Source organism: Balaenoptera acutorostrata, chromosome 1 (assembly GCF_949987535.1).
Source record: "Balaenoptera acutorostrata chromosome 1, mBalAcu1.1, whole genome shotgun sequence".
Lineage (NCBI taxonomy): Eukaryota > Metazoa > Chordata > Mammalia > Artiodactyla > Balaenopteridae > Balaenoptera > Balaenoptera acutorostrata.
Genome location: NC_080064.1, coordinates 48,591,652 through 49,168,367, shown reverse-complemented (window position 1 = coordinate 49,168,367; position 576,716 = coordinate 48,591,652). Strand labels below are relative to the sequence as shown.

Sequence of the window (576,716 nt, the reverse complement as noted above, 5' to 3'; positions counted from 1 at the left end):
GATGAAATAACTTATTAGTCCTCCTCCTTCCCAAGGTTCTCTGAAGAATGAAAAACTCCACTGTACCTACTCATCAGAGCTTTTGCTCTAGACGGTTTCCCCAGGGCCTCTGACACTGTCAACGTGAACACATCTGTCTGAGGCAGATATGCACTGTCAATGGCAAAAAATGACTTCACTTACTGAGCATGTACCATGTGCCAGACATGGTGCAAAGTGTTGTACTTGGGTTATTTCATTTATGCCTATTTACAGGAACATTGTGAAGTGAACTTATCAACCTTGTTTTACAGATGAAGAAACAGAGGCGCATAAAGTACAAGCAACTCACTTGGATTTATTTACCTTGTCAGTTGGCAGAGTCAGTGTTATGGAACTCAGGTCCAGCTGCTCGCCATTCAAAACTCAATACCTGAGAGAGAGGCAAATGCTGGTAGAAAGGAAAGTTGCTTTTAATTAGAATGCCGGCAATCGGAGGAGATGTTGGACTCAGTGTCCCCCAAAAACCATCTCCGAAGATTCTGCTCTGCCATGAAAGTTTTTAAAGGGAAAAAGGGAAGTAATCTCAGTGAATCATTGAGATATGCGGTCGGAGTCATCACCATTCCCCAGACTTCTTCTAATCTGTCTTTAGATGCTATCTTCTTCACATAGTTTGTTCGCAAGGTTACTGAAGGGAAAGCTAGGGAAGAGACCTGGTCATCTGTTAATTACTTATTCTTCATTTCTACTTCTTTTGATCTATGGAAAGAACCAACAGGTTAGGCAAGGTATCATGTGATCAAAAGATTTGAAAGGTGTGCTAGGGCCAGAGATGAGTAGAACTTGGGGGCGGCTGATTTAAAAGTTAGTCACAATGTAGTTTTGCTTAAATTGGCAAGTAAAAAGGGTTTCCTGCTGAGAGTGGGTTCCTGCAAAGAGCTACCTACAAATCCCACCCCCCCGTCAGATATCATTCCATTTCTATGGGATTAGGGATGAAGGTCCGTGTTCTGTGACTTCTTCATGCTGAGAAAGGACATCGAGGTCTTAGGGTGAAGGGTATTGACATGGGTTTGAGGCATCTCTTTTCTGACAGTTTTAGTTGCCTGCTTACATATATGGGCAAAATGAGCTACAATTATTTTGATGCCCACAAAGATAAAGATTATTATGAGCAGTAGCGTTAATCCCATTCTGTTAAGGCCACTTCTTTGAATAGTGCTGGCCATAAACACAGTATTGCTCAAGATGGAGCACCTTATGTCATGACTGCAGTCTTGGTCATCATACAGTTAGCTTTTTCCCTCTGGTGGCAGTTATAGTATCTGTAAAACAAGTCAGGGATGTGCATCAGAAACTGAGTCTATGACTCTATTGTCTTCATCCTTAACTGCTTGAACCTGCTCTTTTGTGACCCAGGGAAGCCTGAGAGATTTCAGCTTTTCTACAAACAAGAGGCAGGGGACACGGAGGGGCCTTTGTACTAGGGTGGGTGGGGCACAGGGTTCTGCTCCTTTCCATCAGGATTTGAACCCAGATCTATCTGCCTCCAAAACATAGACCATCTCCTCCAGGACATACTGTCTCAATTCAGAATTTCAACTTTTATAAGATATCTTTGATGATCTGGATATTCCTACACTTTGGTATTGCCATCATGACTTTGGTTGTTTCATTCATTCCTGAAGTGGCTGTGGTGATGATCATGATAGTATATCATCCATTTCCTGAACACCTAACATGGACCAGCCACCAGACGCTTTTCCTAAATGATCTCTGATCCTTATACCACTCTGCAAGTAGGTGTTATTTTTCTTGTTATACAGATAATGGAGACTGAAGCTCAGAAAAGGTAAAGGATTTGCCCAAGGTCACACGGTCTCTAAGAACAGAGTAAATCTCAGCCAGGTCTGCCAGATTCCACAGCAGAGGTGCTCTGCACCCAGCTATGCTGCCCTTTACCAAGAATACCCTCCATTCAAGGGGCAGTGCAGCTTTCCCCAGGGTGGCGATGGATGGTGGTGGAGGGGAGAGGGAGGGTTTACAGGCAATAACATCTCACCTTCTCACATTCTTCATAGTCATTTACAAATCACCTGGCTGCATATCAGGAGCACTTCAGAATATAATTTTAAAAAATAAATCAGGGGTTACAATGGGAGAGAGGGATGAATAGGTAGAGCACAGAGCATTTTTAGGGCAGTGGCACTACTCTGTATGATACTAAACTGATGGATACATGTCATTATACATTTGTCCAAACCCTTAGATTGTATAACATGAGAGCGAACCCTAGTGTAAACTATGGACTTTGGGTGATTATGATGTGTCAATGTAGGTTCTTCAGTTATAAAAGATGTAGCACTCTGATGCGGGGTGTTGATAATGGGGGGCTGTTCATGTTAGGGGACAAGGGTGTATATGGGAAACCTTTGTACCTTCTTCTCAATTGTGCTATGAACTTAAAACTCTTTTAAAAAAGTCATAACAGTGAATGAATGGACCCCATGTCAAAAGAATCTGATTCAGTAGTCTATCACCAATTTTACTGAAGTGGAAAGTAAGATTAGGAAATAGGATATAGGATGAGAGGTACATCTACTTAAGAACGAGGAGGAGTTTTGTCTCTTTGCTTTGTATGCTTTTTAGGGTAATATCTTAGATCTAGAATTACTGGGCCAAAGGGTAAGAATGTTTTTATGGTCTGTACATGTGTGTGTATATGTACTCATAATACACTTTCCATGCGTGTTACGGACTGAACTGTGTTCCCCCCACACACCCCAAATTCATATATTGAAGTTCTAACCCCCAATGTGACTGTATTTGGAGATAGGGTCTTTAAAGAAGTAATTAAGGTTAAATGAGGTCATGAGCGTGGGGCCCTAATCCAACAACACTAGTGTCCTTTTACAAAGAGAAGGAGACATCAAAGATGTGTGTGCACAGAGGAAGGATGGTGTTACGAGACGGCAAGACAGCAGTCATCCACCAGCCGAGGAAAGAGACCTCGGGAGAAACCAACCCTACTGGCACCTTGATCTTGGACTTCCAGCCTCCTGAACTGTGAGAAAATGACGTTTTGGTGTTTAACCACCCTGTTTGTGGTACTTTGTTATTGTTACTGAACTTGGGTCCACTTGCCAACCACACAGCAAAGCCAATTGACTGACACCAGGTTGGGGTGAAGGAAAGTATGGTGTTTATCGCAGGTGCCGAGCAAGGAGAATGGGCAGCTCATGCTCAAACTCTCTGATGGCTTTCAGGGAAGAGTTTTTAAAGGCAACATTTGGGGTGAGGGTTGCAGGGGGCACAATCAGCTTGTGGACTTTCTTCTGATTGGTTGATGGTGAGGTAACAGTGTGGTGTCTCGGGAATCTTAATCATCAACCTTCTGGTTCCAACCAGCCTGAGGTTTCCATGCTTGTGGTCAGCATGTACTCACCGTCCCCTACCTGGGTGGGGGTCTTAGTTTCTACAGAACAACTAAAAGATATGTGTCAGATTGTTATCTATATCCCTTGAGGAGAAACTAGGACTCTGTTTCATGGCTGAACTATTATTTAAGCTATCATTACTTTTCTTCCTTAACAGCTTTTCCTTTGTTTCTGCATTCCCTCACCTTTCCTAATTAGTAACTGTTTCAGTCTACTCTTTGGAACTCAGGGAAGGCCAGGAGACTAAAGCCTTTTTCTACAAACAAGAAATGGAGGACAAGGAGGGGCTTTTGTACCAGGGAAGACCCCACAGGGGCCTGCTCAGTTTCAATCCCCCCTTTTCTTTGGTACTCTTCAATCCTGAGGGGAACAGGGTGGGACTAAGAAGGAAATCAAGTTTTGGATAAAGAGATTAATCATAAATTCAGAAGGGGAGCTCAGTTTTAGGGACACTTGGTTTCATTATGACAGTCCTAGCAAACTAATACAGTATACAAGTTTTTTTGTTGTTGTTTGTTTGTTTGTCTGTTTTCTCCAAATTGCTTTCCATAAATTTTGGGCCCATTCATACTCTTGCAGCAAAATCTAAGCAGTTCCGTCTATCGCTCTGTAAACTCACAACTTGCTTATTATAAGGCTTTTTAAATCATTATTTTATTTTATTTTGCATTATTTACCTCCTACTGAGGGGGAAATGTTTTCATAGTTGTAGTTGTATTGGCTGCTTTTATTTCTTCTTTCAAGTCTTTTGCTCATTTTTATATCAGAAACTCGGCTTTTTCTTATTTATTTGTAGAAGATCTTTATATATCAAAGACAGTCTTTATATCTGAAAAAAATAATATCAAAGATATTATCCTTTTAGCTTTCAAATATATTGTAGATATTTTCTCCATGTTATTATTTACTTTTCGATTTAGTTTAAATTATATCTTATCAAATCTACTAATGTCATCTTTTCCGGTTTCTCTTTTTGGAATGGTGCTTCTACTGTCCTGCCTGCCTCAACACAATAGATACAGAGAAGTATTCACACGTATTTTTATCTAGCTATTTTGTTCTGGAATCTAATTAGGGGTAACATATAAGGTAATTATCTCCCCTCAGTCAGTGATGAACCAGTTGCCCCACACCTTTATTTAATAATCCAGCCTTTTCCCCAGTTTTAAAATGCCCTCTTGAATATATGCTGAAATCTTATAATATGCTTGGGTCTATTTTTAGCCTTTCAATTCTGTTCCATTGGTCTGTCTATTTTGTTTAAATTACAAGTGAGCTATTGTTTCTCTTCCTGTACAAGACATGCTGGTTCCAAATGCTACATAAATAAGAAAATGAGCCCCTAGATTTTCGTTTTTGTGAAGATTCAAATGATTTTCTTTATTTGCTCTGTGTCTCTTTTGCTAATGTAAACAGATAAGGAGGACACTCAACGGTTTTCCTTGATGTACTCTAATGATGATAAGACTTTAACCTTCTTTGTATTCAGGATTTTAATTCTCTGGTTTTTACTGGAATGTCATTAATCATTTTAATCACAATAAACTCATTTGATAGTAATGTGAATGTCCCAAGAATTTAGAAAGCACTTCCATTTTAATTTGCCAGTAATTAACTTTACCATTATTTTATAGTGTTATCAGTTCTAGGAATAGAACCTTGCAGATGAACTTTAAGAAAACACCATTCCTTTGGGGGAGGCAGAGTAACAGAATACAGATGTTTCTTATTGGTCTTAGTGCAGCTGTGGGAAACACTTTCCATGTTAAGTTGATGCTGCCCACAGATGGAGAAATAAAAATGACCCGAATGCTTCCCATGTGTGTAGCCAATCTCCCCTCTTCCCCCTAAATCATTCTGCAGTGAAAGCTCCTGATAGGACTTTGTAAACCATTTAATGCAGATAGGTGTGTGGGGGGGGGCAGGAGATGGAGGAAGACTTTAGAAAATGGAAGAGGAGAGTAACAAAGTGGCCCCAGAAGCCACAGGGATAGTGACTAAGGGAATGGCTGTTGACCTTGTTGACACCTTGATCCCTAGTCAGGGAATTGAACAGTACTCAGTGGACTTTTGGGGCACAGGCCACGTGCTCACACAAGCATGATCCAACTCCCTGTATGTCTGATGTGTGAATTCAAGGTTCAAATATCAGCTTTAATATATATTACCTAGTGATCTTGGGCAAGTCTCTTGTCTGCACTGAACCTCAGTTTCCTCAACCATGATACAGAAATAATCATACACTCTTGGATGATGGAAGAATTAGAGAATATATTTAAAACTGACCAGCAGGGTAGCTGAAACAGAGCACCTCCTTTAAAACCATATCTTCATCACTGAGATGATTGTTATAATCTTGTGGTGGGAGACTCAGGGTAAAACGGAAAAGGTGGGAGAATTAAGCCATAACAATTAGGCATTGAGTCTCAACTCTGCCCTTTATTATCTGTGTGACCTGGAAAAAAGAATTAGATGATCTTTCTGGGATAGAGCCTCCTGACATGTGAAATGGAGAACTTGTAATCCCATGGCAATCTGTGTCTCAGAGTTTTTGTAAGAATAAATTACCTAGTGGTTGGTAAAGAGCTTTGAAAACCCTCTAAGTATTATTTGCCTTTCAAATGTGAGATATTATTATCCCTTAGAGAACTCTTAACAAACCCTGAAGCCCTGTAGATGTGGCTAGCCCTGACTTTGAAATTATCTGATGGAAGAATTCTCATGGTCCCAGCAAAGAACAAGGAATAGCTGGGGGAAGGCAATGAGAGTAAGATTTGAACTCATTTGGGAAGAACTTTCTAACAATTTGGGATGTGTGATAGAATTCATTTGGGAAAAATTTCCAAATAGCCTCAGCGGCCTATTGAGAGACTGAGCTTTCCCTCGTTGGCCATGGTCTAATAGATAAATGAAAGATGGCCATCTGTCAGGGATGCCATAGAGTGGATGGTGGCATTGGTAGAGAATTTATTCACTTAACAAACATTTAATATTTTGTCTCCAGATCTCACCATATGCCAGACTCTGTGTTAGGTGCCAACGTTGAACGAGATTTGATCCCAGAATGAGTTAGGATCCTCAGTTGTAAGCAACAGAGAGCAATGGCTTTGTCTAACTTAAAATAAAGAAGGCAGAGGAGGGGCGAGTATCATGAAGACTGCAGAGTTAAGGAAGGACTGAACATCCAAGGGAGGAGTGAGGGAACAAGGACAGGCCAGTGGATAACAGAAGCAGGAACAAATGGACTCTGTGGAAAGAATGATTTGTTTCAAATTCTTTCAATATTCTGTCACAGCATGTCACTTCCCTTAAGACTCAGATTCCCTGGTGAAAGAATCTGACCTAATTTTATTTGCCCACCAGAGGGAGGACGTGTGTGTGTGTGTGTGTGTGTGTGTGTGTGTGTGTGTGTGTGTGTGTGAGTGTGATGGAAATCTTTACCAGACATTTCATCAGGACTACGTGGAATGAGGTGCTGGCATAGTTTATTCAAGGAGAAGGGAGTGTTGTTACCAAAATAATGGGTAGGGAATTCTGGGAAATAAGACAGATATCGATTACATTCCTAGCTCTCAAGAGTCACAGCACAGTGGGGGACAGACAAACAGCAACTGTGCAGAGCTGCAGGACCACTGTGGAGGGTACTAACTCCCCCAGACTTGGGGGCTTCAGGAGGAGCAGGGGTGATGCTGAATTGTATTTTTAGAGAAGAAGAGGAGGTGAGTGAAGATGTTGGTGGGAAAGGAAGAGGTTCTACAGATCCTTCTGATTCTAAGATCATGTGGTTCTGAGCACTGAGCCCCTGGAACTCAATGATCCCTCTGTGCTTTGTGATGCTTTCCCTGTCGTGTGCTTTTGCTTTATTTTCCCAACTGGACCATAAACCCCTTAAAGGTGAGGGTCTATCTTACACTCCTTGGGTCTCCTAATCCTAGCATGTATGCTTCTTGGGCTGAACTCATGTAATCTCAGAGCCCTGGAATTAGTCCTGCCCCTCCTCATTCCATGGTTGAGGAAATAGGAGTCCAGTTGGCCCTGGTAACCTGCACACAGTCCCACAGCTGGTTCAAAGAACAGAAGCGAAGTGACATGTTCAAACGCTCTTAGAGGGTTTTATGAACCCTTTCTTGTTATTTTTAAATAAGTGTTAGTTGTACATACTTAACTAGGTTATGTAATTACATATAATAGATTATATATTCATGTGATAATCATACATTTAATCAGGCTGTAATATGTTATATTCCCTGGCTGCGCTTAGCAGGGTGCTGGGCATGGGGTGGAGCAGGGAGAGGTGTTGACCATAGAGTCCCAACTGTGTAAGTGGAGTGGATCTTAGAAAACTAAATGCCAAGAAGGGGAAGATAGATGGATGAATTGCATTCAAGGTCCAAGACAACGGGGAGTGTCCAGACTGTGAAGAGCCAGATGGTACACATACTCTTTTTTTTTTTTTGGTTGTTGTAATAATATTTATTATGGTAGTAATTACACGGTGCGGGGTGCCCAGGGAGGCTGTCATACCACGCTATGGTGTTTATCTTCGTGAGATGGGGTGACCTCTTTTCTTCCTGAGTGGTGGTGCATGGAGCTCCTGTTATCATGTGGAGATAAATCCGAGCCCCACAGAAAGGGGAGGGTGGCATGAGGAATTTATGTGACCCTGACTCCCACGGTCCACTCCGGCAGGTGGAACAAAGCTGGTGGAGCTGCTGCCACCACCTGACTGTCTGTCTGCCCCAGGTCAAGTCTTGGTGTGGTCCAAGCTGGTTCTCCCAGGGAAGAGGGGTCCTTGAGTTCGCTGCACCACTTCTACACTCTCAGACACAGAAGAGGGTGAGACACTGTCCCTGTCCTCAGCGAGCTCCTAGTCTGATGGCAGAAACAGCCCTGCCCTCTGATAGAAAGATGGTGGTCCATTGCTTTTGATTCTTCTCTAGTTACTTTGTATCAAAAAGTGATGACTTGGGTGACACAAGATAGGCACTTCTGAGCCAAGGGAACTGTCCAGAGCTGGGTTCAGATGTCAGGGGTGTGATGGGACAAATTTATCCATCCAGCCTCAGGTCTCTCACAGTCCCAGAAAGGGTCTCAGACACACCTCCCTGGCCTTCCTGGGATCCTCTGCTGGCTTTGAACTTGAAAATGACCCCAACCACAGTCATCCTGCTGCTCCCTTGTGGAAGTGCTGTGTCTAACCTGGTGTGTGATCCTACTACACCCCAAGCAAGAACTGAATCACTTTGCTGTACAGCAGAAATTAACATAACATTGTAAATCAACTATACTTCAAAAAAAAAAAAAAAAAAAAGAATCAAAGGACTTGCTTGCCAAGCCTGGTTCTGTGTGATCACGAGGAAGTCATTCTGTATCTCTGAGCCCCAGCCCCAGTCTCCTCACCTCTAAAATGGGGACACTATTCCCCAGGGTTGCAATGATGATCAATGAGGTAATAATTATAGATAGTCTTTGAAAGTTGCCAAACACTGACCACATGATCATTTGCTCATTTTTTTCATTCGTTTAATACATATTTATTTTTTTAATAGTTATTTATTTATTTATTTATTTATTTATTGGCTGCATTGGGTCTTAGTTGTGGTGCGCAGGCTCTGTAGTTGTGGCGTGCAGGCTCCAGAGCACACGGGCTCAGTAGTTGCAGCATGCGGGCCTAGTTGCCCTGCAGCATGTGGGAATCTTAGTTCCCTGACCAGGGGTTGAACCAGTGTCCCCTGCATTGCAAGATGGATTCTTAACCACTGGATCACCAGGGAAGTCCCTAATACATATATATATATATGTTTTATTTTAACATCTTTATTGGAGTATTATTGCTTTACAATGGTGTGTTTGTTTCTGCTTTATAACAAAGTGAATCAGCTATACGTATACATATATCCCCATATCCCCTCTCTCTTGCGTCTCCCTCCCTCCCACCCTCCCTGTCCCACCCCTCTCGGTGGTCACAAAGCACAGAGCTGATCTCCCTGTGCTATGCGGCTGCTTCCCACTAGCTATCTATTTTACATTTGGTAGTGTATATATGTCCATGCCACTCTCTCACTTCATCCCAGCTTACCCTTCCCCCTCCCCGTGTCCTCAAGTCCATTTTCTAGTAGGTCTGCGTCTTTATTCCTGTCTTGCCCCTAGGTTCTTCATGACCATTTTTTTTTTTTAGATTCCGTATATATGTGTTAGCATACGGTATTTGTTTTTCTCTTTCTGACTTACTTCACTCTGTAGGACAGACTCTAGGTCCATCCACTTCACTACAAATAACTCAATTTCATTTCTTTTTATGGCTGAGTAATATTCCATTGTATATATGTGCCACATCTTCTTCATCCATTCATCTGTTGACAGACACTTAGGTTGCTTCCATGTCCTGGCTATTGTAAATAGAGCTGCAGTGAACATTGTGGTACATGACTCTTTTTGAATTATGGTTTTCTCAGGGTATATGCCCAGTAGTGGGATTGCTGGGTCGTATGGTAGTTCTATTTTTAGTTTTTTAAGGAACCTCCATACTGTTCTCCATAGTGGCTGTATCAATTTACATTCCCACCAACAGTGCAAGAGGGTTCCCTTTTCTCCACACCCTCTCCAGCATTTACCGTTTGTAGATTTTTTGATGATGGCCATTCTGACTGGTGTGAGATGATGTCTCACTGTAGTTTTGATTTGCATTTCTCTAGTGATTAATGATGTTGAGCATTCTTTCATGTGTTTGTTGGTGATCTGTACATCTTCTTTGGAGAAATGTCTGTTTAGGTCTTCTGCCCATTTTTGGATTGGGTTGTTTGTTTTTTTGATATTGAGCTGCATGAGCTGCTTGTAAATCTTGGAGATTGCTTCATTTGCAAATATTTTCTCCCATTCTGAGGGTTGTCTTTTCATCTTGTTTATGGTTTCCTTTGCTGTGCAAAAGATTTTAAGTTTCATTAGGTCCCATCTGTTTATTTTTGTTTTTATTTCCATTTCTCTAGGAGGTGGGTCAAAAAGGATCTTGCTGTGATTTATGTCATAGAGTGTTCTGCCTATGTTTTCCTCTAAGAGTTTTATAGTGTCTGGCCTTACATTTAGGTCTTTAATCCATTTTGAGTTTATTTTTATTTTTATTTTTTTTTAATTATTGCAAAGACACTGCTTTTTTTTTTTTTTTTTTTTTTTTTTTTTGTAATTTTATTTATTTATGGCTGTGTTGGGTCTTCGTTTCTGTGCGAGGGCTTTCCCCAGTTGCGGCAAGCGGGGGCCACTCCTCATCGCGGTGCGCGGGCCTCTCACCATCGCGGCCGCTCCCGTTGCGGAGCACAGGCTCCAGACGCGCAGGCTCAGCAGTTGTGGCTCACGGGCCCAGTCGCTCCGCGGCATGTGGGATCCTCCCAGACCAGGGCTGGAACCCGTGTCCCCTGCATTGGCAGGCAGATTCTCAACCACTGTGCCACCAGGGAAGCCCTTGAGTTTATTTTTGTGTACGGTGTTAGGGAGTTTTCTAATTTCATTCTTTTACATGTAGCTGTCCAGTTTTCCCAGCACCACTTATTGAAGAGGCTGTCTTTTCTCCACTGTATATTCTTGCCTCCTTTATCACAGATAAGGTGACCATATGGGTACACATACTCTTCAAGGGAAGAAAACACTACTCAGCTCAAGCCAATTGTTGTGCTGCAAGAGTGTGAGTTCCATGTTGCCAGAGCTTCTAAGTTTTAAAGAGAAGATAAAAAAATCTAGGTTTATATCTAGAATCTTATAATTTTAAAAAATATTGCGACAAATGAAAAATGATCTTAAATATAGTACAATGATATAATTTTAAAAATTCTCTTGATTTCTGTTGTCTCTGGTTTAGAGGTTTCTCCTACCTGTCTGCCATGAAATCGTGAGTTCTAATACAGGAGGATTTGTCCCTTCCAGTCAGGATAAAGAAAAGAAAAACTTGGGTCATTTGTCCTGGGGGTATGTGAAAAGGAGGAAATTGATGAGGAAACCAGATAGCAGGATTCTTATTCACCTCTCACCTCTACCTCCTCTGTGTAGCCTCATCTTGACAAGGGGTGCGGGGACTAGTCATGGAGATATCCACACAGGGATGAGGGGACTCAAGAACATAGGAAGCCAGAGCCCACTCCTCTGGACATTGTTTGGGAGAGACAGCAAGAACTCTCAGCCTTTGGTTTGGTACCACATCCCATAGGAGAGCATAGTAACACACGTGTGTACAGAGATGTCGCCAATAATAGTTCTAAGTACTATTCCTGCTTCCCAAGCACCTGTCCACACCCTGGACATCCCAGGGAGGGAATGTGGAGGAGTCCAGCACAGGCAGCTGGAAGAGACCTGTCATCCGAGGTTACAAAATACAGGGACTCTGTCTAGGATCCAAGATTTCAGCTGTAGAGGCAACACAATATTCCAAAGAACCATAAAGACCTGCTACATCTGAGCAGACTCTGTACAGGGTCTAGGGCCACAACCTGCCCTACGGTCCTACAGCAGATCTAGAGAAAACCACATAGTTCTAAAGCCACAAGAGCATGTAAGCCCTTCTCTTTCACCCTTGGCCATGAGCATTTACAGAGAAGAGCCAAGGTGTCCAAAAAGACTCTTTGTTCCAGAAGAGAGGGAGGTAGGATTAACAGACAAGATTCCATTTTTTCACCACTATCCCATGAAGGTAGCGGCTCATAAGGGCAGTTAGAAGAGTTTTAGGAAGTACAGGAGTCACGTTTTCTTAGTATGTTTCGTTTGTATGATGCACAGGGAAACCCAAACACAACTGCCAGGCTGAATCTGGCCCATGGGCTACCTACTCATTTGCCAACATGAATCTAATCCAACCCCACATTTAATACAAGAAGAAACTGAGGTGCAGAAAGGGCAGGTATCTAGGATCACAGGATGAGTTAGCGTTTGTATCCTTTAGGATGCTTTTGGTAACGGGTGACCTGGATAAAAGTAGCTGAAAACACTGGGGTTTACTACATCACATAACTAGAATTACAGGGCAGGCAGTTCCAAGGTTTGTTAACTCAGCAGTTTAATAATTGCAGCTCTCTGAGTTCACTTTTCCGGACCTCTTGGTTTTCTCCCTCATGGTCACAGGAAGGCTGCCCTGCTTCAGGCATCACATCCTCACATGCCAGAATGCAGAGGCAGGGAGGAAAAGGATTTCATCAGAATGGAAAATCTTTTCTTGAAGCGCCCTCCCGCCTTTTGTCTCAATGGCCAGAATTCGGTCATGGCCCCATTGCTAAAAGTCACCTGCAAAAAGGAATGAGACTCCCATGGTAAGCTTTGATCAATCATGATTCACCCTCTGGGACTGGGCCCACCCTCCCTGAGCAAATTGCTGCTTTGTTATCTAAACAAAGCCAGAATCCTGTTAGTAAGGATTAGCATCGCTATTGGGGTGGCACCTGCCCCTGTAATGAAGCTGGAAGCAGGGTCCACACCTCCTGACACCCCTGATGCCCCAGCCAGACTCCCATACTCAGCACCCACAAGAGGGGGTAGGCTCCTATCAACTTACAACATTCACATTTGATTGCAGAATTCATATTTGCTAGGTTCTCAGGAACATAGCGAAAATAGAAGATGTCTTAATAGTCTTCTTAAATGAGCTGTTTGTCCAATTTTCAACTAAGAGCCCTGCCACTAAATTAAAGGAAAACACTTCCGTTTTCCCTTGGAACATGCCTATCATGTACCGTGCTTTCCACTCATTTAATCAAATATAACTGATTTAATATAAATATTAAATATAATATAGTCATTATACTATATGTTATATAGATATGTTACATTAAATATAATAAATATTTAGTACAATTTTAATATGCATCGGTTTCATATAAATCTCACCACAGTTCTGTGAGGTTAGTACCACCGTCCTTACTTTACAGACGCTGACACTGAAAAGGTTCAGTAATTCCCCCGTAGTCAGTCAGCCCAAAGGAGTTAACCCGGCATTCAGGCTGGTGCAGTTTACAGACTAAAGCAGGGACTTTGTCCAAGAGGGTTCCCATTGTTTTCAAATCCTTTACAGATTTGGGGCACTCAGATATCCAGCACAACCCACTCCTTTGAAGCTCCCAGTGTAAAAAAAAAAACCATATTTAGGTCGTTCATTTTATTTTTTGTTCCCCCAGAGTTTTCTCTGAAGTGTTACACTAAAAATATGTCATTCTATTAATGTCTTTTTTATTCCCTTTCCCAATCCTCCAAAGCTTTAAAAGATTTTACCTTTGTCAAGTGCAGAAATTGCCTTGATTTCTTAAAGTGACAAAAATATGCTTGGGTGTTTGACAAGGCATTCCACCAGCCTCACAGATAAAACCAGCAGTCACTTGAGTCCCTGAAACATCCCTGCAGAGGAGGCCCAGAGAGGGATCTATAGCCTGGTAGACATCTCTCCTGCTTTGGCTCAGAATTTAATTTTCTTAGTCATGGCCCAGTGTGGCTGGGTCAGGAAATGAAAGTACCCTGATCTGAACAATGTCAGGCAGCCCTGCGTTCTAGTGCAAGCTCCTGGGGTACTGGCTGTGTGACCCCAGGCAAGTATCTTCACTTCTCTGAGCTTCAACCCATTTGTAAACCGGGCACGATAATACCCACATCATAGGATTGTGAGGCGGATGCCATGTGTTGGCTATAAAGCACCAGTGTGATGCTTGGCATGTAACTGATGCTTAGAGACTAGGAGCTGCGGTTATTATCATTGGTCCAGGTTTCACAGCTGACTCCCTGTGCAGTCTGAGCATCTTCTCCTGCAACTACCCTTTCCTGCTCAGACAAGGCGAATCAGACAGAAGTGAAAGGAGGAGAGGGGATTTGAACCCCTGTCAAGTACACACCTGTTGGAAAACCCAAAAAGAGAAAGGATCCTGGCATCAAATGTTGCAACAGTTGGCATCATGTGAAAGAAGAGGAAGGCTTAGTTTATGTGGCCCCAAAGGAAAACTCTGACCAAAGGATAGAAGGTACAGGAAAACAGGTATTGGGCGAGTATCAGGGAAGAAGGTTCTCACAGTCAGAAGGCTGGAGTTCAGTGGGGCTGCCTGATGAGGCAATGAGCTCTGCCTCTTTGGAGATATACAAGCAGAGATAGGTGACCACTTGTAATGTAGTTGTGTGTGTGTGTACTGTCTTGACCCAGATTTTCAAAATTGTGGCAAAATACACATAACATTTACCATCTTAGCCATACGTTGTTGTGTAACCAATCTCCAGAACGTTTTTCTTCTTGCAAAACTAAAGCTCTATACCCATTAAACACCAACTCCCATTCCCCCCTCCCCCTAGCCCCTGGCAACCACCATTCTGCTTTCTGTATCTATGGATTTGACTACTTTAGGGTTTCATATAAGTGGAATTAATCATACAGTATTTGTCTTTTAGTGACTGGCTCATTTCACCGAGCATAACGTCCTCAAGGTTCATCCATGTTGTAGCATGTACCAGAGTTTTCTTCCTGTTTAAGGCTGAATAATATTCCATTGTATACATAGACCACATTTTGCTTATCCATTCATCGGTCAGTGGATACTTGTATTGCTTCCACCTTTTGACTGTTGATGAATAATGCTGCTCTCAACGTGGGTGTGCCAATATCCTTTCAAGACTCTGCTTTTAATTCTTCTGGGTATATATCCAGAAGTGGAATTGCTGGATCATATGGTAGTTCTATTTTTAATTTTTTGAGGAACCACCATACTGTTTTCCATATTGGCTGTACCATTTTTTGTTTCTATTAACAGTGCACAAGCATTCTAATTTCTCCACATCCTTGGCAATACTTGTTATTTTCTGGTTTTGGGGGTTTATTTGTTTTGTTTTACTTCTTGATAGCAGCCATCCTAAAGGGTGTAAAGTGGTCATGTTGACCTAGTTTTGAGGGTCTGGTTGAGGTCAGCCAGTTCTTTGTCTTCAACAGCCAACAAAGTCCACAACCTCAACCACTTATCCTATTGGGCTCTCACACTCCAGGCTGCCATCCACCCGTCTTAGTCATCCCAGGGCCAGATATCAACTAGGGACAGTCCTGACGTCACAGTGCCTGTTGAAATTATTCACTCTAGCCAATCCTAAGCCTGCTTGCCCTGCCTTACCCTTTTGTTCTGGCAGAAACCACAGTAAAAGCCCTTCCCACATCCCCCATCTCTCTCTGACTGACGACCGACGCTGGTGCTTCCCTGAGTGGCCCTGTGTGGTGTGCTGTGTTCTCCCCAGACCACTGTGAGTATAACAAAACCTTGAAATTGTCCAGATCTCTCTCTCTTGGTCTGCATTGGTAATATAATGAAAACACCTCTTCATGGGGAGGTTGCAGAGGCTGCAGGTGTTAAGGGACTAGATCAGTGTTTCTCAAACCTGGCTGCTCTCTAGACCACAGGGTCCCTCTCCCCCCACCACCAGGACTGATTCAACGGCCCAGAGAGAGTCTGTACTTGAACCAGCTCTCCAGTTGGTTCTAACAAGGAGGACCGTGGATCTGCTCTCCTCCAAACCCAAGATTCTGTAATTATTAAGAGAAGAAAATAGAACTAAAAGAACAAAAATAGTCATGTTAATTAGATCTATATAGAGCTCTGGTTTACAAAGCACTTTCATTATCTCCCCCTCAGCTAAGCCTCCCAGCAGCCTTGTGGAGTGGATAGTGTCCTGTCACCTCATTTGCAGGGGAATATGAGCGGGCCCCCCAGGGCCAGAAGGCCAGGCAGTGAAAGGGTAAGGATCTGAGCTCCACTGAATCTGTTTTCAAAGCCCAATATCTTTCTACCACGGAATAAGGAAACCAGCATCTAAGGGGCTGCCAACACTACAAATAAGGAAAAGAGAACAGACCTACTAAAAATAAAACAAATATTCTGAATTTCAGCTCCCCCTTAGTCACTGGCTTTCTTGGATTTCTTAAACACCCAGCTCTTCCTTACTGACATGGGGAAGTGCAGCCGCATGGCTCAGATTTCAGGGGGGGTCATTTCTAAAACAATGTGAGGTCTTTGAAAATGATGGTCATCGTCTCTATCCCCCTGGCCCTTGGGAGTGCTGAACTTTTCTGTATTCTGGCAAATCCAACCCATCAAAGGAAGCTGGAGCTTTGAATAAAGACCAACTCCTTCCATAGCGAATTATTCATTTATTCGGGCAGCGGTTCAGCAGCAGGTAGCAAATCCTGACTGGGTGCAAAGAGCTTGACTGTCTCGCCTCAGAGAATTAGGAATGGAGTCAGAAATGTAGTCCCAGGCTCAAGGGAAAGGACAGATGCAAATCCATACAAACCCTCCTACCAGAAGCAAGTACCTGTATGGTGAATGAATGTGTAACTAAATTAACAAGGGGAGCATTAAAAGTCGACCTTTGACTATACATGTATATCCCTAATGCATCACCCACTGGCAGACATGAGGAGTTGACTTATTCAAGCGTATGCAGTATACACTGAGCACACCTGCATAGTGTCAGGCACAGCGAGATGGGCTCAGATGGCCAAGGGACTTGCCCCATGTCCCCTAGTTCATAAATGGCAGAGCCCAGGTGTGAGCCTTCTGGAAGATCAGTTCTGTGAAGATAAGCATCCAGGCTGGGGCAGTGCCCTGACAGCATCAGTTAGATCTAATCCAGGCAGGCCTCTAACTCCAAGGCCATGCAGCTTTTTTTTCCATTGAACTCATAGTGCGAGCACTTAATGGTCCCTTGTCTGGATTCAGCAGAGCCGGAAGCTGAGGCCTGGCTGAGAATCATTGCTGCAAATCCAAAGACCCAGGCCGTGGACCTCCCTCATGCCGAGGAAACCTGGCACCAGGAGCTCCTTGATTATATGGGAAATTCCAAAATAGAAGCATCTGAAGAACGCTGGGCTAAGGGAAGGGCCCTCTGGCACAATTTTGATTTGCAAGTCCCTGACATGACCTAATTTTATTCCGCTCATTTGCATGATAAATGAAAATACTGGAATGGAGGCCCACAGGGCTCTCTCCCCTCCCTGGCAGGCACCTCCGTCGTGGAGGTGACATCTCTAGCTAGCTGGTAACTATTTCCTCTGCCATTTGGGGGACATTTGCCCAAGGACCCTAAGGAAGGGGACATTAAGGAGCCCTTATCCAAACTAAACAAGAGGCGAAACGGCATTCCCCGAGAACGGTAACATCAGAGTCATCGGAAAGTTTACGTCGTCCAGAGTCTGCCTTCACAAATTACGATCCAGCAGGTCTTGGTAGGGCCCAGGGTTCTGGGTTTTTTACAGCCACTCCTACCCCCAGAGCAAATTAAGATAAGGGTGGATGAGAGCTGGGCTTTGGGTTCAGCCAGACCCGATTTGAATGTAGGTCCAACCACTTGCCACGTGGTCTTAGAAAAGTCACATAACTTCTGTGAGCCTCCGATTCGTTATGGGAATAACAATACCAGCTTCATAGATTATGTGAGAACTAAATGATCTAATGCTTCCTTAGCATTCAGTAATCAATTAAAGGTCAGGTGTTATTGAAAGGCTTATAAACAACTAAATTTTAGAAAGACAATTTGTTTTGTTTTTTAGCCACACACTAAATCTGGAGGCAGATACTCTGGGTTCGAGGTCCCATGCTGCTGTCCTCTGGGGCTATGACTAGTTTCCCAACCTCTGAAAGCATCAGTTTCCTCATCAATTAAATGGGAACCTTCCTAACATGCACCATCCTGGTTGTTGTGAGGAGGAAATGGAAAGCCTAGTATGAAACACGCAGCCTAAGGTATACAGCACTTTGTATTGCAGATTTGCTATAATTCATGTAATAGCAAGAAGGATGCGAGAGATACCAAAGTATCCCCCGTCAGGGGCCCTGATGGCCTGCTTTCCCGAGCATTACAGGTTCATTTTCAACTGCAGCATTCATTTGTATGCAAACAGTTATTGTGCAATAGGCCTTCCCTGCGTGGAAGGTGCTAGCTGCAATCTCGTTTACATTATTAATTTGCTTAGTAAACCCTTTCGAGTCAAGTTCGTGTAGAGGTGAGCTGGGAAGCAACCACAGGAGCTGGGCCTGCCTTGGGAGGAAGAAGCCCTGCAGGGCAGCGTGTGACAGGCGGGTCCAGCACCCACACTGCTCACATGGAGATGGACAGTCATGAGGTCTGTGTCTTTGGCAGTCTTTACTCATCTCCAGAAACATCCTTGGTGTTTTGAATTTTTAAATGTTTATTGTTGTTAGTTTCATTGTTCTAGATAACTTACGTCTCCATCTGTAGTTTCCTAGGGCTCACATAACAGTGTATCACAAACTGAGTGGCATAAAACAACAGAAATGTATTGTCTCACAGTTCTGGAGGCCGGAAATCAAGGTGTGCACAGGGCTCTGCTCTCTCTGAAACCTGAAGGGGAGAAGCCTTCCTGGCCTTTTCCTAGCTCCTGGTGTTGGCCAGCAAGCCTTCATGTTCCTTAGCTTGTACACACATCTCTTCAGTCTCGGCCTCTGCTTCAGATGGTCCTCGTCCCCCTGGGTGTCTCTGCCCTCTTCTTGTAAGGACGGAAGTCACATTGGAATAAAGGCCCACCCCACTCCAGTATGACCTCAGCTGAACTTAATTACATCTGCAATGACCCTATGTCCAAATAAGGTCACATTCTGAGGTACCAGGGGTTAAGACTTCAACTTATCTTTTGGAGGAGGACACAATCCAACACATGATCCAACCTAACATACAGTTTTACTTCTTTGTTTATGTCAGAATATAAGCTTCATGAGAGCAAGGATTCTGTCCTTTGTTTCCCCAATGTCTAGATTGATCAGAGTTTGGCCCATAAAAGAACTCAATAATGACTTGTTAGATTAAAGAATGACTCACAGTCTGCAGCCTGGGGCAGGAGTATAAACATAAGGCTTCGGGGGGTTGGACAGTCTTGGATTCATAGCTCAGCCACAGTGCTCTATCCTTGTGCTAGTTTCTTAGCCTTTGCAGCTTTGCGTCTTCATTTCTATGACAGACATAGCAACACATCACAGCATTATCATTTTAATCGAACCATTCTTAGGCTATAGCTGTATCTGGCTCCGTATGCATTATCTACATCGTGTGACACCATTTCCCAACATCCAGTTTCACCTCTTTTCAACTTGTTGACCTTGAACACAACGTATCCTCTCTGAGTCTCAATTTTCCAGGCTGTAGAATGGGGTTGAATAGCACCACTCAACCTAATCATAGCCGGGGCAATGTATGTGAAAGTATTTTGGAAACTACCTAGATGTAGGAATCTTACTTTCAATTTCAAGGTGCTATTAATACAGTTCAGCATTTATGTTGTCTCTTCATCAGGTTCAAATAACTTCATTTTCATCATTTATGTCAGTGATTCCTTTTTACAGGTGTTTGACTGAAGCCCAGAGAGGTTAAGAAATTTGCATAAAATCACAGAGCCACTTGCAAGGCTCCTTGTGCCCCCTTCACCCTGCCCCCTGTTCTCTTCCAGCCTTGTGATCGTATGGGGGAGACCCAGTAATGAGGCCAGCAGCTTCCTTCATTTGTGTAAATATAGGAAGGGGATGTCTGACAGCCTTTCATTAGTCTGTTTACCTCTTCCTCCTCCTCCTTCTTCCCTGTAAGGTATCTTTTTATGGGTGAGGAGGTAGAGAATGAACCAAAAGCAGCCAGAAAACAAGAATGGCAGGCCCTGCCTAGCAGTCCTCAGTCTAGGGCTGCACGATTAGGTTTCCAGGTGCTGTACGTTCGTCCCTAATCCCTGTCACCTGTGAGTTTATCCGAGCCCGGTCCCTGAGCCAGGCCGACCCAGGGCACAGGACCCAATAGGAAGACCCCACCAGCAGCTGGGATCTAGCATCTGTTTTGTTACCCTGAGCCTGGGGCTCTAGTCTAGATATCTGCCTGGACTATCTACCCCTGCCTATGTTGATTACCCAGGACACAAGCCTGGAGAGGAACAAAGGATCCTGAAAAATCTCATGGCCTTTGAAATCAAATGAACCTGCGTTTGAATCTTCATCAGTTTGAAGCTGTGTCATTCAAGAATGATGCTTAACCTCTCTGAAGTTATTTTCCTCATTTATAACATGGAGATTCAACGAGTATAAGGATTAAATGAGATAATGTATGAATAGCACTTAGTGTGTGGCACCAAATAGGAATTCACCGAATGCCTGCCGCCTAGCTTTCCGGCCTCCACCTGAAGCAGGGCCTGCCCTAAATCACATCCCCTGGAGCAGCCCTGACAGGTGTCCAGTCACGATCCCCTCCTCGGTGCCTCCTGCAAATCCTCCAACCACGCCCTCTCCATCCCCTGCCCCAGGCACTGGCTGCGGTCCTGGGGAAAGGAAAGGGCTGTTCCTGCCTGATTGCAAGCATGGCTCTTTCCCTGGGGACCTCTGCTTCTGGGTCCACCTCACCCTGCGTATCAGAATCCACCAGAGTCAGACCCAAGTTTGGAAAAATCCTTAAGACATTGCAATAGGGACTTCTGACATCTCCAGCCCCTGTCTTTCCAGAATCGCTCCTCTCTTTCTTTCTGGCCGTCATTGAACACCCGGGATGTCTCACATCCCAGCCAAGGATTGTGAGATCTCCTCCTCCCCATCCGAATAGTCAGGGAGATCTATTCATCCTCATTCAGTCATTCCACTAAGGCTTCCTCATTTATTCAACAAACCTTTGTAGAGCAAACTGTGCCAGGATCTGTGCTAGGTGCTGGGGAGGCCAAATGACTTGAGGCCATGGCTGAGCTCCCTGTGGGAGGAGAGGAGTGATTGTGAGTGGCCAGGCGGGTGCGGGGTGGTGGGTGGAGGTGGAAGGATGCGCTGAGCCCGTCCAGGTGAGGCCCTGGCTCCTTCCTGCACCATCCCGCCCTCGCCCCCTCACCTTGGCTGCTCTGACACAGGGAAACTCGGCAGCCCAAGGAATTGTTGTTGGGCTCCTTCATCGTGACAAGGGTTTAAACCACAATGAATATTTATAGGACATGGTTAAGAGATTATCCTAATGTGTGTTTCAAGTCCATTGATGTCCCAACTCAGAGACAGATTCTGTTTGTTTAGGAGCAATTATATGCCCTCGGAGTATTAGAGAGCAAACTGTGGGCCCTGGTGGTGGGGCGGGGGGAGGGTGCGGGCCATTTTAGGTTTTATTCAGGTCTGAAAATATTTGAGGATTCAAATATATATTCACTCAAATGCTCGGTGTGCATTCACTAATAAAAATTAATTATAATAAAGCTGATTATGTACAAGCTCCCATTTATTGAGGGATTCCTGTATGCCAGGCACAAAGCATTTACACAGACTGACTCCTTTGGTCCTCACAGTAATCTTATCAGGGAGGTGACACTCTTACCCCTGGTATAGGTGGGGAAAATGAGGCCAGAGAACCTCAGAGGGTATGGCTAGGTAAGTAGCAGAGCGAGCATTTGAACCCAGGCCTTCTGGCTCTGGAGCCCACACTCTCAAACTGAGTACATGGTTGCACTGGGCACCTCACAAAGGTTGATTTATTCAATCCTCAGTGCAACTGTATGAGGGAAGTATGATTGTTCCCATTTTGCAGATGAAAAGACAAAGGCCTAGTGGTTAATGACTCACTGAAGACCCCAAAGCAAGTAAGTGATGGGGAGTTGGTGTGGGGATTTAAATGCAGGAGGCCTTTCTAGAGTCACGTGCTTGGTTGCCATGTGATAGAGCTTCACTGATGTGGCTTTGGCCCCAACCTCACCCATAGCTGAAGCCTTTTGATTTCCACCTTGGTTTTCTACAGGCAATTCCAGGGCCTCACAGGACCTCTGAGTCCTAAAAATAAGTCAGTTTATTTCCTCACTTCTGACTGCTAATGTCACCCCCAGCTGGCACTCTTCTCACCTCTAGGATTTCCCATGGGCTTTAAGAACATTCCTTTAGCACTTAAAACTATGTTTTCCAAAGCACTTTCCATTTGATAATTCACTTGATTCTCCAAATGATCCTATGAGGATACAAAGCGCAGCGATTGGCGGCTCTTTGAAGAGGAAGCCGAGAGTTTGAGGGGTGAGGTTCTTCCCCAAGGTCACATCGCTCACTAAGCAGAGCTGGGGCTAGAACCCAAGTCACTGATTTCCTTTAGCCACGGTGAGTTTCCTGTTTGCTTCCCCTTTGTATGTTGGAAAAATGATCTAACCTCAGTTTTGTCCTCCAATTTTGTTTAGTACTTAGAATCAGAATATTTCCCATCTCTTAATGCCTCTATCACCTTGAAAATTAGGAACAGACATTTGTTTGTCATCTACTAGCCCAAACATACTTTTCCAGCTGGAAGGAGGACCGTAAACTCAACTGCTGTAATTTCTTGGAAAGACTTTAATGTACCTGCCTCAAATTCCCAGCATAAACACAGTTAAGACAACTGGTCTATGCCATTTCTGTGTATTCTTAACTCGTTTCTCAAATGATGGGCTGCAAGGCTGTGCTGTGTGCAACTTAGGTACAATGAGTAGAAGAATGTGTACACAGACCTCGGTTTTGCCATCTGTAAAATGGTTGGTGATCATGACACCAAAGGCAGAGCTAGCAATCAGGGTCTGGATTACGTCATTAAGATACTTCTCCTCCTGCTGTTCAGTTACTGTAAAACATCATGCTTCTTACTTAGAGCATGTCTTGTTCTACACATCATCCCTTCTCAATTTGTACTGGACTCCTCACCCCCACCCCCCAGTAAAAGTGTAGGACCTGTAACCAGGATGTCATAGGTCAAAATACATGGTTAAGTAGCCAGTAGACAAACCCAATGGCTTAACTGGGAGTGGAAATGAGGACAAGGCTCATTTCTAAGTAGAATATAAAAGAATGAAAGAGCATATTCTTAGCTGAGAGAATGGATTTCATACTCTGCTTGCCAACATTTGTAAATCCCTTTGAAAAGACCTTGTTTCTCATAAAGAATCAGCACGGGCGTACAGGAAACGGCACTGCATTTGGACCCAGAAACCCTACATTCAAGTTGCAAGTACCACCTTTACTATAGCACTGTGACCCTGGAAAAACCATGCCCTAGATCCCAATGCTCTTGTCAGTGAGGATCTCTTAAGAGAAAGAAACATGTCTCTTCCTGTCTCTGAGCCTGGAGTGCACACAGCACCTGACCCCGCGTCAGAGAGAAATGCCCATTGCTGACCAGTGATCAGCAACTTACAAAACAAATGACCTCTGTCAATTCCAAAGACTTATTCAGAGGTGATTACTGACCTGTTTATTGTTTAATTTCCATAAGCACAGTGCTGTATTTGCTCTGAAAGAAAAGAAAGAAAGAAAGAAAGGAAGGAAGGAAGGAAGGAAGGAAGGAAGGAAAGAAAGAAAGAAAGAAAGAAAGAAAGGGAGAAAGAAAAAGAGAGGAAGGAAAGGAGGAGGGAGGGAGGGAGGGAGGAGATAGAGAGAAAGAAGCAAAAGGAAAAAGCAAAAAGATGCCCAAGATTGAAGGCTCCAACTGGAGCGTGTTATGTAAATGTAATCTAGATCTAGCCCAACCCACCCATAACGTTGTGACTCCATTAAATGAGGTGAAACCAGCCCCGCAAAACGCTCCGCTCTGATGAATAACCTCATCGGTGAGTTTCCACATTCTAATATGTTCCATTTTGAAAAACCTTTCTAGAAGCTTTTCAGAATCAGTTTTAAAATAAGTGCAAGAGGAACACTGTCAAAATTCTTGTAAGGTAGTGTTTCATTAAAAAAACCTAAACTTTTAAGACTGAAAGAGCTAGAAAGTCTACAGAAAAAAAAAAATGACAAGGAAATACCTCAGGACTATTTTATATATATTTTAATGTATAATAAGTATATGTAGATTATATGTATGTAATAATGTATATCACATAACGTATAATACATGAATATCATATATGCCTATGTATTAACATATATAATATTTTACATGTCAGATTATATAAATATATATTATATAATATATTCTATAGGATACAGTCCTTATTTAATAAAACAATTTTGTTCCAAAAGAGTTTAAGAAAGTTCTTTGGATTTCAAAACATTTTTATGTTAGCAAATGCAATGATGGTTAGGTGTGCTGTTAGGAAACCACAAAAGCATATTACATCCATAATCGAGCTGTATAATGATAAAATCAATGATAAAAACAATACCAACACGTCAATTTATTGAGTACTTACTATGCTCCAGGACTGTGCTAAATGCTTTCCATACCTGATCTGATGCACTGATAACCTGCCAGGGAGGTACCATTAGCCTAGTCACAGGTAAGGAAAACAAAGCTGGGGAAGTTGTAACTTTCCTAGCTCACAAGCCTACTAAGTGACTGAGTGAGGAGGGGGCATGTTTGTCTGACATATGTTTTAAACACTTCTCTGAGATTATTGGATTCTGCAGGATTCTCCCCTCCTTTCCTCCAGCTCAGAAGAAGAGGTATTTTCCCGGTTGGGGGCCTTCCTTCCCCTGACTCTCAATCCTGTCTCCTCTCGCCTCCTTAGGAGTTCACTCCATCGAATATCTCCTCTCTCAGTTTTTCTTTAACTCTTTCCTTCTCTACTTGCTACTTCTTCTCAGCCTATAAATCTGCTTAGGTCTCTTTCATCCTAAACAAACAGCAAATGAAACTTCCCTTGGGACATTTGCCTCTGTTAGTGGCTGCTCTCTCTCTTTCCTGCCCTTCTCAGCCAAGATTCTTTTTTTTTTTTTTAATTTTTACTTATTTATTTATTTATTTAATTTTGGCTGTGTTGGGTCTTCGTTTCTGTGCGAGGGCTTTCTCTAGCTGCGGCAATCGGGGGCTGCCCTTTGTTGTGGTGCGCAAGATTCTCATTGCAGTGGCTTCTCTTGTTGCAGAGCACGGGCTCTAGGTGCGCAGGCTTCAGTAGTTGTGGCACATGGGCTCAGTAGTTGTGGCTCGCGGGCTCTAGAGTGCAGGCTCAGTAGTTGTGACGCACGGGCTTAGCTGCTCCGCGGCACGTGGGATCTTCCCAGACCAGGGCTCGAACCCATGTCCCCTGCATTGGCAGGCAGATTCTCAACCACTGCGCCACCAGGGAAGCCCTCAGCCAAGCTTCTTGACACCACCCCTCCTAGGACCCTCCCATCAGCGCCTCCCACCCTTGTCATCCTCCTTCCATTGTGTGGATCCCCTAGCTGGCTCTGGTCCCTAATGACAGCGCTGCTGCCAGCCCCAGTGTGCACACCCCAGTCCTCACCTTGCCCCTGCTGCATTTGACCCCAAGTCCTCCCTACTTCTCGAAGCCCCTCACCCCATAGCTTCTGTGGACAGCACTGGCCTGTCAGTGGGCTTCCTAGCGGTCCTACTTCTTTGTGGCTGCCTCTTCCTTTATTTTTACTGAATGGGCTCCTGCTCCGACTGCTCTTATCACTGTTTGCATTCCCTCAGATTAACCTCATTCACACATTCTTTCAGCTCCCTTTCTTTTTTTCCCCCCCCCGCTAAAAACTCCGAAGTCTGTGTTCCTAGTCCTAACACTCTGCTGGACAGCTCCAGATTAATGACGTACAGAGGTTTCAGAGAAGCAGACCTCAGCTCCTTACTCCCCACCCTCATGACTGTCCTGTGTCCTCCCCAGCCCTTCCCCCTTCATCTCTGTTTCAATGGACACCAGCATCAGCCACCTACGTATCCAAGCTGGAATCAGAAACCATCCCAGACTCCTCCCCCTCCCTTTCCCTACTGGCCTCATACAGTCAGCCCCACTAATCTATCCTGAATTTGTCACCTTCTCTCCATCTCTAATGTAACGACTTCATCCTCTGTTTCCTAGAGTATCGTCACAGAGCAATCTTTCTACCTCCTTTTCACCAGGTCCAATTCTTCCTCTAAGAATGAAACATAAATCTGAATGCTTAACTTCCCTATGTAAAATCATTTAAAGCTCTAGATTGCCCGCTCCGTAGCCAAGAAAGACCACCTGTGACTTGTCACCTCTCTAAGTCTGCAGTCTCATCAGTCCTGACCATGATCCTTCAGAGTGACTGTCTCATAACATTGACCTGATGGAAATGTTCTGCACCCCAAACTCTGGTTCCCAAGGCCATGCCTTTGCTCACAGTTTCCTCTATCTGGAATGTTATCCCCTCCCATCTGAAACTCACTCATTCTCCAGTACATTTCTCAGCAAGCTTATCTTCCAGGAACTATAACCAAACTTCCCCCAAAGGGGGCTAGAAGCCCCTCCTTCATACTCTATAGCATCAGCATTCCCACTACCACCACACCCAGTGCGCTGTTTTGTCATTATTTCTCTTCCTGCCTGTCCTCCTGGACAGCGAGTTCACTGAAAGCAGCAACCCCACCTTGTTCATTTCTGTGTCTCCAGTGCTGAGCAAGGAGCATACCACTGAGTGCATTTTTGTTGACCTCAATTGGATTTGTTAAGTTAACCCTAAACTGGGGTCTTTAGAATGAACACTGATCCATGGCAGGTACTTCAGTAGGGTCAGAAGAAGCTAAGCTAATTTGGAGATATCCCAGTGGTGAGAAAGACCTCTCCTGACCCCACTGGCTATGGCAGTGTCCGCTGTGAAGCCAGAATACAGCAGCACTGCCTTGGTGACTCAGATGCACAGGGGGGGAGGTGGGAGGGGAGTGCCCAGGAGAAGCTTTCCTCATTGGAGAGGGAAGTGAGTCTTCTCAACTGCTCTGTGTCTCTCCTGTGTACTCTTTGTTTGAAGGTGTTAGCATACTTTCTCTGTTAGAGGAAGTCATTCATTGCTAGTCCAAACTCTGCCTTGGAACATGACCTCAGCATTTGGCCCCCTGGTTAATAATCAGAAGTGCCTGTTTCAAATCTTGGGGAAAGAAGTTCCTGCAATCACTTCTCTGCCACTTTTTGCCTATAAATTAATCCATCAAGAAGATGGTGTTTCCTCCCGGCTCTTAGGGGATTCACACCACTTATGCAAACTCCTGGCGGCTTGAGTCTGAGTTTGGATGCCCTAATGAGTTCAGGAGCAGAGCTCTTTAAATGGCAGGCTCGTATTTGCATATAGAATGATGGTGCAGACAGCAGTGGGATCTTAGGTCTGCCTTTCCCTCAAGTGGCCCCCGTGTCCTCACACTAAGGGAGGGAAGCTCAAGTGGTCTGTCAAGTTGCCTGAACTCTGTTTGCTAATTCTCCATTTTCATTTCTTAGAAGACTCCAGTGAATCTGAGTACGTTAGACCCCATTCAGCCTCCTTGTAATGCATTTAATTATTCATTCATTTATTCATCCATCGTCATTACCATCATGCACCTGCTCTGTGCCACAGAACCAGCAGTCACAGAAGGGCAGGACTGCCAAGGGAGGGGCTGGCATTCTGGCTGTGCTTCTTTCCAGGCTATGCTTATGGACACCTTCATGAGGTGAGGATGAGATGGTCGGGAAAGCAATTCGTATCTACTGAGCGGTGGAGATCAGGGATGGCAAATGGACGGCACACCTTCTGGACTCATGCCCACAGTGCTCAGGGAAAGTAATGAATGTCAGTGGCATGCAAGTTAAGACACATTTGCTATTCCTAGTGCAGATGGAAGGAGTGTGATTTGGTGGAAATGCTTGGTCTTAGGGTAATCACATTTAACCCTACCACTGTATGTGACTTTGGAAAAGACATTTAGACCCTCTGAGCTTCAGATTCCTCAACTGTAAAGTGAGAATAATGGAATATTTCAGGGTTGTTCCCAATGATTCTGTGAACTAATGTATGTAAAGAACCTTGTACATTGCTTGGTACCAAGTAGGTGCTTTATAAATGTTACTCACTTTCTCCTCTACACCACAATTTTAACCCCTTTGAGGCATACAAAGATGACTAAGACAAGATACTAAGTTTTGTGCTTTCAAACAGATTACTACGTACTTAACTTAAAAATAAAGGACAGGGGCTTCCCTGGTGGCACAGTGGTTGAGAATCTGCCTGCCAATGCAGGGGACACGGGTTCGAGCCCTGGTCTGGGAAGATCCCACATGCCGCGGAGCAACTAGGCCTGTGAGCCACAACTACTGAGCCTGCGCGTCTGGAGCCTGTGCTCCGCGACAAGAGAGGCCGCGATAGTGAGAGGCCTACGCACCGCAACGAAGAGTGGCCCCCACTCGCCCCAACTAGAGAAAGCCCTCGCACAGAAACGAAGACCCAACACAGCCAAAAATAAACTAATTAATTTTAAAAAAATAATGAAAATAAAAATAAAGGACAGTCTATGTTAAACACCAAGAAAGTAGTGCCCTCAGGGAGTTCAGAAGGCTAGATGTGAGCAGGAGAAGTAAATATAAAGCTAGGGAGAGGACCTAGAATAAATAAAAGATAGATGAGATAGATGGATGGACTGATGGATGGATGGATGGATGGTTGGACAGACAGATAAATTGATAGATGATAGATTGATGTAGGCAGGTAGACAGATGGACAGACGTGTTAGAAGGACTCCTGTTATTATTAGGTAGATGAGAGGGATGGGTAGTTAAATGGTTTGTCAAAAGGCCTAAAGGCACGGATACTTAATGGAGAGTAGTAAGTCTGTATAGAAGGTTTACAGATATGGTAAGAGAGATATAGTTAGAATAGTAATTTAGCAGCGAATGGTATAGAATCAAAGCATCCTGTGCCTGAGCTATCAAATAACCAAATTCCTGGTCCATGTACGAGTCCTGTTAACAGTGTCCCAGCGTGAGTGGTCTGGCCTCTGTGAGAGCTAGGAGTTTACCACTTCCTATCCACCACTCTGTGGATGGCCTGCAATACCATTTATTGACAATCTGCTCAGTACCATGCTTTTTCTGTACATTAACTCAAATCCTCTCAAGTGCCCTTGAGGAAGATATTATTATCCTCATTTTATAGAGGAACAAACTGAGGTGCATAAATCTTGCAGCTAATTGAAGAACCCAGAATCTGCACCAGGTCTTTAGGGCTCCAAACCCTGCTGAATCTGCCTAGCATCTAGCATATATACCTGTTCATAGAGGGGACAGCTCCTTAGGTGTCAGTCTTGGTCAGCTTAAGAATCCTCCCCTCCAAAGCCTTTCCTGGTGAGAAAGAACGGTCCTGCCCCCTTCCTAATGCCTGCAGAACTCACATTACTTTTTTTTTTTTTTTTTTTTTTTGGTGTCTGGTACTTAGAACTACCCACTGTAAATCTCATTTCTGTTTAAATTCTGTTTCATAAATTCTTTCTTTGTTCTGTCTTTAAATTAGGAAGAATTATCAAAAGTTAATAGAAATTTTAAAGCCTTGCTCTTGCTCTCATTCATGCTGACCTGAAAAAAGGTCTATTATCTGTTTCATTGCACAATCCGATGTCTCCCCTCTAAAAGATGTATTAGTGTCTTTAGCTATTCAAGGGATTCAACTGACTGAGCATGGTTGACTCATTATAACTTGATTTATCAGACTCTTAAAGATTGTCCTTGATGGACTCAGGGCCTGCCTGGAGATCAGCTAGGGAACCTCTCCAGGCGTCATGCCATCTAACCTTCAGCACTGGGAAGGCAGTAGATGATGTCATCCCATTTGCCAAGCAAAGCCCCAGAGAGCAAAATACCTTTGACTTAGAGAGATTCGAGAATAGGACACATTCTTTATAACTTCCTTTGCAGACCTCTGTGCTCAAGCCCTTAGTTAGCCAACAAATCCAGCAAATTTTTATTGCAAACCTACTACATCTCGGACATTATGGAAGATGCAAAGCTAAGACCCATTTCTTGCGCTGAAGAAATTCACAGTTGCAGCAAAAAAAACTTGTCAGGCTGTTTAACAGCTATATCTTATAGGTGGTGACCACTGCTATTGTAATGATCTGAACAAAGTGATGTAGGAACACAGCCAATGCAGGGATATTCTCTACAATATCCACAATATTAAGAATTTTTTAAAAATTTATTTATTTTTATTTATTTATGGCTGTGTTGGGTCTTCGTTTCTGTGCGAGGGCTTTCTCTAGTTGTGGCGAGCGGGGGCCACTCTTCATCACGGTGTGCGGGCCTCTCACTATCGCGGCCTCTCTTGTTGCGGAGCACAGGCTCCAGACGCGCAGGCTCAGTAGTTGTGGCTCACGGGCCTAGTTGCTCCGCGGCATGTGGGATCTTCCCAGACCAGGGCTCGAACCCATGTCCCCTGCATTGGCAGGCAGATCCTCAACCACTGCGCCACCAGGGAAGCCCAAGAATTTTAACCTCTATTTAAATACCTTCAGTCACAGGGTTCTCAGTACTTCACAAAAGAGTCTATGTCTTTGAATGTGAATATAAGATACTGGTTAAGGATGTAGGCTCTGGGGCCGCATCCCTTGGGCATGTTATTTAAGCTCTTTGTGTCTCAGTTTCCTCACTAGTAAGATGGGAAAGTAATAGTACCTATCTCATTGGGCCATTATGAGGATAAATAAATTAATGCCCATAAGGTACTTAAGATAGAGGCTAGCACATAGTAAATATGCATGTTAATATTAGCTACTATTGCTGAGAAGATGAAATGCTAGAAAACCTTCATATATTAAGTCTAAAGCTGCCTCGGTCTAATATCCATCCAATAGACCCAGTGACATACGCCCTTGGGCAAAGCCTGAACCAGGCTCAAGCACTGCATGGAAACATTCCAAGCTGGTTGGCTAAGTTGCAAAGGAAGGAAAGTTCTTTACTAGTCTTTTGGTAAGAAAATTCTACTGAGTCCTCATCACATAATGTAGTGATCTGTGTGGACTGTCCTCGTGAAAGACTAGAAAACCCAAAGATGGGGTTTGCTTATAACTTTACTTGGATGGTGTTAGATTTCACAGCTGAAAAACCAGGTCTTTGTTGCACAAATTCCATATGTAAAAAGCTCTGCTCTTGGTACAAAAGAAGTTGGAAAGATCAGTAAAAAAACGGTTCCTTAGTGCGCGGTTTAGAACTTGAACTCTGCTATGTGATTTAAATTTAAATCTCAGCTCTGCCACCTTCTAGTTGTATGACCTTGAGAAAATAACTTCAATTCACTGAGCTTAAAATTTCTCATCTATAAAATGAGATGATAATAATAATACCTGTCACAGAGTGTGGTTATGGGAAATAAGTGAGATGATATTTTTTAAGTTATTTGCCACAGAACCTAGAATATAATAAATACCAAGCTAACATTGAGTACTTATTAATATCCTATAACCTTACAGTCTGATGGGGGAAGAGGGAGAGAGACAGATGGATGTGTAAGTAACAATGATTATAACTATGTTGTACACATATAGTGTACAACAGATAAACTCAGATAGAAGACAGTGGGAGAAGAAAAACACAGAAGGAAATTATGCTTGAGGAGATAACGTTGCATTACACGGTTGCAGACAGATGGACCAAAAGTTTTTTCTATCATTTATTTATTCATTCATTTAACAGAGTTTTTTGTGTGCTGGCCACTATATTAAAGGATTGGGATTGATCTGCTTACTGGGGAGATGGAATTCCCAAAGAGACAAAAGCAAAGATGCAAGGGTGTAAACAAAATGTCCAAAACGGGTAAGATCTCTATCATGGGAGGGAAGTAAGGTGAATGGAGAAAGCGGAAGACTGGAATAGCAGGAAGTCTTGGAATGCCAGACTAAGGGATTAGACCTCATTCTCTAGGCCAGTGGTTCTCAGCCAGGGTGACTTTGCTCCGACAAGGGGACATATGGTAGTGTCTCAAGACTTTTTTGGAGGCTACTGGCATCACGTGGGCAGAGGCCAGGGATACTGCTAAACATCCTGCCATGCACGGGGTGGCCCCCACAGCAAAGAATGACCTGATCCAAAATTTTAATCGTGCCAAGTTTGAGAAACCCTGCTCTGTGCATCGGGGAGATGAAGCAGGTTGTAGAGCTGGGAGTGAGAAGATCAGCTGTGAATGTGATTCCTCTGGAGGATGTATGGCTGTGGGAGATGGCTAGAGTCAGGGAGACCAGATGAGAGGGATTTGCCATGGTTTGGGAAGAGGTACTGATGAGGCATTAGAGGAGACGGCCGATGTGAGAGACATTGCGGGGAATAGCTACCAGACAGCGTCACAGGATCAGCTGGAACAATGTGAGGAAACACTGAGCACGTGATAGGAACTCAACCATTATTACTACACTTAGTGATTAGGCACTTCCAGATGTGTCTAAAGAACCTTTCAATTTTAGATAATTTCAGATTTACAGAAGTGTAAAGATAGTACAGAGAATTCCCATATACCCTTCACCAGGTTCCGCCTGATGTTAACATCTTACACAACCGTGTACATTTGTTCAAAACTCAACTGTAGACTTTATTTTAGATTTCACCGTTTTTCCACTCATGTCCTTTTTCTGTTCTAGCATCCATTCCAGGACACCACCTCGCATTTGGCTTCCATATATTTTTGTGTGCATGTTTGTTCGTTGAAAAACAAATGCATTCCCGGTGATGAAAGTCACCTCCTCTCCAGAGTTCTTCTGAGCAGACCCAGGTGAAGTGAGACCGTTGTGCTTTGGTAACATCAGCTGTGGGCTTTACTCAGAGTTCTCGGGAGCTACTGTCTTGGCAGGAAATCAACTCTGCAACTGACACTTTATTCTGTAAATGGAATTACTGCATTAAGCCACACTCTTTCTTTAAGAGGTTTTCTTTTAGAAGAATTAAGTATCTCAATTTAGTAAGTATGAGATTCAAATTAAAAGAAGCTTCAAATTTCGGGTGCTCTTTTAAAAAAATTAATTCATTAAAAATTAACCCAGATAATAAAAACAGATTGTTGAGCCAGTCCAAACAATCCTCAGTACCCAATATATGTGCCTAATACTTCTGAGATGATGCAGCAGTTCGACAACTTTTGCCTATTCTGTCCTTGCCTTTGTGGTCTGCCCTCCCAGAGTAAGCTCAGAGAAGCCAGGTGTGGGTAACTGGTCACCTCCAGTCTTGACCTTGACTGCTTTCCCTCCCCCTTGCCTTCTCGTGTCCTTTATCTCTTTTTTTTTTTTTTTTTTTTTGTCCTTTATCTCTTGGTGTCTGTTCTGGTTCCTCAGTTTCCTGACTTCGTACTCCAAATCCTGATACCCACCTCAGTTCATTTTACTTGTTCTGTTTATTCTCATTTTTATACAAAACTATACTATTAATTTACATTTATTAGAGAAAATTAGAACCTACAGATAAGCATAAAGGAAAAAATTGAAATTAGCCATAATCCTATCAATACTGATATCCTTATATTCTTTTTTCTAAAGTACACATATTATTCTCTCTAAATAGGCTCCTATAGTGATAACAACATAGCAATATGTAGCATCTGTGCCCCTATCAAGCCAGTTAATCCTCAAAGTGTCCCATGAAGGGATACTATTATTTTTTTAAATTAATTAATTAACTAATTTTTTGGGCTGCGTTGGATCTTTGTTGCTGCGCGTAGGCTTTCTCTAGTTGCTGCGAGCGGGGTCTACTCTTTGTTGTGGTGCATGGGCTTCTCATTGCGGTGGCTTCTCTTGTTGTGGAGCACAGGCTCTAGGGTGCACGGGCTTCAGTAGTTGTGGCATGCGGGCTCTAGAGCGCAGGCTCAGTAGTTGTGGTGCACGGGTTTAGTTGCTCCACGGCTTGCGGGATCTTCCTGGACCAGGGCTTGAACCCGTGTCCCCTGCATTGGCAGGCAGATTCTTAACCACTGCGCCACCAGGGGAGTCCCAGGGATACAGTTATTATCTGCATTTTACAGATGATGAACCAAAGGCTCAGAGAGTAAGTACCTTGCCTAAGATCACAGGGCTGGGACGTGGAGGAGCTGGGATTGGAATAGCCAGATTCCAGAGCTGTGATGCTATCCACGGTGATAGATACCACACCACATATCATTTTATTGCCTAAAATACATAATGCATATCTTTGCATGTCAACACATATATTATCCTCTTAGATATTTTTCATGTGTCCAGTCTTACATACAAACGCTTCAGTAAACATCCTTAACCATAGTCATAGGACCCATCTGAAATTGTTTACTCCATCTTTCCTTGTTTCCATGACTCCTTTGGTCATCTTTGCTCTGCTTCTGCTCCTCAGTCTTGTCATCTTCTTCCCCCTCCCCATATCTGCCACCTACTTCTCCAAATGCACACAACGCAGGCACACACACAGACGTGCGCGCGCGCGCGCACACACACACACACACACACACTCCCCTCCACTCAGCTCCCAGCCTGGTCCATTCCCTTGCTGCGGAAGCATCCCTTGCTGTGCTCTGAGCTGCACATCTCCTCTGATGGTTCCATTCATGGAGAATGATGACTTTGACATGGAAGCTTCGCTGTGGAGTCTTCATCTAGGTTTATACAAATATTCATTTTGACAAATATTTCTTGGACATACACTGTTTACACAGTATTCTAGGGACACAAAAGTATAGCTCCTCTCCCCCAGAAGTGTACAGTCCTAGTAAATGCCTGAGAGGCAAGTAGAACCAACTAGAATGTAAACTATGAGTAAAATGAAGGTATTTATAACATGAGGTGGGAATCAAGAGGAGGCAGCTGTGGGTTTTGATTGGAAGGCTTGAAGAAGTTTCCAAAGGAGGAGACCAAATGACTAATTAGTATGTACTTATTCTGTCTTTGGCAGGTACCATAGATGATGGTCAGAGAGGCTGGATCACCCAGAGCTTTTTTTTTTTTTTTTTTTGGCTGCATGTGTCATTGCTGCTGCGTGTGGGCTTTCTCTAGTTGCGGCGAGCAGGGGCTAATCTTCACTGCAGTGCGTGGGCTTCGTATTGCCGTGGCTTCTCTTGTTGCGGAGCACGGGCTCTAGGTGTGCATGCTTCAGTAGTTGCGGCACGCAGGCTCAGTAGTTGTGGTGCACGGGCTCAGTAGTTGTGGTGCACGGGCTTAGTTGCTTTGCAGCATGTGGGATCCTCCTGGACCAGGGCTCGAACCCGTGTCCCCTGCATTGGCAGGCGGATTCTTAGCCACTGCGCCACCAGGGAAGCCCTCACTCAGGGCTTTGAGCCCAACAGTTGAAGGGGAACATCGGTAGAGTGACTAACCATTCTGGTTTGCCCAGGACTGAAGGGAGTTCTCAGGACGTGAGACTTTCAGTGCTAAAACCAGCAAAGCCCCAGGAAAACTGGGACAAGTCAGTCACCCTCAGTAGCCGTGAACAATACAGATAAAACTTATTGCCCTTAGGGAGCTCACATCCTAGTGAAGAGAGACAGATTGTAAACTAGTAAAGGAATAAAAGGATGCGATGTCAGGTGGATATGTGCAGTGGAGAAAATAAGGCAGAGTAAGAGGATAGAAGGGGCTGGAGGGCTAAGGCTTGGGGAGTGGTCTACGTTAGATTGAGTCACTGGGGAAAGCCAGTCAGAGACAGGAACGTAAGGAGAGAGTCAACTGTGCAGAAACATTCCAGGCAAATGCAGCTCAAGCATAATGTGTGAGGGGGGCAAAGAGCCAGGGGTGGGATCAGAGAGTGGCCAGGAGCCAGATCCCCCAGGGCCAAGTCCCCTGGATGTCATTCCAAGAGAGACAGAATGTTGGAAGGTTTGAGGAGAGAAGTGGCATCACTGGGTATATATTTTACAAGGACCACTGTGGCTGCTGTGTGGGAAGAGAGTGGAGGGAGGGATGGGTGGAAGCAGGAAGGCTAATAGGGAGGCTCTTGCAATAATCTGAGAAAAGGACAAAATATGAGTCAGAAAGTACAGGAGCCTCTGACAAACCTGGGCTTAACATCCACCCGTCATCACTAGTGCAAATTACTTAACTTCATTAGCCTTTAATCGTCTTATCTGAGGAGTGGGGATTAACAAATTATGCAAGTTAAATGAAATGATGTGTAGGAAAATGATGAGCAAAGTGCCCACTGCTCTACTGTGAAAATGCTAGAATGCCATAGGCATTAAAATGTTAAATTGCTAATCTGATTCTTTTTTTAATTTAATTTTTAAATTTTATATTGGAGTATAGTTGATTTACAATGTTGTATTAGTTTCAGGGGTCCAGCAAAGTAATTCAGTTATACATATACATATATCCATTCTTTTTCAGATTCTTTTCCCATATAGGTTATTACAGAGTATTGAGTAGAGTTCCCTGTGCTACACAGTAGGTCCTTGTTCATTATCCATTTTATATACAGTAGTGTGTATATGTTAATCCCAGTCTCCTAATTTATCACTTCCCCCCACGTTTCCCCTTTGGTACCGTAAGTTTGTTTTCGAAGTCTGTGAGTCTGTTTCTGTTTTGTAAATAAGTTCACTTGTATCATTTTCTTTTTTAGATTCCACATATAAGTGATATCATATGATATTTGTCTTTCTCTGTCTGACTTTCTTCACTCAGTATGATAATCTCTAGGTCCATCCATGTTGCTGCAGATGGCTGATTCTTAAAGCCAATGACTAGCCATACAAAAATCTGAGTGATTAGTCACACAGAAATGCATGTCCCCTTGCATTGGTTGTATTCTTCTACTTTTATCAGTGTAGGTTTAGGCTCTTTTGATTGTAGTCGGAAGTGTTAACTATTTCCAAAATATACTTAGTGGTTTTGCACTCCTACATCTTCCCTCCTGTGGTTCCCTCTACTTAGGGATGCCATTCCTTCCACCCCGATCCTGTTCCACTTGGCCCAGATACAAAGTCGTCTTCTCCGGGGAACCTTCTCTACATCTTTTACCCCAAATGAGTCAGTTGCTGCTTTCTCATGACTGCAATACAATTTTGTGTTTCGTTCTATTATACATGACAGTCTTTTATCATAGTTTCTTTTTTTTGGAGGGGGGGGTCTTAATTTATTTATTTATTTATTTATTTTTGGCTGTGTTGGGTCTTCGTTTCTGTGCGAGGGCTTTCTCTAGTTGCGGCAAGCGGGGGCCACTCTTCATCGCGGTGCACAGGCCTTTCACTGTCGTGGCCTCTCTTGTTGCGGGGCACAGGCTCCAGACGCGCAGGCTCAGTAGTTGTGGCTCACGGGCTTAGTTGCTCTGTGGCATGTGGGATCTTCCCAGACCAGGGCACGAACCCGTGTCCCCTGCATTGGCAGGCAGATTCTCAACCATTGCGCCACCAGGGAAACCCCTATCATAGTTTCTTATAAGAGAAATAGAGGGCAGGGGCAGGGGCAGGGTTTAATTCATCTTGGACCTTACAAGGATGTGCTGTCCACTGTACAGCTCAGTCCCTGGCACATAGAAGGAGCTTGAGAAATTCTTTACTACTAAACCATAAAAAAGAATGAAATAATGCCATTTGCAGCAACATGGATGGACCTAGAGATTATCACACTAAGTGAAGTAAGTCAGAAAGAGAAAGACAAATACCATATGACATCACTTGTAGTGTGGAATCTAAAATACGACACAAATAGCTTATCTACAAAACAGAAACAGACTCACAGACTTGTGGTTGCCAAGGAAGGGGGGTGATGAGGGAGGGATGGATTGGGAGTTTGGGATTAACAAATGCAAACTCTCACTGAATCACTTTGCTGTACACCAGAAACTAACACAACGTTGCAAATCAACTATATTTCAAGATAATAAATTTTAAAAGAAAGAAATTCCTAATGAAGTGGGATTGAAATAATTGTTTAGAACTTGATCCTGATATACCACTAAGGAAAACAGAAATAGCATGCTGTAGCAGAAAGAGTGGATTTGAAGTCAGACACCTGAGAACGGCACTTACTAAGCTGTGTGGTGTTGCCTACATCAGTTCATCGGTCTGAATCTGTTTCCTCGTCTTTAAGGAGTGGATCCGTTATCTGTTGCTGCATAGCAAATTACCCTGCAACTTAGCATTCAACAACAGTTATGTATTGTTTCACACAGTTCCTGAGAGTCAGGAATCCGGGAACAGCTTAGCTGGATGATTCTGATTTCAGGTCTCTCTGGTTGCAGGAAAGGTGTCAGCCGGGCCCATCTTCACTTGAAAACTTGGTAGGCTGGGAGATCTGCCTCCAAGCTCATGCCCAGGGTTGTTGACAGGAGGTTTTAGTTCCTCTCCATGTGGGGTCTCCATAGGGCTGCTCTGGACGTGGTAGGTGGCTTCCTTCAAAGCAAGTGATCTGAGAGACAGAGGCATAGACAGAAGCTGTAGGGTTTATTATAACCTAATCTCAAAGTGACATACCATCCCTTATGCCATACCCTATTGTCACACAGGCCAACCCTGATAGCTGTGGGAGAGGATTACACGGGGGTGTGACTACTAAGAGGCAGACATCACTGGGACTGGGGACCATCTTGGAGGCTGGCTACCACAAACAGGGATAAAATTCACCCCATGACTGTTCAGATTGAAAATCTAGGTGTTCTTAGCTTGTGCTGCTTAAGGGACTCTGATGGTTTCAGGTCAACCCTAGATAGACCCAGGGTCTCTGCAGGGGACACAGAGCTCTCCAGACCTGCCTCCTGTCTACTGTCCCAGACACATCCTTCTCCCTTCTTAGTACTTTAAGCTCCAACTCTGTTGAACTCTTTGGTCTCCTGGCTTTTGTCCGTGCTGTTCCCCCTGCTTGGAAAGCCCTTATTTTCACCGTATGGCCTGCCTAGTAAGCTGTTCATGCTTCCAACCATCCTTACATCTTTTCTCCTGCTGAGGGTTTCTTTCCAAATCTTCAGGTAGTAGCCAGGGGGCATGTCCTCTGCACACAGACTCAGAATACACCACCCCCTTCCACACCATGAGGCACAAGAAGGATTTCCTTTGGGGTCTGACTTGGATTTAAGACCTGGCTCCGGTCTGTACTGAGTGACTTCAAGAGAAAGGAAAAGGACTAACATTTATTAAACTCCCAGAGAGCCAGCTGCTGCCTCAGGCACTTTCTCAGACATTGTCCTGTGTCGTCAGGTACATTTTTCCATTTGGGCAACTGATTGGGCCTCCTTGGATCTTACTTAACTCATTAGTAATATGAGACTATTTTCCAAATATGCCCTGGACACTTCCACTCATCTGTGCCCTGCACACAACCTCTCCTGCCCTGGGATGCTCTTTGCTCCATCTCCATGTGTTTATTCTTACACAGCCCCTTGGGTTCTAATCCCAGCTTTACTCCTTCAGAGCTGGGCAACCTTAGGAAAGTTACTTAAGTTCTCTAAGGCCAGAAAATAGCAGTATCTAACAACCACTGCTGGTGCTGTGGAAATACTTAGTGAGATGGTGGTTGTCAGGGGTCCCTGGAATAATGTCTGACGTCCGTAGGGCTCCTAAATGGCGATTCCCTTTCTTTCCTTCTATCAGGCTCAAAGCAAACGTCGGCCCATAAACCACCCCCCCACCTCCATCCAGAACCCATTCTAGTATATCTTCCTTTCCCGCGTCAAGGTGCCCATTTTCAAAAATGTAACCACATGTCTCAGAAATGAAAGTATTGCTGAGGGGAAGAAGGTGTGCATCAGGCCCTCCAAACCTGGAGGCGGGTCTCAGGAAAGTCACCCTTGTGACAATGGCGCTACGAAGATGGGCTTGTCCAAATGTCTCCAAGCCTCGGTTTCTCTATCCACAAAATGGGAAAAAGCAAGTCAGCCTGACAGGATTAGATGATAATACCAGGATTTAAAAAAACAGTCCCTGGGCCAGGACTTGGCATACAGTAGATGTTCAACGTATGTTTTAAGCCCTTTATAGGACACACATGTTGCACTTGTATTTGTCAATAGTTCGGGCCTCCCAGTTTTGTGCGGCCACACCGTGACCACCTAAACGTGTCACCTGCTTATTAGGGTACAGCCTCACTAATTAGGCTCCACGCTGGAAAACTCATTAGGCCTGGGTCTCATCTGTATGAATTTATGTCACCTGCCCCTGGAAGCGCCTGGCTTCCCCATCAATGTGCCCAAGTTCACAGTGAAGAGACTCTTCTCATGACTCACCTCCCGTAGCTTCATTATTTATGTGCAAGTCGGAGATGATCTTTGGCCTTTTTAAATTATTTATTTTTATTGTCTTCTGTAATCCTATCATATTTTCAATTACCCACTCATTCATCTGGAAGCAGATTTCCCCCCTTTGGCAGAAAAAAACAAGTAATTTTACAAAGTAGCTCAAAGGTTTCTGTTCCAATCAGAATCATTTGGTTCAGCGTCAGTCCTCTGGTTTCTCAGAGAATTTAGAGAAGAAAGGTAATTTCTTAGTTAACAAAAGATACCCACTTTCCCCCCTTCTTTGTCAGTTACATACACAGTGACTCAAAATAATTTGAAACCATATATTATTATTTTTGCCACAGCTTTGAATAGTAGCAGGAAATAGTCTTTATAACATAAGTGCTTGAATCAGCTACTTTATTCTTTCAGGATTACAATTAAATCCCCTACTTCAAATCTAGAAAACCAGCCCCCTCCTCTTTTAGAATCTGTTATTTTAAAGCTTTTCAGTGATTTTTATTCATTTGTTTGTTTTTCCAATTCATCTACTCATCCAAGGCAACAATGGGGTGGTGAAATGTTCATTCTAAAATATTTTTCGAAGAGAATCAGCATTCTGGTCATTAATTAGACAGTCTCTATAAGCTGAGCTGGTGTTGAGTTTCCAGTGAATGCTTCCCAAGAAAGCAGATACAGTCCTTGAATGTTTGAGAACAGCTTGGCTGAGGTCTGAGAAACCAACATGGGAGGAGGGAGGTTTGGGAAGTTCTCAAAGAAAGGAAGGTATCACTATTGAAATGCTAAGGCTACAGTTTTGAAACAAGACCTGAGCAAAAGGCATTTCCCCCTTGTTCTCTTCTATATCCTGAGCTTGTTGCCTGAGCATGATAGATGCTTCTTGGGTTTTTGTTCAAGATGGAGGGTTGGAGGGACAGTGATTCCAAACGAATCCCATTGCCATAGTGAACACAGAACTTTCCTTTGCCGATCTGCCGTACTCAATTATAGATGGATAATATAGGACAAAGAGGGGATGCTACACTCCCAAGGCAGTCAGTGGCAGCGCTAGGCCTAACACACAGGTCTTCTGCCCATGGATCAGTGCTCTGGGTGCCGGACAGGCTGCTGTCTGTCCTAGGGTGCTGAGTCATGGGACTTGGGCTCAAGTCAGAGGAGATGACTGAAGATAACATCTTCCTCCGCTCTTTCCTTTTCTTCCACCTTTAGAATAAAAGGGGGTGGTGAGGATAGCGGAGTCATGGGGGAACAGAGTCAGCGAGGCCCACTTCTCACCGCTGAACAAACCTGCAGGGAGGCAGGAAGCTGGGGATGCCGGCTGCTCAGAAAAGGGACCTGGGGCCAAAGAATAAGCAGCATCAAAGCCAGAAGTAGAAACCGGAGCAGCGAGGACAGAAAAGCCACCCCCAAAGTGTCAAATCATAAAGGATTCATTCAGCCACTCCCGAGGCCTCTACTATAGGCAAAAGAGATATGGTGACAAAGAAGGTGCCTTCGGGGAGCTCACAGTCTACTGAAGGAATCAGAGAAGTGCATGGAAAACTACAGTGTATGTAGTAAGTGCTGGGGTAGAGCTGTGGTTTCCATCCTTGGCTACACTTGAGAATCACCTGAGAGCTTTTTTTAAAAAACAAAATACCTGGGTTCTACCCAGGCCAGTTGAACCTAAATCTTCATGATGGGGAGTTAACTTTTTATTTTTCAAATCTACCTGTGTGATTCTGATACGTATTGAGGGTTGACCATCTTTGCAATAGAGGGAAGCCCAGGGTAATATGGGGACCATTGTCTCAAACTGGGATGATCATAGCCATTGAATAACCTGGAGAGCATCATGAAAATAGATTTTAGGACCCGCTAAAGACCTACTAAATCAGGATTGCCAGAGACTGGAGACCTGGAATCTCTCTTTTGGAAAAGCTTCTAAGATGGTTCAGATGACCAGGTAGGTCTAGGAATCACTGTTAAATTAGCTCCATCCAATAGAAATAGAATGTGAGCCATATGTGTAATTCTACATTCTCTAGTAGCCACATTAAAAAAGGTAAAAAGAAGTAAGTAAAATCGATTTTAATATTTTATTTAACACAGTGTATTCAAAATGTTATTATTTCATCGTGTGTATGGTCAGGCCACCCAAGGTGGCTGTTCTCTTGCTCTCTGTACATCCCCTGCTTGACCAGTTCCTGCCTCGCCTACACCCTACTCCCATGACTGACCTTCCCTCTTCATCATAGAGCCTAATCAGTAAATGCCTACACACTTGCCCCTGGCCCCAGCTAGTGATTGTTCTGATCTTTAGATCAGAACATCTCCACTATGATGGCTTATCAAAGGGATGATGAGGGGTTTCCCTGGTAACCGACAAGCCAACATGATGTCAGTTCCCCTATAACTGGTAATCTCCCTCAGTAGCAAAGACTGCTGCCACATCCTGCCTGCCATCTGCCATCCACAGTGGCGTGTCGCTCCAGGACCCTTTTGCTTCAGATGTGTAAGATCCCCTTTCTATTAAATCGTTGATGTTTCTGTCACTGACTCTGGGCTCTTTCCTAGGTCTTGAGGCTGGGCAATTAATTACAGGGTTTGCAGGCCTCGGGGTGCAGCCCAACACCATGGGGTTAAGAAAAAAAAGAAAAAGAAAAAAATTGCTTATTCCTTTACCTTCTTTTTTTTCGTACTCGGTTTTTGAAGTCTGGTGTGTTTTTGACACTTAGAGCTCCAGATTACACTGCCCACTTGCCAAAGGCAGGACTGTGTGTGGTTTATCTCTGCATCTCTAATACCTAGTGCCAGGCCTGATCTGGCAGAGGCATTGCTTTGGGACCTGGTCCGGGGTCTCTGAATTCCAAACAACGGAACCTATGTGAACAGAGGCGTAGAGGCATAGAACAATATGATGGGGGGCAGGGGGGAGATGGTGTAGAAAAGGAGAAGCAAGTTGCACAGGAAATGAGGCTGGGGAGGGAGGCAGGGCCCAGCCCCAGAAGGGGAAGGCCTTGCAGGACATCTTAAGGAACTTTGGGTCTCCTCAGCTGTGGCCTATGCCTCTTCTCTTGCCCTGGGTAGTTTTTCTGTCTCATGAGCCTACCACCAGGCTTTTTTTGTTTTTTCCAATATCATTACAATTTATTATTTTTAAAGTGATGAGATAGTCAATGGACTTTTCAAAATGATAAATGCAAACTTCCAGTCTTTGGGGTTATTTTGAAATTTTAGGTCTTGATACATTGTCAATTCAAAACCATGGTTTGAATAAAAAAACAGATGACTAGACAAAGCTTATTTTCTCCGATGTTGTTCATTCAGTTGATCAATGTGTGCAAACCTACACTCCTCCGTTTCCTTAAAGGTGTCTGTGTCCTAATCCCCAGGATCTGTGAACATGTTACGTGACGTGGCAAAGGGGAAATAAGGTTGCAGATGGAATTAAGGTTGCTAGTGAGCTGACTCTGAGATGGGGAGATTATCCTGGATTAGCAGGTGGGCCTAATATAATCACAAGGGTCCTCAAAAGTTTAAGAGGGTGGCAGAAGAGGGAGAACAAGAAAGATGACAGCATGCATAGGACTTGGCCTGTTATAGCTGGCTGCAAAATGGGCCACCAGGCTTTAAAAGTAAATGTAAAGGACTTCCAATTCACTCAATTATCTTTTTTTTTCCTGGGAGATCAGAGCTCAGGGCCTCCAGGACATAGTATGGGGTTTACTGGTTTATTGAGACATGCCTCTGGGCAGGGTGACTAAGTAGGCTTCTTTTTGTTTGGAACCAGAGCAGTAATTAGGGGAGACTTTGCTGACTCTGAGAATCTGGTGAGCATATGCTTTTGCAGTTTAATTTCAACTTCAGATTTTGTCAGGGTCCTTACAAGCCTCACTGTGGGCGCATTAGATACATTTTAAGACAGTAATAAAACTGATTTGAATTATCCCATCTGTTAGACTCCTTTTACAGAAATCTGTCCTGCTTTCTTGGCACTAGCAGACTGATCAAGTTTGTTACGGGATTTGTCACTGGCTCCCATCAAGTTCCGAGACCAACTGTTCACATCCAGGGTCTTGGTGATGTATTTTGTGGTGTAGTGGCACGCCGAACAATTAATTGCAGGGCTGAAGCACAGTAGGAGAGACTGATGTAAAAATCACAGTCTAGAGTGGTACTGATACTTGGTGATCAAAGGTGGATTGGCCCAGCCATTTGCCAAGGGAAGTCCGGTCTAGAAGGCAAGGCACAGGGCTGATGAAGCAACTACTGAACTGCAGGTTGCCAAGCCATGCTGCAAAGGACCCCAGATTTTTCAGTAGTATCTGAGGGGAGTCAGGGGAAGCTTGAGTCTTCTCACTCCTAAGTCAAGTGGAGCAGACGCATTTTTATCAGTTTTATCTTTTAGATTTCATCACAAGATTGCATTTAAAATTAATAAAAGGGCTCCACTACATCCCCAAAGAGCTTAAAAATACACTATGTAGACAACAGATAGCATGATGGCTAAGCGTTTTCATCAAGAATATCCAACGATGTATAATAGTAGAATCCCCTTAAGACAATAGATTGTGCAATGGTAACTTCAGGCAACTAAGTAGGTGGCACCAGGGATCTAGAACATTCATTAGCTCATGATTCATTCATTCATCCATTCATTCCACAAATACTTATTTTTCACCCCTTACGACCTAGATACAATGCGAGGCACTGGGAGTACAGCTGTGAATAAAGTAGTTGTGTTCCCTGCCCTTGTGTTATTTATATTATTGCAGGCGACACAGACAATAAACATGAAGACAAAGAAACACAATTACTATGGCTTGAGGTTGGAAAATTAATGTGGTGACAGAAATAATGAGGGAGGAATGCTACTTTAGAAAGAACTGTTGGGAAGTCTTCACTTAGGAAGTGCCCTTCAGCCGAACCCTAAAGGATGTAAGAAGCCAGCTCTGCCGAGAGCCTGGGGAACAGCATTCCAGGCAGGGAGCGCCATGGGTGCGAGCACCTGTTGGAGAAATGGAGAGGACCGGGTAAGGTCTGAAGAGGCTATTTGTATAAGATGAGATGGAGCACAGAGAGGACCCAGGTCATACAAGGCGTCACTGGCCAAGGCTTTCTATAAACACAATGAGAAGCCGTTGAGAAGTTTGGAGAAGGGAGCTGTGTTATCTCATTTACATTTTTTAAAAGCTGTTTCCTTCAGCCCATGGCATTGAGGCTTTTCCTAGAGACTAGTGTAGGCAGGTTACCAAGCCAGAGACTCTGGAAATGAGGAACACAACAGGATTCCCATTCTAAGAACCAGGACCCCAGGCGAAGCACAAGGAAAAGTCTGCACTAGGGTGAGCTCTCCATCACAAGGCAGAGGGGCTTGATGCCTAGGGTCAGATATGGCTGAACTCCCATCAGGCCCCTACCTCAGGGCAGAATTGCTCCCATAGCCTGGAGCAGGGTTGAGCTGAGGTCAACTTGTTTGAAGCCCTGAGGTCAACTTGTTTGAAGCCCTGCAGAGCGAGCTTGAGGGCCAGCCCAGCATTTGGAGCCAAGTGATGCAACATGCTTTAATCCACCTGGAGAGTGACTCCATGCTAGCAGCCAACAGACTCACGCCAAATCCACTTTCCCCAGAAATTGCATCCACATTTTTGCAATTTGCTGTGTATTGATTTTCTCTGAGGGTCCTCTTGTTGAGTTATTTAACTGCCACCATTGCAAAGGGCAGCAAGTAATTTTCAGAGCAGACCCATTTCTTCTGAGAAACTCCAAACCAGGCCAGTCCTATAATTTCATTTCAGAGCACTCCTGGGTGATTATATTATCCAAATCTGCAGAATGAATGGTTCAACCATGAGGACAGAGAGAAGATTCCATCGTCTTCTCCATCTCAAAATAATATATCGAGTGGGAGTAAAGTAACAATGGAGAGGTCCCCAGGAGAAAAGGAAATAAAGACTGAGACATTCTTTATGTTTCCACTTTGAGGCAAAGATGGGCTGGCTGGTCTCCTCAGTATTTACAATAGAGTTGGCTCCTCTGATTTTATGTTGGAATTCCTCAAATCCCTTGACATTGCTCAAAGGGGTCATGTGAAGCCTTAGAATCATTTCTTGAAGCTGCATTTGATCTGGTGCTCTTTTGAAGAAAATGACCACTTCTTAACTCCTTGTTTCATACCATATATAAAATCCCACCCACCAGAGGATCTACTGAAATTCCTATTCTCTCCCCTTTTAAACTGGTAAGGAGTTTTTGTTGTTGTTGCTGTTATTGTACATGCATTCTTTTTCACTTTGGCTGCCAGGAAGCTGAAAGATAGATAGATAGATAGATAGATAGATAGATAGATAGATAGATAGATTGATAGATGATAGATATTATTTGAAGCTCAGTCATAACAATCATATGACCCTCATGGTTTGTGTATATATAAGTATATATAATTTTAAAATATATTCTGAATATTCTATTTCTGTTTTCTCTTTATACTCACATATTCTTGGCCCCAATTATTTACCCTCATTCTGTTTAATTTATTTTACTGTAAATGTTTTAAGTCATCCAAAAAAATTTTTTTTTGGAAAGCAACAGGATGTAAAAAGTAATTAAACCTTCCTGCCTTCATTTAGAAAATATTATGCCAGGTGTCATAGGGGCATACATTCTATATAAGAAGCTACAGATCCTGAATGAGAAGCATAATGAATGCTGAGTTTCAACACAAGGAGGGAAATCTGACTTCTGAAATATGATTTAGAGACTAGGACTATAATGTAGATTGGGCAGAGAATGGGAGTACCACGTTGACAAGATATAAACATGTTAGGAGGGAGAGAGAGTGTGGTGATATGTGTCATTATATTCTACACCTTTGGAAATTTCACTAAGCTCTGGGGCAAAAGCGTTTTGATATCATGAAAGAGATCTCTGGAGCCAGGCGGCCTGGGTTAGAACGTCGACTTCCTCCCTTGTAAACCGTGTATAACTTTTTGGCAAGTTATTGGACATCTTAGGGTCTCAGTTTCCTTATCTGTCAAATGGGGATAATGGTAGATATTGCCCAGTGCTGTTATTATGAGGATGAAATGAGTTAATACACATAAAGTGATAATGACAATGGGTGGTACCTAGTAAACACTCAGTAAATGTTTACTGCTCTTACTGTTGCTATTATTCTCTTGATTGGCAGTATACACGTTGTCTTATTTTTCCCCCCCGCAACTATATGAAGAGGACATTTTTATTCCCCCATTAAAAATGAGGCTCAGAGAAGTTAAGCAAGTTGCCCAAATGCCAGAGTCAGGTCCTTGGAGTCCAGCACTGGGCTGTTTGACTCGAAAGGCCATACTGCTCCCCCTCTGATATACCTAACAAAATCCAATAAGATGGAGTCAACGGAAAACCTCTTACGGAGGTAGGTTGAAAACTGGATAGAAGCAAGTTACAGTAGTGATTCTTTCATTCAAAAATTACCTATGAGTACTTTACTTTGGACCAGTTATACTGCAAACAAAGATAAGGCTCCTTGTAGGCTCTGCCCTCAGGTGACTTCTAGACTAACAGAAAAGAAGAATAAACCAAAATAGAGTACAATATGGAAAATGCCAGATCAAGGTACATACAATGACATCATAGAGAAGAAAGTGATGGGGCATGTAATCCAACCTACTGGGGTCGGAATCTGGAAGGATGACTGTTAGTCCAGAATACTTTCCACTACCCTACCCTACCAGCCCTTCTTTCTTTCTTTATTTTTTAAATTTTATTTATTTTATTTATTTATTTTTGGCTGCACTGGGTCCTTGTTGCTATGCGTGGGCTTTCTCTAGTTGCGGTGAGCGGGGGCTACTCTTCGTTGCGGTGCGCAAGCTTCTCATTGTGGTGACTTCTCTTGTTGCAGAGCACGGGCTCTAGGAGCACGGGCTTCAGTAGTTGTGGTACGTGGGTTCAGTAGTTGTGGCTTGCGGGCTCTAGAGCGCAGGCTCAGTAGTTGTGGTGCACGGTCTTAGTTGCTCTGCGGCATGTGGGATCTTCCCGGACCAGGGCTTGAACCCTTGTCCCCTGTGTTGGCAGGCGGATTCTTAACCAGTGTGCCACCAGGAAAGCCCCCCAGCCCTTCTTCAGAGAAGCTGTGTTTTGCAAAAAGACCACAGAACAATAATTCTGCCCTAAGAATCTCCACCCCCAACCCACTAGCCCTCCTCCCCGCACTACCCCATCCATAGCCCAGAGAAGCAAACCTGCCTGCTGAAGGGGAATGTTACCTGGACCCCCACTGATATTCAGGTTAAACCTAGACGTCTCAACACGTAAATTACTAGGAATTTGCAAGCCTGTTGTTAAACAGCCATTATTAAAAACTAAATTAGATGAAACTACACTTAAATAAATTATATTGAAAACAAAGGTAATTAATACTCAAAACACTTCACTTCTTTGTTATTTTACTACATTTTATGACTATCTATGCCCTTGAGGTTATTTACGTCAATTGTATGCATCTGGTGGGAAAGTCGTAACATGGGAGCTACTGCAGACCCCTTCCCAACTCCACATTTAGTGACATCATGTTGGTAGCATGGAACCAGCCATGGTGGGATTATGTGCACCGCAGGAATAAGCAAATGCTATAGATCAGGGCTTCATTTTTCCACCTAGAGCTGGTTAAGCATTTACCCCTGCCTCACTGGCCGTCAGCCCACCTTTTCCTCCCTACCCGCCACTTCCTTTAACAGCTACTTCATTTCTTTCCCCTTTAATTTGTTCACTCCAGCTCCCTGTTTGATCTATACTTCCATATTTCAACCTTCTTGTTTCCCTGATCACATCGCTCCTCCTTCCCTCCTTCCTCACATAGAACTTCTTTTGGCCTAGAACATTTTCTGCCTTGTCCTGGAAGTTGATTTGCCAATGTATGAACTTCCTTTGATGTAAGGGAGTCTCCCATCACCTAGCTTACTAGGTTTGGAGGGATTGCTTGGCAGTATTGCTGACTGCTGTCATGGTGTGGGCATCTAGTGATAGAGGTCAATGAAAGATCCCCTGGTCATCAAGAAACAGTGGGAGCCTAGGCTTGAGCCTGGACCCCAGGTCCCTGCCTTTGCTGTTTCCTGTTACCAAGACACTTTCTATGGCACTCTTTAGTGCTTTTTAATGCCTTCCTTGAATTATTTAATTGGATTGCAGCACACTAAACATTTGAAAAGAATTCAAGCACAAGCTGCCAGGCTCTCTCTTAATGAACATTCTGTATGTCATTGTTTGCCAAGAAAGTCATTCAATGGATAGAAATCAGGAGGTTGAATGAAGAAATCAGGATACCTATTTTTCTCATGCTCTTCACAATACAACTGCTTTTTTCCACAAGTAATATTTCTGTCTCTCTCCATCAAGTCATGGTGGACTCTTTTCCCAAGCATAGAAGAAGTTAGCTGAATGGCTCTCCACGTATCCTATATTTAATTTCTTGCCATTGCATTCTATGTATTAAAGAGTGCAAGATCCCACTGAGTTCCATTATAAGCTAAATTCCCACAAATCCTTTCCCCTAAATGTGCTGATGGCATATGTTCTGTCCATAAAATCCATGTTGGTTCATGTGCCCAACGTGACGATAGGCAGCATGGATCCTGGAGGGAACTGGTCCCCTATATGTCACAATTTACATATGGCAACATAGAGAGGGTAGAAAAAATAGGAACACAGACCCCAAATCTCTTCCTTTAGCACAAAAGAAAGCTGAGACCCAGAGAGGCTGATATAGCAAATGTTGCACAGTGAGTTTTTTTGAAAGTAAATTTTAATAGTCATACCTTTAGCCTTGTAGCATTCAATATTGTGTTGCTTTCCTAGCAATCTGTGCCAAAATATTTGTACATATCCCACTATTATATACATCTCAGGGTATAGTATCATAAATTTATTCTAGATTTTCTACCAGTATATGAATGCTTTAATGATATGAGGGGCTGTGTTAATTACTCATTGCTTCCCTAGCAACTGACAAAGTTCATGGCATAAAATAGATGCTCTATATACTCATATGTCTAATAAGCACTTAATAAGTGTGTATTGAATGAGTAGATAGTTGTGTATCTGTTTCCCAGAAAAAGACATGGGAAATGGAACTAGAGGTGCCCAAACATTGATCTACAGAAATGTTTTTATCTCTCTGTGAATGAACAACAAGGAAGAGTGAGAGTACAATCAGAAATGCAGCTTATAATTCTTTATTTGGTGGTTGGATTTTACAGGGGAGTAGGATAAACTCCAGAGTCAGTCTGTCTGGGTTTGCTATTAAGCACATGCATTTTTAAGATTGTTTTATCTTTCTGATAAATTGAACTTTTCAATTATTTTTATGAGATGCCTCTCTGTCTCTGGTAATATTGTTTGTCTTGAAGTCTACTGTATCAGATGTTAGTATAGTCACACCAAGTTCCTTATGCATTGTATATCTTTTTTCCATTCTTCCACTTTCCACTTGTCTGAGTCATTCTACGTAAAGCGCATTTTTTTTTTTAGTGACAAATAGTTAGGTCTTGCCTCATTATCTAGTCAGACAATCTTTGTTTTTTACATGGTATTTAATCTAGCTGTATTTAATGTAAATAAGGTAGAGTTGGATTTAAATTTATCATCTTGGTATTTGTTCTCTATTGTTCTATTCTTTGTTCTGTTTCTCCTAGGCTGACTTCCTTTTGATTAACCAAGCACTCTTTTAATATTTCGTTTTATCTCTTCTGTTAACTTTGTCTGTACTTTTTTGTGTTAATTTTTAGATCTTGCTGTAGAAATGACCTATGCACCTTGACTTATCTCATGCTACTTTCAAATATTATACTAATTATATGATACTGTTTTGTCAATAACGTAACAACTTACAACTGAATAATTCTATTCACCTACTTTGTCCTTTGTGCTCTTCATCATATATTTTACTTCTGCATATGTTATAGAACCTACAATATGCTCTCATTATTTTTCATTTATGACGTCAGTAGTTCTTTCTTTAAAGAAGTATATGTGTGTATATTTTTAATATGTCACCTATCTAACCTGCAGAACTTTCTTTAGCACTACTTGTAGTGTGATTCTACTGACTACAAGTTGTCTCTGTTTATATTTATCTTAAAATGTATTTATTTTGATTCAATTTTGAAAAATATTTTTACTGGATATAGAATTTTAGGTTGACAGTATTTTTTTGTCTTTAAGCACTTTAAAGTTTTCTATTGCCTTCTGGTCTCTCCTGGTTCCCTTGTGAGGTCTGCTGTTAATCTTATTATGCTTCACTTGCATATAATGTGGTGTTTTGTTTTAGTTCCCACCTGTTGCTTTTAAGATTTTTCTCTTTATCTGGTTTTCAAGACCAGAAAGACTTGAAGTCTTTTTAGAAAAAAGACTACACCTAAGACTGACTAGGTGTAGTTTTCTTTGTATTTATTTTACTTGGGATTCACCGAGCTTCTTGGACCAATGGTTTCTCTTTTTAAAAAATCAAATTTAGAAAATGTTTCAGCTAATAATTCTTCATTTTTTTTCCTGTCTCATTCTCTCCCACAGAAATTATAAATTGAGCTTTGTGAGGCAGGAACTTTTTCTTATTTACCACCGTTTCTACAATAGTAGATGGTTAGCAAATATTTTCTGATTAGTCAACAAATCCACTTGAGTTATAGAGTTCCGGCCCATTTCATTTTCCCTCAGAGTTAAGATGCTTTAGAAGTTTTCCCAGGTTCTCCTGGTACAAGCTTGATGATTAATTTGGCACAAAAGTTAAATAAAAATAAATTTGAAGAACCATAGACTTTATTGGATAAATTCTGAAGAGCTCAAAACCTAATTTTCTGCTAGAAAGTCCAATCTGACAGCATCCTTTAGTGCAGCCCTCTCAAATACTCCAGCCTTTGATTTTGTACATTTTCCAAAATCTTACAAAATAAACATATTTCCTAGGGGGCCTTTCCAAGATTTTTAGATATAGATAGTCCCTAACACACTAGGTAAGATCAAAGTGATTGTTTTTCTCTTTCTAAAAATGTTATTGGACACATTTTAATCAGTATATTTCCATGTTTATGGTTTAAAACAATTAGCTGTATGAAATAGCTTTCTATGAAATACAGTAGTCCCTTCTCCCATCTGCCCCCCATCCCCAGGTTTTACTCCTCCAATGCAACAAATTACTTTTATTTTTTTCTAGTATATATTTTCATGTGCCTTAGTATTACGCTCATACTATTTATTTTTGGTTGGACATTTTTTTAATTGTCTATTTACATTTGTTTTTGTTGTTGAAGATTTAGTTTTCGTCCATCACCATTTCCACTCCATCTCTTCTATCCTCTCAATAAATGCATTTCACGATTTTGAGTTATACCAATAGTTAGCTTTACATTATTATAACTTTGTTGCAACTATCATCTACCTCAGAGCCGATTTGTGTATCATGACTGTATTCCCTTTCTCTTACAAATTCTTCTTTATTCTACAGTTAATATTTGCCTCCTTTTTCCATTTGTTTACCTTTCTGTGTCTATCTCTTTTTTTTTTCAAATATTTCAACATATCTCTCAAGTACTTAATAATTTTTCCAAATAATTGCATGCAGTTCCAAATTATCCTTCAGCTCTTCTGATCTCCTGTTGACCTCACTCCTGCAGCCCTCCATTCTCCTGCTCCAGTATGGACCAGTTGATTACTAGTCGGTGCATGGCTATTGTTCTGGAATTTCCCATTACCACTCTTCTCTGCAGAATTTTCTGTTTCCTTGATTCTATATATTCCTGTTTCTTGGTATACTGCTCTCATTTGGCAGATGCACATATTTCTGTATCTTTTTAGGTTCGTGTGCACAGCAAGTAAAGTTTTTGAGTCCTTGGATGTTTGGACATTTCTTTATTTAAAAAAAATTTTTTTTGGCTGCGTTGGGTCTTTGTTGCTGCGTGTGGGCTTTCTCTGGTTGGGGCGAGCAGGGGCTACTCTTTGTTGAGGTGCGCGGGCTTCTCCTTGCGGTGACTTCTCTTGTTGCAGAGCATGGGCTGTAGGTGCGCAGGCTCAGTAGTTGTGGCTCATGGGCTCTAGAGTGCAGGCTCCGTAGTTGTGGTGCACGGGCTTAGTTGCTCTGTGGCATGTGGGATCTTCCCAGACCAGGGATCGAACCCATGTCCCCTGCATTGGCAGGTGAATTCTCAACCACTGCACCACCAGGGAAGTATTTAGACATTTCTTTATTCTACCTTTATTGATGATTTGGCTGGTTATAGACTTTGGGTTGAAAATCATTTTCTCTAAGTATTGCTTCATTGACTCCTAGCATTTAGTGTTGCTTTCCACGTCCAAGGCCATTTTCATTCCATCTGCTTTATAGTGAGCAACTTTTTTTTTTTTTTTAATTTTATAGCTACTTTATTTATTTATTTATTTATTTTTGGCTGTGTTGGGTCTTCGGTTCGTGCGAGGGCTTTCTCTGGTTACGGCAAGTGGGGGCCACTCTTCATCGCGGTGCGGGGACCGCTGTTCATCGCGGTGCGCGGGCCTTTCACTATCGCGGCCCCTCCCGTTGCGGGGCACAGGCTCCAGACGCGCAGGCTCAGTAGCTGTGGCTCACGGGCCCAGCTGCTCCGTGGCATGTGGGATCTTCCCAGACCAGGGCTCGAACCCGTGTCCCCTGCATTAGCAGGCAGATTCTCAACCACTGCGCCACCAGGGAAGCCCCTATAGTGAGCAACTTTTATCTGATTAGTTGGTTAGTTTTTGTTTGTTTTGTTTTGTTGTTTATCTCTGAAAAGTTTTTAAGTTCTACTCCTTATTACTATTATTCTGAAATTTAACAGTAATATGCTTTGGTATAAGTCTTTTTTTTCCCCTCAAGTCATTGTATTGGATACTCACTGGGTACTTTTAATTTAGAAACTCATGTCTTTAATTGTGGGAAATTACCTACATAATTGTGTGGATTACTCTCCCTCTATGTTTTCTCTCTCTCCTCTCATGTCCCCCCACCAAGAAGTCCTTTTAGTCAGATCTTTTTTTACCTCCTGCATTTGTCATCTGATTTTTCATCTTCTCTCTCCTATTGCCATTCCTTTCCTCTTTGGTTTTTCTTCCTGTGATGGTTCCTAAACTTCATCTTTAAACTTTTTTAGTGATACTTTTTTAAATTTCAGAGATCATACTTTTTCATGTCATTCCTGTTCTATAGTTCTGCCTTTTCTATAGATGTTGTATCTTCTCATCCAAGTGTATAATGAGTCCTTTTAAAATTACTCTTATGTTCCCTGCAATATCTTTGCTTTTTATGAGTGTATTTTCTGTTTATAGTGAACTCAGAATTTCCCATTGGAGGTGTTCTTCAATGTCTGGTACTCATTGGATGTTTGTTCATATACAATTGCTAGGCAATAAAAAGCTGATTGGAAGCCATGTGAGTTGGGTTGGGATGGGAGAGAAAAGAAGCTTGTCAAATAGACTTTACTCTCTCAAGCCAGCTTTTTCACTGGAAGTTATACACTTCTCTCTGTCTTCCCAAGTATTGATATCTATTGGTATTTTCTCTGGAACCGATCTGTTTTTCCCTAGAAAATTCTCGAATCTCTTGCCTGAGAAGAGCCAGGGGTCCAGTTAGTGGTATTCTCAAAACAGGCAGGGAATGGGAGTTAAGGGTGGAGTCTAGCACTTTAGGACCCAAATTTTACTTAGTCCCCTGTTTCCAGTAGGGCTTCTCCCTCTACTTTTCACTATTCCTGCATCCCTGAGTTTAGAGCTCCTAGGGTGCAACTGCTTTGCCAGACAGACCTTTAAGTCCTACAAGGGTGAGAGCGTAATAGTCACCTGACTATACAGGGCAGGGAAGGAGCTCTGGTTGTCTAGCTGTTCTGTATACAGTCTTAGCCAGACCCCTTTTCAGCATGGAGCTTCATTCTTGCCTCTCTCAGGACCCAGGGCCTCCAAATCCCAGCCCTTTCTAGGATGCTCTGGGGTTAATGGGCCATCTTCACTTTGATATCCCTTCTGTACGCTCTCAGGATTCAGCTTCTGTCCTGTTAGCTCATTTCTAATCCATCTTCCAAAAATATGATGATATTCCCTGTACCTGCTATTTCCTCCTCTGCCTTTCTCTTTCTCTGCATGTGTTTGTTTCTCTATGTACACTACGGTGGTCATTTTGGGCTAGTGTTTTGGGAGGGAATGGAGATAAATGCACCCATATTTGGTCCATTAGGTTTACCTGAAAACCTCTACCAGAGTACTTTTCTAAAATGAAGGTTTGACTCTCGTGTCATTCATGTGCTCCAAATCCTTCAGAGCCTGCTCATGAAGTTCAGTATGAGATGAACATGGTTTAGCCTACCAGACAAAAAACTTCATGATAAGATGCCTTGCCTGCCTCTCAAGATTTATCACCAATTGCCTTCATAGATGAGGCCAGTGGGGAGTATCTGTCTGCCGCCTTCTTTTGTGAATTTGCTCTTCTGTGCAGTACTCCCGTCAGCATGGTTGCAAGCAGGTCTGTATTTTTCCTAAAATTGACCTTGTTCATCTCTTCACTGCTGACTGACACAAGCTGGGCCGGTTAATCCATTCCCTGTACATTTTGAAAACATGCAAAACTCAGGGACCATTGTAGCTATACTATATATTTTCTGGGTCTGTGAAGCAGAGAAAGCTTGTCTGGAGAGACAGAGGGAAAGACGTTCCCAATGAGAGTCTTGATTCTCTGGTCTAGTTCACTTCTGCATCTTATCTCTGCTTCTGCCCTTAGGTTCTTGGGTCTCTGACTGTCCCTGTAGTAAACTCCATGAGAATGGGGAGCCCATAGTTAGAATTCAATATATATTAGCTGCTATTATTCATTCTAGCCTCACTGAATGATTGTGATTTCTTCCAATTTCTGGAAAACAGCAATACATTTCATTCCCATATGTACTCCCAATGTCTTTTCTGCCTGGATGGCCCGCTCCCCTTTTTTTTCCACTAGATGATTCTTATGCATATGTCAAAACTCAGCTCAAGGGCCTATTCTAGAAAGCTCCCCTTGAATTTCCAGCCTGCTTAGACATTTTTTTCTGAGTATCTTTCTATCGTAACATTCGTTACCAAAATTTGCCAAAATTATTAATTTACTCTTCTCTCTTGATTGGGAGCTCCTTAATAAGAGGAGCTACAGTTACTTTGACCTTGTTTCCTCGGTATATGCAGAAAGAGAAAAACTAAATTCATCCAGGGAACCTCCTGCCTGCTTTTAATTGATAGCAGCATAACAATGTCTAATACTCTTGGCAAATAATATCCTTATTCTGATTATTCTTTCCCATGTGAGAGTTAACTCTAAAACCTGAATCTGGTGTAATTTTCACTTACTTTTCCAAATATTGTAATAAAACTTAAGAATAATAGATTTTAAAAAACACCCTCAGATCTTTCTAGAATAAAGTACTGTTATGAACTTATAGAAGGAGCATCTTAACTCTCAGGTCAAGGAAATTTATTCTCTACCAGTTCAGGAACCACCTCAGAATAGAAGCTGGTTGATTAGTGGTGAACATGTATAGAAGAAGAAAGAGGAAGTAGCCATTGTCTTTACTCTTTTAAAAAAAAGTGTGGGACTCAGAGTTAGGAAGGAAGGAAATAAAAAATAAAATAAACCCTTATTGGGACCCTACTATGCTCTAGTCAGCATGCTAAGTGTTTCCATATATAGTTGTTTTTGAACTCACAAATCATCTTAACAGGTGGTTTAATTTAGGTGTTTCCTGCAAAGAAACTGAGACTCAAGATATAAAATAACTTCTTAAAATCACACAGGTAGTTAGAAGCAACATCAGAATTTGACATGAAGTCATGGCACACTTTTAAGAATTTATCTTTCCAAGCGTTGCATCTTTCAAAAAAACCCTCCTCTCTAATAGTTACAACCGGATGATAAGAATATGAGTTATTTAAAGTCTTCTCATAGTTTTCTACAGTGAACATATACAGCTTTTACAATAAAAAATTACATATTTAAAAAAAAAATGCAATTCTCTTAGATCAATAGAAGTGCCAGGGGATTATATTCCTTTGAACAGCTAAGTGTTAATTAGAAGAATCTTTATTTTTGATTAATGTGCAGTAGCATATAGAACTCAGGCAATTTCCCCAAATCTTTACTATTAGTTATCAAACAAGCCTCCTATATAACCTGTTTCTCAGCACAGATGTCTGTTCTCTTGTGCTTCTAATTTCACGCCCTCAAAGCCCTCTGCGGGCTTTGATGTGGGGTGGCAGTGTGATCTGCAACCAACCTGCCATGTCTAGGGGAGTCTTCCGACCCTCTGAGCCACAGTTTCCTCATCTGCAAATGGAGATTAGGATACTCACCTTGAAGCCTGTGGGAGAATTGGAGGAGATGATTATGGGTCCAGCACATGATAGAGGAGCTATAGCAGAGCAGCAGTGGCAGCAGTGGGAGATGGTCCAGCAAGATGCTTGGGAGAATGTCTGTGGCCCTATCATCTGCATGATAATTCCAGCTCTGCTACTCATCATGTGACCTTGAGCAAATTACTTAACTTCCCTGTACCTCAGCTTCCTCACCTCTAAAATGGAGATAAATATTTATAGAGTTGATATAAGGAATAAAGGAAGTAATTCACATAAAGCACTAAGAACGGTGTCTGGCACCTAGTGTGCTAGTAGTAACTAGTAGAAGTAAGAGTATAGGAGCCATTATTTGGGACAGTTATAATGAAAACTAGTGTAAGAACTTCAGAATCATTTGTTCTGCAATTTATGGGTCGCCTACCAGGGGATATATGATTTGATTATATCACGAGTGCACCACACCTACCATCTCGTTGTGGTTTCTTCTTTGTCTTTGGATGTAGGATATCTTTTTTGGTAGGTTCAAGTCTTTTGTATCGTTGGTTGTTCAGAAGTTAGTTGTGATTTTTGTGTTCTCGTAAGAGGAGGTGAGCTCAAGGTCCTTCTACTCTGCCATCATGTCCTGTGGTCAAGAAATAATTTTCTAATAATCACATCTTTTAAATTTTCCACTCAGTCTGGGATGAACTGGAGTTGCTCTGGAGAGATGTCTCCAGAATCATTTCTTCATTCATTTTGTATTTACTGAGCCTTGACTTCAGGCAGGCATCTCTCTGTGCCCCACAGAGATGGTAGAAAATCAGAGCTTCCATTTCAGTGAGAGAGAAAGAGGGAATGAGATATGAACAAATCAATAAACAAACGTTGTAGCCCCTCTTCGGAAACAGAATGGATTCCCACCCACAAGTTGGTTCCGATGTTGAAACTGATGATACCACACATACACCAACAAGGTATGAAATGATTTATTAATATTATTCATGTAATAAGGCTCTCTGGGGAGATTAGGGCAGGCTTCCCAAGCTGGTCTGAAATGGTTTGAGAAAGTCAGGAAATGAGATTGGTTTGGAGTTTTCACAGTGGGTAGGGAGTAGGCGTGGGGTGAGGGTCTCTGCACACAGGTAGAGGTTTTTATGGTTTGAACCTCTCACCAACGCCAAAGGAGGGCATACCCAGGCTTTCTCGTCAGCTTGCCTAGAAGTGGGGCAGAAGCAGGAGGAATGAGGCTTAAAAGTTGTCAGCCAACATGAAAAAATGGAGTCAGACTCTTTATTACACCAGACAATTTCAGAGAGTTGTGAGGTCTAGTTTTAAAATATAGGTTAACGCAGTGAAAATGGCCGGGACTATGTAGGGAAAGGCGACATGAGGATAGGTCAGTTTCAGCTAGGAAGGTCAGACACAGCTTCTCTGAAGAGGGGACATTTGAGTTGAGTCCTGAGTGATAAGATCAAAAGCTAGTCATTCAGAAGGGAGTGGCATGCAAAAGTCACAGAGGGAGACATGGGCTTACCAGAGTGAAGTGAAGAGAGATGAAGATGTAAGAGAATGGAGTGCGATAGTTGAGACTCAGTATGGGTGATGATGATGGTGATGGTCAGGATGACTACCATTATGTTTATGGTATATCTGATTGCTATGTTCAAATGTCTGAAGCGCTGTTTTATGGAAGAGAGGAATCTGTATGGCCCTGGCAGGAATGACGCTACAAAGACGTGAATTTCTTGTGTTCAATATAAGAACGTCTTTGTGGACTGTGAGAGCACATTTTTAAGAGGTAACGAGGGCTTCCCTGGTGGCGCAGTGGTTGAGAATCTGCCTGCCAATGCAGGGGACACGGGTTCGAGCCCTGGTCTGGGAAGATCCCACATGCCACGGAACAACTAGGCCCGTGAGCCACAACTGCTGAGCCTGCGCGTCTGGAGCCTGTGCTCTACAACAAGAGAGGCCGCGATAGTGAGAGGCCCGCGCACCGCGATGAAGAGTGGCCCCCGCTTGCCTCAACAAGAGGAAGCCCTGGCACAGAAACAAAGACCCAACACAGCCAAAAATAAATAATAAATAAATTAAAAAAAAAAAAAAAAGAGGTAACGAGCTCCCTGTTGCTGGTGGTGCGTCAAGAGAGCCTGGATGCCACTGGCAGAGAAGATGCTATCTGAGGGCTGGGAGAGCTGGACCAAGTGGCCTGAAAGGCCATTACATTGGTATCAGCTCTCGGAGTCTGATCTTCAGGGAAGGAGGCTCTGGAAGAGGTAGATAGGACACTTCAGAGAAGAATGTGGAGAAAGTGTGCCTTTCTATCATTGTTACCAACGCTGGCTAATGCTGGTTTCTTTCTAAGCACAGATTTCTCAATAGCTATGGGGATTTCTGTTTAAACACTGCTGATTGAAGCCCTGCTCTAGTTAGTGGCTTATTTGCATGTCAAATTAGGGTTCAAAGAAATGCAAATATGAAAGCTTATTTGCTCAGATAAATTTGCTTTGGTAACCTGGAGGAAATCATAGGGTTTAAAATACTCAAACTGAAATTAATGGATGACTTTGGCCTCTCAGCTCTCCTTTACCTCAACTTTGGGCTTTTCTTTCCCTGTTTCAATTCACTTATATTCCACAAACATTTAGGATACCTTTTGTGTGGAAGGCATGGTGAGCAGAAGTATCCAGAAGCAGTTAAGTCAAGACCTTTGCCCTCTGCTAGAGGAACCGGGCACAAAGAAAAGAGTGGTGTAATCATAGAGATACAAATAAACAACGAATAATTAAGCAAACAAGCAAATAAGTAAATAAGTAAATGTTAAGTGTGATAATAGAGATACAAATGTACAACAAAATAAGCAAACAAGCAAATAAGTAAACATAAAAAGTAAACAAGCAAATAAGTAAATGACACTTACTGTATGTCTGCTCCTTGTGCCAGGGACTTTGGAAGCAAAGAAGCTTTATTTTGACGACCTGGAGAAATCAGAGAAATAATTAATCAAACTTGTATTTGCTTCCTCCCCTCCTCCACCTTTGACTAAGGCTGCAAACTCGTTGAGCAAGAAATCATTTCTCATTCATCTTGCTATTACCAAGGACTGACACTTAGTAGGGTTCTCAATAAATAATTCTCGAATAGATGGATGAATACATAAGTTAGTAGCATTTGAGATGGACTCCAACTCTGGGTAGCATTTCCATAGGGCGAGGTGTTGGGAAAAGCGTTCTGATAAAAACTACTCGTTAAGCAAAGGATTAGATGTGTGGAAATAGAAGTTGATGTTTACAGCAGTCCAAACGGTCCAACGTGGTGCTTTATTAGCTGCATGAAAGGAGCAGTGAGAGAAAGAGCAGAAAGAAAGCTGGAGCCTTCTTGAGGGACTTGGAGAATTATGGCGAAGAGTTTGAACTCCATTCTGTAGGAGATTGGCAGCCATTAGAAGTTTCTGAGCAATCAGATGACAAGATCAGAGGAGTATGGCTTTTTTCTTCTCTACTTGTCATTGTAGAAGCCGTAGCTGTCATTAGTGATTAAAGGACCATCTAGTGAGAGATCAAGTTTTAGAGAAAGTTGAAACAGCAGTTACCTTGCGGGGGTGTGAATACGCCTTTATGTATTTATGAATTAGCAGGTTCAAGAAAGTCTTATGTCTCATGAATATCGCTGATATGACCTCTTTTTCTCTCCCTTCCTGACTGTCATGCCCTATGTAGTTTTTCTTTAGACTCTTTGGTATTAACGTGTACATCTTAAATTGTCGTCTGGAGGAAGTCTAACCTCACACCATGTCTGATGAGAAGTCTTCCTCATTGGTCCCAATATCTAGTCTCCAGTGTTTGCCTGAAGCCCCCCTTTCCTGCATCGGGCACAGTAGCCCATAGGCTGGACACTTCCCAGGAGCAATCTAGTTAATTATCCAGCTCTCCCTGCCTTCAAGAAGGAGAGAACTATTGACCTTCAGGATCCAGCTGGTACCAGTACTTTGCTTCATATATTATACGTTGCTTTGAGCTTTGAACACCAGCCATGTCCTTGGTTCTGAGGAAATGAAGGGGATAGTCACGATGGTCATAAGCTAACAAAGCTCACTCTCTCCCTAAATAAGTCAAATTACTCCAGTATCATTGCCTTGTAATTTCTTACCCTTTTACTATTGCAGAGAAAGTCTAAGTTACCTCTTGAAATCAATGCCTAAGTGTCCGAACATACTGCTTGCTACAGGGCTTGATTTTTAACCGAGGACTGATAGGAAATCGAGTTTTTGGTTGTTTTCTGCATTATTTTGTTTTGTGTTTTTCTTTTCCTTCTCACAATAATCTAAGCATGGTTGGGTGATTTTCTTGGTACCTGAAGAGAGATGAACCTAGGTTTACATCCTTTCATCAGAAAATTTTACAGCATGATGGTTCAAAGGAACTGAAAGTTAAATAGATAATGATAATAAAAGCAAGTTACAATGTGCCAGGCGCTATCTTAGATACCTTATACATAATAACTCGATCTTTTTTTTTTTTAACGTCTTTATCGGAGTATAATTGCTCTACAATGGTGTGTTAATTTCTGCTTCATAACAAAGTGAATCAGCCATACATACACATATATCCCCATATCCCCTTCCTCCGTGTCTACCTCCCACCCTCCCTATCCCACCCCTCTAGGTGGTCACAAAACACTGAGCTGATCTCCCTGTGCAATGTGGCTGCTTCCCACTAGCTATTGATTTTTTTTTTAATTAATTTATTTAATTTAATTAATTTATTTATTTATGGCTGTATTGGGTCTTCGTTTCTGTGCGAGGGCTTTCTCTAATTGCGGGAAATGGGGGCCACTCTTCATCACGGTGTGCGGGCCTCTCACCATCGCGGCCTCTCTTGTTGCGGAGCACAGGCTCCAGACGCGCAGGCTCAGTAATTGTGGCTCACGGGCCCAGTTGCTCCGTGGCATGTGGGATCTTCCCAGACCAGGGCTCGAACCCGTGTCCCCTGCATTGGCAGGCAGACTCTCAACCACTGCGCCACCAGGGAAGCCCCTAGCTATTGATTTTATATTTGGTAGTGTATATATGTCCATGCCACTCTCTCACTTCGTCCCAGCTTACCCTTCCCCCTCCCCATGTCCTCAAGTCCACACACTACGCCTGAATCTTTATTCCTGTCCTGCCCCTAGGTTCTTCAGACCATTTTTTTTTTTTAGATTCCATATATATGTGTTAGCATATGGTATTTATTTTTCTCTTTCTGACTTACTTCACTCTGTATGACAGACTCTAGGTCCATCCACCTCACTACAAATAACTCAATTTTGTTTCTTTTTATGGCTGAGTAATATTCCATTGTATATACATGCCACATCTTCTTTATCCATTCATCTGTCGATGGACACTTAGGTTGCTTCCATGTCCTGGCTATTGTAAATAGAGCTGCAATGAACATTGTGGTACATGACTCTTTTTGAATTATGGTTTTCTCAGGGTAAGTGCCCAGTAGTGGGATCTCTGGGTCGTATGGTAGTTCTATTTTTAGTTTTTTAAGGAAACTCCATACTGTTCTCCATAGTGGCTGTTATCAATTTACATTCCCATCAACAGTGCAAGAGGGTTCCCTTTTCTCCACACCCTCTCCAGCATTTATTGTTTGTAGATTTTTTGATGATGGCCATTCTGACTGATGTGAGGTGATACCTCATTGTAGTTTTGATTTGCATTTCTCTAATGAATAGTGATGTTGAGCATCCTTTCATGTGTTTGTTGACAATCTGTATATTTTCTTCGGAGAAATATCTATTTAGGTCTTCTGTCCATTTTTGGATTGGGTTGTTTGTTTTTTGGATACTGAACTGCATGAGCTGCTTGTAAATCTTGGAGATTAATCCTTTGTTAGTTGCTTCATTTGCAAATATTTTCTCCCATTCTGAGGGCTGTCTTTTTGCCTTGTTTATGGTTTCCTTTGCTGTGCAAAAGCTTTTAAGTTTCATTAGGTGCCATTTGTTTATTTTTGTTTTTATTTCCATTTCTCTAGGAGGTGGGTCAAAAAGGATCTTGCTGTGATTTATGTCATAAGAGTGTTCTGCCTGTGTTTTCCTCTAAGAGTTTTATAGTGTCTGGCCTTACATTTAGGTCTTTAATCCATTTTGAGTTTATTTTTGTGTATGGTGTTAGGGAGTGTTCTAATTTCATTCTTTTACATGTAGCTGTCCAGTATTCCCAGCACCACTTATTGAAGAGGCTGCCTTTTCTCCACTGTATGTTCTTGCCTCTTTTATCAAAAATAAGCTGCCCATATGTGTGTGGGTTTACCTCTGGGCTTTCTATCCTGTTCCATTGATCTATATTTCTGTTTTTGTGCCAGTACCATATTGTCTTGATTACTGTAGCTTTGCAGTATAGTCTGAAGTCAGGGAGTCTGATTCCTCCCCCTCTGTTTTTTTCCCTCAAGACTGCTTTGGCTATTTGGGGTCTTTTGTGTTTCCATACAAATTGTGAAATTTTTTGTTCTAGTTCTGTGAAAAATGCCATTGGTAGTTTGATAGGGATTGCATTGAATCTGTAGATTGCTTTGGGTAGTATAATCATTTTCCCAATGTTGATTCTTCCAATCCAAGAACATGGTATATCTCTCCATCTGTTTGTATCATCTTTAATTTCTTTCACCAGTGTCTTATAGTTTTCTGCATATAGGTCTTTTGTCTCCTAAGGTAGGTTTATTCCTAGGTATTTTTTTCTTTTTGTTGCAATGGTATATGGGAGTGTTTCCTTAATTTCTCTTTCAGATTTTTCATCATTAGTGTATAGGAATGCAAGAGATTTCTGTGCATTAATTTTGTATTCTGCTACTTTACCAAATTCATTGATTAGCTCTAGTAGTTTTCTGGTAGCATCTTTAGGATTCTCTATGTATAGTATCATGTCATCTGCAAACAGTGACAGCTTTACTTCTTCTTTTCTGATATGGATTCCTTTTATTTCTGTTTCTTCTCTGATTGCTCTGGCTAAAACTTCCAAAGCTAAGTTGAATAATAGCATGAAAGTGGGCCACCTTGTCTTGTTCCTGATCTTAGAGGAAATGTCTTCAGTTTTTCACCATTGAGAATGACGTTGGCTGTGGGTTTGTCATATGTAGCCTTTATTATGTTGAGGTAAGTTCCCTCTATGCCTACTTTCTGGAGGGTTTTTATCATAAATGGGTGTGGAATTTTGTTGAAAGCTTTTTCTGCATCTATTGAGATGATCATATGGTTTTTCTCCTTCAATTTGTTAATATGGTGTATCACATTGATTGATTTGTATGTATTGAAGAATCCTTGCATTCCTGGGATAAACCCCACTTGATCATGGTGTATGATCCTTTAATGTGCTGTTGGATTCTGTTTGCTAGTATTTTGTTGAGGATTTTTACATCTATGTTCATCAGTGATATTGGCCTATAGTTTTCTTTCTTTGTGACATCTTTGTCTGGTTTTGGTATCAGACTGATGGTGGCCTTGTATAATGAGTTTTGGAATGTTCCTCCCTCTGCTATATTTTGGAAGAGTTTGAGAAGGATAGGTGTTAGCTCTTCTCTAAATGTTTGATAGAATTCTCCTGTGAATCCATCTGATCCTGGGCTTTTGTTTGTTGGAAGATTTTTAATCACAGTTTCAATTTCAGTGCTTGTGATTGGTCTGTTGATATTTTCTATTTCTTCCTGGTTCAGTCTCAGAAAGTTGTGCTTTTCTAAGAATTTGTCCATTTCTTCCAGGTTGTCCATTTTATTGGCATATCGTTGCTTGTAGTAATCTCTCATGATCCTTTGTATTTCTGCAGTGTCAGTTGTTTCTTCTCCTGTTTCACTTCTAATTCTATAGATTTGAGTCTTCTCCCTTTTTTTCTTGATGTGTCTGGCTAATGGTTTATCAATTTTGTTTATCTTCTCGAAGAACCAGCTTTTAGTCTTATTCATCTTTGCTCTCGTTTCCTTCATTTCTTTTTCATTTATTTCTGATCTGATCTTTATGATTTCTTTCCTTCTGCTAATTTTGGGGTTTTTTGGTTCTTCTTTCTCTAATTGCTTTAGGTGTAAGGTTAGGTTGTTTATTTGAGATGTTTCCTGTTTCTTGAGGTGGATTGTATTTCTATATACCTCCCTCTTAGAACTTCTTTAGCTGCATCCCATAGGTTTTGGATCGTCGTGTTTTCATTGTCATTTGTTTCTAGGTATTTTTTGATTTCCTCTTTGATTTCTTTAGTGATCTCTTGGTTATTAAGTAGTGTACTGTTTAGCCTCCATGTGTTTGTATTTTTTACAGATTTTTTCCTGTAATTGATATCTAGTCTCATAGTGTTGTGGTTGGAAAAGGTACTTGATCGATTTCAGTTTTCTTAAATTTACCAAGGCTTGATTTGTGACCCAAGATATGATCTGTCCTGGAGAATGTTCCCTGAGCACTTGAGAAGAAAGTGTATTCTGCTGTTTTTGGATGGAATGTCCTATAAATATCAATTAAGTCCATCTTGTTTAATGTATCATTTAAAGCTTGTGTTTCCTTATTTATTTTCATTTTGGGTGATCTGTCCATTGCTGAAAGTGGGGTGTTAAAGTCTCCTACTAGTATTGTGTTACTGTTGATTTCCCCTTTTATGGCTGTTAGAATTTGCCTTATGTATTGAGGTGCTCCTATGTTGGGTGCATAAATATTTACAATTGTTATATCTTCTTCTTGGATTGATTCCTTGATCATTATGTAGTGTCCTTCTTTGTCTCTTGTAATAGTCTTTATTTTAAAGTCTATTTTGTCTGATATGAGAATTGCTACTCCAGCTTTCTTTTGATTTCCATTTGCATGTAATATCTTTTTCCATCCCTTCTCTTTCAGTCTGTATGTGTCCCTAGGTCTGAAGTGCATCTCTTGTAGACAGCATATATATGGGTTTTGTTTTTGTATCCATTCAGCCAATCTATGTCTTTTGGTTGGAGCATTTATTCCATTTACATTTAAGGTAGTTATCAATATATACGTTCCTATTACCATTTTCTTAATTGTTTTGGGTTTGTTATTGTAGGTGTTTTCCTTCTCTTGTGTTTCTTGCCTAGAGAAGTTCCTTTAGCATTTGTTGTAGAGCTGGTTTGGTGGTGTTGAATTCTCTTAGCTTTTGCTTGTCTGTAAAGGTTTAAATTTCCCCGTCAAATCTGAATGAGATCCTTGCTGGGAAGAGTAATCTTGGTTGTAGGTTTTTCCCTTTCATCACTTTAAATATGCCCTTCCACTCCCTTCTGGCTTGCAGAGTTTCTGCTGAAAGATCAGCTGTTAACCTTATGGGGAATCCCTTGTATGTTATTTGTTGTTTTTCTCTTGCTGCTTTTAACATTTTTTCTTTGTGTTTAATTTTTGATAGTTTGATTAATATGTGTCTTGGCATGTTTCTCCTTGGATTTATCCTGTATGGGACTCTCTGCGCTAACTAGACTTGATTGACTATTTTCTTTCCCATATTAGTGAAGTTTTCAACTATAATCTCTTCAAATATTTTCTCAGTCCCTTTCTTTATCTCTTCTTCTTCTGGGACCCCTATAATTTGAATGTTGGTGCGTTTAATGTTGTCCCAGTGGTCTCTGAGACTGTCCTCAATTCTTTTCATTCTTTTTTCTTTATTCTGCTCTGCAGTAGTTATTTCCACTATTGTATCTTCAGGTCACTTATCTGTTCTTCGGCCTCAGTTATTCTGCTATTGATTCCTTCTAAAGAATTTTTCATTTATTGTGTTGTTCATCATTGTTTGTTTGCTCTTCAGTTATTCTAGGTCCTTGTTAAACATTTCTTGTATTTTCTCCATTCTATTTCCAAGATTTTGGATCATCTTCACTGTCATTACTCTGAATTCTTTTTCAGGTAGACAGCCTATTTCCTCTTCATTTGTTTGGTCTGGTGGGTTTTTGCCTTGCTCCTTCATCTGCTGTGTGTTTCTCTGTGTTCTCATTTTGCTTAACTTACTGTGTTTGGGGTCTCCTTTTCCCAGCCTGCAGGTTTGTAGTTCCCATTGATTTTGGTGTCTGCCCCCAGTGGCTAAGGTTGGTTCAGTGGGTTGTGTAGGCTTCCTGGTGGAGGGGACTGGTGCCTGTGTTCTGGTGGATGAGGCTGGATCTTGTCTTTCTGGTGGGCAGGACTGTGTCCAGTGGTGTGTTTTGGGGTGTCTGTGACCTTATTATGATTTTAGGCAGTCTTTCTGCTAATGAGTGGGGTTATGTTCCTGTCTTGCTAGTTGTTTGGCATGGGGCGTCCACCACTGTAGCTTGCTGGTTGTCGAGTGGAGCTGGGTCTTAGCGTTGAGATGGAGATCTCTGGGAGAGCTTTGGCCGTTTGATATTACGTGGAGCTGGGAGGTCTCTGGTGGACCAATGTCCTGAACTCGGCTCTCCCACCTCAGAGGCACAGGCCTGACACCCAGCCGGAGCACCAAGACCCTGTCAGCCACACAGCTCAGAAGAAAAGGGAGAAAGAAAGAAAGAAAGAGAGAGAGAGGGAGGGAGGGAGAGAGAGAGAGATAGAGAGAAAGGAAGGAAGGAAGGAAGAAGAAATAAAATAAAATAAAAAAAATAAATTTATTTAAATAAAAAATTATTAAAAATTAAAAAGTAATAAAAAAGAAAGAAAGAAAGAAGAGAGCAACCAAACCAAAAAACAAATCCACCAATGATAACAAGTGCTAAAAACTATACTAAAAAAACAAACAAACAAACAAAAAACGGACAGACAGAACCCTAGGACAAATGGTAAAAGCAAAGCTATACAAACAAAATCACGCAAAGAAGCATACACATAAACACTCACAGAAAGAGAAAGAGGAAAAATATACATATCTATATATTTAAAAAAAAGGAAGAGAGCAACCAAATCAATAAATCTACCAATGATAATAAAGTCTAAATACTGAACTAAGATAAACATAAAGCCAGAGACAAACTAGATGCAGAAAGCAAACCCCAAGTCTACAGTTGCTCCCCACGTCCACTGCCTCAATTTTGGGATGATTCTTTGTCTATTCAGGTATTCCACAGATTCAGGTACATCGAGTTGATTGTGGAGATTTAATCCGCTGCCTGTGAGGCTGCTGGGAGACATTTCCCTTTCTCTTCTTTGTTCGCACAGCTCCTGGGGTTCAGCTTTGGATTTGGACCTGCCTCTGCGTGTAGGTCGCCTGAGGGTGTCTGTTCTTCGTTCATACAGGACGGGGTTAAAGGAACAGCTGATTCGGGGGCTCTGGCTCACTCGGGCGGGGGGAAGGGAAGCATTCGGATGCGGGGCGAGCCTGCGGCGGCAGAGGCCGGCGTGACATTGCAGCAGCCTGAGGCGCGCCGTGCGTTTTCCCGGGGAAGTTGTCCCTGGATCACGGGACCCTGGCCATGGCGGGCTGCACAGGCTCCTGGGAGAGGCGGTGTGGAGAGTGACCTGTGCTCGCACACAGGCTTCTTGGTGGCGGCAGCAGCAGCCTTAGTGTCTCATGCCCGCCTCTGGGGTCCGCGCTGATAGCCGCGGCTCACGCCCATCTCTGGAGCTCGTTTAGGCGGCACTCTGAATCCCCTCTCCTTGCGCACCGCGAAACAAAGAGGCAAGAAAAAGTCTCTTGCCTCTTCGGCAGCTGCAGACTTTTTCCCGGACTCCCTCCCGGCTCGCCTTGGCGCGCTAGCCCCTCAGGCTGTGTTCACGCTGCCAACCCCAGTCCTCTCCCTGCGATCCGGCCGAAGCCCAAGCCTCAGCTCCCAGCCCCCGCCCGCCCCGGCGGGTGAGCAGACAAGCCTCTTGGGCTGGTGAGTGCTGGTCGGCACCGATCCTCTGTGCGGGAGTCTCTCCGCTTTGCCCTCCGCACCTCTGTGGCTGCGCTCTCCTCCATGGTTCCGAAGCTTCCCCACTCCGCCACCCGCAGTCTCCGGCCGCAAAGGGGCTTCCTAGCGTGTGGAAACCTTTCCTCCTTCACAGCTCCCTCCCACTGGTGCAGGTCCCGTCCCTATTCTTTTGTCTCTGTTTTTTCTTTTTTCTTTTGCCCTACCCAGGTACCTGGGGAGTTTCTTGCCTTTTGGTAGGTCTGAGGTCTTCTGCCAGCGTTCAGTAGGTGTTCTGTAGGAGTTGGTCCACGTGTAGATGTATTTCTGATGTACTTGTGGGGAGGAAGGTGGTCTCTGCATCTTACTCCTCCACCATCTTGAAGGTCTCCTAGCTCCATCTGTAAAACTGCCCTATGTAAGAAATACTTTTATCATACATAGTTTACAAATGAGGAAACTGAGGCACAGAGAGGTCTGATTCCTCATCCAAGATGACAAATTAATAGGAATGGGGCTAGCATTCAAGCCCAGACAATCTGGATATAGCATACCATTCTCTGTACTATTCAGTATTTCCAGCTCTTTGATCCGACTTTTATTGTCTCAGTAACTTCCCCCCAGAAGCATTAACTTCATACTGATGTACTTGGTCTGCTGGTGTCCAAATTGTTTGGAAGTTCAAATTATTCTTTTAGTCAGTGCACATTTATTGAACACCAGCTAGGTGCCAGACACTATTTTAGGCTCTAGATATACATCAGTTTTACTGATTCCATGGAGCTTACATTCTAGTTTTGGGGAAATGACAGTAAGAAAAAACAACAAGGAAAATAAATGTAGATCTTTATTAGGTCAGATGGTAATACGTTTGATGGAGAAAAGCTAAGAAAGGAAGAAGATAGGGAGTGACAGTCGTGGCTGTCCTTTCCTTGGGAAAGGCCTCACTGAGAGAGTGACGTTGTATTAGGACTTGAAGGTAGGAATGGAGTGGGACGTGCATAATCTGAGAGGGGAGACGGTCAGGCATAAATAGGAACAAGTATGAAAGTTCCAGGGCAGGACTGTGGGAGAGTTGAGGAACAGCAAGTATGCCAGTATGGCAGGAGTGAAGTGAGAGCTTCACTGGTAACAAGATGGAAAAATAAGCATAGAGTTTATAGTCAGACAAACCAGTGCTTACACCTGAGCTCAGCCACTGGTTGTGTCATCTTTGCAAGTCGTGAATGCTTTGAGCTTTAGTTTTCTCATCTGCAAAATGGGAATACCATGTTGCTGTCAGGAACAAATGAGAAAGTATAGCAAGCCTGGCACAGAAATGGGAGATGCAGCCCTGTTCTGTCCTGTCTTTGTGGGTGTTCCCACAGACAGCCCCCGTTTTGCCATCTACAAAGATGGGTCGCACCCCAGGAGGCAGGAGCCCACAGGCTCCACTGTCTCATGACGCCATCCAATCACCATGCCCCAGGCACACACCGGGCATCTCATTTACCTCCTCGTTTCCTTCCGACAGTCCACAGCGAAAGCTGGGGTCCAGGCGGTGCTTGCAGCAAGATTGTGCCACTGGCTGCCAAGCAAAGAACGCCTTGAGCTGTTACAAACAAACAAAGAAAAGCAGTTTCCAAGATGTAGGCCTTTTGTTTGTGTGAACAGGGACATGAGCAAACACCGGCATGTTTCAGTTTGAAATAGCTTCTGGGGTAATTGCTGGCAGTGTGTTCCCTAATTATATAATGTCTGTCTTCTTTGGCAGTGACCTTGGTATTGTCTTTGGTGTGAAAAGCATCTAGTCTGGGACTCCACACACTTAGCCCGCTTAGCTATTTTGTGTACCTCCTTCTTGGAGCCATCCAAATGGATTTCTTTCTTTTGCTCTTTTCCTTCCTGGCTGTTAATATGTATTATTAGGTTCAGAAAGTGTTCGATAAACTTGTGGATGACAAATTTATTTGTTCCACAAATATTTCTTAAACACCAGTTCTGTTCCTAGCGGGGTTCTAGATCCTGCGGATGTTCAGAGCTGCTCTCAGAAAGGTTGGGAGAGACAGCTATGTAAGAAATTACAATGCAAGAAGGTATAAGCTGTAGCTCAGTGCTGAAGAATATGACCTTTGGAATTAGACAGACTTGGGTTTGAATCTCTGGTTCTGCCTTAGTTTGTGACCTTGGACAAGTTGCTTAAATTCTCTGGGACTCAGTTTTATCATCTGTATAATGGAGGGCATATTTCCTATCTCCTAGTGAGGTTGTATATTTTGAGTTAGACAATATTTTTAAAACACTTGGCACTGCATGTGGAGTGATGCTCGATAAACAGGAGTGAGTGTTATTATTACTAGTGCTGTGATAGAGGTGGGGACAAAAAGCATGAAGGCACAGAAGGAGGAGTGACCACCTCCCAGAGGAATATAAACACAGAGGAGGTGCTTTCTAGGATGAATCTGGACGACAAAAGTAGCTTTGCCAAGCAGACAAAGAAAGGAGAGGTATCCCAAATGGCTGGGTGGAGGTCTGGAGATGAGAACGTGTCATCAGTTCATTTAACAAATATTTATTGAGCTGCTACCATGTGCTAGGCATTGGACTAAGTGTTAGGACTCTACAAAGATTATGGCAAAGTCTTGCCCTCATGGAACTTACATTTGTCAATGGAAGACAGGCCATAAACTAGAAAAAAAAATGAGGTAATTAATAAACAGTGAATAACTTGTGATAATGTCTATGAAGGAAATAAACGGAGGAATATCAAATAGAGCACTTGCACATTATGGTATTATTTTAGCGAAGGTGGTCATGGGAGGGGTCTCTGAAAAAGGGACAGTTAAGCTGAGCCCTAAAGGATAGAATGAGGCAGCCATGGAAAGAGTTGATGAAGGGCATTTCAGGCAGAGGAAACAGCAAATACAAAGACCCAGAGGTAGGAGGGGGCTTGCTGGGTTTAATCAACAGCAAGAAGATCCTTGTGGATGAAACATCATGGGCTGGAAGAATGGCATTTGTTGGGGCCTGGGAGGTAGGCAGAAGCTTGTTTTTATTTTGTTTTTGTTTTTACCAGTGGTAAGCAATGGTAAGGGTTTCCAGCATGGAAGGGACACAATCAGATTTATATTTATTTGGTGGACTTCCTGGCTGCCATGTGGAACATAGGTTTTGGGGGAGTAGAGTTATGTAGAAAACCAGTCAGGGAGTATTGCAGTCATCCATGGTTTTTGTTCTGCTTTTAAGAGGGGAGACAGGAGAGCCTGTTTTCTAGGCAATGGTGATGAACTAGTAGAATGGGAGGTTAATGATGCCAGAGGAAAAGTTTAGGTCTGAAGGTTGTTGCAAACAGTCGAACTAGGTTGGCTAGTGGAATTGAAGTGGAGATAGATTTGGGAAGTTCAACCAATAGAGTTTGATTAGATTGGGGCAGAGAGAGTGTGAAAAGAGGGAGAAATCAAGCATGACTCCAAGGGGTTTTGCTTAAGCAAAAAGGTACCATTTACTGAGATGAGGAAGACTGGAGAAGAACTGGCTTGGGTGGCTATGAGGAGCTTCACTGAAGACATATTATATTTGAGACATCTAGTAGAAAACTCAATGATATCTAGAGCTCAGGATATTATTTTGTGCTGGAAATAGAAACTTAGGGATCACTAGCATTTAGATGGTACTTACAGCCATGGTGAGCTCACTCAGGGAGAATGTGTGGATAGAGAAGATGCAAGAGCCCCAGGATTCGGGAGAGGAAGAGGAGGAACCAGCCAAGGAGATGAAGAAGGAGAGGCTGGTGAAGTTAGAGGGAAACCAGGGGTGCTGAAACTGTGTAAGCCAAGAGAGGAGAGCAATTCAAGGAGGCAGTGGTCAGGTCTAGAATCCCACCCACAGGTAAAATGAGTATAGAGAGGTGTCCATTGGATTTGGCAACATGGAGGGTACTGGTGGCCTTGGGAGTGGTGAAGATGGAAGCCAACTTGGAATGGGCTAGAAATATGAATGGGAAAGGGAACTTCACTTGCATCTTTAGGGCTTTTGTTGTTTTTGCTTTTAAATGGGAGATATGAGAGCATGTTTGGTGGATGACTAATGATGCAAAGGAGAGAGATTATGTGTAAAAGACAAAAGTCCTTGGCAAGGGAGAAGGGAGGGGCTTCAGAGGTGGGTGGTGGGGTCTGGCTCTGATAGGTGTAGGGACACTGCACCCATGGGAGCAGGAGGAAAGGCACAGAGCACAGGTGCAGAGAGTTGAGGGGGGTTTTGTAACACTGAGGTGGGAATGTGACAGAATGCTATGGCAGCATCTATTTGCAGTGAAGTATGAGGTGAGGTCATCAGCTAAGAGGGTGAGGGTGTGAGCAGGGACTCTGGGAGGCGTGAGGAGAATGAAAAGGTATGGAATGGCTGTCTCCAAGAATGGGAAAGTCAATGTGCTGGGGAAGGAGTGAGTAGAGTTGGGACTAGGTCACACATCTCTGACTCCTGATCTAGAATGGGTGCTACTCTCCCAGCACTCTTCTCGTTCACCTCAGAATTTCACTGAGTTCCACGTGTGGTCCTTTGACATTGTAGGCCCACAATAAATGTTTGCTGAGTGTTCTGTACAGGGGATGGCAGTGCTGTTTTAAGGAAAAAGAGGAAGGAGACTAAGACTCATTGAGCATATGTTATAGGTTAAGCACTATGTCAGGCACTTCATCTCTAGTATCCTAGAATGAGGTCTTAGCGATGAGAAAACTGAGGATCAAAGAAGTTAAATAATACATTCACAAGCACTCGATATGTGTGTGTGTGTTTTGTATGTGTATCTACATATATAAATGTATATAGATGTATGTGAACATACATGCACACAGACACACATGCACAATGCACATGTACACACACACACACTTATTCTTATTTCCTAATAAGATTCTATCTCTGCCTCAAGGAATTTATAATCTAGGAATCTAATCAAAGAGAGAAATTTTATACATAAATTAATAGAGCAGGGGTCAGCAAAGTACAGTCTATGGGTCAAATCCAGCCCACCATCTGCCTGGTTTTTATAAATAAAGTTTTATTGCAACACAACCATGATCATTTGTTTCCATATTGTTTTTGGCTGCTTCTGCACTATACCTGCAGAACCAAATGGTTTCAACAGTGTCTGTATGTCCCACAAAGCCTAAAATGTTTATCTGGCCCCTTATAGAAAAGAGTTTGCCAACCCATAAGATCAAGTACAAGGGAAAAGGTGCTAAGATTGAGAACATGCAACCACTTCTTTTGGAAGTGATCGAGAACTGCTTCAAGGAAGCAATGGCACTTGATTTCCCTCTTCACAGATTCGTTCCTCCCTTCCACAAAGATTTTTTAGCATCTCCTATGTGCCAGGCACTATTCTAGGTGCTGAGGATACAACACTGAACAACATGGATTAACGTCCCTGCCCTCATGAGCCATGCATTCCTGTGGGTGGGTAGGATTTTGAGAGATGGGGTTAGAAGGAAAGTCACTGCTGTTGAAGCAGAACTGGAGCAAAGGGCACAGTGGTTGGAACGTTCAGAGAAATTTTCAGAAATAGAAAGTGGTCCAGATTGAAAGTGTCAGTGGGCAGGAATGAAGGGCCAGAATGTAAAACAGTGATTTTCAAAGTGTGGTTCTCAGACCATCAGTAGAATCAGCCAGGGAGCTTGTTAAAAATACATGTTCTTGTGTCACAGTCCAGACCTACTGAACCCTAATATCTAGGGGTAGGACACAGGGATCTACATATTTAACAAGTTCTTCAGAGGATTCTTAGGTTCACTATATTTTTGAATCATTGTTGTAGAAGTTCATTGAAATCAGACTCAGGAGTGTGCGTGTGTGTGTGTGTGTTTGTGTGTGTGTGTGTGTGTGTGTGTTGGAGTGGGTTATCAACAGAGGGAAGGAGGTAGGAAAGGGATGAAGGCCCCTCCCATTTCAGACAACTTAGAATCTTCCACTGGAATTCAGATATCTCTGAGCACATCTTGGAAACCAATGGATAAGGTCACTTGTAGATGCGGAAGCCCGTTACAAAAGAGACCATGAATCTTGCTGGAGGAGAGCTGAACCTCAAGGACAGAAGGAAAGAGAAGGACTTAGTTGCTGCAGACCCCCACTTGCCAGAGGGAAAGAACGATGCTGAGTACGTTGTAAGGACAGCTGCCAGATTTATCTCGTAACTCAGGCCCTCATGCCTTTCTTTTCAAGACAAGGCTGATAGAGAGCCAGCTCACTGAATGTGTCCACCCCATCAGCCATTACTGTCCTTGAGAGGTTCATAGTTGAGGTGGAAACATAGAACATGCACTAAAATGGTAACCATAAAAGGCAAAATTAACAGGACAGGTAATTAGGTGGGGCTGGGTGGCCAGAAGTAACCTTGTGGGTTAGATGGGCTTACCTTTAACGGCAAACAGAGAGGAATGAATAAGCCTATCCAAAAAGCAAAATTCACTTGAGCAGAGAGGCTCATAATCAGAGACAGCACAGGCATGCAGTAATAAGTGGATCAATTTGGCTGGAATAGAAAATTCATGTAGGGCAGTAACAGGAGATAAGTCTGGAAAGGTTGTTTAGGGCCAGATGGGGAAGGGCCTTGAATGCCAAGATAAGGATTTTGGCATTTATCCTGGAGGCAGTGGGGAGCCATTTAACTGTTTTAGCAATGGGGATACAGGCTTAGAGCTGTGCTTTAGGGAAATTAAACCAGTGGGAGGATGGAAGATAGGTTTTGGACGGGAAGTCCTGGAGGTGAGGAGACTAATTAGGAGATCATTGAAAAGATCCAGGTGAGAAATAATGAGGACCTTGGATTAACTAGAGAGGAGGGGAAGGAGGAGTTTGCGATTGAACAGAGAAAGGGAGTGTGCCTAGGGGAAGAGTCCAAGGCCCCTCTAAACTTCCCACCTGGATAACGGTGGTGACATGGGTACGATTTATAGAAACTGGGAGAACAGGGATAGACAAGTGGGAAAATTGTGGAGCCTGTAGGTTTGAAATGCAAGAGGGCCAGCAGAGCAGGTAGTTAAAAAGGTAGGAATTCCAGGGGGAGGCCAATGGGGGTGGGATGGGCATGGGCGGGAGTTCCCTGCCCTAGTGGTTGAATATAAGACCATTGATTGGACTCAACGTGGTAAATCAATTGGATGTTGTTATTCTTTCTCTCCACACACACACACAGGGAGAGAAAGAGTCATACACTGACTCAATAAATATATACTGGGAAGAAAATCTTCGGTTGCATGTATGTATAGAGACTAGTTTTGTTTGCTTCATTCCATGAGGTAAAACTCATGCCAGAAGCCCAGAAAACATAAAAGGGGGGAAAAAACACTGATGATAAAACTGTGAGTCCACCAAGGAAGAATAATCAAAACTTATTAGAAACTAATTTCTTTTTCCAAGTTACATTTTTAAAGACTTAAAAGAGACTGATCAATGCTCCAATAGAAAGAGTATAAATGAAGTTGGATATTGATGCAAAATTTTCCCACTTTCTTGCATTTTTTTTTCTTATTGTATTTCTTAACAATGCAATGCAAAGTCAAACAATTTCAGCAGCCCTGCTGTGCTCGGGAGGATTCTGGCACGTCAAGAAAGGCTTCCCCTAAGCCAAAGTTACCAAGCCAAAAATGCAGTGAAAGTCTTCTCTAAGGAAAAGTAGAGTGGAAAATGAAATGTTCCAAAACTTATTTCTTAGAGTGGATAAGGAAGTTGTTTAAGAAATTAAGTAGTCATTCCTAAAGTAAAAGTATCGAAATAAGAATATTAGTTAGTCAAGAAACCTAGATGTGCAAGAATTATGGAAGGAAATCAAAAGTATTGAACATCTATGCTATGCTAATCACTAACACTCCCATCCTCGTCTTGCATGACACCCACTGCCTTCTCTGGCCACTTGCGCTCCTCAGGAAGAATCCTTCTTGTCCTAGAGTCTCCATAATATGTCATCAAATGATCATGAAGTTTGGAGGCAGATACTCCCAGGCTTGAATCCTCGTTCTGAGATTTATTAGCTGTGTGACCTTAGGCAAATCTCTTAGTTTCTCTGAGACTCAATATTCTCATCTGTTGCTGTAAGAATTAAATTAGCTAATGAGTGAAATATATCTTGCAGAGTGTCTGGCATGTAATAGACACTTTTCAAAAATAAAATTATTTTAGGATAGTTTTATATTTATAGAAAGATTGTACAGAGAGTTCCCATATAACCCACACCCAGTTTGTTCTACCATTATCATCTTATAGTAGTATGGTATATTTGTCACAATCAATGAACCAATTAATACATTATCATTAACAAAGTCCATACTTTACTCAGATATCCCTAGTTTTTACCTCATGTCCTTTTTCTGTTCCAGAATCCTATCCAGGATACTATGTAACATTTAGTCCTCAGATCTCCTTAGGATCTTCTTGGCTGTGACAGTTTCCTCAGACTTTCCATGGTTTTGATGACTTTAGCAGTTTTGAGGAATACTCGTCAGGTATTTTGTAGAATGTTTCTCAGTCCCTCAACTAGGTTTTGTCTGATGTTTTTCTCACGGTTAGACTCAAGTTATAGGTTTTGGGGGGGAACCCCACAAAGATGACGTACCATTTTCACAACATCCCATCAAAGGTACGTATTATCGAGACTTATCCAGATTGATGTCGGCCATGATCACCTGGCCGAGATGGTGTTTGCCTGGCTTCTCCACTTTGAAGTCATTCCTGTTTGCTCCTTTTCCGTACTGTAGTCTATGGAAGGAAATCACCAGGCCCCGCCCAGACTCAAGGAGTATGGAGTTTTGCTCCACCTCTTTGAGGGCGAAGTATTTACAGAAATAATTTGAAATTCTTCTGCACAAGAGATTTCTCTGTTCTCTCTCATTTATTTATATATTGTCACATTTGTATCAGTATGGACTCATGGATATTTATTTTATATTTTGTGTTAAAAATCTAACTCTTTTATTTATTTTGTTGCTCAGATTTTTTTTTTTTTTTTGACCAGTAGAAGCTCTTTCAGTTGGCTTTCATGTCCTTTCGATACCCCATCATTGCATGTGTTTTGCTTTGTTTTGTTTTGGCACTTCCTTACGTTCTGGTGCTATAAGGTGCTTTGGGCTCATCTTGTATATTGCTTGCCCCAGACCAAAATCAGCTATTCCTCCAAGGAATCCTGGTTCCTTGTGTTGAAATGGATAATTTTTAAATTGTTTTCTTATTTTAAGGACACGTAGTGGAGACGCTAAGAATTCATTATGAAATTGTGAAACAACATTGACAGTATAGACAATTTGGTGCCTTAAAATCAGCAAATATTTACTTTAGTGCCTCCTATGTGCCAGATGTGGTACAGGTTTCTGAAAATATTAAGATGATACCAAACACTTATTGAGTGCTCCCCATGAGTACTGCTGTTGTATACACTATTCTAAGCACTTTACATGTGCTAAGTCGTTTAACCCTTATAATAATCCTACAAAGTGTAGGTCCCAATATCATTCTCACTTCATGGACAGCAATGACAGGATTCCTTTGCTATCCCGGGGCTCACCTTTCGGTAGATGAAATAGATAAGCAGAGGGTATTAAGAGCAGGAAAGAGGGGTACCCAATTCAGCTGTGGGATTGGGGAGAACCTCCTGGATGAGGTGACACCTGAGCTGAGTCCTGGTGGCTGGAAGGGAATTATGAGTAGAATTTGTGGTAACCCTGAGTAAACACACCAGGAAGAGAAATAGGCCCATGTGAGAGGGATGGTAAGCAGTCAGCCAGACATTGCCAGGCAGGGAAAGAGTAGTGTGGGACTAACAACCAAGACAAAGGACTCAGTCTTGGAGTGTCGTGTATATTCTGCTAGTTGGACTTCCTTGTAAATGATAGGAAAGAGGGAGTGACATGGTAAGGTCAGAGTTACAGATGGGTCATTTTGACATAGTGCAGACGACAGGTGGAAGGGGCGAGACAAGAAGCAAAATGACTCATTAGGAGGGAACAGCAAAGGTCCAAGGGAGAGATTTTAGGGGCCACAACCAGGACAGTGTCAGTTCAGATAAGAGAAATGAGTACATGTTAAATTGGCAGGACCTGAAGATTGAGAAACAATATGGCTCTTGCATTTCTTTTCTTTCTAGAATGTACAGTCTGAATCCCAGGGCAATAAAAGAGAAGGGATCCAAGGAGAGTGCCCTAAGGAGAAGTTCAGGAATTTGACTAGAGCATCCTATGTTGTCAATCTCGAGAATCTGAGTTTGTCAGAAAAGGAGCAAAGAGAGAAGAATCTTAACATTCTTGTATCACGGTAGTAACATTTATCTGCAAGAGTTATCAAATGCAATTATTATTATATTGAATGAGTATGTGATTTGGAGCCAACCAAGAAACTCTACCAAGGTTGCATTCTACCTCTTCTTCCTAGCTGGTCTGTCTTGCCTAAGTCTCTATAAGGCTTAGTTTCCTCATCTGTAAAGTGGGAAACATAATAATACCTACATCCTATAGCAACAAGGACAAGAGTTAATGCATGTAATGCTCTTGACACATAGACAAGTGCCACCTATTATTACTAGTTTAAAATTGTCCAGGATTTACTGTTTACTTTCTCATAAATTTCACTTAATCTTTCATCTACCTTTTGAGGGTAAATTTTTGCATTCCCTCTTCTAAATTCCTTCATAGCAAGGAATTTAGACACAAAGAAGTGAGAGGATTTGTCCAAAATTAAAGAACTTCCAGAGTAGGTTTTCAGACTCTAAGACCAGGATTTTCTCCACTACGTTTTCATCTGACAGAGACTTGCTGAATACGAAACCAGTTTTTGGTCTATTACATTGTTTATTCATTCAATGAATATTTATATAAAGTGCTATTCTATGGCTAACATTGTTCTATGATCAGGATATAGCAGGAACCAGATAGATAAAATCCCAGACTTAACATGCTAGATGGAAGGATGTACAAATAGACAGACAGATAGAAAACCTGACATCAAAGAAAGACTAAGTGCTATGAAAGAAACCAAACTAGAATATGCGTCCTAACCTGAAACATATTCTTTATTGATCCCTCTTTAACTATTTTGGCCAGATTAAATTTTCCACAAGTGACTGTCCTACCCTAGCGGGCTTCTTTCATTCCCATGTTTCCCACTGACACTGCAAAGAGAGAAGGGCTGTGAGAGAAGGAGTTTCGGTAGGACAGTATAAATATTGTCAACGACCTTTCCTAAAAACACTAGCAAAGGTTCTGCCTCAATTTTAGACCCACTGTTTTAACAAGCATTTATGATTGTTGGCTTGAATAAAGGGAGGAAGCCGAAATACAACTAAAAAGAACAGACTAGGAGAAAACACAAGTTAAAAGATATCACTGATTTAATCATTAGTAGCCCTTGAAATGTTTGGTATCTTTTCTCCAGCCGTTTTCTCTGTTACTTAACGAGAGCCCATGATATATAAAATTTTTCATACTGCTTTTTACTAAACATTGTAACACAAGCACATTCCCAGACCACCAAAAACTCTCTGCCAACATAACTTGTAATATCTGCATGACATTCCATCATGTGAGTATAGCATAATTTATTTAACCATTCCACTATTGTTTATTTCCATTTTCTTGGCGTATCAAGTATGCCTCACTTTGAGTGTCTCATCCTAAAACCTTAAATGCCCTAAAACAACATTTCTTTATTATTTCTCATGTTTCTGTTGGGTGGCTGGGTGGATTCTACTGCTTTGCCTTGGACTCACTCAAACAGTTGCTATCAGCTAGAGGGTCAGCTGAGTTTGAAGGTCCAAGATGACCGTATTCCTATGCCTGGCAGTTGATGCTGGCTGAGCACTGGGGTGCCTCTCTTCTCCTCAATGCCTTTTATCCTCTTGTAAGCTAGACTGGCTTCCCTATGTGGAGATGTCAGGGTGGCATGACAAGAGGGGCCAACGAAACTCCAAGACCTCTTGAGGTCTAAAAACCAGTGAAACTCTACTTGCATCACATTCTTTTGGTCAAGACAAGTCAAAAAACCAGTCCAAAATCAAGAGATAGAAAAATATATTCTACCTCTGGATAGCAGGAGTGTTGAAGTCACCTTGTGAGGGAACACGTATGCCAGGATGTAAGGGATTTATGGCTGTTAGTCTTACAGGAGATCACTACACAACAAGCGGCAGTGAACAATTATATATGTTAAGCTTTATGTTTTAGAGTCTAAAATATTATTTCCTTTGACTTAACCCCTAGATTTTGATTTATTAGGAGAAAAGATAAGATGAATTTTTAAGGCTCTTCATACAAAGGCTATACTGCTTTCCAGAATGTACTTAGACAACCCTTCACCATCTCTACTTTCTAAGAGAGAAGAAATCCAATTGGTCAAACCCCCCCCAAAAAATGTTAATTATAATGTTCCATCAGAATTAAAAGCAGGATTCTTTTCTAAAGGAGTAAAGCATCTCAGTGGCAACGAGTTAGATTTTTCTGTGTTTGATTACGGATAACATTCTCCTTGGCAGAAATGAAATCTTGGGTGAGGAGCTAGAGGCAGACCAGATCTCCGATCCATCTACCAAACAAATCCCTTATGATCTGAATGTATGAATTTGTTGAGATTTCCTGATGGCTAACAATATGCCTTCACGTTAGCAATGACAAAAAACTAATAGCTGGGCACGGTTATTAAAAAAAAAGGCCTCTTTTTCATGTAATTGAATTCTTCAATCTTGCACTGCATTCATGGAGAAGAACTCTTGGGATGAATTCCTTTGAAATCTCTGCCACTGATTTTATTTTCTGATATGTTGACCTTCTTCATCACGAGACATGTTGCAAGATTGGCAGGCTTCGTCTTCCGCGCATCAGATACAGTGAGAGCTGTATTAAGGCTGCTGCCATTGAAATGTATTCATTGTGGATGCTCGTGAAGAATTTTAAAGTGATCTAGTCTGGTTGGTTCCCCTTTTTCTCCTTTCTCTGGAAGGAGGAGCAGTAACATCTCCTTAGCGAAGAGAACTGAAAAAATAATGACCACATGTCTCCTTCAGGACTTAGTCTGGTTTTCAGCTCACTCTGTGTGTTTTATTTTGAGAAGCAAACCATAAATCTGTATCAAGAATAGTGGTGATTATTATTTTTATTATTAAAGAATGGATAAATGTCTTATTGGTAATTGCCCTGCCTAAATGTTCTCCACATGCATCAGTTTATACAATGTACTTAGTTATCATTTATCAGGCATCCGAAATATGAAAAATACCTAGCCAGCCATTGACAATGCAGATATGAATTAGTTACGGCCCCTTCCTTCAAAGCAGTTCACAGTCAAGTATAAAGGGTGGACGTGTACCAAATTGACCCAGGTAAGGCTAAAACCTCACCTAAAAAAAGTGCTCAAAATAAGAATGCATGAAAGAGAAAATGTCTTCCGTCCAACCAGGAAACAAAATGATAAGTGTGTTCTTTATTCAACATAATGTCTGTAACACGTTTGTCACGATCTTTAACTTCCTTGCCTCTCTGGTTTTGTTGTTGTTGTTGTTTTAACTTTTATTGGAGCACAGTTGACTTACAATGTTGTGTTAGCTTCAGGTGTACAGCAAAGTGAATCAGTTATACATATACATATATCCACTCTTTTAGATTCTTCTCCCATATAGGCCATTACAGAGTATTGAGTAGAGTTCCCTGTGCTATACAGTAGATTCTTATTAGTTATCTATTTTATATATAGTAGTGTGTATATGTCAATCCCAATCTCCCAGTTTATCCCTCCCCCACCATAAACCTTGGTAACCATAAGCTTGTTTTCTACATCTGTGACTCTACTTCTGTTTTGTAAATAAGTTCATTTGTACCTTTTTTTTTTTAGATTCCACATATAAGCGATATCGTATGATATTTGTCTTTCTTTGACTTACTTCACTCAGTGTCTCTCTGGTTTTTTATCACCTACATCTAGAACAACCCCAGTCTAGAATAAGCTGAATCAGTCTTTACTTGGCGTTCATGGCTGCCCAGGTGACTGGAGGGTCACTTCAATGGGCAGACTGGCATGACCACCAACTTCAAAAGGATTGCCTCTCTGTTCAACTTATTTTCTCACTCTCTACAATAAATATTTCCTTCCTGCCCTTTTGCCCTCCTAATTACAACAGAGGAGAGTGGTCTTAATTCCCTTGCCAAGGCCAGCTCATTTACATAGGCTTTGAAACATGTCCTTTGAGATGATGTTCCTTCCCATCATCATTTAAACATGCTCGAGTCTTCAGTTTTGAATCAATAGATAAATAACCTACCAGGGATCCCACCCATTCCCCCACCAACTATAACCTTTTCTCTTTCTCTGTCTTAACTTCACACCTATTCTTCTTAAAAGTTCTGTCTTTTATTGCCATCTCCATTACAGATCTTGTTACCCTCCCTTTGGCCTCTTCTAATCTGGTTTCTTTTTGCACTGTTCCACTTGAATGGCCCTCACTAGTCCACAAATGGCCTCGATGTCATCAACTGCAAAGGCCCACCGCAGCACCCTTTCCTCCACCTCCCTGCCATGTGTGCCGTTGCTGATCATGCCTTTCTCCACGGATACCTTCCACCCTCAGCCTCAGTGGGACACATTTCTCCTGGTTTCTTGTTCATTTCTGGCCACTTCTCTGTGCCCTTTCATATCCATCTTTTTCCACCTGGCCATTAAATGATGGTGTTTCATAAAGCACCACTGTAGGCCTCTTCTCAGACTGTCCTCTACACTTTATACACCTATAGCCTTGAGGGCCAGATGTATCTCCATTGCAGAGATATATCTTTCCTGGGCCCCAGACCTATGTTCCTTGCTATTTCATATCTGCATTTAGATGTCTTGAAAGCATCTCAAATTCGGCACATCCAAAATAGCATTTATGAACTTGTTCTCTTCCAAGATTCTCCATCTCTCCATCACTACCTTTCATCCAATTTCACAAATAAAAAAAAAAATCTGAGAGTTATCCTTGACACACCTTCTTCCTCAATCTTGGTCCTTGACCAAATCCCATTAAGTGTAACTCTAAGATCTTGGTCCATCCATTTCTTTCCACTTTCACAGTCTCCACCCTAGTATGAGCCACTGTCACTTCCCCTCTGGATCTATTGCAGTGACCTCTAACTAGTCATTCTGATTCCTCCCTTACCCTCTTGCCCATCATTCTTCAAACAATCACCAAATGGATCATTGAAAAACGCAGAACTGAACTTATCACCTCTGTGATTAAAATCCTCCAATGGCTTTTCATGGCCCACAGGATAAAGGCTAAAATCTTTAACATGTCCTGAGGAGTCTCCCACAGTCTGATTTCTACCCACTTCCCCATCCTTCTGATACCTGCTCTCCATCATTACCCCTTCTTGCCAATAGAATGTATTATTAGTGTTTTCTCTGTTGGAACACTGGTCTTCCACTCTCTTCACCTAGTTTACACCCATTTATCCATCAGATGTGTATGCAGAAATTTACCTCCTTGGGGAAATAATCCCAGAATCTCAAGACTAGTCTGCTTCTCCTGATTACACACTCTTACCATATACTTCTGTAATTATCTAATCAATGTATGTGTCCCTTACTAGACTAGAAACTGCATGAAGGCAGAGGGAATATCTTTTTGACTCACAATTTCCCCCCCACCCCAGGGCCTATCTCAGTGCTTGGAACATAGACAATCAATGAATATTTTCATGGAGCATATACTGTGTGCCGGACATAGTTTTGGTGGTGACACAATGATGAACAAAACAAACTCAGTGACTGCCCTCATGAACCCTACATCATAGTGAAAGAGACGTAACCTTAAATAAGCAAATAAATACATAACATTAGGAAATAATAAGTGCTATAAAGAAAATAGCAGAGCAAGTGCATTGAGAATGTTAGGTGGTAGTGGATTGGGGCTCTTTTATTTAGGGTCTACAGGCTAATTGGCTAATTGCCACCTCTATGAAGAGGTGGCATTTGAGCAGAGACTTGAATTAAGTGATAAAGCAGACATGGAAAGGAGCAGGAGAAGAGCTTTCTGGACAGAAAGCAAGTACGTAGAGGAATGAGTATGTTTGAGGGATAACTAAAAAGTCAGTGTGGAAGGAGAGAGGAGAGTCATGTCAGTAGAAAATGAGGTGGGAGAGGGGGACAGGGGTAGACCAGAGCACCAGAAAGTGTTCCCACTGGAGGATGCAATCCTAAGAGTTGTACACCATCTTGGGTAAAAAATACTGAAATAAGCATTTTTTTCAGAGTCCAGATCTGTGAGCTCCAATCCCAGTTCTTCCACCAGCAGGTGAGTGGTGCTGAAAGCAAATCATGGTCTCTCTCTGCTCCTCGTTCCCTTATGTGATAAATGAGAGTTTGGGACTCGATCATCTCCAGTGTTCTCTCTAGACTGAAAATCCTTTTTTTTTAAAAAAATGAACATCATTTGATAAGAACTGGGTTAGATAAGAATCTGCCACTATGATTTTTTTCTGAGTCTTAATTTTACTGTTTGAAACATAAAAATAGAAGAGCTTCCTCTCAGGATTGGCATGCCAACCAGAAGATATGGTAAGAGCAAAAGCTCTTTGTAAATTATGACATGCTTTTTAAACCCGTAGCTAAAACTTCCTGAGAATTTATGGTATAGTAGGCACTGTCGTAGGTGCTGTCCATGTGGCATTTCATCCTCATGGCAATCTCGGGGGCAGGTCTCTTTAACTGAGACCAAGTGAGAGTGAAAACCTCAAGTTCCCTCAAGCAGTTAAGTGGCAGAGTGAGTTTTGCACCCAGAGCTGGTTGGCATCGTCTTGAGGGCTCCTCATGAGAACACAGGGTCTACACACGTGAGTGCAGAGGTGAGGTAGGGAGGTGAGAGGCTGTTTGAAATTCAGACCCAGGGGCACTGTTGATGTAAAAGAAATTTCATTAACAATGACACCACATTTGTATTCCAATAACTAAAACTGCTTGAGCATCATTTCATCACAATAATGTTTTCCAAATTCTTACAAGAGAAATCTATTGTGTGACCCAGAGTTCATCACGGAACAATAGTCATTCCTTCTTTTATTTGTTCTTTTATCTCTTGAGCACCTACTATGTGTTATATCACACCCTAATTGCTAATGGGACAGAAGTAAAGAAGGCTCCCTTGACCCTCCTAGAGTTTCTAAAGGACCATACAGTTTCTAAAGTGAACATGAGAATAAAAATGACATCACACTGCGGCAGCTGGTGTAAGCAGAGCCCTGTGCAATGTTGAGTGAGAGCTGAGGGGAAGCCATACGGAAATCAGGGAGAGCCTCGTACAGAAAATGTTGCTCAGAGCTCAGGTTCTTCCCTAAGATACAGACCTCACCAGCATTAAGGACAGCAGGGTTATCATGTCTCTTGCTTTAGACCCTATCCCATACTGCATAAACCCTAACGTACATATTTGTTCCACATTTTAATATCTGGGAAATGAGGCCGCATCCTCGAATCCCTGACATCTTGTCATCACTGCCGGCCAGCAGGAAGTCATCGCTACCTCTGCTCAGGCACTTGGTCAGAGCTCATCCCGCCATCCCTTCCGCTGAGTTATGCACATTGCTGTTACTACATGTGCTGAGTTGCATGGACAGTTGAAGGATATTCAGAAAGGTTACACTATGATTCAGCTTTGAAATGAAACGTTATTTCTACTCCGGAAAGCACTGAAACAGAGCTGCATGATAGAGGATACACTTGCGTCCAAGAGATTTCTCACTCAGTATAAAATTCAAATTCTAAATGACATGAAAGTATCATCATAACTTTTAATTGGCAGCATCATTTTTTCCTAGTGGTACATAAAATAATAGTACCCCTTATCACCGATACCTCTTAGACTCGGCGAGATGTTGAATTTCAGTTAAGGCAGGCATATCTTGGTTTTGTCTTGTTTTGTTTTGTTTTGTTTTTTGGCCACATGGATGTGGGATCTTAATTCCCAGACCAAGGATCGAACCCACACCCAGTGGAAGAGTGGAGTCTTAACCACTGGACCACCAGGGAAGTCCCCATATCTTGTATTTTTAAAAGCCATACTGATTCACATTGAACTTGGGGCCCACTTTGTATAATCCAGTCTCTTTTGGGAACTCCTGCCATCCTATCCCTGTGCAGTTAATCCTTTGAACCCACATTCAGGACTTTACATTTTTTCCCTAGTGTGATAGCACTGTGTTAACATCAGCTTGGTGTTCCAGGCTGTTGGGAAGGCCTCTGATTGTGATTCAGCTATCCCGTATATTAGCCACAGCCTGTGACATCCTTGTTGACGGTTCCTGGTCACCCAAGGATGATCTTATTATCTAAGCACGTTATGTATAAGGAATTTCACAGCTGAGGCGAGGTACAGAATGACCTACTCTAAAACAAGAGCGATTAACAAGTTTGGAACAGAGCCAAACGTGAGAACAAGGTTGTTATTGGCATGGTTTTAATCATGATAGACAATTAGCCAAGTTTAATTATATTGAGATGGAAAACCAGAATGAGTGGCAGTAATGAATTTCTCTGGGAACTCTCCTGTGTCTCCAACTCAAACTGGCTGACCTATAAAGGGTGGAAAATGATAAAAGATGTTTGCCCACATGTACAAGCTGTGTTTACCTCGGGGAGCTGCCTGTGTGGGAAAGAGGTCTGGAGGATCCCCCTTTCTGCGGGGGACTCAACACAGGACACAAATGGAATTCTCGAGTTCCACTGGCATTTTGGCTTCAGGAAGGAGATGCAGAAGAGAGGAAACATATTTTAGCTCAACTTGGGCACATTAAATGTTAATGTGATTATGTAGCTGGGGATTCTTTAAATGTCGCCCGTGGCTGGAGTATTACTGTAGTTGTGTGTTAGCACTTTTTGGTGTTATAAAAGCTTAATATCTTCACTGACTGTGTCAAGCCCAAATAGAACACTCGAAACTTCGAGTCAGAAAGTGATTAGAATGTAAAAATTTTTTTAACAATTTGACACGCCTCGCCTCTATGCTTAGAAATGGAATTTAAAATGAAACTCTCCCTAAGTCTCCAGTCTCTTTTTCCATTATGGATTTTAATTGACTTCTTATAATTAAAGCACAGAAGAAGAAAAGTTGTGGAGAAGAATTGAAATCTCTATAGTTCATATAGTTCTTTAGAGTTCACAGTGTATACTGATATTTCATCCTCGCACCAAACACACACACATGCACAGATCTGGGAAGATGAGCTTGTGTCATTGCAAAGATGAAGAAGCTGAGCTTCAGGGGTTGTGACTTATCTCAGTCAAATGGCAGAAATATACAGAAGCCTTCCGATTCTGACACCAAGTTTTAAAAAATAATAAAGAAGGAAAAGAAAGGAGGAAAAGGAAAGAAAAAGAAAGAGAAGGGAAGGGAAGGGAAAGGAAAGGAAGGAAGGAAGGGAGGAAGGGAGGAAAGAAGGAAGGAAAGAAGGAAGAGAAAGAAAAAGAAAGAGAAGGAACACCTTTCAGGCGGAGTTTGAGATGGGCTTTTCCAGTGTGATGGACATTCTCAATGCGAAAGCCAAGTCAATCCATGTGTAGGTCTGAGCTGTGAATAAATCAGCCTGCCTCTTTCCCTCCTTCTACTTTCCTTTCTTTCATCTTTCCCTTTCTTACTTCCTTGTACTCAGTACTTTTACTGGATATCTCCTGTATTTCCAGGAATAGTACTTGGCACAGAAATTCTATTTGCATCCTGTGATGAATAAAACATCTTTTATCATTTTATACCCTTTGTAGGTCAGCCGGTTTGAGTTGGAGACACAGAAAAATATGATACAAAATTTGATCTCATACACCTATGTTCATAGCTGCATTATTCACAATCATAATTTCACCAAAAGGTGGAAGCAACCCAAGTGTCCATTAACGGATGAATGTAGAAACAATATGTGGTAGATACATACAATGGACTATCATCCAGCCTTAAAAAGGAAGGAAATTCTGACATGTGCTACAACATGGATGAACCTTTAGGACATTATGCTAGGTGAGGTGGGGTAGTCCCAAAGGGACAAATACTATATGTTTCTGCATATATGAAGTACCTAGAATAGTCAAATCCATAGAGACAGAAAGTGAAATGGTGGTTGTCAGGGGCTGGAGGCAGTAGGGAATAGGGAGTCATTGTTTAATGGGTACAGAGTTTGAGTTTGGGGAAGATGAAAAAGTTGTGGCGATGGATGGTGGTGATAGTTGTAGATAATGTGAATGTACTTAATGCCACTGACTGAACTGGATACTTAAAAACAGTTAAAATAGCAAATTTTATGCTTTGTATAGTTTGCCATAAAAAACATTTGATCCCTAACATTCAGTGGGACCCACTCTGTACTAACAGCCTCTGGGGGGAGACAGGCTGCAGTGTGACACGTGACGTGTGCTGTGGTAGTGGGACTCACAGGGCAGCCTGAGGACATAACCCAGCCTAAGAATCTACACAGAGGCTGGGAACCACTCTGTGAATGATGTGTGGCAGATGCCTGGATTAAGTCTGAAAGAAACTCTAATTTCTCCAAGCAAAGTCAAGGGACCAAGGTGGATGGTCATTCCATGCAGACAGAGCTACACAGAGGCTCACAAGAGCCTGGTGTGGTGTAGAAGATGCAAGAAGTCCTTGGTGGCTAGAGCCCAGAGTTCAATGACATCTAGCTACTTTGACAATATATCTGCTCCTCTTCCTCCTGGAGAGTTAAAGTGACTGCCCTATTGAGTCACACTAGCCACGTTTCAAGGCCATTCTTTCTTCTCCTTCGATGTGGCATTGCCCATATAGGACCTCACGTAGACCACATTCCTCATCTTGATGAACCGTTGGTGCAAGTATGGACCCTTCTTGGTAGTTGTTCTCAACTCTGCTGTCATTACTTTTTATTATCCATTATCAATTTATCCATGATTTTTGTGACTCTGGCTCCACCTGCTATGTGCCAGCCATTGTACTGAGCACAGTCACATTTTTTCTGTGTTGTCTTCCAACAACCCTATGAGGAATGTATCATTATCCCTATTTTACCCAAGAGGTAATTGAGACTCAGTGAGGACAGATGAGTTTCTAATTCACAAAGATGTGAAGTGACAGGGTCAGAATTTGAACCTGGCTCCAAAGCCTATGCTTTCTTCTTTGTTGTAGGACAAGCCTTCCCTGCATTTGTTTAGACACTTCCAGTTATTACAGTGAGTATGTAGAAGTTGTGTCCTTCTCAGCTTTGAAAAACTCCTACCTGTAAATTATATTCAGCACACACCAAAAAAGAATCTGTTACAGTTGTTACTCCAAAACTCTGCAAGTTCCTATTATATCAACTTTCCACCTTGGACATGGCATCAGATATCAGACATTATGGGGGGCAGGAGGAACATACAATTCACAGCCCTTGCTTTGGTTTGAAGAAACTCCGTAACATTGTTTAGACACCATCCAAATAGCAGTGGCTATGGATTTTGACTTTTTGTTAAATGAATTACATTTTCTATCAGAAACATGGTAGCTTCTCCAGACATTAATGGATTCTCTAGTTTGTAGGTCTAAACCAAAACAAATGTTCTGCTATATAACATGATGGTTTAAGAGAAAACAATCACAAGGGAAATTTATGGGTTATGATTTTTTTTCATAAAAATCCCAGAGAACTAAACTTTCAAGAAACTCAATGATGTGTGTATATTGAAAATATCATGGAAAGCTATGGTACATGGAATTATAGTCACTAAATTGCTGATTATTGCTGCAATGTGGCAAACAAAGTGAGCAGTAAATCAGGAATCAGAAAGCCCAAGTCATGGTCTCAGCTCTTCTACCAGCTAACTGTGCACCCTTGAAATTGTCACTTAACTTGGACCTTTTCTAGAAGTTTCCTCTTCTAGAACACAGTAACCTTAGTTGAATGAATGAGTAAATTAATAAATGAAGGTATTGGGAGAGATACTCTCTAAAATTTCTCCCACATTAATGGTTTATGAGTCATACTTTCAATTTAGCTACATTTCCAAAAGATGTATTCTGAATATCTTCAATTATAGTATTTAATCAGTGTAACTATATAAGGAAAATAATTGCACAGTTTCATTCCACTCAGCGATAGTTTCTTGGTCCTCTTTCAGGCCAAAGAAGGGCCCTGGGCCAGACATTTCGGGACAACAACAGTCAGTTAAATGTAAGGGCTGATTGTTGAGTTTAGACACACATGTAATTAGACTACAGAACAGACTGAGGGGTCATGGTCAATGGAGGCTTTGGGAGCTTGGTGGGGACAGATGGATCCTGCCTGAAGGACTGAGGAATTGTGACTGGCTTTTTCAAAAAGTACCTTAGAGACCAGCCTATTTCCTAATTCCAAGTCTCCCCAGAGATGGTTTAATGCCCCTCTTTGTAAAGAAAGTTTGATAACCTAGTAGATATGGGTACCACAGCTTTGATCTGCCAACAGCTCAGGTCAGAGAGAAGAATATGCTTTCTTTAGGGGCCTATTGTGTTTCTCCACCATGTATTTAAGGCACAGGCCTGGAATGTTTGTTTGTTTTATTTTATAATCTTGCCTCTGTCTCAGTGCAAATAATCTGTGTAGATCTAAAAGACTGATAGCTTCTTCCTAGTAATTCCCTGGAAATAAAATAACCAATTACAGAAGTCATGGAACTACAGAAGAACCTAGAGGCAGCTTATTCTGACCCCCACTTTCAATAATTGTGGATTTGAAGGCCCTGAAGATTCAAACGATTTGCCCAGGCTGACACCAAGTAATGGGAGAGCTAGGGTTAGCATGAGTCTTCCAGCCATATGCCTTTGGTTTTGCTTTTCTGCTAATGGTAAATTTAGGATTTGCCTTTTAGTAGCAAGCAAAATAATAAAAGAGTTGAATTTATTAAGTGCCTAGATTGTCCCAGGTGGCATATATTTATTACCTTTATGCTTCAAAAAATGTATTATTTCCATTTTGTAGATGAGGAAATTGAAGTTCAGAAATCTGAATAATTTGTCCCAAATCAACAACTAGTGAGTGGAAAGGGAGTCTAGCTATGAATTATACTCTTATAATATCTGGCAGTGCAGCACCTATAAAATTTTATTTACTTATTTATTTAAATTTTTACTGGAGTAGAGTTGCTTTACAATATTGTGTTAGTTTCTACTGTACAGTAAAGTGAATCAGCAATACGTATACATATATCCCCTCTTTTTTTGGATTTCCTTCCCATTTAGGTCACCACAGAGCACTGAGTAGAGTTCCCTGGGCTATACAGTAGGTTCTCATTAGTTGTCTATTTTATATACAGTATCAGTAGTGTATATATGTCAATCCCAATCTCCCAATTCATCCCACCCCCCTTTTCCCCCTTGGTATCCATATGTTTGTTCTCTACGTCTGTGTCTCTATTTCTGCTTTGTAAATAAGATCGTCTGTACCAATTTTTTCAGATTCCATATACATGCGTTAATATACAATATTTGTTTTTCTCTTTCTGACTTACTTCACTCTGTATGACACCTATAAAATTTTAAATGTGCATACCAGCTGAGCCACGATTCATTCTAAGTCAGCCTAATTATACCCATGCACCTATGGACCCATTGGAATAATGAGATATCTTCAATAGAAATAAAAGTTGTAGCTTGTGAGTGCAACTGTATAAGGATGCTTCTTATAGTATTATTTATAATGGTAAAAGAAAGGACATAACCTCAATGTTCTTCAGTATAGTAATGGTTAAATACATTGTGACAAAGAATATACAAATCAATTTTCACTGCAAAGTAAAGGAGCTGTTACAGTGGAGGATTACTGGACTGAATGTCAATATTATGACATAGTATGAGTGTGTTTCATGTTTGGTAATTGCAATCATTGTTGCTTTTGTTGTGGTCATCCATGTACAATGCTTGGTGTCAGTCTATTTATCTCTTGTAAAAATAAAATACAGTGTGTGTGTGTGTGTGTGTGAAAAAAAAATACATTGTGACAGTTTATATTACGGAATATTATTCAGCTGTTAAAAAGATGTGTTGATTATATATATATATATATATATATATATATATATATATATATATAGATCTAAAGAAATGTTCAGATGGAGGGCGTAAGGGGGAGTGATTTTTAGTATTATAATAAAGGTATAAGGAGCTAAAGGTCAATGACCAGACTATTCGTGATGCCACCTTGGTTTCAGCCAGTTCCAGCCTATTTTTATCTCATCCTAACAGCTGCGCCCCTTCTTCACTTTTCTAGCAGTTGTGTCCTGCCCCTTTCCCTCCTGTCTCAGAAGGAGGCTGTTAATAGCAGACTGTTACCATTGTTTACACTGGGTGGATGGGAGAGAATGTGACCAAGCCTGCATCCTTGACTGGATAACCAGGGGTTAAGAGCCAGAGACACCAAATACAAAAGCCAGGTACCAGAACTACAGCAGATCTTTATCCTGAGACAGGAGCACAGTCTGGAGCGAGGTGGGGGTCTGTGCAGAGCAAAGGCAAGACAGGAAGCAGCGGGAAGTTCTGGAACGGTTGCCATGGCCCTGATGGCAGTCCACAGATGAAGCTGGAGACTGGTAATGAGCGTTCACCTTGAGCCTCCAGTGGGTACCCGCCCAGGCCAGAGAGGAGTAGGATCTGTACTCTACCCCATGTCTTTCTGTCTGGGTCCCTCCCATCATCCCTAAAAGCTGAGTGTCCAGGCTTGAGCCCATCAGGATGCTGGGCCGTCATCCAACTTGCACTTCTGTGCCGCTTCTGAGGAAATCTGTGATTTCTTGGAGGCTTCTGGCTGTTCAGGCCTTTGCACCCTTCCTTGGGGCCCTGTCCATGTCAGTTACGGAGCCCCAGAGTACCGAGCGCCCTGTCTTCTCCTTTTTCCTTCCTTCCCGTAAGTGGCTGGGACACAGCCTGTTTTATATTCGTCTTCAATTCTATCACATGGAGAAGTATCATCTCAGTCCCCTGTCTCTTCCTCTCCCAGCCCTGCTGAGGTCCAGGCCATCCCCTCTGCTTCCCCTTCATTGGCGTAACTGAAGCAAGCCCGCTGGCTCATGCCTTTGAAGGATTTTACCATAATTGATCAGGAGAGTAACAAAGGAACAAATTAAGAAAAAACAATTCTAAAACTATTGTCTTGGTCTTTAGTTTTACAATCCCTTGCTTCTATGAGTGATATTCCCCTCAGGCCCCCTCTTTTGGTCTGCAATTTGCTGCCGGTCCAGGAAGTCCACACTTTCCATAGCAGAGAGGCAATTAAGACAGTACAATAGGTATGAACTACTTTGCTTGTCAAAAATCAGCTTGGCAGTCTACCTGCCTCTGAGTCCCACCTATGACACCCCTTTGGGGTAGTTCCTCCCTGAAAGTAATAAAAATTAAAGTCAGGGTCCCCTTCATTTGGGAGTTTAATATTAAATCCTGGAAGAGGCAAAGCCAACTCTGAAGACTAGCAAAGCAACATTTAACATACGTGCACTAAGTAACCCAAACTAAATCTGGACCTCAATTTGGGCAGTAGTGACGTCCCAGAGCCCCTGAGTGTTAATCAAATGTTTGTAAATTGCATGTGGTTGAACTGTGCTTTGGGAGTGCATGATTTAAAACAATCCTGAGGAATCCTCTAGTGCTATAACTAATTAACCCTAATTCATCAGTTTTGTAAATCTGAATTACTTCCAAGGATAGAGTGTTTGGAGAATAAAAGACTAGACAAAGTACAATTAATTAGGGAAGGCTTCCTGGAGGGGGTGAGCCAGGGCCATATCTTAGAGGAGTCAGTGATCGCAGATCCCTGTAAAAGACAGAAAGGAGAAATGCAGCCTTTCAGTGAAGGGCAGCCTTATAGCTGGCAGCAATGGACCTTCCTGTGAATAACAATTAAAACATCTCTTGCATGTGTATGATCGTTTACAGTTTACAAGGGCTTTCTTACACATCACAGAGATAATGACAACAATGAGGATACCAGTGCTAAGGACTTAATCACGTTTTCACAGTTATCCTACCAACAGCCCATTGGGCTTGGTGTTACTCTCCCCTCTTTCCAGAAGAGGAAACTAAGGCTCAGGGTGCTAAAAGTCACACGTGTGGTGTCGAAGTCAGCTGGTAAACAGAAGAGCATAGATCTAAATTCAGATCTACCTGACCCTGTGGTTTTAATCATATTATCCTCTGGGGCTCACAGCAGGATGGAGAAGGGCAGATAGTGGATCACAGAGGTGTGGCAACACAAATACAGCCATACCTTAGAGATATTGCAGGTTCAGTTCCAGACCACCGTGATAAAGTGAATATTACAGTAAAATGAGTTGCGCAAATATTTTCGTTTCCCAGTGCATATAAAAATTATGTTGGGACTTCCCTGGTGGCGCAGTGGTTGAGAATCCGCCTGCCAGTGCAGGGGACATGGGTTCGAGCCCTGGTCCGGGAAGATCCCACATGCCGTGGAGCAACTAAGCCGCCCGTGCGCCACAACTACTGAAACCTGTGCGCCTAGAGCCCGTGCCCTGCAACAAGAGAAGCCGCCGCAATGAGAAGCCCGCGCACCACAACAAAGAGTAGCCCATGCTTGCGGCAACTAGAGAAAGCCCACGCACAGCAGCTAAGACCCAACGCAGCCAATAAATAAATAAATTTATAAAAAAAAATTATGTTTACACTATACCATAGTCTATTAAGTATGTGATAGGATTATGTCTAGACAAGCAAAAGCACATACCTTAATTTTAACCATTTAACCATAATGTTAACCATTATCTGCGTCTTCAGTGAGTCGTAACCTTTTTGCTGGGAGAGGATCTTGCCTTGATGTCTGTAGCAGCTGACTGGTCAGGGTGGTGGTTGCTGAAGGTTGGGATAGTTGTGGCAATTTCTTAAAATAAGACAACAATGAAGTTCGTCACATCAATTGACCCTTCCTTTCATGAACAATTTCTCTGTAGCAAGCAATGCTGTTTGATAGCATTTTACCCACAGTAGAAATTCTTTCAAAATTGGAGTCAACCCTCTCAAACCCTGCCACTGCTTCATCTACTAAGTTTATGTAATATTTTAAATCCTATGTTGTCATTTCAGCAATCTTCACAGCATCTTCACCAGGAGTAGAATTCATCTCAAGAAACCACTTTTAGGGTAATTAACTGGCCTGATTTCAATACTGTTGTGTTTCCAGAAATAGAGAGGCCTAAGGAGAGGGAGAAAGATGGGGAGATGGCCAGTTGGTGGAGCAGTCAGAATGCACACAACATTTATCAGTTAAGTTTGCTGTCTTATATGGTCACAGTTTGTGATGCCCCAAATCAATTACAATAATAACATCAAAGATCACTGACCACAGCTCACCATAACAAGTATAATAATAATGAAAAAGCTTGAAATATTGTAAGAATTAGCAAAATGTGACACAGAGACACAAAGTGAACAAATGCTCTTGGAAAAATGGTGCTGATAGACTTGCTCGATGCAGGGTGGCCACAAACCTTCAATTTGTAAAAAGAAAATAAATGCAATATCTGTGAAGTGCGACAAAGCAAAGTGCAATAAAACGAGGTGTGTACTTGTGCTAATAATGTATTCCCTCCTAGCCAATGCCAAGCACTTTACATACATTATCTCCTTCTGACGTGGGTGTCAATTCCCATTTTACCATCAGGAAGTTGAGGAGCAGAGAGGGTAAGTGAAGCGTCCAGTGTTACGCTGCCAGTAAAGATGGTAGACATTTCATCCAGAGAGCCAGATCCTCCTCTATTCCATGCACCAGGCCTCGTTTGGGAGCCAGCATATATAAAATGGTGTCATTGCCCTGGGGGAGCTCACTGCCTGGAAGCTGGAGTCAGATCTGGAAGCAGCACGTTTCAGTCCAACGCACTGTTGGGGGAAGAGTCGCAGGAGGAGGGTAGCACAGAGGAGGGTGCTCTGCTAAGCCTGTAGGGTTTTTTTTTAATAAATTTATTTTATTTTATTTATTTTTGCTGCATTGGGTCTTTGTTGCTGTGCACGGGCTTTCTCTAGTTGCGGCGAGCGGGGGCTACTCTTCGTTGCGGTGCGTGGGCTTCTTGCTGCGGTGGCTTCTCTCGTTGGCGGAGCACAGGCTCTAGGCCCTCAGACTTCAATAGTTGTGGCACGCAGACTCAGTAGTTGTGGCTCTCGGGCTCTAGAGCACAGGCTCAGTAGTTGTGGTGCACGGACTTAGTTGCTCCGCGGCACGTGGGATCTTCCCGGACCAGGGCTTGAACCCATGTCCCCTGCATTGGCAGCTGGATTCTTAACCACTCCGCCACGAGGGAAGTCCCGCCTGTAGGTTTTGCAGTTGGCTTCTGTCATCCTGGTTTTCCAGAAGAGATGGCCAAGCTGCCTACAGTTTTGATGTGTTCAAGTTGAGCGAAATGCTAAGAGGCAGTGTCAGGACTTTATTTCAAGTTCCAACTCTCTGCCTCAGAGGTCAGTACCCCTTTCTTACCCTCTTCTTGTGATTTTCCAGGAAATGTTAAAACATTTTTGAGATAATTTATTTACCAGCAGCATGGAGGCATTTTGTGCATATAACACCAACCCCAAGAACCCATTCTTTCTCTTTCTTTCTCTCTTATTCCCCGAGAAAACTGAAACTCCCAGTTTTCTTCCACCTTCTATCTCATGGCTGTTCATTTGCAGTCTTCCCTCTTGGCTGCTGGCTCCTCCTCTTCCAGACCTTTAAATGCTGGAGGACTCCCAGGCTCTGTTCTGAGCTCTATTCTCCGACTGCTCTCTCCCTGGGGGAGCTTAGCTAGCCACATGGCTTTAAACGCCATTCATATACCCATGACTCCCAAATATATGTCTGCAGCCCTGACCACTACCCTAAGCTCCAGACTGCCTACACCGTGTCCCCACTGGGAAATCTAGGGTGTCCTAAACAGAACTTTTCAGTGTTCTCCCAAACCTGCTCCTTCCCTGGGCTTCCCTACCTAGTAAATGGAAGCATCATTTGAACTCAGACCAAAAAAAAAAACAAAACACTTGAGTCAAATTATTTCTCACCACCTCTAGTCCTACTTCACTAATAACCATCATCTTTTCTTACTTGGACTAGACAGTTTGAACAATTCTTACTCTCTGGTCTCCTTCATTTGCCTCCTCCTTACAAGCTCTTTTCTACGTGCAACCAGACAGGTATTTGCAACATGTAAATCAGATCATTCGTGATTCCCCTACCCCAAACACATGCAATAGTACCCCCTTATCCACAGGTTTCACTTTCTGCGGTTTTAGTTACCCATGGTCGACCATGGTCCAAAAATATTAAATGGAAAATTCCACAAGTAAACAATTCGTAAGTTTTAAATTGCACGCATGATGAAATATGGCGTCACCCCAGTTCATCCTGAGCAGGACCTGAATCATCCCTTTGTCCATTAGTCACTTAGTAGCCATCCTGGTTATCAGGTCGACTGTCCTGCTATCTCAGTACTTATGTTCAAGTAACCCTCGCTTTACTTAATAGGGGTCCCAAAGCACAAGAGTAGTGATGCTGGCAATTCAGATATGCCAAAGAGAAACTGTAAGATGCTTCCTTTAATTGAAAAGGTGAAAGTTCTCAACACAGAAAGAAAGAAAAAAATTGTATGCCGAGGTCGCTAAGATCAAATCTTCTATTCATGAAATTGTGAAGGAGGAAGAAGAAATTCATGCTAGTTACACCTCAAGCTGCAAAAGTTACAGCCACAGTGCATGGTAAGTGCTTATTAGTTAAGATGGAAAAGGCCTTAAATATGTACAATATTTTGAGAGAAAGACCACATTCATGTAACTTTTATTACAGTATATTGTTATAATTGTTCTATTTTATTATTAGTTCTTGTTGTTGATCTCTTACTGTGCCTGATGTATAAATTAAACTTTATCATAGGTATATATGTATAGGAAATAACATAGTATATATAGGGTTTTGTACTACACCTGCGCTTTCAAGCATCCATCGGGGTCTTCAAACGTATCCCCTCCGGGTAAGGGAGGACTCTTGTATTCAAGAAACTCCGAAGTTACTCATCACATTTAAATAAAGTCCGGACAACTTCCATGGCTCCCAAGGCCCAACATGATCTGGCCCCTGACTACCTATTTCCTCTGCCCCCTCATCTCTGGCTCTGCTTGGTGACACTGACCTGTAGGCTGTTCTTCCACCACTTGAATCTCATTCCTACCTCAGGCTTTTATTCTCGATGTTTCCTGCCCTGACATGCTTCTTTCTGAGACCTTGTATAGTATGTTCTTTAACATCCTTCAGGTTTATGTTCAATTTTGCCCATCTTGCCCCACCTCCTGTCTTGCACATTTGTTGTTATCTTATTCGTACAGTCACTGTAGCACTATCACCATAGGAAATATTTTTGATTGATGGGTGGACTGATTTTCCTCTTTATTGTTCATTTCACCTCCAGCACGTATGCTGCATAAGGGCAGGGATTGTGTCTGTCTTCTCCGCTGCCAAGTTCCAGTGTCTAGAGCAATGCCTGGTATATACTCCATAGACAAGTTGAATTAATAAATTATTCTTTTCAATGGTCAACATAATACATGTTTATGACAGAAAATTTAGAAATGATGGTAATCAAAATTGAACCTTTTGGTATATTTTCTTCCCGTCTTTTTCCTCTGCATATTTTCAAGTTGAGATTATTAGGTACATCCAATTTATAGCCTACTTGTTATATTTAACACACCAGAAGCAATTCTCCACATTGTGTCCAATAATTCACATCATAAGTGCTCCATAGACATTATATTTCCTTCTTCCTATCTTGATTTCCTTCCTGAAAAACACTTGTACAGGTACCCACGCTGTGCTGCGGTCTCTGTTTAGCTGAGACAGAGCAGTACATTTGAAAGACTTTGAAAGATGGAAGCAAGTTATTAACCTCTCCAGACCTCAATGTCTTTATCTGCAAAATGGGAACAATAGAATCTGCCTTGCCTAATTTATAGCATTGTGCAAGGACCTAATAAGATATTGGAGCAAACATCTCATTAGATATTGGAGAGACTTTTTTTTAAGTCATAGCACTGTACAAGGGGAATAAAATTTACAGGAGAAAAGATCACATCAAGTCATTTGTAAAGCAATTTGAAACTCGTGAATAAAAAGCTATTGGCAATGGTTCTGTACTGAGCCAGACATGTCCTAATGTTTGTATTTAATATGCCAAACAGTTGCCAATGCCTAATTCTAGGTTCGTACCCTGCAATAGCTTTTTTGTTTTTTTGTTTTTTTTTTTTACAACTTTCAGCTGTAAAACTGGGGTCAATTATTTTTAGCCATTTCTTCAGCCTATCTCATTAGCAAAGTACTTTGAGGTAATGACTTGGGCATATCTGATGATTGTTCGGTTTGAAAGATGTCATTTTCAGACTTTTCTGGAAGTTTCAAATCTGCCTGTGGGAGATCTGTTTTATGCCATAATGTCATTTCAGATTCAAGCCTACATACTGCCTTACACTTGGCCCTTATAAATGTTTCACAGCGCCTGCATTTTTTATCATGACCCTTGCATGTGAACTTGGATCTCTTGTGCCTCACCTCCACTCTCTGTCTGAAGGGGAGAAAGTAATATTTTTAAATGGCCTTTCCCCCCCTTGTCAGAGGAGATAAAATTCCCAAATTATTTACCCTTGTGTATAGATATTCATATTAAAATTTTAAGGAATGGATTCTTTATAGTGTTATTCATGAACCCGTGTGTTAAATTAAAACAAATGTGTCCTAAAATGAATATTTTAATCTGTGTTGAATACCTGAAACCAGATTCATGTTGACTTAATTTCTTCAGTCATAAAATAAATTTATGAAATGAATCAATTTTTTTCATCCATTCAACAAATATTTTAAGGAGCTTATTGAATATGTCCTACATTATCTCTTTTAATCCTCATAATAACATGGCAATGTAGGTATTATTATTATCATCATCATTTCCCTATAATATGTATGAGAAAACCAAGCCGCAGAACAGTAAAGACACTGGTTAGCTAGCTCTCTGCTATAGTTAAGGGTCTGAAGTTTGGGCAGAAGATACTACCTGAGTAAAATCCCTGGGGTAAGCAGTTTGGGGGAGAAGTAGAGATACCAAGTACAATAGCAAAAATGAGAGAGAAAGAGACAGTGACAGAGACAGGGATAGAGAGGCAAGACTTCCTAGAAACTTGAAATGAAGAGGCATTAGATTGGGGAGAACCTAGGTCATAGCTCCCTAACTTTGCTTCACTTCGGGATCATCCGGGAATCTTTAAATATGACTGATGTCTGGCTTCTACCCCCAGATGTTGTGATTTAATTGGTATAGGATGCAACCTGGGGATCAGAATTTTTTTTTAAGTTTTCCCAGATGATTCTAATGTATAGCAAAGATTTGGAGACACTTATATAGGGGATCAGAATTTTTTTTTTAGTTTTCCCAGATGATTCTAATGTATAGCAAAGATTTGGAGACACATATAGGTGGTGTATGATATGCAGTGGACCTGAAATCATCCAAACTCCATTCTGTCCATCACAGTTTCTTGATGTCCCAATGGGTTGTGCTGGTTTATAGGTCTTGGGATGGTCATAATGCTTACATATACAGCACAAGCCTCAAATCCTATCAGAAGAAGAAAGGCAGCAGGTTTTAATGGGAAGAAGGCAAGCTTTAGTCACTCTGCTTCTCTGAGCCTCAGTTTCCAGGTTTGCAGCATGGTGATTATGGTACCCATCTAGGAGGTCTGCTGTAAGAATTAAATTAATTCCAATGAAATTCCTTTATCTAATGATATCAGGATCTTTAGCCAGTGATTTGAAAAGAATAATAAGTTAAAGCAGGTGTAGCAAATAGTATTTTCCAAAGGTGGCCAAACTGTCTCTCATCCCATGTGGTCTTCTTGTTATGTAACACTGACACTCCTCCATCTGAGGCAGGGTCCATGCTGCTTCCTCTTGAACCTGGGTGCATGTTTGTAAATGCCCGGATGGGTAAGCTTACAGTGGAAAGGACACTTACAAGGTTAGATCATAAAAGGCAATATAGCTTTCACCTGGCTTACTTTTTTTTGTGCTCTGTGCTTTGGGAGCCCAGAACTGACTTGTAAGAACTCTGGCTCCCCTGAAGCCATCGTGCTGGAGAGCCCATGTGGAGAAGCCACACAGACAGAGAAGAAGATGCCCGAGGAGCCCCTGTTGTGCCAGCCCAAGGCTGTTAGAGCCTTCCCAGCATCACTTGCCAGATGTGAACGCACTATCCTGCACATGACCCCAGCCCCCGACCCTCCAGCTGCCCCAATACAGCAGAGGCGAGCTGTCCCACCCAGCACCGCCCAAAATGCAGATTCATTAACAAAATGACTATTAGTGTTACTTCAGGCCACTAACTTTTGTATGTTTCACTATGCTGCATTAGGTAATCAGAATATCAGTGAGTAATAAAAACTAAAACTTATAGACATTAAATAGCTTATTTCAAGATAAATATAAAAATTCTTTTATTTAGCAATCTTCTCATCTAAAGCCAAGGGCTTTTCTTGGAGAATACAGCCCACTGACCAGACCCTTGGCATGAACCACATGTATAAAGCATTTTTAAATGATTTCCAGTGTCAGTTTTTTTAAAATAGGATGAGTGCTTAACAACACTTAAAAATTTTACCACTCCCCTTTATCCTTTATAGTTGTGCTATTCCAACTTAATTCAACATTTTATTAGGCAGTTCATTTATTTTATCAAGTCTTTCCAAAGCATTCAAGATTTCATGAAATGAAATATTTCTTTTTGTGAATATATTGCATCAATGTGCATGTTACTTGGTAGATTACAGGATAAAAATAACAAGTATAATTTGAATAAACAAATATATGGTGAGCATATAGTTCATCTGATGTGAATGGAAGTACACAGGTATTCTAAAGAAAAATCTACAAGCCACTCATGTTCTTTAAAGTTATAATAGATACTAGTTAATAGATTTATCAAAAGAATGGGAACCCTGTTAATCTAGCAGTTTGTTTAAGTGAAGGGTGTTTACGAGAACCTCTACCATAATATGTATAAAAGCACTTGCATTCAGTAGGCACTCATTAAATGCTAGTTTCTCTAACCATTAAATCCTAATTTGCCAAAAACTTTGCTTGCAAATAGTCTCCGACATCAAATACCAGCAGGTAATTTTAACAAAGTAGCCTTTGATAACCACCTAAATTTCATAGTTTCAGAAAGTGCATTACATTTCTATTTATGAAAAATCATTTCCCATGGGTTAGAGTTCAGATCAGGTGCATAGTATTTTCAAATCACTTGCTAAAAATAAAATTCATCATGACAAGCCTCTCTAATACTTTAACTACCAAATGCTCTTACCCTTGGAAAGCAGATCTACTCATGCAGCCCTGAGGCCCTGGGCTTTCTCCAGCCCCAGCCAAATCTTTGTACAAGCATAAATAGGATAGAAGGTTCAACGTCCTGGGAAAGGCACTGAATTTTAGGAGGAGGTGTGTAATTTACTTCCAAGTTTATCATAATAGAATCTAGCAGTCATTCAGAGCTTTCATCAAAGCATAACTCCATGACATGCCTCTAATCCAGGCCCCTGCTGAGCCATCCTGCAGACCACTGCCAGAGTGATCACCCAGACCCTTAAAACCGATCGTGTCAGAACTCCACAGTGGTTCCTCAGCACCTGCACGTCAAGCACCTGGGTAACCTGGTAAATTATACATACACACACACATATATATATAGTCTTTATCATATTCCTTTCCATTGTGGTTTATCACAGGGTACTGAATATATCAGTAGTTCCCTGTGCTAGACAGTAGGACCTTGTTATTTATCCATCACGTATATGATAGTTTGCGTATGCTAATCCTGAACTCCCAATTCTTCCCTCCTCCATCGCTCTGACCCCCTTGGCAAGCACAAGTCTGTTCTCTATGTCTGTGAGTCTCTTTCTGTTTTGTAGATAGGTTCATTTGTGTCGTATTTTAGATTCCACATGTAAGTGATATCATATGGTATTTGTCTTTCTCTTTCTGACTTCGCTTAGTATGATAATCTCTAGGTCCATCCATGTTGCTGCAAATGGCATTATTTCATTCTTTTTTATGGCTGAGTAATATTCCATTGTGTGTGTGTGTGTGTGTGTGTGTGTGTGTGTGTGTATTCACATCTTCTTCATCCATTCATCTGTCAATGGACATCTAGGTTGTTTCCATGTCTTGGCTATTGTAAATAGTGCTGCTATGAACATAGGGGTGCATGTATCTTTTTAAATTATAGTTTTGTCTGGGTATATACCCAGGAGTGGGATTGCTGGATCATATGGCAACTATACTTTTAGTTTTTTGAGGGAGCTCCATACTGTTTTCCATGTGGCTGCACCAATTTACATTCCCACCAGCAGTGTAGGAGGGCTCCCTTCTCTATGCGGGTCTTTAAGATAAGGACCCTGACTTTCTTTTCCACTTCATCTCTAATCACTCTTATTCATATCAGGGCCTAGGACCAGGAACAATGTGTAGCATAATCAGGTTTTGTTCCTTTTATTCCCAACACTTCAGCTATGGAAAACTACAGCATTTACTGTGTTCTAAAATAAGTGTTTTCCAAACTGTAGGTCCTGACCCACTAAGAGGTCACAAAATTAACTCAATGAACATTAACATTTAAAAAGATTTAGAATAGAATGGAATGGAATGGAATAAATCAGAGTATGTTACACACAGTGAGAGTAAGTATTGTTTTACTAAACTATGGTTTTAGTTATGTGTGTGTACCAAACTGTGATGTCAAGTGTATTTTTTACTGTGGGTTTTAAAATTGATGGACTGAAAACCTCACACCTCGCAACCATCTTGCATTCTGTTTGTTCCACCTAGAAGGCCTTCTCCATGTAATACCTTTGTTTTCTCCAACAAATTCCAACTCACTGTTCAAGACACAGCTTCTTCTGTGAAGCCTCTGTCAGACTTTTACTATGTGTCAGGCACGGAGCTAAATTTTTGACGTTATATACCATTTTCATCTTCAGAACAGACATCTGAGGTTGGAGCTAATATTATTCCCATTTTGCAGACAAGGAAATGGGACGTGACCGCTGCATTGAGTAAATTGCCTGAGGTCACACAAGTGCTAAGTGGTCAGGCTGGGATTCGAATCCAGAGCCCGAGCTCTTAGCCATTACATTGAAGAGATTCTCCCTAAAACCCCAGGGCTGAGCCCAGCAGTTTTCTTCTGGGCCCCCCTGGCACGTAGTCTTCAACATGGCACTTTCTACACTATGTTGTAATTATCTGTTTCCATGTCTGTCTCCAACACTAAGTTATAAAATCCGTGAGAACATGAACTGTGTCCTACCCCTCTCTTTTGCTTTAGGACCATGCACATATATGCACGCCACCCGGAAATCACTCAGTACATATTAAATGAGCAGGTGCCAATGGGAGGAAGAATCACCATTTCATAGATGAAGAAACTGATATTTATCCAAGAGGAAGCCTGGCCCATTGTTCTCTTTGGCCTCTTTCTGTTGTAATAAATGTATTAACAAAGTTTAGTAGGAGTGATCGCTTTGGATGAAGGTCAGGGAGATCCTCACAAAGGAATGAGAAATTTTATAGGTAGATAAAGGCACCGTGGGAAATGTCACACATAATATAAAATGTGCATTTTTTAAATTTTCCATTCATGATCACACTGTGTATAGGCATGCCTGAGAACCAAGTTTATCCTAGGTACCACTTAAGTCCATTCACTCATTCATTCATTCAACAAATATTTTTGAGCCAAGCCCTGTGGCTTGTCCTGGGAGTATAGGGATAACAAGACACAGTTCCTCCCCTCAAGGACCTCACAGTCTATAATGGAGCTGAGTGAATAGATAGGTGATTATAATATGATATTGGCCAGTATTACCTAGCAGTTAAGGGCCAGAACTTAGCAGGCAGTCATGGCTCTGTAGGAAAGTGTTTAGCCAGAAAGAAATATCCTATTTATAAGAGAGAAAGGTGTTTGTGTTCATGAAGAAATTCAACAGTTGGGCAAACGTCCTGGGCTCATAGCTGGGCTCCACCACTGGGGACTGGTTGGTAGCATCTTGAGTACTTCAGTTAGCTTCTCGGAGCCTCAATTTTCTCATCTCATACGGCTGCTGTCAGATCATGTGCATAAAGCACATGGCACTCTGTACATAGAAATTTCAGTTTGAGGGCCAAAAATAACGTTTTTTAATATGTGTGACCTCCAGCAAGTTATTTGACATTCCTCTCTCTGCCATGATTTCCTTAGCCAAAGATTAAGCCTATGAATCTGAGTGCTAATTACTATTCATTGGCCATTCTCCATGGAAAAAGAGGTAGGTTGTACTTTCTTGTGATGCCAGTTTGCTTCCTAGGTTGGGGGCCCAGGCCAATGTACTCCTTACTTATCTCTCATTTCCCTACTGAGTACAGACCACACAACCTCTGCTCTCCTAGACCCAATACCTCCCCTCTTAGTACCCCAACATTTACAGGTTTCAGGCATCTAGCGTCATTATAATACATATTTAAGGATATTTTCATGTCCTGACATTCTCAAATATACCCTAGAGTCTCTGTGTTTTTATCTACCTCAGACACTAGAGTTTCTGAAGGAGAATTATTTTGTTGGAATGTGCCCCTGTTTTGATGAAGAGCGCCCTTTTTTTGCCCAACTGTTGAATTTCATCTTTCTGGCTAAATGCTTTCCTACAGAGCCATGAAGCCAAACCTCTTCTCCCTAACACTTCTGACCTGCGCTTATAATGCTCTCTGGAACAATGGGAAATGTAAGTTCATACTTCCTAATGCAAGCAAAAAAGTGAACCCATATTCATAAAACTTGTTCATTGTGTTTTGTCTCTTTTTAGATTAAATAAGGTTTGGTCTGTTTAGCAGACATAGATGGGGGGGCAATTGAATGAGGGGAGATGGACTTGTTTTCATGGCTGTGAAAATGGAAGCAACCCAGAAGCACCACTAATTTTCGTAGCAAAAGTATCCCATGAGTCATGACATCTGAATCATCAAGTGTCAGAATCTTGTTTAATTTTATTACGTATTTACAATAGCCTGCTATCTGCTTCACTGGGCAATTATAAATTTTAAAAATACAAATTCAGCTATTTGAATTCCTCAGATCGTACACTCAGTATTATCATTACTCCAGCATTTTAAAGAGGAGAAAAAGCAAGTAAGTACTTTAAATAGATCAATATCCCATTAATGTGGTTACTTATAAAACTATAATGGTTTAATGGTTTATCCCTAAATACTTCCTGAAATCTAATGATATGCATTGTTCTTTTATTTTATGTTGATAGTAAATCTGAGAACACATTTATACTTCTTAAGAATAGAAACTGTATTTTTTCTCTCTCCACGATAAGCATCTTGTCTTTAGGAAAACAATAGATTTTTTTGGCTGTTGTGGTTAAAGGAAAATATATAGAAATGGATAGAGGTGGAAGTGTTACTTGGAGATGATAGAGATACCTGCATGGATATTCAATGTACTCAGATTGGATGCATAGATGGCAAGACGTGATTTCACATAGCTTCACTTTGTACAATTTATTGAGCACCTCAAAGTGCCAGGAATTGTGTTAAAGGTTCCAGATATGTGGCTAATAATATGATAATAGCTACTATTTGGGAATACTTTACCCATGCTGGGCAATGTGCAAAATGATTTATCATTTAAACTTCACAACTCTGTCTTCTTTAGTTGATTCCCTAGAATCAGAAGCTTAAGAAGAGGATTCTTATGCAAATGATCGATTCAGGATGTGCCCAGCCAACATTCAGGGCAGCTGGGGGATGGTGCCCAGCTCAGGCACCAAGAGAATCTATCACACACTCTTTGGGGGTGGCTATTGCCCCATTGTTTTAAATGAGGAAACTATGGCACAAAGAGTTTAACTTGTCCAGTCACTTTTAGTAAATTGGGATTTGATCCCAGATCTGTCTGAACGCAAGTTCTTGACCACTTTGCCTCCACTATAAGTGCAATCTGGGTGGTAACTTCTAACCTAGGTCCTGTACAGAGTCCAGAAATAGCACAGAGGAGAGCATGATGAACTTCCCAGAGAGGTCAAGGACTTCAGTGCTACATAGAGAAATAAAGCAAACCCTCCCTGCTCTGTGCATTAGATAGAAGACTGTGTTCTTAAACCCAAAGTCATAAGGGAAAGGAAGAAGGATCTTCCTGTATTTTTTGCTACAGAATCCAGTTCTTTTGTGCACCATAAATATAAGGGTAGGAACATGCTAAGCAAAATGTTAAGAGGAGATTATTGTTTCTAAGTAAAAATACGTCCCTCATTAAATCAAGCTGGTAACAGTTTTACCTCTCTTCCGCAGAATGACCCTCCATGGGTCTTAAAAGTTAAGAGGCAAATACCGTTTTCCTTATAGCTGAATTGTCCTAAAGCTACATGGGCCAGAACCTGGCTGGGGGCCAACAAAATGTGCAGGGAAGAGAACCAGCCTAGGAGTCCATTTTTAGTTGTCATCCTGGCTCTGCTACTTACCAGGGGACTTTGATGGCATGCCTCTCTCGGCTTCACTGTCTTACTTGTAGAAAGGAAACAGTATGTGCCCTAATCTCCTGCTTCCTCTGGTTTTAACTGCTAGCATCCTTTCTTTCTCTCGGCAATTCCAGATTTTTTCTTTTGCATAACTCTATTTCCCCAGCCTACACTCTAGGCCCTTTCCAGCCATAGTTACACTTCGCATACATCAACCTTGACAAACATCTACATTTACATGGAGCCCATCTCAAATGGCTTTTAGCTCTGTCCCAGGTGGTGTATAATACAGATATGTGACGATTTGAGAGACGACCAGATATGTGCGTCACAATTCTAATTCTAAACATTAGTCAATAATTATGAAGTGCATTCGACATTTTGATTTGTGCATTAAGGAAATTTTAACTTCATCTTTGGAGAGAACACTTTTATTTTTTAACTACACAGAAAATAGTCATTTCACAGAGTGCCTTCCTCTCCTTGTCCCCATTTGGAAAGGATGGCTTTGCTTTACACGTAATTTTAGCCATCACCGTCTCAGGTAGCTTTGAAGTTGGGTGATGGATCATATCACCTGTTAATATGAGACTATCTTGCTGACCTTTCTTTGGAATTTGATGCATCACCTTCTCCTCAAATATCTAGGGGGCGGGGAAAGAAAAGTAAAAGTATGAGAAAGTCGGAAACTCTCTGCTCCTTTGGTTCAGCTCTAGTATGGTGATTAGATGAGTGTTTGCCTTGTCTCAGATCAATTATTTTGAGGACTCAGAATGTCTTGCTGTGTCTTGAATTCTGCTGATGGGTTTTAAGTAGGCCATAAAAATTCCTGTGAATGATTTGTTTAATTATTCTCTTGCTCCTCATTTACATTTTTATCTAAAACTCTGAGAACTGAAATCTGTATTCCATTCCATTTCCTGTGAGCTACAATTTGCCTTGTGGAGAGAAATATCTGGACTGTGCTTTATGGATGGAATAATATCAGCCAAGCAGAGTGAAATGTCTGTGGGGTTGCTCTGGTGGCTGTAGACAGAGCTCTTTCTTGCTGGTTTTTCTAGGGTTTAAGACGCTATTTGATGCCTTGACTCTTGTGCATCACTAGGGTCTCATCAAGAGTTTAAATGTGTTCAGGCTTTGCTTTTCTGGATTAGACCTTCTGAGAATGACCCACTACATTACAAGACTCTTTGGGGGGCTCTCCCCTCCATGATACATAGATAACTAAATGAAAAGTAGCACATTTAGCTTATCATAAGACCTTAGGTCTGGAGATAGCTTCAGTACCATCACCTTACTACTGCAGAAATTGTAGTGTGCTAGAGTGGAAAGAAGATTAAAAATGGTGGAATGCTGCTTTATAAACATTTCTGTGTAGTTCGATACAAGTGCGTTTGAAATTATGGAGTCTTGACTGATAGGAAAACTGTGAAGAAGTAAAACTCTGGGGGTGAAAAGCTGCAGTTGCAAAAGAAACAAAGCAAAACATGCCTGAGATACATCTACCCCAACTGCCAAGATTGCTCATGTTGATGAAAATATTGAGTGTGCATTGGAGTCAGATTTGTAGGAGGGAAAAAACAGATCATTTCTCCAGCCTCTCTATGGAAACTGAGTTCCGGTAGGGTGAGATGTCTGCCCAAGGTCTTCCATGAGTTAGTTGCAGATTCAGGACAAGAAGTAGCAAATCTTGATTCCAAATGCAATGTTCTTTTGCCCTCAAACCGCTATAAATGTGACAAATTATCTTATTAGTTTAGCCTGGTTCAGCATTTCCTCAAGTGTGGGATGTTAATAGGTGTTACATGAAATAATAGTTTCATGGTCAAATGAGTATAGAAAAACAAAATTAAACACATTTCTTCATTTCAGACTTCTCTGAACCTTTAATATGTTAATATATATTGTGACTCTCAAAGAGGGAGATCAAATATACAGCATTTCCCAAACTTATTTGACCATAGAAACCTCTTTTCCTCAGAATAACTCATGGAAGACACTTGGAGGAGTTGTGGCCTTACTGGTAAAATGTAATATCCTTGTACCAGTCAAGATACAGATAGGAATTATAATTCGACCTAGATGGTTCAAATAATGAGACCAACAAAGGGACTTACAGAGGTATGAACAGTGTTAAAGAAGCCAGTAATGGATGGTGACACACCCACGCAGGGGTAAGCAATGCAGGAAGCGTTACCACTGCTTTGAAGGAGCAAGGAGAGGAGCCTAGTGCAAGCTCCAGAGTAGAGTTGGGGCTGTTGGTGGGACCTAGCATCTCAGAGGGATGTGTCTTCTGCCAGGGGCACAGGGATGAAGGAGGAGGGAGTAGGAAAGAAATGGGGAAAACATACCCAACTTCGTTCTCCTTTTCCCCTCTGATTCTGTTGGTGCCCCCCTGGCTAAATGTGACTCGAAGCCAGACAGTAGTGTAGCCTGGATTCGCAGTTTCTAGGTTCAGCCTCTCAATTTGCCACGCACCCAGAAATGTGCCATGCACTTACCTAGGCACTTCACATATGTTGATCATTTCCTTAAATTTCCCAACAATCCTATAATGTAGGAATCATGCCCATTTACAAATGAAGAAACCGACATAAACTCAGGTAACTAGTAAGAGATGGATTCAGCGCCAGGTTTATCTATCTGCCTTCCACTTAACCACAATTGCTGAGCCAGAAAATATCAGACTTTGAATGAAAGCTTAAAGAACTTGCAGAAGGAGTTTTTCATCTTCAATTGCTTTTGAGCAATTTCATCTTATCGCTAATGTGATTAATCCTCTAACAGAGTGAATAGCTTTAATTTGGAGGGTTTTTTATTTTATTCATCTCTGTAATCCCGGACCTTAGCACAGTGCCCAGCACTGAGTTAATATTTGTTGAATGAATGCAAGAATGAATACATGAGTGAGTGAACTGTATATCAGCATTCCAAGGATGTTTTCTCAGAGCTGTGTTGGGACAGAGTTGGCCTATCAGTCTATTTTTACATGTTCTGGCTTGTTTGAAATGGGAATGTTTCCATATTGAGCATCTGCTCATGCTTTTTTGCTTGGATGGCTATGATACCTCTCTCCTTACAACCCCCAAATACACACATTAAACACACACATGTATGTGCACACACCTGTACGTTGCCTTTCTGCCTCCATCTCTGCCATATTAATCTTTTTTATTTAGGACCACTTGATCAATGCAATGCCAAACCATATGCCAACCTCCTTAGTTTCCCCCAAGGTCCTATAGTAGCTCCCTGTTGTTCATCAGCTTAACACATATCTGTTGAATTTAATTGGAAAGTACAGTTTTCATCCTAAAATTCCAATTTTTCTATACTCTAGCTCCAATGAACCTTACTCCATCAACTGTTCCAGGATGAACTCTCATATCAGATCAGGTTGGAATTCTCTCTGGAAGATGCTGTGGTCATTCTTCCCTCCACACCTTTATCCATGCATGTTCCCCGCAGAAATGCCCTTTCTCTTTCTTGTCGTCATTCATCTATTCATTCATTCACTCACTCCTTGAGCTCTTACCATATGTCAAGCACTGTTGTGCTGAAACAGATACCAAGAAAAATGTAGCTTGGTCTCTGTTAAGTGCAGGATCTTTCGCAGGAACCTGACATACTCAACAAGGACATACAGTGCAATGTGCTGAATGATACAATAAATGCATGAGACCAAAATATAGAACCAGGGAGCCTCTGGAGTTCAGGAACAGTGTCAATTCCGAGTGTCCAGTACCTTGTGGGAGCTCAACAAATACTTGTTGAATGAATGAATGAATGAATGAATGATGAAGTAACATTTGAACTAGTTTTTAAAGAATGTCTACCTCTATCCTTCAAGAACCAGCTCAAGGTCTTCTCCCTGTCTACTCTGAAATAAAATGCTCTTACAGTTCTTGAAACGTTCTATCAAACTTGCTGCCTCAAATTGTTCTGTATTTTATGCATCTAATAACAGTGTGAGCATTAGTAAACCATGATTATAACTTACAATTCTTTTTTTTTTTTTCATATACCATCTATCATTGTGCTGGGTATACAATAAAATGTGGGAAAATGGTCTGGGATTCAGCTGAATTGATTCTAATAGAATTGAAATATTTGTATATACACATCCACTTGGAAATAAGCAGTAAGTTCAAATAGCATTTTAAGGTTTATAATATGAGTCCGTTTTAGGAGAGCTTCCTAAGGCAGTGTTACAAATGACCTGGAGATCTTTTTACAATACAGATTCTGAGTCTATGAGGTGATACCTGTGCTTCTTTATTTCTAAGATGCTTCTAAGTGATGATGATACTGGCCCATGGACCACACTTTTAGTAGCAAGATAGTAGAGGTAAGAGGAACAGAAAATAACACGTGTTCAGTTCATGTTATATTGCAGGCACTGTACAAGGCTCTTTGAATACATTAACTTAATGGTTTTCACATGACATTCATAGACTGGTTATGTTCAGATTATATGAAGAAAGTTTTAAATATACAAATTCCCAGGACCCACTTTTAGACATTCTGCCTGAGAGGGCCTATGGTAGAGAAAAATCAGTATTTTTTTTAAAAAGCTCCAAGGTGATTCTGATACACTGTGGTAGTCAGAATTCTAAGAATGGATTTCAGTGGCCTTGCCGTTGTGTAATTTCCTCCTTTTTGAGTGTGGTTGGAACTTGTGAATACTATGATATGTAATTCTCATGATTATATGGCAAAACGGAGATTACCTAGTGAGTCTAATCTAATCACACATGCTCTTTAAAAGCAGCATTTTCTCTGGTTTGTGGCAAAAGAAGAAGTTGGAGAGGTTTCAAAAATCAGAAGTCAATGCACCACATTGCTGACTAGAAGGCGGAGAGGGTTGTGTGAGAAGGAACACAGGAAGCCTTAGGGGCTGAGAGCAGTGCCCACCAACAGCCAACAGGAGACAGGGACCTCAGTCCTACAACCACAGGGAACTGAAGTCTGCCAACAACCTGAATGGGCCTGGAAGCTGATTCCTCCCCAGAGCCTCCAGATAAGAGCCCAGTCTAGCCAACACCCTGGCTTTGGCCTTGTGAGACCCTAAGCAGAGAACTCAGCCAAACCTGCCCAGACTTCTCACCTACAGAACTCTGAGAGAATAAATAAATGGGTGTTGTTTTAAGCTGGTAAATGTGCGGTAATTTGTTATGCAGAAATTGAAAACTAATGCATCAACATTCAGGCTCAGCAGTGACTACATTATGTAATATGATCCTCCCTGGAGCTCTGATACCTAAGTATTATTATCCCCATGTTATGGATGACCGGGTAGACTCAGAGGGCTTATCTTTTTTTCCCACAGTCTCACGCCTAATGGCAGAACCATAATTTGAATGTGTGTGTGTGTGTATATATATATATATGTATATATATATATATATATTTCTTTTTTTTCTCTCTCTCCAAAATTCCCTAACTCTCACAAAAAAGGGGGCAGGGAATCAAGCATATAGGAAATTGGGAGACTGGAAGAAGCTGAAGAAGAAAGACCCCAGTCAGTAGACATGGAAAAAATGAATCCTATTTCTTTGATGTACCCACAGAAATTGCAAACTCCATTCTGCTCTCTCTGTAAGATAGTTGAATGGTTTGAACAGGTAAGGGAGGGTTGGGATATCCTTTCAGGCTTGATGTAGCCACAATTCATGGATTGGAGGTGACTGGACCATCAGATTCTCCTGACTCTTGCTCTGAAGGTTGGGAATGCAATCAGTGTGTCAGGGGGCCAGGAACAAATGGCTGGGCTTGGTCCTTGACCAGGGTCTTACATCCTCTTGGCTCACTAGAGATAAAGAGAACATTTAGGTAAGGCCTTGACAGTGTTTCTTCCAAGAACAGAACTTAGAGTGTGGTGATGACAGCTGGGATATAAAACATTGAGACTCAGCGAAGCTCTGTCCTCTGGCAATCTAATCAGGAGAAGACACTTCTGCCAAAGGTATGATGTGTGCTGCGTGCTTGCTTCAACCTGGTCTTTTCATTCAGTTTTTTCTCTGCTCTCTCAGACACTGACTAAGGGAAGCCAAGACAACAGGAAGATCCATCCATTCACTCATTCATCTGTCCTGCCTACACACGTATTAGGCTCCTGCTGGTGTGTCCAGTGGGATGCAGAGGCAACTGGACTTCATCAGGCCACAGTTTAAGCCCAAAATGAAAAGCGTCTTCTCTTCAGAAAGAATGAAAAGAAAAATCTATCCCCAGTTTTGATCCTATCTTTTGAAAAGAGTTTTTAGCTCTATTAATCTGTTTGCATAGGCAAATTCCAAAAGTACTTAATAGAAATTCTACAGAAATCCATCCAAGAATGAATTATGTAGCTCTTCCAAGTAGGGGCTGCACTGGCTTCACTCACTGAATGTTCATTCATGTCATTCATTCATTTGCTCAGAGAATATACACCAGGGGCCTTCAGTGTGCTACCCAGGTAGGCAAAGGCACAAAGGTAAAAGAAACAAAGTTTTGCCCTCAAAATCTAGCACAGGTGACCAAAAAATATTAATAATAATAATAACAGGTTCAATGTGCAAAATACTCTAATAGAGGGAAACGTATGTCCCTAGCCATGAACTCTTGTTTGTGAAAATATAACTTGAAAACCAGAGGACTGTGCAAGGAGATTTTTCTGCTGGACTGAGTTTTTTTCTTATTTAATCTGCTGTAAAACCCTCACTTTCCATTTCTACAGCCACTCCATCAGGAATTTTGATGAACTAGGGGACAGAAAGCCTATCTGTATGTATAAAAGCTGAGGTATTACAGAGTGCCTTTTGGATTTTTCCTCTGACAAGTGGATGGCATCTGCTAACAACACTCCTTTTCTTGAGCTTTGTAACGTTGCCAGACTGAGAACTGAGCTCTGAAAAAGGAGAAGGAGCTGTTAACAAATGCCTTTGTTATCTCTGGAATTGATTATTGTACAGTGGTTCACAGGGAAAAAAAACTTGATGTGTATCTTGTCTCAATATTTACCTGCTCCTCCCAGGAAATATTGTGCTAAGAGAAATTCCCTGCAGTACAACAAATGTCAACTTACCTAAGATAACTGGTGCAATTCACCAATCTACTGTCCTTTTGCCATCTGTGGAAACAGTATGATAAGACCCCAGGAAGAATTTCTTATAAAGTACTTGGAGATCTTTTGAATTTGATGGCTACTTGAAATGTTTCGAATACCTTTTCCCCCCTTCTTTCATTTGAGAAATATTTTTTGAAACCTTCTGTGTGCCAAGCCCTTTGCTGGACTCTTGGAAAATACTAATGAAAGAAACAAACTCAAGGCAGAATGACCTTCATGGAGATCATGTCTGGTGGAGGAGAGGAAGATTCTACAAGCAATTCTGGTACATGATGGTAAGCCAAGATTGCAGAGTACATGTGCTGTGAGAAATAGTGGTGTAAGAGATCAAAGACAGCTATTTTGAGAAAGTGATATTCAAAGCAAAATTGAAAGCATAGGTGGGAGTTAGGAGTTATCTAGCCTTTTGGGGGGTGTGAGTGAGGGGGGACCAGTGAAAAAAAGGGAGATGGCATTTTCCAAACAGAGGGTACAGCACATAAAAAAGGGTTCATAGGTGAAAGAGAACATGGCAAGTTGCTTAACTTCTCTAAGCCTCAGTTTCCTCATCTTTAAAATGGGGATAATGATAAAACCCATATTTATAGTGTTGTAAGGGTTCATTGGATAGTCCATTAAAATATTTAGTTTAGTGTTTATTAGTAAGTACTCATGAAATGTTAGCTAGTATTTATTCACTTATTGAGGAACCAAGAAAAATTCAAGATCTGGATAACTGGGCTTCTTGGGTTTTCTTTCAAACCTGTATACCAGGCTTTCTTTACAGCTAGCATGTAGCCTGTGTTCTACATAAGGAGCTCTCCAATGTAGAGACCTAGCAAATATTTGTTGTTTATATGTCTGTATCTGACTGAAAATTATCGGTTCTTTGCAGACAAGTGCTATGTCTTATTTATGTTGTATCAACACACCTAATAGAGTGCCTGGCACAAAATAGTTTCTCAATAGATGTTTCATGAATGAATGAATAAATAGAAGAGATTAGAAACAATAGAATAGAATAGAATCCAACAGAATCCAATAAAATCCCACTGAATCTTGGTGCTGAGCTAAGTGTTGTGGGAAATTCAAAGAAGGGTAGCTCTTTGTCACTGAGGTATTTACTTTGCAATGGCTGTTAGAAAACTCTGCTACTCCAGGCCACCAAAAGTTTGGAACAGCAGGAAAGTAAAAAGGACACTCATCCTAGAGATCTTCCCTCTTGCCTCTTAGAATAAATTTGGAGCATTATATTTCTTTTCTATACCTCCCTTGAGGCAAAAATGTGCACCTAGAATGTATTACATGATAATAAAAATCTAAGACCTCCAAAATAGAAATCCGTATTATATTGCTATTTCAAGAATTATATGTACACAATTTTTATAATAAGGGTATTGAAAATAGTTAAAATATGCCCAAGCATAGTAATAACCTTGGTGCCTTTGCATTTTATTATAAACTACACATCCTGTCACATACAATCCACTGTCATTAACCCTGTTCTAAAGATGGGAAGACTGAGGTGCCTCATAGCCAAGGGACCTGTCCAGGGTAGCGCAGTTGGTAAGTGGTACAGCTGGTACTCGGACCCTGACTAGGGCCTGCATATGCAGTGACAAGAGGGAATGGATGCCTTTTAAAGATAAACTATGAAGCCCTTGCTACCTTTGGGTTTGGTAAACATATTTGTTTTAAATTTTATATTAGATTATATTCCCTTTCTCCTAGATCTAATGTTTCTCCTGCATTTGTCCACTTATCTGGATCCTGCTCTCGTTTGGGGGTTCTGCAAAGTTTTACCACCACCAAGCGCCCTTGTTGAATATGCCAAGCCAGACTGATTACTGCCTTCTCTGGACTCTGCCGTTCAGCCATCAGGTTTGCATTGCTGGCTAGTGCTCTGCAAGTACTACATTATGTACATAGGTATATTTTTTATCTATATCCTCAGCTCAATATTAAAACCACCAAGTATTAGTCCTAAAAGGCCCCTTACTCTGAGTTCAGATCTTAGCTCCATCACTGTTGAGCTGTGTGTCCATTTGCATTTTATTTGACTTCTCTGTGCTTCAGTTCCTCATTTAAAAAACGGGAACAGTATTTCCCTCTTATAGGGTTATTGTAAGGAGGAAATGAGTTAGTGTATGTCAAGCATTTGAGAGTTTTTGGTAGTTGTTAACTGCTTTCTCAGGCCAACAGTTAAAGAGCTCATTCTTCAAATTAAGCTGAATCTGAGGAAAGAAAATACTAGAGTTTCATCTGTTTTACCCACCTGCTTTGTGGGCAACCGTCACCCCACCAGAATCCCTTGAGCTCCAGAGATCACCCAACATTCTTTATGGAATAAAACCCAAAAGCCTAGAGAGGTGAACTGACTTGTCTAAGCTCACACAGCCAGTGATAGGCAGGGAGGTCTGGCCTCGGGCCAGTGTTCTCACCTACACCACTCAGTTCCATGTCTCACCATCTTTATGTATTTCTTTCTCCTCTACCTTCATCTCCCCCCAGCAAAAAGCTGTTCATGGTTTTATTCATCCAGTGAGGATGTACATATAGTAAGAGCAACCCCTACATTTCTGGAGCTCACACTCCTGGGGGAGGGGAGAGGGGGAGATAGAAACATAACAGGTAGTTACAATAGGAGAGAATTGATGTAATGATAGAGGTGTGCGCAGGGAGCACAGATGAGGGATAATTAATCCAGCCTTGAGCAAAATGTGAAGGATGAGTAAGAGGTAACAAGGCACACTGAGCAGTGGGGGGCATTTGTGGCAGAGGACACAGCTTGGGCAAACACACAGGGGCAGGGAACAGTGTGACATCTGCGAGGAACTGCCAACAGTTTCCTTTTCCTACTAGAGCATGAAGCACGCGACGCGAAGTGGGGAGAGACAGGGCGGGAGAGGAAGTCAGGGGTCACATACTGGGTGGGGGAGGATGGGGGAGGGGCATGATATACACCATGTTGAAACATCGGTAGATTGATTTTGGTTTCCAGAATCTACATGTTTTCGTTTGAAGTTGAGTGGGTTATGTTTGTGGGGAAAAAAAGAAAAACAACCCATGTTTTGGAAGAAGCAGTAAACTAGAGCATTACAAAACGTATGTGGGTATCTCCTCAAGGGATGGAAAAGGGAAAATTCTCTCCAGCATTAGGCCAGCACAGAAGTGCTGAGAGTCACCAAAAGAAAGACATTGACCAATCGCTCTGTGTGCCGCTGTGGTACAGATCCGCTGAGATAAATGGAGATTCAGCCATGAGGAGAGTGCCCAGATCCTGAACAAAGCGACCTTAGTTAGCAACACTGGTGCTCCATTTCTACCTGAGAGAACAAATTTTTCGAATCGGATAAGGTGGAAATTCTACAGATCTTGAGAAGAGACAGTTCACTGATGTGCTTAACTCTGGCCAGCTGTGGGAACTGACACATCCTGTGTGGTCTGCAGGACCTTCCCAGTGCCACGGGGGTCCGGAGAGTGTAAGGAGAGAGGAGCAAAGGGCCTCCACGGCTGCAACAAGGAGTTCTGGCAGCTAAAGTCTATTTATTAGTGTCTCTGCTCCTCCCCTGCTGTTATATTAATATAATGAATTGTTCACAGGTGCATCAAATGAGGTTTAGATGATCACTGGGAGCTCTGTTACCCAAACAGGCCAAATTAGGAAGAGCAGATGCATCAGGGAAACTGCAGCCCCTTAGCAGAAGTACAAAGCTTGAATGAATGAAGGTCAGCGCTCACATTTGGCCTTGATGGCCTTCAGAGCACTGGGATTTAGCCCCCTATTAACTCTTGCTGGCCAGGAAGTATTCTCTGCCTTCACTGTTGTGGGGTTAGGATGGATGGGGTGAGTGTCCTAAAGAAATTGTCCTCTCTTCCAAATAGTAATGAGAATGAGAATACGAATGACGCCCCACGGATTGGGCCTCTCTGTGTGGTTCAGCGTGAAGGCTCCAGAATGAAGGGATGAATGAGAGCTGACATCATCCTGTGTTATGCTCCCCACACCGTTAGGCTCTGCTTCCCCTGGGGAAGGAACACCTTTTCTAACTGGCACAAAGGGTCTGTCTGCTCAAGAAATGGTGCATTCTAGCTTTTGCACACCTTTTCAGGGGACTGATGTTTTCTAACCCTCACAAAGTGCCATATGAGCTAGTGATGGCTCCACAACATTATCTCTAACCCTTGCAACAACCTGTAAAATGGGCATAGTATTAGGATCTCTGTATTACAGATGAGAAAACTGAGGGCCAGAAAATTTAAGCAGCATGGTGAGAGTTACAAGTGGCAGAGCAAGGATTTGATCTGAAGCAAATTCTTGCTTCCTCTGCTGCCTGAAACAAAAATCAACACAGTTTTCTTCCTTCACCTCCAGGAAAAGGATTGAGAAAGGAGGGAGAGAATACATTGGCACAGTGATGTGAGAGGAGCTCTGTAGTCAAGGGGTCTAAGTTTGATCTTTGTTCTGCATGAAACTTGCTTTGGGTCCTGGAGCCAGTGACTACTCTCAGTTCCTATTTCTTCCTGTAAAATTAGAATTGCACCATTCAGCTGATTGCCAACGCCTCTTCTAGTTTCATGTTCAAGAAGCCCAGTGGGCTTTTCCTTTGGTTCATCTTTTGGAGGGTGATCTGGCAACACATACCAAAAACCATAACAATGTTCATGCATTCCCTTATGCACAAAAATTACAGTTCTGGAGCATATCCCAAAAAATTATAAAAGGAAGAAAAGAGCTCTGAGTACAAAGTTGTGGCATTTGTCATCATGACAAACTGCCAACACCTAAATGCCCCACAATAGGAGACTGTTTTTATAAATCATAGTGTATACATGTGATGGAATGTTTTACCATCATAGTATACCAAGTGTGATATCTCTCCAAGTAGGAATATGCATATGTGTTTATGAAATAAAACTGAGTAGAAAATAGGGAATTTAAAATTGTATATAGCTATATTACAGGTATAAAAACCATTTATAGATAGATTGATTGAAAGAGAACACAACATAAAATAGCATATTTTGGTGATAGGTTTATAAGTAGTTTACAAAAATTAAAAAATTTTAAATCTCACTTCACTTTGCTCAGTTAAAGGTATTTCATCAAAACATTTTGAATTATATATTCCTCTTGTGATTATAAAAAGTCATGCTTCGTATATAAGTTCTGGAAGTTCAAAAAAAGTATAAGGAAAGGGAAAAATATTCAAATTCTACTGATCACAGGCAACCTATTTTAAGATTTTGGTCTTCTAGTCTTTTAAACATTGATTTTGGTTTTTCTTTACATAGGCAGATCATCCTCTATACAAATCTAAATTGTTTTCTTTTTTTCTTTTTATCATTTGACTTTGTGTCATATTTTTCCATGTCATTAAAAAGGTTTATAAATACATAATGTATTATTTAATCTCATTTAATTTTTTTAAAGGTAGAGCAAAAAGTCATGTCTTCACATGACTCATGAAGACAACTAACTTTTGTAGAATCTATTATAAGAAAATTATTAGCTGCACATATAAAAGCTAAATTACATGACTGCATTTCTAATCATTCTTTTTTTAATTAAAAAAATTTTTTTATCAAACTATACATTTTTAAACATTATAAATTATTACAAGATATTGAATATAGTTCCCTATGCTATACAATAGGTCCTTATTGTTTATCTATTTTATATATAGTAGTGTGTATCTATTAATCCCAAACTCCTAATTTATCTCTTCCCACCCCTTTTCCCTTTGGTAACCATAAGTTTGCTTTCTATGTCTGTGAGTCTATTTCTGTTTTGTAAGTAAATTCATTTGTATCATATTTTAGATTCCCCATATAAGTGATATCATATGGTATTTGTCTTTCTCTGTCCTACTTGCTTCACTTAGTATGATCATCTCTAGGTCCATCCATGTTGCTGCAAATGGCATGATTTCATTCTTTTTTATGGCTGAGTAATATTCTGTTGTATATATATATTTGTGTATATATATATTTGTGTATATATATATATATATATATATATATATACACACACCACATCTTCTTTATCAAGGATTTTTTTAAATAAGGGTACACAAGTGGCATATTATTTGAGCCTTTGCACATCTTCCTTTTGCCTTTACTCATTAAGACAGCTTAGCTCAGCATAAATATCTTGAGTTGCAACTTTTTATTCTGAGAAGACTGGGCTTTTCCTTGCTGTCTTCTGGTTGAAGTATTGAAGAGAAGTCTTAGGCTAACTTGCAGGTGATCATCTCAAAGGAAACTGAAGTCTTCTGTTTGGTCAGGGAATACCTAGGATTTTTAAATTTATAACTTAAAATTATTATCTATATTGTTTAATCTAACAGTTTAAGTTTGACAAATTTACCTCATAGGATAAAGAGAAATGTGGTTGTTTATGGTAAAGTTTATAATACAGTTATATTTATAATCATGAAAAATTAGAATGACTTAAAAGCATTAGTTAAATAACTAATGATGTGATGGACTACTATAAAAATATTTTAGAATCCTTAAGGGCACTAGAAAATGTTTGTGACACATTGTTAATTGAAAAAAGAAAGCTACAAAAGAATATGCATATTATGTATACATATGTGCTACATATAAATGTATGTATATTTCATACTTATATCTATATTTCATATATATATTCTTATGTATTAAATATCTTACTGGAAGGGAATCACACACACACACACCCCACACACACATACACACACAAACACCATAGTATTTACCACAATTTATTAGTAAAACAGTATAAACTAACATTCTTTCCAGGTTCTTCATAGATGTATGTCTATTGTTAACTGATTTTACCTAAAATGCAGCAAGCTTTTGCTATCTGTACGCTTAAATTCGTTGTCATTTTGCTCTTTGTTTTTCTCTTAGGAAAGTTTTCCTCAATTATATCTTAAATTATTACTTCTGTTTCAGTTCTCATTTGCTCCTCAGACAATCCTATAATTCTTACAGCAGATTTTCTTTACTGTCCTCCTTTTTTATCACCTTCTAATTATTTTGATGGGTCTTTGCCCTTTTTCTCCCTCTGGAAATTTTTCAAATTTGTCCTCTTCATCACAAATCCCATTATTCTCAGGGTTTATTTTGTTCTTTACCACTTCCAAAGTAGGCTTTAATTTTAACATTTTTAGTTTACTTCTGTCCTTCTTTCTTGTGGCTTTTGGTTCTGGTTTCATGAAGATCATACCTTCCTGCATACACTGAGGATGCCAAATAGATTTCCAAAATTATTTCTTCTAGAGTTCCTGCAATAGATAATTTTCAGAAGTCTTCTGAATATGTAATTCCTTTTCTCTTTCTCTGTAGTACTTTTTTTTACAGTCCCCATGTTGATATTGTTGTTTTCAATTTACTCAGCCTTTAACAGAAGAGATCTCTATTCAGATCTAGTGTTTGCCAACAAATGTGATATGTGGATTGCCCTTGACCCCAATTTCTGTCCACTGACATGCTGGTCAATTCCTTTAACAGATCTGCAGTGGATGGCAGGTTGATGCACAGAGTCCTTAGTACAATTCTTGTGTTTACCGTGCATTTGTTTAGGGCTACTGAGACAGGTTCTTTCCTCTTTGCCTTCCTCTCCACGATCCCAGATGAAGTGTATACGAACCACAGTCCCCAGGATTCACTGCTACAGGACTGCATGTTTCCTCCTCCCTCATCTCTGGCAATTTTACAATTTTACTTTTGAAAATCATACCTCCTTGGATTTATTGCACTACCGTTAACATTTTGTCTTTCTTCCTGATTCCAATTTTGTTTGTCTTTTTAATTCTGGGAATTATGATTTGGAGTGGTTATAAAAAGTATTCTAATATGGAAAGTTAGAAAGGACACTCTGGGCTCTACTTTTCTCTTTCAAAAGTGGAACCCATTAGGAGAAGAATGTTTGCCCGGTTTTCAAGTTGAAACAAATTTTATTTTTTGGAATCAGAGTGGAGATAACTGGGAAGGGCTGAAGAAGCATCCTCTTAAAGATCAGATGGGAATGATGTGGTTGGAACATTGATTACATTTTAAACAGTTCAATGCTTGTAGTTAATGAGCAATTCTTGAATAATTTGTCACTATCTTGACACTGGTTATCGGTGTGTTTTTATGAGTTTTTGGATTTTCTGTCTTTATTGGAAGATTGACAGAGGTTTTCTCCAACTACTTTTCTAATACTATTTTAAACCAGAAGCCTCTGATTATTAAGATTCATTTAATAACTTCATTTTGATCTTGAGTATAGGTGCAAATATATTAAGTCATTTTTATTTTAAATTTACTCTAATTTGAGTTCTAATACAGCTCCCTGCATGATCCTAGTGATCAGATACCTCAAAGCCACCAACATCTGCAATCTTTCTAATTATAACTGATTTGATTTCTGTGTCAATCTTGGACTCTGACTGCCTTATATGAAAAACTGTTGAAGAAACTGAGTTTTTAGCTTGGAAAAGAGAAAAAGAAACACTCGAGAGCTTTCAAATCTTTCAGTATTTGAAATGCTACCATGCATAAGAGAATAAGCTTACTATGTATAATTCTAGGGAATAAAATTAGTGACAATAAGTAGATATTAGAGGAAAACAACTTTTAGTATTACATTGTAAGCTCCTGAAGGATCCTGTTGTGTTTCGTTCATTGTATCTACAGCCTTAACCACAATAGATGCTCAATAAATGTTTACTGAGTAAATGTTGTTAATCATTCAAAAGACATTTTGTGGAAATGAATTCAGGCACACAATGGATCATCATCTGACAGTGATGTTCTATAAGGAATTCCTAATTGGAGAAGACAGATGTACTGAATCAACCTAAATTTCTCTCAACTCTAGGTTCTGTGACTCAGGACCCCATCTGCAGATTAGAATAGAGGGTCTTTTCTCTTAATTCCATATTTAACAAGATCATGAATGATGCAGGATGGTGAGCTGAGTCCAGACCCTGCTTTCTTGTCCTGATTTAGCTGGTTATGTTGCTTTGGGTAAATCAGTTTACTTTGCTGCAGTAGTTTAGGTCTTCGTTATACTGCTTTGATGGTTAATATTGGTATCCTAAGTGTTTTTCTGCCTGTGGTCCATTCTCCACACTGTGATTTGGGGATCTACGTAAAACCTACTCTTACCATAACACTCCTCTCTTTGAAACTCTTCCCCACGTCCTAAGGGTAAAGTCCAAACTCTCATGTAATGATGAAGAGACATGCCTCTAGGATTAGACTCATACATTTGTACTCAGTTGCTGTTAATTCCCAGCTGTGTGGCCTTGGATAGCCAGATGTGTCTCAGCTTTCTTACCTGTAAATTTCAGATAATGAAAATTACTACCTCGGGTTTATGAGCATTACATTATATCATACACACACTAGATAGATAGATAGAGCTGATACACACACACACACACACGCACACACACACAGACACACACACACACAGTTAAGGTTGGCTGGTCCATGAACTGACGCATCCCTTCCTATTCCATCTTGTCACTGCTGCCCCTTAGAAACTACTTACAGTCCCCTTTACATACAATGGTTCTCTACCTGAAACATGCTTTTCCGTCTACCTGAAATCTCCTTTGTTCTTCTGGATTGTCATCCCTTTTCATCTTTCAAGACCAAGCTCTGCATCTCCTCCTCCTCTTTCCCTAATTGTCCCCTTTCTGCTAGATGAAGTTGTTCTCTCTTTCCTTTGTATCAATTACTGTTCTTTTCACATACCTTTATTAAAGCACTTGCAGCACAATATTGATATAATTTGATTATATTCTGCCTTCTCTACCAGACTGCTGTCTTTGAAGATGGAGAATTTCTCGTTTGTTCATTTTAGAATTCCCAGTGCTCAACTTAATTCTTAGTGCATGACAGGCATACAGTAGAGGTCTATGAAATGAGTGGAAGAATGAACAGAGTATTATATTCTGGCATCTCTAGCCATAAAAGGGACTTTTCCTCCCATCTCAGCAGCTCCTCAACTAATTATCATCTTGGTTTATGGAGAGTTACCTCATTCCCCCTTATAACTGTACTTCCAAGACAGTTGGGAATTAGCCTGGTGACCATAAAATAGGAAAGAATAGGAACCACATTCACTATTAGTCACCTGAGGGTCTGAAGAATAGTAGGAAAGCCTGGACACAGTAAACCTAACCCGGAATCACCTTATCAGAGGTTTGTATTTCTAGCCAGTCCTCTTTCTGCTCTTAAGCTCTTACTAGCCTCTGCCCCAGGCTCTACCTGGTACAAAACTTGACTCCAACGTTTACAAGCTATGTGACGCCATGCTTGTTGCTTAACTGTCTTTGGTTTCCTCATCTGTAGAAAAAGGCAGTAGTACCTAGTTTACAGGGTTGTTGAGAGGACTCTGGGGAATTATGAATGTGTTTGGCCCATTCTAGAGGCCCAGGAAATGATTAGTCCTGACCCTCTTTTCCCCTCCTCATTCAGGTAACTGGTTCTTAGGCACCTCTCTTCTAGGCTTCAGAGGAGATTAGCTATAGAGGGAGACTCTTGCAAGAGTCTCGGAGATGCTGCTTTAGCAGCGATTCAAGAACCAGCGGAGTTAAAAAGATTATCTTCCTAAAGACACCATTTCCTAAACCAATCAGTAGGATTTTGTTTTTCTTCTTTTATGTGTTTGGAGAAATAAAGAAGTCATGTCTACCATAAGCAGCTATAACCTTTTTTATGAGATAAACTAAAAATACATACAATGCCACATAATGCACTTACATCTTAGCTTGTAATTAATGCAAATTTTGGGGGATTCATATACAATGTGATTAGACTCCTCTAGCACATAATTTATGGTTGAATTCACAAAGAAGCTGATTAAGTGAGAAAATTGATTTCTGTCTATACTATTTTTGGGGGGTTATGTTTTCAGTAAGAACATGTCTGAGGACTTAGAAATTAGATTACAGTGTTGGAGTTGTGGTTCACGGTATTCATGCCACTCTTTGACCTCCTTCTTACAGATCAGCTAACCTGCAGAACCACATGATACTTCCTGATAATATCCTGTGGGATAAGTTTCAGTAAAACAACATGAGGCTCTTGTAGCTCCAAAATACCAACACATGGATAATTCACCGACTCACCAGAGGAGTATTTTTTTCCTGGCTTATTGATTGGCTAGGGGCATTTTCTTGAATCTTATTAAAAAAACATTTCAGCAGATTTTCTCAGATGTGAATACAGAAAGTACAAATGTGGTTAAATCTTTTCCTTGCTTGTAGTTCAAGTGGTGGAACTGAATATAAACTTCAGAATAAAAAAATAATTGGAACACTTTCTCATTTATTAAAAGAACACACTCTGTAAACTGATGATAAATATTCACAGACATAACCCTCATCTACTAGACAATAAGATTCTTGATGGCCCATGTCTTCATCTTCTTGGTTTCTCTCCATTCTCTCTAACTCCTTCCCATGTAATAAACTTCCAAATTCTACCAGTTTACTTTTACTTCTGTAATATTTCCTCCCTCCCTCCATCCCTTCCTTCCTTCCTTCCTTCCTTCCTCCCTCCCTCCCTCCCTCCCCCCCCCCCTTCCTTCCTTCCTTCCTTCCTTCCTTCCTCTCTCCCTCCCTCCCTCCCTCCCTCTCTTCCACATTTATTGAGTACCTACTCTGGGCCAGGCATTGGATACAATGATGCATAGATCAGACAAGGTATGGTCTCTAGTCACAAGATGCTTCTTACAGGGTCCTTTATGTTTTGTATTTTCTTCAGAAGTGCAATGAAATGTTCACATTGTACCAGGTAGAGCCTGGGGCATAGGCTAGTAAGAGCTTAAGAGCAGAAAGAGGACTGGCTAGAAATGGTGGCTATATCATTTAACCTTTCTGACCTTTATAGGAGCTTTACATGTCTGAAAATGGACGTGCTCAAGCTAAGCCAAGAGAGGATGTGCCCGCTGGGAATATGGGGGAGGGTAGTGTTGTCCTGAAAACTTGACTCCAACGTTTACAAGCTATGTGACTCCATGCTTGTTGCTTAAATGACTTTGGTTTCCTCATCTGTAGAAAAAGGCAGTAGTACCTACTTTACAGGGTTGTTGAGAGGACTCTCGGGAATTATGAATGTGCTTGGCCCATTCTAGAGGCCCAGGAAATGTTTAGTCCTGACCCTCTTCTCCCCTCCTCTTCCTGCAAGTTCACAGCGTCTCTCCAAAGCAGGGAAACATGTATTTGGGTCTTTTCTGTTAACAGTAACTGCCTACACTGGTTCCTGAGCTGTCAGCTCAATATTGTGGCTGGGAGTAATTGAATGAAGGGCTTCACGGGAATGGCATTTCAAAAACAAACACTCGGAAAACTCTTTCTTGAAATTTTCCCCCACATTCTGTTTGCTAAGCATGGATTATCCTGGCATTTGATAGTCTGGTTCAATTATGCCTTTTAAGTCTTTACATCTAGGAAAGTGACACCTTTGGGAGGTGGGAAGTGGGAGTCAGAGGTTGAGATTGTGACTTCAATGAAATGATTATGTCCTGGGAGCAGTCATGCTATGGAGAAAAAACAGTGGTTTTGGAGTCAGACAGACCAGAGTTTGAATTCTTATTTCTCCCCTCAAGCTGTGTAGTATTGCAAATGTTGCGAAATGACACATTATTGACTCGTTATCAATAACGAGCGGGCTGGATGGATGTGAGAGTCCCAGCGAGTAGATAACTAGTTTTCTCCTTCTTGTTTGGGACCCTTGGATTCAGGGGCTGAGCTTCCTCGCCTTCCTCCGCAGGGTCTCCGTGTGGTGTAATTTCCGTTCACAAAGTCTTTGTCTCATCAGATGTTCCACTACACTGTTATGTGAGTAATTAATGAGTCACTGTTGGCATTTTTAGAAGCTAGACAACCCTCCTAGAAGCCAGAATGAGGCCCCAGTGTCAGAGTTCAGCACTGGTCAGTAGATGAGCAGAGGCTATTCGGCCAAGCCAAGACCCTGAAACCCCACACCAGAGCAGTCTTCTTTCTTCCACTTGTGAGGACGCGGTTAAGAGCGCAGACTCTGGGGCCAGACTGAGTTTAAATCCTGGCTCTGTTACTTACTCACTGTGCGCCCTTGAACTAGTTAGTTGGTTTCTCTGCGCCATAATCTTATCATCGATAAAACAGGAATAATAACAGTGAGAGCTGCTGTGATGATCAAATATATTAGTGCATTTAAGATATTTAGAACAGTGGTCAGTGAATATTATGATTATTGTTGTCCTTAGGCATTGTGATATAGTAGGAAGAGCACACGACCTGAAGCCCGAAGTGTGGACTAAGTCTGGAGCCTCTGCTTACAAGCTGTAGGACCTTTGAGAAATTCTCTGAGTTTCCAGTTCCTCAAATGAAAAATGGGGGTGATAATTCCCACCCCATCTACTAGAATGAGTTACGTGCTGGTAAACAGAGCTGGTTGTAGAGTGCCATCTTAACCTAGGAAGTAAGGTGACTGTCTGAGGGTCCAACTCTAAACCAGCACATATCAGATCAAAGCAGAAATATACAAAGTTGCCTGAAAGGAACAGAATCCCCCTCCCAAACCAGAACAAAGCTGAAGTTATACTTTACTAATTCAGGGTTGGGGATCACTCAAAGACATTAAAGAGAGAGACAGGAGGATAAGCATCCATGGTGCCCGTCTAAGCACTAACAAGGAGGAAGACAGGGGCCTAGCTCAAGGACCTCCACCAGCCCCACTACCCTGGTTCTTCAGTCCTGGTGCTGGTTCTATCCCTGGGGTGAGATGGAGGGTTCAAGTTGTTTTCTCCACTTACCAGCTAGATTATTTACGGCAAGTTATTTCACCTCTCTGAGCTTTTTTTTTTTTAATTTTTATTTATTTATTTATGGCTACACTGGGTCTTCATTGCCGCACACGGGCTTTCTCTAGTTGTGGCGCGCTGGCTTCTCATTGTGGTGGCTTCTCTTGTTGCGGAGCATGGGCTGTAGGTGTGTGGGCTTCAGTAGTTGTGGCATGCGGGCTCAGTAGTTGTGGTTTGCAGGCTCTAGAGCACAGGCTCAGTAGTTGTGGCGCACAGGCTTAGTTGCTCTGCAGCATGTGGGACCTTCCCAGACCAGGGATCGATCCTGTGTCCCCTGCATTGGCAGGCAGATTCTTAACCACTGCAACACCAGGGAAGTCCTCTCTGAGCTTTAGCTTTCTCATCTTGAAAATCAAACGACCTTCTGATAACTTGGCTGTCCTGGAACAAAGTGCCCTGATTATGCCGATTTAATGATTACCACCCACTGGCAGTTCTATTTCTCATCCTAAAATCTTAAGCTAGAATTTAAGTATATACATCAGCCTCTTGTGAGGTTTGTTATTGTGAGTTACTCTTCCCAAGCCTGCTTACTTCTAGGATACAACAAGATTTAGCTTATGACTTTAAGTCTCAGGGTCAAATGTTAGTTTAGGATGGAAAGCGTTATCCAAGGTAAATGCTACCTGATAAGGCCTATTGGCAGCCTGCCACTGTCTCTGGATGGTGATGTGGAAGTATGTGCCATCTTTCAAGGTTCTGCAGGTGGACCTGAGGGTCACATGCAATAATGAATGGAAAGGGCTTTGTAGACTATGAAGCGCTTTGTACACATAAAGTGGGGTGAGGTTGTAAAGGAAGGGGTACTGCTGATAGGAGCCTCAGTTTCAGGTGCCAAACGGCCTGGATCTTCCAGTATATGATAGATGCCAAAGTAAGGTGATAGCTTAGGAAGAGTTCCAGTGGACAGTTCCACCATTCCCACAACCCTGAGGGCTTGGCAAAAAAAAAAAAAAAAGAGAGAGCGAGAGCGAGAGCGAGAGAGAGAGAGAGAGAGAGAGAGAGAGAGAGAGAGAGAGAGGGAACCCTCATTTTTAATATCACATCCTCCCTGCTGATTCTGTGAAGGCCTGGAAACAGCAGGTAACAATGTGTAAGTGACTTTGAATTAAGACTGAACTCTCTGTGTCCTTCTCTTCTCCCTCAAATGTGGAATGGTTTTCTAAGAATTTAATTATCTAAGAACACAGCATCAAAGCTGTTAGACCCTTGTTAGTGTTAATTCAAACTTAATGTGCATGAGATTTAGAGATCTTGGATACTAGGAAAATGATTTCAATTCAAATAGCCCTCTTTGTCCTACACATCACAAAACATCTTTTAACATAGTTTTTTTTTTTTTTTTTTTTAATAGAATACTACAACCCAGGTCTCTCCCACTAAAAAAGATTCTCACTATGGAGAAGTCAGATGTTCTACAAATCAGCACGATGTGGCAGGAAGAACGAATATGGGCTTTGGTGCCTTCGAAACCTAAGTTCAAGTCTTAGAGGTTCACGTTTTTCCACGTGTCTGTGGACAGAAGCTTAACTTCTTTGAACCTCAGTAAATTAACCTCTCAGCAAGCATTGGGAGGTAACAAAAGTGGGTAGAGTTACCCAAGTGGGACTAATGCAGAGGCGTGTCTGCAAGCTGGTGGTCTTGGAGTCTGGGGTCGAGAATTAGCTGATCCATCCCAAGGCAAGATGGAGATGTGTAATGAATGCTGACCTGAAAGACTTTTGTCCTTTGGGTTTCATGACCTGCAATTAAATCATGGCTAATATAAAACAAGAAACATGCCTTCTTAGGAAAACAAAACTCTTTCAAAAGCGTTATGGTATTTTCATTGAAATATATATAACATGTGTTAACTGTAGAATGATTGTATAACAGAAACCAGCCAATCCTACTGGAACACATTTATTTCAAAAATGTGAGCTAAGCCCTGTGGCACAATAATTCCTTTGAAAGGCATAAAGGAATCATCTGTTATTGTAATCTGAAAGCATGGCTTTAGGTAAATTGAAGTTCATTGTTTTAAAGTTTGAAAGTAGAACTTTGTAATTGGACCAACAAAGATTTGTGTGTGTATAATTAATTTTAAATCAGTGTCCCCAGCTTACACTGGTCTCATTCATGTTTTGGAAATAATTTGAGGTATCCTTGTGACAGAACAGTGTTCCCGCCCTATTAACACCTTACATTTCTATGGCCTATGATCAATATTACCTTCCCAATAAATCTGTGAGATCATTGGGCAGAATATCTTATCCGTTTTTATAAACAAGTAACTTCAGTCCCAGAGAGAATAGGGGCCTTTTTCAGAGCCACAAAACGAAGTTGTAGAGCGCAAACAGGAACCCAGAACTTCTGATTTCAAGCTTGGTATTCTTTTCAGCAAAAAAATATTACAAAGGACCCACCACAAGCTGGATTATTTGCTAGACAATTTCTCCCCTCATAACATCAAGTTTCTCTCTGCCATGATTTCCCCAAATTCAGAACCTAGTGTACCCTCCTCTTTGGCTCTACCCTATCAAGAGCTTTATTCATAAAATAATATCCAATGTTAGTCATTTACACTTTAGTATGAATTTAAGTCAATGTGGTCTCTCTCCCTTAGTCTTTTACATTTCAGTCATTATCTTCCAGTTAAATAATAGCAAGGCTGTTTAGCCTATTAAAATAATTCCAGGAGCATAAGATGCTCCAGTAGTTTTTGTTTAAGGATTTTTATTAGGAGCCCCTGGTAAAAAACAACCTGCAGTATATCCATGGCCCTAATATGTAAAATGTCTTTTAACTCAGGATTGTGAGCTCCCTAAAGGAAGGGATCATAGCTGTCTTGTTGGCTATTCAGTGGTTGGATACAGAGACTGTCATATATTTAACACTCTAAATAATTATAGAATAAATAAAATCAACCTTACAGATATAGCAAGTCATGTCAAATATGTCACATTTTCACAAGCTGAGGAAAAATACACTAAATGATATAGTTGAAAAATGTTTCACAGCCATTGGTAAGATTGGAAAAGAGTCTCTAAGGCACCTAAATAATCCACCTTCTGCCTAAGAACCACTTATGGAATCAGGTCCAAAAGAGACTAAAAGGGTAAAATGGGGGAGTGGGGACTCCAGCTGATATAGTGGCAAAAAGGGATCTCCACAAGATGGCATACCTAGAGTTTCTTGGTTTTTAGTCACTATTTTAGTGCAATGTTTGTTTGTTTTTACACTGCCATAGAGCAAGCAGAATCCTGACTTACGGTTCATGGTCTATCATATTTCTTACATTTACACATTTCTCCTTTGAAATGTGGGGTTGTTATGTTGGGCTGTCGGATGGGGACTTGTTGTAACATGGTGAGCGGGTTGGGGAGTTGTCCCTCCCCTACTGAACTTGACAGTGGCCTCTGACCCGCAGATCAGAGGGCAAAATATTTATCCAAGACAAGTTGAGCTGTTGTTTCTCGGGAGGAATCAAAATCCTAGTTGGAAGTTAAGTGAAAAAAAAAAAAATGGGGAATAAAAGTTCCTATTAAAAAATGAGCCTTAAGGTCAGAAGTGGGAAGGTAAGGACCTACCAACATTTGGAGCATAAAGTAGACGAGGTTTAGTGATTTAGAACCGGGGTCAATAACAGTGTAAGGCCAATTCTTAATCACTGTTTTCAGTGTTGTATGTTTGTGTGTGTGTGTGTCTATCTGTGTGTATGTGTCTGTGTAGGGGTGAGCTTGATAGCAAGAAGGATGTATCAAATTGTGTCCTGAATTTGTTTTGATTTCCTACTACTGAGACCTCAAAATAAATGGAAATACTCTGCTCCTTGAAGGCAAGGATAATATCTTGGACAACAATTTGGTTTTTTGTGTGTCTAATACATACACAGCAAATATTTATTGAATTAATTAATCCATCAAAGGAGACAAATTCAGTGGTTGTTTGTTCAATATAATAATACAACACTCAAATGTTATTAGTTACAGATTGGGTTATTTTGATTCTAAGTTGCTGGAGGGTTTTTTTCCCTGTAACTAGTTTATTGCCCAGTAGAGAAGAGCAGTTGTATATTTCTTAACTGGTTTGAGTTTTTGTGTTTCACATTTTATTTTTTCAAAAAGGAAAAAAGGAAAATCAACACCTGAATTCAAGGCACACTTCAAAAATGGGTGCAGGACAGTATGACAATAACTAAACACAGTAATTCACATATACACCCCCATGCACCTGTGCAAAGCTGTTGGGACATATAGAGTGCTATTTACATACTATTGGGTGATTCGGGATTTGTCAAGATTCCCAGTTGTCTGAGAATACTTAATGGATTGTCACTGGTATAACTCAGGGAGGCTGTCTGCAAACCTTCAGACTGACATTTTTACAGAAGCAGTAGTAAATATCATGGAGATCCTTTTTTTTTTTTAAGATTTTTTTTTTTTAATGTGGACCATTTTTAATGTCTTTATTGAATTTGTTACAATATTGCTTCTGTTTTATGTTTTGGTTTTTTGGCTGCGAGGCATGTGGGATCTTAGCTCCCCGACCAGGGATCGAACCCTCACCCCCTGCATTAAGAGGCAAAGTCTTAACCACTGGACCACCAGGGAAGTCCCTGTGGAGATTCTTTATAGTTGTATTTTTCGTAAAGGGTTATATGAACATTTTTATTATTTATTTTCTTTCTTTGTGTTTTGCTTCCTAATTTACGGTCTGCCTCATTCCAAAAGGGTATTGAGGAAGCAAACTGAGTTATGTATGGATTTTCAGTTGCTTCATTCAGGGAATGTAGAACAAGCTTCTGTAAATGTAGTCCAGCTCTTATCACCTCTCCACTAAGCCCTTCAGTGACTCCTACAACCTAAAGGAGTTCTGCCTGGTGCTTTCCAACATGTTAGGGAATCTTGATAAAATATGCGGCTGCAGAGTGGGCAGGTGCTCGCCATGGAGGTCCCGTACGCCAGATTAAAGACACTGGATTTTATCCTGCAGCCACTGGGGAGCCGTTAAATGATTTTAAATAAGGGCTTGGTATAATCACATTTGGGTTTCACATTATGTACCATCATACAGTATTTTTCTCTAGGAATCTGATTCTTTATTGACCTTTCTGAAAATAAAACCCACAGAAGGGATAAATCTTCCTCTAAAAACTATGAAATATATTGAGGCAATAACAAACCACGTGCAAATATGAGCACAAGTAAAGGTACAACAGTTATATCTCATCTGGGCAGTGGCCCCGTGGTTGCCTAGAGAGAGATAAATCTTCACAAGGATTTCTGTCTTTGGAACTTCTGTGAGAATTTTAACAGGGTGACTGGTGTCACTGGAAAGGAATTAGTTGGAGAGACCCTTTGAGTAGTAAAGAATCTGGTGGGTGAGTGGCTAAGGGAGGGATGGCCTTTGTCCTAACAGACTCACAAAGTCCCCTGCTTTTGAAGCCTTGCTGGTCACTCTCCCACCCTGAATACTTCTCTTTGGGGACATGGGGAGGTGTTTCAAGCGTTCAGTAATTATCTGTGTTTTAGAACTTAGGACACTATTTTACAAAACTACCTGTTTACTTAGCTTCCTCTCCCATTATTCTGTGAGTTACTTTGGAACAGAACTAGTCTCTCATTTCCTTAGCATCAGTGCCTAGTTCAGTGCATCATTCACGAGGAGTACACTCAGGAAGTTTTTGAATAAATGAACATATGAATGATCATAATATGGGCTTTCTGAATGGAACCAGACATAGTTGTTCAGAGGAGCAGATTTCAGGCGAGATATTGAAGGCTCCAGCCCCAAGGATACTTAGGGATATAATGCATAAACTTACATAGATGTGCGTAATTAAGAACTGATCTGCAGCTGGGAACGTAACTAAATGACTTTCTGGATTCCTCCAACTATAACTAGATTCTCCAGATTTAGTTACACATAATAAACCCAAAGGACATAATATGCCAGATTCTAGAAATATCATCATATAGTTCATTTTATAGACAGGTATTAATGGTGCATTTACACGGAGATGGATTGACTGGGGACACAATGATGAAAAAGAACTTGAGTTTTGGAATCAGATGATGTAGGTTGGCATCAGTACTTTTTGAATTAATGCCTGAGTGGCTGGATAGGTGGATGGGTGAGTGACACAGAAGTAGGTCATGTTAGTTGCCTCAGATTATAAAATTATGATGACTGGTGAAATAATTACAGAAATTCTGATTTCCAGAGTTATATTGTGTTCCCATGCAGAGGAAGAAGAAGGAAAGAAGGGTTGATTCAAGATATTCCTTTTGTATTGATAGAAACAGATGCAGTCTTTTCTGCCATGCACCAGGTAATCTGAGGGAAAGCATTAAATTTATACCGTAATCATTAGAGACCCCTCAAGTGGAGTTATCCCTAAGTCAGAAATTAAGTGGGAAAGACCTTGATCTGAAGTGAGTTGATTTATTCTATACATTTTAATATATTTTGGGGTAAATCCTTAAATGAAGAGATAATCCCTGATAAGCTCTTAAATATTTGAATACCAGTAATGAAATCATAATTAAATCAAGTGAAATGTAATAGTAAATGTCTATCTAGTGTTGCTATTCCCTCTTGGGTTCCTTGGAATTTGAATGGATAAATTTTTTATCTTACAATTCTTGGGATTTAGTTCAATATTTATTTTATTATCAGTGTAGACCTACACACACTTGACTAGTTTAATGACAATGAATGCTGACGTCTTTAACTAACAACATAGCAAATGATTTTAATGAGAACGATGTAATTGTACTCAGGGAAGATACTCTGGCAGATGTTGGTATAGGAATTATATAAATAAATGCAATTTCCTCCAGCCTGAGCCTGCTCTGTGGCCATGGGTAAGTCAGATAACCTTTCTCAACTCTACTGTTCTCATTTATAAAAGAAAAAATTTGCTTAAGCTTTATCTTTAAGTTTCTTTTGCCTAGTTAAGCTCTAAGAATGTTATAGACCTATATTTCTACAAAATGAGATCCAACTCGATAAAATTTAATCAATAATTTGAACATCTACTGTGTTCTGTTCACCGTGGTAAGTTCTGGCGTGTAGTGATGAACGTGTATGACGTTTGTTCAATGAATGCTCACCCATTCATTCATCCAACACATAGTTACTGTTCGGGACTAGGAATATAAACTTACTGTATTAGATTCCCAAGTCTGCTGTAAAAAATTACCACAAACTTGGTGACTTAAAACAACAGATATTTATTTTCCTATAGCTCTAGAGGCCAGAAGTCCAAAATCAGCTGTGTGCTTAGGGAAGTATCTGTTCCTTGCCTCTTCCAGCTTCTTGTGGCTGCAGGTGTTCCTTGGCTTGTGGCCGCATCACTCCAATCTCTGCCTCTGCGGTCACATTGCCTCCTTCTCTTCTCTGTCTTTCCTCAATGTGTGTCTTATAAGGACACTCATAATTGGATTTAGGACCCACTTGTATAATCCAGGATTGTCTTCTCATCTCAAGATCCTAACTTGTGTACTGCAAAAATTATTTCCAAATAAGCTCACATTCACAGATTCCTGGGATTAGCAGGTGGACATATATGTTCGGGAGATGCCATTCAACCCACTACAGTGACCAAACAAACACAAAAACAACAAGCAAAAACAGAACCATTTCTTTGCCCTTATGGAGTTTATAGTCTACTAGGGGAAATAGAAATGAAGTCAAGATATAATTATAAAATACAATTATATACTATAGATAGTTATAAATAATAGTTATAGATTGTGATTAGGTCTATGAAGGGAAATTACAGGGTGCCTTCAAAGATTTTAACAATGGGACCTCATTAAGGATGGAGGTCAGGTCAGACCTCTGGACCAGTGGCATTTAAGCTGACCATCAGTGACTGTGTAGGAGTTGGGGCCTGGGGAGAGGGAGGCTGTTAGAGAGGTCGGGAGAGACTGTTCCAACAAACAGGACATTATGTGCCAAGGCTTTGAGATGGGGCTTTGTAGAAGTGAATGAAGGCCATTGTGGCTGGAGTATACTGAGCAGGGGAAGAGTGGAGTGAGTTGAGGCTGGGTCAGATCATCGAGGGACTTGAAAGCCTTTATAAAGACTTTTGGAAACCTAAATACAGTGAGGAACCACTGATGTATTCTAAACAGGAGGATTTGAATTGCGTTTTTTAAATGTTACTGCAGGGCTTCCCTGGTGGCGCAGTGGTTGAGAATCTGCCTGCCAATAATGCAGGGGACACGGGTTCGAGCCCTGGTCTGGGAAGATCCCACATGCCGCAGAGCGACTGGGCCCGTGAGCCACAATTACTGAGCCTGCGCGTCTGGAGCCTGTGCCCCGCAACGGGAGGGGCCGCGATAGTGAAAGGCCCGCGCACCGCGATGAAGAGCGGTCCCCGCACCGCGATGAAGAGTGGCCCCCACTTGCCACAACTAGAGAAAGCCCTAGCACAGAAACGAAGACCCAACATAGCAATCAATCAATCAATCAATAAAAAAAAAATAAATAAATAAATAAATAAATAAATAAATAAATAAATGTTACTGCAGCTACTATTTGGACCTTGTGTTCTAGGGAAGCAAGAGTGAAAGCAGAAGAAAAGGAAGTTCTAGACAAGAGGTGGCTATGGCTGGGTCCAGGGTGATAGCAGGAGAGATGATGGAAGTGAATGTACTCGAGTTACATGTTGGAGGTGGAATTGACATGGTTTGGGAAAGGAGTGGCTATAGAGAAATGAAGCTTCAAGGATGCTTTCAGTCTGTTGGAGGGACAGGCATTAAACAAATGACTATAATACAGCGATTCATAAGGTGATTAAATAATACAGATGAGAGAACAAGTGATAGTACCTAGAACAGGGTTGGGATGGGGTGGGTAGAATGCCAAAGTTTGAATTAGGCTTTGAAGAATGTTAGTTAGGCAAAGTGGTAGAGAAGAGCATTTCATATAGAGGGAGGAGCATGAGGAAAAATATCCAGAGACATGAAGGTGCGTGGTGTGTGCGTGTTCAGGGAGCTAGGAGGATCCCTGGGAGGGAAGCGTGCAAGTGAATGTTTGTGTTCCCAACAGCATCTCTTTTTAATGTTTATCATGGTCCTTTGCACACAGTAGTATGTTGATTCTTCCTATGACCTGGCCTTCCTACTATAAACCCATTCCAACTGAGCGTGACCATCTCAGATCATCCCACTCAACCAGCAACTACAGACTCACATGTTCCTAAACTGCATAAACATTATGATTTAGTTAATCCAGATCCAGAAGATGCCCAATGACTAAGTGTCCTTTTTTAGAATTTGGCAGGAAATATTAACTTTCTTCTGGAAGTAACATTATGTCCATGATAGATACTTGTTTAGTTTTTATTTTTAAGTGAATACGCAAGATTTCAGGCTCTCTTATTCTCAGTGTACATGAGTAGTGGTGTTTGGGTAGGGGTGTGATGCAGCAAAAAGTAGGAAGGAAATGCCTCATGTCAGGGTGGGTTGGTTATATTACTTGACCTTCTTTCTGCTATGAGAGTGATGTGTCTACCTCACAAACTTGACCCTTTCCCTCAAATGTTCAAAGCCTTTTGATAGTTTCCATTCACCTGTATCAGTAGTTTCCAAAATACCTTCCACTGATACACATGTGGCAAATGACATTCACGGGAGTGGCACTCTTCTACCGGGTAAGACACAGGGTCATTGACACTTCTGGGCATGTCAGCTGTATGTCTACTCTTTATCTCCTAGGCAGGAAAACATATGGGAATGCAAGAGCCTGAGAGTAACATTTTTATAGGGATAATGATGTGCTGTAGTATACCACCCAAGTAAATGTTAACAAATATGGGGAATTTTATGATCAATGATTATTGATTTTTGGGAAAAGAAGCTCACTCCAAAAAAAAAAAAAATCTACCAGTGTCTTAATACTTGTCACGCTTAGCATGACTAAGGGAATTTTTTAAGGCAGTTTGAGTACCAGGATTGGCAGTAGTGTAACCAAAGCTTTGCATGGCTATACTCTGGAATATCTGTGCTTATTATCCCAAGGGTAACTTTTCTAGAGACAGTTGAGTGACCAGAAAAGAGACAGCCATGTGCCAATTAGTGATTACTACTGCAACCTCTACTACTGATAGCCACTGATTTGTTAAGTTTCTTAGCACATACCAAGTAGTATGGCAAACGTTTACAAACACTATTTTATTGAATAATTAAAATAGACACTAGAACCATCTATCATTATCCCCATTTTACAAGAGAGGTAAGTGCAGCTGAGAGTTGAAGAACTCACCCAAATTCACACCCTTGTAGTGTCAGAACTAATGTTAGAAATGAAGCTGTAGTTTAACATTATATGATCTTAATCACTATTTATATGTTTTATTCTATATTTATAAATGTACAATAAAACTGCTACCTGGGATACATATAGAAGAGACTCTATTTCTAATCATTCTGGAGATATCCCTTAGAGAATAGGCATGGCTAACAAGAGCTTCATGTTTTTTCTCCCCAAGGCACAGGAAGACAGACAAAAGCCATGGAGAACTTTGCCTTGGCATCCTTTGACAACATTCCACAAACCATACTCCTCCCTCCCTCCCTCCCTCTCTCCCTTCCTTCTTTCCTTCCTTCCTCTGTCATCCATCCTCCTGTCTTTCTTCCCAGTTAGATTGTGATCTAAACATTCTTAATTACAAGGTGTTTTCATCTCTTCATAAGGTGCTCCTTATATATTTTTGGTTGATGACTGCTCACTGGTGGAATTACAACCACATTGGCTCAGTCACCCTTGACATTAGTGCAGGGACAGATGTTGCATACATCTCTTTCTCTCTGCCGTTTATAAGGAGCTTAGCATCTACTCTAAGAAATTACAGTCTCTATGGGGGATCCAGACATGTGAAAAATGGCTCCAACACATGGCAGGGATCAGGATTATAAGGAGGCCCAACATATAAAAAAAGTGAAAAGAGAGAATGATTGGAGAGGGGAAGGAGCTTCATTTAAACTAGATCCTGCAGATTGGGAAGGATTTCAATAAATGGGAAAGGGAAAGAGCAATCCTGGAGGAGGAAACAGCACGAGCAGAGTAATGGAGACACACGTCGAAGGTGTGGTCAGGAAAAGACCCATCATCTGTGGTGCTTTGATCAGGGATATATGAGCATGCTACTAGAATATTATAAGATGAATTGTGGGAACATAGAGGAATGAACTGTTTTTTTTTAATCATGGAGGGAAGCTTTTGCTCTGCCTGAAATTTTGGTGCCATATTTGTTGAAAGGCTCTCATTTCCTTCTTCACCTCCATCATCATTTTCATTGTTGTCATAATCACCATTATTAAACTTTATGATTGCATAGCTTTTTAAAAAATTTTTTATTTATTTATTTTTGGCTACGTTGGGTCTTCGTTGCTGCGTGCGGGCTTTCTCTAGTTGCGGCGAGCGGGGGCTACTCTTTGTTGCTGTACGCGGGCTTTCTCATTACGGTGGCTTCTCTAGTTGCAACCACGGGCTCTAGGTGCACGGGCTTCAGTAGTTGTGGCGCACGGGCTTAGTTGCTCCGCGGCATGTGGGATCTTCCCGGACCAGGGCTCGAACCCGTGTACCCTGCATCGGCAGGCGGATTCTTAACCACTGTGCCACCAGGGAAGCCCTATGATTGCATAGCTTTTTACAATTTCTTATTCATGACTTCATTACGTCTTTAATACCTCTTCACTGAGTTGATGGCTTGGTTTTCATGGAAAATAATGAAAACTGCAAATAATGCTGGCTAATACAATAAAAAGGATATATTGTCTCATGTTATTTTTAAGGTAATGCTGGCTTTAGGCAGTGACTCAGTGATGTGACAGGATGTGATTTCTCTTGATCTCTCTGCTTTGACCGCATTGGGTCCAACTTTATCATAAGGGCTGTTCCCTTTAGGAGCCCACACTGTTGCTTCCTGGGCTACAGGCTATTTTTGTCTCAGTATTTCCAGCAGAAGTCTGGATGGACAAAGTCAAGTTTTCTGCCAGCCCCTGAATCAACCAGTCTGGTCAAGGGGATGGAGTGTCATGGAGTGTGTTGACCGGCTTAGCTTAGGTCCTGTGCTCCGATCCAGAGCTGTGGGTGAAGTCAGCTTCCGAGAAATCACATACTTTCCCAAATGTGAACTGAGGTTTTTAGGAAGGAAGAAAGGGACTGGGTGTGGTTGGGATAAATGCTAAAGAGGGAATTAAAGAGAATCCTTTAGAGAAATATAGGTACTTTTATTGCCATTTTGTAGCTGAGGAGTGGACATTTATAGTCCTGTTACTTATGCAAAGATGAAATAGTTCCCTTTTTTAAAAAAGGCTATATACGTTGAGAGAAAAAAAATCTATACTGTATATGTCATTATGGGACTCCAGAAGGTGAAGGAATGTTACTATCCCCTCTGCAGAGACAGGGCAGACAAGTGTCATGGGCTGTGACACTGAGTAAGTTATTAAACTTCTCTTACCTTCAGTTTTTTTGGGGGGAGGGCTGGAAAATAGAGATAATAGTAGCTCCTACTTCACAGCGTTGTTAAGAGGATGAAATGAGACATTTACCAATCCAGGTGACCAAATGTTTTTCCATTCATTATGGGTTGAATTTTTACAACTTCCAGGGAAGTAACCGAGAGCATCCCGTCTTAAGAGATGAAATTTCTGAGGCTGATGAATTTCCTCTGGTTATTAGCCACAGGAAATACCAAACCCAAGTCTTGAGATTCCAAGCCTTACTCACTCTCTTTCCACTACACCGTGCCGCTGCTTAATGAGATCCCCAGCTCTCTGCATCCTTGCCTTGCAGTAAACGGGATCCACACTGAGGGAACTACACATGCAAATTATTATTAGCAGGAAAACGGGTAATTATTATTTTTTACATTCGCGTCATCGCAGATAATCTTTGTGTTAGACATTCTTTAGCAATGAATGACTGAACTAGAGGGCTTGCGGTTCATTCAGAGGGTCATTAATTCTAAATAAGAAATTCATTTACTGTCACTCATGTTGCTTAAACAATGCAGAGCGAAGAGTGAGTGCAGAGCAATTTCAGACTGTAAAGGCTGAGACGGAAGCTGGAAATCACCTAGCCCAACCTTTTAATTTACATATGAGTGAAATGAGGGCCTGAATAGGGAAGGTCACACAGTTAATTAGTGGCAGAGCTGGGACTAGCACGCATTTTCTTTACTTCTATGCCAAAGTCTTGCCATTAAAGCATGAATGCTGATCATCGGACTCCTATTTGGTTAGGAATTCCCTGATTACTTAAAACACATTGAGTGCTTAGGATAGAGACACTTAATGTGCTAAAGGTTCCAAAATGAAAATATATGAAGACTCTTTCACAAATTCCCTTGTGCTGTATTAATTTTAATCCTCATTGTTTCTACAAGGCACTGGTGGGAGGGATAAACAAGTATCTGTATCCATTGAATGGTCTTATTTGAGTCCAGCCAATGTAAAGGTATGAACTAAAAACATTTTACATTAAAACAGAGCAAATTGCTTATGGTAACCATTGCATAATGAAGGAACACAATGAAGAATTAAGTTCAAATTACTTATCAGGTCTCTTCCATTTTCTACGTTTTTAAAGTAGAAAATTGCACAGTATAATTACTGTAAGTTAATTTGCATTCATATTACAATTCAATGAGCAATTACATTCTTTTTTATTTAAAAAAACATTTTATAAAGTGTGATTTGCATCAGTACGTTTCCAGGAAAAGTGGCAACTTTTCCCTTGTGAGGTTTTCACACAAATTCAACCATGCAGCCTATATCTTCGGTATAGACTTATAGCCTCTTATTGGCTTCTTGGGACAGGAGAGGAGAGAACCATGTGAAGTGTGACTATGGTTTCAGAGCTTTTTAATAAGAACTCTTCAAGGCATCATAGAATATCAGGGTTTAGAAGGAGAATTTAGAGGTCTTATTGCTCAAGACTTCTTTCCCCCATTTACTTCCTCCATCTGAAGCTTGAATTTCTCCATTGAATTCCTTCCAAGCCATCATCCAAACTATATTTGATAAACTCCTGTGCCAGGAAATTCTTTGCCTTCTGATGACACCCACATCATCACTGGTCAGTGCTTTCATTTTGTGGAAGATGCTCCATTTTGGCCTAACTATCCTTGTATTAATGTACTTTAAAGGATACTTTTTTTTTTTTTTAACACATTCATTGCTTTGGCAGTGCTATGCACAACATACAGCACTCTTTTTATATTGAGAGTAGAATATTTTATTCAGGACTTGCAATATTAGCACAGATATGTGTTGGGCCATCATAGTGAGGCAGGAGATAGATGGGCCCCAGTCTGAACAGCTGGAGTTTGTCCCCTGTGGACAGATACTCCAAAATGGCAGGAGGGAGGAGAAGCTAAGCCCTGTCCAGATAAGAGATAAAAGACCACATATTCTTCATTCTCGAAGTCAAGGAGACCTTCCCGACTACACACACACAGAAGGGCTCCTTGGAGGTCAAAAAGGGAGGGGGCGTCACCTCATAGTAAGTGATGTCAACCTACCCATAGGCCTCTTCGCTGGAATCCATCTTGGCTAAGAGATGTGCGCACACGCATGGGAGGATCCTGAGATAAACTAAATATGGACTCAGAACCAGGCAAAGCAAGATGATTGGCCAAAGGAAACCCGGCAGAAATGCCCCATGAAAGTGATTCAAACTACCACAAGGGAGCGACTCTCTCTGAGCCCACCTGTGTGTCTATCCACACATACTCTTTTCCCTCCTAATAAACACTTGTTTCACTACTTTCCATCTCTATGTGGAAATTCTTTTCTATACAGCTGACAGGCCAGGGTCTTGTCACTGGCCACTGGTCCCTGGTGGTCTCGTGGCTAGGATTCAGTGCTCTCACTGCCGCGGCCTGACTTTAATCTCTGGCCGGGAACCAAAACCCTGTTTCAAGCTGCTGCAGGCCAAGGCCAAGGCCACCCGAGATCAGTAGCGTGGTTCCCATAAACATGTGGGGTCTCACTGGCTGCTCTGCTTTCTCTGTGCCTGCGCTTTTTAAAATTGTTTAAATTAAGATAAAATAGATATATATTGAAATGCATAGATCTTAAGATTAGTTTGATCAGTTTTGACGAACGTATTTGCCTATATAAACCAACCCTACATTAAAGATATCATATATTCCATTATCCCAGAAAGTACCTTGTGCCCCTTTCCAGGCAATCCCTCTCCACAGAGGTAACTACTGTTCTAATATTTCTTATCATAGATTTATTTTTCCTGTTTTTGATCCTCATATAGGTGGAATCATAATACCTTTCCCTGCTTCACCTGGTTACTCAGTTATCTTTCAAGATGGTATCACTTCCTTCACGAAGTCTTAACATCCTACTCTGGGTTAAATGCCCAGATTTGATGCCCCCCCCTAGCATCCCGTACTTAGCACTATCACTATCATAGCATTTACTGCAATGCAGTGCAATGATGGGTTTCCTTCATGGGCCTGTAAGTTGTTTAAAAGCATTTTTTTTTTTTCTGTTTTCTTCTTCTGCCAATGCCCAACATTGTGCCTAGTATAGAGTAAGCAATCAGTAAATATTTTTTGAATAAACAAATAGAATCTGAGTGTGATCTTGAATGAAAGGCACCATGAGAGGCTTATATACCTTTGGTATTAACCTTTGAAATTTTGTGCATTCTGTATTTTAGTATACTTGGTACACATGATGTTTCTAATAAGCTGGGTAGAAATGTTCCTAGTGAATGTTATTCAAAATTTTATTAATTTGAGAGCTTTATGTGTAGAGAAATATTAGCATATTCCTGGCATATGCAAGCACTACAAACTATTTAATAAACAGTGGCTATGTAATAATTTGTTTGAAATCCCCAGAGCTTACAGCGCAAATTCATTTTATTATACTCCATCCAATGAGAGGTATATTTGAAATGATTGTAGGAATAAACAGAATTTTAAGTAATGTATAATACACAAAATGAGTTACTTTTCATCCCTTCCTTTGGAGGAGTGATTATTGCTAGTTGAATTTATGACTTCTGACATTTGGTTTTGCTTTCAATTGCAGGTCAGTCTCAAACAGTACTTATAGAGGCTGCCCCTCTGGGTGTCTTAAGAATCATGTGCATAGGGATGAATTACGTGAAGTTCAATAAAACTCCTTTCTACCCATCTGCATGCTACTCATGCCCATGTTTTTTATTCAGTTGACTCAGAGCTCTTTAAAGGCAGGATCTGTTTCTGATTTACCATCATTATTTCCAATGCCTTGCACAATGCCTGATATATAAAATGGACTCCATAAACGCTCGTTGATTTAAAGGGAACTGTTTTTGGAATTGTTCTGGAATGAGAACCAATGTTTACTGGGTGACTTATTCAGTGCTAGCCATGTTCAATATATTTTTCCATTTAAAGCTTGCACAATCTCATGAAGCAGGTATCACTATGGTAGAACTGAGATTTTGAAGCTCAGAGAGGTAAGTAACTTGTCAAAGATGACTCAGGATCCAGTACACACCAAGAGGAGTACTTCTCTATCTGGGCTGTCATGAAGGTTAAATGAGTTAATGAATGGAAAGCACCCAGAATGGTGTCTGGAATGTAATAAGCAATGTAAACATTTTTGCTGTTTCTCAGGGTAGATGATAAAGGAATGTTTATTGATTTTTTCTTTATGCCACACATAATACAAACTATATTATTATTTAAGAGAAGAAAAAAAACACCCTAATATTTAAGTAAGTTGTTACTTGACATGTTAGGCATAAAAACTTAAAATGGTACTTTAAGATTTGATTTGGTTTAACCCTGAAGACTATTAGGTCCTTGGTGGACAGCTTGTTTGCAGTTAGAATCTGTATAACTTTCTTCCAGCCTGGAGTTGGGAACAGTTGTAGCTTGTTGCCCCTGTCAGATTTAATGAGAATTTGCTGAGTTTCCCTGGTGCACCTTCTCCAACACTGAAGAGAGAGTTTTGCATGAGCATCTTCCATTTTTATCACTGAGCCACTCGGTGTCAGGTATTCCCTTCAAAGTCTGTAATCATAACCTCATCTGAAAACAGAACAAGGTGGAAGGGGGTGAAGTCCACAACTCTCAAAGGCAGGGTCTTAACATGTGTATAAATTGTTTTGATGTTTCACAGCTGTCTCAAGCATTGAGAAACTTTTTGGGAGAGTCAATGAAAAGTTAGACCTATGTTCAATCACGGAAGGTTTGACATTTATCCCAGTTGCTTGAAGTGCATAACAGTTTTCTACACCCCCTTTCTCTATTTCAGTGAGGTCTTCTGTGGTTTGTCTATGTCCCCTGGTTTTCTTTGTATTGAGTTCAGACTCCGGAGGTCTGTCTTTATAGACGAGGAAACTAATAGAGTTGCCTGGAGAGCCTGAACTTTCTACTAATGTATCTTAAGTGTTCTGTAGCAACTCTTGCCACTTTCTAGAACTTCAGAAAAGTTGGAGAGACTTGAGCCACTTTCTCTGGTCCCCACCCTTAGGTTCGCTGGTCACACCCGGAAGTAAATAGAAACAGTAGTATCCACCGGTGGTACCTCCCTCTCACCTTGTTGGGAGTTCCCTCCCATCAACTTTTCTCCCAAGATTGCATCCTGCCAATGACCTCACACATTTTTCCTGTCTCTATGTACGTTGCTATCTTTTCAGGAGGTGCATGACAGCCTCTGTTTGCTGGGGTCTCCATTTGTACAGAAGCTGTTATTATGGAATAAGTTTAATGGGTCGTGAATTTTGTGGAGACAGGGAGGGTCTCTCGATCACTTTGTATGTACCAGCCATGGACCTACTGGCTCTACAAGGAGTGCATTCGGCTAAATATTTTTAGCCCATTGACTCTGGAGGTAATAACTCTAAATGCTTCATTAAATTTTCATGGCTGAGTGATGGAAACTACGAGGAAAACAAACAAACAAACAAACAAACAAAGCCCAAATCAGCCACATTAGCTTCATTTATTACCCAGCTGGAGGACCGGAGTGTGGCCCTTATAAAGAATAAAAATAAACTTTTTAAGGAACTGTAGCCAGTCTCTTCTTTTCCTTCCCCGCGCCCTGCTTCAACAGCACAGGATTTCGGGACTCTGGAGATGGGTGTGCCACGACAGTCTGTTGAATCCAGCCTCAGGGCTGAAGAATTTTCAGACTCACACACTCTTTTCTGAGATTTGGTGGATCTTTGTAAGCTAGGACCAGAAGTAGGGAGCAACTGATTGCATCCTGGCTGGAGCCTTCTACTGCGCGTGTCCTAATCTGGGATTGTTTACTCCCGGACATTCTGAGAACCAGAGTTGGGAGGGTGGACGGCAGGGGGAAACGTTGGGGGTTAACTGGGGCCTGAACACCCTCAGGGGCCTGAGTCCCTCCCTAGGACTCACGAAAGAGTGATAGATGCACGCCTCCTCCCTCTCCCAACTTTGCCTGGGAAGCCTCGGTGACGACAGGGGCGCACGAGCCAGGGTTGGCCGCTGGGACCTAGCGCCCCCTCCTGCGAAGGGGAGCGGGGGCCACACGTCGGCGCGGGGCCTGCCCTCGAGTTTTCCCGCACTAGCGCTTTTTCCACTTGGGTATGCGCATGTTTAGAGGCCTGGATGATAAGAGAGTAGACCCTAGAGAAAAATGAGGGAGGCCGGGCGGGGGCGGCTGGTGGCGATGGTGAGTGGCAAAAACAGGGAATAGTTTGTGAAAAACCCGAGTCTGGTGGCTTTTACCCCATCTCGCCCTCACGCCCTCCCCGCCCACGCAGCCGGGGCGGAGACCCGGCGCTCTGGGCTCGGCTCTCCTCCACCACGCCGGGATGGGGAGTGAGCGGCAAGGCTCCAGAGGCGCGACTGCGAACCGCGGCGCCCCCGCTCGCTCGCTCGCTAGCTCTTCCTCCTCCTCGTCGCCACCGCGACTCCGCTAAGCTCTCGGAACGCGCTCGGGCGGCGCACAGAGCACCCGGGCGGGAGCGGGAGCCGCGAGGCCGGGGCGAGGGGAGCGCGGCGGGCGGCGGCGGCGGCGGCGGCGGCGGCTGCGGCCGGGGAGCGGGCAGGTGAGCGGCGCCGGCGGGGGCGGGGGCGCGGGAGGAGGCGGGTCTGCGCGCGGGGCGGTCTCCTCCCCCTGCTCTGACGCGGGGCCCGTAGCTCCCGGGGAGAATGGACCCAGCTCGGCTCTCGCCCGGGCTTCCCCGGGCTGGAGAGCGCGCCTGAGTGCCGCCGCCCGCCGGGCATGGGGAACTGCTTCCTGGGCGGCTGCGGCAGCGGAGGAGGATGGTCTCGGCGAGCCTAGGTGAGGCACGGCGGTGGGCTCGCGGCCGCCTCGGAGTTCAGCGCGGGCAGGTGTCGGCGGGTACGCGGCGCCCGGACGCCCGGGTGGCTCCGTCGGGGTCCCGGGCGCGGAGAAGGGCTCCTGGGGCGTTCCTCTCGGGAGTTTGGCCAGGAGTGCGGCGGGGATGGAGACTGCAGTTTTCCTCTCTGTTCCTTCACTTGCTGGGGAGGGGGGGAAGGCGCCTCTGCTCCTTCCATATGGGTCTCCCCCTACCACCTCTTATCTCCCTACTTGTGACCACGCGCGGTTCTCTTTCCAGACCTGCTCACCTAATACATTCGTCTCTCTCCGGGACCCCGTGCACCTTCCTCCTTCCTGCGGCCCCGTCTCTGTCCACCAACGAGCCTTCCTTCTCCCACTCCAAAACCTACCTGGTACTCCCGAGCCCTTCCTCAGCCGCGCTGCCGGCGTCCCCGGGTCGGACCCTCTTCCCTGCTCAGCCAAACCCGGTTTTCACTTCCCTACTCCTCGGTAGCGCTGCGGTTCTGCTCCGACCTGCCGAAAAGCGAGGTCTATCCCAGTGGCCCCTACCCTTTCGCAAACACCATCAGAGCCGGACCCCGCGTCTCCTCGGAACCGATCTCTTCCCGAGTCCTCCATCGACTCGGTTCTCTGCTGCCGCCCCTTGCATTCCACTCCCCAGCACCACCCCGCGCCGCCCTCCACTCCGACAGCTCTCCTCCCCACCCGCCCCTCTTGCTTCTCTCTGCTCCAGACTTGACGCTCTGCCTCGGCTGCAGAGCCAGGTTTCCCCACCCCCCTACTGGGGAAACTTTAAAATCCATGTGGTTCGGTTCATAAAGGAGCCCTAAAAGGAGGACTCAACCGCCGAGAGAGCCTGCAGCCAGGGAGTCAAGGATGGCGGAGGTTGTGTCGTGGCGTCGGAAAGGAGCTGTAGGCTGAGTATACTAAGTACATTTCAAAACCCTGGTTGCTGCAGCCGGGCCTGTCCTCCCGACGCTGGCTCGTCCCGCGGAGTATTATTGTGACCCCTGGTGGGAGGGCGCGTGTATTCTGTGCAGTTTTTAAAGCACTTTTTCTTTTTTTTTTTTTTGGTGGTGGTAGTGCTGGTGGACGGGATGAAGGGGGTACGAGGGAAGGTTGCTTTAAGAGGTTGATGCCACTTGGCTCCTGCGTTGCTCCCTCCCGGACCCGCCAGACTGTGTATGTTTCACTCCCTGTGAACTAACCTCCATCCCCCCAATTGCAGCCTGCAGCACACAAGTCCTCATTGTTGGGGGTCTGCCTGGGCACTTCCGCCTGGGCTGGGAGAATCTGGAGGAATGGGGTGGGGGTGGGGAGGCCGGGGGCGCCGGGCGACCGCGGTGTGGCTCTCGCCTTCTGCTCAGCGGCGGCGGACGGAGTGCAGAGCGCCGCGGCGCGGGCATCGGTGCACTCCGACGCTTGTCTCCCGGGGTGGGGTGCGCGCCCGCGTGGGTCGGCGTCTGCTTGTGCGTTTGGATGCCGGCGCACACCTGGGTTTTAGTTCGTTCAGAAAGAGGAGCTAGTTGAGAGGTTGCCGCAGAGAGTGCGTGTTTTGCTGCCCGGAGCTGGGCGGGCGAGTCCTCCGAGAAGGATGCTACACTGCCGCTCCTAACATCCCGGCGGGGACCGGAGCGAGGATCCGCTGCTGTCGCTTCTTACTCCCTCCTGCTCCCCTTCTGCTGGCCCGTTCAACGCACTTTCAAAATGTTGATGGTTTTGAATAAAGGCCTTGTGGGGGGTTCCGCTGACATTACATCACACTTCACATGTCTTCTAGTAATCATATAAATTAAAGGTGGCTTGCGTTTAGAACCCCCTAATTATCCGGTTCACGTTTGTACAGTTATGTGCCAATTATAGGTCTTCGGGAAATCCATAAAATTATAAACCATCCTCACCCCCTGAATTAGCACCCATTGTTTTTATTATCTCAATGAGTGATTCTGGGTGGAACCCTGAATTGCACAGGCAAGATAGAGGAGGCGGGGGGAGAAGTGGAGAGGTTGGATGGAATAGGGACACTGCACAGCTTCTCCTCAGCCCACTCCCATCTCTTTCACTCTCCGTGCTGACAAGGCTTGGTGACAATTCTGGAATCTGAAAGGGATCACAGATTTTCTTGGTTTCCTATTGAGAAGGGCGACCTAATGAAAACTGTATAAAAGTCAACTTCTAAGCAATCAGAAATTGTCTGCTGATGTCCTTGATTGAAATCCCAGCATTCAAATGGAGTATTGAAAACTCGAAGAGATGGCTTTTGAAGCGCTATTGTTCTTTTCCATACAGAGAGGCCCTTTAAGGGTTTAGGAAGTCCAAAATGCGGTGATTTGAAAGACTGACATTGTAACTATTAGGCAATGGTGAGAGGATAGGATCCGCAGGGATGAGAGAAGAGGGCGAAGTGGGGAGTACAAACGTGTTGTTACTATCTTCTGGGAAAGCGCTGCTACCAAGTGGGAATTCAGTTCTATACATCAAGTTAGCAATTAAATCTCTAACTAAAGCAGATTTAGAAGATGAGTTTTAGTGTTTTTTTTTTTCCCTCTCCTTTTGGGTGGTGGTTTGCTTAAGGTCTGAATAGGCATATCTGAAACATTTAATCATGTTCATTGTATTCAACAATAAAATCTGAATAAAAATTGCTTACTGTTGATGAAGCTCATCTCACAAGCTGTTTCACAGTATGTTTCATTCGCAAGACAGACCATTGTGTGAGGCTGCAGGGAAGACATGGTATCACTTATTGTTCATTTTCTCCCAAAGCCAGAGAGGAATCCGCTGCTCCCACTCCCCTCCGCCCTCCAAGGAATTTTTTCTTAAATGGGTGGGTGTTTGGCTTGGTCCCTGATAGTACCCATCTTAATAATGGCCTTTGGTGGATTTTGGGTGCCTGAAGCCACCCTGCAGGGAGAGGAAGAATCTAATTGAGGCAGCATTTGCATTTTGATAATTCACTCAAGTCAAACGTTTGGTTTTGCTGGGGTTTAATCCTTCTTTCAAGCTAATAAAGCTAACAAAGCAAGAAAATCACAGTATATGTCTGTTAGATAGCACTTTACAAAGTTGCATAAATTGAAGGCAGTTGTCAGGAACTTTAAGTGTTACTTAGGGCTAACTGTAACAAAAAATGTTCACTGGTTGAGTTAAGTGATGGAGGATGAATCACTTGACCTCTCAGAACCTCAGTTTCATCATTTGCACAACAGCGACAATATTATCTACTTTGTGGAGCTGTGAGCAATTTTATGGGGGGAAATGTCTCATTGGGAGCTTTGGCACTTAGCAGGATTTCAGGAGAATGGTAACTTTTAGTAATAGAGAGCATGGAATTCTGCTAAGGAGAGAGGATGGTATTTGGAATTGGAAGGGCAGGATGAAATCCAGGTACTGGATTGGCAAATCACCTCTCTTAGTATAATAAAAATAGGAATAACTAACCTTTGTGGGGCACTTACTAAGACTCAGACTTAAGCACTTCATATGCATTAACTTATTTAATCCTTCCTTTAATCCTTCAGTAACCCTAGGAAGTGCATACTTGTATTCTTATTCTCATTTGATTGATAAGGAAAGTGGGGCACAGAGAGAGTTGGTAACTGGCCCAAGGTCATACAGCAACTAATACAATTTAAATCCAAGCTTTCAGTCCTAATGACTATGTTATGTTACCTCTGAGTGGGGAGGTGAGCTCTGTCTCCCAGGGTGGTTGTCACATTTAATGGGGAATAATGGAATAGTTAGACTTCCTGTAGGAGAAAACTACAGGTTGTTCCCAATTTCAGATGCCAACAACATAAAATGGGTGCTTCTCTATTACCAACAGGGCATTAGGCTGATGGTGGACATTTTGAACACTTCTGACATCGTGGCAGGTATTGGTTCACATATGTCTACTGTGTTAGTATATTCAGTAACTGGGTAGGCAGAGATTGCATTACTGCTCTTATTGGTTACCAGTGGAGGTACGCAGAGATTCTCAAAATTAAGAGGTGGTATAACAGGTCGTTAGAAGACTGGACTTGGGTGCTAGGCTGCCTGGGTTCAGACCTCAGTTCCCCCAACGCTGCCTGCTGTGTGGCTTTGACCAGCTTATCTAACTTCCCTGTGCTTCAATTTTCTTTATAATAAAAAGCTACCTGCCACATAAGATTGTTGTGAGAATTATAGGAATTAACACCAAGTGCTTAGAATAGTACCCAGCATGTGATGTTATTTAACTGTTAGTGTTATCCTTCAAAGAAGAGAAAAATCCTTTTGCTTGAAAATAAAAAGTTTTCTGTTCGTCACTGATATCCTAAGACTTAAATATCCTAAGAGTATCTGGCCTGTTGTTTTTTGTTTTGCTTTTTTGCTAACCAGGAGGTAAACAGGAGGAGAGATATTTAAGGAGTTCAGGCAAAGGTTTTTTTCTTTTTTTTTTTTTAATTTGTTTATTTATTTATTTTGGCTGTGTTGGGTCTTCGTTTCTGTATGAGGGTTTTCTCTAGCTGTGGCAAGCGGGGACCACTCCTCATCGCGGTGCGCGGGCCTCTCACTGTCGCGGCCTCTCTTGTTGCGGAGCACAGGCTCCAGACGCGCAGGCTCAGTAGTTGTGGCTCACGGGCCCAGTTGCTCCGCGGCATATGGGATCTTCCCAGACCAGGGCTTGAACCCGTGTCCCCTGCGTTGGCAGGCAGACTCTCAACCACTGTGCCACCAGGGAAGCCCCAGGCAAAGGTTTTGTTTTGTGCTTGGCTTATTGGAAATATTTCCTTGAACATTTCTCCTCTTTGTGAAGGGAATGGTGAAATCTTCATAATGCTAAGATTTCTATGTCATTGCACTTTTCAGCAGTTATTTTCAAGGACATAAAATGACTGTTGGATGGATTAAGTTCTAGGATTAGTTAGTTAACTCTTCCCAATTTATAGATTGGAAAGCAAATCAGACTTGGGGTGATGCATAACTGTACCACTGAGAGGCACCATCAGAACCCAGAATTCTTTGACCAGTGCTCCTTCTTCTAGACCAGACTGTCTCCTATACCAGGATAGAGTAGTGGCCTGAAACATAAATAGAATTGGAGCAGGAAGGGATGGTGAGCAGTGGGGTGGGTATTACCAGCTAAGAGCGGAAGCCAGCCAGATGTTCTGTACTGAAAACAGAGTGTCCAGTAGGAAAAGAAAACCCCTCCTCTGGGGTTATATCCATGAAAAAGTAGCACAGAACTCAATCTATGAAATGTGTATCAGGATATGAACCTGTGTACAAAAAAGAAAAAAGAGGGCTTCCCAGGTGGCGCAGTGGTTGAGAGTGTGCCTGCCAATGCAGGGGACACGGGTTTGAGCCCTGGTCTGGGAGGATCCCACATGCCGCGGAGCAACTGGGCCCGTGAGCCACAACTACTGAGCCTGCGCGTCTGGAGCCTGTGCTCCGCAACAAGAGAGGCCGCGATAGTGAGAGGCCCGCGCACCGCGATGAAGAGTGGCCCCCGCTTGCCGCAACTGGAGAAAGCCCTCGCACAGAAACGAAGACCCAACACAGCCAAAAATAAAGAAATAAATTAATTTAAAAAAAAAAGAAAAAAGACATTAAATCAATTAATCACTTGAACACTTCCCTTAGGTTGGAGAGCAAATGATCAGGTTTCTTTTTCTGTGAGATGCTCTTTGTGTTTTGCTTCCATTGAGTTCTTAGAAACGGGAAGGTTTTGGTTTGGGAATCATAAAACTCCTCTGGCTTCTATTTCATGAAATATGCTACCATATTCTATTGGAAAAAAATTGCCAGCTTGCTTTTATTATTATTATTTTATTTTAACCTGACATGTAACCAGTCTACAGTGCCACTGGGGGATTCTCATAAAGTGAAAACAGAAATAACATTCTACTGAATAGGAGAACTCACAGCTAAAATGGTAAAAGTTTGTGGTATCAAAGATGGGTTGTTTGGCTTAGGGGATACAGTTAGAGGAGGTAAGGTAACAGACAGATGTGAAGTTCAGAGTGAACCCAAGTCAGCTGTGTTGACCACCTACAGTGAGTCTTGGAAAATTACCAACCCTGTGATTTTTGATAATTTGAGCATCATACCAATTTCTCACTCTCTGTTGGTCTGTCACTCTGTTTCTCAACTGGATCTATCCATTCACTCTTCATCAGTTAAGCATCTCTTTCTCTACCTTTGTCTCTTCTTGTGTTTATCCCAGTCTTTGTCTCTTTTTCATTCTTTATGTCTGTTTGTTCCTATTCTTGTTAGTGTCATAATCAACAATAACAACTGAAAATTATGAATATGCATAAAGAGTATCTGGAAATTGAGGCCACACATGTCCTGATACAGACATCACTCCTGTGTCCATTCAGCATGTCTTACTAGCACCTCCTTTACCTGGCTCTGGTTCAGTGCTAGCCACTGCAGACAGTTCCAAGATGCAAAGGTACAGTCTCTGCCATCTGGACACCTGGCCTTATACATAAATAGCTGCTACAGCATGACATGTGGTACAGAGAATATCTATATAGCAGCACTGGAAGCTTCCAGATGAGGAATTATTTCTACCTGGAGAAAGGAAAGGATGGCTAAGGCTTCACAGAAGAGATTTTGTTTCAGCTGGAGGTTGACCAGGAGTTTCTGAGGGGTTGAAGGCATTCCAGGTTGAAAGAACTATATGGGCAAAGACAGGCGGGCAAGAAGCTTCATCACTGGTTTGGGGATGGGCATCCTGGTAAGAGTGGCTCTAAGGTAGCATATGTGGCTGAAATGGATTATTTTGTAGAGCCTTTTCCAAACTCTCTTCTGGGGAACACTGGTGTCCCCCAGGATGGTTATGAGTATTTCAAAAGAAAGGGCATTCACAAGGAAAAAAAGTTCCATGCTCAAAAATACTTAGGAAGCCCTGAATTATATATCCTACTCTTAGTAAGACACAGTATTTACTGACATGTGAAAGCTGCAGAGATTTCCTGCAGTTAAGAAACTCATGTACCTCATTAAGAGTTTTCCAAACTTATTTTCTGCAGAATCTTTGATTTTAAGAAGTCCCTCTCAGTGTCTCATGAGATAGACTGGAGAAAAGGTTTGTAGGTAAACACTTATGATTTTTAAGCAAAACAGTTAATTTTATTGAGAAGGTAATGCGTTTGATTTGAAATGTAATATGGTATATTTCTAAGACATATGAAAATGTGTACATAACAATGCAGTAGAAAACTCTGTCCCTACCACTCAGCCTAGGAAGGCAAGCCATGTAAATGTAGTCGAAGCCACTTAGTGACCTCTCCCCATCAGATCTCCTTCCCTCCTGCCAGAGAGAACCACTATTCCACATTTGGTATTTATCATTCCATATAATTATTTTGAATATGCTTTTCAGAAGAACAGACTTAAAAAGAATTCCATTGAATTCTCATCCAGTTTCTAGCTAGTCACTACAGAGATGATAAGAAATAGTAGTTTGTCCAATAACTGTCCAGGAGAGGACATTTATAAGCTCTTTAGGGAGAAGGAATGTGGCTTCTAATTTTACCAACAGTGCCTAGAATATAGTAGATGCTCAATAAGTGTCTGCTGGATTGAATTGAATTAAATGTGTGTACTTTTATGTGGTTCATTAAGCTCATGTGGATAGAAAGAGTGGGGTAAGTTGTTTTCCATCGACAATATTGAAATTCTTTGTGATCAACAGTCTTGAAAACACATTCTTTTTTTTGGTGGCAGTTCTTTATTTTGTAATCTGGATTTGGAAATGAATAGTAGCAATCAGCTATTGAAAGTCATCTCTGTTTTCTTGACATCTTTTGGAATCATTAACAGTAACAGCTTATTCACATCTGTCCTATAACTGATCCACTAGAACTATCCACTTTCATTACAGGAACAATGATAACCAGATGTTTTTAATCAAAGGAAATTTATCAATTAATGCTAATTAATTACTCAGTCCCTGGACACTAGATACTTTGAAGGTTTATGAGGTTCCCCGGGGAGTAACTTATTTTCAGTAACAAAGTTTTATAATTACACACCGTCATGCCATGACAAGCATCTCTCTTCATAGAAGTGAGGGACGTCCTCTTGAAAAAGCTCACGTCATCTAAAACACATGTCATATTTGGGTGACATTTTCCTTTTTTATTATCCTAGCCTATATTCATATATTACTGTATACATGTATGTCACATGTAGAGTGAATGTTAGAATGTTGCTGAGGAATGCATAGTAGAAAGAATGGGAGCGGAAAGCAAGTGGGAGACTTACAGGCTCCCTGGGAGAGGCTTTTCGCGCTAAATCATGGTTATATGGAAGATGGTGGCTTAGCTTTTCTCATAGGATTCTATGTTGATTATAGCTAAGATACACCCCTAGGATTTTCTGTCTTTGACTTGGCTGGTGCAGATTTTTCCCAGTAGATTTGGGAGTAGTAGTAAAAATCCCAACAGGTGGCAGGACGAGAGTCAACTTTGGATGTGAATGATCGTAAATGATGCAGACACTGCCCAGAGAGTAAGGAAGAGAAGCCACGCATTGCTGTTCCCTAGTGATTGCCCGGTGACGCCCACCCACTCTGACCATGGCACGTGGTGGTGCTTGTCTTCAATCCCAGGACACGTTATTTTGAGCAGTGTTACATGTTACATGCATGCTCACAAAAGTTCTGAATATAAAACACAACCATTCAGACATACTCAAGTGAGACTAAAAGTGCTGGTAATCCAATTGAAGTCAAAGATGGGCCAGCCATATGCTAAATCTGAGCTACAGCATGTATTGTTAGAACATAGTTCCAATGAATGCAAAAAGGTTACTGTAATTTATTCCTTTGGGAAGCTGAATAGATTTATAGGCCACATAGAAGTTGGATTCTTGCCAATCTTCTGCTATCTAACTTCTTAATTTTAGTGTAGTTGAATTTATCAATCTTTTCTTGTGGTTAGTACTTTTATGTCTTGTTTAAGAAAGCCTTTTTAAAAACCCTGATGTCATAAAGATATTCTCCTTTATTATCCTCTAAAAGCTTTATTGTTTTTTCTTTCACATTTAGGTTCTATAATCCTTTCTTATAGTATATTTTCTGGAATTAATGTTTGGTGGAATATTAACAGCTACTACACGAATAATAGCATTGTTATTTCTAATTGTGGGATCAATATATACGTGTGTGAGGTAGGAATTTATTCTATTTTTTCTAATTTTGTTCCATATGGGGAAAAGTCATCCTGACATTTAGGGTTAGTTTATAGGCATATATTTTGTCCACTCTTTTGCCCAAGCCACACTTCTTTATTATTATAGCTTTATAAAAAGCCTTGGTAATTGCAGGACAAACCCCCCGTGATGTCCTTCTTCAAAAGTAACTTGGCCTTTCTTGGCCTTCTGTCTTCCATGTACATTCTCTCCATATACATTTTATAATTATCTTTTAAACTTACATTCAAATACTTACTGAGATTTGATTGGAATTATTGTTTGAATTTATAGATTAACTCAGGGAAATGACATTATTATAATGTTGAGCCTTTCTACCCATAAACATAATACCATCATCCATTCATTTAGTTATTTAATGTCTTTCCATACAGATTATAAATTTCTTCGTAAAGGTATGCACTCTTTCGTTAGATTTATTTCCAGGTGCTTTATATTTTTGTTGTTGCTATTATCAATGCCATCTTTAAAATATTATATTTTCTAGGTATGCATTAGTTTTCATCATACTTCACCTGTATTTCTTATTCTGGATGGTGAGGGCTAGAAGGGGAGGAGAAAAACTGGTGGTTATGAGAGCTTACTAAACATTAGGTTCTTTACATGCTCTGATTTGAATGCAGAACAGCCTCAAGGGAAGAGCTCTGGGTGGCTTAGCACCACCCTTGGCTGGGTCACTGCTGTCCTTTGCAGACCAGCCGTGCAGGGCTTTCCTTTGTCCCAGTGGGTCAGGGGGTTGTGGAAGTGAGGATTGCGGCCGATGAGGGGTCATCACCCCGAATAGCAGCCGCTCACCTGGTTCAGGTGGCCGAGGCCTTTAAAAGATGTCTCTGGTTTTCCCCTGGAGTGAGGGGTTGTGCAGAGTCGTCTGGCTGCCTGAGGGATGCAGTTTGGCTGGTAGCTACAGTCTGGTTTGACTTTTCAGGTAGATCTCTCAGGTCAGTGAATATTGTTCCCACTTTCAATCAAGGAGCCAGAGGTCTAGGGAAATGAAAAGACATGTGCAAGCCGTCTAGCTGAGCTGGAATGAAGACCCAGGTCTCGCTGCACCCATATCAATGCTCTTTCATTGCACCTTATTGTCCTAAGATCCTCAAGTATTTGACGATGATGATATAGTGAAATACTGAAGCATTTTTCATTTGAGGAAACACCATTAGGCATGGAAATTGTAACTTATATCTGCCCAAAGAGGGCTAATGGTAGAGCTTTCTGACTGTAGCCCATGTGGTGATTGTTACCTGCCATTTGTTATCCTCTCTCTGTTGCTCTGTTTGTCTGTCTGTCTGTCTCTCTGGATTTCCTCATGCTATTAATTCTTTCATAAGCCTACTCCCACTCATTTCTCCCCATTCAAATAGTATTTGTATATTAGGACCTAGGGCAGGATATCCATTTCTCTCTGAAGGTTACCCCTAGGATATCATTATCCATAAAATTTCAAATTTCTTTCCTCCCCTTGCCAGATGCTGTACCTCTTTCCTTCTTCTCTCACATTCTGTCATCAGCACATGTTTCATTATATTTTCTGGAATGAAGATAATGCATACCGCACTAGGTTAGGGTGGTGTAAAAGAGGATGTCTCCAAGAAAGCAAGATTAAGGGACCAAAAATCTAACCACTTGGTTCTCCTGATAACACTATAAATTTTCTCTCTGCTATGTATGTGGGGTCATAGGAGTAAGGTGCGATATCATACTGTATACATTTGACTGCTCCAGATGTGTCAGGGGAGGGGGAAGTCTTTTTTTTTTTTTTTTTTTTAAAAACATCTTTATTGGAGTATAATTGCTTTACAATGGTGTGTTAGTTTCTGCTTTATAACAAAGTGAATCAGTTATACATGAGGGGGAAGTCTTGACTTGTTTCAGTAGCCGTAAGTCAGCGTGGCTGGGAGGAAGGGGGCTGGGTACGGGACTAACATCGCCCTCTTTAAAAATATAAAGGTCATTGACTTTACACACACAAGGACCGACTGTATAGCATAGGGAATGCTGCTCAATATTCTGTGATAACCTAAATAGGAAAAGAATTTGAAAAAGAAGAGATACATGTATGTGTATAACTGAATCACTTTGCTGTACACCTGAAACTAACACAACATTGTTAATCAACTGTACTCCAATATAAAGTAAAAATTAAAAAAAATATAAGCGTTCTACACCATAGGCTCAATCTAAGTTTGATGCTTCCTTCCGTCTGCCTTTCCCAGGCAAGTGTATCTTTCTCAGGCTTCCCGAGCCCCAGACTCTGCTAAGCACCACACTTCATTACGTCAGTTGTTCTGCTCCGTGTGTGTTGATCTGGAGTCCTTTAAAGTTGAGAGTTTCTCAAGGGCACTGTCAACTGGATTTCATGCCGCATATGCTTGGCCTATTGAGGAAGTTCACCGTAAATACTTGCTACCTTTAATTTTAAATTTTTATTTATTTATGGCTATGTTGGGTCTTCGTTTCTGTGCTAGGGCTCTCTCTAGTTGCGGCAAGTGGGGGCCATTCTTCATCGCGGTGCGCGGGCCTCTCACTATCATGGCCTCTCTTGTTGCGGAGCACAGGCTCCAGACACGCAGGCTCAGTAGTTGTGGCTCATGGGCCCAGTTGCTCCGCGGCACGTGGGATCCTCCCAGACCAGGGCCCGAACCCGTGTCCCCCGCATTGGCAGGCAGACTCTCAACCACTGCGCCACCAGGGAAGCCCACTACCTTTAATTTTTAAAGGCTACCATAGTGCCTTTGCAGTGGAGGGGAAAGTATCCCTTTAGTGAACTATTTTGAGTCTATGAAAACAAAATAGGACTTTCTGTTGTAATTTTGAACAGTTTCTTCTGGGACATGTTTTTAGCTCCTTTTATTCCAAAACTATGCCTTTCCTGTCCTGTTCTTTGCTGTCCTCCCTCCTCTCCTTCCTTTCCCTCCTTCCTTTGTTTTTTTTTTTTTTTTTTTTAATCAAATCAAAGGAGTTGCATGAAATCAACAACAAAGACATCTCAACTTATGGGTCTGTAGTGTGACTTTACAGTTACTGGAATGGGCAGTATTCCCTGTCTTTATCACATGCATTATTTCAGTGGAGGAGGAAGAATTTGGGGAGTAGTTGGGAGGTGGACTTTGCAGTTCCTTGTCAAATCCCATAGTAGCATGAGTATTTTATGTGGGTGATTGGTCACCTTGTGGCTGATCTGTAGCTGGTTTAAAATTTCAGCCTAAAGATCGAAACTCTGTCAACCAGTATGTGTCAGGGCTGAAGAGTGCCTTTCTGTGCTATCCCCGAACACACCCAAAACAACATCAGCTGCACCACCAGACTTTCAAGAAGAATTTAATTATTTTAACGATATGCACTGTATCAGTGAGAATCTAGTCAGGAGACACATACAAGGTACCTTAACTGGAAGAATTCAATACAGGGAACTAGTAACAAAGATATTGGAAGAGCTGAAAGTGTGACAGAGAGACAAAGGATGGACACTAGTGAGAGCAGGAAGCCAGTTTGCTTCTAGATCTTAATCTGCAGGCATCAAGGGAGCGGGTGGTGTTATCAGAGCCCAGGTGTTGAGGCTGTTGGAAATGTACCGGAGGCTGCATAAGAGTGGTACCACACAGGGAGGGGCTGGAACTGTGGAGGAGACTCTGCCACAGCAGGGGATGCCACCTTGAAGCAGAAAGAGAGGGAGACCCTTGATCCTCCTCCTTCCTTCCTGTCTCCTGCCATCTTTCCCATTCAGTGAGCCTCACTGGAAGTTAGTTGGCCAGAAAACCTGGGGAAATGTAGTTGGGACCAGCTTTCTGCCATACTCAACGGAGTGGAGGGGAAGGGCCAGGAGTGGATCTGAGAGAAACAGGCAAAGGACTAGTTCACACGCCAGGGAAATAAATCTCTTACAGAAGTGTTTATTAATATTGCAGAGCTAAAGGAACACAACGGAGTTCCTCCTCTTCTCTCTCCTCCCACCCCAGCCCATCCAACCTCCCTCACAGAATATTGAGAGTGACTCTGCTGGCAGCTGAATCTCTATCTTGTTAGGGTGAGCTGTGTTAATGTTGGGTGCCCTGCTGAGTAGGACAGCAGAGTAGGACTACAAGTCTCTGAGAACTCAAAGTTTTTTTTTTTTAATAACTCATTTAGTGGCAAAATGTGACCTGACCTGAAGTGACTTGAAGTTCCTTATAATCTTTAGTGCTCCCTTTGTGAATAGGCGTACAGCGGCTCTAGAAGCATTAATGAATTTGATTACAGGGCATCACCCCAAACCCAGCTAGGGGTATTACAAATAAAAGGTAAGTGTATGGCATAGTAAAGGCTGCCTTTCTAAAATGCAAAATAAAATCCACATCATGAACACAAAAGACCCAGGGTATTTGGATAAGGTATTGTGACCCTGTATTTCAACATGGCAGAGGAAGAATGAATGGAAATGTGGCCCAGTAACATGCAGTTCTAGGGCAATGCTGATGGTAAACAGCCCAGCCCCTCCGGAATCATGGAATGCCCGGGCTGGATGTGCCCCTGTAGCCCAGCAGAACCACCACTTCATTCTGTAGATGAGATGTCTTTTGCTTAGGCTGGAGACCTGGCAAACATGTCACAGGCTCACCAAGGGGTGAGTCATGGAGCTGGAATCGTTTACTGCCCCTTTACAATGAATGAATTTTAGGCAAATGCATTTAGTGAGTGAATTTTAGGCCTGATTCTTTGGTTACTTCAAACATTTGAACACTTGACATTTAGATGGAATGAAGGAAGCCAGCAAGTGAAATATATAGGTAAATCTACACACACACACACACACACACACACACACACACACAATTCAGATGTCTTCTCCTTTGATCTTCAGAACAATCCTATGAAATAGATAGGGAGGGCATTACTGTCCCCATTTTACAGATGGTCAAACCAAGGGGACTTGGCCAATAATTAGCTCTGTGGCCACAGGCAAGACCCTCAACTCTCTGAGCCTCAATGGAAAAATGGGTTCCTACAGGGCTGTTTTGTCAATCAAAAGAAGTGACGCCTACAGCACAATTAGAATTGTGCCTGGTACCCGTGGTCATGCCATAAGCAGTAGTTCCTTTCTCCCTCCCCCTCCCCCGTCAGACAAGTGAAATAGCTGGCACAGCCCCACAGCCGTTCCCTTCGAAAAGGACATGCTTCAGTATAATGAAGAGAGTTCAGTAGTTGAATGGTAACAGACCTCCTGTCTCTGTGCCTTCTTTTTTTTTCTTTCAGCTTTCAGAGGAGGGGCTTGAAGTCATGCCACCCTCAAATCAGTCATGATTTGCTGTGACCTTGGTGACCCCTATTGTCTTCAAAGGTCAGGAGACAGTTTGATATTTTGTTTCCTCCAGGTCCAACTGGAGGGGGAACCACCATGACCACAAACACAATTTTCTGCAGAAAGCAACCTTCTTGTCAGCACACATGAGACTTTGTTTATCATAATTCATGTTAGGTGGGCCTAATAAAATATTTTCTTTTTTTGAGTATTTTGCAAGATTAATAAAGCAGCATTCTTGGGGAAAGTTTATTGATCCATAACTTATAGAAAACTCCAGAGGAAGAAGATATGAGATATGTTCTGTAGGTAAAGACGTCAGGCTTGCCACCACTAGAATTGAATTATGCCTGCGTTATTCAGCTAGCTATCTTCGGGGTACATTCCAGGTTGCTGATGTGATGGTGACCTTGTCTTGGACATGATCTAAACAAGCATTTGTTCCCTTTTATTTTTAAATTGGGAGGGTGTGAAAGAGGAGGTGGCAATGTGTAGAATAATCTCAGTCCTCGGGATGTGATCCTTTCTGTCCCCTTGGCTGCACCTCAGCTACATTAGACACAAAGACATGCTTTTGAACCCTGGCTCTTTTGCTGCATGCACTGGGTTTCTGCTGTCTGTCAAATGGAGATTGTGGTGCTGGCAGCAGTGATGATGGTGATGATGAGGATGATGGTGATAGGGATGAGGAGAATAACGGCTACGTCTGTGTCCATGACAAGGAGTGATGATTTACGGGAAAGGACGTGGGACTCTATCACTTCATCCATTTACTCAGTATTTTTGAGGCCCTGCAGCATACTGGCACAATGGCAAGCTCCTTTTTTTTTTTTTTTTTAAGCCATAAAAAAGACACAGATTTCTTTCTCAAGATCCAGGATTAGCCCGGGAAGCACAAATAAACAGATAATAATATGGCTGAGTATGGCCCCCAAAAGTATTAGTTACGGTGAAAAATAAGACAGAAGGATGGATTTTTTGCCAGGGTAGGGAAGGGTCAGCATCTAAGCTAAGCATTCTGAAGGTGGCTTGGAATTTGCCGGTGAGTCTGGGTGCAATAAATGTGTTTTGAGTCCTGTGTTGGGCTTTTAGAGTGAGTGTGTCAGGAACTCTAGTTGTCCGTATTCCATATACAGTCCACTGGGGGAAAATGCAAAACCAGTAAAGGCAGGAGGAGGCATGTAGACTGGGGGACCATGACAGAGGTAGAGATGGGCACTCCCATGTATGAGGAACCCTACATAAGTTGGTACAAATGGATCACAAAGTGATGGGGTGTCAGGAGCCGGGGAAAGTCAGTCTGGGCGGGTAAACAGGGACAGTTCATGGAACACCTTTTTTACCAGATGTTGGCCAGGAGGTTGTGGTTGGGTAGATGGTGGCAAATAGACTTCACTTTATGTCGCCTTCTCTGCAATTCTCTCGCTTCTCCTATTGCCTGGGTTCAAAGAGCAGTCTATGGAGAAATATGGTGGTATTTTTTTAGGTGAAATGAGCACTGTCAGGTGTGGTGTAGTTTACTGGTCTTTTAGGTTCTCCTGTTACAAGACCTGCAAGCGCAGGTGCTTACAAGGGCCATGCAGCTGACATTAGCTGGTGGAATAGTCTGGAGTAGGCGGAGAGGGGGCACTGGGTAAGCCACTATTCAGCTCCAAATGATGATTGCAATAAGAGAGTGCTGCACCAATGTAGCCAGGTCTTCAGCTTTTCCAAGAAAAGCTAGAAACTTTTTTTTTTTTAATGAGAAATCCCTCTGTTTAAAAATTCGGCGCTAAATCAGTTAAAACAAACAACAAACAAAAAATATGTGTAGGCAGAAGATAACTGGCCTGTGGGCTTTTCGCTCATGAACTACCCATTGGTGAATTTTGGCCTATTCGTTATAATTAGTATGTTATGACTACATAAATCTCCCTCAAGTGGAAGTTCAGTCGATATTACCAGGGGGTAAATTGGGCCATTTTTTGGTAAAGGAAAGTTTCTGCAAGACAGTTGAATGGTGGAAATTAGTTCTCATTTATTTGTGTGTTCCCTCAATCACCTTGTTTGTTGTTCTTGATCAGATGATTCTGATACATGGTGAAGCTTTGTAAAACCAGTGCCCATGGCAATTCTGGTGTGTTCTTAGCTGTTTGTTGGGCAGCACTGAGCTTTGTATCTGTCTGAGTCTACAGCTGCCTTAATTAAGCTTGTTATGTGCTGCTACCAAGGCAAATCCCTGTAGCGAGTCAAATGAGTAGTTTTAGGGTTTGAAAATGATAGCATTCTGTGGCTTTCTCATTTAGGGTTGAGACTCCCAGCCACTAAAATATGCACATTTCAAACCAGAGTGAGAACATGAGCAACTTAGTAGTTACTGTGGAATTGAGCGAATGTCATAAATATTTATTTATCTTTTTCATAGCTGGCATAAAAATGTTAGGATATAAAAAAGTTGTTCACTATAAAAACAACAGAAAATTCATTGGCTATACATCTCCTGAATGCGTGTGTCTCTTTGGGTTTTCATTAGTGTCTAGCAATATACTTTGAGGAATTAGATTTGAACAGAAGCTTCAGCTGAATATGAAAGCTCCTAGTGTTCATAATTAACCCGTTTTCAGCAAGGATCCATTGCATACAGCAGTCTTCTTTTAACCGTATAGTGCTATGGTCAAGTTTAATGAATGTTTCTTTCAGAATTTTTTTTTAAAGAAACAATCTCTGTTTATTGAATTTGGAAAACACAAAAAAGTATAAAAGAGAAAAAAGTCACTTATAATATTTCTATCCAGAAGCAATCACTGTTAATGTTTTTGAGTTGCAGAGATAAATAGGCTGTGGTTTGAAGTCAGACCAACATGGATTTTAGTCCAGGTTCTTCTGTTTATTTAATCTTGACACTGCTTATTTTTCTCATCTGCGAAATAGAAATAAAAGTAACATCTATTTTATTTAACATGTTGATTATTAAACCAGATAATGCATATTAAGCATTTAGCACATTACTCGGCATATAGAAATCTCTTAAAAACTGAGCTATCGTATTTTCTATTCTTTTTGCTATAAACATTTTTTTTTTTGATAGGTAAGAAGTGGATTTATTTAGAGACAGGCACACTCCACAGAGAGAGTGTGGGCCATCTCAGAAGGTGAGAAAGGCTCTTTTTGCTATAAACATTTTACCTGGTGGAGTTCATCAAAAATAGTTGTCAAAACACTATTTTTTTTTTGTAAAAATAAAACAACTGATGTTCCCATTTCTCTTTAAAAAATACTCTTTAAATGTCCTCCCCCTCTCCAGTGGTACACAGTAGGTTCTATATTTCTGTTTTTTTTTTTTTTTTAAGATTTATTGATTGATTGATTGATTGCTATGTTGGGTCTTAGTTTCTGTGCTAGGGCTTTCTCTAGTTGTGGCAAGCGGGGGCCACTCTTCATCGCAGTGTGCGGGCCTCTCACTATTGTGGCCTCTCTTGTTGCGGAGCACAGGCTCCAGATGCGCAGGCTCAGTAGTTGTGGCTCACAGGCCTAGTTGCTCCGCGGCATGTAGGATCTTCCCAGACCAGGGCTCGAACCCGTGTCCCCTGCATTAGCAGGCAGATTCTCAACCACTGCGCCACCAGGGAAGCCTCTATTTTTTTAAATTGAAGTATAGTTAATTTGCAGTGCTGTATTAGCTCCAAGTATAAGCAGAGTGATTCAGTTATGTATATATATATTCTTTTTCAGATTCTTTTGCATTATAGTTTATTTCAAGATACTGAATATAGTTCCTTGTGCTATTTAGTAGGTCCTTGTTGTTTATATATTTTATACATAGTAGTGTGTATATGTTAATCTCCTAATTTACCTCCTCCCTGATATCCCCTCTGGTAAACATAAGTTTGTTTTCTAGTCTATGAGTCTATTTCTGTTTTGTAAATAAGTTCACTTATATCATTTTTTAGACTCCACATATAAGTGACATCATACGATATTTGTCTTTCTTCGTCTGACTTATTTAACTTAGTATGAAAATCACTAAGTCCATCCATGTTGCCACAAATGGCATTATTTCACTCATTTTTATGGCTGAGTAATATTCCATTATATATATATGTACCACATCTTCTTTATCCATTCATCTGTCAATGGATACTTAGGTTGCTTCCATGTCCTGCCTATTGTAAGTAGTGCTGCTGTGAACATTGGGGTGCATGTATCTTTTCAAATTAGAGTTTTTCTCCAGCTATATGCCCAGAAGTGAGATTGCTGGGTCATATGGTAGCTCTATTTTTAGTTTTTAAGGAACCTGCATATTGTTCTCCATAGTGGCTGCACCAGTTTATATTCCCACCAACAGTGTAGAAGGGTTCCCTTTTTTCCACACCCTCTCCAGCATTTATTATTTGTAGACTTTTTAATGATGGCCTTTCTGACCAGTGTGAGGTGATACCGCATTGTAGTTTTAATTTGCACTTCTCTGAGAGTTACTGATATTGAGCATCTTTTCATGTGCCTGTTGGCCATCTGTATGTCTTCTTTGGAGAAATGTCTATCTAAGTGTTCTTTTTAAGTTATGTAATATTTCATGAACATACCTGTATCCACATTTAGCTTTTCCCTTTGTATATTTAAGTTTTGCTCATTCTTTTTTACTATAAATAGTTCTGTGATGAATATCTTCATTCATCAATCTTTTGCGGCAGCTTGATTTTCTTGTTAGTACAGTGACTGCCTCCCGCATCTGGAAATGGGCAGAATTACTGCCAGCATTCTCCATTGGAACTTTTGGTGATGATGGAGATGCTTTTTGCACTGTCCAGTGTAGTAGCCACAAGGCGCACGTAGCTCTGAGCGTTTGAAATGTTATCTCGTGTGACTGGGAAACTAAATTAAAAAAATTGTTTAACATTATTTAATTTTAAATAGTCTTACAGGGCTGGTGGCTGCCATATTGGACAGCGTGGGCTTACACTGTTCTGGTTCAAAGAGTAGAGTGGACTTAGGCTGGGATTTTGTTTTTCGTACAGACATCCATAGACTATTTAGCTTTTTCTTCTGGTCTTTTAAGCTCCGGTACAGTCTCAAGATATTGCATTTTCCCTTTCTATATGTTTCTACTTTATTTTGACAGGAGGTTGGTGTAGGGTGCCTCACATACCTGCTGCCATGTTAAGTTAGAAGTCTGAGTTGATACTTAAGTACAGGTTGCTCATAGTGACCTCCTTCCAGACAGTACAGTATGGAAAAGGGATAAAAAAGAGTAACTTTGTGGTGGCAAAACCTGACAAACAGCGTATCAACGAGGTGATCGAGGTTAACACCAACAGGGATGGATCATGTTGATAGTACGTGCCTTTGATATGATGTGACGAAGATGGCACTTTACCTCTTCAGTCTTCGTCCCCAAAACACATAACCTCAATCTAATTATGACAAATCCCAATTGAGAGACATTCTGCAAAATACTCAACCAGTACTTCCTAAAGCTGTCAAGGTCATCAAAAATAAGCAGAGTCTGAGAACTGTCAGAGTCTCGAGTTATAATGGCTAAATGTTATGTGGTACCATGGTCGAGATCCTAGAACAATGAACCAAAAAAAGGACACTGCATAACAACCAAGGAAATATTAATAAAATGCGGACTTTAGTTAATAATAATGTACTGGTTCATCAGTTGGTTCATTAATTGTAGTAAAGGTACTACTATACTAGTGTAAGATTTAAAAAAAAAGTCTGAGTTGAAAATGTTGACTCTGTGAGGACTCTTCAGGTTGCCAGTGACAGGAATCTAGCTTAGCGCGACTTCAGTCTAAAAGGGAATTTCTCTGCTCACATAACCAGCAGTAGGTGTGGTCTGGCTGCAGGTGTGGTTAGAGCTGAGTGCCCTGTCAGCTCTGGTTCCACACGCTAGCTTGACTTTCTCTGCCTTGGCTTTGTTAGAAGGCTCTTCCTAAGCAATGGCAAAGACGGCCCCCAGCCATCCAGGCTTACATCCTACTAGCTTAGCAACCCTGGCAGAGGGGAAGAAGGCTTTTTCCCAGTAGCACAGAACAGCCTGGGGCTGGCACTCAGTGGACTTGTTCTGATTCCTGAATTCGTCTCTGTGGGTCAGGGCTGGGGAGGTAGAATTCCTGCCCATTGGCCAGTACTGGACCCAAGTCCCCACCTACAGAGCCAGAGGGGGTGGGGTCAGCCCCACCAAACTATATGGAATGAAACTGAGATGAGAGGATGATTCCCCAAAGGAAAATCAGGCTGGGAAATGCATGCTTGGCAGGCAGGCACAGGCTACGCAGTCGCTGCTCACTGCACTGTATCTTTGAAGCATTCTTAGCTCCCCTGATTCTCTTCTTAGGAAAAGCCAGTTTGTTGGGGGAGAGGGAGGATTTTCTGTCCCGTGAATTGCTGTCAATTCACATAGCAGGCTTCTATCACTTAATGGGACAATTCCCCTATCCAGAGGAGGGTTCTTAGATGTCTTCCAATTATGAAAGCGCTGGGATGTTTGGATTCTGTCTGGTCTTGCTCTGCCTGTGTTTATGACAGTAGGCTCACAAGTTAATTCTTCCTCTCTAGGAAGTAAGTAACTGTGCCCCAGAGAGTTAACAAGGTAATAAGTAAATTGATGCGTCTATTGTGATTATTTTTCTTTACAAATAGGCAAAAGATACATTGCCTAAGCCCCTTCCGGGAAGTAGCTGAATCAAAGCTGATGGAATTTGCATGTCAGACTCCAGATAATATAGGAATCTGGTAGGGAGTGGGCACTTCAGTCCCCAGCTGGTGTATTGCAGCAGTATCTTGGGACTTCGAGGTGTAATTAAACCATGCCTATTAGTAATTACAGAAAGGGGGACTCACTGCCCTTAAATGTGAGTAACATATCAGATCGTCATAAAAGCATGAAGCTATTTATTTCATCAGCAAAGTCCATGTAGAAAATATTTTATTAATACTCCAATTTTCTGATTCAGCCCTCTGTGTAATAAAATACGGTGACTCAAACAGTTTCTTTTTTACGGCTGTGCTCAGCCTCGTACGAGAGGTTGAAGTTTTGTAGCACCGTTCATGCCAATTTTCCTTTAAACTCTCCAGCATAAAGCATATCAGCAAATTAATATTCCCCGCCTGTAAGATGAGATTGACCTCATAGGTATAAGTTCATTTCTTGTCCTAACATCTACTGTACCGTGAAATCAGCGGCCTTTTCTTTATCTATCTATATATTTTTACTTCATTTTCATTGTGGCAGGAGTGGCGGTAAGGACCTCAATCCAGATATTGTGTCACCCTATCATATTATCAATTTTTAACTCGTTAGTCATTATTGTATAAAGATGCAGGCAGTGTCAGGAGCACAGCTCACTTGTTTTTAGTGTTGTTTTATTCCAGGTGGAATCATAGACAAGCTCTCTATATGTAAAAGGGGCTGAAAGCATGGAGTCCAGTCTTAGGGAAACTCTGTGGGCACTTCTGCTGAGTCACCTGTGCTGAGTTGAGTTACCTGTGAAGGTAAAAGAAATGAAGCGCTAACAGGCTGTGTAGCAGGGGAATCCTAGGACACGATACGACATATAGGTTATGTTATCAGGTGAGTTAGATGATCTGGTGTCCTTGAACTACTTACTTGACTTCTCTGCACCTACATATTCTCAGCTGAGAAAGAAGGCTTTGGATGATCCATCTCTAAGATCCCTGCCCCCTGTAACTCCCTGATTTTATATACCCTGAATCTTTGTTGATGTGTAATAATACCTAATGACTGTGTATTTCAGGGTTACACACACACACTCTTGCTCTCTGCCTCAAAAGCCTTTCCACATTACCTTGGCTGAGGCTCTGTCCTTGTCTGTTCTTACTGTACTTTTCACACATGAGATTGTACATCAGAATGGGTAGTTTTGGGTATCTTGGCTTTCCCATAAGGCTGTGAGTTCTTTGAGGGAAGATGCCTTTGTTTATATATCTTCCCGTATATGAAAAGTATTTTGCAATGAGACACTCGATAAATATTTTGCATCCATATCTTAGAGATCTTACAGGGAAAGACAAAAACAAATACAAATATATCTGAAAAGGCAAGGGACTCCTGTATAGTTGTGAAATCGCTTAGACACTTAGGCCATGTAAAGTAAATTCAGTCGTTTCTCAGGGAGATTTCATTTTAATGTATGTGAAATGCCAAATGTTTGCAGTCGAGTGGAGAGGTAAATCATTTCATGCCGGTAATGGAATCCTTTTATACATTTCTGATTACTCAGCGCCTTATGGTGGGGCCGTGCTATGTTCCTTCCCATCACGTCAAAATGTGGCCTTCTGGGTGGTAAGGTCATTCATGTGCTTTTAAGAAAGAAAAGAGAGCTCCCACCATCTTCACCGGGGTTTTGATGTTTCAAGATTGTTCTTGCATGGAGAGCCGGTCTGCAGAGCAAGACAGTGTGAATGCATCTCCCCAAATCAATGAGAATTGTGCTGTCCTCTAGAAAATTAGGTTTGAGCCATATCAACGTCAGTGCCTGAGACTGAATAAATCCCATCTCGTGATTGCCCCATGTATGAATTGTGTAATGCGTTTAGATGGTCACGCGCTATGATTGCCTCTCTCTCCTCCGCGTTACTAAATGGTAATGTGGTGGATTCATGTGAGGAGAAGTGTCTCAAATAAACAGTCCAGGCTACATGAGATAATCTAGGGCCCGCACTCAGAAGTCTCCATGGACCAGTGTAAGAAGTGACTGTTAACCAGAGACAATGGGAAACACACTTTGTGGCTTGTTTAAAAAAAAAACAAAAACAACACTGATTGGCATGAAGTACTTCAGTAACCTTGCTTAATACAGAGTCATGGGTAGGTTGACCATGTTTGTGGACAGAACCTCCAGTTTGCTGCTTCCACCTGGGGAGTAGTCCATGGGCAGGTCAGGTGAACTTTCATAACTTTTGTGCATTCAGCCCCTTGAAATAAATGCCTACTGTGTGCCAAGCACCATTTTAGGTACAGGGCATTGGGGGGTTGGAGTGTTTAGAAAAGTACAGCTCCATAGACTGAAAGCCTGCTGTTGTTTTTCATTCTCTCCACCGCAAGTGTTAAAAATTTACCTGAAAAATAAATGCTCTAATACCGAGGCCCCATTCATTTCTTGCACTGACTTGCAGACAGTCAGAGGTGGTGGTTCCGATCTCCAGCCGGTCATACCAGGAGGGGAGCTTTTGCAGGGATGGACCCTTGGAGCTGTCAAACACTAGCTCTATTTTAAGTTTGAAAGAAACTTAGATGGTAATTCCGAAGGCCCCCTTCGCTCCTAATCCAGTGGGAACTACCCATACAGTGAGTGCTGGGCAAAGGAAGCCATGTGGTCAGTGAGCGAGTACCCGAAGCGTTGGGGAGGTTGGACAGGCCATTATACTTCGGCACTATCCATTTTAGAGCAATTATCTTTTTCAATTCAGCTCTGGCTCCTGGTGTCTTAGACTTGCTGCTGGGTCTTCATAGCGAGACAGGAACCTTGGAGTTATTTAAGTCCATTAGGTCTATTACGGCTCGAGCTGATGCATATTATTTTTCTACCTTGAATATGAATGATCGGCTTTCCTGGGGAAGCAACAATAAATTCAGTCCAAGTTATGCAGCTTACTAGCTATGTGACCTTGGGCAAGTCCCTTTACTTCTCCCAGCCTCACTTTTCTTATCTGTGAAATGAGGTTTTTTTTTACCTTTCACATTCTGTGATATATAGATAGGATTCTGGTAGTTCTGTGCTTGCTAGACCAGTGAGCTGATGAGAGGCATTTGGGTCATGGGTACTTTACAGGCTACTGGGATTCTCAGACTTGGCCTACCTTCTAAAGCATATGCATGTTATCCAAGTAAATATGCCTGTCAATGTCCTGATTTATTTCACAAAATGACATAAGCCTGGAATCTCAGGCTTGAATTAATATGAAAATGTTGTTTAATTAGGACAATCCCATTTGGAGAGCAGGAAACTATGCCATCCGTCCATTTATCATATTATTCTCTTACTCAGTACTTGTTCATCTTAAGCACCTACTCTAGGCTTGGTGCTATGCACAGTGCTAAGAAAACAAAGAAAGATACAGTCTTTGTCCACAAATCTCTCCTCATCCTCCATGAAGGAAGAAGAACCTTGCATTACAAGCCAGTCGCTCTTCATTGCATTGCCTTTTGGGTTCTGTGTGGCTGGAAGGATGTTTATGGTGAGTTGGCGATCCCAATAGAAAAGAAGGGGGTAAAAGGTTTCTCAATTCTGGCTCCTGCAAACATCTTTAATCACCTCAAGCTTAAACTAAGATTGGAATTGGAGGGAAGAACTGTGAAAAAGCTTCTTTATAAACAAAAGCCCCACCAGGAGCTGGACAGCATTTCCCGGGAAGAAGGACTTCAGTATTGGATGGCCATGCTCAAAACTATAACCCAACCTTCAAGTCAGTGTTCAAAGGAAGTAAAAGGCCACACACAAAATGAGATGTAATTGGGCACCCCATGGGGAGTGGGACAAAACCCAGGAGGCCTTGAAAAGCCTCAGTGTGGCCGGTCCCCAAGCCTGGAGCCGACATCTCCAACCTTCCCAACAGAAGTCAGGCGTACATGCTGTTAGGACATTCAGAGCTGTGAAACAAGGGCTGGAGCATTTGCCTCTGACTTGTAAACATTGGGTGTTTTTGCTTTGCATTTTAAGGCAGAAACAAAATAAATTTTATTATAAACTCCCAAATCAAAAGCTGGAAGTAGAAAGGGCCATTTGTGGTTGAGGAGAAGTTTGTGAGATGCCAGTTAACATACTGAGTGGTTTTCAGGAAGACTTCCAGAAAGGAGAAGAATATTCCAAAACAAACAAACAAGAAATAGATATGTCACCTGCATCATTAAAAACCCATCTCCTACCAGTTTCTGTTTTCTCCCCTTTTCCCCACCACTGCCTACTGAGCTCCTCCTTATGTATCAAAGCCCCATTTCATTGCCCTCCCGTCCCTCAGGCCGTCCTAGGTCCTCTCTGTCCGAATGGATGGCTCTCCTGATCACGCTCCGCGGCACCAGCATTAGGCCCCGTATTCTAATTATCCATATACACGATGGTCACCTCTGTAAGACTCCAAGTGTCCCCAGTGCAGTGATGGTGTCTCCTTCTCTTTATAATCTCCCCTGCCTTTGGGCCTTGCTCAAAGAGGGCACTCGCTAATGTTGACTGAATGAATGCATGGAAAACCTTCAATATCCAGTGTCTCTGATAAACCTGGTTAATGTGGGTGTACACCACGTGGAAGTCGTTTTTGGTGTGAACAGTTTCATCAGGGAGTGGGAGAAAGTGGACCAAGTGCGCCGGCCTGATTGGCAGATAACACAGAGACCAAAGAGCCAACACACCAGGCTTAAAACAGGTCTTCAGACCTGAGAACGGTTGACTGAGTCAGACAAGGTAAGATTTGAAAGAGCTAAATGCAAAGTCTTGGACTTAGGTGCCAACCGTTCATATTAATAGCAAAAGAGAATGTAGTGAGTATCTAGCTGTTCTTAAGGAGATGGGGAGGAGGAATTTATTTAAGTTGATACATGTCACTGATAGGCTACACGAGATGCCTGTTGGGGTAGATTAATAGAAGTATTTAGTACCTAAAGGAGAAGTTGATTGTGGATTTCTGTCCCTCTTCCCTGGAGGGCCAGTCGGAAGTTCAAGTAAGTGTAGACACATCTGCCTCGTATACCAGGTGGTGACTCTGTGAATGTGGCATGGTGTTTTCTGTCTCAGCTCTTTTCCCTGGAGCCCCGCACTGGGCATGGAATGTAGTAGGTTAGATAAATGTTAGTGGAACAGGAATTGATCAAACCAGAGTGTGTCTGGAGGTAGAATGTTGAATGAGGAAAAAAAAAAAAGATTGTCCCTTAAAAATTAGAAAAGTAATAGAAGCAACCAGAGATAGTTGTACTTTGAAACACGTGTTTGTTGGCAGGGATGGGTGTATGGTGGAAGTGTGAAATATAATCACTATCTTCAAATATTTTTAAAACTGCTATGGGGAATGGGTATTTTATCATCAAAGAAGTGAAGGTCAGAAAAAGCAAGTTTTGGCTCAAGGAATTGTCTAAGTGTGAAATGGTTTATACATGATCATGTCCTTGCTCCCTTTCCCAAATTTTATAGGATGAAAAAATTGATGGAAAAGAGTATGGTAGAAGACTGCCACATTGGATAGGGGGATTGAATAAAATGATTTCTGGATCCTTCTAACTTTAACATTTTATGATTTCTATCGAATAAGTGCTTTTTGACCCTAGAAAAATGTAGTGTTAATAAAAGATAAACTATGATTATTATAATTTTTTATCCTTCCTAAAGCATGTTTATTTATATGATCTCAAGTGAACCCTATAATGAAGATATATGAATATAGGGGGAAATTGTTTTTGTCATCCTATAGATTAAAAAACGCACTGGCTTGGTATGGACAGATGACTTGTTCAGGGTTATTAGAGGAGCTAGGTTCTTGACTTACTAACAAGTGTTTGCAGTCTGGCTCTATATGAGCAGTTAGAACATCCCTAAGAGGCAGATTCCATTTTTGTCCCCATTTTGTAGATGAAGAGACCGAGGCTTAGGTTAAGTACTAGTACACAGTCAGTGTCGCATAGCCATTAAGTGGCAGAACCCGTGTTGGATCCAGACAGTGTGATTTCAAAGCTCCTGTTCTTAACCTCTGTGCTGGCTTGCATTTCTAGAGTCAGCATGATATCTCTGATGATGAATTGCTAAAATCGTGGAGTCAAAGAGCAACCAACAATTTACTTTGCTATCAACCATTCACATGATCAAAATGCAAAATTAACAACTAAAACTGTTTTTTTCCAAACATGGAGTCCTAGGATTTGTGTCAAAAGTTAGCAAGAAGGGACTTCCCTGGTGGTCCAGGGGGTAAGGCTTCCTTTAGCTCCCAATGCAGGGGGCCCGGGTTCGATCCCTGTTCGAGGAACTAGATCCCGCATACATGCCGCAACTAAGAAGCCTGGATGCCGCAACTAAGAAGTCCGCATGCTGCAACTAAGACCCGGTGCAGCCAAAATAAATAAGTAAATAAATATTAAAAAAAAATTAACAAGAAGAGTTGAAAAAAGATACGACTTCCCAAAGGGTCCCAGAGAATCTGGCACCTTATACCTGAAAGTGCTTCATGGCATACAGATGCGAGGTTAAATGGATTTCTCCAAAACCTGTGTCTAATGTTTTAAGTGTCCAAACTTTTCTTATGCTTCAGTGACAGCAAATGGAATGAGGGAAGTGTAAGATGGTGTCTCAGAGCCCGCTGAAGTGCCCTGGACATATTCTGAGTTACCCCAGACCTTTGGGTGCTTTGATCTTGCTGTGTCTTTGCCTAGCCACCTTATGGCTTATGAAAATGCTTCTGTTGGTTTGGCCCAACAAGGAATATCCCTAACCTGCTTTATTCCTTTAGCTTGTGTTCTATCTTACCCACATTTTCTGCTTTCACTTCTCTACTCTATTTGCCAGTCAGCTTCCCCACACCCATTTGCCCTCTGACCCCTGTCCTTGGGATCTGTTGGCTCCTTGCTTAGTGATGAAAAGTAAAACCAGAGGTTGATAGCAGAAAACTATCTTTCAGAAACTTGGTGTTTCTGAAAATTGAGTCAAAGAGCCTCTGTACTTAAGAAAAGAATGCTACAGATCTATATTCTCCAGTATGGTAGTCAGGGGAACACCTGTGGATATTTAAATGTAAATTAATTAAAATAAAATACTCGGTTTCTGAGTCACACTAGCCACATTTCAAGGGCTCAGTCGTGTCACGTGGCTAGTGGCTACCTTAGTAGAGCTAGTGGACAGCACAGATACGTATCATTTCCATCATCACAGAGAATTATCTTATACAGATACACACTACTACATATAAGCTAGATAACCAACAAGGACCTACTGTACAGCACAGAGAACTATACTCAGTATTTTGTAATAACCTATAAGGGAAAAGAATCTGATAAAGTGTGTGTGTGTGTGTGTGTGTATATATATATATATATATATATACACACACACATATATGTGTGTGTGTATGTATATATATATCTGAATCACTTTGCTGTACATCTGAAACTAATACAACATTGTAAGTCAACTATACTTCATAAAAAAATAAATAAATTTAAAAAGTGCTTGGGATAATTGTTATGGAGACATGAGAACAGTTTGAACCAGACAGACATGGGTTCAATGCTAGTTATTTTATAGTTGGGAAGGTTACTCTCTGGCCTCCAATTTCCTCATCTGTAAAATGGAAATATTTACGGTGCAGGGTTGTTCTGGAGATGCATGCAATGTCATATGTCAAACAGTTCTTGGCTTGCAGTAGTGGCTCAAGGGACATTTATTCCTTTTTTAAGTTACCCATGGTATGTGACATCCAGGTTGATAGCTGAGAGCCAGTTTGCAAGACTGAGGTTTGTGAATCCCACCTCCATAGGAGTTGTCTCCCATGACTGAGTGATAATATAGAATTTAACATGTATGTTAGTAATTGTTTGTTCCTTTAACAGGCAGAATGTCAAAAAACAACTAATTTTTAATGAGTAGCTGCTTTCTAAGAGAGTATCTAAAGTAGGTCACATATCTCAGGAAACTTTTTTATAATCTAAAGACCATGTTTCCTAACCTACGTTCCAAGAAAAATCAGACCCATAAAGGCTTTCTTTGATCAAATAAGTTTGAGAAACTCATGCTCTCACCCTCTTGGAGATTCATAATGCACAAGTTAGAGAGAAGTTGGAGAACTCTTGCTGGAAAGAAATATGTTTTTATTTATTTATTTTTAATTTTTTTAATTTTTTAATTTAATTTTATTTATTTTTTTATACAGCAGGTCCTTATTAGAAATATGTTTTTAAACTCAATGTTTTGAGCTTTTCTAGACATGGGACCCCTCCCTGTTCTTACAGAACACCTATTAAAATAGTGTCCACAGAAACCATTTCGAACATACTGCTCTGAGGGCGTGGTCAACCTCTGTGTTCCAGAGGCATCTGCAGAGGAGGTTCATTGAAAAGCATTCGCGGACTTCCCTGGTGGTGCAGTGGTTAAGAATCCACCTGCCAGTGCAGGGACATGGGTTGGAGCCCGGGTCCGGGAAGATCCCACATGCCGCGGAGCAGCTAAGCCCGTGCGCCACGTCTGCTGAGCTTGCGCTCTAGATCCCACAAGCCACAACTACTGAGCCCGCGTGCCGCAACTACTGAAGCCCGTGTGCTCTAGAGCCCGCGCGCTGCAACTACTGAGCCCACGTGCTGCAACTACTGAAGCCTGCGTGCTCTAGGGCCCGTGTGCCGCAGCTACTGAGCCCGTGTGCTGCAACTACTGGAGCATGTGCTCTGCAACAAGAGAAGCCACTGCAGTGAGGAGGCTGTGCACCACAACGAAGAGTAGCTCCTGCTCACCGCAACTAAAGAAAACCCGTGCACAGCAACGAAGACCCAATGCAGCCAAAAAAAAAAAAAGAAAAGCATTTGCTTCTGCTCTAATCCCTAATTCTAATATAACAAAAGGGATGTGGTGTATCCAGCTCAATCTCTTTTGTAGTTCCTTAAGGAAAGGATAAATTCGAAGTTAGTTGAGGACCTAAAAGTAACCTATTTTGTCGAGGTTTAAGGTTCAGTAAACAGTGATTGAGATCTCTTGTATTTCAGACAACCACAAAGGCTCTTTTTGTACTTCAGGACTAGAGGCTAATGTAGCCATGTGTTTCTATTGGTTTGCAAGGCTCTCTGCCTTCAGCAGTTTGTCTTGGCAACACAAGGCCCACTGGGTCTGACGTTGGTCTGATAGAAAAAGGGGAAAGCAATCCAACCTGTGTTAGTGAAATGATTACTTTGAATAAAGCTCTACTGGGGTTGGCTTGAATAATCTGCTAAGATCTAAGGCAGTGGTCTCAATTTTGTTCTTTCTCTGTACCACCTTTGATAAAGGCTGACAGATAAACCCACTCATATAAGCAGATCACAAGAGGGTGGGACATTGAGAACTACTTGTCTAAGAGAGCAGCCAAAGCAGGAAAGGCTCACTAGCAAGTTCTTGAATCAAGATTCTGGATTCTGGATACAGATATTTCTCTCTCATGTACCGTATATATGGATGTCATCTCTCTCTCTATATTATTCAGTCATCTGTCTCAGGGGCCAGCAAACTTTTTCTGAAAGGAACCAGATAGTAAATATTTTCGGCCTGGCAGGCCATAGGGTCTTTGTTGCAACTACTCAACTCTGCCACTGTAGCTCAGAAGTAGCCATAGGCAATACACGAATGAACGTGTTCCAATAAAACTTACAAAAACAGGCAGCGAGCCAGGTTTGGCCCACAGGCCGGAGTTTGCGGAGGATCTATCTCCTTGATAATCAGTATAAGCACCAGTTACGGGCAGTTTCTGAAATGCTTGCCTGAATCAGATCCTTACGCTGATGTGGAACTTTGGGAAAACCAAAAGTCCTTTTAGTGAATCTCGGGCAGTAATGGCTTTGCTATAGATGGATCATTACTGCTAGTATTTAGTCATCGCGCATGATTCCAAATGCTCATTTAGCTGTCACAACAACCCGATGAGTTAGATACTATTATCGTCATCTGAATTTTGTATCAGAAACTAAGGCTGAGGAGTTAGCCTGCCAGAGGTCACACAGGGAGGCCGTGGCTGGTCCTGACTGTGCAGCCCCGGGGTTCTGCCCCAGGGCCTTTGCTCTTCCCCCAGCACCAGGCTGTCGCCTGGAAAAACAGGCCTCCCTGGTTTACAGGCTAGCACAGTGCTCCTTGGACTTCACAGACGTCCCCTTGTCTTCACCTCCGCCGCCGCAGGTCCACATGCAGTTTTCCTTGAACCCCACATGGGTCTTCTGGCTGCTTCTAGAACATGCCTCTCACACAGCAGGGTTTGGAAGTGCTGTTCCTTATAAAGGGAGTACATTCCCGGCCTTCTTTCCCTTCTTCACCACTTGTACTCGACTTTCAAGACCCAACAAAAATATCTTTTCTGTTTTCTGAAACTTCACTGGGCAGAATGAATTCCTCCCTTCTTTTTGTTCCAAGAGCCTGATACAAATTAAATTTATCGAAGAGAAGCAATCGATAAGAATTGTGATCAGAGTTACTTTTGGCATGAACACTATATTACTTTAAAAATGCAGTTTTCCAGGAACATAAAGTGGCATCCTCTGTGTGTATGTGTATGTATATATTCATCTGCCCGTGTAGAATGCATGGGTCGAGAAATGCTTCAGATGTCTTACAGGAAGTTATTTTTACCTGCTAGCATCAAGATATCTCAGGGGTCATTATAGTAACATTTCCCAACATAGTAATGTTCCGTAAAAGATGGTTGTTAAATAAATAAATGAACCGCAAAACATTCAGGACCCATGCTCTTAGAGATTCAAGCTTAACTAAGTACATGAAAGCATTAATTAATTGATATTTTTAGTATGCCTCGCATATGCCAAGCAGGGAGCTAGATCTTGAGGATACAGCAGTGAACACCATGACTTGATTGTTCCTTTTGATTATCTTACATATGATAAATTCTATAATCAACACCTGTGAGTTACTGTATTCATTAGTGCTACATCCTTGCCACAAAATACATGATGAAGAACTGTCAGATGGCTCTGTTGCGTCCTCTTCTTTGTTCATACCTCTCTGAGTGTATTTTGTATCTCTCTTGCCTCTTAGAGCATCCCCAGTACCAAGCATAGTACTGGGCTATTAAATACTTGTGAATTACTGAACATTCTTGGAACTAAGAATGTAGAGTAGTGTGTTATTCTGGAATGAGCTTTGGTTGTGGGCAGGGAGCCTGGGTTCAAATCCCAGCTCTGTCACTGGCTGGCTATGGTAAGGATCAGTGAGTTTCTCCTGCACAGCTGGAGGAAAAGCATGGTTACCAGCAACATGGCTGAAGGACTTAAATTATTTCCAAGAAATGATCGTATGGATCCTTAGAGGTTAGGAGGATGCCATTGAGATGGTTATGTGAGCCATGGGGCATGAGGATGTAGAAGGAAAAATAGCCACAGCTGGAGAAAGAAAGCTGGGAATTTGGATACCCTGAAAGCAGACTTCCTTAATGGCATTAGCTAGGACTGTAGTAAGCATGGTAAAAGTTTGTGAACAGGGAGTTGGGAGAAGAGGGAAAATACAGCAAAAAAATGAAAATTATGCAGGTCATGATAGGTTGAAAAATGAAATGAAAAGGACCAAAGCTGGCTTTTCTTTCTCTTTCTCCTTGATTTCTCCTTATCTCATTCTTGGGTGGGGGGAGCTGGAATCATCTCTACAGGCCCCTTTCGAGGGAAGATTTGAAAGGAGAAGTAACTTCATACAGGATAAGACTTTGTGGTCCAGAGAAAGTTACATGCCAGGGCTCTGATTATTCGCACCATGGGGATAAAATTCAGGGCAGATGCTTGCAGGACTTCAGTGTCCAGGAATTAAGGAGCTCCAGGTGATGTTCATATCAGGAGAATAATCATGGATATTTTGGTGTCCGACGAGAACTGCTAGAATTGAAATGAGTGCCTTTGCAACATATTTTTATAGACTTCATCTCATTTATACTTTGGAGCATCCCTATGAGGGTAGGTGTTAGTATCTCCATTACAGGCGGAAATTGAGGACCAAGTTAAATGATTTGCCTTAAGGCCACACATCTACTGAGTAACATAGATAGAACTGGAATCCCATCAGGCCTTCTGATTCAAACTCTGTATTCTTTTCACCCTGATGAGCTTCTGGAAGAATGTTATGGTCTATTTAAGAGGACTGTGCGGGGCCCAAACCTTCATTGTCTGTAATGAGACTGTTGAAGAAAGTTTGGTATGTGTTAATAGTACTGCTTAAAACAGCAGATCACAGAGGCAGTATTGGTGTACTGCCACTTAAGAGCATTGGCTTTGGGGTTTGCACTCTGGCCCTCCACTAAAAGCTATATGGCTTTGAGCAAATAAGATGTTTGTGCCTCCTCAAACATAGGAGGTAAAGAGTTAACGTAGGTAAAGAGTTGACTACTTTATGAGTTAACGTAGGTGAAGAACTCAGAAGTTTTCCGGAGTATGGTATATTAGCTATTATTTTTATTGTTCTTATTGTCATGCTGGTTTATATGGGTACAGCTGGGTATCCAAATGACTGTGTCAAGGGAAGTATAGGGCTAGTTACCCGCCTTACATTTCATTTGAAGAACAATTTAGTTATAATTGATACAGGGTTAGAAATGATCTATTGGTGAAGAAATTATGAGTATACTGTGCAGTTGCTTGTTCTCTCTCTCCTTGTGTCACTTCTCCCTCCCTCCATCTATTCTTTGTTACTTTTGTTGGCTTGAGGCTAGAAGGATAATGGGATCAAAGAGAAAAAGATAATCGGAGTTTATCTATCTATCTGCCTAAAATGGGCATTCCCAACACAAGAACATCATATTAGAGGCATGGCAGCATGAACTACCATCATGTGTTTCCTCTGGTTGTACCCACAGAGTGGTCCCATATTACTGTCTCCAGTGAGCTTAGATGGTGGTGAGTAGAGGATGTGAGCTTGCAGTTGTAGGCAGGGACCAGATCCCAAAGGGCCTTGCGTTCCATCCTGGAGTGTTTAGTCTCTGTGCTGAAAGTCACAGGAAGCTGTTGGAGCCTTGTAAATCTGGGGAGTTAATTGATCACATTTGCTTTTTGGAACCAGTCTCAAGTAGAGGGTGTGAAGGGCAGATGGAAAGTGACAAAAAATAAGTCAGAGATGTGGGTGAAGGGCGTAGGAGAGAAATAATTAGGACCAGAGCCAAGATAGTGACAACAGGAGTGGCGAGGAGAGGATGTGTGTGCCTGGGGTGCACAACGCGAGGTTCCAACTCTGCCTCCTATTTAAAATAAAATGAAGAGTTGAAGCAGGAATTGATTATTACCCTTGTGGCGTAAAAGAGAATATCTTTGAAAGTTTTTCTAAAAGAATGACATAAAAATGAGGCAAGCACAGCTGGAACAGCTTCAAGGGCCCCGGTGGAAAGAGAGCAAAGCAGAGCCGGTGACACATTTTGAAATAATGTTGTTGAGGCTTCAGAGTGGGTAAGAGAAGGAGAACTTTGTGAGGGGGAGCGGGGTTCGGTGGAGATGCGAGATTGAGGGTCACAGAGCTGGAAAGTGATACAGTAATGAGGGATAAACAAGAGTCGTAAGAAGAAAAGCAGAAGGGGAAATGAGCTGTGCGGATGGGGAGCTAGGCTCACTTGCTCACTTCAGAGAGGGCTGTCTTTGTCTGAAATGCACAGAAGAGGAAAGAAAGGGGAAGGGGGAGGAGACTTCAGAGAAAGATGGAGGTAGAGACTAAAGCAGATGGAGATGATAGGCCAACTGTAGGTAGGACCCGAGTTGCAGAAGGTGGAGAGATACAGGAGACACAGAAGAGGGGAGGGAGCCTGGAGCTTGGGATGGAGCTGGTGGGCAGTCAGAGGCAACCTGAGAAAGAAGAGGGGGGTGCAAAGGAGCCTCGAGGAGTTCAAGGAGATCACATCACTATGGGAACAAAAACCTGCACACGGACCCGGGAGCACAAATAGCATGAAATCCAAAAGGCCCATGGAGCTCCGGCAGAGGAGAAGCCTGTTATAACGTTAGCACAAGGAACAAGGCTGTCTAGGGTGATGGAAGTGTTCTGGGTGAATCGGGACTGCACAGTTGGTCAGTAGGAGAAGAATCGTCTAAGGACAGGATTGTTGTTTAACAGACGGCAGGTGGATGGGTGGAGGGACATCTTTGTTGAAAGACGTCTGATCTCAAGGTTTATTTGCTCAGAAGGGGAAATAATCACATTTATGAATGCATGCACCCCACAAGGAGAAACATGTAAGGGAAGATGTATGCACAGATATGAGGTCTTCACTGCGTCAGGGGAAGGTTGGGAGGGGCCTCCAGCGGGTCATCGATGTACCTGGAAATGGACAGCAAGTAAACCTTGGAAGCTTTTGTTTAGAATCTGTTGTATGATGCGAGAAAGAGGATGTGGTGAATATAGCTGATGGATTATGGGTTTAGTTGCAGACACCTCATTTCAAATCTGTTTCTTGCTTTTCTAGTGAGATGACCTGGTGCCAGGCATTTGACCTCTGATCCATAGTTTCCTCATGGGTTTACAGTGTTACTGTGATATTTAGAAGAAGGATGATGTGTGCATGTGTGTGCTTGTAGACACACATACACACCGAATGTGATTTGGTGATAGTACATTTTATCACTAAATACAAAGGTATGAAGTTCAGAAGTCAAAGATGGCCCAGTGAGGATTTCCTCTCTATGTTTTAGATAAGGTATAATTCTGATACTACTGCTGATGGCTGATGTTGTAACCGCCTCGTCCTCCTTCTGGGTACCATTATCGAGGCGTGGCCCTTTGCCCAGCCCCGTGCTGCTCCTCTAACATAGCATCCTAGTCAGTCCTCATAATGACTTAGAGAGGCGGGTGGTATTATACCCATTTTCCAGATGAGGTAACTGAGGCTTGGGGAGGTTTAGTGACTTGCCTGAGGTCTCACCTAGTAAGTGGAGGAGCCAGGCACAAACCCTTGTCTGACTAAATTCAGAGCCTTGCTCTCAACCTGAAAGTGGGGGGAAAGTGGAGAGCTGGATAATGTCTTTAAAAAATAGGGTTAGACTGATCGTGCTGATGCCACTGCCAAGATCCCTGTGACTTAGCCCCCTGTGCCTCCCCACCCCCTAGCCAGGCCAGTGGGAAATTTTCTATGGCCTCTGGGAAAGATAGAGCCCACATGATCTGAAGGCAGCCCACAAACTTGCTCCTAAAGGAAGAGAAAGCAGGACTGTTCTGCAGCTTAATGCTGCTGCTGCGTGGGCTTCAGGTTTTAGAAGGTAGAAAGGGATAGAACCAGTGGACAGTTGTTGGTGTCCCTTCTGCATTTGAAGACTGGTGTGACAATCACATTCCATCATGATAAAAAAAATAGAAAAATACATACTTAAAAAGAGAAGATGATGAGGAATGAGGCTGCATCTGTGAAGAAGGGAAAGTGCCCCGTCTGAGGAACAAGCACTGAACTGAATGGAGAGACTGTAGGTGACTTGCATGGTCTTTGGAGCCTCAGTTTGTCCATCTGCAAAGTGAAAGAGTTGATCCATTAGGTCTGTAGGGTCCTTTCTAGTTCTAACAGGCTCTATTCTAGAATAGAGAACCTCTAGCAGGTTCTGTTCACTCTCTGGTTCTTTTGTCACCAGTTCTCCAGGTCTGGCCTTAAGTTTCTTTAGACTCCATTAAAGCTGATAGGACTTCTGTCCTGTCCTTCTTATGGAGATAAACTAGACAGGACCCTTCTTCCAAGGGGCTTAAGTGGTGGAGAGAAAAAACACGTTGGCATTCTGTCATCCTGTATATTTATGTCTATCTGACCCACTAGCCTGAGGGCTTTTGAGGACTGAGGACTGTGCTTTATTTATCTTTAACCCCTGGTGTCTGGAACAGTGCCTATTAAATGTCTGACGAAAGAATGAATACCATCCATACCATTTATGAAGTGCTTACTGTGTACTAAGCACTTGACACCAATTTCCTCTTGTAAACCACACAACAGTCCAGTGAGATAGGAGCCATCCTTTTTTCCCTCGTTATACTCTATATATAGACACTGGGCAGTTCAGTCACTCACCCAAGGCCTCATAGCCAACGGGGACAGACAGAGTTCGGATCCAAACCTTGACTGTTGCTGACTGTGACCCGTGCTCTTAACTCTCTGGAATGTGCATCTCTCAAGAGGAGGCTGAGGGCACCGATAAATACCTCCCAAAGGGAGCCATCAATGAACCATCCGTTTCTTTGGAAGCAAAATAGAGTCAGTGATGAATGAAGCACCAGTGGGCCGTCTCCATGGCACCTTGCCATTTTGAGGACGTCTTTAATGGGAAACACTGCCCCGTGGCTAGAGCTCAATTGCACTGTGTTCTAATCCAGTAACTTTTTAACCCCTTCTCTTTCTCCTTCCATGCCTTGAAGCCTGAATTCCACCCTTACTGAGCTATTTACTCTTTCCTGGAGTGTGTCATGCTGTCTCTGCGTCTGGATTTTGCACACCTTGAAATGCAATCACAGGTTTTTGTCTCTGACTCCTCAACTCCAGTGAGTCTCCTGGAAGGCAGAGGCTATGTCTTATTTACCTGGCTAAGACCTGGCATATGGTAGTTGCTAAGTAAATGTTTGTTGAATGAATGTGTTACAGATAATCCAAGAAGTGATGTTTCTCACACCCAGAACCTGCACAGAGAAATGAGCTTGTGAAGCTAATTTCAGCCACACATCTTGTTTTACACAGGCTGAGCCAGGTCCCTGCCCGTGAAATCTGGGAGAACTGAAAGGAGCTAACACAAATCCAAGGAAGAATTTTATGTGAAACATTTAAACTCAGGGTTGCCTTAAGTCTCCTGTTTCAAAACATAGTACCATATTTTATTTGTGTTGATTTGCAGTGTTTGAATAATAGCCACTCCATTAGTACTTCATCTGGCCAGAGGGAGTACACAGTCTGCCACAGAAACCTTGAGAAATGGTGTCCCGCGGCTGCTGTGGACCATGGGCAGGCACCCCATTTTGTGTGCTGTTCATCATGGAAGATCTGGGAGGGGGTGTGTGCTTCTTAATAAAACCCGTCACTTCTCATCAAAGAGCACATCACAGCATGGGGGCAGTGCTTACATTTCTAACCTGCTCTACAAACATCCTACATGTACCTCCTTACTGATCTTACATTACTGCTTTTTTTTTTTTTTTTTAAACTTTGGGTTTATTTATTTATTTATTTATGGCTGTGTTGGGTCTTCGTTTCTGTGCGAGGGCTTTCTCTAGTTGTGGCAAGCGGGGGCCACTCTTCATCGCGGTGCGCGGGCCTCTCATTATCGCGGCCTCTCTTGTTGCGGAGCACAGGCTCCAGACGCGCAGGCTCAGTAGTTGTGGCTCACGGGCCCAGTTGCTCCGCGGCATGTGGGATCCTCCCAGACCAGGGCTCAAACCCGTGTCCCCTGCATTGGCAGGCAGATTCTCAACCACTGCGCCACCAGGGAAGCCCCACATTACTGCTTTTTAAATTAAAAAAATTTATTGTGGTGAAACACACATGCCATAAAATTTGCCACCCCAGCCATTTTTTAAGTGCTGAGGATATTCACAGTGTTGTGCAGCCAATCTCTAGAAGTTCTTCTCTTGCAAAATTGAAACTCTGTACTCATTGTAACAACTCCTGATTTCTCCCCTCCCCCACCCCCTGGCAACCACCATTCTACTTTCTGTTTCCATAAATGTGAGGACTCTAGGTACCTCATGTAAGTGGAATCATATAGTATTTGTGTTTTTGGGGGGTGGGGACTGGCTTATTTCACTTAGTGTAATCTCCTCAGGTTTCTTCCATGTTGTAGAATATGTCAGAATTTCCTTCTTTTTTACGGCTGAACGATATTCCATTGTATGTATATACTACGTGTTGTTTATCCATTCATCCACTGTTGGACACTTGGGTTGCTTCCACTGCTTGGCTGTTTGTGAATAATGCTGAGATGAACGTGAGCATACAAATAGCTCCCCAAGACTCTGGTTTCAGTTCTTTGGGATATATACCCAGGATCGAAATTATTGGGTAATATGGTGGTTTTATTTCTCATTTTTTGAGGAATGCCATACTGTTTTCCATAGGAACTGAACCATTTTATGTACCCATCAGTAATGCACAGGGCTTGCAATTTCTCCACATCCATGCCTGTACTTGTGATGTGTTTTTATGACAGTAGCCATTCCGGTGGATGTGAGGTGATATCCCACTGCAGTTTTTTTTTTTTTTTTTTTTTTGATCTGGGTTTTTTTTTTTTTTCTTTAAAGGAATTCCTTTATTTTTATTATTTATTTATTTATTTTTGGCTGTGTTGGGTCTTCGTTTCTGTGCGAGGGCTTTCTCTAGTTGCGGCGAGCGGGGGCCACCCCCCATCACGGTGCGCGGGCCTCTCACTATCGTGGCCTCTCTTGTTGCAGAGCACAAACTCCAGATGCACAGGCTCAGTAGTTGTGGCTCACAGGCCCAGCTGCTCCGCGGCATGTGGGATCCTCCCAGACCAGGGCTCGAACCCGTGTCCCCTGCATTGGCAGGCAGATTCTCAACCACTGCGCCACCAGGGAAGCCCCCACTGCAGTTTTGATTTGCATTTTTTTAATGATTAGTAATGTTGAACATCTTTTTGTGTGCTTTGTGACCATTCATATGTATTCTTTGGAAAAAATCTCCAAAGTCCTCTGCCCATTTTAAATTCAGTTATTTGTGGTTTTTTTGTTGTTGAGTTATATGAGTTCTTAACATATTCTGGATATTAACCCCTTGTCAGATATATGATTTGCAAATATTTCCTCCCATGCAGTTTTACCGTGTCGTTGGTATCCTCTGATACACAAAAGTTTTACATTTTTATGCGGTCTAATTTACCTGTTTTTTTTTTTTCTTTTGTTGCCTGTGCTTTTGGTGTCATATCCAAGAAACCATTGCCAAATCCAATGTCATGAAAAATTTCCCCTGTGTTTTCTCCTAAAATTTTTACAGTTTTGCCTTTTGGTGTTTGATCCATTTTGAGATAATTTTTGGATGTGGTGTAAGGTAAGGGTCCAAGTTCATTCCTTTGCATGTGGATATCTAATTTTCCCAACACTATTTGTTGAAGAGACTGTCTTTTCCCCCATTGAATGGTCTTGGAACTCTTGTCCAAAATCATTTGACCATGTATGCGAGGGTTTATTTATGGCCGCTCCATTTTTTTGGTCTATAGGTCTGTCTTTATGCTGCTACCACACTGTTTTGATTAGACTTACTGCTCTTTATTCCCCAAATAGTGTGAGGTTCCAAGGGTAAGTGCCAATTAATCTATGAAAACTTTGAGGTCCAGACAGGGGAAATGGTATCTCCAGGTCTCCCAGCCAGTAATTTGCAGAGCTGGACCTCTGCACTCTTCACTGTGCTACAAAGCTTGTTGCCTTCTGGGCCAAGATATACCCCACCCTAAGAATCAGAGGGACAAACTTTAACCAGGGTTCTTCATAGGAGAATCATCAGCGTTGGAAGGGAAAAAGAAACTAGTATCTGCTAGGCCCTCTGACTACATTTTTGAAAATTAATGATAATTTCCAAATAATTGCAGCCCTTTCGTGATCTCAATTTCATGCATTCCACCCTCTAATATGTATTCCCACCATCTTCAATCCTACATCTGTCCCCCAACCCTGACACTCCCATTCCTCTTTACCTTCTTTTGCTTATATCTTTTCACCAGTGCTCAGACCTTCTAACATACTGAATACTTTGCTGCTTTTTTTAACGTTTATTGTCTGTCCCCACCCACTAGAATGTTTACTCTCTCAAGCAGGGATTTTCCTTTTGGTCACTGATGTATGTATAGAGTGTGTGTTTGTGGTGGGCAGAATAACGGCCCCCAAAGATTTCCATGCCTCACTTCTCAGGGCCTGTGAGTAAGTTACCTTATATGGCAAAAGAACTCTGCAGATAGGATTAAGGTTAGGACCCTGAGATGAGAAATTATCCTGGATTATCTGGATGGGCTCAATCTAATCACACAAGTCCTTAAAAGCTGAGAATGTTCCTGGCTGCAGAGAACCAGAGAGATGGCAGCATGAGAAGGACTCAGCCTGCCATTGCTGGCTTTGTAGACGTAGGAAGGGGCCACAAGCCAAGGAATCAGCGGCCTCTAGAAGCTAGAAAAAAGCAAGGAAATGAATTCTCCACTAGAGGCTCCAGAAGGGAATGTAGCCCTCTTTACAACTGCTTTTTGCCCAGTGAGACCTTTGTTGGACTTCTGCAGCACTGAACATGATTACAGTTGTGTTGTTTGAAGCCATTATATTTGTGGTAATTTGTTAAGGTAGCAGTAGAAAACTAATACAGCACTCAGTAAATATTTGTTGAGAGAATGAACGAGTGAACCTCCTATCAGCACAGAGAGGTAAGGATTCATCCTCATTAAGAGGGAACAGAGTCAGCAAGGTAAAGCCAGTTGGCCAGTGGCTCAGAGTAGGTGATTAGCAGAGCAGGATCTCTAATCTCTCAGCCACCCCGCTATGTTTCCTCCTTGCTGATGTGTGAGGATGTTGGTTTGTCATCGATCTTCCCAGCCACGCACAGCAAGTCTCCTGTTGGTTCATCCTCGGATAAAGTGGGTTGCAGTGTGGGTGTGTCTCTTGGCTGAGATGGGCAAAGGAGAATGAAAGCATTATGAAGCCCTGTATACTTTAGAGACATAATTAAAAACCTCAGCCTCAGTGCACGTGCTCCATTCCTCTGTACAAACAAACAAAAGTGCCACCCAGCAGCTTCTTTGCTGGGACCTACAAGAAGCAGCCGTATCTGCCTTTAGCATCTCATCTTGGGAAACTCTCTGGGTCAGGGCATCCCAGGATCAGGGGCTAGCGTTAGATCTGGGAAAGCAGTGAGCTAAAAATTTAATTTCACACCATCAGGTTTGAGAGAAATCTTGAAAGCAATGCCCAATTGTTAATATGAAGGGGTTGGTAGGGGCCGAGGAGCTGTAAAGTCGTATTTTTTGAGACTTGCTTATACAGACACCACAGATTTATTTCAGTGGATTTTGAAGCCTCTGTGCATGGCAGGCAAGCCAAGGCAGATGGTGTGTGCGGGAGAAAATAGTGGGGAGACTGGTTTCCTCATAAAAATTTTCCATTAAGAGCTTTGCTAGGCTGAGGTGGGGATGCTTCTTGGACCTGAAAAAACAGACACCAAGCGAGAACACAGTGAGCAATCTGCATGAGTGACGTGTACAACTCCGCGATAACAGGCAGTACTTAATCTACAGACGTTGACACATCATCAGTATTTTAAGAGTAACATCTTCTATATAAAAATCCTCAAGAACCTTATGCTTTATGCTCTGGCCTCCAAAATGATTATACCATCTCCATGCCTAGATGTGAGAAGCCTGGATTGATTACCCAAGGCTTGTTTCCTGCATTTCTGTTTCCCTCTCATGTGACAGGTACCAGTATCCATTTGTTCCATTATCTTACGAGTTTGAATTGGAAAAATAAGCTAAATCAGAGCAGTCTTTCTTGAGTTATAAAACCAGCCATGTGAAGATGCTCTGAGTACTATTCTGCTTGTGCATAGCTAAGAATCAGCTCCTCGAGGGAATTTCGCAGCTGATTAGCCTGTTGTGTAGAAGCATCCCTTCGGGAATGACAAAGGAGCACAAGGTGGTATTTCTTTGCAATAAGCAGATTACTCAAGAGATTTCCTTTCTCTTCACCCTTCTCTCTCTGGAAGTCTCTGGAATGAAAATATTTTAGGAGAGGGGTGAACCAGAAGCTTGGAGGAGGTATAGGAGATTCATAGTCATCCACTCTTTACATTTCAGATGTAATCCGCAGGCTGTTATGCCTGTACTAGGGGTGGGGTTTGGAGGAGGACCTAGACAGCCTCTCTGCTGGGAGTGCCCTTTAATTGTGTATCTGACAAACTCCTCTTCATCCTGCGTGCCGTAAATCAAGGCTACCTCCTCTGTGAAGCCTTTCTTTTTTTTTTTTTTTTTAACAACTTTATTGGAGTATAATTGCTTTACAAAGGTGTGTTAGTTTCTGCTGTACAACAAAGTGAATCAGCTATACGTATACATGTACCCCCATATCCCCTCCCTCTTGCGTCTCCCTCTCACCCTCCCTGTCTCACCCCTCTAGGTGGTCACAAAGCACTGAGCTGATCTCCCTGTGCTATGCAGCTGCTTCCCACTAGCTATCTGTTTTACATTTGGTAGTGTATATATGTCCCTGCCGCTTCTCATTTCGTCCCAGCTTCCCCTTCCCCCTCCCCGTGTACTCAAGTCCATTCTCTACATCTGCGTCTTTATTCCTGTCCTGCCCCTAGGTTCTTCAGAACCTTTTTTTTTTTTTAGGTTCCATATATATGTGTTAACATACGGTATTTATTTTTCTCTTTCTGACTTATTTCACTCTGCATGACAGACTCTAGGTCCATCCAGCTCACTACAAATAACCTCAATTTCATTTCTTTTTATGGCTGAGTAATAGTCCATTGTATATATGTGCCACATCTTCTTTATCCATTCGTCTGTCGATGGACATTTAGGTTGTGTGAAGCCTTTCTTGATTATTCTCGCCAGACACACATCTTAGCTCCTGCTGTAAAATGTTCCTTTGCGTGCTTGGCACTGGTTTATGTGTCTCCCCACTAGATGTAGCCCTGTATGAGCAGAGAGACCTATGCTATTTCACCTTTGTATCCCTAGTGCTGACATGCAATAATAATTAGTAAACACATTGTTGTTATTATTATCATTATCACTATTACTGTGTTTCAGGCTTTGTGCCACGAAGTTTATATGAATTATCTCAAATGCTGATCACTTATTAAAAAATATCAGTATGTAGAATCACTTTGCTGTACAACAGAAATTAACACAACATTGTAAATCAACTATGCTTCAAGTAAAAAAAAATCTAGACAAGTAACTTTATCAGAAGTTAATGTGTCGATTATCATCCTGTGGTAACAACTATTAAAGATTTTTTTTACATATATAGAGCATAGCAAAAGTCATTTTTAAAAGCTGTAATAAATTAATTTCCTCACATGACAGAAACATAAGCTGACTGGTCTAAAATTTTTAAGATCAAGAGATAATTTTTTAAAAGTCCCACAAGGATTTTCTGAGGTGACAAGACATATAAATAACATAGGTATAGTTTTTGAGTGTTGTAAAAATTGTTCCCCCATTTTACAGTAGCATAAATCTATACCAAATTTAAAAAATCGATATGTAAAGACACAGGTGTGAAAAGTACAGAAGTAGGTATATGATTGACTGATATTTGGGAAACAGCGTACTAAACAGTGTGGTAACATAAATGATTCTGTTAATGATGGTAGCCACTGTTTATTAGGACCTATTCTGGGCTAGGTAACTTATTTACCTAATACCAGATCAGCTTTACAGCAGCCTCAAGAAAAGATAAAGCTTTGGGTCAGACGATTTTACTCTTTAGTTTGTTGTTATTTATTTCTCTAAGGCTCAATTTTCATATCTGTACAATGGAGATAATAATACCCACTTCACAGCATTGTTGTGGCATTACATGAAATAGGAGTGGTGTCTAGCACCTTGTAGGTGCTCAGTAAATGTTTGTTGAATGGTCTATTCAAACTTTGCAAAGTGCTTGGCAAGTATTAACTTATTGACAACTAAAATAATAAAAGCAATAGCCGGCATTAACGGAGTGCTTCCTACGCGCCAAGCACTTCTCTAAGAACTTCATGTGGCTTCACACGTGAAGTAATGTCACCGTTTCCGTTTGGCAATTGGAAAAACCGGGACCAGAATGGTGAGATAACTGACCCAAAATCAGGCGTTCATGAGTGATGGAGTTCTAAAGCAAGTCCTTCCTTGACTTTCAACACAAAGGTTTGATTTCTTGCTTCCATGTCTGTTTCCCTGTCTGCAAAACGGAGAGAGTGGTAAATCATATTTGATGTGTAACTTGGAGATTAAACTTTATCCAGTGAGCGATGCTGAGTCTGTCCTCATTTGTATAATGTGGGCGGTGGTTGTTGCAGCTGGTGAGCATGCAGGCAGCCTCCTTTGTGTTTCCCCGGGGGCACCGCTTGGTTGAATGATGGGGGTTGGCTCCTCTGTTTCCAGCCATAGGCGGTTGCTAGCAGGCAGTGATCGAACTCTCACTAAAGCAGCTAAGCCGTTCCTGGGGCAGGAGACCCAGTCTACCTTTGTTCTAAAAAATATTGATTACAAACCTGCCTGTGAGCCATAGTATTAATTTCACTCTGAGTAGATGATTCTTACTTTGTAGCTTCATTAGGTACGTTGGTTCGTGCTTTAGACTGGAAGGGAGATTTGGGCAAATACTGCTGGCTTCACAGCTCCAAATGCAATGAGATGTGATGGAGTTCATAAATCTATCTCATATTACATTTTAAGGGATCTTAAAGATCATCTGCTTTAAAGTGTTTTCTTTTTGCTCTTTTGTTTTGTATGTTAGGCAGTGAGAACCTGTTTAAAAGTGAGATTCCATCCATAACTCCACTGTATGAAACTGGTAGACCTGGGAAGGGGTTCTCAGCTGGCAGCCCCTTCACACCACCTCCTTGTCCTCAACTTCAGGGACCCTCCTGTTAGGCCCTGAGACAATTGTAAAAAATCACCCTAGGGCCACCCACGTCCGTCACAGTTTGGAAACTCCAGATTAGCTTCAACCCTCAAGATGCAGAGCTAAGCTGGTGACAAAGGCAGCATTGCAAAGCAGGGTCTTTTGCCATTTTTTTCCAGTGATCATTTCACTCCCCCACCATTCATTTACTTTAAAAGGGAAGCTAATCAAAGGTAGAAAATGCTTCAAGTAGCAGCAGTTTTAGTAAGCAGTGACATCCCCTCTCTTCCCCTTTTGGGTTCATGAAAAAGGCTGTTAAACATATGTTCTTAGCCCACCTCCAAGTTGCTGAGGCATGCTGTGCCACGTTGCCAGATTTCAGTACATCCCAGGGACTCCATCTCCCTAACGCATTGCTAAAAATACAGAAACTCACACGAAAGCATATGTTGTGGTTCGCCTTTGATGTGGGCACAGATCATCCAAGTGTGAAAACAGAATCGGTTGCTCCCCCCTCCTCATGCTCGGATTTTGCACATCTGTACTGTACTTAGGGGGGGGCAATTATAACTTACATTTTATAGGGCTTGGCAATTTTAGGAAGGCACTCAAGACCCAATATCTCATGTGATGATTAGGGCAGACATTCCGAGGTAGGCAGAGTTAGGGGGTTTGACTTATACCCATTTCAAAGTTAAGAAAGACATTCAGATTTGAGGCTCCAGTGCCCCAGGATTCTCAACAATGTCTTCAACTCTAAAACTCCTCTTATTTCTTTGCTGCCTGCTTCCCTCTCAATTTTAGGCAGAGGTGGAGTGTTTGCAGTTTTTGTCGTTGTCACTAAACTAACCTTCTATTATCTGGACTGTGAGTGATAATAGAATGGCTATTCCAGTTGTTAATTATTTGGAGGCACTTGCCCTCCGGCAGAGGAGTCACCGATACAGAGTGTCAGGATCGAATTCTCTGCAGAGATTTGGGGGTTTGTGCTGGACATCTTCCGTTTGTCCCTCTGGGTCCTGGGAGGCGGACCTCTGTGATTCCATTAACATGCTTGTCCTCTGGCTTCTGCTTTGTTTGGCTGGTGGGAACACTGGCAGTGGGCTGACAGAGGGCCCCAAGTAAAGGTGGGAACTGTATTCTCCCATCTCTGTCACTTCAGGGTCACTGCAGGCTGGCTGCTTTTCTCCGCCAGAGGTCACAGACCCATAGAATGGCCCTCTCCACCCAGCCTCTCAGTATTAAGTTCTAGTAACTGCTCCTCCCCACTGTCCCTTCAGGCCTTGGGGTGGTAGCAGCTCCCTAGTAATAACTCCCCATGGCTCCTAGCCCTGCAATGCCGCCCCGTCCCGTGTGGCTTCCCTGTAACCCTACCTGCACCTCTGTACCTAGTTCCTGTATCAACCTCTGCACAGGTCACCCAGTTTGAAGAGGTCGTCTTAGATCTTGCTGGGCCTGGACCAGTAGAGGTTTCTTAGGTAACATAGCATCAACTATAATGCCCTACATTTTGAGTCTTTGAGTCACTAAGAGGGAGGTCTCACTGGAAAAAGTCCTTTGCATTACCTTCTAGGTAGTTCCCTTTCCCTAACTTTCAGATACATCCTTGGCAGTAGCTGAAGTTGAAGACTATATATATAGATGCCTATGATTCTCAAATTTTATGTGGATACAAATCACCTGGGGTGCTTGTCAAAATTACCAGTTACTGGGCCTCTTTTCCCAAAGACTCTAATTCTGTAGACAGGAGTAGGGCTCAGAAATCTTGCTTTTTAACAAGATCTACAGATGAATTTGATGTAGGTAGACCCTAGACCACCTTTGATAAACACTTCTTTATGCCATAGTCTGCTTATCAGTTTTTGGCCTTTTAACTCTGTCACATTCCATAACCAAATTCACGTCTTTCAGGTGGACTTAACATAATTCATTAAGGTTCTGTGTACTAGGTGTGTGCATGTGGGCATGCATGCATGTGTGTGCTTAAGGGAAGGGAAATTTTGTTGAAAAGAACCATTAAGCGAGATAATGCCCTGTCTCTTTCCTTAATAAAACTAGTTGTTGATGGTAATTTCTCAGTAGGCTTTGCGTTTTGATGAGTCTCTTTGTCTTGGAACAGTTTTCTATTTCTCCGTCCACCTGTCCATTCATCTACTCATTCATGACACATTTATTAAGCATCTGCTATGTGCCTGGCACTTTGCTAGGTACTAGAGATAAAAAGCCATCCCTGTCCGCAAGAAAACAAATGTGCAGACAAATAGATATTTGTTTATTCATTCAACAGATATTTATTGAACACCCAATATTTACCAGGGACTGTTCTGGGCCCTGGGGATACAGTGGTGAGTAAAACAGCCCAATATCCCTACGTTCATGGAGCTTAAATTCTTGCAGTTCATACTAGTCCTCTAGTAGTAGACAATATGGTGAGAAACAAAGGATGGAATTTTTCCTTCTGCCTCCGGGGTGGGCTAAGGGACCTTTCCAAGCTAGAGCAGTGCAGGCATTATTCCCCCAGGCAGCACCAGCTTCACTGTGACAGATCCCAGCAGTGAGCGAGACCAGACTGCACTGAAGGAGCACGATTCCCTGCCCATGGAGCCAATCACTGTAAATATACAATGACAGATTAGAGAAACCCAGGGCTGGCAGTAGAAGGGGCTGAACCATGGGCTGCATACTTCAAGACTGCAGTGCTTTGCCATCAGCTCTGGCATAGCTGTTTGTGTTGGGAAATTTTTAAGAAAAGTAGCAGACCTTCTGGGTTGGGTGCACGTGGAAGAAAAGACAGTGTAGCCATGCAGGGGACGCTGGGCTTTCTGTTACCATCGAACCACTGGTAGCACATCCCAGTGCCTCTTCATACCTCTGTTGGCACACTCATCATGGCCTGTGATGGTTAGCTGTGTCCCTGCCTCCGCACTTACAAACTCCCGAAAGACAGGCACCACGAGCAGTTCATCCTTCTATCCCTGAAAGCTACAGAAGGAGGTACACAAAGTGTCAGTTGAATGAAGGAATAGATACGTGGATTGAACAGCTCCTTATTAAATGCCTCCTATATGCTAGGTACTGTTAGATTCAAAGGAGATGGAAGTTAGTCCCTTCAGGTGGCTTCAGCCTGTGGTAGAAGCAGTCACATGCACACGTTACTACTGTGCAGGGTCCTGAGAATGATGACAGCTGCTGCCACCTCAGTGACAACCTAGTGTGGTGGTTGAGAAGGGAATGGGGCTGAGTGGCCAGAGTGTGGACTCTAGAGCCAGATGGCTTGGATTCAATTCCTGCCTCAGACATTTACTAGCTCTGTGACCTTGGCCACATGGCATATCTTGTCCATGCCTCAGTCTCCTTGTCTGACCAACCTTTTGGGGTCTGGCAGGATTAAATGTGTAAATCTGTGTACAGAGCTTAGCGTAGTACCTGGGACAGAGCAAGCACAAAGGGTTTGGAAGCATGGCTGCTATAGATGGGATATTTGTGTCCCCTCAGAATTCATATGTTCACCTAAGCCCCAATGTGATATTTTGAGGTGGGACTTTGGAGGTGCTTAGGTCACGAGGGTGGAGACCTCACAAGTGAGATTAGTGCCCTTAACAAAGAGGCCCCAGAGAGATGCTTTCCCCCTTCTGCAGGTGAGGGCACAGTGGAAAGGCGGCTGCCTACGAACTAGAAAGTGGACCCCACCAGACACCAAATTTGCTGGCACCTTGAGCTTGCAGCTTCTAGCACTGTGAGAAGTAAATTTCTGTTGTTTAAGCCACCCAGTCTGTGGTGGTGTGCTATAGCAGCTTGAGCAGACCAAGACAATGGCCCCTGTCTGATATCAGAGTTGGATTCATGTCTCACCTCTGCAACTTCCTGGCCCTGTGGCCTGAGGCGAGGACATCACCTCAGTTTCTGTCATTACTTAAGTGGTGCTCACAGTGTTGCCTGACTTCAAGGGCAGTTCTGAGGGGTCAGTGAGGTCCTGTAGGTCAAGCACGTAGCGTGGTACTAAGGACTTCGTAGGTGTGATGGAGGAAACGAGTGGGAGAAGAGACGTCCACCTGCTTGCAGGGAGGGCTTCTTTTAGGATAAGCTCGAGACTAAGCAGCCACATATGCCATCCTGTGACACTGCCAGGGTTAGACAGAAGGGTCTATAAGGGTGGTGGAACAAGCCCTAAATGCAGGTACCATCATTTAGGATTAGCGTCTCTGAAACCAGGCAGAACCCTGAGCCCTGGGACAGGGTGGCAGGTCATAGCAGGACCAGCCGCTAAGAGATGGGATGCTGAGCCCTGTGAGAATTTAGGGAGGGACTTTCAGCCTTCCCACCCTACAGGGTGGGCTGCAGCTACCCTCCTGGGTTGAGGCAGAGGCCTCCGAGCGCTGGTTGCACGTTAAATCTTCTGTAATAAATACCTATGCATGGGCCAGTTCCAAAGCAATTACGTCGTCATCTTGGGGAGTGCAAGTTAGGTATTTTATGAGAGATCCATAAGTGATTGTAATGTGCCATCAGGGTTGAGAGCTACCGAGGCAGAACCTTCAGGTGAGGCCAAGTTGTCCTATTTGAGAGGAGAGGCCAAAGAGGTGATGGGGGCAGGGGCCGAGGAGGGGATCGGCCAGGTCTCTCGGACAGGTGAAAGCTCTCTGCAACGTAAACACTTCATTTTTTATTTCCAAATAATGCAGCTCTGAATTTATTTAGCATGATTGGAAAGGTGATTTACTCTGGGATAAATTTCTTTTTATGTCAAATATTAGTAGAATGATAACAATTTGTACGATCATTTACTTCCACCAAAAGTTTTCTTTCCAGGCAAGAAATGATACTTTTCTTAATATAGACATTTAAAAGAAATTAATAAAGGTGTACATGTTCTTGATTTATTAGTGAATCACGCATTGAAATGACAAAACTTTGTTCTGTTACGTGATCCATATTATAATGGCTTTGATGAAAATGTTTATCCGATCTTAGGACTTTGTTTATTCTTGTTTACTTTCCTGTCAAAACATTTAGGCTTATCATCAGTCATAAAATAATCCATTGTTCATTCATTCAACAAATGTTTACTGTTAAAACAAAGTTTTTTGTTTGTTGGTTGGTTTGTGTATTTTAATTTGTCGCGAGTACACTTAGCATGCCTGTATCAACAAATTCAAATTCCGGCAAAGGGACGGGTCTCCCTGGGCATGCCATATGAAGGCTTTGCAAGACAGAATTTTACTTGCTTTAGAAAAAAGCACGTACTGCTTTTTCCCTTTTGGGATATGCTTCCTGGAGGGGCCTGAAATAGGCTGGAAAAGTTATACCCAATTCTTTAATAATCCTTTAAGTATCTTCTGATGTGCATCTCAGAATGGTGCTGCAGATATAAAATTTGCAGTGGGAAAAAATGAACTTGAATTTTACAAGAACCTAGCGATTATGTTCTTGAAATATGTTCATGCCTCTGCCAGTGGCAAGGGGAGACACCCTCCCTGATTTATTCCCCTTGGACCAGAGTTTGTGACTGCTGATTTCCTTCCATCCACTTTTGCTAATAGATTCAGGAAGTAATTTTTGGGTGTGGAAACAGTAGCTCATAGATGATAAAAGTAGAGTCTGGGCAATTTGGGAGGTAGGTAAACTTATATAGTTGAGATCTCTTCATACCACTCCACCCTGCTTTGCATTTGCACTATTTTTTATTTTCCATTAAATCCAGATGCTTTCAGCTGGGCCTGGAGGGGTTGTACCAGGACTGTTTCTGTTAAAGCACACACACACACATACACGCATACACTCTCTCTCCTTTCTCTCTTTCAGGGAACTTTATATGCTCTTAACTGCTCACTTGGCTTATCAGCACAGCTATGTGTTGTTAAAATTTTATCTCTGTTGAGCATCATTAAGGGGTCATGGAAGCTGGTCAGAGGAGGCAGAGGGATGGAGCAAACATACCAGCAGCTAACTGTGTCAATCAGTGGGCATCTTGATTTATTTGTAAGGTAGCCATGGAAGGGGAGAGAGATTGAATTTTGCTTGTAAAGGGGATGAACCAAGAAGTATATTATACGTTCGTCTTAAAGGTCACATGTATGAGTAGAGAGAGTTCTTGAGGACAATATCATATTATTACAAGGTAATCTGCCATACATATTGTGCTTGTCAGTGCTCTGAAAGCAAAATGATATATATATTTTTTTGTCTGGGCTCTTCAGCCTTGATAGAAAAAACAGGAACTTAGATGTATTTTCTTGAAGGCAAGGGCTGTGAAAATCCTTTCAGGGAGCTTGTGTGCCAAAGCATGCTGTGTTAAGTCAGCCGGAGGTCATTACCGTTTTTATTAGGTGATTATATTATAAATATGAGTTGGGCCTCAATCATAAGCAGATCCTTTATGTGTGTTTCTGAACATTCTGGCTCCAAAGCGCTAAATTCCAAATTGGAATATTGATTGTCTGATGCCTGAATTACAGCCTTCTTCAAATCTTGAAGGAGGCCTCAGGGCCCATGTGTCTTTTTGGAGATAAGTTCTTGTAACTGAGAGATGTAAGGTCTTAAACAGTGAGCCCCACAAGGTGGAAAACCAAAGGAAGACTGGGATACTGTTCTCCCCCTGGTGAATCACGAGGTATTAAACACACCATTTTATGGCATACATAAGAGAAATTGTCATAATTTGTAAATGTCCCTGCATTTCCTCTCGGGTAAGGCAAGCATTAATGCATCCTGCAAATGTTTATCACTTCCATGCAAATCCAACTGAATAGTTTTTTCGATTCTTTAGATTTTTTTTTTTAACTTAACGACAGGCATCTTTCCTCGATTTTCCAATTCTGTAAATGCCCCTGAGTTTTAAAGTTTAACCCTAACATTTTTAGAATGGCCAAACATACCTTAGTCAGGATTTCTCAATCTCAGGACCGTTGACATTTTATGCCAGATGATTTTTTGCTGTACATTATAGGATGGTTTACAGCATCCCTGGCCTGTACCCAGTAGGTGTCAGTAACATCTTGTCCCACCAGTTGTGACAACCAAGCATGTCTTCAGATGTTGCCCCCTGGGGGGTAAAAGAGCCCCCAGGTGAGAATCACTGCCTTAATGTGGTGTTCAGTGAACGCCCTTCGACATTCTAAGCACGGAATGCAGTGACATCTCTGAGAGTTTAAAAGGAAAGGCAAACGCAAACCCCAGGGTTACAAACCCTTGTCACATATTGACTTCTCCTCTAGCAAGTGAGTCCCGAGGGCAGGGCTCTGAGTTTTCTGTATCCCCATGGCCTGGGACTGCCCGTCAAGTAATGGGCCCCCAGGAAATATTTGTTGGATGAATAAGAAAAACCAATTACCTGTCACTAAATATGTGTTTAGCTTCCATAAACGTAGGCTTTTATGTATTTATGTGTGTATGTATATGCATATGTATGTATGTATGTATTTCCATAAAAAAGTTAACTGAGAGTTTTTAATATTCTTTTCTATCCCAGCATCTGAACAACCAGCACATAGCAGATATTCGGTAGATATTGGTTGAATGGCTACCTGGCATGTAAAGAATACATTAAAATGATGAACTAACAGAACATCCGTGGTCACATGGCATCAGAGATGCACTTTTGTGGCAATTATGACAGTCTGCTGTTGGATGTGGGATACTCCCCTAATGGGCGCCCAAGAGGCCAGATACTTTGCCTCCTTTGAACTTTACACTCAATGGCTCTGGGGCCCAGGTCCAGGGGGGACCAGTTGAGTCTTTTTGAATCCACACAGGCAAGAGGGAGAATTTTTTGGTTCAGTGAGGGATGAATTATTTTATTTTACATTCCCAGATCATCACAGCTGTGTATATAGCTGCTTCTGAGTCCCGGAACTCCTCTGACTGCCCTGCCAGAGCGGCCCATCTCATCTCACCATGATGACTATTTCGAAGGCCTGCGTTTAAAGTTATAAAAAAGTCAGAACATCGCAACCCTTCCCAAGATTGATGCTGAAATGGCACAGAAGTTTAGTGTTATTGGAAGGTGTCTGAAATCACTTTTTAAACTTTAGATTTAAATTCGTTCTGTAGGCTTGACCACTACAATGGTGTGATTTTTAAAAGGACTGTAAAAAACATTGACAAGGTACAGTGGATTTCTAGGTCAGGACTCAAGGCTTGAGGAGGAAAGTGGAATCAAAAGGCACTTTGGTTGGGCTTCCCCGGTGGCACAGTGGTTAAGAATCCGCCTGCCTGGGACTTCCCTCGTGGTCCAGTGGCTGGGACTCCGTGCTCCCAGTGTGGGGGGCCCGGGTTCGATCCCTGGTCAGGGAACTAGATCCCACATGCATGCCGCAACTGAGAGTTCGAATGCTGCAATTAAAGATCCTGTAACTAAGAACTAACTAAGATGCCATAACTAAGACCTGGCACAGCCTAAATAAATAAATAAATAAATTAAAAAAAAAAAAAAAAGAATCCGCCGCCAATACAGGGGATCCCTGGTCAGGGAAGATCCCACATGCCTCGGAGCAACTAAGCCTGTGCGCCACAACTACTGAGCCTGAGCTCTAGAGCCCGTGAGCCACAACTACTGAAGCCCGCACACCTAGAGCCTGTGCTCCGCCACGAGAAGCCACCGCAATGAGAAGCCCGCGCACCGCAAGGAAGAGTAGCCCCTGCTCGCCACAACTAGAGAAAGCCCATACGTAGCAACGAAGACCCAACACAGCCCAAAAAAAGGCACTTTGATTAAAATCAGAAAAGATGGTAGAAATGACCTGGTCCAAGCTTTGCGATTTACAGATGAGGACACTGGAAATCACTGGGGGATGAGATGCCTTGTCCAAGGTCACAGATTTTTTTTTTTTTTTTGGCTTGTCTTTAAATCTATCTCACTCTTTCTCCACCCCCTCCACTAAAATTAGACCCAGATTCACTTGCACAGATAAACAGTGATTTTCCTAGACTGCTAAAGCTTTGGACTTAGATATGATAACTTAGAAATAGTCAAGTGCAACTACTTTCTTTTACTTTATGAGTAAACAGAGGTCCAGAGAAGGGGAATTATGCTGTTAAAATTTTTTTAAAAAGTCAGTTATTAGCAAAGCTGCAACTTGAATCCAGGGGTCCTCTCTGTTGAGTTATCCTTTCACAAAGCAGGCAGCTTTCTTATTATCGTATTTTGCACTCTCCTTATTGCAGCCATTTGTTAGCTAATATTTCCTGGGCAACTGCTTTATACTCTGGTCAACAAGGCACAGTGGTCAGCAGGACATGGTCTCTGCCTTTATGAGCTCACTATTTGGTGGGAAAACTGAGAAACGAGTGGACAATGCCCGCTGAACATACTATTCAAGATAAGAAGACTGTTTTGGGGCTGTGGGTGGAGGCTGCCAGTGAAGATTCCTGTCAGAGGTGACACCAGAGAATGTGACGGTCACTTCAGGAGGAATGTTCATCGCAGGGGCTGCGAGGAGTGCTGAGCCAAAAAGAAAGCCCTGGAAAGAGAGTTAATTAGCGTAGTGCCATGTAAGAACACACACCTTGATTCAAGACCCAGCTTCCTAACGTCTTAGCTGGATGATCTTGGTTCAGTCATTCATTGATGTCGTCCTCATTTGGCATAGTGAGGATGATCATTAATAATAACCCTTACTTGCATTATACTCACATATATACTTTTTTGACCGCTAGGTCCCTGGCCTTGTAATGTGCTTGGATATTCATCATGACCACGTGAGGTACCCCCATGTTCCAGAGAAGGAAGTTTCCTAGGTTCAGAGCAGAGCCATGATTTCATCTCAAGCCTAAACCCAGAACCCAAGCTTAGAACTGGCTTGTACTGGCTCTGGGAGTATAAGACTCTTCTGAGGATTCAATGGGCTGATACTATCACAGGGAAGTATACACTATACGAATGTTCATTGTTCTATATAATAAGATGTCCTCTGTGTCCACTTGGTAGGCCCTTGTCTGGGGACGTGTGTATGCATCACTCGTATTTCTTATCCACAAATCTTCTGTTCATGATGGATGAGTAAAATGTGGAAAAGGAAAATCTTTATTAAGAGTATCAAGGGCTTCCCTGGTGGCGCAGTGGTTGAGAGTCTGCCTGCCAATGCAGAGGACACGGGTTCGAGCCCTGGTCTGGGAAGATCCCACATGCCGCGGAGCAACTAGGCCCGTGAGCCACAACTACTGAGCCTGCGCGTCTGGAGCCTGTGCTCCGCAACAAGAGAGGCCGCGATAGTGAGAGGCCCGCGCATCGCGATGAAGAGTGGCCCCCGCTTGCCACAACTGGAGAAAGCCCTCGCACAGAAGCGAAGACCCAACACAGCCATAAATAAATAAATAAATAAATTTAAAATAAATGTGATTTGAATAAAATATAAAAAAATCTGGTTTAAAAAAAAAAAAGGATTCCTTCTTAAAAAAATAAAAAAGTATCAAGTTCTTGGTCCTGGAGAGGAAAAATAATTTTTCCTAACTTTTTAATTCCTTCTTATATAATCCCTTGACTTTATCTTGATACTGCCTGGGCACCCACCCCAGAGGGAGGGTTGGATCTCCTTCCTGCCCATCTCTCATCCCATGGTTTTTTGAGTTTTTACTCCCACTGATGAAGCTCTTGCTCTGTGCCAGCCGTTGTGATAAATCCTCGCAGTGTTCGTAGCAGGAACAAGGAAATGAAGGCCTGGAGAGGCTGCCTAATTTGTTGCTGGCGAGTGAAGGAGGCAGCATGCCACCCGGGATCTGTCTGACTCCATCACCTCAGCTTCAGCCACTAAGCAATATTGTCTGTCCTCTTGATGTAATTCACTTGGGCAATTTTTCCGACCTCATGATGGAGCAAATGTAATACTCACTTTTCTAGAGTCCTAAGCTACTTCCTTTCAACCCCCACTCAGCTGTCCCCCACCTGAATGTGTGACTTTTTTCTTAGTGTGTTTCTAACATCAACCTTTGGCTAGTTTTGGGAGGTGAGAGGTAAAAAATACCTCTTGGAGAAGTTTGCCCATATGCGATGGGAGGACGAGTGCATGGCATGATACTTACAGTTGAACTTACACAGTTTCTTTGGATAGCTGCAATTTGGGGAGCGTTTGCCGTCTTGCTGACTTGATTCTCTCTGCAGTCTGCTGAGGTGGGTGTGACTGCCTTCATTTTACAGAGGAGGAGACGGAGACATGCAAATACAAGCTGACACCAGTCCTACAATCCGCGAACCACTGGTGCACAACCCCAGTAGGTCTCTGGACACATGTGTTGCTCAGGTCCCCAAACAAGTAAAGCACCTAGCATTGATGGGAAGCTGTCTTTCACACTCCAGGGCTCTTGCTTTTTTCCAAGGTACCCTTTTAGGTGAGCTTTGTATAGCCATTTTACATTCCTACACTTCATTCTTCCCATCTCTTCTAAGAGAGGCTCAGAATAACCCTGGGGGTTAAGAACACAGGCGCCGGAGTCAACACCCTGGACCCTGGCTCTGCTGCTCCCCAGCTGTATCGTGTTGGACGAGTTCCATAATCATTTGGAGCCTTAGTTTTTGAGGTGAGGATAATAACAATATCAACCTTTTGATATCATCGTCAAGATGAAATAATTTATGTAGGTATAATGCTTATAACAAGTATCTGACATATGATAAACTTTTTCTGTATGTATTAGCTACTATAATTACAAGCTATCATTATTTACCTTTCGAACATTTAATAAGCTACTGCCGTGTGCCAAACACCATGCTAGAGATTGGGGGTGGATTCCTGGTGTCCCTTTCAGCTCTGATGTTCAGTGATAGATGTAAACAGCCAGACCTTCCATCACTGGGGGAAACACTCACTGTGTGGTTCGCTTCGGGGGACGTTCTGACTCTCTGCTTACAAATCGTGATGTGTGAAATGAAAAATGCATTTAGCTATTACTTTCTTTTACCCATCTTGTTCACGTAGGTGGATTGTATTTTACTACCTAATTAAGAGTAATGGGGGGCTTCCCTGGTGGCGCAGTGGTTGAGAATCTGCCTGCTAATGCAGGGGACACGGGTTCGAGCCCTGGTCTGGGAAGATCCCACATGCCACGGAGCAGCTGGGCCCGTGAGCCACAACTGCTGAGCCTGCGCGTCTGGAGCCTGTGCCCCGCAACGGGAGGGGCCGCGATAGTGAAAGGCCCGCGCACCGCGATGAAGAGCGGTCCCCGCACCGCGATGAAGAGTGGCCCCCACTTGCCGTAACCGGAGAAAGCCCTCGCATGAACCGAAGACCCAACACAGCCAAAAATAAATAAATAAAGTAGCTATAAAATTAAAAAAAAAAAAAAAAAAAAAAAAAAAAAAGAGTAATGGGAAAAAATGGAAGGGAGCACATTTGTAGCTGATGTGTGGGTTGAAATTTCCTGAGCTGGGAAACAAACTCATAAACAAGAAAGACAATAGCACTATTTAAATGAGAAAATCTACGGATAGCAGCAAATGGAGTAACGCCATTTTGCTGTTTTGGGCCGGGAGAAGGAAGGCAGGAACATATTTGCACATAGGGTCCTTGGGGAAGAGTGGTCCTGCAAACAGCAGGACGCATTTGGTAATGAAAATTATTTTCAGCCTATCATATTAGCATAGTCCTATCTTTCCACACACCTTTCCACTGCTGCACGGATGGGAGATAACGTCCCGGACCTCACGCAAACCAAATCAAAAGGGGATAAACTGGAGAGGCTTAGTCTTATTTCCTCTCTTTGGGAACTAGCACATAAATACCAGTTTCCCCTTGCCTCTAGTTTACAGGATTTAGCCACACGTGGTGGAAAGAGCCTGGACTTTAGGGTCAGATGATGACTCCTGCTCTTTTAATTATAAATTCCTGGGCAACCTTGAGCAAGATATGACATCTTTCTGAGGCTCTTTCCTTCTCAGGAGCATGGGGGACAGAATTACATTTGGCCTGCCTACCCAGTGCCTGGTGCAGCAGGAAGTGCACGGGCTTTGCCGACAAAAGGACCCCATCTGACTCGTGCCCCCTCCTCTTTACCACACTGCTCAGAACCCCAGTTTCCTCATTTGCTAAATGAACACAGTATTAGCTGTGTCGCCAGGCTGTTGCAGGGTCTAATGGTGTATCATGTGTTTGGTTGGAATGTAGTGGTCCATTTAAATTAAAATGTGGCCCTTTAGACCTGTTTTTTTATAGCGAAACGCAGAATATGTACAAGAGTCTATTGACCACATATGTGGACAATTAATGAACAATAAGCAAATAAAAATAAAATAAAACCCCAGGTACCCACTCCCCAGGCCACGAAAGAGAATGCCCTGAGTCTCTGGAAGCTTCCTAAGGTCTCCTCCTTGATAGCATCCGCCTGCCTGCTCTCCAAGTAACTTCTCGCCTGAAATGTCAATCATTTCTTTGATGTCTTTTCATAGGTCTCCCTAAACAATTTATTATTTGATTTCATTTTGCCTGCTTTTGAACTTTACATAAATGTAAACATATTGTAAAATACGCTTGTGAGTTTGGTTCTCATTATATTTTCAAGATTTCCTGATATGCATGCATGTAGATATAGTTCATTAATTTTCACTGCTGTATAGTATTCTGTTCCTAGGGTATCCTCTTTTTTTTATCTCATGTAGTAATGGAGGCATTTGGCTAGTTTCTACATTTTTTTACTGTTATGAAATATGTTGCTATAAATATTTTTCTGTCTCTTTGATTCTGAACCCGAAAAAGTCTTTATAGACAGTTTATTCTTGTATCTTGCCTCTGCCTAGTTGTTTTATATGTAAGACGGCTGAGAGCAGGGCGATTCGCAAGGTCTCACAGCTAGTTAATGACAGTGCGGGGCCTGTCGTCCAAGTCTCTTGTCCCAGTTTGGCTCATTGCTGTGACAAGGCTCTGTGTCTGATGGTTTGCCTTTTTATTTTAAGCAATTTCCCATCCTCTTGATATTACAATTTTGGAATTTTTATTTGGGCTAGCTCTTGAATACTCTCCTAGAAATATGCCGGCATTTGCTGTTGAGATGATTATCTCCCCGTCTCCGAAGTTGGGTCAGTGCTCGCTTCTCATGGGCTCTGTCCCATTAATGCTGGCCCTGGGCGCACCCCGTGGCTATGGACCTGTCATAAGCTTCTACCCCTTCAGCACTGAGAGCCTGTGAGACATGTTTCAATCAGAGAAGGAATCAAAATAGACCCAAGATGTCCAGGGGGAAAAACTGCTGAGGAAAGAGGGATCTGAATCCTTATAAAGCACTTTCTTAGGAAATGTCCCTTTACTATTAATAGGAATGGATATTCAATTTTAGGCCCCCTTTTAAAAAAACTCTCTAGGACCGCAATTAGACTGGAGGCTGATGGAATGCATATAGGATGGGGGGGGATTCTGTGGTGAGACACGTCTGAAAGTTTGAGCAGCTGTTGCGGTGGAACAGCTGAGGCGCAAACAAACAGCAGCTGCTTTTAGCACTTCTTATTTCGAGATGCCCTGGTTTGTTAACTCCAGCATTTGGCTCACTCATAAGCTCTCTTCTCAGAGCCCTCTCGGTGTTTCATCCCACTCTGCTACCCAGGAGCTGTGCAACGTTGGGCAAGTGATCCCCCTTTCTGGGCCTCAGCGTCCTGCCTCTTGTTGTGGGAATAGTAGCTCATACTTGTTAAGAGCTTGTAATGTGCCAGGCACTGTGCGTGGATCACCTCATTTAGTTTTCGCAACAACACCATGAGACAAGCACTCTTATCATGTTTATTGTATAAGGAGGAAATTGAGCACAGAAAATTGAGGCGCATTTGGCCCACCAATCCCCAGCAAACGGGATTTGGGAATTTTTCTGGGAGAGATCTGTTTGGGCCTCTGTCTGTCATACTTGGTTGTTTTTTTTTCCTTTCCTTTTTTTTTTTTTTTTGGCTGTGCCACACAGCTTGTGGGATCTTTCCTTGACCAGGGATTGAACCCGGGTCCTCAACAGTTAGAGTGTGGAGTCCTAACCACTGGACCGCCAGGGAATTCCCTGTCCCTCATACTTTGAATGGGAACTATTGTATGTTCTAGGTGTCCCCCTTCCCACAGACCCCTTTCACATTGGACATCTAGCCATCACACCATCTCTCAGCTGCGGAACCACAAAAAAAGAACATGGCTAGGATTCTGAATTCTTGATTTGCATTTTTCTGGAGAGAGGATCAAGGTTTCTGTCCCTCTCACAGGGATCTGTCACCCCCAAAGTGTAAGAATCCCTGACTTCATGTTACTGTCACTAAGACAACAAACCACTGCAATCAACCATTTGAAGACAAGGAAATAGATCCATTCTTCATGTGAATGATTAAACTTTCAAAGGCTTATATTGATTGCTTTCTAATGATATGACCAAATATTTTGGAGTTGTGTAGTTACAATGGAAATTTGTTGTGAGGAATTTGCCTAGGAACCCAAAGTAGTAACCTGTTTTGTGAGTTAAACTATACTTAGTCCAAATATTTCACCAGTATGTCTTTTCACTAAACATTTTCAAAGAAACTGAAAACAACTTTTTATCACTAGAAGTGGTGACACAGGTTCTAACAGTAAAGGATAAGGGGCTGTGTGTGTATATATGTATGTGTTTGTGTGCATATGTATGCCTATATTTTAGGTGGATCATCAGTTTATAGTTAAAAATAAAGCCTAAAATGTGGTGTTTTATAGCTGAGAAGGTGTAGGAGCAGTCCCTTCTTAGTTAATTGCAGTAGGTATTAGTAGTTGAATAGTAATAGTAATTAATACTAACAGTGGTTTGCATCTATTGAGCACATATGGTATTAGGCTCTCTTTTTAGGACTCCACATGAATTAACAAATATAATTACCAGAACTGCTGTTCGAAGTAGGTGCATAGCTACTTTGTTCATTTTCCAGATGAGAAAATTGAGGTGCAAAGAGCTGAAGGACTTGCCCAGGGTAAGTCTGAGGGCCAGGCTAGGATGCGTCCAGTTAACTCTGACGGCAGGTATCAGAGTTATAAGGATATGGAGCAAGTTGATATATTCACTCTTTGGCATGACCTTCATTATAATTCCTCAACTCTGAGACTTTTGCCTCTTTCTGGGAGGTCTAAGGTAAAGGAATCAAACATGATTCAATGCCTAACGTAGGATAAGTGTCTTTACATATGTTATTGGTTCTTCAGTACTGTCCCATGCATATATTTATCATGGCATTTTTCTGGTTGTTGTAGCTTTACCTTACTCTTAGGTTATGAGCTATTCACTTATCTCTGTACTGATCTTTTGCTTTAGTAACAAGCCACCCCCGAAATGTCAGTGGTTATTCAGGTCAGCTGCAGCTCAGCTCAGTTCTAAGAGTCTTGTCATTCCAGGAACCCAGGCTCTGTGGTTCTCATGGCAAAGGGTGGAAATGCAAGTCTGCACTGAACAACATAAGTGCTTTTAAAGTTTCTGCTCAGTTGGGATGCGCGTTATGTCCACTTATATCCCATTGGACAAACTAGTCATATGGCCAAACCTGCCGATGGGGCAGGGAGTATCCTCCATCTACCTTGAAGTGCTGGCAGTCACACGGCAAAGAACATAGATGAATAAACCTCTCACCGGGAAGGACACAGATAGTTGGATATCATAACGCAGTATATTACCATCTGAGTGATCCTAGAACTCTACTTTTATTCAAGAGAAAACTGAAGCCTGGAGGTGTTATGTACATACAGGATTACAGAATTTGAACTAGTTTTTCTGATTCCATGTACATGCTCGTTCCCCATCTGGTTTCCAACTTCATCTCTTTCTGCTGTGAAACGTACACTGTATTCTTGGGACACACTGAGTTTTATGTAATTTACCAAAGCAATGTATACATTCATAATCTGTGACTTGGTGTATAATGTTATATCTGTAATTGCATTTTCCTCTTTCTGTCCTGGTAAATGCTCATTTTTTTCCTGAATACTCAGGGCCTCTGAAAGCATCACTTGTTTCTCCTAGGCTGTGTTGGGGGCCCTCCTTCACTGCTCTATGGTGTCCTCTGTTGCCTCAGTGCTTATGTCTCTGCATTTTAGTTGTGCGTGGACTTCTCTCTTCCCCTAACTAAACTGAGAGTTTCTGGAAGGCAGAGGGAGAGGGGCTGCTTTTCAGCTATGGGTCCCTACAGCGGTACAGAGAAGGGGCTGTAAATGGGCATTGAGATAATGAAGAGTTGAAGTTTTCCTACATAAGAATGACACGTCATTGTGGGTCAATAATCTCACATTTCATGTCCATGTCAAGTCAGTTGGATTTATATCATCCCAGAACAAAGGGCCTAGGAAATCTGTCCACTGTCATGACTTACATGTGTTCCAGCTGCAGATTGTTCTTTCTTTTAAAACTCAGCAATTTTCAGACAATGTGTTTCCAGAGTGAATTTTATCCCTCCATTTTCTGGTCTAAAATAGGCTCCAATTATTCTCTTTAATTAAGTGGTTTTATTTTATTAATTGTTTCTGACTTACAGAAGGTCCCTCGAGACCCTGTATATGTTTCCAAATGAAGCCAGAAAGAAAAGCGCATTAATTATACACACAAACTCCTTTTGGCGAATTAAACATGATGCACAGTGAACATGAAATGGCTTGCTCTCCTGAGCTATCAATCTTGTCATTAGTGATGGCTTGTATTAGTAGTATTGACATGGGCTTATCCAAATTGGATTCTGCAAAGAGTCATTTTAATTTTGCACAAATGTAAGAAGACAAAGTAGTTTGAGATGCCTTTTTTTGTTTGTTTTTTTAACCCTCTCTGTTGCCGAGTGACTGGAGCTTCTCTGGTTGTGATACCAACTTCATATTTTATAGTACTCTAGGGTTTGTAAAACATCAGATGTCACCTTATCAAGCCACAGAGCAACTCTGGGCTTGCTCTGTTAGTCTCAACAGGTGAAGAAATTGAGGTTCTGCTGTTAAATTAGGTTACGCCGCAAAGCCTGCAACCAGAAAGGGGCAGAGCCTTTTGAGTTATTCATATTTTTAAACACTTCTCTGAGCAGAGATAGGAATAGAGTTGTGCCTAAGCCCCTTTCCAGTCATTTTCAGTGGGTAGCAAAATGGAATTATTAACATTGTTTGGACACCTTTTCTGTTCTAGGATGTACTGATGAGAAAATATAATGTTTTTTGAACATGTACTATGTGCCAGGTACTGTTCTAAGTGCTTCACAGGATGACTCAGTTAATCCACGCAGTAACCCTGTGAGGTAGGATCATTATCGTTCCCAATGTGTAGTTGAGGCACAGAGAGATTAAGTCACTCTCTTAAGGTCACACAGCTAGAAAGTGGCAGAGTTGGGATTCAAACCCAAAAGTTGGGCACTAGATCCCAGGCTCTTAACTCTATATCTTACTGTGCCCCAGCAGTGATATCCTTCTATTAAGGGGCATATATGGTCCCCTGCAGGAGGCAGTCAGAATTTCAAAGCAGTATTATACATGGCTGTGGTGGCTTTATGATGATGCCATGGAAGATGATCATCGGTCCCTCCCCCCAGGAAGCATGGATACATGGTTCTAGGACTGTCATTGGCCACTGCTGAGCTTTGGTCCTGAAACTGCATTGTTTGAAAAGCACATTACATTTCCAAGCCTTCTTTCTTTCCAAAAAGAGCTTGTTGTGATGTTTAGAATACTCTAGGGAAATTACTCACCTTTTGACCTGAAGAGAGGACCCCTTGGGTTGATGGTCTCAGAAGTCATTCACTGAGCCCCCAGTGTGTGCTGGATGATTAAGACCCTCAAGAGCTCAAGAGCTTCCCAGGGAATTACATGATAACAACAAAAACAGTTGTTGAAGTTTATTGAGGACTTACTATAGGCCAGTTACCATTCTGAGTTCTTTACCCAACTTTTTATTATAACTACTTTAAAAATAGGTGTTTCACTTGCCTTCTGCAGGGCATTGAGTCTGAGCGAGTTTAAGTGATGTGTGTGCTTTAAAGGCAAAGTCTTTTCTCCACATAAAATGTTGAGATGATTGAGTTTTACTATCTCTGAAAAGATCATGTTATTCAACAATATTCATGGAATATCTACTACATGCTAAATAGTATCCTAGGTCCAAAGGATACAGCAGTGGGCAAAACCAAAATCCTGCTCTCAAAATGGAGCTTACATTTTAGTGGAGGCAGATAGGCAATAAATAAGTAGATCTGGTTCCAGATGGTGATAAGAGTGATGGAGAGAAATAAAGAAGGGAAGGGGGATAAGTAGTGAGTTAGGTTGCAGTTTTAAATAGCGTGCTCAGAGAGTACCTATGTGTGTGTGTGTCCGTGTGTGTGTGTGTGTGTGTGTGTGTGTGTGTGTGTGTTATTGAGGTTTAATTAAAAATCTAGTCACCACCACCACTTCTGCTTAGGGCCTGTGATTTCTCTCCATTGCTTTCATAAAATCCTTATGTACAAAGCTTTTAATAACAGGGTCTTGTCTACTACTCATTTCATAGCACTTCCGCATAAACTGTGCTCCAGCTTCACTGATACAGCTCTATTTCCTTGAAAATACCACACCCTTCTGTCCTTGTGCCTTTGCGTGTGTCATTTCCTCTGCTGGCAACTCATTCTTACTTCGTCTAGGAAGCTTTTGTGGACATTGCTTACCCTCTCCCCGCAGTTCCACTGCATTCCATAGCACCAGTGTCTGATTTCACACTCTGTCGGCTTTGTGTTTGTGTGGGTGTCCCTCTCCCAGCAGACTGTGAATTCTTCCATTAGGAAATGATTTTCCTTTGTAAATGCTTAATACATGTAGAAGGAGGGAACATACATAGACAAGGAGGTAGGGAAGAAGGAAGGAGGGAAAGACTGGAAGATTAGCCTGAAAGGAAAGGAAGTTAAGGAAGTTAAGAAAGGAGGATGGAAGTTAGGAAGAAAGGAAAGAAGGAAGGGAGAAAGGAAGGAAGGAAGGAAGGGAGGACAGAAAAAAGAGGAGGAGGAGGGAAGGAAGAAATCAGTTTTAAAAAAAATTTTACTGAAGTATAGTTGATTTACAATGTTGTATTTAATTTCTGCTATACAGCAAAGTGATTCAGTTACACATATGTATTCTTTTTCATATTCTTTTCCATTATGGTTTATCACAAGATATTGAATATAGTTCCCTGTGCTATACAGAAGGACCTTGTTGTTTATCCATCCTGTATATAATAGTTTGCCTCTGCTAATCCCAAACTCCCCATCCTTCCCTCCCTCTCCACAATCAGGGTTTTTTGATCAGACATGACAAGATCAGAATTGTATTTTCAGGACATTAATCTGGAGATTAATTGTGGAGAGGAAGTCGTTTAATCCTGACACACATCTGCCCCCACTTTGGCAGCTCTTTTAAAGTTTCATCCTTTGGGTCAATAAGACATTGAATTTTCTGTGGCCCCTAGGACTTAACTCTGCTGATAGAAGGAGGGAAGATAGGGCTGATGGGGGAATATACCTTTGCAAACTTTTCTCGTCCCTCCCCAAGCATGATGAATCGTGGAAGTCCTGATTGAAAATTCTAATCACAGCTCTGCCGTCCTCCAGACCCAACCCGTTGACAGCTGATTCACTCCTTTTCATGCCCGCTGCCTCTCTCTAGTATGGTGGCTCTTATGCAGGAGTCTATCATAAGCAGACAAAGCATGATGGATTGGCCGGGATTCCCTTCATGCTTAGAACCTGGGACATGCTTCTTTTTTCAGACTCTCAGGGCCTGTGTGGGACATCATCATGAATGAAAGGAGGAAGTAATACCATATTGGATGTGCCTGTCTGCTGCTGCTGTTTAGAAAGAGAACGATGCATTATGGGGAAAGTAAGTTGATAGCGAGCCTCCCAACCCCTCACCCTCAACCCAATAGCAACTGATGCGGAAAATCATTGATCACCATCAGTGCCCCAGCAGAGTCTGGTGATTTCATTAGAGATGTCATACCCTTTTCAAAATCAGAATCGTACACAATTTCTAAAACTGAATCTCACAAAGAAAAATCAGCCCACATAAAGTCTTTGGACTTCTGAAGTGATCTAAGATCCAAAAGGATTAGGATTGATTGATTTTGATCTTGGAAGTGGGTTCACAGCAGTTCTGAAATCTGTGGTCTCCCTGGATATGATGCTATGAATGTCAGCCAGATACTAGTTTATTTATTTTTTAATTTGATTCTAGGACCCTGAGTCTGTAATGTTTCAGTGAGCAAAACAGTTATGTTTGGCTCCAGCGAAAGATTGATAGAAGCGATTTTCAGCTGTGGAATCAAAACAGAGTGAAAAAATGTCACGTTTAAATAAAATGCAGTACTTGGAGGCATCATGTGGTCTCATAATAAATGAATTCATGGCACAAAGTTGACATGTTTTGAAGGAGAATTTCTTTCAAAAATTTGAGGTGATTCATTTTTATGATTAATTGCAGTAAAAAACAATTACCAGAGAATTTTTAAGTTAAAGGAAAAGAAGCTTTGAGGTGCTTATAGATAACATCCTATTGCCTTCATTTTTATACTCCACCTCGTGTAGGCGATGAAGTTGTACATCTGTGAAGTTTGGCTGAAGGCCCTGGAGCTCTGGGGGTGCTCATTCATCCCAGGCCTCATCTGTTATTTGTAGTTTGGAAGGGGGAGGGGCAGGAAGCCTTAGCAGAAGCGGTGATGAGAAGTCCGCTGGCTTTGGATTCAGACAGACCTGAGTGTGAATAACTCTGTGTGGTCCCAGTCAGGCAAGCTAACCTCTTGGCATCTCCCTTTCTGTTCCTTAAAATTGGGACAAAACGAGATAGAAACGAATGCTGGGCATCTAGCATAGGGCCTTGCACATACTCAGTAAAGGGTGAAAAACACAATGGCAAGCGTCAGTAGTACTTATTTTACCAACATGGATGGGCGTTTACTCTGTTGTCTATCTGAAGCTCTGTACTACTTGATGTTCTACAGAGACTGGTCCCAGATCTCAAGGATCTTGTAATCCAGAGGGGAGATGGGTGGACTAACAAGGGGTGGGAAACCAGGGGTAGAAGAGGACTGAACAGAGAGTATCTTCTCAACCTTGTAATCAAGCATAGTGTAGGACCAGTTCATGTGGAGCTCTCAGAAAATATCTGCTGAATAAATTGAGTTGAAAAGGGAAGAAATGGGATTAGAAGGTTAAAAAAAAAGAAACTCTATGTATTAGTCAGCATTCTGCAGAGAAGCAGAACCAAGAGGATGTGTGTATATATAGAAAGATTTATTTTAAGGAATTGGCTTCATGCATTTATGGAATCTGGCAGTTCCATCTGATGAACTCCTATGTATATTTCAAAACCTGATTCCATGTGTATTACCTCCTTAATGCTACAAAGAGATACACTATTATCTGCAGTCTACAGATGAGAAAGCCATGGTTCAGAAAGGTTGAGTCACCTGTTCAAGTTTCAAAATCTAGTAAAGAGCAGATCTGGGCCTCAAACCTAGGTTTTCAAGACTCCAAAGTCTTAACTGCTCTGGTTCCATGCTCAGAAATAATTTTATTGCAGCATTGTAAGGACAACAGCAGAGGTATATATATACAAGTCCAAGAGGAGCCAACAGAGAAGAATTCATTTGGGGGCACAAAGGAAAAGCAGGGTATCCTTCAGAGGGTTGATGTCTAATAGTGCAGATGAAGTCTGAAGGCCATTTGCTGGAGAATTCTCTCTTGTTTGGAGAGGATGGTCTTTTTGTTCTAGCTAGGCCTTCAACTGATAGGATGAGGCCCACCCACCTTATGAAGGACAATCTGCTTATTCAAAATTCACCAATTTAAATGTTATTCTCATCCAAAAACACCCTCCCAGTTGACACATAAAATTAACTGTCTCACCCTAGGAGTAATTTCTAAAGAGATGCATCAGGAAAGGCTCTAAGTTACTAGAATGTCTGAGTTTAAATCTTACTCCATTAGTTTCTATCCATGTTATCTTTGGGCAAATAATTTAATTTCTGTGCCTTGATTTCTTCACCTGTAAAACGGAGGTAATGATAGTGCCTACTCAACAGAGTGGTTGTGAAGTTTAAGCGAGTCAGTACAAGGCATTATAGTGAATACTCCATAAACTGGAGCTGCTAATATTGGTAGTATTAGACATTTACAAGCATTTAAGCATAGACACACCCTATGCAAGCTTATACTCTCCTTATGTTTTTTTTTTTTTAATTATTTATTTATTTATTTATTTATGGCTGTGTTGGGTCTTCGTTTCTGTGCGAGGGCTTCCTCTAGTTGCGGCGAGCGGGGGCCACTCTTCATCGCGGTGCGCGGGCCTCTCACTATCGCGGCCTCTCTTGTTGCGGAGCACAGGCTCCAGACGCGCAGGCTCAGTAACTGTGGCTCACGGGCCTAGTTGCTCCGCGGCATGTGGGATCTTCCCAGACCAGGGCTCGAACCCGCGTCCCCCTCATTGGCAGGCAGATTCTCAACCACTGCGCCACCAGGGAAGCCCTCTCCTTATGTTTTAAAAACATGTTTTAGGAAAAAGTATTTTTTAGATTAACATATTTTCACATTGCCATATAAGTATTGTTTGTCACCCACTGTGCTTAAGTACTTTATACGCATTTTCTGATGTAATCTTTATCAGAAACATGGAGTAAGGTATATAATTGTGCCTATTTCCAGATGATAAACTGAGGCTTAGAGGGTTAAATGATGCACTCCACGTGATACAGTGACTCAGTGGCTGAGTGGGGTCTCCGTTGGAATTCTCTTGACTGTTCACCTGGTTCATTTTCCGTCTTTTCATACATATCTGCATGATGTTGGATGGGACAAAGTCACCTAGGCCTGAGTTTTCTGCCTCTTTGCATTTGGAAATTCAGTTATTTTGGATGTTCAAATTTGAAAGTTTCCTTTTCACGTAAAGGGATTATTTACATGAAATAATGCTCATTTTACATTTAGTTTGATTCTTTCTCTACATTGCTTCATTCCCTTTTTGACTATAACTAGGTCCCCTAGAAAAGGACAGGTGCAAAATACCCCATTTACATGCTAGGTAGGCTAGTAGTTATTTCTGAACAGGGAGAAATGACAAACACGTGTGGGTGCTTTATATAAGCTCAGTGTCACTAGACTGGGCTCTTTGCAGGTGAGTGGCCCCATGAAAATCAATGATGGCCTTAGCTGAATTCCACTTATTTGCACTCACATTAGGGGACCAGTAAAACTCAAGTTCGTCCCTACTTGGGGAAATCACATAAAAAGACATGTGTGTATGTGTAATGTTTGTGCACACGTGTATGTCTGACCCTTTAGCCTGTTCCCTGCCTGTATTTGCAGCCAACTTGTTGTCCTTATTATCCCTCTCCCTAGTATCACTTGATATAATTGCTGCACAGAATTCCTTGCAACTCCTTAGTGGGTTGTGATCTTCTCTGCCTCCAGACTCCTGAGTTCTTCCTGCCTTGAATGTTCAGCTCCCTCCTTTATCTGCCCGACGAACTCCTATGTATCCTTCAAAACCTGATTCAGACATCAATCCTCTGAAGGATACCCCGCCCCCCCCCTTTCCTTTGTGTCCCCAAATGAATTCCGTTCTCCTTGATGGCTCCTCTTGGACTTATGTATACCTCTGTTTTTGTCCTTACAATGACGCAGTACAGTTATTTCTGAGCATGGAGCTAGTGCAACTTAGTAGTTAACAGTCCTTAGAGTCTGAAAAACCTAGATTTGAGTCCCAGATCTGCTCTTTACTAGTTTTTGAAGCTTGAACAGGTGACTCAATGCTTCTGGACCACAACTTTCTCATTTGCAGACTGCATATAATAGCGTTTCTCTTTGTAGCATTAAGCAGGTAATAAACATGAAGCAGCTGACACAGCGCCTGTCCCATGGCGAGCCTCCAGGAAGTGGGGTGCTGGCGTGACTACCTCAATATGTATTTTCCTTTTGTTTCATTTGAGCCTCTCTGAGGTCAGGGACCTTGTCCTCTTTATTTCTGTATCTCTAGCTCCTAGCACAGCATGCTCAGTAAATCTCTAGTAAATTCTGTATGAGCCGAATCCATAGAGTCATTTCACAAACCCACAGACTGTGGTTTGCAAACTTCACCATGATCTTTCACTAAGGAGATTTTCATTTTATCATAGTGTCTGGGCATATGACTGGAACAGCTATTTTTCTTTGAAGGCAACTGATACCAGACGTTTTGATTTTGTGTGGAGTCACCTGGACTTTGGGATTTACTTCTCTTTGATTCCCAAGGTCATCATCCATTTTTACTGCTGGTTGGAAGTATAAGCATGCCTTTGATTGGCTCAGCCAGACAAGGAACTTATAATTATTGCTGTTCTCCCTGAGAATCATCCTACCAAGTTGATCTGAGTACAGAGAAAGCTCATTCCTTTCAGGCCTCGGGGCCAAGTGGGAGCTGCCTTGTCCTTTTCTTGTGTACCTTTCATGGAACATTTAACACCATCAAACAGACATTAGCATGTGGTTTGTTACTACACAGCTTTGAACCTACAGGGGTGGTCAGCTCTATTGGTGGATGATAATGGCAAGTAAGGAAGCAGTAGAGAGTGATGAAATCAAACAGATCTGTGTTCAAATCCTGGCTGTGCCACTTATAGGCTGGTGGGACCAAAGACTAGTTCCTTAAGCTCTCTGTGCCTCAGTATCCTCATTAAAAAATAAATTGGTGCAGCCGCTATGGAGAACAGTATGGAGGTTTCCTTCAAAAACTAAAAATAGAGTTACCATGTGATCCAGCAATCCCACTCCTGGGCCTATATCCAGCAAAGATGAGAACTGTAATTCGAAAAGATATGTGCACCCGCAACGTTCATAGCAGCACTATTTACCATAGCCAAGACGTGGAAAAAACCTAAAAGTCCACCGACAGATGAATGAATGAAGAAGATGTGGTACATATATACAATGGAATACATGGAAAAAAACCTAAAAGTCCACCGACAGATGAATGAATGAAGAAGATGTGGTACATATATACAATGGAATATTACTCGGCCATAAAAAAGAATGAAATAATGCCATTTACAGCAACATGGATGCAACTAGAGATGATCATACTAAGTGAAGTAAGTCAGAGAGAGAAAGACAAATAACCATATGATATCATTTATGTGTGGACTCTAAAAATATGATACAAATGAACTTATTTACCAAACAGAAATAGACTCACAAACATAGAAAACAGAGTTATGGTTACCAAAGGGGAAAGCTGAGGAGGGATAAATTTGGGATTAACAGATACACAGTGCTATATATAAAACGGATAAACAACAAAGACCTGTCATATGGCACAGGGAACTATTTTCAGTATCTTGTAATAACCTATAATAGAAAAGAATCTGAAAAAGCGAAACAGCAACAACAACAAATATATAGTGCTGTACACCAGAAACTAACACAACATTGTAAATCTTATACCTCGATAAAAAATTAAAATAACAACAACAAAGAATTAACAAAACAAGAGTAAGGTTAAAAATAGTGTCTGCCTCGTAAACATGGAAGCCAACTGACTTGATGGATATGTAGCTTATCACAGGGCTCACCACGTGGTAGATTGTGAATAAAGGGTAGCTGATCAGGACGGCGATTCGGGATGATGCACCCTCGTGGGCTAGGAGAAAGGGCGCTGGGCTCTTGCCGGTGTGGCCGTTGAAGGAATCAGGTCCATTTCACAATGTTGGTGCCACTTGCAACGGTTTTCTTCTGTTGAGATGAAGTATTCCATGCCTGTCATTTCTTGCCCACGAATGAGTGTGTGTATCTCAGGATGGCCACATGATGGTGAGATTGTGCAGACATAATTGGTAAGGAAAAGAGGCTACAATCACTGTTTTATTCATATAAAAATATATTCCTTTGTAGTGACTCTTGGACAAACTGCAGATGAATGTGATTCATTTTTGTCCATAGCTTTCTTTTGTGTGTTCTTTTCCCCTTAGGAGGGAAAATTCTCCCCATCACGTGAACGTACCTGGTGCAGAATTCCTCTGCAGCCACTGAACTAATGCATGTCGCTTTTTCCTTGAAGGTGCCTAAGTGGTAGGACTATATGTTAATCATCAGTCCTGAAAGGTGTCATTTAACAGCAGGGGAAATATGTTACTCTGTGCATTAATGGAAAAGAGATTATTTTCAAACATTTCAAAACCCTGAGGACTCTCTTCAGAGAACTTCCTTTTTTTTTTTTTTTTCACTACCCATTTAGAGAAAAGGTACCACAGCTTCCCATGATTTAGAAATAGGGCTTTAAGTCTAGTGAAGGAGGCTTAATGTCAGAAAATTAAAGGCGAAATGTGTGATGCTCAGGCAGTCTGGGTGCTACACAGAGCCCTAACACACACACCAAAAAAAAAAAAAAAAACCTTTTACCCAAAGTGCAGTGGTGATTTCACAAAAGCAAGGTTAGGATTAGAGAAGTGCTCAGAAATTCTACCAATGCCTGATGGTTTGGGATGGGAAATATCCCACTTAGAATGTGAAGAAGAGATAAAAGCAAAGAAATAAGGAACAAAAAGGAAGGCTGTGTTGAAGGACCCAGGGTCACAGAGGAAGAAGGTTTGACCCTCTTTAGAATGGTGGGGGAGGGTCAGGATCACTTGCCTAGAACTTGAGATACTAAAGGTTTTCTGTTCCCAGGTTGGGAAGGAAATGGGTCTGAACTGTATGGTGGCTGTCATGGCCCCCCCTACAGATGGCTGAACCTACCTCTTACCTCTGTAGGCGGAACGCTGTTTTGGGGAAGAATGAAGGAGCTAGGCCAAGGGCAAGAATGGCTTCTCCCCTGGAGAACTTTGGGGTCTTCTTGGAGTGGGAAAAGAACCCAAGCTACAGATTGAGGGATAAACAAGAGAGGTGTTTCCAGAGGGGGAAAAGCCAGGTGACATGGCTCAGGCTTTTGTGTAGTCAGGCAGGAGACAGTGGGCTGCCGGTCAGATACTGAGATAGCATGGTGGAGGTACTTGTGGGCGGAGTGGGGGGGGGGAAAGCATCCTGGTTGGTTCCTGGAGGGTAGATTGGTTTTCATTCCTGACTCTGGCAAGGGGAGTGATGTGGGGGGAGCTATTTTACCTTTCTGTGCCTCAGTTACTTTATCTGTATAATGGGGTGGTAAGACCTGTGTCACCAGTACTTGAGACTTTAAACGAGGCAACAGTTACAAGCCCTGTGTATGTATATATATGTACACATACACACACACATATATATCTACACATGTATATGTATACATACATATATGTATGTCGTGCTGAGCCTGACTCATAAATATTGGTTCCTGCTTCTCAGTCACCCCTCAAGTATTTTGCAACCATTTATTTATATTGCAAGACCTAGAGCGAAGGTCACCTCCTGTGTGAAGGCACAGCTGCCCCCTCTCCTTGGCTTTTCCTCTGTCCTCTTCTGTTGTAGTGCCTGTGACAGTTTAGCCGACTTGTGAATTTCTCAGTGGTCTGTTTCCTGCAGTGGACGCTGAGCTTCTGGGGGCCAGAGAAAATCTACTCATCTCTGTACAGGCATACCTCGTTTCACGGTGCTTCGCTTTATTGCCTTCGTAGATCCTGTGTTTTTTACGAATTGAAGGCGTGTGGCAACCCTGCATCCAGCAAGTCTGTTGGCACATTTTTCCAACAGCATCTCCTCACTTCATGTCTCTATCGCATTTTGGTAATTCTCGCAATATTTCAGACTTTTTCATTATTGTTATATATGTTATGGTGACCTGTGATCAGTGATCTCTGATGTTACTAGTACTACAACTCGCTAAAGCCTCAGACAATGGTTAGCATTTTTTAACAATCAAATATTTTTTAATTGAGGTATGTATGTTTTTAGACATAATGCTATTGTATATTTAGTGACTATAGTATAGTGTAAACATAACTTTTATATGCACTGGGAAACCAAAAAAATTTGTGTGACTCACTTTATTTTGGTGGTCTGGAACCAAACCCCCAATATCTATCTCTGAGGTATGTCTGTACTCCCATCTCTCAGCAACTTGCCTGGCGCAGAGGAAACAGTAAGTTTTGAGTGCTACATCAGTTTGTCTTTTTTAGGCTTGTGCTGATACGTCATTTGAGGTGAATTTATAGTCCTGTGCTTCCCCAGATACTCTCGCTGATCGCTCCAGGTCATGTTGATCAAAGGGCCAAATGCTCCTTCTAGAAGAGAACCTGGAACGTTGTTGAGATTAGTTCATTTTCCTGAGGTTAGAATGCCAACAAAGGAGTTTTGCTGCAGTGGCAGAGGAGTGATGGAGCCCCGAAGCTCATCCACAGACAGCAGTGTGGTAACACCCTGGTTTTTCCCTGCATCTCTTGCTTACCTGGAATTTGCTCTTTTTAGTGATAACTTAGCCACAATAGAACTGGGAAGGCAGATCTAACACTTAAAAACAAAATCCTAAACTACAGCCTAAAACCAAATTAGAATAGGCCTTTTGGATTAGCTATGCCATTTTTGTCTCTCATTAGTGCTGATAATTAGGAGAATTAAGGATGGACATTTAAATTATGGCTTAGACAGCAAAACATCTCTAGGAATGAAATTACTATTCAAGTTACATTTTCAATGAGATCTTGAAATCACTTAAATAAAATGAGTCTAAACAACGCCTTGATGCTGGGGGCTCTGAACTCCAGAAGCAAAATAGATCATTGGAGTAATGATAAAAAGCATTGTGATGACCATTATCTCACACATTTGTGCAGCAAATTAGAGCTTATAAGCCTCTTTCATATCAACAGAATCTTAGCAAATTAGAACAAGAAGGGATCATAGAAATCATGTTGTAATGCAACCCCTTCATCTCGTGGATGGGGGAAATGGGATTTTTTTTTTTTCCATTGCTTTAAAATCACTTCAAAATGCCTGGAAAATTAGAACCACTATTACTTCAAAACAGCTTTACTTGGATATTCTTGTGTTTTATTACAGATGTTTCATATGCATCATTTTGAACCTGGCCATTTAGAGTTTAAATCTAAGCACTAAAAATTGAAGTATAAAAAGCAACCAGGAGTTATTTTTTTATTAAGATGTCATTGACATATAACATCGTGTTAGTTTTAGGTATACAACGTAATGGTTCAGTATGTGTACATTTGGGGAACCGATCACTGCGGTCAGTTCAGTTAACAGCCATCACCACACCTAGTTATAGTTCTTTTTCTTATGGTGAGAACTTTTAAGATCAACTCTTTTAGCAACTTTCAAATTTATAATACAGTCTTGTGAACGGTAGTCACATGCTATACATTACATGCCAGGACTTATTTATCTTATAACTGGAAGTTTGTACCATTTGACCACCTTTACCCATTTTGCCCTCCCTGCCCCCGCCCCTGGAACTGGGATATTTCATTTGATGGTCATGGCAGGCCTGTTTTGCAAGGTAGGCAGCACGAGTGTTATTATTGACACTGTACCAGGAGAGGAAGCCAAGGGTCGAAGATGAGGAGTGTTAGGGCCCTGTTGATAACAGTGGGGTGAGACTTTGCTGCTGCTGTCCTGCTGACCCCAGGTCCTCTCCTAGTTTGAATAACCCGCCTTTGTTGACACTTCACCTGCTCAGAGGGGCCTTCCCTGCCCTTGAACTGAATTAGCCTCTCTCGTTCACTCCGTCACTCTCTCTCCTTGCCCTGTTTGATGCCATCGCTCTCATTACCGCCTTACGTTATAAAAGGTATATTTTCTTTTATCTGTTGGTTTTCTCCACCAGAATATAAGCTTCATGGGCTTTATCTCTTTTGTTTACACCTAGAATTCAGGCACCTGAAACAGTTCCTGTCTCACCACAGGTACTCAATAAATACTTGTTGGGCGCTTCCCTGGTGGCGCAGTGGTTGGGAATCTGCCTGCCAATGCAGGGGACACGGGTTCGAGCCCTGGTCTGGGAAGATCCCACATGCCGCGGAGCGACTAGGCCCGTGAGCCACAATTGCTGAGCCTGCGCGTCTGGAGCCTGTGCTCCGCAACGGGAGGGGCCGCGACGGTGAGAGGCCCGCGCACCATGATGAGGAGTGGTCCCCACTTGCCACAGCTGGAGAGAGCCCTCGCACAGAAGCGAAGACCCAACACAGCCATAAATAAATAAATAAATAAATAAATAAATACTTTAAAAAAAAAATAAATACTTGTTAAATGATTGAATGGATAATTAAAGAGGTAGATGGCAAATTCGGACAGTCTGAGGTAAAGAGACTTAGAAAAAAACCTCACTGTATTTTGAGAACTTGCTATATGGGTCAGAAAAGTAGCCTCTCCATTTGCTCCGCTGTGGCCTCAGCTTTTAAGTAATTCATTCATCAAACAGATATTTCACAGTAAATGCTCTTCCTGTGTTCTAGACACTGTTCCAGGTGTTTGGAAGCCACAGTGACAGAACAGATTAGAAATTCCGATCAAAGGAGAGCTTCCATTTTTTATTTTTGGTCATTGAGATGACAAATTTAAGAAATAGAATTTATAAATAAATGTGTAACTTTGCATCTGCATGTGTAGGCTAAGAATTAAAATATGAGGAGACAAGCAAAGCAGAGATAAGAAGGATGGGGGTTCCATTCTACATGGGGTAGCCAAGAAAGGCTCTCTGAGAAGCGACTTTTCACTGTTTGATGAGTGAACGTGCAGTCGGTAGTTGTGTGCTGAAAGGATGAATGTTTTAACATCCTAATTGTTTCTGCATCAGAATATCTGTGAGGTAGCATTCTTCAAGTAAAATGCATAGTAGGCTTTCAGGATCGTACCTGTGAAATCAAGTGGAAGCGCAAATATTACCTGGCGCGCGGATTCGTCCGCCACCTTCTCCCTCCTTCTCTGAAACGGGTGAGAACTGCCGCATGGGAACTGACCGCGGTGAAGCCATGATGTAGACGTTGCTCGGCCCAGTTCAGCCCTTTGGGAGTGAAAGCACGCATTCTTGGCAACCAAACAGCATCTGGTTCACCTCTTCCACTTTCCACCTGTGTGGCCTTCCCAGTTCCTGGGTTTTCATTCTTACAATGCCGATGTTAATTTCTACATTAGCCGTATTTCTCACGTGCCTCGCAGTTGCTGCCCTACAACAGTAGCTCAACAAACATTCATTTCTCATCCTCTTTTGTATCTATTATGCATTAAAATTCCCCTGTTATTGAGGGATTAGAGTACCATGCAAGCGTGAAAAAGAAGCAATCCAGAGCTTTTTCTGTGCACAGGCGCTAGCAGTAATTGCAGGGCCGTGATACATGATAACCATCTAATCTCAGCTCATAAACGATGGTACATTTTAATCAGATTTTAGATGTTATGAAGGCTCTAAGTAATTACAGTTATTTTTGCCTTAAAATTGAACTGCTCTTATTAAAATTCTTTTATTAAGTCTTTTTTTTTTCCCTTCTGGTAGTTATGAAAGATTGTAGAATTTCTGAGTCAGATAACCGGGCATGAGACATCACTCAGGTAGAAGCTCTTATTATTTAGATACAGGAATAGGTCCAAAAAGATGGCGTTACTGACCATGGACTTGCTGGTAACACTGGAGCCTGGAGAGGAAGCAGGCTCTTCTGTCATCTCTGCTGGTTCCGGCTCACTCCTCCTCACCTTTATCCTGATGTAGTGCTTTTCTTTTCCCCCTTTACAGACTGCCCTCTGGTCCGTTTTCTCTGAGGCAGTTGTTAATTATTTTTTTATGTTTCAGATGAGAAAATAGAGGGTCAAGTATACTATTATTTGTTCATCCAAAACAATTTACCAGTGATGGGCTGTATTAAGTTAGGTGCTGTGCTGGGGGATCAAACGGTTTGTGCAGGTGCCCCTGGCCAGGAGGGAAGGCAGATCCAGGGTGGGAACTCGGGTCCCCAGGTCCAGCGTCAGTGCTCCTTGCATTGCATTCTGCCAAAGACTTAGGACCCGCTCAAGGTCCAAACTGTATTGTTATTAATGGTAATGATAATAATCATCCTGAAGAAGATCGGGCTGTAAGATAGTACAGATGTGCCAGGACCATAGGTAAACAAGACTGTGTCTCTGCCCTCAAGGTATGCACAGCCTGTCGGGGTAGCACATGACAGGCACGACAACATCATCCAGTATCACCAGGCTTCTGACCTGGGAGGCACCATGCTGGGGGTGTTCCATGCATCCTGTAAAATCCTAGCAAAGCTTTATGATGACTGTAGTGTTATCCCTGTTCTACACATGACAAAACAAAGGTTTCCGTGTCTTACATAACTCACCCCAGGATGTGCGGCTCGTGGCCGTCATAGCTGGGAATCTAACCCAGGCGTGTATGCCCCAGAGTCTGTGATCTCACTGAAGCGCTGGCGCTCCTGGGGCGTTGGGGGGAACTCCATCATAATGGGATTACAAACTGGGACAGATGTATCAGTACCCAAGTCCCTCACGAGCCCCTGACACTTCTTGATACTTCTTTTTGCTAGAACCTTCTCTAACTTTCCCCTTGTTTCATCAGGGTGACCATGGGGGCCTTTTCATTTGAGAGGCTGCCGGGTGTGCCTGAACTCACACTGTCTGAGCTAATTGTGTACAATTTAGCATTCGCAAAGTGCTGACAGTCCTCATTCAAACCAAGTGTGAAAGTTTTTAAATTAGCTTTCACAGTTTGATGCACAAGCAGCAAATGCAAAACGGCATAGGATTCATTTCTCCAACCATCACCACCATGGTATAGCTGAAGGCTATCTCGGCTCATTTCCTTCAGCAGTTAGAGAAGAGCCTGGGCAGAGGCGGTGTTCCTTAAGAGAAGAATGTTCTAGAAGAGATCTCAGTTACTAAAAGAATCATATCTGCAAATTGCACATTGGCAGCATGGAGCCCGCACGTGTGAAGAGCAGGAACTTTGGAACTGGATGGTCTTGGGTTTTGCATCTTAGTTCAATTGCATGCTAGTTTTCTTGAGCAGCACCTTGTTCTTGCTTTCTGGTTGCATGAATTGGGGCAGGTCAGTTACCATCCTTTAGCCTCAGTTTGCCTCGTTGTAAAATGAGGATAATATTTGCAAATATCTGAAAGGCTCTGGTGAGGATAAAATGACACGCTGTATGTCACGGCCTGGCACGGTGGCTGAACTCAGTCAGTTAGAGCTATTGTTCTTAGTGTCATCTTGAACTTTGTTTTCCTGCAAACAGTGCTCACTGTCTTAGAGAGGGAATTTTTTTCCCTTAGGAAACATTTATTGAGCATCTGCTCTGGGCCAAGTGCTGTGCCCAGCACCGGAGATAAGTTGATAAAAAAACACAGTCCTGCCATGAAGGACCTGTCTGCGCAAAGACAGACACATAAAAACAGCCTTATGATACAGCAGGGTAAGTGCAGTGCAGCTTCTGATCACCTTGGAGGGAGTGGCAATAAGAAACCTTAGGGAAACTACAATTTGGTTTCATCTTACTCCGGTCAGAGTGGCCATCATCAAAAAGTCTACACATAATAAATACTGGAGAGGGTGTGAAGAAAAAGGAACTTTCCTACACAGTTGGTGGGGAGGTAAATTGGTACAGCCACTATGGAAAACAGTATGGAGGTCACTTAAAAACTAAAAGTGGAGTTACCATATGATCCAGCAATCCCACTCCTGGGCATATATCCAGAGAAAACTATAATTCAAAAAGATACGAGTGCCCCAATGTTTATTGCAGCTCTGTTCACAAAAGCCAAGACATGGAAGCAACCTAAGTGTCCATTGACAGAGGAATTGATAAAGAAGATGTGGTACATATATACAGTGGAATATTACTCAGCCATAAAAAAGAATGAAATTTGGGGCTTCCCTGGTGGCGCAGTGCTTGAGAATCTGCCTGCCAATGCAGGGGACACGGGTTCGAGCCCTGGTCTGGGAAGATCCCACATGCCGCGGAGCAACTGGGCCCGTGAGCCACAACTACTGAGCCTGCACGTCTGGAGCCTGTGCTCCGCAACAAGAGGCCGCGATAGTGAGAGGCCTGCGCACCGCGATGAAGAGTGGCCCCCACTCGCTGCAACTGGAGAAAGCCCTCGCACAGAAACGAAGACCCAACGCACCCAAAAAAAAAAAAAAAAAAAAAAAAAAGAATGAAATTTAAAAAAAGAATGAAATAATGCTGTTTGTAGCAACATAGATGGACCTAGATATTATCTTACTAAGTGAAGTAAGCCAGACAAAGGCAAATATCACATGATATCGCTTATATCTGAAAAAAAGATGCAAATGAACTTATTTACAAAACAGAAATAGACCCACAGACATAGAAAACAAATTTCCGGTTACCAAAAGGGAAGGCGGGGCAGGGGGAGGAATAAATTAGGAGTTTGGGATTAACATATACACACTACTATATATAAAATAGATAACCAACAAGGACCTACTGTATAGCACAGGAAATTATACTCAATATTTTGTAATAACCTATATGGGAAAAGAATCTGAAAAAGAATTATGTATATATACTGAATCACTGTGCTGTACACCTGAAACTAACACACCATTGTAAATCAACTATACTTCAATAAAAACAAAAAGAAAAGAAAACCTTGGGGAGAAGCAAAGTTTCACAAGATATGTAGGAATCAGTGAGGTAAGGGAGGGGTGAAAGGGAGTTCCAGGCAGAGAAAATTACCCATGACAAAGGCAAGGAGGTGAGAAGATGTAAGGTTCTTTCGGGAAGTTTCTGGGTGCTTCCAAATGGTTAGGGCAAACTGTATATGAGCAAGTAACTTAACCTACCTCCATTTCCTCACCTGTAAAATGGGCATAACGATAGGACCTGCCTCATACTCATAGAGCTGTTGTCAGGATAAAATGAAGCAAGTCAAAGGATATTCCTGGAATACTACTTGGCACAAAGTAGCAGAGAATGTTCTCAATTAACGTTAAGTAGTGTTGAACAGTGTTTAATAGATGTCATTACCTAAGAGCTTCTGAGGACTTTGATAATGTCAGGGTGCATTCTGTGTCATCAAAAGGGGGTTCTTACATGTGGTATTCCCTAAACCTATTTGACCAATAGCTGGATGGAGAACATTTCTTTTTAGTGAATTCTTGGTAGTAATCTTTTCTCAGGACCTTTGTGCTCTAAGGTTTGGGAAAAGCTATGGTTAGATGCAGCAGACGAGATCTGTGTTCTTGTTCTAAGATGAATGAACCTAGTTGAGAGTCTAACAGCTCAAAAAAAGAGAGAGAAAAAAATTACAAGAATTTTGTCTTTCTTTTTGTTTAGGGACCCCTTGTTTGGTACACATACATACACAGACACACCAATACTTGGCATTTGAATAAAAACCCACATTCAGAGGAGTTAGAACCTGAAGGTTTAGAAGGAATCTCCCTTTGTTTCTTTAAATGTGTTCCTGATATTCATGTCAAGCTAATAGTTTTATTGTACAGGTGTCTATGGCATGGTGTGGACAAGTGAAAAATCCACAGGCATAGAAATAAGTCTTATGGCCTATTTGTTTGCTTAGCACTAGAACCAAGGTTTGGTGCCAGGTGATCTCCCAGCCATGTGCCAGAGAATGAACCAGCCAGACTGTATGGATCTGAATGTAGTGAGGAACTGGGGTGGAGGGGAAGGGCGGGGGTTTGGATGTAGGGAGCCTCTCTGATCAGAGATGCAGCGATCAGAGATGCAGCGTGGGAGTTAAGAGCACACACTCTGAGATCAGACTAGCTATCTCAGAATCTCTGCCGCTTACCAGCTGTGTAACCTCAGGCAAGTACTGATTTCCACAGGCCTCGATTTCCTCGTCTGTAAAATGGGGGTGAAGAACAGTAGCCACTTTGTGGGGCTGCTGAATGCTACCATGTGAAGTTCTTGGAACAGCACCTGGGTGTTGGGAGAGCCATGGATGTGCTGCCTGGGGGAAGCCAGTTCTACTCTTCCCTGAGCAAATTAATCCGCTTCTCTGAGCCTCTGTTTCCTGTGATCATCGTGCCCATTCATCTAGAACTGTTAGGAGGATGAAAAGAGGTAACGCGAGTGGGTGCTCAGGATATGACTCTTCTTCTAGTGCAGAGTTCAGGGACTGGTACCAGACAGACCTGGTTACTAGCCGCAAAGCCTCTGTGCTTCTGCTTCCTCGGTGCACACACAGAGCAGGCTTGTGAGGAATAAAATGTGCAGTGCATGCACTTAGCACAAGGACGGGCCAGAGACTGACACTCAGTAAGTGTTACCTATGGTTATGTACTGAGCCGGGCTGGCCAGGCAGAGCCTGCATACTGCAGCCTCCAAAGGGACTGAAGCAGATGTAGTGTGTGTCTCCATGAAGCCAGTGAATGGTTACAGTGGCTGCCTTTCCATGGTGGCCGCAGGAATCAATACACACGGCTGCCCGATCGCTTCCAGTACAGTGTATCTGATAGACAGACTTCACGGCCCACGACACACAGATGCAGAGAGTGGATCTGAGGTTTTCCTGAGCCACAGCAGCAGGATGGATTTTCACTGTTTGCTTCTCGTTAGACCCAGGGTGCTTATTTTCCAACACAGAACACATGCAAATTGACAACAGGCGCATGCTTTTTAGATATAATCAAGAAGAATGAGCTCGTGTACAAGCATTAATTTGTTTTAGTTCAGTGTCAGGATTTCCAGAGTTTTGTGCTACGTGTTTTGGTTTGGGTTTTTTTTTTCTTTCTGGAGAGGGGCTTAAGGTATATAAAATAGCGTCTTACCTCTTCTTCCTCTTTTCAAATCAATCAACGAGGGTAGGGTTGCAGTAATGTCTACTATGCAAATTCCCTTGTACTTGGGGTAACCGGAAGGGCACTGGAAGGGATTTTTCTCTGCTCTTTGGCATTTTCCAAATAAGCCTCAGAAATGTCCATCACAGGACAAGTTCGTTGAATGAATCCAAAGTATCCTAGACCTTGCTCCATCTCTACCATCCCCGTAAAGCCCCAGGGTGTTGCCTCCCTGCCATTCACTGGGAAATTAATAAGTGCTACTTCAGAATAACATCTATTGCTTAAACATGAAAACCTTTTGTTGACACTTAACTTTTTGGCACTAAATGTCATAACTAGATTATAAGGGATCATATCTTAATTTTTGAATTCAGCACATCTTTCTAATTATAATCCTTGAAAACTCTTTATCGCATCTAATATGGTAGTGTGCACCTAGGGTAGGTTCAGCAAATACAGGTTGGATTTTGATTAAAAGGTGGCTTTTAAAAAAATGAGACCATGAGTACCTGAAACGTATCAGCTCAATTCACGTGTCAGCCTGAAATCGCTGGTCTGTAATCAGTTCTCGTTCTCACTTTCCTTTCTTAAGTGTGCCTTTAGAAATGACAATTTAGTAATAAGAATATAACGGAGTGCTTTGTTAAAAGGCTTTGAAAACGGTTGATTAAAAAAGAAGTGCTATGTTTTCTTAAGTCAGGAAGAAGGAGACGGGCAGAAACATGGTGGTGATGGACAGGTGCTGAGGGGGGATGGTGTGTCAGGCTTTCCTCTGTGCTTCCTCTCATCTCATCGTCACTCAGCAATCAACCGTTCATTCACCCTGTTTCACAGATGAGGAACTGAGCCTTAAAAAAGATAATGAACTTGGCCAAGGTAATATAGCTTTTATGAAAAAATTATCTCTGATATTGGAAATGAGACAAGAAAGTATTTTATACTTCCAGTCACTACTGTGCTGAAGGTTCTAGCTAATGCAGTAAGACAAGGAAAAGAAAAATAATTTAACAATGGAGAAAAAATTGAGCTGTGATTATAATCGGAAAAAAAGATAATACAGCTTCTAAACACAGAGTTTATAAACTACATCTCATTCATTCCTTTTAGTAAACTTATGAAGTAGGGGTTCTTAGTAGTTTTACGGTTGAGATAACAGAGCCGGAATGACTTGTCCAAGGCCCCTTGAACCTGTCAGGGTTGGGGCTGTGACATGGGACCTTAGACCTAAAGGACTGCACTTGAATAATATCACACTGTGGCACGCTGAGTGATCATTATGTGAAGAGTTACGGGCCTAGATGGGGTTCCAGATTACTATATAATGGTAAGCAGAAATAGATACCATATATGTGTTTAACCAGGTCCCTTTGCCTTTATAAGGTGATATTAGACATCAAGTTATTTCTAATTTTGGAAAAGAAACCTTGAAAAACTGAGCCTTGTATCTAGATGCTTGCGTGCAGGCTACCAGCTTGATATTGAGAATGGCCAGTGCAAGGAGGGGGTTGAAATGGCAAAGAAGGACACATACCACGGCCATCATCTAAAATGAGCAAAACGACACATCTAAATATGTCCCTGATTATATTATAGGATTTAGGTTTTTCAGGGAAAACTCTGTTCTTCCGAATTGGGACACAAGGAATGCAAGTAGGCGAGGGGGACAGAGAAGGAGGGAAAAGAGAAGAAAAAAGAGTGAACAGAAAGACCTTGGTCACTGCAATATATAAAATAGATAACCAACCAGGACCTACTGTAGCACAGGGAACTATATTCAATATCTTGTAATAACCTATAAAGGAAAAGAATCTAAAAAAGATATATATATGTGAATAACTGAATCACTGTGTTGTACCTCTGAAATATGACATTGTAAATCAATTATACTTCAAAAAAAAGAAAGACCTTGGAGTTCTGGAAGTTCTGGGGGGAACTAGTCTGTCGTGGACACTCCTGGAAGTGTGAGGATGCTCTTCCTTCTTTCTTTACTCCCTCCCTCCCCTCCTCCCTCCCCTCCTCCCTCCCCTCCTCCCTCCCGTGGTCATTAGCACCTGCTCCTGAGGCAGACCCTGTCTAGGTGCTAAAGATGCAGCAGTGGGTCAAACAGTCTCTGCCATGGAGAGGTTTACATTATAGTTGGGAGATTTGCACAAGAAACACAACTAATGTGCGAGTTTCTAATATAGAAAGTGTTTGGAGGAAAACATAGCAGAGGAGACAGATTGTGCACATAGGGGGTAGGGTTTGCAATTTTAAACAGGGACATTGGGGCAGGCTTCCCTAAGAAAGTGACATTTGAGTTGAGACTTGAAGGAGGTTGCGTGGGCCTGCTGCCACAGGTGCCAAGGTGGGAGCGCGCCATGCGTGTGGAAAGAATGGCAAGGCGGCCCGTGTGCCTGGGACAGGGCACGGAGGGGAGGATGGTGGCCAAGGAGGTTAGAGGAATAAAGGGGGTCAGGCAGGAAGGTCATAGAGCGCTTTGTCCTAGTATCAGAGAATCTGATGCTGTTCTGAAAACCCACTGTAGGGGAGACTGAGCAGAGCCAGAGAACACCGCTAGGAGGATGTAGCGATAATCCGCAAAGGAGACGATGGCGGTTTGCAGCAGAGTATTAGCTGAGGCCGTGGTGAGAAGTTTGGATTCTAGATGGAGTGTGTCCAGTGCTTACTGAGTTTGTGCTTAGGTGCCAGGCGCTGAGGTGCAGGGCACTGAAGAGTTGCGGCATCAGCATCCTTCAAGAGTGAGTGAATAACACACGCTCTGAGAATGCTCCCCAGAGAGACCGGTACTGGGGGGAGAGGCTGTGCTGTGTGGGAGAGGAGACTGACCTTCAGGGCTCCTATCCCACCCTACCACGTGCTGGGAGGGGGTCCAGAGCAGCAACCATTTAACCTGTATTTTCTTATCTGCAAAACGGGAAAGTACTATTTGTATACTTCCTATGCATATAAATAACAAATACAAATTGCTTAGGGAAATCATCTTAATAAATAGGGTAGACACAGAGAGGTAACATCCAGAGACTTTTAAGTGGCTGAATAATGTTATATTGATATTTAAGAGCCACTCAGAAGCCAGACCTCCTCCAACCTTTATAACCATGTAATCACTGGCAAATCACTTAATCCCTCCATGCCTCATTTGTACAGTGGAAAAGGTGATACCTGCCTACCAGATTAATTTGTAAGCATGTAGAACATGCCTGACATACAGTAATCAAAACTAGTCCCTAGTGTCGCTGCGAGTTCCAGGGAAGTTGTTCAGAATATCCTCAGATCACTAGCATATTTGAGCTGCATTTTACCCATTTCCAGGGCATTTTTAAAAAAAATTTCCATGTTTTCTGAATCCAAATTTTACCCAACGGTCAAAGAATTGCAAAGAAATGAAACCCTTCTATTTGGTTCTCTGTTTGCTCATCCCGTGCAATCTGAGTGTCTCTGTAATTTCTTCTTGGATAAGTCATGTTTACCAACATCTCTAAAAATATATTCCAGCTTTCAGAAAGAAAACGACAATAGCTGTAACAAGATATTAGAGGCTGTATAAACTTGTCTTGCTTGAAGTTAATGTGAAAAATGTAGAGAAAAAAATAAAAAGGGGAGATTTGGGAAATTGGGCAGTGATGTTTAACCAAAATGACATGTGCATCTCTGAAGGTAAAATGCACAACTGTGTTAATGCCTTGCCGGCTGCCTGCCATCCTGAGGTTTTATCACATCGTAATGCGGTGATGAGGTACTTCTTTGCTTTTTTAGTTTTTCTGCTCGCAGATGCCAGCAATGATTATTTGTAATTTCAGAAATAAAGATGCTCAAAAGCAACATCTGTGATTCCATATTTTTCTGTGGGATCCAGAACGCATGTCTTAACTCCTGTCTGTTACCGGGGAATATTTGCAGTCAAACATAATTCCTGTGTAGTTGATTTAGCTCTGGGCCGGCTTATTGACTAAACGGTTTTAAAATGGGGCCCGTGCTCTCAGTATCTACACTGTGTGGGTTCCCGACCTTTTAATCCCCATTTTCTTTAATACACATAAAAGAGAGAGTTTATCAGTTGATTCAGATGAGTGGGAGTGTGCCATGTAAATTTCAAGGAATTATGTGCTAAATCACGGGACCCATTTGGGGGCTTAAATATTATTCTCCACTACACAAAACTGGCGTGGATTTTAACTGAAATGGTACACAGTGGCAGGCCATTATTTTTGTTATTTTATTTCCTATCCTGGCCTCCAGAACCTAAGGACAATGGAAGGGGATGTTCATTTACAATTTGACCTCCTGAATTGTTCTTGAAATGCAATGTAATCCTCCTATCAAGCAAAAGTCCAATGCTGTATTTGCCAGTAAAATAGTCATTTGCATTTTTTATTGACAATACAAATTGTGTTTAATCAGGCAGTGGGCCTGTTAGCATTTCCAAATGATGGAAGACCTCGTTTGGTTCACACTACATCCCATTTTGGGTCAAATGCATTTTGTTCTTGTTAATTATCCGAGTACATAAAGTTGCTTTTTAACATTGTGCTTTTTTTTTTTTTTTTTTTTTTTTTCCCCAACTGTCCAGGTCCCACCTAGCTATATGATCGCTTATCTCTGGAAGAAAGCCAGAAAGCTCCTAAATTCTTGTTTCTACATTTACAGATTTCAGCCCAGCTTCGAAGAATAGGTAGAACATATTTCTACTAACTTACTTGATTGTTGAACGGACTGTGGTGAAATGGATGTAGCTCTGGACCACAGATTGAAAGGCTATGGTTTGATTATCATTACCAGAAAGAAAGACAGTTTTCCAGTTTGCAGCTATGTGACACCTCACCTCTCTGAGCCTTTGTTTCCTTATTTATAAACAGGAAGGACAACAATGTCCTCTTACTTCCTTTAGGATTTTTCTGAGCTTTTATCCTTTGAGAGGTACCATAGCTAAGCTGGGTGAGAAGACCAACTCCACCTTTACTAGCCAGATGACCTCAGGCAGGTTCACCAATCTCTGCCTCAGTTTCCTCATCTGTATAGTGGGCACATTAATAGTATTTACTCCACAGGGTGTTTATAAAAGTTAATATGTGGAAAGCTGTAAACAATGCCTGGTCTGTGGGAAGTGCTAATTATGCTGCCATTATATTATCATCATCATTCTTATTGTTAATAACATTTCCGCACAGGGTTATTGTGTGGATTAAATCAGTTCCTATTTGCAAAGTACTTCCAACAAACCCTAGTGTGTAGTGAGTCCTCTAAGTGTTTGCTACTATCTTTATTTTCAGTTAGCTACCATGTATTAGGTGCTCACTGGATGTAAGGCATTAGGTTGGGAATCCTTGTAGCAACTTGTGAGGAGGAGGAGGAGTTACTAACTTCACTTTACAGATGAGGAAAAAGGCTCTGAGAAGTTCAGCCACCCCTGTCCCCACAGGGGGAGGGGAGCAGGCTGAGTGAAGAGCAGTCAGGGCTAGAGGGCAAGGCAGTCTGCCTCCAAGCAAATGCCCTTTCACATCTGTGCCTCCTCAGTCCTGTGCTCAGGCCCCGAAGCCCTGAGCTGGGAGTCCACCCCAGACGGATACTGTTTGAGCAGTGTTCCAGGCCCTTCCCTCACACCCAGGGCTGTGCATCTTACTTTGTCTTTTTACGTTTTTATTGGAGTATAATTGCTTTGCAATGGTGTGTTAGTTTCTGCTTTATAACGAAGTGAATCAGTTATACATATACATAGATCCCCATATCTCTTCCCTCTTGCGTCTCCCTCCCTCCCACCCTCCCTATCCCACCCTTCTAGCTGGTCACAAAGCACCGAGCTGATCTCCCTGTGCTATGTGCATCTTACTTAGGCCTCACTATTCACCATGGTGACCTGGGCTGGACCATACTGCCCCACCCATGCTCCCCACGGAAGCTTCCACTTGGCCTGGTTGTCCCTACTGTGAGGGAACAGGAATCCGAGGCCCGGGGACCTATTTTGATTTTCTTTTTTCCCCCAAATACCTGTGCCAGCTGTATCTCCCCCTCATCACCTCCTCCAACCCCCTCTCTATCCGTTATTCCCAATACAATACACGTTGGCAATAAAAGGTATTAGGACAATGATGATGACCATGATGGATTTTAGTTTGTTTCGGAGTTAGACATTCAGTGATAATTGAAAATATCAAATGTGTTTGGATTGGTTCACAAAGACACAGATGATAATAATAACAGACATTTATTGAGAGTTTGCTATGTGCCAGACCTGTTCTAAGCACTTAACTGTTCGAAGCATCAGTTACCTAGTAATTTATCTAATAGTCATGGCAATATAGGCGATAGGTACTGATACCGTCTGCAATCTCCATGGTCTGCAGGGAGCGGGGTAACTTTGTAAGGAGCAGAACTGGCAGATCCTTCAACATTTGATTCTACTCATCTTTTTTCTTGGTGTTAATTGGCTGGTTGAGCACATTCACCTGGCACCGTGTTCTGCAGGTGATGCATGTGAGTGGAGGAATAAAAGGGGGCAGAGCAAGGGTGTATTGAACATGCAGGTGCTAGGCATGGGGCTCCCTCCTTTACCCATGTTATCGTATGTCATGTTGACAACAATCCTCTGAGATAGGTATGCTTGTTCTGCTGTAAGAGATGAGGTCGCTGAGAACTGGACCTGTTAAGTGAGGGATTTCTTTCCCTCACGCTGTTACATGGCAAAATCAGGATTTGAGCCCAGGTCTGTCCACACAAAAGCTCACACTGGGCTTTCCTGGTGGCATGGTAGTTAGGAATCCACCTGCCAATGCAGGGGATACAGGTTCGAGCCCTGGTCCAGGAGGATCCCACATGCCGCGGAGCAACTGAGCCCATGCACCACAACTAGTGAGCCTGTGCTCTGGAGCCCATGAGCCACAACTACTGAGCCTGTGTGCTACAACTACTGAGCCTGTGCTCTAGAGCTCATGCTCCGCAACAAGAGAAGCCACCGCAATGAGAAGCCTGCGCGCTGCAGCGAAGAGTAGCCCCCGCTCGCCCCAACTAGAGAAAGCCTGTGCGCAGCAACGAGGACACAATGCAGCCAAAAATAAATAAGTTAAATAAATTTAAAAAAAAAAGCTCACCCTTTTGTAGGGATTTAAGTTCTTCCCTTTCTCCTCCCTCTAGTTTTAAGACTACAGTGGTAAACAAAACAGACAAGGTGCCTGTCTTAAAGAGTCTTACATTCTAGGATAAAGAAGATGTGGTATATATATACAATGGAGTATTACTCAGCCATAAAAAAGAATGAAATAATGCCATTTGCACCAACGTGGTTGGACCTAGAGATGATCATACTAAGTGAAGTAAGTCAGAAAGAGAAAGACAAATACCGTATGATATCACTTACATGTGGAATCTAAAATATGACACAAATGAATTTATCTACGAAACAGAAACAGACTCACAGACATAGAGAACAGACGTGTGGTTGCCAAGGGGGAAGGAGGGTAGGGGAGGGATGGATCAGGAATTCGGCATTAGCAGATACAAACTACTATATATGGAATGGATAAACAACAAGTCCTACTGTACACCACAGGGAGCTATTAATCAATATATTCAATATCCTGGGATAAACCATAATGGAAAAGAACATGAAAAAGAATGTATATGTATGTATAACTGAATCACTTTGCTGTGTAGCAGAAATTAAGGCAACAATGTAAATCAGTTATAGTTCAATAAAAAAAAAAAAAAGACGTTCTAGACAGGGAATCGAGCAAGACACAAACAGATAAATAAGCAGGTCATTACAGATGTGTAGGAGGTTGAGAGGGTAGAGGTGAGAGAGAGCCCCTGATCTAAGAAGCAGGCACTTTGCTAGGGTGCTCAGGGAGGTCGTCTCTGAGGTCCAGAGGATGGAAAGGAGACAGCCGTGGAAAGAGCAAGGCAAAGAGAGTACCAGGCAGATGGCACAACAAGGACAACAGCCCTGAAGCAGAAGAAAGTGTGGGATATTTGAGGAAGAGAAGGAAGGGCAGCACGCCTGGTGGAAGGCAGGCAGAGGTCAGACCAAGGAGGGCCCCGTGGAACAGGGTAAGAAGTCGGGAATTCACGCCAACTTCCATAAAACTTAGAATAGAATTAGCCATGTGACCTTGAGAAATCCCTTTATAGGTCTGAGTCTGCAGATTTTTCATATGTTAGATATGGATAGTAATCCCTGCCCTGCATCCGTCTCAGGGATTGTTGGAACACCAAATGACACAAGGAAATTTAGAGGCATTCTTCAAAAGCCACAGAGAATGATGGCTAATTTACCTGATGTGTTCATCTGTGTAAAAGAGAGGAGTCTTTGGGAGACTGATTTATATAAAAAAAGGAAGCTGAGCAGTGGAGTTCCTGGGTGCTCAGTCTCTCATTGACTTGTAGTAGTCACAGTAGTAGAAGTAATAATAATAATGATGATAAAAAGAAAAAATATTCAATAGGCTCTTACTATGTGTGGGAAACTGAGCCCTGATATTTAAATGCATTGTTATTTAATCCTCACATCACTATATAAGACATAAATACTGTTATTACCTTCATTTGACAGTTGAGGCACAGTGAGACTAAGCCTCTGTTTCCATGTGTTTGGTTGTGAATAACAGAAAACTCAACAAGTGGCCTGAAGAAGTAAGATGTTTATTTTTATTATATTATTATATTAAAAGAAGAGTGAGAGTAAACTAGTGCTGGGAAATCTGGTCAAGAAAGTCATCAAGAATCCAAGACCCCTTGCCTTTCTGATCCATCATCCTTACCGTGCAGGTTTTGTTCCTCATAAGAGCAAAGTAGCTGCTGTAGCTCCAGTTTTCTTGTCTCGTTGTCAAGTCAGGAGGAAGGAGAAGGGCCAAAGGAGAAGAGCAATTGTGGGAAGGGTCAAAGCCTTCCACTTGTGAGGCTTTGCCCTTTGGGAGAAGGGATACATTTATCTACATCTCATTTTGCCTCCAAGTGGGCTACATGACCAACCCTAGCTAAAAGGGAAGCAGGATTCTGGAATTCCACTTTATAGTTGAGCAGGCCAAGGTGACAGAGAAGGGTGTTAGAAAGTGTGTTAGTGAGCCACGCCCCAGTCACACTGCTAGTAAATGATGATATGTATTTCAGCCAAGTCATTTAGACTCCAAGAGTCGTACCCTTGACCACGGTGCCGTGGTGTCCCCCTTTTGGAGAGAGGCTTGGGAATCTTGGACCAGTTATTTAACCTCTCTATGCCAATATTTTTATTTGTAAAAGGGGAGTAATAAGAGTATTTAAACAATTGGGTTATTGGGAGAATAAAACAAAACAATCATAAAACAATTACCACAGTGGCTGGCATATAATAAGCGCACACCAAATAAAGGCGTACCTCACTTTATTGCACTTTGCAGATGTTGTGTTTTTTTACAAATTGAAGGTGTGTGGCAACCCTCCTTGAGCGAGTCTGTTGGCACCATTTTTCCAACAGCATTTGCTCACTTGATGTCTCCGTGTCACATTTTGGTAATTCTTGCAGTATTTCAAACTTTTTCGTTGTTATTATATTTATTATGGTGATTTGTGATCAGTGATCTTTGATGTTACTACTTTGACTCACTAGAGGCTCACATGATGGTTAGCATTTTTTAGCAATAAAGTGTTTTTTGGGTTTTTTAAAGATTTTTTAAAAAAATTATTTATTTATTTTTATTTTTGGCTGTGTTGGGTCTTCGTTTCTGTGGGAGGGCTTCCTCCAGTTGCGGCGAGCGGGGGCCACTCTTCATCGCGGTGCACAGGCCTCTCACTGCCGCGGCCTCTCTTGTTGCGGAGCACAAGCTCCAGACGCGCAGGCTCAGTAGCTGTGGCTCATGGGCCCAGTTGTTCCGCGGCATGTGGGATCTTCCCAGACCAGGGCTCGAACCCGTGTCCCCTGCATTGGCAGGCAGACTCTCAACCACTGCGCCACCAGGGAAGCCCCTAAAGTGTTTTTTAATTAAGGTATGTACGTTGTTTTTTAGACATAATGCTATCGCACACTTAATAGATTACAGTATAGTGTAAAACATAACTTTTTAATTCAAGTATAATTGATTTATAATATATTATTTCAGGTGTACAACATAGTGATTGAATACTTTTATAGATTATACTCCATTTAAAGTTATTATAAAACATTGGCTATATTCCCTGTGCTGTACAATATATCCTTGTATCTTATTTATTTATACGTAGTAGTTTGTACCTCTTAATCCCCTACCCCTATCTTGCCCCTCCTCCTTTCCATTTCCCCACTGGTAACCACTAGTTTGTTCTTTAGACCTGTGAGTCTGTTTCTGTTTTGTTATATTCATTAATTTGTCTTATTTTTTAGATTCCATATATAAGTGATAATATACAGTATTGGTCTTTCTCTGTCTGACTTATTTCACTAAGCATAATACCCTCCATGTCCATCCATGTTGTTGCAAATGGCAAAATTTCATTCTTTTTATGGCTGAGTAATATTCCATTGTATGTCTGTACACCATATCTTCTTTATCTGTTCAGCTATTAATGGACACTTAGGTTGCTTCCATATTTTATCTGTTGTAAATAATGCTGCTATGAACATTGGGGTATATATATCTTTTCAAATTAGTGTTTTTGTTTTCTTCAGCTGTATACCCGAGGAGTGGAATTGCTAGATCATATGGTAGTCTGTTTTTAGTTTTTTGAGGAAAGTGCATACTGTTTTCCATAATGGCTGCACCAGTTTACATTTCTATCAACAGTGTACAAGTGTTCCCTTTTGTCCACATCCTCCCCTACATTTGTTATTTGTGTGTGTGTGTGTGTGTGATTTTCTTTTGCCAGATCTTAGTTCCCTGATCAGGGATTGAACCTGCGCCCCCTGCAGTGGAAGCGTGGAGTCTTAACCATTGGACTGCCAGGGAAGTCCCTGTTATATGTGGTCTTTTTGATGATAGCCATTCAGACAGGTGTGAGGTGATATCTCATTGTGGTTTTGATTTAAATATCCCTGGTGATTAGTGATGTCGAGCATCTTATGTGCCTTGTTGGCCATCTGTATGTCTTCTTTCGAAAAATGTCTATTCAGGTCTTCTGCCCATTTTTTAATCGGGTCGTTTGTTTTTTGATATTGAGTTGTATGAGCTGTTTATATTTTGGATATTAATCCCTTATAAGACACATCATTTGCAGATATTTTCTCCCATTCAGTAGGTTGTCTTTTTGTTTTTTTGTCTGTGGCTTCCTTTGCTGTGCAAAAGCTTTTAAGTTTTATTAGGTCCCATTTGTTTACTTTTGCTTTTGCTTCCTTTGCCTGAGGAGACAGATCCTTAAACACAACTTTTATATGCACTGAGAAACCAAGAAATTCGTGTGACTCTCTTTATTGTGATATTTCCTTTATTGTGGTGGTCTAGAACCAAATCCATATCTCTGAGGTAGGTCTGTGTATGTTAGCCATTTTTACCGTTACATTGTAAACCGCTTCTGTGCCAACATTTATGGATACGGAGAGTCAAACAAAATATACAACAAGGTTAAGTTAGTGATGGCGTGAGGGGCAGCATATTAGCAGGGATGAGGGAGGGATTGAGGTTCCTTGGAGGTGAATGAGAATAGATAGGCAAGGGTGAGGGAGTCAGGGATGAAAGGATGGGTGTTCATAGAGACGATGCTCTTTAGGTGGCAAAAAAAGATGAGGCTGGGCTCACCAGGAAGAAAAGAGGGAAGATTATTCCTGACAGAGGAAACAGCATATGCTGAGCAGGTGCAAAGCCGCAGAAGGGTCAGACTGCACAGCCTGTTGGGGGAAAAGCAAGTCTTTCCTACAGGCTAAAAAGTAGCGTAGGGGCGAGCAAGATTCCTGAGCACCTCCTTGATGTCAGGCGCTGCCCCGAGCCCTAGGGACACAATGAGCAGTGAGGGGCGGTCCCCGCTCTCAAGAAGCACATCCCACTGGCACTCTGTCTTCTCATTTGCTAAAAGGGGAAGAAAAATAGAAGAAACCTACATGTTGTTAACTGTCTGCTCTGTGCCGGATTCAAGGCTAACTGTTTTGTGGACACTGTCTCACTGAACTTCAAGGTTGTTATTATTCTCTCCCTTTTACAGGTGAGGAAACTGAGACTTGGTAAGATTAACCGAGTTGTCCAGACTCCCCAGCTAGTCAGGGGTACAGCAAGGACTCCGATTCAAGTTTCTCTGACTCCAGAACCTGTGCACTATGCTCTCTGCTCTGCTTCCAGAAACCTGGGTAGTGACCCCCCCCCCCCCCCCCCGACCGCTGACCCGTGCAAAAATGCAACAATATCCAAGGGCACTTCAGAGCCAAATGCAGTATAAACACCAAGTGCTGGGATTTTTAAATTTAAATTTACTTTATTTAAGAAGAAGGAAAGCCCTTTACTCCTACAGTAAATTTGCACCAGCTTGTCAGCTATTAGCTATTCCTCAGCCAGGCTGATTAGCCAGAGTGGGGCTGTCCAGGTTGCTTACGTAAAGACGGATGACTTGATTGTAGTTCAGTGCCTGAGCTGTCACCCAGCGCCTGCCTAAATATGATCCTTATTGCCTTGCCCCTCTATAAACACCACCGCAGTGAAAGCATAAAACATTAAAAACATCCCCTGGGTGACTGCTATTGCCTTTTGAATTAACACCAGAAATGCTTATTTGAGATATGTGGTTTAACTCAAGCGATATTTCTCGACGGGTTAATGAAGATCATATGTTATACGTTAACCTAATATAACACTATCAATTATTTAGTTATTTTTATTGATTGACCTCTTCCAGATTATTTAATAGCAGATTTTTCACTCTTCGGAAGATTTAATGCCTAGCACTCAGGCACCTGCTTTCTCCATTATGAGTGTCCTCTGAATATAGAGGTGTGTGTGTGTATATATATATATTTTCTTTTTGAAAGAGACAAATTGCAGACCATCCTGGAATTAATGAATGTGATGCGTAAATAAGCTTGCTGAATCTAAATGTAACAAAGAATCTAACTGCAGATGACACTGGAGAAAGGTTTCAAAGAGGCAGATCATCAAACCCCGGCAATTAGAATTGCTATTTAAATATGCAAAAAGCAGAAAGGCAACCCTGGAAAGGGAGAGTGGGTGGCAAAACTAGTGTCAGTATCAACTGGGAGAAGTAGCCCATTAAAGCATGTCTATCACTGACTTTGTAACCGAGAACTAGAAAGCGATAGGGAATCATGTCCATTTCGCTTGTGTTGTGGGATGTGTGAGTGTTCCCATGGCTGCTCATGGGCTGTGCAGGGAGGAAGGAGGAGGAGGCTGGAAGCAAGCTGCCTGGCATCCACTTCTCTCGTGACACTGATTAGATTTTTAAAAATTTATTTTATGGAAATATAGTTGATTTGCCATGTTGTGTTAATTTCTGCTGTACAGCAAAGTGATTCCGTTACACATATACATACACATATGTACATATATATATATACATATATTTATTCTTTTAAAAATACATACTCTTTTCTGTTATTTTTTTTTTTAATTACTTAATTTATTTTATTTATTTTTGGCTGTGTTGGGTCTTCGTTGCTGTGTGCGGGCTTTCTCTAGTTGCAGCGAGCAGGGGCTACTCTTCTTGCAGTGCCTGGGCTTCTCACTGTGGTGGCTTCTCTTGTTGCGAGCACGGGCTCTAGGTGCATGGGCTTCAGTAGTCGTGGCGCACGGCTTAGCTGCTCCGTGGCATGTGGGATCTTCCCGGACCAGGGCTCAAACCCATGTCTCCTGCATTGGCAGGCGGATTCTTAACCACTGCACCACCAGGGAAGCCCTCCATTATGTTTTATCACAGAATATTGAATATAGTTTTCTGTGCTCTACAGTAGGACCTTGTTGTTTATCCATCCTATATATAATAGTTTGCATCTGCTAATCTCAAACTCTTAATTCATCCCTCCCCTACCCCCACCCGCCTTGGTAACTACATCTGTTCTCTATGTCTGTGAGTCTGTTTCTGTTTCGTAGATAAGTTCATTTGTGTCATATTTTAGATTCCATGTATAAGTGATATAGTATGGTATTTGTCTTTCTCTGACTTACTTCACTTAGTATGACAATCTCTAGGTCCATCCATGTTGCTGCAAATGGCATTATTTCATTCTTTTTATGGCTGAGTAATATTCCATTGTATATATGTGCCACATCTTCTTTATCCATTCATCTGTTGATGGACACTTAGGTTGTTTCCATGTCCTGGCTATTGGAATAGGGCTGCTATGTACACACCGATTAATTTGGTGACCGTGGGATGCATTGGTCCACTAGCCAAATCTCTTGACCAGAGCCTAGATCTCCTTACACTGGACTCCAGCTGCTTTGTGGGATGTTGTTCTAGGCTGTGGGAGGGTTTTGATACCAGTACAGCATATGAATGATAGATTTATAGAAAGGTGGGGTACTGGGATGACAGAAATTTTCTCACGCAGGCAGATCTGGTTGAAATTTGTTTCTCGAAATGTTGTCAACATGAACATTTTTTCCTAAGGCCCTCGTTCCATGTCAGCCTGTTAGCCCTCTGCATATATGAATACTCATACTGATAATTTTATTCTTAATAACCAGAATTTATCTATGATTTATAATTGTCAAAGGAATATTTAGATATATTATTTCATCTCATACCCCGTATGGGCAGACGTTATTCTGAGCAGGTGTCCAACCTCCAAGTACTTTCCCCAATAATTTTAAGTCAGTGAGGGAAACGAGAATCCTACCTTGGCCTTCAGATGTGGAACCCGGTGGGCTGGAGCGAGAACTGGGGGTCAGAAGACCTAGCATTGAATCCTGGCACTTCTTTCTGGTTATTAGTTTTGTGACCTTAGTCAAAGTTATAAAAGTCTTGTGGTCTGTATTCTTTTAAAAAATCTTTGAAGTAAACCTGACCAAGAAACTGACACGTCCATGTAGTTCAATAAGGTGTATGAAAGTACTCACTACTGGGCAAGATAGCGCAAATGTGTAGGGTTCTTCTAACCTAGGGATGCCGTGTACCTGGCATCTAGGAGACCACCGCTCACCTCCCTAGTGGGTATTTCTAATCCTTTGTGGCACTCTTTTCCATGAGCCCATGTACGGCCTTAAAATTCTTTTCAGTACAACACTCCAGGCTGCCACTCACCAGTTGATCAAGCCTGGCAAGTGAGACGAAAACTCACCTGCCATTCTAGCCCTGGCCCAGAGGTTAGACCCAACACCTGCCCCTAGCCTCCCTCCTTCTCCTCAGAGATGGTCACGTCTCTTGCCTCTAATTCAAGAGATCTGGCCCCTCAAACTCACAAAGCCATCCATCTCAGTAGCTAGGTAGGTGTGCTCTGTGCTCCTAGCTAGGTGGCAGCTGTGAGAAATGTTACCCTGCAGGACGCACCAGCGTCATGGTTAGCAAACTACCTGGTACAAGGCCAAGAGATATGCATGTTTAGACCCAAGAGACTCAATAATTCATACTCTGCCATGATTAGATTCCTTCCCCCAAATGTGACCTGTGAGGCACTTAGAGACACCAATTTTAAAAATTGGGGTTTTCTTTTTTTTAATATCCTAGAGGTATTCAAGACCTGAATTTCAGATCAGTCAAGTCCCACGTTCATTGTCTAAAAGCTTTTAATCTCTTTGGCTTTGGGGAAGAATAGCTTTGGCAAAGTCAGTGATTCAGCCACTCACGTCTCAAGGGGCCACTGTGGAGCCATGCGGCCCATGGGACGATGGAAGTCCTTTTCTTCCTGTTCTGGTTCAGTTCCCTGGCAAGCTCAAAATGATTTGTCTTAGCATTTCCATTTCCCCTCTCCTGCCAAGGCACAGGAGGTGTGTTCTGCCACAGGCTATCACTTTGGTGATCTCTTAACCTTCTTTTTTTCTCTGACATCTTGCGTGGCAGAGTGAACCATTTGGGGCATTTGAGTGCCAGATTTAGCAGCAGGTCTCAAGAGGCCCCATCTGCAGCCCTGGAAGACTAGAAGATGGGTCCCCTGTGGGTCATGTAGAGATGCATTCACACACTCAGGAAAATTACAGCCTCCTCTGCGCAAGGAACCTGGTGCTGCAGGATGGTGACGTGTGGGTTAACCCCAAAGAAGACTGATGTTTCGTTCTCTCTCTTCTCTGACAGCTCATACTCTAAATTATCCAAGCAGGTCTCCAAGTGTGATCCTGGGCATGTAGCCCCACCTAATGTTCTTATAAAGAGGGCTCTGTGTGGAAAGGGGTTGGGGAACGCTGCCAGTTATGGACTGAATAATTGTGTTTCGCAGTAGTTATATGTTGAACCCCTAACCCCCAAATGTGATGATATTAGCGGGTGGGGCTTTGGGGAGGCAGTTAGCTTAGATGAGGTCATGAGGGTGGTGCCCCCTTGTTGGGGTTAGTGCTTGTAAGAAGAGACGCCAGAGAGCTTGCTTTCTCTCCCCACTACGTGAAGACACAGCAAGAAAGCACTATCTGCAAACTAGGAAGAGTGCTCTCTCACCAGAAACTAAATCTGCTGGCACCTTGATCTTGACCTTCCCAGCCCACAGACCGGTGAGAAATAAATGTATTACTTAAGTCTCCCCAGTCTATGGTCTTCTGTTATGGCAGCCCCAGCTGACTAAGAAGCTGCCTGCTCTATCATCTTCTTGGTGAGTGTCAAGCAGAGCATCATGCATCAGTGCCAGGGAGGACCGCAACTCCGTGGAGGGGAGCAAAGATCATCACAATGCCAGCCACCAGGGATAGACGTCCAAGCGCTTCTGTACACTGCATCTTGGTATCAGAGTTGCCAAAGAAACAATGCAGTCAGGCACTGGATGGAACAACGCGACTTACATGGAGAAGAGACAGAGCAAGATCAGCCCCAGTAGTGGACATTGGTCCCCCAAGGCTGGTAGCCAGAGCAAGGCAGTTGGCCTACACACCTCCACCATGGAGTCCGAAATACTGAAATCTGGTGGTGCACCTGAGGGCCACTGATGCACACCCTTAAACAGAACAGAGGAGAACACACTGAGTCTGAAACAGGGAAAGCTATTTCCATACAAGGCGATAAGCCTGGCATGACTGTTAGCTCTTGGTAAGAGAGGATTCTAGGCCCAGGGCCCATTCTTACGTGGCTGAGCAGAGGTTGAAGGACTCCATGCATGAGACTGCCTTTCCCAGCAGAGAGTCACAGTGCGCATGGTAACATGAAAGGCTCTGAGAAGTCCTGCAGTGGAGAGGGGGATGCTTCCCACATGTACCTGTTCATAGAACACATTTTCAAAACACTTGTGTTTTCTAGCTTTCACCAGAGGTCACTTTTGGAAAAGATGGATTAGGTCATAACTTGCCCTCCTTTGCTTCCAGCTACCTTTAGAGTTTATGTCTGGATCAGGCAGAACATGAGCATTGCCTTTTTGTTTGATCGTGAGAATAGATGTCCCAAAGTTCATGTCTATGTATGATTTGGCCAGTTTGGGAGCTGAGAAGAATAAGGGGGACTGGGTATGACATGACATTTTGAATATAAAGGGAAATTATGGAAAGTACTAGAATGGTCGGTCAATTTACTGTGCAGTGTTAATTATCTTCAAGCATTTCACTGCTGGACTGTGAGCTCCTTGAGGTCAGGGAGTGTCTCCTCTTCATTAAGCCCATGCCTAGCAAACATGCAGAGCCCAAAGAAATCTCTAGTAAATGCTTGTTGAATAAATGAAATCATTTGTTGGGGATAATAGATTCATAAACCTTTAATGCTGGAAAGAAACCAAGCAATTATTTAATCCAAATTTGTTTTAGAAACAAGGAAACCAAGAGTCAGAGGGAAAATGTGTTTGGTTGATATCAGTAGTGGGCTGGTAAAATGGCCCTGATGTTGTGGATTTGAAAAAGAATGATGAGGTCCAGTTCTTGATTTCTTGAAATCATGAATTTCATGTTTTCTAGAGGTGGATTCTAGAGAAGGAATATGTTCTCTGGGTTAGGGTGTTGTGGGGATGGAAAGGTGAGGGAGGCCAGAGATATTTCAACCTTTGAGTTTGCCCTTTATCCCATTTTACCTTTAGTCATTCACTTCAATAACTGTTGTTACCTACTTATAGTGATTGGCTTTTGTCTTAGTTTGGGCTGCTGTAATAAAGTACCATAGACTAGGTGGCTTATAAACAATAGAAATTTATATCTCACAGTTCTAGAGGCTGGAAGTCTAAATCAGGGTGCCAGCATGGCCAGGTCCTGGTGAAGGCCCTCCTCAGGATTGTAGACTGCTGACTTCTCTGTGTTCTCATATGGCAGAATGGGTGATGGTGTTCTCTGGGGCCTCTTTATAAGGGCACTAATCCCATTTGTGAGGGCTCCACCCTCATGACCTAATCATCTCCCAAAGGTCCCACCTCCTAATACCATCACATTGGGGGGTTAGGATTTCAACATATGAATTTTAGGGGGACACAAACAGCAGCTTGGCTCCAGAGCTTGAGGGGGAAGAGAGACAAATAAGATATGGTCTCTATCCTTCTGAAGCTCACAGGCTAGTAAATTATGTAAACATCTGGTTATAATAATAGCAACTCCTCAGGACCAGGTGTCATGTTAGGCACTATATATATAGTGTTTCATTTAGTCTTCACACCAAATCTACATGCAGGTGAGGTTTAATCACCTTTTTGCAGGTGGGGAGAACAAGGTTCAGAAAAGTTAAGTGATTTGCTGAAAGCAGCAGGGCTGGGTTCTGACCCTTGCCCTGCTTCCCCCTCGGGTCCGTTGTGTAATGCACGCTTACAGAACAGACCGACCCCCTTTAACTGCAGCAACAACATGGGGGTCTGAGAGTCTGGAGGAGGGGCAGGTGATTTGTTCTGGGGATTCAGCAAGGTGTACATTGAGTGCCAACGGAGGGTGAGCTGTCCTGTCTCCTGCCTCTTGTCTGCCTGCCTTCTGCCCGAGGCTGGCCTGAAAGGAACTTGGAATGGAATCCCAAGGAAGTCTAGTGGCTTCGCTGGCAAGGAGAAGTAAAAGGTGAGGAAGGAGATGACAGAGTGCGGGCTCCAGGATCTATGTGAAGTGCCAGCAAGGCTTATGTGGGGACAGAGCAAACATTCCTTGAGCACTGCTCTGGGCAGGGCACCAAAGATACAAAGAGGAGAGAGCCTCAGCCCCGGCTCTCGAGTGGTTCTGAAGGAGTCGGTTGAAAGCCAAACAGAGCTACACACAGAGTGACTGAAGCATGGAGGAGGGGAGCCTCTTTGTGCCGTGCAGGCGTGGAGGGTGTTGGGAGACAGGCGAGGACCCCGACAGTTTTTCACGGGTTGCAGAGCGGGGAGCAGTGCCTTAAAGAATAATTGGGAGGTTACTGGGAGCAGAGAGGAGATGGCTAAACCAGGGCAGGGCTTGGGCAAAGGCTTAGAAGCTGAGGAGGATGGATGTTGAGGGCGCGGGAGCAGCGGTGGCTAACTAGTGATGCAGCTTGAAGATACAGGCGGGAGGAAAGGCAGGTGGGGGCCACCCTGGAGGACCTTTAGAGCCCTGACACACGGAGGGATTTAGACCATGAGCAATTCCCATCCTAGAGTCTCGTCTCCAATACACACTGCTAATTGAATGTTTTGTTATAGACTTGAAGACCCACATTAATGCTGTCTACTTTTAATTCCATACAGTGGGGGGAAAATCTCTTGGTTTTATTGACTACTTCTTTATCTGACTTCACCTAATTGGAAAATAAACAGATAAAATGATACCTTTACTACTAATGAATAATTCATGTTCTCTTATGTCATAAAGGAGAGCCTAGCCGATCTGTCTTTAAATTAGGATATCTGGTAGATGAGAGAAAAATGTGAGCGATTAACTCCAAATTGAGTTCGTGTGAATATCTGAGAGTCGGAGCCCTCCTCTGTAATGAAGTTTAGATTGGTTCACGTAACGGTTCACCTGGCTCTGGTGGAGCCCAAGTTCAGAACATATGAGCGCGATTGACCTGTTAATTTGAAATGTTTTAATCTGCATAAAAATGGATTGTATTAATTGTTTCCCATTAACCAGGGTTGACGATAATGTCCGCTTGAATTAGGCTGAGTCTCTCTCTGTCTCATCCCTTTGCGGTTTCGTTTTCCCCAAACACGGGTAATTTTTCTCCCCTCCATGCCAATCATCTGAATGGGTTGGGCTGTGTTGCTCTCAGATTAGAGAGAAACCCACCAACCGTCTGCAAATACAAATACACATCATCCTTACACCGACTCCACCTCCTGACACCCCTCTCCGAAGCGTTCCTCTTTTCTAATTAGCCTTGGTAACATTTCTCCACCCCAATCTCACTGGTTTACATCATTTTCCTAATCTTGGTAAATACCTTTAACTCTTTACACCAGCCTGTGCTTCAGGAAAAAAAGATAGAAACTTAAAAATCTGATTTAAAAAAACATAATTCTTAATTATTTTACAGACATACTCAGATCCCTAGGGGCTGGACACTCTGCTAGATACTGAGGGTGTGCAATGTAGTTGAACCTGGTTCTGCCCTTGAGGAGGTCATGGTCTGGTTCTGGTGAAACGGCTTCAATGTATGAAGAGTTAAGCAGTGGTTCAAATCAACACTAAGGAAAATCCCAGGCCACATCTGTGGTTAAATGAGTGATGGAATCCGTGGGAACTAAGAAATCCTGAAGTTTCCTGGATATGCTCTGTGTTTTGTTTTTGTTTTTGTCTTTTTCCTCCCATGATTCTAAGTCTATGCCCGCTCCTTTGCTGGGTCTGGAATACTTTTCTCTGTATAGTTCAGTGAAATCATACCCTTTTCTGGGAAGCCTCCCTTGGCCACCGCCCCCCGCTGCTCTCATTAGGTGCCCTCTTCTGGGCTCTCACAGCTCCTGTCATAAACAAACCATCGTTGTATTTATCTTACCATTTGTTTGTCTCTTTCAATCAGCTGAAATGAAGGGTTCAACTTGCAATAAATAGAGAGGCAAGACTGAAGAGGGAATTTGGGAGAATTAGATGGTGTATCCCAGGCCCCTGCTCCTCAATGTGTGGTCCGTGGACCAGCAGCATTAGCATCTCCTGGCAGTGAATTAAAAACGCAAAATCTCACTCTCCACCTCAGACCTACAGACTCAGCGTCTGAATTTTTTGGTATTATTGAGTTATAGTTAATATACAATGTTGTATTAGTTTCAAGCGTACAGCAAAATGATTCCGTTATACATATATATATACACATATGTATTCTTTTTCAGATTCTTTTCCATTATAGGTTATTACAAGGTGTTGAGTATAGTTCCCTGTGCTATACGGTAGGTCCTTGTTGTCTACCTATTTTATATACGTTAATCCCAAACTCCTAATTTACCCCCCTGCCACCCCCCACAGCCGCTATCCTCTTTGGTAATCATAAGTTTGTTTTCTATTTCTTTGAGTCTGTTTCTGTTTTGTAAATAAGTTCATTTATATCATTTTTTTTTGATTCCATGTATAAGTGATCATATGATAATTGTCCTTCTCTGTGTGACTTATCATTTAGTATGATAATGTCTAGGTCCATCCATCTTGCTGCAAATGGCATTATTTCATTCTTTTTTATGGCTGAGTAATATTCCATTGTGTATATATACCACATCTTTTTTATTCATCATCTGTCGATGGACATTCAGGTTTCAGCATCTGAATTTTAACAGATCCCAGTGATTCATATGTACATTAAAGCTTGAGAAGAACTCGGGCTGGTCTAGGCTGTTGCTTCTCAAACTTGGCTGTGCATTGGAATCACCTGAGGGTCTTTGTAAAGTACTGATGCTTGGGTCCCATGGGCAGAGCTTCTGATATACTTGGTTGGGGTATGGCCAGTTAAAAGGTCTGTAGGTGGTGCTAATATGAGGCCACATATGTGAGCCACCTCTGGGCTCATGTTTCCCAACTGCTATCTCCTATCATAGCACTTACTGTGCTATGTAGTCACTTTTCATTTATGGGTCTGTCTTCCCTGCCTCTCAAGGGAGGGGACTCTCTTACACATCCTGAGACTCTAACATAGTATTTCTCACTGAATAATTGTTTCTTAAAGTGGATGGAAATGAACCAGAGTGGAGGCCTTGAGTACCGAATTTGAGGACAACATTGGAGCAAACTTATTTCAAAAAGTACTATCAATAGCTTGGATGAAGAATTGAGGCATGGTTATTAGTATAGATGGCACAAAAATGATTCAGAGTGTTCTCAGTTGGCCAAAGTCAAAGTCTACAGAATATATCAAGTTGTGGTGCCCAGATTTCATGGGAAGAGGATTTGGCGGGGAAGACCCAGCATGTTCTCTTTTAATAGGAGGGGAGTAGACTTCCAGGTTTAGTTCACCTCAAGCCCTGGATGATGCAACAGTGATTATTTATCTGGCTACTAAGAAAATCACAATACAATTTTCAAATGCATTCATGGAAGTACAGTATTCACTCATACGAGGTACTGAATGGCTGTATCTTCTCTGGGTACCATGCTTTGAGGAACTAGTGAGCATAGTGGATAATGTAGAAATCATGTCATGGAAGGAAGGGGTGTGGGGGAATGAATGCCTGCAGAAGAGAGGGTGTGGTGAGGACCCGATTACTTATTTCAGAAGGACTGACTGTTGTGAGAGAACAGAATTGTGCTGTGCTGCTCCACGGGGCGGAGCTAGGGCCAATGGAATTCACAGAGGCAGATTTTGGCTCCACGTAGGAAAGACTCGCTGCCAATGAGAGCCGTCCAATAATAGAACCGGCTGCCTGGGGAGATGGTGCGATGAGCGAGCTCTCTATCTTTGGAAATGTTCTAGCGGAGCCTGGATGGCCATCTGTTGTGGGTATTGTGGAAAGATGCATGCATGCAGTAGATGAAGAAAATTTTGTGGTTGATGACAGTAGTAGTAAATGTGACTACTGTGTACTGAGTGCCCATGACATGTGCCAGGTACTGTGCTAGGCAAGTTTGTATCCATTATCTTCTTTAATCCTTCTGCAGCCCTGTTAAAAGGGACAGTTATTACTTCCATTTTACAGAAGAAGTGGGCTCAGAGCTAGGATTTGAACCCTGGGCTTTCTGACCTCCAAACCATAATCTTTTTTAAAAATTTTATTTATTTATTTATTTTTGGCTGTGTTGGGTCTTCGTTTCTGTGCGAGGGCTTCCCCCAGTTGCGGCAAGTGGAGGCCACTCTTCATCGCGGTGCGCGGGCCTCTCACTGTCGCGGCCTCTCTTGTTGCGGAGCACAGGCTCCAGACGCGCAGGCTCAGTAGTTGTGGCTCACGGGCCTAGTCGCTCCGCGGCATGTGGGATCTTCCCAGACCAGGGCTCGAACCCGTGTCCCCTGCATTGGCAGGCAGATTCTCAACCACTGCGCCACCAGGGAAGCCCCAAACCATAATCTTTTAGCTCTACCAGATGCCTTGTGTGGTCCCTTTCCTCTCTAAGATTCTGTGATTTCAGATGCAGTTAGACACTGGCTTTGAAGTGACCTTTAGGCATCTGTGTGGAAAAGGTCATATGGAGAGCTGGCCATGAAGGCTTGGGAATTGAGAGAGTGGTCAGGATGGCAGAAGTGGACCTGAGCGTGCTCTACCAGCAGGTGAGGGTTGATGCCATTGCATTGAGAAGATTCCCAAGGTGGTGACTGCGGAGACCAGAGAGGTCAGGGCAGGCTGACTCCACTTTGCTGGAAATCAAAGCCATGGGAGAAGCCGTGAGTCCTAAGTAGGAAGGAATGGACTGTTACTTCATGTTGGAAACTTGATTTTTAACCTCAGTAAAATGCGAATGCAGCTATAAATGTTCAGATTCTAGACGAGACTTTGCAAGTCAAGGGCTGAAATTGGAGTCAGTATAACATACTGACTCAAGGTAAAGCTTCCACCTGGCTTGATATCTGAACCCGGCTACTCTCAGCTATGTGTCCTTCCACACGTTACCTTCCTGGACCTCGATTTCATCATCTGTAAAATGGGGATGATAACACTCCCTACCCCATAGGTTTATCACGAAGCTTAAGTAGAATAATGCACGTGAAGTGCTTGAAGAGTGGCTGACACATGGAAAGCACTTGGTGTTTATATTCAGATTAGTTATTAAATCTAAGTAAACCCTGAAGGTACCACAAACCGAATAGTTTACTTAAGATACCCTGTCTCCTTTATTCAGATCGAGGCACACTATAAAAATTCAACTTACATTTTAAAAAATTTGGATGCACAGCTGATACCCTTAGTTAATCAAACATTTTAGGTTAATATTTCCATCCATTTTGTTGCAGTTTCTAAACTGTATTAATCTACTTCCTCATTATAGTACATAGTCTACTATGCAGAATTGAGGCAGCACAAAGTAGACGTTAAAAGAAGGACTGTGCAGTCAGACTGCCTGGGTTTAGATTTTAACTTTACTATTTACTAGTCCTGTGACCTGGGGCAGTTTACTTTGTCTAAGCCTCGGTTCCTTTGAATAAAGTGGAGCTAATAGTAATACCTACCTCATAGGGCTTAGAGATCAAATATATAGAGCGCTTAGGAAGATGCCTAGTGATCTTCAACATAGTAGGCATTCAACAAATGATGATGATGATGATGATGATGATACACAGTATCTTATAAGACAAAGGAATTTAAAATGCCTTGGGCTCCTTATTGTACGTATCAGTGTTGATTATTGTATCAGTGTTGATTATATAATCCTGTAGTGTGTGTACATAATCTATAGAAAGGTTTCTCTACGAGCAAGAGATTATGGGTTGGGGGATGTCCGTGGGTGGGCTTGTAGGGGGTCTGTGATGCTCCTGAAATTGTAGGCAAGACTTGGGGGTTTGCGTGTTTATATGGGGAAGATCTATGCCTTCATTCATTGCTCTCTGACCTTATAAAGTTTAAGAAGTGTTAGTGTAAGAAATTTGAGGTGGAACATGAAACTGTTAGTAAGAGCAAAATGAAACCCTGGCTGACGGTGACCAGGAATAAAGTCATTTTGTTATCTTGTATAACAAAGAGTCAGAGGTGGGTGGTCCCAAGATCAGTGCAGTAGTTCAAAGATGTGATTAGGGGCTCAAGTTCTTTCTACTCTGTGTCATCCTTAGATTAATTGCTTTATGGTCCCAGGATAGCTGCCATAGAAACAAGTACTGCATCCTCATATAACTTCATTGAAAACAGAAAGAAGCCAGGACAGCCAGGGTGGTATGAGAGAGCTTTCATTATTTGTCTCCTTTCTTTTATCAGAGGTTAAAAAAACCCAAAACAAACAAAACAAAAAATTCCCCAGAAGGAACGCTCACAGAACAAGATACCTCCATCCCTGCTTATTCTTTATGAGCCAGAATGCATTCATATTACCACTTCCAGCCAGAAGGGAGGCCAAGAAAGCAAGTATCTGGCTTTTTCAGCATCTCTAAGGGAGGTGGGCAAGGGAAAGAGGCAGTGTTGGTTAAAGAACTTTCTCACATCAGCGTACCAAAGAAAATGTGAGAGCTTATGTGCCACAGAGAGGTCACACAAAGTACTTGAATGTTGAGGGGCGGGACGGTTGTTTGGTAAGAGATGGACAACATCTAGAGAAAGCAGCAGGGGAAACAAGGAGGGCTCTCAGTGCCTTCAAGATGCTTTACCCTAAGCAGATGCCATTCATCAGTGAGTAACGTAGAGGAAGTGCCTGGATTCCAAATACATGAGTAGAAAGACTACTGAGGAGCCAGCCAGTTGCTCTTGTTTGCAGCTACTGCTACTGACCCAAATTTTGCCCTCCGCCAGTCCTCAGCTGCTGGTACTAGCTCTTGGGAGCCGGTCTGTGAGCTCTGCCAGGATGCAGATGCCCATCTCCATAGCTCTCCCCCAACTCTCCAAATAAGCTGTTCCTGGGGAAGGAGAACAGCACCTACAGTAGTAACAGGTCTAGTAATTAGCAGCTGCCCCAGGGCCTTGCAACACTTCTAAAAAGACAAGGTGATTCATTAAGATCTGTCACTACCCCTGAGAGTTTCCCAGATGGAGAGACATGTGGGGATCTCCAACGCTAATGACGGGGTGGCCTTTAACCTGCAGTTGTTAGAGGGCAAGGGATGGGAGATGTGGGACAAAAGCAAAACAGGTGGACATGGAGTCTGCATGTCTGTTGTTGATGGAAGAACCTATTTTTATACATGACCTTGACAAATCGTGCTACTCTAAAGGGCAGGCGGAGAATCCATTGAACTGTGATGGTGCAATCATGTCAAAATAAACATGCAAAATGTGAAAACACTATGCAAAGCCCAGGCCTTGCTCCATCTCCTCAATACTTAATCCAGAGGCTCAGGGGTTGGATGAACATTCTTTTTTCTTTGCATATTTATTGGTAAGTAAAAGGTTGTGTTTAATAATGCATTTATCATGCTGAATCAAAATGCACTAAATTACTATAATAATTATTTTCTCCAATAGAATGGATGAATACAGTAAGATCAGTGAAGAATTTCTACATCCCCCCTGGGAGTTAGGGAGAGCCTCAAAGAGGACATAACTCTTGAACTGATTCAGGGAGGCTGAGTAGCAACCTGCTAGTCTTATGGAGGTAAATGGAGGTAGTGGAGGTATCAGGGCTTTTATGTAGGTATTCCAGGTGGAGAAACAGCACCTAAAGGGCATAAAGTTGTAAAATGCAATGAGCATTCTGATATTTTGTTTACTAAGCACTTTTCTCCCCTTCTTCAGAAAAAAAATCCCATTTTCTCCTTCTGGAGATGTTTCTTTACCACCTCAATTGTGTGGTTGGAGCTAGTATTCAGCTCTAGCTCTGTAGATACAATGGACTGGATGCAAATGATGTGTCAGGACCAATCAAAATCTGCCCTGGGATCTTTTTTAAAAAAATTATTTTATTGAAGTATAGTTGATTTACAATCCCTGGGATCTTTTTTTTTTTTTTAATAGCTCTTAAATTTTATTTATTTATTTATTTGTTTATTTATTTATTTATGGCTGTGTTGGGTCTTCGTTTCTGTGCGAGGGCTTTCTCTAGTTGCGGCAAGCGGGAGCCACTGTTGATCGCGGTGCGCGGGCCTCTCACTATCGCGGCCTCTCTTGTTGCAGAGCACAGGCTCCAGACGCGCAGGCTCAGTAGTTGTTGCTCATGGGCCCAGTTGCTCCGCGGCATGTGGGATCTTCCCAGACCAGAGCTCGAACCCGTGTCCTCTGCATTGGCAGGCAGATTCTCAACCACTGCGCCACCAGGGAAGCCCCCCTGGGATCTTTTAAGCTACATCTAGGAGAGAGATTTCAGTCAGCTCATCACTAGGGACAAACTGAGAGTAAGGTGTGGGATTTGTTGAGGGCTCTGACCCCTGCCATTTGGAAATACTCTGACCACAAGAGACAGAAACTCAGGTCAAATGAGCTTAGATCAAAGTGGCATTGACTGTAAAATTTCATAAGCATAGTCCCTCTATGTCTCTCATTTCTGTGCGTACCTTTACAAAAGCAGGCTGGGTTCTTCCAAATGGTGGAAACCAAGATCAAAAATGATTTCCATATCTCACTTCTCATTGGGGTTGGGGGAAAGGTGGGAGACAGAAAAAAAAACCCAATAAAATTTCATAAATAAGGCAGTCTTATTGAATGTTAGAACAGTGTTTCTCAAACATTGATGTACCTGTAAATCAACTGGAGATTTTCCTATCATGTAGATTTTGACTCGGTAGGTCTGGAATGGTCCTTAAGATTTGCATTTCTAACATGCTCCCATGTGATATGATGCTGCTGGTTCAAAGACCACATTTTGAGTAGCAAAGTGTCAAAGATAATGTTTAAGAATTGAAGAAATATGAAAAGCCAATGCATTATATGGTGGCATGGAAATGCGGGTAGAAGTGAGTTGTAATTTTCAGCAGGGGGATTGGGAGAGGCCCGTGGAGGTGACATTTGAACAGACTTGAAAAAGATGATTATATTGACATGATTTTAAAATATATATATATATATATATATATATATATATATTATTTTCTGTTTTAAAAACACCTACCAGTTAACTATTGCTGCATAACAAACTGCCCCCAAACTTTGCATCTTAGAGCAACAGGCATTTATGATTCCCCAGTTTTGGTAGGTGGCCTTAGCTGGGTGTTCTTGCTGAGGATCTCTTACAAGGCTGCAATCAAGGTGTTGGCCAGAGCTGCTGCATCCATCTCAAGGATGGCCTGGGATGGATCTGTTTCCAAGCTCACTCTAGTGGCTGTTGGCAGGCCTCCATTCCTCACAGGCTGGTGGCCAGAGGCCTCCTTCAGTTCCTTGACACGTGGGTATCCCCATAGGGCCGATGACAAATATGGCAGCCGACTTCCATCAGAACAAGCAGACAGGGTGGGGGGGCAAGGGGTGGCCAGCAAGAAGGAAGCCAGAGCCTTTCTGTAATCTGATTTACCAAGTGACATCTCATGACTTTTGCTATATTCTAATTACTAGAAATGGGCTGCTAGGTCCAGCTCATACTCAGAGGGGAGGGGGTTACCAAAGGCGTGAGTACCATGAGTCAGGGCTTTCTGGGGGCCCTTTTAGAGGCTGCCTACCCCAGCGCGTATTTGCCGATCATCACAAAAACCTGGGTGCCTTTATGCCCTTAAACAGGTCGTTGTTATTGCCAGTTTGTTTAGCAAAGAGGATCATGGGAATTTCTCGGCTCCCAGCAGAAACCAGGATTGGCCCAACTGGTCCTGGTCGAGCTAGAGTTGGCTTTGGCCGATCTTTGACTTTGGAGGTGGGTCCAAGCCTGCTTCTTTTTGGAGACATTCGGGCAGAGGCTGGTAGGCCGCCTGTGGGCTTGTGGGCAGCTGAGCTCTGTCTGACCCCTTGGCCATTTTAACGTTGCCAGTAAAATTGCCTGAGGAGCCTGCCAAGGAGACAGATGCCGCTGCTGGAGAAACACCCTCTGTAGCCTGGCATTTGTCCGGTAATTGCTCTCCAAGAGAAAATAAACTCTTCACGTGAGGGGGAAGGTGGATGGCGCCTGACTGTCAAGTAGAGAGATGATTTAGAACAAGTGCTGCAAATAAAATGCCAAAGATTTTATTAAAAAGTAGAAGACGTTTGTATAGGCTTTTTAAAAGCTAGGCTTTTTTAAAAAAATCTACTGACTCAGGAAACGCTTCTTGTTTTCCAGGCATAGACTAATACACAGTGAATTGAATTACGTGCAAAATGCCTCACCTGTTCCCTCCCTCCTGTTCCTTTTGCAGTCATATTTCTTTTGCAATAGAGAGCACCACCACTATTTCCTTCTGGCTTATAGATTCATAATGTAGTAGAAACAGCACTGGCTTAGGACAGGGCAGTAGGCTTGGGTGATGGATTCAACCTGTTGGAGATACAGGTTTCGTCCTCGGTTTCATCATCTTTAAATTGGGATAGTAAACACTTCTCAGAGTTGTTTTAAAGATGAAGTTAAACAAAATAACACCAGGAGAAGTTCCTTGCCACATAATAAATACTTAATAGATGGTGTTTTTATCGATGCTGTACTTAAAATAACAATACTAGGAGGAACTTTAAATGTTAAGTCCTTCATCATAGATGGGGAAGACCCAGAAGGCTAAGGCATTTTCTACAGATCATGTAATAGTTGTTTTCCACCCACTCATCCATCCACCCATCCACCCATCCAGCCAGTATTTATTGAGGTGTGTTCTCTGGCACTGCTGTTCTCATTGCAGTGGCTATAAAGACACGAAGAAGTCAGGAAAACTGCCTGCCCTCAAGGGGTTAGATGAACAATGAGCAAGAACATTACTGATACATTTTAGATGAAATATCAATAAATACTGTAAAATAGAGGTTGAAATAATAGAGAGTAACTGGTCGGAGGGACGTGGGGAGGCTGTTGCGGCTTGGGTGACCTGGGAAAGGCCCCTTTAAAGAGTGGCATCTGAGGGGAGACCTGGAAGGTAAGAAGGAACCTAGGAAGGAACAGCAACTGAAAAGAGACCCTGATGTAGAAAGAACAGGAAGACAGCTAGGGTGGTGGGCACTTCCCAGATCAGATGGGATATTTATAGTCATGCCAGGGAAAACACTTCTTAAACAAATTGTGAAATTTTTGGTCATAAAGGTAAAGCGGGTTTCCTTAAAAAGAATCTTGCAGCAATTTTTAATATACTCATATTCATTATGATTTTTAAAGGGATTGGGGACCATTATATAATGAAGTCTTTTCACAACTGTTTAACCATGGATTCACTCCTTTCTTCCTTCCTTTCTTCCATTTATCTCTCCTTCCTTCTGTCTGTCCGTTCCTTTTTTTATTTTTATCTTTTGTTGTTAAGGTATAGTTGGTTTACAATGTTGTGTTAGTTTCTGGTGTACAGCAAAGTGATTCATATACGTAGATAGATAGATATAGATATATTCTTTTCAGATCTGCCCATTTCTTCCTTATTTTTAAAGAGCATCCTAAGGAATAGAGAGATCTGTGGGAAACCCTGGGGGTCTTCCAGACCCCAGCTTCAGTTTCAGCCCACAGAGCCTGGGACATTGATTTTGTTAAGTGCTCTGATATTTATATATATATACATATATATATACACATATAAAAATTATTTATATATATGCTTATGTATATAATATATTAATTAATTAATTAATAGCCAATGAAGATAGTTTTGGTAAAGTTTCTCTTTGGAGGGAAAATGTTTCCTTTCAAGTTCATTGTCGTTTTTCAGTATGTGCCTCTATTGAGTGATGGCCACGGTCCCGTAGCTATGGGGAGATTCAGAGGAGCTGATAAATGAGTAAATCACACAGGGAACAAACTCATGCCTCTCTCCTTCCAAAAGGCTCACAGTCTTTGAGGAATGGCTGACTTACATTTTCTCAGTAATAACAATAATGCAATATTAAGAGCCATTGAGCATCTGCTGGATCTCAGGCATCGTGCTGGATGAATTATAGATTAAACCACTAATGCTCACAACGTGTTGAGAGGAAGGTGTCATCAGTTCCGTTTTCAGTTTAGAAAACTGTGGTCAATTTAGCCACTAGAGCAATAGCGTGGTGCCTCAGGTCCCACCGTATTTTGAGTAGCCCACGGTAAATGTTTCAGTTTCTTTTAAAATCAGAAGAAGGAAATGAACTTTTAGGGTCGAAGATTGCATTTGTCGTTAGACCAACACAGTCATAGAATGGAATTTTTAACATTTTTTTTTTTTAATGGAGAAATGCCATGGAGGAAGAAGTCCATGGGGCCTCAGAAAGTCACAATGTGGGGACCACATGAGGTTGCAGGAAAGTTGACGCTTGCTCAAAGCCATGCGGGGTGAAGGACACAGATGAACACAGTCCCAACCCTGCATTCTTTCCCTCCCATCCTGAGGCCCCATTCTCAATTGCTTTTACCCCACTCTAACTTTTAGCCTAAGCGTCCTTTCCACAGAAACAGGAAGTGCTTGAAAACTGGGGCTCTGCGTCCTTAATTTTATTTTATTTTATTTTTATTTATTTTTAAAATAAATTTATTATTTTTGGCTGTGTTGGGTCTTTGTTGCTGCGCGCGGGCTTTCTGTAGTTGCGGCGAGCGGGGGCTACTCTTCGTTGCGGTGCACGGGCTTCTCATTGTGGTGGCTTCTCTTGTTGCAGAACATGGGCTGTAGGCGTGCGGACTTCAGTAGCTGTGTCTTGCGGGCTCTAGAGCGCAGGCTCAGTAGTTGTGGCACGTGGGCTTAGTTGCTCTGCGACATGTGGGATCTTCCCGGACCAGGGCTCGAACCCGTGTCCCCTGCATTGGCAGGAGGATTCTTAACCACTGCGCCACCAGGGAAGTCCCTCTGCATCCTTAATTTTAGCACCCCGTCTGCTCTGGGAGAATGAGACAGGGAGGCACAGAACCTTTTTACAGAGGGCTTCATCTCAGGATTCCTGGGCAAAGGCACCAGCCCAGCCAGGGTCCTGATGAGAGGGAGGAGGGTTGAGAGTCAGACTCTACCGGCCCTGCCTTGTTCAAGCAGACAATTCAGTCTTGCAGAAGCGCCCCTGTTCAATTAGACTGAGTGTGGAACTGGCCTCCTGGAGCCCTTGGATAACAAGCAAGTGGAGAGACAGGTGGAAAGCAACAGTGTTGAGGTTTGCACACAGCCCTGCTGCCCACCAGCCACTTTTCTGCCTATTAGAACCTTTGAAAAGCTTGGCCTTCATTTCCCTGAGCAAGAGTCCAGTGTAAAACGGGGGCCAGTTTGCATTCGAGGCACAAGGCACTTTCCTGCACTCTCCTATGTAAAATGGAGTGTAAGGAGTGTAAATAAAGCCTTTGGATCATTCTGGAAATCACAACAACTACATTTGATCCTGAGCGCATCTGTCCATGCCCTGGTGACGTCCCCTGTGGCATTTAGCTTCTGAGGCCATGCTGTCTTTAGCTAAATTTATCATCAAGAAGAGGTCTCTGAATTATTGTAGAAGGTGATTGCTTAGGTAAAAGTATAATATGTCCCCTCTTTGAGCCTCAGTTTCCTAACTGTAAAATGAGAGGCTGAGATGATTTCAGAACTCTTCTTCTAGCTCTGAATTCTATTTTTTGAGCAACTACTAAGTGAAAGACCCCAAATGAAGGGCTAGAGATTTGTTTGGGGGATCAACTGAGATTATGGATGGAAAAAGTGCCATGAAAATCATATTCACCTTTATTTTAATGGAGAATAACAGCCCTCAGTTACTAGGAACTACTGTGGACCAGGAATTTTACATACTTTTTGTTCCCCATAATAGTAAAGTTGTGAGAGAAATATTAGTATTCATATTTCAGAGATGAGGAATTTAGGCTCCGAGAGGTTAAGAAACAGTAAAGTTCAGAACCAGGAATTAAGTCTAAGATTGACTTCACCTCATGGCTGCTGTTATTTTTATCATCATTATCCTCATGCTATGTGTTGCCTTTGTTTCACAGTCCATTGAGAAGAAAGATGTGTACATATCGACAACACACCATCATAGTCATATTGGGTTAAATTGGCTTGAGTTGGGGTGTCCACTGGTGACCTTTGCCTGGATATAGATTTCTGTTGGGAAAAAAGGGTGTGGGACATTCCAGGGAGAAAAGCAACCAGAACATGTTCATTTCTCCTGTGAGTTAAACTGGATCTTGGTATATTGGGTGCAAGGTCCAGTGCCATAAACATGTGCTGATCTGCATAACTGATTTTCTTTCCTCTTCTTCAGGTGGGTTGGAGGCAGGAAGTCTTCCCTTCAGAGAGGAATAAACCGCATCATTCTAAGACAGCTACAGAGAATTTGATGTCTGTCTGTCTGTCTCTTTTTAAAGCTTAGCTTCCTAAGCCTGGGGGACCTAGATAGCTGCCTCAGTTTCCCAGGGTGATCAGGCTCTAGAAGCCAGACTTACCAGTAGAAGCCAGACAGGTTTAGTCTTCCACCCATGGAATGGGGACATCCCCATGTGGGACTGCCCAGCTCTCAGTGTGGGAGAGAACACTTTGTTCCACCATCCTGCGTGACACACTGAGTCACTAGGACAGGCACAGCCATCATGAGGCCATATGGCCCTTCCCGTGTTGCATGTCGCTTCCAGCCATCATTTTCCTTATGCCGTCATGACAAGGACCTCATAGCTGTGGCCTTCAGCGTCACAAAGACCTGTGTTCAGATCCTGGTTCTGACACTACCTGTATTTTCTTGAGCAAGAACTGAACTCTCTGCGTCTTAAGTTTCTTACCTGTGACATGGAGATGAAAATATTAAACCCACGTCGCTGCTCTGCAGAGGAAGAGAGATGACACATGGGAGTCTAGTGTTTTGAAATCATCTCACTCTGGTGACAGGAGCAGGATTAGCGGGATAGATGAGATGAAGTTACGACTGTTCTCAATTCACGAGGGTTTTCCTTTCCAGCATCATATGACTAGTGAATGCAGGGGACACAGGTTCAAGCCCCGGTCCAGGAAGATCCCACATTGCCGTGGAGCAGCTAAGCCCGTGCGCCACAACTACCAAGCCTGCGCTCTACAGCCTGCATGCCACAACTACTGAGCCCGTGCACCACAACTACTGAAGCCCCCCCGCACCTAGAGCCCATGCTCCGCAACAAGAGAAGCCACCGCAATGAGAAGCATGCACAGCTCAAGGAAGAGTAGCCCCCGCTCGCCAGAACTAGAGAAAGCCCGCGAGCAGCAACGAAGACCCAACGCAGCCAAAAATAAATAAATAAAATAAATAACAAAAAAAACCCCCAAAAAAACGAATGGTGAAGCCAGAAAAACCCAGCCTGGTGGGCTGCGTTGCTTTTTACTAGACTGTCAGCTGCTTAAGGGCAAGGACCCCATCCTCTCTGCCCCGGTGCCTGACTCTGGCCTCATTGAGGCCTCACCTTTTGCTTCTTTCTCCCTCTCCCCTCTGGTCCACACCAGCTGTTGCTGAAATTCGGCCTCTGTACACCGGTGCTGGATTAGATCTCGGAAACAGCATTTTGGGTGAAGCAGACAGAAAGAGCTTTATTGCTTTGCCGGGCAAAGGGGGCCGCAGCAAGCTAATGCCCTCAAGACCGTGAGTTCCCCTCCCCGCACCCCTGGAGGGGCTAGTGAGGAGTCTTAACAGTGTTCAAGGAGCAGGGCGTGGTCAGCTCATGGACATTCTTCTGATTGGCTGGTGGTGAGGTAATGGGGAGTCAGCGTCCTTAACCTTCTGGTTCCAGCTGGTCTGGGGTCTACTGCTTGTGGGCAGCATACAGTTAACTTCTTCCACCTGGTGGGGTTTCAGTATCTGCATAACAGCTCAAAGGACGTGGCTCATAATATTATCTATAGTCCTTGAGGAGGAACCAAAGGTCCTTGACTTCATTTAATGTCTAAAGTATTACTGTTTTGTCTTGCTTATCTGTCTTTATGTTTTTCTGCATGTTTTCACTTCTCCGATTACATTTATTCTTTGACGAAAGTTTTTCCACAGACAAAGGGCAGGCAGAGCACATGGGTGGAGGTTTATTCTGAGAAGGCCTCAGAGGGTCCTGCTCGGTTACACAGCCTCTTCACTGCTCTTTCAAGACGCTGGGCATATTTCTGCTGAGGGATTTGGGGCCTGCTGTCCCCTCTGTCTGAAATGCTCTTCCCCCAAGTCTGCGTGGTGTCACCTTTACCTTCTTAAAAGCTGTGCTCACTGGCATCTCAGTGGGGCCTTCCCTGACTACTCTTTGGAAAATGTTCCCCTTTCCAGCACTTCTTATTCCCTCTCCACCCTTATTTTCCTTCCCACAACTTCCCAACATCTGACATATTGCATACAGGCATACCTTGTTTAATTGTGCTTGGCTTTATTGTGCTTCTCAGCTGCTGCTTTTTAACAAACTGAAGGTATGTGACAGCCCTGCATTGAGCAAGTCTATCGGCGCCATTTTCCCGGCAATATTTGCTCACTTCATGTCTCTGTGTCACATTTTGGTAATTCTCCAAGTTACTTCAAACCCTCCAGCAGCAGAAAGATTCTGACTCACGGAAGGCTCAGATGATGGTTAGCATTTTTTAGTGATAAAGGGTTTTTTACTTAAGATATGAATGTTGTTTTTTAGACCTCACGGTATTGCACACTAAACAGACTGCATTTTAGTGTAAACATAACTTTTATATGCACTGGGAAACCAAAAAATTCGTGTGACTTGCTTTATTGCCATATCTGCTTTATTGAGGTGGTCTGGAACCAAACCTACAACATCTCCAAGGTCTGCCTGCGCTTGACTTACACATTTTTGTCTGTCTTCCTTCACTAGGACATAAGCCACGTTACCACAACTGAACAAATGCATGGCAAACAGCCTGCAGTCAGTACATTAAACTCTGTTGACTGAATGAGTAAAGAAATATGTTTGGAGTTGGAGGTGGGAGTCGAGCTGTGTTTGAATGCCCCTTGCCCTGATTGGTGTTCATGGCAGAACACTTAGTTTCTCCCCATGTGGTCACACCTTGCCAAACCCCTTCTCTGGCAATCACTGGAACTCCTAATTACGATTCCCAGCTGTGAACTTTGCCCTTCCTTCTTTACGGGGTGGCTCTGGGCTCCCACAAGGTCCAAGACAGCTGTCTCTTCAGGAGCTGTGCTTCGCAATCTGATCACATGGGTAATGGTAACATTTAATTTAATTTTTTAAAATCTCTGAGTAGAGCTCTTTATTAGAAATTAATTTGCTCAGGTTGTTGGGTGTTATTTGCTTCTAGCATGCTGAGGTTATTTCCCCTGGGTAGGAGATAGTTCCCTGAGCGCTCTCTCTCCTCTGCCTGAAGTTCTAGGGAAACAGTTTCTAGAATGTCATCCTGTGAAGCTGAGTTTTGGTAAATTCTGAGCAGAAAGCACCTTCTATAGTGCGGGCGAAAGTCTTACTCTCCTTGAATTCTTTTAAAGGTCTCTTTTATGCTTTTTGAAATGTTTCAAAAACAACTTGTTCCTGGAACAGGAATTTTGTAAAAGTGAATGACGTTAGAAATTGTCTAATAATATGAAATCATATGGAAGTTCTCTCTAGCTGATGTTACGAATGGTGTACACATTGGACCGTAGTGGTGTCAGAAATGGACTAGGAATCAGGTGACCTGGCTAATTGTTCTGTGTAACTTACTAATTGAGTGACTTCGGGCAAACCATTCAGTCTCTCTAAGATACAGTTTTTCATTTGAAAAATGAAGACTCTAGGCCATGGTCTCGATGATATCCAAGATCCTTTCTAGCTTTAAAACTCAAGACTGGAAGCCTAAAGCCTTCAATTTTAACTTGGATACAGCCATTTCTAATAAGTGGTAAGTCACCTTCCTCCTCAGAGCCCCAGTTTCTCAGTCTTTCAAATGAGGATCAAGACTTCTAGTTTGTGTTTTTCCAAGGGCATTAAGAGAATTTTATTTGGACACACAAAGGTGAACATACTTTTTAGCTGTAGAATCCTGTTTTTATTAGAAGCAACTTCTTATTTTATTGTGATTTCATGGCATTGTGCCAACAAAATGGATAAAAGGAGGTGAAAAGTCATTGTACATCATACTGACAGTTTTTAAGTGGTACTTTTAAAATATATGGGTGTTATGTTTCACTTTTGAATTTTTTATTTTTTTTAATTCCCATCTTAAGTTCTTGACTTGAGCTTGGGGCAAGGGATTCAGACATAGCTTTCATGAAATTTTTCAAAGGAGTATTTAATGTCCCCATTTTGAACCACTGATGTTTTGTGCGTGTTTCGCCCTGGAATTCCTGAGGGAAGAGATCTTTTCATGCTCCCTCTGAGCATATATCCCTTCCTCCGTGGACGGATATTAGCTGGTAATACCTAGAGAATCACAAATGTCGAGTGAGTTGCTCTTTGCAGGACCAGCTGGCTGCTTTCTGGAAACTTCCAGTTAATGGGCACCTAATGGAGACTGGCTCACTTTTTAGAGATAAACCTAATTAAAAATCTGGAGTCCTTCATTTACCAATTTGCGTCTTGGAAGCCATTTAATATTAATACTGTTTTCTCTATCTTGATCTTTTTATCCCTAATGAATACTCCTAATTTAGACTGTAAATTTGAATGACTAGAGGCTGAAGTTCCCTCCAGAGAGGGAAAAGTTATCATTTTATTGGGGCCAGTGACCCCACCGGCTTTGGCCCAGATGGCTGTGCAAAGGTACAGAGATTTATCAGACAGGGGAAGAGGTGTGGCCTAGAGTCAGCAAACAAAGAAGGTGTGTCTTACCAGCTGGGGCTGAGAGAGGAGGGATGGGACCAGCTAACCTACTAGCCATACTAGCAAAAGGGTCCTGCCCTCTTATTCTCATCCCACCCCCACCCCCACCCCCATAGTATTAATTTTAACTCTAGATAATCTACAGGAAAGCATAATGTAGATCTAGGAGTCAAGGTATGAAAAAAGATCTTGGAATCCAGAAGACATGGATTCCAGTCCTATTGTCAACATTTCCCGGCTGAGAAACTGCTGGCCCATGTCTTCTTATCCAAACATGGCAAAATAGGGGCAGCGAAACACCTTACTGAGTTGTCATGAAGATGAAATGAGTGTGCGTACAGGGAAGTGCTTGGCAACCCGTGACAGTCTTTAGAAAGGAAGTGTCAAATGCGCGCAGAGAAAAAGGGGAGGCCTGAGGGCACCCTCCTAAGAGGAGCTAGAGATCTTTTCCTCTCCCTGTTGCTGTGTTCTGACAAGGCTTGTTGTCTTCCCATCAAATTAAAATGGGAGCCAAGTGCGGAACAGAGGAAGCGAGCTGTTTAGGCCTCAGGCCTCAACCTCCACGTGGAGCTCAGGCCAGCTCACCTTTGCTACCCCGCAGAGAAGGCAAAAGGAGTTAATGATGAAGTGCCGGAAAGGCACTTGGAGGTTTTAGAAGCACTCACCCAAGTAACATTACACACACATAACGTCAGCTACACAGAACTGCACGGCTGTATTATTAATCATTTTGTGGGGTTTTTTTAATTAGTAATAAAGACTTTAACCAGAGTCCATTTAAAAAACTATTGTTGGATGTACTTGAGGAAACGAGCATAATATTTCTTTTCAAACTTTGTATAAGAGAAGTCTACCCAGAATCCTCGTACTTGGCAGGCAGAAATTCATCTAAACTGCTTTCCAAATTTACCAAGTGCTTGCCTGAATAGACAAGGAGCCTGGGGGTATTTCTTGCAGGAGCGATGAGTTGTGAATCCCAATATGAGATGTGTGTAAAAAAAAAAAAAAAAAAAAAAAAAAAAAGCTGTTTAAAGAGGGAAAAGAAGTTTCTGACTGTTTGGCAAAACAGGTTATTTTTAAACTGAAGAAAAATAGGATTGTGGGGATTTCAGAGATTTTTGTGATTTTATTTATTCAGCTCTATGTGGGACTTGCTTGCATCTCATTAGCACAGAGGCAAATGGAGATGCAAGAGGAATAGAAGATCGTCCGTGCCTTCAGGTGGCCTTCATGCTCATCAAGGGACAAGATGTAGGTAGATCAGAAAATGACAATGTATGCAGAGCAGGCTGGATTTATGGAAACTTTGTGATACTGGGAGACAGATGCATTTGGGTTCTAGATCTGGATCTACCTGGGGCTTGATGTTTCATCAGTTCGGTGCCTCAGTTTCCACTACTGTAAACAGAGGTAATGATACCTCCCCAGGTTGTAAAGATGAATGAAATGAGGCATGTAGAATGCTTATCCCAGAATGTGGCACATAGTAGTATAATCACAAATGCAATTCTATTTTCCTTTCATTGTTTCTCCCTTCTGTTTCATGCTCTGTCACAAGGAGACATGTAGTCTTTGAAGTTCCTAAGGAATGTTGAAGACTATGGGTTGTGACAGAATATTTTTCATGGAGGAGGAGCTGCCCTTGGACCTTGAGCTGGCTGTCTTCTGCCTGCCCTTCCCGGCTGCACCCTGCTCCCCTCCATCCTCCTTTCCTCCCTCCGGGAGGAAGGCTCACCTGGGTGGACTGCATCCATGGGCTTCCTGGCCCCTTGGCCTCTTCTTGGAATTAGCCATTGCTGAGTTCTAGCAGGAGGCTGAAGGGTGGGCGGGAAGCAGAGTGAAGTCTGTGTGTTTTTATCGGCTTTTAGACTTTCTCCTGGCTGGGTTGCCCTGAGCTTGCTGTATCCTAGACTGAAGGTCACCGGGTCCTTTTAAGGCAACTTTTTCTACCGGGTCCCCTCCCAGTTCCTGTCGCCCATCCCTTCTGTCACCCCTTCAAGCCTAGGAGAGGTAACAGTTCTGCTATTCTAGCCCTGGGACCCTGGCCTGTCCTTCAGGGTTTCCCTTCAACACAGCCCACCCTTGGGTACATAATCTCTGTATTAATTCTTTGCAATAATACTATTTTGAGTTTGTCATCTGTTTCCAGATGGGACCTCAAAGAGTGGGCTGAGTTTGATTAGGTGAGGAGGTGTGGCATTGGGTCACCAGGGTGTGCTCTGGGGTCTACGACCAACCTAGTGTGGCCATAGTGTGTGTTTCCTGTGAGGAGGGTGGGCTGAGCTGTGAGTCTGGGGAGATGTGCTGGGCTAGAGCCTGAAAGTCAGGTTAACATATCAGATTTCATAGCACAGCAGAAATCGTTCTTGGTAATTGTTTCCTGCTTCATTTTGACGCATATGTATCGAAAAACTAATAGGTATATGGTATAGGAAATAAATATCGGAAATTTCTCCCTTTTCCTTCCTAAGAATGATATGCAGATGAAATAGAGGGAAGGGAAGGCAAACAATATGGAATGAATCTCTCCTGTAGCACCAGGCAATTTGCATATATCATCGTATTTATTCTACTCAGCAACCATTAGGGGCAAGGTACCAACTTCCCAGCTTCACAGAGGTGGGCATTGAGACCCAAAGACTTCAAGGGACTTGCCAAAGTTCACATAACTGGGACTTAGTGGAGCCATGATTTGAAAACCCAAGGCCGGTCTGTGAGACGGTGATATTCATGATCTTGTGACTTTGCCAGCTGCAACATGTGAAGAGTGATGTAGTTAAGGGTTCAGATGAGAGGTACGTATACGTACACCAGAGTGAGCCTCAGGCTATTTTTTTTACAGCCCCCCCTTCCAAACCCCACCCCAGGAAGAAGGGGTGTGGCATTGTAAGGCCATGCACAGCAGGAATTTCTGCAGGAGGAATTTCTGCAGGAGGAGTGTCTCTAGAATCTCAGAATAGCCGTACAGCCTGGCGTCCCAGAGACTGGGATATGATTTCATAACAGGAAGGATCCTGGATGTCTCTCAGGGACCAGGTCATCTTATTGTTCCCATTGCACAGGACATTGTTCACTCCCTAATTGTATATGTATTTCTCTGCCTGGTGGCTTCTGCCAGCCTTCTCTTCACTGAGTCATAACTTCTGCTCAGTCAACCCCTTGCTGCCTCAGAGCTTGTGCATCTTTTCACTTCTGGCCCCGTTGCTCCTGGACAGAATCTGTATTAATGAGTTCAGATTCTTGAGAGAGAGAATATGCCTGTCTTCTCATATATCCAGTCTGGATCTAACCCTTCCTACCAGGCCACGTTGTGGCTCTGGTCAACCAGTGAATTGTCCTCGGGTAAGGAATGGACTTCTGGTGCAGTCAGCTGGGACAGATTAGGGAGTGGACATTTTGGGGGCAGGGCATTATTCTGTCTATTCTAGTCGACCTCTGGCCCCCAAAGATTCACATCCAGCCCAAATGCAGAATACAGGCAAGGTCTCTCTGTGATCTCATCAGTTCAGATGTCCACATTCTCATGATCTAAATTATCTAAATCATATTCCAGTGATTAAGGCATAGGCATCTTTTGGGGGGGGCATTTTCCTGACTATCCCCAGCACTTAACACTATGTGATAAGTATCTTAAATAGATTATGTCATTTAATAAACCCACCACATCTGGTGCCTATTCTCAGAGCCATCGTATTTTGCAGTGGACGTGTTCAGGCTCAGGGGAATTCAATAACAGGCCCAGTTGTGGGGGACCAGGGAGTGGGTCATGCCAGCCCTGAAATCACATGTGAATTCTCTTTACCTTTATGCCTGTGTTTCCCGTATATATTGCTGCATATTCGGATCACCTGGGGAGATTTTAAGCATCCCAGTGCCCAGGTGGCAGCTCAGATCAGTTAAATGAGAATCCCAGGGTGAGAGCCAAGAGTCAGTAGTCGTTCCAGATCCTCAGGTGATTCCAATGTGCAGAAAAGCTTGGGAGCCTCTGCCCTGCATTACTCATCACTAAAGGACGGTGGTCCAGGCGAAGGGTGCACATGGTCAGGGAAGCCTTCCCCATGAAGGGGAGCTTGAACTTAAGAGTCGAAGGCATTCGCAGGGTGTAACAGTGAGGAGGGCATTTCATGGAGAGTCGACAGCTTTCCATGTTGGCGATTTGCTCAGTATTTGCCGAGTGTGATGGAATTTTTAGGTTTCCGTAAGAAGGTTCAAATAAATACATTCACAAATCAGGAAACGACGGGGAAAGAAGAGCTCCTTTGTCCAAGCATCTATCCCCATTTACGGCTTGAGCAAAACACAGCCCCATGGTTATCACTGTTGGGGATGGATTTTGTGAGGGAGATAATTGTGGAAATTGGGTTGCTTCCCATCAAGTGCAGATCCTTTTGTGGAGGAAATTTGAGCTATCCGTGTATCCCATTTTACAGTAATTGAGATTGGACTAGCAAATCATTAGCGAAGCAAATGAAGTTGATGGGCTTTTTATTTTTTTCCAAAGGAAGGTGGAAAAAAATTTGATGTTTGAGAAGAGAGAGAAGAATTAAAATGGGATGTCAGTGATGGGAGAGAGCATGCCCGTCTCCTGGCTCTCTGGGCAGGGGGAGGGTGGCATCTGGGCCGAGTCCTCCCTCGCGTGGGACCAACAGGAAGGGCTCTTGCAGGTGCCCCCTGTGGTCAGGACAGGCACTGGGATGTGGACCTCCTTGGGATGAGCCGCCACCCAGGGCCACCCTGGGAACCAGGCAGCTTGGGGACATCTGTTGCTTACTCGCCCAGCTTGCCACTGACAGATGTTGGCCTGTGTGGTTCTCTTTCCCACCGTCACCTTTGAAGATAATGCAATGAAGCTTGTGGAAAGGAGAGTCAATAATGGCAGTATATATTTTAGGTAAGTCAGCAGGTGAAGCTGCCAGATGTGATGCTTATTTATTTAAAATCCCCTTCACTGGGAGGGCCTCATTAAATACTTGTCTTTTCTTCCTGCGAGACCCCAGGGAATAGCAAGAGTTCCAAGTTACTCAGACACATCGTGGAGGGAACTGGGATGATGGCAGAGGGCGTTCAGTCTCCAAGAGCAAACAGACAGCATGCCCCGCCTTGTCGTGTGGCTGGTGGGGTTAAAGTGAGAACAGGCGTCGGCTAAAAAGCCAGGTGATGAGGGGGATGCCATTTTAGGACTAGTGCTGGGGAACAGGTAAGAAGGCCACCTGAGGCCAGCCCCCATCCTTGGGAAAGTGTAGCGGCCACCAGGCCTTGATTCATCTCTCTCTGTACCTCCCCCCTGTAGTCCAGTGTCCGCTGTGTACAGAGTAGGTGCTTAGAAATGTATGTGGAATTGATTTGGTTTACAGAACCTGTAATTTAACGGCTGTGTGCTGAAGGAGTTGGGTATATTTGCTTTTTTACTACTTCTTCCTGCAAATTCATTTATCTAGGACATCTTTGGAAAGAAAACTTGAAGCGCATAAGCTTTTAAACTCAGTAGCTCCGCTGTTGCAAGCAGCCTCCCAGCTAGACCCCCAGTATCACTGGTCTCCAGCCCCGGCGTGATTGCTAGGTTACCATCATCTTTAAAGAACCTGAACTGTGTCAGCCGCTGCCCTGTTCAGTCACTGCGGTGGTCGCCTGTCACCTGCTAGCAGTCACCACCCACTGATGAATCCTATTTGAAGTTTGCACTTGGCAGCCGCGTATGAATTTTTAGATATAAATTTATATACATGTGCTGCTGTGAATCTGCATGTTAAAGTAATGAACTATCTCCTATTTTTTTAGTTTGTAAGTAGATATTACAGAGGTTGATGTCTTCACTCCAGTGGATTTTCTTCAGTAGGGACTACAGGATGCCCATGTTATAGATGAAGTTGAGGCTCAGACTAGTTTTAGTAGCTCGAGTGCCTAAAGTTACATAAGCAGTCAGTGGGAGAGTCAGGCATGATTCCAACCCAGCCCCTCAGCTTACTGCTTTAGGTTCTGCCATTTACTGACACATTTTTGTAAAATCAGAGGTGAAGATTTTAGAACGTTGGGCAGAAGTGGGGCCTCAAGTACTGAAAACGCTAATGGAATTATTTTAAGCTTATACACATTTTTTTCTGATACTCTATTAGTTTATGTAATGAATTTTCATGGTGCAATAAATACTCAATGAAACTGTGTGATCCATTAGTTAAATGAAATATTCCTAAGTATGCCGTGCTGCTGTCACATAAATTCCTTTAATATTGCTGAAATCTGGTTCTGACTTTTGTGAGCTTTGAGTTTGATTAAAGAAACACATTCTGTTCCTCCTGTTATCACCTTGCTGAAGGCTGACAGATACCTGGGTAATAACAGTGCCTGCCTTCTGGAGTGTAGCATTTTATTTTCCCCAGAGTACTTTCACATAGCTTTCATTTATTCCTGTTCATTTAATCCCATGAATTATAGCCAGCATTATCCCATTTTACAGATGAGTAAACTGATGGACCATGTCAGTTTTTTAATTCTAGATTTGCCCTAGAAATGCCAGACCACCAGATAGCTCTATAGTAAGATCCCAATTATTTATTTTTCAATTTAGTTAAAAGAAAAGAAAGCATGCTTTGTTCAAAGATAATTTAAAATGACTTGAGTCTCATTGTTTTGACCCTATTCAAAAGTATTACTGCTATTATACTTTAGTATTATATTCTCAGCATAAGTTAAGGCACATTGAAAATTCCCTGTTGGATTTTCTATAGAGACAGTGCTGATGTTAATGTCCATGGGACCACACAGCGCTGATTTTATGAAAGCCTGTAGGCCCTTTTCATTCTCTGTTTCTAGTTTAAGGTTATTTGAGTGTGGACTTTGTGGAACCTGTAACTGATCATATTTCCTTCTATGCTTTGGCCTCTAGGAATCTCATAGATTTACATCCTATCTTCTGTAACCGTACAGATTTTATTTGGTGGCCTATCGTTGCTTCTGCCTCTACCTTCATTTCCAATCCTTTGTTCCCCATTCACTTCAGTTTTCCTCATTCATTAATTTTATCCTGTTCTAGAGAATGACTTTCTAAAAAATTTTCTATAAGCTGCCTGAATTCTTTTTATTTTTTTCATAATGTCAGGTGGACATAACCGACAAGCAACACAGTGAATGTGAGCTCTCAGGCCAAGAGATGTGTCCTTCTTCTGTGATTTTTCTTTCCTTTCTTGAAACACAATTGTGGCAAAACAGTTTTGATTGGGTCTGTAGTGAGGTTGTTAATCTGTCAACTTTGTGGCCTTCAGAGTTTTAAAGCCAGGGATATGTTCTATCAATGTAGTAGTATTCTGGAAGGGTTTGGGCAAAGCAAGTGATGGCCCTACATTTGCTGTGAGGATGGTGGTATTTTAACAGTAGAGAGAGAGATGTAGTATCTTCAAATATCATTCTGGTAAAGTTTCTGTAGCGCTTGCACTTCTGACACCCTTGGCAGAATTAAGTAAGTGTTGCCATTGGGCTCTAGCGAAACCTTTCTCTTTCCTTTTTTCTTGTTCCTGAAAAGAACAGATGTACAGAATGAGCAAATTTTAGGCAGTTCCCAAATGGGCTAGATCAGATCAGTTAGCCCTTGACATATTAAAAAAAAACGGAAAAAGGGTTGACAGGTTAAAATCATAGTCCCAGGGATGCAGAGGGAGATGGCCCAACAAAGACTGACTTTGGCTATGTAATTAAAGGAGTTTGCAGTGATCTATGGGGCCAGTAGGTGAAAAGTCTTGGGACGGAGTTGGGGGGCAATTCCTGGCATGGAGGCAGAGTCTGGAGGGGAAGTCAAGAGTTCAGTAAGAAACAGACCTGCTCGAAACAACATTGGTCCAGAGACTTGTGTCAAGTCAAGCATTCCGGGCAGATACAGGATGAAGTTGGAATCTATAATAAGAACTGACAGCCATAAACTGATTTTAAACTCAAGTAGCCTTGGGAATTAGAAAGCATGCCATCCAGGGAGCTGCAATGGGTCTGAACTTTTTAAAAGAAAAGTGAGACCAGAATTGGCTTTGTTGCATCCCTGTATGTGTTAGCGTCTGAGCTAGGCTTTTAAAAATTTTTTTGTTAAATTTGGAAATAATTTCACAATTACAGAAAAAAGTAAAAGAATAAGAATATACAAAAAGTACTCTATGCCTTTTACTTAGATTCACCTATTGCTACTGTTTTATCACCTTTGCTTTATCATTTGTGTATTCTCTCTCTCTGTGTATCTGCATAGATACACACACACATATGCTGCATGTACATATATATATGTATATGATTTGTTTTTCCTGAATCATTTGAATGGTGCATGTAGCTTAGCCCTTTATACCTAAATATTTGGTGTGTAGTCCCTAAGAATAGGTATTTTCTCTTACATAGCCATAGGAAAGGTATCAAATAAATTCAACTTTGATATAATATTTTTACCTAATTTGCCATCCATATTCAAATTTGTCAATTGGCTCACTAATTTCTTTTGTAACATTTCTTTTCTAGCTAGTAAAGGAGGATCTGGTACAAGCAATGCATTTAGTTGTTGTACCTGTTTTGTTTCTTTTAATCTAAAATATTTCCACAGCCTGTCTTTGTCTTTGGTTATGCCATTTTTGAAGAATAGACTTTCTCCGCATTTTTATATACATGTTCTGATTAGATTCCTGGCCAGGATGCTGCATGATAATGATGTGGTCTTCTTGGGGTATCACCGGATATCCATTTGCTCGTCTTTGTTAATGTTAATTTTGATAACCTAATTGAGGTGGTGTTCAATGTCTCCATCGTATGATCACAAATTTTCCCCTTGCAACTACAAACAACAAGTGAGAAGACACTTTAAGACCTACAAATGGCTTGCTTCTCATTGAAAAATTTCCCTGGATTTAGCATTTATTGATGATTCTTGTCTGGCTAAGCTTTACTCTGATGGCTGCAAAATGTGATTTTATACTCTAGCACTTCCTCTGTATTTACCAGATAGTATCTGTTCTACTGTCAACAAGACAGCCTTCCCTTCTCCCCTACTTGTTTATCTGTCTGTTTTCAGTATGGATTCCCATTTTTTCAGTGGTTTATTATTTATTTACCTTCCTTAAATTATATTGGTGTTTAAGCTGTTTCAGAATTGGCCAGTGAGAGCTCCTCCAAGATGGCGTCTGTATCCTTGTGACATGCCCCTATCATTGGTGCTGGTTTTGAGTACTTCATTACTTTCTGGAACTACAAGATATGTCGGGCTTATCTTATACTTGCCATGCCCCAGCTCTGGAATCACCCACTTCTCCAAGAAACCCTGGGTCCTTTTACTGAGGAGTGGTAGTAGAAACCAAAATCTAGGTATTTAGGTGTCATGTTGTCATTGGGTTATCTTTGCTCCTTGACCTGCTCAGTGGACAGGGCTGGGAAGTCATATGCATATAAACACATGTATACACATTCTCATATACAGATGCATGTATATTTTATAAACCATGAATTTACCCTGAAATCTCCAATTTCCAGTCTGTCCCACAGTTCTCTTTCCTGCCCTCCCCCTTTCCATATTTTAATGTCTCTTCTTGAATAGTGAGAATCTTGGCTCCCAAGAACATTAAAGAATTTACTTCCTTGTCCAATCTTATAATACATCTAAAATAGTTTTATAATTGCTTTGCCCATTAGCACTACCCAAAAAAGCCTACTAAAAAGAGTTTGAGGTTTGTTTTTAGCTCCCCCTGCCCCAATCCTGTTCAAGACCGAGTGTAAACAGTCAAATTGTGTTCGTAGCTATTCATATTAGTTCTTCTTCTCCTACCCTTTCAGTGATTGTGCATATGATGCTCCTCTGAAATACAGTTGGATTCATTTGTTTCCATCCACTTGCAGTTTTAGCATTTTCCCCACCTCCTATCCCTGTTAACTTAATTTTACTTTCTTCAGATATGTAGAGCATTAATAGGCTTCCAAATTTGGAAATTAAACAAAAAGCTATACTGAGAAGTATCGCCCTCTGCCTTGTCCTTCTACCTGGTCCGTCAGTCATTCTACGACCCATTCATGTAGAAAGACAGCTTCATTGTTTTCTGGTGTGTTTGTCCTGTTTCTTTTTGTAAAGATAAGCAGTTAAGTCTTCTCCTTTCTTACATGAAACTAGCATGCTGTAGATTGAGCTAGGCTTCCTAAGTGCCCAAATTTCATTGATCTTCCAAATCTTACACACTTGGTGGTGGTCTTCCTATTTTACTGATGTGGAAACTAAGACCCCTGGTCTGTACTATTGCAAACCTTTTTGCCTTGTTGATAAATGGCCTGTTTTCAGTGCTTTGTAGTTTGAATGAAGCTGATTAAGATGCCCTAAATTATGAAACGTCAGGTAGTAGCACATACAATTTTTAATCCATAAAATTGCTGCCACTGAAACCCAAAGTCCTGTTTCTGGGAAGTATAGCTCTTCATCTGGTTGTTAAGGCTGGATTGTCCCTTTAGCCTGGAATTTCAGTGTCCTTAGCATATCACACAAGGCTTAAATCAGGGTGTGGCACCTGGCTGGGAGGGTTGTTTTTGACTTTTTGTTTTTTCTTTTTAAAATTGAGGTGAAATTCACATAACATAAAATTAACCGTTTTCATATGTATAATTCAGTGGCATTTATTATATTCATGATGTTGTTCAACCATCACCACCATCTAGTTCCAAAACATTTTCATCTCCTCCAGAAGAGACCCTGTAACCATTGAAGAGTCATTCCCCACTCCCTGGCTTCCCCCAGCACCTGACAACCACTGATCTGCTTTCTATCTCTATGGATTTATTTATTTTGGGTATTTTGGAGGCAAATGGAATCACACACTAAGTGACCTTTTGTGTTTAACTTCTTTCACTTGGCATGTTGTTTGCCAGGTTCATCCACCTTGTAGCATGTATCAATCCTTCATTCCATTTTATGGTTGAATAATATTCTATTGTATGGTTACACCACATTTTGTTTATCCATTCCCCAGCTAATGGACCTCCAGGGGGATTGTGAGTGAAACTGGGGAGAAGAGAGGCTTGGACCCTGCCTTGTGCTGTGCTGCCTACTAGCCACGTGACCATGAACGAGCTACAAAACTGGCTTGTGCCTCCCTTTCCTCATTTGTCAAATGAACATAATAATAGTATCTAACTCTTCAAGTGACTGAAGGATTGGCTAAGATAATATGTGAAAAGTTCATAGTATAGTACCTGGCAAATAATGGGCCTTCATAAACATTAGCTATTTTACCGTAGGATCGTCTGAGCGTGGGTGGGGAGGAGAGAGAACACAAAGGTGCGTTATAGTAGGTGTTTTACCATGCATTTGTTCTGTTGTAGCTGCTCAAACCTTTGTGCTTTGTTTAAAAACGAAAAGGCCTATCTGTTTTCTCTGCTTTGTGGTTTGGTGTTTTTGCCCCTCCCCCACTCCCTACCCCCCCCCCCCCCCCCCCATCACTGAACGTGGGATTTTACATTTAGAAGCAGTTCAGTAGACAGAATGTCTGTAGTGGAATGCTACATAATTCACTTTTAGATTTGAAGAGCTCATTATAAAAAACCTGACACACTTCAGGAATATTAAATTACTGCAGATTGTGTGGAGCAAAGAAACATTATTGAAGCATTTCAGAATTCTAGGCGAGCCTGAATTTAACTGGTAGGGTTTCACAGCTTTTACTGGGGAAAAATGATTTGAGTTGTCACATGGTTTCTGGCCCTAGAGGACTTTAATCTCCTTAATTACAAAGAAACGAATTTCCTAAATAATTTGGAGCTACTTCACAGCATTTGCTCAACCTCTGGCTTTTGGAAAATTAAAGGGGATGCCAGGGTCCTGGTCGTGGAATGTTCTCTCTGTACTGTAGCTTCCTTACGCAAGTTTTTATTAGAGATGATGCTGGTTTCCTTTCTTTATTGATATGGGGATGTACTTCAGGAATTCACAAGTAATGCTTATAACACTTGAACACAATCACATTTTGTCAAACAAGTGACACTGAAGATGCCCACAGAGTAGGGAGAGGTTCTTTATTGTGGCTTACAAAGTCAAAGGAAAGAAAATGGCCCAAATCCAATCCAGTTTTATACATCGACTTTAAGAGTGCTTGAAATGGTGTAAAACCCATATTTCAGTTCATGTCGGTGTTTATGGATTAGGTACCTACTGTGTGCAAGACCAGCATCATGGAAATATCTTAGCTTCTACCATTTCCTACAATTTGTCCTTAGAGAGCCGACTTAACCTGCCTTAGTTTCCTCCTCTGTGAAAGGATAATAATATGAGGCTGTGTTTTGACCTTGTATTCCTGTGTTTGTAACACAGGAAACTATTAGAGCCTAATATTTATTAAGTGCTTGCCAGGAGATGTGCCCAGACACCCTTCCAAGCATGTCACATGTGTGATCACAATTTCCACAGCCACTCCATGAAGTTGATACTGTTATCCCCATTGTAAAGGTATAGAAACTGAGGCAAAGAGGGGTTGCATAGCTTCCTCAATATCACATTGCTTGTAAATGGCTTAAACTACGAAGTTGGCCAAGAATCAGATCATAACACAAGTAAGGAGAGATTCTGTTACCCAGTCCAAGCTCATACTGCTCGCTGCACGACAGGCCAGTAAATTGAGAGATGAGGTGTTGGGGCAAGGGATAGTGACTTTATTTGGAAAGCCAGCAGACCGAGAAGATGGTGGACTAATGTCCCAAAGAACCATCTTCCCTGAGTTAGAATTCAGGCTTCTTTTATACTAAAAGGGGAGGGGGTGTGGCTGGTTGTTACAAACTTCTGGGTGTTTTAATCCTTTGTTCTTGCAGCTGTCCCTGTAACTCAGGTCAGGATGTTCCTGTAAACCTCCAACAAGGCAAATGTTATTCTCTGTTGTGCAACTCTTTATCTCTGTATGAATGGAAAAGTGTTATACCTTTAAAGGTCAGAGCCTTGAGAATGGCCTATCCTGTATATTTCAGGCTAAGACAACATTCTTAGCTTGTAGCAAAAGCAATAGAGTACAAAGGTTAAAGTAAGAGAAACAGATCCAATATGGAGTCAGATTTGTTCTTCCCTATTACAGTTCCATTTAATGGAGGGATCAGAAAATCTTTCTGCCTAAGATACCTCTTTGAACTGAACCTTGAGAATGTCAAGGCAGAATTGAAAAGAAAAATTCCATAGAAAGGTAACAGCACAAGGGAGAATTGGGAAGATGGGAAAGTGTGTCACCTCCCTACTAGACTTAATGCGTCCTTTTTTTAATTTTGGTTGTTAATTTCAAGCCTCCTTGGACATGCTGGTCCTTCTGCCTGAGACAGCCATTTATTCCTTTATTACACATGCATGTACTGAGTACCCATTGGTCCTTTCCCTTATCATCCATGTGACAGAGGCATCATTCTTCAAGATCAGACAGTGGAGAGCTTCTTCTCTGTGAAGCTTTATTGATTCTTTCAAGCAGAGGTGAAAGCTTGCTCCTTTGTTACCCAGTATGCCCAGTTTTTGTCTGTTTTCATTCTGGTCATGTGTATTGCAATCCCCTACATGACTGACACCTCTGCTAGACTGAATTTCTTTGAGGACAGGAATCAGGCTTTGACCCTGTACTCTTGGCCTGCATGGTTGTGCAGTACACGTCTATTGACATGAATGAGGCAGCACTTGCACCTGGCCTGTTGTAGGTTCTTAGTAGATACTTGTTGCAATGAAATGACTAGTATTATTAATAAAATTAATTATCTCTTTATATGACCAAGTTTTGTGACTCTGTCATCTCTCATGGAATGTTGTCTTTTGAGGGCAAGAGGTTAGGAAGGGGGTGAGGGCTTCGTGGCATGGTGCAGATAGATGGCACAAAAGTGGCCGGAAAAGTTCTCATTTTCAACATATGGTTTCCTGGACCCCATTCTAGGAAGATAATTTTCCATTTTCTTTAGTTGTAGCCTTAGATCCTCTACTTTAAGTACCTTCATTCAGGGCCAGTGTCCTCCTAAAAAATAGTTTGTAAAACAGTTTGTTAAAAGCAAACAAAGAAAGCAGATATCTTTGGATAAGGTGTGAGTTTCCCCATATTTAAGCCTTACTACAATTTATGTGGCTTTTATATTAGCCTTTCTAGTTAAGCCATCTTTAATTGGCATGATTAAGAGATTTTGGTCATTATTCTTTTTGAGCTGAAACGCGTTCAAGGTCAGCCTTTTCAGATGAAAAGTTCTAGATCTGTGGCATGAGCTAAGAATTGGCTACACAGTTTGAAGATCCATTTCCAGTAGCTTTATCTTAATATTCTTTAAAAATGGATAACTCCTGAAATGTTTATTTTCAACTGAACTCTCACATATAGCTATCAGAGAGACGGTCCCTGGGAAAGATTGTTGACTTGACACTGGGAATACATTCATTCAATTTAAATGAAATCAAATGAGATAACGTATGTGAAGCAGGAGCTGAGGGCATAGTATATAGTAAATGTATAGTAAATACTGGCTGTAATTGAAGTGGTATTATCATCATTATTATCTCTTCCCAGCACAGTGTCTGAACTTAACAGTACCTAGTAGTGTGCAAGGCATATTTATTAAAGAAAGAAGGGATGAAATGTGTGTCTGCCTGCCTCTTTCCTTTTCTTTTCCTCCCCACGTTAAATGCTTGTCTGCTCTTATAGCTGCGGGAAAAGCTGACATAAAAATGGGCTTGCTGGAAAGTTTCTCAGCCCCGTTTGTCACCTTACCCTTGGAGCCCAGTTGTATGTCAACTCCGCGTTCCCTCTGATGCCTGCCAGTGAGGGACAGACCACAGGTCACTTCCCTATGATCTGCTTTAGCTGCCAAAGCACTAGTCAAGCTTGGCTGACGTATGGGTGCCTAGTTGTTGGAAATGTCTCCATGGGGCTGCTCAGGAAATATGCCTGTGCTGTATTTTCTGGGTGGCATCTAGTGCTTGACAATAAGAAACATGGAAAATAAAGAATTGAGTTTTGCTTCTCTTGAAAATCCAGAGTTTTAAAGATCTGTTTTGCATTACCTATTGTGAGTTTTGCAGATAAGGCCTCTAATTCTCTTTGTTGTATGAACTCTGTTGATGGCTTAATGAAACCATGTGAACAGTTTCTACATGGAGACCAAGGTTTTCCTGTTTTTGTATGTTTGACAGTTCCTTTTTGCCCTCCTAATTTCTAACTTCACCAGGGTGGTGATTCTGAATGTTCTCTTCCCTTGATTTGCAGCGCTCGAAAGGAGTGAATGAAATGTGCAGCTCGGGGTGTCATTTCTGAAGGGAGGAGTCGTTTTCTTGGAGAGGAGTCCTCAATGAGCCTGGCCGAGGCCCGGGATCTGTGTGAAGTGGACTAAGGATTTAGTAGGATGTCAACTGAGACAGAACTTCAAGTAGCTGTGAAAACCAGCGCCAAGAAAGACTCCAGAAAGAAAGGTAGGGCCCAATCTGTTCCTTTCCTAATGGCTACCTATTGTACAGGAATGAGTGTTTCTGTCTCTGGAACGGTATTTGGTACTATCTTTGTGATTGCATATATTTTTAAATAATCACCAACATTATTTGGTGTTTTTTGTATTCACAGTATCATATTTTAATGGCTCGTCCTTATTCTCTGGGTAAAATCCAAAATTCTTTTCATAATATGCAAACAGAGCCCTTCTTGACCTGACTTCTACCCATCCCTCCAGCAGCATCTCTGCCCAAATCTGGGCTGCATCCCCACCCAACCCTGTTTGCCCTCCAGGCATTCTGTGTCTTGTAGTTCACCTTTGCATATACCAGTGATTTGCAAACTCCAGCCACACAAAAAGCACCTAGAAGGCTTGTTACAACACAGATTGCTGAGCCTCGTCCCCAGAGTTTTTGGTTCCCTAGCCCTGGGGTGGGGCCCAGGCTGCGTTTATAACAAGTTCTCAGATGATGCTGATGTTGGTTTGAGAACCCCTGGGCTGTCGCTTCAGCCGGAAGTACTTTTGTCGCTCTCCACTTTTTCTTAACACCAACTCCTTCTTATTCTTCAGATTTGAGCTTACTGGGGCCTCCTGGAGGGCCTTTCCTTACTCCCCAAATTGGGTTATTTGCTTTTGTTTGTTTTGTTTCATTAGCACTTTGTTAGTAGCTCACTTTCTTAGAAACACCCTGGTTTTTTTCCCCCCCTTTGTCAGCTATACTATACAGTCCTTCAGAGCTGGACCCCTTGTTCACCCTTTTAACTCCCAACAATTGGAAAGTGTTTGACACAGAGGAGGCACATAGGTATTTGGTAGAGAAGACTGGCAAGCATAGTGTGATAATAGAATAATTCTATCTCTGTTCACGATTTTTGGAGAATTTGTTCCTATGGCTTTATGACCACGTCTTTCGTTAAGTTTGTCTCCTTGTTGGAATTAGATGTAAGCACCTTGTTGCCCTGTGTGTGGGGGTGTGTGTGTGTGTATGTGTGGTGTGTGGTGTGTGTTTTCTCCCTGTGGTTTCAGTTCTTTCCCTCCCCTGTCTTTAAAACTGCGTGGACGAGGATTAATACAGCTCTCCTTCAGGTCTTGAAATCTGTCAATATGGGCCTGCAAACAGGATGCCATTGGTTGCTTTGTATAGGCAGTGATTTGTTTGAGATGTTGCTGTGCCTGCCCAGTCATGTCTTCTGATGGCATTTGTCTGATACTCCATAGGAAGCAAGGGACATAAATGTAATACATATGCAGCTCTTGGACAGCCAGAACCCCAGGAAGGACTATAAATTTTGCTTTAGATGTTGATTTGAAGCACAAATATTTTGGAAGCAGTCTATTTTATCCCCTGAAACCTAATGTAAACCTTGTTTCTTATGCATCATGGAATAAGAATAATAGAAGGAAGGCAAGTGTGTGAGAGAACAGGTCTTGGGAGAACTGCTACATGGGAAAAAAAAAAAAAAAGATTGCAGAGCCCAGTATGTACTAGAATTCAAATGCTTTTTCACTGGAAACTGACAAGTTATATTTTTGCTTCAAATTTAACCTTTCCACTAAACTTGTGCTCTTGAATGCTTAATGCATTAAAAATTATACTTAGTGCATATCTTTTCATTCTTAATTTGAACATGCAAAACCAGAAGCATTCTGAAGAGAGGATTCCGATTTTTCAGAACATTGGCTTAGTTGAGAACTTGGAATGGGACGGTGAAGGTGACCTTTTTAGCTCCTCCTCACCTTCACATGCTTAGTAGCTCTAAAATCAGCACAGCACCTATGCAAGGAGTGTCCTCTAGTGAATGGCTAATACCATAAAGTCTGGGCAGGCAGACCTGGGTTCAGATTCTGGCTATATCACCTCCTAACTGTGTGACCTTAGAATGTTACTTCACCTCTCTGAGCCTCGTTTCCTTTCCCGTAAAATGAAGATGTAATATTATGGAGCTCAAAGGCTCACTAGGAAGATTAACTGAAATAAGGCAAATGTAACAGTATAGAACTTGGCATATGTTAAAAACTCAACAAAGTTTATATGTGTTCCTCTCTTCCTCTTCCCCCTTCCCCCTCCTCCTCTTCTCCTTACTTCTTCTCGTCCCCTTCATTTACTGTCATCTTTCTCTATCTTTCCCACCTCTCCCGTCTTTGTCCTATTTCTCTTCTCCCTTTTTCACTCCATCCTCCTTCTCTTCCTCATCTTCATCAGCATCATCACATTATTTTCTCTTACCTACGGGGATCTTAAAAAGTATACAGCTCGGGCTTCCCTGGTGGCGCAGTGGCTGAGAATCTGCCTGCCAATGCAGGGGACACGGGTTCGAGCCCTGGTCTGGGAAGATCCCACATGCCACGGAGCAACTGGGCCCGTGAGCCACAACTACTGAGCCTGCGCGTCTGGAGCCTGTGCCCCGCAACGGGAGGGGCCGCGATAGTGAAAAGGCCCGCGCACCGCGATGAAGAGCGGCCCCTGCACCGCGATGAAGAGTGGCCCCCACTTGCCGCAACTAGAGAAAGCCCTCACACGAAAACTAAGAGACCCAACACAGTCATAAATAAATAAATAAAATAAATAAATAAAGTATTAAAAGACTACCTTTAAAAAAAAAAAAAAAAAAAAAAAGTATACAGCTGATTTGTCCCAGAGCAAGATTTTACAATTGTTTGTAATTATGCAACAGTGACAAATAGTTTTTTTTCTTGATACCCTTGTCTGGACCAAGGCAACAGGAAATCACACACGTACATTAAGAAGACACAACGAGAATGTGCTGGTAACAGGATTAATTCATTTCCTGTTCTTTAGTTTTGGCTATGGGATAGTAAGTATTCCATTAAACAAATGTTGCTAGCTGGGTGAAAATAAGTAGAACTTTAAAAGGAAAGAAGCAGTTTATATATTGATCTTGAATCTTGAATTTAATAGCCTTACTAAACTCTTTTGCTAATACTTTCTCTAACCCTTCTTTGATTTTCTATTGAGGTAATATATAACCTCATAAGTAAGTTTCTGGCTTCCTCTTCAATCCTTAAGTACTTGTTCTTTTTTTTATCTTATTCTGTTGGTTGGGTCTGTCAATATAATATCTAGTAGAGAGTAGGTATCCTTAACTTTTACTTAAATTAATGGAAATGCCTTAAGTTACCTGTAAGTGTGATATTTAAGTATTTACTAAATATTCTTTATTAGTTTGCCTTCATTTCTCATTTCTAGGAATTATTTTTTTTAAATCCTGAATTTTCATGTTGAATTTTATCATATGCTTTTTCTATATTTATTTCAATGATTATACATATATTTCCTCTTTTAGTTTAAAACCAATAATAAGTCATGGATTTCACTGATAGATTTTCTGATCTTCATTTCTGTTCATGATGTCTTATTTTCTATACCCTGTGGATTTAATTTGATATTTTACTTAGTTTTTTTCTATCTATATTAATCAGCAAGATTGGTATATAGTTTTCTTTTCTTGAACAATCTTTGTGCCTGATATAGGTCCAAGTTGATAACCTCATATAATGATTTTGGTGGTAAGGAAATAATTTTAGACTTCTTTATGAAAAAATATATACTTTTTAGTAATTTCATTAGACTTTTAAGAAGTTATATATGCTTATTACTGAAAATTAGAAAAGACAAAGTAAGCATGCATAATCCTAAAAATTAAAAATAACTTTTATTAACATTCTAAGTTACTTCCTTCTGGACTGACTTTCCAGGATAATATGAGATTATACTGTTCATACAATTTTACATCCTGCTTTGTCATTTGACATTCTGTCATAAATACATTTCTCATATTACTACCTGATATTACAGTATAGTAAAGTTTTTTCTTCTCTTGGCAAGATTTAGGTGGTTCCTGGAGCAGATATTTTATTTCCTAAAAAAAAATACCTGACAATGTAAGGCATCTATCATGAAAAAGAGCGGCAAAAAGAAAGTTAAGAAGCCCTTTATAATTCCTCACAAACCTATCACTCCAGTTCTTTAACCCAGGCTGTTGAAAGCAAGTCAGACAGATTCAAAAACAAGTCACACAGGAGCATATTTCACCACAAAATGAGTTTCTAGACAGGCCAAGTATGAGATGTAACTAGAGTATTCACAATTCAAATAAGGAGGGGATGAAAGTAGTGAGAAATAAAGTTGTTTTCTTCATTTCATTTTTCTTGGATTGTGTCACTACACATACAGCTTGTCAGACGGTACCTATTCTAGGAGTGGAATTTGATGGAGGACTGGAGGAAGAGAATGTGTATTTTCAGGTTCGTTACCCGCCATCGAAGGGGGAAGATCAGTTGACGCAATCTGTGGTAATCCTGGCGTTAGGACACCCAGTAGAAGACTGTGGTAGAGGAACGGGTCCCAGGATGAGCAGACACAGACATTTCTGGGGATAGTGCCTGGAGTTTTGCAGGCAGTGCCATCTGGCAGCTTGGTGTCATGGAAAGAGCACTGACTTTGGAGTCAGACAGACCTGGTTTTTAATTTCTAACTCTTGTTCTTATCTGCTGTGTAACCAGAGATGGGTCATTTAGCCTCTTTGACCCTTGTCTTTAAGGGTGTGTGATGTGTGTGTGTGTGTGTGTGTGTGTGTGGTGTATTACTACTCTGCTTGTTATCAGAAAGGTGAGCGAGATTATCTTGGGTAAAGGACCAGCTTGGGATCTGCAACATGGCAGTGGTGTGGGTAACGTTAGCTTTTCTGTCCTCTTCCTTCTGAGATCGTGGTTCAGTATTTTCTCCTTATTTTCTAGAAATACCTGGAAATAAACTTATTCACTTTCCTTATATTTATGTTAGAACTCATTAGTGAACAGAAACAACAAGACACTGACAGTCTTTCCTCCCACAAAGACTGGACTCCAAGAATCAAGGCCCTGATGGAATCCAGGAGAAGTTGGTGGTCACATGGCAGACTCCTTAGCTCTGGATCCACATTGAACTGAGTTTGAACCCTGGCTGTGTGCCTCAGTAGCTGTGCAAACTTTGGGGAGGTTTCTTAGGAAATTCTGGTCAATTGTGATAAGGAGTTGTTTCAGGAATCCCATGTTCAGGGTCCTGATCCCTCAACTGGTCAGTGAGCCCTGGGAAAGAACTCTGTTAATAATAACTGGCTTACCACTTAGGAGCTGATAAACTGCTATCGTATTTATTATCCCATTGGGTCCTTAGGACCCTGAGAGATTAATTTTTCAAAAACTCATTTTACCTGGCCTTCAGTGCAGAGAGAGCTGCCTTTTCATTGCTTCTATCTGCTGCTTTTATCCTGCAGGGGAAGCAGACTTGGGGTCATCAAGACCTTGAATTTGGGTTCATAAGCCAGGTCCCCACCCTCTAGTTGTTCACCTTCAGGCAAGTCACCTCCACGCCTTGAGCTTTAGTTTCCTCAGGCACCCAGTGGATGTACAACTTACATTTGCTCGGCCATATTTGGAATGTAGGATAGGCATTAATTAAGTAATTACTTTGTCTACAAATGTTTATCCAGCCCCAGCCCGGAGCCCTGCAGGAGCTCCGTGTTCTGCTGGGGAGAGAAACACCAGGGAAGGAGATTCTGACTTTAGCCAGTCAATAGAGTCCAAGAATTTCCACCTGAGGGGCGGCCCTTCTGATTTGTGTAGGTCTCATCCTTCCTGAAAACATTTTTTTTTTCCACTTGGCTACTTTTATTCATTTTAGTGAATAAAATTCATGCTAATTTATTCTGTGACTACTCATAAATTTTATGTTTTGTTTTTACTCCAAATTTATATTTATTAATTAAAATCTTGCTTTTTTTATCATAAGAAAGAAAACTCTTATGGAAATGCTTTTCACTGCTTTCCTGACCCAAAGCAAGTGGATTTTCAACTTAATAAATACAAGTAACACAATACTCTGAATGTCTGCATACATTGAAACATGAATAGCTTCTCTAGAAGTACTGAAAGGTTAGAAGGAATTAGTGTTTGGGGGGCTAGAAGAGCCTCTTGTTCAAGATGAGTTCGTAAGAGAAGAATGACTTGCCCACGGTCGTTCAGTTGGTTAGTGGTAGAGCCAGAGCTGGAACCCAGAAATGAATCCCCGGATGGTGTTGCTTGAGCTTATAGGTTCTCAACAACTTACCTTTTTCGGATTAAGCTCAAGGTGTGTTTGCTCCATCTTCTTTACATTGAAGACTCCTGGAAGAGCTCACGCTTTAGAATCGATAGACTGAAGTTTGCGTCAAGGCTCAGCACGTTTTCTACGGTTGTATCTCAAGCTAGCTACTTAATCTTTCCAAGCCTCAGTTCCTTCATCTGTAAAATGGAGGTAATAGGACCTATCTCAAAGTGTTGTAATGAACACTACATGAGTCAAAAATATAAAACAGCTAACACAGTTTCTCTGTACACAGACTCAAGGTAAGGAAATTCTCCCTTTCCCTTCTGGCCCCCCCAGCTGCCTACCTGAAAGGCAGCACTTTTCTTAGTGCCAGAGGATATGAAGAAGGGTAGAAGGTACCCTTTTCTCCAGAGGTGCATGGGGTAGTCGGGCAGTGACAAAAAAGTACTGGTCCATCTTCAAAAGGATGCTTGTTCCAAGAATAAATGGGAAGGTGGACAGGAAATACAAAGGAAAGTAGACCACGTTGTCAAGCTACATTCATTAATAACCATCATTTATTGCATGCTTCCTGCATGCTAGCCATTTTACATAAATTGTCCCTAATGAGCCCAAATCTTACATCGCCCATGAAACGCATAAGAAAATAATGTCCAGAGAGATCAAGAGACTTGCCCCAGGTCACATGGCTTGTCTGCGTGGGCTGGAAAGCACTAAGTTTGTCCGATGTGAAAGCTGGTGTCCTCTTCCCTGAATGCATGCTATGGGTTTGCCCTGTGCCTTGATGGGGGTGTTGGGAAATGTGAAAAGGGGGGCTATACTCTTTTTAGGGGGGTGGGCATGGAAACAGATCAGCCGCCTCATGTAAATTTATGGCACTGTTCTGTCTTGTCAAGGTTTTGGATCTTGGTAAGCTAATGGCTCTCTACTGACTCTGTGATTTGCAGGCTTCGGAAATTCGAGATCAAGGACTTAATAGCAAGACAACATAAATTTCTCTGGAGTTGGTCCATGAAACTCTTGGGCTGAAGGGTTTGAGAGTGAGGGAATACCGTTTTGGGTCTAGAAGTCTAGTTTTTATGGAAAGACTGACTGCCGGATCACGTTACATGTGGTGGGGAGAGACTTCCGTATTCTCCATGAGCACGTGGCCTTGAACTTATTACAGAACACCTCACTCCTTGCGGTCGTTCCCTGAAGACAAACTCGCTTCTGGTTTTCATTGGTGACTTCGTTCTAACTAGTTTCCTTACAAGAAGTCAGGCTTTCTTCAAACCCTCCTGCACACCTCCTCTCCTCCTTGAACATATTTCGTAACACCAGCAGCACGCCGCAGAGGGCAACCCAGCAAGCCAGCCTTCTGCGATCTGGTCCCTGCCGCTCTTTCTGTCCCTTTGCCTCTCTGCACCCTGACCCACCCTGAGCTCGGGTCCCAGGACACACCTCTGCGACTTTGGTGCATGCTGCTCCCGCATTTGGGTCATGTTTCTCACCCTGTTCACTGGGCTGCCTCCTGCTCATCCCTCAGAACCCAGCAGCCATTTGACGGAGACTTCATCCTTGATCATTTGAGCTCCCAAGTGCCCTCGATGAATTAATTAATAATATTAGCCCCTGCAACCTCCTAAATATCTCCCAAAGCACTCATTCTCTCTCTCCCTGCTGCCCCTCTCCTCAAGATAGTTCAGGCTACCTTCATCTGTCACCCAGATCATCCTAGCAGCCTCTTGAGCAGTCCTCAGGTTTTCGGAATCATCAGTCTCCAAGCTGTCCCTGACACTGCTCACTAATGGGAAGATCCCAGCGGGTGCAACCTTTGCTTCAGACTCTTCCGTGAACGGGCCCCACTGCCCTCAGGATAAAGTTCGCGCGGCTTATCGGGGCTTCAAGGAGGCCCTGCCTGGTGTGACCCCTCCTTATCTTTCCAGTCACATTCCTCACCGCTCTTCCAGAATGATACTCCACTCCCTGACTCAACTGAATTCATTTCATTCCCCTGATCCTACCATGTTGTTGTTCACATTTGGAATGTTGCAAATGTTTTTTCTTCTTCCAGGAATAGTACTTAAAAAAAACCAAAAAATCTCTTCAAAGCCAACTCCAATTTTGCTTTAGTTTCAAGTTAGATATTACTTTCCCCAGAAATGCTCTGGGGACCGATTGCAACCCAACCAACGTGATCCCCAGCTGTGATCATGACCAGTCTGTGTGCTCTCAAAGCACCTCACTTTGCCCATCTTAATACGTTATTTTATTGATAATTGTCTTTTTTGTTCCTCTTTATCACTCATTAGGCTGGGAGCTCTGTGAGTGCCGGGACTGTGTCTGGCTTCACTTTTACCACTAAGCACAATGTTGGGAGATGTAGGTGTGCAGCCATGTTTTTTGAATGAATGAGTGAATGAATGAACTTATGACTGAGAAAGCCTCACGTGACTGGATTTGTGAGGGCTCCTATAGCAAGCACCCTGCACTTATTCAAACATCACACCTGCCACATTTTTCCTATACTTTTTGCTTATTTCTCTGTCTCTGCCAATAACTATGAGTTCCCAGCACAGCACTCGGAACATGGTAAGTATTCACTAAATGCTTGTTGAATTAATTATCATAAAGTGTGAGGGAGAATGATTTGCACAAGCAGAAAGGAAATTTAAAACCAGAAACATCTCCCTTAAGAGCTGGCTCTAGAGATTCTTATTATGTGGCATTGAAAATTCCTCGCATTCAGTGAACTACCTCTCCTTTTGCGATGCATGTCCAGTCACATCTGGCGCTATAATTCAGCGTGATATGGGCCACATTGGTAGTAAGAGCTATAAGATTTGCCATATTAGCTCATCCCACTGCTTCATTAAGCTCAGTGTGCTGCCCCTGGCCATGGCTGGGCTTGAATTTTGATGTTTGGAAGAACAAAGCCCTTCATATTAGCCCTCCGAGTCCTGTGAGTCAGGTAGGGGTACACTCCTTCCCAGCGTCCTAGAGTCATCTTTGCAGATAATCAGTAAGTGGCCCAGAGCATGGGGTTTTTATTATCCACGTGGGTTTGCTGAGCAAAGGTCCCAGGTATTTTGGGATGTCAGCAACCCCCTTCTATTGCGACACAGCTTCTGGGATGGTAAGAATACATGTTGCAAGATTGCACGTTTCTGCCCCATCCATCAAGAGAGCACCCATAGGTCAAAGGCAGAGGAGAGGGTGGGGTGGAGATGTCTCATTTAAGCTTGAAAACAACCTCTAGGCAAGCATTCCCATTTTTCGTGAGCAGCAGCTGAGGCTCAGATTGGTGAACAGCTTACCTGAGGCCACACAGCATGTGGCAAGTTAGGGACCCATGTGCACCTAGATCTCTCTGACCCCAGAGCCTGTCCCCGTGCTTAACACTGGACTAAGCTGCTCCCTATTGAATGGGTGTCCTCTTATTAATTACCAAGTGATACTTACACTGAAAGACATCTCCCTACAGATTCCAATAGCCGCACCATTATGTTGAGGTGGCCTCGGCAGCAGAAAGGAATGACGGCAGACCACGTGGTGGAGGCAGAAAGGGAGTTAGAAAAGCACAGAAGCCCTAACTCTTCACCCCTCGTGACTGTGGTGTGTGGGAGGTTGCCACACACAAGGGCTTCAGAGGCTGAGGAGGAAACAATTCCCTTTCTTAAGGAGGATGCCAGTTAGTCCAGACTTTCCAGATGTTTTCCAGTCTTGACAGAGGTCAAGCTGAAGGGAATTCGAAGGATTTTGACTGTGTATAAATCGAAATGCATGTTTAGATCTGAATTTGGAGCTGGCACTCTGATTTTGCAAATGCCCCAAATCTATGAATAGTATCATCAGCTCAGCTTACCTCCCCGTGGGCATCTCCACATCAGAAATAATAACGAGGTTGCTGGTGATGAAGGTAGCTACTCTCTGTCTGCAGTTACAAAATATCAGGCAATGTAGTCAAGCCTTTATATGTTATTTTCTCACGCTGACCAACCCTTGGAGGTAGCTCCTTATTTGAAATCTCACGTTTCCAGGTGAAAAAACAGAAATCGGAGAGGCCAGGCGGAGTGAATGCCGTAACCTCAGACTCGACGCTCTGAAGAGCCCTGTGGTTCCGCCTTCCCCATCCAGTCAGCAGACGTTATTGGGTTGGCCAAGAAGTTCGTTTGGGTTTTCCATAAGATGGTATGGAAGAACCCGAACGAACTTTTTGGCCAACCGAACACACGCGTCTTAGATGCACCCGGCGCATTCTGCACACAGTGACCTGCCTGGCCCTCCCTGAGCCTGCGTGAGTTTGTCTCAGCTCTCCTTTCAACCTGGAGAAGGTCCCCTTCTCTCTTGTCTGCCTGTCAAGGTTCATCTGATCCTCTGAGACCCAGCTAGATGGCACCTCCCTGAAGCTTTTCCTTAGCGTCTCCGTCCTCCCATGGAATTAAACCTTCCTTTCCCTGTGATTCTCAGCATACTATTTTAAAAAAAATGTTTTTTAATTCAGATGAAGCTCTCCTTTCTTTCTTCCATCTGTTAGGATTGCACTTATAGGCTTCTCTTCCTTCCTGGATTGATGGCGGGGACTGTGTCTTGGGCATCATTTTATCCTCTCAAAGCTGGGAGGAGGAGAATTTATTAAAGAGTTCCCAGTGGGCAAAATGGAAAATGACCTTAATTTCATGACTACTCAGTGCAGGCAGAGAATACAATGAGAATACAAGAGATTTATGAGGTCGGTAATACTCCCATTTTGCAGATGAAGAAACATACTAAGGTAAGTTCACAGTTTGTTCATGGTTACCCATCATGGAAATGGAAGAGCAGGAATTTTATTTATATTTATTTAGGCTGCACTGGGTCTTCGTTGCGGTGTGTGGGCTTCTCATTGCGGTGGCTTCTCTTGTTGCAGAGCATGGGCTCTAGGTGCGTGGGTTTCAGTAGTTGTGGCGCACGGGTTTCAGTAGTTGTGGCACACGGCCTCAGTAGTTGTGGCGCACGGGGTTAGTTGCTCCGCGGCATGTGAGATCTTCCCGGACCAGGGCTCGAACCCGTGTCTCCAGCATTGGCAGGCGGATTCCCAACCACTGTGCCACCAGGGAAGTCCCTGGAAGAGCAGGAATTTCAAACTCAGATCTAAATGATCCAAAGCACAGGACCTTTTCGCTATATTCTGCGTTTTTTCAGTAGTGGCCGTTGAATAAAACCTCAGTGAAAGCTCATTTCCTACAGGTCTGGTTCCTCTTGCATATTAGTGGCAATATATGCCACTTTTACTTTTATAAAGAGTTTCTGTATCAACATTAGAGATTCACTTCCTTCCAGTTGGGGACTGTGGTCGCTTGAGTCTTGCAACCTTCCCTGGCTGGCACTACTGCTCTAGGGAGAACGTGCATTCCAATTGTTAAACTAGAGGCAAGAAAAGCCACGCAGGCACTCGCATTGGAAGAAGCCCAGTGAATGATGAATAGCAGACCTAAATCTTATCATGTATTCCAGGATGATGTACGGGACTGTTGGAAACTGCCTTTGACAAATGTGCCCGGGAAGGGGAATTATCTCCAACAATGACAAATGTTCTTATTATGTGATCCTAAAAAGGATCAGGACCCCTATCATTGGGCAAATGATCATCCCCACGTCCTTTATTAACAGTAATATGGAACTGTGTGCTAAAGACGATGGACATGGCACTGATGCTGTGATGCATAGCCATGAGTGCTGGAGTCAGGCTGGACTTAGGAAAGGTAGCTTGATGCTTGATAGCAGATGGGAAATGTGTAACTCTCTCAGGTCGCTTTTAGCCCTTGCTTCCCGAGGCTCTGCACGACTTGTTGCTGCTATCTTAGCCGAGTACCCAGTGGCTTTTGGTCAGGCTGAGGCTGTGATTAAACAGTAGAAGGAATATAAGTTTGTAGGAAGTGAAACCATTTCCATAGGGAGAAGAAAATGGTGCACCAGGCATGTCACATATTTAATCTCATTTTCTTTTCACATTTCACATGGATGTGTAGAAACCTGGAGTCATAGAGATTCAGTAGCCTGCCCAAGGCTAGAAGCCAGCAGAGTGAGGGTTTGAACCTGAGCAGTCTGATCTCCAATTCCGTGTGCTTTGTAGACCATAGTAGCTTTTAATAAATAACCTACTGGCTGGAGTTCAAAATAGTAGAAGTAGAAACAGCTGAATGCAGTGCGTATGTGAAGGTGCCTACTGTAGCCTTTAGCACAGAGTAGATGTTCAAGAAACGCTAGTCAAATCAAGAATTGCCAACACTAATTTGGTCAGGGGGCTGTGCAATGATTGTGTAGTTCTTTGAGTGCCTTCCTTTCTTCCCTCCTTCCCTTCTCTTTCCTACCTTCTTTCCTTCATTCCATTTGTGAACTTTTTCTAAAGCCAGGCAGAGTGCTGGCCACAGAAGAAGATTGTAAACAAGTCCTGGGCTTAAAGAACTTAAAATCTAATATGAAAGACAGACAACTGAGAAGCAATTATAGTTCATTGCAGTAAGTTAAAATCCCAGAGCAGAGAGAACCAAGTTTCCAAGGACTTCCCAGGGGTTGTGAGATTTAAAAGACTCTTGGAGTTCAGATTTCTTTTTCTCGTTCAATAGATGCTTTGTGAAATATCTCCAATTATTATAGACATTGTTTACCTATTAGATTTAAATCCCAGTTGTGAAAAATAAATCCTAGCCTGTCTTCCAGTGAACGGAAGGCCAGCAGATCAGACATCTTGCTGGGCAGCAACTTGCTGCCCCCTCTTTTTGAGTAAAAGCTCCTTCAAGATATACACAAATTTTATTCATTTCCTATTATGCCTAGGACCAGGCACATAGTATGTGCTCATTAAGCATGTGTTGAACAATAGAACAGGCTGTATTAGAGAGGTAATTCTTTGGCCTTTGGCCTACGTTATCCTAGAATCAGTAATTTATATCCCATTAGTTTTCCTTTGATGTTTTAAAATAATGATTACTGTAGCTTCTCCTCCTGCTCTCAAAGTTATAGATTGCAAATAGATTTTGTGTAATTTGCCAATGCCAGTCGATTTTAACGGCTGCCTCGGGCACTGTGTAGAGGATTCTGAAGTCATATCCTGGCTTTGAGTGAGAACAGTTAAGACTCTGGTATATTTCCTTTCAGTCTTTTATTTTTTTCTGCACAAGAGTGTACGCACATAAGCATGCAAACACATACATTCTAGTTTGGTCCTCCTGCATATTTAATTCTCACTAAACCTTACAATTTAAGCTGTTCAATGTCATTATAAACTTTTTACAATCATCATTTACAAAAATGCCAAGTGATCTCATTCTCTTTAGCTTTTAGTCACGAAACACCTCCTCCAACTCTTCTGTCACTGTTGCCATTTTTCAATGGTCCATTCCCAACTTTGCCAAATCTTCCTGAAGCTGGGGCATACAGAATTGCTTTCAGTAGCTGATGATTCATTTCTGTTTTCCTTCTTGAACCGATGCAGTGTTTGTCTTTTGTATTTTGTGGCCGGGGGAAGATGCTACCTCGTTTCCTGCAGCGAGAGGAAAGCGAGACTTTGGGATGGGCTTCCCTTTGTGGGAGGGCCACCAGGGGGGGCCATCATTCTGGTACAGCCTTGGAATTGAGCTTTGCCAATGGTTGCCTCTGAGCTCCGGTGCTTTTTGCCGTTCAGCTCTTTTAACCTCAGCTTATCAACTTTAATACGTTGTCCTGGTGCCTTGATTTTTTGGTTCATCTATTTTAATGTGATGAAATGTAAAAACCAAGCTCAGCCTTGTCCCCTCACAATGACTTTAGGGTTTTCCAGCTGATAACCTAGCCTTCGTCTGTTAAGGATTTGAATTTTAAACAGTCAAAAATACATTTTCCTGGTATCTGTCATCAAGTGATATGGGCAACTATTTAGTTCTGGTCGTCTTTCCTATTCTTGGTAGATTTATTTTCTCTTTTTAGAATTCTCCCATTGCCCTCTCTGTCTGGGAGACTGGAGATGTCATTTAAACCTTGCTTATTAGGATTCCATTATTTGTCTCTCATATACAGTCAGCTAAATCAAAAAGTCAGACAGTGTTTTTAAATTGCAAATTTAAATGACAATTTATAGACCAGGTCTACTGGAAATTTTCTGTCCTTGGCATGCATCATTGTTTGTGTGTATATAGGTTTATGCTCTCTCTTTTTATCTTCTTGAGAGCACAGCACACATATCCATCAGGAAGATCAGAACTGCTTGCAATCAAACAAAAAATGCAAGAAAGATCTTGAAAGAAAATGAAGACAAACACCCTATACCAGACCTCAGTTAAATATTAGTTCTCTTCCTCCTCCTTCCCCTCCCCTGCCTCTAAAAGAGGAAACTTGCGTTAGTCACTTTTTTTTTTTTAAGTATTGAAGCTCATGGTTTAGATTCAGAGAAAGTAAACATTTGCCCGGGGCCTGAAATACGCCAGATACTGTTATCTCAGTTAATCTGCATGATAAACCAATGATCCTGACACTGTTATTAATAATATTGTGATAGCTAATGTTTATTGAGCACTTACTACGTACCGGGCACTATTCTATGTTTTACTTGTCACAACTCATTCAAGATAATAATAGGTTGCTTTCTTTTTTTTTTCTATTTATTTAATTTATTTATTTTTGGCTGTGTTGGGTCTTCGTTGCTGCGCATGGGCTTTCTCTAGTTGTGGTGAGCAGGGGCTACTCTTCGTTCTGGTGCACGGGCTTCTCATTGTGGTGGCTTCTCTTTGTTGCGGAGCACAGGCTCTAGGCACATGGGCTTCAGTAGTTGTGGCTCGTGGGCTTAGAGCACAGGCTCAGTAGTTGTGGCGCATGGGCTTAGTTGCTCCGCAGCATGTGGGATCTTCCCGGACCAGGGCTCAAAGCCGTGTCCCCTGCATTGGCAGGCGGATTCTTAACCACGGCGCCACAAGGGAAGCCCATAGGTTGCTTTCTAAAAGGGGAAACTGACATTCATGGGAGGCAACTTGCTCAGAGCCCAAAGCTGAGTGAGGGATGTAGCTCCCACTTCCAAATTAGAACTCTGCCCACCACACTAGCTTCTATTTTTATTTTTAGTAAAGAAAATTTATTTCAGTAAGAAAATTGGGGGCTTATTTAGTATCTCTATTTTATAAGAATGACAGGCTGAAAAGTCGTCTCACTGTGCCTTGCTGAGTTTTAATTTTGAGCAGATTGCGTTAGAAGGGGTGGCTTTAAACCTTGATATCATCTTCTTTTATTGGTCCATTTTCTCTGGGATCAGAGTAGATTGGCACAGCATTATGATCTTCCATTTCCAAGATGAAGGATTATCCATCTTGATGGGGGAAATCATCCTAAAATCCTTCTGAAGCCAGCTGCAGAGGTTGGTACACTTCAGAAAATGCCCAGGGTACCCAGTAACTTCAGTGATGAAAATCAATGGAGTAAGAGCTGCATCAGGAGGGTACACCTTTAACACATGGTCCCAGCTTATCTGTTGTGTCAGGCGTTTCCATCTGCAACAGGAGCCTCAAGTTCGTCCTTTCTGCCTCTGCTCACCAGCCTCCAATTTCAACAGCAGCTGGCGGAGTCAAGAGCTTGTAGGATTCCAATCAGATATAGAAGGTGAGGACATGGGGTGATGAAGAGATTTCTTTGTGCCTGGGAGAAAAATGGGGAGGGAGCCAGAAGAGCCTAGGGGAGCCATCAGACCATAATGCAGGTTTGACCCTGAGTGAAAGCAAGAGGGAAGGAAGGAAGAAAGGATGGGTGGAAGCATCTTAGACATCCACAAAGTCTTTGTAGAGTCCTTGAACCAAAATCACTCATCAAAGGAATCCTGTGTCTCCTGGGAATGGACCTGCCAGAGTACCCCTGCCCTGCTCTGTCTTTGGCTGAGAACAGCTTGTGGGAAGCATAGTCTTGGTGTAGATGGATTTCTTTCTTTTTTTTTTTTAATTTTTATTTTATATTGGAGTATAGTTGATTTACAATGTCGTGTTAGTTTCAGGTGTACAGCAAAGTGATTCGGTTATGCATATACATATATCCATTCTTTTTCAGATTCTTTTCAGGTTATTACAGACTATTGACTAGAGTTCCCCATGCTATACAGTAGCTCCTTGTTGGTTATTTTACATATAGTGGTGTGTATATGTTAATCCCAACCTCCTAATTTATCTTTCCCCCTCCCACTTTTCCCCTTTGGTAACCATAAGTTTGTTTTCTAAGTCTGTGAGTCTGTTTCTGTTTTGTAAATAAGTTCATTTGTATCATTTTTTAGATTCTGCATATAAGTGATATCATATGATATTTGTCTGACTTCAGTTAGTATGATAATCTCTAGGTCCATGTATGTTGCTGCACATGGCATTATTTCATTCTTTTTTATGGCTGAGTAATATTCCATTGTATATATGTACCACATCTTCTTTATCCATTCATCTGTCGATGGACATTTAGGTCACTTCCACATCTTGGCTATTGTAAATAGTGCTGCTATGAACATTGGAGTGCATGCATCTTTTCAAATTAGAGTTTTTGTCTTTTCCGGATATATACCCAAGAGTGGGATTGCTGGATCATATGGTAGTTCTATTTTTAGTTTTTTAAGGAACCTCCATACTGCTCTCCTTAGTGGATTTCTGAGTGCAGCCGCTGGGGCACTGGATCTGTTTCTTTCCCTGCAGTTGGTGGTCTGCAAGATGCATTCTCATGGCCCCCACGTTGCACCAAACTGGTACAAAAGTTGCTATGAGATGTTCCCTCTAACTTCTTCAACTAGCCGCCATTTCATGCAAATTGGCCATTCAGATTCCTCTCCACGGGTCACCCTATACCCTCAGACAAAGATGGGTAAATGTGGGGTAAAAGGTGAAGCTCAGTGAGATCAGGGTCCTAGATTCTCTGACCAGTTAGTCCAACAAGTTCCAGAACATCTGCCCTTTCACAGCCTGCAAGGACCAAAAAAAGAGGAGATGGACAGCCTGAGAAGGAGGCGCTCTTAGTACCCAGTGTTCTTCCCACACACACAAAAGGAGAATGGCCATCCCGTTAATCCCTGTCCCCACCACTCCCCGTTGCCAGGAAGGCCGGGAAGTCACATTTCTTGAACATCTTTCTAATGGCCAGCGTGCACACAGCCTTATTTAAGTCCACTCCGTCAACCTTCACAACCAGTGAGGCAAGTGTTCTTTAGAGTATAGCCTAGTAGTTGTGTTAATGTCTTCAGAATTACAAATTGAACTTTCACAGCTCTGCCATTATTAAGTTATGTGACCTTGGGCACCTTCTACAGTTCTCTAAGCCCCCGTGTCCATATGTGTAAAATGGAAGTGTTAGGACCCAACTCTCGGGGAGATAATTCAGACCAAATGAAATCACATGTATAAATGTCCAAGCATATAGATAGATAGATAGATAGATATAGATATAGATATAGATATATGCATGCTTGGACACACACACACACACACACACACACACACACACACATATATAAATAAAACACACCAGTTTGCTGCTCTTGTGACCATGAGAAAACCAAAGCCCGTGTATCATGCTGAGCCTTGGGACCCTAAGGTTTGTGAGGGGTGGACTGTGCAAGGCCATGTGCACGCATCCATCGCTGCCTGGCTCTGAGCTGGAGGTGCTGTTGGTGGTGGGAAGACACCACCTGCCCCTTGCATGCCTTCGAGGAGGTCACAGCTGAGCGCTCCAGCGTCACCTGTCGGTCCCCAAGCACACCATGCTACTTTACGGCTCCCTGCTCAACCTTCACATTGGCCGCCCTCCAGAATCATTTGTTGCTTGGAATAGAACCTACTCATAAAAGAAGCAATCTGGAAGGCTGGGCATCCTGGGGGCACGCATGAGCCCCGCCCTGGGAAGCCAGACACTGATGTGTCCCCCTCCTGTCTCTCCAGAGCTATTTTCCTGTGCTTTTTTTCAGCCCTACTTCTTGCTCCCCACCCCCCCAGCTGCGCCCCCCAATGCAGCAGGCTTGCCTTGGTCACTGTGCTCATGGCCAGCTTTACTGGATGTTCATTCAAGATCCCAACTAAGACTGAGTCATGGGATCTCAATTTCAGATATTCTGGGGAAAGAAAATCTGTAAAGCTTGCCCATTTCTGACGGTGGTCACCCTTGATCTCTTCAAGAGTTAGGGACATATAATGTGACAATAGGTGTTACAGCCCTCCCTGTGGGTGATGGGAGGGGGGATCACTATGCAAAGTAAAGAGGCGTGGGCTGAATACATACGGTTATTAAAAAGATTCAGTTTAGATGTCACTTCCTCCAAGAAGCCTTCCTGGACCAGCGGAACAAGGATGCCTAGGCCCTTCCCTGCACCACTTGGATTTTGGGCTCTGGCCTTTGTTGCATTAGCTCTCAGGTTGTGTTGCACTTTCCTCAACCCGTGTCTGTCTTCCCATCAGATCCTGCCTCTAGTGAGCAGGGATGGGATTTAGCTCCTCTTTGCAAACTCCTCTGGTTGCCCAGTGCCTGCCATGCAGTAGGTACTCCGTAAATGTTTACAGAATTGAGTATTACTGGGGAAACAGACACATAATTGCAACGCACAATGAGAAATACTTCCTAGTGACAGCACGAAATGGTCCCTTGGGCAGAAAAACATCTGTCCCCAGCGCTCTCCTGCCAAGATGCCCTAAACATCCGTGAGGACAGGAGCAGAGCGTGGACGGGACCGCTGCTTTTCATGGAGAGTCATGTTCTGTGTCTTTGATCCCAAACTCTTTCGGTTTTGAATGTTGAAGAGTCTGCTGCAGCTCACCACCTGGTAGCCATCCAGGGCCCCGCCCATTGATGCCAATTAGCCTGGGAAAGATGAAAACTTGGGAGACTTAATGAGCTGAGTTGGCAACTGTTCACTCAGTATCTCTTGAGCTGCTTAAGCCAGCTGGAAGGTGTCAGGTTTAACCTTTCTGAGGAAGGGCTTACAAAGGCATTTTTGCTTTAGCTTTTTCCAAGTTTCATTTTACTTTGGGTGACTGACCTAAAGGTGTTGGAGTGAAAAGTCTTCAAAACCCAGGGCTCACACCCTACCCGCAGCCGAATACCCACCCCAGAGCCTGCCCGTGAGAGCTGAGGGGCTGAGACCGAGGCAGGGTGTTAGTGGAGGACACAGCACAGGTGTGACCTTCCCACTGGCCTTGACACTTAGGAACAGTGTGATAGGGCCAAGTGTGGTGCCTGGCGCTAAGGTGCTCCACGCCTGTTGGTGGAGGACCTGTCCCCCAGCACACTGCGGTGTCACAGAGGAGAGCGCCCACTTCCTGAGGACTCTGCTGTGTCCATTGTAGTGCAGCCACCGGTGCCTGGCACATAGCAGGTGCCCAGTAAGTATTTGTTGAGTGAACGAACGAACGAAGCAATGATGAAAAGTCATTAAGAGCTCTCGTGGGAGAGAGACATGGATTTGAATCTTGCTTCTGACACTTCTGAACGTAGTAAACCCAAGCCCCTTACTCAGCCTCTCTCAGATCCTGGTCCTTCACTGTTGATTGAGAAGACCAGTATCTCTCATGGTTTGGGGCTTAACTGTGAAGCACTTAGCATGGTGCCTGGTGTGTAGTAAGTAAGTACTCAACAAATATAGTTGTTCTTAGTAACTTCTGTTGTTATTGGAGTAACTTTAAATAAAGTGCTTGTTACCATGTCTCAGTCTGTTCATTTATTGAATGAGAATACTTCTGTCTGCCGTCCAGGGTGAGGACTAGTATGAGATGGTATGCAGAGCCATGTGCCTGGGATCAGTGCTTGAGAATCGGTGGGTGTTGCCATCACCTTTAGTAGAAGACCTCGAAGGCTCAGGCAGTAACCCCTCACCTCCCGGGGCAGCAGGCAGGTTCACGAACAGGCTTGTCTGGGATGTGACAACAGCTTTCCTGGGCAGACACCCAGCGCTCTGCCCTTTCCTTGGCCTTTCTCCCTGAAAGAGCTCAGGCTTTTCACAGGCGTCCTAGGCTATATTATCAGACTTTCACCTAGCAAGCTGTTCTTTTCAGCAGCCTGACTGTTATAATTCTCATGACGGAACGCCAACCCTTCTTTACTGAAAACCCCTTAATCCTTTGAATCTTGTTTCAGTCACAAGAAATGATTGTCTGCTACCTCTTGCCGTACATGACTTGGAGAGGATTACCAGACAGCAGCCTCAGTCCCTCCTTAACCTCCTCTCCCCTACCAGCCAGTCACTTCCTAATGTGAAATCTTCCTCCTTTCTCCAGCCCCTAGAAAATATCCTTGGAAAGAGCAGAGCTGAGCAAGGTAGCAGGGGCAGAGCAAAGGGCATCTCAGGGTAAGTGGCTGATGGGAGTATCCCGGAGGAAGGGAGGAGGGGCTGAGTCTGGATATATGGTATTGTTAAGTGAAAGAAAACCTGCTGTGTGATTCAGAAGCACACGTGGGCCTCACCGTCAACAAAGCACCACTGTCTAGGCCATCCTGCCTGGCCCTCAGATCAGCTCTGTGAATGGGTGGGGCCAGGCATAACAAGTCCAGGATGCTCTTCCAAAACAGGCACAGGGCTTGTGTGGCTTGCTTGTGGTCACGCGGTGAACAGTGGCATCGCCAAGACTGGATCCCAGCTTATTCTGATGGCGTAGCATTCTTCTGTCAGCAGGATCAGGGGCTGAGAAGTAAGACAGGTCTTGGTATCCTGATCACGTGCCGGTTTGCTCTCACATTCATTCTCTACCTGTGCATGGCAGGGTGTTCTGTGTACCCCAGGGAGCTGACCTTGCAAACTCTGTTTCCCTAAACTCTGCAGACATTGGGGCTTTGGCTGGGCTCAGCCAGTAGGAGGCCCTGGAGGGAGATTGGAGGGCAGGGCCAGGGGAGAGGTTGGGGCGCTTCTCCCCGTCCCTCTGCTTCCGCTTTTGGCTGTGGCCGTCCCTGCATCTTCTCTGTGGATCCAGGTCCTGCAGGACAGTGGCTCCTCTCTTGATGGCTACAGCCTTCTAGGGCAACCCAGCCATAGTTCCAGCCGCCTCTCGCTGATTCCTTCTCCTGCGTTCTGGTCACAGCACCTCCTCTCTTTTTGTGGCTGTAACCCCTGGGCTGGTCGCAGCTTCCTGATCTCGCTAATCCCCGGATCACTTCCTTCTTCCCTGGCTTTTCAGCTTTTCCAACACCATTGTAAGGGTTCCCCACATTAAATTCCCTCTTTGAAAAGCTGGCAAGGGCTCTGCTCATCTGACTGGCCCCTAACTGATCTTTTGTTTGAAACCTGGCTCCACACTAAATGAGAAATAGAACTCTGGACAAGCTACTTAACCCTCAGAGCCTCTTCACTCACACAGAAAAATGGGGATTTTAGAATTAGAGATTCTATATATGAACAGAACCTAACAGAGGGCTTGGCACATAGTAGGTATTTAAGAAGTGACAATTCTTTTTTTAAAAATTTTTTTTTATTGCAAGGCATTTAGGAAGAGAGTAAGAACCTCTCAAGGAAGGAACCTGGTCTTTTTATTTTTCAATTCCTAGCAGGATGCCTCACATTTAATAACGTAAGTAAACGTAATAAAGTTTTATATATACATACAGATATCTCAGCTGAATGGGTTGCATGGATTGACTCTGCTAACATCATTCCAGTTATTCCAGGTTTCTTAAAGGAGGATTCAAAGCGAATTTCTTGGTGAATTTTCTAGTGCAATTATATCACTATTTTCACTTTGGAAGCCCATTTTAAATGCTAATTATCATGAAGTTAATAAATAGGAAATACCACAGAACCCTTTGGAAGATACTTACTCTAGCAGCATGGTCAGTTTCCTCTTTTCTTTTTGGCAGGGGGTTTGGGGGCAGGTCACTCTTTCTTCTCCTTCCCTAAACTGGCTGTTCAAAGCTCAATTCCTTAGCAGTTCTCAGCCATCATGACTGTACCCCGGGTACACACAGACTGTTCCCTGCATCAGGACTCTTACAAGAGTGGCCAGATGTTCCCCACTTTGGCGTGGGGGATTGTAAGGTTTCATTAGTCACACTCACTCAAGCTGTACAACCTCTGGTGGGCTTGTCAAACATGGGGAAATCCCTACGTGTAAATACTTACGGATTAGGAATCAAATGTTAAATATTTACTTCAGCTTCTTGGAATTAGAAATGATTTAACAAACCCTTTGGGGAGTTAGAATGGCTTTGGTTTAGAACCAGCCCATATATTTGTCTCCCTGACCCGCATCTACTCCCTAATGATGTAGCAGCATGAGGTGCGGTGGCAGGGATGCCTGTGGAAAAAATGGAGAGCTCAGCTTTCTTTAAAATAAATTTATTTATTTATTTATTTTGGTGGGCTTCTCATTGTGGTGGCTTCTCTTGTTGCGGAGCACGGGCTCTAGGCATGAGGGCTTCAGTAGTTGTGGCTCACGCGCTCTAGAGCACAGGCTCAGTAGCTGTGGCACACGGGCTTAGTTGCTCCGCGGCATGTGGGATCTTCCCGGACCAGGGCTCGAACCCATGTCCCCTGCATTGGCAGGTGGATTCCTAACCACTGCGCCACCAAGGAAGTCCCAGGGCTCAGCTTTTAAGTTGAGGGTTTGGTTCATTCTTCTGAGTTTGCCTTGTGTGTTAGACGATGTGTGTTTTGGAGTGGGCACTCATGCAGGACTGTGAGAGTGAATACCCCACCTTTCTCAGCCGTACCGTGTACCACAACCACCTGGAGTGTTTATCCAAAAACACAGGTGCTGTGGCCCTTCCCCAGGTCCAGTGAGTGGGCATCTCCACAGGTAGGGCCTGGGCATCTGTATGCATCAGAGCTTGCACGGAGAACCTCAGGAGGTGTCTCTCTAGGGAGGCTGCCCCTGAGAGAATCATGACATCACAGAGAGCACAAAGGCTTCAGAGTAGGACAGGCCCGGATCTGAATCTCATCTCTGCCGATGGATGATGGATAGCTGGGTACCTTGGGGAAAACCCTTCCTCTCTCAACTTCAGTTTCCTTGTCTTGATAACAGAGATAAAAGTAACTCTCTGTATTAGTTTACCAAGGCTGCTGTAAAAAATTGCCACAAACTTAGTGCCTTAAAAAGATAACAGAAATTTACTCTCTCACAGTTCTGGAGGCTAGAAGTCCAAAATCAAGATGTCCCTGTGGAAGTTCTAGAGGAGAATCTGTCCCTTGCCTCTTCTGGCTGCTAGCAGCTGCTGGCATCCCTTGGTTTATGGCCGCATCTCTTTCTGCTCTGTCTTCACTTCCCTTCTGTGTGTCTCTTATAAGGACACTTGTCACTGGATTTAGGACCCACCCAAATAATCCAGAACGATCTCTTTATCTCACAATGCTTCACTTAAATGCATCTGCAAAGACCTTTGTTCCAAGTACGGTTACATACACAGGATCCATGGATTAGGACATGAAAAAGATCATTTGGGGGACTGCCATTTAGCCCATTACAGTTTCTAAAGGGTTGATGTTGTCTGTCACTGGCAGCAGGTCAGATTGGCCAGTACCGGTGCCATGAATTACTTAAAAACAAGTCTACTTTGTGGAGTTGTTGTGGTTAATTGAAATTGTATGCAGGTACCTATGTGTCTGGGGCATAGTAAACGTTTATTAAACAGTAGCTTCTTTTGTTAACAGCTTACAAGGTATTTGCACGTATTACTCATCATTCATTTGATCATTTATCCATTAATTCTTTATGCATTCATTTAAACAGCAGTTGATGGAATACCTGTCTACCACGGGCCAGTCACTAGCCAAGCCCTGAAGAAATAAAATTTGAAACACAATTTCTCTCTTGAGACACAAGCCGGTTGTGAGAATAGACAGTGACTATAGCTCAGTGTGATACACACCTTCATGAAGGTATTTACCAGGGATTAGAGGAATGATAAATGCACGCGGGGGATTGGGGAAGGCTTCACAGAAGAGGTGGCATTCAGGCTTGATCCTGAAAGTTGATCAGGAGTTTATTAAACAAAAGGAAGACGTGCATGAGCCACTTTCGATGCTGCATGTATTGAAGCATAAGGAATCACAGCGTTTTGGAGGGATGGTGAAGAGTTCGGGATGCAGGGGCACAGGGTTTATGCAAGGGAGATGAGACAGCCATAGGAAACAAAAGCCAGATTTCGTGTGATGCTCACAAAGGGAAAATAGTACTGATGCCATTTTACTGGGAAAGAAAGAGAAATGGACTTGCCCAGCATCACGTACCTGGTTAGCAGGAGGACTTGTGCCCAGTTGCCTGCCTCTCCTTCTTTCTGATGGCAGTAGACAAGCATCCCTCAATGGCCTTCCTCCACTGTCTGCTGAGGATTCTAAGCTTGTTTTTTTATTCCCTCTCTATTGTGGTCCCTTTGATTCTAGAGGCCATGCCTTGTGGCTAGCATGTGCCCCTGTCCGGCATTATGCCTGGCACCCAACAGGCATAGAGGAAATATTTGTTAAATGAGTTTTATTTCAGCAGAAGTTCTGGCACCAAGCAGGAGAGCTGGATGCAATTCTTTGTGAAGTCCTCCCTGACCTCGAGCTTCTAGATTGAGTTTGCTTACATGGGAAGGTGAGATTTTCTTTTGGGGTTAAAAGACATGGATACCACCTGGGGCCTATTGTTACTTATTTCTCTGGGGGGCAGGGGAGTATTTCCCCACAGAGCTTGCTCCCAGTCTGTCACATGCCTTTCTATTGGTTTACAAGTGTAGATCTATTTACGTTTGCTGTCCACGAGTGCTCCTTTTTCAATAATTCATAGAAACGTTGCGCAAAATTAATCTACAAGAACTTGAACTTGACTGAAGCTGAAACCCTTGCTTGCGACTGTCTTTGTTACTGACAGCATATCCATTGGAGCTCTTTTCAGCATTTCCTAAGTTCCTAATTCTCCTTTAAGAAGAAGCAGATTGAGGAAATCATTAATCTCTGACAGTTGTGTAGATATAATTAAAGATATATGAATTTAAAAATACCTGCTCTCTCAAATTACTTCCTAAAAGAACAGAGAGGAGAAGAGAGAATTCTATTTAAAATGTCAGATACAGACACATTAGGCTGGGTAGTCAAAGCACTGTATGCCTGTCACTCATGAAAACTGACAATTAGGTCCATAAATAGATTTTACAGGCTTCCACACAAGAACGCACATCCTGCGAGAGTCTCATCTGCATAAAGATGTGTGTGGATGGCAGCCGCTGACTCACTGGAAGGGAGCAGGGCTTGGGAGGTGCTGAATGAGTTGTTCAGAGCAAATCCACTATGCCTGGGGGCTGGGTGTGGGGCTGGTGGGAGGAGGGGAGCCAGCAGAAACAGGAGAAGGGCATGGCATCCCATCTCAGCTCTGCCACACAGCACCCACACAAACCCTGGCCAGTCTCATCTTCCCTGGTATAGGTTTGTTTCCCCATGTGCAAAATGAAATCAGCAACAACGGTCTCTGCTGTTCCTACTTCTTACTTCTGAGGGTTGTCGGAGGGATCAAATGAGGTTAGAGAACTCCTTGGAAACTGAAAAAGACTGTACATACATAAGCTGTTAATTTGTTACAAGATTTTGTTACAAAATCAAGTTTGTTACTAACTTGACTATTGTTGATAACAGCTAGGAAGAGATAGAGTGGGTGATCAGAAAGATGTTAACATACGGTATTTGTTTTTCTCTTTCTGACTTACTTCTCTCTGTGTATATATGGAAATATGGAATCTTAAAAAAAAAAAAGGTACTGATGAACCTAGTTGCAGGGCAGGAATAAAGAGGTAGACATAGAGAATGGACTTGATGACGCAGGATGGGAGGGTGAAGCTGGGGCGAAGTGAGAGTAGCATGGACATATATACACTACCGAATGTAAAATAGTTGGCTGGTGGGAAGCAGCAGCATAGCACAGGGAGATCGACTCGGTGCTTTGCGATGACCTGGAGGGGTGGGATAGGGAGGGTGGGAGGGAGGCTCAGAGGGAGGGGATATGGGGACATGTGTATGCATATGGCTGATTTGCTTTGTTGTGCAACAGAAACTAACACAGTATTGTGAAGCAATTATACTCCAATAAAGATCTATTAAAAAAAAAAAAAAAAAAAAGAAAGACATTGAGGCCAAGGCATCTGGGGATCAAAGAGAAATGCCAGAGAGTAAATCTGAACTTTGCCTCACCTTTGAGAACAGGACATTCAGCCACACCCACATGGTTGAGAGCCTGGGAGGTTGGGGGTCAGGGTCAGGGGAGATCAGGAGACCTGCCCTCAGTGTTTAAGCTGTGTGCTCAGGGGTCCTCACTCTCTAGGAGTTCCACTTGTTCAAGGCACAGGACGGCTCTTACCCTCAGTCTCCCTCTCCACAAAATCGGGCACATGATTCTATGATTACCTTCTCCACAGAACTGATGTGAAATCAGGTAAAATCCCAGATATGCCTTGGAAATTATAATGCCAGTGTAAAGCTTCTGATTGAAAATAGGATCATAATCAAGCTGGAAAGGGATCAGAGGCAGGTCAGGCACCCAGCCTTTATCATTCATTCATTTATTGACCTCATTAAGTAATCATATATTTACTTATTTATAATGTTTCCTGTGTATTGATCGAATGTTAAGTTCCACAAAGGCAGGAATGTTTTTGTGTGTATTGTTCATCGAAGTTTCCCAAGTGCCTAGAAGAGTCCCCAGCACCTAGTAGGTGAACAGTAGATATTTCATGAGTTAAGTCTGTTACATGTTAGGCATTATGATGGGGGGCAGGTACTGGGGTACAGAAAAGACTGCTATCCTTCAAAGAGTTCATAGTTTGGTTGGTGGGAGGATAGAGAGGAAACATATGAACAGATGGGTCTAAAGCAAAATGCTAAGAGGAATATGATATATACAGAAGATATATACATTATATACATAAAATATTGCATATTGTATGTATATGCATATATATGAAGATATAGATAGATACAGAGATACAGAGATATACAGAGAGAAAAAGTAAGAAGTGAATACAGAAGATATATAAATATTTATAGTGAATATATATAAAACAGTTGTGGAGCATAAAAGATGGAATTCTCTCAGGCCAGAATAGGAGCCTGTATTCCTGATGTCTCCAATTTGCCTGTTGTGGTATAGGGCAAAGAGCCTGGGCCCTATACCCAGGGCCTGCCCTGGTGCTCTTGGAGCGTGGGACCCATATTTCCAGTATCGGAGAGCACTTCCAAGGGACCGTCTCTCTTAGACTTGGTCTGGGGGCAGGGATGTGAGGATGGTGAGCCCCTGCCCCCTGCACCTGGAGGAAGAGGCCCTGGGATGCTCACTTCACATTATGGGTTCAGTACCTCACAAAGAGGAAGAGCAGTCCCAGAGGTCTGACTGGATGCAAATGAGTCTCTTAGAGATGCAAATGACTTTTCTATAAAGAGCTCTGGGTATGAGCTGAAAGGCTGAGTGACTAAAACCACTGACTACTGAAAAAAAGGAGGAAAGCTTCCCTCAGAGACTTGCCAGCTCATTAGCAGTGCCAGCCCTGCTTGGTGGCTGGCCTGTAGACCTGGACTAACCTGTGGGTCTGGGGTCTGGTGCTCCGTCTTCATCCTTGTTGGCAGCTCTGCGAAGAAGCATCCGGGGCCAGAGCACAGGCCCTGGGCCCTGAGGTGCCAAATCACGTGGCACCAGTGTTGTTCACAGCTCTCAGGAGAAACCAAACTTCTCTCGGACTGTTTTACCTAATGATTGTGATCTGGTGTGATTGCAGTCCAGCAGGCCTGGTGCAAATGTGGCTTCTGCCACGTAAAGCTGTGTGACCTTGGGTAAGTCACTGAACCTCTCTGAGCCTCGGTTTCCTCATTGGTGCCATGGGAATAGCAATGCTCAGTGACAGGAGTGGTTCTGAGTATTAACAGGTACAAGCTGCCCGGCACATTGAATAGCTTCTCACCTCACTGGGTGCGTCCTTTCCTCCTTTCTCTGCCGTGCCCTCCTAGATTCCATCTGTTTTGATGGTCACTTCCTCTGTTGACTGGCTGGAAACCACCCCCTCCCCCAAAGCCTCCTTTCTTTCACCCCAAGCCAGTAAACTCCGTGAGGACAGTGGCTGTGCTCGATGCACGTCCTGGATGGATGAATGATGAATGACTATCCACGTCCCTGTCATTCCATACATAAGAGCAACAATGACATTTCTGTATCGCACTTCATTTTGGAAAAGTAATTTTAGTGTTCACTTGTTATTTAGTCTGCTCAGTGATCTGTGAGGTGGGGCGTATTATTATCATTTTACAGGTAAGGTTGTTGAAGCTTACTGAGGTGGCAGTGACTTGCCCAAGGTCACCCTACTGGTACATGGCGTGTCTGACGCTTCATTCACTAGTCAGCAAGTGTGTGTGGAGCACTTCCTGTGTGTCTGCAGAGGTAGGGCTGCCTTTGGAGCTTCCCACGGGAAGCAGGCTTGATTCTTGCTGAGACCAACACTTAAATGAACATTTCTAGCTGCTTGGGATACACCAAAATAAACGTGGATCACTGCCTTCGTAGAGCTTGCTTTCAGTTAGTGGGAGCAGAGTGCAGGGATAAACAATGCATTTGTTAAATAAGTAAATTATCGAGAACATTAGAAGGTGATACAGAATATAGGGAGAAAATGAGTTAAGGGCTCAGAGACCTCTGAAAGGACTCTTTAACCTCTAGCACCTCTTGCTATAAAACAAAAAATTTTTTTAAACTTTATTTATTTATTTATTTTTGGCTGTGTTGGGTCTTCATTTCTGTGCGAGGGCTTTCTCTAGTTGTGGCAAGCGGGGACCACTCTTCGTCACGGTGCACGGGCCTCTCACTGTCGCGGCCTCTCTTGTTGCGGAGCACAGACTCCAGACGCGCAGGCTCAGTAGTTGTGGCTCAGGGGCCTAGCCGCTCCGCGGCATGTGGGATCTTCCCGGACCGGGGCACGAACCCGTGTCCCCTGCATCGGCAGGCGGATTCCCAACCACTGCGCCACCAGGGAAGCCCTAAAACAAATATTGATTGATACTGATTGTGTCCCTATCTGCACTTTGAGAAAACATATGCCAGATCCCAAGGAGATTCATTTCAAGGTGTAAAGAATTAAATCCAGGCAGTCCGTGTTTCTTGCTGGTGGTGGGGAGGGGCCTGCAGCAGGCTACCAGAGGACCAGAGTGTGCCAGTGTATAGGAACAGATGAGGAGGGTTGGAGTAGTAGTCATGAATGGAACTAACAGTTATCGCATGCTTGCCGTAATCCGGGCACTGATCTGAGCCCTTACACATAGTAACTCATTTAATCCTCACAGCAAGCCTAGTTGATGGCTATTAGCTGGAGCCCCATTTCATGGAAGGGCACACTGTAGCACAAAGAGGTTAATAACTTGCCCAAGGTCACACAGCAGGGCCTGGTCTGTTTTTAATCATCCAGATCCCACAGCAGGGTCACAGAAACCCCAAAATCATCGGCAGCAATTGGCCAGGGGAAGAATTTCTCTTAGAACTGGTTCATAATCTTTTTATTACTTCTTGCACACTAGTTGCATTGTGACCCAAGTAAATTACAAGTGACAGTGCCTTCACATGTGTGTCATTTACTCTGTGTGTTCTGCGGTTTCTCACTGTCGCTCTGCCTTGCCTCTCCTCACCAGGAAAAAGTAGGACCCCAAACCTCCTGGAACCTTCCCTGTCCTCTCCTCCTTTAGGTCTTTGCATGTGCTGTGTGCTCAGCCTGGGGTGCTTGTCTTTCTCTCTCAGGGCCAACTCTCCTGCCTGCTGGTTAAGACTTAGTTCAGCTACTCCTCATTCCAAAATCCGATGCCCTGATGGGCTGGCCCCAGTTTAAATTAGGTAACTTTCTTCTCTACTCTTCTAGAATCTCCTGCTTCCCTCCTACAGGCTTCACTTCACTGTGTTTCAGTCACCTCTTTACTGGTCTGCCTCACATCCAAACCCTGAGTCTCCTGAGGGCAAGGGCTGGGTCTGTGGTCATTAGGTCCCCAGCTGGGGCTTAATATATTTTTGTTGGCTGAATGGTTCATGAACTGGAAGAGGTCAAATGGGGGAGCCTGGATGCAAAGGGCACCCTGCACAGGGAAGGCAGAGACCAAAGGATACTATGTTGACACAGGGACTTTACATTTTCCACAACAGCTACTGTGTGACGTCATCCAGATGTCAGTTACCTACATAGTGTTGCTCTCCGAGGTGCTTAATCAACATCATTTTTTTTTTTTTTTAAAGGATTTTCTTATTTATTTATTTATTTATTTATTTATTTATTTTTGGCTGTGTTGGGTCTTCGGTTCGTGCGAGGGCTTTCTCCAGTTGCGGCAAGCGGGGGCCACTCTTCATCGCGGTGCGGGGACCGCTCTTCATCGCGGTGCGCGGGCCTTTCTCTATCGCGGCCCCTCCCGTCGCGGGGCACAGGCTCCAGACACGCAGGCTCAGCAATTGTGGCTCACGGGCCCAGCTGCTCCGTGGCATGTGGGATCTTCCCAGACCAGGGCTCGAACCCGTGTCCCCTGCATTAGCAGGCAGATTCTCAACCACTGCGCCACCAGGGAAGCCCAATCAACATCATTTTATTAATCCTCACAAAAATCTTCCAAGGAGGCAAGAGAGTAGAATTCATTTTTTTGTAGCATGAGGAAATGAGACGTCGAAGGTGCTGAACCTGTACATTTGGAGGTTCATACAATTAACTCCCGGGCTCCTGGGGCAGTGGGTCCAGAATTCACTCCCCTCACAGAGCCTGCACCATTTGTCCCTGACATAATCCTGACATGTCTCCCCCACCCCACTTCCCACCTTCCCACATCCATCTATTTATGACTCGCTGTGTCACATCCAGGTTCACAGATGATTTTAGAAGGGGAAAGCGAGCAGTTTAACCAGATTCAAAAGGATTTGGATCATTTGCGTAATTGAGCTAGCAGATGGTAAATGTAGTTCAAAGTACAAAAATGTAGAATAATTACAAGGGGAAAAAGTAACGCAGTTTATGGATGAGGAAAGCAATTTGGGAGAAAAGCTCATTGAAATCATTATCTTGATGCGTTAGAGACGAAGGACAAACAGCACTGCTCTGGGTAACAGAGACAGAGCACGCAGAGTGCCCTGGTGACGCCCTAGCTGCTTGGAATGCAGGAGAGAGGACATTTCCTGAAGCAAGAAAGGTAATGGGTGGGGTGGAGAAGGGTCTGGGAGATGGGATGATGATTGGTCAGGCAGAGGAGCATTCATGCTCACTTTATCGGGTGCACACCTCACCTGCTTCCCTTCTTACCTGTGACCCTCAGTGAAAATCTGTGTCCCCCTGATTTTCGATTTCCCATACTGTAACATGAACAGACTAATGCCTGCTTTCCTGCTGCTTTGAAGAATATATGAGATCACAGATGTGAGAAATACATGCAAGTTGTTCTGGAAACTGAGGAAGTTCACTCTTATGAATATTAATATTATATTCACAATGCCAGAAAAGGAATCCAGTGCTTTTAAGGAATGGAAGTTGGAAATGGGTTGTTTACTAATATGACAGGCTGAATAATGACCCCCTAAAAGATCCATGTCCTAATCCTAAGAGCCTGTGAATGTTACCTTATGTGGGACTTTGTAGACATGATTAAATTAAGGATCTGGCGGTAGGGAGATTGTCCTGGATTATCCAGGTGTGGCTTAAATGCAATCACAAATGTCTGTTCAAGGAGGGAGACTGAGGGAGATTGACATAGAAGAAGGTAATGTGACCACAGAGGCAGAGATAGGAGTGATGCAGCCATAAGCCAAGGAATGCCAGCAACCACCAGAATCTGGCAGAGACAAAAATAGGGTTCTCTCCTAGGGCCTTTGGAGGGAGCACAGCTTTTCCAGTACTTTGATTTCAGCCCAGTGAAACTGATTTTAGACTTCTACCTTCTATAACTCTGAGAGAATCAATATCTGTTTTATTAAGGCACCAAGTTTGAGGTAATTTGTTACAGAGGCCACAGGAAATTAAACTAAATAGAAAGAATCCAGCCAGTACAGAAAAGATCTGGGTCAAGTCCAGACTCTGATTTTCACTTCAGTGGAACCCTGGGTCATCTGTCTTGATCTCAGTTTCTTCACCTTTAAAATGGAATAATAATAGATTCCTTATATGGATTGTTGGGAATATGTAAAAGAGTTAATGCATGCACCTTATCCACCATAGACACATTTTAAAAATGCTAGGCATAGTTTTGAGCTTTAACTCAGGCAGTATTTAGTCAGCACTCAGAATTCCAGACAAGCTGTCAGGGCACAGATTTGGAGGATGGAGGTAAGAGTCCGTAGTATGGAGGTAGCTGGGAGTGTGGATGACACCTGGGCAGTCTGTCTGTAGGAGGCAGGACCATGGCACCAAGAAGGGGCTCAAGTCTGGCTCGTGTCCTAGAGCAGATTGGGGTGGTAGGAAGGGCAATCCAGCAGAACCCAGGAGCTGGTACCATGATCGAGACGGGGGAATATCTCAGGTTAGGAACAGGGTCTGAGGCAGGGAAGTCGTTCTGGGGACTCTTGATCCCAGGTCTGATTGCCAGTGAAAGAAACTCAGGTAAGACTGCTGGGCCCAAGCTCTATTTAAAATAACCAGGACATGGAAGGAAGCAACCTAAGTGTCCATCGACAGATGAATGGATAAAGAAGATGTGGTGCATATATACGATGGAATATTACTCAGCCGTAAAAAGAAATGAAATTGAGTTATTTGTAGTGAGATAGATGGACCTAGAGTCTGTCTTACAGAGTGAAGCAAGTCAGAAAGAGAAAAATAAATACCGTATGCTAACACATATATATAGAATCTAAAAAAATAATGGTTCTGAAGAACCTAGGGGCAGCACAGGAATAAAGACACAGACGTAGAGAATGGACTTGAGGACACGGGGAGGGGGAAGGGTAAGCTGTGACAAAGTGAGAGAGTGGCATGGACATATGTACACTACCAAATGTAAAATAGATAGCTAGTGGGAAGCAGCTGCATAGCACAGGGAGATCAGCTCGGTGCTCTGTGACCACCTAGAGGGGTGGGATAGGGAGGGTGGGAGGGAGACTCAAGAGGGAGGAGATATGGGGATGTATGTATATGTATGGCTGATTCACTTTGTTATACAGCAGAAACTAACACACCATTGTAAAGCAATTATACTCCAATAAAGATGTTAAAAAAAAAAAAAAAAGACTGCTGGGCCCAGAGCCTAGGTTTCTAAGGACAACTTAATGCCACGTCCCAAGTTTCTGAAGTCAGGTCAAAGCAAGGTGACAGGAAGTGAGGCATGAGGTCGGGATCTGAAAAGATCAGTGATGTCTAGAAAGTTGGATGCCAGATGGGTACAAGCAAGCAGTTCTAGCTAAGACTGTGGACCAAGGCAGGGCCGGATGGACCCGTTGCATGCATGGGTGCGGAGTTGGCTGTGACACAGGGAGGCTCTGATGGATGAATATGGAACGTGGAGACCAGAGGGATTTAGCAACTTGCTTAAGGACATGGCATGTTAGACATGGAGCTGAACCTAGACATTTTGTCCTTGGCCAGATTTTTTGAACTGATCAAATATGACCTATTTTGTAGGCTTCAGAGACTCTTTGCTCTTGAATTTAGAGAGATTATAAAGTTCCAGATCCTGACTCTGTTCTAATCAGCACTCACTGTTTAACAACTTTTGTGCTCTCTGATTACACCTCACGTTTTTGACTATGATTTAAGGAAAGAATGAGCAGGGAGAAAGGGAGGATTCAGGAATAAAAAGTAATTAAACATAATAAGTCTCTTGAGATTAGCCATTAATTTGGATGTGAAATGTAAAATTGCCTTTAAAGTAATAAGGGTTAATATTGAGCAATTGTACTGTCCAGCCCGGGAAGTAACATGCTGATAACATTGCACGGGGCGGGATAATACATGTGGCGGTTCCCTGATTTTTGCAGAATTAATGATGTTGGTTTCATTTCACTGCTGATTTTGAGATATACATTTCACAAATGGCGCATTAAGGCAAATGTATCAAAATTGCACCTAAAGAGCTGAATAGTCGGGAAATGGCAGCCCCTTGAACTCAGCAATTTTATGATATCTTAGGTTTAATGCTTAATCAGTAGATATTTACAACTGTTTATTTTAACGCCTTGAAATCCCAGTTCAGCAGAATTACAGGAACTATTACGAGAGGGGCTTGTGAGTATGCTGGGGTAACATTCTGATTTAGTCGGTAGACTGGAAAAGAGACCAGAATATCCTTAAAGAAAAGACTTGGTATTTTTTTTTTTAATAGAACAGAGGAGCTGGATATTTCTTACCACGCTAGAAGAGATGTGTTGTTTGGGTTTCAGAGAATATATATAAAGTATATAATAAAATGAGTTAAGACAATTTCATAACCAGGTTCGACACACACTTTGTTAACTCCAGACATTATTGTGATGGGGCCTGCTTCTGACATAATGGTTTCTTGGAGAAGCAGTGTGATTGTCCAGCTGAATATTTCACTGTTTTCAGGGGAAGGGCTGTTCATTCAATTGTTTGTTCATCCATGCTCTTTCATTTATACATTCATCAGACATTTGTTTGAGTGCCTACTATTTGCCAGGCACTGTTTTGAGTGTTGAGGATTCAGTAGTTAAAAAAGAATCAGTAGTCTCTTACATTCTATGTTATGGTCATAAGATAGAGTATCATATGCCATACTTTTCTTTTTAAATGGTTAAGGACTTGACAAGGTACTTAAGATCTCAGCGCAAAAGCAGAATGAATGTCTACATCTTCCATTTTATCTATGTGTGTGTGTATGTATTTGGGTAGGAGTAGAAGAATCAATTATTAGAGTGAAATGGTCCAAATATTAAATGTGTATACTCTGGTTTTGTAGATTAAGCATGTATTTTGTTTTCATTTTTGTATTTATATTGTTTTCCACAATAAATATTCATGGCTTAGGAAGATGAGAAAAGGAAATAAGTGTCCAAAATGGCTACTGGTTACATAATTGACCAGCATGGGTGAGTGGAGGGTTTTTAGGAGGTTAGCTGTGGTACACAGAAAACTTTGTGTAAAACAATAATTTATTTGGATCCTTTGTTTTTTGTGTTATAAAGCCAAGAAGTCCTCTCTCTTCTTTGGCACATTCTTACCTCTGGCAAGAGCAATGATTTCCAAGGTGATTAAGGGATTTCACACTAGTGAAGGATTATTAAAAACTAGCTGCTTTTGGTAATTGATTGCTTTGTGTGTGTTACCTTAATGATGCTGTCTGAAGGATGAAATATCTTTTCTCCATTTTCCAAAGCAGCCTTCAGTAAACCCTGGTGACACTGGGTTTTCCTCACTGGCTTTAATTACTCCATGCAGAAGCTCCTGTTTCAAGTCTGGGTGTGCGTCACCCACAGCGAGGGGACGCAACTGATGAAGTAGCCCACGAGAGCATCCGGAGCTAGCCATGGAATTTGGAAACCATTAGAAAGCCGGGCAATTTCATTATTCATTCACTTGAAATAATCCCGAGACTGCTTTCAGTGACATGGTTCCTTCAGCAAATAAAGATAAGCCAAATCCCTGGGCAGTCAAAGAAGGAGAAGATTCTCTAAATTAATTCCAGGCTCAAATAATTCAGCAGTATTTGTAATAGTCTGTGCATAAATTGGCAATTTGCCAGAGAGATCAGGAAATGAGAAAGGCTTTCTTTCCCCTCCCCCTCCTCATCTTAACAACTGCTGAGGCAGCTATTGGGATAAAAGAAATGTTTTATCCTTAATAAATGTCCTATCAGGTAACGTGCTGATTAAGGGTGTCCAAACATGGCGCCCCTCCCCCTTCAAAGCAATTATTTTTCATCAGAGAGACTGAAATTATGGGGAGTAGAAGATGATCTTAATATGTTTTTCGACACAAGAAAGTTTTATATGAAAAGTACATACACTAACAATATCAAGAAATACAGAAATAAGAGTGCTAAATTCCAGGGTTTCCTCTTCGGTTGAAAGGTGTTTTAGATGTTTGCTTTGTGGTGATTTTGAAAGATCATTTACTGTTAGTTACTGGTGATCCAGATCCTAAATCCAACCTTCAGCATCTCTGGAATCTCTTTTTGTCCTTCTCACCCCCACTGCCATTTGTTTGATTTGGGTTCTTCTTGGGGAACCTTTGGGAGGGTTGCTTAACCGTGCCGCTCTCCCTCTGCATTGTGAGCCAACTGCAAATGCGACATGGGAACCAGATAGAGATAAAAATACCCGCATGTTGCTGGCAAAGCTGGGCTGGAGCATGTGGCTTAGATCTAAGGTTGGAATCAGTCCTCCTCCTCGTTGCCCTCCAAGTCTATATCTGGAGACCTCCTGAAGTCAAAATGAGGTCTGCAGAGCTCTCAGTCACCCAGCTGGTCAGGGGGGTAAAGACAGTGTTCCACTCACATCCTCCCCTTGCTTCCTCTCCCACACATACAGGGACAGGGGCAGGGGCAGGGACAGGGGCAGGACTTGCCCTGGTTGGCCCGAAACCAGTGTGCTTACTCTCGTTATGCAGATCCCGAAGCAGAACCCTAGATGGGCTGCACTCCACTCCTCACAACTTTCCCAGTCCCAAGGATCAGATCACTCACTCCTCTTATGGGAAGTGGCAGTAGGGAGGGATGAAAGGGCTGATGCTGCCTTCTCAGCATTTGAAAGAGGGCGAGGGGCTCCACTGCATGGGCTCTCTTCAGCCTTCATCCATCCATCCATCCGCCTGGCCCTTGGCTGTCTGAACTCATCTGCCTAAAACACAAAACTGGTCCTGCCACTCTCCTGCTTTCTGGTCTTTCAGGTTAGCATGGTTTTAAGCCCCTTCATGATGCACCTGCCATTTGCTCCCCCTGATTCCTAACTACGCACCAGCCACGCCCAGCTGTTTGTTGATAGGATCTTAAACAGAGCCCCTGCTCTCTCGGCCCTGAAACTTCGCCTCTAATAAATGCCCCTATTCTCCTGGGTTGGGTGCCCTTCTTCTCAGTGACCCAGGCATCTATATTTATTTCACACCCATTGTATTTCTCATCACAGCATATTTTCATTGTTAGTATATTTCTCCATCTCTCCAACTAGACATGTGAGACGTCGTATTTGGTACAGAGTAGATGTTCATTAACTTTTTGTTGGGTACGTAAATGAATGAACATTTGGAAAAAAAAAAAATAGAACAGTTAACCTTACATCGAATCCATCCGAAAGGAGGTTGTCAAACTGATTTCTTGTTGTGTTTTGCTTTTTTGTTTTCATGGAAATAAATATTTCTTAACGCAAGTCTTCACTGTTTTAAAGATATCCTTAAAATAGCTGTGAGGCTTGTTATTATTATCAATGGAATCAGATAGAGTAAGAGCCCTCACCTCATCTCGGCTCCTTCATGGTAAGCTGCATGAGTTCTTCACCCAGTACTTAGGTTACAGGGACTGGTTTTACTTGGATGACATTTTATCTACCTTGCTGCAGAATTAAATAGGGGAACATGGGCTGTGGGCCAGGTTTGTACTGAAAACTAGCGATGGATGAAAGCTTCTTTTTTCTTTTTTTAAATAAGGGAAGGACAGATGAACGTATCTTTATATTGGCTATAATTGGAGTTTTCCCCTATTATTAAATCTACTCTTTTCAGTTATAGAGAGCCCTTCTTTGAAGTCTTTGACTCACTGATATTGGGGTAACAATGGCTGTGATTTACTCTTAAGGACTTAAAGGAAAAAGAAGACAGCCGCAGGTGTGTTTCACTTTGATCCTGTCCCCCGACTCTGTTCTCAGTTTTCATGCCTGCTGTCCGGGAGGTTTCTGTGGAGCTTGGCTACTGGAGGGCTCATGGTGACAAAGGTCATTCCCTATTAGTGCCTCCGCGCCAGTGCATGCGGGCCCCTCCCAAACCCTCTGATCGCATAGAAAGGCCAGCATTTTCTGTTTCCAAAATCACTGTCTCCAAAGAAAGAAAGAAAACTTCTCTCAGCAAGTTTTGTTTGGAAGAAAAGGGTTTCAGGGACCAGCAAGAAAAAGAACTTCCTTTCTCTTTCAATAAGCAAGTTAAAAGGGGAGACTTTTTTTTTTTTTGCTTTGCTTTGCTTTCTGTTGAAGCTGAGCTGATAAAAGTCCCAAAATGAGAAAATCAAGGGGGCAGCAGTTATAAGCACTTGTCTAATGATGTCTTTTTCTGTCTCCTCAAGAGCTTGTTTAAGCTTCTTCCTGGCCATTTCAGTGTTCTCGGGGTTATTGGTTGTATCCCATGATAAACCTTTAAATACTTTGTTTACAAAATTATTCAGCTCCAGCAGGCTAGACAGTTTTAAAAGGCTGGTCTCTAAAGGAGTCGTCTGGGTAGAAGATGAAGCTGTGTACATGCTCACAAAATATTTCATAAATCTCGGCATTTCAATAGGTTCTAAGGACACTGGTGATTAACAATGCTGTCAAGGCAATTCAATGACTGGGTTTTCAGAAATGGCCCTGTGAGCTGGCAGCCCCAAAGCCCTGCTTTGCAGCAAGGCCTTTCACTTCAAAAAAAATTTCACGTGTATACACGCAGTTGACTTTTTAAACTAGAATATTCATGGGACAGTCATTCACATTGGTAAGATGTGGTGGAGTTTTTTGGTGACCCAGAGTGACATGCAGGCAACTAGACATCTCAAGGCCTTCATTTAAAATAATGTATGATTTTTCTATAAATTCAGTGATACCACATTTTGTTTTTCCAGCCAATTAATGCTACCCCTCATCCGTCCCCTACCCCTCAAGGCACCACCACACACACACAACTTCTGAACTCTGATATGGTAAAAAGAACATAAGCTTTAAATCCAGAAAGACCCAAGTTTAAGTCTTGGGTCTGAAAAATGCTGTCTGGATGACTTTAGTCAAGTTACTTTACCTCTCTGGGTATCAGATTTCTCATCTGTAAAATGAGGAATAGAAGCGTTTCCCTTAAAGGAATTACATGGAGTTATGCATATAAAGTATTTAGTAATTTACTGAGGTTAAAAAAAAAAAAAACAACTAAATAAGTGTATTTACCGAAATGAATTAGTGAAAAACTGTTGGCTGGTGAATGAATCTTAGCTGTGGGCCCATTATTCTGCCATGATAGGCAAGTACAAATTATGAAAGGCTATAGATTTTTGCTATAATGTAAGGAAATGGAAAATCTTGAAAAGATTTTTGGAGTGAGTCTGTTTTAAATAGACTTTATTGGAACCTAGCTTTCTGTGCTAGGCAATAGGAAAGTCCCCAGAAGAACTTTCTAAGTTTGCACTTAGAGGATTTTATAATGAGGTAAAAGGAGGAAGATAAGTATTATAGTTTTTAATATGTTTGCTCTTTTCTCCTAGGTTCTTTGTATAGGTGCTACCTTAGTTTTACATATTTTTATTCCTTAGTAATTGTAACCTTGAATATAAAAGATTGAAAGATTAGTGACGTAAATAATTACAGTACCAAACCTAGACAGATGGGTGTACTGTATTCTGCCAGTTGAGGTGAGGAACTAACATTTGTCTCCAGGCAAAACTCCTGCAGACCACATGGTCCATGGCAATGAATTTGATTCATCTGGGCAAGCTCATGAATCTAGTTTCAGCTTTGCTACCAACCAGTTCTGTGGTCTTGGGCAGGCACTTCTGTTTCAGTGGGGTTTGACTTCCTCCTTTGCAGTTGAGTTGAGGACAGCAAACGTTGGCTGAATTATTGTGGGCCAGCCGATTCCAGGCCCGGGGACCTAAAGGCAGATGAGACTCAGGCCTTGCTTTCCAGTGCCACCTTTGGAGAAAAGGTAGACCGGTACATCCCTAATTATAATGACAAATGCAAAAAGAAAATTATTGCAAGACTCACAGAGTAGGGCATGTTTTAATCTAAGAAAAAAAAAAGGTTATCAGAGACACATACTAGAGGAGGAAATGTCAGGGCAGAGTTTTGAATGGAGATACTAGTTGTCAGATGCGGGAAGTTGAATAGATGGAAAGAGCACTAAGCATTCTGGGTAGAGAGATAACACGTACAAAGTCAGAAAAGGCAGGGCGTGTTCAGATCAAATTATAAATAGAACTATTTTGTTGAGAGCTTCATGGGACATGGGAGTGGAGACATTGTTTTATACACAGATATAGCTCCAGCTCCTAGGACTCAATAAACTAATAAATGATAGAGTAGATAAATTGGTGTAATGCAAAAGATGGATGTTTTTCTCTATATGTCTAAGGACCACATCAAAATTCAGTCACTGTGCTTTTTTGATTGTCGCATTTCACAGGTAAATCATATATTCCTCACCAGCAGAAAGCACTTGGAAGGCCTTCAGTAGACCCTTGACAGTTGAATAATTGGTTCAGGCCTGAAGCATTGCATGAAACCTTTAGAGAAGGTCTGACTTGGCACTGCCCATGTCTGGGGACCATGAGGTTAACATACCTCCCTTGTTGAGGGGCAGCAGAAATCAGGTGGGTTAATTGCGAGGATTGTCCTGGGAAGCCTGTTAGTGAAGGCAACACAGCATCTGCAAGAGACTTGACTGGCTTTCATAAGAAGGAGGAAAAGTGTTAGGGAAAGATTCATTGGAGATTAAATAACATTCCATACACTATAATGAGGGCCTGAGCGAAGGCAGATACCTGTGGTTAAAGAAAATCACAGTTCCTGCACTCCCAGCAAAATTGTGGGCGTTAGGGACCTTCCTGCTTCATTATTCTGAGGAATAGCATTATCAGGGAATTGCAAAGACTTGAGCTTCAAAATCAATATGTGCTGAGAATTACAGGGCAGGAAAGCCAGGAACTATAATACTTTGAACACTGTTTTTATAGTCAATTTTGGGAACGTCCATGAATTCAAACTCAAGGACACATTTTTAGCACTGACACTCGTTAGCTGATATAGGTGTGGGTTTGTTCATTTTTTTTTTTTTTTCTTTTCTTTTAGAAGCGTCGGGTGAGTATATGCCATTGGCCAAGCACTGTTCTAGTTCTGTGGTGTGTTCAGTGCTCTGGATCCGACCCTCAAGGAGGGTGCAGTTGTATTAGTTAGGGGAATCCCAGCCACTCAGCCAAAATGTGTAGTCACTCAAGAAAAAGCAGAGTCAACTTCTTGCTTGTGTAGCAGTACTGGGCAGATGAACTGGTTGGTGGGCATCTGTTTTCTATGCAGTCATTGAGGAATATAGACTAAAGGAGGTCCTGCCATTTTCTACAAATGGGTCCAAGGCCTTCCTGGGGCTGGTCTCCATTCCAGACAAATAAAAGGGACCAAGGGAAGAGAAGAGCATCCATAGGTGGTCTTTACAAACCAGGCCTGAAAATGGCAGTCATCACTTCTACTTATATTCCACAGGCTAGATCCAGTCAGAAGCCCACACCTAGCTTCAAGGGAGGCTGGGAATGTGGCCCAGCTGTGTACCCAGGGTTGGGGCACACCTTGCAGTCTCTACCATAGCAGACTACTACAGAAGATAAGTTAGATTCAGAACCCATGGTAATACAAGAGAAAGGAGGACCATGTACATTTATTGGCTACTGGGTGATAAGCCCCTTGCTTTACACTGTCACATGAATTATAGCATGTTGTCCTCCAAATAACTTCAAGTTATATATTAAAATTATTTTACAAAAGAAGTGAAGACTTGGGGCATTTTAAGTAACTTTTGATGGTGTTTATTTGAAGCCACGGGTAGAAAATGAAAGGAAGGTTTGATGCAGTCCCGGTGTCTGATTTGCAGAGCAATTAATATTATTTTCACTGGTCAAGAGTAACAATGCAACAAATACCATTCTGTACCTGTCAGGACAGAGTTTTCAGCTGGAGAGCATCAGCCCTTGTTCTGGTCTGCTCTTTACCACTTGTTTGGTGATGTGTGACTTCCAGTAGCAGTTTAGCTGGTGATACTACTATAAGGCATGGAACAGAGTTTCGATTACTTGTCTGCCCGTCTATCCATCTTTCCTTCATTGGTCCATTTGTTTGTTCATTTGTTCGTTCATTTGTTCATTCTTTTCTTTTCTCAAACATGTCTAATATTTACTGTGCCCACTGAATGTGCTTAGCACTGTATTAGGTGTTTGGAATACCAAGAAAAAATGTGGTGCCTTGCCTTTGACAAGTTCACTGTGAAGTCAGACAGTCAGACATGGAAAGAGATAATGAAAATGTAAGATTTTGAAAGGGCATGAGGCAGAAAATGAAATTGGGCTGAGAGATGGGAGAGCTGATTCTGCCAAAGAGCAGTCCAAGAGAGGATGCACAAAAAAGGGAATAAATAGATTTGGGGAACTGAAGAGCTTTTTCCCAAGTTAAGAAAGCAACGGGCAGAACATCCCAGGTAGAGGAAACAGCACAGAGAAAGGAAAAGAGAAATGTGAAGATGGAATATGTTCAAGATTGGTTTAAAAAACAAAAGCCATGGGGTAAGTGACGGTGGGGAGTAGCAGGAGATGTGCATGGATTGGGTCTGAATGTTTAAGAAGGGCGCACGCTCAGGGCTGATGTCCTTTTCATCTGCCTCCATGATGAGCCGGGCTCCTGTGAGGTTGTCAGGGTTGGTCTGTACCCTTGGTGTGGACGATGCCACCACCACTGTTTATGTGACATAGTAGGCAGTGCCAAGATCCAGCTGCCCCCAGTGGACCTCTCCAGTGGCCCAAGGGAAGACAGGACCTGACCAAGGAGTAAATTTCCAGTGCATCAAAAACTGCCTGGTCCAGCAGGCAAGCCTGACATGCAAAATGGGAGTCCTAGAGGTCAGACACTGGACAGATGCAAGATCAGAGGAGACAATGAGCAGTAGGGCAGAGACAAGGGGGATGGGGAGCCAGGGCATTGGCTTTGAGTGGGGTTGACCCTCCCCTCCCCATTCCCTGCATTCTTCCTCCTGCCCCAAAAAGGTGCATGCACACACGCACACGCACGCACACACACATGCACACGGCTTCAGAGTCTACTTATTGGGAGCTTACTGGGTGTTTAGAATTTGGTTAGCTTAGTCATAAGGAAAAAACACAGACTTGGGGGGCAAAAAAGTGTTGGGAAAAGCTACTGTGCGTCTGAGGGTGCATGGGAGATGCACCATTAACCGCTAACCCTCTATGTATTTTTTCCAAGTACTCGCAGCTGTTACATTCATTCACAGTGATGTCAGGGACCGCCATAATTACACCACGTAAGGCAGCCCTTAAGAATGATTAAAATAAAAATAATAGCAATAAACACGTAAGTATGGATCCATCATGGCTGATCAATCTTATCTTTTCCATTTAGCGGGTGGATAATTAGTACTATTAACAGGTGTGATGGCTCAAACATAAACTAGAGTAATTCAGTCAAAAGAACCTCCTAGCACCCAGTTTAGGACTCCAGCAGCTGGTGACAACCCATTTCAAGTCAATTTAATGAGTATTTATTGAGTGTCTACTAAGCACACGAATTGTGCTGCCAGAATAACAGTGATCAAAGGATACTGATCTGAATGAAATTCTCCTTGAAGTGTTTTCCAGTTGGTTTATGATGTTTAGAATTGTGGCTCTAGGGAATGACAAATGGAGATAGTCTAAAAACACAGTTCTGTGTAGATGTGTTTTGAAATGCTTAGTGAGACTTTTGGCTCTTTTATAAGTGAGAAGCAGGTTAAATTTTGCTTGAAGAATGGCCAGAAGGTCCTGACCTTTAGTATTTGCTGGCAGAAATTAGGAATCTTAATAATACGTGACTCCAAAAAAAAATGTAGAATAGGTTGGGAAAAAACTAAATTACATAGAGGAATATTTAAAAATGATAAAGCAACCAGCAAGGGGGTGTACGTAGACCCAAGGAGTTACATGTGTGTTGCTATTGCCGTTATGTATGTCCTTGTATTTTTCTTCCTCCTGTTTTGGCTTTTTCTTTGAGAAGTAAGAATAAGGAAATTGTAAGGGCCAAAAGGTTCTGAGATAGTCTGTGTTCTGAGCACCTCCTTTAGAAATGCAGCCGCCTCCTGTAGCTCCCTGATGTATATCTACCCCACCACCACACCCCCAGGAAAGGGCCTTGGCCCTTTTTCCACTCCAGAGGAATCCCTTTCTTTCTCTCTGCCTTTGCCCAAGCAAAGTCCTTTATGACACCTTTGCCCATAGTTAGAAGATTAAAGGCAGAAGGGAAGCACCTGAAAATGCTTTTGTCACCAAGATGCTCTGAATCCCCGAAGGGAAAAAAACTGTAAAGATGCTTTTAACTCTTAGAAAAAGTTCAGGGTAAGTTGAAGTTTGCTTTTTTTCTAGGGTCTTGGAGTTGGGCTTTAATAATTTCAACCGTAAGTCTATAACCATTTACTTGTGATATCTTTTTCGTATATAGTACCTAGAAAAAGGTACATGAAAAGATATATATATATATATATATATATATATATATATATATATATATAAAGATCATAAAAGTAAAACTAGCTCCCTCAAACCTCTGGTTGACATAACTCAAGCAGGCTCTTCTATGAGATTTTGTAACTTTAATGTAAGATCGAGAAATAGGAATTCAGGGAAATGACTTGACTGAGTGAGACTGAAGGCATTAACAAGCTATAGTCCGAGTTCTTGGAAACATGGGCTTTCCTTCAGCTGGTATCAGAATGCAAGGGGATTAATATGGTAGCTGGGGCCTCACTGCAGAAGGGATAAGCAATGGGTGTTCGAAGCTCTGCAGGTTAAAGGAAAAACCCCATGGCATCCTTTTCATGGCAGACCCCAGCCAAGAGCTCAAAGTAAGGGGATTAAGGGCCTAATTCCCACGACAGGATCTGGCAAGGGCTAGCTAGACTCAGAAGAAGCCTCTATATAAATGGTGGCATTCTCATTTCCAATGAAGAACAGTGCAGCTGCAGACCAAGTTGGCAGTACAGTCCTATACTCTAGCCAAGTTCACAGACAGACAGTAACTCACTTATTACCTGGATGTCCAGACCCTACTCTAAGCCCAGCGATATTAGGTCTATGGCCACATGACCCATTCCAGGCCCTACTTGCTAGTGATGATGAGGTTAGTGAGTGATTGAGGTTACTTGCTAGTGAGGCTGATGATCTCTTTTCTGCCCTGGTTGATAGATGTTAGAATTTAATAATTTAAATGTAATAATTTACAGTTAAATTATTTGATAGGCTGGAACCTGGGTGTTTCATACAAAGGTCATATGTCTCAGAGAAGGACTGGAGAAGGCAAGGGCAGGCTGACAGAGGTCATGACAGTATAGAACAGTATATTTCTGAGGGTTTTATTCCTTCTCTTCCTCCTTCCCCCAGTTACATGGAGTATTTGTGTATCCCTTTTGGCTGTTGTGCAACAGAGATTGTGTTGATTGATAGTTGACAAGAAAAAAAAAGCAGTTAAGTTCATTAATGCAGTACACTTTTATGGAGCACCTAATCTGGATCAGGTACCTTGCTAAGTGCTGGAGATGCAGTGGTGAATAAGATAATCTCTGCCAGATTTCTGTATCCCACCCTCAGCTTCCTTTGTTAGCATATCCACCCTGCTAGTGGTTGCATATATAGTACAAATACATGTACGTGTAACTGTTGTCCATTATTTAATATACCTGGATGTGCACAGCTAGGAAAATCCTACCAGGGGAGGCAAGAAGACGCGAGGTCTGTGTTTATCTTAAATAGGGCCTTTCCCAGAGCAAGGGTCAATCCCAGAGGGAAGGTCGATATAATTAACCAAACATTGATAGCAATTGGTCTTGTGGTTTAATCACAGACATTGAATCCGCAATGGTAAGCTCAGCGTAATGACTGAAATTTTAATTTCCGTAGTAGTGTCATATCCATCCTTCACTTTCCAAGCCTGTCCTCCTCAGCTCATTCTAGCCGATGTTCATCATTCTTACCTTTCATTAGTTAAACCATAAAAATAGACAGTGTTGTCTAGTGGAACAACAGTGGGCATGAAGTCAGAAGACCTGAGTTTGGGTCTTGATGCCTCCAATTATTTGTGACTTTGGTCCACTTAACATTTTCTGAGCCTTAACGGTTTTCCGCATCTATAATGACGCTGGCATTTTAGGGTTGGTGGGTCCAGTCAGATGATGTGTGAAGACTGCTTAAGAGCTCAGCTGTTTTTTCGAAACACCTAGCACTGTGTGTAGCACATTGTAGATGACTGATAAATATGTGCAGTCAAACCATTGTTCGTTGTATGTGTTGCATGAGATTCAAATTTGCCTTTTTGAGTGTATTCTTCTTTGATTTATTACATTTCAGCTTGTTTTTATAAATGTCTTGTTTCCCTAATCGGATTCTCTAGTCCTTAGGGAGGTTCCTTTTCCTTTTATTTGTTTTGTCCCTCTTCCTCCCCCAACCCAGGTCTTATCGAGTGTAGGGATTTAAGGAATGCTCAGCAAATAGTAATATATTGTTTCTCATTTCTTTTCTATCACCAATTAATAAATGTTTGTCATAGGTATATATAAAGACATTACTGCCATGCCTAGTATGGTTGGGAGGTGGGGTTTGCTGTGGGCTGTAGACAAATGAAATTGAAAAACGAATAACAGTTCAATTCAAAATAATCAGGGTCAAGAGACAAGTAAGCTTCTAGAGGATAAAGGCTGTTTCCTTTCTCATCTATGAATTCCTGGTGGAGGGACTAGTTCACAACAGGGGCTCCTTAAAAGTTTGCTAGTTGGATGGATGGATAAATTGATTAGTTAACTGACAAATGACCTGACAAACAGCAAAAGTCTTTGAGAATCAGAAGGCAGAGAATTTATTAGTGGGGTGGAATATTTTCTTTTCCTGAAGAGGAACCTAATTAGTCGATCTGGGTTCTTTCAGGATGAAATAATCTTTTGGGTACATAAAAAGAAAAAAAAAAAAAAAAAGAGGAGGTATTTCTCCAGGCAGGGAGAACAGAACAGGCAAAACTTGTCTTTAATTTTCTTATGTTGAAATCTAATCCATTCTTCAAGATCTACATCTAATTCATCTTTACATTGGCTCAAAGTGTTTTCCTTACACACGGTAGGTGGCTTCTTAGATCAACCTGGTTTTCAGATCTAACTCCACCTCTTTGAAGCTTTGAATCTTTGAACAATTTGGAGAATCTCTCTGAGCCTTTACTTCTTCTGTAAAGTGGGAATGATGATTAGAAACTTACAAGGCTATTGCTGGAATCAAACCCATCAGTGCATGGACAAATGTTTCATAAACTGTGAAGTGCTCTTAAACACTAGTTATTCGGGCTATTATTTTTTCTTAGAGTATTTCCTATATACTCAGGGCTATTAGAAAAATTATAATTAATGTCTTTGCTTAGCTCATTAGGGTTAGGGTTAGGCAGTAGAAAATGGGAGTGACCTTATGAGAAAGAAAGAAAATCTGCCTGTTTCTTTGTGTAGAGCCCTGATGCTAAAAAGAAGGAAAGAAATTCTTTTTGATGGATGATAAAGGTAAGCAGGGATCATTTATTTTCCAATCTGACTTAGCTCTGGGCTATTAAAAAAAAAAGTCTCAGAGGTGGTTTGCGTTTAATTGTAAAGCTTTCCTAAGAGAAGATGAATTATCTCCCTATTGGGAAAGGTTGCCTTTCATCTGGACAGCACCCACTTCAGCTCAACAGGCGTTCCTCGCATCCGGGCCCATGCTGGGCAGTTTGGATATACTCCCATAGAAAAGAGACAGTTCCTGCCCTCAAAGAATTCAAGTCCAGTAGTGACAGTTAAGTGTCAGAAATGACCCCCCCTGCATGGGACAATCTCTCTCATCCCCAAATATTGGGGGGCTAGGGCACTTGAGAGAGTGGAGATGGAAACATCCAAGGAAATTCTAACTCTGTGTTCTCCAGTACAACCGCCACTTGCCACATGTGGCAAGTTTAAATTTTAATTAATTTAAATGTATTTACATGAAAAATTCAATTCTTCAGTTGCACCAGCCACATTTCAAGTGCTCAGAAGCTGCATGTGGCCGGTGGCTACCCTATCAGACAGCACAGAATGTTTCCATCATGGTAGAGAGTCTGGTGGGGCAGCTCTGGGAATCCAACTCCTGTACATTCTCTAGGGGACCAAGGACCTGGCGGGACCCATGACATCAGGCTTCATTGGCTTTCTGCCCTTTCAGCTTGACCTACTCTGGGAGTAGAGTGGTATGTCCTACTCTCGAATGGCAGGATTTCCCATTCTAGAAGAAAATCAGTCCTTAACTTCCTATGCAGTGAGAAGAAAAGATAAAGTCTTTGGCATGACATAAAAAGAGCATTCGTGGGTTACTTTTCCCTGTGCTGTTCCTGTCCCATGCCCTTTGTGTGCTATTGCTGTACTGAATTCACCATTTTTCAATCACGTCTTGTAGTTTCATTCTTCTAGCCCTTTGCCTACCTCTTACCCCTTCCCTCTTATCCACATTCTTCGTGCACATCCTTCAAGGAGCTGGTTAAATGTCTACTGACAGTTGGTCTCTTCCTTTGCTGTGCTTCTAGAGCTTTCTTGTGGCACTTCTCCTGTCCTGCTGTAATGACCCCTTTACACGTCTCTCTTCCTCCTCGATGGTGAGCTCCTTCCTTGAGAGCAAGACTTCACTTAGGGGCTTCCCTTGTGGGGCAGTGGTTGGGAGTCTGCCTGCCAATGCGGGGGACAGGGGTTCGAGCCCTGGTCTGGGAGGATCCCACATGCCGCGGAGCGACTAAGCCCGTGAGCCAAAACTGCTGAGCCTGCACGTCTGGAGCCTGTGCTCCACAACGGGAGAGGCCGTGACAGTGAGAGGCCCGCACACCGCGATGAAGAGTGGCCCCCGCTCGCCGCAACTGGAGAGAGCCCTCGCACAGAAACGAAGACCCAACACAGCCCAAAAAATAAATAAATAAATTTATTAAAAAAAAAAAAAAGACTTTACTTAGTTACCTTTGAACACCCTGCTTCTGATAAAAGACGAAGTTGAAAGTGACAGGTTGAATGAATGGGTTCCCATGTGAATGAATAAATTACTATGCAAATGGATAAACGAAAGAGTGAAAACACACTAGGCTCCCCAGGCCAAATGAGCACTAAAGAGCTTTGTAAAAGCCTTTGGATCCCCAGTCCAATTCTGTTCTCTTCTTGGCTGTAGAATTCTGGGTGATCTCTCAGCATCCAGAGCCAAATACCTTTGAACTCAGGGTGTTAAGCCAGATACCAAGGCACTGCCCCCAAGTATGAGTTAATCATCTTAAGGAAAGTGTAGGTCAGGAGATAAGGAGGCATGCTGGCTTCTATTTAGACAGATGTTGCTAACAGGCTCTGTGTATCCTCCTAATGAAGTGGGCTATCAGTTCTGCACTGTGCATAGTGCAGCAGGGTGGGACGCTGGCATTGTGATGAGTCTACATTATTCCGTGAGTTTAGCATTAAGGGGATTAAAATGCAGGCCATTAAATTGTGCTTACTGTGGTGGGTGCAACAGTGATTCAGCATCGCACAGGACGATTGTTTTTTGAAAGTTTTAGTTGGAAAGCACAGGGCTAGGGACTAAGACAGATCTAGGTCTGAGCTTTTGCTGGCTCTGCTCTCATTTAAGGAGGGACACTGAGTAAATCACTTGAAATTTTCTTACCTGTAGAACATAGGTAATAATGGTAATAATACCTCACTACCTGACATGGATTTGTGATACTTACATGAAATGACACACCACCATTTAAAACATAAAATCCAGGAAGGAAGGAACTATTGTATATCAGGTACCTTCTATGAGCCAGGCCCTGTACTAGGCCTGTTAGGTGCAGTATCACGTTTAATTCCCATCACGATCCTCAATATGTAAATGTGATCATTACCGCAAAATGACATGTCCTGTCTTAGACCCTTCTCTCCATTTCTGTTCCTGTGTCAAACATTAGTTTCCCAGGTGGGACTTCAGTAAATCCTCATACCATGTAAACTAGGTGATAACGTCCTCCACTTAACTGTGATGACAGAGAGGCCCAGAGAGGTTAAGTAACTTGTCTAAAGGCAAGCAGATACTAAATGGCAGAGTGGGAGTTTTAACCCAGTATGTACAACTGCAACTCTGAGACTTTCCCACTCACTTGGTTGGCTATAGCTCTGTGCGAAGCAAAATTTCTATAATGGCACCGCCGCCCCCCCCAAATATTATGTCCTAATCCCTGAAATCTATGACTATGATGAGATGCCATTCTAGTGATCACACTGTGTTACGTGTGCAGTTTACGTAAAGAAGGGAGATTATTCAGGCGGGCATAATCTAATGGTCCAAGCCCTTAAAAGCAGAGAGATTTCTCAGATGACAGAAGAGAAATCAGAGAGATTCGAAGCACAAGGGAGATTTGCAGTGCTGATGCTGTTTTAGAGATGGAGGGGCCCCTTAGAAGGGATCTGGATGACCTCGGCCTCAAGAAGATGTTAAGTGACACCAGCTCACAGATGCAACTACAGAGAACCAAATTCTGCCAACAACCTGAATGTGCTCGGAAGTGGGTTCTTCCCTAGAGCCCCGGATGAGAACACCTCTGGCCAGCACCTTGATTTTGTCCTGATGAGACCCTGAGCCAGGAAGCCCGCTGAGCCCGCCTGGACTTCAGACTATTGAACCGTGAGCTCAAGAACAGGGGTCGGGTTAAGCGTTAAGCTGCCAGATTTCCAGTAACTTTTTTCGTGGCAATCGGAAACTAATACAAATGCTTTACATTAGTGTCTATTAGTTAAAAGCATCTACCTGATGAGGTTATTTTATGGAAGAAATGAAGAAAAAAAAAAAACTGTAAAGCACTTAGCACCATTTTTTTTTTTTTTAAATGACTGAGGCTTTTTTTTTTTTTTTTAATTTACTTATGGCTGTGTTGGGTCTTCGTTTCTGTGCGAGGGCTTTCTCTAGTTGCGGCAAGTGGGGGCCACTCTTTATCGCGATGCGTGGGCCTCTCACTATCGCGGCCTCTGGCTGCGGAGCACAGGCTCCAGACGCGCAGGCTCAGCAGTTTTGGCTCACGGGCCTAGTCGCTCCGTGGCATGTGGGATCTTCCCAGACCAGGGCTCGAACCCGTGTCCCCTGCATTGGCAGGCAGACTCTCAACCACTGCGCCACCACGGAAGCGCAGCACCATTCTTGACATTTAGAAAACACTTAAAAAATGTTACCTCTGTCTTATTTTTATTGTCATGCTGATTTTTACAAATTGGGAAACTGAGGCTCCAAAAGGTTAAATAGCACGCCCAAGGTCATAGAACCGGTGGCAGTCATGGTGAGAATGTGCAGGAAGGGCTGCCTCTTATAAGAGTGTGCACTTCATCCATAGACCAGTGATTTGTAACCAGGAAGGCACATTGGAATTACTGGCAGAGCTTGCCATACGGATCCTTATATCCTGATCACAGTCGTAATGATTCAAGGTCATTGAATGACCTTGACCATGACCCAAGGTCTTGGGTGATCTTGGGTAACTCTCTTTTAAAAAGCTTCATGGATGCTTTTAAAGTACACACTTGTAGAGTTACTGCACCAGACTATGAGCTCCTTGAGTTAAGGGCCTTATTTATTTATTTATTTATTTAATTGGAGTATAGTTGAAATGTGTTAGTTTCAAGTGTACAGCGAAGTGATTCAGTTATACATATATATATTTTTTCAGATTTTTTTCCATTATAGGTTATTACAAGCTATTGAATATAGTTCTCTGTGCTATACAGTAGGTCCTTGTTGTTTATCTATTTTATATATAGTAGTATGTATCTGTTAATCCCAAACTCCTAATTTATCCCTCCCCCTGCCCCTTTTCGCTTGGGTAACCATAAGTTTGTTTTCTATGTCTGTGAGTCTGTCTCTGTTTTGTAAATAAGTTCATTTGTATTATTTTTTAGATTCCACATTTAATTGATATCATATAATATTTGTCTTTCTCTGTCTGACTTCATTTGGTATGATAACCTCTGGGTCCATCCATGTTGCTGCAAATGGCATTATTTCATTCTTTTTATGACTGACATTCCAGGGTATAAATATACCACATCTTCTTTATCCATTCATCTGTGGATGGACATTTAGGTTGCTTCCATGTCTTGGCTATTGTACATAGTGCTGCTATGAACATAGGGGTGCATGTATCTTTTCAGATTAGAGTTTTTGTCTTTTCTAGGTATATGCCTAGGAGTGGGATTGCAGGATCACATGGTAACTCTTTTTAGTTTTTTTAAGGAGCCTCAGGCTGTTCTCCATAGTGGCTGTACCAATTTACATTCCCACCAACAGTGTAGGAGGGTTCCCTTTTCTCCACACCCAATTAGGGGCCTTCTTAATCATCATAATTGCAAGAAGGCCTGGACTTATAAAATATATGGTTATATATGTTACGTATTATTCTTCCAATGGATTGCTGGGACTTTACTGTTTCAACGAAGGTCGCATGACCTTGGAGTGGATGTCGGTGGAAATGCTTCCCTACCTTTCTCCTAAATTGCCCCATTTTGGTGGCTGGCAGCGTGAGCCTGGCATTTATTATATCTAACAGCTCTCAACCCTTATGAATCAGCTCCCCAGGGCTCTCACCTCCCCACTCACATCCATGTCTATAGTTTCTCTTTCTTTTCTTAGTCCGAGGAGGAGGCCTTGCCATTCACCTGACACCAGCAGGTTTAAAATAAGTTTGTTGAGAACAGGAGCAGAAACTTGCAGCTGCATTGCTGCGATGGGCGAATCCTTCCCCAGTGGGCAGGGCTGTTGGAGAGAGGCAGTTAAAAGGCAGAGCAGAACAGGAGCAGGATGACTCAGAGAGGGATCCCAGCTTTGAGGGTCGGCACTTGGTTTTTCATTGTCGTCTCAGGAGTGGGTGCCAGTGTCTTTCGGTTTTTCCTATTCAGTTCTATTTTTAAAGCAGTTCCCCGTTCTCAAGACAGCCCACACAATTCTGCTAGTAACAAATCACGCAATGAACACCTTCAAGGAGACAAAGGAAGGCGACTGAAACCCCTCAGAAGCGTCGGCCACCTGCTGAATGTTTGACTGGACATGGTCATGATAATGACAGTCCCATTCTAAAAAATTTATATGGCTCCTGCTGTCTTTCCAAAGAAATCGCACCACACTGTCAGATTAGTTTCCCCTGATTCCGGTGGAACTGCTGACAATGGAATTGAGGACTTAAAAAAAAAAAAAAAGAAAAGAAAAAGGAAAAAAACCCTCCATTCCCTGAATGCCAAGCCTTTTGAAATGTCCCTGCTTTCATGGCGCCTAATAAATGTCAGCTCACATGTTGCTCATCAGATGGGCGCCATCTGGTGTATTGGAAAGGGATTTCGATTGGGAATGGCAGAGAAACAGGCGTGTACTAGCTGTTTGACTTCTGGGTCTCAGTTTCCTCTAAAACTGGGAGTGTGTGTTTAGATCATCTCTAAGGCACGTTTCATCTGTTAGCGCACAAGCAATATATTAAGGATGTAAGGAAGCTTCATGAGGGGCGGCCATGTGTCTTGTTCATTTCGTATTCCCCTTGCCTGGCATGGTGACCAGCAGGTAGCAGTTGCGGAGTAAATATTTGTTGAATAAATGACTGAATGGATGAATAAACTAATGTTGGTGAAACTAATGAAGAGATCCTCGACATGTGTTACTGTCTTTTATGCTCATTTTGATGGGGTTTGTGCAAAAAAAAAAAAAAAAAGGAAAAAAAGGCAGCTGATACACTGCCTTTGACAAGTGTATCAGCTGTGATGGTGTGGGAGTGATGACGCATTTGTGGCTCTTGGCTCATCAGACCCCTAGACAATTAGTCTCGTTATTGCTCTTGTGTGTTATGTAAAAACCTGGGGTATAGACTAGTCAATGAATTACATGTCCTGATGGGATATGGTTGGCAGTGGCCACCAAGGGTTGGTGGGAGAGCTTAGAATCCAAAGACTTCCCTTAGACCTCAGGTTTAAGCTGTTAAGAGTTGAAATCTGGGGAGGTCAGCTTAGGCAAAATAGAGAAACTGTACAGGTCAAGGGACATGGTGTACAGACCCAGTGAGTGAGAAACTCAGGGGAAGCGTCCAAGGGATAGGGAGCTTGATGTCTGATATCAGAGAGGGGGCCGGGTGAGTCAGAAACATACTTCACTTCTAGGGTCCCAGAGATGAGGGTCTTCATCCTAAAAGTTCCAATTTACCTCCATTTTCCCCAAAGAGAGTTCGTTCTGTAAGGCGGGTGTTCTAGATGAATAGAGAGAATAAGAGTTTTAGAATTTGACCAATGTGAATTTGAAAACTGGTGGCATCATTTACTACTTTCATACCCTGGACTGACTTCTCTCTCTGAGTCTTGATTTCTCCATCTTTCATATGTGGTTAATAACAGTGTTACTGTGAGGACTGGGTCAGGTGATAGGTATGTAAAGCACCTGGCTCTGGGTCTGGCACACAGCAGGGAATCAGTAAGTATTTGTTTCATTTTCTCTTTCTCATTCCTGGTCAGTCATTAAATATTCACTGAGCACCTTGAGTGTGGTAGGCACTGGGCTTGATGTAGGTGATACAGACCTGAAAGAGACGGTTTCCTCTCCCCTGGAGTTCCTGGCTGAGCAGGAGGTAGGAGCAGTGAAGAAGGTAAATGACAACGCAGTATGTTTATATGTGAAATATACTAGAAATACAGAAGTATGAACTGGGGGTGTCCAGAAAAAGAAATGCTCAGTTCTGTCTTGGGGAGTCAGGTAAGGCATCCATTTCACTCCAGCTCAGGTATTTTTTGTTTTTTAATTATTTATTTTATTTATTTTTATTTTTGGCTGCATGTGGGCTTTCTCTAGTTGCGGCGAGCGGGGTTTACTCTTCGTTGCAGTGCATGGGCTTCTCATGGCAGTGTCTTTTCTTTGTTGCAGAGCACGGGCTCTAGGCACGCGGGCTTCAGTAGTTGTGGCACACGGGCTCAGTAGTTGTGGCTCGCGGTCTCTAGGGCGCAGGCTCAGTAGCTGTGGCGCCCAGGCTTAGTTGCTCCACAGCATGTGGGATCTTCCCAGACCAGGGCTCAAACCCGTGTCCCCTGCATTGGCAGGCGGATTCTTAGCCACTGCGCCACCAGGGAAGCCCCAGCTCAGATATTTTGAAGATGCCTATGTTCACCCAATTTGGGGAAAGAAAATGTTCTCTGATATTTTGTCTGCTGCTGTGTGGGCTTTTCTCTTTAAAAGTTTCAATTCTACATTTGAGTTGTAGGAAACAGGAGCTCTTGATTGAAGATCTATTGAAAACAGATAGCAACAAGGTCTCACATGTGTCAATTATGTGTGTCAAGTGATGATAATAATAGCTAATATTTATGGCACCTAAACATATGACTAATGATTATTGATTCATCTTTATTATGTGACAAGCATTTTTCTAAGCCCTTTCATTCATTGTATCAGTTAATTCTTCACAGATTCCCATAATATACATTTTATTATCCCATAACAGTTTTATTATCCCCATTTTATAAAGGAGGAGTGTGGAGTTTACAGAAGTTAAGTAATTTCTGCAAGGTCACTAGTTAATAATTTACAGAATTGTGACTTGAACCGGTTTTGTCTGTCTTCAGAGCTCATGCTCTGTAAGATAACATTATGCTATCACAAGAAATCTCTTTATTTAAAAAAAAAGAAATAGCATGGTTGAGTTTATTAACTGCAAATCCAAATTAGAATATTGGAAATGATGTTTGTTCGTTTCTATATAATCATTTAATTTTAATGATCCTATTTCCTTATCAGGATGACATTATTTTGAAGATTTGATGAGTACATTTGATATCTTTGTTGTCATGTAATTCACTTAACATCTGGAGCAGCTGTTTTGTTTTATTTTTTTCTGAAGGGGTGGTAGTTGTAATCTTTAGGGAGAATTTTTGCTTTTTCTTAATCATCTTCAATATTGAAAACAAAACAAGTGGTTAAAGCAATCTCTGAGTCGTAGCTGACACATTTTCAGAGTAGCTGTTAGCTTGCATAAAAAAAAGATAATGTAGATACTGTCAGAATGAGAGTTAAAGAGCTCAATTTTGGGTTGCTAGAGAAATCATCTGTAATCACGAGAGAGATTACTTGGGTGTTCATGGAGTTCAGAACTGAAATATAGAAGGCTGTGCAATAGTCACATGTTTTTCATGTGTTAGGAAGGAGAAATGTATGCTTCAATAAACAATTCTTGATGACAAAGACCAAATAAGGAAGGTGGGATCAGTGCCTAACTCAAATCTTAGACTCCTGCAAATTCCCCTTCTGATGATTGGGGAGATGGTTTGGGGCATCAAGTCAGGTGTTCTTATTTCGGACAGAGGCCAACTGAAAGACACTTACTCATCTCGATGTCACCCCACATAGAAAAAAGGCAAATTCAGCTCTTCTGACAATGAATGTAATACAGTGTGTTTACTTTTGCTTGGAAGCAGAAACATAATTTTGGGAAGATGCATATGGCCATATAGTTCTACAGATGGCCACCAAAATGTTGAAAAAGTCTGACTTGCAACCCGAAAAAAACATTCTGATGTTTTATTGTTGCTTTTAAAATTATGGAGATTTTAAACATACAGATAAATATAAAGAATAATAGACCTCAGTATACCTACTACCTGGTTTTGGCAAGGCTTAAATTTTTGCATTATTTGATTTGGATTTTTTTCCTTTAAGAATTAAAATATTATAGATGCAAGTAAAGCCTCTGTGATACTTCTACTTGAACCTATTCCATCTTTCCTTGAGTGGAAATCAGTATTTTGAGTCTGGTGTTTGACGTTTCTTAAAGAGTTTAAAATTTTACTGCATATTATATATCTAAAACAAAATGTTCTTTAGATGCTATGTATTTTAAAACTTTACAAAAATGCATTCATACTGAATATGAACTTATCTCTTTACTTTTTGGGCTCAACATCATTTTTGAGATTTAGCCATGTTGATGTAAGTAGTTCTAATTCATTCATTTTAACCGCTACTTAGTATTCGGTTAAATGAATATAACAATATTTCCTTCCTCGTCTTCTGATGATGAGCACTTAGGTAGTTTACAATATATGGCTGTAGGAAAAAAAAAAAAAAGCTTTAATAACTATCCTTTATCTGTCCCTTTGGCGTCGTATGAGACGATATTGCAAGGTAGAATATCTAGGACCAGATTGTTGGATCTTACTATATACGCATCTTCAGTTTTAGTGGGTATTGCCAAATTATGTTTTAAAGTGGATTTTCCAATTTATATATCCACCAGCAGGATATGAGTACCCTGTGCTCCATATAAAAGACAATAATTAAATCATTTATTACTGTTATACTTTTAGTTTTTGCCAGTCTGGTGGGCATAGAATGATGGTTCCGCATCTTTGTTTTAATTTGCATTTACCTGAATACATTTGAGGTTAGGTTATTTTCATCTGTTTATTGGCTATTCAGGTTTTCTCTTCTACGTTTCATGTTCATATCCCTTGCCCTATTTTTATCTTGAGTGAGTTTCCTTTTTCTTGTTGATATGTAGTTCTTGTGTATTCTATCTACAGATCTTTTCTTGGTACCTTTATAAATATTGTTGTGGTTGTTTTTGCAGATGATACAATAAATTCAGTGTAATCCGGCTCAAAATTCTAACATGTGTGGGTGTGTTTGTGTGTCATTTGACAGCTTCTGAAATGTACATATCAGAATGCAGATGTCTAATAATAGTGAAGACTGTTTGGAAGAACAACAAAGTGACAGATATTATACTCCTGGATATTGTCTTATTAAGCATATATTATGTGCCAGGTATTATTACAGACACTTTAATCTGTTAATAGGATGGAAGGTTACAAGTATTCCCTTTAATGCTTCGGGGACCAGAAGAATTGCTGCAGCTTCTCTTTCAGGTTATGAGGCAGGCAATAACTAATGCTTCTCTCCTCACCCTTCGCCATTAGATATAATGTTTCCTCCTACCAGTCGCCCCTCGCTTACTCTGCTTCAGAATAGCTGGCCTCTTGCTGTTGCTTCAATGCATTAAGAACATCCCTGTCTCTGCTTCTTTGCACTAGTCATTCTCTGTTTCTGTGTCTTCTCAACCCAGCTTTATCACTCTTTATTGTTTATTACCACTTGGCATTATCTATTTTGTTTTATTGTGCATCTCCCTCATTAGACTATAAGCTCTGAGAGGACAGTCTTCTGTGTTCATTGCTGAACAAACAGGTCTAGAATATTGCCAGACATGTAATAGAGTCCCAAACAGTACTTGTTGAATGAATGAAGGAAGGAAGGAAGGAATCTATTCTGTACTTTAAAATCTTGTCTATGTGAAATGATAAATTTCAATTCCGCTAAGGTTTAGGATATAAATGTAGTTTGCATTTTAAGGCACATAATGGTTTCTTGGCAGTAGGGGTTTATGAGTAAGAGTACGGGCTTTGGATTCACAAGGAGTTGGGTTTAAATCATTCTTGTTCTACTAATTACTGGTGGTGTGACTGTTTACTTAACCTTTCTAAGACTGTTTCCTAAAAAAAAAAAAAAAAAAGACTGTTTCCTCCCTTGTAAACATTAGCATAATCTTAGCACTCTTGAGTAACAAGATCTGGCTTGCTTTTTCAAAGGCTTGCTGTGGTGGCTGCGTTGAGAATCTCTTGAATTAAGGGAGTACATGTGGAAACAAGGAGAGGATGGGGGAGATGGACACACCCAGCTCAGAGAAGAAGTGGTGGCGGGGTTGAGAAACAATTAAATTCCACCTGGATTTTAAAGATAGAGCCTGCAGAGTTTATTAGGAGTTTGGCTTGGGTGTATGAGAGAAAGAGCAACCAAGAATGTCTCCAAGGCTTCGGGGCTGAGAAACTGGGAAGGTCGAAGTTGCCATTTACTGAGCTGGGAAACACTGAAGGAAGGAAAGGTTGGGGGAATGTTAATATGGACGTTAAATTTGAGATGTGGACTAGATGCCCATTCATGGTTGTGGAGTGGGCAGCTGGGTAAAGGAATCTAGAGGTCAGGAGAGAGGTGTCTGCTGAAGATGGACATGTGAGAGGCTTCATCATATAGATGCAACTAGAAACCATTAGAATGGATGAAAGTACTTAAGCAATGAGTTTGGGGAGAGAAGAGAAGGGTTTTGAAGTCTGAGTCATGCTATATCTCAACATTTAGAAGGTGAGGAACTAAGAAGGAACCAGTGAAGGAGACTGAGTAAAAATGGCCAGTGAAGAAGGAAAAATCCAGGAGAGTAAGAGCCAAGAGAAGAGGTGTTTCCAGGAGGCAGGAGGGACCAACTGTGTTCAGTAGTGCTGGCATGTCAAGTAAGATAAGGACTAAGAATTGATCAATATTAGGTTAAATGTAAATAGTTTTGGACCTTTTGTTAAAGATAGATGGTATTGTGGAGCTTAACCCAGGAAACTTCTGAAAATCCCTCTTATAAAAAACAAAAACAGGAAAACATTTCTTCCATAATTGATCTCTTTAAAATGTTAATGAATTGTGCTTTTCAGAGATGGTTGATTTACAACTGGATGCCTAGAATTAGCTATCACTTAGTTGTGCTTTTTATTTTAAAGACTTTTTTTTTAGAGCAGTTTTAGGTTTACAACAGAATTGAAAAGGAGGTATAGAGATTTCCCATGTCTCTACTTACCCCATATAAACATAGCCTCCCCTGTTATCAATATCAGTCACCAAGGTGTTACAGTTTTTATGAAGGGCGAACCTACATTGATACATCATAATCACCCAAAGTCCATAGTTTTACCTTGGGGTTCACTCTTGGTGGTGTACATTCTATGGGTTTGGACAAAAGTATAATGGCACATATCCATCATTATAATATTATATGGAGTATTTTCGCTGCCCTAAAAATCTTTTGTGCTCTGCCTATTCTCGTCTCCCCTCTTCCCTCCACACGCACCACTGGCAACCACTGATATATATATATATTTTTTTTGGATCTGTATTGCAAGAGGAGTATAATTGCTTTACAATGTTGTGTTACTTTCTGCTGTGCAACAAAGTGAATCAGCTATACATATACATATATCCCCATATCCCCTCCCTCTTTTTTTTTATTCTTTTTTTTTTAACACCTTTATTGGAGTATAATTGCTTTGCAATGTTGTGTTAGTTTCTGCTGTACAACAAAGTGAATCAGCTATACATATACATATACCCCCATATCTCCTCCCTCTTACGTCTCCCTCCCACCCTCCCTATCCTACCCCTTTAGGTGGTCACAAAGCACTGAGCTGATCTCCCTGTGCTATGCAGCTGCTTCCCACTAGCTATCTATTTTACATTTGGTACTGTATATATGTCACTGCTACTTTCTCACTTCGTCCCATCTTATCCTTCCCCCCCTCCCTGTGTCCTCAAGTCCATTCTCTACATCTGTGTCTTCATTCCTGCCCTGCCCCTAGGTTCATCAGAACCATTTTTTTTTTTTAGATTCCATATATGTGCATTAGCATACGGTATTTGTTTTTCTCTTTCTGACTTACTTCACTCTGTATGACAGACTCTAGGTCCGTCCACCTCACTACAAATAACTCAATTTCACTTCTTTTTATGGCTGAGTAATAGTCCATTGTATATACGTGCCACATCTTCTTTATCCATTCATCTGTCGATGGATGCTTAGGTTGCTTCCATGTCCTGGCTATTGTAAATAGTGCTGCAATGAATATTGAACCATTGATCTTTTTATTCTCTCTGTAGTCTTGCCTTTTTTAGAATATCATATGGTTGGAATCATATAGTATGCATCCTTTACAGATTGGCTTCTTTCACTTAGTAATGTGCATTTAAGTTTCATTTCTTTTTAGTTGATTAATATTCTTCCATTGTCTAAATGTACTACGGTTTATTTATCCATTTACCTACTTAAGGACATCTTGTTTGCTTCCAAGTTGTGGCAGTTATGAGTGAAATGATATAAATGTATGTGTGCAGGTTTTTGTCTGGGCATAAGTTTTCGACTCCTCTTGGTAAATACCAAGGAACACGATTGCTGGGATGGTACGATGGTACAAATGTAAGAAACCTCCAAACTGTCTTCCAAAGTATCTGTACCATTTTGGATTTCCAACAGCAATGAATGAGAGTTCCTCCATGTCCTCACCAGCATTTGGTGTTATCAGTGTTCCAGATTTTGGCCATTCTAATAGGTATGTAATGGTATCTCATTGTTGTTTTAATTTGTGTTTCCTGATGACATGATATGGAGCATCTTTTCATTTGCTTATTTGTCATCTGTGTATCTTTTTTGGTAAGGTGTCTGTTAAGCTCCTTGGCCCATTTTTTAATTGATAGCCGTGCTTTTTAGAGATGTATCTCTATAGCCCCGTACATTGCACTCTTCTACCCTAACCCTATGACTTTACTTATATTGAAATTACGTGTCGTCTTCTCCCACGCTAGGCCAGGAGCTCCTTAAGGGCAGGAACTGTGGCTGATTAATCTTTTTATTTTCAGCATGCCTCCCAGCTCCTGGTATGCCTGGGTGTTCAAGAAAGCTTTGTTGGACAGAACTGAACTCAGGCCAGTTGTGAGGTGTACTGTATCCTTGGTGACATGGGTGGGTGGGGAAGGCTGGAATGTGTGATTACATTTCAGCACCAATTCTCTGACGCTGACTAGGTTGATTCAGTTCTAACACTAACTACGCAACTACCCAGAGTTAACACAGTCCCCACAAGTGAAGGACACAGTCCCACAGGATTACCCCTTCCCACATCAGACCCCAGCCACAATTTTCGGGTATCTCCAAGAAACCCACACTTCTGCCTGGCCGTCTACAAATTGGGGGATTTGCATGACCTCCTCAGGTTCAGAAATTTGTTAGAATACCTCACAGAACTCAAGAAAAGCAGTACACTTGTGATTACCCTTTTACTATAGAGGATCCAAATGAATAGCCAGATGAAGAGGCACATAGGGCAACAGGATGGGGGAGAGGAGGGTGCAAGAGCATCTGTCCCTGTGGAGTCAGGGTGCCCTCCAGTACATCAATCTATTCATCGATGAGGAACCTCCCCGAACTTCATTGTTCAGAGTTTTTAATTGAGGTTTCACTGCATAAGCATTATTAAGTGAATCATTGGTCACATGATTGAACTCAATCCCCCCAGAGGTCAGGGGACCCAGCTGAAGTTCCACCCCTCTAATCATGTGGTTCACCTTTCTGGTGACCGGCCGCATCCTGAATCTATCTCAGGGCCCTGCCAGGAGTCACTTTACAAGCATAACAGAGGCACTCCTATCACTTGGGGAATTTTAAGGAATTTTTGAATTCTGTGCCAGGAACTGGGGGTAAAAGACAAATATATATTTTCTATTAGACCACAGTGATTATGTTAAAGAGGACTAGGGGAAATAATTGAGCTCCAGACCTGCCTCAAAGGGAGATGCTATCCAAGGAAAGACAGAGGGAGGACTCCAGTGTGACTCAGGTCATCATTGATGATCAAGGCAGCCCTGGCTGTTGGGTGGTGTCGGGTAGGATGTGGCATTCAGACCAGTTAGTTAGTTGGCAGCATCTTGGCTCAGGATGGTTCATCCTTTTGAAGCAAGCCTTCCACCAGTGCCAGAAGGGGGGTGGAAGATAGGCTGATCCTATTCTCCAGACAGAAGGGTTGATAAGACACATTTGGTGGACTACCACCAAGGATGGCCATAATCCCGGCAGAACTCAAGTAGTGATCAGGGAAGGGAAGGGGCAAGATTAAAAGAACCAGCATTTATTAAGGGCTCCGATGATGGCCCGCTGTGCCAGGTTCTTTGTACCTTCCACAGAGCCCCTTGAGGTAGAGATTCAGTATTCATCTACATCTGCTTGTTGAGTCATGCTCTGTACCAGGCACTTGCAGTAGGAACTGGGGATAAGACTGTGAATAAGCCTGATGTGGTATTTGTTCTTTGAGGAACTTTTAGTTGAGGATAGTTGCAAACTGGCAAGAACAGTAAAATGTGCTAAGCACAATGTAGGGTACTTGGGAAGTGCATAGAAAGAAGGTAACGGTGTAAGAATCAGAGAGTGGTTAACTTACCCAAAGTCACGTAGCTAATAAGGGGTGGAGCCAGGAATTGAACCCAGGTTTTTTTGACTTCACAGCTAGTGTTTTCACAGTATCACACAGTCTGACCTGAAGAGGCACGGCGGTGGGAAGGGGTAGGGCTGTGCATCGTGGCTCCCAGCCCCAGGGACTGTGGCACTGGGACTCACTCCAGCCCTGCCCACTGGTGCATACTGATTGGCATGTGGATTGAGCGAAGCTGGGAGTGCCCACTGAGGAGCGTATATGCTGACTGCTAAGTAGGGCTGCCTTGGAGGATCCACTGGGGATGGTTCTCCTTGGTTATTGCAGTTCTGCTGCAGAGCCCTAGGTGTTCCTACAGCATCTGCCTGCCTCTGCCCAGAGCCTGTTGAGGCAGCGCACCCTGGGATGGGCTTGGCTTCCATCCACGCTGCTAACTAGGAGGCGGGTGCTGTGATGGACCATTTCCTCTTTTCACTTAATGAATGGGTAGCTCTGCCGAGCATACGGACCGGAGACAGGGCTCCAGTCTGGTCATTTGTGGCTTGAAGGGGGGTTGACAGAAAGAGAACTACAGCAACCTGCTCTCAGTTTCTAAGCCAGCAAGGCAAATTTCTAATTTCTGGGGAAAGACTTGGGCCACATGGTCCTAGCAGATACTATACTTGTGGACAAAAGCCTTGCCGTTACCACACAAAGCATCCTCTCCTGTAACACCTACTGTTTTGAAATCTCTCTTTTTTTTATCTGTTTTCTTCTCTCTTTTAAAAATGAAGTTGATTCCCGATGTGGTCACTGAATATGCTTTTGGAAACCTCCACTGTCCGGGATGGTGTTTATTCTCCTTGGCCTCTTGGTCCCTTCTCCCTTTTGCTTCTCTAACAAATGACGGCATCTATCGTGCTCTGAATAGCGCTTGCCTTTGGTTTCTTGCAAGCTGAAATGGAAGAGATGTTTCTGTACAAAGGGGAATGATGTGAGGAGCCCTGCGTATGTCAGCTGTTGGAGACCTTCTCCTGCAGGAGCATTCAGAGGAAAGATGGGGAGATTTTAGCCTGCAAGAAGTAACTCTGCAAGGCCCCACCGGGAAGCCAGGCAGGTACCTTCATGCCCCAGGAGGCATCTGGTGTGGGGCAGCTGTGCCCAGACTCAGGCGTGAAATGCATTACAAGTCATTAATAATAAAGTACAAACAGTTGCCAATTATGTACTTGTTGAAAGAACAGTTAGATTGGATATAGGGTTGTTCCTGTCATTAACTCTCATGATACTTAATCCCTTCATTTCTCAACGAGAGAAAAAAGGGGATGGAGTTACAACTAGCATGGACAGAATTGAGCATCATTCTATTTACAAACCTATGAGAATGGGTCGAATATGTGAATGTCTTGTGTCTCGTGGGTCTATTGAAAACCAAAATGTGTGAGCCTGGGCTGTGGTGGAGTAAGTCCAGATTCCTTAGTGTTGCATAAAAGGTCCTAGCCTGCGTCGCCCTGTCCAGCTGTATCTCTGCCAGTTCTTTATTCAGATTCTGGGTGCCAGGCATGCTGACCGCTGACTGGTGGTGCCCAAGCCGAGGAGGCTTGGCCCCATCTGGACTGTGTCACCTGAAGCTCGTGCTGCCCCCATCACCGTCCCACCCCACCCCGCTCTCACAGAGGACTCGGCTCAGTTGTGCCTTCCCCACAGCTCAGTCCCAATGACCTTATCTGGCTTCCACTGCCCCTGTATTTCCCTCCATCACAACACTTCAGACTTTTATGCTATTCACTACATTGACGCTCCTTAGGATAAGACCAGAACTTTGTATCCCTAGTGGCAGAATTTATTCGTGTATTGGGAAGGAGGCGAAAGGGAGGGAGGAAGGAAAGAAAGAAAGAAAGACGGAAAGATGAAGGACAGATAAGCTAAAGAGTCATGTGTACTTGCGTCCCATTCAGAGCTTTTCTGTGTCATCTCAAGCAAATCTCTTCAACTCTTGACCCTTTGTTTCTTCAGCTGGGGAAAAAAAAGGTATAACAATAATAATAATACTTTCCTCACTGAATTATTACAAGGATTAATGAGAAAACATTTGTAAAGTGCCTAACAGTGTCTGGCCCTTGGAAAGCTAGAAATAAATGCTAGTTTCCTGCCCAAGTGGTCACTTTGGGCAAAGAAAAGTAAAAAGGAATTCATGTGAAAGGAACTGGGAAAAATAATCTATTAAAGCAAAAAAAAAAAAAAAAAAATCAAATTTTAACTACTGCCCATTTTAAGGTAAGACATTTTTATCCTTTAAGTATGAGGCAGAGGGCAATGTTACAGATAGGAGATGATGTCTTGGGGCATTTTGTGGCAGAAAAGGAAAAGATGTGTATTTTTTTTGTTTATCTTTTTCTGAGAACATTCACCACAAATGATGTCTCAAGGCCAAAGTAGGCAGGGTGTGATTCTACTGAGAGCGCAGATTAAGTATCATGTTTCATCCTCCAAGGTCTTACCTCACACTTACTATCTCAGGAGGGAAGGATGTGGAGATTAGGATTTCCGTAAATTGTGGATTCAAGCCCCATGTGGGCCAGACAGTCTGATTCTAGAGCATCATGGTTTTGTGAAAATATCACTGGATTTGGGAAGAAGAAACGTCTCTATTATTACTGATCAGGTGACCTTGGACAGTCTGATTCCAGAGCATCATGGTTTTGTAAAAATATCACTAGATTTGGGAAGAAGAAACGTCTCTGTTATTACTAATCAGATGACCTTGGACATGTAACTTCTCTAAACTTCCGTTTCCTTGGTTGTACAATGGATATACTACTAATAATACCTGATATCAAGAGGTTGCTAAAAGGATCACATGTAATGATGGATAAGCAGTCTTTTGTGAAATCTGTGTGTTGTACCAAAGTCAGTCATGGTTATAGTTGCTACTATCCAGGTCCACAATTCAGGCCTCACCCCACCTAACCCTCTTAGGAATTTTTGTCTTAGATCTCAGGATGAAACAGTGCAGTTGAATGTCTGATTTACAGCTCAGAGCACACAATCTACCAATGCTATTCCACTAGTGTCCTTGAGAAGATCCTCCTGGTTTTCTGGAAGGATTATAGCAACATGACCACAGCATGACCCGTCAAAGGACTTTTGGAACTGAGGAGACCACCATGTCATAGCTACAACGGCATGCTTTCCGGTGCTTTGGCAACCTGGAAAACAGAGGCGACTATTACCAACAGCCTTAAGCCAGGGCTCGTCCAGATAAACCTGGAGCACTTGTTCCCTAGCATTTATGTGCAGCAACCATTCTAGGCCCTGTGAAATCTTTTCTCAAGAAGCTGGTAGTATGGTGCATTATTTAGCTATTTTTGCATAATGAATCACCACAAACTTAGTGGCTGCAAACAACATACATTTATTATCTCACAGTTTCTAAGAGTCAGAAGTCTCGGCTTAGTCTGGCAGGGTCTTGTTCTCAGGGTCTCATGAGGCTACACGGTGTTGTCTGGGCTGTGTTCCTTCCTGGAGCTTGGATTTCTCTTCCAGGCTCACGAGGTTGTTAGCAGAATTTAGTCCCTGTGGTTGTAGGACTGAGGTGCCCGTTTCCTTGCTGACGGCCATCCAGGGGTTGCACTCAGCTCATCAAGTCCATGCAGTTTCCTCCCATGTGGATCCCTCACAACATGGCGCTTCCATCTTTAAGGCCAGCAGGAGAATCTCTCTCTCTCTCCAGTCTACCAAGATAGCGTCTTATAGAATTTATGTAATCACAGGAGTGGGCGACCACCCCATCACTGTTGCCATATTCTATTGACAAGAAGCAAGTGACAGGATCTGCCAGCATTCAAAAGGGAGGAAACTATACAGAGGCATGGATTATTGAGCAGTCACCTTATGGTGGATCGGTCACATATGGTATTGGGTAGGGACTCTGAATAAAGAAATTCTAAAGCACCGATTTACCTAACCTGAACTGGTCTAATTTGAAGTGAGAAAAATAAGAACAATTTTGTGCATTTTCTAAAAAGCCATATTGATTGGATTTAAAGGCTATCTTTTATTTTGAGACAAACCTTCTATATTTTAGTGTTTAAATGCCTTTCTTTTATGAAACGACAGTCATAGTAGATACATTTTCAAACATATTCTTGGTGGGTAAAATATAAAGATAGCAACCCTAAAATGGTTCTTGTGCGTTTGCTTATTCATTTATTAGAAATTTCACTAATCTATAAAAGTCCAAAACCCTGGAATTCCTAGTTTAATGTATTAGCTCCCAGTTACTGCCACTCTCCGGGCCTAGACTGTCTTATATCAACGTAATAGAAAAAAAGAAAGTTTAATATGATTCACTTAGGTTATTTACAGGCTAAGAATGGTTTTGTCAATGTCTTTCCCAAGCAACGCTTTACCTTTACCCTGGATAATTCCAGGCCAGAGCAGGACACTAATCTGGCTCTGTAAAACCCTCACCCACACCTGTGCTGCCGTCATCCTAAGGAAGAGGAATGGGGGCTAAAGCCCCAGCTTATTTTGTCTCAGCCAGAGCTGCTGTGTCAAAGCAGCTCTTCCTCGTCTTCCATCTACTCTCTTACCCAGCTCTCTTCACAACACTCAGTTACTTTGTTTTCCTGTCATTGTGAATACAGAGCAGACTGTGCAAGGTGCTAAAATGTGGGTTATGGGGGCAAGAAAGAAGGAAAAGATAATTTTGCCCAGAATAGTAAACAAACAAGATTACTTATAAGAAATACTGTTTGAGCTGTTTCCTACAAAATGGGTAAGATATTAAGAGGCAGATGTAGTGAAGATATTGTAGGTAGATAAAGGCTTTTAAATCATAGCACACAAAACCAGGGAATGCTTTTTCTCTCCTCAGTGCCTTTGCACATGCTGTGTCTTCTGCCTTCAATGCCTTTCCCCAACCTTGTCCCATTGGTGAATACATAATTGACTTTCACAACACAGCTCAGACAGCTCTTTGAGAAATCCTCCTCTGCTTTCCTATAGCATGGTATGGGGCTGTATTAGGGTACTTGTGACTCTTCTGTAATTATGTGTCTCCTCTAGACTGTGAGCTCCTAGAGGCCAAGTATTATTATTCCTGTTACATCCCAAGTGCCTCTCAGTGTGTGACACCTGTACCCATGTTTGGATGAATGAATAATGAATGAATGGTGATTTGGCCAAGGCAACATGAATGTGAGCTATATAAGGAGGGATAGCTGGATATCAGGGGGGATTAGTAGATGGGATCAGATCTTGGAAGAGTTTGCATGCAAATGCAATAATTTATTCCTCAGATTGAGGGGTCGCTGTCCCTAAACAAGACAGTGACACCATCAGAACCATGACTTAGGATGAATCATTTTATCAGGAAGATAAAAAATGACTACCAGCCTGCTTCTTCCATGGCTGTGATTGCATGAACCTGGAAGTTTGCCGAGTATCTTCTGAGCTGTTTTTCTGTGATATTGCTCCATGTACCCAGCCTGTTTGTGTCTCAGTGCTGTGCTTCTGTGTTTTCAAATCGTTTCGTCATGTTTTCTTCCTACAGCTAAGGAATATGGTGACATAAATTGGAGTTAACTCCATGTCATTTCTGAACCAGTAGGGAAGTGTATCTCAGGGCCTGTGTATCCACTGCCGATGGAGAGCCCGGGTTTGCCTGGTCCATTGTAGCAGGCTGACCTTCCCATAGGCCTCAGGAGGTTGACCAAGTGGTACTAGAGTTAAAGTCAATTTCCCTAATGCACTTCAGTGTAGAACCTAAAGCACATAGTTTTTAATTTAAATATTCTTATCTTAGAGGAGGTGTAAGAAGTCCATTAAGATACTAGGTCATTTAAGTATTGTGAAGGAAGTAAGAGGTATTTAGGGAGGAAGTTAAAAGTGATGCACTCCTTTATGAAGGCTAGTTTCCCTTCTTAGACAATCTTCCAGTATGAATTATCTGTGTCAGCCTGAGAAGTCCCATTTTATAGTCCACAAAGCAGAGGCAACTCTCCCGCAACAAGACCTAAAGGCTCCGCTGGCGGTGGAGTGAGAATTTCACCATAATAGGACATGAAAGCCCGAGAAGGCCCAGGTAATATCTATTGAATGAATGAGTGGATGAAATATACACAGCCTGAATTTCTACTGGAGTCTCTTTAGTGAGGAAATCAGAAGAGAAACCAGCTTTAGAAAAAGAAAATCTGAATAGAAACCCCAGTCCTCCCATTTGTCAAGTACTCTGGGTCCAAACCCTTTCTGAATCCCCATTTTCTCATACGTAGAAATGGGGATAATAGAATATTTTGCAAGGTTATCTTGTAAGAAAATATATATAAAAATATCTTGTCAGCGATGAAGTGGTATATAAATAAAAGGGGTGAGTATAAATATAGTCACTGTATCTTATTATCTTGTACTTTATTATAGGTATTTCTGAGTATGCCTTTTTTTCCCAAGCTAGATTGAAAACTCCTTGAGGCCAGGGACCTTGGTTGCCTGAATGCATGTTGACAATTTAATCCAGAGCCAAAATTGGCAATGTGTCATCTAATAAAAACATGTTTTACTTACAGGGAAACTAAAGAGAATATTTGAAAATGACACTCTCCTAGGAAATCCAGGCCACATCTATAACTCTTCATGTTCCTTATAGAGTCTGACATAGTGCCATAACCTTAATGAACGTTGGTGGAATTGTTTTTATATATAATTATATAAAGGAGTCGCTTTACTTGACTTCCTGGTGTGCTCTAGGCACCGTGCTGGAGGCCTTACATATATTTAATCCTTGTAGCAATCCCAGAGAGGGAACGTTCACTCCACTTTATAGGTGAGGCATCTGAAGGGATCAGGAGGGTAGGTAACCTTTCCAAGGTCACAGAGCTAGTAACCTGAAGGATAAAACCTCAGCCCATGTATTAGATTTTTAAAAGTCATTGTTCATTCCTAGCTTCTCCTTTAAGTGGTCATATCTCCCCATGCAAACAGCAGTGGGAATGTGTAAAATGCTAAGAGTAGGTCAAGGACATCTGTTTCTGAAATTTATTCTGGTTAGTTCCTTTTCATCTACCAGCTGTGGTCTGACTTACGGCTCTCCAATTAGTTTGGCCTTGCACTTCAGATCCTAGAGGGGTCTCCCGTGGAGCCCTTTGTGGACATGCTGATCACAAACAGGTGTTTTCACTGACACTCACCCTTTTCACACACAGTTACTAGTCTGGACTTGGCCTGGGCTGGTCCAAAACGGGACTTTCTGAAACCCCTGGACATTCCCCAGCACCAGTCTGAATTTGTGCAGAAGGAAGAAAGTAGGTGTGGGTCTGCCTAGGTTTAGCTGGGGAGGAATAAGCTTGATGGAAGGAGGCAAGTTTTTACTTTCAGTGATCACTGTGTTTCCATTAGGAGCAGGATGACCTTCTCAGAAAGGTTATAGAATCATTATTAGAGATCGTCAGAGCTGAGTGGACACTGGATTAATGGGGACTTGGTAGGCTTCTATAAAAGGTGCTTGAACACAAAATTCATGGGCCAACACAAAGACATTTTTTCAAACCTCAAAGACTATGTGCTCAGAAAGTTTCTGGCTTCAGGAAGCTAATATCAGACCTAATTCACGGTGCAGAGTTTTCAGGCGAAGCTATCAAGGGCAGGGCTGGCATTCCAGGGTGGTGCCTTTATTTCCTCTTCTTCCACAGTCCCAGTACAGTTGGTTTGTTCTAGCAAGTCCTCCTGGGAGCAAATGTTTTCTGTTTTTATTAAGTTTCTACTTGCAGATTCTTCCTGAATGCTTGTAGTCTCCATCTGATTTGGAAAACTGCTTTTTCCGTTACATGTTTCACATCAAGCTAATAGCATGCATACATCACGGCATGGGAAGCTGTGAGATCACAGCTCAGGATCAAACCCCAACTCTAATAGTCTCCGGGGGATAACTGGACCTTCACAGGCTCAATCGGAGTATGAGAGAGATTGTTACTGGGTCCCGGGAGGTCAGCACTACGCAAGTGGTTGTTTAGTTTATTGTCGCCCAGTCTGGAATCCTGCATGGGTCTTGATGCTCAGATCTCACAAATCCTCAAATAACTTTCACTCTGTGTTTTGTTTCATTTTGTTTTTCTAATCTGAAACAGAAACCGTGCCCTCTTCCTCTAAAGCTGGGTAGGCCAACAACAATGTCACGTTTCTTTGCTTTGTATTGGAACTCATTGTGACCATACTGGAAGGCTCTTGGTTACACTGGAGAAGAAAACTGGCAAAAGAAATGATGACTTAATAACTGAGGGTTGACAGACAAAACCTGTCCTCTATGAGGCTGTTTATGATCCCCCTGAAGCCAAAGGATAATTGCATGCTCTCTCCTTGGTGACCCCGTTATACTTTGCATCCCTCTGCATTACCTTTTTGTGCATCTGTTTCTCCACTTTGCGGTAACTTCTGAGGGCAGGGACTGTCTTACTCATCTCTAAGCCCCCAGTGACTAGCACAGGGCTTGCCTATAGTACACACTCAATGGATGATGGAAGTTTAAGAGAAAGAGGACCAGAGAGAAAAGGTGGTGGTGGGGGGATGGGGAGAAAGAGCTTGGAAGAGGAGGTGAATTAACAAGTGTAATAGTCTGGGTTCTGCAGAGAAACCAAACCAATAGGATATAGACATATGGAAATATATGTATATATGTGTGGGTGTATATATATATATATATATATATATATATCTCATACCTGTATATGTAAATCATTATAAATATATAATAAGAGATGTATAAAGAATTAGCTCACATGACCATGGAGGCTGTGACATCCCATGATCTGCCATCTGTGAGCTGGAGGCCCAGGAAAGCTGGTGGTGTAGTTCCAGTCTAGTCCTAGGAGCCCTGATGGTGTAAGTCTGAGTCCAGGCACAGAAGAAGACGGATGTTCCAGCTCAACCATTCAGGCAGAGAGCGAATTCTCTGTTCCTCTACCTTTTTGTTCTATTTGGGCTGTCAGTGGATGGAGGGATGCCTACTCATATTAGGGAGGGCAGGTGGCTTTACTTGTCTACTGACTCAAATGCTCATCTCTTCCAGAAATATCCTTCCAGACACACCCAGAAATAATGTTTAACCCGACAGCTGGGCACCTCGTGGCCCAGGCAAACTGACACATAAAATTAACTATCCCAACAACCAAAGAAAGAAAAAATGGTTCAATATTGGAAAGGTCCCTAGGTTAGTCAAATCACCTCATTTTGTAGGTAAAGCAACAGGGTCTGAAAGAGGTCACCGGCCTGTAACATAATGCAACGCAAGCTTTGTTCTGCACTTTTAGTACTTTCTGCTTCCTCTCTAGTTCTTTCCCCAGGGAGGGAAAGGAGGAAGATGTGACCCATGTGACACACTTCCTTTTGGGTTCTGGGTGGAGCCTGCGTGTTGTGTGATGGCAGACTTAGGTGAACTCTAGGAAAAGTGTTGCCTTGCTCCTCCTCCTTTTGGGTCTGCCCGGGGCCCAGAGGTCAGGACCCTGCCCCCCTGCCTGGCCTCTAGATCTGCACTGTCCAGGACGGGCCATGGAGCACCTGATATGTGGTTAGTCAAAAATGGGGTGTACTGGAAGCGCACCCCAGGTTTCCCCACCTCGGTACATAACAAAGAGAGTGTGAAATATCTCATTAATGATTTTTACATTGATTACGTGTTGAAATGATACTATTTTGGATATATTGGGTTAAATAAAATGTATTAGTAAAATTCCACCTGTTTCTTTTTACTTTTCTCAATGTGGTTAGGAGAAAATTTTCAATTACGTCTGTAGCGCACATTTGATTTCTTTCGGACCTCACTGCTCGAGATCTTCTATTTTGGGCCCTCGGCAGCACAGTTCACCCACACTTGGACTCATCTCCCACCTGCTGCCTCTGCTGCACCCTAGTTCTTCTCCAGGTGATGGCCAGCTCCCGCCCATCCCTCTTCCTGACACTCTTCACTGGCCAGACCAGGTCCTCAGGACCTCAGTGCTACCTTTTCTGTAGCTCAGTGTAGGATGGTAGAAATTGAGGTCAGATCCAGCCTTGAGTCCACATTCTGCCACTGATTAGCCACTTAACCTTGGGAAGGTTGATGTACTTTTTTGAATGCTGGATTCCCCTTGTTTAAAGTGGGAGTAACAGTATTACCCTGACCATCTCATAGGGTGTTGTCAAGATAAGAGTCAAAAGTTAGTCCATATGAATATGCTTTGTAAATAACAAAGTGGCATGCGCATGTGATATTACCAGTGATTATATTTTAGTTTTTATATTGTAATCATTGTTGGCATTATCCACCCCCTGCCCCTAACTTCCTGATCTCGGTTCCCCTCACCGAAGTGTGTGGCCGTTTGAAAAATAAAAGGGTGGAGGCATTCCTCCAGCTCTGTGATTTTATGGCAGGATGCAAGGTGCTGTGACGCAGAGAACGTGAGTTTGGGAACTGCCAGCTCACTGCTCTGGAAGCGCAGCTGGATCTCTCTCTGCGCCCCCTCCACAGAGCGGCTGCAGTGGGTGGTGTTCCTGCTGATGTGAACACTGTAGTCTCTCCAGGTGGTGTTGGGGGCAGCTTCGGCCAAGTTGGTGTGTTGTATCATGGCCCTTGAGGTGTGGACCACATTGGGGCCTGTCCAGACCATGGCTGCCACGGGACCAGAGCTCAGGGAGCTGATGAGGGCTGTGTAGCAGAGCTACCTCTGCAGTTCAGGGTAGTGCTCAGTAAGGATGCCCTCTGGGGCCTGCAGCCCCTTCATCCCCACCAGCAGGAGGCCCAGCCTCTCCAAATGCCGGATCCCATCCCCAGGGAGCTGCCACTGCCCCCATCTGGCTTCACCACCACCAGGGTCTTCTCCTGGATCCAAGAGGGCCCTCCCAAGCTGGGAGCAAGCTTGACCTGGGGCCCCAGGCCAAGGGCTGAGTGTAGTGAGGGGTGCGCCCTGCCCAACAGCCAGGGAGAGAGGGATGGAGGCCCACATACATTTTGTTTTTTATTTTTATTGGAGTCCAGTTGAGTTACAGTGTTGTGTTAGTTTCAGGTGTACAGCAAAGTGAATCAGTTATACATATACATATTTCCACTCTTGTTTAGATTCTTTTCCCATTTAGGTCATTACAGAATATTGAGTAGAGTTCCCTGTGCTATACTGTAGTTCCTTGTTAATTATCTGTTTCATATAGCGGTGTGTATATGTTAATCCCCATCTCCTAATTTATCACTTCCCCCCACGTTTCCCCTTTGGTACTGTAAGTTTGATTTTGAGATCTGTGAGTCTGTTTCTGTTTTGTAAATAAGTTCATTTGTATCATTTTTTTTATTGGATTCCACATATAAGTAATATCATATGATATTTGTCTTTCTCTGTCTGACTTCACTTAGTATGATAATCTCTAGGTCCATCCGTGTTGCTGCAAATGGCATTATTCCATTCTTTTTTATGGCTGAGTAGTATTCCATTCTATAAATGCACCCCCTCTTCTTTATCTGTTCCTCTGTCGATGGACACTTAGGTTTATTGGGCATTTCCACAACACATCGAGATTCATGTTTCTGTAGCCCTAGTTTGCAGATGACTAAAGGGAGACACCCAACAGTTAAGTGATGTCTCCCAGGTCATCCGTCTGTAAAATGGTGAGGAGGATGTGAATGGGTACCTCTTACTCCTTCCTATACACCATGTTATATCTGATAAAATGAGAAGAGAAAAATCTTCCTTTATTAAAGAATTCAGCATAACTCCCACCACTCTTCCCACCATGGCCTCTGTACAGAGGTTCCCCTCCAGACTGCCAGCGGGGTCCCACCGCTTCGCAGCAGTGAAGCACTTGTGAAGCTCCAGCTCTTTCCTCTAAAAGCTCCCTCACTGAAGAGCCTAAACGAACCCTGAGTGTGTTCGTTGACTTTTCTGATCTTCCAACTCAAGTTAAAAGCATCATTTTGCTTCGCTGTCAGTCACTTTCACTTTCGTAAGAATTTTAAAGATGTATAAGCCCCTAAGGTGACAGTCCCAGCCTGACGCTGTCACTCTGAGCTGTGTCATATCGAATTCTGTCACTGAAGAGAAACAAAATGAAATGCGCCCAGGTGTAAAATTCCAGGCCTGTTCCTTCTTATCGATAGCAGATTAGAATGGCAGTGTCTAATGTTATGAAATTGATGTGATGAAGATGGATGTTTTCACTTTAATGGGTGGGTAGTAGAATGTACCGTTTGTGTATTTATGCACAGACAGTGAAACCCATTTCATTTCGCCCCACTTGTACATTTTAAATATTTACTATTGGTAATTAGACTCGGTGCCTGTTAAAGTGTAAATGCTCTCTCTTTTGCCCTCTTTCCAAAACCCAATGAAGTTGACTGCAGTCACATGGTGTTTCCATCAAATTTACTGATAAGCCTGTTGGTTTGAGATGAACTTTTATCTGCGTGTGTATATGGGTGTGTGTGTGTTTAGGTACAGTTTCTTGCAGTGTTTCTTGAAATGCAGATGATTTTTTGAGATGGCAAGTTGATGAATGAAGCCTTTGGTATACTGCTGATGAGACGCAGTGATCTACAAGACATGGGGCTCTTAGAGCATTTACCAAGAAACTACTAGCCCTCAATCCCCATGCCCCCAACAAACTGGGTATGCTAGCTCCTGCTGACTTTACCTCCCAGGATGCAAGCTGCACTGTTTTACTTATTATTTTTGAGTTTTATCTTTATTCAGTAGAACAGTTTATTTTCAAGAGTTTTATGGCAGGAAAATATTAAATGACTGTCCTTTTCAAGTATGTTTTTGGTTATGCTTTCGAATTATAGCAATAGACATTATTCCCTAAAGTATTAATGGAAATTGAATGTCTTTAAATCACACAGTAATGATGACTAGCAACATGATGCTTATTAATATTAATACTAGTGCTGAGAGCATCTTCCACAGGTCAAGTTTTCAAGCACTGGTTCAGATATTTTTTTCTATCTTCCCATTTAATCTTTACCATAATCCTAGAAGTTAGACATTATCATCTCAGTTTTCTTAATGAGGAAACCAAGGCTTAAAGAGGTTAATTCGTTTGGCTAAGGTCACAACATCTGTAAGAAGCTAAACCGAGATTTCAGTTTCGGTCTCTTTAGTCCAAGCTATGCAGCTTTTCTATCATCCTATAAAGACCTTTTCCTATAAAATTGTGTTGTGTTTATTTCACAGTAGACCAGGTAAGTTGAGGGATTGCCTGGTGTGTATGAGGGGAAAATGGAGGATGCAGGTATTGGGACCAGAGGAGAGGAACAATGACGAGCCATTGAATTAAACAATAGTAAAAGGGCAGTGTATTGCGAACTAGGCATTACGCTCCTTGGTTTCTCCCACTTTGCAGTTGCTGGTTATCCAGTAACACTAATCAAAGTTCAAGAGCAGATTAAGGTCAAATAAAGCAGCCAAATGTTAGCTGTCAGATCTATTCAGCTCAGTGACGGGAGATGGGAGCTATATTACAGGGTGATCCCCTTAGATTGCAAAAGAAAGGTGTGGCGAGGAACTGAAGCTGACTGCCAAGCATCCGTCTTTCCTTGTGATTAGGTAAAAGACGTTATTGACGGCAGCAAGCACACACCACGGTAGAGGGACAGTTTTCAGTCCATGATTTTACTACAGCAAATACCCAGTTTGCAGTACAAAGAACGATCTTCCCCCGATTCATTTAACTGTCTTTGCGGCAGAAGGAGAATGTGCGTTTAAGCAGAAAAAAAAAACCCAAAACTGTGTTTAAAGCATATGGTTTGGGCTTTCCAAATGTTGCTTAAGGACAGTGGTGTTGAGTAAATGCCAGTCGATCCAGAGACACCGAGCATAATAATGCCACTTCCTCCCTGAATCAGCATCCCTCATGGCCTCTCTCGTCCTCTCCCATCCCTTCAGTTCATTCCGCCCTTCACCTCCTAGTCACTTATCCAGCTTGCTCTATCCAGTTAGCCCCCATGGGACACTCAGTCTGTGCCAGGCCCCGTGCAATGTGCTGTGTGGGGGAGGGTGATTCTGAAAGGGCAATGCCATCTGGAGCTCACCTTCTCAAGGAGGAACTAGCAGTTGAACTGTGTTCCCCATGTGGCCCCAGCAACAGCCTTTGACACCGTGCATTTGTCTCCAAAGCCTACAGTGGATTCAGAATTCCTTGTAACCTTACCTGAACACTCCTCTCATAGTCCTCAAGGGTAAGGACATAGCTTTGGAATCAAAGAACCCTAGATTTGAATCTCAATCTTGCCTCATTTGAGCTCTCAGTCTTAACTCCTCTAGACCTCAGTTTCCTCTTCTATAAAATGGGGAGGGAAATCAATAAATGGGGATATCATGAAAACTAGACAAACAACACGCCGTGAAATCACTTGCCAGAGTACATGGCCTTTAAAGAGCACTCAGGAAAGAGTGGACTCCTTATCTTAGCAAACATGCGCTGTGCATTGATCATGTTCTGGATTCTATTCTGGATGTGTCACCTACAGAGGTGATCAAGGTGCAGGTGGTTTTAGTATGATGCTGAACGTAGGTGGTATGAGAGAAGGTATGCGTAAGGAGGTGCATGAAGATGAGATGCCTAAGGAGATGGCTCTTGGAGGATAAGAAGGGGTGGTCCAGGTGAGGAGGTCAGATGGCATTGGTCTTGCCTAAGGAAACACTGTGATCCACGGCATCTAGACAAGAAACCTCATTAGGAAGGGGAGCAGCTGCTCCAGGCACCCATCCCCCAATATCCATTGTCCTCTGCCATTCCAGTGCCGAATGCCCATAGCTGCGTTTCTCTGCAGACTTTTCTGGAACTGAGGAAGGCCATTCTGCTGATCAGGGTTGCTAACATCCCTTGCAGCCCTTAACCAATGACTCTGGCAGTTGGTGGGATCATTGAGGGTTGTGTGTTTTATTCTGTTTTCTAGAGTTTTCTGGCATCTGGTCTAATCTGGTCCAACTTCTGTTGGCTGTCTTCTCTTCCCGTATCCCCTTCCCTTCCCCTGCCAGTGTTTCTTGCTTCTCCTAAGTCAGTTACCTGCACTGGAATCCTTATTTCAGGTCCTGCTTTAGGGTACCTCAAAGTAAGACACGGAAGTATTTTCCCAGCTTGGTGTCTCAGAAGGTCATATTCTATTTCAAGGTCTTTGACCTTCGGGTACACTTTGCACGTGACCTGACAAATCAGCCATCAGTTTGTCTTGAGCTGTGGCTTTATTCAACTTTTAAGAACTAAGCCCTTTAAGATATAAATACATAGTCCATCCCAAGACTTGCAGCCTGGCCAGAGGAAATAAATATCTAGCAAAGGCAGCTTAAACTCCTTTTGGAAAGAGAGAGGCTAGAAATTTAATTCATGAAATTATTTTTGTAGAAGGACATAAAAGTTTTTTTCTGCTCTTCTTTTGAGGCAAGTCATGAACCGAAGAGCTCGAAGTTTCATCGTCTACGTTCCTATGCTATCTGGAGCAAATGGTATTTGTTAACAATAAAAATAAGTGTGGCTTTCATTAGAGTGCTCTACATGTGTCAGACATAGTACACACAACATGGCACTTGTTTGTTACGACACCCTATCTGACACAGGAACCTCAGAGGGGCTGAAGGAGCATGTAATTAAGCCCAGGTCTTCCTGACTTCAAAACTCCCCTGAGTTTCCTTTCTTCTACACACTACCTCTTGATAGAGCCCCATGCTTGGGACTCAGCTCTGATCTGTAGACACAGGCCAACAGCAGAACCAAAAGGATCGTGGACCTTCACATGTGTCTTTAGAAGCAAGAGAAACCATGTGAAAGCCAGATCTGAGCTGCAACACAGTTCTTTGAGGAAAAGGAAAAGCCATGAGCCACAGCCTGGCACATGATGGTGCTCATTTGTCTAGTCTAGTGAGAGGAACAGCAAATGGAGGAGACAGACCTGGTTCCTGAAATGTTAACTGAAATACAAAGGAGAGGTGAAAATAATGCGTTGGTGTTGAAGGCTCTGCCACTTTTCATAGAAACTTACACTGTTCCCACATTACAGATCTTACCAGTGAGGCATTCGGAGTTAGGAATTTGTAGAGCTGTAATAGAGCCTAGATCCTTGGACTGCCCAGTGGGGCGCTGTCTGGTAGAGGGAGACCCCATTCCATCCTCCAGGCTGGGAAGGAGGCTGGTGATGAAAGGGATCATCTCCTGCATCCTAATGTCTTTAGTTCTGTTTGCTAAGCATCCCTTCCTTCCTTTCCCTCTCCCTTCTGTTTCCCTGCCTCCCCGCCCTCTCCCTACCCCTATCTCTTCCCCAAAGGCTTTCTAACAAGCTCTTACTTACCTCAATTACAGAACAAAACCAGCTTCCTGGTAACCCCTTTGGACTTCAATTAAAGGCATATTCAAATGTGTTCCGTGCTCTAGCGCCATCCGCACTAAAAAGAACATAAGCACTTTTGCAGTGCTTAATGTAAACTTGTTGAAAAATGTACAGTATTTTTCATTGACTTTAAATTGGATAAATGCTTATTGAAAAAGATAAAGTGAATTGGTATTGGAGAGAGCGTTAAAAAAGAGAGCGAGAAAGAGGAGAGCAAATAAAGACATGTGGTTTCTCAATGCAGATGCACTGATTTCTCTTTGCGGCCCTCCTCTGGTCACACTGTGTGAGTGTACTTGGGGACATTGTACATATTCATGAAATTAGGTTTGTTAAGCCTGTGCACTGGAGATCCAAGTTGTATTGGAATAGCCTTGACTTTGAGACCAGACAGTCTCAGGGTGGCCACTTAGTTAGGTGCGTGACCTTGAGCAAGGAAGTTGGCCTCTTTTGAGACTCAGTTTTGGTTATTAGAGAATTGGATGAGATGACGTATGGACACATCCTGCAGTCTCTGACACATAGTAGGTGGTCAATCACTCTTAGTTCTATTTCCAGGTAGGTAAAGTCTCTGACTTTGGGGGCTCTAGTGGGGGGAACTTTTATACCCCATCCCCTGCTTGCCTCTCTTGATAAGTTCAGAGAGGGCTAGACCTATCTTTTTTGTTTACTACTCTACTCCATACCTAGCACATTGAAGGTGAGCAATAAATATTTGTTGGAAAGAATAATGAGTGACATTAGCTGAACCAGTTCATTGCTATTGAGGTAGAGCTGCCAGGAAATCCAAGTTTGTGGGAGATTTTGATTTCCAGGGCTCATGAGAGACCCTGCCTCTTATTAGATGGTCTCACAAATTCTCCTTTGAGTTGGGTGCAGAGGGATCTTCCCCTCATGCTTTACAGTAACTGAGGAACTCTGTAATAATAAGCGAATACACGAAGGGACCAGATGCCTTCAGAGAGGAGCACCTTTCTCTGAAATTCATTTAACAGCCTCCAATGGGTGGGCTTTAATTTCCCACAAAGCAGCCTTGTTTTCCAAAGGTGAGAGACTCATCTGCAAAACTGTTGCAACGATCTTTTTTCTCTGCATTGAGAGCTCCTTAAAATCAGTGTTGCCATTTGTATTTTAATGGGGGTGTGGGTTGGAGAACGGTTGCCATTCTTCAGAGCCTCCTAGGCGTATATCTGATGACAGTGAATGAAAGACAACTTTGGTAAAAGTAAATGGCAGTAATAAACAGCACATCAGCCTTAATCACAAATGCCAATTCAGCTTATATTTCTTGCTTGCCTATTCTCTGAAATACTTTGCATACATTTTCTCTAACCCTCGGGACAATCCCAGCAAAGCCTTTGTTAGGATCCCCACTGTACATAGAAGGAGCCTGAAATGACTTTCCTGAGATCATGTCATCAAATAAGTGCCCAGTTCTGGAAGCAAACTCTGATGTCCCCAAATCCAGGTCTTTCCCCTTGATGTTTCAGGCGTGGATTAAGTACTAACCTGCTAGAACCACTGGTAGTGACACTTCGCGTTTCTCTAGACTGGTGTTTCCATTTCTTGCTCTGTGAATCCTGAGGTCTGTGGAGGTGCCTCAGGAGCGGGAGGTCAAGGGCAAGCCTGAATAAATGGCACCCAATGCCCCCCACTCCCATTTCAAAACAACTGTCTTACCTTTTTTAGATTTGGAGGTTTCCGAGTACTATTTAATTTGGGGGAAAAATTTCTGCTGTTATTTTTTTTTAAAGCACTGCTCTAAGAAGAGTTTGATCCAAACCCAGTAAGGCATGCCTCCTTGTCCTCACTAGTTTTCCAGAACTACAGTGGGTTGTGTTATGTCCTTCAAGGAAATAGGCATTGAGAGACATAGAGGGTGAAAAAAGCATAGATATGGGTTTGTGTTGGAAGGGAGACAGTGTATCCGATGCAAAGGCCACAGAATGCAATAAGCTTTACCATTAATGAATCACTCATGAGGCCTTTCTCAGCTGTCAGGTGGGGATCGTACAAGGATCCCCACTGGTCAATTTGTTCTTGCAGTTTAGTTTACAGGCTGGCCCAGTTGGTCTTCTAGCTGCCACTGCCACTGTCACTCACGTGTGCTGTTGAGAGCAGCAGTGCGGGCAGCATGGTGACAGCCAGTCTCAGGAGTGACCGGTTCCCATCTCAGCAAGGCCCCCTTACTCACTATCCCAGGCAGTGGCTCCCCGTTCAGCTCATCCACACACTTGTGTGTCAAGTCCCACACTTCACTTTCCTTGCCCTCAGGGAGCTTACAGTCTAGCAGGAAGAGATAGATGTACAAGCAAAGCTTAATGGAGAAGCCAAGAAAGCAGAGGGGGAGATGACAAGTAAGAGGGGACTTGAAGGATTAGTAAGAGTTTGTCTACTGGAGAGAGAATGAAGGGATCTTTCTGTCAGATTGTCCAAAACTTGGAGGTGTGACCAGTTGGCTGGCATTTATCCTGTGTGGCTGTGTTTGGGCGTGCGGGGGTTGTGTTCTTTCTTGCACTGCTTTGTAGTCAGTTTCCTCTGCCTGAATCCATCTCTAGGTGACCACCGCAACCTGCCCCCATATATTTCATCCACCTAACTCAGATCTCAACTAACATATGTCAACTTAGACCCCCTTTCTTTCAGGAGTCCCTATTGTGGGACGTCCTAACACACATTTGCTTGAATTGATGGTCTGTCTGCCTGCCTTTGTTGTACTGGAAGATCTTGGTAAGCAAGGACTGTGCCTGCATGTTCATCACTGGGGAATGAAGAAATGATGGAACACATAGCGGGGAACGTGGGTTAAATCCAGATATGGCAAGCCTTCACTTTGGACTTCAAGGTGAAAACAACAGGGTCCCTCTGAACCTACTAAAGTGGGGAACTATATGATCTGATTTGTACAGAAAAAAGATAACTGGTACCAGTGTGATAACTTAACCACAGGTTTTCAGTGAGGATCAAAGGAAATAATGAATGGATGTGTTTTTTAAAAAATGCTCTTCTAAACTGTAAAGTGCTTATCCAAATGGAGGCTATAGATACTTTTTTTTCTTTTTTTTGACACCTGCTGTTCAGAATTAGTATTTCAGTGAATGAACCCTCCCCGTAATCCTCCAGTTTCTAATCCTGATTCAACCGGTAATTCAGTAGTTAATTCCATATTACATTTTCTCGTCTTCCAGAGTGAATGCAGGTAAAGGGATCCACATTAGAGACCTGGCCTCTCTTTGCATTTCAATGCGCTCCCACGTGGAACTGCCAAATTCCAAAGTGCTATTAAAATGGACAGCACACCAACAAAAACCTGTCCTCATCAAAAATTCAGGAAAATAAAATAAAAAGATGTAAGGCCACATTTTCAAAGGATTCAGCCTGACCTCCTTGTATTTTTTTGTGTATGCAAAATGTATTTTTTCACACCTGCAAGCACAGTCTCTGTAAGCCAACTATAGCTTCCAAATTGCCAAGGCTTAAAAAAAATATCTGCTTTTCAAATTCAGCCCAGAAATCCAGCAATGAAACAAGAATGGGGTGGAGGGCTGCCTAAAACTATTTATAGGAATATTGGGGGAGATAATTACTACCTTGCAGCTTGTTCTGAAATACCTCTGCTTGGCAGAAATATGTGTACCACACATCAGAGATTGAAGGGAATCCTTAAAGATGGCGGAGTACTTGAATTTGTGACAGTGGCAGCTTGAATGTCTTCCTTTTCCTTAACCTATTTTTTAAAACAGTCTGTGTAAGAGGCTTTGGGAATTTAAACTGCATTCATTCATTCATTCATTCACTCATTCATTCATTCGTGTATGTAATCATCTTTCATCCGAACTTCCATAGAGCTAACCTATTGAGTACCTGCCAGGTTTCAGGCTCTGTGCTAGGCTCTTCGGATTTAATGGTGAACACAAAGCCAGGTCCCTATTCTTATACATCTTCCAACTGAGTATGAATTATAGCCAGCTAATGATCTTTCAAATAATTCTTTACAATTATGATAAGAGCTCTGGGAGAAAATGCTACATCTGCCTAGAAAGGAAATTTTTATGGGGGCAGGGAGTTTTGTCTGTTGTGTTCATGCTGAATTCTCAGGTCCTGCAACCATCCTGACATGTGTTTTTGTATGAATTTTGAAACATAGAGTGTACTTTCAGAGCATAGATGAGAGAGCCTAACATCAGCAGTGAAGCCCAGGAAAGTGGAGTCTCCCGAGATGTGACATTAAAGCTAAGACTTGAAGAGTGACTGGGAATCAGCTGGTTAAGAACGGGCACAGGTAGGGAATAGAGAGTGTTCTGGGGGAGCGAAGAGTTTGTGAGAAGGCCTCCCAGGAAGGCAGCTGCATGCCCTTGACCAGCGAGTCTGGAGACGTAGGCAGGAGCTGGGTCACGTGGGATGTTGAAGGTACATGCGGAAGAAGTGCTTAAAGGGTCCTGATCTGGGATAGTCCTGCTGGTGGAATCCAGACAACTCTCCAGGGTGGTGGCATCTCGTGCACTGGGTCTTACAGGACTGGTTCCTGGGAAGGGTTTGGAAGTTGATGGATACCGTCTTTCAGCCAAGATGTACACCTGTAGACACACACCTAAGGTCCAGGGTAGCATGGTAGGCACAGAGTGAATGTGTTTTGACTAACAATGAGTGAATGCTCATTCATGCCCACCATGAACGCCTGCCATGTGGCAAGCAAGAGGGGTTTCATTGACAAAGGTACAGAAACTTGATGGCAAGGGGTTCTCTTTGCACTTTTTTCAGTGGCTTTGCAGAAGAAGCAGTGGCTTCTGGTGTCACATCCAGCCTTTGGTGTTGCTTAGCTGTGTGGCCTTGAGAGAATCACCTAAGCTCTCTGAATTTAATGTATGTAATGCATCAGGCACAGTGGCGGTCTCATGGTAAATGCTGCCTTAATTCTCTCATCGGCATTTGTTCATTCAAGAAACATCTGTTGCACACCTAGTATTGCTCTGGCCCTGGGCTAAGTACTAAGGACCCTGTGATGAATTAGGACATTAAGAAAAATGTCTTGACTTGCCTACCTACTGCAGGTAGCTTTGCTTTGATTATCAAGTGAGCAAATGTATAAAGATGTTTTGTAAATTGGAAAGTGATGTATAAACATGAGTTGTTTTTTATTCTATAACCTTGCCTGTTTATTGGTCATCACCTTCAAGCATTAACTTACAAAATTACACATGAAATCACTTGTGGGGCTGGTCAAATGTAATTATTAAAATTTTAGCTAGCATTTATTTTATTCAGTTCCAGGCACTGTCCTAAGGGCTTTACATATATTAACTCATTGAGTCCTTATCACACTTCCATGCAGAAACTGAGGCCCAGAAAGATGAAGGCGCTTGCCCCAGAGTGTACCAGGGGAAGCAGCAGACTCAGGTTTGAACCCAGAGTCACTCTGCCTCCAGATCATGTGCTGGTCACTAGTACATGACATAGAGCACCAAGACTAGATTTTTATTTCTTTGTCAGATTAATCATTGCTTACTGCCTCCCCTCCCTGTCACAGACTAAATTGCATGTTACATGAGGGCTGAGACCATGTCGATGTTTACCCACTGTGCCTAGAACAGTGCCTGGTGCATAGTATGTGTTCAGTAAATATATGCTGGGTGAATCCTTTCTATCAACTTAAACACACTATTTGATGCAAACAGATTGACCTCAGGCTAGAGTGTAGCTGAACCACAGCTGTGCAGGGGCTAAAGATAGCCAAGGTGAGAAAGGGGCATAGTCACCAGTAATTTTAGATCTGCTAGGAGGCAGTATTTAGAAAGAGTTCCTTGCCTAAAGTTATTCTGATGATCTCATTAGAAATAGGGACTTGATTAAATGAAATACTGGTTTGATTCACATAGTCCTGTTAGAACTACAGCACTGACAGGGCTGATTGCTTAGAGACCAAGATCTCTTGGTCCCAAGCCCATGGGCTGCAGGTGTGCTCATGGTTCCAGGAGTTTGGGGGACCTGCCCGTGGCCACACAGGTTGTCGATGGCAGAGGCAGGGCCAGAACCCAAGGTTTTGGCTCAGGAAATAAAGTGATGGTCTGTTATACCCAGCAGTTTTGGAACTGCTGATTTAGTTCGTGTTCCATGTTTCCCCAGTTTTGAACCTTTGATTTGGAGGTCAATTAGGTAATTAATATGGGGGTTGTTGGGAGAGCAGGGCACAACACCAGAGCTTCTCATTCTGGCCCCCATTTGTTATTCACCTCCTTGGTGAACTGAAGCAATCATATTATTCCCCTGCTTTAAACCCTTTCATTGGCTGCTCGTGTCCTACAGGAAGATTCCCATGTTCACTGTACAGAAAGATGCTGCAGGTTACTCCTGCCTCATTGCCACCCTGCGCTGCTCATAGCACCCCTCCCGAACTCAGGGCGCCCCACTACCATGCCTGCGCTCTTGCTTCCTTCCCTCCGCCTCTCCAGACCTGCTCACCTCCCACTCAGATTATTAAACTCAGCAGAGACTTCACCTCCTCTAGGAAACCATCCTTGAGTTCTCCTCCCCAGGTTTTGAAGGCAGATGCCCTTTCCTCTTTCCACTCCCACCACCTGGTGCTTGCCTGGGGCTAATATCTGCTGTGAACTTTTTTTTTTTTTAAACATCTTTATTGGAGTATAATTGCTTTACAATGGTGTGTTAGTTTCTGCTTTATAACAAAGTGAATCAGTTATACATATACATATGTTCCCATATCTCTTCCCTCTTGCGTCTCCCTCCCTCTCACCCTCCCTATCCCACCTCTCTAGGTGGTCACAAAGCACCGAGCTGATCTCCCTGTGCTATGCGGCTGCTTCCCACTAGCTATGTATTTTACGTTTGGTAGTGTGTATATGTCCATGCCACTCTCCCACTTTGTGCTGTGAACTTTTTGAGAGAAGGCTTAGTCTGGATTCCTCGGTGAAATCAGAGTTGACTTCAGTACATGGCAGACACTGAGTACATAATACATGTTTGTTCAAACAGATAAATAAATAACCAGTTAACTAATCTGCTAGATGGCAGATCACACTGGGTGGGCCTCAGCTCTCTTTTGCCTCTCTTGGGGACTCTTTAATTAGTGGCTTTCCCCTGAATATCCTGTACCTTTTCCACTCAACTGAGCCCTGACGCTCAACCTGGCCAGACCCCACCCCCTCCACAGACTCTGGACTCCCCCTGAGGAGGCTTGTAAGACTCTATATATTGCATCTTGGACTAATTTGGGCCCCGCAATATGCTGCTGAGTATTAGCACCACTTGGCACTAGGCTAGATCCATCCTGCAGTAGACCGGTCATTCTCCTCATTTAATGGGCAAGGAAACATGGGCTCAGACATGGGAGAACACTTGACCCACAGTCACAGTGACATGGAGCTGCCGTGGGGCTGAGGACTTCTGATTCCAGATCCTATCATCTCTTCTTTCCACACGGTCCAGTCTTTGGTGGCCGAGATTTTATTCCCCAGACATGTGCAGTTGCCCTGTCAATATCCCATGATTTCTCACTATAGTCAGAGTTGTTCTTGCACCAGGAAGACATGGAAGAAATGATCCAAGCAGAGCCCACAGTCCCCTTGCTTACTCACAGCCATTATGGCTGTGGTCACATTTCCCCCTCCGTGTGACACGATTCCCCAGAATGGTGGCCACTGGGCCATCAGGAGGCAAGCCAGCCGTTGCTTCCCTCCAAGTCGTTAAGTGAAGGTGACAAAGCACCCAGGTGTTGAGCACGTCTCTCTGGGGCAGCCCCTGTGTGGCCCATGTGAGCTGCACAAGGCACTTTCTGATGCCCTCTTCCTGGCTGAGGTACCCTCTACGTGGATATCTTAAAAGATAGCTACTAGTTCATCCCCCTTTTTAAAAAATAGGTAGTTAGAACTTTTACTTTGCAAAAGAAGAAGTTACTCAAAGCTGCAGAAACCTTGTTCTTTTTTTTTTTCAACATTTATTTTATCGAAGTATAGTTGATTTACAATGTTGTGTTAATTTCTGCCGTACTGCAAAGCGATTTCGTTATACATCTATATACATTCTTTCTGAGCCCTGTTCTTTTCCATTTCAGAGGGGACTTCTTAACAGCTTCTTAGCAAGATAACAAGGAAGCAACCTAGAGGGTTCCCACGGCAGGTAGTTGGGACTTAGGTACCATGGCAGTTTTGAGTCCAGGCACCACTCCTCGCTAATTGTAACCTTAGAAAGTGTTTTTCCCTTCCCCTAGCCTCAGTTTCCTCATCTGGTCAAGTCCAGTCTCTTCTCCACACAGCTGCCACAGGCTTTTTCTTTCAAAACAAATTTCGCGACACCACTGCCCTCCTTCATCCCCTTCTGGGGGCCTCCGTGGTGCACACAGCCCACTGCAGGGTACTGGCCTTGACAGGCAGACCCTCGGGAGCTGGACTCAACTGACGCTCTTCTCTTATTTGCTCCCCACACATTTCAGTACCCCACACATCCCTCCGTTCACCCAGGCTGCCTGCTTTTTCACGGGTCAGCACCTCTACCCACCGGATCTCTGCCTTGCCTTTGCCTTTCCTCTCTCTCTCCTTTGAAATACCTTGTCTCTTCCTTCAGATTCCAGCTGACATGCCACTTCCTCTGGAAATTCTTCATTCTCCCAGGAAAAGCTGATGCTTAACGTGTGTGTGTGTGTGTGTGTGTGTGTGTGTGTGTGTGTGTGTGTATGTGTGTGTGTGTGTGTGTGTGTGTGTTGTGTGTTGGGCCAGGATGTGGATGGAGGGGGCATTTCCAGGAAAGGGAACAGAGAATGCAAAGGAGAAAGAGTTTGGGGCCCTTGGGGACTGAGAGGAGGCTTATACTCCTGGTGTGTAGGGAGAGTAGTGGGAAGTGAGTCTGTAAACTGAGGGCTTTGGGGCCGTGCTCAGGAGTTTGGATTTTATTCTGAATAGAGTAGGGAGGTTATGAGGGGTTTCATTATACTCTCTTTAATTGTCTTGCTTTAGGACCATGTCTGTCTTCCCGGCTAGACTGTGGATTTCTTGAGGGCAGCATCATGCGTTCAGCCCCCCATCTCTTACTCTGTAGTGTGGTAGGTGTTAGTAAATGTTCAGTATTTAGTAGAATAGTTACAAAGAAGGGAAGGCTATGTTAATGAACCTAAGGCTGCTGGAAGTTACTAATATCCCTTCTCATTTCTTCCAGCTCATATTTTAATATCCTTCTACCTTACTGGTGTAAGTTTGGCAGACAGAGTTTATGAGAAAAGCAGATTTTCATTGACTGTAGTTGATGTTTATTATGTGTACTCTAGCTTCATTATTTTATGTGCAAAGAATGTTTCTTAGGTGATATTCTTTGGGGAGATGATATGCAAAGAGATCTTCTCTTTCATTTTTACTAACACCTCTGCAGTTTGCTAAATCATCACGTTCCCATAGTTTAATCCACCATATTGCTTTCCAAAGCATTTCCCTTAAGATTACATTCCCTGCATTTTAAAAATAACTGACTCTAAAACATACAAGTGAAGCTAAACAGGTGTTTGTCCCTTCAGCCCTTTGGTGTCTGTGTGTCTGCCTCTCATAGGTGAGTGATGGAACTTGCAGTCTTGAGAAGAGGAAGTTATTCAAAGGGGATATGAAACTATGCTCTCTAATGAGTCTCTGGATATGGAATGAGCTGAATCTGGCTCTGAAATCGGGCTCTACTACTAGTTAGCAGTGTGGCATCTTGAATGAATCACTTAATATGTGAAAGCTCCAGTGTCCCTATTTGTAAGTTGAAGATAATTGTAACTAGTTCATGTTGTGGTTTTAACATCAGTTTTTTTTTTTAAACATCTTTATTGGAGTATAATTGCTTTACAATGGTGTGTTAGTTTCTGCTGTATAAAAAAGTGAATCAGTTATACATATACATATGTTCCCATATCTCTTCCCTCTTGCATCTCCCTCCCTCCCACCCTCCCTATCCCACCCCTCTAGGTGGTCACAAAGCACCGAGCTGATCTCCCTGTGCTATGCGGCTGCTTCCCACTAGCTATCTATTTTACGTTTGGTAGTGTATATATGTCCATGCCACTCTCTCACTTTGTCACAGCTTACCCTTCCCCCTCCCCATATCCTCAAGTCCATTCTCTAGTAGGTCTGTGTCTTTATTCCCGTCTTACCCCTAGGTTCTTCATGACCTTTTAAAGAAGATGGGACACATATATACAGTGGAATATTACTCAGCCATAAAAAGAAACAAAATTGAGTTATTTGTAGTGAGGTGGATGGACCTAGAGTCTGTCATACAGAGTAAAGGAAGTCAGAAAGAGAAAAACAAAAACTGTATGCTAACCCATATATATGGAATCTAAGAAAAAAAAAAAAAAGGTCATTAACATCAGTTTTTAAAAAGAAAATGTACAAAGTGCTTGGAAAAGTTCTAACCCATAGTAAGTACTAAAGAAATGGTAGCTGTTATCATTAATAGTTAAAACCCTGCTTCTTGCTGGATGGCTTTAATCAAGTTAGTGAACTTTTGTGCTTCCATATCCTCACCTCTAAAATGGGGATATTGTTCGTAGTAATAGGTGTGTTGAGTGGATCCAGTGAGCAAGTACCCGTGAAGTGTTTGGGGAGTGCCTGGCATATGGTAAATCCTTGATGAATGTTAGCGTCTCTTATTGCTAATATCAGTTATCGTCATGTATGGTTGCTCCCTACTTTCAAATGCCAAATAAAAGTCGATTTCCAGACTATATAAAGGCTAAGTTTTGCACAAGCAAAAGGGACTGTATCAGACAGTATTGATTCTTCACTTAATATGATGCGCCTACAAGTCAGGAATATTTTCATTTTCTGATTTATCTGAATGTTTGTCTTTGTCGTGGTAACTGTAATATTTTGGAGTCTCGCCGGTTCGGTTGACCCCACTGAAAGATGCCCAATGTCTCAAGGCTCAGAAGTTATCTTCATTAAGCACAATTGTCTACACCAGCTTTGGGCTGAGTCTGAGAATTATTAAAGCCCTTTCATTAACCAAAGCTTCTCCTCTTTATGTTGTCTAAGACTTCATCAAATGATGCAGTAATGTTTGCCGAGCTCCCTGACTAGCCAAGCCTCCACGCACCTTCCACTGATGTTGCCTGGTCATCTCCTTCTGCCACATGACAAATTAAGAAAGAGAAGAGAGGTTTGCTGAGACATGAGCCCGGCAACCTCAGCTCCAGCTCTGGCTGTGATACCATGGTGAGGAAGCCACACTGAGCTAGCGTAGATAAAGTTGGCCCCTCCCTGAATAGAGAATGCACAGCCATGTGCCAGAAATGCCTTCTTAAAAACAGCTTTATAGACGTGTAATTGATATGCAATATATTGACATATTGCAAGTGTACAATTTGATCCGTTTTGACATACGTATACACCTGTGAAGCCATGACCAAGATCAAGGTAACTAAACATCCATCACTTCCAAAAGTTTTCCTGTCCCTTTGTCATCTTCCCTTCTGCCCTTTACTTCTACCCCTGTCCTCAGGTAACAACTGCTCTGCTTTCTGTCACTGTAGATTTGCTTTCATTTTCTAGACTTTTATATCTACAAATTCATACAATTTGTACACTTTTTTGCCAGGCTTACTTGACTGGGCATAATGATCTTTCTAAGGGAAATGTGAAGCCACACTACCCACCTACAAAGTTGTGTACTTGGACTCTTACTTGTAATAGCCACAGATTACTGAGTATGCGCTTCCCTGGTGGCGCAGTGGTTAAGAATCCACCTGCCAATGCAGGGGACATGGGTTCGAGCCCTGGTCCGGGAAGATCCCACATGCTGCAGAGCAACTAAGCCTGTGCGCCACAACTACTGAGCCTGCGCTCTAAAGCCCGCAAGCCACAACTGCTGAGCCCATGCGCCACAACTACCGAAGCCTGCGTGCCTATAGCCCATGCTCTGCAACAAAGAGAAGCCACCGCAGTGAGGGGCCCATGCACCGCAAGGAAGAGTAGCCCCCGCTTGCCCCAACTAGAGAAAGCCCGGGTGCAGCAACGAAGACCCAACACAGCCAAAAATAAATAAATAAAATAAATACATTTTTTTTTAATTAAAAAAAATATACTGAGTGTATGTGCTACTCCTAGGGGTTCTACGACTGCCTCTCTTTAAATCCTCCTAATAACCCTATATTCTCATTTCATGGCTGAGGAAACTGAGTCTGAGGCTGGTTGCCCAAGGTCACACATGGGAGATGTATTCTGACTTAAAACTTACTTCATTCCACCTCGCTAGCGGCTGGCGACAGTTTGGGCTCTGGTGAGAAGCCAGACGCTGTTTTGGAGAGAAATGGGTTCAGTCTTGGGCCTTGCCACAGTGAGACTTTGCCCAAGTTATTGAACTGCTTTCCACCTTAGTTTCCTCTCTGTAAAATGGGAATATCATGGTATAAGGCCAATGTGTTCTTGAGAGAAATAAATAAGAGCACATTTAAATGCTCAGCCTGTACACAGGAAGTGCTTGATGAATGTTAGGTCTCTTTGCTACCATTAATGAATGAAGGCAGAAAAAGTCCCCTTTAGTATTAAACAGATAACCTGTCAATATCAGTGGACACCCTGTGTTGAGGAGTGTTCTAAAGGGTGAGAGCAAGAAAAAGAGGATAGAAGATCACGTTGAAAGTTATGTTGCTGTTTGACCCAGCAGATTATTGCCTGGCTTCTACTAGACTCAACAATGTTTGATGAATAAATGATAGTGGAAGAAGGAATGAGCGTGCCATGTTGACATAGCACCAGGGTGATTCAGAGAGACAGGGAAACCCAAATCAGGCAAGAGTATATTATATCTACCCATCCCTTTGAAGGTAGAACTTGGAAGGGTATTTTCTATTCAGTCATTTTCTGTTCATTATCCCAAGACCTAAGATCCAAAGGTTATTACCCTTCCACTGTTACACATGACCATAAGTACCAATAGGGGTGTGGATGGTAACAAGCCTCTTGTCCTGCCATCTGTCTGTAAGCAAAGCCTCAGGGGCGCAGTATGGGTTGCATCGTATAATGACGGGGCCGGCAGTGGGTGTGGCTATGTTCCCTGAGGACCGGCTGGAGATGTGCTACCACATCGCCCATGGAATTGGGTTCTCTGCGTGGCTCACAACTGCCACTGTCACACAGGCCAGTGGGTTTCAGATGGTACGAGAATTTGAAGTTGGCACTGAGACTTGAGCTGTGCTGAGGAAGCTGGCTCAGCGAGAGGAAAGAATTGCGTACACCTAAAATGTTAATGGATTTATTTTTTCTGAACGAAGACCCAAAGGGGGAAAGGGATTTTCCCCAAGTGGCACAGCGTGTTAGAGGAAGAGCCATCTCGGGCCCTCACAGAGCAGGCCTGCCCTTTGCTCTTGCATCAGCCATCAAAGCCTCTCCTTTTATCACTGTCTTGGAGGGGAGGCGTCAGGAAAAGCATCGAATAATAAAACATCCAGCACTTTTTGAATGTGCCAGGGGATGGATGTTCTAGGCACTTGGCGTGAAATAACCCATTTAATCCTCACAACCCCACGAACTAAGAATCACTATATACACATTTTGCAGATGAGGAAACGGAGGCACAGAGAGGTTAAAGTTACTTGACCAAGGCCACGTCGCTAATAACTGCTGGGTCCAGGATCTCAGCCACGGTTTGGCTCAAGTTACCATGCTTTTACTCCAGACTGTGGTGTTTCTCATTTAAATGAATTTATTTGTGAAAATTGATGAAGTAATTAATTAATTGAGGGAATTCAGAAGTCTTTCCAAAAGTTCATATACAAAAAGTTGGTTGGTGCTTTGAAAAATACGCATGATACCATGATATGGATGAACGTTGAAGACATTATGCTAAGTGAAATAATCTAGTCACAAAAAGAGAAATAGTGGATGATTCCACTTATATGAGCTACCTGGAGCAGTCAAATTCGTGGAGTCGGAAAGGAGATCGGTAGTTGCCACGGACTGGAGTGGGGAGGAGAAATGGAGAGTCGCTGTTTAATGGGTACAGGGTTTCAGTTTTGAAAGATGAGAAGAGTTCTGGAGATTGGTTGGACAACACTGTGAATATATTTAACACTACTGAACTGTATACTTAACATGGTTAAGAAGGTAAATTTTATGTTATGTGTATTTTGCCACAATTTAAAAAATACAGGATGCAAGAAAAACACACCTTAATGGCTTTTAAAAAATAGGCATGGGGGCTTCCCTGGTGGTGCAGTGGTTGAGAATCTGCCTGCCAATGCAGGGGACACAGGTTCGAGCCCTGGTCTGGGAAGATCCCACATGCCGCGGAGCAACTAGGCCCGTGAGCCACAATAACTGAGCCTGCGCGTCTGGAGCCTGTGCTCCGCAACAAGAGAGGCCGCGATGAAGAGTGGCCCCCAATTGGCCGCAACTAGAGGAAGCCCTTGCACAGAAATGAAGACCCAACACAGCCATAAATAAATAAATAAATAAATAAATAAGTAAATAAATAAACCTGAAGTTAAAAAAAAAAAAAATAGATGTAACACTCAAGATTTCAGCTTTAAAAAAAAAAAAAAAAAGGGGGGCTTCCCTGGTGGCGCAGTGGTTGGGAATCTGCCTGCCAATGCAGGGGACGCGGGTTCGAGCCCTGGTCTGGGAGGATCCCACATGCTGCGGAGCAACTAGGCCCGTAAGCCACAACTACTGAGCCTGCGCGTCTGGAGCCTGTGCTCCGCAACAAGAGAGGCCGCAATGGTGGGAGGCCCGCGCACCGTGATGAAGAGTGGCACCCGGTCGCCGCAACTAGAGAAAGCCCTCGCACAGAAACGAAGACCCAACACAGCCAAAAATAAATAAATAAATAATTTAAAAAAAAAAAAAGGCATGATAATGGAATTGTAAGGTTTTTTAACAAGGGAGGGCTAAACTACCCACGCCAGCCTACCCCCAACCCTGCTGCACGTCATCGGCACTGCTGTGTTCCTTGGCGCAGAAGGGGTAGGAAGGTACCCAGAAGGGCACTGCCACGTGCGGGTGGAGAACGTGGAACGTGGGGACGGCAGTGCTGTAATAAGAAAGACAAGCGGCCAAAGCGGAGGGAGGGTGGCGCTGGCAACAGCAGCTCACGCTTCCTGAGTGCTGTGCCTGTTTTAAGTCATTCAGTCCTCTTTCACAGGTGAGTAACCTGAGGCCCAGAGAAGTTAAATCACTTACCCAAAGGCACACCTATAGTAAGTGGAGGAGCCGGGATTTGAAGCCACCTGTGTAGGTCCAGAGCCCATATTTTAACCACTGCATTCAGCTGCCGTGCTATGCTGCTTGTCTGACACTAACCGCAGTTCTTATGGTTTCAGCTCTTGCAGCGCAGCCCTGTTATTACAGTACGGTCATCTGTTCGATTTCACATCCATCCTATCTTTTGATTCTCACGGCAACCCTAGGAGGTCAGCAGGGGTGGGCCACTTAGTACAGATTAGGCAACTGGGGCTCAGCGACCTAAGCAGGGTCACTACCCCATGAGAACCAGGTTTCCTGCCCCGACTCTGCACCGGTGGTCCAGGACTGGTGGTACACGCTAAGCCTTGCATAGGTGTACTTTGACATTTTGATCAAGATGGAAAAATCTCCCATCACTGTTACGGAGCCATCAAGGAGGAAGCAAGTAGGAGCACGTAGCATCAGGAGCACATAGGAGGACACAGGGCGACCCTCAAGAAGTGAGTCAGTGGGAAAGGAAGGGCTAATGGATAGCCAGACCCCAGTACAGACAGCGATTAGGCCATAGATATTGCTAATTTGTTGTTTTGAGTCTTTTTTTTTTTTTTTTTTTTTGTTTTGACTCTTTAAATCCATTCAAGCTCCCCTACAAATTCTCAGATCTGAAAGTGTGCCGTGAGTACAAAAAGATAGAACATCGCACCATCCTGTGAGGTCTTACAGGTGTGGGCATCTCCATATCTCAGTTAAGGAAACCAAGGCTGGGAAGCTAATGGCTTTTGATAAAATGCACAATCCCAAAGTTGAGGAGCCAAAGTCAGGTCCCCCGTGAAGAGCTTCTATTTTAAAGTTCCTTTCTCATTAGCGTGCATTTCCCATCACTCGTGATTCCTATTGCTTTGCATTGTTATGGCAGCTGAAAACTCACCGAATATATACACAGTGGCGTTATTTCACTTCCTGCTCTGCTGCGTCCTGTGAGGTAGTATGGCTGTTGTGAACAGCTCCATTTTTCAGGTGAAGAAACTGAAACTCAGGGAGTTAAGGGACTTAACTCTGGCCAATAAGTAATTATCTCCAGATCTGAAGTCTCGTCTTTAGATCAGATGCACAGTCCTTTGTACCAAAACAACTCGTAATTCTAAAGGATCCCCAATTCTGCACTTAGCCAGTTGAGTCGTGGAGCCCCTTGGATGGCACTATAGCACACCGCCCCTCTAGACCCCTAACAGAGTCCAGCTTTGAATTGTATGTGCTTCTGCTTCTCTGTCCTCCTCTTGCGATGGTCTCTGAGTGGTGGGTCTGCCTTCCTCTCTGCCTTTCATCTTAGGTCTGTTGGATTTGGGCGATAAAGACTCATAGAGGTGGGTTGAATTGTTCCATATTGGGGGAAAGTTTTGAACAGGCATTTTACAGAAGACAGAGTAGTCTCAGTAGCTAATGGGTCTTCCTGAGATTCACCAGGAGCTGGAACTTTTTCTTGAGAACAAGTACAGCAGTTTTAAGGTCTTGAAGACCCTGATTCTGATCCTGGCTCTGCTCCTTTGTTAGCTGTGTGACCTTGCCCAGGTCACTTCACCTCTCTGTGTCTTAGCTTCCTCATCTACAGAATGTGCTTTAGAATGTCTGCTTTTGTGCTTAAGAAAATTGTGTGAGCGCATCCTTATGGAATGGGAAGCACTTTGCATATGTTGATTATAGTTGAAGCTGGCTTCTTCCCTCATTGTCTTTCCCTCTCTTCTCAGAAGCAGTGGTTCTCAGAGTGTGGTCCCCCGACCAGCAGATCAGTGTCATCAGGATACTTGGCAGGAACTCACATCTCAGGCACCTACTGACTCAGGAATTCTGGGGACTGGGTTGGTGATCTGTTCCTTAACAAGCCCCTCAGGTGATGCGATGCTCACTCAAGTTTGAGAACCATTTCTCTCAAGTGGACCTCTCTTTTGGTGTCTGTTTCTGTTTCTAGCTTTTGAGCAGGGACAAACATTGATTTGAACATTATGCGTCAGGCTCTCAGCCCTCCCCCTAACACCAAATTCTGTTCAGGCCTAGCATGAGCTGCTATACACTCCCGGGTATCCTGCAGGCTCACTCAGGCCATAATGGGCCATTATGGTGGTTTTGTTTATTTTATTTTTTCCCTCTGCTATTCTCTGCCAACAAATGTTGAAATTCTTCTGAGAGCTGGCCAAATACCCCGGTTTTGGACAAGCCTCCTTGTCTTCTTAATTACTCTCCTGTTTGCCTCCTTGGAATGCCTGTGCCCATGCATCCAGTCTCTTCTCCAGTTGGTGGATGGATGGGCCTAATTCTCCTCATCAGTGACAACGTGGTGGCACCTTTATAGCTCCAGGCTCGATATCGTGACCTGCCTGCACTTTCACTGTCAGAGATGACAGGGGTCTCAGAAAAGCAGGTGGCAAGTGCTCGGGAGAATCTATTAGGGTTAGTGATTCCTGCAAAGCCATTTGCTCCAGACAAGAGATTGCTTACAAATAATTCTGTCTCAATAAGCCAGGGTCTGTTATCCACTAATTATTTTTGGATTAGGAAGGGCTAACAGGACTTGGCCTTGGAAGCTCGGAATAATTTGAGTAGAAAACTAGCTTGCTGTGTTCCCCAGAGGAAAGAAGGATCTGTGAGATCAAGGTTTCAGCACTTTGATTGAAAGGAAACCATGCTCTTGTTTTTCTCTGATAAAGGTTGATACAAGACTACCTTTATATGATTTTCCAAATGTCAACTATTGTATCTTGTGGTCAGATCACTTGGAAGATGCTGCTGCAGTGACATCGGCTTCAATGTTCTTATGGTAGAAAAAGCAGATTGCAAGGGACCGGAGAGGAGGGAAGGAGACCAATGATACGGAGGTGGTTGGGATCATCCAGGCAAGCGGTAACAAGGGCCCTGATTAAAGCTGTGGAGTGGAGTAGTCAAGGGAAGTCCAACAGGATTGGACGTGAATTTCTGTCCCCCAGCCCTCCCCACTCCTCTGAGCTCTGAGACCTTGGGCAAATTAAGTAAGAGTCTCCACTGGCTGATTTCTAAACTGAGGGAGAATAAATAACCCTGGGGCATCATCATGAAGATTAAGTGAGAGACTTTTTAAGATGAATTTATTTTAGCAAAGGACCTGGTACATAGTTAAGACTCAACAAAGTCTAGCTCTAATTATTCTTATTGAAATAGCGGTCATGAGTTAACGTGGTGAGTGAGACAAGGAGGAAAGTCTAGGACTGTGCCCCAGGAGTCTTTCTCGAGTCACTGGTAAATGGAACAATTTGGGATAATGAGAGAAACAAAATTGAAGTCAAGCCAAAGACCAGAAAGTAGCAAGGAGAAGCAAGGTAGATGTGATATAAAAGCACTGGGGCTTTGAATAGATTACACACACACACACACACCCTCTGCATTGATGATGACATCAGACAAATGAGGTGTGAGAATATCCAAATGATGGCTCTCAGTGCCTTTTCTCTGGGTCATTAGGAAACAGTCTCCAATTAGCTATGAGCCAAATTCTGGTCTTGCTTTTTTCTTTTTTTTTCATTAGTTCAGGACCCTTTTTTCTCCCCAAAGCCCCACTTATAATTTCTTTCTTTCTTCCTTCCTTCTCTTATAGATCACACACATTGAATCATTATCATATAGTGATGACTCATGATGAAAATTTCCATTTCAGAGCATAGATGGACAATGTGCTTAATTGGATGGGAAATCTAAACTAATTGTGAGGTGGATTATCAATGAGATGGTTTGCCTGAGAGGTCTCAGCACCCTACTCATGCACAGCACAGGGCCGCGGGGAATGGCCTTTCTTTTTTTCTCCTTTTGCTAAAGAGCCAGATGGACTTTGGGTAGAATCCCAGCTCAACCACTTATTGGGTAAGTAATTTTTAGTAATTTACTTAACCTCTTTTTTAGCCTTAGTTTTGCCTGCCATACAGTGGGGATACGAATATAAATATAGGTCACATATTTGCCAAGTCTTCCCTGATCTCCCAAGCCTGGGTTAGACGTGCCTCCGCTGTGTCCCCACGGCACCCTGGACATTCCTTGTCATGGGGTTTTGCATGTCCACTTAGCACTGTTCATATGACTGTCATCATTAGACATCTGTGTTGTGTATCACTGTGTCCCCAGCTCTATCCTGAGTGCCCGGAATGTAGAAGGTGCCCAGTAAATACTGGCTGCGTTGAGTTGAATAGAGTGTCCTTGAGAAATTGCTTTGCCCTGCCCCTTCCACATGCCTGTTAGTCATCTCCAACCTCAGGAGGTGACCGTGAAAAGATTCTTCCCCTACACAATTTTATTAATCACAATCCTTGCAATTCGTAGACCACTTTATTGTTTCCAAAGCCCTTTCGTGTCTGGGGCATCCCTGGTCAGGGCTTGTGCAGCTGAAGGGGCAGAGTAGGGCTCAGCAGGCAGGCATCAGGTCTCCATCATCACAGGTATGAAGTCAGGTAGGTCGAGGAGCTGCGATCTGAACCTGAGCTGGCGTGACTCCACAGCCCACACTCCCTCTCCTGATTCCTCTCTCAGGGTTTGCTCTTAGGTTTATCTCCATCGCTCTCCCTGCCAGTGCTCTTTACCACTTCTGTATTGGTTGCACGGACCAAGATGACGTGTTCACACAAGGTGTAGGAAAGCTTACTCAACCTAAGGAGGCAAGGTGCCCTCCGATTCAAAGATCAGAGACCCTCCTCTTTCTTTAGAGATAAACGTAATCATTTTGATAACTTTGGTCAGTTTTGTTTTTTTCTTTTTTTTTTTTTTTTTAAATATTTATTTATTTCTGGCTGTGTTGGGTCTTCGTTTCTGTGCGAGGGCTTTCTCCAGTTGCGGCGAGTGGGGGCCACTCTTCATCGCGGTGCGCGGGCCTCTCACTATCGTGGCCTCTCGTTGCGGAGCACAGGCTCCAGACGCGCAGGCTCAGTAGTTGTGGCTCACGGGCCTAGTTGCTCCGCGGCATGTGGGATCTTCCCAGACCAGGGCTCGAACCCGTGTCCCCTGCATTGGCAGGCAGATTCTCAACCACTGCGCCACCAGGGAAGCCCTGTTTTTTTCTTAAGTTGACCACTGATGCACCTGGGTTAATGGAGGGAAACTTTTTCCTTTCCGCAATTGGTTTTGGACTTCTACCCCCAGCCCCCAAACTTTATTCAGAAATTAACTTAATGGTTTTATTCTCTACTGGAATGTTCCTTGTGGGTGTGTCTGGAGTACTCTCCAGCCTTGGCCTGGCGATCTCAAAGGACAAGATAGCAACCCCCGGGGGGCATTGTCAGCCCCAAGGGAGGTGTGCTGTGTGAGCAGTGGCCACGTGCCCAGATTTCCTAGAAAGTTCCCAGTTTTTAGTGTCCTGTTCCACAGGCCAACGAGCACATTGATGTCTTTGGTACATGCACTTTCCAGAATCACATGCAACTTGCTACGTAAAATGTGATGCCTTATAGTAAGATGCTGTGGGTTTTTTACACCCTACCTTGTTACAAAGATGAAACGAGGGGGTTTATAGAGATATGTACATTATAGGGCATATTAGTTACATAACTAATATGAACCGAGGAAAGAGATGATAGATGAAAATTATGCAGTAAGATCCTGTTGTTTGGTCTGAACTTCCTAGTGGTCAAAGGAAAAAGACAAACAGTTTTAAGATTTACAGTGTCTAGTCAAAACGAAGCTGCTCTGGAGAATCACAGAAGGTAGGTGCTTCATTTAAAGTGGGTGCACATTTTTAAATTCAGTGTGCAGCATGAAGTTTTTATACTACTCTAGCTTCAAAAGTGGAAAATGTATATCTGGGATCTTTTTAGATTGTACCTTTTTGGGGGGTGACAATAGCCGTCAAAATTTGGCACTCCAGTACAAAATGGAAATCAAGCAGCCTCGAGCTAAGCTTCAAGGAATTTTCAAGACAATAGAATAGACAGTCTGTTACTTCAATAGACAGTCTGTTACTCAGTTAAAGAGCATATATTATTCCTTATGTAACTGAAACAGAGTAGTTAATTTCCCAGCAAAACATCCTAAGACTCCTGGCAGGCCTTCACTTGGTATCCAGAATGTCTTTACATCACTAACAGATCTTTGCTAATTATAAAATTCTTGAAGTTGGGTACTGGAAGAAAAATGTTTTGCACACTTTACAAATAATATGCCTCTGTGGAGGTGAATGCTGACTCATGCATTTCAGGTTGTGGCTTATTTGGATATTCATAAGGCCCCTGTTGGCTGATTATGTCAGCACAACCTCTTTATTGAATTATGGATTGGGTATTTAATCAAGGCCTGTGCCTTATTATTAGCCGTGTAACGTTCCATTGTTTCAGTGGAAAATGGAATGTGTAAAACCTGATTCACATGAAAATCTATTGGCCCACTAATAAATAACGTTTTACAGAGCACTCTTTCATATCCCTGTAATCCTTATCTGCCAGGGAAGTGGGCATACATAAGCACACCTCACAGTGATGGATTGGGTCAGCACTCCCGTCAGAATGGTGGCCAGCTAGACTCTACGTGTGGGTTTTCGTGAGTTTGCTTGTCCTATTGTAATCCTGGACTCGAGAGTTGGGGCTGTTTGTGGACAAACACTGATACACGTTAGGGAGAGTTTATATTCTAATGTAATCGCTCAGTGAGGAGGCTTGATTTAGTCTAGTGATTTTGCCCACTTGGTTGCATCTTACACTTACGTAGAACACTTAAAAGACCATTACCTGGGCTCCACCTCCAAAAACTTGGATTCACCTGGTCCAGGTGTCCCCAGGTGAATCCTGACTTGCAGCCAAGATGAGGATCACTGAGTTGTGCTCTCAGCAGGGCCAACAGTTACCCCGTTTAATGGCTGTGAGTCTCCAACTCCACACTAGACTCTCTGAGGGTGGAAATCCTCCATGCTTTCTTCTTCTGGAATCTCAGACTCAGGAAGTCTGGTGGGGCATTTGTGGCTCGTGGGGGAAGGCTCAAGTGGGAGACCTTGAAATCCAGGCTTGTGTCCTGGTGCTTCCTGGCTGGGAGCCACTGGGAAATCTACCTCCGTCTCTGGAGAAGAATCAGAAACCTTGTCAAATTGTGAATTTGGAATTGCTTACATGGGAGACAAGCTCATAAGTTCAATGCCCGAGTACCACCTCTAGCTGCATTATGTTAGTGAGTTTAAGGCGACTCATGGTGAAGAAGGGGATGGTAATTTTTGTTTCTCTAGGCTGTTGTGAAGATTTAAGTAAGATTATGTCGTCAGGACCCTTTAGGTGGGAGGTGGTTCATAAAGGTTTCTTTCAGTCTCATTTCTTGCCTCCCTCGGACTCCTTCCTCTCATCTTTCTTCCTCTGTCTTCTTTGCATGTAACTCTTTAAGATTTTCTTTAATGGTCTGTCCCCAAGATGGTTCTTTCTCTGTGCCCAGGTATCCAAGCCAGAGGCACGTGAATCTTGAGTCTCCAAACTCTATCTTCCTCTGTCCACTGCTGCCATTGCCACCTTATAACTGGTCTTTGGGCCTTCAGACTTTCTGTTCTCCAGATTCTCCTTTAGCAGCCAGTGTTACCGTCCTAAGATGAAGTGACAGAGTAGCATGATGAGGGCCAGAAGAGAGAGTGTGCAGGATTCTCTGGGATCACAGAGGAAGTTCCTAAGTCGGTTAAAGATGGGGAGGCATTGAATCTCAGAAGACTTCCTGGAATAATTGCCGTCTCAAACAAGTGCTGAAGGTTTATTTGGAGCTAGCTAGGCACAGAGAGCGAGAAGAGTTATATTGTTATAAAACAACATTTTAAAGGTTTTCTTTAACTAAAAGCAATTAACTCGGGTTATTTTAATGGAGGAGGAATGAATTTTTTATTTGGGGAGGAGAGTGTCATCAGATTTCAGCCTCATCTAGAAACCCTGCAATTCCATATTCAGACTCCACGCAGCCTACAGGCACCCGGGGTTTGGAGCGGATTAGAAGTGAGGCCTGAGCACCCTGTTTAATGATGTGAGGCTGCTCTTCCAGGCTGTGGTGCCCGGTTAAAGCCTGCAGCTTCTATTTAAAGGAGATTCTAGCACAGCAGCTGAGGTGGATGGTGGATTAAGGCCTAACACAGCAATCTGCTAAACAGCTCAGGGACTGGGGAAACCCCCAAGGGCTACATCCCAGCCATTTAATGGCTTCTAGAAGCAGAGCTCAGGGAGGGGCAACAACAGGTGAGAAGTCAATTTCACCTTCATTGCTTGCCTGCGCGCTCCTGACGTGACCCTAGGAGAATTTATGTCAGGTGCAAAGTGTGTATTTGTCCCTGATTCAAATGGCAGCTCTAGTCTCCATTTCAGATTCATTCTTGTGCCTTTAGTTGCATTTTATGAAAAGTGGCTGTATTCACTATGAACCAGTTTTCCTCTTGAGTTTTACTACTGAAATCATCCAAATAAATCACCTCGAATCCTCCATCCTACCTGCTTTAAAAGCCAGGGGGGGAAACAGTGAAATCCCCTTAAAACGTACTTGCAACATTTTTGTGACTTGAGACGATGATTAGCTATTAAATTGAAATGTCTTCCTCCAGTGCTGTCCCACTGAACTTTCTGTGATGACAGAAATATTCTACATCTTTGCTCTCCAATATGGTAGCCATTAGCCACATAGGCCTGTTCAGTACTTGAAATGTGGTTAGTATGACAGAAGAATTGAAATTTTAATTTTATTTAATTTTAATTACTTTAAATGTGAATAGCCATGTACTAGTGTCTACCATATTGGACAGCACCATTCTAGACTCTGAATATACTAAGCTATCCTATACCTCTGTACCTTGGATCAAGGTTTTCTCTCTTTCCAAAATGTTCATCCCTGCATTATTTGCAAGAAAACTCCTACTGTTCTGTAAGAATCAGCTCAGCTACTGTTACTAAAAGCTTTCCTGAACCTGAGACTGAATTTGGTGCTGCTTCGGCTTTGTCCTCACTCCCACCATGGAACTCATCATGCATTTTATTTTACATTGTACCATCTCTTGCCTCTGTCTTTTTCCTTCCATCTTCTCCATTAAACTGTAACGTCCTCCAGAGTAGGGGCTAAATCTCTCCTCCTGGTATCCCAAGGAATCTAGCACAGTAGCTGCTGGCTCCCACACAGTGAGGGGCCTTGTGATACAGGGTAAGCGGACAGGCAGTTCTGCATTCCAGCCCCTTTTCTGCTACTTACCAGTTCTGCAGCTTCGGCCAAGTCCACCTGGCTGAGCCTTAATTTTTTCACCTGTCAGTGGAGCATTATGATTCCTTCATTGTTCAAGAGGTTATGAGGATTACTGATAATATACATCAAGTCCCTGGGACATGGCAGGCCCTCCGTAATTGATAGCTACTATTACTAGATGTTCTGCAAATGTTTGAGCCTTTACGCCTGTAATTTCCTCAGGTGCTTGAGTGCTAATCAGTGGGTTAAACAGTTGATTAGGATTCACTTTTTAGGACAACCCTAATAAGGCAGTTATGACTATCACATTTGGTGGTTGAAGTTATGCTCTACAGCTAGGAAGTGGCTTAGCTGGAATGCAAACCCAAGTTTGTCTGAATGCGAAGCCCATGCTAGACGTCCTTAATACCACTCTCACATGGATTTGTACTTAATTCCAGGTAGCGATGCACATATTCAATTAAAACACATCACGGGGGAAATCACTTTAACACAGCCAACAGAATTCCCCTGAATGAGTGGATGGGGAGACTGCAATTGCATTCCTTGTACAGAGTTTCCATTCCCTGCTTGCAGTTTTTAGGTAAAGAGTTAAGGAAACATCTAATCCATTCTCTCAATTAGGTTCTGTAATAGATTGTCATGGGCATTTTCAAGATAAGTGTTCAATGATAGTGTTGTGAAGTGCATTGATCAGCTGCGTCCCAGAAGTCTCATTGATTATCAGGTCTGTGTAAAGCAGAAAGGCTGCTCCTGTCCGATCCTTGGAGGGCTCAAACTTCAGGGTTTGAAGGTAGCTCATAGGAACTTCAAGTCAGGGCCCCGCTTTCCTCATCTATACAAATTAGCCTTGCTTTTGAAGACACTCATCCGGAGCCTGGATTCTGGGCCCTTTTATTGACACCACTAGAGTTGCTTTTTGTTTTCTGAACGTCACCTCCCTTCTCTGCCACTTTTATCGAGTGTCTACCACATAAAGACACTGGGTTTTATGGGCACTGGGTTAACCTGCTCTGGAAAGATACCTGTCACTGAGACAGAGCTAGACATTGACGTCTGAGTAGAGAGCACCAATTTAAAAGGCCCACATGTGATGTTAGCGAACACCTATGGTAAGAAGCATCTGCCACATTGAGAACCTTACATAGAGTATTAATCTTCACCACAATCCTATGCATTAGATACTGTTTATCCCCATTTTATAGTTGGGGAAACAGACACAGAGAGATTACATAACTTGCCCAAGATCACACAGCCAGTAAGGGTTAGAGCTAGGATTTGAACCCAAGGAGCCCAGCTTCAGCCTTTGCTCATGACCACCGTGCTGTATTGCCTCCCCATTGTCATACAGATAGTTCCAATATGAGGTCAGATGGGATAAGTGGTAAGATTGGTTCCCAAACTAGTCTACATCACAGGATCACCCAAATAGCTTTTTAGCAAAGACCGCTGCAGTAGATCACCCTAGGCTTGCTAAGTCTGAATCTCTAAGAGAGGGCCCAGAAAATGATATGCTTTTTAAAAAATGTCTCCAGATGATTTATATGGACAGCCAAGTTTGGGCATCACTACCATGAGAAAAGAAAGCACCAAGTGCTATGACAGTGCAGATGAAGGGGTGAAAGGAAGGTTAATTCTGTTACTGAACTCAGGTTTGGCTGCTAACGCTTGAAAGCCAATACTCGAAAGACAAGTGTTGGTTGGAAAAGGAAAGGTTGCTTTATTCAGGAGGCCAGCAACCTGGGGAGAAGGCAGACTCATGTCCCAGAACCAACTCTGAAGATTCTGCTTGGCCATGAAAGTTTTTTAAAGGGAAAAGGGGAAATAATCTCAGTTAATCATTGATGTAGGGCGTCAGATTCTTCCTCATTTTCCATTGCGTGCAGATTTGCTGACTCCTTGTGATCTTCCTTTAGACGCTATCCTGTTCACACAGTTTGCTTGCGGGATTACTGAAAGGGAAGCTGGGGAAGAGATCTAGTCATCTGTTACTTATTCTTCATTCTTACTTCTTTAAGAAAAGAATCAACAGGTTAGACAAGGCATTGTTTGATCAGGGACTTGCAAAGGTTGTCCAATTAGTGATGAATAGGGCATGTGCTATGTGGGTTAGGTTAAATATTGTCGAGTTATCTCACATCTGTAATTAAGTTTTTAAAGTTTCAGGGGAACAGAAATGAGCAAACAGGAAAGGGGCAGAAGAGCTGCTTACAGTTCTTCTGCAGAATTGTGGGGTAAGGAGAGAGTGGGTGTTAAGAAGAGCTGGCATTTGAACTGGGTATTAAAGAAACGAACAGGGCTTCCCTGGTGGTGCAGTGGTTAAGAATCCACCTGCCAATGCAGGGGACACAGGTTTGAGCCCTGGTCCGGCAAGATCTCACATGCCGTGGAGCAACTAAGCCTGTGTGCCACAACTACTGAGCCCGCGTGCCACAACTACTAAAGCCCATGCGCCTAGAGCCCATGCTCCACAACAAGAGAAGCCATTGCAATGAGAAGCCTGCGCACCACAACGAAGAGTAGACCTCGCTCGCCACAACTAGAGAAAGTCCGCGCGTAGAAACGAAGACACAACACAACCAAAAATAAATAAATTTATATATATATATTTAAAAAATCCCGAAGAGTGGTTAGCTTGGTATCTTCTGTGGGAAAAATCTGGATCATGCCTAGAAGCTGATAGGTTCTCAGGAGAGAGAGAAACGGGAACAGAGACACAGAGACACCCCTCTTTCTTGCACTTCAGTAGAAGTGTATGTAGGGAGCTTGGTGACAGGACTGTCATTGTTACCCAGGACCAAAATTAGAGTAAAATATCTTATCCTATATGGCATGATTTCAGAGCCTTCACAAAATTGCTTCCGAAAATCCTTGCCCATGTGTCCACAAACCTTGAAATGTCTCGAAGTTCTGCCTTTTAGTTTAAGCCTTTGCTTGCAGCTGGAAATTAAAAGGTCCTGGATGGCTGACACATTAAAACATTAAATATTAACATTGGCAGCACAGCTGTTTTGACCTTTAGGGCATCTACCACTAGGGACAAAACAGAACTGAGGGTGGGGATGAAAATTGTTATTCTACAAAATAAGGTCTGGGTTAAAACTAGTTGTGAAAATAGTGTGAGAAGGTCTTGCTTGGGGGAGGGGAAGCCGGAGTCCAAGGCTCGGAGGACAAGACTGGGATCCCTTGGTCCCCTTTGCTGTGCTCTGTCATCTAAGGCTGGCCTGATCATTTCCAAAGTTTGCAAACCAAATTGTTCTTGGAGTCTACAGAAGAGTGAAGTGAAGATTTATAGCTTGGCAGGATGATTAACATATCAGCCAGGGTGCGGAGAGTGTGTTAAGGAAAGGGTTCTTGCAAGGTCGCCATTTTTTTCTTTTTCTTCCCTTTTTTCCCCCCTCAACTAGGACAAAAAGAAAACAAAAAAGAAAGACTAATTCGAAAACACCAGAACTGGTTTGTGAAAATCGGCATGCCGCTGTCATCCTCTGGTTGACTGATTAATGTCCTAGGGTCAGTGTTCACCATCTGTCCTTACGCTTTTCTTGTTTAAATAGTACTTTTCCTTAGTACGTGTAAAAACAAGCCATTGGAAAGTACTACAAGCCTAGAGGAAACCAAAACTTCATACTGCCCCTCCCCCCAACACACACACGCGCGCGCGCGCGCTCTCTCTCTCTCTCTCTCTCTCTCTCTCACACACACACACACACACACACACACACACAAGAGACAGGAAAAAGACATTTCAATTTAATAGCTAATCATTGTGTCAAGTACACAAAAATGTTGCAAAAATGTTTGCCACCCCCGTTCACCCCTTGGCCCTCGTTCACCTCCACCCCACCTCCACCCCCACCCCGCTCGGCTGCTTCTCCTGTAGGGTTTTGATGGTTCTGTTTACATCAGTCTTAACAAGAGGTATGCTTGTTCTCGCTTGTGCAGAAAACGTTGTTCCAGATTCAATCGACCGGGTTCATGTCCCCTCACATAGCTTTTAAGGTTATTTATTTAAATGTCTAATGTATCTTATTGTAACAGACATTGTTTTGCCAACATTGCCTATTTCAGTGGCAATGAAATTTTTTTAAGAGGATTTCACCGTTTCCCCCCTCCCCAGCTTTTAAAGCAGGTAGGATGGAGGATTCAAGGTGGTTTATTTGGATGATTTCAGTAGTAAAACTCAAGAGGAAAATTGGTTCGTAGTGAATACAGCCACTTTTCATAAAATGCAACTAAAGGCACAAGAATGAATCTGAAATGGAGACTAGAGCTGCCATTTGAATCAGGGACAAATACACGCTTTGCACCTGACATAAATTCTCCTAGGGTCACGTCAGGAGCGCGCAGGCAAGCAATGAAGGTGAAATTGACTTCTCACCTGTTGTTGCCCCTCCCTGAGTTCTGCTTCTAGAAGCCATTAAATGGCTGGGATGTAGCCCTTGGGGGTTTCCCCAGTCCCTGAGCTGTTTAGCAGATTGCTGTGTTAGGCCTTAATCCACCATCCACCTCAGCTGCTGTGCTAGAATCTCCTTTAAATAGAAGCTGCAGGCTTTAACCGGGCACCACAGCCTGGAAGAGCAGCCTCACATCATTAAACAGGGTGCCGAGGCCTCACTTCTAATCCGCTCCAAACCCCGGGTGCCCGTAGGCTGCGTGGAGTCTGAATATGGAATTGCAGGGTTTCTAGATGAGGCTGAAATCTGATGACACTCTTCTCCCCAAATAAAAAATTCATTCCTCCTCCATTAAAATAACCCGAGTTAATTGCTTTTAGTTAAAGAAAACCTTTAAAATGTTGTGTTTCGTTCTCAGCTAGCCTTTAATCTCTAGGAGGTAGGTGTGGGGGGCTTCCCTTTTATTGTACTTAATGGGTGCCTCGCACTTTGTTAGGTATCTTCCATATGTGATTGTATATCTTTGGGGTTTTTCTTTTTCAGTTTTGTATTATGTCACATGATAAAGATAGAAAAAATACAGAAAAATGAATAAGACATAAATAGACAGCCTAATGAATGATTATGAAATGAACACCTATAGAACGCATATCCAAATCAAGACATTACAACATAACTAGCACCCCAAAATTGTCCCATGTCCCTTCTTAATCATAGTCGCCCGCTTCCCTCTAACAAATGAGGAAGCCATATTCCCAGTTTTTGACAAAGATGCCATAAAATGCATAAAGCTGTAGGAAACATAAAGAGGATTGAGTCCATAACTGAATAGTCAAGGGTGGTCAAGTACCTAAAGTTTATTTATAGTACCTATATTGTGATTTTAGGGGAATATGTAATATGCAACACTCAAACATCTAATATATCTTGTATCTTACTGTTTTGGAGGTGAACAGCTTTTGTAAAACAAAATTCATGGAATGACGTGTACTTTGGTCTGGACAGGAAAATAAACAAGCGAAAACAAACAAACAAAACCTAAAACAAAATAAAAACAATGATGACAATAATATCTCCTCCTACCTTTTGCAGAATGCTGATTCTGGACCGGATACTGGACTAAGCAGTTTCCTTAAGTTGTTCCCAATGCATTTTTCCATGAGTGTGTGCTTTAGAGTTCTTTCTTCATCCTGCCCCTATGACCTTGTTACTTGTACATGTTTGCCCTGGAGGTACAGGAAGACAGCAATCTTTCTGAGAAATTCTCCAGGTTGGGCCATTGTTATGCTATGTTGGGGCCCTACTATTTCAGCACAGACATGCCATGCATTTCTGGTGTTCACCACAGAGCTAAATGCAAAGGCTTTAGTTGTAATTTGGATGTAATTTTTTGTGGTGATATAAATACGACTCTATTTGAAGTGGGTTGAATTAGAAAACTCATGAATAAATGCTTTGACATAATCAGAATTATATAGCAAGGAACTGACCTACTTTTCAGGAAGGCTCCCCCAGAGTTCCTTGGGTAATAGTTCATTAACCCAACAGAGAAATCTTCATGCTAATAGAACTTAGCAGAGAATATTGGAATCTGCAGTTGGTCAGGCAATCCAAAAAAAATCATTTAAAATCTGAAATCATTAAAAAAAATGAGTCATGTTTTCCTTTGCATTTTATTTCAACTGAAGCTATATAATAAGTGTACATCAATTTATTGACCTCTTGATGTCAGTATAAGGACTTTTCTTGGAATACAGTTTTGCTAATTGGAATGCTGTCTACTCTTCTAATAAAATCCATGCCCATGAAACATGTCTTCTATGATTACCAGTTTTGGTTTCTTTAAAATGGCATGAGGATTTTAAAACACTTGCAAAGTAACCAGAATGTAGAATCCATCTGGGTCTGTGTGCTTTTTTCACTTAATTTTTTTTTATAACACTTTCTTTTCACCACTTGCCCATTTTGATTGTTTCCAATTATTGAACTTCATTTTCATAGAAATAACACCTCCCTTTTTTTGTATTCATGTTTCACTGATATATGTAATATTTAATAATTATATACTTACCATAACAAGTATAACTCTCATAGGCAGGTATGGTAACAAATGTATGAGACTCTTGGTAAACACCTAACTTAACAGAATCAAACAGAAATCAAGTAGCCCACCTAACATTAGTGTTCATAGTGAAGCCAGCATCAGATAGTGAGAGGGGTCAAATCCAGCACATTGGTTACTGAAGAGGTTTTCTCCTGTACCTCTCCTACAGAGTTGTTCTGAGGATTTGATATAAGTTAAAGTAAGGCATATAAATTACATGACTAGCATAAAAAAAAGTGATGAGTACGTAGTAGGATCTCAGAAAACTGTAGCTTAAATTTTTCCTCTTTTCTCACTCCCATCCATTCAATCACTATATTTTCATTGGTTCAAATCTTTAGTTATCCTACTAGCCTATGAGCTTGCTGAGGATAAAGGGCATGTCAGCATCGTTTGCTTTCTCTCCACTATATTGCTTGGCATCTAGTAGGCCTTCTTAAAATGTGTTTTAATTTTTGCAGTTGAACAAGGTTGGGGATAACTCTTAGGGGAGGGCAGGAGAATTCTGGCCAAGAGGCCTGTGTCTGGGGTGGGGATGCCAAGAGCAAATGCTAGGGGTTGACATGTGCACAGGTGAGGGAGTTTGGAGATGCCATCACAGGTGCCAAGTGTATAAGGCCAGTGACGTGATCCTGATGGGAATGGTGGGGACACAAGTTCCAAGTCAGTCTGATTTTCTCAAGCACCCTTCTGGGAATCTCCTGCCTTTTGGTTTCAGCCTAGCCTGCTGCCAGCTAAGATCAATTTATCAAACTTCTTATGCAGAGGTTTGCCACCAGACAAGAGAATGCTTGCAAAAGGAAAAAAAACATGATTCCAATCCTAGGAACTTCTTAAGGGCAGTGACCATACGCTACTCATTTTTAGATCTAAGTCTATAAAAAGGCAAAAGAGAAATTTCATGAAATTCCAGACTTTCAAATCAAACAGTCAAGAGCCTCACAGCCCCCTGCATGGACTGAACTTGCCGTGATTCTTCCTTCCTGGTGAAAAAATACACTCTCCAATTGTTGGCAACTCTTAATAAGAATCAAATCTTCTTTACTGAAACCATGTCTAAACAGTAAAATGTTGCTTGGGCCCCTATGCCAAGTTAGAAAGAAAGGAAATGAAGTGGCCTTTATGAAGTGTCGAGAGGAAGACCCTTTCTGCTCTAGCTTGCTTTAATTTGAGAAAGCTCTCTAGCACGAGCCACAGAATGCACTCTCGTATCTCACCTGCTTTTCTCTCTGGCAGTTAGCTCTCACTCCACCTGGGGTGTTTCTGGCTTTGATAACCCACGATCTGGTATCCGCACTGCTTTGGGAGTAAGTGACTGGTAGCAAGGGTCGTGTCCTCTGATCACTATGCCTGTAACATACAGCTCTATTTTCCTGATGTCAGGGCTCATTATGAAGGACCAACACTTGGGACTGGTCATCAGTGGCAGCAGGCAGACCAGGTAACCAAATATTTTATTACAGTCGGCGGTTATGTAGCAGAAAGAGCACAGACTGTGTCACCAGGTTCAGGTTCACATGTCAGCTCCATTCTTCCTACCTATGCAGTTTGGCCAAATCACTCCACCTTGCTGAGCTTCCACTTCCTCATCAGTAGACAGGGAAGCATAATGTCTTTTTTTCCCCCATGAAATTGTTTTGAAGATCAAATGAGCTAACATGGATAAAGCGTTTGCGTTATGAGTTGAGTTGTGTTTCCCCCCCCAATTTTCATATGCTGAAGTCCTAACTCCCAGCACCTCAGAATGTGACCTTACTTGACAATAGGGTTGTTGCAGATGTAATTAATTAGCATGATACCATCAGGGCGGGTCCTAATCCAATATGACTGCCGTCCTCACAAAAAGGGGAAATTAGTACGTAGAGACAGACACAGAGCGAGAATCCTATGTGAAGATGAATGGCAGAAACTGGAGTGATGCATCTATAAGCCAAGAAACGCCAAAGATTGCCATCAAAAGCTAGCCAAGAGACATGGAACAGAGTCTCTCTCACAGCCCTCAGAGGGAACCAACCCTGTCGACACCTTGACCTTGGACTTCTAGCTTCCAGAAGTGTAAGACTATAAATTTCTGTTGTTTAAAGCTGCTTATTTGTGGTACTTTGTTCCAACAGCCCTAGGACACTGATGAACATCTGTCAGTCAATTTTAGTTCTTGACCTTTCTTCACTCTGTCCCTCTTCCTCCTGTGGCCTCCTTTAAATATATCCACGTAAGTGTGCTGCAGGACTCTCTTCAGGGACATACACCTGGGTGTGCTGCACACATCATTTCTGATCTTCCCAAGAGCACAGAGAAGAGGCATCCTCTTTTCTCTGATATGTAATAGGTATTTTTTAATCCTCTGGGTAGTGTGTTCAGTCATCTTCGGCACACACATCCTGCTGCGGGAGATTTGACAATAAGAACAGCCTCGTGACACCGACCTGAAAAGGAACAGCAGATATAAACACATTGCTGTTCCTGTCATCTTGAAACAACATTTTTTTCAGGCATCTCAGAGAGCTGGGAAAAGAGGGATTCTTTTCTTCTAGGTCTCCTGTTTCTCCACTAGCAGGAAAAGATATTCGCAGGTGTGTGGAGTCAGCAGGAGGTACCAAGGAGAGCTGCTTCCCTGAAACCATCCTGAGTGATTTGCATTGTACACGGTGAATACAGACCACCTCACTTTGCCATTCATATTAATTGAGCAATTTTTAAATGTAAAAGGGAGCTCCTTCTGGGTTCATGGTCAAGGCCATGCCCTGGTGCTTCACTGGGCATTTCCTTGAAATTGGCCCTATTTGGTACAGCTTTGCTTTAGTGTTGATGCTACATGGAAAAACCTCCACCTGACTGGACGATAACATCCTGTCACCACTCTCAGCAGCTTTAATGTAAAGAAATTCACATTCTGGGAACCAGCAGCCCTGATCCACTGACTCAGAGGAGAGTTTTCCAGCCACAACGCCAAACAGTCCCCTCTTTTCTCCAGAGCCATATTGAACCCTTTGCCTTGATCTGAGAACCTAGGATCTCAGCTCCTTCAAGTGTTCCAGGCGGCAGTGAGGGAGCCAGGGCCCCCGCAGAGCGAGCCGCCTGCAGGCTGCAAAATTCCAGCGGAGAGAGGATTTTTGAAGTATCAAAAGCTCCACACCTGTGGGTGATTTCCATGCAGAGACAGAGAGCAAGAGTAGCCAACCCATGACCTCTCCAAAACTCACATCTATCCCAGCCCTTCGAGGTACAGAGCCATCCCTTTTGTTGTCCCAGACATTGCAGGAATACAAAGAAGATGAGGTATGTATAGGCTTGGCAGAGAAAAAGAGACAATGGGGCCATCTCAGAGGGCACTGGAGCTGGACTCAGAGATGTGCTTTCCAATCCTACACCTGCCAAGTGACGAGGTGGGAAAGCTTTTCAAAGCCCCTGTACCTGCCAGCATCGCAGTATCTTTACTTGTAAAATAGGTTCATAATAAGTACCTGACAGGTCTGTTGCCAGGATTTTGTGCAATAGCGTAGGTGAATGTGCCTTGCACTTGTGTGTGTATCTGTCAGCCTGTTTTCTCTCTCCCCCATCTATCATCTGTCACATTTATTGAATGATTCCTATATGTTAAGCACTTTGCTAGGTATATTATATTCATCAATTATATACCTAAAGGAGGCAGGGTGTTGTTAATGGTTAAAAATCACACTACTTGAGTTCAAATAAATGCCAGCTGTCTGTGTGACCTTGGCCAAGCCCCTTTATCTCTGTAAGCCTTGGTTTCCTCGTTTGTGTAGTAGGGAGGCTAACAGTGTCTACGCTAAGGGATTTTTGTGAGAAATCAATGAGATGATGCTTGCAAAATATGTGCACCAAGCCTGGCACATAGTAAGTGCTCAATAAATATTAGCAAAAACAAAAAGAACTTGTTGAAGAGTGAGTTTCTCTGTAACCGCTAAGGGGATACACACACCTGTAAGGTTGTTGGGTGACTCCGTCTGTGACTAGATTTTAGCTGTGTTAGAAAATGTGTTTTATAAATCAGTTGAGTTCTTTGGTTTAATGTGTGTGTGTGCCTGTTTCAGTTTATTTATGTGTATTTCTTTAGTTCATAAGAAACTTTTCAATGTGAACTAAAGGGAAAGGGACAGTTGGGAATGTCTGGGAGTGGAATTCATAGATTGAGGGAGAGAGATCAAGGGAAAAATAGCATTTTGGAAGGAACTCAATTCATCACATATGAGAGAACCAGGAGGCAAGACTCTCAACATTTTGGACTGGTGGGGTAAGAGAGGCTCTTGCTCGTGACAAAGGAAACGTGCAGGAAAATGCACAGGTGTGCAAACATGGAGGATGTATTTGGGGACCTGGGTTCCAATGGGCTTTATTTGACTGAAGCCAGGATCTTATGTTGGGGAAAATGGGAGTGAGGAATTAAAAATGGGTTTTCTTTCTAATTGAAAAGACTGTGGTCTTCACAAGGGCAGGGAATGTGTCCATAAAGCTCGCCTCTAGCTCCCCAATGCTTAGCAAGTAGGTGTACAGTAAATATTTGATGAAACATTGAATCAATGAATGAGAAATTTCTGTTTCATTTGGCTTGGAGGGAAGGGGAACCTTTGAAGACTTGTGAATAATGGAATGACATTTATAAATGTATACTGTCTGAAGAGCATCTTATAGTTCTCTGTCAGATGGACTGGAGTAGGGAAAAAATCGTCAGGTAAACCAGTTTACCTGAAAAATTGTCAGGTCAACCAGGGTACCATGGAATTGTCTAGGGAGAGGTATAAGGACCAGAATAAATGTGGTGACAGTGAGGACATTTTAGAAATATCATTTACAATTCTTAGAACCTGTGTGAAAGCCACAGTAAGCTGAAAGGGAGATGAAAGTCTCTCCAGAGTGTCTACCTGGGTGAAGGATAGACTGCCCGTGACATTCATTTATTTGACACATGATACCTGCCTTGCACTGGGCACTGTCTTAGACACTGAAGACTCAGTTATGAATAAGAATCACAAGTGGTACATCAGACCTGCGAGTAATTGCACAGTGTGCTGGGTGTTGTCGCCGTTGTTGCCATAAACGAATAGTCAGGTTGTACGGCGACTGCACTTAAACTTGGCCTGGTGAGGCTTCGTGGGGGATGGTGGTGGGGAGGTGGCAGTGGTACTTGGCACTGAAACGGAAGAGCCAGTTTGAGTAAAGGAGAAATTGCTCATCTCAGTTCTGTACATATTACATTCTGTTCATTGTAAGAAATTTAGATGCCAGAATTTAGAAGGCAGATGAGAAGGTGGGCATGGATGGAGCTCAGGAGAGGCGTGGAAGATAAATATGTTGACAAAGGTGTCATGTAGGAGAGGGTGAGATTGTCAAGTACGAAATAAAGACCCTGGACAGAATGTTAGAGAAAACCTCTGTTACGGATCTGGAAAGAAAGGATGCACTGGTTAGGGAAGGAGGAGAACCAAGATGGTCACAGAAGCATAAGAAGACTTTCTTCTTCAAGAAAGAGGAGGCAGTGAGATGTCCAGTTGTATGGAGGGGCTAAGGAGAGTGAGCGTGGAGAGAGGACCATTGCAGTAATAATTCCTTGATGAGTTGGCCTTCATGAGAGCACATCCCATGTCATCGACTCCTTAGTGGCCTGTTGCTGTGGCATTTTTAGTGGCTTTGGAACCAGATAAGTCAGTTTGTAGATCGTCCAGGTCCCGGTTGCCTTTGAGATGCTTCACTTGTCACTGAGTCCTTTCCTAAAATGGGGGTAAAAGACTGAGTTCCGGCCCATAATGCAGCTCTGACCATGTCATAATCATGTCCCTGAACAAAGACATCCTGAACACCCACAGAAAAAATCTGACCTGGGCTTCACAACCCTCCAAAATCTGAGCCCAGACCGCACAGGTGGTGGATCGTAGTGGAAAGAGCATGAACTCTGGAGTCAGACGGGCACCACTGAATGCAGCCCTCTTGCTGGCTGTCTGACTTGGACAACTCATGCCCCTCTCTGACTCCCAGTATATTTTCTGTACGTAGGCATCATCTGCCATGTGCCTAGTACCATTCCTGGCTCAGGAGGGATGCCCAGTAATGTGGAGCAGTTACTACTGTGCAGAGTTAGATAAAGGCTCCTTTGCAACTTTTCTGATCCTGCTTTTGCCTTTAACTGTGGTGGAGGCTCTTCCTCCAGCCCCCACTTCACGTAAATCATGCGTATCATTTGACACCTGGGTTTAGTCCCACCTCTCCCTGAAAACTTCCTCCAAGGACCTTGCTTCAAAGTCCTGTTTCCCTCCTCCAAATCCCTAGAACAATACTCAGTATAATATATATGCTAGTTATTCCTGGGCCAACCTGGGCCATGACTTCTAGTGTTCTTAACTTGTTTTCCTATCTTGATTTCTTGTTTCAGTTTTAAGAGGTTTATGTATTACTTCCCTGACTCGACTGTAAATTCCTTGAGGGTAGAGAAAGGCCTTATAATTTATTGCATCTATAATTTGTAGCTCTTTTTTTCTTCTTTTTTCTTTTCTGTCTTTCCATTCTTTGGAAGACATGGCCTAGCAGGGAAAATACATTATTTAGAGTCACAAAGGCCTGGGTTTGAAATAATTGGCAGCCAAATGAAGATTATGTGACATGGAAGAAATTACCTACCCACTGGGAACACTACTTTCTTCATCTCTAAAATTGAAAAAATAATAATACCCCCCTCATAGTGTCATTGACGGCATAAACACTGCATAATTGGTCCTCAGTTATGATGTTTGTCACCACTTCCCTGGGCCTTACTAAGTGTGCGATAATGAATATATCTATTTTGTCAGGATACCTTAAAAGATTTGCTCTGGAAGGCTTTGCATCCCACAGTCCCACACAGAAATGCCCATGCAGCCAGCCCTGTCCCATCCATCAGAATGTGGGATTCTTCCCTGTTCCTCTCTTAGTACATTGGTGGCACCTTCATTTATGAAACACCGCCTTTTTATGAAACTGTGTTTCTTCCGTTAGACTGGGGACTTCTTAAAGGGAGTAATTCCATTTACTCATCTTCTCAGGGAGACAACTTAGGTAGAGTGGAGAACACAGACAGATGTGGAAACAAACATAGCTGGAGTGAATCCTGGTGAATCACATCTTCTTATTGGCTATGTGAACTCTGGGCAGGTTTCCTGACCTCATAAGCCTGTATCCTCATCTGCACAAAGGGAGGTCATAGTACCCTTTAGGGCTGTTGTATGAAGTAAATGAAAAGTAATGTATGCGAAAATGTTTATCACTGTACCTGGAACATAGCAGATGTTTAATACATGGGCAGCTCCAGCCCCGGGATGTCAGTTACATAAAAGACGCTCACAAGGTGTTGGCTGGATTAAACTAAAAAAGATTTAATACTTATTTCTGTTTTCCATTGATCCATCATATCTTACTATTGCTGATTATCAACACTTGTCACATTTTCTCCCTGGCACTTTACTACACAGTAGTTTAAGAAGCATTAGGATTGTGCTTGCAACCATATTGAGCTCTTTGGAAGGGAAGTGCTTTGTTGAAATTAGCAAGGCTGTGTAGGCATTCACGCTTTTGTTATCTGATCAAAAAGACTTGTCTGTTTTTCCTTGTTGGCAGAAAGGAGACAAAAAGAAGTTGCTTAGAAGATAATTGGCTCTTACATATAAAATTAACTGAAAGCTAAAGTTATTCTCCAGGGAGATAAACTACAAAATTAAGCAATTTGAGGTTTGAGATCTTGGTGATGACAGCAGGGGAAAGATCATCAAAATCCAAATTCTTTCTCTTCTCATGACTGTATTACCAGGTATGAAGCTAGGGAGAGAGAATCAGAGATAATGTAGATTTCCTGGGGCAGTGACCTGGGTACCACCATCTACATCCCTTCCCTTCGGCAAGCATTTAGTGACTGACTGTCTCCTGGCCATGCAGAGGAGGGCCAGGAGCCAGATGTACAGAAATTCACATCCATTATTAATGAAAGCTTTGTTGTTGCAAGTAATGAAAGTCAACTTGAATGGACTTAAATATAACAGAGGGACACATCATAAGGACTGAGAGCTGTCTCACAGACCTAAGGAAGGGCATGTGTGAGCTGAGCCTCTGGAAAGATGAACCAGGAATTTTCAGTCAGTAAGTACCCCAACAGTAATTTCTCTCTGTGGTCACTTCTTCCAGAACATCTTTTCCCTTGGCTTTTTATATGATTGCCTTTCTCTTACCTAGGCCAATGGCAGGGAAAGTTGGCCACCCAGAATTCTATAATCTAGTCACAAGGAAAGACTGACTCCTTTCTCTGCTTCAATTCTCAATTCCCAAGGATGGGGCTCTGATCAACATAGCTTGGCCCAGGTGTCACCATCTGGTTCAATCAAGAGGGGCCAGAGGGTTGGGTCATGTTGTATAAACACGGCCACCGTGATGATACCTCTGTGGGAGAGGGCGGTCAGCTGGGGGTTCAATCACTGAGATTGGACAGATATCTTAAAAGTTGTCTAGTCTTGATGAATGAGGCCAGGTCCCAACTCTCACATAGTCAGTGAGATAAAAGCAGTAAAAAAGAAGAAAAAAGCGTTGGTTTTATATGATGATGTCATGCTCAGAAGAAGCCATGGTTTTTCAGCATTGACATGGTTCAGTCTGAACTCTCGGGCTACATTTCAACTGGAGTGAAAAGAACTCATATTTATGGAGCACCTCTATGCCAGATGGACCACTGTCACACATCCAGGTTACATTCCTAAACATCCAGGTAGGTCTTGTCTATTCCACACAGTAAATAAGGAACTTACTGTGACGTAGTGGGGCCTGGGGCCCTCGTGGCAGAACAGGCAACAGGAGGTTGTGTCTGTCCACTCCCAAACCCCACACACGCTCCACACAGCTGGGATTTGAAAGGCCTTGAAGGGAACATTAAGTCACCCGGTTCCTTTGGCTTTGTCTCCATCACTGGTTGGAATGGCTTTGTCTCAGGAAGAGACACTGCCTTCCACTCAGGGTCCCTAAGCCAGATTCAAGAGTCATACTTGATTCCTCCCTTTTCCTGTCTCTCCCACAGACAGTCTATGAATGAGCCCTGTCTGCTTTTCCTGCAGTGTCTGTTTTGATTCAGCCCGTTTCGCTATGTCTTAATCCACCCTCCTCGTCTCCTCTCTCACCTGGATCACTATGATACCTCCTGCTTCGACTTCACCCCCTTTTGCCGAAGAGCAGTCGGAGAAATCATTACAAAATGCGGCCATACAGGACAGGAATAAAGACACAGACGTAGAGAATGGACTTGAGGACACGGGGAGGGGGAAGGGGAAGCTGGGACGAAATGAGAGAGTGGCAGGGACATATATACACCACCAAATGTAAAATAGATAGCTAGTGGGAAGCAGCCGCATAGCACAGGGAGATCAGCTAGGTGCTTTGTGACCACCTAGAGGGGTGGGATAGGGAGGGTGGGAGGGAGATGCAAGAGGGAGGAGATATGGGGATATACGTATATGTATACGTATAGCTGATTCACTTTGTTATACAGCAGAAACTAACACAACAATGTAAAGCAATTACACTCCAATAAAGATGTTTAAAAAAATTAATGCGGCCATATACCTGCATAACCCCCGCTTGCCCCCTGCCCTACTATGGAGTTTCGCTGGGCTTAGAACTGAATCCACACTCCTTATCTGACCTTCTAAAGCAACCCATGAAGGAGCCCTGCCCTCCCTCTTTTCTGCCGCTCCCATCCCCTCCCCCTTGGTTCTGCTCCCATCACACTAGCTTCTTTCTGTTTTGTAAACAGGCCAAACGCACTCCCTCCCTCTTGGCATGACTGCCCTTTTCTCCTTGTTCACATCCCCTTTCAAATGTCATTTCTCCAGAAATGCCTTCCTGGACCAGCCTGTCGAAATTAATTGTTCCCCACCCTGCCCCCAGTCACTCTTCATCTCATCAAACTGTTTTATCATCTTCATAACACTTATCACTCTCTGGAAGGATCTCGTTCATTATTTATTTACCGGCTAATTCTCTTCCTTTCCCCTTCAGATGAGAAGCTCTAGGAGAGCAGGGGCTTCCTCTCTCTTGTCTACGCCCCTTCCCTGGGACCTGGGCCGGTGCCATGTAGTAGGCATGCAACACATGTCTGTGGCATGAATGAATGACTATCAGGCTGCCTGTGTTAGAAATCCAGGGGCGTCAGGGTGGGGCCTGCAGCCTTGCATTCATTACTGGCAATGTCGGGGCGGGGCACTTAGTCACTGTCTATTCCAGCACATTCCACTTAAACCCTCCATCACTGGGATTTATCTCTGAATTTAATCAAATGTAACTTATATCGCAGCCTCCTCAGTAAATAATTGATTTTCCCTCTCTGTCGTCTTCCTCACAAATACTTCTTTGTACTCTAAAGAAATCATTTAATCAGTCGATAGCATACACAGCCCTCTTGTTTAGAAGGCAGATGGAAGATAAAGCGTGGTTCTCGATCCCACCAGAATCTTCCAGGACCAAAATAATCTACCTTAAAAAATAGTCTGCAAGCAAGTTGGCGGCAGAGAGACCCAATTAAACGCTCTTGTTTTCTTTTTTTTTTCTAATGGAGATGACCGCCTGAAAGTTGTAGCTGCTGCAGAAGAAAGTTCTCAGCCAGTGGCAGGCTGCACATGAAAGTAGAAACCCTCGTTCATTTGTGGTTTAATTAACCTCTGTCAGGGTCCGAGAGCAGGCTTTCAAATGCCGAGCATTCACGCACGTGGGGTGAGAACTTCAAACTGGGGGGTTCAACTGTCCTGCGCTCCACTGTGACCTCAGCTCACTGACTAAATCCCATTCTCCCGCTTCTCTCTGTGCTCTCAGTCATCCGGCTTTCCGTGGGCAACATGTCCAGAGCTTACAGGGATTCATGTGTAATCCAAATCCTACAGACTTCCTTCCTTCGCCCTCATTGTTTCCCCCAATGAAGAACATTGGGAGAGGTAAATTTCGCATCTGTGTTCACACGTTTGTCTGTTTGGAGCCCACACGTCTCTGGAGTGGAAGAAGGGGGGGGGAGTAATGAAGTGTCGACTCTGATACATGTAGAAAGACTCCATGGAGGCGTCTCTCAGGGAAAAATCCATCTTCCTACTGTCTTCAGGAGGAGTTCTCAGTATTGTATCCCTTTGCACTGTTTTAATTGGAAAGATCTTAACTGTCCAATGATAAGGGGTTGGTTAGATAAATTACGCTACATCTATAAAATGGGGGTGTCAGGCAGCCACTAAGAATCATGTTCCAAGAAATATTAATATGGAAGAAAAGATACACTGCCCTGCCAAATGGAAGAAGCAAGCTACAGATGTACAGTATGAAAACATTTCTGAGAAATGTGCATTTGTGTGTGTATACTTAGGAAAAAGTTTGGAAGGGCATATACTCAAATGCAACCACAGATATCCCTGGAAGTTATTTTGGATAACTTTCCCTCTTTTTCCTCTCCTGCGTTTTCCAAATTTTAAGATTTGAGCATGTTCCTCTTTGTAATTGGAAAGAAAAAAAAAAACAGTTGTTTTAAAGAATGGAAATAGAAAAAGTTTAAAAACATATCTGTTATTTTTTCATTGGAAAACAAGATCATCTTCACTTGTCATCAGCTCCCAGGGCTTTGTAGATGCCTAGTATCTGCTGTCATGTGCATTTGCCAAAGGGAGACAAGTTGTGAACTTTAGAAAAGCAAACCCCACCGTACCTCCCAGTTCTGGTGGCGGTGAGGATCACCCCGCTCACTCTGACAGACTCAGCTGCCCGCGGCGGCTGGCGAACACTCCACAGTTTTGCCAGGGGCCTTTGAGTTGCATTTGATGAGAGAGCATTAGCTCTGGATTTGCCTTCTTGCTTAGGCTTAGCCTCATGGAACATCAAAGCAGGTTACATCATTGGGGCACTCGGCACTGACCCCCCGCCCCGAGCCCTCTTCCCGTCACTCTTGGATTATTGCAGGCACTTGCTAGCTTGCATCTCCACATCAAGACCCCCTCTCGGGCTTCCCTGGTGGTGCAGTGGTTAAGAATCCGCCTGCTAATGCAGGAGACACGGGTTCGAGCCCTGGTCTGGGAAGATCCCACATGCCGCGGAGCAACTAAGCCCCTGGGCCACAACTACTGAGCCTGTGCTCTAGAGCCCGCGAGCCACAACTACTGAGCCTGTGTGCCATAACTACTGAAGCCCGCATGCCTAGAGCCCATGCTCCGCAACAAGAGAAGCCACCGCAGTGAGAAGCCCGCGCACCACAACGAAGAGTAGCCCCCACTCGCCGCAACTAGAGAAAGCCCGTGGGCAGCAACGAAGACCCAACGCAGCCAAAAATAAATAAATAAGTTTATTAAAAAAAAAAAAAAGACCCCCTCTCTATCGTCTGTCAGAACTCTCTCCCTCAAATGCACTGACTTTGTACTGTCTTCCATCGAGTTCCCAGGAAACCAGTGGTGGAGATGGAGATTTGCTCTGGGGAACTTAGGAGAAGTGCCTTCAGAATCAACACCGATGGGGAGTCCGGGTAGCAGGGCTGAGCAGAGAGAGGAGTTCAACCCTGATGCAGCTGCAACAAAGGCCCCAGCTGATGTCACTATCCACAGGGAGCTCTTGAGTGGCCTTCAGCGTCGTCCCCAACTGAGGCTTGGGGCTTGGGTTTTTATACTCAGCCTCATCTAATCCAGTTATTGATTGGATGCAAGCTTCGGTGGTGGGGGGGGAAGCGAGGTGAGGGGAACATGGCCTTGGGTGAGGTGACGCTTTGGTGGAGGAGAGTTCCCTGAGAGCAGCTCACCCAAGAGCCTTCCTGGGTCAACATGTCAGCTGGGGGATGAGTCTTCAGACCTAAAGCTGGGTCTGGGAGACACACCACGTGTAGCCTGCAGTTCACAGAAAAGGAAGTGAAAATATTGTCAACATATGGTACCGTCCAGGAGCTGTACCGCTGTGTTGGGTGCTTCACACATATGATTGCATAGAGTTCTTACAGTAATCCTGCAGGAGGAACGTCACTATCGTCATTTGCGGAGAGATGAAGTGGCTTGCTCTAGGCCAGGAGGCTCTGAATGATGAAGGGCTGAGGACCCAGGTCTCTCCTGGACTGTGTTCTTTCCCCTTCATCATGCTGCTGCTCCCCCACCCTTATGTGCATCATCCTGTCTGGCCTTCATCCCTGCAGCACCACAACCATAATAGGACCCTTTCTGTTGCAAATGACAGAGACAAAAATAAATTCAATGACTGTGGATTCAGACCTGTCCTTCCCCTGCCTTCTGCAATCCTATTTCTTACCCAGCCTCAAGTTTCACATTCTCTTCCTTAAAACTTTTGTTCTGTTTTGTTTTCTTTTTTTGTGTGTGTTTGTTTTTCTGCTAGTTTTGTTTTTTTTGTTTTTTGTTTTTAGTTTCTTATTGGGGTAACATTGGTTTATAACATTATATAAGTTTCATGTATCCAACCTTATCATTCTACTTCTATATATGCTACAGTGTGCTCCCCACCAAAACTTGCCATCCATCACCATATAGTTGATTCCCTTTACCCATTTTTCCCTCCCTCCAGCCCCTTCCCCTCTGGGAACCACTGCTCTGTTCTCTGCATCTACCACTCCATTGATTTTTCAGCACTCCTGGCTCTGCCTTTTCTGAGCTCTGTGGTCTTGGGCCAGTCTTTACCTCTTGGAGCCTTAATTTTCTCATCTGTAAGAAGGGACTAATAGTGCATGTCATGCTAGGCTGTGAGGAATAAGAGGACAATGAAGGGGAACATACATACTGTTTAAAGCCCATTCTGTGCCTTGCACTGTGGCATCAACATGAGATAAAATACTGCACACCTGGTGCATCCCCTTACGCCCTTAGTGGCAGCACATACTGGCTTTACCTTCTCTGCCCCTTGGCCACTAGGAAAAAGACCCGAGCCCAGCCATACAAAGACCTGAGAAAGCGAATGGTGTGCGCCATCCTCAGGCTCCCGGTAAGCAAGTGTGAACAAGGAAAGCTGCAGATTAGAAGCCAGGCTGGTTAGTCCTTGACAGGCCCAAGTTAGCAGGATATACCAAGCTCCTAGGCCTTCATGGAAGACTTCAGAAGGACTCGGCAATGGAGGGTTATAGACATCTTTATAATCTTAAAACTGGAAGGTTTCTCCCTTTTTCTGTCTCATTGCTTCTTCCTCTTACATGGAGGTATGATTGGCTATTTTTCTATTATACCTGACTTGTGTTCGAAAAACGTTGCTAGGGGTTGCAATGCTACTAGCCTGTTTAATAGCACCTGAGACTTTGGGCACCATGATGAAAACTTAAACTTGACTTTCCACAGTTAGAAAACGCTATGTCTATATGTTTGGGGGAGGGTGTTAGAAACTCTGGGTAAGGAAAGTGAGAGCGCTTTCCCTTACTCAGTATACTTCCTTCTTCAGCAAATATTTATTGAGTACCCACTCAGTGCCAGGCAGTGTCCTAGTTGTTTGAGATGCACAGAGAGGACAACAGAAGACAATGCGAGCCCTCCAGGAGCTTACTTACAGTCCAGCTAGGGGGGTTCCCGGGCCTACGTCCTTCCTGCCTCAACATGCTGTCCTGCACCAGGGGTCACCACGTGGAGCGCGAGGCACACCCCACACTTATTGAGCATGATGGTCTCTTCCATTTCCCTTCACAGAAACTTTAAAATGGTGTTTGAAAGGACAGTGCTAGGAAATTGTTGGTCTAAGGATCTGCTGGAATGGCATGACGTGGCCAATGATTGTTTCCTTCTGTTATTGAGCTTATTAATGATGTCATACAATTTTTATAATAGATTTTTAAAGTTAAATAACAGCTGACAGAAAAGAAGAACCAAATAAATACTAGCAGACCTTTGTCTACTAGGAAAATGAAAGAAGGCCCAACTGTCAGAGCATAAGAATTGGGTCACATATGGGGTCACCAAAGGATCCTGCCTTGTACTTCTGTGGTTCGTAATCTGACTCTGCCTCAGAATCATTGGCCAAACTTTGAAAATGCAGATTGCCAGGCCCTCACATTAGAATCTCTGGAATCTTAGGACTTGGTTTGCTACAGAAAGGTGCCCATGGATGCCAGATACCCTTTATACAGCGTTCTTCCCAGAAGTACCAGAGAGGAGAACTTTTAAAGAAAATGTATGTATGAGCCATAGGTTGAATATTATTTTAGATTTTGAATTAGTTTACCTTTTAGCAGTGATGACAGCAACCATGTTCATAAAAGTGCCTTTTAGCAGCCCCCTAAGTGTGTCATTCCCCTTGTTCTGCCCACTACCCAGCTAGTTAATTACACAAAAATCAACATTCTCCCCTACACAGTCAGCATACATAATTTCTTGTCCATTGCAAATCAACACCTGGATAACAGCAAGATAGAATTCTAAGTAAAATAAGTTATCTCTGCTCCTGGGCCCTGAAATTCCCCCCACAATCTGTTCTTACATTGGACAACCTAACAGACAATAGAGCTCTCTCAGCAATGGATAGAATGATGTTGGCTAGGCTGGGGGATGAGGGTGGGGGGAGAAAACCTCTTTGAGATTTTCTTATCATCAAGATGGATGGCCTAGTAATTCAGAGAGATATGCAGAAGGAGGGAGGATGTCTCAGTTTGGGTACTGGGTTAATAATTCATAAGGTGATCTCCCTATAGCCTTCAGGAAGGAACATCCTGTTCTTAATTGCACCCTTATTCCCAGGCAACCAAAAAAAAAAAAAAAATTACCAAACAGCTGGGACCATCACTTCTAATGCAGTATGACTTTGCTATGGTTAGCTTTGGGCCACTGGTGCTTAATGTGAAATATATTATTTGGGGAGGAGGAGGGCAGTAAAGATTTATTGAAAGACTGCCACATGCCAGGGAGTGTGCTAAGAGCAAAATGTGTATTGTCCCATGTAATTCTTCTAACTGTCCTAGAGAGGAGTGCAAATAACTATAATGTTGTACAGATGGAGAATCTAACACTCAAAAGTTAAATGCCTTTCCTGGAATCGCACACACACAGGTGGTCACAGAGCTACTGCCGTGCTTTCTGACTGCAGCGTTAGGCAACCACGCCCCTCACTGGCAGCATGGCCTTGTACCGCTGACCCTACTTCCCTGTACTTCTGTCCCCTCTTCCTCTGAATGGGATGCAGTCTTTGCCTTCGAGGTTGTTCTGACTTTTCAATAAGACAGTATGCGGAAATGGGACAGACATCCTTGTTTTCAGATATCATCCAGCTTTCTCTTCCTCCTTCCTCATTCTAGCCTCCCTGTTACAGACTGAATGTTTGTGTCTCCTCCCCCCACACCCTCTAAAATTCATGTATTAAAGCTCTACCTGCCAATGTGATGGTATTGGAAGTGGGGCCTTTGGGAGGTAATTAGGGTTAGATGAGGTCATGAGGGTGGGGCCCCCTTGGTGGGATTAGTGCCCTTATAAGAAGAGGAAGAGAGATCAGAGCTCTCTCACATGCTCTTTCTCTCCACTAAGTGAAGATACAGCAAGAGGGCAGCCATCTGCAAGCCAGAAAGAGGGACCTTACCCAGAACCAAATCTGCCAGCACCTTGATCTTGGACTTCACAGGCTCCAGAACTATGAAAAATCTGTGCCTGTCATTTAAGCCACCCAGTGTGTGGTATTTTGTTACAGCAGCCTCAGCTAAGACACTTCCTTAGATGTTTAAGTATCTAAAAAAGAGGAGTGAATACTCAGCTTGATATAAGAAATGTCTTGATGTTGACCTCTACTAGACAGGAAAATACTGTAACTGTCAAAAGTTAAAAGAATTAAAAGGATCCACAGCCAGACTGCCCACGTTAGAAAAAACAGTCTTGGCTCTTGTGTGTGTTTCTGTGGCCATGCTCATTATCTGGGATGAGTGGGGGAGGTAAAGAGAGAACAGTCTTGGGTGTGAAATCTCTTTTGTTTGGCCATTAGCCATCTTTAGTGAACAGCGTGGAGTGGGAGACTGATTACGACTCCAGTCGATTCTGTGGGCTCTCTGCCTCAGTGTCATGAAAAATGCTAATTGCCTTCTTCTTTGGGCTCCTGACTTCTGACAGAGGGGCTTGTTTTTGTTGAAGTTTCTGCAAGGTCACTCCCAGTGTGGGACCTCCATGCTGGCAGTACCTTCTGCTCCAAGACAGGGACGTGGTGCTCTTCTTGACAGCATCCTTGAGGCCTTTTCAAAATGGGGAGTTTACTCGGTGCCCTGGGGACTGTCTCCATTTAAACTCAGAGTCATTTCCCGGGTTATGAGATGAGCAGGTTGTGATGAGGCTGAGAACCACTCTTCCCTAATGGCAGGAAGTGCAGTCAACAGTGAACTAACTGCAGGTGTGACATTTACTTTATCCCGTTAGGACTTTTATTCCTTGAAGACTTAGTGAATCACACTCATGGAATGGATTTGAGATAAAGTCTGTACGGAAGGGGTTTGTAGTGACCCTGTACACTTTCCCAGTGTGATCCAGACTCTGGGAGTCCACTAGCCTCTTTTGAATAAATAAATAAATGCAGTCATGTATTGAATTATACAATACAGCTGGGAACTGTGGGTCCACTCTATGCCAAGCACCATGCTAGGTTCAGAGAACACAGATGAATCAATCCCTGCCCCCACCCTCAGGGAGCTAACATGTAGAGGAGACAGGCATGAAGACAAAGTCAGTGAGGTGCCCTGGTGCTGTGATAGATGCTGTGAGCGAATTGAGTGAAAATGTGTCTATTTGTTAGGCAAATGCCAGGCTCCGGGGATACCTTGGCTAACAAATCTAACACAGTCCAGGCCTTTCTGGAGCTTACAGAGGAATGAGAAGGAGGAATTTAAACGGATTATTACAAATGAGATTAATTTGTTGCAAGAAGGCAGGGGGATTATCAGGAGAATACTATGGACACATCTCAGAGGGGACGTCCCAGGTAGATCTCTGGTATGGAGAAACCTGGACACATGGCATTGTGCTGAGACCTCAGGTGTCGAAGGGGAGGGGTGAGGGGATGGGGGAGAATAGGGAAGGGTGGTGGCTTCAAGGCCCAAAGAACAGCAGGTGTAAAACTGCAGAGCACAGTGTGCTCAGAGCATGGCATGTTGGAGGATCTGGATGAAGGCCACTGTGGTGGGAATGTGAAAAGTAAAAGGGAGGGTGATCCAAAATGAGGTTGATGAGTCAACAGGGACCATATTTATGGGGGCCTTGCAGGATATTTAAGGAGGTTCATTTTAGTTATACAGAAATATACCTATTTTAGAGCTGTATGCTCAAAAATCTTTTACTGATAGAGATATGATTAAAAAAAAAAGAAGAAGAAAGAAAAAAGCCCTGGAGACCTGCTTCTGTGGCCTTGGGCAGACCTGGGATTAAATCCTGGCTCTAGTACTTACCAAGATGAATCAGTTTAAGCAACATGACCTCTCTGAATTTCTGGCTCTGGATCTAAGATATGTGGATAGGACCCACATACGATTGCCTTAACAGTAAACTGAGCTCTACAAAGCACAGCATACAGTTCTGGCCATGGTTAGAGTCTCTAAATATTAGTTTTAAATGTCTTCATAGACGGTTAGCTCTCAGAGATCTCTGGAGAGCATTTTCTCTCTATGAATGCTCATTGGTACATGGGGAGACTGAGCCCCCAAGAGGATAAACGACTTACACATAATCACATAGGTGAAGGTATAGGAACAGAGACCACACTTGAATCCAGGCCTCCTTACTTCCCAGCCAGTTACTGCTTTTCTTCCATGGGGTGTGGTCTCCAGGCATAAACCCTGTATCTTCCTCCTTTGGAATTCCAATCAGTGGTATATTGAAAATTCAATTCTCAGATTACTTGGAGAGTTTTGGATTAAGATCCTTGACAAAGCATCCCTTATAGTGATTGATCATCACTGTTGTCTGTTTATGGAACCTAGTAAAGGCAGTGCACCAGGGCAGAAATCTCCAAACCATTCCGCTTAGGCTCCTTTCCTCTGATGTGAGTAGGAAAGCACTAATAAGGTGGTGCCCCTCAGGCCCTCCCTGTCTCCCAGGCATGTACACCCAGCCAGCCGCAAATGCAACTGAGCAGTGTTTCTCCCACTTAAGGAGATCCCTTGGAAACATTTAAAAAGAAAGTCTTGGGCTTTTAAGAAAACTCTGTGAAAATACCTTTGCTGCATAATGTCTTTTATTATTACTGATTTTTATCCTTTGTGAACTGGTAACATGTTTAAAATATTATTATCAATTTGAAAACCCCAAATCAAAACTGTGTTTTGAAATTCTCATGCTGAGGACCCAGTTTGAGAAATAGCACCTCCAAAGAAATTTTCTACATAAAAAGGTTGCTGTTCGACCACTTGCTGTTCCTGGTGAGCTTCCAGAATTACGAATGTCTGAATCAACTCAGTCTACTGTATCCCTCCCACTAGGCTCAGAATCTCAATGGGTGGGATTTAGGAATGTGGTTTTTTGTGTCTATGTGGTGTGTGTGTGTGTGTGTGTGTGTGTGTGTGTGTGTTTTAAACAGGTGATACTTCATTAAACTAGAATTAGAAAATGACTGCAATAATCTATTGCCTTTTCCACTAGAATGTAAGCTCCATGAGTAGAGGGATATTTATATATTTTGGTCACTGCTGTATCTTTAGCACCTTAGAACTTATAGTGAGCACTCACTATATATATAAGTGAATGATAAATCAACCAATAATCAATCAATGAGAGCTTTATACTTCCCCAAATGTTGCTGCACTGTTGTTTTAATCTAATCCTCACAATAGACCATAACATAAATAGCTCCTGTGGCCCAAAGAACAAAGCCCAAAAGCTTTAGCTTGGCTTCCAAAGCCCTTCATGATTAGACCCCTCCAGCCTTTGTCAGCATCACTCAAGCCATGTGTTTGGACACAGTACTTTGCAAGCACATTGATTGTCTCAGGCTTCCCCCAAATCAATGTAATCAAAGTCTGTGGAGTGATATTTATGAAAGCTGCCTAGATGATTCTAAAACATAGTTAGGGTTGAGAAACACTCAGTCTAACCTAATTACTCACTGTCTCTGAATATTACCGTAATCTTCGTTCCTCTAGGAAGCAGCTTCTTTGCTTCTCTACCTGTTGAATCCCTGCTTTTTCACCAGCCTCCCTCAAATGGCATCTCAACTCTGCAGCTGTTGCTAATCCTCTCCTCACCAGACAGAAACAATTCCTCCTCCCCTCAGCTCTGTGTGACATTCACAGTCCTGGTCATATTTTGTAAAGCTATGCGTGTCTCCTTCTGAATTGTGGCTTCCAGACAGGAGAAGAGACACTTTTCACTTACCTGGGTACCACAGAAAGCTAGCACAGTGCCTTGCACAAAGAACACTCTGAGGCAGTGCAGTGTAAAGATGGTGATAATATAATTAGGGTGACCACACAATTCACCATCCAAACTGGGATACGTTTGAGAGTAATGAGGGGTGCTAGTAATAATAGCGTCAGGACAAAAGGTATAAACAGGGACTGTCCCAGACAAACTGGAAGTATGAGCACCTAGATAACAATGGCCAACATTGACTAGCTCTTAGTGTTTGCCTGTCACTCTCCTACATGCTGTCTGTGTGTCATTTCTTTGACCTAAACAATGACCCTATGTGGGAGCAACTGTTTTTATCTGCACTGAACAGAGAAAGATGCCGTGGAAGACATGTAAAGGAACTTACCTAAGGCAACACAATTAGGGGAGGGGTGGGAGAGGTGGGACTTGAACTCAGGTCCTCTGAATCCAGAGCTCATGCCGCCCAGTGGAGGAGCTCAGGCCTCAGAGTACGACAGGATGAAGCTCTATTCACAGCTCAGCTTGAAATAACTTTAGGTACCTCTCTGGCTTTAGTGTCTTCATCCATAGAATGATGGCAATGCCTCCTTCCAGTCACCCTGGAGGATTAAATGGGACATGGTATGAGAAGACCAGGCGAGGTGTGTGTGCTTGTGATGTACTTGTCTTAAGAGAAAGCTATCTGCTAGTTTACTGTAGGCTCCATCAGACATCAATTCAAATAGCTGTGACACAAAGTGAGAAGTAGTAAGTGCTTTGACAGGTCACAGGAGACCCCATAGCCTAATGGGTAAAAGCCTGACATTTTGCTTGAGACCTGGGTTCAAATTCAGGCTGTCATATTTGAATAGACATTTCTCCAAAGAAGATAGGCACATGGGCAATGAGCACATGAAAAGATGCTCTGTATCATTAGTCCTGAGGAAAATGAAAAATGTAACCATGAGGAGATTTCACTAAACACCTACTAGGATGGCTAAAGTTAAAAAAAAAAAAAAAGATAATAAAAGATGTAGCAAGAACAGCTGGTAGAGAAACTGTAACCCTCATACTTTGCTTGTGGGATTCTAAACTGGTAGAGCCACTTTGGAAAAACAGCTTGACAGTTCTTCAAAAAGTTAAACAGAGTTACCATATGACCCAGCAATTTCTCTCCTAGGTATAATCCTAAGAGAACTGAATAAATATGGCTATGTAAAAACTGGTACAGAAATGTTCGTTGTAGCACTATTCTTAATAGCAAAGAAATAGAAACTGTTTAAATGTCCATCAGCTGTTGTGGTATATCCATACAATGGAATATTATTCAGAAAGAAAAAGACAAAGTACTGATACATGCTATTAAATGGAATAATCTTGAAAATGTGATGCTAAGTGAAGGAAGCCAGTCACAAAGGACCACATATTGTATGATCCCATTTATATGAAATGTAATTTGCCTCCAGAACAGGCAAGTCTATAGAGACAGAAAGTAGATTAGTGGTTGCCTAGGGCTGGTGGGCTTGGGGAAGATGGGGAATAACTGTTAATGTGTACAGGGTTTCTTTCTGGGTTGATGAAAATGTTATGAAATTAGCTAGCAGTGATGGTTGTATAACTCTATGAATGTACTAAAACCACTGAATTTTACACTTTAAAAGAGTGAATTGAATGGTATGGGAATTAAATCTCAATAAAGCTGTTATCTAAAAAAAATTCAGGCAATGCCCTTGGCTTTGGGTATTGGTGTCATCTTCTATAAAATAGGGCTTATGACAGAGACTAACTCAAAGAGCAGATGTGAGGATTAAATAAGAGATTGCATGTAAAACTCTTGGCACAATGACTGGTATCATAAATGCTCGATAATAGATGATTTTCCTTAAATACATGACCTTTCTCCTGTCCATCCTGAAGCAGAGGGTCAGTGGTGCTTTCAGCAAAATAGGCTGGGGATTCATGATAACTTAGGATGCATGAAGATTGACCCTCTCCCTAACACTCTCAAGTCGTATGTGCCTCTGAAGGAACAGCCTTATGGCTCTGATCTCTGTTATTTATTTCTTAACTTACATATTTGAGACCTTGCTCAAGATGTGCTCATGAAAAATTACCCTTTTAATGGTGGAGCATTTAATGAGAAACCGGATTATCTACTGCATAAGTGCCCTTCATACAAATTAGCTTGGCCCTGGGTCCTAATCTAAATTGGGCTCTCTACTTTCCTCTAAATGACCTAATATTTTCTTATTAATCTCTGCCCTCGTTCACCTGATCTGGCTCTGCTTCCTCTTATGAAGCATGCTCCTCAAAAGAGCTCTGTGCCCTGACAAATGTTTCTTAAGGCTGTCTTTGTATCTGACTTACGGACATTTTTCGGACATGACCTGGAGGCTGGAAGCTGTTTCTTCCATTTTCAAGCCATCTCTCCAATGGAGTTTTAATGCTGCCAGTGTATTAAATATCAACAGATTTGGGCCAGGTGAGTTTTGGTAGAAGTTTAGATGGGGCTTCACAGGGAAGTCGGATAGATGAGAAGCAGTTAATCATCGTGGTTAAGAGAACAGGCTTGAAGACACAGAACACAAGCAAACCATAAGCCTGGGCTTTGGCATCAGTCAGATCTGGGTTCAGGTCCCACTCAGTGAGTTTGGACAAATTACTTGGCCTCCCAAACCTTCAATATAGATCCTTGTCTATAAAACCTAAGTAATAGTACCTACCTCTAGGATTATTTCCAGAGCTAAACAAGTTGGTGCATATAATGAGCTTTGTACAGGACATGATAAATCCTACCTGCTGTTGTTATTATACTTAAACTTTGGAGGAAGTTCCAAATGGTGAAAGGGATGCTATTAGTGACTGAAATAGTGTCAGGAATTGAAGAGGCAAAGATGGTATTTGTGATAGAATAAGGTAGAGTAAGATAACCTTCCCAAGACATAGATCAAACCATAGGCCACTCCTACCAAATATTGCATAATAATTCAGGGAGAGGTGACCTGTGGTGCCCACAGCTAGATGTCTGTACGTAGAGGGTATATCATGGCAAATGTTCTTCTCTTTGTTGTTAGCCTTAGTCTCTGACATCTGCCCTCACTGATCCCGGAGGCTTAATTTTTACATTGATTACACATTCAGACGAATCATCCATGTGTTATATTTGCTTTATGGAAAGTAATTCAAGAAGTTTAATATGCTAGAAGTCAGCAAGGATGCGGTAGAAAAAATACCAAATGGGATTTGGGGACGACATGTCCAGGCCTAACTATGCAGACGTCCTTCTTTTGTGTTTTCCTGCTCTCGGCATTGTATCTTCTATGTGCTTCTTTTACTGAGCTGATAACAGGGGCTACAACTACCATTTATAGAAAACTTACCATGTGAATCCATGCTTTGCACATACTATCTCATTTAAGTTACTATTCATAATAACTCCTAAAGTAGATATTTAATCTTCATTCAACAGTTAAGGAAACAGAGGCTTGGCAGATAGTTTAGTTGGCTTACAAGTGAGAGAGCCATGATTTGAAATGAGGATATCTGGCTCTAAAGCTTATACCTTCTTACACATCTAGCATAATGCACTACACATTTTTGTTTGCAGTCATCAAAAACTTGAGCCTCTAGGGGCATAGACTTTGTCTCATTCATCTGTTGCCAGTGAATAATAGCATCTGGCACAGAAGCAATGCTCAGTAAGGGATGAATGAATAAATGAATGAAATGCAAGCCATGTTTCGTCAATAGAAAAGCATTATATGATGGTTAGCTATTGCTGTTGTTTTTTTTTTCTATTTTAAGTGTGTCCTCAAATAATTGTCAGCCCCACATAATGGAAAGGCCTCAGTTTGTCCATCATGTGGAGAGAAGAAATGGGCTGAATTATCTCCAGTGTCCTCAGGTCTAAGTGTCAGACTGACGAAAGAAGGCATGATAGAGGAGGTATCAGAAGTTGAAGTTAATGATATTCCAGGAGATGAATATCAGAAGCCTAGGGCATTCCAGGTTTTAAGAACCACATGAGCAATGCCCCAACCTGTGATGCCTTTGATGGGAGTTTGCTGAAGTTAGAGATTTGAATTCCTATGTATTCTTTTTTTTTTTTTTTTCTGACTATGTGAACGTGGACAAGCTATTTGAACTCTGTGACCTTCGTCTTTGTCATCTGGGAAATGGATATGGTTGAGTCGTTGTGAAGAGGGGGTAAAGTTTATAAAACATCTCACAAGAAAGATGTGCTAAGTTCACAGTAACTTTATTGTCTTCATTTTATGTGGATGTGTTTGAACTTCTGGTTGATGTGTCTCAGCAAAATATTATGCTAATAATTATTGAGAAAGCTGTTACGAGGTGTGGGCACACCGTACCAAGGAGTATGGAAGCCTCTTTCTGTACACACATGAGTTAGCAGAAGAGACATTGTAAAATCATTTTTTGATAATTGCCCCCGAGTCACTGCTTGATACAAAGCAATTACTTTGGAGTCTCACTATAAAACAGCCCATGGAATTGGGTGTAAGGAGGGTCTTGGACCTGGGCCAAAGTCATATTAAATGCTGGAAATGCCAGAGAGGCTCAGGGCTAATACTATTCTAACAAGAATGTCAGACATAAACTCCTAGTGGGTGATGATCGTTTGTTGATGACCTAGTGTGTATCAAAATCCGTGTTGGGTACTTTATACGTGTCATCATGTTTATTTATCTTAATGTCCCTTTGGGATTGGTTATTTTTAACTCTTTTTTTTTTTTTTTTTCTGCCTGAGAAAATGGAGTCTCAGAGAGAATTGTGTAATTTGCCTGAGGATTTAAAAGGATAGAGCCAGAATTTGCATACAGGAGTCTTACCATTCTTTTGTCCGTGGTCCAATGATTTGACTTTCATAGCATGTAGGTGAACGAGAGAACCAATCTCGGAGCTGCGGATATTTAAAGCCAATGGGGCCTGAACACCTACATATCTGAATCCTGCATTTCTCTCTTTTTAGGTCAGGATCGCAGTGAAGCCACTTTGATAAAGAGGTTTAAAGGTGAAGGGGTCCGGTACAAGGCCAAACTGATCGGGATTGATGAGGTTTCTGCAGCTCGGGGAGACAAGTTATGCCAAGACTCCATGATGAAACTCAAGGTACTGCGCAAGCATTTTAATTTAAATAGTGTGGGTTTGAGATGACCGAGAGGAAGAAATGATTACAGTCATTCTGGTAAACATATTTTTTATTCATATACTGGTATATTACTTGGTACACTGATGACTCACTGCATTTATTTATTGGGAGGACATGTCAATCATTTAGCAGATGTTTGTTGAGCATCTCCTATGTGGAGGTATTTTGCTAGCCCCTGTTGTACAGTTTTTGAGCATATCACATTTTATTCAATTGTATCTTCACGTGCAACGCCTGCAAAAATAAAAGTACAAAATCATCAAATTGTACTGTCACTCAGAGTTTATAAATTTTCTACTTTATTTTTTAATAAATTTTATATATTTCACCATATGATGAATATGGTAAAAGATGATATATTAATAAAAAAGCTGGTTTTATTCATTCTTGAAATTTCTATTAATGTCCCCCAAATACTTTAAAGGGAAAATGTTATAAAAAGTGATATGTAACTAGATATTGATATTTGACGGTATCACAAAGAGAGTGCTGATTTTAAATGCTTCAAAGAAGGCTTTTCATTGAGAAAACTAAGAAAGAAATTGAGAAAAATTTTAATATGCAAAATAAGAAAATTATGTTCTTAAATAGCCTTTAAAAACATACAAAATTGAACATTGTTTGTTCCCAGATTCTGGTCTCTATGTAATCTATGTCTCTTTTTTAAAAAAGTAATATAAAATATTAGAAAAACAGATGATTTAGCAAGAAGTTTATAAGCTATCTTATGCATTTAAGACCTATAATTTAATTATTTTCCTGATTATAGAATTCAAAAAATGCTCATTGTAAAAATTTTGAAAATACAGAAAAGTATGAGGGAAAATTAAACTTATCCACAATCCCACCACAAAAAGAAAAATCAGTGTCAGCATTTTTGTGTGTAACTAACACTCTCTCTTTGTATTTTTATATACATTTGTGTATATGTATATGAATCATACACATATATGTAGTGTAATTGGAATTACTATTTATAGTTTCGTATCTTGTTTTCTTTCTCCCTAATAATATATCATGAGCATTTTTTCTTACCTTCTAATAGTCCCTGAGGATACAACTTGGTCAATGTAATTTTTTTTAATGTAAGAAAAAGGGAAGAAAAGAAAAGAAAAGGAAAGAATAAAGAAAACAAGGCTGGCCAAGTGCCTACTAATATTAAATGTGACAATATCTATAAAACACCCTCTATATTGCCTTTTCTTTGATAGATGCTTAATAAAGCACAGGTATTAATTTTGTTTGTACTGTACACATTTTCTCAACAGTTTAACATGTATATCAGATGCTAAGACTCCCTGTAGTATAGCTGTAGGAATCATTCTTTTTAAAAACTCTTAATTTTCTAAACTGTGTATCATTCCTTTCTTTTTTTTTTTTTAGCTGTTACACAGCAAACTTTATTTTAATAGTTATTAATCTACTACAAGGCCTACTAGAAAAAAGTATAAAAGACATTAAAATCATGAGTTCACAGACTGTCTACTTGGAAGAGGTTAATGTATCCTTTTATAAAAAATAATTAAGCAGGACTTCCCTGGTGGTGCAGTGGATAAGACTCCACGCTCCCAATGCAGGGGGCCTGGGTTTGATCCCCGGTCAGGGAACTAGATCCCACGTGCATGCCGCAACTAAGAGTTCCCATGCCGCAACTAAGAGTTCGCGTGCCGCAACTAAGACCTGATGCAACCAAATAAATAAATATTTTAAAATAATAATAATAATAATAATTAAGCAATGTTATAAGATTTTAGGACAGTCCAGTAATGAGCCCCCTTCTTCTGCCAAGTTCAAGTCTGAGTGATAAATACACAAAGGAGTCCAACAGGAAGAATTCTAAATTCCAGCTTCATGACTGATAAATGCTGGTCTGGAGGATGTGACGTAGACACACAGCCACAGGGCATCCTTGAAAGAGACAGGCCATTCCACTTGGTTTGTGGGGCAGTTGGATAACTGCAGCGCTCCATGTTCACACACCCTGACCCCTGCTCTGCCCCAGAGCAGAACTGTGATTCACGCATGAGGTCAGACCAGGACACAGCCTCTCTACCAGCGGGTAGACTGCAGAGAGAGAACCCAGAAAGACTGAGCCAAGCAGACCCTAGTCAAGAATGGGGATAAAGGCCTGGATCTTGATTCTTGCTGAAGTTGCTCCTTACTGAGTATGAGGCCAGGCAAATGGAGATTTGCTTTTGACAAATATTAATTGAAAGACATCAAGAAGCTCTCCAGTGGCCTGGTTCTCACCCAGAGCCACAAGTCTGCTGAGAACAAGAAAGAGGCTGGTGCATCTTCCCCCAGCACCCTGGCAAATAGCATTCAGCAGGCATGGGTCACGGAGCACCTCACTGACAGCTGCCTTCATAGAAGCATGGAGGTCTCAGCGTATGTGAGACAGGAGTTGGCCTGTGTGCCCTGAAGTTCTCCCTCAGGGTTAACACTGGGCCAGGCTAGCTGTACCAGGCCTGGCCAGGATTGCCGACCTTGCGTGTGTGTGGGGGGGTGGGGGCAGGTGTTACCTGCAGTGAAGTGCTCCATCTGTCACCCCTTATAACTGTGAGGTCCCCAAAGCTCTGGAGAGTTGGTCCAACCATAACACGCTCCTGTCAAATGCTCTGAACTTGTTGACGGTTCTTGGTTCCCAGACAATTGTCTTTCCTTATTTGCAAGTTGCAGAGAAGAATGTTGACATTCCTGTTCCCAGTAGTGTTTCTTTAAGAAACACAGAAACATAAATGATCGATTCTCCATTTGGCCACTTGCCCAGGAAGGAAAGGCAAAGAAGTACAAAATGCCTGTTAGCCTTGCAAAAGGCCCACTTGTTCATGTCAGGCCATAGGAGAAAATTTTTTTTTTAATCTGTTTTTCTTTGCTAGGCTCTCTGAAGCTGGTGCCTCTTCCTGTTTTAGAGAGTTTTCTCTTGGATTATAGAGATTTAAGAGGGGACTCATAATGTGAGTATGAGTGAGCCATTGCCCATCCACCAGCGAAGCCACATTGTCATTGTATTTTAATTTAGTCAACAACACACTTTTACGTATATTATCTCTTTTGCTCTTATGAGGTAGCTGTTAGCCTCCCGGTTTTGTAAATAAGAAATCTGAGGCTCACAGAAGTTATAGGATTTGCCCCAGAACCTTCATTTAATCTGGGATAAGCCCAGAATTCAAGCCTGTATCTCCAGATGCCCAGTGTTTGATAAGATACAGTTTAGTGCTTCGTTCTATTCTGTTTTGTATCTGCGTTGAATCTATCCTGGTTCCCCAACTAGAGTTTAAGCTCCTACCAGTAAGCTACATAGCCCCACATCATTGACTTCCAAAGCAGTCAACTTTCAGAGGTATCGGGCAAAATGATGGTGGTTGAAGCTATGGGAGAGATGGGCTGATTACAGAGCTCTAAGTAAATCTATTAGTCAGGGTCCTGTAAGAAACACCCAGCCCGACTAGGTCAGATGAGGATACTTTAATGCAGGAGCGACATACAAAGGTTAGGCAAGGTTAAGGTAGCAAACAAGAGCTGGTGAGGCACTGGAAACTAAAAACAGTGGGAAGCTGTTACCATCCTAGGATGAGATCTATTTACTGGAACCCAGGGAGGGCGAGATTGAGGACAAAGTCCCTTCCCTCGCCAAGCAAAAATAAGCTACTCCTGGAGATTGTAGAACAAGGATGGGAAGGAGGCTGGATGAAATACCCTGACCTCTCTCCTTCCACGCTCTGATCTCCTGTCTGTGCCTTCCTGAGTGGAATCCAGAGGGCGGGAAGCTCAGAGGACCTGGCAATGCAGACCACAGGGGCCAGTCTCTGGGCACAAAGCAGGGCAGAGGAGGATATTTGTATTCTCCTTCTTACCTCGGAAAAGTGAAACTTAGGATGAGTTTTCCCCCAAAGATCTACAACTGATAACCAGTAGGGCTGAGATTGGAGACCAGGTTTAGTTCATGGAGCTTTCTGGAATAGCATTCTAGGTTTTCAGCTATTCAGGTTGCACACCTGCTTGACGTGTTCCCTGGAGATCACAGTCATCCCACCATGTGCATACACCCTGCTGGGTGAGGTTTCTCAGAGTCCTTTCCTGTGCATCATATTGGATTCTCACAGCAACCCCTGAGCTGGACAGGGCAGGCTATCAACCCTGCCTGGTGTGCCTGACCCCTTCCCTGTGTATAAAATCCTCCAGCAAGATGCTGCCTCTGTGTGACTCCCTTAGGGACACCTGCATCAGTCATTCCATACAGTGCCCAGCACATGGCATTGCTTCATAGAATCAGTATTAGTATTAGAGGTGATGGTCACGGTCATTTGCTGAGCTCTCCTTGCACGCTGCACCCCATGCTAGGTGTGGTATGTGCACACTTCACTCTTAGAAGTAAGAAGTATTCTCATTTTAGAGTTCTCCTTCACTACTGAGTTTGGAAGCTGGTGGTTCCACCTTTTTTTCATCCATGCCTCCCCAAAGAGCCCTTCCAGAGGGTTATAATAGAAGGAACCCTAACACTGGAATTCGAAAGGTCACTGTTTTGAATTCCCTCTATATGTCTTCTTAGTTCCTTGAGGTTTGGGGTGTTCACTTGGCCCCCCGATCTTATGTTTGGTCATTTGTAAAATAAGGGATATAATTTTTCCTTCCCAGGCATGTGGGATGGGCTGAATTATATGACGTATAAGAGAACTCCTACCATTTGGTAGGTACCCAAGAATACATCTGACTCCTTCATTTCCAGGTTGCCAACAGTGACTTTGTAGGTCAGGTGGCTAATATTAGGCACAGAAACCCCAAAAGACACCTACATCCATAGCTTCCGATTCCCCAGCCAGCCCTGTCCCTTGGCCCTTCATCACTTCTACGTAACAGCACTGAATCATCTGTGGGGAGGTGAGCCCCTGCAGCGTGCTGGCTGGTGGCAGGCTTGCTTGGACTTCATGCAGTTTTTCAGGGCTTAACTCAGGGTCCTGTCTCCCAACATGCCTGATAAAATTGGAGTTTTATTTCCCCAAGGATCACACCATGTGGATCATCCTTCTCTCTTGCATTTGTCCTGGGAAGCTGTACCATCAGCAGCCCCAAGCAGAAGTGCTCCTGAAACATGCACGCTGGCTCTTTCCATCCCTATTTAGCTGCAGCCGCCTTCTGCCAGGGAGTTCTTTGATAGCCACTTGGTCAGCGGCACTATGTGCTGGGAATTAGCACAATTTGATGTTGTGGTAATTCTAAGAGCTAGGGGTTGTTAGGACCATCTTGGAGATGGGGACATTAAAGCTACTCTTCTTGACCAAAGGTGCAAGCCTCTCCCCACCACGAGCTGTGATGTCTTCATGTTGGGAGGACTTAAACAAGAAAGAGAGGCTCCCTGCCCTTTGACACAGTCCTTTCAATGCTTCCATTTATAATGGGGCTTCCATTATGATGGCGCTACTTCTTGTTGTCTCTTTTGCGTAGGCCTGGATAGTGAAGTTGAAGGTTAGGCTGTGTAGGGATGGCAGCATCAGTTATTTTACTCCAAATCCAGCCAGGAACACAGATTTCAAATCCAGTTTTCATAGGTTCAAAGCCTGGCTTGTTCATTACCCAAGTGAGGGGAAAGTCACTTCACTTTTTTGAGTGCCTTTTTTATTCCAGGCTCCGTTCTCGACACTGTAGAATGAATAAAACAAAGTTCTGTGCCCAGTTGAGCTTTTGTTCTGTTGGGCAAAGGCAGACAGTCAACAAATGAATATACAATATGCCAGTGGGTACGACGAGGAAAAAAGATGCAGGGGGAAAGAATGGGATGCAGTTTGGTATGGAGAGTGGAGGGGTCAGAGGCCGTATCTCTGATCAGGTGACATTGAAGAGAAATAAGAACTACCCCTGGGATTGCAGAGACATACTTTTTTTTTTTTTTTTTTAATTTATTATTTATTTTTGGCTGTGTTGGGTCTTCATTTCTGTGCGAGGGCTTTCTCTAGTTGCGGCAAGCGGGAGCCACTGTTCATCGCTGTGCGCGGGCCTCTCACTATCGCGGCCTCTCTTGTTGCGGAGCACAGGCTCCAGACGCACAGGCTCAGTAGTTGTGGCTCACGGGCCCAGCCGCTCCGCGGCATGTGGGATCTTCCCAGACCAGGGCTCGAACCCGTGTCCCCTGCATTGGCCGGCAGATTCTCAACCACTGCGCCACCACGGAAGCCCAACAGAGACATACTTTGACCCTTCTCCCATGTCCTTAAAACCATCCCTCAGTGAATTTATGGGAAAGCAAGCAGCACGCTGAGGAATCTAGAAGCCTTTGAACAAGAGGAAGGGTTAAAGAGACAGGAGACTTTGCTTTGGGGTGAGTCACTCTCTTTAACTATTTAGAGGGCAGTCATTGGAGGAGGAATCTTATGTCAGTGAGTACCATCCCTGAAGGGTCAAAAGAGGAACACTGGGTAGGGTTACAGGAAAGAGATCTGGGCTCGCTAGAAAGAAGACACACGTAAAGGAATAATAACTGCCCCCTGCACCAAGAGTCTTGAGAGTGGACCTGTGGTCTCAGCTTTCTCACCAGCTCTCTGTACCATCTTGGGACTGTCCACCCAGCTTTTCGGGCATCAGTTTTCTCATCTGTTGGTAGAGGAATTTGGACTGATTAGTTTGAAGGTTTTCTCTGACTTCAACATTCTGTACATCCACATGTCAGAGGTGCTTGAGAATGAATGGGAGACTCCTGAGGGTGTGAATTTCCTACTGCTAGGTACCAAACAGGAACTGGACCCCGAATGCTAAGGGACAGTCATTCATTTACTAGAAGAAATTAATTCTTATGACATCCCTACAGTGCACCAGGTGTTGTGCTAGGTACTTTCCATAAGTTTTCATTTAATTCTCTCAATCATGCGAGAGAAGTATTTACACTTGAGGAAGTAGAGTTGAGAGTTAAGTCATTTGTCCAAGATCACAGCCAGGAGTATAATCCAGATGTTTCCATTCCGCAGACTATTTCCAGTACCCAAAGGGAGGATAGTCACACAACCTCAAGGGAGTGCCCTTTCCTTGTGCCTCTGGTCATACCTCTCACTCTATTTGCTGAGACTGAGGTCGAGAACACGCTGTTCTGAGAACAGCACAAAGGACTTTTATCTCTTGGAAGTATGAAATCATGATGATTTTAGACTTTTCGACTCCTAAAGAAGTCCAGAATGATAACTGTTGAGAATTGGGCTTACTCACCCTCTGTGGAGGCTAATAGGGATGAAGGGGCTGGAAGCCTCAAAACATGGAATGCAGAGTCTGCAACAGCCCTGGAGCGTAAATCCCTTGAATGTCCTCATCCTCTGAGTTGTACCCTAATATGATGCCCATGCTTGCCTGTAATTGGCCACCACAGAGGCTGATTTAAAAAGCAAGTGTCTTTACTCTTAATTTGCATAATATCAACTTTGGCGAGGACTCTTGATAGCACATTCATGTAACAATAATTTCCTGAGTGTCTCCTGACCTCCAGGGACAGTCCAGGGACTGTCCTGGGTACGAGGAAGAGAGCAGTGAACAGAGTAACATACCTACCTTTTGTGGCATCTACCTTCTAATTGACTTATACACATATCTTCAGTTTACAAAAAATTTGGAAAAGTGGGGAAATATTTTTGAGAAGTGGAATGCACTTGGTAGGTACTTTCCTTGAAAGCACAGGAATGATTGGAAAAATGGTAGAAGAACATACAAAATGTGTGGGTAAAAACTGCAAACCTTAGACATATGACCGTCACATTTTTCCAAACAAAATTGAGACATGCAGTCTGGCAATATTTTTTCTTTTCTTTCTGATCTCTAAAATGAATTCATATGAAAACTTTTTCCAGAAGTATAAAATTAAAATCACATTTAGGAATGTATTCCATGACTCATCTTTATTTAAAAGGTTAAAACCATATCCAGTACAAAACCCAGCAAAGATTTTAACAAGAGGACCATATTCTGTTTATCCTGGGGTCTCGAATTCTGAGCTGAGCATCTAGGCACAAAGTAGGCACTCTATAAATCTTGGTTCGTCCAATGAATACATGTTCAAGTATCTATTTCTACAGTTTTCGAGCAGTGCAGTGAGGACAAGTATTACCCTAAAACAACAAGAAAATGCAAGCCCGTCGGGGAAGGCAGCAGGGAAGTGGGGAGGGAATGGAGTGTGCGTGATTGGTGGCTTCGGTTCATGATATCTGACATGCCTTTGGGACCGGAGGGAATTTTCAAATGAAAACACTAAAGTAAAAACCACGTCCTTCCTTTCAACAGGGCGTTGTTGCTGGCGCTCGTTCCAAAGGAGAACACAAACAGAAAATCTTCTTAACCATCTCCTTTGGAGGAATCAAAATCTTTGATGAGAAGACAGGGGTAAGTAAAGGAATCACATGGCATGGTGAAGTTGAATCCACTGACAGATGTACCCTTAAAAGCCTCTACTCTCTGGGCAGGGATATCAAACAAGCATAAAAACAGATAAAGCAACTGACAAACCTGACCAACTGTGATTGTCCATCAAAGGGAGGCTCTTCCCTGACTTGGCCACAGTGTGACTGCACCAACACAGTGTGACTGTGTTTCTTACAGTGTAATTGGGATAAAAGTGTCACACAGTCCTGGTAATGCAATAGGGAGATTGATGTGCTTTGAAGAGCGGTGGGTAATGTGACAGTTTAAGTTAAATTTCTTTGTGTGCTGGCAACTTTAATGACATGCATCCTAGAGGGAGATGCACGGGGGTCATTTGACTTGGTCAAAGCATCCAGACTCTCTTGAGTGGAACCTGTGACACCTTGCAATTGCTGTCATCAAAAAGAATAAATGGAGTTTTCAGTCTTGAAAAAAAATCTATCACTGCATGATCAGGAAATGTAAGGGCTGATCTGTTTGTTAAACCCACTGAAGTAGTGGTTTGTATTTTCATCAACCTCCCGGCAGCAGTTAGCTCCCAGCTTCATCCCCAGGACTTGCCTTGCATTGTTGGCCTTGTTCATTGATGGTAAGGGAAAAACAGAAAAGCGTTCTGTTCTTTGATCTGTTTTGTCCAGAGAGCAAGAGTCAGATGGACATGTTTTCCTTTTATTCATTCAATGCTTTATATAGCTTCTAACACACCTCCACTTATATCACCTCCTTTGAACTTCACAGGTAATTTGTCAAGCACTGTATAGACAATACTCAACTAGCCAAGTTACCTAACCTTGTCATTTTGCATTATAATTTTCTCGCCTTTGTTCTGACTCATATTAGGATACCAGTGGGTAGTAGGATGATAATTTAACAGTAAAAAATGGATTTTCTTGAAGAAAAGTTATTCCTGAATAATAATAGCACAGACATTTGTACACCCATGTTCATAGCAGCATTATTCACAATGGCCAAAAGGTAGAAGCAACCCAACTGTCCATCTATGGATGAATGGATAGACAAAATATGGTGTGTGTGTGTGTGTGTGTGTGTGTGTGTGTATAATGGAATATTATTAAGCAGTAAAAAGGAAGTTCTGACCTATGCTACAACATGGAAGGCATTATGCAAAGTAAAAAAAGCCAGTCACACATAGACAAATTGAGTAGGATTCCACTTAAATGAGGTATCTAGAGGAGTCAGATTCACAGAGACAGAAAGTAGAATGGTGGTTGACTGGGCCTGGGGGGAGGGGTGATAAAGAGTTAGTGTTTAATGAGTACAGAGTTAAAAGTCTGGGGAGAGGGAAACAGTGCTGGTGATGGATGGCTGTGATGGCTGCTCAACGATGTGAATGTACTTTATGCCACTGAACTGTGCACTTAAAAATGGTTATAATGGTAAATTTTATGTTATGTATGTATTACCACAATAAAAAATCTAGTAGTAATAATTACCGTTTGTTGAGTACACACTAGGTACATATTAGTCACTTTGCATACATTATTCAGTTTTGTCCTCACAAGGGTCCTATGAGAGAGTAATAATAACAGGTACCGCATCAAGCACATAGTATGTTCCACTCATTGTTGTACGCCCTTTAGAAGTACCAATCCATTTAATCCTTACAACAACCCTATGAGTAGATAGTGCTGTTATCTCCATTTTATAGTTGAAGATATTAAGGAGAGAAAAGGATATGTAACTTGCTGGAAGTAGGTGGTGGTGGAGACAGGATTACAACCTAGGCGGTCTGGCTTATGAGTCCAACCACAATGTCTGTTATCTCTCAGGGTAAGTGACCTTCTCAGGTTCATCCAGCATGTAGGAGGCAGAGCTGGGATTTAGCCTCCAGTTGACCTGAGTCAAAAATCAAAGCAGTTGGGCTTCCCTGGTGGCGCAATGGTTGAGAATCTGCCTGCCAATGCAGGGGACACAGGTTCGAGTCCTGGTCCGGGAAGATCCCACATGCCGCGGAGCAGCTAGGCCCGTGAGCCACAACTGCTGAGCCTGCGCGTCTGGAACCTGTGCTCCGCAACAAGAGAGGCCGCGATAGTGAGAGGCCCGTGCACCGCGATGGAGAGTGGCCCCCACTTGCCACAACTAGAGAAAGCCCTCGCACAGAAACGAAGACCCAACACAGCCAAAAATAATTAAATAAATAAATAAATAAATAAATAAAAATAAATTTTAAAAAAGTTGCTTTAAAAAAAACAATCAAAGCAATTGACCTCTATGTTATAGGAAAGGTGGACCCACCTGGGGATGCCTTGGTAAAGGGAGTTTAGAATGAGGGCACAAGCATCAGTAGTCAAGGAGCTTGAAGGCAGCGAGATTAAGAGCCTAATGTAAGCCTCTTCTGCTTTAATAAAAGTATGGTTTCTAAAACTAGGGAAGATTTTCCTTTTCCTGGGCAGACTATAGTTTGGAGACCTGTGCTCAGTTCTGAACCTCACATTTTAGAAAAGATATAGTCGAATCAAAGTATATCCTGATGAGGGGACCAGGGCAGTTGGGGGAGTGAAAACTACGCTGGGCCAACACTTCTGAACACAGATGTGGCCACGTGGGATCCTGGGTAACACACAGGAGGCAGAGAGCTTTGGGCTTGTAGAAACTTGGAGGATATCATTGACCCCTTAGCATCCTTCATGGTAGGGATCCAAGGAGCGTGGATCAAGCCTAACTGAGAGATGCTTTCACAAGGATTTATATGCCCAATATATGTCATCATCTCTAGTCTCTTCCCAAGTCCGTGCCTGCCCATCACATGACACTGACATCACATCACCAAAGGGACTGGAGTAAAGCAGAGTATCAGATATTTTATTTTGTCTAGGGCCATGTTTTTGGCTTTGCTATTCCATCATGTACCCTACCATCAAATAGTTCTCATCACCAAACTTTAACTAATGAGAAGAGGTAGTTTATATTCTTTACCTTTCTCTAAATCCTCACTCAAGAGTGGCTAACCTGGCCCCAAAGAAAGATACCACCAAACCTTATAATGTGATTTTTTGATTCTTTATCTGGACACAAAGAGAGCAGCAGTAAAGTCATTATTTCAGCTCAAAGCCATTTGGCTTTGTTGAAAAAAAATGTCATCTCCTAGTGGAGAATCGGGATGAAGGCAGAGTTAAATGTTTTCTGTCTGGCCTAGTCTGCTCCACTTCTGTTTGATTAACCTTAGGCCCTGTATCATTGGGCTTCTGCTACCCTAGCTTGTTAATTTGTCTCAACACAAGCCTGGGGAAAACTGGTGGAGGGAATCGAACGTTTAAGCCTGAAGTAGAGAGGATGGTGGGAACAAGGCACTCCATATTAATAGCGTTCATCTCTCCAAAGAGTTGTCTAGTAGAAAAAGAAGCTGACTTGTTCTGTGTGACTCAAGGGACAGAACCAAGACCAGGTGATAGAAGTTTCTGGGAAGCAGTTTCAGTTTATGAGGAAGAAGAGTTTCCTGCAAGTCAGAGCTGTTCAGCATGTAGATGGACCACCTTCTGTGCAAGGGAGTTCACCAGCCCTAGGAGGATTCAAGCATCAGTCATATTATGGGGATATTTTGGAAGGAAGTCAAGTAGAAGATGAGATGTTGACCAAAGTCACATCTTTGGGGAATCACCAAAGTTGATTCCCCAGACTAGTTTAATAGTCTGTTTCTCCCTTAAAGTCAACCCTATCGATGTGATGTATCTTCAGATAAATGGAGGTTTTTCAGAACCTCCATTGGAGATTATGAGCAGGAACAGTTTACTGAACCTTTGTCGTTGCACAGCAGGGGACCGGCTGAATTGTGCAGGATAAGAATCTAAGTGAAGTGTTTTGTCCTACATATCAAAGAAATGAAAAACTGGGTCTTTGTCATTTGGAATGACAAATTTTAGTTGTTTATCATGTCTAAAGTATTCCTGCTCCAGCTTGGCTGCACTATTTTTTTCAAAACCAAGAAAAGAAACATTAGCAGAACGTGACAATAGCTACAATTTTAAAAATCCAAAAGCTGTCAGAAGCGTTTTGATCCCAATTAAAGAGACCCTTTGCAGCAATTTACACCTTGTCTTGAATTTCAAAGGGTTCTTGATCCCAAACCTTATGTGAGTAAATTTTATTATTAGTATGTTGCAGGAAATAAATCAATATCAAAAGCTGTTCATATGTTCAGGTATCTAGGTATTGCTAATATGTCAAAAGGATCAGTGAGAATGCAGAATATGTCATAAATGAACTCATTGTTACTAGGAATAGTAGGAGCAGTAGCACTCGCAGTAGAAATGGTTTCATGTCAGTATGTTACTAGGTCCTCACATCAGACCAGTGGACACCAAGGCAGGAGTGATGTCATCTTCATTTCACAAGTAAGGAAACTGAGATTCTGGGAGTGTTCCTGACTTGGCTGGAGACTCAGATCAGACCTTCCAACCCCAAATCCTATGTCTTTCCAGGGAAACTCACTAGCTTTCTTCTCTCCCCGCTTATAATTTTATTCCATAGAATTATTATAATTTGTGCCATTAAAAAATCAGAAATATTGGGACTTTCCTGGTGGTTCAGTGGTTAAGAATCTGCCTGCCAATGCAGGGGACACGGGTTTGAGCCCTGGTCTGGGAAGATCACACATGCCGCAGAGCAACTAAGACTGTGCACCACAACTACTGAGCCTGTGCTCTAGAGCCCATGAGCCACAGCTACTGAGCCCGCATGCCGCAACTACTGAAGCCGCCCGCCTAGAGCCCGTGCTCCGCAACAAAGAGAAGCCACCGCAATGAGAAGCCCACGCACCGCAACAAAGAGTAGCCCCCGCTCACTGCAACTAGAGAAAGCCCGCGTGCGGCAACGAAGACCCAACACAGCCAAAAATAAATACATAAATAACTTTTAAAAAATCATAAATATTGCAGGAGCCTAAAGACGAGTCTGTTTCTCAGGATAGAGGGCAGTGGTCTGTATCAACTTTTCCAGATAATGCAACATCTTGTTGCCACAATCACAGATGGATTTTGCTTGTTCATTTAGTTTAGCCAACACTGATTTGGCACTATTATTTGCACCATTCTAAGTACATTATAGCAATTCTATGAAGTAAATGCTATTATCATCACTATTTTACAGATGAGAAAACTGAGGTCCAAATAATTAATTACACAGCTCTCAAGTGGCAGAGCTGAGATTCAAACCCAGGTAGTCTCATCCAGAGTACTTTATGCTAGTAATATATCACACCTTTCTTAGTGTGTTTGGGCTGCTATTACAAAAATACTATAAACTAGGTGGCTTATAAACAGCAAATGTTTATTTCACAGTCCTAGAGGCTGGAAAGTCCAGGATCATAGCCCCAGGATTTGGTGTCTGGTGAGAGCCCACTTCCTCATAGATGGTGCCTTTTTCTGTGTCCTCTTATGATGCAAGGGGGAGAGGAGGAGGATGCTTACTAGGGCCTCTTTTATAAGGGCACTAATCCCATGTATAAGGGCTCCACCCTCATGACCTAATAAGCTCTCAAAGGCCTCACCTCCTAATACCATCACCTTGAGGGTTAGAATTTCAGCATATGAAATTTGAGGGGATATAAACATTTCAGACCATAGCGATATCAAAGTTTATAAATGATTTCCTTTTATATGTATTAGAGCAGATTCAATATTATCCCTGTCTTACTGTCACCATTATTCACTTTCATTTTAATGAGCTTTCCTGAGTGAAGATAAAAGAGGTGGAGTTACAACTGGGACTGTCTTGTGGATAGAATGTTGGCAGTGTAACCAGTACATGGTCAGGCAAGAGCATATCGGATGCCTGTTTTACGCCACATGATTATCTGTTTCCTGAGGATTCAAAGATGAAGAAGATGTGTCCTTGCCCCTGAGGTGTTCACAGTCTGGTGGTGAAACCAGACTCACAAAATGAACTGACAGCTGCTGAGACACAGGTGTGAATGGAGTTGTCGGTACTCAGGGGATGGAGACCGAGCTTTGCCTGGAATAGTCGGGGGTTTTCACAGAAAAGGGCACACTGACTTGGCAGTGAAGGAGTGAGTTGGAGAGGACCAGGTAAACGAGTCAGGGAAGAGAAAAACGTATTTCTAAATGCACCGATGTCTAAAGGAGAAGGATATGTGTGTGTGTTCATTTTTCCCTTCAGGAAGTATTTATTGAACACATCTATCAACACACATATGAACAAGGCTGTATCTTTTTGTTCATCACTGTTATCTATCTGGTTAGCACATGATGCCCACATAGTAGGTGCTCAGTAGTATTTATTGCACAGAAAATAAAATGACTTAGTGATTACGACTCAGCAAATGTACACAGAAAAACTAGGGCGTAGCAGGGGAGAGGTGGAGAGTGGCCCAGAATTGAATATTGTCCCTCATAATAGAGGAGTAATGATGTTTTAACTGTAATGGCTGCACTTACATTTCACGGCTGATTTAATAATTTATTCTTCAGTGAAAACCAGATATCACCTTATTCGTGTCTCTTCAAAAACAGGACTGTTCTTCCTTTATTTCTAACTGGATATTTTGAGTGGACTTGGGGAGAGCAGCTGAGGTGGAGCAAAGGAAACTGGTCCTAGGGAGGGAGACAGGTAGGAAGATGAAGGCGTTGCAGAACAGGGTGCTGGGACCTGGGACACCCCTGTCATCCCGAGAGCCATTGAAACAGTACACAGGACTCTCACAAGATGACTAGCCTATAAGCAGGACCGTCTATAGCAGGCTTTTGTGGATTCTGTCTCATTCGACACCCAACAATTCTTGGAGGTTTTATTACCCCCTTTTTACAGATGAGTCATCTAAGGTACAAGTAGGGTGAGTGGCTTGCCCGAGGCTACTATGAGTAGCAAGAACTGAATTCAAATTCACATTTATAACTCCTAAGCTTGTTTTGTTTCTTTTACTCCAGAGATTCTCCACTTGACTGGTTCTATCCCCAGAAGTGGCTGCTTTGGAACTTCATGTAGGCATTTTGGGTGGTCACGACTTTTGCGGAAGGGGATGGTGATGCAGGAATTTACTAGGGGCAAGGATGCTAGCCACTCTGGAATGTACAGGACGTTCACACACAACACAGATGTTTCCTGTGCCCTGTGACTTTAAATGTCTTATCACACATTCACGTAGATGAAAAACCTGTTTATAATTACCTGAATCTAAAACCGAACTCTACTTTATCTATAAAAGAGTGATTTTGTACAATATTCATAGTAGTGAATTTTCCAGACATGCAGCTAAACAGAGGGAAAGATGTGCTTTGTTCTGTTGAAACCTCATCGAGAGTTGGTCATCACTTTGGAAAACCACTCCCCTGTGATGCTTTTCACATTTGAGTCCCCAGCAGGGCACTACTCCATCAGTTTCATGTGCAGCTATTATGTTCACCGTAACTGGACTTACATGGCGCATCTTTAAAAATGTCAGCTATAAAGGGAAGAGTTGAATGATCTCTTAAAACTGCATTTATTCATTATAAGAAAGCACAGACGTAAGACAATGTCATTATGTTCTTCTGTTGTAGTTGTAACTAAGCCTTTATATGTAGAAATTCACATTATTTTTTATTAGAAATCATCTTCTTTTATTTCTCCTTTATAAGTAGGATGTTTTGATTTGCTTAAACTTCATGTGTACAGGTAGATTATGTAATCATTTCCCAGATAATAAAAGAAGAATTACAAAATATTGGTTTATAAGAAGGAGGTGTTGGGTCAGATAAGGTTAAGAATCCCTGTCTAGACCATGCTGTCATTTTCATTGGTTCATTCATTCATTCATTCCACAAATGCTTATTGAGTGAAAGGGATATTCTACGTGAGATAGATGGATAGGGATGAACTAGCCTGAAACCTTTTCTTCAAGGAACCTGCAACCTAGAAGGCAAGACATATGTACATAACTAAAAACTCAAAGCAAGAATAACAATATGATAAGAGAAAAATATAAAATTATCATGAGAGTTCAAAAGAAGAAATGATTTCTTCCATCTGAAAAGAAATATGGAATGATTTAGGAACAAAGGGCTGAACTTTGAAGGATGGGCAGGGTTTCAAGTGAGAGATATAAGAGGACCAGTATCCAGGCAAAGGGAATTATGGGGAGTGTTTACTAAGGCCCTAAAGTGAGAAAGTCATGAAGAAGGGCAGGTGTGGAGAAGAGTTGAGATGTCTGGATATTCTGGATTGGAGGATGTGTGATGGCCATCAGTGAGAGAAAACTGAGAGGGTTGGCAGGGCCCGATTGCGAGGCCTGGAACGTACAACTAAAGAGTTTTGGTTGAGGGCTTCCCTGGTGGCGCAGTGGTTGAGAATCTGCCTGCCAATGCAGGGGACACGAGTTTGAGCCCTGGTCTGGGAAGATCCCACATGCCGCGGAGCAACTAGGCCCGTGAGCCACAACTACTGAGCCTGCGCGTCTGGAGCCTGTGCTCCGCAACAAGAGAGGCCGCGATAGTGAGAGGCCCGCGCACCGCGATGAAGAGTGGCCCCCGCTTGCCGCAACTAGAGAAAGCCCTCGCACAGAAACGAAGACCCAACACAGCCAAAAATAAATAAATAAATAAATAAAAAATAAAAATAAAGGAATTCCTTTAAAAAAAAAAAGTAAAATAAATATCCTTTTAAAAAAAAAAAAAAAAAGAAAGAGTTTTGGTTGAATCATGTCCATTACAGCCTGAGTTATTATTCAGTGTATTCTGTGGCCCTGAAGCTGCACTAGCTATGCAGAGAGGTAGGTACAGTGACTCTAGGGCCACCCTCGACCCATCGGATGTCTTTGTGCAAATCAGGGAAAAGTCCCTTTCTTTAAGGCTCATTGCCTGGGTTGACTTTTGCTGGGAAACGGTTGCAATAAGTATACATGTTTTTGGTGACTATACGATGACTACCTTCCCGTAGATCTATATGCAGTGTACCCCGTGCCCAGCTGTACGTAGCAGACCTGGGAGTATCATTCGTGCATGAGCAGAATGCCGGGGGTACCATCTTGCCAGTTCCTGTACCGACCATTCACTGCCCAGCTTGCAGGACTAGCCAAAGGAGACCCCTCCACTCCGTATATCCCTTTGCCCTTCTTCACTCAGTGAACACCTCAGGGTCCAGTAATGTCAACAACAGTAGCAACAGCAACACAGCACGACGATGACCACTTATCAAGCCCTTTCTCGAGCCAGGTGCTTTAGTAAACTAAGTGCTTTATGCATTTCATCCTCCGAGCGGGATTCATGTTGGGTCTGTCTGAATCCACAGCCCACACTCCTCCCTGGTGTGGTACTGGCACCAGAGAGCGGGCATGGTGGAAGGAGCTGCCTTGGATCCGTTCCTGCCCAGCTATGTGGTTATAAAGCAATTTTTATGAATGACTTTGTACGTCTTTTACTCATCTGTAAGATGGGGATAATCAAAGTACCTATGTCTGAGGACTGGTGCAAGAGTAAATGAGGATTTAATTTAATCCCCTAGGACTCAGAATAGTGCCTAGTATAATAAAAAGCTCTAGGTGTTAATATTATATTATTAGTGCTATTATCCCCTCTCTGATATGGACTTTCTTATGTCCTCCCTTCAGAATTAAGAAATCCTTTCATATTCCTCCTACAGTGTCCTCTGTTCACTTTTATCACAGCACACGGTTGTCTGTATAAGAATGAGTTGACCCATGCTTCCATCAGACTACAGACTCCACGAGGCCCCTGGTCTCATCCATTGCTGTATCTGCAGGGTTTCACACAGGTCCTGGTATGTGATAGAGATGCTAATGGCACATTGAAAGAAGGGAGGAAAGGCAGTCAGGGAGAGATGGAACAAAAGCGAGGGAAGGATGGAACAGGAAGTAACGAATAAGTAAACTTATAATGAAATGCTCATTGTCTGAGTAAACTTATAATGAAATGCTCATTGTCTGGACTAGATATTGGAGCCCAAGATGCTACGTACCAAAGATGCAAGTTTTGCCATGCAGGCAGTGAGCATGGAAAGAATAATATATGTGATTCAGAGTACCCTGGTCCTAGGATGTCAGGGGTTGAAGGTCCCTTAGGCATTGACTAACCCACTCATTTACAAGTGAAGAAACTCAGAAGCCAAAGAGGAGAGGCGGCTCCTGAAGGACTTCCCTAGTGGCACAGCGGTTAAGACTCCGCACTCCCAATTCAGGGGGCCTGGGTTCAATCCCTGGTCAGGGAACTAGATCCCACATGCATGGTGCGACTAAGACCTGGCGCAGCCAAATAAATAAATAAATAAATGTTATAAGAAAAAAATGTAAGTGGCTCCTGAGACCTCCCAGCAAATTGTATGCAAAGCACCTAGGCTTGAACATCGAATCTGAGTCACTCTCTAATGCCCACAAAACAGGAAGTGGAAAGCATCCTCTTCCCTTCCTCCTCTTCCTTACTTTGCCTTCCTTCCTCATTACCTTTTTCTCTTTCTCTCTCTACCATCTCCATATTCTTTGCTCATTTGCTTCAACGTTCAGGCTCCCAAAGCCCGACAGCTGCCCCAGGTCCCTTTTAATATCAAAGAGACTGAACATCTGAGGGAAAAAATTGGGCCTCTGTATGTTTAGTGTCTTGTTGGATGATATTGGATTTTAATTTATCACAATAAAAAATCAATTTATAGCTCAAATCCAACATATTTTTAGAAATTGGCCCTGTCAGGAAGCTGCCTCTGTTAGATGGGGGATAATTCATGACAGGGGAAAAAAATGGATATTCATATTACCCTGGAAAGTGAGACCACGAATGTTTCCAAGCAGATTTGATAAACTCAGAAATGCACTATCTTTCCCTTAATGAATCATTTTATCAATTTTGGTCTTTAAGGAGGTAAAGAGGTACTATTTTCTGGGCTAGCTGCTTTTACACGCTTAGTCTCATTTAATTCAATCCCCTAAGAACTCAGCTAAGAAGGTATTATTTTTCCTGTTAAACAGATGAGGAAACTGAGACACAGAGAGGTTAAGGGAATTGCACAGGGCTGAATATCCAACAAATTGCAGAGCCAGGCACTGACTCCGGCTTGGCAGGGTAATAAGACCTGTGTTCTTTTCAGTTCCCAGTGTGGTCTCTCTCCTTTTCAAGGGCATACTTAGGGCCTCTGGAAAGCAAGTGACCGTGCGTTTATTCTCCAGGGGGGAAATCTAACTGCTCTGAGGGTTTCTGTCGTGCAGACCAGCCCTGTGACTAAAGGTTTATCAGCTACTCTTTGGGCCTCGGAGGGGTGTGTGAGCCGCTGGTCTCAAAGTGGCAGCGCCTGGGTGTGCAGTGTGACCTCGGGGATGGCTCCTCTGCCTAGTCTCTGGGACGCTCTCCTCATCTGAACCCTGGGGTCATTCCTCAGACCTTTTCTTAAAGGTCCAGATAGTGAGCGTAGTGGGCTTTACGGTCTCCCATAACCATTTACTTTGGCCACTGTTATGTGACGGCCCCCGCAGACAATATGTAGAGAAAGGAACTTGGTGTCTGCTGGCTCTGGTCTGGATGATTACCGAGGAGCTTCTAATCTGCTCATTCTGACCCCATGACGAGCTCTGTAGGAGAGCAGGGTGAGTACCCGCTGAAGATCTCTGGTCTTCATCTCTGGGCCCTTTGTTCCCTGCTCTTTGGTGGCTGACTTTGGGGATGAATGCTTTTTTATAAACTTTGATGATAAATATTCAGCTCTGGGAATTGTGTTAGTTATTTCTACCATTTGTGGAGCGCTAATTGCCAGACACTGTGCTAAGTGCTTCACATATATTTTTTCTCATTGAATTCTTGCAATCCATTGTTTAGTAACATATTATCATTCCCATTTCACAGATGAGGTGACTGACCTTCAGGGAGGTTCAGTCACTTGACCAGGAGTACTCTTAAATTTTGATCTATTTAATTATTCAGCAGATGTTCATTGAGTACCTACTGTGTGCCAAGGAGTATTCTCAGGGGTGTGCAGAGATTGGTAAATAAAAGGAAGGACTCTACCTTGTAGAGTTTACATTCTAATGCAGGGAGACAGACAAGAAACAATAGATATACATCAATAATATATTCTGTTAGAAAGTAATCAGTGCTATGAAAAAAGATAAAAGTAGAGCGAGGTCACAGCATTTTCCCACTGTACTTCCTTTGTCCTTGAAAAAGGGCCTGTGACATACATGCCTCGTAAATCACAGATATGAACATGCTCTGGGAGCTTCCTATAGTTTTGAGGGTCAACTGAGTAATGGAAAAAGACACTTCTGAAAATTCTCATCCAAATTCCAGGGGCCGTTACACGTGATAAATCAGAGCTGTCAGTTTGGGTGTCTCTGCTTTTATTTAGAAGGCTGATTGCTTTATATGGGGTCTACTGTTTATTGTTTTCCTATCTCGCACATTTATTTTAAATTTTAATTTAAAACTCATTTTCCATGACTGTGCCTTGGTTATTTAATAGGTGCTTCTATTTTTATGAAGACACCCCTTACAGGAACTGTGTGTGTAGAAATGGTGATGCTATAATTAGGCCCAGCACTGATAAGATGGTTCTCTGTGCTTCTCTCAAGTACTTCTCCGTGGTGGCCCGAGGTGGAGGAGCATTAATAATTCTGGGGACAATAAAGGAATGTGTTTCCTAGAAGGTGAGCCCAGGTCAAGGTGAGAGCCTGGTAAAATCCACCAGAGGAGAGACTCTGTCTGGGGAAGTGTGCATGGTGGAACCTGGGGCCTGGATGACCAGTGTTATGCAAAGAAGTCTGGCTTTGTTGTCAGAGGGCCTGAATTTGTATCGTCACTGGGTTAAAAAGGTGCAGATCGAGCTGTAAAGATAAAAACAACGACAATAATAGTGATGATAGCGATAACACTTACCATTGTCCCAGATCTTGTCGTAAGTGCTTTACGTACATCTCATTTCATACTTTTATGAATCACTGAACCTCTTAGTGGCTCTGTGTTCTCCTCTGGAGTATATGAGCAGTAATTAACTAGCCAAGCTTTATAGTAGTCTTGCCAAATAGAGGTATTATCTCTGGTTTACACAGGATGGCACTGAGTTTCAGAGAGGTGCAGTGAACTGCTAAGATGTCTCAGTTAATGAGGGCTGCCCTGTCCACCACATTTATTTCATTTCACACTGGTTTGCTGGCCACAACAAGGAAGCTGGTGTGTGAGTCTGTCATACATGGATGGTTAGATGTTACCTGGAATAAAACACTTCAGTGTTATCCTGGCTGACTTTTTCATCATTTGTTCTTTTGTGCTGTAGTTACTGACCTTATTCATTCATTCATTTAAATACAAATATTTACTTGTATATATGTTGATGCTAGAATTAAAAAATACGTATATATTTTTTAAAATTCTAGCATCAACAGTGAGATAAATCTAATGCCCTCCCATTTTTATGTCTTATGCTCATGGTCACTACTTCTTTCTTGCACCTTTCCCTGCTTTTCTATAGATTAGGAATAACCATGCTAAGCTGGTAAAGCATTTGCATTCCCTGATTACTTACAAACATGAAAAGTAGAGAGAATTTTAAACAAAGAAACAAACAAAAATGCTAGACTATGAGTAATTGGAAGCCAGGGTCCATTATTTGGTTACTCTTATATCTACCACTTTCTGGTACGTGGTTCGTTCCCAGGAGATATTTGTGGAATTGTGCTGAATTCCTTCATTGTAGAAGTCAGGCAGACCTCTGAGCCACCTTCTTGTCTAGCTGTGTCCACCTAAAACCTTCGGGCATTGTGGGTGGCATCTAAATTCTAAGAATAATTATCTCCCTGAGAACAGTAAATAGCAGCTTCATCCCCTCTGCCATGGGCTTCAGTGATACAACCCATTTTACTCAAGCCATATCTGCCCTTCCCAGGGTTCCTTTAACTTCTAGATGAATAGAAGATTATATAAAACATATTGAAGGTTACGTATAATATATTCAATCTCAATTTCCGGTGTTATTAATGATCTTAATGCATAGGTCATTTGTTTCCCCCCATTTTCCTTTCTCTTTCCCCGTCCATCTAATTTGCCTTTATCTTCTTCCTCATCCCTTTTCTATGCTCTCATTTGCATGTAGATATAGTCACTTTTTTTCTATTGCCGTATATATTTTCCAAAGACATTATTAAGTACCCACTATGTATAAGATAGAAAGTACAGCCAGCTATAAAAGAAGTATAATATATTATGTGAATGAGGGAAAGGTAATATCTAATTGAAGGGAAGGAAAGAAACTAACATTTATTGAGCAACTACTATGTGTTGAAGTCTGTACTAAATATTACAAGTAAGTTCCTGGAGGATAAAAATTCTTGCCTTCTCCCAGCAGGGGGAGCTTTCCCTAGGGGTGGGAGTCCTTTCAGGGTCCTGGGGTCTGTGCCTCAGAATTTTGATGCCTGGGCACTCTGCAGCCTGGAGCATGTACAAGTATGCTTTGATGCAAAGGATGAGAGAGAGGAGGTTAGCCTAGGAGAGCTGATGAGGTGGTGAGGGATGACCTAGGAGTGTTATATCCACTGTGCTGAGTGAGTTACGTGCATGGTCTCCTTCAGTCCTTATGATCACACTGTGAACTACATATAGGTATTACCAACTCCATTCTGGATGGAGCCCTGAACATGGAGGGTGGAGGAGAATAGAGGTGCTCCAGGCACTGAGGACAAAGGCCAGTGACCTCACAGTTCTGACTCGAGCCCAGGGTTTCAATCCGTCTGATGAGCCCACATCGGATGCAGCGTGTAGCCATCTCAGCTGCAAGCAGCTCCTATACTTGTAGCTTCAGCCAAATATTTCTTTTGGGATCACCCCAGTACACATCCTTCCTTCAAGCTGCCTCACTCACATAGCTCAGGGATTTGCTTGGCAGGATGGATTTGACTTCTTAAACGATTCAGAAAATCAGGAGATTTCAAATCTGCAAGAAATTACACAGAAGTATGGCCTCGATATCTAAATACAAAATGCCTGCACCTCCAGAGATGGAGGTTTGAATTTTTCATGGTATCTAAGAAATGTGTAGACTGTTTTGAAATTATATGTTTAAAATTTTGAAAATAAAGATTGTACTGGCAAGTGTCTAAACTCAAGACGGTCATAACCTCACTTTTGAGGAACAGATGCTTCATCTTCAATATAAATGGGTCCGAGGAGAGTGCCTGAGACCCATATACAGAGATGCATCATCTCACGACTCTGTGCAGGGTGATCTATTCGGGTGAACAGACGTGCACCTATCCATGTGAATGGACGTGCATACTCTGTCATGTTTATTTCTGTGCTGTCAAAGTCTGTGCCTGTATTTTATTCTGCCTGTCTCTAGCCTGTGATACAACCACCCTAGCACTTAACAAAAACTTCTTCATCAGATACAATGATTAAAAAAAAAAAAAAAAAAGGATCGCTTATGTTTGAGAATCTCTTTGTAATTTGGAAACTACTTTCACTTTTTTTCTTACAACTGATCTTCACGTTAGTCTTACAATATATGTATTGCACATGCAATTTTATTGGTGACGGACCAGGAGCTCAGAGAGTCTGATTGCCAGCCCAGAGTCACACAGTGATAATGGGCAGAGACTAATCCTTATTTATATTTTATGCCTTTTCTATTTATAAAAGTAGCATGTATTTACTATAGAAAATTTACAAAATATAAAATAGTCATAAGGAAGAAAATAGAAGTTACTTGAAATCCCACCACTTAAACATAAACCCAGTCAATATTTTGGTGTATATACCAATAGTCTTCTTTACATCAATATATATATTTTTTTTAGTTGAAATTATACTATACATGCTTCTTTGTGACCTACTTTATTACTTATCCACATATTTTCTTTTATTAAATATTTTTCTATAGCATCATTTTCAATTACTGTAAAGAATTCTAGCCTATGAGTGTAACGTAATTTAATAAACACCGTATTGTTAGTATCTGCATCTATGGGCACATCTTTTTATACACATCTGTGATTATTTCCTTTAGTTAAGTTCCAGAATTCCTGGGTCAACAAGTATGTATACTTTTAATGCTTTGGTCTTTTTTTGGGGGGGAGGGGGGTTCATATTATGTTCTAGAAAGTTGTACCACCAGAGGTACAAATACTGTTTCCCTACATATTTGTCAGCATGGAGTATTACCAATTACTGTAAAATATAAATTTTTAAACTTTTCGATATTAAACTTTAGTTTTAATGCCTCTGTCTTAATTTCCTTATCTGCTCATGATAGTCACAGGGTAGCAACATGATGGTGGCGTCTGTCTTTTGCGCTAATGAGACTCATGGTCCATTGGTTTTACCTACAGATCTGAATGATGTCAAAGGGCATTGAGAATTGGCTGAAAATGGATTTCTCATAAGGCTTGGCTTATCAATTGTCAAGGTGTTAACTGTCTGGACCACCATTTTGCCCTCGGTCATACACTTTCTCTGAGCAGTGTTTAGAGCAATATTGTTGATTTTCCATGTATGAATAAATGTCACCAAGAAGAGAAAACTTGACAGTCTTTACTGTTATAATTTAAGATTTATGATCTTTGACTTTCAAGCAGAATAAAATTTATTTGTATATTCATTCCTACACATAAAGCTGTACAATCTTGGCCAAGTCATTCCATCACTCTGAGCCTACATTTTCTCAGTTACGAGATGGAGATGGGGATGACTTTGGCCTTCTGCAGAGGTCTGTTGCAGTAATTCTGGGGGAAAGAATGCATATTGAAGTTCTTTGCAAATAAGTACTCCTTGATTATGTACATTAGTTTTGTCAGAAGAGAAGAATAAAGTTGGCACATACCAAATGTTTAGCAATTAATGAACTCCTCCCTTGACGTTCTAAGAACTATATCTAATTTATGGACAGCAGTTTTACTGAGCAAGGGATGCAGCCCAGGTTCTGTCCACATTCAGAATTAGTGGGATCTGAAATAATGAGATTTGACTGTGGCCTCCTTCAGGACAGCTCCAGTACCCCCAGGGTGCTCATCACTTTGGTTTTCCGCCCACAGTGTCTATATTCTGCCACCTGGTTAAAGTCTTCGAGAAAACTGAATGCACCTTAAACCTCTTGAGGCCATTTCTCTAGCCTCAGAGTACTTTCTGTACAAATCTACCTTTGCTTGTATTTCTCTTTATGAAACTAGTATATGAATATCATTGGGAGAGTTAAGGTTAGCTATTTTATAGAGTGTTAAAATTGCATCCTTAAAAAACAGGGCCCCCATCAGCACCTTGGTGAAGTCATTTATTTTTCTTTCCCTGATAGTCTCATCTGTAAAAATTAAATTCTTCTACCAAACATTTACCTAGTGTGCCCTATGTCCCAGGCACAGAGATATGAAGACGTATCAGAGAAACCCCTTTCCTCCCCAGGGCTCATGAACTAGCACCTGAGTAAACAACCAATTATATGACAGTGTGATAAGCAAGATCACGGCATGTTTGCCTCACTTCAGGTTCATACGTGTGTGCTTCTGTAGTAATGACCTGAAAAGAAAAGCAAACAGAGTCATTCTAATTAAACCAGCAGATGATATTTAATGGATCCATACAGAGAATGTTGGTGAAATAGATGTATAATACAGAGATACTGTGTGGAGAACAGAATCACAGGAATGATCATCTCAGAAGAGCGAAAATCCTCTCAACATCATCCCCAGCTGACCCCCACGATCAAAGAGAACCACTTTCAGTGGTTTCTTTCTTGGCCTTTGCACGTGGTTTGTTTTGGTTTGGTTTTTCTGCCTAGAACTTTCTTCTGCTGCCTTCCCTCCACCCACCCTCTCTTGGCTCTTTCCTTTATTTGGCTGACTCCAGTTTCTCCTCCAGGCCTCTCAGCACAGGTACCATTTCCTTAGAAATTCTTCCCTAACCTACCAACCTAGGTTGGATATCCCTTGTCTATACTTTGACACACCAGCCACTTCTGTTACAATATTTATAAAAATGTGTTGTACCAAAGGTGGAAGCAACCCAAGTGTCTATCAGTGGATGAGTGGGCAAGCAAAATGTGGTATATACAGACAATGGAATATTATTCAGCCTTAAAAAAGAAGGGAATTCTGATTCATGCAACAACATGAATGAACCTTGAAGACATCATGCTAGGTGAAATAAGCTAGTCACAAAAAAGCAAATATTGTATGATTCCACTTACATAAGGTTCCTAGAGTAGTCAAGTTCATAGACACAGAGAGCAGAAAGGTGTTTGCCAGGCATGGGGGTGGGGGAGAATGGGGAGTCTGTGTTTAATAGGTACAGAGTTTTAGTTGGGGATGATAAAAAAGGTGGTGGAGATGGTTGGTGGTGATGTTTGCACAATAGTGTAAATATTCTTGATTCCACTGAACTGTATACTTAAAAATGATTAAAATGGTAGTTTTTATGTTATGTATATTTTATCACAATGTTTAAAATGCATTATAATTGGGTATGTTGAGACAGCATACCTTGTAATACCTTATGTGCCGTTGAGAGCAGGAACCATGGGATTTATCGGTGTGTCCTCAGTGCTAGCACACACCTTGCAGATAGTAGGTGCTCACTTAAAAAAAGTTGAGTGAATGAATAAATGAAGTTATCTATTATGACAGTATCAAGCTAATATATCCTAATGTTATAGAGAAAACTCAAACTAGGAGAGGAATGGTGACCTGCCTAAATCTCACAGGTAGTCAATGTCCAAGTCAGGATTGAAACTCAGATGGTGTCAACCTCAATCCAAAAGTACTCTTTTCATCATGCCAGCCTTTATTTGCCTTCACTTTCTACACACAGTTAGATAGAATAAGAGGAGGTAGATGCAGATAAATGAACCTGAAATGCCATGTCTTAAATTAAAAATGATTTCAGAAGACTGAAAAGAGGGTAGAAAAGGAAGGGGAAAAAAAAGAGGCTGATATAAGACTTTCCCTGGGATACAGTCACTTTTCATTTGCTTTTTGTATTTTTCCAATCTCTTGCCATGTAACCAGAAGAACTGGAATGGGGGGATTGATTGGGCAGTCAGTTGTTTCCCAAGGGCTGTAACAGAATCCCAGTCTCTCAGGTAATTTAACCTGGAAGGGGGTTTTGCTATAGGGAACAGGCCCACATGGTTGGGGATGGACAAGATGATTTAATAGGCCTCTTCCTGCCCTAATTGCTAATCTTCCTTGTGGGAACCCCCTTCTTGTGCTTCATTAAAGACTCCATTAATTTGTTTGTATATAAATTCAAGCTACTTCAGTTCTGTCACACTTCTAAGTGGCTCCCATTCAGGAGTCTATGGCTTGTGTCACCCATTAGGATTTACCGATAAGAAAGATGCATTATAGGTTTTATTACTTTGTGTATGGAGCACATGTGGCAACTATAAAGTACGTTCATGTATAGTATGAGTAATTGTCATGGTAATTGATAAAGTAGTCTGTAATAAAGATAGCTAGAATAGCATTCCTAAATGCTGAGGTCTCTAAGTGCTCAAGAGGAGGGGGGAAAGGCACTAAATAAATCCAGTCTTTCAGAAATTGCTGGCATTTAAAAAAAATAGCCAACCAGAATCCTTAGGCCTGCATTTCACTTTCAAGTGTAATTATTTTATGTTACAATTCATATCTGCTGACACATTGGAATCAACTCAAATAAAGGAATGCCATAAATCTTGCATTGTTTGGATTAAGCACGTGTTGGTGCTGGGAAAAGTCTGGGAAGAGGCTGCCCCTGTGTGTAAATAGTTTTAAGAGAATCAAGTGGCTGGAAAAGATGTAGATGCAGGTAAGACAAATGGTCCAGCAGCAGCCATCCAACCTGTTTAAATATCCAAAGATGTGAGAGGCTCAGTACTTTATTTATCCTTGTAGTGAATTGTAGCAGGCCATTATAATAGTATAAATAATAATACTAGCTGACCCTATCACTTACTGGGCTTCTACTAATGCCATCTACCTACATATATTAACATTTTATCTTCAAGACAATCCTGCATGGGAAGTATTACCACCTGTGTTACCTGGAGCATGATATTTATCTGTGACTTAGATTATTCACTTGGAAATGGAAATAATTATAACAACCCTCACAAACGTCACAGGGTTGTTGAAAGGATTAAATGAGACCCTATACATATAGTGCCCAGAAGAGTGCCTGGCATACAGTAAGTGCTCAAAAAAGTAGGAGCTGACGGTATCATTTCCACTTTAAAGATGAAGAATCCAGTCACAGAGAGGCTCCAAAACTTGCCCAAAGTGACTGATGGAAGATATGAACGTGGGTCTTTTTCATTCCAAAGTCTAAATTCATGCCACACTCGCTGTCTGCTACATGTTTTCCGTATTAATATCATGCTTTGGTCTTTGTTCTGACTTTTGAGCATGGGATGCAGGAGCTTTGTCTTCCTTCCATCCCTGTTAGTCTCCCAGCCTGTCCAAAGCTGAGGGAGGTGATGGAGCTAGCTTCCTTGGTAGAATCTTTCACTTTCAACTGGGACCTGCTAGTACCTTACTACAGCTTGTGTCTTGTCCAAATGTGAATTAATGTGGCCCCTTTAGACTTCCAGTCTTTTTTGCAGGATGATCTATACTTCCTTTTCCCCCCAGGAAAATCCATTGGATGTTGTGATAGCAGCTCTACACACTTACTAGGGAGTCTGTTTGAATGAGGACTAATCATTGTTGACCTTGGCCATGGTCATATATTTTTCTTCTCCAACTGTTTTGTAATTAGACCAGTCTTGTGAGCTGGAAAAAGTGCTAGAGAAGGGGTCAAATCCAGGATTTAGCCACCCCTATAGGCATTTACCTATATACCTTGTATCAAAAGATAAATGCCACCAGCTCTTCCTCTGACTGGCTATGTATCCTTGAAGGTCACTGGCCTACAGTTTCCCGAGATGTGCCAAGCTGTATCCTCAGCTCTGACTGCAGATGCACCAAACCAGCAGAGCTGCGGGTCACAGGGATAGGCTAAGGCCATGTCAGGACTGGCCCTTCATTCCCCCTTTCCCCACACTGTGTTGAAAATCCCACTATCTTCATGAGACTTTTGTAACCAGGGCTGGAAGGTCTTCATGAGACTTTTGTAAGTAGGGCTGGAAGGGAAATGGACTTAAACATTTTAGGAAGATTTTTAGTGTGAGAGCACAAATAAAACAGCTTAGAAACAGAACCAGTGCTTGGTACAAATAAAGGATCGGAGGGGAAAATACAGGGTCAATCCTAGTTCTACTTGTGAGCTGCATTATCTTGGCAGGTTACACAAATGCTCTGGAAGCTCAATTTCTTTATTTGTAAGTAATGATATATACTGCACTGCACTGAGGATTTGAACTGTACTATGCACGTCAGAAATGCCTTGAAAACTGCAAAATACCCCCACAAAATGTTAATTGCTGCAAAAGTGGAAAGAGAGCAGCATTTAAGAACTGAGCTAGAAGCTCATGGTGCGGCTCTACAAGTGACCAGTTGTATGATCTTGGACATTTAACCTCCACGAGCCTCAATTTCTTTATCTGTAAAATGGGCAGAATAATCTTCATACCCCACACCTGTTTCCCAGCATGGTTGTCAGGCTCCAGTACAATGTAAGTGAAACTGTGTGTTTAAAACTTGAACTCTAGGGCTTCCCTGGTGGCGCCGTGGTTAAGAATCCGCCTGCCAATGCAGGGAACACGGGTTCGAGCCCTGGTCCCAGAAGATCCCACATGCCACGGAGCAACTAAGCCCATGTGCCACAACTCCCAAGCCTGTGCTCTAGAGCCCGCAAGCCACAACTACTGAGCCCACATTGCCACAACTACTGAAGCCCGTGCGCCTAGAGCCCGTGCTCTGCAACAAGAGAAGCCACCGCAGTGAGAAGCCCCCGCACCACAACAAAGAGTAGCCCCCGGTCGCCGCAGCTAGAGAAAGCCCGTGTGCAGCAACGAAGACCGAACGCAGCCAAAAATAAATAAATAGATAAATAAATAAATATTAAAAACAAACAAACAAACAAACAAACTTGAACTCTAAAGCACTCTGCAGATGTTAGTCAGCATGTTTATTATAGGGCTGGCCAGCCGGTGGGGTGGCTCTGACCTTGTAAGTACAAAGGGCGCCTCTGTAACTGCAGGTAACTTTCCCATGGAGAAACCCTTACTTTTTACTGCAAGACAATTTCCAGCGTTCTCAGTCAAATGCCTCTTCTTACCTATTTCATAACCTTCACTGGAGAAAGAATAGAGAGGAAACAGAAGTCAAAGCCAGGAATCACTGGGCTTTTTCCACATAGGTGTGAATTAGAAGAGCTCTGACTGTCTTGGCCTCTCATTTTGCTGCCTGCTGGATGATGTTGGTACAGGGCAGGGATGAAGTCACTGAAATCTCTCTTCAGGATAAATGCTAGTTCTGCTTTGTAGCCAGTTATATGCCAGGACATAAAAAGAATTCTCTCCATGACGCTCCTATTAATTCCTTGCAGTTACAGAGAGCTGTAAAAAGCCACCTAATTACTTCTTCTTCCTGCTGTATATTTCAAAGATGGCAGGTATCTTAGTAGATTCAAGGTAATTCTAGTATGAAAGCCACTGGGCTATAATCTCCTTTTTTCCCCTTCTCGTAACCATCAGCACAGTTAGTGAGAAAGACTCTCAGCCCCAAGAACCATTTTTTATCCTTGGGCTCCCTTTATCCTTGTATGAGCAGGCGAGACCCTGAGTTGTCCCCTTTGCTTCTGCTGGCATCTGTTTGGCTACTTGTAAAATGAGGGCAATCATTGGAATAGCTTCTAAAGAAGTGTGGTTCATATATGCAGTATGGCTAAGGGACCCTGTGAGGGCCTCTGCCTGCCTTCTGAGCTAATCTGTGTATAAAGGCAAAGCACTCCGAGATGAGAACCATGTCCCTAAACAATCCTTGAACACGGTCTGCTGAGCTGCGGAAACAGTAGCTACACGTGTCATTGACATGTTCGTGATACATTAGGTCATGACGGGTGAGGAGAGATGGGCTAGCATCCCCATGTAACAGCTGGCTTTGGAGGCAGGAACTACTGTCCCATGTCACCTGTCCTCTGTGGAACAGCGTTCCCTGTGGCCTATTGAGGGTCCCTCATTAGCTTGGTAATCAGGCCCTTTGAAGAGAGGCTCTAACTCAGCCTAGCTTCACATCTCTTCCTTTTGAGAAATGGCCCGTTCCCCATCACCCAAAGTGAGGACAAGCCTTCTGCAAGTCAGAATCTGTTCTTTAAGAGGCCAGCTCAGAGAAGACCCCTAGCCCATGTGGCCTTTCCTCATCAGCCCATTTGAAAGCCCTCCTTTTGCTTCTTAAAAACCCAGGAAACATCAGGTTGTCCTTCTAGAACTGGTGCCGTCCAGTGTAGTAGCCTCTAGCCGCATGTGGCTATTTAGATTTAAATTGAAATTAGTTAAATTTTAATAAAATTTCAGAACTCAGTGTCTCAGTCACCCCAGGCACATTTCAAGTGCTCAAAAGCCACATGTGGCTAGTGGCTACCTGTGAAGTAATAGGAAATATATATATATTGGTCTCTGTCCCCAGTTCCTGGCACAGAGCTCCTAAAACCCTTATAATTTCCTAGGGGAGAAGAACACTAGGAACATCTTTTGTTGTAATGCTTGAGAGTCTTTGACTCTGGTTCCTGACACAGAGCTCCTAAATCCCTCCGACTTTCCTGGGTGCTGGGGTGACATCTGTTCTAATGAGGCCATTTCAGGTGGGCTCCTGGATGGCTCCTGGGTGTGCGCTGGTCACCAGGAAGACCAAGCCATGATTAGAAGCTTGCATCTTTGAGCGTCACCCCCTCTCCTGAGAATGGGAGAATGGGCTGAAGATTGAGTTACTGATCAATCACGCCTACATGATGAAGCCTCCACAAAATGACCAGAAGTGTGAGGTCAGAGAGCTCCCGGGTTGGCACCCGTGTGGAGGTGCTGGGAGAGTGGCTTCCTCAGAGGGGGCATCAGAGCTTTATGCCCCTTCCCGCAGACCTCACCCTATGCAGCTCGTCCATCTGGCTATTGCTGTCTTATCCTTTTATAATAAACCAGTAATCTAGTAAGGAAATGGTTTTCCTAAGTTCTGGGAGCTGCTCTAGCAAGTTCATCGAACCTGAGAAGGGGGTCGTGGGCACCTCCAATCTATAACCAATTGGTGAGAACAACCTGGACCTGCACGTGGCATCTGAAGAGGGGGCAGTCTAATGGGAATGAGCCCTTTACCTGCGGGGTCTGACCCTATCGCCAGGTAGACAGTGTCAGAATTGCGTTACACTGCAGGACACCGAGCTGGTGTCTCAGAGCATTGCTTGTTGGGGGGCTGGGGGGAACCACATATATTTGGTGTCAGAAATGTAAAAAGTGTGGTTGTCACGTGAGAGTAAAGGAGAAACACACAGGAAACTACTATGTCGGACAGTGCACATTTAGAACATTTCCTTCATCGCAGAAAGTTCTGTCAGACGGGACTGTTCTAGATTTGGTCTCACGCTGCCCTGTGGTGGAAATGCCCACTTCTTACTGTGCAACCGCATGCCAAGCACTTTATATATAATCACCTGGACATTTTTAGAAATAGGCATGATTTAACACATGAGCAGCCTGAGGCTTAGCGGTGTCAACCTGCCCAAGGATACATGGCTAGGAAGCAGCTGAGCTGGGACCGGATGCTGGGTCTGTCTGCTCTGAAACTGACTTTCTGAGCCACTGTTCTCCACTGACTGTCGGTGTCTGTGTCCTGCGGGAGCTGCAGTCATCGCCTGTGTTAGTTCCTGCGTAGCGTCTTCTGTGAGCTGGTGGGATGAGGGTGAACTGAGACTGGGGCGAGGCTGATGCTAGCTCTCGGGGCGTCGAGGATGATGTTGGCTATTCATTCTGCACGGGTTCCTTTGTTAGGCTGTGCTAAGTGCTAAGCACTTTCCGCACGTGTGTCATGTTTAATTCTCCCAGTAACCCCATCCTGTAGATACGATTATTATCTTCCCTCCATAGATGAAAAACATCACAGCCTCAAAGTTAAGTAAGCAGCGTGGTAAGTGACAGAGGCTGAAACGGGACCCAGGTGTTCTGAACTCAGAAGCCCCTCTCATGTTCGCTGGGTCTCGTTACTTTGACCCACTTCAGTCTGATTTCAGTCTTACTACCCACAGAAGGGTTCTCTGCCTCTTCTGAAATGTGGAGCACCTCGGTGAATCTTCTGCTTGCTTTGGGAGAGTAAACAGAGCAGGATGTCTGAGTGGAGTAGATGCTTCTGAGCATGGGAGCTTATCTAGTCCCTGGAGAGCTGGCCCTGCGTAAAGGCTCACCCTTTCCCTCTGCCACTGAAGTGCTAATCGATGTAGCAAATACACCTGATTGACTTCTTGTCAGAGCCCCATTTCACAACAATGGACAACATCTTCTGTAATTTGAAAACTGATTACAGACCTGCGACACTGGTTCACTTCTTTTTTTTTTTTCAAACATAAATGGAATTTCTCTTTAAGGAGAGAGCAAAAGCTTTTCCAGTTGATTCCCATACATTTCCAAGGAGGTTTCTTTGCCAGCCCCCTTTTAAGTTAATCTGTTCAATTACAGTAACTGAACTTGAAGATACAGCAAAGGAGAAAATAGCACCATCTGCATTCCATTTTCATTCATTAAGAACTTTGAGCCTAATAAAAAAGATGAACCTTCATGAACAATGTTCATTCCATTTTCTCATATATCTGGAGTGGTCTGTTAACTAATAAATTCTATCTATAAAGTTGGTGTATCTGAAATCCTAAGTACAAGATGGCTGGGGAGGATAGATGCAAACACAGTGGGTGGTCCCCAGCTCTGCATTCATATTTTGGTCAGGGAAGAGAATTTAAACAAGGATCACCAAAGCAGGGGGACCAAGTCAGTTTCCATAGAAAAAACTTCTTACAGTGACTCTAAGGCATCACCAAAAGCAGCAGGGAAGTGTTCCAGCCTTGAGTTGAATTCTGCTCTATGAGTGTGTACATTATGAATTCCTTGGCCATTCTTGTCGAATACTCCTCAGGAGTAGGGGCATTTATGAGAATGAGCATGTGCTTTGGAATGAGAGAGGTTTGGATCTGAGGGTGTGCTGTGTACCTGCTAGTGAAGGGAACAGGCTTTAACATCAAACTGAATGGGTTCCCATCCTGGGTCTGGAGTCAGAGTCAGCAAACTGCAGTGGCCTGTAGGCTGCATGGAGCCCAACATCTGTGTTTGTTCAGTCACAGGTTAAGGATGGCTTTTATGTCTTTTCATGGTTGAAAGAAATTGAATGAAGAATAACATTTCACGACGTGTAAAAAGTATATGAAATTTAAATTTCATTGTCCATAAATAGAAGTTCATTGCAAGACAGTCCCACTCATTGGTTTACGTCTGATGCATGCCTGTTTCCCCCCAACCCCTGCTTGGCAGTTACATCCATCCTTGCTCCTTGGAAGTCCAGCAGGATTCCTCAGGTAGAAGGTGGCATAAGGTCCTGCTAGGCCAGGAACTGGACCATCCCATCTTGATTCACCCACTGGGCTGATGCGACTTTGCTAAGCAGCTGCATTGATGTGCAATGACTCAGGATGGTCTGGCCTGAAGATTCACGGCAGGGTGACTGCAGCCCTTACTCTGAAGTCTGTCTTTGGCTTTCTGTCGGAACACAGGTTCCTGAGACTATTCTGTACTCTCAGACTCCTAGACTGGAAGCAAACTTCTAGATAGGTGGAAAGGAATGCTGAAGTTAAGCAGACAGTTTGACTTTCCCCCTTAGACCCTAGACTAAAAGAAAGTGTGACAGCAAGAATGTCATAATGACATCACAGACTTTTATGTGTTGGAAACTTAATTTATCCATAAGTGCTTCATGGGAGTAGTAATACCTTATTTGGCAGATGTGGAAACTGAGGATCTACCTGTAGAATATTTCAGAGCCTGGAGCAGAATTTAAGTTTTTTGACTCCTGATCACCTAACCAGACCTTGCCACAAATCCATCCTAAATTCGTGGCAGAGATTATTTAGTCGTTTGTGCAACAACTGTTTATCGATCACCTATAATAAGCCCCGAGGATTCAGCACTGAGGGAACAAGACAGATGAGGCCATGACCCTTTTTACCTTCTATTTTATTGGAAGAGTCTGACAGTACCATGTAAGTAAATAAATAATTTCAGATAGTGATAAGTACTGTGATTTTTTTTTTTTTTTAATTCAGGGTAAGGTGATAGGGAGTGACTGACAGAATTAGATAGGAGGAGCAAGGGAAGGCATCTCTGGTAAGCGGACACTTAAACCGCAACTTGAATTGTAGAAGAAGGAATGAACGAAAGCATGGGGTGGGGGAAAGAATGCTGTGGGGGACCGGTACCAGCAGGCACTTGTGCTCGAAAGTGAAAACTGATACATCCCAGCCTTGATGGTGAAACAAGGACATGTCATCAGCTGGAGAGGGGCTCAAGGTTCAGATCGGTCAACCTTTACTTCCTCTTGTTGACAATTCCATCTCTCCCCATCTCCCCCATCCAAAGCCCACGCATCCTTCATGCCTGGGTCAGATAGCTCCTCTCTCAGAAACCTTCCCTGGATTCAGCCCCAATAAGTATGCTCCTTTGCCTAAACCCTTTATCTGTACTCCTCTTTTTCTATTCTAGCATATTCTCTTCTGTGTTGTATATATGTCTGTTCATTTATCAAGACCATGGCAATGGAGTTAGGGCAGGCTCTGGGTTTGAGTTCCAGCTTTCTAATGCATGATTTGAAGGAATTACTTGATCTCCCTAGACCTTAGTTTCATCATCCATAAATGGGCATAATTATAGTGCCTATAGCATAGGGTTACTCACAGCTGAAAATGAAATAATACCCATAAAGCACTTAGTTCATAGTAAGCACTCAATAGAGGCAAACAATTGTTGTAATTATTGTTACCATATGCCTCATGGCCAGTTGTTCACACTCTTGTATTCGGCTCCGGTTTGAGAGCAGAGACTGTGTATCATAAACGTTTATATCTGCATTACCTAGCCCAGTTCCTGGAACACAAATAGTGCACAGTAAATATTTTGAGTAAACAAATGAAATCTTCCTTTTCTCTACAGATGTAAATACTCCAACATTATAGAATTTCAGAACTGGAAGGAACCTTAGCTGTCACTGAATGAATTCAACTCCTTAATTTAAACAAAAGGAAATGGAAGCCAACAAAGGTTAAAGAGTTAAGCCCAGCATTACAAAACCCATTGTGATAGATCTGAAAGCAGTGTCTGGTCCCTCAGAACAGCAGTGTACACAGAAGTAGGTTATTGATAGCTCTGAGGGTAACAGAGTTCCATTTCTCCAAGATGAGCCCCAATTTAGAATATTTTGTCCCATTAGAGCACTTGCTTCTCTTGAACATGTGGCCTAGTTTTTATTTGGAAATGGTGGCAGAGGCTGCTCTCATTCATCTTTTGATCCTTAGCAGAGCGCAGATCCTTGGACAGAACAGATGCTCTGTCAACATGTAATAAATGAATGGACACGTGTTTATAGCTCATTAATGTAAAAGTGCTTATGTGCAAACTCATCTCCAGGTTTGGCCTAAACAAAGAGTTTGTTGAGTTATGCTTCCCGTGTCTCAGAGTAACTTTTATAAGCTCAGGCCTTGCCCTGTCCCCATGGTCCGTCTGGAGAAATGTCTCCCTGGAAATTCCCGCCTCCCTGGGAAGTAATATGCATTGATCCATCCATGATTTGAAGGCTTGTGAGCCTTTAAATGACAGCTGGGGTAATTGATTTCTTAAGCGCAGCAGATTGTCTTTAGAGATCATTTAAGGGGCTAGGATTCATGTAATCATTCAACAAATACTGAGGAACACCTACTGTGTGCTAGGTCCTTTTTCTTGTCCTCATCAGAAATATGGGAAAAATAACCATGCCTCCCTCACAGGGCTGCTGCAAGGGGGGGGATAAGTGAGACAAAGCATATGGAGGACCAAACACAATGCCCCGGCTCATAGTAATTCTTCAAAATATTATCTGGCATTTCTAAAATATGTATGTTCACAAAATTGTGACAATGACGGCAGTGGTGAGAAAAAGCAAATTGACCACAGAATACTTGGAATTTTCACATTGCAAAGCTGCTTCTTTTTCTTATTTATTTTTTTACTCACCTTCTCATTAAATCACCTTATCTATGAATCAGGTCTATCAGGCAAGATGATGCCTGAAGGGAGTTCCCTGGTGGCCTAGTGGTTGGGATTCTGTGCTTCCACTGCCGTGGTCCGGGTTCAATCCCTGGTCAGGAAAGTTCCTGCAAGCCACATGGCGTGGCCAAAAAAAAAAAAAAAAAAATGATGCCTGAAATTCTCTCCAACCCCATGATACCCTGACCCCCTTCTGTATCGATACAGCCCTGCTTCCCTGAGACCCTGATAGAATTGGTCATTCTTCCTCTATTCCACCTCCTCCTTAGTGTCTGCTTTTATTTATTTCTTATAATGCACTGTTTATCTGGTTCTGCTCCTCTGTCAATCAGTGAGTCTTGAGGGCAAGAGCAGGTTCTTATCCATCTTGGTTTCTACCAAGTTTACACATAGAAGGTGCTAAAGAAGTGAAAGATGAGTTGATTCCACTCCTTTAGTCCTTTATCATCTTTATGCCTTTAAAGGGACCTAATTTTTTCTACCATTCAGTCAAAAGGAAGCCGCTCTATTATGTCTCAAACACTTTTCTGTCTTTGAAGGCCTCATGCTGTATAAGTGAAAATTCAAATTTTTATGATCTCTAATCCTTCATGGCCCTCCTTAGACAAGAAACAGAGAGGAAGCTCCACCCTACCAACTGGATCTCTTTGGGACTGATCCAGACCCACATACATCAAAGATGGGTTATGCTCGTTGTTTATAAGAGAGCTGTACACCCCGCGGGATACGGAAGATGACCTAAAATTTGTGATGAAGCATTTAAGTTGGGCAAACAGAACACTCGCTCCTCCCACCCCCTGTGTGGAGATGGTCTTAATGAGCCTGTGTCTTGTTGAGATTAAAGGAACTAAAAATTCCCCCCAGTGGTTTCGTGCAAAGAGGTAATACTGCGGGAAAAGAACAGAAAGAGAGATTTCAAAACATCAAATAAAATAGCAGAGGCTCTATGTGTCATTTCAGATCTTGTTTCTGTTTTAGAAAAGGTTAACCCAATGTGATTATTTTTGCCTAAGAGAAGGGGAAAGAATCTAACAGGAACTGAGCACCTAAGAGGGGCCATAGAAGACTGATAAGGCAGCAAAACAGGTTTTAGTCTTTGTGCTTGACAGATCAGGATACTGAGTCTACAGAGGGTAAGAGATCTGCCTGAAGTTACCCCAAATAGGAAGCATCTGAGCTGGGATTCAGACTCTGGGCTCCCAGCCCCACACTCACGTTCTTCTCCCCTAAACCCATCAAACAGGAGCATTAGTAATAGGCCTCCAAATCGCATGTATGCCCTACAAGGAAATCATATCACTTATCAAATTAGAATATGAAGATAGAAAAGGAAAAGGATAGAAAGAAAACTTTAAGGATAATCAAAGTGGCACAGTGCAGTCACGCTGGGCTGTAGAGTCTGCCTTTGCACAGACTGTTTAATTGGCATTGTATTTTGAGGGTTAGATTAGAGGAAGAAGAAGAAAGACAGCGTTCAACCTGATTTACATGAAAATGAGAAGAAGGGGAAAAAGTGGGGTATTAAAATGTGTGAGTTGAATCCTTAGATCTCTGCTTCCTGAGTGGCACGTGGAAGAACTTTTAAATTGGCTACATTGCTTTAATTGAAATATAGAATTGTAATAACACAATGTGACAGGCACCTACTGGGGGGACGGCGGCTGCTCCCACCTTTCCCTGGAGCGGCAAACAACAGGGGGATGGGAAAAAAAATACACACCGAGAAGCACTTGAAAGAGCTTTGTTCTTTTCCAGGCTCTTTTGAGGTTGGCTTTTTGAAAAAATGCATTTTTTTTTTCTCATTCACTTCAGGGTCCAATTAATCCATACCACCCCACCCGCTTTCCCAGCGTGTGCTTCCCATAGAGGTATTTTGCATCAGTTAGGGTGTTTGTTGTATACTGGGTGGAAGGAAAAGCATTTGTAAAATATCCAGATTTGTCTACAAAGATCCCAAATCTGTTGATAACCTGAACCAAACAGATGAGTGGGATGGGGCTCTCACTTCCCTCTGGGGTTTCCCTTCTGTCTCTGCATGGCTGTGATCATTTTCAAGTGTACACAGACGTTGAAGTTTATCGCAAGGGTACTTGACCTAGAGGCAGCCCTGGGAGATGGGTTCAGGCCTCAGGGGATAGATGTTCATGAGGACAGGCAGTGAAGTGACCTAGGACTGTAGGTGGGCCGCCAGTTTTTTCTCTGACATGGCCTCTCAGAGTCCCAGCCCACCTCTCTTGACAGAATTTGCGCTGTGATAGGATCTGGTTATGACCATCCCAGATAGCCCGCTCCCCTGACCCTTTTCCACTTTTTCTGTAACACACGTACATGATCTCATGATCTCAAGCCTCTCCTCCTCCCATTTCTTAACATGTGTCTCAACCAAACAACATGGAGTTCACATTGTCTTGGTGTCGATGTCTCCTGTAGGTACACTGGCTGCTGGCAACCCCTCAGCTCTGTTCTACTCACTTTATCTCTCCCCATAGTTTATGCCTGAAACATATAGTTCCCCTGAAATATACAGCTTTCCTCAACCGTAGCGCATAGATTCAAATAAGAGGCTATGATTGAAACCAATTTAAGCCCTCCCTGCCTTCATTCCCAGCACACCTCTTAATGTCAACCCACTTCAGTGTTAAAATCAGCAAATGTTAATTGCAAAAATGTAAATTGTCAGATATAGATTACAGCGGTGTTCCTCTTTAAGCTATTTGTGGTGAAGGACAGGTTACTTTATTTTCCAGTCCATCAAGGACCAAGACGTTGTCCTGCAATGAATGCCTTGTGCCACCCGTGACTCACCACGTGAGCTCCACCACGGTAACTAAACTCACCCCTGCCCTGCTCAGTGCGACAGGACCACTGAGCACACACCTGGATGCTGCAGCAGCATTTCCATAGAGGTTTCTAGACTACTATCTTCATACTTACCTTCCCACACATCAGTAATAATTGACAGACCAATTCCGGTCTGCAGACCACAAAATGTGTGTTCTGGATGTTATTAACTTCTTACTCCCCATAGCACGTTGTGTCATGTGGTAGAAGAGACCCGGTACCTTCCAGAGCCCCCTGTCTCTGGCACCACCGTTCATCCATTTGCACAAGCCAGACACTCGATCCTCACGTCTAACTGTGATAAGTCTTGTCGCATTTGCCTCTTACCTATCTTAGACCCACCCACCTGCCTCATCTCACCTGCCATCACTGTAATCCCAGCGCCCACCATCTCACCTGGGCGCTGGGCTCCCTACCTGGTCCCTCTGTAGCCTTTCTGGACCCATTTCAATCCATTCTGCAAAATCAAGCTGCGGCAACCTCATTAATATATACGTAGAGAATGTTTCTCTTCTGCTTAAAGCCCTTCGGTGGCTTCTTTTGCTCTTCTGCTAAAGATCACAGCACTTACCGTGACCTGTAAGGTGCTGGGGTCCCCAGCCCCTATCTGCTTCCCTGAGGCATCCTTGTCCCCACTCCCTCCTCCCCTGCATGCCTGGCCTTCTCTCAGTTCTGTGAAAATCCTCTGCCTCCACACCCGAAGCCTCCTCAGGGCCTTTGCCCTTGCTGTTCCTCTTGAATAGAATGTTCTCCCTACAACCCCAGTACATGTAGCTACTCCACTCCAGGGCTCTGTACTAGGTACTTTGCAAAGGGTGATCGCATTTAATCCTCACATCCACACAATACGATTAATCCTATTTTTTAAATTTATTTATTTTATTTTATTTTTGGCTGCATTGGGTCTTCGTTTCTGTGCACGGGCTTTCTCTCGTTGCGGCGAGTGGGGGCTACTCTTCGTTGGGGTGCGTGGGCTTCTCACTGCAGTGGCTTCTCTTGTTGCAGAGCACGGGCTCTAGGCGCGCAGGCTTCAGTAGTTGTGGCACACGGGCTCAGTAGTTATGGCTCATGGGCTCTAGAGCGCAGGCTCAGTAGTTGTGGTGCATGGGCTTAGTTGCTGCGTGGCATGTGGGATCTTCCCGGACCAGGGCTCGAACCTGTGTCCTCTGCATTGGCAGGAGGATTCTTAACCACTGTGCCACCAGGGAAGCCTGATTCATCCTATTTTTAAAATGAGAAACCCGAAGCTCAGAGAGGTTAAGTAACTTGCCTGGGATGGGATGAACGGCTTATTAGTTAGAGCCACACCCAGCCTGGGAGATGCTGGGGGCCTGAGTTGGCCTCTCCCGAGCCCTCACTGGGCCTGAGGAGGCCTCAGTGTGCTGAGATTGGGAAATCACACCATCTTCCTGTCCGCCCCCTTCCTCGCCACAGTGAGATATGCCCTTCCACGCGTCTCTGCGTTTTGCTTTTTGCCACCATCCCCCCATTCCAGCTGACCCTTCTTTCCTGGTAGCCTCTCATCTCACTTACTAGATAATGTTAGCACCCAACTGTTGGCACCCAGGGATTCGGTATTAGACAGAGCCTGAAGGACAACTAAAAAAAGCCCCATTTTGTCCATTTTCTCTGAAAGGCCTGGGTTTGTGGGTTTCTGAGACCCAGTCTTAATTGCAGGGACCTTCTTCTCCCCTGTTCAGGCTCTGCCATTTTGAGGAGGGAGCTGTCTGACTCATATCTAGGGCTTGGCCATTTTCAGCTTCTTGTCTGGAGCTTCCTTGGGCACCAGACAGAGAGCTTCTGAGCTGACAATTTCCCGGAGGCCCCAGCATATTCCGGCCTCTTCACACATGTGAATATACAGTTAGAAATCCATTTACATGAATAAATGAACTATTCAGGAGATGAAAAACATTTTTTTTTTCCATTTAAAATAGGAGAAAGAGAATCCCCTGAACTTTACAACTTCATGATATCCTATACTTTGTGTCATCGGCCTCCACTGGAAACGAGGAAAGCTCTGAAAAGAGAGGAGAATAAAAGCATTCTCGATGAAGATAGTTGAACAGGCACTGGCAATGAGAAAAATTCATATGCTGTAATTATAGATATTTGTTTGTTTTAAATTCTGGCACTCAATCTGTGAGCCCGGTTTAATAATAAAATACTAGAATTATGCATGCAAGTACAAATTTGGTATCATGTCAGTCAATTCCAAACACTATTTACAGACTGGAGTCACTATAGTGCATTAATATAATGAAGACGGCAGTGTAGCCTCTTTCAGTATAATATCGTTAAAACATCACCGTAGGATGGCGGCTGTAGCTCTTCTCAAGTGTTTAAGCTTATCTCAAGCCATCCTAACATCCTTTGAGCTTTGTTTCTGAAATAATGTGGCTTGGGTTTTGCTATTAGCAATGTGTATGGTAATTCCAGAGAGAGAGAGGAGAGAGGGAGGGGGATGAGGGGGTGGAAGAAGAAAGAGAGAGAAGGAGAGAGGGAATCAATCCCTGAAAGGAAGATCCTCTGGCCAAGGTTTTCTATAAACATGCTTCTGTCACTGCAAAGATCGCACTGCTTTGACCTTTGATTGATTACACATCTGTTGCCTCGCTAGGTGGGGAGTTCATTGAGAGCAGGGGCCCTTGTTTATTTATCCTGGAAATAGCAGGCAATGCGGCGTAGTGATTAAAAGCAGTGGCTCTAGAGCCAGGCAGCCTAGTTTCAAATCTCATTCCACCAACATGTGAGCTTGGTGGCTTTGCATAGGTAATTCACTTCTTTATGCCTCAGTGGCCTGACTCCTAGAGTGGTTATGAGGATTAAATAAGTAGAACCCTAGAAAGATGCCTGGCACACCGAAAATGCTCATTGAACGTCAGCTGTTATCCTCATCTCTACACCCCTAGTTCCCTGAACGGTGACTGTTGTAGAGTCGATGACGAATCGGTGTGTGAAGAGTGGAAGGACGGATGGGTGAATAAACAGCACAACTATAATCCGCAGCACGCATTGCTTATTTGCATCTATAGCATTCTTTGTATTTCACTGGCTCTGCCAGAATCCAGGCCTCTTCTTTGTTGGAACTTGAGGCCTCCCTGGAGATGACTGGACTTGGTTCAGATAGCTATCGGGAGAGACAAAGAGGTTTGCGAATCAGGGACTGAAGTTGAGCCTTTGAGGATGTGCAAAACTGAGAATTGTTGCAGAAGTCATTATTAACTCACACATTTAACAGGATGTTTGCCTTTCAAAAAAGAGTGACTAATTAATGTAACAGTTGATTATGTAGCTCCCTTAATTTGTTACTGGTTTTCAAATACCAAAGTAATTACATCAATACCAGGAGAACAGTTGTTAGAAAGTCAATCTACAAGAGACTGAAAGAGGGTTGACTGTTGATTCTGTTTGGACACAGCCTTGTGTTGGGTCTGACTTGGTAGCAATTTACCAGGCCCTGAGCAGAAGTCAAACCCTGTGCCCTGGCAAGGGTGAGACTAATAGAGTCTGGCATGGTGAGTAGATATGGAAGGGCTGTGGAGTCAGGCTGCCTGGGTTCAAATCCTGCCTCTGCTGTGGACCCACAGAGTCTCCAGCGCCCACCTCTGGAAATGGTGCTACTAATAGTATCTCCCTCATGGGGAAGTCGGAAGGATTAAGGTGCCTAAACAGTATCTGGCTTATAAGAGCTAAAAATTATTTGATGTTATTATTTATGATCTACCTTCTGCTTTTCTCTCCAGCCTTCTCCCCCATGGATCTTATTTCTCACCCCCGCCCCCAATGAGCCATACCTACTCATACTGCTCCCTGGGACTCCCTGCTTCAGTCTTCTGTCCCCCCCACACACTCCTCCTCACTGCTCCTCCAGTTTGGAAAGCTCCTATTTAACCTGCAGTTCTTCTTTTAAAATTTTTTCAATTTTTTATTGAAGTATAGTTGATTTGCAATATTGTGTTAGTTTCAGGTATATAGCAAAGCAACTTGGAGATGTAGATATATAGATATATGTATTCTTTTTTTATTCTTTTCCATTATAGGTTATTACAAGATATTGAATATAGTTCCCTGTGCTATGCAATAAATCCTTGTTGTTTATCTATTTTATATATGATAGTGTGTATCTGCTAATCCCATAATCCTAATTTATCCCTCCCCTCCCTTACCCTTTGGTAACCATAAGTTTGTTTTCTATGTCTATATGTCTGTTTCTATTTTGTAAATAAGTTCATTTGTGCTGTTTTTTTAGATTCCACATATAAGTGGTATCATAGAATATTTGTCTTTATCTGACTTCACTTAGTATGATAATTTCTAGGTCTGTCTATGTTGCTGCAAATGGCATTATTTCATTCTTTTTTATGGCTGAGTAATATTCCATTGTGTGTGTGTGTGTGTGTGTGTGTGTGTGTGTGTGTGTGTGTGTGTGTCACATCTTCTTTATCCATTCATCTGAACAATTAGGTTGCTTCCGTCTTAGTTTTTTAAGGAATTTCCATCCTGTTCTCCATAGTGGCTGCACCAATTTACATTCCCACCAGTAGTGTAGGAGGGTTCCCTTTTCTCCACACCCTCTCCAGCATTTATTATTCGTAGACTTTCTGATGATGGCCATTCTGACTGGTGTGAGGTGATACCTCATTATAGTTTTGATTTGCATTTCTCTGATAATTAATGATGTTGAGCATCTTTTCATGTTGGTCATCTGTGTGTCTTCTTTGGAGAAGTGTCTATTTAGGTATTCTGCCCAGTTTTTGATTGGGTTGTTTGGTTTTATTTTGATATTGAGCTGTATGAGCTGTTTGTATATTTTGGAAATTAAGCCCCTGTTGGTTGCATTGTTTGCAAGTATTTTCTGCCATTCAGTAGGTGGTCTTTTCATTTTGTCAATGGTTTCTTTTGCTCTGAAAAAGCTTTCAAGTTTAATTAGAACCCAGTTGTTTATTTTTGCTTTTCTTTCCTTTGCATTAGGAAACATATCCCAAAAAATATTGCTATGATTTATGTCAAAGAGTGTTCCACCTGTGTTTTCTTTTAGGAGTTTTATGGTTTCAGGTCTTACATTTACATCTTTAATCCATTTTAAGTTTCTTTTGCTTTGGGAGACTGACCTAAGAAAATATTGCTACAATTTATGTCGGAGAATATTTTGCCTGTGTTCTCTTCTAAGCGTTTTATTGTGTCATGTCTTATATTTAAGTCTTTAAGCCATTTTGAGTTTATTTTTGTGTATGGTATGAGGGTGTGTTCTAACTTCATTGATTTACATGCAGCTCTCTAGCTTTCCAACACCACTTGCTGAAGAGACTGTCTTTTCCCCATTGTATATTCTTGTCCCCTTTGTCAAAGATTAGTTGACTGTAAGTGTGTGAGTTTATTTCTGAGCTCTCTCTTCTGTTCTACTGAGCTATATATATGTTTTTGTGCCAATACCACACTGTTTTGATTAATGTAGCTTTGTAGTGTTGTCTGAAATCTGGAAGGGTTATGCCTCCAGCTTTGTTCTTTTTCCTCAGGATTGATTGCTTTGGCAATTCTGGGTCTGTTATGGTTCCACATAAATTTTAGGATTATTTGTTCTAGTTCTATGAAAAATGTCATGGGTAATTTGATAGGGATCACATTAAATCTGTAGATTACTTTGGGTTGTATGACCATTTTAACTATAATAATTTTTCCAATCCAAGAGCATGGGATATCTTTCCATTTCTTTGAATCATCTTCAATTTCCTTTATCAATGTTTTGTAGTTCTCAGTGTATAAGTCTTTCACCTCCTTGGTTAGGTTTATTCCTAGTTACTTTTTTAATTTTTTTGATGTGATTTTAAACGGGATTGTTTTTTACTTTCTCTTCTGTTATTTCATTGTTAGTGTAAAGAAATGCAACAGATTTCTGTATATGACTCTTGTATCCTGATACCTTGCTGAATTCATTTATTAGTTCTGATGTTTTTTGTGTGGAGTCTTTAGGGTTTTCTATATAGAGTATCATGTCATCTGCATATAAAGACAATGTTACCTCTTCCCTTTCCAATTTGGATACTTTTATTTCTTTTTCTTGTCTGATTGCTGTGGCTAGGACTTCCAGTACTACGTTCAGTAAAAGTGGTGAGATTGGTCATCCTGTCTTGTTCCAGAATTTAGCAGGAAGGCTTTCAGCTTTTCACTGATTAGCATTATGTTGGCTGTGGGTTTGTCATAAATGGCTTTTATTATATTCAGATATGTTCCCTCTATACCCACTTTGGCAAGAGTTTTTATCATGAATGGATGTTGAATTACATCAAACGCTTTTTCTGCATCTATTGAGATGATCATGTGGTTTTTGTCTTTTTTGTTGATATGGTGTCTCACATTTATTGATTTGCATATGTTGAACCATCCTTGTGACCCGGGGATGAATCCAACTTGATCATGGTATATGATCCTTTTTATGTGTTGGTGGATTTGGTTTGCTAATATTTTGTTGAGGATTTTTGCATCTATATTCATCAAAGACATTGGCCTGTGATTTTCTTTCTTTCTTTTTTTTTTCTTTGTAATGTCTTTGGTTTTAATATCGGGGTGATGGTGGCTTCATAGAATGACTTTAGCAGTGTTCCCTCATCTTTAATCTTTTAAAAGAGTGTGAGAAGGATCAGTATATATTCTTCATTGTATGTTTAGTAGAATTCCCCAGTGATGCCATCCAGTCCTGGACTTTTGTTTGCATAACCTGCAATTCTTAATCTAACTAACTCTTCTTCCTTGAAGCACCCCTGCTTCTGCCAGGCAGAATTGGGCACTCTTTTCCCTCTGCCACTTTATATCTTGGATATATTATATTTCAGTGATTTTAAGATATTTTTTCTCTCCCATTTTAACATTTCTGCAATAAGGATTTGGCTTACCGTCTGTAGCATCTTGGAGTCAGTGCAATATAGTGTTTGCATTGTAGTTTGTTCTGTGTCTAGTATCATTATTTGTGTGTCTGAGCTACCTGAGGATAGAGACTGTGATGTGTTATCTTTGTATTCCCTAGTGCCTAGACAAAGCACTCAGCCAGTGCTGTTAAACAAATAGGAGAATAAATGGACAAACAATATAACTAGGTGTCTGATTCTGTTGGGTAGCACAATCTTTTTGGATATATGCTGACATCTGAAAAATAACAATAATAGCAGCTGTGTAGCACTTGCTGTATGCCAGGCACTATTTGAAGCACTTAACATATATAAGCTATTTACTCACTTCATCTTCACAATAACCTGATGAGGTAGATTTTATTTTTATCTTCATTTCACAGATGAGGAAACAGGTTCAGAGAGGTTACACAATGTAGTGGAGCAAAAATTGCTACCCCAAGATGTCTCTTTGGCATGTGAATCATTTCGAGCTAAAAACAATCAGTGTTGAAGAGAGTCGGGAAGAAGCTTTGACCTTCCCCCTAACTGCCTAAAAAAATTTTGATGGAAGATCTATTCCCAGAACAGAGCTATCACCAGAGACACCTGCAAAGAATATGAGCGAGGAGAGGCCTAAAGAGCAGAGTCCACTCTGTTTCCCATTGTCTCTGCATGGCCCAGAAAACGTTTATTTACCAAACATTTGCCTTTCCACCAACTCCATGTGAATTGCCTTCCTCTCATTTGAAGTCTCAAGCCAGTACCTTCAACATCCACTTTTTAGCTGAAGATGGTATTTAAGGTGACAGCCTCAGCTATTTTGGCAACTTACTCAGTTTTCCTGGCTCTTTCCCATGTAAACATGTTATTAGACTTTTGTTTGATTTTTTTCTCCTGTTAATCTGTCTCGTAGCAATTTAATTCTCAGACCAGCCAGAAGAACTTAGAAGGGTAGAGGAAATTTCTTCTCCCCATCAGTAGCATGCCCAAGATCCTATAGCTTAGTGATGATGGAGCTGGGATTTGAACCCAAGTGCTTTGGCTCCAGAGCCTGCAGATCTCAAATAATATGATCCCCAGGGCTGTCAACAGTAGATATATTTAGTATTTATATAATCCTAATAATTTCCCCAATGGTTGTTGATGATTATTTTGGTTTCCCTAAGTGGGGCCCCATGATTGCTCATAGTCTGGTAGAACATCAATCCTTAAGTTGTAATCCTCCATTTTTCTTCTCACATCTTTAAACAAGGAACAAGCCATAATTTATTCATGATAAATCAGAGACATTTATATAATGCAGTTTGGATTTTTTTTTCCACTGTGGCTTATAAAATGTTTTCATAGGATGTTAGAGGTCAAAGGGATAGTAGAAAGAATCAGTTCAGCAGTTTACTTCCTCTGTCCTCCAGATACACTGGGCTCTAGTTAAATGATTATGGGTTCCGAGAGTGTTTTCAGATAAACGTGAGTACAAATTCCAGTTGAATTCTTATGATTTGTGTGACCTTGGTCAAGAATCTTAATCCCTATGAGCCTCAGTTCCCTCATTTTTAAAACTGGAGTTATTATTTTGCATGGGTGTTGTGAGGATTAGATATTATATAAATAAAGGACCAACCACAATAGCACCAAGTAGACAGTAAATAAATGTGAGCTATTATTTCAAAAAGAGAGAAGCTCTATTTACCTTTAATAAAGTTGTAAAGTATAATCAGAATGGAATTTTTACCTGGCTTTGATTGGAGTTATATTAACTCCATGAAGTCACCTTCTACAACTTATTCAAGAAAAATAAAGCTCCAATTGGTAGTTAACCATGTTTTTGATAAACAAATAAAAATTAAACAATGATGTACTAATACTTAAAGCAGTTTGGGTGACATGTCCCAAAACCTGGAGCGCACGGACGCCTTAGTGCTTAGCATGACTTTTAGGAGTTATGTGGTCCTCAGGTGTGGAAGAGATTTGCTCCCCACCTCATAGCCGTGGTTCCTCCACATTTCCAGCCCCTGCAGTTAGGACCCACATGACTAAATCTGGCCATGAACTGAAGTGACATACATCACTTCTAGGCCCAGCTCATAAGCATCAGATGCCCCTTCTTCTCCTACCTTGACAACTATAAGGCCATAGGGTATGATTTGGAAGCATCCATCAACCTGGGCCCAGTGGGACTCTGTAATCAGAGTCCCTGCCAACCCAGGTTGGACATGTAGCTTGAATCAAAGATGGACCTTAGTTGTAACAAGCCATTGAGATTTCATGGTTAACCTAGCATATATTTAATATATTAAACCATAGGCCTTCGAGGGTACAGTATTTCAGGCAGTGCTTATAAATTTTAATTTTTACAACTGAAAAAAAATCATTCTTTTTTAAATTTCCTTTATTAATGTATCCATCTATTCATCCATCAGCCTATTTATTCAACAGACATTTTCCTACCACCTATTCATTGCTAGATTCTAGTCTGGGTACTGAGGATATAATAATTAAAAGTCTCCATCATCCCTACCTTCTTGGGGCCAGGATCTAGCTGGAGAAACAGACAAGAAAAATCTAGAATTATAATACAATATGGTAAGGACTGATAGATAAGGGGAGTGTTATGGGAGCCCAGAAAGAGGGACACCAATCCTAGCTTCGGGGGAAGTTGAACAGGGCCTTGGTGGATGAGTAGGAGTTTTATTTGTTCTATGAATGTTTATCGATCAGTTACTCTATGCCAGGTTCTAGGCACTGTGGATATAGTGGTAAGCAAGACAGGCAAGACAATATATAAAGACATAAATAAGGGAACAAATTCATTTCAGAGTAATATTATGAAGCCCACAAAAAAGGGTGACATGGTAGGGTTGAACTGAAGGGGGCAACTTTAACTGGGGTGGTCAGGGAGGCTCCCGTGAGGAGGTGATCTATGAAATGAGTTTACCAGGGCCCATGGACTTCAAGGCCCTGGGGAGACATGAAAAATGCAGCTCTCAGGGTAGACAAGGGTGTGGAGCAGAAACTTACAGGCTTATTGCTATGTCAGATATTGCTGGGACATTTCAATTTTCTTTTGCTGGATGTTTTCTTTAATTTCCTTTGCTTGAAATAGGGAGTTTAAGTCTATCTCCTGCAGTGGAGGCATCCATTATTGGACTTGTGTGCGTTTATTTTAGGCATTTCAGAAAGCAGTTCTCTGAGAAGAGCCAGGAGAGAATGTGCAGTAAGCTTTTAAGCAGAGAAGTTGAAGTAGGCTATTGGTGTGCCTTGTGGATTTGGAAAACCCACAGGCTCTCCAGTTAGAAAGGCCTGGGTGTGAAGCCCAGCTCCACTGCCTTTCCAGCTGGCTGATCTTGGGCAAAGGACGACCTCTCTTTGCTTCAGTTTCCTCATCAATTAACTGGAGACAATAATAACATCTTTCCCATAGGCTGGTTATGAGGCTGAAATAAGATAGCGCCTAAAAGTTCTTAGCATGGCAAGTGGCAAGAAGAAAACACTCAGTCAATAGTATCAGCTGTGATTGGTATGATTACTGTCATTCTCATCTTTATCATTATTGTTATCATCGCCACCGTATTTATTGTGTTAGGAGGCATTATTCCTCCCTGTCTCTGCAGTGATTTTTTATGAGGGCTTTGCTTTCGTTTATTTCACAAATTACATTAGACTCCTTTCCCTGGTATATCAAGTCCCAAATTCTCCTCCTGGCAACTGAGGCCCTCTTTCATTTGTTTTTGACCAGAGTAGTTCCACCTCACCTCCCACTGTTATTAACCCTACTCTCATTACTCACATCCCAGGGTTTTCTCCTCCTAATCGACCTCCATACTTTTATTCAAGCAGGCTTCCACCCAGCTTTGAATGTCCTCTTTCTTGACTGTAATAAAATACGCTGAGACTCTGCTCTGTGCCAGCCATCGGGGTGGATACTTTACATATATGATCTCATTTATCCTCACCTCTAAAATGCAACTGAGACTAGGAGAGAGAAATTTCCTGCCAAATCCAGGCTGCTGGGAAATAGTGGACGAACATTGGTGATAACTATACACTTGCAAGACAGGACTGGGGACCTGCTTCCTCCATCTCTATGGTCCAGGGTAAGGTATCCCCAGCCTCAGGGGCCTCAGTCCATGTTGTTCAAAGTAGGAAGACAGAACCAAGGGCAGGCAAACCAAGGCCAGACGGACAAACCAGCAAGGCTTTCTGAAGAGACCAAGACTCTTGCCTCAGTGAGTCCCACTCACTCTGAAGAGTCGTTGGAGGTTAATGCTGAATTTTCTCAGCTCTAGGTGGAATCCTGTCCTGTGTCCTTGCCTTGCTGAAACATTCAGGGTGAACTCAGTGCATGGGTACAAGAGTTTCCTCAGAGCCAACCAAGTCAGCTGAGCCTGAGGGAGAGTGAATTTTAGTATATGGAGAAATTATAGGTCAGTCTTGGAAAGCTGTAGCCAAAGAAGGGCTTTTAACAGGAAGCCATTAATCGGTGAAAATCGAGGAAAATCAGGTAGGTAAGATGAAGAGCACGAATAATGCAAAGCACGCGATGAAGGCATTAAGGCTGTCAACAGTGTCAGCCAGGGTGGTTGGAAGGTACTTTTCTGTGGTATAGAAGGAGGGCAGGGCTACTTTCCCAGAAACTAAATCCACCACGCTCTGTCTCCTGACTTACACCCAACCTGGCTTTGTGGGAATTTGCATCCAGTGATCCTGGTGTGATATGGGCACAAAAGACAGGATTGCACACAGGCAGCGATGAGGTCCTTCAGGACCTGATCAAGGAGAGCTACCCACAGGAGACACTCTGTGATACCGGTTTCCTAATAATTTTAGGAGACGTATCAAATTGATCAAAATGAAATCCTGCCCGTCCTAAAGAAGTGAATATGTAATGGAAATCTAGGATGGGACTGGCCGACTCCAGCAGGACTGCATCCAAAATCCCCCCTTCTCCTCCCACGTATAACCCCTCTGACCTCAGGCCCTCTGACCTTTGTAGACAGGCAGCTGGGAAGGTACATCTAAAAAACAAATCTCCATGTATGTAGGTGAAAGGAACAAAGAGATTTGGATTTTGCTGCTAGAATTGCTCAGACTCATGAGGAAGGGTGGATGCTGTAAAGGTTTGCAAGCTGAGGTTGGACTCTGTCCCTCCTTTGAAAGTAGCTGCTGAAAGTAGAAGAGACACAGACAGCCAAAGCTGCCCTGCTGTGTGCCTGCCTGAGAGCGGGGACTCCATAAATATTACTGAAGGGGTGAAAAAGTAATGAACAAGTGAAAGAAACTATACTCAAATGGAGGAAAAAGGAAAAATAAAAGTTTTGAAGATGTCATCTAGATTCTTAGCAGTTGAGTCCACCTGACATTCTGAGCCCTCTCCTAGGTTCTTACAGAAATCATCTCATTTAACTCACAAGTTTATGATGTGAAGTTTATTAGTCCCCATTTTACAGATCAAGAAACTGAGGCACCCAGAAGCGAAATTATTGCCTAAGGTCATACTGGTTATTGGAAGACTGGGATTCACTCACCACCGTCCATTGATTGGATGCTTGTTATGAGCCTGATAATGTGTTTTATATGCAATATCCATTTTATTTCTCATAGTCACCCTGCAAGGAAGGTGTTTTACTATCCCCATTTTGTTGATGAGGAAACTAAGGCCAGGTCTCCCATTGTAAGTTAGATAAGGAGAGATTGCTCCAGTGCTGGCACAGAATGATTTCAAGGCCTGAATCCCAGGCGTGAGTCTGGAACTGGGTCCACTGAGCATGAGATGTATGTTGTTTCTGTGCTAAGAAGCCTCAGAGCCAACAAGGGACAACACCTTTTGAGCAGCGCGAGGTGCCCAGACTCTGAATCTTGGGCACGCCGCCATGATGCAAAGAGGGAGGCGTTGGGGATCCACCTACCTCCCCCTGAACCTCTGTCTCGCTTATGTCATCTGTGCTGCTTACCAGCTCTGGAATCAGCCAGAGAAAGAACAGCCTGGACACAGCCAGGCACTGGCAGAGTGGCTGTGAGCGCCTAGCTAGCTCTGTCTGGCTCTTTGCATGATCTCCTCACACCTTGTACCTGTTTTTCCTCTCCTTCTGGGAATGACATGAGTGAAGCCCCCTCCACTCCCTCTCAGTCATTCGTCACTCCTTTCCTGAACCAGAAACGGACTACTTCGTTTTGTGTCTGGGAAAGGGAAGCCTCGGAGGGATTTTTTTTTTTTTAAGGTTAGGAAACTAAATTGTATGGTTTCTAAATGCCTGTCTTTAGTCTCAGAATGCAGGTACTGAGGGCTTACCCCACCCCTATACGGGTCAAAGGCATCTCCCAGAGGATCCCCATTAGTCACCCTGTACTTCCCCCTCAGGGCACCTGGCACAGCTCATTGCTGTTGTTCATGCACGGCTTCCCACTAGACCTTGAACTCAGGAGGAGCAGGGGCAGTGTCTGTTTCCGCATTGTGTCCCTAGGTTCCAGGGCAGTGCTTGAAACCTAGCAATCACTCAATGAATAATTCTGTTGAATGAACAAAGTCATATATACAGTGGTGATGACTCATGTGCCCCTGAGAGTGTGTCCTTACAATGGTGTGGTACCCTCCAGGAGGTACACTTCCTTTTTCTAGGCCAGGATAGAGAGACTCAGCCCAGTTCCTTTTCTGCATCTAACCCCATGTTTCAGAAAGAGAAGAATGCCAGTGAGAGTCTTCATTGATACATCCAAAAGAGTCAGACAGGCCTCGGTTCAAATCCAAACTCTTCCACTTCATAACTGGGGAGCGTTGGGCCAGTTACAGGATGCTCTCAACTGGGGGAGGACTTCCCAGCATAAGAGCAGGTACATATTCAAAAAGAAACAAGAAGACAAGAATCAAAGCAAATAAAAACCTAATACTTATATAATGTTCACTAGATGCAAGACACTATTTTGAGTGTATTGAATATTATACCCTACTTAATTATCACAACTCCTTGAGGTGTAGGAACCATCCTGAGGCTCATTTTATAGATGAGCAAACTCAGACACAGAGGGCATACATGTTTACCCAAGGCCACACAGCTAGTAAGTGGCAGAGCCAAGATTTGAACCCGGCAGCCTTGTCCCAGTGCCCATATTCCTAACCTCTGCACTTACTGTTTCTATCAAGATGATACAGAAGGAGCTTGGATGTAGGATTCAGAAGGTCTTCAAGGGTGACCTGCTTCAGATCTGCTGCTTACTAAATGTGACTTGGGGCAGATTACTTAACCTCTCTGGGCTATGTAATGTCCTCATTATGTCATGAGGGTAATGAAACAAGATAATGAATGGAATAATACATTAGGTGGAGCTTTAAAAGCTATAAAGCTCTTAGCCCTTCTAAGTATGAAGTAGATATTAACTGTTAGATGTCAAAGAGCTTTGAATGATAAAATGAGGTGCTTGCCTTATATGCTTTGGATCTGCAAAAACAATGGGGACTCTTTTTTGCAAAACAGGGTAGAATGGAGGTGGGGAGGGAGGGAGGGTGGGTGAATGGATGGATGGATGGATGGATGGATGGACGGACGGAGAGAGAGTTTATCAGTTTGTTAGAAGACATACTTCAAGTAGAGGACACTTAACAAAGGAAATGTGTAAGAAGCAGCATATTATCATGGTCTTGGATTTGGGGATTAGACAGTTGGAGTGGGGTGGGTGTCCAATCCCAGGACTTCCGCCTTCTAGCTGTTTGAACCTAAGCCTGCAACTTCACCTCTCTGAGCCTCAGGGTCCTTCTTTGTCAAATAAGTGATAATAAAACGTTCCTCATTGGCTTGTCGTGAGAATTAAATTTGATCCTATAAGAAAAGCGTCAGGCTGGTAGGAGGTGCTCCAAAACATACCCCCGTTTCCCACTGGCTGAGCCCCTTGCTATTTCCTCTCACATCCACATGATGCGAAATTTCTAGATGCCTACTTTTTGGAATTAATTTCCTAAAGTGGGGAGAGGGCATTCAGGATAAATGCTCCGTATTTTCATTCCTTTGCTTACCTGCTGCAGGTGCAACTGGTGGGGGAAACATTCCCTTCAGCAGGGGTCCTTTGTTCTGTGGCAATTAAAGGCATCTCGCTAATCCTTCTGCTTCCCAGATGTTTTCGGAGCTATATTTTTAGCTCATCTCTTTGATATGCCTCACTCGAAAGACATCTTATTATTCATTTCAAAACTTGACAACTCCTATCACTTTGTCCCCTCATTCTATTCTGATACACAGAGGAAGAACGAAATGGAGCAGTCTCAAGCCAAGTTTTGCTTTTGCTCAGTTGAGACCAGGGATGTTAAGGGTTTCTTCTGGCCGCCTCTGCTCTGGACCCACTCTGGGGGTCAGCTGGGTGTCACAGGCGCTCATTCCCATCCTCATCTGCCTCGTGTTATAAGATATGCAATTGTATGCTGCGTGTAGGTGCACTCAAGGGTCCCGCCCGTGCTCCTGTGCAGACACAAGCCAGGGGTGGCCTCGCACTTCTGGGACCAGGCTGGAAAGCATGTAGGAGTGAATAACAGAGCGAGGGTGAGCATTTCAACCTTGAGTCATTTACTCAACAAATACTTATTAAGCATTGACTGTGCACCGGGATTTGTGCTAGGCGAGGGCGTATATTTTGCATAAACAGAGAAGATATTCCCTCACGGGATACGCTTTGAATGACTTTGAAGTAACAGTGGCAGATTTATTAAGCCCTTATGGTGCTCTGGGCTCAACATGCCTGCGTGTGTGTGTGTGTGTGTGTGTGTGTGTGTGTGTGTGTGTGTGTGTGTGATTCATAGGGTTCTCATAACAAGTCTGAGAGGTAGAGATGGTTATACCTAGGATCCAGGTGAAAAAGCCAGGTCACAGAAAGGGTTAGTGCCTAGCCCAGGGGTTACAGCTCGTGAATAGAAAGGCCCTGTCTTGATCTCTGGCTCCAGAGCCTGGGCTCTTAACTACTTAATTCTACCCTCCCTGTTCTCCACCCAGAATGCCTCCTGCTCCAGGGCCATAATAAACGAGGTCGTGGCTAACGCACTTAGCCCAGGGCCTGGGCTTTGCACTGCAGGTGGAGATTGTCATCGCGCCTGTATGGCGTCAAAGAGAAACACAGCTGGATGTGACAGTATTGAAAACAGATTTTACTCAGGAACTCCTGACAGTAGGGGAAAGAACTGAGCTTCTTTCCAATTTCTGCAGAGGTGCCTAGGGTTTGAAGGGGAGAATGAGGGAATGGGGGGATGATGAGTGGGGACTGTATAAAGTCAGGGAGTAAAACGTTACAAAAAACAGGAAATGGGGGCCAGCTCATGTGAAATTCATGTGGGTTTGATAACCGGCGCTTATCCAAGCTTGGGCTCCAGCCTCCCACAGAGACTGGGAGACCAGTCCTACCTCCAGGTGTTGGCTGGGACAAACAGTAAATTCTTTTGGAAGCCTTGAGTTGTCTTAGGCAGGGACTTGGAGGGGTGCACGGGCCGTTAGGGACGTGGCCTTGAGCTGCCAGAAACGATGCTAGTGTTTTGTTCAGGTCTTTATTGGCCACGGTTGAGGTCTAGTCGAGCAGGGGGCTCAGAGGAGCGTGGCTAGAGTTTGGGAAGGAGTCTTTGTTTGTCACTAGTTCATTCTACTTTCCATTGCTGGTCTACGGGATCCTCGCGCCAGTTCTGCTCTGGGCAAGTCACTGCTGTTCTTATCCTCATGCAGACTCACGAATGGACAGCCAGACAGGTTACAGATAGGTGCACAGATTACAGGTCATTGCAAATCAGAAGAGCAAGTGTTTCGAGCACAGGGACAGCAGCCAAGGGGTTCAGGGAGCACAGAGGCGGGTAGCTAACCCAGCTGGGGACGGGGACCCGTCAGGAGTCCCGGCACCAGTTCTTCAGTGGCTCAGCCCTGGGATCGCAGTAGAATCCTCAAAGCGACATGACAGGCCTCCACATTTTGGCCCCGCCGGCCTCTGTCTCCTTCGGATCACACTGGGAGGTTGCTCTGGGAAGAGTGCACGGAAGGGCCAGGCAGATGACCTCGTACCCACAGCCCCTGACCCCTCAACCCCAGAACCCCTTAGAATTCCCTGAAGCCACCTATTCGGCTCTGGCGTTTGCACGCTGCTCCCCTCTCCTGCCTTGTCTTTTGCTAGCCGGCTCTATTGCCTCCTTTTCCTGGTGGCCTGCCCCGTGGGGTTAACTGCCCCTACTGGTAGGTCTCGGCATCTGCAGATCTCGGCGTCACTAAGAAGGTTCCACACCTGCTTGCGATTGTCTGGGCCCCGGCTGTGCCCTCCAGACCACGTGCTTGGGGAGGGCAGGGGCTGCCTCTGGGCACGTGCCTTTCTTGTGCCCTGTGCCGCCACAGCAGCTACCTCGCAGCAGGCCTTCAGCCGCTGTCTGTGACGTGAGAATCCAGGCTGTTCAGCTCTTGCCCGGTGTGCTTCCTGGCCCTCTCACATCCCCCATCGCTTACATCCGCCAGCATCTCCCGAATGGGCACCCCGAGGCCTGGTACAGTCCGCAACTTCCCCAAGGTCAAAGAAAATGGTGGAGCCTAGGAATGTTCCAGACCCATCTGACCCCGGCACACAGACCGTGCTTATGCATGGACTTCACCAGGAGGCAACACAGAGCCTCATGCTGTGAGGTTGGGAGCATATCCAGTTGTCTCCAAAAACCACCAGTGCAGCCAGTGAAACAAAGCGGCACCCCGCCATCATCACTGCCGCTACCAGCACCGCCATCCAGGTTTTTTTTGTAAGACAGAACCCCTGTCATCTGTGGATTGTGGACTGTGGGCGGGGAGCAGGGGTGAATGAAGGTAGGATCCATCTTCGGCTCACAGACATTTTTGCCAGACTGTCCCCAGATCAGAGAATCTTTTGCTTTTACAGCCCAGGGCAGAAGCCCAGTCTGCAGTCTGGCCAGGGCCCTCGGGGCCTCCTCTCCAGCAGGACAGGCGGTTCACCTGTAACCATCTGTCACCTGTGAGCCTGCTTCCTGGATGCTTCGGCTGTGCATCCCCTTGGCTCCGATCCTGATGGCCCCCAGCAGGGAGGGGCTGCCCAGCTCCCTGTCCTTCTCCAGCCAGAGGATGGACTCCCTTTGCAGCCTGCTGAAAGGGTCAACTGCACTCAGGTTAACAGCAGAGTCAGGTAGAAAGCTGCTGACAGTTTCAACCACCCCAGTTTTTTAACCTGGCCTTCAAAAGCCTGCATCCCCTGGCCCTGGCCTATCTTCTCACACTGCCACTCTCTGCGAGCATTGTACGGGCTAATCATCCCAAGCGGATTGCGGTTCCCTATATATAACATGCAATTTGATAGCATCACATCTCTTTGGTATCCCTCTGGATGGAACATCTTTTTTTTCATTTTGAATTTAATTTTTATTTTATATTGGAGTATAGTTGATTTACAATGTTGTGTTCATTTCAGGTATACAGCAAAGTGATTCAGTTATACGTATATATATATCCATTCTTTTTCAGATTCTTTTCCCACATGGGTTATTACAGAATATTGAGTAGAGTTCCCTGTGCTATACGGTAGGCCCTTGTTGATTATTTTATGTATAGTAGTGTGTAGATGTTAATCCCAAACTCTAAAGACAAATATCATGTGATATCACTTATATGTGGAATCTGAAAAAAATGATACAAATGAACTTACTTACAAAACAGAAACCGACTCACAGACCTTGAAAACAAACTTATGGTACCGAAGGGGAAAGGGGGCGGGGGGAGGGTAAATTAGGGTCCTAGATGGAACATCTTCATCCCTACCAACCCTAGGAGCACCGATTTTTACCTAGTCAACTCCTACTAATCTAGTCCGTTCAGGCCTTCACTCCTACCCTGTTCTTACCTTTATTATGGCATGAACGCAACGTTCTTTTATTCAGTCAGCAAATGGTGACTGAGCCCCTACAAAGTGTCAGCCGCTGCCTGCGTCGGGTGCGGGGGATGCAGTGGTGACCAGGACCTGACGCGGGGACTGCTTCCCTGGTCTTCACAGACTAATGGAAGATACAGATATTAACCAGGCGGTCATGCCCGTGAAGGGATAATTACAGACTGTGGTATGCGTTAGAAAGAAAGGGAATGGGTTTCTTTGAAAACATTAAAGAAAGGCACCGAACGAACGCCCTGTCTCCCCAGAGACTATGAGCTCCCCAGGGGCAAGGATCCTGCCCTTGTATTCCCAGCACAGTGCCTGCCACGGAGTTTCTGGGTCAAGGGAGATGCTCCATTATTAGAACGGAGTCATGGAAATAAGTCGGAGCTGGGCCAGCAGGTATTTGGGGGCAGGAAGCACGAAGTGACTGAGCCAGGCCTCCGTACAGCTGTCCTCACTTGAGTACTGCTCCCTCTGAGCCTGGCACAGAGATAGATGGTGGGAGGAGGGGACAAAGGGATAAGAGAGCAAAGAGCTGGGCAGAACCTGCCGATCGCTGCCCTTCAGGAGGCACCCCGACGCGATAAAATGGGCGTGAAGTTTGCTGCCATCACGCCGACTTTTGGCACCAGCTCTGATCTTCACCGCTGACTGAACGTTGATTGGGCAAGTTGCTTAAGCCCTCTGAGTCTCAGTTTCTCATCTCTGACTGGAAAATGATAGAGCCGAGGGTTAGAATTTCTTAGTTCGTGTCAATTTTGCCCTCTGAAACCCAACGGTGAGTTGGAGAAGATGGCTGCAGGATAGTGTTTGGTGTATTTTCAACGAAAAAGGCAATTTTGTGCTGATTTCTTTTCCTGACAGTTCATTTTCCAAGGCAACAGCCTAACAAATCATGGGGCCAATTAGTGTAAGAGAAACAATTGATCCTGGTACTCAGAGAGCTCAGCCCACCACCTCAGTGGTTTGGTGGTGTTTATTTGGGGAAACGCTGCACAGCACTAAATGGGAAATAATTGGATAGACGCTGTTATAAATTGCACGGCACTGCACCACGCTCGGCTTCTGATTCAAGTAGCAAGGTCTGGCAGTAATAGGAAAACTAAAGGCTTTGCTATCCTGCCTTGAAAAGCGGAACAAAGCTGGCAGGGGCCCATCTTGCCCCTCATTTTACAGATAGGAAAATTGAGTCTCAATGAGGGAGTGAAGATGGGGCTAGATACCTAAGATTTTGTTGTTTCACTACTGCATTCTCTCGGTAAACTCCTCAAACAAAGGGATCTGGAGATAAAATAAGGAGGTTGCTGTATTTCTTTCCTGGGGCTGCTGTAACAAATTACCACAACGGAGAGGTTTAAATGGAAATTTATTGTCTCGTAAAGGCTAGAAGTCTGAGTTCCAAGTTTTGGCAGGATTGACTTCTTCTGACCACTGTGAGAAAGGATCTGCACCAGACCTCTCTCCTGGTTTCTGGTGGTTTGTTGGCAGTCTTGGGTGTTCCTTGGCTTTTAGACACATCACCTGGATCTCTGCCTTCATGTTCACAAGGCATTCAGTCCATGTGTCTGTGTCCACATTTCCCCTTTTCATAAGGACACTAGTCATATTGGATTAGAGGCACACCCTATTCTAGCATGCCATAATTTAACTAATTACCTCAGTAGTGACACTATTTCCAAATAAGGTTGCATTCTGAAGTCCTTAAGTCTTAAGACTGTAGTTGACCCTTGAACAACATGGGTCTGAACTGCGTGGGTCCACTTATGTGCAGATTTTTTCAATAAATACATACTACAGTGCAATCTATCGTTGGTGAATCTGCAGATGCAGAACTGCAGATACAGAGGGCTGACTGTTAAGTTATACCTGGATTTTTCTACCACACAGGGGTAGGGGGGGAAGTCAGGGGTTGGTGCCCCTAATCTACACTTTGTTTAAGGGTCAACTGTATTTCCAAATAAGGTCACATTCTAAAGTCATGAGGTTTGGGACTTCAACCTATGAATTTGGGGAGGCTACAATTCAACATGTAATGATCACAAACAATTTAGAGAACAGAATCTTTGAACTGGAGAGGAAGAATCATTTATTAAGCATCACTAGGTGCCAGGCAGGGTACCAGGGTGTTACTTAGTTCTCCCTCCAAAAGAATGAAGTTACAGATGAGGGCACTAAGGTTCAGAGAAGCTAGGTAATTTGCCCAAGTTGACACAAGTAGTATGAATAGATTTGGATTTCAAGTGCTGACCTGTGTCTATCCAAAGTCATGTGTTTCTTCAGCATCCAAGTGTCTTATTAAAACAGATCTTAGAAGCCATATTCACCACTACCACCACCTGCTATCCACCTCAATTTATAAATGAAGACACCAACCTTCTCACTCCTAATCCAGCATTCTTCCCACTGGCTGCATTTTAGTCACATCACTTTCTTGTAAGTTTCTCTCTGGCATGCAAGAGTTCTTTGTGACCAAGGCAGAGGTTAATTTCAAACTGGTTACAACACAAAAAGTAATTTTCCATTAAATATAATGACCTCGTTTCTGCAGTGACTTGTGGCAAAACCTGCTGTTTCATTTCCATTCATTCACACTCATTTACCTACTTGCTATAATAATTTTACACCAGAAGCTGAAATGTTGAAATCATTGGTTACATTACTAAACACCCACAATGCTTATTAGGATTCTTCATGCAGAAAGAGACAGAAATAAAAACAAGAATTTTAGGAGAATAAGAGTAGAGGCAGTTGAAGTACATTCAAAGCTGTATTCAAGTGCACAGAGGCTGCCTGGTGTCTGCAGCCAGCCATACCTGGCAGCAATCCAGGGTCTACCTTATCAGCAATGTGATCTGGGTCAAGTTCTTCAACCTCTCTGTGTCTCACTTACGTCAGTAGTAAAAGGGGAAGTAATATGTAAGGTTGTCAGGTGAGTGAAATAAATGAGGATTACATATGTAGAGTATCTGGCACGATGCCTAGCACATAGTAGTCATTCTCTGGATAATGCCCTTTTAAAAAATATAATGAAAATTAAATCTGAATTCTTATGCATATTTGGAGAATAGTCCAAGTTTGGGATATTGTTTTCCCCAGGGTTTCAGAAGTATAAAATTGTTTCCATATTTATGCAACCTGAACTTTTTAAAATGTTGTTGCAAATAGAACCACAACTGGCTGATGTTTATTTATGCTGGCCTTGGGGAAAGCAAGAAGGAACAAAGAAAACTGGCAGCGCTATACTGAGCTCTTCTGAATGTGCAGAACAACCCATTGTGTTTTGGACCAGTGGTTGCCTGAGGTGGACTTGATAAAGGCCTTTTGTCTGCAGCCTACTTTCAGTTAAGTCATTGAAGTGTTCAGTGCCTTGGTCTCTCCTGTTCTCAGAGAGAGGAAGAGGGAATGGGAGATAGAGAAAGGAGCGTGCTAAGATTTAATTTTTTTCTTTAACGTATTACCATGAAAATGTTCAAACAAAGAGAAAATTTCACCTTTCGCCATATTTGCTTTCTCTGACTCTCTTTCTCTTTAGATAGGTTAAGAGATCAATAGATCAATAGATATCTAGATAATAAATAGCTGCATTAGATGTGCTCATCGCTCCTGGGGTTTCATTGCTTCTACTCCCTTTCTGCAAACAGTGCTAATAATATAGTTTTTAAATGATGAGTTCATATTGATAATTCAAATTTACAATTATTGGCTTATTTCTTAACTTTTACATGTAGATCTCATTTTTTTTTGACTGAAAAGCTTGCTTCCTAATAACAATGTATTTATATATTTTTTTTATCCTAACATATACCCAAAGCAATTTCAAAATTGCAATTCCAATACGAATTACTGCTAACAATAAACCAGGCATAGACTTGAGTGTCAGTGAGATTTGCTGAAATCTCATGTTAGCCTGATATTCCCTGGGCAAGTCACTTCTTTCTGAGCCTGTTTCTTCCTGTCTAAGATAGGGATAATGGTGATCACTGTATTGTTCAGAAATCTTTTGGTTGCAAGTAATAAAAAACTCACTTCAGTCTTAAGCAACGAAAGGAATTCACTGATTATATAACTGAAAACTACAAGGTTACATTTCTCAGGATAGTGGGATCCAGATTGTTAGATGATGTCATAAAGTTTGAAGCTCTCTCTTTCAACTCTTTTCTCTTTCCTGGTGACCCGATTTCCCAGAAGACTTTCTTACCACCCTCTGGTTATTCCAAGACTACTATCCTGTGAGTTCTAAGGAAGTCCTGACCTGAGGGAACCATGCTTGGTAATTGAACACTATGTTACATAGTCATTAGATCTTTTTTTTTCTTCAAGATTAAATCAAAGCCTTTATTAAACATCCCTCCTTCAAACCACCTGCATTTAAACCTATACCCCTGTCCCGACTTTCGAACTGGTAGGGCTGTGCATGTGTCTTTGTCACCTGCCGGGTCAGATCCAGTTGGGTCGCACAATGCTGAAAAGCCACGCCAAGACACACCACACGGGGCAGACCTCCACGGTTCTGTGCCCCCTCAGGATCTAGGCAGAGGTTGGCAGCACTGGCCCTGGAATCAGAGCTCGAGCACAGGAGGCCAGGAAGCAGAAGTCGGAGCCTCCTTGTTCCAGACCTAGCCATGCAGAGCAGATGAGCTGCTCTTGGCTACCACTGGGTGAGGGTCACACATGTGTTTTTTCTTCTTGTCTCTGAAGAAAAGGGTGAGAGATGGAGCAGGCAGTTTTCAGTTGTGTGTGGGTTTGATTTAAGGCTTTGGCTGTGGTCTGTTGATATATTAAAATACTTTCTGGGAACGCCATCTCAGTTGTCTGGGAAAAGATTCAAAGTATTCAGAGCCTACTGTCTACTAGATACCCTGCTAGACACATTAAGTGATCTTCTTCACATTCCCATTGTACAGATGAAGAAACTGAGGCTCAGTGAGGTAAGGTGACTTGCGCATGGCGACAAAGCTGAGATCTAAATCCTTCCATCGCACGACATGCCTTTTGGAAATGGGGACAGGACAACACAATATACAAACTACTCTGAGTGTGAAGCAAAAGAGGAGCCCCCTGAGTTACACATACACACGTATTGCTGGCTTTTGAGAGCTCAGACCGCATCGTCTTCATTTCAGTATTTCCAGGTGTATCCGAGTACCGAAGGGCTTTTAGGCATGAATGTGAATTGAATGAGAGAGAGGACAGCTAGACCAGCTTGGCACCAACTGTGATTATGCTGTAGCACATCCTCGGTCATGGGATGTAGAATTTTGATTGAACCCCAGTGTTAGGAAATTAGTGCTTCACACAGAAGCTCATTTCCTACTGAAGGTGGTTTTTATTTCTCCTGAGCAGAAATCTGCTTCCTTGTCACTTTGGTGATTGCTAATTGATTCAGCACACCTGGCTCCACTTTGCCTGTTAGACAAATTTAAGCCTAAATCATAGGTCTGGAATGCTCTCAGCTAGTACAACTAGTTCATCTCCCAATTTTTAGGCAAGAACTTTACTCACATGGTTCCAGAGCTGTGTGTTTATAACATATGTTTAGAGAGTTACTAAGAAGAAGCTGCCTTTTATAGCTGTTGTCTTGTTACAAAGTTTCAAAAGAAGTGTTAAGAGCAAAAAAGGACATGAGTATTTACTGAAGCCAACCTCCTTATTTTAACAGCTGAGGAAAGGAAGTGTTACAGAAACAGAAGTAGAGCCAGTAGGGTTGGGGGGAGGGGGTTCGAGGACAGACTTGGACTCAAGATTTTACTGACAGATTCATTCATTCAAATTATTCATTTAAAAATAGGTACTGACGAAGTCATTAGAGAAAGAACATAGGATGGGGTTTCCAGCAACTGGAAAAAGGGGAATGAGGAGTTAGTGTTTAATGGTGCAGATGGTCACTTTGGGGAGATGAAGAAGTTCTGGAAATGGATGATGGTGATGGTTGCAGAGCAGTGTAAATGTACTTAATGCCACAGAACCATACACTTAATAATGGTTAAAATTGTAATTCAAGTTGTGTATATTTTTCCACAATAAAAATATATATGTACTAAATCCTTACTATATGTCAGGCACTGTACTTGATGTTCAGGATAAGATGAGAAAAAAAAGATATTGTTGCTAACACACTGGAGCTGATGTTTTATATATATAGGTATCCATATATACATCATGACAAACTAAAGAATCATCCCATATAGAAAAGTCCAGGAAGCTTCGTATTTTATGTAACTTGTATAAATAAGTATAATTTTTAAAAAAAATTAGTATAAGTGAGCAAAAAGTCCAGTTTTTAAAATCACTAATAAGTTCACCATTCAAGGGAGAACTCTTGTTAAGATTTTATCGGATGTTTTTCCAGACTTTTTATACACGTACATAGATGGATAATCATACTTTTTTCAAAAACAGGATCATATTGAACACACTGTTTTGTCATATGCCTTTATTTTTTCATTCAGTACCATGTTGTGAATATATTTCCACAGCAAAAAATACATACGTTCCCAAGATGATTTTCAGTTCGCTGCATATTATTTCATCTTATAGCAAAATGCAGTTACTTCAACCAATCAGTTAATGCTCAACAGTTCAGACATTTCTAATTTTTCACTATTCTAATAGCACTGCAGGGAATATCTTGTATCCAAGTCTTTGCCCACATCTTACATTATTTGCAGATAATTGAATCCCTACAAGAAGAATCATAAGTCAAAGTTTGTGCATTTCGTTAAGGCCTTGAAACATACAGCCAGTCTGCCCTCCAGAAAAGTTGCAACAAATCACACTCCCACAAATAACAAAAATAACCATGATGGCCAACATTTACATAGCCCTTACAATATGTGCCTTGCACTGCTCCAAGCCCTTTATATATACCAGACTAAGTCATCCGTCTTCCTAACAGGACCATGAGAGAGGCACTGTTGGTCCCATTGTATGTATAGAAAACCAAGAGCCCAAGAAAGTATGTTTCCCCATACTTTTGTCAACACTGGGTATTATCTCGTTTTTCTCATTCTGGTGGCGAAAAGTGGCAACTCAATTGTATCTGGTATATTTTATATGAAGCAGTTTAATATTTCCAACAACTTTTTGGATTCTGTATCATTCTTCATATTATACAAAAAGAGAAGCCTCAGAAAGTTCGCGGGACAAACCCAAAGCTACACATCCAGTCAGTGATACAGCTTGGATTTGAATCGTGTTCTCTCTGGCTCCAGAGTTCATATTCTTTCCTCTGATATCAGGCTGCCTCTTCAGCTACAGACTGGGATCTTTGGAAATTTGGTCTTGGCCTTGAGTAAAACATTCTAGAAGATTTCAGGGTGGGAACTTAGGGAAGAATTCACTCTGACCTACTCCTTTGAGCACTTGATGATGGGGTGCCTGGGGGCTGGTACAGAGGTTGCCTCCCAGCCTTGTTGGCACTGCCATGCAGCAAATGCATCCAAAAATATGTTAGAAAAGAGAAAGGCCTTTATAATGAGCCTGGGTCTCTCTTTGTCTTGTGAGATTTTAACTACTGTAATTGCCTGTAGTGTGAAGTAGTGTATTTTTCATGTATCTATTTTTGTTCTGTGGCTATCTGCATGTCTGCTTTTTTTTGTTTTGTTTTTTTATTAACTCACTTGAATCCTGGTGGGTGTTTTTCCCGTGAAGAGTATAGCCTCAGGAAGACACACCCTCTCATACACACACATACACACACACGATAATAATATGAAGGCTAAGTAGGGTAGAATTTATTCTTTAAAAAAAGCTAATGGTAAAGTCTGAGCAGATGACTTTCTAATCCATACTGTATTTAATTGGCTGTATTGAACCATACTACAAATTAAGTCTTCTCTGTAATTTATTCTGTCAGACGATCACCCTGCAAACAGTTTGGTACTTCATTTAAACATTGGTAAATGGCTCATGGAAATGCTAAGAAAAAAATGGTGATCAGATAAGAAACCCTCTGTTTACAGAATGAATCCTATGTGAAATGTCATGAATTAACCTGATTGAGTCAATCATTGAGCATTTATTGAGTGACTACCTTGTGCAGTGTACGTCTTTGGATAGCTTGGTTCTTCCTTCCTTCCTTCTTTAATTCACGAAACCTTATTTAGCACTTATTGTTCAAAAGGAACAGTATTAGTAACTAGGATAAGACTGAGGAGAACCAGACATGGATCTTTCTTTCAAGGAGCTAACATCCCCAAAGTGGAGAGAAAACAAATGCACAGATGTTCTCCAGATGTCCTGTTCTCAGGACCTAGAGGCCTTTGCATGCTCCATTCTTTCTGCCTAGAATGCCCTTTCCCCCTGACTTTCTGGGGACTTCCCCTTTATCCTTCGAGACTGAGTCCAAGGTCAGCTCCTTTGTCAAGTCTTCCCTGATGCCCCTTCCCATTCCTGCTCTGACCCTACATAACCCTTTAATCTAAAGCTTGTCTTCTTATATTGTGGTTGTTAGTTTCTTTGCCTGCCTGTTCTATGAGATTGCAAGGGCCTTGAGGAAGGGACTATGTTTTAATCTTTTGGGTAGATGTAGCAGTTAGCATGAGATCTAGAAAAGAACAGGCACTCAATAAGCATTAATACATACCGTGTGAATGACTATATGCATGGATAAATGAAGAACAGGCACTCAATAAGCATTAATACATACCGTGTGAATAACTATATGCATGGATAAATGTGTAGCAAAATTAAGAAGTATGAAGCATCCCAAATAGAAGAAAAAATACAACCCAGTGAAATCTAGGGTTGGGAATTATTACTAAGGGAAACAGGGGAGTCAGGGAGGGTCCCCTGGATGAGCAGGATGTTGGAGCTAGGCCTTGAGCGTAGGTATGATATAGTTAGGTGGAGTTGATGAAACACGGGTCAGGGGAAGAAAAGGGCAATCAGCAGAGAAAACAACATGCATAAGGGCACAGAGGTGGGAAAGTCCAGAACCCAAAGGGGGAGGATGAGCCCTTCAGATTATTTTCACCCCTGGGAGGAAAGTCTGCCTGGGTTGGGGAGGTTATTCTCTGAATTGGCCTTGGAATTCTGCAGCAATAACTTTCATCCGCAATGAGAGGGTTCGGAATAGGAGGAGTAAATGAAGTGGTGGTGGAAAGATCGGGTGTTCTGGAAGACTGTCTCTTTAAAATCAAATATCTGCTTTGATTGGGGGGCAGTGCTTTAATATCTAGACTAAGTTTTTCCAAGACAAAAACTCTTTTCCAAAGGAAGGGTGGAAGAAGAGCACCCAGAATCTGCCTTTCCTCCACTCTCTCCCTCTCCCTCTGGCCCAGGATTCTCTGCACCTCCAGAACAACCCATGACGCCCCAGAAACTCCACACAGAAACACTCCTGGGATGAAACGGTACTTTTCTCCTGTGACCAAGGGCCTCACCTCCCCTTTGTGGCCTTGGCTGCTCAACAGATACCACAGGTAGCCAAGCCCCTGGGCGTCCCCTTCCAGACCATGTGGTCTTGACCTTTTTCTTTGAGATCCTGATAGCTGGCCTTGACCCCAAACCTTCTGACTGATGACCCTTTCTGATATCAGAATCCTGCTGGAATCCAGAACAGCCTCAGCTCTACCTCCTTCTCCAGTTCCCTTTCTTCATCCCAGCTTATCAGAGATCATGGTTTTGTTGTTGGTCTAGGGACCCAGGAGTCTAAGGAAAGGAACCTTGGTTCTAAATAATCTCATTTCCTCTTTTCAATGCTTTGTCATCCTGAGTAGGGAGAGTGGGGCCTGGGTTAAGTATTGGTCCAGCCAGAACACAGTCTGACCCTCAGTCCTTTCATGAATAAACTCGGAGGTGAACTATACAATATTTAAGTTTCCTCTGGCTCCAACTGTCTTTGATTTGTGCTGTTAAAACTTGTTTGAAGACATGGAGCAATTCTGAGGCTCAGTGAACAAGTATTTACAAGGTCCTCTGTGTTGCCAAGATGAATGTGATAATGTGGGATTAGCAGGATTCTAATATATTTGTATTTCCAAGGATCTGTATGACATGTGCATGGTTTAGGTTGGAGAAAGGGGAGACATATCCCCTTACTGGCTCTTCGTTTCCAAATGAATGAGCCACTTTCAGAACAATCCTTTTTAACATGTCCTAAAATTAACTCTGGGAAAAGGTAATGTTACAAATACTTTTAAGCACTTTATGCACACACACAGCTACACTTCACGAGGCAACATTAGATATCATCAGGCGTTAAAAATGTTTTGATTTTAAAACACTTAATGAGCATTCCCAGATCAATTAAAACATCTCCATCTGCTGTCTTGCCTAGTAGGTGATATTTTACCATTGCACAATCATCTCCAAATCTAATTCCACCAGGAAGACTTCTAATTGTGGTTTAATTTTAGAGCAATATTCCATTTGGCAATCAATAAAGTACTGTCGTCAAACTTTGATTCAATAGAAGATGTGAATAACATTCACTGTAATATGCAGAGAAAGAAATACTTGCAGGAAAGGGAGAGAAGGAAGATGCCTTTGTCTCCCACTTTCCCTACTGTATACCATTCGATCTCACAAAAGCCTCTAAATCAATACCCCCATGTTTCGTGAATATAAATCTCATCAATTTTACATCATTAACACCATGAAAAAGCTACTGCTCTCTGAGCAGTTTTTCTCTGCTAGCTAAATATGTTCTCTTAATAAAACAGGAAGAAATGGATCTTGATCATTTTACTAACAAATACTTCCTTCTTCACCAACTTTGTGTCAAAATCCACTAGAATTATACAGTTGTCTTATGGCCACTTGAGGGGCTAGGTTGACCGGGCAGTGATACCACCCTCCAAGCATGATGTCCAGTAGACACTGGGCAACCTGGACAGGCTTGAAACCACCTGGAGAGTCCCAAGAGTAGTAAAGAGATGAGTGAATGGCCAGACTCTGGAAGGTAAAGGTGCAGCAGCAAATTCTACTGCAGAAATGATTCCTAAGGTCAGAAGCCCGGAAGGATGGCAACAGGCTGGGGAATGGACATTTTGGAAGGTCAGGGCCAATAATCCAGAACCAAGGCAATGGCCTTCATGAGAGGCAGGTGCCCACTGTCCTGAGAGGCTGGCTGTGTGGTGTGAAATCCAAATGGCTAAAGGATCCAGGGAGATGGAAAGAGACCCGGGAGAAAATGTACTCCAGTGGTTCCCAACATTTTCATAACCAAATTCTCCTTGTGTTACATTTTTCCCTCTACAGACTTAGTAACGTGGGAAACTTTGTTCACCAAAAAAATGCATTTATAATCATTCACTTTCCTATTTGCATTATTTGAATCCATCACTAATTGCCAAAGAGAATCTGCTCCCAGATGAGCTAAGAAGTACAACAGTAACCGGATACGGTTCTAAATAAACTTGGCGTTTTCATTTGTGTGTACAATGAAAGGTGTCATCTTATTAGGGATAATTATAAATTTCTGTTTAGCTTTTTGAAATGTTGAAAATTGCCTGGTACCTCTTTTTATGACTTTTAACGACCCCAGTAGATCCAGAGCTTTGGGTTAGGAGCCATTGATCTGGTTCAGAGTTCTTCTTTAATAGAGGAATACACGGAGATCCAGAGAGGTACAGTGAGTGCCTTGTGTTCACATAGAGTGGCTAGAATTCAAGCTTCTTAACACCCCGGATAATGAAAAGGTCCTTTGTAAAGACTTGAAACACATCGTATAATGCACAGATACATGCAGAGGACTGTTTAATGAGGATTGCTTTAGGAACATTTAATATAGAAAAATGGCCATAAAGATCACCATCACTTAACAGGATGGTGAGTATTATTTGTTGAAGTTTAGATAATAAAGGCAGGAAGGTCAATATCAAAAGATTTTTGAATTACTGATCAGCAATCCCAATTTACTTTAGTTCAACGACTGTGGGTCAGGCACAGTGCAAGGTATTAGGATGGCAAAGGTGAAGAAGACAGAGTCTGGTGGAGAAGACTGGGATTTAGGGAAATATATCAGAGAAGGAAGATCTACGAAAGCAGGAGCCAAGGTAGCTGTGTGTGAGGAATCCATCAGGAGTTTCAATATCGCTATAGACTAAAGCTCTAGGGAAACACAGAAGCAGGAGGAATCAGATCTGCAGGGAAAGGGAAGGCAAGCCTTGATCAGGGGGTTTCACAGAGGTGGTGCTATTTCAAATAGGCTTTGCAAGAGGAATAGGATTCAGGCAGGTGGATAAAAGAACAGGCATTGCAGACATGGGGACCAACCCATGAAGAGCCTCAGAGGTGTGGTGACCTTGGGCAAAACAAAGAAGGGCGTTTGATCCTCAAGTCACTCTATCGCCACCTCTTGGAAAATTGTTATAACCATGCACATCTATGGTTCTCTGAATGCGAAGGGCACCCCCTGTCATTGTGCAATGTACATCTTCCAGCAGGGCAAGCAGAGGCCCTGGATATGTAAATGTACTAAATATCAATCCAGAACTTAGACTGGGCTGTGTCATGAAGAAAGATGTAGCAGGACCCTATACCACTGAGTGAGGCTGACCGGTCCTGGCAAGCAGAAAAAAGAGCCAGATGCTCCTTCAGCATCTGAACAATCCTGTTTATCTCTCTGGTCACAGCACCAAGACCATGGAAGGAAGCCTCCATTTCTCAAGGGCAGGCACAGCTCTTTTTCCTTCCATCTGGACCAAACAGCTTTTCCAGAGCCCTCCGGGCTTGTTCACATGTAGCGGAAACACATCTCTTATTGATCAATAGCTCGGAGGGAAAGTCCCCTGAAATAGGCTCTTCTTTTTGTTTCTCATAGGCCCTTCAGCAGCATCATGCTGTTCACGAAATTTCCTACATCGCCAAGGACATCACAGATCACCGGGCCTTCGGATACGTTTGTGGGAAGGAAGGGAATCACAGATTTGTGGCCATAAAAACAGCCCAGGCGGTGAGTATCCCCATCCAAAGAGGACGCCTTTCCTTGTACCTTTTCTGGGACAGCACAGCCACTCTGTTGGTCTTCGGGGGCCCACTGTGCCTTATGACTCAGCGATGCTGACACTCAGCTTCCTATCTAGAAAAGATGAACAGCCTCGGAGCAAAGAAGCATGCTCACGCCCATCCAGTTGTGGTGTTGTTGTTTTTTCTAATGGGTATTTCGTAATGACTAATTGTTTTCCTTTCTGATTAAGCTGGACGGAGGCACACTATACAAATAAGTTTCCTTGTGTTCATAGCCTCATTTAAAAAGAAAATAAGAAGAAACAAATAGCTATTTTGCATAAGGCCTACCCTAACTTTATTGAATTTGAAATTACTAATAAATAAAAGCAGTGCCTTTTATGCTTATGATTGTTATGAATTTGCAAATATAATTAGTTGAAGAAATGAACTTTAGCTTAGATGCAATTTTGCTAAACCAGTGTAACAAGGTAGAATTAATTAAAGATGGAATGCTTGCAGTTTAATAGAAAAAGGAAGGGCTGCGGGTTGTAGCCAGCAAAAACAAAAATTGGTCACTGCAGCTCAGTAACCATCCCTTTATTAACGTGCTTTACCACCTTTTACTCCAGGCTGAACCCGTTATTCTGGACTTGAGAGATCTCTTTCAACTTATTTATGAATTGAAGCAAAGAGAAGAATTGGAAAAAAAGGCACAAAAGGATAAGCAATGCGAACAAGCTGTGTATCAGGTATACCTGTGAATTTATCCTGAGACAACAGGGGCTTAAAATAAGCAGATGTGAAAACTGACAGTCAAGGCTTCTCCTCCTGCTGCCAAGTAGAAATAAACAAAGATGAAAGGTTCCCGTGTAAATTATTGAAAGCAAAGCCACTAGACATGAGCGCTTATTCACTGCGATTCTAGACGTGTTGGAGAAAGTGAAGTCTTGCAACCAGGGGAAGATTTCAGGGGAGGAGACCTAAGGAAACCCAACTGCGTTTGCTGTTGTTAGCAGTGGGTGGAATTAGATTTAGAGATGATTGTGCAATGGTAAAATATCACCAGGGTTTTCATTTTTTTCTGCCTGTTTTCTGCCTTAATGACCCGCCAGCCTCTCCTACCCAGAGCTGGTTTCTTCACTGTCCTGTAATTTCTGAATACCGTCTCACATCTCTCGCTTTATATCCTCTGCTTTGCATCCTACCTTCCCTCACTCTGCGGTAGACAATTCTGGAAGAGGATGTTGAAGATCCTGTATACCAGGTAATTTCTGAAACTAGTTGGGGTCGAGGGTCAGGAATGGCCAGGCCTGTGGTATAGACATTTTGTCAGAGACCTGAAGGATCCGCTGGCTGCAGAGCCTGGAGAGGGACCAAGATTATTTCTGAGGGTGAGGGCTGCCAACCCCTCCAGGAGCGAATTTCCATAAAAACTAACAGAAGTTTGGCCGGCATCAGTAGCATGGGATTTGGAAATAGACTTCTCCTTTCTTGCCCTGCCTCAGCCCTCTCCACAATCTGTAAAAGTTTGATCCCAGAGCTGAACGTTTGCAAGAGTCTCTTGAATATTCTGAGTTCATTAGAGAGACTGTGAATAATGAGGTGGCTTCAATGAGTTAAGAACCAGAGATGGGGACTGACATTTTGGCGACATTTGAACACAAACCCAAAGGACAGTTTGTGAGCTTGAGAAAGGCTGTGAGGAGAAGTCTCTCGGGCCCCCGATTGGCTAGGCTGCCCCCTGACTCCCTGGCTCATGGCATAGGGGCTGTTGTGAGTGGGGGAAGGGAGATCCCAGAGACATGCTTGCCCGTAGCTTTCTCTGTGCTCTCTTCAAGGTTGCAGCCTAAGTGTGGGTAGAGATGGCTTCTCTTGGGTTCAAGTATATGCTCTGCTTAAACAGATGCAGAAGAGGGAAGAGGAGGCCTCTCCCGCTCTGTGCTTATTCCTAAGGAGAGAACGAAGCCAGACATTTGACTTGTGGGACATAAAAGACAATCTGAAACTTACATTTCTAACTGGGACACACATGGGTTATATATGTGTGTGTCACACATGCATTCTATGTAAATGCATAGTTTCACACAGAAAGCTGCTACTGCTGTGACAAAAAGAAAATAATATGGATAAAAAAGTAATAGAATCTGAATAACTTGAAGGAGAAGAAGTATCTGACATAGATGGCAAACAAAAGTCAAAGGTGTGCTTGACGGCAGGCCTTGCTTTAGAATACCAGAGGCGTGGATTTGTCTATAATATGAGCTCAGCCCCTGGTTCGTGGGCTGGGAGAGTGACGAGCATTGCCCTTTTTGAAATGGCCCAGTCCTTTAGAGTCTGAAACATGTACGTGGAAAAGTTGATTTCGGTATTTAAAACTGAGAATGTAAAGTAAGGTGATATTTATGAGATGAGGGAGTTTGGGGCTTCTGAGCAAAGTCAGAATTGGCATATGACCCTGGGCCTTAGGGAGCAAAGGGGAGAGACCACTGTAACCCAGGGTTTGCAAAGTTGGGATCCCAGGAGATATCATTCCCACTCAGCAGTGCCAGCACATGCAGACACTGCCAAGATAAATGCCACTGAATGAAGAGGTTATATCTCCAGAGAGATCTGCAGAGGGCTTACGCAGACATGGCTAAAGGGCTGACCATTGGACACGGTTTTCCTTAGAAGAGGCAGGAATGTATCAGGCCATTTGGAATGTCAGTCATTCAGTTGTCTCTTTAAGGTGTTTTCTCCTGTGCCTGTGTCTTTAATGCTCACTGCGATTTGTATCCTGAATTCCAAATGCTTTTTTTTTTTTTCCTCTTTCATTTTCCCCTCTGACTTTTCCTCTCTGGCCGCTCCTCATAGTACATTGTGTTTGAGGCTGGACACGAGCCAATCCGTGATCCCGAAATGGAAGAAAACATTTATCAGGTATAAAACCGCTTTCCTCTCCTACCTTTGCACCACCACCAGTAAACGCACAGAAGGGGCTGAGCAGCCATGGGCTCTCTCCTCACTCACACGCTCCACGTTGCTCTTCTGGCCATTCTGGGCTTGTTAAAATACCTTCACACGAATTGCTTCCCACTTCCCTGCCATTTGCCAGTAGTTTTCATGCCTGATTGTAGACACGGTTAATGGCCAACTGGGTACAATGTTTTAATTTTTAATGGAGCTTAACTATTTTCAGTGGACTCAGAAATCAAACATTCCATTTTACTAAAGTAATCTACTGGAGGGTTGTTGTCCGAAATATAATAGGGTCCTTCATTTCTCAAAAGAATGTGCCGTTGAATTTCTTTATAAAATCAACTGCACTACTGAAAATGAAGGCCAAATTCAAAAATGCTATTTGGAGACAACACTGGGAATATTAACTGAATAAAAGAAAGTCTAGCTAAAGTTTTACCCCTTCTGAAGGGAAGGTAAAGTAACATTCTTAAATGTCTGCTTATGTGAAGAACCCTGAACACAGGTTTTTTTTAAAATTCATTTTATTGGAGTATAATTGATTCACAAGGTTGTGTTAATTTCTACTGTACAGCAAGATGATTCAATTATACATATATATACTTTCTTTTTCATATTCTTTTCCATTATGGTTTATCACAGGATATTGAATATAGTTCCCTGTGCTATACAGTAAGACCTTGTTGTTTATCCATTCTGTATATAATAGTTTGCATCTGCTAACCCCAAACTCCCAATCCTTCCCTCCCCCAACTCCCTTCCTTTGGCAACCACAAGTCTGCTGAACACACTTTTTACCTCGTTAATTCTCCTAAACGTACTATAAAATAGGTATTTTAATCCCACTTTCTCAAGGGGAAACTGAGGCTCAGAAAGGTTGAGTAGCTTCCTCAGGGCTGTACAGCTGTTTAGAGCCGGGATCAAACCCAGGCAGGTGTGTGAAGGCGGGACTCATGCTGCTTCCCCTCTGCTTTTCCACCAAAGAGTCTGAGTAATTAATTACAGCACAGCGCACATCAAACAAACAGGACGACCTCCAATTTTTCACTAATTAGAATTTTAGTCCTCATTTGAAATATAAACATTACAGAAGCAGGAAAAATGTTAATGTATTTAAAGAAGTGATTTTAATTTCCCTAATTTACTTAGTTGTGTGGTCTGTTATTCTGCCTTGGGCGTGCATTACTTATGTAACAAAAGTAAAACAGATTTTCAGTTTCCATCAAATGCACAGAATTCTAAATGACCAAAATATAATGTTAGCTCTACCAACAACTCGGTTTAACCAGCCCTATGGAGTAATAATCTGTTTCTATCCACTGGATCCATCTAGGTTGGATTCAAGTGTGAGGTTGTGCTTTGAGTCTTTGTTTAAAATCATTGCTTACGAAGTTTCTATCTTTAAACAGAAAAGTTGCATATCTGTCCTCAATGTCAGATTTTAAGGTACAACCTTGCAGTGTCTCAGTATTGTTACTGAACCAAACTTGGATCCGCTCACCCACGCAGTAAAGCCAATCTACTGACACTAGGTTGTGGTGAAGGAAAGTGCCGAGTTTATTGCAGGGCACCAAGCAAGGAGTCCAGGGCAGCTGGCGCTCAGAACACCTGAACTTCCCAATGGGTTTCAGGAAAGCATTTTTAAAGGCGAGGTGAGGGAGGGGAGTGGCAGGGATGTGATCAGCTTGTGCACAATTCTCTGATTGATTAATCATGTGGTAACAAGGTGGTGTCGCAGTATCAATCCTTAGGCATCAGTGGGTCTCGGGGCTACATGTTCATGGTCATCAAGTAGTTAACTTCTTCAATTTGGTGGAGGCTTTAGCATCTGCAAAACAGCTCAGGAGATGTATATCAGTACCTATTATCTAGGTACTTTCAGAGGATATGGGGAAGGCGTCTGTCCAGGGAAGACCCCACAGGGTCCTGCTCAGTTACAGTTACAGTATGAGGCCAGAGGAACCACTAACCAGTCATCCTATGATGAGGGAGCACCTTTGAAAATAAAATTAGGCTTTTCAATATAAGAGGTTCTTGATTTCAGAGTTAGCTACAGTTGGCAGGGCTCCCATTGTGCCCTGCGAGGGACTCTGCCGGGGCAGCCTAGTGTACTGGGAAGAACCGGTTTCGGCAAGCAGGGAACTGGGGTATAGTTCTGGCTCTGTCACCAACTACATTTGGCTGAGGGGTAGTGGGCAAGACACTTGCCCTCTCTGAGACTCAGTTTCCCCAACGATAAAATAGGGGAATAAGTTCTCCCTAAATCACGTGTTGGCATGAGAATGAAACAAGATCACTTGGAGACTGTAAAGAAGAGGCTTCATCCCAGTCACACACTGAATCCACAGCAATTAAGCCACCTTGTCAATTCCTTTCTTTCTCTGGGCCTCAGTTTACTCATCTGTAAAATGAGCAAATAAGACGGAAGAGTCTCTCGGGCATGGCCCTTTTCTGTTCTTTGCAACCAGTGCTTCATCATAGGACTGTTAGAGGAGCATGCTGGCTTGCTTTACAGAGCAACAAGACTCTTGGAAATGGGGTGTGTGTGTGTGTGTGTGTGTGTGTGTGTGTGTGTGGTTTTGGTAACAGTTATAGAGCCAGGTCCCTGTGAATGGGCGCTTACATGCAGTATCTTATTATGTCTCACAGCAGCCCCAAGTACCTTATATCATTATTTCCACTTTACAGATGAGGAAGGTGAGCCTCACAAAGATAAGGTATCTTGCCCAAGGTCACAGAGCTAGCAAGAGGTAGAACCCCCCCACTCATAGCCAGGTCTCTCTGACCTCTGTACACAAATAAATAAATCCAAGGCTCTTTTCAGCTTAGAATGTCCTTGATGCTGAGTTTTACAGGTAGATTCTGTGTAGGTTTCAAGTCACTATCTAAATATCGCACTTGTTTTAACAGTTCTGATGCCCAGGATCTTCCCATCTGTCCGTCATGAATAGGAAGGTACCATCTAAGGGAATGAATACTTTATCGCCCTCTTTTGGAAAGGCCTCTGGTCATCCTCCTCTCTTGCCTTGCCAGTCCTCTGGGCCTCAGTTTGCTTAACAAGAGATAAGCTTTTGGGCCTAAAGATAAGGCTGGGCTCTTAGGGAGCTGCTATTGGGAGCCTCAGGGTTTTTTTAGGGCCTACAAGTGTTCCATATCTATTCCTCCTGAGTCGATTGCAATGTTTCTTATACTTCAGCTTGATCACGGTAGTCTCAGATTTGATTTTATTTATCCTCTGTTTTCGGGAATGAGGGCCTAAGTTTTTAACTGTTTTGTGGCCTCAGGTGAGGTACCTCACTTTTGTATCTCAATTTCCTGGGCTACAAAAGAGGGGTACTGTATTCCCTGCTTCTAGAAGTGGTGTGAAGATGTAAAGCAACCAGGACAGCACTTGGTACGTAGTAGGTTCTGTGTAAATGTCAGTTCCTTTTACTTCCTAATGCCATCAATATCAGCTGCTGCTCGAGACGTCTTATGATGATGTATTAAGTGAAGTAGAACATGACTTGCTCGCCTCATCTTGTCAGAGAGCGCAGCGGAAAGCTGCAGCCTCCCTTGACTTTGCTATCTGTAACTCCAACACAAGGGAGGGAAAGACCCTTGAGTAAATGTCACCTCTCTTTGAGGCTCAGTAGTCTCATTCTCCAAACCAGATTAATAATAATAATTGTCTTTCTATTTGCATGGCTCAGAAAAAAGTATCAGTTGTCTTTTTAAAACAACACAGAGCCTCACAGTACAGAGCGATTTTACCCATCACTTAATTTTGACCCTTCCAGTAACTCCGTGAGATAAGAACAGTTGCGATGACTATCATTTTAAATGTAAGAAATTCAAGTCCTTCATACTTAAGTGATGGGCCCAAGGCCAGAGCCTCTGATTCTAAACCCAGTGTTCTTTCATACATTAACAAGCTTCCAGCATACGCGAGATCGCAGCTCACCAGGGGCACATTCTCCACGTTTGTTCATTCAAAAATCATTTTTAATCACCCAAGATGTCACATATTGTTATTTTAAAATATGTCTCTAATCCTATGTCACCCAGCTCTTAACCTGTCTCTCCATCCTGTTACTATGTTGCTGCACTAAAAGTGTCTTCTGTATGGATGGTCCTTAATGTATAGCTTTTAGACTAATTTCATGCGTTCGTTCAAAAAGTAATTATGTATGGAGCACCTAGCCTATGCCAGGCACATGAGGATGTAATAGTAACCACAGCCTGGTCCCCACCTTCAAGGCGTTTTTAGGTAACTCCTTGGATACTCATGACAACCAGATGAGGAAACAGAGGTTCAGAGAACAAAGTGACCTCTCCAGGGTCACACAGCCTGTGGCAGAGCCAGGATTAGGAACCAGACCTCCTGCCTCCTTTTGGTCCAGGACTGTTATCACTCTACACACCATCATGTTACTGAAATGGTCTACAGACAGGATGGACCAGCTCGGGGGAAGATGAGAATCAGGACCCAGGCACTTTCTGGCCTTCATCCTTTTAGCGCTTCTGCTAGTGTTCTGTCCTCAGCACACATGTGGTAAATGTTTGATGCTTAGAAGTTTCTTGTTTAACCACCATTTACAGATGGGGGAACAAGGATAATAAAATAACCGCCCTGCCCTCAGCAAGCTTATAGATCAGTTGGAATTCAGAGTGACCAGGAAGCTGTAGTGTGGTTTGACAACTCCTTTATAAGATAAAGCACATTTTACACCCTCCTTCAATAGCCTGATGACTTTCCCATCTCCCCGCAGCAAGTCAAGGAGCGCCGATAAATCAGGGGCTGTATTCTTCTTGTTCACCACCATTGTCCTGGGCAAAGCACAGTGCGTGACACTTAATAGGTTCTTGGTAACTTATTTCTTAGTGAAAGGATGCACCAGAGGTTACAATAGTACAGAGGAAGGCTCAAGTCAGTCCTAGAGAGTCAGACAAGTCTCCCAAGAAGATGTCCCGGCAGAAATAAATCTTAAAGGAAAAACAGGCAGATTGGTATCTCACCCATGGGACAACCAAGCAGAAAAGCTTTTTTCAATTATGCACAGTTTGGGTTTCGCCATCCACTGCTTCTCCTCCATTTGCAGGCATAATTGAGAGTCAGCTGTGGTTCAACTTGCTAAGTGCCCATAGTGAGCAGTGAATTACGGGGAACAGAAAAACACTGTTCGTTTTGCTCAGGCAAGGGTGAGCTAGTAAAAATAAAAGTGAGGGCTGGTAATTTATTGGCCCTTGTTAACAAGGACTCTGTAGGCATTCTTAGAGTATTCCTTTTAGACGGAGCTCAGTTATCAGGAGCAAAGAAATTACATTCTTCATGGGCTACCAGCAAACTAAGGTTTGCAGAAGCGGCTCTGAAAGCACATCTTTTGCGCAGCCGTGCTCACTCAGAGTCATGTTTTTCGCAAGAATGTGCACGAGCTTCTGGGAGTGTAGAATGTGATGTCAGAGGAAAAGAGGCACCTGAAACTGCTGTGGGAATGGTGGGGACAGGGCTGAGCTGCAGCTGTATATGCTGTAGCAGTTCAAAGGCAGACTGCCCAGGCTTAAGCTCCTGGCTCTCCGTTCATGGACTGAGGGACCCCCTCCAGGGCTCCTTTTCCTCCTCTGCAGCATGGGGACAATTGTCATCCTCACCTGATAAGACTTGTCCCAAGGATTACATGAGAATGTATGTAAACACAAATGTCTAGCGTGATGCCTGGCACATAGAAAGTGCCCTGGCAGTGTTAGCTCATACTGTTAGTGATAAATGTCTTGTTCGGTAGCCAGAATGAGCTACATTTGAATCTAATCGCTTACCAGCTTTGAAGCTTTGGGCAAATTTCTGTAACAACTCTGAGCCTCACTCTCTACTATGTAAGGTGGAGATTATAATAACAACTTCTTAGGGTTATTGTAAGGATTTTAAGGTAAATGAGAGTGAAAATGACAAAGGGACTCAAGGAATAAGCTCAAATTCTTACTTATCTAAGAAGAATGGTGTGGTTCGCTGGTCCCAGCCTAAAAGATGCTTTGTCTTTCTCTTCACTATTCTCTACAATCCTCGATGGTACACTTACCCGGCAGACACCTACCAAATGCCTACTGGCTGTTAGGCACTGTGCCTGCTTTTAAGGGGCTCTCTGTCTGATGGAAAGAAAGACAGGTTATCAGACATTTAGAAAACCACTGCTGGCTGATCCATCCCATGGAGGTTTGAGTTAAGCTTTGCTAGTTGCTGAGGATGAACTAGTGATTGCTTTCCAACTGGAATGTTTCGGAGCAAGGCCCCTGATTGACTGATTTGAAAAGTATCTCACGCATCCACAGTTATTCATATGTATTTAGATACATATTTACATAATGTATCAATGGTAAAGGAAATTATGATTCTAACACTTTACAGTATGATGGTACCTAATAGTTTTTGATTATTTACTCTCGTTTCTCTTTGATCCTCTCAATAACCTGAGCGAGTAGCAGAGTCAGTAGCTCCAGTTTATAATAGTGAAGTTCAGAGGAGCTAAGTGACCTGCTTAGGGCTTGCTAGTTACCACGTGGCCCAATAAGACCAGATGGATGAGGAAGAGAGGAGAGGGAGGGAAGAAGTTACAGATTAGTGTTAAAAACCATCAGAGATTTTCTGGATTCTCGCTCGTGCTTTTCCTGCCATTGATGGGCCCTTTTCTTGAGTAGAAGCCTTTGGTGATCATCAGATGGTTTGTACACAATCCCAACAGAAGCTGTACTTTGTCCTAGGACCTTGATATTTACTGTATTTTAAATAGCCTGGATCTCAAATCAGCATGGACTAGTTCAAGCTCCACTGCAAACTGTTTTTAATCACTTTCGGCAACTCCTAGCACCTCCCTGGGCCTCATTTTTGTCTTCGGTGAGATGAGGATTATTTTTTCCACCCCGTGATCTCTGAGGTCTCTGCGTTTTGCCTCCTATTCTGTGGTTCTATGAGGAGCCCCGTGGCAGACCCTTGTGGAATGATTCACATCCTCCCTCTCCTCCTCCAGTTTTCCTGAGAGAAGGAGCCTCGCCCACTGCTTTCATGATCCCAGCAGCCCCTTCTTCTGGAAGTTGGGCCCCTCACACATACTTAGCCGTTGGAGGGGAAGCCTGGTTGCTTGGTTCTTTGAAAGCGTCGTACCAGAGTGTTTTGACTGTCTCACATTTGGTTTTTCCATAGGTTCCCACCAGCCAAAAGAAGGAAGGTGTTTATGATGTTCCAAAAAGTCAACCTGTAAGTGTAAGTATATCTCCTCCCTTCTGCTGGGTTCCCATGACCGGCTTCATGTGGACGCTATGTCTGCAGTCCGAGGAAGGGAGCCGCCCTTCTGGATCCGCGTCCCAACCTGTATGGCTTTGCTGGGGAACTCCTCAGTGGGTCAGGGGGAAGGGGGCATGAGGCGGAAATGATGGGGCCAAGGAGGGGGTGCATGAAGGTCTGGCCCCATGAGTGGAAATGAGTTGAATCGTGCAAACTACTGTGTCCAAGGGATTCAGAGTCTCAGGCGTTTTATGGAAAAAGTCTCCAGCCAAAGACTTCATTATACCTGGTCAAGCAGGGGGCAGTTCTTGGTTCTAGGAAGAGAGTTGTCCACCCAATTTGAAAGTGGTCGAGAAGCTTCAGAGGGTCAGAAGAAGGGCTGGCCAAAAGCCTTTGGAGTGTATAAGGGTCCAGCCAACGGGCAGCACACTGTAGAAAAGACCAGGTATCGTGGGCTCGCAGAGAACCCAGAGGGCCCACTGTATACCTGGACCCCATCTGCTAGTGGGACTCCTGGAAATCTGAGACACGAAGGAAAATCCTCAGCTCTGTGCCACCGCTGGAGTCAGAAGGCACCCTTCAGCTGGCACTCAGAAGGCACCCTCCACATAACCCAGGTAGCCCTGGGGAGCCAGTGCAGACGCTTGAGTAGGGGGACATGTGACTGCTACAGCTTATGTAAAAAGAACTGGGGCGTTTAGTCACTGTTGATCTCATTCAACAATGGGTGGAAAGAGCATGGGCTTTGAAGTCATGCTGACCCTCAAGAATCCCAGCTCTGGTCCTAACAGCTGTTATGAGCCTAAATGACCTTATCTGGACCATTGTTATCAGTTGTGGACCCCATACTGTGAGAGACATAAAGACAACCCTGCATGTTTCAAGATGAGATTAATAATAGCATTTGAAACCCCATCCCATATGAGGGGCAGCTGAAGGGCCTGGAGATGTTTGGCCTGGAGAAAGGAAACCATAAGTATAGAGATGGGCATCCACGGGGCCATTAAATGGAAGGGGGATTATACTGCTCTGTATCAGCCAACTCTTGGAACCAAGGCCAGTGGGCGGCGCTACAAGAAAGCCAGCTCTAACTCCGAGTGAGGGTGACCTACTGACAGTCAGAGCTGCTCAAGGGTGGAGCTCTGGCCCCTAAGAGAGTGAGCTCCCTGTCACTGGAGCTATACTAGCAGAGCCTTGGAGACCACCTGTCAGAAAGATTATGGGGCGGAGGCAGGGAGTAGGGATTCAAACACTGAATGGCTAGAGGGGCAAGACGAGCCTTTGTCGCTCCTTCCTGATTTGCGCTTCTGGATTCCCCAGTTGGGAGTCTTTCTGGTCCCTTCTTACCCTCCCCTGCCCCTGCTCCCCTTTTTCCTAGAGAACTTTCTTTCTGATCCATGTCCGTTTCTCTACCCCACTCTGCCAATACCTTGAAACCACCATATCCCACCTAAATACTGCTTCCAAAACCCAATGCACATTAGTTTTAGTGAAAAGGCATGTCTGAATACCAGCCCCTGAAAAAACCCCGAGCCTAGAAACAGAGTAGAAGGCATGCAGTGTGGTGTCACTCAGGGAAAGAGCAGTTTTCCTCCCCGAGCCCTTTGCGTTTAATCAAGCCTCCGTGTCACCCAGACACCGGTCTGCTCTTCGAGTTTCAGTTAGGTCCAGCCCCTATCACACAGCTCCCTCCAATTCAATTTGTGCCTAAATTGCCTCACTTGCCCCTAACAGGCTTAGATACATGAGGAAACATGCTCCATTTGCCGCCTTGGTTTTGTGAAGTTATTAACCCGTCTGGCCACACCACCTCCATGCTTAATAGCTCTGAAAAAAAAAAAAAAAAATTCAGACTCCTCAGCCTGACGTACCCGGCAGTCGCGTCCCAGCCTCTCTGTATCTCTGACCTGCCCCCTCCTGGTCCAGCTCGATGGAACTCTACAGTTTCCTGGGGGAGTCATGCCTTCCCCCAACATCCTGGCTTAGTGTCAAGCATTGTGTTTTGGGGAGACTTTCTTTCCTTCTCCCAATTGTGTGAGCACGTCACCTCTGCTTCGTGCCTCCATACGTATCATTCTTCCAGGAATACCTCTGACCACACAGTGTTGGAATTCTTCTTCTTCCTCATTACTTCCAGGAGCTTCCTGAGGTCCTTGTGTTACCAGGAGCAAGCCCAGGGTCTGGTTCACAGCTGCTCTAGGAATAGTTTATATTTATTATATACATTCACATATAATAAATATACGAATGACTCTACCCTGTAGAAGGAATTTCTGATAATCCCTGCTACTTTTTTTAATGGGAATTCCTGTTATTCTGATTCCAAAATAGTCATTAACTATACATAACTAAGGTTTTGCTTGGAAAATATCGGAGCTGCCTGAATGGCCTGCAGTGGCTCCCAACCCACTCTTCCATAAAGTCCTAGAAGCATCTGATGGTGATGATGGCTTTTCCATGAACTATCTGAGTATTAATAAAAGCCTACGAGAGGCAGGAAGTGAAAAGCACATTTTCAAGTTAGAGGCAGATGGACGCAGCTAGAATCTTAGTTCCTGTCCTTACTGCCTGTGGGACATCTGACAGGTCTCCTTGCCTCTCTGAGTCTCAGTGTTCTCATCTTCCAAAAGGGGTTTTGGAACCTAACTTGCAAGATGATTTGAGGAGATAATAGTCTATGTATTGGAAAGTTGGTCCCACTTGCCTAAACCTCCCAGAGGTGCTTTACATACCCCATGTCCCCCGCTGCTCTGACATCTTCCTGTGTTCCAGGTTTCCCCCGGAAGCCCTGCCTCTCTGCTGAGTGTACCTTCCCTAGGATACCTCTGTGCCCCGAAAATCCCTGCCATGTTGTCGCTATTTGCTCCCTCACCACTTGCCCCTTACCCAGAAAGACAAACCAAACACAGCCACAGTAGACCATGTTAGGCAGCTTCCAGGGAGTTTGGGGCTCCCACAAATTTCCCACAAGAAGGGAGACTGCCCAATGGCCTAGTGGTCTAGGGACCACCTGGTTTCTTCTTCCTTGGGACGGGTCTGCATGGAGTCCTAATAAGGAACTCAGCTTGGGGCTCTGGTTGGGGAAAGCCACCAACCAGCCCCCAAAGAAATGGCCACCCGGTCTTCAGAGTCAGATCTGGGCCCTACTAAGGGTCCTTGAGTAGCTTTTTGCATCGCTAAGCCTCAATGTCCTCATCTGTAAAAAGAAAGTAACGCCTACCTTGTAGCTTTGTTTAGAAGATTAAAGGAAACATTTATGTAAAACCCTTACGGGGATATGGAGTAGATTAAATGCAAACATTTCCATTTGTTGCTCTAACAAGCAGGGTACCAGCCAACAGTTCTCACCCAGCTGGGGATTGCCAAGTATTCTAGGTGATGACACACCTCCTCTGGGAAGCCTTTCTTACCCCAGAGTCATCAGCCCCTCTGGGATACCTCCATCCTTCTCTTTGCAATGATCATAAAGGATTATTTTCTCTTAATGTATCCATGTGAGCCATTGGACTTTGGGTTCCTTAAAAGCTTTGACTTCGGGGTGAATGATAGCCCTGTCTAGTTTTTGCCTAAAGACTAAATGAGCTTAAGTATGTGAATCAGCACAGTGCTTGGTGCACAGTATGGATTCAGTAGCTATGAGCTTTTATTCTATTTGTTTTCCTTACTTTTCTGCGAGCTCCTTGAGGACAGGAATCACTTTTAATCATCACTATCCCTAAGGTAACTCTTCTTGGGATTTCTGATCTCTTTGAGATTTTGCTGGTAAACTCTTTCCCCAGAAAGAAACACGTGTGCACATGTAAATTTTTGTAGTCCTTGAAGCCGACGGGATCCCTTGATCTCAGCTCTAGAACCTCTGTCTAGAGCTCTGTCTAGACCTCTGTCTAGTGGCTCGTTATCACTCTTCCATGATCAGAGATATCCTCAGTAAGGTGGCAAATTTGATGTATTGGGGATTTCAGAGTTTTACGGCAGCAGGAGTTAGAATTCACTGTGTTTGTTATATTGTTCTTACCCACCTCAGTGCATCAACTTATGGGAGCAAAGTTTTGTTTTGATTAGCTGGGCCCCAGGTCCAGGCAGAAAGCCAATTCCATGTCTTCACTCCCTCACATTTACTCATCCCTGTGGTAGTTTTACATCCCCCTTGTCCCATGACCATAAGATGCTCAGCTGTACTGACCCTTTTCTTGTTCTGCTTTCTCAAATAACACATTAGGATGCTTTTGTTTGCTTATTTTACTTTGCACCTGTAATAGCCCCTTCTTCTGGAAGATTTGTCCTTAAGGTCATGCTTTGCTCCCCTCCACCATTTCCTGGGAACTCTAAGCCCAGATAAGGATTAATCCCACTCACTCCTAGAAATATTCATTTCACCCCTTCCTGGTCCAGGAAGTCAAAAGCTTTGCATGGGGGCTAATCTTTCCTGTATCTTGAATATGTGAGTCTATTTCTATGTCAGGGTCTCTGAAATCCAGTGGCATGAATGCTTGCTGACAGGAAATGTTGGATGGCTAGAGAGTTAGGAAGGTTTCAGGAAAGAGGGTACAACTTGGGCAAAGCCTTGAAGGATGAGCAGGATTTGAACAGGCAAATGAGGCATGAAAGCACTTCTGGGCAGATCACTGGGGTCCTGGCTCCTGAGTCCATACTGCCTTTACTTAGCAGCACTCAGACCTGGTTAATTTCTCATCCGTTTCTCATCAATTTCCCTCTCAAAGACATTGGGGGAAGGGAGACAGGTAGTCTCCCTTTCTGCCAGCTGACTGACCATGCTGTCATGTTCTTTAGACAAATACCCTGGCCTCTCTGGGAATGTCAAAAATGCACATTCCTAAGCGGGGAAGAAAGTATCTGCATTCATTATTTAGTGCTTTTTGCACTCTGTTAGCCTTTGGACATGATCTAGTTCCACAGTGGGGCATTCACAGCCTGCTGAAGGGCCCATTTCAGACCCTTTTATGCCCCACAGCACTGAACTTGGTTGAGACTTACCGTGAAGGTCACACTGTTTCAACGACACAGGCCTAAATCTTAGTATGACTTATGCCATTTTTGCATGAGAAATAATCTGTGCTTTTCTTCTCCCCTCCGCTTACGCCCTCATGTAATATTCTTTGAGCTGAAAAAGATCTTTTATCCTTCACCTTTTGAATTGCCCAGTTTAAAAACCTTTTATGTAGTTGTATTAGGCATAAAAGACTTTCTAATTATTGGTAATAATGAGCCAGTGAATTCTAGCTGAACTTTTTCTGGCCTTCAAAAGAGAGATTCTGAAAAGTTTGGCATTGTGGTAAATAGGAAGGACACAGATTGTCAAATGGATACGTTGACCTCGACATTAAATTTCTTTTTGGTGAAACACGGATTCAGAAATTGAAAGGAATGATCAGACCTCCCTGAGGTTCTTTCCTCCCTTTGTCAATCACTTCGACTTCCTGAGACTTTTTTCGCTGGGCTGCAAAGCGGAAAGGATGACCATCTGCTACCAACATCTCAGGCCTTTCGTGAGACTCACGCGGCAATGTGAAAGCATTTCCTGTGATAATGAGGGGTCGCTTTTATGAGACGCTGTGGAAGTAAAGATTGAGGGATGGTATGTATTAGTTGCTTCTGTTTATTTTATGTGCTGTCCTATGATTAAGAGAAAGGCTCAGGTTTAATGACAAGAGAGGGCAAAACTGGGCTCAAGATGAGAAAGGAATTTCAGACCATCTGAGCTGATTTTCAGAAGAAGGCACAGCCTCTCAGAGTAGCGAGCTCTATGCCCCTAGTAGTATTCAAGCAGCAGATAAATGGTTCTATAAGGGAATCCTTGTACTGTAAAGGTGACTATAGTGGTGGACCTCAGAATCATTCATCTCCTCTGGCACTCCATTTGCCCCTATGTACTTAACTCATCGTCTTGCTGCCAGTAGCTCAGCTGCCAAGCCGTGTACCCCACAGGCCCCGTTCGTATCTTCATTATTATCACCTGGCTGTAAAGGAGCACACCCTGAAGTGCCCAGCAATAAGTTATGGGCTGGCCCTGTGAAGTTAGTGCTCTGGATGGGAAGAAGTTTACCAAGTATTATAATCAAGTCATATCACTGAGCAAGCATTGGGCACAGAGTAGGTGCTTAAAAAATTGTTCCTCCTTAGTTTCCTTTTAGAGAGCTTGAAATTAGGGCTCTAGATCTGTCTGTATCCTGAAAAGGAGCCAGGCTGGGAGAAACTGATAAACATCCCTGATGATCGGATATGAAGTCCAGGCCTCCATTCAGTTTCTTCCTTTGTTTTATGATGCCAGGACAGTAGCCATACGTACCGTATCTAAAGCTAACGTAGCTGTGGGAAAAAGCAGGCAGACCCCACTGAGCATCTGCTCTGTGCCACGGACAGCCTAGGCTCTGGTCTCGGCTTATCTCCTTCAGTAATCACGACCCTGCGAGGAGGTAGCTGTCATTTACACACAAGGAGTCTGAGGCTTCGAGAGGTCCCATAACTTACCCACGATCACAGAGTCAGAATTGGAACCCTACATTGTTTTGACTCAGGCACCCACACAATTCCCACTAAAATATACTGCCTTTAGAATTAAAGAAAATGCGAAGTCCTCCATCTCCTGGTCAGAATCACCTGACCCTCACCTGGTCAGAATTAGTACTCAGGCGTCAGTTCCCATCTCCCATCACTCATTGTTTTTGAGCACTTAGAGCTCCGGAGGCCCAACACTCCCTGCCTGGCTGTGAACACCTCCCTCGACCTCTAGACTGAATTCTATGAGGGCGTGGCCGTGTCTAAGCCATTCCTGAACCCTCACTCTGCCTGGCACCCTTTCTTCATCCTGATGTTGAAAAGATATTTTTGAATGTTAAGGAGCACACCTCAATGAAAGCCACCCACCTCCGAAGCTCAGAAAGCTGTCCGTTTTGCCACCCCTTCCCCCAACCCTCCAAACTCCTTGGTGTTTTTCTACGAGACCCCTGTCCCCCAACAATCAGCATCTGCTTGGTTTTCCTTGCCCTAGATTTATTTCCATTTCTCTGTGGGAAGAGGCAATCCATTCATGTGAAGAATTTCAAGAATTCTCTGGACAACTCTTCCCTACACCCCCGTCCCCCATCGTTCATGGCAAATAAAATTTCATTCACAATTTAGCAGTTAGTTTTTCCTTTAGTTTGAAATCTGGATCAAGATGTTGCCTAATTGGCTTAAATCTAATATGAGCATTTGTTAGTTTCACTTCCTCATTAAGCGCCACATTGTAGAGAAATTATAATGATCACAACACAGTTAACATAGGTGTCACAAGGGAGGATATCCTCCCGAAGGGAGGATATCATCCGGAAGTGAGGGAAAGGAATCTGAATCTGTGTATTCCCACAAATGAAAGAGAAGCTTGCCTCTTCTGATGTTTCTTGGGTGGACTTTCTTTTAGCTGTACTTAAAAATTTTCCTGGGATAGAATCCTAAATTTCTAGAATCTTAGAGTTAATAGGAACATTAAGAGGTGCTATCTAGTTTAGCCTTCCCACCAAAGCAAGAATCCCCCAAGGTTTGTGATAAGTGCAGATGAACATCCCTGACTCTTGGGTTTCAATTTACATACCTGCAGTGACAGACCTTCGTTACTTTTATAATCCCAGCCATCTGATTGCTACAAAGCCCTTTTTTATTTATTTATTTTTTGGAGTTCCTTACAACTTCTATTCACTTATTTATTCATTCAGTCATCCATTTAGCAAATATTTACTAAGAGCCTCCTACCTGCCAGACAGTGTTCTATTCCCTAGAGATATAAAGATGAATAAGACCAGCTGCTTAAGAATCTTAATGGTCTCAAGAAGAAGATAGACGTATAAAAATAATTACAATCAGTATAATCAAGGTTGTGAAAGGCTGTGTCCAAGATGCTATGGGAGCAGAGTGGAGGGGCAGTAAACTTTGCCTGAGTGAGTTTAGCGAGGTCTTCATCCAAGGGGTAGAGTTTAGGTATAATCTTAAAAGATGATGGGAGTTTGGCACTGGAGAACGGGTGGAACAGTATTCAGGGAGAGGGAAACGAATGTTTAAAAGCACTGAAATGTGGAAAAGCCTCACATATCCCAGGGGCTGATGAGCAGTCTGGGATGGCAGGACCACAGGATGCCTTCATGGGAAAGGAGACAAGGATACCAAGGGAAGCCGGCCCCGGGGAGCAAAGGGCCTGAAATGTGGTGCTGAGAAGCTGGGACTTGTGGGGAGGCCACTGTTGCTTTCAGGTGGTGGAGTGACACTGTTGGAGCTGTATTTTTCAACATCGCTCTGGTGGCCTGTGGCAGGTGGCTTGGCAGGCGGGGAGGAGACCGTCATGTGGCTAGTGGAGTTACCTATGTGTCTGTGTCAGGAAAACAGAGCCCACACCAGGCAGTTTAATAAAGGGAAATGAACATGCGGAACTAGTTACCAAGGTGTTAGAAAAGCTGAAAAGCCAAATGGGAAACAGTGGGCCAACCCAGATGAGTCACAGTTGGAAGTTGCTACTAGAGTGATCCCTAGCACTAAAAGGACAAAGGAAGGCAGTGGTGTGGGCAGAGCCCCGGAGCTGGGGCTGCCGTCAGGCACTGGGACCACAGAGGGAGCTGCCCGGTGGGAGCCGAGACCCTAGTGAAAGGGGCTGTGTGGTGGAAACCATGGAGAGACTCAGCCATTGCAACAATACTGCCCAAAGAGAGCAGGGAAGAAATTCACTGTTTCTCCCTCCCTCCCACCATCCAATTTCTGACCCCTGCCTCCTGTTGGTCAAATTTAAGTGGAGATGGATTGGCAAGGGAGCCTGGGCAATGTAGTTTACAGGGATCAGCCACTGTCATTCAGCACAGAGCAGGGAAAGGCAAGAATTGTTCTGAGGGCAAAGCAGTGAGGGGTAGGCAACTGAGGGCCACTGTGGGTGGGTCTGTACTGAGGGTGAGACCCTGCAGACAAGAGAAAGGGGGTAGGTAGGGGAGGCGTGTACATTTGAGTGGATGACAAGGGTAGATCCGGAAGGTCTCATGGATGTGGAGGGTAAGACAAACACAAGCTACGTCCAAGGTGGCAAACTGGGCGGTCAGGTAACCAGGTGATCTGAACCAAACTCCCTGTCTCCTCTCCCATAGCTCTGTCATTTACAAACATGCTGTTTTATCGCTCTGACTTCTAAGAGTGTTTGTACATCAGCCCTTCCATTCGCTGTCTTCAGGTTCTTGCCAAAGACAGTAGTAGTCCCTCTCATCTTCTTCTCTGTTCTCAGTCCCTGACTCACGTTGGGGCCGGGTCACATTGTCGCCTTGAATGATATCTGGCTTTCTTTCCCAGGGTTGCAAATGAGGGCTCTCATGAATGGAATCAGACAGAGTTGTAGACAGCTCACTCTTAGTCATTCCCGAAACTTGTTTCCCATAGATGCAAATATGGAGGAGATAAGTGTCAGCAGTTGTCTGGTGCTCTGCATGCTCAGTTGTGTGTTGGCAAAAATCACATCTGGATAAAACAATGATCACTCCACTCCTCTGCTAAAATACCTACCACTGGTTTCCTGGAGGGATGGTCTTCAGGCTTTTGATAAAACCCAGAAATCTTTATTTGAATGAAATGTGCCCGGTAGCCGTCTATACAAACAGATGAAAGAGGAGATGTGGTTGGAACCAGGTTGGAACCCCAAGGCCCATCCACCTGGAAGCCCCCTCCCCTCCTCTCTCTGAAGGACAGTAGGTTCTAGAAGGGAAGAGATGCAGAGAGGGTAGTGTGAGAACCACTGTCAAAGGAACCCACAGTTAGTTCCGTGGGTGGGAGAAGTTGGGCGGGCAGACGGGAGCTCCTTCACATGGCTTCCCAACAAGGCTTTATGATCAAATTCTGAATGCAGATCAGGAGTCTGGTCTTTGGGAGGCAGTAACAGCAGAAAGAGCACAAAATGTGAAGTGATTCAGAGCTTTACACTTTTTTTTTTTTTTTTTTTTTTTGTGGTGAAAGAAAGTGCAGTGTTTATTGCACGGAGCCCAGCAAGGAATCCAGGCAGCTAGTGCTTAAAAGACCTGAATTCCCTGATGGCTTCTGGGGAAAGGTTTTAAAAGACAGGGTGAGGGAGGGAGATCGTGGGGTATGTGCTCAGCTGGTGGACATTCTTCTGATTGGTTGGTGGTGAGGTAATAGGGAGTCAACATCATCAACCTTTTGGTTTCAACTGGTCTGTGGTCTAAGGGCTGTGGGCAGCATACGGTTAACTTCTTCCACCTGGTGGGGGTCTCAGTATCTGCAAAACACAGAGCTTTACACTTCTTAACTGTGTGACTCCAGGCAAGGTGCTTTATCTTTTGGATTCTTCTTAGTGACCAGTTAACAGTGTGGGGAGAGCTATTTCGCTGGGTTCCTGTGAGGATTAAATACAAGAACAGATGTGATCGCTGTCATGTTTGCCCGGAGTAGGTACTCAGTACCTGGTAGGCAACATGGGATGGCACTTAAAAGGGTGAGCCTTGAAGACTGACTACTTAGGCTTGAAAAGTGTCTCCCTCCATTAGCAGCCACGTAACCTTGGGTGGGTTATTTAAACTTCTCTGCGTCTCGGTGTGTTCGCTTGTAACATGAGGATAATGACTATTGTACCTACCTCATGGAGTTCTTTTGAGGACTTGAATAAGGTAACGCATGGAAAACATTTAGAACAGCACCTGACATATAGTAAGTACCCAATAAGTGTTAGCCATAGTCATTATTATGAGCTATTCTATGAACAAAGGACTGTACCAAGTATTTCAAGAAATATGACGATGAGTAGGACCTGGCTCAACCTCTAGGGTGTTTTAGTGTCCCTGGGGGCAGTAAGGGGCTGGAGTGCCTTCAGTTCTCCCTGCCCGAGCAGTAATGCCAACAAGGTCAAGTTTAACAGGGGAGGGGGCTGAACCTGCAGGGGAGTGCCAGGGCTGTGGGGTGAAGACAACAAACAGCTGTGACTGCCACATGTTGAGCACCACCAAGCAAGGGCCCGTGGAAGGCACTTAACGCCCTGCGTCAAGACATTCCCATATAACCCTAAGATGTAGGTCTCTTCTCTACGGTAAAGGCGGTTGAAGATAAGAGAAGTTAAATCAGCACAGCCGGAAGAGGCATCACTAAGAATCCAATCCAGCTCTCTCTGACCCTGAAGCTAGGGTGACCTAGTTTATCATACAAACTGGGTCGCTTTTGAAACGGAAAGGGGGGTTGCTATTAATAATTCCATGAGGACAGTAGGCAGGAATGGGAGTGATCTTAGGCAGACCAGGGTGCAGGTCCATGCTACCCAAGCACAGTGAATGCTCTTCCCACTGGGTCCAGCTGTCTCTAAGACCAGAACGCAGTGAGAGTTCAAACAGAAGAGAGGCGCTCTCTATCCATTTTGTTCCTGAAACTCTTTGCCAATCACGCTACCTGTGCTAAAGCAAAGACAGTACTCTCCCCAACATACAGGTGCCCCAATGCACGCCTGCTCCTTCAGTGGGCATAAACCAGATTCCTTGGAGCTCTGTGACATGGTAAGAAAATGGGATTCAGGGCTATCTGTTAACTGCTGCTGCTATGAGTCTATCCTTTTTCCTCTACTACAGATCATTAACATTTACAGAACTTTAACTACAGCAACTCTAACGAGCAGAGCTGTAATATACAGTTTCCCCATAAACATCCATTGAGGCTGACACTCATTCTCTCCCGGTACAGTAATTCAGCATTTCTAGATAAGTCATCGTGTTGAAGCTCTTTCTTTCTCCCTTAACTGCTGTTATTAGTGGTCGCAGAAGAATAATGAACAAACTCCAGTTGTAAAAAAGGAGAAAGTGATAAATAAATGATCATGGAGAAAAAAAATGTGTAGATCAGTGACAGTCCCAACCTAAAGTGTAAAACCCTCGTTACAAGAAACAAGTATTTGCAGAGCACTTACTGGGGGCCAGGGAGTGTGTGCATTGCTTGGCAAGCTGTATCTAGTTCAGTGATTCCCAAAAACCATATTGCCTAACAGTCATTGGTGACACTTTTAAAAACACAACTTCCTTGGCCCCCACCCCTATAGATCTACTTTTGTAATGTTTGCATATATTTATATATAAAGGGAGATTTACAAAGTTCCCCCAATGGATTCCAACACTCCACTACGTTTATCTAGTTCAGTTAACATGACAACTATTATTTTCTCCATTTTGTGAATGAGAAGATTGAGGTTGGGTTGCTAAGGGGAGACGGAAGTAAAGTCTGATGATGCAGGGTGAGGCCCTTGCTTCTCCACTTGTGCATAAAGAATGGCTCCGTGTTAAGGTGACATTCACTCTCACTTGTTACACCACTTTTCCCCCTCTCCACCTCCCATTTTTCTACCTATCACAGAGTCCTGTCAGCATGCCATCATGTTTCTTTTCAGCAGCTTAGCAGCTGCCTTATCTCCAATATTACCCTGTTTCCCACCATTGCGTGCCGTCAGCACGGTACTCTGGTTTTGTCCCCCTTTCCTGTGTTTGTAATCTCGTAGTCTTGTCTCTTTGTCTGTCTCTAGGCTGTTGTTTCCACTGTCGCCTCAGAAGTCCTAGCCCCGTTACCCCTTTCATCATTGTAGGGATAACACTTGCAGTGTGATTGGGCCGTGGTCCTCCAGAGAGGATGGCCGTGGACTTGGCAGGGACTTGAACTACCTACTGTGGCTGCTCCTTCCAGAACCCTTACTTCTCACCCTCATCGTAAAACACACACTGTCTCACGCCTTTTGTTCTCCTCACCCTAGCATAATTCTTAAGAGTATGCACTTCAAAGCTCACCCACTTAGGTGAAAATCTTAGCTCTGCCATTTACTAGCTCTGTGACCTTGGGCAAGTTCATTGACCCTTCTGTGCCTCAGTTCCCTCCTCTGAAAATGAGGATAGCAATAACACGTACATTTGTCATGGTAATTAAATGAGTTATTATACGAAAGCACCTTAGAATCGTGGCTGGTTCCTACAGAGAAACTTCCATCTAAGCATCAGCTATTATGATTATCATCCTGCTTGACCCCTGCTTGGCCAAGAAGGGATGAGGTCTTAATATTACTATTTAGCTCATTCCTTTCTCTTTAGACCAGAATGGACTGTTTGGGGTATGTTCTAGAGATAGAATCAGCATTTCTTAGAATGATTGGATGTCAGGGTGTGGGAGAGAGAGGGATCAAGAGTAACTTGTACATTTGGGGACTTGATGGATCTAGCAAAACCAGAAATAATGATCTCAACCACTTGTGACATAACCAGAGATACTGATTAAATTAAAAAGGTATTTCATAGGACTTAGCAAGGATGCAGGTAAAGAGGGTCTCTGCTTGTGGGATCTGTATGAGATCTCATTGAATATGCCATCCTCTAGCCCTAGCTCCATTGTCTCCAGAGTTGGGGTGTCCAGCACCAGAGAACAAACAGGAAAAGAAGGCAGAGACCAGAGCACAGGTGTCAAAGTGACAAACGTGGTGTTCCCTTGACCCTACAGTAGTATGCACAAAGTGCCCCTTTTGTTTTAATTTTATAGTTTCTGCAATACTGGAAGGTACCTCCTAGAACTAGCCACTGGTCACTTATGCATTTTTCTGTTCAAGCATTCTTTTCTTCCTCCTTCCACAAATATGGTCTAGTGTCCATCGTATGTCACGCACAGACACAGGTGCTATACAAGTCAGACCAGGTCCCGTCCCTTGCACAGCTCATGGTTCATGGGAGAAGGCTGCCAACAAGCAAGTAAACAGACACGCAGAGCACAAAACCGAACAGGAAAATGTGACAAGAGCTGGGAGCTGTGACTGCATGTAGGTAAACAGAGGAGGTCTCTAGGGACATGACACCTGAGCCAAGATCTGAATTACGAGAAGAAACCGACCAGATGGAGAGTAGGATCAGGACAGGGAAAGACAAGGGCAAAGGCCTTGGGGCAGGAGTGTTCTAGGGGTCCACCAGGAACACGGAGAAGACTGGTGTTGGCCAGAGTGTGGTGGGAAAGGGGAGAGTGGTGGCCGATGAGCTCAGACTCAGAGGCAGCAGCCGAGCATGGACAGTAGTAGAGGTAATGGTAAGGAGTTTGGATTTTATCCCAAGTGTAACAGAAGACGGTGGAGGGTTTTCATCAGGGCAGTGAACCTGATCTGATAAGTTTTTTTTAAATTAATTTATTTATTTATTTATTTTTGGCTGTGTTGGGTCTTCGTTTCTGTGCGAGGGCTTTCTCTAGTTGCGGCGAGCAGGGGCCACTCTTCATCGCGGTGCGCGGGCCTCTCACCATCGCGGCCTCTCTTGTTGCGGGGCACAGGCTCCAGACGCGCAGGCTCAGTAGCTGTGGCTCACGGGCCCAGTTGCTCCGCGGCATGTGGGATCTTCCCAGACCAGGGCTCGAACCTGTGTCCCCTGCATTGGCAGGCAGATTCTCAACCACTGCGCCACCAGGGAAGCCCCTGATCTGATAATTTTAAAATATCACTCTGGCTGCTGTGCGGGAGATGAACTTAAGGGGGAAAGTGTTAGAAGCAGCAGTCCAGGCAAAAGAGAATGCTGCCAAGGAGAAGGAGAGGGGCAGGCAGAGTTGGGGTACGTCCTAGAGATAGAATCAGAATTTCTCTAAAGAATGATTGGCTGTCAGGGTGTGGGAGAGAGAGGGATGGAGAATAAGTTTTACACTTGGAGATTTGAGCATCTAAGCCTGAGTTGGTAGCCTTTACAGAAATCAGAAGACAAGGGAAGAACAGGTTTGGGGAGATCAAAAATTCTTTGGACCTGTTAAGTTTGAGTCTGAACAGTATGGGATACAGTCATTTCATCATTTGCTGGGGACGATGGTTAGGCCAGGTATTGGCTGGACTTCGAGTAGTGAGGAACGTCGGAGATTGACTGCCACGCTCGAGCCGCTGATGGGTCTCGCTAATGGGAAAGACTTGAATCCAGAAGAAAATGCCATCCAGATATTAGAAGAGCTAGAAGAATAGCATATTCCTGTTCTTATAACTTTTTCTGGAACATCCCCCTCGTATTTCTTTGAAATTAGAGCCAGAGCCATTTACTCTGATTGCAAAGTCTCATTAGGTCAAATGACAGTGGATGCGACATCCTTTTTGGAGTTTATGATAGCAAATGCCATGTCTCTGTGAGTGAGCGAGTGTGTGTGTGTACATGCACACACATATGCATACACGCACGTGCACACACATACATGCTGAGCATTTGAAAACACCATAAGGACTACCATGCCCTCTGCCTTGTAAATCGTGCTATCACCGTTTCTTTCTGTTCAGTTTTCTGTTCTCTTGTATATGCAAGTTCATCCATTTACTCTTTCTGTTTTTTAAAATCTGTCAGTTCAATGTAGTTTCTTTTTGTGTGCTAGCCCCTGGGCTATTTAGACATTAGGAATACAAAGATGAATAAGATACAGTTTCCCATACAAGGAACTTAGTGTCACGAGGTCATAGTCTGTAGTAGAGAAGAGAGAAAGCAATCAACCATTATAACTGGACATGTGTGATGCCCAGAGGAGGATCATCTAGTCCATCCAGAGGGCCTTAGAGGAAGGCTTGGGACAGGTGACTAGACCCAAGTCTCCAGGGTCTCCTGATGAACAAGGATGGGAAGGGCAGCCCATCACAAGGAGTAGCTTGTACCAAGGCCTGAGAGGGTAAGGAATATACTGAGAGATCTGTTAAGAGGGCAGGTGAAATCATGACACAAAGTTACAAACTATTTATAGGTTGGATAATCAATCTGAGACAAGTATAGATAATGCTCTCGCAGCTTTCCTCTGACTTCAAACTTATAGGCTGCCTTCCAAGTCTAGACTGTTGGTGAACATCACCTCTCTTGATCCTCAGAATTCTGTGAAGGAGACATTTCTCTTGCTGTCTTACATATGAGCAAGCTGAGCTTTCCTTGGGGCCTTAGTTTCCTTGTTGTAAATTGTGAGCTGGGTTTCTCTGCTCTTACTTCTTCTTGCCTCCTCTCAGTCTGTTCACCCATGAGGGGAATTGTGATGGAAGTAAAGGAACTAGACTAAGAGTTGGAAACTTGGGGTTTCATCCCAGCTCGGCCACTAACATTATCATGATTTTGAAAAACTTGAAAGCCTCAGTTTCTTCATCTGAAAAAAATATAGGGTTGAGTTGTGTTAGAGATCTCTATAGCCTCTTCTAATTTTACTCCTCTGCAATTCTGCAATTCATAAAACTTTAAAAAATGCCATCAAATAGGTCTATAAAATCATCATAGTATTCTGAAAGGATACTCTACTGAATCGTTGACCCACTAATGGAGGTCTTACTACATGCCAGGCACTGTACTAATTAAGCTATTACCTCAAATCTTATACAGGGAAATCTTCAGTCTTGTGAGGTGGACAGTTCCCTAATTTTACAATAAAGAAAAATTCAAGAGATGGGTAAACTAGACAAATTCCAGTCGCATGAAAACAGAATTCTTGTTTTGGTCATTTGCAGTGGAGCTGGCTTCAGTCCTGTGAATGGCATTGCAGCAGTGAAAGTGGTCCATGCGCTGTGAAAATCCTCAGTGCGATACCCCTGTCATAACTCTCCTCTTGCTCTGATCTGAATGGGCATCCTCCCATTTCCCTCACTTGACTGTTACGGCTCAGAGAAGGAGCAGCACCCCGGTGCTCACAATATTGGTCCAGTGTAGGCGTTCAAGGAGAGTTTATTAATTATGAAATGAGTGCCTTGAGAGCTGAATCCAGGAACGAAGGAGTAAGGAAATGAATGCCTAAGATATAAAATCTGCATTCTTCCAGCGAAGAAAAGGAAAAGATGCCTAAGATATAAAATCTGCATTCTTCCAGCGAAGAAAAGGAAAAGCATTTTACAGGGAACGGCTGTCAGAGCAGCAGGCAGAGCCCTCCATGACTATTTTTTCCTCTGCTGTGACATCTCTCCATTTGTGATTTGCTCTGATTTGCTCTGCCTTCAGCCTGAGCCTCTGCTGCTCTCGCTTGATTTCAACTCCATCCAATATCTCTTGTTCCCGTTTGGGTGCCATCTGGACCGCAGGAGTAGCCTCTCCAAGAGCGACACAGCAGCGGAGAAAGAGCTGACGGCCTGTCTGAGAGCCCCCCTGCCCGCCCCCCCAGGAGTGTGCTGAGAGCCTGTCATCCTGCTGACAGGAGCCAATTTCACTTTCCTGTGATTCTAATTCACCCCTTTTCAAAGTACTGAACTGGCGCCAAATCTTGTTAGGAGTTTTTGAAAAATCCTTGAGTTTTGCTAATGTGGAGCTAGAATAATGGATCTTTTTAAAAAAAGAGATGGGGTAAAGGAAGAGAGAATGAAAAACAAATAATTATAAGCTTCGGGAAATCATTCCCCTTTGGTTTCTCGTTGTCGCTGTTATGTTTAGACCTGGGCAGGTGCGTTTATTCTGTTAACAGCCAGTAAAGTAGCCAAGCTATCTTGCAACCTGCACCTTCCCCCACAAGGGATCCACAGCAACGAAGGTCCCCCCGCTTTCTAAAATCCTCCTTGTCACACGTCAGAGCTATGGGATGAGGTCATGGGTTGGAGCTGAGATCAAGAGCCCAGGAAGCTTCCACGAGTATCAGAGCATGAAGTCATCCCCAGGGCTTCTAGAGAAGCTCCATGGTAGACTGGTGTTTTCAGCATTTCTTCTTCATCCCCATCACTGGCCTCATGTGGGCTCTCACCAGATTATCATCTCTCTCTTTATAATCACTGCCTCGTGACAACAGTATTGATACCATCAAAATCCCCAGCACCATTCTTGCCACTGTCTCAAAATGTCTGCCCCCTCAGGATGGGATCGGATACTAGCAGTAGTAACCACAGGCGTGAATCATGTCATCACTTTGAACTATGCCCTACATACTACAGGCTTCATGTGAGTCATCTCATTTATGACACCAATCATGTGATAATTCCCTGTTTTCTCCTCTGTCTCCCTCACGCCATGTAAGGACAAGGACTGTGTCTTATCGAAGATGCTGAGTTAATTGATGTGGAGGGACTGGGTGGTGGGTTATCACGGCTTATGACCGTCGTTGGTGTCACCACCGCTGCCCTCCCCCCCAACACGGACACCATCATTTCCTGGGCATGACCACCAGTATCTCCTTCCCTTTATCACTGTTGCTGAGATCAGACTTACTTAGATCTTAGTATCTTATCGCATAATCGGTAGCAGCCTACAAATTGCACTTCCAGCCCCATCCTTAGGTATATTTTCAAGAAAATAAGGGATGTGTTTTAGAAAATCCAGGTGTGAAAACATAGAGCTGCCCACTGAGTTCTGAAACAAGTGTAAGGAAGACAGTGGAGAAGAGAAGGGTGTGGGGTAGATGGAATGAACAGTGGGGCTGATGGACTTCAGAACGGTCCAGCCTTGCCAGGGTTCAAGTTTGGGGAAAAGGTGCAGGAGCAGAAACCTGCTGTGACCAATGTCTGCCCTATGAAAATCACGTCACACGTTTAGCTTCTCTTCCAAGTGACTTTGTTCCTTCCCTGGACCAGTGTTTCCCAAACTTTTGCCATGGCCTGGAACCCGCCTACCCTCACTTACCAAGCATATAATCCCATGGCTTTCCTTTCCTTTCTTCTTCCTTTCTTTCCTCCCTATCTCTCTCTTCATTTCCTCTCTCGCTCTGTCTCTTTCCCAGCCATCTCTCCCTCATCCCTTCTTCCTCCCTCCTCCCCATCCCTGTTCCTCCCCGTCCCTTCCTCCCTCCCATCCTTCCTTCCCTTTCTGTACTTTTGGAAAGGGAACTGACATCCTTCGAGAAATTTTACTCCATCAGTTGCTGTGCTAATTCTTTGCATGTACATCCACCTTCTCACCACTTCTTCTCAGTGAGCCCATGTTGTAAGCATTATTTTTCCTATTTCTTGAGGAGAAAACTGAGGCTCAGAATGAGGAAGGAATTCATCCGAGGAAACACCAATGAAAGTAGAAGTTTGAACTGAAAGCCGCTGTTGGAGTATAGTTGATTTACAATGTTGTGTCAGTTTCAGGTGTACGGCAAAGTGATTCAGTTATGCATATACATATATCCATTCTTTTTCAGATTCTTTTCCCATATAGGTTATTACAGAATATTGTGTTCCCTGTGCTATACAGTAGGCCCTTGTCGATTATCTATTTTATATATAGTAGTGTGTTATGTTAATCCCAAGCTCCTAATTTATCCCCCTCCCTACGTTTCCCCTTTGGTAACCATAAGTTTGTTTTCAAAGTCTGTGAGTCTGCTTCTGTTTTGTAAATAAGTTCATTTGTATTACATTTTTTTAGATTCCACATATAACTGTTATCATATGATATTTGTCTCTCTCTGTCTGGCTTACTTCACTTAGTATGATAATCTCTAGGTCCATCCATGTTGCTGCAAATGGCATTATTTCATTCTTTTCATGGCTGAGTAATATTCCATTGTATATATGTACATTCCTCTGTCGATGGTCATTTAGTTTGCTTCCATGTCTTGTGAAAGCTGCTGTTTCTAATATTCCTCTTCCCACTTCCCCACCCTGCCTCTCCTAAAAACATCAAATTTCTCACTTTAAAAGCATCCATTGTTTTCAAATGCAAGCACATTGGTATTCTTGACCTGATTAAAGTTGGGAAGCTCAAGACTCCAGAGTCAGAGTCCTCAGCCACAGCTGCCCTTGTTCATTCACGTTAGCACAGGCCAGTCAACCTGGCCTCCTCACCTTCATGCAAGGAGTCTACCTTTCTCATGCCCCTGAATAAAGCACCAGCAAATTCCTTTTACCGCCAGTCTCCATCCTGACTCTCTTCTTGCATGTTAACAAAGGCCATTTCAACCTAAATATCCATTGATGGCTGAATGGATAAAGAAAATGTGGTATATACATACAGTGGCATATTATTTAGCCCTGAAAAAGAAGTCTATCCTTACTTATGTGACAACTTGGCTGAACCTTGAGGACATTATGCTGCGTGAAATGAGCCAATCACAGAAAGGCAAATACTGCAGGATACTGCTTTTATGAGGTCCATAAAGTAGTCAAACGCATAGAAGCAGAGAGTAGAATGTTCGTTGCCAGGAGCTGGGGGAGAGGGAGGTGGGGAGATGCTATTTAATTGGTATAAAGTTTGTTATGCAAGAAGATTAAGTCCTAGAGATTGTGCCTACAGTTAACAATACTGTGTTGTACACTGTAAAATGTGTTAAGAAGATAGATCTCATGTCGTGTTCTTACCACAATAAAAAAAATGGGGAAAATGGAGGCTGTTTTAAGGACCAACTTCATTTTAGGAAGTTGGATGTAAATATTTCATTGTCCCAGGGATTAGCAGATATATTACACTTGTGTGCACTTCAAGGGAAGATGTAACTTTCATTATAAGATCTAAGCATTTCCCTCCGCCCTCTAGCCTTCCAGACAACATTGAGGACCCTCCTAAAATGGTAGCTGGCAGAGGAGGGCAATTAACTGCTAAAATGCAGCCCAACTTTGAGTAGTTAGGGGCAACTTCTCAGTCATTACAGGGACAAATCCACAAAGCAGCACAAATTCCTCTGTTATATCAAGCCCTTGAGGCCAGCAAGACCACTGAGCCCCAAATCCCAGTAGGCTGGGACATTTTGGCCTTAAAGGGGATTCCATTCTGTTGGAATGATGATGAGGTTTCTCGGATGTCCACTTGAAATCCATTAAAGGAATCTTAACTTCCTTTAAAAAAAAACCCACCAACATCTGGGTCTGGCTTAGCCCAGGCAATGACAAAACTTACATTCAGAAGAAGGCTGCTGTTTTTGCAAACTGAATTTGATTTCATGGTACTGTCTAGACATAGCAAAGAATTCAGTTGTCCCATACAACCCTTCTGGTCAATGCAAAGGTAGGATATTCTTTAAAAGAATAGAAGAGACTATATAAGGAAGGAATATGTCTAGTGTTTAGAAAGAACCCAGTCAGCTGAAGTTTTTTGTTTTGTTTTGTTTTGTTGTTTAATATCTATTATCTAGAGCTTAGCTCTCCAGTACAGTAGCCGCTGGTCACATGTGGCTATTTAAAATGAAATCAATTAAAACTAAATAAAATTTAAAATGCAATTCATTTGTCACACAAGCCATATTTGAAGTGCTCGATAGCTACGTGTAGCCACTGGCTACCATGTTGGAAGGGCAGGTGTACAACTTTTCATCATCACAGAAAGTTCTGTTGGACAGTGTGGCTCTTGGGAGAAATCATTTATTAACATCACATTTTCTGCTCTGCATCTCAACTCCCCCCCGCCCCTTTGTTCTTCAGTTACCAAACAGAGCTTTTCCTGTTTTCCTCTGCAGAGAAGTAGGAAAGTGGCTATTTACTCCTGGCTAACAGTGAGAGAGCATAAACTCCTAGATACCCCAGAGGGCATTAGTCTTCATTAGCACGTGTCTTAATTGTTAAATCACTCACCAGGCAACAGCACCTGCGCCCAAATGCCTGGAATCACTAGGTGCGTTAATAGTACCCACCTTGGTGCAGTTACAAATCACTTAAGTTAATCCATTCCTCCTGAGCTTTCTAAATGGATAATTGAATTCATTCTTCTGCAGCATCATCTTGGGTTCTGAGTTGAGATCTCCGTGCCTTGTGCCCTCCCTGCCCCACTCATGTCCCACCCCCATGCGAGAATGATTATATATCCTGGCTCTGCTCTGAGCTTCAAGAGAGCAGGGACCATGCATTATTCATCTTTGTTATCTCCAGTGCCTAGTCAGGACACAGCAAGTGGAAAGCACCCAGTGAATGTTTGTTGAAGAAATTAGTTAATCAATTATGTAATCAATCAAGATGCCTTCAGTTTTCCCAGTAGGACTTCCACTAATTATTCCTACAGAGAGTTCATTCCCCAACACAGTGATTCACAAGTCTGGCTGCCTGTTAGAATCACCTGGGGAGCTTTTAGAACCTACTGATGCCAGGACCCCACCCCAGACCAGTAGAATCCAAGTCTTAGATGCAGGGCTCAGGCATGCGAAGTTTTGTAAAAGCTGCCCCAGAGGATTACATTGTGCAGCCAGGGGTGAGAACCACTGCAGGTTTCTTATTTGGCAGCCATAAATAAGTTTTCATCCTTTTTAACGTGTTCACACCAAGTCGCATCTCATCCACTCACTTTTGCTGCAAGAGTAACATGAGTCTGGTCTTAAGAGTTAGCTTATTCAGTTATGGGACAATAGTAGTGTCCCCAGTGCTCCAAAGACATTATGGGAAAGTAAACTCCCTGTGGAAGCTTTATTTCAATGTCTTAATGACGATTCAGGCTAGAACTGTATTAAAACAACCCAAGAGAATCTCTTCCTTTAAATCCTCACTGGAAGTTCAAGTTGTGAGTAAATTGGATTGTCATATTGGGTTTTGTTTATTTTTTTATACAGCAGATTCTTATTAGTTATCTATTTTATACATATTAGTGTATATATGTCAATCCCAATCTCCCAGTTCATCCAACCATCACCACTCCCCACCCCGCTTTACCCCCTTGGTGTCCATACATGTGTTCTCTACATCTATGTCTCTATTTCTGCCTTGCAAACCAGTTCATCTGTGCCATTTTTCTAGATTCCACATATATGCCTTAATATACAATATATATTTTTCTCTTTCTGACTTACTTCACTCTGTATGACAGTCTCTAGGTCCATCCATGTCTCTACAAATGACCCAATTTCATTCTTTTTATGGCTAATATTCCATTGTATATATGTACCACATCTTCTTTATCCATTTGTCTGTCGATGGGCATTTAGGTTGCTTCCATGACCTGGCTATTGTAAACAGTGCTGCAATGAACATTGGGGTGCATGAGTCTTTTGAACTATGGTTTTCTCAGGGTATATGCCTAGTAGTAGGATTGCTGGGTCATATTGTAATTCTATTTTTAGTTTTTGAAGGACCCTCCATACCGTTCTCCATAGTGGCTGTATCAATTTACATTCCCACCAAAAGTGCAAGAGGGTTCCCTTTTCTTCACACCCTCTCCAGCATTTGTTGTTTGTAGATTTTCTGATGATGCCCATTCTAACTGGTGTGAGGAGATACGTCATTGTAGTTTTGATTTGCATTTCTCTAATAATTAGTGATGTTGAGCAGCTTTTCATGTGCCTCTTGGCCATCTGTATGTCTTCTTTGGAGAAATGTCTATTTAGGTCTTTTGCCCATTTTTGGAGTGGGTTGTTTGTTTTTTTAATATTGAGCTGCATGAGCTATTTATATATTTTGGAGATTAATTCTTTGTCTGTTGATTCGTTTGCAAATATTTTCTCCCATTCTGAGGGTTGTCTTTTCATCTTGTTTATAGTTTCCTTTGGTGTGCAAAAGCTTTTAAGTTTCATTAGGTCCCATTTGTTTATTTTTGTTTTTATTTCCATTACTCTAGAAAGTGGGTCAAAAAAGGTCTTGCTGTGATTTATGTCAAAGAGTATTCTTCCTATGTTTTCCTCTAAGAGTTTTATAGTGTCCTGTCTTACATTTAGGTCTTTAATCCATTTTGAGTTTATTTTTGTGTGTGGTGTTAGGGAGTGTTCTAATTTCATTCTTTTACATGTAACTGTCCAGTTTTCCCAGCACCACTTATTGAAGAGACTGTCTTTTTTCCATTGTATATCCTTGCCTTCTTTGTCATAGATTAGTTGACCATAGGTGTGTGGGTTTATCTCTGGGCTTTCTATCCTGTTCCATTGATCTATATTTCTGTTTTTGTGCCAGTACCATATTGTCTGGATTACTGTAGCTTTGTAGTGTAGTCTGAAGTCAGGGAGTCTGATTCCTCATATTGAATTTTTAAAAGCAGAATACAAAGCTGCATGCATGCCATGATAGTAACTGTAAGAAATATATCTGATAAGGGGGAAAAAAAGACTTGAAGATAAATGAACAAAAACTCTAGTAGTATTTGTGGGTAAAGCAGGAGAAGGGGATGCAGGGAGACTAGGGAATGGGTTCCAGGTTCTGCCCATGAGAATCAATTGAGAGAAAGTGCACTGGCTGGAGGGGTCTCCCACTGGCTGTCTGAAGTGCCCTGAGTGTTACTGAAGTTTACCCCAGGTGGGAGGAAGGAACTCCAAGAAGTGACTGAGCCAAGATCAAAACAGGAGGGTAACCACAAGCTTCAGGTACAAAGGGTATAGATGGGAGGATGCTCAGGTAAGACTGTAGACAGAAGAGAGGAGAGGGAGAAGGTGGGGTCAATAGTGGACTGAGGGGTTCAGGACTAAGGCCAGGAAGTATTGGGCATCCTTTTTCACAGGGTCTGGTCCATGCTCTCAAGTGGGGGTGATTTCTAAAGAGGGGCTTCCCGCAAGATGTTTTTTTCTTCTTCTTCTATCTTTTTCCAAATATCATATAGTAATAGTTTCTTAACATTAAAAAGTGTGTTCCTGTGCATTGTAAAACAGAGCCAAAAGAAATAGGATGAGAAGATCTTAATGATAGCTCTGATTTATTAAACATCTCTATGTGCCAAATACCAGCCAAAACATTGCACACACATCTCAGTTAACCCTCTCCATAAACCTGAGATGATGTTATCGTTATCATCCCCACTTTGAAGATGAGAAAACCGGGGCTCACGGACTTGTCCAGGGTCACACAGCCAGCACGGGGCACAGCCATGATTCAATCCGTATTTGCGTGACTCCAGAGAGATGCATTTGCTCTCACGTCCGGACCCATCTCCGTCTGAATTTATGGAAATCGCCTCCTCACGCCCCAGCCCCACCCCTCACCAAAGGCCCCCTCTTCTGTCACCAGCAAAGTGACGGACTCACACTCGTGCTGGCTATCCTCACACATTTTCATTATATGGTGGGGCTTTTATGAGACTCTCCCACCGGCTGTTTTTCAAATTTATTTAATTCATCCATCATGCTCTGAAGCCATTTGCGTTTTTATATTGGACAGATGTAATGAGATTTTGGACACTAAAAAATGTTTTTATTAAAAGTTATGACCCAGAGCTAGTTGGTAGGGGCCGTGCCATAAATCCTTAGAAGTGTGAGATTATAAAGGATGCAGCAACATAGCCTTAACCTTTCAGGCCACACCGTAGGTTACAGGATCACTTAGACGAATATTGTCTCCCTGTCTCTGGCCAAATAATAATAATGATGATGATGATGATGATCACTTAGACTAATATTGTCTCCCTGTCTCTGGCCAAATAATAATAATGATGATGATGATTATTTAAGTGGTTATTTGATGTGGTCCTTCCTCCTCTTCTCTTGGCCACTGTTGACTCCTGGCGAGCCAGGGCCTGGTGGGAGCAGGTGTTTGATGACGGAATTTGCTGGTGTCTGGCCCGAAGGCTCTGCCGTGGTAGGTACGGGCATGTGGGTTTTCCTGCTCTGCTCTGCGACCCTGTAACTGGGGCTAAGTGATGTACAGTCACGTTTGCTACAGTCAGAGTGAAAGTGATCATGGCTGGTGGTTTCTCCACTCCTCCATGGCCAACAGGAAGCTCTCCTCAAAATTTGGAAACAACGCATTTCTGTTCAAGCATAATAACTCCAATTTAATGTCAATATGTCAGATTTATATTAATGTTACACTGCTTGGAAGTCACCCGAAGTGTAATTAGCTTGGAAATGTAGACCAAAACATGGGCATTAAAAATATATGTATATAGGGACTTCCCTGGCGGTCCAGTGGTAAAGAATCCACCTTCCAATGCTGGGGACACGGGTTCGATCCCTGGTCAGGGAAATAAGATCCCACATGCTGCAACTAAGCCCACGCGCCACAACTACTGAGCTTGCTCGCCGCAATGAGCGAGCCTGAGTGCCGCAAACTACAGAGCCCACGCGCTCTGGACCCCGCACCACAACTAGAGAAGAGAAAACCTATGCGCCACAACTAGAGAGAAGCCCGTGCTGCAGTGAAGATCCCACCTGCCGCAACTAAGACCCGACGCAGCAAAGAAAGAAAGAAAGAAAGAGAGGGAGGGAGGGAGGGAGGGAGGGAGGGAAAAAGAAAAAAATACATGTGTATATATAGAGATGTTATACATACTAATATGTATTAATGTTGTGAATTTGTTAAATTAACATTTGTTGAGTAAAGCCCTGGAGGGTTGTCGGATGGTGAGCCAGAGTTCAACAAAAGACCACCAGGGAATTGAAATAGAGAAGTTTATTACTCTCAGTTCCTGGAGGAAGGGGCATGAGGGGAGGTCAGGGCAGGATGCAGGCAGAGAGCAAGGCAGGACCTGGGGCACTTGCCGTTATTAGGGTTCCTAGCCTGAGGCCGGATTGGTCAATTCAAACAAAAAAAGAGCAGGGTTTTGGTAAGTGTCAAAGGAATCTTATCTAAGGGGTACATAAAGGAAGGCCCTGGGAGGCTGGGGAGAGTGTGATCATAATGGCTGTTAGGATGGTCATATCAGGAACTGACATTTATCTGTGACTCTATGGGTTGTTATCTAGGGCCTGCCTCACTGGAGAGGCTTGTGTCAGTTCAAGGCCCGTGCAGGCTGCTTGGCCACACAAAGTGGATACTTAGGCAGCAATATTATGGAGCGGTTTAGCAAAGCTCTCAACAGTTATAAACAACAGAATAAAAAATTATCAAAACAATTAGGTTTGGTCAACTGCCAGCTATTCTTCGCAGCGTGCATTTGTTCATACATTTTCAAGCCCAATCCCCTGTGATCTGCTAGGGATTCAAGAACAAATGCATCGTGGTCCCTGCTTCAGGAAGTTCACCGTGTAGTGGGCATAAGTGATGCGCTCTTGCTCTCAGAGGATGGTTTTCAGCCTAGGGGACCAAGGAAAGCTTCGTGGAAGAGGTGGCCTTTCAACTGGGTTTGAGGAATTGGGTGAGCTTTGGGCTTGCAAGGCTGAGAAGAGCATTTCAAGCAGAAAAGGCCGCACACACAAAGGCACTTATAAAACCTGCTGTTCACAGACTGCTCCGAGGGTTAAGTTTGGCTGAAATACATGATAACCCTTTTTCTTTTTAAAGCAAAAATCTCAAGGGTAAACATCATGCTCTTATCTGCTTCCACTGTTGAGACTGGCCGAGTCAGGTCTGTAATTTCAGGAAGATGGACTTTAAACTTACAAACTCCCCATTGCTTGTATTTCCTCGTCAGGCCCGTGTTTTATCATATGCTGGGAGCATATTCTAGAGTTTTCCCAGTACGTTGGCAACAGCTCCCACCTCCTGAGACCACGGGAGTGTAAACCATAGATACCGTCATCATTAAGCTCATAAATCCATGTCATTTGTATGTCATTCACTTCATCCTCATTCATCATCCCTTACACTTTCAGAACGGCTGTGCGTTTGAAGATTTTGAAGAACGGTTTGCAGCGGCGACCCCTGTAAGTGTGAGAGGGCCCAGCCCGATTAACTGTTTCATGTCATTGTCCCATCGCTCATTTCACGCTCATAAGTCATGCCTTGTGGTTACAGAACAGAAACCTGCCGATGGACTCTGATGAGATTTTTGAGGCAACAAAGGTAAGGCGTCCAGGCTCTTGTGAAATGAGGGTTGTTCTGGTCATTCTCATCCATTCCATGCATCCTCACCCGCCTGCAGGAATGGCAGGTGCTCTGCTCTGCTCCGGTGCCTGCCTATCCTAGTGTTCACAGGAGACTCCTGGTGGGCCCCGCGATGAAGGAGAAGAGTAGGAGGAGCACGGGTATGTGTGTGTGCACGCTTGCACGCATGAGAGAGAGAGAGAGTGTGTGTCGGAGAGGACGTGACACCCCTTCATTTCATTCAACAAATATTTTTCAATCTCCTGACGTGTCCTAGGTGTTCTGATAGATGCTAGAGATGCAATAGAGAGGAAGACACAACCCCTATTCTCAGGGAGCTCTAAGTATAACACAGTGCGACATTGCATAGCATAGGAGAGGATAGGGTGGGGTCAGTAGAGAAGGGTAGGGTAGGGGAGCGTAGTGTAGTGTAGTATAATGTAGTATAGTGGGGATTCAGACATGTACACAGGACGTGCTCAGTGCACCTGGGGAGATAAAAACCAGGCAAGGCTGCTAGTTGGTCGGTATAGCCTGGAATAGGTGTACTGGTTTGCAGCCAGTGTTTATTCAGATTGGTTAATACATAGGCCGGTGAATGTTGTCACCCCTGAGTACAGGGCATTTGGGAAGCCTCTAGGACAGGGGTTCTCAATCTGGGCTGCCAATTAGAATCACCTTGAGAGTTTTTAAAGTTTCAGTTACTAGACTGTACCTCAAACCAACTAATTCAGAACCTCAAGGGGTGGGAACCAGGCATCCATATTTTTCCCTTATGTACACCCAAGGCTGACAACCACTGTTCTAAGAGTCTTACATAAGCTGTTTGGGGCAGTGGGATTTGGGGTACAAATTGAGTTAGGAAACACTTCCCAGGAAGAAATAAAGTACTCTAATCTGTGTCCTGGAGGATGGGTGGGAAAGGCACTGGGGGAGGGAATGTGTGTTCTAGGTCAGAGGAGGAACATGTGCAAAGGCCCTGAGGCAGCCCCTCCTTTCGTGAGCCCCGGTGCTTCTCTCCTCCGTAACGCTGCCCTGATTGTGTCTAGAGGTCTGTCTTCCCATAGAACAGGCAGCTCATGAGACTCAGAACAGGAACTTGCCTTACTCATCCCTGTATTCCCTGCTCTTGGCACAGTAGCTGATGCACAGTAGGGACTACATACTTGTCCTGAACGAAGGAGTACCTGATGTCAAAACAAGAGTGGGTCTGTGTGAATATGTCTTGGGGGTCAGTCAAGGATACCTCTGCCTTCATCAGTGGCACTTTCAGAACTTCTCTGCAGGAGGGACCTAGGAGTCTAGTTGCAGTGGGCTAGCTGAAAGAAGGACCAGGGGTCTAATCCTGAAAGAGGTTGTACAGCACTCCAGATGTTATTGGAAAACCATCATTTGTTCATATCAAAGGATGGCTTGTGGGGGAAGGGGACAGGCCTGATGGAGACACTGAGGGGCTCCCCCCTCAACAGCCAAGCTCCTCCTCAACCCCTTCACTGGCCTTGGCAGCTTCCAGGGTCACTCTGCTTACCCTGGAGGACGCCCAGGGCCTAAAGAAGGGGCAGAATCTGCCATCAACAGCCATGTCTCTACCTGAAGACATCCAAAGGGCCAGGAATGGGAAGGCAAGGAGGAATCTGGAGCTGACCTTGGAGATGACTTCTTCAGATGGATGTGTGTCATGGCAGGAGTTGTGGGGACCCTGGCTTCTGGTTAGAGAATATTGTGGGGCTGGACTTCTACCTTGAAGGAAGGCTAACTAGGGCTTGGTAAAGGGACCAATGGATAAACAAGATGCTGGCTGGTCTGTGGGTCAAGCCCAGCTTCTTTTAGCTGACCAATCAGAGGCAAGTTACTTAACCTCCAGACCTCTGTTATAGCTTATCTGCAAACTAGAGAGAGTGAGAGAGATTCCTGGGCTGCCGACTTCACGGGGCTCAGGGAGCGTCCAACATGATCATACTGTATCAGAAAATGCATTATAAACTATAAAGTGTTTTACAAATGTGAATGGTTAGTTTTATTCTCATGAGGCCGTTAAAGTGATTAATTACAACAATATTATCAGATGGAACATGGCTTATTAAGTTACAAATAAAACGACTAGGGTTAACTTGGGGAGAGGGCCTGTGAAAATAGATACTATTCCAGATTCTCAATCACATATGGTTATTAGAATTATTTTTAATTTTATGGCCTAAGAATCCCCTTTTTCTATAAAATTTAATTAACTCAAGGTTCTATTTAAGCAGCAAATCCAATGGAATGAAATACCAATCTATGTTTAATGCCTCTGCGTGTTTTTTTCTCGTTTAATCCTTGAGTGGAAGTCATCTGGCAGGAGGAAAGTCTGCAGCTCAAGAGTGAAGGTTATTTTAAAAGTTGTGTTTAAGGAGAAAATTAGCCAATAAGTTATATTTATGATGTGAGTGAAAGTGTGCCACGAGTTCAACACATTTGAAATGTAAATTGTGTGACTTAATTATTAACTTCATTTTAATATTTTCCTACCACTGAAAATAGTCGTGGGCCATTTGCAAAGCATTGAGTTCCAAGGATCAGGAAGCCCAGAAGCTTCCCTTGAATGGATTAAATAGAATTACGCCTTTTGTGGGTTTGGGAGAGAGCCTACCTAAGGATTGACATCATTTCACCAAATAATATAAACTATTGTCCACATGCTAAAGAAGCCTTCCCGAAGACAAGCAAGTTTTACAATCTATATCTATGGATCGTCCCCACCAGACTGTAAGCTCCCTGCAGGCTGGGACTTGTCATTTCTCATTATTATGTTCCGAGCACCCAGCACAGTGCCTAACACCTCACAGTCCGACGTGTACGAAAAGAAAAAAACATATTATGTAGCTGGGAGGGAAGTGAATATGTATAGGGCCCTGTTGTGTGGCACGCCCCGTTCATTCGATCTGAAAGCTTAAGGGGAAGAGTTGAAAGTGAGTTAATAACCAGGCTAAGCTGCTTGACTTTCAGCAAAAAGAATCTTTTGTGCCTTTTTCACCAGGCTTGCCCAAACTTCAAAATCCTGCTAGTAATATTGTCAATAAATCTGCAAAGGAGGTGTTATCTGGACATTATCTCCAATGTCCAGATGAGGGAAAAGTGGCCATGAGGAATTGCAGAGGTTGGCAGTGGGGGAACTCAAATCCATCCCTGGGGATGGGACTCTTCCTGGGCCCAGAGCTCACGCATTTGTCAGTAACAGAGAATGTTCCTTTCTTTGTGTGAATCGTGGAGATCCTGCCTTGCCTGGTTAGAACAGATTTTGAGGGCAGGGGTCCTGCCTGGCAGACAGGCAGACTCTCCCTGTCCTTTCAATTGGGTGGTGTTTTTAGGTTCCCCCAATTAGAAACTATCACTTAAAATCCAAAGACGAGCAGAAAGTATTTTTTTTGCAGTGGGCAGATTTGCACAAGACACATGATTATATACTTTAAGTCAGGCCATTTGATTGCCGACCACAGACTCCCTGCAGACTCTGAAGCTGGAAGGGTATGCAGATTAATTTCTAAGTGTGTCTTAAAGGGCTTCTCCCACCGCTCTGGCTGGCCTTGCTCAGACACTGTCGTATGATGGATGGGAATATAGTTGATACAGTGTCTACAGTGATGGAGCCCCTCGGAATGATTAATAGTGTATATATACTGGGCTGTTTTTGATGCCCTTCCTGGTATTAAATGATATGTTTTCTTCTCCTCCAACTACATTTTTTATCTTAAAGATGGATTCTTTTGGGGACTGTCATTTGACTGCCTGCTCTATATGCAGAAAATTCAAGTCATGGCCCGGGTGACCTTGAGGTGACCTCTATGAGACTCAATTTATTCATTTGTAAAAATGGGGATGAGGATTCATACCTCTCAGGGTCAGTATTATTGGGAGCATTTACTGAGAAGTGGCCATGAAGTGGTGACTTGCTATACTTGATACATGAAAGGCATTTTGTACATGTGGATACACTCAAGGAAAAAAAGCAAATGGTAAGATTGTGTCTTTCCTTTGTCTCCTGGAGAAGAGAAACAGCGTTGGCATCAGATGGTAAATATGTAAAAGTGGTATATTATTGCTTATACAAGGTGGCTAAACCCAGATCTGCTTGACTAAGCCCAGATAAACAGCCGGACACACTGAAGCAATAATTGATTCTGGCTACATCCGAGATGTTGTCTTTGGGATCAAGAGGTATCATAATGACCATCTGGGTTTATTGTTTATATAGTCATGATGAAAAAGAGAAACATATGTCCTCAAATCATATTTTTTTAAAGGCATCAATTCCCCTTGTGATTACATCATTATCTTTTTTTTTTCTTTTCAGGCTGTGACCCAGTTAGAACTTTTTGGGGACATGTCCACCCCTCCTGATATAACCTCTCCCCCAGTAAGTATGCACTTCCCTCAGAGCGCTGCATCTCTTTCCTTTCCTTCTTCAGTCGCATGGTGACAAAAATATGGGCTTTGGGTAAAAGAGGCTACTGGTGGATTTCAACTTGGACTCTTTCAAGCTGTGTGATTTGGGCAAATTTACTAGCAATTCTAAACCTCAATTTCCTCTGCTATTTTATTTTAAAAAGGAATTATGATACATGCTCTGTTTTGAGAAATAAATGAGACCATGCATCAGCAATTACAGGCTATCACTGGGGTTCTTGCTGTTATGCTGGGCAGTGGAGAGAGACAGGAACAGGATGTGGTCACTACCTGCAAGGAACGCATGGTCTAGCTGGGAATATGGGCAAGAAACTCCATAGGACAGCAGACCCGATGAGGCATTTGTCACCTCCTACCCAGAACCCACGCAGTAAAGGAAGCCAGGTGGTCAGCCCAGTAAAGGAAACATCTTCTCCCCCGGCCCTTTCTGCTCTCTCTTTTCTCGTTTCCTTCTTTTCTTCCCCTCTCCATCTTCTTTTCATTTCCTCCTCCCTTCCCACCTGCCTGCTGGCTTCTCTGAGCTCATGAAGCTTTGGATTCCCAGCTCTAGTTTCAGCCACGGTATCTCAGTCATTGCTTGCACTGGGGTAGAGATTGCAGGGAGCCCTCACTTGAAAATGAAAAGGAAAAAAAAAAAAAGAATGAAAACCGAAGCAAAATAGAATCCCAGTGCTTTGAGAACTGGAGGCATTCAGAGGCAACCCTGCAGCCACTGCAGAGAAAAATGCCAAGCTGGCCCTTCCAGCTCCTCCCCTGCCCACTCCCCGGAGGTGGGTGGAGAGCAGGCGGCCACAGCTGCACCAGCTGAAGCCGCTGGGAGGGGGCGGCTCCTGCGGGCACCGCGCAGTTGCACAGACCCAGGGATGGTGCTATGGTTCACTGGCTAGCTGCACCTCACGGAGAAAAGGCTGTAACCTCACCACTGAGGACAGATGGCACGAGAGCCTGCTGCCCACAGCTGCCGCCAGGGAATCTAGGCACAGCTGCTCTGCTCCAAACGCCTGGTGCCCAGAGCAGCTGTGAAGGAGGGGACAGCAGCTCCTGTCTCCAGGGAAGCTGGACAGTCTAGAGAGGCTTTCTCTCCTCCATCCCAGGGGGAACAGCTGCATGTCTGAACCATGGGGCCATGGAGCTAGAAAGGTCTGGAGAGATTGTCTAACCTTAGCCTCTTCGTTTTACAGATGAGCAAACTGAGTTCCAGAGAGGGCATGTGACTCACCCAAGGTCACACCAGAAAAAAGAGAATGACATTGATTGTGTTTTAAAGGGCTTAACGCAGCAGCTCATGGCTGTGTTTCTGGCCCTGAACCCAAGTGCTGTCCAAATGGGTATTTAATAATCCTCAGAACAATGCCATGCCTCCTGCAAGCTGCTAGTCTAAAAATGGCCTTGTCTAATTGCCATGGTTTCAGGATTAATTGCTTGCTCCAATCTATTCCAAGGGGAAAAAAATAAGCATGTTATGGCATCGAATAGGCATACTCTATAGGCAAAAAAAGGCTTCTATAAATGGGTGTGGACCATTGAAAAAACTAGTACCCATGTTTTTATCTCAGTAGCCTCACCTTACCCAGCAGTTCATGCGGCAGGCCTTTCTGGAATTCCAGCATGGGCCAGGCTTTAGAGTTTGTAGCTGCTCAAGCATCGTTTTTTTTTTTATCATCTTCTTGAGAACATGTGCTTCTTTTTGCAAGTGAAGGTTCAGGCAGGATTCTGGGAGGCACCAGGACCCAAGGGTCTCTATTCTACTTGCTAATCTTTATTTGTTTATTTAGTCAACATCTGTTTATTGGCCATGTATTAAGTGACAGCCTTGAGCTGGGCACGCAGTAGGTCCTGAGTGAGTGTATGTCACTTTGAATTGACCATTTCTGAAGGGTGAAAGATATTATGGGATAATTTGAGGGCCCAAAAACACCCTCAAAGGGTAGGGGCTCAAACTAAATAGTCGTGATACTGGCCAGCGTTTGCTGAGCACCTACTATGTGCCTCTGTCTGGTAGGTACTAAGTGATTGAAATGCATGATCTCATTTAAGCTTCTCAGCAGCTCTAGAGATGGGTATTGTTTTTCCCATTTTATAGTCTTTATAACCAGCTCATGGTCTGCCTGCCACAGTAAGTGGCCCGGACCGGGGCTTGCTTCTGTAGCACTGCCCCGCTTCATTCCTGTGCCTGCTGCTTCCCGTCCTGATTGGCACTGAGCCACATCTCCCAGGAGCCTCACGCACCCCTGCCCTTCTCTGTCTGACAGACTCCTGCAACTCCAGGTGATGCCTTTATCCCGTCTTCATCTCAGACACTTCCGGCGAGTGCAGACATGTTTGGTTCTGTACCTTTCGGCACTGCTGCTGTACCCTCAGGTAAGTCCTCTTCCACCTTCCTTCTGCCTCCACCCACCAAGAAAGAGAAAGGGTTGACTGAACCACTGCCAGATTATGCCAGACACCTGTGGGACCACCATTCTCTCCTTGTGACTCTTCAGGTGACATTGAGAAGCTGCCACGGGCAGGGGGGTGGTATGTTCACAAAGCTCTGGGATGCTGCAGGCTGGAAATCACTCATGTCTTGCACCTGAAAGGTCAAGATTCCAGGTGTATAGCTTTGGGGAGCTTGGTGCACACACAACCATGCAAATCAGTGCAAACCCTGATTTGTACTGTCCAGGTCAGCCAGATGGAGGGAAGGTGGGGGAGGGGTGAGTCCGTGCTCTGCAGACCTCTAGAGATCTGCTTGATAGAAGAGATCTGCCTTATTGGTGGAGGCTTAAAGGAGGGGAGGTTCCCCATGCAAAGGGAAACACCTAGGAGACAGAACAAACCGCTAACAGTGAATTGTAATGGGGCTCTTAGTGATTTAAAGAGCGTTTTTGTTCTATATTCCAAATATTCTTTAAAATATATATATATATAATATATACTTTTACAACAGGGTAAAAGTATATATAGGAACAGTGTTGCAGGTGCAAATTGATGGGGTCTGAGGCATCTTGTTTCCATGGCATCAGGCACTCCGTGTAGCTGGCCCACTCTACCTGGACATGGCCAAAGGTGGTATTAGTTCTGCTTTTTGCATACATGGCAAAAAGCAAAGTCTTTAAGGCAAAAACATCCCTAAAGACTTTTTTTCTTTAACTACATATTTGAAATCTGTGGCTTTATCTTTCTTTTTCTACTTTATTTATATAAATGACCGAGTTTGAATATTTCAGAATACAAATTTCTTGCATTCTTCTATAAATAATTACTTTTAATTACATAGCATTAGAAACAAATTCTTGCCACCAAATATAAACCTTGCTGTTATTCAAAGTGAAATTAAAAATTCATACTCTGTTCCAAAGTAGTATGAGCCGAGGGATCATTATGAACTTCGAGAAGCAACAGAGGTTGATAGCCAGTGGGTCTGACTTACAGTTGAGAATCTATAGGTAGGCTAGAAATGTCTTTAATTGCTAAGTTCTCCAATCAAATCTGTTTTACCCACCCCTAAAATGGAACAGTGGCAGTGACTAGTTTTCTCTACCTAAAATGGATATTAAAATGTCCTTGGGAAGAGTGTTATTGAATCTGTCATTTTAAGTAAGAATAACAGTTTTTCAGAAATGTACCACCTTCCTGTGCCATCAGCCTCATATCCAGAATAACCGTGCTTTGTCCCCACTATTTGACGGCACCAAACTTACTCATTTTTAGGCATGTTCATTCCACAAATATTCACTCAGTACTCACTATGGGCCAGGTCCTATGCTAGGTGTCTGGGGTGTGTCAGTGAATACCAAAGACACAGACCCCTGGCTACAGAGAGCTTACTTTCTATTGGGGAGATGGACAACAACATAAAAATAAGTAGCTTAACATAATCCTAGAAAATGAGCAGTGGTATGGACAGAAGGAAATGTGGAGCAGGGCACGTGTGAATGGAGGTTGTGGTCAGGAGGAGGGGCTTATGCAAATGTGTGATGTGAGCCAGGAAGGCGTCAGGATCGAGAGTACTCCAGGTGGAGAAATGGCCCGGCCCCTCCCCCATCCCCTTCTCTGTGAGTCAGAGGGGCTGGATGCAATTCCGGCCCTAACATTTGACTAAGATGCCTGAGAACCTGCCTGCACTGCTCTGGGCCCTCTCCCCAGCCAGAGCTTTGAAGGCCTGGATTTTGCGGTCTTGTACTTGACCAGCTGTGTTGCAAACGGTGGATAAACCACTTCTGCACATTCAGATTCTGTTTCTTCAGCTGCTGAAAAAAAAAAAAAAAAGATAGGTTACCTCCAAGATTTTAATTTTTAGAAAGTAAGTCTAAAATTAATTTCAGTTAGCATATTTTTGCTGCTCTTACTCTACTTCGGCTATGCTGAGACACAAAACTGGGCTTCAGTTGGTGTTAAACTGTCTGCCTTCTTCCTCCCGTAACTGGCCTTAAAAATCACTGCAGCTGTTGAATCTCCGCCTCCTGTCCCTAATTGCCCAGCCAGTGACTGGGAGATGGGAAATGACCTGGGGTGTGCAGCACAATTAATAGGCTGGGTTTGAACCCTGGCTCAGCCATTTATTTATAAGCTTTAGGCTCCTGGGCAAATTACTTAACCTGTCAGAGTCAGAGTTTCTTCGTTTTTATAACTGAATTTAAAATAATACTTACCTTGCAACAATATCATGAGAATTAAATGAGAAAATAAAGTCAAGTGCCTCTGAAAAATGCTGGCACGTTGTAAATGCTCTATGTGGAAAATGCTGTTATTATTATTACTCTGACGTCTAAAGTAGAAGAAAATATGGCTTCTTCTTACCTATATTTTTTTCCTTTGCCTTCTTGGGATGTTTTCTTAAAAAATGCATGAAATAAAGTTTAGGTCTTTGACTTCCTGACTGCACATGGCAGAGCTGGCCTGAAGGGCTTGGAGAATGTGCTGTGTATGAGTACAGACCCTGCCACTAACCAGCTGTGTGACACTCAGCTATATCGCTTTGGAGCCTCAGGGAACTTATCTGTAAAATGGGGATGATCATTCCACCTCATAGAGCTGTTCCTGAGGTAATACATGTAGTAAAACATTTAAAACAGTGCCTGGCAGTGTTTACATAAGTAAGCACTCCGAAAAAGTTCTCCACCCTTCTCACTGGGGACCCTGGCTCTGCTACCCACCCTTGCTGTGTAGCTACACCAAACCTTCCCCTCCTGAAGCTGTAGGTTCCTTGTATGCAGATTAAAGAGATACTGATAACAGCTACCCCAGAGGCTTGTTGCAAGGATCAACTTCACAAAAAGTGTGAGCTCCACTAGGGCAAGGATTTTTTTTTTTACTGTCTTGTTCTCCAAAGACAAACAGTGCTTGGCACCCAGGAGGGCCATTTTTGAACAAATGAATCAAATGACATAATGTAGATAAGAGGTACCATGTAAGTTCTATATATATGTTGGAGGAGTCCTTTAGTTTTCACCATTTTCTTCCATTTTAGTCTGCTTTTTTTTTTTTTTTTTTTTTTTTAAATAATGAGGGTATCCCCAGGTGCCAGCATCTGGTTATAAATTGCAATTTTCAACACTTTAAAAAATCTAACTGCAAGGCAGTAATGCAGGTGGTTCCTTTCACTGCACAGCGAGGAGATTTATGATTGATCTGAACTTCATGGCATAAACAGACGCTCCTTGGCAACCCCTCCCTCCACTGTTGAACGTTAACCAGTAAACAGTTACTAAGCTGTTAAGTGTCTGCAGTGGCAGCCGCGCAGTGGCTTCCCATGTCCAGTGCTGCTGCAGCCCTGCCACTGAGATGTCCCTTCAGGGAGGCACAGTGCCACGTGGCCCGAGAGCCTTCGCGCGCAGGTCTGGGGAAAGCCCCCACTGCAGGGATCCTGCCCACCCAGGAAGAGCAAGTGAGACCTGCAGGTTCCCAAACATGATACCCAATTACCCTTGTTGCCTTTTTTTTCCTTTTGAATATTGTACTTTGTTCTGAAGCAGATGGCATGAAGCCAGGGAGACATGCTAATAGCTCTCTCCAGAAAAGTGTGCACAGCCCATCTGTTGGCTCCTTGTGGAAAAAAGGGAAAAAAAAAAATGACGGGGGGGAAAAAGCCTGCCACCAGCAGTAGACTGACTCATCAGAGATCATAGCACTTACGGATGCTGGTGTTTAATTGGATACTTAGAAAAATGCAGTGAAGGCATTTATTCCACTGTGACTCATTCATCTCTACTTAGAGCCTTTCTCCAGCCTCCAGCATTTATGGGACAGTGGATGTGTGCCCAAAACTGTGCTAGACACAGATGGGGGAGGGAGAAAGAAATACAAGGTTCCTCGTAGCAGGAGCTTTCCAGTCTCATGAGGGAAGACAGAATCACTGGGCAATTCTGGCGCAGTGTGACAAGTGCCACGATGGAGATGAACATGGGGGACTTTGCACACCCAGAGGAGAACCAGCTGAGTCTAGAGGGCAGAGGTGATGCTGAACCAAGTCTCAAAGAGCAAAGGAGGGGCAACCATGTGAAAAAGAATTAGGGATGGCTTTCCAGGCAGATGGACCAACAGAGACGAGACAGCAGGTTGGGTTGTTTGCAACTGCTGCAGGGAAGGGTGCCGGTGGGAGAGCAAATGGAAAATGGGGGTGAGGAACTGGAAAGGAACTGACCCCAAAAGCTCCAAAGTCAAGCTAAGGCCTCTGGGCATCGTACTCAAGGTAATGAAGCACTGTACAGCTGACCTTTGAACAGCACGGGCCTGAACTGCACGGGTCCACTTATACGTGGATGTTTTCCAAGAAATACTGCAGTAGTACTATATATGGTCTGTGGTTGGTTGATTCCGTGGATGCAGAACCAGGTATATGGAGGGCCGACTATGAGTTTTATGCAGAATTTCCACTGTGTGCAGGTGAGCGCCCCTAACTCACACGTCGTTCAAGGGTCAACTGTATTTGCATTTTAGAACAGTCGTCTGGTGGCAGTAAGGAAGGTGGGATGGAAGCCAAGCAAAAAAATAATCTGGCTGGAGGCTGAAGCCTTCCATCCATTTACCAGAATGGGCATCAGGGTTGGTGTGACTGTAAGATCCATGAGCAGGTCTTCACCCTGTCAGACCCAGTGCCCAGTTATAACAAGAATTTGTGATGTCTCCTTTAATATTTTGAAATGAAACTCATAAAGAATATAACCTACCTACTTGGTTTTTCAAAAATCAATATAATGTCCTAACTGTAATATAAAGAAGAAATAAAGGAAACTAATTTATAATAACAAGATAATGTATTGCGGTAAGGAAATACCCAGGTAAAACTACACTAGAAAACATACCAAGTGGTCAGGTGTGTGTACCTATAACTAGAATCACCACAGGTTCAGACCAACCAGTACAGGCGTGTCATGCTTCCTCCAACGCCATGATCAGGGACCACGAGTTTCCAAGTTGGTGAACAACTCTTGACAGTGTTCCAAACAAAACGAAATATAGTCTTCCCTCAAATATACACAGTTCTTACATTCCTGGAAAATGACGTGCATTAAAACTGCACAAAGAAACTTTGATTTTCCATGTGATTCAAAGTCCAATCTAGTCCCTGGCGGGCCAGTGGTTAGGACTCGGCACTTTTGGTGCTGTAGCCTGGGTTCAATTCCCGGTCGGGGAACTAAAATCCTGCAAGCCACGGGGTTGCGCCCCCCACCCCAAAAAATAAATAAATAATACAATAAAATATTCATTTAAAAAGTCCAGTCTATACTCAAATAATCACAAACAGAATGCTGACATTTCTTTGTCATGCACGTTATCTCCCACATTATAGAAGGTCTAGTGTCAATGCTCTTGGCCCCTTAAATGCCAGTACTGTCTAGCTGCGAAATTATCATGACAACCAAAACACACCCCAGAAATTTCCTAATCATGCCCTAGGAGGCAGTAGCACTCCCACCGAGAACCACTGAACCCTGTCAAAGTCAATCAGAAAATAAGAAAAACAATGTTGCAAAATTCTTAGTCTGTTGGTAGGTTCAAGTCACTGCATTATTATGATAGACAATGTAAGCAAGTTGCAAGTTTAAATGTCAGCACCAATGCCTCTTCACCCCTCTCATTTCCCTGCACTAGGACCGAGGTGATCTGGTGAGGATATTGTCTGTTTTGTTGCCACTCCTGCCTCATTCCATAAAAGTATTTAACACTATTAGATTGATGGCAGGAAACCCGTGTGTCTGTCTCTACCCCACTACTGGAGCCTCCTCTGACCTTGGAAGGAAATGGACTGGCTTTGAAAGTTGGCTCCATCCCTTATGACTCAATTGAAGGGCAGGTAGATATAAGGCTAGAGCATGAGTGAGGCAGCCCACATGTGATTTCTCTGGGCTCACCAGGGTCACTGACACAACCCAGGACATGCCCAGTGCCCCCGCGCCTGCCAGTCTAACATTTGGAAGTTGCTAGGATACCGTGCAACCGCCCTCTTCTTTTCCTGGTCTCACTGCTCTGTACCTGCAAATTCCTTCCAACAGCCATAAAAATGCATATTTTGAGAGGCCCTCTACTCTGCCTGGACTGGTCATCTGTCTCCTGGGCTTGATTGCACCCTGAAAAGGGTGGGGACCCCTGGAAGGACATGGGAGTCTCCTCCAGGCCCACAGTGAGCTAAAACGTTACATGGCTAGACCAGCTTTACAGACTGTGCTAAGATCAGAAGTCAGTCTTGGCCATCTGGGTGAGGCAGTGTGGGGCAGTGGAAAGAATGCTGGCTTTGGGGACAGATGACCTCCGTTCAGATTCTGATCCCAGCTTGTCTCAGCTGTGTGAACCTGAATGAGGTACTTTTCTCCTCTGAGCACCAATCTCCTTATACCTCAAATGGAGATAATGATACCGACCCTGCAGGGATTTTGTAAAGATGTGAAGCATCTAATACTGTACCTAGCACGTTGTAAGCATTTAATAAGTGGAAATTATTATTGTTTCTATTATTATGGTACAGAGTATCACTTGTACTCCTTTTAAAATGACTAGATCTCACCTGAAAGGAATAATATAGCAAAAAATTATGGTGACATATGTGAGTACACCCCCTGGAGTTTTGCAGTGCCCAACCTATGCCACTGTATGAGGTGGTCCTGAGTAGATGCTAACTTACATTTTTTTTAATCTCTAAATTAAATCTTTAAATTAACCCAATGAGGCAGAAGGTATTTTCTGCCCATTTTACAGATAAGGAGAGGCTTAGGGAGCTTCTGAAGCTCTCCCCAAATTCCATAGATAAGAAGTGGCAGTGTGAATTTTAACCTTGACCTCTAAAACTCCAACATTTTGATTCTTAATCATTTTGCACACCGCTTCGACGCTGAGAAGGAAGATGTTATTACCTGGCTTTACAACAAAGAGCTTGACTCTTAGAGAGCTGAAGCATTTGGGAATGCCCTAAATCTAGCAAGAAGGGGAGGCAAGATTCAAACCCAGCTATGCCTGGTTTCCAGCGCTCTGCCTTTTCCACTGAGACACACTGGTTCCTGAGGTTGTGTGATGTCAGAAACCTCTAAGAATTATATGACCCTAAGAACTTTAAGAACTATAGCAGTATTATCGTTACTCCCCAGATCTCTGCCTCGCGTCCCCCTCACTGCATTCTAGTCTCTGCTTACAAGTCATCTCCTCAGGGCGGTTTTCCCTGACCAGGGCTCTAGAAGACAGACTCCAGGAGAGCAGGGACTTCTGTCTTACTCACCTTTGCATCCTAGCACACAGCCTGACACTCAACAGTTGCTTGGTCCCTTTCTGCCCATCACTTGACTCCCTGAATGATTCTTTCCCAAGGCGCCTGACTCTTCTTTTTAACCCTTGCAGGTTATGTTGCAATGGGCGCCGTCCTCCCATCCTTCTGGGGCCAGCAGCCCCTTGTCCAACAGCAGATCGCCATGGGTCCTCAGCCACCAGTCGCTCAGGTGATGCCAGGGGCTCAGCCCATCGCATGGGGCCAGCCGGCTCTCTTCCCTGCCACTCAGCAGCCCTGGCCCACCGTGGCCGGGCAGTTTCCGCCAGCCGCCTTCATGCCCACACAAACTGTTATGCCTTTGCCAGCTGCCATGTTCCAAGGTCCCCTCACCCCCCTTGCAACCGTCCCAGCCACGAGTGACTCCGCCAGGTCAAGTCCACAGACCGACAAGCCCAGGCAGAAAATGGGGAAAGAAATGTTTAAGGATTTCCAGATGGCCCAGCCTCCACCCGTGCCCTCCCGCAAACCTGACCAGCCCTCCCTCACCTGCACCTCAGAGGCCTTCTCCAGTTACTTCAACAAAGTCGGGGTGGCACAGGATACAGACGACTGTGATGACTTTGACATCTCCCAGTTGAATTTGACGCCTGTGACTTCTACTACACCATCGACCAACTCACGTGAGTGCCCTTCTTTGAAGGCATAAACCCCCAGAGAGCAATTGATGCCTTGTTTCTGGTGTCAGAGAAATCACCTCAGTTGCATTCAACAGGCCTCTCTTTGTTTATATGACTACTACTAATAACAATAGCCTCCCATTATTAGGTGCCAGTTATACGCACCTTCTCCATGTGCTTTATATTTATTATTTCTATACTCCTAACAATGCTAATGGCAAGTTTTGTTAGACCTGTTTGACAGATAACGAAAGTGAGATTCAAAGACAAAGAAAATAGACAAAAAGGTGGAATTGAATACAAGCCTGTTATTTATCTAGCATGGTACTCTGGCTCTTAAGTTTTTGTTCCCTTGCACATTCATTTATTCATTTATGTATATCCCAGCTCTGACACATAGATTTGGGTATGGCTTATTGAACTAAAAATGTATGGTGTATGTGCATTTAAAAAATGTTAGAGACAAGTATAAAAAATTAGAAAATTAAGATCAGGAGAAAACACAGGCCAGAGATAGAGCAGCCATAAGGCCTCCTACAACTGGTAGAGTGGCAGCCAGAATTTGCTCAAAGCTTCAGGTAGTCAGAAAGCTCTGCACTGGGAATCCAGGGAGTGGCTTGATTACTTACTAGTTTTGTGTCGATGGGCAAGTCATTTTACTTCTTTGAGCCTCAATTTCCTCATCTGTCTTAGGCTAAGGATCATAAAAAGGATTCAGTGGTACATGTACTAAAACATTATGTCCCTCACAGAGTTGGAAGTATTTTTATCGTCACTGTTATGGCATACTGAGTGGGTTTGCGCAGTCTTGGACCGAGGTTCTAATCCTGCCTTCTCCACCCCAAACTGTGTCTTTGGGCAAGTGTGTGACTTCTCTTAACCTCAGCTGTGTCTTGGGTAAACTAAGTGAGCTAGCTTCAATAGCTCTGTGCCTTGTCCGAGTTCTGGCATTCAGTGATCCTATCCCAGCTCACTTTTCTACTGCCAGCATCTGGAAAACCAGCACTGTGCAGCCAATCAGAATCCAGAGGTACTTGGGCACACCGATGCCTGGTTGACAGCATCCGGGGAAGGTGTCTGGTGATCCATGGTTGTGCCTTGACAGCTGATAAGGGGAAGGAAAAGGCTCATGGAACAGTGAGGTTGGCGTTTTCGTTACTGTCACAGATGGTATGGATTACTGCTTAGCCAGGACCGTGAATTGTCAAAAAAAAATCTCATGTTAACACAATCAGATAATGTCACTTCAGCAAGGTTTGGGTTGCTGTTCTGAAAATGAACCTCTTCTATGGGTGTAAACAACCTACTTCCTCTCAGGCCATATGATCTACATGGTGGGGGCATCTCTCTTCACTTCAGCTCACAGGGTTTCAAGGAAGAATCATGAATAAAAAATGAAATGCTAAAGAAATGACAGCCATGCATAAAAAGCAAGCATCTTTTGAAGACACATGTCTCTCTTTCAAGGGGCTTGTGTGCCAGCTGTACATATAAAAGAGGGAAGTTTAAGTTCTTTGAGGACAGGGAATATGTCTTCATCATCCTCGTGTTGCTACACTTCTCATGATGGTTGTGTGGTGTCTGGCACATGGGTGGCGTTTTGGAACGATTGTAGAGGATGAAGGGACAAAACAAAGGCTACTCAGTTACTCTCGTGTGTCAGAGCGGGAGATTTTGGGCCAGATAATTTTTTGTTGTGGGCGGCTGTCCTGTGGATTTTAGGACGTTTAGCAGCATTCCTGGCCTCTAGCCACTAGATGCCCGGTAGCACACATCCTCTTCCCCTAGCCGTGATGACCAAAAATTATTCTAGACAGTGCCAGATGTTCCTTGGGAGTGAAATTGTCCTAGATTGAGAACCACAGTTTTAGGGTAGAGAGGTATTCTACAAAACCTTCTAAAGGTTAAGACACTTGCATAAATAAACTTCGAGTTTTGCATCCCACTGATTCCATCCAATAAGTATGAGCAGTATATCTCTCAGAATCGGCAGCTCTGTCAGGGTTCTCAGCCTTTAGTAAGCAAGAAACCATGTCAAACACAGTTCAGACCCAATTACACTCATGATTATTAAGCATCTATCGCATATCAAGGTGTTTTCATAAAGCTTACCTCATTTAAACTCTCTGTAACTGGTTGGTTCTATAGGCATCTCATGAAACAAAACAGACTCCCTTTTAAATTAAGAAAAAAGACACAATGTTTTATTTTAAAGAAAATGAGTGCAGCCTATCTTTATAACCTCTTATCCATCAGCATCACCTTTCGAATGTTTTGCGTGGAGAGGAACCAAAAGTACACCTCAGATAGAAATAGAAAAGCACAGTGGACTGAACACTGTCAGATTTGTGTTAAATCCCAGAGCTCCTGCTTCATAGTTGTGTTAACTCTAAGAAAGGCACTTCACCTCTCTGAGCCGCAGTTTCTTCATCAGAAAAAGACAATAGGTACAATAGCACCTTGCAGGTTTTATATTAGAGAGCATAATGAATGCAAAGTGCCTAGCACCATGTCTAGCTTGCTGGCACGCAATAAATAGCATCATTCTAAAGAGAGGTTCATCGAGGCAAAAGCAACTCACCAAGTTTTATAATCACTCACTGTCTGATAAGCAGCCAGATTTTGTAAATTCTGGGATGTAATGGCAGGGAGGCCTTGTCAATGGCTTTTGAAATTCAGCTACTAAATCAAGCCACGCCCCCACCCCCCGTCATTTGGGGCTGAGCCAGTGCTGGGTATTTTCACTGCCAATTTAGAAATTATTGAAAAGAAAAAGAAATTATTGAAAGGAAAGTAGTTTCTAATGCCATATTTATTATAAACCTCTGGGATAAAGGAGACAAGGAAAATGTGGGAAGGTTAGGACAGAAAATGGAGATCCTTATGGAACAAGGAAAAAAGTCCCAGCTGTGAAGTTGCCATCAGCTACATTCATTTTCCCAGATCACTGAGACACTCTATTCAGCACGTGTTTATCGAATACCTACTATGTGCCAGGATACAAAGCCTGCTTCTACCACTTGCCAAGTCTGTGGCCTTGAGCAGTTTAGCAGTCTTCACCTTCCTTGTCTGTAAAATTGGAAGAACCCCTACCTCGAAGAGGCTTTATGCGGATTAGCGATATTGCCTGTAAAATTTCTGATGGCTTCCGACACATAGAAGGCACTCAATAAATGCATATCACTGTCCTCTTCTCTATTTATTCTTATTGAAATAATTATATGAAGTTAAGAAAGAAGACTATAGTCCAGCAGGTCTCAATTTGAGTCTGCAGAAACACAGAGTTTCTGATTCAGTCGGTGTGTCTTGGGTGGGGTCCAAGAATCTGTGTTACCATCAAGTTCCCAGATGTGACTGAGGCTCCTGGTCCTGGGACTATCCCTTGAGGACCGCTGCCTCACCCATCCCTGTGGACCACCAGCTCCTTCCTGACCATCAAGTTTGGGAGAGGACAAGATGAATAGGTACAGAGGAGATATTAAACTGTTCAACCGATTTGACTTGTGACAGGAAGGGAGGAGTCCTGGGATTTGGCTCCAATATAATCAGATCCCTGAGGTTTCTGTGGGGTATAAACGGTTGCTGCCGGACACTTAGGATGTTTTCTTTTTTTGCATGGTCTCTATGTAGCTCCAACCCCAGCCCCTAGACAGAGCTCTCCATCCAAATCATCTGCATCCCACGCCAGTGATCCGACCACCGATGACATCTTTGAAGAGGGCTTTGAAAGTCCCAGCAAAAGTGAAGAGCAAGAAGCTGTAAGTGACCGGTTTGTTCTTTCTGTTTTGTTTATTTTTATTCTTCAATTTAAAACCTCTGTATCTGAAATGGACAATGCATGAGGAAACCTATGTAGAAAAGAATGCTGGCTCAGACTCTTAAGTTCTAAAGGGGTGACTAAAGGCGTTTTCTTTTATGTTCAAATGAGCAGCTGAAAACCGTTATCCTTTCATTAAGTTGTTACTACAAGTTCTCACATTTGCAGAAGTGGCATCCTCTAAACGAAGTGCTGCCTCCTTTAAAATAACAGAGTATATGTGTGCATGAAAATATGCCCAGCTGTCTTATATTTTCAATTACTGAAAAGAAAAAAAAAAAAAAGTGTTATCTTCTTGTGTTCTAGCCTGATGGGTCACAGGCCTCATCCAACAGTGATCCCTTTGGTGAGCCCAGTGTGGAGCCCAGTGGTGATAATATAAGTCCACAGGCCGGTAGCTAGATAGCACAGGTCTGGGTAGGTATCTGTCCTTTTGATCTCCCACCCTTAAGCCATCCCCTTTCCCTTTTGCTTGTTTGTTACCTCTGAAGTCACATCCCTGATGTTTGCACCGTCTCTCCTGGCCTGAGCGTATCCCTGATGTTTGCATCGTCTCGCCTTGCCTGATGTCTGTTTTCCACCTTGCTTATCCTCATGGATGCATGACCTTTGACATATATTGGGAGGGAGGGGTAGAGGCGAGGAGTGGGGAATGGTCATATCTTATTAATGATGTGTTCTGAGTGGGTGGGTGTTGATAGAAGGAGGCATGGTCAAAGCTACTTAACGTGGACTCAGTGTCTAAAAGCATCAACATTCTGAGATGGACACATTCTGCCCACCCTGATTCTTTCTCAGTGAAATAGGGTCCAGATGCTTAAATCTTTTAAGCAGTGTGTCAACTGCATTTGCCTACACTCTGCAGATCTAAAAAAAGGTCGCCAACCAAACACACCGAGAAGCCAGACTAAGAAACAGAAACAAGCAGTGCTTGAAATAAGATTGATAGAGATGTGAGATCATGGTAGTCCATTTTGTCTGGCCAGAAGGGGCCCCCGCACCCTTTCTGACGTGAAAGTGGAATTCAAAGCTCAGAGACGTGTCACGTTCACTTCTGAGGCTCTGCTGTTTGCACCTGTGCTACAGCCTGTGTTTTGCCACCAAACCACTTCAGACTCCATCAGCAGCGGCTTCAAGAGAGGGGTACTTACATTTACTAGAAGAGGGTTTTGGCACTTGAATTTTAATACATCTGATTTTATGGAAAGAAAGAGGGGCTGATGAAGCGAACCTTCCCAGGAGACAGAAGTACCCCTTGTTACCCAGGCATGATTTCTAAGGTCACTCCTTGACAAATGTGTTCAATTTTCATATACCTTTCTAGTTTTCCGTAAACGTGTAGGACTGCAAGGCCATACCGACAGAGCTCTGTTTTTAGGCCTGAACATTATGGTCAGAACCATTAAAATGGTAAATAGTTTTCACTGTTCGTAAATGGATTCTGAGGCTACCTCGGAATCAGTCGCAGTTCACGTGTAAGTTATTTTGATGGTTCTTGAAAGCTCATACAGTGTTTTGAAAGTGCATTTTGCTAATAGATTTTATGATTAAAGAATCTCACATACCGTACTTTTTGCCATGTTTCACCTCAGTACGATAGCACATGAGAACACATCATGCCATGCAAATGCCCATCTAAAAATCCAGTCTTGCAAAGCTATTTGGGGACCTTGTGATACAGGCAAAGTCAATGTTCCAGGAAAGACAAAAGTTGGAGATGATGGGTGGACACCTTGGGAAGATTCCCCCAGAGGTGTTTCTACCCCTTACATATGTTTTATTTCACATGCTCACCCTTGCCTTGAAAAATTTGATGAATGAACCAGAGGTGACAAGAGCCATTCATCAGCATAACAGCCAACATCATCCTAAAATTGAGTTCTTCTAGAGAATAAAGATGATGTGCAGCATTTGCAGATCGCTGTTTCACACCCTCATCTTTACGAGCCTGTTCTGCTTGAGACAGTCGTATAGGCTGTTTTGTGAGGCTTCAGCCTGTTCCGTGTTTGATGCTCTGTCTAGAACCCCAGGCCAGGGTTGAGTTGTGAATGGACGTGGCACGGTCTAGTGGGAAGAGCTCAGAATTTGGAACTTGAGTTCAAATTCTAGCTCAGCTACTTAAGAGCAGGAAATCTTGGGCAAGAGCCATGCTTGCTGTTGAGTCTTGGTTTGCTTATCTGCTGAAAGGGCCTTGTGTATACATTACATTAACTAAGATAGCACATGGAGACAGGTACTTGGTACTCGGCTTAAAAAAATCTGGTTCTGGAGCAAGAGTGGGTTCAGAATCTGGCGCTAGCACTTATAAGCTATGTGACCCTCATGGGATGTCATAATAATTCTCGATCTTATTTTGAAAAATGAGGGTAAAAATAGTGTTCTCCTCATAAGCTTATTGTTTGGACAATAATCATAGGAGGTGATGTGTGCGGAGCTCTTAGCACAGCATCTGACACAGAGAAAGCACCCAAGAGCTGCTAGTTGCCATCGCTACCACCAACACCATCACCACCACCCCCATCATCATCCTATGTGCTCAATAAATGTGGTTCGCCACTCCCTTGGATTTTATACGTTTAGCCCTTATGTCCTCGTGTTGAATAAATTCTACCATAAGGACCCAGGCCACTGGCTGGGAGGTTTTGCTTTTTACTTTCTATTTGCAGGTAATTAATTTTCAGTATGCCTCAAAATAGCTTTGGGAAAAAGGAAAAAGAAAAAACCCTACTTCTTAGTTTTCTGGCTCGCCCCGTCCCATAATCAGAAGGACCCCTGTTAGGGCCTCACAGGCCACCTCTCACTTCTCAAAAAATGAGCAGCCTTATCTTAGATTCACATGTAAATCATAATAAGTAGTTCCCAGCTCCAAAGGAGGGCTGGGCTGTAATCTTCCATGAAACAGTTTTCTCCCTTTGAAAGCTTAGTCTGGCAATTACACAATTGCCTATCAAGAATTGCATGCCAAGAGGCTGATGGCAGCTTTGCCGACACATCCCTTAAGACACCCATAAGGGAAGTCCAGATGAGCCTTTCGGGCCCCTCCTTCAATAGCAGTATAAGCCACGTTTGATCTTTCTGTCTCCATCCCATTCACCCATCCACCCAACTGGAAACTTACTGACTGCAATTTCTTAGGGCCTTTCCAGGCATTTGGAAAAAGGATTCCATGCAGGGAGAGTTACGTCCATGGCTCTATTTTCCCCGCTGCCTCCATACAGTTGGAGAGCAAGAGTCTCAGCCTTCTTATCACCCTTGCACCCATTATCTCCAGCTGCTTTTTATTAGAAATGCCCGCACAATTCTGAGTAGGTAGGGGTGACATCTGTTGATAAGTTAAAACCATATTGCACCCTAGTAAGAGGAAACGGATGGCCTCAATCCTCTCAGGGGGAAGCTTCGGGGCCAATCTCAAAACAGCATTTCTGTTTTAGCAATAAAGGGGAATATCTTCAGTTATTTCATGTTTTTCCCCTACCCTCCCATCTGGGAGAATCACGTGTCTTTGAAAGACTGGGTCAACAGGGGCAAAAAAAAGAACCCAAATAATATTATAATGGCTGGCGTGGGAATGGCAGGTAATTTATACTCCACTGATATGTTGCTGGAGCAATTTTAAGGGCGAAATGTTAGCTTTTGAGGAGATGAAAGAAAAATGAAAACATTTATTTGGTTAAATGGCTAAGTAAATAAACTGCCTATCAGACTTTCCCAGCTGTCAAGTCAAAGTAGCGTCTGTAACAGTGGGGAATTGTTTGGTCTGTCTCCCTTAGTAACAGTAGATATTGCCATAAATAATAAGTCACTGTCATTTTTTAAGACCAATCTTCATAGTGGGAACCCAAGACATGTAAAATGTTACCTGATGGATTTATAGTGTTCAAGGGCGAAGAAAGCAGCACTTCAGATGCGTTTGGTAAGAGATTTAAAAAAACAAAAAAAAAAGGGAAAGAAAGAAAAGAAATGCCCAGAGTCAGGCGACTTGGGTCTGAATTATGGTTCCAAAGCAGGTGACCTTAGGCAGGACTTTAGCTAGCCCCTGGAACCCCCGGTCACCATATATGGATGAAGACGAATCATAGCAAGAGATCCCTCCTCAGGCTCTCCCAGAATCAGAAGATACCGTGAGTATGAAAGTGCTTTATAAGCTTTGAAAGTAGAATACCCATATTTGGCGTTATTGTTGCTATTCTGTTTTTAAATAGAATCACATAACAAAGAGCCTCAAAACAGAGAACCACAAAAATGGAAAAATAATCTCTCCTTTTCACGGGCATAGCACGCCGAGGCAAGTCCGAGCCAAGCTAGTCCAGGTGGGCGATGGGAAGGCCTGGTTGAGAGCAGTGTCGGCCAGGTTGGAGAGATGGGCATGATGCCCAGGGATGTGAAAAGATGGAATCAGGAGGAGCTTAAGGCTGCAGGGAAGTGGGAGGTGAGGAAGAAGAGGGCATGTGCTAGGGTGACCCCCAGGTTCCTGGCTGACTGGGGGATGGAGGTGGTGCCAGGCACTGTGCTAAGGAATGCAGAGCTGCTTGGGCAGAAAAGAGGCCAGTTTTCTTTGGGACAAGTTGTACCCGAGGTGCCCTTGAACTTCCAAGCAGAGATGCCGGTAGACTGCTGGCTATGAGACTCTGGAGAACAAAAGACTAGAAATGGAGATTTCAACATGGTGTTCAGCCCCTAGAGTAGTGAGCTCAACTAGACGCTACTGATCATTTAGACCCGAGGCCAGCACACTCTCTGGGACTCTTTACGTTTTTGTGGGCCATCTGGCCTTTGTCACAACGAATCTACTCTACCGTTGCAGCAGGAAAGCAGCAAAAGACAGTGCATAAAGGACTGGGTGTGATGAGTGCCAATAATACTTTATTTACAAAAGAACTGGCAGCCACTAAGATGGGCCAATGGGCTGTCGTATGATGACCTCTGAGTTAGATCACGCTCGTTGATTGTTTCTAGGATCACCCTGCAGAAGCTAATGCAAGTAGTCTTGCATTTACTAGTACTAATAAAATAAATGTAAAAATTACTAGGATGTTTATAGCACTTTTATAGACATCACCTAATTCAATCCTCAGGGGAACGCTCTTAAGTATTTTTTATCATTCCTGTTTCACAGATATGACAGGTAAGGTAGAGAGGTTCATGACATGTTGAAATCACACGATTCACATGTAATAGGGCTAGGATTTGAATCTAGACCCAGATTAAATAACTTAAGAGCACTCAACCAAGGCCGGGACACCTGGGTTTTAGCAGCCTCGCTGACTTGATTGCTTGTGACCTGAGGCAGACGGCTTCATTTCTGACCTCTGGTCTTCTCTTCGGTAAAGCAATTCCCACGGGCCCTTTTAGTGCTTACATTCTAGGACCCTCTAACTTGCCCACGGTCACCCAGCTAGAGCATGGAAGACCCAGTCCTCAAACTAGATCTTCCAACAGCACCCTTCTCCCAGGCTGTCCTTATTCCCAGCTAATGAAGGAAAGGCCAGAAGTCCCTGAAATATGTTGACTTCATTAGGGGTCCTGGTGACTATCTGTGTGAGATCCAGGGCCCACTCCTGACCACCAGGAACCTACTCAGGACAGGCCATCCTGCTTGTGGCCGAGAACGGGTGCCATCAACCTCAGTGCCCTCCTCTGCTACGTGACAAGGTCAAGAAAGGTGACGTAAATCTGCAAGGCTGATAACTTGTACCCATCATTACTATTATTATTGGGGAAGTGCAGAATTGATCAGGACATGTGCAGACCCCCTGGGAACTCAGAGTGTGCACCTCTGTGTTCACCAAGTGGGTTTCAGCACCCAAGACCCCTGGAAGCGAGTGTGTTCAGCAGCAACTTCAGTCTCTAAGGCATCGTCATTAAATCCATCCTGTATTTTGAAGACTTTCCTACTCTGAAGGCCATATTTTCAGGCTGAAAGTGGTCAGAAAGCTTTATTGTTTCCCTTTCCTCTGAATAAAAAGGAAAAGAAGACTCCTGCCCCTTGTTAAAATTCCTTATGTCATATGAGCTCACTTATTACGTGTTACAGTCCCATGATGTTGATGTTACAAACCCCATCGTACAGATGAAGAAACTGAGGCCCAGGTGAAATGCCTTCCTCAGTTCATACAGGTAGTTAGGAAGTTGCTGGGGTCTTTGTGGCTCTAAACCCCATGCGTTTTTCATGGATTCAGGTGGAACTTTGAGTTCTTTCAGCCTTATTTCCACTCCCTGGTTACCATCACCGTTTTCATTTTATCAGGCCAGGAAATGTTAGACCCTGCTGAGCTAGGCCCAAGTGTTCGGGCTTAAAGACCCTGAGGCTGAAGTTGCTGCCTAGGCAGGGCAATGCTGAGGACCTCAAGCTTTGGCTCACCTCCTAGCTGCAGTCTGACCCCCAGCTTGGCTCGGCGTGACTCTTACCCCAGGCTCCCAAGAGGGGCAGAGATGGGCTTGCTCAGCAGCTAGATTGCATGGCGTGTGACCTCACGTCCAAGACCACCTTTCTCAGCATGCCACGTCTTCTCCCCACTCATCATTTGTTTTGGACATACCTTTGCTCCATGTGGCCAAGCTTTCCAGAAACAAACACAATAAAAATTAAAGGGATGCAAAGTCATAAGCACAATTTAGGTGGCTTTCCAAAGGGGCTCCTTATAATGTGGGATTGGAGACTATATGCCTTTATATTTCAAGCCAGACAGGTGGAGATAGGTAGGGAAAGTGAGGGAATAAGCACAGAAAGGGGAGTCCAGACTCTGGGTTGCCCCTCCTGGCTCTCCACTGATTCCTGCGGACTTTGGCGAAAAAAAAAAAAACCCTCACATCTGGGGGCCTCCATTTCTTCCTGTAGGAAAGGAACCGTCAGATCGATGGCCCTTCTTGCTTTGACATTTTACAAAAGGGGTCATGTGGCAGTGGAGAGGACAGTGGGCTTAGGAAAGAGCTGGGTGTGTTTACATGAAAGGCTCAGGAAAACACATCTAATCTACAGTGGTCGAAAGCAGATCAGTGGTTGCCGCACTGGAGTGAAGCGTTGACTGAGCAGGACCCCGAGGAAGTTTTTAGGGTGAGGAAATGCTCTATAGCTTGATTGCTCTGGGGAGGGCCAGATGGGTGTATATATTTCTCACAACTTATCAAACTGTACACTTAAAATGGGAACATTTCATTGTATGCAAATCACACCTCAATGAAGTTGATTTAAAAATAAGAATAGGTAAGTTCATAGAGATGGAAAGTAGATTAGAGATTAGTTACCAGGGGTTGGGGGTCAAGGGGACTAGCAAGTCACTGCTTAATGGGTACAGAGTCTATTTGGGGTGAAGAAAGAGATTTAGAAATAATGGTGTTGGTTGCACAACATGATGAGTGTAATGAATGTCGCTGAACTGTATGCTTAAAAATGATTAAAATGTCAAATGCTTTGCTCTAAATACTTTACTGCAGTACAAAAGCTAAAAAAAATAACAAAGCTGGTTATATCCCAACTCTGCCCTATGCTGGCTGAGTGACCTTGGGCCAGTCACCAAACTCTGGGGAGCCCTGCTTCTTCCCTGTAAATGGAGATAGGAATACCCAGGGTACAGACTCTGCGATGCCCAAATGAGGCCATGTATGTGATCGAGGAATCCCCTTTAGAGGCTGTAAAGGTTTCTGTAAATATAAGCTATTATTACTCTAAATGTGTGATTCCACTTGACTTCTGTACGTGAGCTCATACTTCATACTTAAAGTCATCTGCAAACACGTGGAAGTCTCTGCCATCCACAGGGCCCTCCAACCAGATCCTTTAGATTAACCCCACATTCTTCCTACACAGTTTCCCAAGGCGGATCCTGCGGCATTATTATGTTTCCTAACAGCCCGGTTACGCTATGAAGTAGTGTCTATGAAGGAGATGGACTTTGGAAAGCCACCTACAGGTGATTTTTAGTCCTAAAACCATCTTCTATAAAGGAAGGATAGAGCCACATGCCCAGACATAAGAAACCTAACTGTCTTTGGAGTACCTCCTCCATGCCAGGCTCTGTGCCAGACAGTCAATGTGTATTTTCTCCTTCAATCTTCAATGAGGATTTCTAGACTCATGTTACAGATGAGAAAACTGGCACCCAGAAGGGTTAAGTAACCTGCACGGAGCTTTAAGGTTACTAAGTAGGTGACAGTGAGAAAGGGAACAGCAGCCTGACAGCAAGAGCTGGGCCCTTGGTGTTCTGTTGAACGTAAACAATTTCACAGAACACCAGCATCGCACAAAGCATTCCGTGACCGCGATGGGTCAAGACACATCCAGACCACTCAGTAGCTATGGCTGACAGGAACATTGTCCAGATTCCAAAAATGACCAAATATTCTTCTCTCCTGGCTTTAGCCTTGCTCCATGCTACCTGCCTTCCAGATAAGAATTATTAAGATAATCATACTCCAGCTTCCTGAAAGCATCCAACCCAGAGAGAAGCCTTACTTTCTTGACCCTCCCCCTAAACATCTAATATAAGCCTAAACCTATAAGAAGCCCTTTCTAATCACCTCTTCCAGACTTGCCCGTGGTTCCCCTCGTTGTAATGAGTAATAAACCCAACTTGTTCAAGGGCAAGTGTGTTCGCGGTGGTCTATGGCTGCAGGCAGTAGTTGGCTGTAGGAATACCAGCCTGGATCTGCCCGATTTCCCATCTGTGTGCTTGCACTCTTTCATTGCACCTCCCAGAAAGCAGGGTAGTCAACTTAAGTCAAAGGGTGGAGAGTTGATTTGTTTTCATTTTTACTGCACGGTTTCTAATCTACTTCGTTGTCCTCTAGAAATGAAGATTATTAATATGTCAGATTCACAAATGAGCTTAAAGTTCATAAGTGTTCGCCAGCTCCCGGTAAGAGAGACACTTTTCATTCACTCCTTCACATCCTCAAGCTCCATGTTAGTGGGTGCGCCTGCCAGGTTCCAAGCTTGTGCTCAGAATTTGGGATACTGATGTGAAAGGTGCAGCGGAGCTCACTGTGTAGAGGCACTAGGAGATAACATGGTGGCAGTGTAGACGCCACAGGGCACTGCTGGAGTCCCAGGGCAGAGTGGTTCACGTCACCTGCATAGTCCAAGAAGCCCTTCTATTTGGGCTGGTTTTGAAAGTATGAACCCCCAGGGGCAGGACGAGGAGAGGTCCTGGAGGTGGAAGGAATTGTCTAAGCAGAGTCTCAGGGATGGGAAATCCCATCATATCGGGGGGACCATTAGTACAGGGAAGAAGGTGCAGCCTAGGAGAGAGAGGAAGTAGATGAGGCCGGATGGGAAGGGGGAGCCGTGTTGGAAGGGCCCTGTGGACCATCCCGAGGAGTCTGGGTTATCCTTGGGGGCTTAAGGAGCTGGGACGGTTGTTCTAAGCAGGAAACTGGCATGACGAAATCCATTTCAGAAAGATCATTCTGACAGAAGCATAAGAATTTTTTTTAAGCGTGATGTACGTGACCGGAAGGGTAACTTTTTTAAAAAATAAGTTTATTTATTTATTTTTATTTTTGGCTGTGTTGGCTCTTCGCTGCTGTGCGCGGTCGTTCTCTAGTTGCGGCGAGCGGGGGCTGCTCTTTGTTGCAGTGCGTGGGCTTCTCATTGCGGTGGCTTCTCTTGTTGTGGAGCACGGGCTCTATAGCGCAGGCTTCAGTAGTTGTGGTTGGCGGGATCTAGAGAACAGGCTCAGTAGTTGTGGCACACGGGCTCAGCTGCTCCGCGGCATGTGGGATCTTCCCGGACCACGTCTCGAACCCGTGTCCCCTGCATTGGCAGGAGGATTCTTAACCACTGCGCCATCAGGAAAGTCCCAGGAAGGGTAACTTTTGATTCATGGTCTGGAAGGGACATTTATTAGCTCTAATGGACTACGAGACTAATGGGTCTTATGTGCCCAGTGAAGGAACTTTGACCTTACCCTGTGGGTAATGAGGAGCCTTTGAAGGATTTGAAGCAGGGCCGAGATGTGGTCAGATCTGACCAAAGAAAACAAAAAATATCAACAGCGTGCTATATTAATGTGTGATTCCATTTAGGCTTTTTGGAATGTCGAAAATAGCTTAAAGACCCCCTGGTGACCTTGCCAGAAGTCAGGTCAGAAATTTCTGGATCAAATGATTTCTTAGCTCCCCTCCAGCTCTGACAGTCTAAGATTCTGTAACAAGGAAGGTAAAGCTATTGCCAAAACGTATAATGCATCAGAGTGTCAGACTTTGGGATTATCTGCTGCTTGGGGTTTTACACACCACTGCTCCCCTTCATTAGTGGGGATAATTGAGAGTTGACTGCAGTTGTTACCACTGTTGTGATGGGTATTTGAAGCTAAATTCTGGCAAGCAGGAGATGTGTGAATATTTATCTCAGCTGCAGAAAGTTAATGCAGTGTGGCATTAATTACCCTGTCTGAGCCTGCTGTCTTCTTCTGTTTTTAGGTGTCATTCTCAGTTGAATAAATTAGCTTCCAAAATTGGAATAAAGCAAATGTAGGGTGAGATCAAGGCAGCCAGACTTCTTAGGGCATCCAAAAAGCAGAGTGAGCTGAGGAAGTCTACCCAGGAAAGATGAAGATGCATCCTTGTAACCCAGCGTAGGCAAAAGGAAATGTTTCCCAGTAGTGGTACTTCACTACTTTACCACTCTAGCTTTGCTCCACCCACCTCACCCCCCAGAACACAAACACACAGTAAAGTTCCATGTTTAGCCTTACCACAGGTATTTGAAACATTTCAAGACGTTGGCAGAGAATAGATGAGGTGCTTAATAAATCATCTTGCTATAGATTTCGATTTTTGATTCAATTACGGGAGAATAAAGGCAAGGGAGAGTGTGTTTAGGACAAAGGGATCAGAACAGTGAAAAAAGTAGAAAGTGCATCCTAGACATTCATTCACTCAGCAGACCTTCATTGTGCACCTACAGTGCTGGGTCCACGTGTAAAATGGCAGATGGAATGGGAAAGTGGTAACTCAGAAGTAGGGCATGGAAGAATGGGCTTTCCTACTTTCTGTCATCAGATATTTGGAAGAAGTATTATACTTATTCTTTATGTTTCCATGGCCGGTATGAAGTCCCATGGGTGGAAAGCATTGAGGGACAAATTGGCAATCTGTTCTTTTACAGAATTGGGTGCCTCAAAGGGTAGGAAGCTCCTTCTTCCTGAAAGAATACAGAGATGATAAGTTCTAGAAGAAGACATCCTGGACCTACCTGATCTCAGGAGTCCTGGATTCTATTCACGGCATGGTTACTAAGTAACCTTGTGACTCTGGGGAAACAAAAGCTCTCTTCATTGGGCTTCACATTCCTCATCTGTAAAATGATGGGTCTGGACAAAATTATCTTCTAACCCATCCCCACTTTACAATAAAAGCAAGTAGTACAATATATTAAATCCATGACAGGCAGCACAATGACTTTGAGATCACACAACCTCTTTGATTTTCAGTTTTTATCTGCAAAGTGAAGATGGAAAGAATATAAGCCACTCCCAGGACTGTTAGGCAGATAAAATAAGACATAAGGGTGCTTTATAAACTCCAAAGCACTCTACAACACCATAGATTGAAGGTTTTTTGGTTTGGTTTTGTTTTAATGGCAGCTGTTTTAATAGATGAGAAAAAGCACTGGACCTTACTTTTAGGTCCCATGTCCCAAACTTACTACCTGTGTGACCATAGACAAACTACTTAACTTCTCTGTGCTTAGTTTCTCATTTGCAAAAGAGATAAATCACCTGACTTACAAGGCCGTTGTGATGTTTTCAAAAGACAATGTACTTGAAAATATCCACCATGGTGCCAGACACACAGGAGAGGCTATAGAATGCCAGTTCAATCCGTTGCTTCAAGGAAATAAGCAGTTAAAAGGGATCTTTACTCACATGGCAAGAGGCAGGCTAATATATAAAATATGATAGAATTAAGATGTCACTGTGTCTGTTTAGTTCTGGTACAAATATCCAAGAGTGACAGCATGAAGGCCAACTCTAATAGAAGGGCCTATGCCTGCCTAAGACCAGAATATTGACCTGATCTGCTCGGCCAGTGCACCCCGGGCCATTTCAACGTGAACTAAAGTCTGAAGTGATTTCAGCAAGGCCAAACGCCATTTCCCATCTACACATTTGGATTGGAGGTTTGCTGTGTCATATGTTGGTGAAAACCCTTGTGTATGTCTTAGCACAGCCCCATGGGTACAGGCGAGTGACCCGCCAAACCTCACACAGCTGAGTGGATCGAAACAAGTTCGAGAAGCTTTTAACTAAGAGCTAACGGCACGATTGCCATTTCTCTTATTCTAAAGTGCAGCCGGTCATCACTGCTTGTAGAAACCAAAGAGCGGTTTGAGATGGAATTTCAGCAGCCTCAAGTGGATGTTCGTAAAACCGTGTTGGAAAAATGTTCCCTTAACTCATGATCATTGTTACCGTGTTCTGAAGACCTGTTCCTTCTGAGCACTGTGCTAGAGGCTTTATATATATTCTCTCTAATTCTCTCAAGAACTGTGTAGCATAAACAGTATTATTCCCATTTCGTGGTTGGGGAAACTGAAGCCCAGAAAGTGTAAGTATCTTGTCCATATCACACAGCTGGTCCGGCTCTGTCTACTAGACCCTGCGATGTCCCTAACAGGCAGTCAGGCTCAGCTTGAAAACCAGGGGCAAAACTGGGTGAGTTGTTCTTCTTAAGGATAAAAAAGATACCAAAATGATATGCACCATGATTGAATAATCCAAAAATAACCTAAGGTCATTCATCATAAACTGTCACCTTTCTGTTCTGATCCCAAACCCTCCTTCCCATGCTGTCTCAGAAAATCCTATCTGGAAAAGAGCAGATCTCACTTTGTCCCTCTGTCCATAGGAGCTGGAGCCTCTTTATGCGCAGATCAACAAATCTAAGAAATAGCATCAATGCGGGCTTGTGGCGGGTGCTTCAAGACTGGCATGGAAATCAGCATCGCGACAGGCTCTGTTGTATTCTTTCACCTCACCTCATCCCACGAAGAAATTCATGATTGCCCAATGGAACTCGTTTGGAAGAGGGAACTAAGAATTTTTGGCAACCACTGGCAGATATCTATGGCAGCACAAAAACAAACACACAAAAGCATAAAAAATCATACCCAACGTTAAATCACAAATCAAGCGAATGCTTACTTGACAAAGAGTCTAAGCTCTCTTAACACGTGGGTTTAAGATGACCCAGTATGTGAAACCATAGTTCTCTTTTTATTTCTCTACCGGTTGGCCACTGTAAAGACATCAAATTTGGAGTGACAGGCCTCAGAGAGTTACATCAGGGTTGGCACTGACGTCATTTAGGCAAAAGTAACAGGTCTCTGTCACCACAATATCATCATCCATATGCCTTTCCAAATAGGATGATGTATTTACATGACTCCACAAGGCCTGATCTGCCATTTTTTCCCCTTTCCTTTCTTTGTCATGTTTGAAAATTAATGGGTGTACAAATTTTTGTATTGCTTTTGACTATTTTTAGGTATTGGTGAAGAAATCTAACTGGGGAAAAAAAAAAAACCTCATATGAAATGAATTAACTTGAAATCACAAGACAGATGAGTGGTCGATGATTCTTTTTGATCAAGAATGTTGCCAAAACAACCCTTTAGCTCTTCTGCATCCTGGTGAAGAAAGACAGCTTTCGGTTTAACCTTCACTCTGTGAGTAGGAAAGGACATCGAATCCCATTGATGAGAAAGATGAAAAATGCATCTGATTTCCTCAGAAGCTCTAAACTCTTAAGTCCAATAAAATGAGATTTTTTATTTTTCCGATATCTTGCTGCTGTGACGCTATGCAGACAGTGTCTTCTCCACGTGCCATTTTCAAGGAAAAGTCATTTGCCAAATAATTATGGTACAATCCTGGTAATGTGGTTTGAGATCTTAAAAACCGACTTTCTAATAGAACAATAGTGACATGAATATTCAGAGTAACAAACTGATTCCGTGGTCACAGTGGTTCATCTCTATCTCTTTTTCTACATCAGAAAATTCAAATGGGATTTTTATTTTATAACTTGAAAAAAAAAAAACCTTACCATTAAACTCTTTAAATATTTAAGGGAAATGGCTTTAAGGAGTTCTAATGAAAAAAAATTGCCAGTTTTTTTTTTTTGTAAATATAAATGTTAATGAAAATGCTTTTTAATAATGCCATTACACTGTAGAGAAGGTAGCAGATTGAGTGCAAGATGTGACAAACTTGATGGATGGGGCTCACTTTCCAGATGTTACTCTGGAGTGTAAGGTAGGAAGCTGGAGTTCAGGGGCAGCTGGCAGGTGCTGTCGGCCAATCAGCATCTAGTGATCAGGAAGGGAGCACGTGATTCCATCAGCTAATCTAAGCCTTTCCGCGAGAGTACCGGCCCTCTGCATAAAACAAGAAAGAGACAGTTCACGCTCTGAAGGCCTGTCCTTCAGATTCTGAAACTCCCTCCCACTTCTCCACTCCCAGCGACCCCCGTAGACATCACTGGACTGTTTGTATGTGAAACAGAAGAGTTTAAGCTTCCTTTTTTTACATTTATGAGACAAAAAGTGCAGTGTTCGGTTCGTATGTTTAGCACATGATTTTCATAAAGAATCTATATATTTTTTGCCCTACAGAGAATTGTTCTACAGGTCAAATGTGTTTTCCTGATGTTCCTATGCAGTTACAGTATGTTGAATTTAGTGGTTTAACACTAAGAAGAAAACTTTAAAAAATCATGTGATGAATTGGATTGGGGGTGGGGGTGATTATTCTTAACTTGGTTTTAAAATTTGAAAAGTAGGATTTACCTTGATATGAATGACTTCAATTGACCTGTGTACTTTGATTCTTCATATCAATAGAAACTAAAATGGTTTGGAAGAAGGTATACTTGGTGACCAAGAAAAAAATTGATAAGTCAAGGTGATTGGTACTGTTTGAAGCCCAAGTTTTACACTATCAGGTCACTGGAATCTGAATGTTTTCCAGTTAACTGGAAAAATGTCCATTACAGAATAGATGTAAGCGTCACCCTAATGTGCAAAGTCTAAAGAACCCGAAAGGTGAAAAGGGCCATTTACCTTCCTCTGTAGCTGTCACATGTTGGTCGACATGATTTCTTCAGGAATGTGCATACCTTTGATGAGTTGACCCTTCCACATGAAGGGGAAAATGGGAAAGGTGTGATAACCATGAGAGCTGTCCTGAGACCAGTTCAACTGTGTTTTCTGAGGATTTGATGAGATAGGCAGTTCCCATGGGGAAATGACTTATATTGCTCTGTTGTCCATGATTCTGATTCTAAACCAGTGGTGCTATCTTCTCCCTCAATATGGCTGTCTTGAGTTTGTCTTGCAGTATCACACCCTTCCACTGATTCTGTGGGTTGCTTCTGACACATTCAAAGTGAACTCTGGCTGATGTTGCTATTTCAGGTACACCGTATGGAGCTCATTTCATAGAAGAAAGTGACAGCCCAGTGGACTTGTCATCATTCACTGAATGTGGTTGAAAATGTAACTGGCTCTGAACTTAAAGAAGATGGCCCCTGTGATTCATTAAAGTGAGCGGAATAAAGTCAAGATTTTAAACTGCCATCCATGTTATCACTGGCAGAATTCTGCTGTTTAATAAGCACTGTTTGGGGAACTCAGAACCACCGTATCCTATCCCAGGAATACAGTGAAATTTCCAAATAAGAGCTGAGGTGCCAATACCAAAAGGCCATGGGGGAGTCTGCACAGTTCCAGTTAGATTGGTAGAAAATCCACATGTACAACTGTTAATTCCTCATTCTTCACTAGCACGAAATTTGTCACTTTAAATTTTGAAACCAGGGAAACACCACCTGTCATTCTGTCCCCATTCCCCATAGCTCTCCGATCTTTACATGCCGCAAGACTTTTTTGATAATTCGTACTCATCCCAGTGTCTACTGAAACCCCATCATGTAATGTACCGGGCACCTTCTTTAAAAAAAAAAATGTTTACTCTGTGGGTTTGGTTCATTTCAATTTCTGCGTTCTGACACATATTTTTTTAATAAAGATGAGAAAGAGAAAATGACTGTTGCAGTACATTTCTAGACCTACTTTAACTTTACCTCAGATGACAGTTTGTTAACATATATGGACACATTATTTTTAACTTTATGTACAATGCATTCAACAGAACAGCAAAATTTTTAGAAATTTTCCATTAATTTCTGTAACACTCCATGTAAAACTGTTACAAATAAACATGTTTGAGAACAACAGTTTAGCCTCGTTTTATTCCACAAGCTTCTACCAGATATTCAGGTGAGGGATTGGAAGAGGAAATTGCTTCTCTCAAAGCTGCCATCAGACCAGGTGAAGGCCCCTGTTTTCCTGGCACTGGGCCAGAAAAAGCGAGCTTCATTGAGGAGTTAGATCAGTTTGTCTTCAGTTCAATTCAGGTACTGGCTCCGCTTGGAAGATCAGGCACAGCGTGGAATGAGGAGGATGTCAGAAAAAGCACACCATGTATAGATGCAGTGTTTGGACCACATTTAGCGTGGGACTTTCAAAGTTGGGAAGGGCCCCAGGATTCACCCTGTGGATTTGTGTCTTCTACTAAAAAAAATAAAAAATAAACAGAAAACCTGCTAAACGGTTGGTTGGAAGACCAAACTTAACCTAGACTCTCAAAGAGTTGCCCCATAGTTCATTTCAAGAGCATCAGCTTTAAGGGACTCAAAGAAGGAAGCATTGATCTTCCTTCACATTCCCCACACACTCCACACAAAAAACATAAAAGGAAAAGAAGTCTGAAGCTGGACCTTGACTTTTATATATATTGAAGAATAGAAAAAGAAAAGCACGTGTGTGTATTTATGTGTGTATGTATGTGTGTGTGTCATTTTTATTTCCTCTTGTTATTCAATCAGTTGGTTGATCCAGTAATCAGCCAGAATACAGATTATGATTAGGTCATTGAGATGCCAAAAAGCACCTCTGTTTAGGAATGGTTATGTTAACGGTTGTATAAACACATGCCCTCGATCTGGCCTCCTTAAACAGAAAGTATTAAACAGATGTTACCAACAACTTTGAGAAAATGAGAGAATGGATTCCAGCAAAATAAATCTGGGCCAAATAGAAGAAACAACTTTCATACAGTAAGAAATGCTCACTCTTGGACGGAATTGTTAGAAAATGTTACAGAAGCCTTTCTGAATAATATAGCGCCTCATACTTGTTGAGCAGCTAATATGTGCCCGATAGACGCTCCATGCTGTATGGCCATTGCCTCATTTAATCTTCTGAACAGTAGACGTTATCCCCAATTTATATATAAAGAAACTGAGACTTGGAGAGATCGAATAACTTCTTCAGCTAGCAGATGGTAGAGTTAAAATTTAAATTTCAAGTCTCTTTACCCATAGTTGATTTTAATTTTTTTAAAAGCTGGATATTCACCCTTTAAAATAGTTCTACATGGTCTTGTTGAAAAGCCTGACCTCCTATGCCTCTTCGCAGACCTCTAGTTGATCTTTGATAAATAAGTTCAATTTCTAACTTCCTCCAGGTTAAGTAAAAATTTAAAAACATTAAATCTTAGTATCTTAAGTATGTTGCCAACTTTGTAGTTTCTTCTTTAACTGGCACTTTTGAAATGGTATGTGTCTGAGGGATAAAAAAATATACCTTTTTGCCCAAGTAGTTCAAGTTTAGCTGAAACCAAGCACTGGTGATTTACTTTTCCAACCTAACTGAATCTTAAAGAAGTGACAAATTAATAGGTGTCCTATTTAACTGCTAGGCGGATGCCAAAATAAATCAGGCAGACATACCTGCTTTCATTTTGTGCTTCAGAGCAAACCCTTGTTGTTTTGACAGTAAATGGTTTTTGTTTTACTCAGAATGACAGTAGGAAAAACGCCTAGAATAAAAACAGGTTTCATTGAAATCAACCTTCAAAGCTTTGAAACCTTTTAAGAGATGTTTAAATTCAAGGAAATTGTTAGCAACAGTGCCTGAAAGATTAAAAAAAAAAAGTAAACAGATGTAAATGGCTTTCAAGCCATTTAGTGACGGAGTCTCAGTATTTATGTTAAAATAGGGATAATAGCTGCCACTCTTGTGCTGCTCTATATCTATGTGTCACTCATTTTCTAGCTGTCATTTCCAAAGTTTTACACAAGCCCTGAGAAGAAAAGAAATATGCTCCCCATTTTATAGCTTAGGAAACTGACACTCAGAGATGTTATAAAACAGCTATCAATGAACAGATCTGATGAGCTTACCCAGAGGCTGTCGTAGTTCCCAGGGTCTGACCTCCAAGTCTCTTTCCTCTCTTCCATGGTTGCTTCTGTCTGCAGGGTTTCTGTGATGTCAAATTGCTCATGCACCCTCTGTAAAATACTTTGAGTGGTTCTGTATTCCATTGCAAGTAGTGTCTATTAGAAAAATCATACCCGGCATTCCCCAACTGATTTAGTACAGAAATGGATTCTTCAGTAAAATGACTAGATTTTTGAAAAAACAGAAGAAAAATCCAATTTTAGTCTCAAAAACAGTGATAACTCTAACCCGATCCAATAAATATTTAATTTCAAAACAAAACCCTGGCCTTCATTTTATCATCCAAGATACAGAGATCTGAAGAGGGAACCTTTTTGAACAGGTTTTTCTGTTCATCGTTTGCTGAAGAATATTAATGACTGCCAAGTGGAAAATGTCTAAATATTCCTGCGAAGCAGCAGCCTCTGGTGACTTGGGTCTTTAATCTTCGGAACAACCTCTTGCCATTTCTGTCACTCACGCTGGGGTCACAGCCTGGAGTGGGGAACGAGCAAGGATGCGGGGAGAGGGAATAAGCAGCGATCAGGGCTGGCACCTTGTCAACGATGAAATGCTAAGGTGTCCTTCTTCCTACTGTACTTTTAGCAACCGTACCATGCCTCCTGGGAAGGCACCCTGTAATCTGTCTCATTTCAGATTATAGAAGTCAGTTACCCATAGCTCAGGGCCATGAGCTCAAGTATCTAGGACTTAGTTGTTAAAGGGAAGTTGTTTCTTCTTACCTGTCCTGTACCCTTTCAGACTTTCATAGGAGATAAAAGAAAGGTGGTCAGTGATCACACAGTCCATGTTTATTCTTTTAGAATGAAGCAACAGCCTATCATAAACTAAAAGTAAAGGAAACCTTAGTCGATGGTTAGTCCGCTTTCATCAGAAAAGAAACAAGTGATGCAAAAGTCGAGCAGGTTGATACTCGATAGTTTTCTTTCTTCCTATTGTGCACTAACCTTAGGCAGAACCTGGGAAGTCAAGTATTTGACCAGATCTTCACCCTTTGCTCATCATTTGTCTCTTTTCTTCCGAAAGTGGAGCACACTGTCTTTACTGGCAAGTCAGTATAGAAGTAGCTTCCAGGTGTTGTCTCTGAATTCAGAAAGTCTTGATGGTCTACAGCCATACCACCCTGGATGCGCCCGATTTTATCAGGAAGTCTCCGTAGGTTCTGGCTCCATGACTTTCTAGTTGTTTGACCTCAGACAAGTCACTTAAGCTCACTAACACTCAATTCACTCACATGTAAAACTGAGACAATAATATCTTCCTCACAAGGCTGCTATGAGGCGTAAATTTGAAAATTTCATACCTGGAACATAGTAAGTGCTCAATACATGTTACCTATTATTAATACTAAAGAAAGAGTGATAGCTATTGTGTATTTTTGTGTTTAATTCTTTTACTTTATCCTTTCACACCTATTATCCCAGTAACTCTACCAAGTGTGCAGAATGGCAAGAAGTGATTATTATCTCTATTTTATTGTCAAAGAAAGGCAAAGAAGCATACACATATCTCTTTGAAATTTTTTCACTGGCAAACTTTAAAGCAAAAATGTATCATGGATTTATTCATGTAACAAAGAGTTGTTAAGCACATGCTGTGTACCAGGTCCTGTGATAAGCACTGGAGATTCAGAAATATTTTTAAGGTGCGTACATGACTATTCCCACTTCAAGAAGTTCAGATTCTAGTAGGGAGAAGCTGTTAATAGATGAATAAATTATAGTAGGATTAATGCTGGAAGAAAGGCACAAGCTGATACTATGGGAATGGTGGGAGCGCTGATGGTTGAGTTGGGTTTTAAGAAATGAGTAGGAGTTCATCATGAAGCAGTGGCAGCAGAGGCAAAAGCTGTAGCAAAACTGGCACAGCCAATGAGCGTGGTGTGCCTGGAGTGGCTGTAAATGAAGGGAGAAAATGATGTACTATTTAAGCTATTGAATAACACAGAAAAACCAGTTTCTCAATTAATATTTCAGAGCTAGAATAATAAAACATCAAAAAAGTTGTACCAATTATAGCCTAATCTTTCTAATGATTAATCAGAAATTCCTAAATTAAATAGTAGCAAATTAAACACAGCTGTAAACCATGACCAAATAAAGTTGATTGTTGGATTGCGATTAATAGGTCAAGAGAGACTGTCTCATCTTAGTGGATGCCAGAAAGACATCTGATAAAATTCATTATCTTCTTCAAGAAAAACACTGGAAACTAGAATTAGAGAATTTCCTTCACATGATGAAGAACATTAATCTCCAACCAACAGGAAACATAGCAGTGAAACTTGAGGGCATCCCCATTAAAATCAGATGGAGGCTGTCAGCCATTACCTCTATCATATAACTTTCTGAAATTTAAGACAATGCAATGCACTGATATAAGAAAAATCAGGTATTTAATGTATAATGAGAAAACTATCAATGTTTGCAGATAATATTTTCTAATAGGAAATATCTACCAGAAGCTGTAAAAACTAATAAAAGAATTAAGGTGATTCATTTTAAAATAAATATATAAAAATCAATATTTTCTATATTACTATAGATAACTTTTTAGAACACTTAATGGGAAAATAGATTTCATTAATAATAACAACAAGAATAAAATACCCAAGAATAAATTTAATACTGAATATGTAAGATCTAGATTTTTTTTTAAATTACAAAACCTTGTCAAAAGGCACAGAGTAACTGAACAAATTCAGGGAGGAAGTTTCAAGATTATAAAAATGTCAATTTTCCCTAATCAACTTACAACAGTGCAATTTCAATCGTAATCTCAATTGTGCATCTTCAACAACATATTCATAGTCAATAATATTCTAAAGCATATCTGAAGAGAAAAGCATGTGAGAATATTCAAGAAGATGTAATGAGGATAAATGTACTATCAGATCTCAAAACATAAAGCTAAAATAATATAAAGTTATTGGTATAGGACAGAGAATAACATGATCAGGGAAACAATATAAGCTACAGAAGTTAGCTCAAGAAATTAGTGTATAATTAATTCACGGATAATTGAAAGTATTCAGATCAGTGGGGATAAAGACTATTCAATAAATGGAAATAGGATAATAAACACTGTTAGTAGAAGTTAGACTCTTACTTCACACCATATAGTTAATTAAATCCATATAAATTAAATATCAAATGTATCATATGTAGACATCAAAGTATATGAGAAAAAATTAATGAATATTCATGTAGAGGTAGAAAAGGCCCTCAAGTCTTCTAACACCAAATGCAAAAAATATATACTTATAAAAATATGGAGAGATTTAACTTCATAAAAATTTATGTTTATGTAAAAAATGCCATAAACAACATTAAAAGGCCATGGAAAAATTAGAAAACTAGTTACAGCATACGTTATAAACAAAGCTTTATTATCCTGAATACACAGAAAGCTCCTAAAAGCTTACAGAAAAAGTTTATAGAAAAATAGCTAAATATGAACAAACAATTCCCAGAGAAGAAATGCAAAGGGCCCAGAAGTAAGAGCTAGAAGTAGAAAACAGCAAAATGTTTTATCAGTAGGGAGCACATTAACTAAATTACAGTATTATGCAGCGTTTTTAAAAAATGATTCTAAATAATCTTATATGAAACAGTGTCAAAGACATATAAGAAGAGTGGGTTTGGTAAATTCCCATTTCTATTAATAGTATAAAAAATATGTATGTAGGTGTTTATATATCCATAGAAAATTATTACAATGATATTCATGAAACTGCTCATCAGTATCTATTGAGTGCCTGCTATGCGCCAGGCCTTGTTCTATATGCTGGGGAAGTAAAGTCCTTGTTTTCATGGAGCAATATGAGGCGCATACTAACCCTGCAGTGAGTAACCCTAGAGAGGGGGGCCTCAAGAGGCAGAAAACAAACTTCTCACCTAAACTTTATTGTACTTTTTGAAAGTTTATGTTGCTACATACCTTATTTTTCCAATATTGTTAAGGGCCAAAAAGTATTTCTTTAACTGCATAAATTTTTGTAATCAAAGAAATTCATCAAGATTGTGTTTTCCTATCAGATTAGCAATGATTAAAAAGGTAACTACCCCTGTGCTGGTGAGGATATGAGGAAACAGACACCCTCAAACACTTTGAGTGTTTGATTCAAAGATATTTTTAAATCAAAATCTTTTAAAAGTTGCATAATCTTCAACATGGTAATTCCATGTCTAAGACTGAAATTTAAAAGATGGAAATTCCCATGATAGTGAACAAATAGATATTAACATGTTCTTCACTTATTATGTGTAATAGAGAAATATTGGAAATCTAAATTTCCAGTACTATGAGACTGCCTACATGTTATAGCTGTAGAATGGGAGGCTATGCCTTCATGGTCAATGATAAGCTCCTTGAAGACAGGGCCATGTCTCTCCCATTTATCTTCAGTATCAGTAAGTATATATTTATGAATGTGGACTCTGCAGTCACTAAAATAATGTTGTAGAACCTATATTTTGTCCCAGGGCTCCCCATGCCATTTTTTCATTAATAATTCAATATAGCAGAGTGTAAAATCATATGCACATTATGATCCTAATTTGGTTGTATAAATATATGCATTCACGTACATTCATAGAAAAAAGCCTGCAAAAATCCAGGTAGTAGGATTCATATGACTTCCATTTTATCCTTTGTCCTGAAATTTTTGGTTTTGTTTTCCAGTTTCTCTATAATGAATATCTATTACATTTTAAGCAGAAAAAAAATGTCATTTTAAGAAAGAAAGAGCCATTAGACAAACGTGCTAATGCTCTTCAGGTGTCATAATAGTAGGTAATATTTGTTGAGTTTTTGATTTGTGCCAGTTACTGTGTGACATGATTTACCTATATTATTTCAGCTCATCATCCTCACTGCAGCTCTATGAGGTTTAAACTACTGTGGTTCCCATTTTACAAATAATAACACAGGCTTAAAGAGAAAGTAGCCAGGTCACAGAAGTAGCTGTTGGAAGGGCTGTGATTCATACCCAGTCTAACTCCAGAACTTGGGTTCTTAAAACACCAATACACCAAGTTGACTCTCCAATTAGCATCAGGACTAAAAGTACCCATTGAACTGTTATTAGAGGTGATTTGGTGATGTTGAGCAGTATTGGTTGGAGAAAAGAGATTAGAATCAACAAAACGGACTCAGACACATAAGCAATTTCTCACTCTAAGTTTCAGACCCTGCTAATGAAGCGGTTGATAGAGATCCGTCAATCCCCTTCTCGAAGGAAGCTGATCTTTGGACAAGGTTTAAATGACGCACTATCATCCTCTAAACAGGTTCAAGGGGACCATAAGAAGGGCCAGGTGTCCTGCCCTGCATGCATTCTTCAAAAGAGGTGAGCATGGTTTGGGGAGGGCTGGACCGTTGTGTTTTTGCGCAGAGGATGAGTCTGCTAACACAGCAGGCACAAAATTCCACTCTGAAAACCAAAGATATTTTAGGGATCACGGCAATTGGTAAGATGGGGTAAGAAGGGCGCCCAGGGATTCTTATTTCCAAGCCCTTGCAGTCTGCTTCCCTTCTCATTGCTGGCACAGCGCCAACATACTCCACCTTCCCCACCCCAAAAGATCATGACATGATCAAAGGGAAACAATCTAAGTCCATCTATGAAACCCCTTGTTCATCACTTACAACTTGATAATAGTGTTGCTTTATTTAGAAGGTGCGTTTTATCTGTTTTCCCAAATATAAAAATTAAAAGTAGAGTAAAAATAAAATATATAAATATAAAGCTCTTATAAGTTTGCTCCAAACCCTGCTCTCTCTGCCAACTTATTTTGCCATTGGTTTTGTAAATTCATGTTTAATATTAAATTTAAATTCTATGTATTTTTGAATTACATAGAAATCATAAATATATTCTTAATATAATAATTTTAACATTACATAGGAAACTAACTCTTGACGCTCCTTGTTCCCTTCCCAGAGAAAACCAGTTATCCATTGTCTCTTCTTCTAGATTCTTCTAAGTATTTACACTCACAAATGTTCACTACAGAAATATACAGTTTTACCTTACAGGACAGCAGTCCCCAACCGTTTTGGCACCAGGGACGGTTTTATGGAAGACAGTTTTTCCATGGACCGGGGTAGAGGGGTGGTTTCAGGATGATTCAAGCACATTACATTTATTGTGCACTTTATTTCTATTATTATTACACTGTAATGTATAATGAAATAATTATACAATTCACTGTAATGCAGAATCAGTGGGAGTCCTGAGCTTGTTTTCCTGCAATTAGATGGTCCCATCTAGGGGTGATGGGAGACAGTAACACCCGGAGTATGTTGCTTATGTCCGGTCTACTCCGTAATCTCGTTTTGGTTGCTGTCACTGCAGAAAACTCTGCTTCACAAAGACAGGATGTTGGAAATGGAAGCAGCCTTTTCAGTGCTTTTTGTGGCAATCTCAGGATATTCCACCTTGACTTTCATCCAGAATGTATGGAGATTTGAAGTTGTCTCAAACATACTTTTAAGGCCACTGTAATTTGCGATCTCAGCCAGTTGATCCTCTTCTAGCATGGACAAAGTCGATTCACCTGCCTTATTCACAAATGGGTCACGGATCCATTCCTTCCCAGTTCGGGGGTCTTTTGTGGTTGGGAAGTAATGTTCAAACTCTTTTGAAAGCTGAGATAGGTGATCATGCACCAGCTGGGAGAAAGAAGGCCCTGGCTCAGTCTCTTTCAAAATCTCTGCTAATGTTTGAAACATGTCAAAAATCCCAGTGTTCACTTGTCACCCCCATAATTCCAGTTTGGCTTTGTATGCAGCCACTTTATCTGCCGACTTGAACACAGTTGTCGTTCTCCCCTGAAGTGACAGATTGAGTTCATTGAGCAGGTTGAATATGTCACATAAGTAAGCAAGTTTTGCGACCCATTCTGTGGCACTGAAATGTGCTTCCAGTGGTGACTGTTTTTCTAAAAGAAATCTCTGGAGCGGCTCTCGTAACTCAGAAACTCTGGCCAGTGATCTACCTTTAGAAAGCCATCTCACTTCTGTGTATAAGAGAAGACGTGTGTGCTCTGCGTCCATCTCCTTGCAGAGCTGCGCAAACAGATGTGAGTTAAGGGCGTGTACTTTAATGTGGTTGATAATTTTAATGACATCCTGCAAAGCGTTGTTAAGTTCAGGTGACATTTTTCAGCTAGCCAGCATTTCTCTATGTATGACAGAGTGCGTAGACTCACATTCAGAAATGACCTCTTTGACCCGAGTAGTGAAACCAGAAAGCCATCCAGTCATGGCAGCTGCTCCGCCCATGCATATACCGACACAAAATGACCAATTCAGTTTTCCTGATATGTAATCATTCAAAGATTTGAATAGTTCTGCAGCTGTGGTGTTGGTTGGCAACGAAAGTGCACATAATATATCCTCATGCACATCCTCCTGAAAAATATATCGCACAAAAACAAGCATTGTTGCCTTGTTGTCAACATTGGGAGACTTGTCAACCTGGATTGCGTACCACGGTGACTCATTAATCCTAACAAGTGTGCCTCAATATCTTCTGCTATTTCATCAAGTCATCTAGTTATGGTGTTAGAAAGAGGAACACGTGCCACCTTTTGAACTGCAGCCTCTCCAAAAAGTTCACAACAAATGTCCTTAGCAGCAGGCAGGATCAACTCTTCACCAATGGTAAAGGGCTTCTTAGCTTTAGCAATGCAGTTAGCCACTAAGAATGATGCTCTTAGTGCAGACACATTTGATGAAGTGGTGGCCTTCAGTAATTGCTTCTGTTCTTAGTGTTCACGTTTTTTTCTTTTGAAAAACTCCAAAGGCTTGTCTTTTAATGCAGGGTGCTTGGTCTCCATGTGGCAAAGCAGTTTTGAAGGTTTCATGGCTTCGCTGGATAGCTGGTCGCCACATATTATACAAGTGGGCTTGGAGAATGTGAATCACCTGTTGCAATGAACCTGTAATTTCAGTAGGACTCTTGGTATTTTCTTTTAAATGCAACTTTCTTTTTGTTTGGCAGTCTTAGAGTTTTCTGCTGTCTCATCATTGGGTCTTTCCCCCTTTTCAAAGAAGCTCTCCAGCGACGTTTGTTTTTTACTCATTTTGGCTAGGGTTAGTTTGTGGGCTTACCAAAACCATGACTGAGACAAGTGCACAGTGCGGGAAAGAGGCAAGGATGGAAGTGGTAAATAAAATAATGGGCGGGCCACGCACAGACTAAAATAAGTGTCAGATTCTGACTTAAAGCCTGCCACCAGATGCAGCTGTACAATTGAAGTACATCGACTCACTTGCCACTATAAAGCCTGCCACCAGATGCAGCTTAATTGTCACTTGCCACTCACTGATAGGGTTTTGATATGAGTCTGCAAGCAATTGATTTATTATGGTCTCTGTGCAGTCAAACCTCTCTGCTGATGATAATCTGTATTTGCAGCCGCTCCCCAGTGCTGGCATCACTGCCTCAGCTCCACCTCAGATCATCAGGCATTAGATTCTCATAAGGAGCACGCAACCTAGATCCCTCGCATGCGCAGTTCACAATAGGGTTCGCGCTCTTATGAGAATCCAGCGCTGCCGCCGCTGATCTGGCAGGAGGCGGAGCTCAGGCCGTAATGCGGGCGATGGGGAGCGGCTATAAATACAGATGCAGCTTGGCTTGCTCACCCACCGCTAACCTCCTGCTGTGCAGCCCAGTTCCTAACAGGCCACGGACCAGCATCGGTCCATGGCCCAGGGGTCGGGGACCCCTGTTATAGGAGTATGCTTTTTTAATATATAAGTAGTATGCTATGTATAGAATTTGTTTTTCTTCACAGAACCATGAATGTGGAATATTATCTCTAATGTATGCATAAATCAATACAGATAAACATGTGTGTACATGTGTGTGTATGAAACTAACAGAATTCTTACTGTAAAGTACACAATTCAAATTCCAGCTGCCCACCTCTGTCACATAGTAGCTCTGTGATGCTGGGTGAGTTAACTTCTCTGAGCTATCATATCCTCATCTGTAAAATAGAGATGAGAATATCATTGTAATGAGGAAAAAATGAGCTGGCATTTGTAAAGTGCCTGGCACATGTAAACCCTACGTTCGTGTCTGTTAAATATGAATAGATTATTTGAGGTCCATAGCTGGGGAGGAGTGG

At 42.8% G+C, this 576,716-nt stretch overlaps 1 protein-coding gene and 1 pseudogene across 7 annotated transcripts; one reads left to right on the top strand and one right to left on the bottom strand.

Annotated features, from left to right (window-relative positions):
• Positions 1 to 148,785: 148,785 nt before the first annotated feature.
• Positions 148,786 to 565,493, top strand: DAB1 (DAB adaptor protein 1). Of its 7 annotated transcripts, none has more exons than XM_057532044.1 (17): positions 148,786 to 148,832; positions 285,170 to 285,372; positions 420,769 to 420,908; positions 429,205 to 429,303; positions 492,820 to 492,951; positions 493,577 to 493,696; positions 494,173 to 494,211; positions 495,801 to 495,866; positions 503,080 to 503,139; positions 530,440 to 530,490; positions 530,582 to 530,629; positions 534,981 to 535,043; positions 537,346 to 537,454; positions 544,904 to 545,452; positions 549,080 to 549,207; positions 549,573 to 549,683; positions 562,116 to 563,397. In XM_057532044.1, exons 2-16 carry the CDS (start codon positions 285,306 to 285,308, stop codon positions 549,666 to 549,668), a joined length of 1,767 nt encoding a protein of 588 aa, XP_057388027.1. In that variant the 5' UTR covers positions 148,786 to 148,832; positions 285,170 to 285,305; the 3' UTR covers positions 549,669 to 549,683; positions 562,116 to 563,397. The 7 variants fall into 7 exon arrangements, with proteins under 7 accessions (XP_057388027.1, XP_028019972.1, XP_057388023.1 ...); XM_028164171.2 differs by lacking the exons at positions 148,786 to 148,832; positions 562,116 to 563,397 and adding exons at positions 148,925 to 149,068; positions 564,685 to 565,493; XM_057532040.1 differs by lacking the exon at positions 148,786 to 148,832 and adding an exon at positions 148,925 to 149,068.
• Positions 358,180 to 362,507, bottom strand: LOC130708867 (nucleoside diphosphate kinase, mitochondrial-like; annotated as a pseudogene).
• Positions 565,494 to 576,716: the final 11,223 nt, after the last annotated feature.

What these genes read in the sequence shown, in the direction of transcription:
- DAB1 (XM_028164171.2), top strand. Translation starts at nt 285,306, where the DNA reads ATGTCAACTGAGACAGAACTTCAAGTAGCTGTGAAAACCAGCGCCAAG. An exon ending in CTGATATAACCTCTCCCCCA is followed by an intron (nt 535,044 to 537,345) that starts GTAAGTATGCAC and finishes TCTGTCTGACAG; the next exon opens with ACTCCTGCAACTCCAGGTGA. An exon ending in CACTGCTGCTGTACCCTCAG is followed by an intron (nt 537,455 to 544,903) that starts GTAAGTCCTCTT and finishes TAACCCTTGCAG; the next exon opens with GTTATGTTGCAATGGGCGCC.